Genomic DNA, 576,716 nt, shown 5'->3' with positions numbered 1-576,716 from the left:
GAAGGTCTAAGCCCTAAGACTTTTGAAATTGTGCAACTTCATCTGAAATTGCATGGTTTCAAAGTCGCATGTCAGGGCGACTTCAGGTGTGACTTGGAAGACATCTGTGAGGTTTCATGCCCAAATCTCTATCCAGGGTCGCAATTGAAATCAATAAAAGTAGTGCAGGAGCTCCTTTTTTTTAAATTGATGCGGCACAGCAAATTCAGCAGATATGAACAGTGCCATTGCCAACAATAGGGTGCGACTTGTCATGCGATTTGAACTGTCAAATTTCATGACAAGTTGCTCAGGTGTGAAAGGAGCTAAAGGGAAATTGTACATCAGGCAGGCCCGTATACTACATAGTTGATGGTAAATCTAAAGGAAATTGTACAATAAGATTGTAAAGTGTATGGTGGTCTTTGAGGGATCGAGGTTGATTTACTAAAGAAGTTGAAAATATTAATTTAAAAAATTGTGCGAATATTCACTTCAATTATCTGATTATGTGAAAAGCGATTTCCTATTCATGTTTAATACCCAATGATGTGCAGATGCTTCCCACATAACTGGATAATTGAAGTGCAGCAGAGCCTTAATAAAACATTTTATCATATATCCCAAAAATTGGATTATTCCTCATTTTGGGATAATGGGCAGAGCCATACAAAGTATTGCTTTGCATCCCATTAGTCAGATGCACATTCAGATCTGCTGGTGCATGGTGCAAACATAGTTTAGAATTATAGAGCCAATAGGGTTGATTTACAAAAACTAGAGAATGCAAAATCTGGTGCAGCTGTGCATAGTAGCCAATCAGCTTTCAACTTCAGCTTGTTCAGTTAAGCTTTGACAAAAAATCTGGAAGCGGATTGGCTACTGTGCTCTGCTGCACCAGATTTTGCACTCTCCAGTTTTAGTAAATCAGCCCCATTTATTCCAACTGTTTGGCCATCATCAGTGCAGCGTATGGAAACCATGACTTCTATAGAGTAAGGTATGAGACCCAATGGAACAATATAACCATAAAAATAGTGAGAGGGGACTACAGCAATCAAAAGTCCTGCCACCAAATCAGTGCATAGCCCAGTAAAGCCTTCTTAAAATAGAAGGTAGTCACATGTCCCATTTATTCACATATCCCAAAATGAACAGGATTATCCCTAACTTCAGAACAGTGGATAGAGCCATTGCTAGCCCCATCAGCCAGACCAACCTCCAGAACCACTGGTGCATAAAGAAAATATAGCCTTAGACATAGGTGTGTACAGCAGAGCTTAAACACGTGTGTGTGTGTAAATGAAAGTATGCATGTACACACACATACACTCTTCTAAATAAATGTAAACAAACATGTTAGGCCCCGTTCACACTGGGGCGACGCTACTTGGAGCGGCCGGCACGGACTTCATAACATTGAAGTCTATGCAGGTCGCTCCGGGTCGCCCCAAAGAAGCTCCGGACCCTTTTTCTAAGTCGGAGCGACTTGTGTCGCTCCTATTAGAACGGGTCCGCAGCTTCTCTATGGAAGGCGACCTACAGCGACCTGTCAGGCGACCAGGTCACCTGACAGGTCGCCCCAGTGTGAACGGGGACGAAAAGTGCATTAAAACATAGACAGTATTAGTAGAGCAGTGGACGGTGTCAGTAGAGCAGTGGCCAGTGTCTGTAAAGCAGTGGATGGTGTCAGTAGAGCAGTGGACAGTGTCAGTAGATCAGTGGATGGTGTCAGTAGAGCAGTGGATGGTGTCAGTAGAGCAGTGCACAGTGTTAGTATAGTAGTGGATGGTGTCAGTAGAGCAGTGGACGATGTCAGTAGAGCAGTGGACAGGGTCAGTAGAGCAGTGGACAGTGTCAGTAGAGCAGTGGATGGTGTCAGTAGAGCAGTGGAGAGGGTCAGTAGAGCAGTAGACAGTGTCAGTAGAGTAGTGGACAGTGTCAGTAGAGCAGTGGATGGTGTCAGTAGAGCAGTGGAGAGGGTCAGTAGAGCAGTGGACAGTGTCAGTAGAGCAGTGGACAGTGTCAATAGAGCAGTGGATGGTGTCAGTAGAGCAGAGGATGGTTTCAGTAGAGCAGGGGACAGGGTCAGTAGAGCAGTGGACAGTGTCAGTAGAGCAGTGGATGGTGTCAGTAGAGCAGTGGACAGTGTCAGTAGAGCGGTGGATGGTTTCAGTAGAGCAGTGGACAGTGTCAGTAGAGCAGTGGATGGTGTCAGTAGAGCAGTGGACAGTGTCAGTAGAGCAGTGGATGGTGTCAGTAGAGCAGTGGATGGTGTCAGTAGAGCAGTGGATGGTGTCAGTAGAGCAGTGGACAGTGTCAGTAGAGCAGTAGACAGTGTCAGTAGAGTAGCGGACAGTGTCAGTAGAGCAGTGGACAGTGTCAGTAGAGCAGTGGATGGTGTCAGTAGAGCAGTGGATGGTGTCAGTAGAGCAGTGGACAGTGTCAGTAGAGCAGAAGACGGTGTCAGTAGAGCAGTGATAGATGTCAGTAGAGCAGTGGACAGTGTCAGAAGAGCAGTGGATGGTGTCAGTAGAGCAGTGGACAGTGTCAGTAGAGCAGTGAATGGTGTCGGTAGAGCAGTGGATGGTGTCAGTAGAGCAGTGGACAGTGTCAGTAGAGCAGTAGACAGTGTCAGTAGAGCAGTGGATGGTGTCAGTAGGGCAATGGATGGTGTCAGTAAGGCAGTAGACGGTGTCAGTAGAGCAGTGGATGGTGTCAGTAGAGCAGTGGACAGTGTCAGTAGAGTAGTGGAAAGTGTCAGTAGAGCAGTGGACAGTGTCAGTAGAGCAGTGGATGGTGTCAGTAGAGCAATGGACGGTGTCAGTAGAGCAGTAGACAGTGTCAGTAGAGCAGTGGATGGTGTCAGTAGTGCAATGGATGGTGTCAGTAAGGCAGTAGACGGTGTCAGTAGAGCAGTGGATGGTGTCAGTAGAGCAGTGGACAGTGTCAGTAGAGTAGTGGAAAGTGTCAGTAGAGCAGTGGACAGTGTCAGTAGAGCAGTGGATGGTGTCAGTAGAGCAGTGGACGGTGTCAGTAGAGCAGAGGATGGTGTCGGGAAAGCAGTGGATGGTGTCAGTAGAGCAGTGGACAGTGTCAGTAGAGCAGTGGACGGTGTCAGTAGAGCAGTGGATCGTGTCAGTAAGGCAGTAGACGGTGTCAGTAGAGCAGTGATAGATGTCAGTAGAGCAGTGGACAGTGTCAGAAGAGCAGTGGATGGTGTCAGTAGAGCAGTGGACAGTGTCAGTAGAGCAGTGAATGGTGTCGGTAGAGCAGTGGATGGTGTCAGTAGAGCAGTGGACAGTGTCAGTAGAGCAGTAGACAGTGTCAGTAGAGCAGTGGATGGTGTCAGTAGGGCAATGGATGGTGTCAGTAAGGCAGTAGACGGTGTCAGTAGAGCAGTGGATGGTGTCAGTAGAGCAGTGGACAGTGTCAGTAGAGTAGTGGAAAGTGTCAGTAGAGCAGTGGACAGTGTCAGTAGAGCAGTGGATGGTGTCAGTAGAGCAATGGACGGTGTCAGTAGATCAGTAGACAGTGTCAGTAGAGCAGTGGATGGTGTCAGTAGTGCAATGGATGGTGTCAGTAAGGCAGTAGACGGTGTCAGTAGAGCAGTGGATGGTGTCAGTAGAGCAGTGGACAGTGTCAGTAGAGTAGTGGAAAGTGTCAGTAGAGCAGTGGACACTGTCAGTAGAGCAGTGGATGGTGTCAGTAGAGCAGTGGACGGTGTCAGTAGAGCAGAGGATGGTGTCGGGAAAGCAGTGGATGGTGTCAGTAGAGCAGTGGACAGTGTCAGTAGAGCAGTGGACGGTGTCAGTAGAGCAGTGGATCGTGTCAGTAAGGCAGTAGACGGTGTCAGTAGAGCAGTGGATGATGTCAGAAGAGCAGTAGACAGTGTCAGTAGGGCAGCCGACGGTGTCAGTAGTTTTTTTATTTTTAATATTATTTTTTACAATTTTTCTTTACAATATTATTTTTTATTCCTTTTTTCTTTCTTTTTTTTTTCTTTTTTAGGAGCCTTGTTGGGGGGCTTTGGTGAAATATCAGGGGTCTAAATAGGTCCCTGATAGAATGACAAAAGGAAACCGGCAGCAATGCCGGGTGGGCCTGGGTAGCAGGGGGAATTTGCACACCTGGAACACCCTATAAGCACACCTATATTGTAGAGGTGTTTTAGGCTATTTGCCATTATCAGCATAGGGTGTGGAAACAATGGCTTTTATGGAGTAGGTTTTGGGACCCAATGGGACAGTATAACCATATAGGTTATGGTGAGAGGGGAAGAAAAGTAATCAAAAAGCCATCACACAATCTTTTTTGCTGAAGATTCACTACTCTTTTAGTAAATTCGCCCGATTCTCCCCCACATTTTAGGTTAGAGCAGGACTGACTTCCCCGAACTTTCAGGGAAGAAGCCCCACCTTTCCTCCTCTCATGCTTCTTTTTGCTCTTGATTTCAATCTTCTCCTGTTCATCTCCTCTCCCTTTTTTTCTCTACTTCCACCTCTAAGTCTTCTGCACCCTTCTCACCCCTTGAAATCAGTGCCTCCTCCACCACCCATCCCCTCCTCAATCTACATATCCTCCATTACAATCTAGTAATATACAGTATAGTATTTTCCTTGACCCAAATGGTCTCTGTGCTTGGAGAGCAACCAAAGACCATGTTTTATTGGGACAGCTTGACCAAGTTGAGATATGATCCACATGTTGTGTTTTACATGACATCTTATCTTCTCGGAAAAGGAGTCACAATAGGGGTTGATTTACTAAAACTGGAGAGTGCAAAATCTGGTACAGCCCTGCATTACGGCCAATCAGTTTCTAACTTCAGCTTGTTCAATTAAGCTTTGATAAAAAAAAAAAAAAAACCTGAAAGCTGATTGGTTTCTATGCAGAGCTGCCCCAGATTTTGCACGCTCCAGTTTTAGTAAATCAACCCCAGTAGGTCTTTGGAAGTAAGTTATTTTTTAGATCCGCACTTGTATGTTTGAAAAATGTATGTGAGATATGATTGAGTGAATAAACCACCTGCCGACCGCCCCCCGGATCCCCACGGGCGGCTCTCCTGTACGAAATCCTGGCGGCCAGCTCCTGCTGTGATTGGACTCAGCAGGAGCCAATAACCAGGTTCGGCGGACCTGATATCTGCTGGGATCCACCGATCGTTCACAAGAGAGGCAGAATATAAACAAGGCAAATCGTCGTTTTGCTAGTAGGGAAGACAGGGATTTTGTGTTTCTGCTAGGCAGGGACTTGGATCTCTTTCTTCTCACAGCCAAAACACCCCCATACAGTTAGAAAAGCACTGCCTAGGAGCATAACCCTTTGATCGCCCCAAAGTTAACCCTTTCCCTGCCAGTGTCATTAGTACAGTGACAGTGCATTTTTTTTAGCACTGATCACTTAGCGTCCAAAGTGTCACTTAATGTCAGATTTTTTTACGCCGCAATGTCTCAGTCCCGCTTAAAATCTCTGATCGCTGCTATTACTAGTAAAAAAAAAAGAAAATTCCATAAATCTATCCCATAGTTTGTAGACGCTATAACTTTTGCACAAACCAATCAACATACGCTTATTGAGATTTTTTTTTTTTTTACCAAAAACATGTAGCAGAATACATATTGGCCTAAAGCCCTGTACACGCGCACAGATTGTTGGCCGTAAATTGTCGGCCAACGTCCGATCGGCCTATTTTCGGCTTGTTAGTATGATGCTTCCGACAACCGACTCCGACTTTTTGGCCGAAAAAAATCTGGTGTGCAGACTATAAAATTTTTGTTGGCCAACAACAGAACGGCCGATTGTTCCTCAGTCAGTACAGATTTCAGCAGACAAAAATCAGATGAGCAAGACTGGGCATGCTCAGAGAAGAAAAAACACACGGAAAGTAAACCAGAACATGACATCACTTCTGAAGTTGGTTTTTGTTGGCCAACAAAAGTCCAGTGCAAGTCTAGAGCACATTTCAACCAACAAACAACACTGGAAAAAAGATGGCCGATCGGTCGGCCAACAATCTGTGCGTGTGTACGGGGCTTAACCACTTAAGCCCCGGAGGATTTGGCTGCTAAAGGACCAGGGGTTTTTTTGCGATTTTTTACTGCGTGACTTTAACGGACAATTGCGCGGTCGTGCGACGCTGTACCTAAACGAATTTGACGTCCTTTTTTTCCCCACAAACAGAGCTTTCTTTTGGCGGTATTTGATCACCTGTGCGATTTTTTGATCACGCGCTATAAACAAAAAAAGAGCGTAAATTTTGCAAAAATAACAATATTTTTCACATTTTTTTATATGAAATTCCCAAAAAAAAAAAGTAAAAATCTAAATTTTTTAACATTTTTCGGCCAATTTGTTTTATGCTACCTATGTTTGGTAAAAAAAATCGCAAAAAGCGTATTTTGATTGGTTTGCGCAAAAGTTATCGCGTTTACTAACAAAGGGAAAGATTTTTGTAATTTTTGGTGTTTTTTTTTTTAACGCGTAATGGCGGCGATCTGCGATTTTTTTCGGTACTGCGACATTGCGGCGGACAGATCGGACCCTTGACTGACATTTTTGACACTTTTGGGGGTACCAGTGACATTACTGCAGTAATCAGTGCTATACATATGCACTGTTACTGCAAAAATGACACTGGCAGGGAAGGGGTTAACTTTATTGGACAGGGAGGGGTTAAGTGTGTCCTAGGGGCGTGATTCTAACTGTGTAGGGACATTCCTATTGGTGTAAAAGCAAAGATCAACCATTCTACATAGTAGAACGGACAGATCTTCACTTTTACACAGGGAGAACTGACAGGCAGCTTGTTTACACAAGCCGCTCTGTCTTTCTCCCTTCACAGGAGCGATCGCAGTGTGACTGGCGGACATCGAGTCCGCCGGTCACACGCACTGACTTGTCTGTGAACGAGCCGCGGCGGGCGCGCGCCTCGGCGGGCGCGCGCCCGCCCGCGATAGGCTCGCAAGTCAGTGACAGGCGAGTGACGTACCGATACGTCACTCTGCCTGGCCGGGGCTGACCGCCGCAGTATATAGTCGTGCGGCGGTCGGCAACCGGTTAAATTGATGAAGAAGTTTAATTTTTTACTGGGTGTGTTTTATAGCAGAAAATAAAAAAAATTGTTTTTTTTTTTTTTTTTTTCAAAAATTGTCAGTCGTCCTTCGTTTCTAGCACAAAAATAAAAACCACAGAGGTGATCAAATACCACCCCAAGAAAGCTCTATTTGCGGGAAAAAAGGACATAAATGTTATTTGGATACAGCATCGCACGACCACGCAATTGTCAGTTAAAGTAACGCCTGGTTACGAAGGGGGTTAAACCTTCCGGAGCTGAAGTAGTTAAAGGATACTCCTTTTCAAATAGGCCTGTATGCGTGTGACGATGACTTTCTAATGTGAGAAGTTTTTGCCTTAAATAAAGAATTATGAAAACAAAGCAGGATTGACTAATGAAAGTTTAAAAAAAATGACAAGACAAATTCTACTTTCTCTGGAAGTCATGCAATTTGAGAACCCCAACTGCTTTGTGAATTGTATGATTCTTAGCAACAAACCAGCAGCCAGCAAAAAATGTAACATTTAAAAAGAAAAAAAAAAAACATGAAATTCCCCAATTTCTGGAAGTTTGCCTGATTTGGGAATCACGTTGTTCATCCGTGTTACCAGTTTTAGAATCACACTGCAGACAACGATTGAGGAAAACTGGAGCAAAAATGTAGGTATTGCCCGGGATGGCCAATCAAATTTCACTTCTCTAGAGAGCTCCAGAAAGTGCGCGTTGCTATGAGCAATACCTCTATTCCATTCCCATGAACACGAAGAGTTTGAAGCGCCACTCCAAGCCAAGGCTGAAATTTTTCCCTGCCGGTGTGCATGAAATGGGAGCAAGCATCAGATTGGCTATTCCAAGAGTGCTAGCATGTAGGGTGCAGGATGCCATTCTACCGAGCCCGGTGCTAGTACAATGGATGGCAGTGTGTGGCCTCATCCAGCGCTGCTCCAGCCACGACACTGACGCATTTCACCCCACCCACAGGTGCTTGGTCATAAGCTTTAGTAAAGAGCAGCACACATTACTCATAGTTTATCACACATTTGATCCCTTGGTCACCCTAGTTAACCTCTTCCCAGCCAGTGTCATTAGTACAGTGACAGTGTATAGTATTCAGGGCCGCTGTTAGGGGGGGACTACCCGGGCATACAGGAGGGCCCCAAGAGCATGGGGAATCTGTGCGGTCGGGTGGAGGGGCAATTACAGAAGGAAGCCCGGTGTGGCTCTAAAAGCTAGCTTCTCCCCCTACTGCCAGCTTTCAGCTGCTGCAGGGAGAGACACGGACACAGGGCATCGTTCCTGTAATTGCTTCTCCGACACCGATCCCCCTCCCTGTCCTGCCTGCTTCTGATCCCCCCTCTCCCTGTGTGCCCCCTTTCACTGTGCCCCTCCCCCCGCAGTGCTGCAGGCTTCCCTGTCCTGTAAAAAAATAACAACTTGTAAAAAAAAAAAATAATAATAATTAAACATTGTAATAAATAATTTGCAAAAATTGTAAAATAAAATAATTGTAAACATTTTTAACATTTAAAAAAAAAAAGATTACAAAACAATTAAAAAAAGGGCTAATTCACACAGGTTCTCTGTTATGTTTGTGTTTGCTAATAATGATTTTAGTGTATTTTTAGCAAAAATATTGTCTTGATAAAGCAGCCCTGATAGTATTTATTATTATTTATTATTATTATTATTATTTATGTTATTATTACTGATCACTGTAATAATGTCACTGGTGATGTCAGGGGCAGTTAGTCAGCTCTCTCCAGCATCAGTTAGTGTCAGATTGATCGCCACATTATCACAGTTCCATTATAAGTCACTGATCACTGCCATTAGTAGTATATAACAATAACATTCTAGAATATATACACCATAGTTTGTAGGCGCTATAACTTTCAGGCAAACTAATTGATAAACACCTGCTGGGATTTTTTTTATCAAAAACATGTAGCAGAATACATTTTGGCCAAAATTTCTGAAAAAAATTATTTTTTAAATGGTATTGGATATGTTTCACAGCAGAAAACAAAATAGTTTTTTTTAAAAAATGTAAAAAATCTAATTTCTTCATCAATTTAGGCCAATATGTATTCTGCTACATATTTTTGGTAAGAAAAATCCCAATAAGTGTATATTGATTGGTTTGAGCAAAGTTATAGCTTCTACAAACTATGGGATATATTTAGGGAGTTTTTATTTATTTATTTTTTAGTAGTAATGGTGGCGATAAGTGACTTATAGTGGGACAGACACCTAACTGACACTTTTGACACTTTGTTTGGGGACCAGTGACACCAATACAGTGCTAAATATATGCACTGTCACTGTACTAATGACACTGGCACGGAAGGGGTTAACATCATTGGCGATCAAAAGGGTTAAATGTGTGCCTAGCTGGTGATTCAGGTTAGTGGGGGGAGGAGCTTTTACTTGTGGAAGGCATGAATCAGTGTTTCTGCTTTACAGGTACACAGGATCAATGCCTTCAGTACAGACTCAGTGGCAATCTGCCTTGTTTACATAGGCAGACTGCAGTTCTATCTGTGTACTGAACAATCACCGGGTGCCGGCGGACAATTGGGTCTGCGGGACCCACTGATCAGCTCCTGTTGTGTAAAATCACAGTGGGGGCGAACCACTGGCATCGCGCCCTCACGCCCGATACCCGGAAGTGCAGGATCATGTATATATACGTAATCCTGCGCAGCGCTGCCACCCTGTAGCAGTAAAATGCTTTGGGGCAGTCGGCAAGTGGTCAAAGTTGCGCAGTGCTGAATAGCAAAAAAAAAAAAAAATGGCCTGATCATGAAGGGGGTAAAACCTTCTGGAGCTGGAGTGGTTAAGTGTATGTTACCCCAACACCTCATATTCCTGATATGTGACTATGGTACCGTGCACTTGTATGAGAAAGTATCCTGTTCTCTTTGTATTGTTTCCTTTGTATGAAATCTCTGGTGTTCCTGCCAGTCAAGCTTTTCTATTAAAGACTGACCACACTAGGCATTGAAGCGCATCAATTCCAACGTGGTCAATTTTCTTGTTTGCATTCCACTTGGGAGCACAGCCTGCCTGTCCTCCAATGGTCAGACTTGTGCTCACATGCCCACCTGCACAGCTAATCACTTGGGAGATCAGTGTACTGCTGTTTCTCTGCCTCCTGCGGACATGCCCCCCTGTAGTCTCCACCCCCAGCTCTCTAAGCCTCTTATGCAGTTGAGAACAGAAGTCATGTGATTACTTATTTAAAAAGCAAAAAAAGGTATTTATAATTTTTTTTTGTATGAATACACAAATGTTTTGCCTTGCATTTCTATTTTTATCCGGATGGGTTGTTTTACAAAGTGAAGGTACAAAAAAGCGACACAAAAGGGAGCAGATAGAAGAAACCTGTCCTAAGAGAAAACAGGGGCGCTGCCATTGCTGTCTTACTTCTGAAAATACTAATTGCTTGGCTTAATGCTTTCTGTGCAGGAATAATCAAGCAGATTACAAAGTCAGAGTGAAGCCAGAGCTCCTGATCTACATACCTGTTCCAGCTGGGAACCGCAGAAGGTTTTAAAGCCGTTGGATCACCATGACAAAAAGATAATTGTCATTTCCAGCTGGAGATCTCAGCAATGACAGCCTCTCCAATCCCCTAGCAAGTTCTCTTTAAAGGCCCGTACACACGTACCGATCGTCAGCATACAAACGTCGGCGGACGAAAGATCTGCCGATTGTACGCTTGTTAGTATGGTGCCTCCGACAGCTGTCTGCGCACATTCTGCGGACAAGAGTCTTTCTTGCAAGCATTTAAATTTTTGTATGCCGACACAAGAACGGACGATTGTTCGCCAGTCAGTACAGAATTCTGCCGACAGATCGCAGATTTGCAAGACTGGGCATGCTCAGAAAAGAAAAAACACAGGGAAAGTTAAAGTGGAGTTCCACCCTATTTTTATACTTACCTCCATCTTCTCGCTCCGGGTCACCTGAAAAAGAAATGGATAATCGCATATTTTTTTTTTTTTTACTTACCTCGTAGCGAAGAAAATATACTTACCTTACTTCCTTCTTCCTCCTTCCTCGGCCGCGGCCCGTCGTCACTTCCTGGCTCTGCAATGATTCCTGGGAGCTGGACGTCATAGCTCCCAGGAATCATTGCGCCTGCACCGGCCCCGACGTCAGTTCCGGGTCGCGCGCGTCATCCCCTTCTAAACAGCTTCTGGGCATGCCCAGAAGCTGTAGAGGGATGACGCGCACGACCCGGAAGTGACGTCGGGGCCGGCGCAGAGCATCGTGGGACCAAAGAAGGCGGAAGAAGACGCCGAAGAGGACGCGCTGGCTTCAAGCTGCCCACATCTGAGATGGCAGCGCCGGACAAGACGTTTGCAAGGTAAGTATTTGTCCTAACAGGTAAGTGCAACCCGGGACAGATCAGAGGCTAGCCATTGTGGAATGCACTAGCCCTGACTGTCCCGGGGGTATTAAAAAAAAAAAAAAAAAATCCAGGGTGGAACTCCGCTTTAACCATTACATGACATCACTTCTGCAGTCGGCTGTAGTCGGCGGACAAAATTCTTGGGCAGTCTTTGCACTTTTCAACAGACACCGACATCCCGGGGAGAAAAGACGAACGTTTGTATGCCGACGATCGGTACGTGTGTACGGGGCTTAACCAAATGGAATCTATCAAACAAAATTGCTTCTGACATGCAGCAGATCTCTAGATGCAGTGCACAGTGCTGCAGCCGATGCTGTCAGTTTCTGGATTAAAGCGGACTTAAAAACAAAAGCAAACATTTATTATTTTGCAGCTTGCCAATTCTTAGATGTGATGGATGCATTCCTTTTCTTTTTAGGTTTTCTTTCTTTTATTTACATCTGGTGATCCAGACAATAAGGCTGTTGTTTTTCAAAAGAAGAAGCTCTCCAGCAGAATGTATCAGTTGCAGAGAGGAGACAAACATGTAACACTAGCACTGGTGTTTCTGCCGAATAGTGCATCCTGTCGGATAATACTTCTGACGAGATCTGCGCATGCGCAGTGCGTAACGTCACTCCAGGTGATCTTTTGATCAGCTGGCGTGATGTCAACACTGCGCATGCAAAGATTATCGGAGGCATTATCCAACGATCTGCAAAGTGCGGAGGGAGAATCTCGTTTTCAGATTCTGCCTCTTTCTGTTTACGCATGCACAAGGTTTGAGCAACGTCATAGGCAGAGTCACAGGCGGAATACTATTGTTGTTGGGCAGATCTTGCAGTGCTGATTTGGGTGTGTTGCAGTGCAGATTCCGTCGTTCGAGTCCCGCGCATGGGCAGAGAGAGTGAGGCAGAATCTGACAATCAGATTATCCCTCCGCGCTTTGCAGATTGTAGGATTATGTTTTTGACGATCTGCGCATGCGTAGTGTTGACATCACGCCAGCTATACAAAAGATCAGCTGGAGTGACGTTACACACTGTGCATGCACAGATCGTCAGTGGTATTATCCGACGGGATGCTCTATTCAACAGAACAAGGGGTACTTAAAAAATTTCAGCTTTTATTTATTTATGTAAAACCTTTATCCCAGTATGCAATATTTGCTGTAACTGATTATAAAAAAAATTAGCTTTTGTTTGCCTTCAATTTGTTAGTGTATTTAAATCTGCTAGTACATCTAACACCCCCTCCCCACAGACTAACGATGCTGTAGTCCAAAGGTGTCCCCTGTTCTTCTTCATCCAGAGTGGGGACACTCTAATACAGGAGGTGTGTTACTGGCCAGATCACCGGGTAAAAACAGAGAGGAAAAAGGCTTAAAAAAGAAAATGAATGATTGGTAAGCTGCAATATATTACATTTTTGGTTTGGGGTTTAATACTGCTTTAAAATACTATTGTTATATTATTATTATTATACTGGATTTTTATAGCGCCGACAGTTTACGCAGCGCTTTACAACGTGAGGGTAGACAGTACCGTTACAAAACACTTTAATACAGTAGCAATCAGATGTTAATTCATTCTGGGTTCAGCCATCTTGAATAATTAGGCACACTGTCAGGACACGGGCAGTGTGAAACCCTGGCTGGGTGGGAGGGTTTAAATAAAAAATTGAAAACACTGACTTTGTGCTGCTGATTATTTGGCAATGGCGTTCTCTTAAAATGTAAAAAAAGAATTCCACTTCTCTTTCTGTTCTAAAACACTGAGATCTTCCCTCACACATGAAATGATCGCTTTCAGGAATGATCAGACCTTCCGATCGTCGTTCTTTACCAACATGCACCTCCATGGATTGTCCACATCTAATGAACGGGCCACAGGGGAATAGACACGGCTCCAGATTATAAAACAATAGGAATTATCTGATGATTTCCTTCCTGGCAGATCAATATCTCAATGGCGGGCATTAGTCTGCTGCAATTGTTTCTTTTTCCCACACAAAGGGAAACTAGCATGAGAATTGATTCAATCATTTTTAATTTAGCACCTGTGTACAGAATCATTCAGGCTGATGGGGACTCTGCCACTAACGATCCAGCTACTGGCCTTGTTGAAATCCCCAGTGGCAGAGTTGCTAAGAAGCCGCCTCTTGTCCCTATGGAATTGTAGGATGTCGATCCTGTCACTGGTGTTGAGGATTCAGCAGTGGTTGGGCCAGCGACTGAGCGACCTCTGGCTGCATGTGGCTACAGGAGGAACAATTCCATACTGATCCTGCCACCGGCCATCTGTCTGCAGCTGCGGAATCATCTGTCTGACATCAGTCTTAGTAGTAGGAGATTTAATAATCATTTAAATCCAGGAATGCTCTACAGAGTCCCCCTTCCTTACATCCAAGAGTGCCCCACAGAGTCCTCCTTTCTTACATCCAGGAGTGCCCCTCAGAGTCTGTCTTCTTTACATCCAGGAGTGCCCTGCAGAGTCCCCCTTCCTTACATCCAGGAGTGCCCTACAGAGTCCCCCTTCCTTACATCCAAGAATGCCCCACAGAGTCCTCCTTTCTTACATCCAGGAGTGCCTTGCAGAGTCCCCCTTCCTTACATCCAGGAGTGCCCCTCAGAGTCCCCCTTCCTTAGATCCAGGAGTGCCCTGCAGAGTCCCCCTTCCTTACATCCAAGAATGCCCCACATAGTCCTCCTTTCTTACATCCAGGAGTGCCCTGCAGAGTCTCCCTTCTTTACATCCAGGAGTGCCCCTCAGAGTCCCCCTTCCTTACATCCAGGAGTGCCCTGCAGAGTCCCCCTTCCTTACATCCAGGAGTGCCCCTCAGAGTCCCCCTTCCTTACATCCAGGAGTGCCCCTCAGAGTCCCCCTTCCTTACATCCAGGAGTGCCCTGCAGAGTCCCCCTTCCTTACATCCAGGAGTGCCCCGCAGAGTCCCCCTTCCTTACATTCAGGAGTGCCCCTCAGAGTCCCCCTTCCTTACATTCAGGAGTGCCCCTCAGAGTCCCCCTTCCTTACATCCAGGAGTGCCCTGCAGAGTCCCCCTTCCTTACATCCAGGAGTGCCCCGCAGAGTCCCCCTTCCTTACATTCAGGAGTGCCCCACAGAGTCCCCCTTCCTTACATCCAGGAGTGCCCCGCAGAGTCTTCCTTCCTTACATCCAGGAGTGTCCCGCAAAGTGCCCCTTCCTTACATCCAGGAGTGCCCAGCTGAGTCCCACTTCTTTACATTCAGGAGTGCCTGGCAGACTGTTCTGCTTATATCCAGGATTGGCCAAGCAGAGTCCCCCCCTTATGTCCAGGAGTGCCCCACAGACTGCTCCCCCATGCACACAGGAGTGCCCAGCAAAGCCCCTCCCCCTACATCCAGGAGTATGCAGCACAGCCCCACCCCCTTACATCCAGAAGTAAATAGTAGAGTTCCCACTTACATCCAGGAGTGCCCAGCACCCCCCACACCTTACATCCAGTCATGTCCAGCAGAGTCCCCCCTTACATCCAATCATGCCTAACAGAGTCCCTCCCTTACATCCAGGAGTGCCTGGCAAAGTCTCTCGCTTACATCCAGCTGTGCCCGGCAGAGTCCCCCCTTACATATAGGGGTGGCAGGCAGAGTCCTTCCCTACATTCAGGAATGCCTGGCAGAGTGTTCCCCTTACATCCAGGAGTGCCCAGTATAGTCCCCCCCTTACATCCAGGAGTGCCCAGCAGACTCCCCCCAATGAATCCAGTCATGCCTAGAATTCAGGAGTGCCTGGCAGAGTCTCTCGCTTACATCCAGGAATGCCTGGCAGAGTGTTCCCCTTACATCCAGGAGTGCCTAGTATAGCCCCCCCCCCCCCCATTTACATCCAGGAGAGCCCAGCAGATTCCCTCCCTTACATCCAGGAGTGCCCATCAGACTCCCTCCCTTACATCCAGGAGTGCCCATCAGACTCCCCCCAATGAATCCAGTCATGCCCAGCAGAGTCGCTCCCCCCTACATCCAGGAGTGCCCAGCAGACTCCCCCTCTTATATCCAGGAGTGCCCAGCAGAATCCCCCCCCCCCCCCCTACATCCAGGAGTGCCCAGCAGACTCCCCCACCTTACATCCAGGAGTGCCCAGCAGAGGCCCCCCCCCCTTACATCCAGGAGTGCCCAGCAGTCTCCCCCTGGTCTTCAAGGGTCCCAGCTGGACGGGGGGCTGACAGTGGATGCACAGACTGGTGTATCCACTGCCAGCCTGCCAGGGTTGCTGTGGGCTAGGTAAGATTCTGTATTAGGCCTAATGCGCCCATGGGCCATAGTTTGGAGACCTCTGTACTTTGTTTTATATATTTATGTGAGCAGTGGATATAGATGTATTTGAATTCCTGCTCACCAAACCTGAAGTTTCAAATCCATGGTGTTTGATAATTAAGGAATTAGAGGCCGCTCCACTGACTTTAGTAAATAAGGTGAAGCTGTGTTCACTTCAATCAACTGGCTGTGATGGTAATAATCCTGATTTTTTTTTTTTTTTGGATTACATTCCAAACTTGATTGAGTATTCACATTTAGCACAGTTTTTATTTCCTAACATTCACTTTGGATAGTGAACATTCACACTGACATATGAACAGCCTCTCCCCTCCTTTACTAAATCAATGTGAGCCATACATAAGCACATGAAAGCCCACTATCTCCCTGCAACAGGTGTGCATGGATTAAGTGTCAGAGGGGGGCACCTGTGTAGAATCAGGTCCCCTGTGTGACAAAAGGCTGCCTTCAGCGAGATCAGGGGTCAGCGCTCTGTGCCCCTACAAACAGAGACAAAGGTGCAAGCCATTTAGATAATTGCTCTGTTGAATGCCTACATTTGTGTGCTCAGTAAATGAGTTATATTTAGCTGCACTGCTAAATTGCTTTATCCTCACAAACACAAAAAAATTAAATTTTCTTGCTTCTTCTTAAGTAAGTTGGAAAATTAGAACAGCGCAGAATTTTCCCTTCAAGAAACTTAAATTACAGGTATTTGTTTTACTTGTTTTATTGGGAATCTTCCTCTGCTTGGTTCTCCATACACATCAAGGCATTGAAACATAAGAAATACAGTGCATCCGGAAAGTATTCACAAGGCTTCACTTTTTCCACATTTTGTTATGTCACAGCCTTATTCCAAAATAGATTAAATTCATTATTTTCCTCAAAATTCTACAAACAATACCCCATAATGACAATGTGAAAGAAGTTTGTTTGAAATCTTTGCAAATTTATTAAAAATAAAAAAGGAAAAAAATCCCATGTACATAAGTATTCACAGCCTTTGCTGTTTCTTTTCCCTGCCTAGACCAATCAATTACTTTCCAGTCTATTATTCTAGATTCTGTGGCTTGGTGTATGAGATTTCATTTTGTTTTTATCCAGGGTGTATATACATTCATTGACAAGTTTGCTACACATCCGGATCCCGAGGAAGACCAAACTGTGGGCGAAACGCGTGCATCCACTGTACTTTAGGATGGGCGTTGTTAACCACTTGCCGACCGCCGCAAGTACATATACTGCGGCGGTCAGCCCCTCACAGGCAAAGTGACGTACCGGTACGTCACTAGCCTGTGAGGCTCTGGGGAGCGAGCGCGCGCCGCCAGAGGCGCGCTCCCGCTCCCGCGCCGCCGGAGGCGCGCTCCCGCTCCCGCGCGGTCACGGACCCCCCCGCGCGTGTGAGCGGCGGACCCGATGTCTGCCGCTCACTCACGATCATCCGTGACAGCGGGAGAAAGGCAGGTGGCTAGTGTAAACAAGCCGCCTGTCATTCTCCCCTGTGTAGAAACAGTGATCATACGGTTCTACTATGTAGGACCGTTGATCATTGTTCCTACAGCTCAAGCCACAGCCAATCACAGTTAGAATCACGCCCCTAGGGACACACACAGCCCCTCCCTCTCAAATAAAGTTAACCCCTTCACTACCAGTGTATTTTTACAGTAACAGTGCATATTTATAGCACTGATTACTGTAGTAATGTCACTGGTGACCCCAAAAGTGTCAAAAATGTCAGTCAAGGGTCCGATCTGTCCGCCCCAATGTCGCAGTCCCGCAAAAAAAATCGCAGATCGCCGCCATTACGCGTTAAAAAAAAAACAACAAAATGACAAAAATCTTTCCCTTTGTTAGTAAACGCGATAACTTTTGCACAAACCAATCAAAATACGCTTTTTGCGTTTTTTTTTTACCAAACATATGTAGCATAAAACAAATTGGCCGAAAATGTTAAAAAATTTTGATTTTTACATTTTTTTTGGGGAATTTCATATAAACAAATTTGAAAAATATTGTTATTTTTGCAAAATTTACGCTCTTTTTTTGTTTATAGCGCATAATCAAAAAATCGCACAGGTGATCAAATACTACCAAAAGAAAGCTCTGTTTGTGGGAAAAAAAGGACGTCAAATTCGTTTAGGTACAGCGTCGCACGACCGCGCAATTGTCCATTAAAGTCACGCAGTGCCGAATCGCAAAATACTCCCTGGTCAGGAAGGGGGTAAAATCTTCCGGGGCTTAAGTGGTTAAGTGATCCACCTTTTATATACTGTATTTCTACACGTTGATTTTACTATCTTGCTTTCAATAAAATGTATATTTTATTTTTTATTTGTTTTTCTTTTGATGTTTTGGGCACATTAAAATGCTCAGGTTCCTCGTCTGCAGGGTTCTCCCCATCAGATCTGGTTTATTTTTAGATGCACTAAATTTATAGGGGATCGTGCAGTTTTTTCTTGTCAATAGATATTTACTCTCCACCAAATTTCCACTAGTGTCTATTATTGTTCCCAGTAGAATAGTGTTCCCAAAAATGCAGTTAGCAGGGTTGGCTCTGACCACTGCCAGCAATTGCACTAGTAAGGAGGCGTACAGGATTCTGAGTATGATAGATGAGAGTGAAGGGGATACGTCACTGTCAGAATCAGGCTCAGAATATGAATCTGTAGAAAGCAGCGGCACAGTGACAACTAACTCAAATGACGATGCAGAGGTCCCTGCTACAATCAAGTGTACCCTACCTCATGTTGCTGAAGTGCTGGAAACACATAATTATGCTCAGATGCAGCAAGACGCAAGTATTAGCGCTGCACTACTTTTTGGTGATCTGGCGCGTACCAGTAGCAGAGATCCTGGTCTTTTAGACACCAGTACTGCAGTATTTCATGGTAAAGCGGCGAGCACCAGCAGTGCAGTACAAGCTGGTGTGGTGGCTAGCACTGGTAGCGTAATGCAACTGCAGCCACCAAGAATTTGAGCGCAGGCCCCTAGAGCCCATAGTAGCCTTTCAGAGGTGCCTACAAAACCTAATTGACTGCCCGTACATTCAGCAGCCGCCATTATCCCCCCACTCACTGCCCAGCCAGTGACAGCATAAACACCTCTCCAAATTCCCGTTTTTGGAAAGCAGACACCCCAAGATATTTTCTGAAAGGCATGTTGAGTCTTTGGAAGATTTTTTTTTTTTGCCACAAGTTTTTGGAAAATGAAAAAAAAATGTTATTTACAAATTTTTTTACACAAAAGTTGTCATTTTACTGACATATTTCTCACACATGTCATGGGTGTAGGTTGCATTACACCCCAAACACATGGGATTGTACACCCCATTAACACCCATCTTACCATAAGAACATACCTGAATAATAAATAAACAAACAACAAGGATTGTGGAAAAGATTAGGCTGCAGCCCCTTTATTGGGTTTAAAAATATTTTAATTATGAAATGAACTTTAACCTTTAATACCAAACAGAATCGCTGTTAACCATTAACAGACCAACATGTTTAGTCAGGGGAAGACTCAAGCAGCAATATCTTATACCAACCAAATAACAGTTTACCAACCACTGTCCACCCAAAAAGTGGGTAACATTACCCAAAAACCAGGTTACCAACCTGGCCCCACCCCACAACCGCGGCCTAAACAATTACTCTTTACAATCCAGCATTGAAAATACCATTACCAATGACTAAGAAAATGTACCAAAACCATACCTCCCAAATTTCTGAAATTATAACGAGGGACACCTTTTTACACAGTAAGTAGCAAAGGACATGTCTCCGGTTACAGGGACCTCACCGATCTAATATGCAGAAAATAATTGGATAAACAACACAAGTGCATTTTTCTTACCTCTACTTTTCCTTTATAATGGTTTTTCAAAATAACAAATGCAGTAATCTAGAGGCTGGATAGAAAGTTTAGTGCAGCATAAAACTTTTGACAGTAAAATAGTATATTTTGTATAGAGATGTACACCTCTAAAACGAGGGACAACTGAAGCTGCATGAGGGACAGAAGGATTTGGTCCCAAAGAAGGGACAATTGGGCGCTATGCCAAACACTGCTAGACCTGTGAAGAAACTCTCCAGTTCACAATAGAGAAAAAAATGAAGTCACTAATAATGAGTACACAGTAAATATCAATCAATCTACATTTTATAGTAACTTTAGCCCGGGCCTAGATCACCACTTATTTGTAGACAAGAACAGTTCCCATTTTATTTAGAAGGTCTAATATTTTGAATCCACCTAAATCATTCCCTTCCAGGTGAACAACAAATATATCCAACTAAGCTCACACATAGCCAGCTATTCCAAATACAAACCCCAAATACCCTGCAAGAGAACTGGGATTTTAACCGCTTACCAACCGCCGCACGACTATTTACTGGGGGGCTCTAGGGAGCGAGCGCGCGCCGCCGAAGGCGCGCTCCCGCGCGGTCACGGACCCCCCGTGTGTGTGCCCGGCGGACCCGATGTCCACCGGGCACTCGCAATCGTCCATTACATCGGAAGAAAGGCAGGCGGCTAATGTAAACAAAGCCGCCTGTCATTCTTCCCTGTGTAAGAATGGAAATCAGACAGTTCTACTATGTAGGACCGTTGATCTCTGTTCCTTTACTAGTAGCCACAGCCAATCACAGTTAGAAACACGCCTCTAGGACACACTTAACCCCTCCCTCTCCAATACAGTTAACTCCTTCACTGCCAGTGTCATTTTTACAGTAACAGTGCATATGTATAGCACTGATTACTGCAGTAATGTCACTGGTAACCCCAAAAGTATCAAAAATGTCAGTCAAGGGTCCGATCTGTCCGCCGCAATGTCGCAGTCCCGCAAAAAAAAAATCGCAGATCGCCGCCATTACTCGTTAAAAAAAAAACAAAAAAAAATGACAAAAAATCTTTCCCTTTGTTAGTAAACGCGATAACTTTTGTGCAAACCAATCAAAATACGCTTTTTGCGATTTTTTTTTACCAAACATATGTAGCATAAAACAAATTGGCCGAAAATGTTAAAAAATTTTGATTTTTACATTTTCTTTGGGGGGAATTTCATATAAAAAAATTTGAAAAATATTGTCATTTTTGCAAAATTGACGCTCTTTTTTTGTTTATAGCGCATGATCAAAAAATCGCACAGGTGATCAAATACCACCAAAAGAAAGCTTTGTTTGTGGGAAAAAAAGGACTCCAAATTCGTTTAGGTACAGTGTTGCATGACCGCGCAATTGTCCGTTAAAGTCACGCAGTACCGAATCGCAAAATAGGCCCTGGTCAGGAAGGGGGTAAAATCTTCCAGGGGGTTAAGTGGTTAACAGGGAGAAAAAAAAAATAAAAAAATAAAAAAAAATCCTCTGCACCAGAAAACATATGAATGTCAACTATTCATACTATTAACTTCTTTTTATTTTTTTCATTATTATAAAAGGTGGGAACGTGCGTAATAAATTCAAAAAGCAGGACAGACATAAAGAGCAGAGTGCCTATCTACCTCCTGATGCACTCTCTTTGTAGCAGCTGCAGATCCTGAACCATCAACATTTTTAGGGACAGATTTAAATTATGACTCTGATAAAGGAGAGCTATTCACATGTGACAGAAAAAGAAAGGAAAGCCTTGAGAATGGTTAAAATTGCTGAATCCGCTTTATTGGGCAATGTGAATGGTACTAAGGCATGAAATGATAACTGTCACAGATCAAGGGCAAAGAAAACCGCTCCAGTGATGCAGTAATCCCAAAAACATCCAAGAACAGGTGCAGGCAAGGATCCGCAATCCAGACAATAGGTGTGTGTAAGGAGAAAAAGCCGCACTCCGAGTTGAAGATGAAGATGAATAAAAATCTGTTTATTTGTATCAAAAAAAATGATAAAAACATCTCAAAGTACATCCATAATAGCCAGAGACACACACCGCTGTGCACCCCCCCCCCCCTGTGTCTCTGGCTATTATGGATGTACTTTGAGATGTTTTTATAATTTTTTTGATACAAATAAACAGGTTTTAATTCATCTTCATCTTCAACTCGGAGTGCGGCTTTTTCTCCTTACACACATGAAATGATAACTGCCTATCTTTGTCTTGCTAATCTGATTCTGCAAACACTTCTGTCCTGCAAGTTAACAACTTACCTCAACTAACCAGACTGAACTGAGTTGGAAAGCAGTTCTGAAGTGTTTTATATGCAGAACAACAGATTGATTCCATAGCAGTAGCAAAATTTCATGACACGTTAAATGCAATTTGTGACCCAATAGCAGCATATAAACATAGTTTTTAAAATTATTTTCAGAACTCCTTACCAAAAGCGAGAATTATATGCAAAGTCATTGTGTCTCAAACTCCTAGTAACAGTTTTGATGTAAGAGTGTGGAAACAACCACTTTGATACATGTTATATAAAAGTAAAAAGATGTCTGAAGAGTCCTCAAAGAAGAAGCAACCAGTGTCATAGATAATGCAGGTTGTTTCAGCAAGGCAATTGAATATCATATCACATATAACTGCAAGCAAAAAACTGGTGTTAAAGTGGAGTTCCACCCATTGTAATAAGTTTTGATGTATGTAATCCCCTTTAAAAATACTTTTACCAATGGAAACAAAGTACCCCCCAAGCAACAATGGATCCATCAGAGCATTAATAGACCCCTCCAGCAACAATAGATCTCCTAGCAGCCAGCTTCAATAGACCCTCCAGCAGCCAACAGTAGACCCCTCCCTCAATAATAGATCCCTCCCAGCAACAAATTAATCCCAGCAACAATAGATTCTCCGGCACACCTCAACACCCCTTTGCCATTTCATGCATTCAGTGCTAGAGGTGCCGGAAATGCGTTCCCCCGCGTTCCCGCTGAAAAAAAGCCCTGACAATGACAGCCTTGAACCCTGGCATGCTGTATACTGGACAGGAGCACTAACCATTCTAGCGCAGTACCTGCAATAACGGCTGCAAATGAAAACACAACAAAAACATTTCCCAGGTCAGAAGTGTGATGAGTGAAATATAAATGAAGGCACTGGAGACAGGAGAGTGATGAGGAAGGGGTGACTAAAGGCTGACAGAGCACTGACAGGGAAGATACGGACACAGAGGAGACAGAACAGAGTGAGGTCTGTGTACATTCCCGGCCCTCAGAGCCTTCACTCACCCCTGTGATGAGGATGATGATGAAGATGATGAGGGTCCTGCTGGAGAAGTGTTGGTCACGCTGTCAGGCAATGGTAGAAGCTTCAGACCCACTGCCTACCTCTCTCATGGTGGCAGGAACAGTGTCTCTGGGGGCATCTGAAGAAGAGTCGGGCCTCCTCATCCTGAGTATTCTTTCATGGTAGCTCCTGCCCTGTGGGCCTGTGAGCTGACACTTCCAGTCAGCATTCCTCCTCTGCTGGTCCCTGCCAAGTCCCAGCGGTCACCCGGTCCCAGTGGTGATGTGATGCTCTTATGGTCTATTACTGGTCTGCCTACAGGTGGATGAAAGGTTCCCTGGCCGACCTCAGGTAACCTATTACCATCAGTATTCAGGGCAGCCCTGGCACTTCAGGAATGAGAGGCACAATACAGGCCCCGGGCCCACAGATGTAAGTGATGATAAAGCTCTCACCACTGAAAACTGAGGGGGAAGGGAGTAAAAAAAATAAATAAAGAAATAAATAATTAAATGACTGAGCCAAGCCTTCCTCCAGGGGAATTCGTTCTTTGAAGTAATTCATGAAGTAGAATGTCATGAAATCCAGAAAAGGCTGAGGAGAATCCAGAGGTGAGTCCAGCTGACAGACCTGAGGTAAAAGCTAACTCCGCCCAGTGACAGGAGAGGAAATACAAGTGGAAGGTTACACTCATTGGCTAGATGTTTCCCGCCCTTAGATTTGTCACCAATCCAGTGCTCAGCAGCTGAGGTAAATCTCCCTTAGCAACAGCAGGCAGCTTGTCCCCTGAAACACAAAACAGAAAGAACCAGCAAAGCAGCCATAGAGAGACATGTACCTAACAATCATCATAGCCCTCTATTAGGAGTAAAATGTATTTATAAAATAAATGGGTGTTAGGGGTGACAATCCCATGGGGCCACTTCTCTGTTTTATTCTTTTGTGGCCCTGACATTCTGCTACTTCTCCTGAGTATGAGGATACCACATGTATGAGACTTTAGGTAGCCTAGCCATGCACAGAGACAGGGCTGCTGTTAGAAATCACAGGGCCCCGTACAGCCTACCTGGCAGCCCCCCCCCCCGAATTTATCAATTCAAAATGTTTTCATTAAGGCCCCTTTCACACTTATGCAACGCCATTTTACTGCGATTTTGCGACGCGACTTTGACGCAATTTTGAGCAATGGCTCAGGGCTTAAAACGCATTAAAATCGTGCCAAAGTAGTGCAGGAACTACTTTGAAGTCAGTGTGACTTCAAAACGCACTGATAAGAATGGGGCTCATTGAAAATAATGGAAAACGACTTGTCATGCGATTTTGCGGGACAAGTCGCACTAGTGTGAAAGGGGCCTAAAAATACACAAATCATTATTAGCAGACACAAACATAACAGAGAATCTGCTTGAATTAGCCCTTTTTAATGTTTTTTTTTATATTTGTATTAAAAAAGAAATTATAACTTTTTTTTAAATGTTAAAAATGTTTACAATTACTTTATTTGACTTTTTTTTTATTTTTAATTATTTATCACAATGATTTTCTCCCCCCAATTTGTTATTTTTTTCACAGGACAGGGAAGCCTGCAGCGCTGCGGGGAGGGGGGCACAGTAAAAGGGGTGCACACGGGGAGGAGGGGGATCATAAGCAGGCAGAACAGGGAGGGGGATCGGTGTTGGAGAAGCAATTACAGGAATGATGCCCTGTGTCTGTGTCTCTCCTTGCAGCAGCTGAAAGAAACTGGCTTTCAGCTGCTGCAGAGAGCTGCACAGGGCTTTCTTCTGTAATTGCCCCTATGCCCGACCGCACCGATTCCCTGTGCTGTTGGGGCCCCACTGTGTACCCGGGTCTCCTACAGGAGGACTGAAGGTCCCCCCCCTATCAGCGGCCCTGCAGGGGGGCCCAAAATCAAATGAGCACCTTCAGGCTTTCAAAGGGCGTAACTTGCACATTTGATTTTCCTGACTACCTATCACAGTTTCAGAGGACCTAAAATGTCAGAATAGTACAAACAACCCCCACATTTTGGAAACTAGACATTCCAAGTTATTTGTTAAGACTGAGGCATGGCGAGTATTTTGCAGATCTCATTTGTTGCCACAAGTTTTCAAGACCTTGTGACAAAAAGGATGTCTACTTTACAAAAAAGGGGTCATTTGGGGGTGTTTGTACTGTCCTGGCATATTAGCGCCTCAAGAAATGTGATCGGCAGTCAGAAAGTCTGCATAAATACAATATATACTGTATACCATGGTTTGTTAACACTATGGGATGATTCACTAAAACTGTAAAGTGCAAAATCTGGTGCAGCTGTGCATGGTAGCCAATCAGCTTCTAACTGCAGCTTGTTTAACCAATTAAGGACCAAGCCCATTTCTGACACATGGTGTTTACAAGTTAAAATCAGTATTCCTTGCTAGAAAATTGCTTAGAACCCCCAAACATTATATATGTTTTTTTTTAGCAAAGACTCTGGAGAATAAAATGGCGGTCATTGCAATATTTTTTGTCGCGCGGTATTTGCGCAGCGGTCTTTTAAACGCCATTTTTTTTGGAAAAATGACATTTCACTGCATTTAAACAAAAACTAAACAGTAAAGTTAGCCCATGTTTTTTGTATATTGTGAAAGATTATGTCAGGCCGAGTAAATAGATACCCAACATGTTACGGTTTAAAATTGCACACACCCGTGGAATGGCGACAAAGTACTGTGAATAAAAATATCCACAGGCGACGCTTTAAAATGTTTTAACTGTTACCAGTTTAGAGTTACAGAGTAGCACTTTTTTTTCTAATTATTGCTCTCGCTCTGGTGATCGTGGTGATACCTCACATGTGTGGTTTGAACAGCGATTTAATTTGCGGGCGCGACTTCCGTATACGTTTTCTTTCGTGCGCGAGCTTACGGCAACGGTGGGGCGGTTACATTTTTTTTTCCTATTTATTTATAATTTTTTATAATTTTAGCACAGGTTTTTTAAAAAAAATAAAAATCTGATTACTTTTATTGCTGTCACAAGCAATGTAAACATCCCTCGTGACAGCAACAGGCAGTGACAGGTACTCTTTATGGAGGGATCGGGGGTCTAAAAGACCCCAGACCCCTCCACTACACTTCCATGTATTCAAAATGCCGAAAACTGCATTTTTGAATACAGTCACTTTTTAAATTCAGAGCCTTTAGCAGCTGAGTAACCCGGACGTGACGTCATGGACGCTGCCTCCGGGTTACATCATCGGAGACCCGATCAAAGCTGAATCCGGCTTTGACTGGGACTCCAACCAGCCAGTGGATGTGCCAGCTGATTGCTCGGGACTCCTGGTGGAACGGGAGACCCGGGCAGCGCCGCGGAAGGTGGGGCGTCCCCTCCCGCTCGCTGGGGTATCGAGTGGCTCTGGAGCCGCATTGGCCATTACCGCCTGAAAGCACCCCGGTACAGCCACATATTGCAGCTGATATAGGTCTAGGTCGATTTGCGGTAAGTGGTTAAGTCAAGCTTTGACGAAAAAAAAAAAAAAAAATCTGGAAGCTAATTGGTTTCTATACAGAAATGCATCAAATTTTGCACTTTCCAGTTTTAGTAAATCAACCCCTATAACTTTCACACAAACCAATTAATACACACTTATTGGTAAGACATAGCAGAATACATTTTGGCCTAATTTTATAAAGAAATTCGATTTTTTTGGTAAGTTTTATGACAGAAAATAGAAAAAATCGATTTTTAAAATATTTTCTGACTTTTTTTGTTTATGTATAAAGAAAAAAAAAAGTGGTGGAGCAATTGGCAGTTAAAGTAGCACAGTGCTAAATAGCAAAAAAATGGCCTGGCCATGAAGGCTTTAAAATCGTCTTGAGGTCAAGTGATTAGTTTACTTTTTTAACCTATTTTTTGCCTTTTTTGTCACTGCCTCTACTAGGAGGTCAACGTTTCCTAACTTTACTGCATCTTTGAAGGAGCAGCGTTGACTCCCTAGATTCTTTCCTGATTTGGACTACAAACATTTCACCCTGTACTCATCTCCATTACATAGAGGTGAGTTGCTTTATAGCTTATAGAAGAAAGCTGAGAAAGCTGATAACATAGTTTGAGACAGGGCTGCTGTTAGAAACCACCAGAGATGTATACTAAACTAAGTAGAACTACTTCACTACTGTACTTAAGTACCGAAAGACGGTATCTGTACTTTCCTAGAGTAGAATTTTTTTCTCCTACTTCCACTTTTACTTCACTACATTTTTTCGATGATTTCTATACTTCTACTCCAATATTTTTTTTTTTGTGCTGCATAGTTACTCGTTACAATTATAAAAATTACCACTGCCAGAACAGTAGATGGCAGGTTTCATGAAGTTCAAAACATGTGTATTATCAGCGCATACGGAAATAAATGCTACTGTATGTATAAATAAAAGCTGCATTTGAAATAATAAAAAACAATATGATGTTTAAACTTTTGACTTCTTTCTTTAATAACTACATAACACAGTACTTGTACTTTTACTTTCAGTACTTGAGTAGCAACATTTTTTAAAAAACTACTTGCAATACTTAAGTACAAAAAATGTTGAATACTTTAGTACTTCTACTCAAGTCACTTTTTGATCGAGCACTTGTACTTTTACTCAAGTATGGGTTTCGAGTACTTTATACAACTCTGGAAACCACTGGGTCCCATACAGCAAACCCATGGCCCTGGTTTAAGATATCAGTTCAGTGCCCAGGAAGCGACAAGGACACAAGATTTGTGCCACGATCAACAGGCATTGCTCTGTACAATCAGAAAATGTATTTAGCCTGAAAAAAAAAATAAATAAAAGAAAATGAATGCTGCCAGCAAATCTAAAGGTATGTAGGCTGCAATAAATTATATTTTTATTCTTGGGTGTAGATATAATTTAAGTATATATTTTTTAATACATTTTTAGTACTGAAAATACCAGGTTGCAGGTACATTGTCTTTGTCTGAATCAATCAATTTCTTTTTTTTTTTTTCGTTTCTTTTTTTTTACATCTTCATGATTCAGTCGCCTTCTTGATAGATCTCTGTTCATCATGTTATCTCCATCTTTCCCATTGGAATGGAAATTTCTCTCGTCATTTGGTGATTTTCAGGCACCTTCAGCTGATCTCAGCTCAGTAATGGACAGCATATTTTCAGCCCCTTTAAATAACAAAGCACCAGCTCACCCTTGTAAAATAAACGGGGCATTTTGATCTATCCTTTCACTGTCTCAACATTTTTTGGGGGCCTTATTCATTTAATCTGGCTTGTAAAACCACTTTTGCCAATTTTGCCATATAATAACATTGCAGCTGTGGAAAACCCTGGGTTTTAGACATATATTTGAGTTTCCTATCATAGGAAGAGAAGTAATATGGCGTGTCCTTTTTCGACGTGTCTCTATTTGAAGACACCACCTCTGGAGTTCTGTCTTAGTGAAAGGCAGATTAGAGTCTCGCCGTTCTTTCATCTTCCTCTATCAAAATACCCGTTCTGTACAATGCCTTGTAAAAGATCTAAAGAATATGACATATGACAAAACGTTCCATTGTACCAGTGCACAGGCTAGTAATAGGAACTGAAATCTCAAATAATGTTTGCCTTTTGTAAAGCCTGGGGCTATTACTGCTTTTCTGTTATAGGGTTCCCCCTTTCTACATAATTATTGATTTATATAAAACCAATGTCCTATATAGCAACATAACGGGGCTTTACAATGATCTTAAAGCAGAAATAAAAGCATGCAACAGTAGAAACACGAGCTCTACCCAAAGAAATATCAAATCCAAAGCTGACCACAAACATTACAATCCCTTTTACTGTAAATATCTAATTAAACATTGCGTTCGATCTTTATCCAGTCTGTAGACCCTGACACCACATAGTCATAAATATTAAAGGGACAACATAGCAAAAAATATTGTGGTAACCTAATACCTAAGTATTTAGAAGATGAACCTTTTTTTTTTAACTTAACATTCCTTTATTTATATTTGTTACCACATTATACATGTAGACCAATCTGTCCAGCAAAAGGGGTAATTACAGGGCTTTGGGGGAAACCGTGTAACACTTTCTGCACTGTTTTTCTACTTTTCTTTTTCCTTTAAAATGTAAATATTTTTTTTTAACTGACATTTAATTTTTTTTTTTTAGCAGTTTCCGTTAAATCTGTATTTTGCAATCAACATTTAATAATATAGTTAAAGGAGTTATAAAGGCAGAAGTTTTTTTTATCTTAATGCATTCTTTGTATTAAGATAAAAAACCTTCAATGTGCAGCAGCCCCCTCAGCCCCCATAATACTTACCTGAGCCCCATCTCGATCCAGCAATGTGTGCGAATGTCTTGGCTCTCCGGGACTCTCCTTCCTGATTGGCTGAGGCACAACAGCAGTGCCTTTGATTCCTGCTGCCGTCAATCAAAGTCAGTTAGCCAATGTGGAGAGGGTGGGGTGGGGCTGAACTGAGGCTCCATGTCTGAATGGACACACAGAGCTGTGGCTCAGCTTGGTTGCTCCTATAGCAAGCTGCTTGCTGTGGGCGCAATCGATAGGAGGGAGGGGCATGGAGCGCCAGCGAGGAACCCGAGAAGAGGAGGATCTAGGTTCCTCTGTACAAAACCACTACATACAGCAAGTAAGCATAACATGCTTGTTATTTAAAAGAACAAACAAGACTTTAGTACCACTTTAAATCTTAAAAAAAAAAATATATATATACTATATATATATATATATATATATATATATATATATATATATATATATACTCACACACACACACAGCATATATTTATTAAACACACCCATTAAACATTTGCAGTGCTGGAGGAAAAAGTAAGTGAACCCATAGACAAATTACTTCAATGAAAGCTAATTGGAGTCAATAGTTTGCACACCTGGAGTTCATGTAATGAAATGAGTTTGGAGCTGTGGTTTAGAGCTCCTTTGATAAAAGAAAAGACACTACAACATTTTAAGATTGCTGTTCATAAGAAGCATCAGTTGATGCTTACCATGCTTCGCAAAAAGGAGCACTTTGAAGACATACAATCAAAAGTAGTTGACCTACATAAGGCTGGAAAGGTATACAAAGCAATGTTAAAGTGTTTATGTATCTATCAGTTGACAGACAAATTGTCTATAAATGGGGGCCTTTTAGTACTGTGGATACTCTTCCTAGAAGTGGGTGCTCAGCCAAGATGACTCCCAAGGCATTTTGCAGAATCCTCACTGAGGTAAAGAAGGACCCATGAGTAATAGGTAAAGGCTTGAAGACATTATTATTATTATTATACAGGACTTATATAGTGCCAACAGTTTACGCAGCGCTTTACAATATAAAATGGAGACAATACAGTTATAATACAATAAAATACAAGAGGATTAAGAGGGCCCTGCTCAGAAGAGCTTAAAATCTAATAGGGTGGGGCAGGTGGTACAAAAGGTTTTAACTATAAGGAATGAGCTGATGGAAAAGGTCAAAGATTAGTTGGAGGTATGATAGGCTTTACTGGAGAGATGAGATTTCAGGAATCGCCTGAACGCAGCCAGTGTAGGAGATAGCCGGACAGGTTGAGGTAGAGCCTTCCAGAGGATGGGAGATGCTCTGGAGAAATTCTGGAGAAAAGCATTTGAGGAAGAGACAAGGGAGCTTGAGAGTAGGGGGTCTTGAGAGGATCAGATAGGACAGTTTGGGTGATATTTGGAGACAAATTTGGTGATGTAGCTTGGGACAGAGTTGTGAATGGCTTTGTATGTTGTAGTTAGTATTTTGAATTTAATTCGCTGGGCGATCAGGAGCCAGTGTAGAGATTGGCGGAGAGGGGTGGCAGACACTGAGTGGGTTGGTAAGATGGATAAGCTTGGCAGCAGCATTCATAAAGACTGAAGAGGGGATAGCCTATGGAGAGGTAGGCCTATGAGAAGGGAGTTGCAATAGTCGAGGCGAGAGATAACAAGGGAGTGAATGAGTATCTTTGGGGTTTCATTTGGTAAAAAGGGGGGAATTTTAGAGATGTTACGGAGGTGAAGTCTACAAGGTTTTGACAATGATTGGATTTGGGGCTGAATAGAAAAGTCAGAGTCTTGGATTACACCTAGTACCCTGGCATGAGGGCAGGGATTGATGGTTGCATTATTGATTTTGATGGAAAAGTCATGGAGGAGGGTACGGGCCGGGGGAATATTACCAGCTCAGTTTTAGAAAGATTTAGTTTGAGGAAGTGGTGCAATATCCATACCATATGTCAGTTAGTAATGCAAAAGGAGACTGAAGGAGTGAGGTAAGGGGTAGACAGATAGATTTGGGTGTCATCGGCGTATAGATGGTATTAGAAGCCGTAGGCAGTTATTAAGTGACCAAGAAAAGAGGTGTAGATAGAGAAGAGAAGGGGTCAAGGAACAGAGCCTTGGGGGACCCCCCCTCAGAAAAGGACAATGGAGAGGAGAAGACAGAGTTGGAGGTAACACTGAAGGAGCGCTGTGATAGGTAGGAGGAGAACCAAGATGGAGCAGAATCTTAGAAGCCAAGGGAACAGAGTTTTTTGAGAAGGAGCGGGTGGTCAACAGTATCAAAAGCCGAAGAGAGTTCAAGTAATAGGAGAATTAGGTAGTGCCCATTGGTTTTAGAAGTTAGTAAATCGATAGTGAGTTTTAGTAAGGCAGATTCTGTGGAGATCAAGAAGGGTATTTTTAGGAGCTAAGATGGTTGTAGACTAAGCGTTCTAGAAGTTTAGAGGTGAATGGGAGCAGTGAGATGGGTCTTAAGTTGTTCACGTTGGTGGGGTGCAGTGAGGGCTTTTTAAGAATGGGAGTGATCTGCGCATGTTTTAGAGCGGAGGGGAAGGTACCGCTAGAGAGGGAGAGATTGAAGATGTGAGTGAGGGAGCATAGGATAGAATAAGAGGGTTACCATAGTAGTTGTGAGGGAACAGGATCCAGGGGACAATTGGTTAGGTGGGCATCTGAGAAAAGTTTTGTAACCACTTCAGTATTAGCAAATTCAAAAGAGGAGAGTGTGCTGTTAGGCAAGGTATGTTGAGTGGGGAAGATGTACGCACAGTGGAGGTGTCCTCATGTATTGCATCATTCTCGTCTTTGAAGTGATAGACAATCCATTCCAGTGATGGCAAAGACATCACTGGAACTGGCAAACATCCCAGTTCATGAGTCTACTATACGTAAGTCTTTGAACAGGCAGGGTGTGCATGGCAGAACACCATGGAGGAAGCTGCTGCTCTCCAAAACAAAAACATTGCTGTGTGCCTGAGGTTTGCCAAACCATCGGAAACTGCCACATTACTGGGAAAATATTTTGTGGACTGATGAAACAAAAGTTTATTTTTTTTTTACGAAGAATACTCAGCACTTTGTATGGTGCAAAAAGAACACAGCTTACCAACATCAAAGCCTAATCTGAACAGTGAAATAGGGTGGAGGAAACATCATGACTTGGGCTTCGTCAGTCACATGACGCAATGCGTACGGGGAAGGAGCCTACTCACCAAACGTCAGACCCAGGAAGGACTATACGCTGTCAGCCTTTACATGCCCGCACTACACCAAGTGCTACCCCTGTGAGTACCTAATTTATTTTATTTAATAAAGCGGTTTGTATGTGGAGTGTCAAGAATGAGAGGGGTGGGAGGGGGGGGGGGTAGGGGAGGGGAGGGGATTTAGAGGAAAAGGGAAGATATGGTGAAGAAGATAAGGGGATGATAGATGAATTTAGGACCTAAGTAGTAATTGAGACAAGAATATAAAGAAGGAAGATAAGGATAAAATGAATAGGAGCAAAAGGAGACTTACTAAATTGATATTGCCTTGCCCTTGGGATAATATTGGTTAAGTGATAGTAAATGTCTAGATTGAAACGTATAGAGGAGTAGAATAGTCTCCTGAGAAAAGCCTAAAGTATATGATGATTTGTTAGATAACCAACCTTGTCCTATGTAATATAATGTATATGTATTGATTTTCCTTGAAAACAAAATAAAGAGATAAATAAAAAAAAAAAAAAAATAAAGCGGTTTGTATACAGAGAGCACTAGATCGTTTCTCCCTTTCTTTATCTAAGTATACTGGGACCTGAAGGCTAAGCCATTGGAGGTGGAGCATTACAGAGAATGTGCATTACCAATGATGCCTGATTGACTCTTTATGAGTCTATATATAAGAGTATACCAGGATCTGAAGGCTAAGCTGTTGGAGGTTGGAGGATTGCAGAGGATATACCATACCTAATAACCACTGATGCTTGATTGACTCTATATGAGTCTATGTGTAAGGTGAGCTGCTTAAAGAGCACTAATCACTGGAGCACTGGAGGAAGTAGAGTGGAGTGAAGCATCGATTCACTGTTTGAAGCACAGCACAAGTTATTATTGAGATTTTTTTTCTGAATTATTAAGGACTTCATTTTTGGACAATTCTACATGAATGTGACACTATTGCACTATTATCACTGGGATTTCACACACTGTGTCATTTATTTTTATTATTTTGTTAATTGTTGTGGCACATGTTGCACAAATTGTATTAATCATCCACAGAGATATACTATTTATCAATTATTAATTATTTCCTTTGCGCAGCTGTATTTAGTTATGTTTATGCGTTTGGGATTGACTTGGGTACAATCAGCTTGCCTATTAATGTTTCAAATCTTAGCCATTCCCTGCTGACCTGGCCCAAATTCAAACCGTCTATGGCCAGCTTAAAGTAACAAACATGTTATAATATACCTCCTCTGTGTAGTGGTTTTGCACAGAGCAGCCCGGATCCTCCTCTTCTCAAGCCCCCGGCTGGAGCTATGGGGGCACCATAGCTGAGCTGCAGCTCCATATGTCCATTCAGACACGGAGCTTCGGTTCGGCCTTGCCCTGCCCCTTTCTCTCCTGATTGGCTAACTGACTTTGATTGAAAGTCACAGGAGCCGATGGCGCCGTGGCTGTGTCTCAGCCAATCATGAGGGAGAGTCCCGGACGGCCGAGGGACTCGTGGACTTCGCTGGACAGAGATGGGGCTCACGTAAGTATTAGGGGGTGCTCTGGGCAGGCTGCTTCTCACAGAAGGCTTTTTATCTAAATGCATAAAATGCATTAAGATAAAAAAACCTTCTGACTTTACAATCCCTTTAAGCCTTCATGAACACTGGACATTTTTTCTGCTGTTTCTAGGGGTGTCTGGCATTTTTTTCCCCTGCCTATAAACCCCCCTGCACATCAGTCTATGTGTCCATGCACACACAGGCATGTAGAGGAGTTTAGAGGCAGAGAAAACCCCCACTGCCAGCACGTCCAGGAACAGCAGTGTTTTGGCAAAAAAAAACTCTTGACGCCTGTAAATGCGCCTAAACATGTGTAAATGCGTCTAAATGTGCCGAAGCGCTAAGCATAAAAAACAAACAAACAAAGAGCTTTTTGCCTGCACATGTTTGGAAGTCAGCAGAGCTTCATATCATTCACTAAGCTCTTGGGAAAATTCCCTTGCAAAGTGAACAGCTTTGCTTTTAGTAAATCAACACCAGGATCTCTGTTGTAGAAGTAAAAGTTGTGGGAAAAGTCTAGGAAAATAGTGTTGTGGATTGGGCTTATGTACCTTTTAAAAGATGCACAATTGCACTTTGTGGCCTCTGAGAGCACTGTATAAATTGTATATGTAGCACCCTCCTAGGTAGGTGCTAGGAAAACACATTTGGTGGCTCTGTTCTACTTATCAGTAGAGCCAGATCTGTTAGTTTAGCCTGTCACATGTTTCCAGGTGTGATTTATTGGGTCTAAGGGAGTCTCCCCACTGTATCCAATAAGGGAGCTTGTTGGACAGTGGAGGAAACCTAACCAGTAGCACACCAGGGTTTATGGCTGTCTCAGTAGGTGGGCATTGCTGCAATGCATCCTGGGTTTTTCTGACACAACAAGTGTTTAGAAAGTCCTCCGTCACTAGTTCCTCCTACGCGTTGCGTCACAGACACGTGACTTCCTCAGTGTCAAGTCCCTGTACTTATTCACATGGGGGGGTGGGATTTTGGGGCCCTCTTTGTTAAAGGAGGCTTCTAGATTCCGATAAGCCCCCCGCTCGCAGACCCCCACAACCACCAGCCACAGTTGTGGGGATGAGGCCAACATGGGGACAAGGTGCTTTGGGTTGGGGGGGCAGACCCCCCTGCCCAAAAGCACCCACCCCCTCATGTTGAGGGAATGTGGGCAGGTATGGTTCGGGGGAGGACGGCATGCTCGCCCCCCCCTTCCTGACCTGCCAGGCTGCATGCCCAGATCAAGGGTCTGTTTTACGCATTTTGGGGGGACCCTACGCCATTTTTTTATTATTTTTTTTTGGCATGGGGTTCCCCTCCAAATCCATACAAGATCCGAAAAGCCTGGTACCCCATGCCGGCAACCCATTGATATGATCCGTGGTCAGGGGCGGATACATGGGGGAAAATATTACTGCCCGCCGACTTTTTTTTAGCGGTGCTGCGGTGCCGTACTCTCGGTGTGGCAGTCCTGGCTCCTGCTTGATACTGACTGCCAGGCCAGCAGTGGTTGGTGTGTCTAACAACCAACCATGTAATAATAAGTATGAGTCCGCCCCCTGGCGTTCAGCGGGCAGCAGAACTTTCTCTCGCAGTCTGTCCTGGGCTGCCTGCTGCCACACCTCCCAGCTTGCTTCTGCAGAATCAGTGGAGGACTCTGGGACCCTGATGTAAGAGGGAGGGCTCTGGGACCCTGATGTATGAGGGAGGGCTCTGGGGACCCTGATGTAAGAGGGAGGGTTCTGGGACCCTGATGCACGGGAGGGTGGCTCAAGGGACCTTAATCACTTCTGGACCGGAGGACTTTCCCCCTTAATGACCAGGCGATATTTTGCGATTCGGCACTGCGTTACTTTAACGAACAATTGTAGGGCCGTGCAACGCTGTACCCAAATAAAATTGATGTCCTTTTTTCCCCACAACTTTTCCCTCTTTTGGTGGTATTTGATAACTCTGAAAAAAAAAAAACAACATTTTTCACCTTTTGCTTTATAACATTCCCCCCCCCCCAAAAAAAATGTAAAAATCAAAATTTTTTAACACTTTAAGTCAATTTTTTTTCTGCAACATATTTTTGATAAACAAAATAGCAATAAGCGTATTTTGATTGGTTTGCGTAAAAGTTATTGCGTCTACTAACTATGGGAAAGATTTATGCCATTTTTATTGTTTTTTTTTACTAATAATGGCGGCGATCTGTGATTTTTAGTGGGACTGCGACATTGTGGCGGACAGATCGGACCCCTGACTGACATTTTTGACACTTTTGGGGGGACCAGTGACATTACTACAGTAATCAGTGCTAAAAATATACACTGTTACTGTAATAATGACACTGGCAGGGAAGGTGTTAACACTGTGGGTGATCAAGGAGTTAAATGTGAGCCTAGGGGAGTGATTCTTACTGTATGGGGGTTTTGTCTTGTGAAATGATCACAGAGACCTGTGATCCTATTTAGAAGGATCACAGGCGCTCTGTGATCATTTCAGAGAGAACAATGTTTGGCTGTGTTTACAACAGCTGACCGTTCTTCTCTCTCAGCGGGGAGCTATACATACACTTTAACCACTTCTGGACCGGAAGATTTTCCCCTTTAATGACCAGGCCATTTTTTGCGATACAGCACTGCGTTTTTTTAACTGACAATTGCGCGGTCGTACGACGCTGTACCCAAAAAAAATTGATGTCCTTTTTTCCCCACAAACAGAGCTTTCTTTTGGTGGTATTTGATCATCTCTGTGGTTTTTGTTTTTTGCACTATAAACAAAAAAACAGCGACAATTCTGGAAAAAAAAAAACAATATTTTTTACTTTCTGCTATATACCATTCCCAATAGAAAAAAAATAAAAAATCTAGTTTTTTAATCATTTTAGGCCAATTTGTATTCTGCTACATATTTTTGGTAAATAAAATCCCAATAAGTGTATATTGATTGGTTTGCACAAAAGTTATTGCGTCTACAAACTAGGGGAAAGATTTATGTCATTTTTTTTTTACTAGTAATGGCGGAGATCAGCAATTTTTAGTAGGACTACGAAATTGCAGCGGACAGATCGGACACCTAACTGATATTTTTGACACTTTTGGGGGGACCAGTGACATTACTGTGCTAAAAATATGCACTGTTACTGTACTAATGACACTGGCAGAGAAGGGGTTAATGCCAGGGTGGATCAAAGGGATAAATGTGCCCCTAGGGGGTGCTTTCTAACTGTGTGGGGGTTGTATTTACTGAATGAACACAGAGACCTGTGTCCCTAAATAAAAGGAACACAGGATCTCTGTGTTCATTACTGACAGAACAGCGGTCTGCCATGTTTACAACAGCAGACCACCGTTAAGTCTCCACGGGGAGCAATCGCGGGTGTCTGGCATCCATTTGCGTCCGTTGGACCCGCTGATTGGCTTTCGACGTAAAGTTTTGTCGTTTCGTGGGACAGAGCGAACCTGTCGCAGTATATGTACTGCTGGTGGTCGGCAAGTGGTTAATCTCCATATCAATTCCTGTGTCCATATGAATAAGGTGACCATATTTTTAAAATGAAATCCGGGGACACATTTTTTTAATTGGCAAATAGCACAGGACTATATAATACACAGAGCACTGGGCACAGGACTTCATAATACACAGAGCGCTGGGCACAGGACTGCATAATACACAGAGCTCTGGGTACAGGACTGCATAATACACAGAGCGCTGGGCACAGGACTGCATAATACACAGAGCTCTGGGTACAGGACTGCATAATACACAGAGCGCTGGGCACAGGACTGCATAATACACAGAGCGCTGGGCACAGGACTGCATAATACACAGAGCGCTGGGCACAGGACTGCATAATACACAGAGCGCTGGGTACAGGAGTGTATAATACACAGAGCTCTGGGCACAGGACTGCATAATACACAGAGCGCTGGGCACAGGACTGCATAATACACAGAGCGATGGGCACAGGACTGCATAATACACAGAGCGCTGGGCACAGGACTGCATAATACACAGAGCGCTGGGCACAGGACTGCATAATACACAGAGCACTGGGTACAGGAGTGTATAATACACAGAGCGCTGGGCACAGGACTGCATAATACACAGAGCGCTGGGCACAGGACTGCATAATACACAGAGCGATGGGTACAGGACTGCATAATACACAGAGCGCTGGGCACAGGACTGCATAATACACAGAGCACTGGGTACAGGACTGCATAATACACAGAGCTCTGGGCACAAGACTACATATTACACAGAGCACTGGGCACAGGACTGCATAATACACAGATCACTGGGCAGAGGACTGCATAATACACAGAGCGATGGGCACAGGACTGCATAATACACAGATCGCTGAGCACAGGACTACATAATACACACAGCGCTGGGCACAGGACTGCATAATACACACAGCGCTGGGCACAGGACTGCATAATACACACAGCGCTGGGCACAGCACTGCATAATACAGAGAGCACTGGGCACAGGTCTGAATCCAGAGACAAAACCGGGGACAGACTTGGTCCAGGGACAGTGTCCTCAGCCTGGGGACTGTCCCCAGAAACCAGGGACGTCTGGTCACCCTACTCATGAAGCCGTTGGATTTTAGGCCCAGGCTTTAAATGGAGGCTCAACTTCTTGCCAAGGGGATATGAAATCCTGCCCCCTCTTGGTGATAAGTGTTAAAAGAATGCAAAAAAATGGGGCTTAGCACCTGCATTTTAGCAGCATTGTTGGCTTAGGTGGCTTTCAAGCTATGTCAGGTTCATGTGAAAAGAGACCAAAAGCAATAAAACAAAAAAGTTTCTTTTACTGTCACTATCAGCGATATCTGATGCTGAGATGAAAAGTACCAGCTTTTTAAAATCATTCGGCTGACACTCATTGTATCCTTTCCATGGAAAAGATTGGTGTTACTTGGCACTGAAAGGACCCCTCTCGTTCATGTTGGCAAAAGTGTGTAATAACGCACACATACACATTTCATATATAGGAAAAGCAAGCTGTTTCCAATGCCAAGGCAGGGCTGACATGGCTATGTAAGATAATGAGTGTGGGGATTGTAGCTGTTCCTGCCTCTCCTGCTACAAGCAGTGTCAGCTTTGTAGACACAGGGTTTTGTTCTTGTCTTTTAGAGGTTTGTATTGATTTTTCCTCTTTCCTTGAAGAGTACATATGTTGAGATTTTAACAGAACATGCCCAGCACAAAGGGATTGCTGAGACTTGTTAGAAATTGGAAGGGTTAATCACTTAATCTACTTAGAAGAGAAGAGAGATTTATTTATTATGAGGCAGAATGCCAGAGATTTGAGACGGGTATTGTATAAGTCTGGGAAATCTTACAAATCACAATTGATACATTTCATTATGCTAAGCAATGTAATATATTCTCTCAACAATTTACAGATCTAATATTTATATAATATTGTGACGCATAACCATCTACAGAAAATATGGATCCAAACTGAATATGGGAGCGTGGTGCCTAAATGTGGACCTTATATTGCTGGCCTCTGTTGTCAGTATAATACTAGAATCTGATTGTACAACCTCTTTAAAGTGATCCTGTGACCAAGCTTTGGACAATTATGTATTTACATATTCTTAACAAGCCAGGAGTTTGTGCTAAAACAAGTCCTCACTTATCTTATCGGAGACAGGCATTGTGGGAAAACTGATCCTTAAAGTGTTACTTAACCCAGGACTCTGCATTCGCTTAATCTGGTCTCCCACAGTACACAGAACATAGAAATGCAATTATTTTACTAAAAATAAACTGCTAAATACCTTTTCTCATCAGCAGTATATATAGCAGGTCTTGCAATTTCTATCAGTGTCTGGTTAAAGCTTGTAGGAGGAGTTTTCATACTGCACTGGCTGTCCTATCAGGATGCAGGACCCCTGACCCTCTGTCTGGACAGCGCTGATTGGCCCTGTGCTGATCACATGCAATCGCCCAAGAAAAAAAAAAAAAAACTCTCTAGCAATACACACCAAACTTAGCATGTCCAGAGTGCCCAAAGGCTCTGTTCTATTAGGAGATGAATTGGGGACTGAGGAAGAAGGGGAGGATCAGAGTAGACAGAATCAAACAGCCTTTTTACACAATCCAGAGAATTAACCCCTTTAGGTTCCACAGTGAGTATAACAAGCATGCTTTACTTTATATACAGACCATACTTCCCAACTTTCTAAGATGGGAATGAGGGACACCTATTAGCAAAAGTATATAGGCATAGGATACGCCCCCATGCCACACCCCCTTAAAGCAGAACTATACAAAAAAATATTTGGTTAAACCCATAAGTGCTTTTTTATCTCTACTATTACCTTATATTGGCTTTAAAAGTTTACAAATGCAACAATTTAGAAATTGGATGAAAGGTTTAGCAGTGGGAAATACTTTTTTATAGTGCATTTTTCATACAACTATATAGATTAGATCAAAATGAGGGGAAAATGAGGAGGAAAGAGGGACAGAGGCTTTTTGTTCCAAATGAGGGACAGTCCCTCATAGACAGTTGGGAGCTATGTACAGACTGATTTTACTGTTGTGGTTTTAGTAACATTCACAGCAGACTCTAAAATCACAGCTCCTCTCCCCAGTTTCTGTTGTGATCTTTGAGGATGAACTAGTCCACAGTACCTTCTGCTACAGAGGCCACTAAGGGCTTGTTTTGAAGCCAATTTACTGCTTGATAAGAATATGTAAATTCTTTATTATCAATAGTAATTTTTTTTGAGTCTGCATGAATAAATCTCTTGCATGTCACAATATGCAGCAACAGAATTTTTTTTATTTTATTGTTTGCTATTGTTAAAAAACAGTCCTCGTGTTCCAGTCCAGTGACTTCAGCCAAGCTGAGCTGATGTCATTAGTCTGCTATAGGCAGGAGGAAACATTTCCTCAGTCTCCTCTTACCCCAATGATCAGACTGGAATATTGTACCTTTGTGGCAACTCTCAAGGTGAGAGGCTGCAACAGGGGCTGGTCTGTGTCACCAATTTGTGAACACAACCAAGAACTGCACAGATACCAGACTTTACATGATTATGTCATCTCTAAGGCAGCCCACAGATGGATTTCACTTTTATTCATTCACCAAGGGGGTTGAACAAAAAAAAGTGAGTCGATTCCCCCATCCACAAATTTGGGGTGGATGGGGGAATCCTCCCTGCTGAGCTATTATATTCTGGAAGTGGGGAGACCTCCCCGCTGTCAGAATGCACTAATCAGGGCTGTTGGCTATAGCCTGCGGCACTGATCAAGCGGGGAAGATCCAAAAGGGCAGTTGTACAGAAGTCAATCAGTAGATTGACTTCGGATTAACCTCTCTGCCTATACATGGATCGAAATTTGGCCGGTTCAGCAGGAATTTCGATCCATGTATGACTGGCTTTAGTCATCATTTGACTCCAGGACCAGACAATTAGCCTTTTAAAGTGATTCTACAGGCTGAAGGTTCTTACATTCTATCTATTTATCTATTCTATTCATATCTAGGTAAAAAACCTTCGGTGTGCAGCACCCCCCCCCCCACTCTTCAAGCCTCCTCAATCCTTACCTTAGCTCCCTATGATTCAGCAATGTTCATGATAACCTCGGCTGTCCCAGGACACTCCCTCCTCATTGGCTGTGCCCATTGGCTCCCAATGCTGTCAATCACAGCTAGTGAGCCAATAAGGTGAGAGCGGGGGGGGGGTTGAGCCGCGGCTCTATATGTTTTAGAGACGTATAATAGAGCAGCGGCTCGGGAGCGACCACATAGTGGTGCCCCCTGGACAAGCAGCTTTCTCTGGGGGCTAGCTCAAGGGGGAGAAGCCAGGCCACCCGGTGGGGGACCCAAAAAGAAGAGGATGGGAGCTGCTATGTTCAAAACCACTGCACAGAGCAGATAAATATAACATACTTCGTTAATTAAAAAAAAAAAACACAGCTTTAATACAACTTTAAGACAGCACTCCTTGCACAGTAGCAAGTCCTACCAAGTATTATTAAAAAAAAAAAGATTGAATATACTTTGATATTAATAACAGTAATAAGAAGGCTGATGGTATTTTTAAATATAATCTTTATTTTTAAATGTAAAATTTGTACAAATAATACAGATAAAGTAATCTGTTTACAGCACAATGTTTAACCTGTACAAAACAATCTAATAAAAAGTACCTGGAAATGAGTACAATTGAGATGGTGGTAACTTCCTTTACACTATCATTTGTAATGTTATAACCTTGCCGGAGAAGATTTTACCAGCTCAGATGGAAAAGAAGGGGGTATTGGAATTTGTTTGTGGGAGGACAAGGAAGGAATAAGAAGAGGAGGAAGAAAGATAAGAGGGTTAAAACAAAAACAAAAAAAAAAATGAGCCATTAAACCTAGGAAATGCAGATCGGTTGGTCAATTCTAAGGAAATATTCTTCAGCAATGGATTGAGATTCACCACAAGAAATTAATACATCTGTAAAGATGACACGTCTCGGAAAAATGGATAGACGCGTTTCCCTCCTTCAATCAGAGCATTCTCAAAAGACAGCTTTTGAGAATGCTCTGATTGGAGGAGTGAAACGCACCAAGCCGTTGCTCATACGTACAACGTCATTTCCGGTTCCGGTGGTTGGAACGTACACGGCGAGAGCGGCGTCCACCACCTGGAAGAAAGACGATTACTGCATATTTGTTTGTAAGTGTATCACCGTTTTTTGGTTTAATAAAAGCTTCATTACTTACTACTCTATAAAGATTCTCTCTTGATATGGCTACACACGTGGGGGGAGCTAAATAGGTTAACCCAGGAATCCAGGAGCCTATGCTACAGTGTTAATTTTGTCGACTAAAACCGACTAAAACGTTTTCGTTGACTAAATTAGCACAATTTTAGTCAACTAAAATACGACTAAAACTAAAACAATTCAGATGACTAAAATATGACTAAAACTAAAATGGCATTTTGGTCTTAAGATTAAAATATGACTAAAACTAAAATGGCATTTTAGTCAAAAGACTATAACTAAAACGAAATCGAAATTTGCTGCCAAAATTAACACTGGTGCATGCTCAAAGCTTAATACCATAAATAATAACATATTAGATTTTTCACTCCAGGACCAGCAGTAGTATATAATGAGTTTGGAAATTGTAGAGAAATGCTTAAATAATGCATTACAAATTACAATTGAACTACACCCATTCGATTATAGATGACTAAAATTAGTTTTAGTAGACTAAAATGTACTGGAGTTTTAGTCGACTGAATACGACTAAAACTAAAACACTTGCAGAAGACTAAAATGGGACTAAAACTAAAATGCAATTTTAGTCCTAAGACTAAGACTAAAACTAAATTGAAATTTGCTGCCAAAATTAACACTGCTACGCTACTGCCATGCTACTGCTACCAGCATAAGTGTATGTGTATGTTCACACCACCCGCTGTCTATTTACCCTATCTGAGGAGGGGAGTGATACTACAGGCTTATTTACCCCATTTGTCCGGTGAGTGGGGACTGAGTGGGGAGCACACAGCAGAGGCACCCAGCACAGAGCACTTTGTGTGGAACTGTCAGCAATTTATGTCATCAGAGCACAGAGCACTTTTTTTGATTTGTGTGGAACTGACATCAATATATATTATCAGAGCACTGAGCACTTTGCATTAATTGAAGGAGACTTTTTATTCATTTATTACGATTATTTATTGTTTACTTGCACCTTAAGAGTATAATATTTGGCACTTTAGGAGAATATTATTTATTTATTCATTGGTATTATACACAGCATTTATTGAAGTATGCACATAATAATATTACTGTGAATATTTATTTGCACTGTGATTTGTAGCACTTTAGGCACAAGTTTGCACATTATTTTATTCAGTATGTGATTTGTTGGAATTTAGGCACAAGTTTTATAGCAGCGCTAACACATACAGTATCTCACAAAAGTGAGTACACCCCTCACATTTTTGTAAATATTTTATTATATCTTTTCATGTGACAACACTGAAGAAATTACACTTTGCTACAATGTAAAGTAGTGAGTGTACAGCTTGTATAACAGTGTAAATTTGCTGTCCCCTCAAAATAACTCAACACACAGCCATTAATGTCTAAACTGCTGGCAACAAAAGTGAATACACCCCTAAGTGAAGGTGTCCAAATTGGGCCCACTTAGCCATTTTCCCTCCCCGGTGTCATGTGACTCGATAGTGTGACAAGGTGTAAATGGGGATCAGGTGTGTTAAATTTGGTGTTATCGCTCTCACTCTCTCATACTGGTCACTGGAAGTTCAACATGGCACCTCATGGCCAAGAATTCTCTGAGGATCTGAAAACAAGAATTGTTGCTCTACATAAAGATGGCCTAGGCTAAAATAAGATTCCCAAGACTCTGAAACTGAGCTGCAGCACAGTGGCCAAGACCATATAGCGGTTTAACAGGACAGGTTCCACTCAGAACAGGCCTGACCATGGTCGACCAAAGAAGTTGAGTGTACGTGCTCAGCGTCATATCCAGAGGTTGTCTTTGGTAAATAGACGTATGAGTGCTGCCAGCATTGCTGCAGAGGTTGAAGGGGTGGGGGGTTAGCCTGTCAGCGCTCAGACCATACGCCGCACACTGCATCAAATTGGTCTGCATGGCTGTCGTCCCAGAAGAAAGCCTCTTCTAAAGATGATGCACAAGTAAGCCTGCAAACAGTTTGCTGAAGACAAGCAGACTAAGGACATGGATTACTGGAACCATGTCCTGTGGCCTGATGAGACCAAGATTAACTTATTTGGTTCAGATGGTGTCACACGTGTGTGGAGGCAACCAGGTGAGGAGTACAAATACAAGTGTGTCTTGCCTACAGTTAAGCATGGTGGTGGGAGTGTCATGGTCTGGGGCTGCATGAGTGCTACACTGGGGAGCTACAGTTCATTGAGGGAATCATGAATGCCAACATGTAATGTGACATACTGAAGCAGAACATGATACCCTCCCTTCGGAGACTGGGCCGCAGGGCAGTATTCCAACATAACGACCCCAAACACACCTCCAAGACGACCACTGCCTTGCTAAAGAAGCTGAGGGTAAAGGTGATGGACTGGCCAAGCATGTCTCCAGACCTAAACCCTATTGAGCATCTGTGGGGCATCCTCAAACGGAAGGTGGAGGAGAGCAAGGTCTCTAACATTCACCAGCTCTGTGATGTCATCATGGAGGAGTGGAAGAGGATTCCAGTGGCAACCTGTGAAGCTCTGGTGAACTCCATGCCCAAGAGGATTAAGGCATTGCTGAAAAATAATGGTGGCCACACAAAATATTGATATTTTTGGTCCAATTAGGTCATTTTCACTTAGGGGTGTACTCACTTTTGTTGCCAGCGGTTCAGACATTAATGGCTGTGTGTTGAGTTATTTTGAGGGGACAGCAAATTTACACTGTGATGCAAGCTGTACACTCACTACTTTACATTGTGGCAAAGTGTCAAATCTTCAGTGTTGTCACATGGAAAGATATAATAAATGTAGCACCACCCCCGCAGGAGCTGCTGATTATATTATTGGGTCTACACCCTGCCTAACAACCCAATCAAATTGGCTCGATCCCTCCTCAGGCACAACTGACCCAGAATAGGACTGGACTATCAAATAGATACACAGGTTGGAATACAATACTTCACTATGCAACAATACCTTGTTACCTTCTTGAATAGTAGTCCTTCTGGGTGACACAATGGAACAACGCACAAGATTGTAATTAACCAAACCTAGTTTACTATATATCAAATTGAATAGGGGAGATACAATACAATACAATACAAGTCCATAAAAGGTTATTTAAAACAACTTTAAAAAAGGTAAAAGAATACCCCCACACTCCTCCTGCATTAAGGCTAGACACAGTACCAGGTAGGTGGGCCTATCTGAGTCCCTCCCCCAGAGTTCTCTTCTTTCTTGTTGATCTTCGCTAGCAAGGTTATTGAATAGAGCTCATTTGTAATCCAGATTAGGAATAAAGATCAAGAGAGAGAAAACAACGAGCTGTTAGTTGTCACCGCAGGGTGTCTGCGTAACTGAGCAATAACTTCTGCGAGAGAGATAAGCCTCTGGCGACTCCTTTACAGACCTTATTGTTTGTCTATGAGTCTCCTAAGAGAGTATGGTGATAAACCCCGGGGTTTTATCACCTCCTGCTGCGCTACCGCTATCTGTAGATAAAACTGTCTCTTCAGCAGATAAAGTCAGTTATTGGGCATGTGCCCTCTCACCAACAGAAGTTTCTCCTTCGCGCGCTTCCACTGCGGTCTCAGTCCTTTGGCTATATGCCAGCCGCGCGGGGTCCTTCTGGCGGATGACTTCCGGTCTCGGCAAACAGCAGTATGACCTCCAGGAATGTGCCTCGTGCTTGAGATGGGACGGTTCCACGTCGTCCCTCCAGGCTAAAAGGCTCTGGCCCAATATCCAGTGTCAGTCCTTCACTCTCGCTCGCTGGTTCCTCAGAGTCCAGCGCAGAAAGGCCCCCCCCTTTCGCGCGCTTCTCTCTTCCTTTAAATAACCTCCCCCATAGTGCCGTGCGGTGCAGCCGTGCACCCTGGATCTTGCAAAGCAGCCTGGGAGATGTAGTTTCTTCATCTTGTGAAAAGGAAGTCACAGCCTGGGAAATTCCATGCAGCTACCACTAGAGGGAGCCTAGTTCCTGGATCTTGCAAAGCAGCCTGGGAGATGTAGTTTCTTCATCTTGTGAAAAGGAAGTCACAGCCCAGGAAATTCCATGCAGCTACCACTAGAGGGAGCCTAGTTCCTGGATCTTGCAAAGCAGCCTGGGAGATGTAGTTTCTTCATCTTGTGAAAAGGAAGTCACAGCCCAGGAAATTCCATGCAGCTACCACTAGAGGGAACCTAGTTCCTTCCCACATATCAAACAGTGTCTTTAGGCATGTTTAACCCCGCTACACACTCCCCCCACTTGAGAAACTTTGGTCCCCAAAGAGGTCAACAGTATGTACCCTAGTGCATAGGTTGGCATTATACAACAAAAATATTAACATTTTGCTGAAATAAGTCAATCTGAATACATCCAATTTTGTATTCTAATAGCAGTGCAACAGTAAAACGATAAAGTGCAATTAATAAGCAAATAAGTGATTTCTACAGTGTTAATATAGTGCTGCTTTAAAAAGCACATGTGCCTTTGCAATTTCTTAAACACTTACATCTTAAAGTTTGTGTTGAAAAAAAAACATCAAAAGGTGAGAAAGAGAAAAAACATAGTGAGGTCAGAGCAACCAAATGTGCGCAAACATTAACTCACAAAGTAAACCAAATTGTGAACATCAAAAACTGTGCTTATTATAATGGCCAAACCCAATATCCTTATGTACAAACTTAAATGCAAACGTTTTCTACTTCAATACTTTGTTCTCATGATCTCTCACAAACCCCCCAAAACTTGGGTGGCTTGTACAGTTGTGCCTGGGGGTGAGCTAGGGTTGTCCCCCACCAAATCTACAGTGGAGGAACTAGGCTGGTCAGGAGATCTTTTGGAGGTAAAAACAGCTTCTTCCGAACATTCACCCAATTGATCATAGGTCAGTCTCTTAGGTGGGTGAATGACTCTCCTTTCCCTCTGTTCCCGTGGAGGCATGCTCTCAGAGGTGCTAGGATCAGGCACTTCTGAGGATTCTTCAATGTCCCCCTCCTCATGTTCCAACACAGAGGAACCTGATGGTTCAAGAGAGGTCAGTTCTTCTTCAGAGAAGGGTGCAACCTCCTCCTCAGGATCTTCATCCTCAGCTGCTTCTTCTGGAAGCATATGAAAGGGTATGAATTCAGGGGCTTCTGCCCGAAGGGCTCCTCTATCAGCCAAGTCAGATGAAGACAGGGAGGCAGGTATGGGTTCTGGCAACTGAGATGACCACAACCAGTCGGGTACCTCCTCTTCATCTTCCAAATCTTCAGATGGAGAACTTCCCTCTCCCTCATCTGGGAGCGTCGTCTGAGATCTGGTAACTGGTCTGGACCGGCGAGAAGTCGAAGGGGCCTCTGACAAGTCTTCCACAGGGGGCATACGAACCGCTTCAGAGAGAGGCAGCAAATGGTTCCGATGCCAAGCCTTCAATGGACCCACACTTCCTTCAGGCCGAATTTGGTACACAGGAAGGTTTGGCAGTTGCTTGCAGATAACATAAGGTTGGGACTTCCAGCGGTCTGCCAACTTGTGTTTTCCCGGGACACCCAAGTTTCTCAACAAAACCCTGTCCCCTGGTTGCAGGTCATGGATCCGAACTTTTAGGTCGAAATTTTTTTTATTCCGCAGTCCACGTTGATCAGATGTGGCCTGAGCCTTGTCATAGGCCGCTTTCAGACTCTTCCGCAGTCGGTCCACATATCCTCTATGCGATGCTGAAGAGGTATGATCAGGCGAAATGCCAAAGGCCAAATCCACTGGCAACCGAGCCTCCCTTCCAAACATCAGCCGATAAGGGGAATATCCAGTAGCATCACTGACAGTGCTGTTGTAGGCATGCACAATGGCAGCTACGTGCTTGCCCCAATGCTGTTTCTTCTCTGAGCTCAAAGTCCCCAACATATCCAAAAGAGTCCTGTTAAATCGTTCAGGCTGGGCATCCCCCTGTGGATGGTAGGGAGTGGTTCTAGTCTTTTGAATGCCTAACATATCTAACAGTCTCTTGATCAGTCTGCTTTCAAAGTCCCTTCCCTGATCAGAATGGAGGCGTTGTGGTAACCCATAATGTACAAAGAACTTCTCTACAAGAACTTTGGCTACCGTTGAGGCCTTCTGATCCCTTGTTGGGAATGCTTGAGCATATCTGGTAAAATGGTCTGTTACCACAAGGACATTCCCCTGGCCACTCAGATCAGGCTCTAAGCAAAGGAAATCAATGCACACCAGCTCCATGGGTCCCTGACTTTGTAGATGGCCCATTGGGGCCGCTTGACGTGGCAGAGTCTTCCTCTGTATACACCGGACACAAGAATGACAGTATCCTTCAACTTCGGCCCTCATACAAGGCCAGTAGAACCTGTCCCTGACAAGCTGAAAGGTTCTTTCGGGCCCCAGATGGCCATGATTATCATGAAGAGCGGCCAGAACTCCCTCTCTGTATTTAGCTGGTAAGAACAGTTGCCACTTCTCCTCCAGATCTTCAGATGGACCTCTCCGGTAGGCCACTCCTTCTCTGATCTGTAACCGGGTCCACTCTCTATGCAACAGACGGGCCCCCTGAGGGGAGTCAGTTAGAAGCAACTCAGGGCTCTGGATCTCCAGAGCTTCCAAGAGAAGTTTTCCCAAAGGGTCTTCCAACTGCTCCTTCCGCAAGTCCCTTTTGGACAGCCGGGGCAAACCCTCCCCTTCAACTTGGGTCACCTGGCAGTAGCATTTGGGTACTCCGATAGCCGAAACCCCAATCTCTTCTGCTCTTGACCCTCCTCGGGATCGAAATTCAGTTCCCTGATATAGGGCACGCACCCCTTCTGGAGCCAAATGAGTCCATTCTTCCGCAGGTTCCTGTGGAACATGCAACCTTCTGGATAGGGCATCTGCATCCCTATTTCCGATTCCTGGCCGATACTTCAGGCTAAAATTGAAGCTAGAGAGGGCAGCCAACCATCGATGTCCTGTTGCATCCAGCTTGGCCGTAGTCAACAGATAGGTGAGGGGATTATTATCTGTCTTGACAATGAATTCAGCTCCGTACAGGTAGTCTTTCAATTTGTCAACCACTGCCCACTTCAAGGCCAAGAATTCAAGTTTGTGAGTAGGATAATTCCTTTCAGCAGGCAATAGGCTTCTGCTCACATAGGCAACAGGTCGCAGATGACCCTCATGCTCCTGATAAAGTACCCCCCCCAGCCCATCTCGGCTGGCATCAACATGCAGTTCATATGGTTTTGTGGGGTCCGCATAGGCCAACACAGGGGCAGTGGTTAGGGTTTCCTTCAGCTGGACAAAGGCCCCTTCGCATTCCGGGGTCCACTGATCCTGGATGGATTCCTTAGCCTTCCGGGGGCCCATGGTGGACTTCGCCGGCTTTACCAACTCAGGGACATCATCTTCTTCATTCTTCAGGAGCTCATTTAGGGGTCGGGCAATCTGGGCGAACCCCTCCACAAACCTCCTGTAATAGGAGCAAAAGCCCAAGAATGACCGGAGTTCGGTCACATTTGTGGGTCTCGGCCAGGAAGCAACAGCATCCAGCTTGTCCGGGTCAGTGGCCACCCCTTCTTCAGACACGATATGGCCCAGGTAATGGACCGAGGACTGATAGAATTGGCACTTCTCAGGAGAAAGTTTCAGACCTTCTTCATGTAGCCTCTTCAAGACCTTTTCCAACCTCTCCTCATGTTCTTCTAAAGTTCTGCCAAACACGATAACATCATCCAAGTATACCAGTACCTCTATCAAATTCATATCTCCAACGGTCCTCTCCATCAGCCTTTGGAAGGTAGCAGGGGCCCCGGACAACCCCTGAGGCATGCGATTGAACTCAAAGAACCCCACAGGGGTGATGAAGGCTGTTTTCTCCCGATCTTCAGGGTGCATGGGGATCTGATAATACCCACTCTTTAAGTCCATCACACTGAACCACTTCGCCCCTGACAGACTCTGTAGGGCATCTTCGATTCGAGGAGTGGTATACTGGTCTGGGATGGTTCTTCTGTTCAGCGTTCGGTAGTCGATACAAAGCCTCAAAGATCCATTTTTCTTTCGGACTACCACTATCGGGGAAGCATACGGGCTCCTGGATTCTCGGATAATCCCGATCTTTTTGAGCTCTGCCAGCTGTTGACGTAGATCTTCCAAGTCACCTAAGGGGACTCGCCGGACTCTCTCCCTGAAAGGCTTGTCCTCACTCAGGCGGATCTTATGAGTGGCGCTCCTGGCACATCCCACGTCAAACTCGTCCTTAGAGAATATTTCCCTACATCGAGCAAGTTGTGCCTTGGCCCTCTTCACCCATTCCGGCGGGAGGGCAGCGTTTCCAGAGCAAAGCTCCTCTATAACCGCCTCACCCTGTTCCTTTTCTTTGAAATCAATGGGGGCAACTGGGGTAGCCGGGTTGACTTGGCCCAGGAGCACTCTGGCCGGTACCTTCACTGGTGTAATAGAGGTGTTTCTGACACTCACTAAAACCCTTCCACGGTTTTCCTGTAACACCTTCAAAGGGATCACCTCAGGGATCACTTCTATCCCTCTCTGTCTCTCCTTTTGACCTGATTCAAAGATAACGAAGGGACCCGGCTGTTGCCATGTGAGTTTAACAGAAGCCTTAAAACAGGCCACCTCTCCTGGCTGTAAGACCTTTTCTGCTCTATCCAGCTTCCAGAGTCGTCCAACTCCTTCTGCGGGGGTCTCTTGCTCCAACACTAATCGTTGGTAGGCCTGCCGTAGCATGGGATGGATCCTTGGCGCCTGAGCATCTTGTCCCTGGACCAGTTGTATCAGAAGGCGCCTTACCAGGTCAGTGTTTGTTCCTACGATGAGAGAGCTTTTGTTGGCCCCGGGTGGACGAGGACAGACCACCGCTAAGGTGTCGAAGGTTTCCGCTTCACCAGCCACTGATGGATCAAAGGTCAACTTGATTGGCAGATACCCGTCATAGGGAAAACTTTGGGTCCCAATACCCCATATCTCCAGATCTTCCAACTTCTGCAAAAGTAGATGGGTAAGATATTTATCATAGAAGTCTCTATACAAAAGAGTCACCTGGGCCCCTGTGTCAAGGAGGGCTCTTGTGTAAATTCCTTCCACCTGAACCGAGACCACTGGGGAGGGCCCGACCAAGTTAGTTGGGAATTCTCTTGATGTAGCCTTGTTATCTGATTCAGTTCTCTGTACCCTGGCCCTCTTCTCCTTTTTCTTCCTTGATCTAGGCCCCCGCCGAATCCGGTGTGCATTGACTTTCCTTCCCTCAGTAACCCGGAGTCTAGAACTGGGGGTGTTATATTTGGGTCTGACCCCCTGACTCAGTTTCCCTGATCCTGCACCACTTCTGGAGTCCCTTAAGACTGGCGGACACCCGGTTGACTCCTTCACCGGTGTCCTCTGAAGTTTCCCGCTGGCTCGCGAGGTTTCGCGGCAGCATTTCCTGAGCTGGGACATACCCTTCTAACATGCCCAACTCCCCCGCAGTTGAAACAAGTTAACAATCTTACAGGCCGTGGCTCTGGATCTGTGCTGAGACTAACAGGTACATCTGGCCTCTCCGATATACTCCCCTTGGGTAGAGTGGATACCTGACCAGTCAGGATGGACACCATTTCTATCAACTGAGACACTTGGGTCTTTAGGAGTTCAACTTGAGAGTCACCCTCTTCCACACTTATCACTCCAACCCGGGCAGTTGAGTCAAACTGCCGACTTTTCTTCTTGTTGTCCAACATAACCTCTTCCTCTCTGACCATTCGAATCAGATCGGGGTATTCTAGAATGCCGCCATCTCGACGAGTTCGTAACAGTATGGCAATGGGATCTAAAGGTTGAGCCCCTTTCAGAACCTGTCGTGCACGAGTCTCATCTATTTTCCGGTGGTCTATTCCTTTCTTTAACAGAATCTGGTGGATAATCCTATCCAGACGTTTAATGAATTCGGACAACTTCTCCCCCTCTTCTTGATAACAGTGGTCCAACTGGTAGAGAAGTTCAGCCGCGTTCTCCGTCCGACCAAACACATCTTGCAGAATGTCCAAATAATCCTGTGCAGTGCAGTTCTTCTTGCTAAGCTTTAGATTACGTACAGCCTCTAATGCAGGTCCCCTTAAACTCTCTGTGATTCTCTGCTTCTTGTGCTGTTCTGGTACCTCCCATTCCTCCAAAGCCTGAGTGGCGGTATCTAACCACTCTTCGAACCCATCTTCTGCTGAAGGCACAGGCTGTTTCCCAGAGAATGTCCGGAGCTTCCTATATCCAGTCATCAAATAGCTCGAGGAGTCCCTACTACATTTTGCCACAATCTCCCCAAGAACAGCACACAGTTCTGAGCTAAAAGTCGACAAAGGTGATGACTCAGGATGCCCTTCTTGGACACCTTTTTCTTGGCTGGATACCCCAGGGGTGGTGGATGAGGGACCCGCAATAGGAACTCCTGGATGTATCAGGAAAAGTTCTGTTTGGTCAGTAGTTTTTACACTGTTTCCGTTGAAATAATCAGGGACCCCCTTCCTCCACTCACACAGTGCATACGTGTGTGGGACAGTGGTGTCAGTTTTCATGTCAATCACCCAAAATTTCCTGTCTGTGGATAGTGCCCTCAAAACAGGGAGGAGCTTTTCTTCAGTCCAGGCTTCTCCCTTGATTTCAACCACCAGGCCATTTTCCACTATGACATTCTCTTCCTTGCACCACTCAGCAGCAGCGACAGGATCCATTTCTGCGTGGGAGGGGATTCTATGGCTGAGAGGGTTGTATTGCAGGACTGTAGAAATCCCGGACGAGCCCCCACGTGTAGCACCACCCCCGCAGGAGCTGCTGATTATATTATTGGGTCTACACCCTGCCTAACAACCCAATCAAATTGGCTCGATCCCTCCTCAGGCACAACTGACCCAGAATAGGACTGGACTATCAAATAGATACACAGGTTGGAATACAATACTTCACTATGCAACAATACCTTGTTACCTTCTTGAATAGTAGTCCTTCTGGGTGACACAATGGAACAACGCACAAGATTGTAATTAACCAAACCTAGTTTACTATATATCAAATTGAATAGGGGAGATACAATACAATACAATACAAGTCCATAAAAGGTTATTTAAAACAACTTTAAAAAAGGTAAAAGAATACCCCCACACTCCTCCTGCATTAAGGCTAGACACAGTACCAGGTAGGTGGGCCTATCTGAGTCCCTCCCCCAGAGTTCTCTTCTTTCTTGTTGATCTTCGCTAGCAAGGTTATTGAATAGAGCTCATTTGTAATCCAGATTAGGAATAAAGATCAAGAGAGAGAAAACAACGAGCTGTTAGTTGTCACCGCAGGGTGTCTGCGTAACTGAGCAATAACTTCTGCGAGAGAGATAAGCCTCTGGCGACTCCTTTACAGACCTTATTGTTTGTCTATGAGTCTCCTAAGAGAGTATGGTGATAAACCCCGGGGTTTTATCACCTCCTGCTGCGCTACCGCTATCTGTAGATAAAACTGTCTCTTCAGCAGATAAAGTCAGTTATTGGGCATGTGCCCTCTCACCAACAGAAGTTTCTCCTTCGCGCGCTTCCACTGCGGTCTCAGTCCTTTGGCTATATGCCAGCCGCGCGGGGTCCTTCTGGCGGATGACTTCCGGTCTCGGCAAACAGCAGTATGACCTCCAGGAATGTGCCTCGTGCTTGAGATGGGACGGTTCCACGTCGTCCCTCCAGGCTAAAAGGCTCTGGCCCAATATCCAGTGTCAGTCCTTCACTCTCGCTCGCTGGTTCCTCAGAGTCCAGCGCAGAAAGGCCCCCCCCTTTCGCGCGCTTCTCTCTTCCTTTAAATAACCTCCCCCATAGTGCCGTGCGGTGCAGCCGTGCACCCTGGATCTTGCAAAGCAGCCTGGGAGATGTAGTTTCTTCATCTTGTGAAAAGGAAGTCACAGCCTGGGAAATTCCATGCAGCTACCACTAGAGGGAGCCTAGTTCCTGGATCTTGCAAAGCAGCCTGGGAGATGTAGTTTCTTCATCTTGTGAAAAGGAAGTCACAGCCCAGGAAATTCCATGCAGCTACCACTAGAGGGAGCCTAGTTCCTGGATCTTGCAAAGCAGCCTGGGAGATGTAGTTTCTTCATCTTGTGAAAAGGAAGTCACAGCCCAGGAAATTCCATGCAGCTACCACTAGAGGGAACCTAGTTCCTTCCCACATATCAAACAGTGTCTTTAGGCATGTTTAACCCCGCTACATAAAATATTTACAAAAATGTGAGGGGTGTACTCATTTTTGTGAGATACTGTACATATACAGATTTTAAAAAAGTTCCCCCTTTTTTTGATCAGCAGCAGCTTATCATCATACATAGATTCAGTGTGCCCCTTATCCTGAGCGCAGGTACCTACACTTATTTTAATACAAAGTTAACGACACCCCCAGATCAGTTCGCATATTGCAGTGCTAAATGTCAGCTCGGACATGAATCGGTCGCATAGGTGTGAACAACCATGCGATCCAATTCTGCTGCAGACCTAAAAAAGGGTCCTGTGCATGTTGTGTCCGAATCCGATGCAAATTTTGCCATACAATCAATATGGCTGAATTTGCATCGCACAGACATCACATGTGATTTTCAGAGCAGTGCGCTCCAAATCACATCTAATGTCTGTCATCGCACTGACCTGAACCGGGGCTCACAGTTTAACTTTCAATTTTACCCAAAGTGTACCTTCAATGTAGCTTGTACCTAGAGTTACACTGACAGTTTTAATAAGAGATATAACCACATCTTCACCGTCACCTCATTTGCAACACATCAAAATCAATGTTCACCTTATGAGATGACTGTCAACAAGTGGTTAAAATTCTCATCAGCAAGAGATTAAAATTGCCCCTGTAGCCCTCGTCTTAAATACATTCATCCATAAGATACATTCACCTGGCATTAATAAAGGAGCCATACATCTCCGCACCATCAAGGTCTCGCAATTTAACCTCATTAGAAAATGATTTATTCAATCAATTATGTAAGCAAGTAGATGCAAATGATAACTATACATAGAACTATATTAATTATCTTCCACTTCATTGATAGATGATGCCCTGATTTCACTAGTATATAATTGATGTTTCCTGCGCCAAGTGCTTGATATTTGACGAGCTGCTCCCAGTGTAAAAAATATAACATGAAATAATATACATGAAATGTGAAAAACGTCTTTCAGCAGCTGCACGCGTCTATTGATTCATCTGGGCGTGCGTGTGTGAGGTTGCACGCATTCAGGTTTTTCGGTGATTGCAGAATGTAGACCTTGGAAAAGTGGAGGATTATCAGATATATAATTAGTATACTCATAAAGAACTTTTCTCACAGTTTACACACAGCGTATTATTTGGAAATATGCACTATGTTTCTTTCCCAGCAGCTGTGCAAACTTCACCCATGCTCATTGCCAAATGCAAAGCCTGATTTATAAAAGAATCAAATACACTAGCTTTAATAGTGTGGATCTTTGCACAAAAGAACAAAGAGGGCGCACAAGCCCAGTGCATTATCTTTTGACACAGTTTAATAAAAAAGAGGAAATAGGTGAAACCAATAAAAAGGACAAGCTCATCACAACTATCTAAATACAAAGTTGCCACAACCGCTGAGCATACTTGTATCCTGAAAAGGTACACACACAGGTCTGCAGATGCTAACGTGTTTCAAGGGGGTCCCCTCTTTATCAGATCTTTGCTACTAAATTACTTTGACTCAGAAGCGTAACTAGAACCTTCAGGGCACCGATGCAAGAAACCATGAAGGGCCCCCCAGGCCCCTGGCCAGGGCCCTTTCCTTCAAGCCTGGGGCTCTTCCCACTGATCCTGGGGCCCTTTACTCTCATTGTGGGGCCCTTTATTACGGTCCCGCAGCCGGACCCTTTCACAAGTTCTGCAGTGGGCCCCATTCCTGCCATCTTGGGGCCTCCCCACGGAGGTGGAATGCCAGGGCCCGGTTGCAAGTGTGACCTTTGCGATCCTAGAAGTTCACCCACTGGTGTCATTAGTTTTTATTTTTTGATATTTTAACTGTATTATTTTTTATCATTTTATTTTATTTTTTTATAATGTCACTGACTATGACTCTGTCCATTCAGAAAAGGAAGGAGCTGGTAAATTACATATTTACCGACCCCTTCCTGGTTCTCTATTGTGACACATCCCCTGCAGCAGCCAGCAGGAGAGGGGAGGGAGCACAGTGGGGAGGAGAGGGGGGACCAGGGAAGCACACAGGGGCCCAGAGACAGCAGAACACAGGTGAACTGGATAGGAGGAGGGGGGGGGGGGGCAGCATACAGAGAAACCAATCTCCTCCATTTTCCTCATTTTCCTCCTGCAGCTACAGAATGAAAAAGGAGGACAGTCATTTCTCTACATGCTGCCCCCGCCGCCCCTCCTATCCAGGTGTACAGGGGAGCCGCACAGGCCCCATGGAGCATGGGGCCCGGTTGCAATTGCAACCCCTGCAACCCCTGTAGTTACGCCCCTGCTTTGACTACTAATTGAGAAACCCTGTATTCTGCTAACCGTATGCCATGCTGGTAGCCAGTATATGGATTATTTATTTTATTTCGCTGTGACAGTTACAAGGGTTGAGGCAAGCCATAAAATACTGCCAGGGGTACTTACAGCAGTCATCTTTGGATCATATAACCTTTTTAATTTTATTTAAAAATGAAAAACAGTTGCTGCAACGGTAACGGTGTTAGCTGGATTTTGGGCTTTAATTTGTCTATCCTTATTCTGCAAAAATTAATCAAAAATAAATAACATAAAATAAAATTATATTATAAATCAGACACAGGCAACAGAAAAATAAAAGGGTTCAAAAGTGAAAAAACGACTTAAAGCGGAACTTCACTCTATTTTTAATCCTTATGCTACTCGCATTAGTAATATAGATAAAAAGGTATATTATATTTCCATGTTTAAAACTTTTCTTCAAGGACAGATGGATTCCAGGAAGTAAATGCTACATTAATCATCTGCCCCTAATCATGATGGCCACAGCCAGAAATGCTATGGGGGTGTTTTGCAAAGTGATTTATCAGCAAAATAAAGCATGGAGACATGGATGAGGGAGTTTGCTTTGAATAATAAAAATTAATTAAATAGTATTTTTGGTTTGTGGTGCTCAGATGCACTGTAGTTCCACTTTTATGACCGTGTAATCTATTTTTTATGAAACTGTTTCTTACTGTGTTTTTCTGCCTTCTTGTAGCATGCTCTGTGAACTCCTCTCCTTTTCCCCCTCACTTCCATGTTTAAAAGAAGTAGTGCATGTTAGTTGTGGTCATATGCACTGCTCTATACACACTACACATTCAATAGTACATAGTCCATCTTGGGAGGGAGCCAGGGCCGGTGCTTCCACTAGGCAAACTAGGCAGCCGCCTAGGGCGCATTGCAACCTAGGGGCGCAGCCATGAGTTGGCACTCTCTGTCCATCATGAATGATTCTTGTGAGCTGAGGGGAGGGGGAAGCAGTGGGGGAGGAAGAATGGACAGAGGCAGATGCCAGGTGTCTGGGGCAGTGGCTGAACTACCAGGCCCTGGCTTTCCACCACTGTTGCAGCCGTTCATTTCCCTGGGTCGGTATTAAGCAGGGAGCGGAGGAGAGCTGAACCTGACCCCAAGCTTGGCACTGGAGGGTGGCACCTTTACTGGAGCAGAATTGTCTGAGGAGGTTTGGGATTAGGGACGTGCAGAGTTCTCGGACTGCTGCTTCTCCCTTCACCAGGAGCCGGTTGGAGCTGTGGTGAGCACTGTGGTACAGAAGAGGAGCAACCTAGAAGAAGGAATCAGCAGGATCACAGTGAAGGAGGGCAGAGTGCGGGCCACTCTCTTCATACCGCCCAGTGAGTGTCCCCAGAACAGGGGATCAGGGTCCCTGGGTGTGACATGGAGGTTCCCTGGTGTGAAAGGGAATCAGGGTAACCAAGTGTGCCATGGGGGATAGGGGTCACCAGGTGTAACAGGGTTTCGGGGTCACCAGGTGTGCAATGAGGAATTGGGGTCCCTGGGTGTGCCATGGGGGACTGAGGTCCCCAGGTGTGACATGGAGGAACATCAGGGTCCCCAGGTGTGACATGGAAAAACATCAGGGTCTCTGGGTATGACATGGAGGAACATCAGGTGCCCCTGGTGTGACATGGAGGATCATCGGGGTCCCCTGGTGTGGCATAGAGGGACATTAGTGTCCCCAGGTGTGACATGAAGGAATATGGGGGTCACTGGGTATGACAGCATAACATAGAGGAGCCCTCAGATCAGGGTCACTGGGTATGACATAGAGGAGTTTTTAACCCCTTCCCTTTTTATTTTTTTGGGGGGGGGGCGCAAGTAGCTGGTCTTGCCTAGAGCGTAAAATAGTCTAGCACCGGCCCTGGAGGGAGCAACAGAGAGTGGCTACATTCCTACATACTATACACTGGGACCACGGAGAACGAATGTAGCCACCCTCTAACAGGAAGTCAGATCACAGCAGCAAAAAAAAGAATTTGGAGATTTGTAGGAGGCCGAGAGCGACAGAAGGGACTTTTTTGAGTTAAGAATATACTGTATACTTGTAAAAAAATGTTTTTTTTAAATCAGAGTTTAGTGTCACATTAATGCACACAGATCGGGCCACTCAGAATACAAAGTAAAGTTTGATAAAAGTAAAAATTGCACAGCTATAAGTTTCTGCTGCTTTCTCCAGGGAGTGAAGAGGAAGCTTTATAGAGCAATAACCACAATGTATGGGGAAATAAAAATGAATAAAGAAAAATAATTTTATTTTAAATATGAAAAGTATACATGTACAGTAAAAGGTTTGGAGATTAAGTGATACCCCTTATTGGCTGACGTAAGTTAGCCAATAAAGGGTGTTGCTTAAAGCCCACATTTTCTGCATTAAAAAAATGTGGGGTTGAATACTCTATTATATAGTACAAATACATTGAAATAGTACTAACATTTAGTAGGATAATATTACTTTAATCCCTTCCCACTCTCAATCCATATATTAAAGGCTAAGTTCACCCTTGGGGAAAAATAACAAATGCACATATTTTTGCAGAAAAAAATGTGCATTTATTATTTTTTTCCCCAAGAGCCTGTAAATTTGGAATTCCTCAAACAACCATATAGTGTGACAGGATTTTCATATCTGGACATGCTACAAAATTGTCTGTTTCCCATTGGCTTGTGCACAGTGTGTGCCAGGTGTGCCTGGGCAAACCCTAATCACCCCTTGCGGTGCCAATTCCCCCTGCTTCCTGTCTCCCCCCCTGCAGTGCTGCCAGCTCCCCTCCTCTCCTCTCAGGAGCAGGGAAGGGGCTGGCAAATATTTTATTAACCAGCCATTTCCTTTTCTGAATGAACACAGTGAGTGATCTGTACCAATCACTCCTGTCGTCATTCTTAACTTAACCACTTCAAGACAGGGCAGTTAGACCCCCTTCCTGCCCAGGCCAATTTTCACCTTTTAGCACTGTTGCGTTTTGAATGACAATTGCGCGGTCATGCAACACTGTACCTAAACCAAATTTATGTAATTTTCCCCCCACAAATAGAGCTTTCTTTTGGTGGTATTTGATCACCGCAAGGTTTTTTCTTTTTTGCTAAACAAATAAAAAAAAGACCGAAACGTTTGGAAAAAAAAAAAAAGTTTTTTTGTTTGTTATACAATTTTGTAAATAAATATGTTTTTTCCTGCACTGATGAGCACTGATGAGACTGCACTGACAGGCACTGATGAGGAGGCACTGATGGGGTGGCACTGATGGGCGGCACTGATAGGCGGCACTGATAGGCACTAATATGTGGCACTGATAGGTAGCACTGATATGCAGCATTGTTGGGCACTGATAGGCGGCACTGCTGGGCACTGATAGGCGGCATTGATGGGCTCTGATAGGTGGCACTGATGGGCACTGATAGGCGGCACTGATGGGCACTAATGGGCACTGATAGGGGGCACTGGTGGGCACTGATAGGCGGCACTGATGGGCACTAATGGGCACTGATAGGTGGCACTGGTGGGCAATAATGGGCACTGGTTGGTGGCACTGATAGATGGCAATGATGGGCACTGGTGGGCAGCACTGATGTGGAGGGCACTGGCGGGCAGCACTGATGGGGAGGGCACTGGGGGGCTCCCTGATCCCTGATTGCCATCCCTGGTGGCCATAGTGGGCATCCCTGGGGTCATGGGTGGGCATCCCTGGTGGTTCTAGTGGAAACCCCCCCCCGAGGGTCTGCACTGGTAATCAATGATCTGATTACCAGTGCAGACCCCCCCCCCCCCTGTCAGGAGATCCACAGATCAGCGCTCCTTTACTCGTGCCTGTCAGGCACGTACTGAGGAAAGCCGATCAACGGCTCTTCCTGTTTACTATGTGACCAGCTGTGATTGGACACGGCTGGTCACATGGTAAAGAGCCTACGTCAGTAGGCTCTTTACCAGGATTGGAGATGCGGGGAGTCAGACTGACACACCGCATCACCAATCGCCGCTCTGCGCGCCCCCGGGGGGCACGCAGAGCGCATTATCCTGCCGCCGTCATATGACGTCCGGTCGGGATAATGCAACCACTTTCCTGTCGTCATTTGCCTATAGGGCGGGCGGGAAGTGGTTAAGCATAGTAAACTATGTTTACTGCAGGCTGCAGAGAAAGGGACTCTGTTTAGACCCTTGATATTTCACCAAAGCCCCATAAATAATAAAAATGATTTTGTAAAAATAATTAAAAAAAAACAAAAAATTGTAAAAAATAATATAAATAAGTTAAAATAAAAAACTACTGACACCCTCCACTGCCTTACTGACACCAATCTTTGCTGTACTGACACCATCCACTGCTCTACTCATATCCACCTGTGTGTTTGTCCTCAGGGGTGTACACCCTAATGCAATAGCCTGTGCACACCAATGCTGTTTCCCCAACTTCAAGAAAATTCAAATGACTTTATTTTCATGCAAGATGGTGCCCTGCCTCTCTTACACTTGGAGGTCCGGCAGTATCTGAATGACACCATTTCAGGATGATGAATTGGAAGAAGTGAACACCAAGATCTTGTTAATTGTCTGTGGCCTGCCAGGTCCCCAGACCTTACCCCCTGCAATTTTTATCTGTAGGGGTACATAAAATAAAGGGGCATTGTCCCGCCTATGCCTGCTGCTATTCAAGATCTGTGACATTGAATTGTTAAATCTGTCAAGAAATGATCTACCATTTTGATGTTTCTCGTGCAATACATGGTGCTCATGTTGAGTACAAACAACCTCAAGGACCATAAAACTTTAAACCTCCATTCTATCCAGTGATGTAGGTAATGTGCTTCTATCCCTTAACCTCTTCCGGCCCGCCCGCCGCCTTTTTACTGCGGCAGGGCGGCCCTGCTGCGCAAACCATCGTAGACCTACGCGTGCCTGCAGCTAGGTGGTGAGCGCGCCACCGGCGGCGCGCTCTGGCCCCCACTCAGCAGTGGGAAAGCCGATGCACGGGGCAGGCGGCTCTGATTGCCGCCTGACACCCTCGATCGCTCCCCGCTGAGAGAGAAGAATGGTCAGCTGTTGTAAACACAGCCGACCGTTCTTCTCCCTGCAATGATCATAGAGCCCTGTGATCCTTCTATATAGGATCACAGGTCTCTATTATCATTTCACAAGCCACGCCCCCCCACGGTTAGAATCACTCCCTTAGGCTCACATTTAACCCATTGATCACCCACAATGTTTACCCCTTCCTTGCCAGTGTCATTATTACAGTAACAGTGCATATTTTTAGCATTGATTACTGTAGTAATGTCACTGGTACCCCCAAAAGTGTCGAAAATGTCAGTTAAGGTCTGATCTGTCCGCCGCAATGTCGCAGTCCCGCTAAAAATCGCAGATTGCTGCCATTACTAGTAAAAAATAGAATAAAAAAAAACAATTAAAATTACATAAATCTTTGCCGTAGTTAGTAGACGCGATAACTTTTGCGCAAATCAATCAAAATACGCTTATTGCGATTTTTTTTACCAAAAATATGTAGCAGAAAACAAATTGGCCTAAAATGTTAAAAAATGTTGATTTTTAAATTTTTTTTTTGGAGAATGTTATATAGAAGAAAGTGAAAAATATTGTTTTTTTTCAGAATTGTCGCTCTTTTTTTGTTTGTAGCGCAAAAAAAAAAAAAAATCGCACAGGTGATCAAATACCACCAAAAGAAAGCTCTATTTGTGGGAAAAAAAGGACATAAGTTGTATTTGCGTACAGCATTACACGACCGCGCAATTGTCCGTTAAATTAACGCAGTGCCGAATCGCAAAATATGGCCTGGTCATTAAGGGGCAAAATCTTCCGGTACAGAAGTGGTTAAAGTGTATGCACTTTTAGGTAGTGTAATCAGTAGTTCATTTTGACAAATATAGACGTTGCAAAATTTGGCCTGGGCATGTAGGCATCAATGCCCCCCTCCACTTGAGGACCGCCTAATGTACATTTATGTTACGGCTTTTGAGTGGTATACCAGAATGATGTCTTCAGCTACAGGTATTATTTCGGTATTGCTTTTTTTAGGCGGTGACTGGCTTTTTTTATAAAAGCCAGCCGAGCGGCAAATTAGCAGCTGAAATGCTTTTACAGGCAGTAGGAGGGGGTCGCCCTCCCCTCCCGCCGCCCGCCTCTCTGGGATCTCAAGTTCCGCTGGCTAACCACAGAGCCCATGGAGGATCGGAAAGGTCTCTGATGAACTCTATGTTATAAGAAGCCGGAAATTACCTTTCCCCAGAATTAAACAACACCATTTTTAAATCTTGAAATCATTTAATCACACCGATCCTTGCGTGATGATGCTTTTAGGGCAGAGGAGACATCTGGGGTCTAATTGACCCCAGACCTCTTCATAAAAAGTACCTGTCACTGCCTATTGCTGTGACAAATGATGCTTACATTCCTTGTGACAGCAATAAAAGTGATACCATTTTTTGAAAGAAACAGTGTAAAAATAAAAACGTAAAATAAAATAAATAATAAATTGTAATTTTTTTTTTAAAGCGCTCCTGTCCCTTCATGCTTGCGTGCAAAGGCAAACGCATGCATATGTAGCGGTCAGAGGAGTAGGGGACCGCAATGCAGGATTCAAGTACGGTACAGCAGACAATGAGGCTGAATCAGAAACCGGCTTTATTAACCAACAGAGTATAATGGCCGGAGAATGATGTTAACAGTAATAACAAATTACATAGGTTTACAGCAAAGTTAACTGCAACGTGATACATAAAATGGCGCTCCCGCCAACGCACACACAGAAATACAGGCTACTCTGCTATATGATCCTATCTGATTCCCGCTAAACGGGACACGTTGCTGCAACGCTCTGTCTACAGAAACCTGCTCTATGCCCTGCCACAGGTTAGCACCGGTGCACACTCACAGTTCTGTAGGTACAGCTGCTTTATCTCAGTCTCTGTGATGGTGGATGCAGTCAGGTCTCTGGTTCTGTCCCTTGCTGTCTGTAGCTGCAGTCTCTTATGCACTGGTCTGGGTTTCTTTGCAGGTTGTTTATCTTGTTCTGTCACTTGGAGGTCACTGCAGTCTGGCCCCTTGCTCTGTAACTTGCTTGAGGTGTTCTGGGATGTTCTCTCCTCTCTTTCTCTGGTTCTCAGATGCAGTCCGTAGTACCACAGTTCAGCTCTGTCTCCTCTGGCAAGATCCTGTTGCTCTGTCCCTGGATTATACAGTCTATATCCCCTCTCAAGGCCACAGCATCCAGTCCCTTTCCTCAGCTCAGCACAGCCATAGCGAGACGAACACCACACCGTCCCAGGAACTTCCTGCTCCTCCTCCTTTCCAGAAAGATCCCCTTAAAGCAACAACAACAACAACTGTGACTTATTCTCATTAACAACAACAGTGACTTCTTGTGGCTGAAAGATGCATGACAGTCTGTGGGACTTTCTCAATAGAAGTACAGTGTAATGGAGTTTAGTCATTCAAGGGGCTGACCCCCTACACATATGTCAACGGTGAGCAATAATTCTAGCACTAGACCTCCTCTGTAACTCTAAAATGGTAACCAAAAAACTGGGTATTGTATTGCAGGGCTTGACAAATCCCAAGTGCCAGGTCGCATTTGCGATTGGAAAATGTCTCCTGGCGCCTAAGCTTTTGTCAGCCCATTAACTTGTTAGCACCAGGCACGAGTAATTCCTAAAGCCGCTATCCCTCAGCCTATCGCATGCCAGCACCTTGAACGTCACACTCATTATCTCTCTGCCCACAGGCCAAAAGCACTGAATTTCTTCTCTTACTCCTGTTTATTCCAGGCCGCGCACCCTTTTTTTCTCTGGCGGACTCTGTAGGACCTCAGTTCCAGGTGAAGCTAGCAAGGCTGTTCGGTTCCGGAGCCAGACTTCCAGCCGGCAAGCAAAGACAGAATGGGGGGTGCCAGGAAGACTGCGAAGGAAGAGAGCAGAGAGCTTCTGCTGGTACAGTGACTTGTCTCATGTATAGAGTGTAGTAGAAGTGCACAGACACACGTGGGTAGCCATTCAGCCATTCAGTGCGGGGCTCATGTGTGAGGTGAGGATAGCCCAGCTCTCTGTGTATGCGGTGTGGGGAGCTCCTTTCTTCAGGCTCTGCCTTGTACTGCATGTATTCAGGTCTGAGCACTCTGCTCATCTCTCCCATCCTCTGCTAGGGCCCATTTACACCATGGAAATACAGAGGTCTGGGCAAATATTGTACAGTACAGTGCTCAGGGGCCCCAGCTGCTCTGTCATTTCCCCCCCAATAAAACTGTACTGACATATTCTGTAGTTGGGTCTAGGTGGGAATGCTGGAACTGGTATGTACAGGATCATTCACTCAAGCCCCATGATGAGTGGGGCATAAACAGAGCCCCCATGGTGAAAGCGGGGGTAAGCAGAACCTCCATGGTGAGCACGGGGATCAGCAGAGCCCCCATGGTGAGTGCAGGGATCAGCAGAACCCCCATTGTGAGCGCAAGGATCAGCAGAACCCCCCATGGTGAGTGCAGGGAGCAGCAGAACCCCCGTGGTGAGTGTAGGGACCAGCAAAACCCCCAAGGTAAGTGCGGGGATCACCGTACTAATGTCACTGTACTAATGACACTGGCTGGGAAGGGGTTTACATCTAGGGCAATCAAAGGGTTAAATGTGTTCCTAGCCAGTGTTTTCTTACTGTGGAGGAGGTGCTTATTCTAAGGGAAGGCATAGATCCCTGTCCCTGCTTTGCAGGAACACAGGATTAATGTCTTCCATACTAACGGACTGCCTGCCGTTCTGCCTGTGTACAGAACTAAGTTACTGGCAGCCCCACAATGGGACCCGCTTCTACTCTGTTCCTGCTGATAGACACTGTCAGCTGAGCTAAGCTGCCTCTCTCTGCCTGGCACCACCGCTAATGCCTGCCTAAGAGCTTTTCAAGTCTCGCTCTCCAGGCCCCCACTACTACTGGGTGAGGAGCGGAGAAAGATCACTCCGCCGGGGAAAGCAAGGAGATAGGCAAGCAGGCTGACCGGGACTTGAGCCAAAGCAGAAGAATATGTGAGAGGGAGCTGAAGTGGCATGCGCCCGAAACTGAAGAAATAGTCCCTCTGCTCGGACCAGCACATGATCCTCAGAGAGGGGCACGGATAATGGAAAAAATACACCTCCTGAGCTAGTAGGAGTGGGGGAGTGTAATTCAGAACTCTTTTTTTAATTCTGCACTGACTGTCTTTGAAATTGCCCGGGCCCCTGTTCTAATCCAATCCGGGGACAAAACTGGGGACAGACTTGGTCCGGGGACAGTATACTCAGTCCGGGAACTGTCCCCAGAAACCGAGGACATCTGGTCACACTATGTTAAAGGCCTTTAGTTATATATCCGGATATATATCGATACATATATACACTGTTCTTCTCAGACATATGTACATTCTTCCTGTTATTGCTTTGGTTGTATGTAATGCCATCACTTTATCATATATAAAGTTACGCTAATCACATGCTGGTATGTCTGCATATCTTTACTCTTAGAAATCTATGCTGGGTGTGTTAGTACTACTGGTGTCAGTTATTTTGGGTGAGTTACTTCTTATTGTCCTAGGAAAGGGATCGCCTATACATACGGTGGAGCCCTGTTCTAGGTTTAGGCACTGCCAATTATATATTCATATCTTCATAGTCCACTCTTCCTTTAGCAAAGGCTCTGGCTCATTTGGTTACCTGTAGGCTAGCGCCATAGCCTGTGTGGAGAGGGCAACTTCATATGACCCCCCCCCCCTTTAACAGGGCTACACATGTTTTATAACTTACTCTAACAGATACTGTATAATATATGGAAGGATGCATTGTGACCCTCTGAGACAATACTGCACAGGACTGCCTGGGATTCCCTGGCTCATACATGACAAGTCCCTGGAAATAATGTATAAAATGTTTCCATTGACTAGCATGGTGTCGGGTCTTTCTAGTAACACAATAGTCTTGTTTGTCCATTGTGTGCCAGGAAAGGTGCAGGTTTTGTCATTATTCTCAATTCACTGCTTCCCAAAGCCCATAAAGTGCCTTTAAACCAACAAAGCCTTACCGTCTGTATTTAGCTCGGCCACAAAAATGTTTAACTAGTCTGTAAACACGTAGGCCTCACATTTCAGAGCCCTGCACACACCAAAATAAAACAGTCTGCCGGGTCATATTAAGCAGCCTTTTAGTGATCGTTTACTATCCTCCAGACAGCAGCTATTCCTCAAATTGGTAGGTAACATGTTTCTAGACGCCAGCAATGGCGGCTCTGTGGTCACCGTGCACCTGTAAAATGTAAGACCGAGGATTAGCGGTAGGACGGTAATGTCAGTGTTGTTCAGCGTTAAAACGTATTTTTCAGTGTTTGAAGTACAGTTAATGTTTTTTGCTGCAAAAGGGTCCCCTTTCTGATTCAGGGGTTATTATGAGGAACAGGTCAGACTTTTAGGGCTCATTCAGATAGGTGGTGATGAGACCTGTCCTCCATTCTGGGACACTTTTTGCTGCCTCTGCATCAACCTTTGAGACACAGTTGTATTTCAAAATGTGACATGCAAGCACAGAACTGAACTCCCACTGTTTGCATTCAGGGACACCCACACAGATGTCCTATTGGGAGCAGCGGCCATCTTGGTGCAGCTGCTGCGTCCCAATAGACGTGAATGGGACTGCTTGAATTGGGATGCACAGAAACACCTGTGCATCCCCATGTAGGTAAATCTGGCCCTCACAGTCATACGCTATAGTATGCCCCACGAGAACGAGGCCTTAATAAAACCTACATTAGATACAGAGTACAAAAAATTAGAAATCAACCCTTTGACGCCTGGGCATTGGTGCCAAGAGGCAACATATTTGCATGAATTGCGATCAATAGTGATGTGCTGAGAGCATGCACCCTATGCTCTCCCGAAACACTGAATGCCGTCTAACCAAAAGCTTCAGATCACATGACCGCCGTGACAGTCAATCACGACGGTCACATAATCTTAAGCCACGCCCCACCTCCCGGCAGCTTAAACCTTTTAAAGAGTAGGAGTGGCGGACACCCGGGTAGGAACACGGGTCTCGCCGCCAGAGATGTCCTTTTCCCCCTTAGTAGCGAGTTAAGCTGTAGTAACTCTTGGTCTCGGTAGCATTGACAAGTAGACTTTCCCAATAGCGATAATCAAAAGCAGGTATGGTAGTGATATAGCAGGTATAGCTTTCCCCCACAGACATTAATCGAGACTGAATGCTGGGGGTGAACTTTTTATTGAACAAGAATACAGGTGTTTTATACACTTGAGAAGTATGTCAGTCACTACATGAACAATGACCCAAATATTTACCCAAAACATCACACAATGGTTAGATAACGAGGTACAGCTGACACAAGACTAATCCCATCATAAAGGATCCTCCAAGAGTTAATCAAATTAGCCACCAGATAGAAACAATAGGTGAATAAATTAGCACAATTACCAATGTGTGGAAGGCAGGCGGTTGAGCTAATAATATTAGCATCTGCCATGAGTCTAACTGTGTGGAGCAGTCCTTATTGATAATGTGCCATCCAGGCCTCCAACATGGCCACTGGGCCCAGAGTCCCAGAGTCTATGTGTCCTGGGGAGACATGGACTTGAATCCAAAGTAACATTACTCCAAGGGCCCCACATATAGTGTCTGTCTTTCATTCCCAGTGACGGTGACTACCGTCACAGTAGGTAGGTGCGACGTGAAGAGGTTAAAGTGGAGCTGAAATTTTGTCAAAACGAACCCATCCAGCACTTATCGTTCTCCAAATACAGTTGAGAATACCAGATTGCATACTGTGGCATCTGGGAGAAGTATGGGCAAAGCTTTTTTGGTCATACTTCTCCTGTGGGTTACAAGAGTGCACTTACCTGTGCTCTCCTGTGACCCAGATGTCTGACAGTTGACATCATAGAGCCGGTCCAGGCTTTGGTAGGTCCCAACTATACTGTTGAGATCCACCCAGATGCCTGATCAGCAGCTGGCTCAGACTCTCGGCTCGCTGCTAAGAGCCTGAGCCAGCCGCTCCTGCCCTTTGCACTGCCTGGCGCTCGAGCGAATAGAGAGCGGTGAATGACAACCCTCTGTTAAAGTAGAATTTTAAATGTACAGTGTTACTGAACTCGATTGTAAACAGGTAAAGAGGCAAAGTGGTGTTTTGGCAAGAACTGTACACTCCTGCAACATAACAATAACATTAGTCCAACAGGTTTATCCTCCCTGTAGGGAGTAAAAAATACAACATACCTGTGCTTTACATATGAAACATCAACATACATAGTTGCAGATACCACCATCAATTGCAATCTTCTGGAAGGAATCGATCAGAGCCTCAAAAATTTGTCCACCGATGATCTTTTATGGAAAACAAGACTTGTGTCGTGACTGATTCTGTGTTCTATTCAAGAATACTAAAATTGGCAGGGAAAGAGGACATGGTGGTATTACTCAATATTGGCAGGGGTGACAATAGGGTTTAGGTCCGGAAACATGCTTGGCCAGTCCATTAACTTTACCCTCAGCTTCTTTGGCAAGGCAGTGGTCATCTTGGAGGTGTGTTTGGGATAATTATCATGTTGGAATACTGTCCTGTGGCCCAGTCTCCGAAGGGAGGGGATCATGCTCTGCTTCAGTATGTCACAGTACATGTTGGCATTCATGGTTCCCTCAATGAACTGTAGCCCCCCAGTGTCAGCAGCACTCATGCAGCCCCAGACCATGACACTCCCACTACCATGCTTGACTGTAGGCAAAACACACTTGTCTTAGTACTCCTCACCTGGTTGCTGCCACACACGTTTGACACCATCTGAACCAAATAAGTTTATCTTGGTCTCATCAGACCACAGGACATGGTTCCAGTAATCTATGTCCTTAGTTTGCTTGTCTTCAGAAACTGTTTGCGGGCTTTCTTGTGCATCATCTTTAGAAGAGGCTTCCTTCTGGAACGACAGCCATACAGACCAATTTGATGCAGTGTGTGGCGTATGGTCTGAGCACTGACAGGCTGACCCCCCACCCCTTCAACCTCTGCAGCAGTGCTGGCAGCACTCATAAGTCTATTTCCCAAAGACAACCTCTGGATATGACGCTGATCACGTGCACTCAACAATTTTGTTTGACCATCACGAGGCCTGTTCTGAGCGGAACCTGTCCTGTTAAACCACTGTATGGTCTTAGCCGCCATGCTGCAGCTCAGTTTCAGGATCTTGGCAATCTTCGTATAGCCTAGGCCATCTTCATGTAGAGCAACAATTCTTTTTTTCAGATTCTCAGAGAGTTCTTTACCATGAGGTGCCATGTTGAACTTTCAGTGACCAGAATGAGAGAGTGAGAGCGATAACTCCAAATTTAACACACCTGCTCCCCATGCACACCTGAGACCTTTTAACACTAACGAGTCACATGAAACTGCGGAGGGAAAATGGCTAATTGGGTCCAATTTGGACATTTTCACTTGGGAGCGTACTCACTTTTGTTGCCAGCAGTTTAGACATTAATGGCGTGTGTTGAGTTATTTTGAGGGGACAGCAAATTTACACTGTTATACAAGCTGTACACTCACTACTTTACTTTGTAACAAAGTGTAATTTCTTCAGTGTTGTAACATGAAAAGATATAATAAAATATTTAAAAAAATGTGAGGGGTGTACTCACTTTTGTGAGATACTGTAACTATTGTGTGGATATTCTTCTGATATGGAGGTCTATAGCCAGGAATGTTGTGAGAAAGCCTATGGTGAGGAGTAAAACACAAGATGGCGGAAGGGTCAACCTCAGCAGGTGGGATTGTATTCTAGTAGGGCTGGAGCAGGAGTTAGGCTGTGTGCTTGAGTTTCAAAACTAACAAACCACAAGGACCCTCCTACTTGCTGCTGCCCGCATTCCCAGCCACACAAAAAGAGAGGAGGGTGTTAATGGGAGTGCCTCTACCCAAATTATCTTCCCTGTTCCTCTTACCCTGCCCTGCTGTTATTACTGGCAAAACGCTTTAACCCCGAGAGGCTGCATATATGTATGGCCCTATCTTTTCTGTACTGAGAGAGCATACCAGCGGGGATTGGAAAGCTCCCAATGCATACTTGCGATCAGGAGCTTTCCACACCCGTGACCAACGTGACAGCCAATCACTGTGGTCACATGACCCGAATGCCCGCCTCTGTCCCCAGGCATTTAGAAGCTCTTAACCACTTGCCAACCACTGCAAGACTATTTACTGTGGTAGTCTGGCTCTCCTGGGCAAACCGACGTAGGGCTACGTCGCTCGCCCAGGAGCCTCTAGGGGACGAGTATGCGCCACCGGAGGCGCGCTCCCGCCCCCGCTCGTTCCCTGACATCCTCGCGCGAGTGACCGGCGGCTCCGATGTCCGCCGGTCACTCGCCATCTCCCGCTGGAGAGGGAGAAAGGCAGGAGGCTAATGTAAACAAAGCCGCCTGTCATTCTCCCTGATCTAACTGCAGAGACTACACGATCCTGCTATGTAGGATCGTATGTCTCTGTGGTTACATCACAAGCCACGCCCCCCCACAGTTAGAATCACGCCCCTAGGGATACATTTAACCCACTGTTCACTAATAAAGTGCATATGTATAGCACTGATTACTGTAGTAATGTTACTGGTACTCCCAAAAGTGTCGAAAATGTCAGTCAAGGGTCCGATCTATCTGCCACAATGTCGCAGTCCCGCAAAAAAAATCGCAGATCGCCGCCATTACTAGTTAAAAAAAAAACAATAAAAATTACATAAATCTTTATCATAGTTAGTAAACGCAATAACTCTTGAGCAAACCAATCAAAATACGCTTATTGTGATTTTTTTTTACCAAAAATATGTAGCAGAAAACAAATTGGCCTAAAATGTTAAAAAATTTTATTTTTACATTTTTTTGGGGGGGAATTTCATATAAAAAAATGTGAAAAATATTATTTTTTCAAAATTGTCGCTCTTTTTTTGTTTATAGCGCAAAAAGTAAAAATTGCACAGGTGACTAAATACCCCCAAAAGAAAGCTCTGTTTGTGGGAAAAAAAGGACGTCAATTTAATTTGGGTACAGCATCGAACGATCGCGCAATTGTCCGTTAAATGCACGCAGTGCCGAATCGCAAAATAGACCCTGGTCTTTGAGCAGCCAAATCTTCCGGGGCTTAAGTGGTTAAAGGACTGGGAAAGCGGTGGTTGGAAGGGGTTTATCATTCAAACATATGCAAACAAATAATAAATAAATACATAAAATAATTGTTCTTTTTCCCCATCAAACTGAATACAGTTTCACCTTATTCAATAGGCTACACAATTAGCTGATAAATGCAGGCAGATACCAATCCATCATGGCATACCTTCAGGGAGGCATGTGATTTGCCCCAAATGTATTCTGCAGCAGGTCAACGACCCCAAACATACAGCCAATGTCATTAAGAACTATCTTCAGCATAAAGAAGAACAAGGAGACCTAGGAGTGATGGTTTGGCCGCCACAGAGCCTTGATCTCAACATCATCGAGTCTGTCTGGGATTACATGAAGAGACAGAAGGATCTGAGGCAGCCTACATCCAGATCTGTTGTTAGTTCTCACAAGATGTTTGGAAGAACCTACCTGCTGAGTTCCTTCAAAAACTTTGTGCAAGTGTACCTAGAGGAACTGATGCTGGTTTGAAGGCAAACGGTGGTCACAACAAATATCAAAAGCTATTTCTGAAAGCTCTCCTAAATTACAGCATTTGTTTCATACCTGCCTAAAACTTTTAAATAGTATACCAAAAGTATTGGGACTGTGTAGGCTAGTTAAGTTCCTCCACTCCAAACTCACTCATCCATGGACCTTGCTTTGTGCACTGGTGCGCAGTCATGTTGGAACAGGAAGGGGCAAATCCCCAAACTGTTCTCACAAAGTTGGGAGCATGAAATTGTCCAAAATGTCTTGGTATGCTGACCCCTTAAGATTTCCCATCACTGGAACAAAGGGGCCAAGCCCAACCCCTGAAAAACAACCCCACACCATAATCCCCCCTTCACCAAATGATTTGGACCGGTGCACAAAGCAAGGTCCATAAAGACTTGGATGACTGAGTTTTGGGTACAGGATCTTGACTGGCCTGCACAGGGTTCCGACCTTAACCCAATAGAACACCTTTGGAATGAACTAGAGCGGAGACTGCGAGCCAGGCATTCTCGTCCAACATCAGTGCCTGACCTCACAAATGCGCTTGTAGAAGAATGGTCAAACACTCCTATCCTATAGACACACTCCTAAACCTTGTGTTCATCCTTCCCAGAAGAGTAGAAGCTGTTATAGCTGTGAAGGGTGGGACAACTTAATATTGAACCCTGCGCACTAAGACTGGGATCCCATTGAATTTCATGTGCGTGTAAAGGCAGGCGTCTCAATAATTTTGGTAATATAGTGTATATATATATATATATATATATATACAGTGGGTACGGAAAGTATTCAGACCCCCTTAAATTTTTCACTCTTTGTTATATTGCAGCCATTTGCTAAAATCATTTAGGTTCATTCTTCTTCCTCATGAATGTACACATAGCACCCCATACTGACAGAAAAACACAGAATTGTTGACATTGTTGCAGATTTATTAAAAAAGAAAAACTGAAATATCACATGGTCCTAAGTATTCAGACCCTTTGCTGTGACACTCATATATTTAACTCAGGTGCTTTCTATTTCTTCTGATCATCCTTGAGATGGTTCTACACCTTCATTTGAGTCCAGCTGTGTTTGATTATACTGATTGGACTTGATTAGGAAAGCCACACACCTGTCTATATAAGACCTTCCAGATCACACTGCATGTCAGAGCAAATGAGAATCATGAGGTCAAAGGAACTGCCTGAAGAGCTTAGAGACAGAATTGTGGCAAGGCACAGATCTGGCCAAGGTTACAAAAAGATTTCTGCTGCACTTAAGGTTCCTAAGAGCACAGTGGCCTCCATAATCCTCAAATGGAAGACGTTTGGGACGACCAGAACCCTTCCTAGAGCTGGCCGTCCGGCCAAACTGAGCTATCGGGGGAGAAGAGCCTTGGTGAGAGAGGTAAAGAAGAACCCAAAGATCACTGTGGCTGAGCTCCAGAGATGCAGTCAGGAGATGGGAGAAAGTTGTAGAAAGTCAACCATCACTGCAGCCCTCCACCAGTCGGGGCTTTATGGCAGAGTGGCCCGACAGAAGCCTCTCCTCAGTGTAAGACACATTAAAGCCCGCATGGAGTTTGCTAAAAAAACACCTGAAGGACTCCAAGATGGTGAGAAATAAGATTCTCTGGACTGATGAGACCAAAATAGAACTTTTTGGCCTTAATTCTAAGCGGTATGTGTGGAGAAAACCAGGCACTGCTCATCACCTGTCCAATACAGTCCCAACAGTGAAGCATGGTGGTGGCAGCATCATGCTATGGGGGTGTTTTTTAGCTGCAGGGACAGGACGACTGGTTGCAATCGAGGAAAAGATGAATGCGGCCAAGTACAGGGATATCCTGGACAAAAACCTTCTCCAGAGTGCTCTGGACCTCAGACTGGGCCGAAGGTTTACCTTCCAACAAGACAATGACCCTAAGCACACAGCTAAAATAACGAAGGAGTGGCTTCACAACAACTCCGTGACTGTTCTTGAATGGCCCAGCCAGAGCCCTGACTTAAACCCAATTGAGCATCTTTGGAGAGACCTAAAAATGGCTGTCCACCAACGTTTACCATCCAACCTGACAGAACTGGAGAGGATCTGCAAGGAGGAATGGCAGAGGATCCCCAAATCCAGGTGTGAAAGACTTGTTGCATCTTTCCCAAAAAGACTCCTGGCTGTATTAGATCAAAAGGGGGCTTCTACTAAATACTGAGCAAAGGGTCTGAATACTTAGGACCATGTGATATTTCAGTTTTTATTTTTTAATAAATCTGCAACAATGTCAACAATTCTGTGTTTTTCTGTCAGTATGGGGTGCTATGTGTACATTCATGAGGAAGAAGAATGAGCTTAAATGATTTTAGCAAATGGCTGCAATATAACAAAGAGTGAAAAATATAAGGGGGTCTGAATACTTTCCGTAGCCACTGTATATACACAGTACACTACACATATGTGTGCCCCATAGAAGCAAGGTTTGTAAACACATAAACACCAGTGTTGCCAACCGTCCGTATATTTATGGACAGCCCGTAAAATCAGGGCACTTTTAGGCTGCCCGTAAATGCCCGTAGGAGCCAGTAAGTGCCAGTAAAAATGGCTGCTTCGGGCTCAGGTGAGAACTGCGCATGCGCAGTCCTGGAAATCATCGAGTCAATCCGATCTTGAGTCTGCGCCACCCACTGGTGATGTCATGCCGCACGGGTGCCGCCTTAAAAATTTAAAATGCCAGGCGGGCGGGAGGAGGGAGAGTCCTTTCATCCCGGTCCATGCATCATTTCGGAGGGGGGTAGAGAGGGGCAAAGCTGCTGTAATTAGCCCTCCTAATGAGCACACACACACGGCATGAGGGAGGATGCAGCTTTTACATCTCTACAAGGTCAGGAAGGATCGCCCATTGATAGAGAGCAGCTTCCTAAGTTCCACGGTGCTGACACAGTCACAGACAGACCTTTCCTTTGTCACCACAGCCCGGACAACCTTCTACGGATTTCGGTGAGAAGCATTCCAATGGCTTTACTGGGCACTGCACTGGCGCCGTGGCTAGAGAAGAGGAGGACAGGAGGACACTCATGTGAGAAGGGGGCAGAGAAGGACAGTGCTGTGGGGGCTGAAGGGGGCAGAGAAGGACAGTGCCTATGGGGGCTGAAGGGGGCAGAGAAGGACAGTGCCTGTGGAGGCTGAAGGGGGCAGAGAAGGACAGTGCTGTGGAGGCTGAAGGGTACAGAGAAGGACAGTACTATGGGGGCTGAAGGGGCACAGAAGGACAGTGCAGCCTCTCAATACCTCCTGTACCATGTCCGCGCAGCCTCTGACCATCTCCTGTAGTATGTCCATAGTCTCTGACGAACCTCCGGTATCATGTCTGCAGTCTCTGACCTCCTCCGGTATCATGTTCGCAGCCTCTGACCACCTCCTGTATCATTTCCGCAGCCTCTGACCATAACCACCCTCAGGTAAGTGACAGCGCTGCCAGGCCAGTCTAAGGGGGGGTCACTGATGTAAGGGCTGGGTGAATACAATAATGTAAGGGAGAACTGATATAAAGGTTCCCCCCTTATAGCAGGGAATCCCCCCCTTACCTTAGTGTGATTAATCTGTGGAAGGTGGTCTCCGGTCCACATCAGAGTCTGCAGGATTCTCCCCTTACAGTGCGAAGGGGGAACTCTGCGGACCCTGATGTAAAAGGGAACTCTGATGTAAAGGGGAATGCAGTGGACTCTGATATAAGACGGTTTCTGGTCACCAGAGAACACACTTAAATCAGAGTTCCCCCTTAAATCAAGATCTGCAGCATTCCTCTTTATGTCAGAGTTACACTGTAAGGGAAATCCTGCACACTCTGATATATGGGGGAACGCTGTGCTGGCTGGGTTATATTAATCTGATCTTCATGTAAATGGAGAAATATGGTTTTTGACTTTTGTTTAACCTAAATACATTGCTAACAGCACAATCTACATGTTTATAGTTTAAGTATTGATATTTGCACTGTTTAGCACTGAAAACTGCCTGTTTATGTAGATTTTTGCAACGCCAGTACAAAATTGGTGCCGTCCGTAAATTTTGGACGTTCTGCCAGTAAATTTCCCTCCGGGGGGTTGGCAACACTGATAAACACATGATTGGCCAAAGTGTTAGAAACATTACAGCCCACATAAATTAGGAATAAGTCCAGAAATGTAAAAAACATCCAGCAGGTGGCACCACTATTCTGTAAAATTCCATTTCTGGTGTTTGTATTCCTTCTTCTCTAGTGTGAGTATGCAGGACCAGTGATGTATTTTGCTTGTGGCTATATGCATAATATGACATAGATAACAGGTAATCATGTATAAAAATGAGAGAAAGCAAATGAAAAAAAAAAAAAAAAAACGTAAAGCAATTGCTGAAAATTACTAAACAAACCTAATTTTTACAAACAATAAAATATAAAACCTGATTGGTCACGATGGGGCTCCCAGATTGTAAGCTCTAAGGAGCAGGGGGACCTCTGATTCCTCCTGTATTGAATTGTATTGTAACTGTACTGTCTTCCCTTATGTTGTAAAGCGCTGCGCAAACTTTTGGGGCTATATAAATGCTGTATAATAATAATAATAATATGGGGGTATATTTATCAATGTGTTCAGGCATGATTCACACAACTTTACCTAAGATTTAGTAGAAATATGAAAATTGTGTGAAAACTTTGATAAACAGACCCCTATGAGCAAAAACTCAATTATAGTTTGTTATATTCATAAATAACAATGCAGCGCAGAAAGGACTAAAATGCTCACAGGCACCCTGTCAGTACCTGCTTACACACCTTGTCCCCGTCAGCATGGCACAGTGGATGTGGGGGTCTGCAGGGGGGACGTTTTGTAATCTGTACGCCCCTTTAAAATAAGGGGGCCCTTGATATATCTTCACCCCCCATATGAATCAGTATAGGGTATAGAGTACGGATCCCAAGTCGCAGCATTGTGAACTGAGCCTAAGCAGGGTTGTTTTTTTTTATGTCACTTTTACTGTAGTACATCCTACAGGTGAACTGCTTTACATGCAGGTTTAAGACATGCCCTAAAAATGTTATTTAAAGCGTAACTCCACTTTTGTTGAGAAAAAAACATTCCCCTCTGGGTGATCTCTGTACATTGCAAGGATTTTAACAAACTTTGTTGCAGATTCCTACCTTTTGTTATTCAGAAGAAATCGTTGTTTGTTCCTCTGTGCCTCTGTGCTGAGTGGGTCTAATGGGAGTGGTTTCATAATGATCAATCAACTGTGGCAGCTGCAGAGCTCTAATGAGGAAAGCTGCTGGGCCTGCATCCCTTTAAACATGTTCCTATTAGGAGTATCTCACCAAAAATGACATTTTTGTTGCAGGGGATCCCAGAAATCTGACTTGTATCTTAGGCAGACTTCTGGGAAAATGTGTGAGCCAATAACAGAAGCAGGAAATTATGTTTCTGGGGTGTGGTCAGTATACATTCTGTCTACAGAACACCTCCAGGTAGCCATATTGCATTGCATTTCCAGAAAATGACAATAGCTGCAGATTGAAAAGGAAAGGTAATATTTAATAACATTAAATTACAATATGATTTGTGTCGCCATATATGGCTATATAGTTTTTTTCTTTATTTGCTATTTTTTTCACCACGGAAGTGGAGTTACCCTTTAAAGTAATTAAAAGTGAATGTAAAGTCTAGTTTTCTTTTTCTATTAAAATAACAAACGTAATATTTACCACCTCTGTGCAGTGATTTTGCACAGGGCAGCTCAGATCCTTCTCTTCTTGGATCCCTGGCCCCTCCCTCCTTTGAAGTGCCCCCACAGCAAGCAGCTTGCTATGGGGGCACCCAAGCTGAGCTGCAGCTCTGTGTATCCATTCAGACACAGAGCTGCTGCTTGGCCCCACCCCCTCTCTCCTGGTTGGCTAACTGAGTTTGATTGACAGGAGCAGAAGCCAATGGCACCACTGCTGTGTCTCAGCCAATCAGAAGAGAGAGTCATCACTGGATAGAGATGGAGCTCAGGTAAGTTTTAGGAGGGCTGAGGGGGGCTGCTAAACACAGAAGGCTTTTTATCCTAATGCATAGAATGCATTAAGATAAAAAACCTTCTGATTTTACAACCCCTTTAAAGCTGTAATAAAAGGCCTGCTCCTCGCTGAGTGGCATTTTTTAAAGCTTTGTTTGCGTTGGTACAGGACTCCCGTAGTAGTGCTTGGCTTCAAATGCATTTTTTTTTTACTAAATTTTGAAAACTGACTTTGAAAAAGACCAAACAAAAAAAAAAACAAGATTTGGCTTGGGGTTTGGGCAATATGTTTGGGGTTTGCAAATTTTTAAAGTGTTTGGTGAATATCCAGTGAATTGTCCAGCGTTTGCTCATTACTAGCATTTGATACTTTGAAGATACTACAATAGATGCATAAACGCACAAAGGTATGGAGCATCAAAAACACATAAGAAGTCATGGGTTAGGTCAGCATATGAGGGTTTACTAAAATATAACTTTTGCAAAGACTTATATCCCCATAAATATGTGAAATGTGCATGCCAGTTGTAGGCACACACGCTGTAGAAATTCATGTCTTCATCAGCCTCAGTTTGCATAATATGATTCATTCTTTTCAGTACGATTTTCTATGCTTGCTCTTCTTTTTACCGTTAGCATTTCAGATCTGGCGCTTTTCCTTTCTACTATAACCTTCCTACACTGCTCACCAAACCAACCTTCCCTTTGTATAGTTTGATATCCAGATTCTATTATTTTTTTAATCTCTTTCCTCTTTCTTGTTCACTGTCCACATTTCTTCTTTTCTATATTGTTAATAATTTCATGAAATTTCTGCTTTTTACATTTTTATTCAGCTTATTAACATGAAATGTCTTTATTTTCTCTGCTTTCTCCTTAAATTCAAACACAAGTACCATAAATGTCCTGAATCACAATCCACTTCTCTTTGTGCTTTGGACAGTCGTTATGTGATTTATTCAAGCTGACATTGATCTATTTGGTTTAATGTTTTACTATTTTATGATATTTATCTTTCTTTATGTATACTTTTATTTCCAAACACTGTATGTTTATTACCTGTAGAAACACCCAAAGCAAGTTTAATTACTGTTGCACCCATCATGCAAACTTCAGGGTCCCTATTGTTGCGTTATATGCTTCCTCTTTTTTAATTTCAGCATTCTGATAATCTAGTAATACTTTACCATCGTTCGGCAAATTGTTCTACACTCTTTCCAGCTGTTCATAAAAATCGTCTTTTATTTCTTCTCCAAGTCCTTTGGGAAATGATCGCTTATTAATAAGATATTGAACATTTTACCACTTACTCATAAAGAACCTATTCTTTCGTTTATAAATGTGAATCCAATTACAGCCTATTTACTGTATTTCTTTTCTGCACAAGAAATCCTGTTGCAAATTGTATTATTTCCATGACTCTTATAGAACATTTCCATATTCTTAAGGTGTATGTAAACCCAAACAATCAACTTTTCTTAATTGCTCTCTGGTCTTTTAAATAAAAGTTTTGTTTTTATATCTGTTCAATAACGTTCCGTTCCCCACAAACGCTTACTGTTCAAACTAAGGAAGGTAGGTATGGACCATAAGGTGAGTACCTGGATAGAGAACTGGCTCCAGGGGAGAGTCCAGAGGGTGGTGATTAATGGGGAGTACTCAGATTGGGCGGGTGTGGAAAGTGGGGTCCCCCAAGGTTCTGTCCTGGGACCAATCCTGTTTAATTTATTCATAAATGATCTAGAGGAGGGGATATCTAGTACAATCTCAGTATTTGCGGATGATACTAAACTAAGCATGCCAATATCTTCTGGGCAGGATGTGGAAACCTTGCAAGCGGACCTGAACAAAATTATGGGGTGGGCAACTACATGGCAGATGAGGCTTAATGTTGAAAAATGTAAAGTAATGCACCTGGGTGCATGAAACCAGAAAGCAAGCTACTCACTGGGGGGGGGGGGGGGAACCTCTGGGTGAGTCTAGGATGGAAAAGGACCTGGGGGTACTGGTAGACAACAGGCTTGGCAGTGGCATGCAATGCCAAGCCGCTGCTAGCAAAGTCAACAGAATACTGGGATGTATAAAAAAGGGGATTCACTCCAGAAATAAAGAGATTATTCTCCCACTCTACAAGACTCTGGTCCGGCCACATCTGGAGTATGCTGTCCAATTCTGGGCACCGGTCCTCAGGAAGGATGTGCTGGAACTGGAAAGAGTCCAGAGAAGGGCAAAAAAAATAATTAGGGGAATGGAGGACATCAGCTATGAGGAAAGACTACAAGCACTGAACCTATTCTCTCTGGAGAAGAGACGATTGAGGGGGGATATGATATCAATGTACAAATACTGTACTGAAAACCCTTGCATATGGAAAAACCTATTCAGAGAAAGGAGATACAATAAGACACGTGGCCACTCACTAAAACTAGAGGAAAGGCGGTTTAACCTTAAAATACGCAGGGGGTTCTTCACTGTAAAAGCAGTAAGGATGTGGAATTCTCTTCCGCAAACAGTTGTATCAGCAGGGAGCATTGATAGTTTCAAAAAACTATTAGATGGGCACCTTAAAGACCACAACATACAGGGGTATACAATGTGTGGTTAACAGTAAACACACACACAGATCATAGGTTGAACTGGATGGACTGATGTCTTTTTTCAACCTCACTAACTATGTAACTATGTAACTAATAAGTGCAGAAAATACCTGCTGATTTTGCAGAAATCTTGTGAGCTGATTTTGTTTTTGCTATATGCTAGTGCATAAATAAAAGTTATGGAGATGAGGAAGAAGAAAAACGAGGAGGTGTCTGTGTTCTGTGTAATGCATCATAAAGTAGGCAGGGCTGACACCATGGGGGTTGTTTTACTAAAACTAGAGGGTGCAAAATCTGGTGCAGCTCTGCATAAAAATAAATCCGCTTCCAGTTTTTTTTTTGTCAAAGCTTAGTTGAACAAGCTGCAGTTAGAAGCTGATTGGCTACCATGCACAGCAGCACCAGCATTTGTACTTTCCAGTTTTAGTAAATCGACCCCCTTGTGTTTTGGAATTTGGAGCCAAAAATACACAGGGGGAGATTTATTAGCTCGGTCATTAAAGTAGAACTATAGGTAAAACTATTTTTTTTTTCATTTTGGATAGAGTAAGGGAGGGTTATAACGTTGTCAGATTTTTTTCCGCCATCCGTGTCCCATTGTGGAGACTTTCCTTCACTTCCTGTCCCATAGCCAAACAGGAAGTAAGAGGAAATCCCTGCAAAATAAGGGAATTCTTTGGGGATCCCCAGATCACCAGAACTAGAATCCCCTTTGGAAGATTTCCCCTCTATTACTTTTCTAGGGACAACTTAGAATTTGGGATTTTCTTTTACTTTCAAGGATAATGATAAAAAGGACACATAGAGAGGGTGACGCTACAGAACAGGAGCACAGACAGCAATAAAACCTGACAGGCATGATAACCTGTCTCCACTCCATCCAAAACTATAAAAAAAAAAACCTTTTTGCCCTTTAGTTATACTTTAAGCTTTGACTATAAAACCCTGAAGCTAATTGTTTGGTATGCAAAGCTGCACCAAATTCTGTGTGCAGTTTTAGTAAATCACCCACCCTTAGTGTTGTTATGTTGAAGAGGAAGCTAGAAGCATGCTATATTTCTGGCACATTATTTTTTTTCTGTTCTTGCAGCATGCTTAAACAAATAAAGCATCGGAATGTGCATGTATTGAAAAGATGTACATTTTTTTTTTTTTGCCTTGACATGCACTCTTTTTTTATTTTTATCTTTCCCAGAGTGTCAGTACTATGTAGCCATGATGTGTTTCAAGTCTCTAAACTTACATTTTTAGAACTAAACTACAGCCAATCATCAAAACTTTGTAGTATGTGCCCTTCTTATCTTGTATATCAAGGTTTAAATGCTCATTTAGTCTAGTGGAAGATAAAAGGGATACTTACCTTATTGCTCACTTCCACAGGCTTTGCCGATACTGTGCAACTGGTCCCACAAAGCCGCTCTTGTTCTCCTGCTATCCCCTCTCTGGAGTTTAACAACTACAGTGCAGGACCAGTGGTCCTGCATTCCTGGAGGAAATACCCCCAATGAGGAAGATAAGGAAGCAAAGGACATGGCTCACTGCTGAAGGAGCAAGGTAAATATACCTTTACATCGGGGGTTGGCGACCAGCCGATCGCAAGCTACCCGTCCACCGCTGGAAGGTGACGGGTAGCTTGCAAAGACATCCCTGCCTTGCTGACCCCACGCTTTCCACAGGGTGGCTCAAACGCACGGCACGCTCAGCCGATCCTAGCCTGCAGAGGCAGCCCCGCCCTTGCAAACATGTGGCTGCAGGGTGGGGAAAGCCTCTGATGTTCTGTCAAAATAGCCAACTCGTCAAAATCTCCAACCATGTCACTTACGGTGACTCTCCAGCATCAGTAATTGGAGAATTCGACGAGTTGGCTGTTTTGACAGAATACCCGCAGCTTAAAAACTACGGTACACAATATAATGAGTAGAGGTTCTTAGTCCCCCCACTAGTAACCAAAAACATGTCCGTCTCCAAGGCGGCAACACCTTTTTTCCTACCTTAGCTGTTGTTCTGTCAAAACAGCCAACTTGTCGTGTACTGTAGTGTTTACGCTGCCGGCGTCCTGTCAAGTGACGTGGCTGGAGATTTTGATGAGTTGGCTATTTTGTCAGAACACCGGAATAGCTCAAGTGATTTGGGACTCTTCTACAAACACGCCCAAGTGTGGGGTGAGTTCATCTCCATCTCCTCTCTGATCTATCCAAGGTGCTTTTGGAATGGACAAGAGTGGAGGGCTGGCAGGATATAGTACCAGAACATGTAGATACGGTCACAGCAGCTTCCCTGCACCACTCTGACCCTGGTAACAACTTCTATACCCTCCTGACCTTACAGTTCTATTCCCTCCTGGCCCCAATACCATACTCTTCTGAACCCCCAATACCATACTCTTCTGACCCCCCCCCCCCAATACCATGCTCTTCTGAGACACTCCAGCCCTCCTGATGCCCCAGTACCTTACCCTCGCAACTCCCCCCCAGTGCTGTGCTCTCCTGACCCCCAAATACCCCAATACCATACTCCTATGACCCTCCAATACCATGTCCTCCTGACACCCCAGCCCCCCTGATCCCCCACTACTGTACCCTTCTCATCCCTTTCAAATCCACCAGTACAATGCTCTCCTCGTTATACTTCAGTGTCAGTACTATGTAGCCATGATGTGTTTCATCATGGCCCTCCTGTACTCTGCCCTTCTAATTCCCCAGTACCATGCTCTCCTCTGTATACTTCTCTTCATCCTACTGACCTCTGCACACTGCCCTAAAAAATACTGACCTCTGTATTCTTCTCTTCATCCTACTGACCTCTGTATACTAGTCTACTCTACTTACTCTACTACATACCTGTACACTGCCCTACATACTACTGACCTCTGTACACTCTGCTACATACTACTGACCTCTGCACATTGCCCTACATAATACTGACCTCTGCACACTGCCTTACATACTACTGACCTCTGTACACTGCCATAGGTACTACTGACCTCTGTACACTGCCCTTACCACTACTGACCTCTCTACACTATCCTACATATCTGCTGACCCCTCTGTAAACTGCCCTACATACTACTGACCTCTGCAAACTGACCTACATACCGTGACCTCTGTACACTGCCCTTCCCACTACTGACCTCTGTATACTGCCCTGTATACTATTGACCTCTGTACACTGCCCTACATACAGAACTTCTGACCTCTGCACACTGATCTACATACCATACTACTGACCTCTGTACATTGCCCTGCATACTACTGACCTCTGTACACTGCCCTACCCACTACTGACCTCTGTACACTGCCCTACATACCTGCTCACCTCTGTACACAGCCCTACATAGTTGCTGACCTCTGTACACAGCCCTACATACCTGCTATCCTCTGTACACAGCCCTACATACCTGCTGACCTCTGCACACTGATCTACATACTACTGACCTCTATACACTGCCCAACCTACTGCTGACTTCTGTACACTGTGCTACATACTACTTACACTGGCCAGAAATCTGAGCAGATAGCAAGGCCCTGAAACTAGATGAGCAAATCAGCCTGCAGTGCCAGATGTTCTGCTTTAATAATGGACTCTGGCATCAGCCTTGTGGGTTGACCAATTACTCTCAAGAGATGAAAAAAATTGTGAATGAAAGTAAATGCTGAGTTTTTTACTGAAGCTAAATTTTAAGGTACGATAAGTTTACATTTTTACCGTGACATTCGTTTTATTGAATTTTGCTAAGTTTTCTTGGTGCCGTCTTTACTTATTATTTACTAATTATTGGGGCTTGCTTTAAATAAAAAATAAAAAGGGCATTGCACTCCGGTGATCCATGTTGTCCAGGTAGATCTCCACCTCTCAAAGGTTGCCTACCCCTGATTTACATACTTTCTATGCTTTTATGGCTGATTAAAGTTCATATTTAAAGATGAACTCCAGCTAAACACCAGTAAAAAACATTAACTTTATTTTAAATAAATACCAGAATATTTATGTATTACAGGTACTTATATAATATTGTCAATTTACGCAGTGCTTTTACATGTATATTGTACATTCACATCAGTCCCTGCCCTCAAGGAGCTTACAATCTAAGGTCCCTAACTCGCATTCATGCATACACACACTAGGGCCAATTTAGAAATAATCCAATTGGCCTACTAGCATGTCTTTGGTGTTACTGGAGAAAACCCACACTGGTACAGGGAGAACATCCAAACTCCAGGCAGGTAATAATGTGTTTGATATTTGAACCGACGACCCTAGTGTGGCCCAGGTTACTCAGATACTGGGCAGGAAGGTAAACTGTGCCAGTGCCACAGTAACAAATGCACTGAAGCATGCTTAGTTGATAGTTGTGGAGCTGTGTGTTATCTTAGCCCTTGCTCTTTAAAATGACATCCAATTCCTTGATGTGATCCATGGACTTGTGTCTTTGAAACAACAAGCCTTGATATTTAAATGACATCTATGACAAAACTTGTTGTTTAGTTTTGTACGGTGTAGGGATTATTAGGGCCTCTTTTACATTTGAGACTTTTGTAGCTTTAAGCTCCAAAACACTCAACATTCAAGCTCCATTGGTTTTTTTTAGTTGTGCCCGTTCACCCCCCTGAGTGTAGAGTCTCTTAAAGCTTGTAGCTTGCAAAAGTACATACGTTTCTTTTAAGCTACAACTTACAAGTGATGAGTTTTTGGCTCCAATAGGCTTCAATGACAGCGTGCATTATTTTTCCCTTGTAACTAGCTTTCCATTGGCTAAAAATAATGATAAAAGCCTGAGATGCCAGAAACCTTGAAAAACGACCAACAATGCTCAGGTGTAAAGTAGTGAATGCAGTCTAATACTCCTGACTGGTGTTTTTTAAGCCTCAATCACATCTGGACATAGCAGAAACACAGGCTGAAATGCATGTTTCTGCCAGAGTTTGTGAAAAAGTGCGAAAAACGCACTAAAACATGTGTTAAATACAACACATGCAAACAAAGTGCAAAAAATGCCCGTGCAAATTGCGCTTGACTCAGAGCCAAAATTTGGTACATGGGCTTCTCTAGCACATTTTTGGAGCAGAGGAGGCCTATTTATATGAATGGTACTGCCCAAAAAAAGAGCCATAAAACCATGCTTAAAACGCCACACCACGGCATTGATCAGGTGTGAATAAGGCTTTATAGCAGAATTCTGCCCCCCCCCCAGATAAAAATGCACATACTGTGGCTGCTGACTTTTAATATTAGGACACTTACCTCTCCTGGAATCCAGCGATGTCGGCACCCCAGCTGATATTTCCATCGGCTCTCTAAATGGCCAGATAGCGGGGGGAAGGAGGAGGGGGGCTGAACCTCTGAGTGATTATGCCGTGGTGCGATCTCCCAGAAGTCGGGACAGGTATCTCTCAAAAACAGGTACCCGCTCCCCTCCGAAACGTGTCAAATGTGGCACCGGAGGGGGGAAGGAGTCAGATAAGCGGAGCCTCCACTTTTGGGTGAAATTTTGCTTCTCTTCCAGTCCTGAAGGTACAACAAGAAGTGGGAGAAAGGCTGGAGAATATCCAATCATGTAATGCTCCAGTGACAATTGTTAAAATTTGAATTTCCCATCACTGTGAATCCCAGTAGGGAAATAGAAAAGCAATAAAAGTTTTGTTCTCTTTCTCTAATGAAGTATTCTTACCTATTACTTCCTCCTCTTTTTTTTTTTTTTTTCCTTTTCTCTTATTGTTGTTTCATATTGTACAATCGATATGCTGTTCTATAACAAATTGATATATTCATCATAACCTAATGATATAACATGTATGACCATACCAAAGATTGCTTATTTTTTTACACTACATTGTACATATGATGTTTTTTCTTATTATTTGAAATGTTTTACTCTATTTTTCAAATATTCTCAATTTTTGTATCATGCTATACGATCTTTGTATTACATATTATTTTAATTTCAATAAAATTGTAATAAAAAAAAAAAAGCAATGAAAACCAGACAGGGATTTCCTACTGCATTCTATCTACAACTAAAAAAAAAAAAAAAAAAAAAGTTTTGGCTTCATACACACTTTTGAAAAACAAGAGGCATTATTAAACCACAAGTAAATGTTTGTGAAACATTTTTAAGTTAGAGCAAGAAACCATTTCCCATTATTAGTAACCATAACAGCTCACAAAGCTTTAACAAAGGTTTAATGTCGTAACAGATACAGTAAATGCCATACATTATTATCTTTTTGCATGGTAATTGTATGTTGGAACCTAGCAAATTCATCTCATAACCAGCTTTAAAGCAAATCACTATTCAAGAAAAACTTTCCACTCTGCTCCATCGAATATTTTTTATCACTGCAATCGAAAATGAACATTGATTTGACCTCACTAACCATTAGAAAATTGAACAAAGGTTCCTAAAATAAAAAAGTTTGAGGCTCCATTAACACCTCGTATTGTTTTCAGGCGTTTTTTTGATAGTTTTCCAGCCGATTTTTCCAAGCGTTATTTGCAGGTGTTTAGAGGCAGGCATTGACATCTGACCAGAAACGCTTGTAATCTGCAAAAAAAAGAAGCTTATATACTTTTTTTTAGCTACGGGTGACAAAACGCTATTATGCGAACAGGGGCCATTAAAATGAATGGGATTTTGCTTGTTGGGCGTTTTGAGACTTCAGAGATGAGCGTTTTACGAGCTGATAAAAACTCTCAGGTGTGAACAGGGCCTTAATGAAATTCAATAACCATCTTAACCACTTGCCGACCGCCGCACGCCGATCTACGACGGCGGTCAGCCCCTCACAGGCAAAGTGACGTAGGGCTACGTCACTAGCTTGTGAGGGTCTAGGGAGCGAGCGCGCGCCGCCGGAGGCGCGCTCCCGCTCCCGCGTGGTCACGGACCCCCCCGCGCGTGTGACCGGCGGACCCGATGTCCGCCGGCCACTCTGCGATCGGCGGGGGAGAGGGAGAAAGTCAGGCAGCTTGTGTAAACAAGCTGCCTGTCATTCTCCCCTCTGTATGAGAGCTGATCATATGGATCTACTATGTAGATCCGTTGATCACTCTGCATACAGCTGAAGCCACAGCCAATCACAGTAAGAATCACGCCCCTAGGGACACACACAGCCCCTCCCTCTCAAATAAAGTTAACCCCTTCACTACCAGTGTATTTTTACAGTAACAGTGCATATATATAGCACTGATTACTGTAGAAATGTCACTGGTAACCCCAAAAGTGTCAAAAATGTCAGTCAAGGGTCCGATCTGTCCGCCGCAATGTCGCAGTACCGCAAAAAAAAATCGCAGATCGCCGCCATTACGCGTTAAAAAAAAAAAAACAACAAAAATGACAAAAATCTTTCCCTTAGTCAGTAAACGCAATAACTTTTGCGCAAACCAATCAAAATACGCTTTTTGCGATTTTTTTTACCAAACATAGGTAGCATAAAACAAATTGGCCGAAAATGTTAAAAAATTTTGATTTTTACATTTTTTTTTGGGGGAATTTCATATAAAAAAAAGGGAAAAATATTGCTATTTTTGCAAAATTGACGCTCTTTTTTTGTTTATAGCGCGTGATCAAAAAATCGCACAGGTGATCAAATACCGCCAAAAGAAAGCTCTGTTTGTGGGAAAAAAAGGACGCCAAATTCGTTTAGGTACAGCATCGCACGACCGCGGAATTGTCTGTTAAAGTCACGCAGTGCCGAATCGCAAAATACCCCCTGGTCGTTTAGCAGCCAAATCCTCCGGGGCTTAAGTGGTTAAGTGTAACTTATTAAGGGTAACTCTACTTTTATGGGAAAATAAATAACCATCTTAAGTGTAAATAACCATCTTAAGGGTAATTTAAGGGTAACTCTACTTTTATGGGAAAAACATTTAGCAAATAATATAGCGTATGCAATTGTGACAGTTGTGAAAAGTCATATTGTAATGGAATGTTATTAACCCCTTGGAGCCTAAGCCTTTTTCTAACATTTGTTGCTTAAAAGTTAAAATCAGCATTTTTTGCTAGAAAATTACTTAGAACCCCCAAACATTTTATATATATATAGACCCTAGAGAAAAAAATGGCGATCGTTACAATATTTTATGTCACACGGTATTTGCGCAACGGTCTTTCAAATGCAATTTTTTTGGAAAGAAATACATTTTCATGAATTAAAAAAAGAAAAAAAAAACCAGTAAAGTTAGCCCAATTTCTTTGTATAATGTGAAAGAAGATGTTACACTGAGTAAATAGATACCTAACATGTCATGCTTTAAAATTGCGCACGCTCATGGAATAGCGACAAACTTCGTTAATTAAAAATCTCTATAGGCGACGCTTTAAAATTTTTTTAACGGTTACCTGTTTAGAGTTACAGAGGAGGTCTTGTGCTAGAATTATTGCTCTTGGTCTAATGATCACGTGTGATTTAAACACCGTTTACATATGCGGGCGCGACTTGCGTATGTTTTCGCTTCTGCACGCGAGAACGGAAGGACGGGCGCTTTAAATTTTTATTTTTTATTATTATTTTTTTTTTTACACTATCCAATTAAAATGTTTTTTTTGTTTTACCCCTTTTTTGCTGTCGCAATGAATATAAACATTCCTTGTGACAGTAATAGACAGTGACAGGTGCTCTTTATGGAGGGATCTGGGGTGTAAAAGGCCCTGAACCCCTCCTCTGCACTTAAAAGCATTCAAAATGTCAAGTTTGGCTGTTTTAAATGCTGTAATTTTTTTAAAATCTGGCGCCTTTAAGGTTTCAGTTCCCGTAAGTGATGTCATGACATCGCTTCTGGGTTTTTACATCAAAGACCCAATCAGAGCCGAATGCGGCTTTGTTCGGGTCTTCGGCCAGCTGTCGGACGTGCCAGCTGGTTGTTCGGGTCTCCCGGTGTAAACATTCCTTGTGACAGTAATAGGCAGTGACAGGTGCTCTTCATGGAGGGATCTGGGGTCTAAAAGACCCCAAATCCCTCCTTTGCAATTAAAAGCATTCAAAACACCACGTTTGGCTGTTTTAAGTGCTGTAATTTTTTTTTTTAATCTGGCGCCTTTAACCTCCCTGGCGGTATCATTCTTTCGGATTTTAGGTGCTGAAAGCGGTACCATTATTCTGCATGTAATTCTTGAGAATGAGCAGCCCAAACCAACTATTTATATATGATTTCTTTTTACTGTGCGTTCTTCTTTATAACATCCCAGGTATGATAAAGTTTGAAACACAAAATCCTAAATTATAATATAATAAATAACTATAAAATAATAATATAATAATAACACTTTTTCTTTTCCAAAAAATAACACTTTTTATTCAATAAATTATAGTAAATCATGTAATCAAAAACACTGACATTTTTTTTTTGTCAAACAAGGATGCAATATATATTTTTTTTCCCAAAAAGGATGCAATATTAGTGGTCATACTGCTTCAATAAACGTCCCAGGTGTGGAAAATTTTGAAACAGGGTACAGCGCAAAGTCCAATGTCACAGTCTGGACAGTAGTACCGCGTTTCCTTTCTGATTTTCCGTCCGGTGTCGTCGTGCTTGGAACAGCAAACCACACACATCCTTGTGGGTGCAGTCTTCTTCTCCGTCGGTGGAATGTGGTCCATAAAATGACGACCGGTCAGTCGTTCGGGGTTCACAACACCAGCAGCACGGCGTCCGGATCTACTTACTGTTGGTGTTTGGTGCCTGAGAAATATGAGCTCAGCAATTTTCCACACAAAGTCCGCATGGAGCACAGGCTTGTCACTCTTCTTTTTTAGGAGAATGAAGGCATTCCACAAACACTGCTCCAGGAGGTGTCTGAATATTTTTTATAATATTTTTTCTGTTGTTCCCGCATTGCCGGATAGAAAGTCATGGCCTGGTCAGCTCTGTCCACACCTCCCATGGTGTTGTTATAATCCAGGACCAGTTACGGTTTCAGAACATCTTTTCCCCCTTTTGTATGTACCATGACAGTAGAGGTGTTGTGGATGGTACTCATCAGGCAGACATCTTTTTTGTCACGACATCTAAGTGCCAACATTTTTCCTTTCTGCCAGGCAACTAATTCTCCGGGCTTCAGCTTTTTGTTGGCATGTCACGCCGGTTAGCTCTGACGGTCCCATACGCATTTGTCTTATGTTGTAGGAGGAACTCAAACAGTTCTGGGGACGTATAGAAATTGTCTGTGGTGACACAGTACCCCTGATCCAGCAGAGGCTCAATCAGCGTCAGAACAGAAGCTGTTGCCATCCCATAGCTGCTGAACCTTTGGTTGAACTTGGTTCCTCTCCCGGTGTATAGGACCGAGTTCCAAATATATCCAGAGCTGGATTCACACAGCATAAATTATTTTATTCCAAAGGGTGCTCGCTTGGACGCAATATATTGAATCCAGCTAAGTCTCCCTTTATAGGCCATTAGACTTTCGTCTATGCAAATGTCTCTTTCTGGGACATAGGACTCCTGGAAATTTTTCAAAATTAATTGGTAAATGTCCCAGATCTTTTTGAGCTTGGGGCCGGATGAGAAGTCTCATCAAAATCGTCATTATTGGTAGAGTGCAAATACCTCATAATAAGGGAAAATTTGTACTCCGACATAACGGTGCCAAAAAAAGGAGTGGCCAATAATTTGTTTGTGGTCCAATACCACTTCTGCAGGGGTTTCCCCACCACTCCCTGCAGAATAATTAGGCCCAGGAATTTCCAGATATCCGCACTGGTAACGGGTTCCCACATCCTGCTCCTTGAAAACCGCCGATGTGCTGTGGCTTGTTGCTCCTGGTACCGATTGGTCTCCACAACAATTTTTTCGATAACCTCATCGGTCAAAAAAAGTTGCAGATACGCCAAGGGGTTATCCTCCTCAACATCGACTTTGATACCAGGCGCTCCGGTAAACGGGAACCTTGGGGGCGCTATGTGCTCCATACCGCAGTCGATCACGCACCAAGTACGCACATCGCTCGGCACAGTCACAGCATCATCACTGAACTCACTTTCAGCGTAGGATGACGAGCTTCCCCATGAATCGCTGTCACTCCACTCTGCATGCAATTCAGGATCGCTGTCACTCTCGCCCAGCAGGTCATACACCGCTTTTGATGTTGTGGCGCGCTTGTTTGAGGCCATGGTCGCTCTGCAATGTCCAGATACAGTGTATAGAAAAAATGCAGGAAGTGCAATGGAGAAAGCACTGGGGGGCAATCAAAGGTCAATTTATTTTATTTAGGGAATGTAATCCAATAGGATTACAGTGTATCAGTGTGTTTGTGTGTTATACTTTTTGAATTTGCCGCCGGTTCCACCCCCTGCGGACGTCACATCGCAGGAGACGGAAGCCGGGGCTGACAGACGATCGGGAGGAAGCTCCGCCGCCGCATACCGCCCGCATACATCGCTGGATCCCGGAGAAAAGGTAAGTAAAACCTCTACCAGGATCCAGCGATCTTCCTAGCGGTACCCCGAGTGTGACTCTGGGTTACCGCTTTTGGCTCTAAAATCTAACCCCGAGTCACGCTCGGGAAAACCGCTAGGAAGGTTAAGGCTCCAGTATCCGGAAGTGATTTGATGACATTGCTTCTGGGTCTTTACATCGGAGACCTGATCAGAGTCGAATTCGGCTTTGTGCAGGTCTTCGGCCAGCCAGTGGGATGGGAGACCCAGGTGAGCTGCATCTGTTGTCATTACAGGAAAGCAAGCTCTAAACAACGGTACCGGGGTGATGCCTCTAGCTGCAGGTATCACCCTGGTACAACCCCTTCAACCCGAGGCTGCATATTTGCGTTCCGTCGGCACAAAGGGGTTAAAAATCCTTTTCAACCTGCATCGCTGTAATTTTCTGAAAAAAAAAATGCAATATGGCTACCTGGAAGTGTTCTGTACACAGATGGTGTACAGAACGCCCCCCCAGGTATGTATGTAATTTCCTGCTTGTGTGATGGGTTTACTGATTTTCCCAAAAGTCTGCACTAAGATAGAAATTCGATTTTTGAGCATCCACTGCAACAAAAATATAATTTTTGGTGAGATACTCCCAAAGGGAAATCACGTCTAAAGGGATGCAGCTCCTGTAAGTTTCCTCCTTAGAGCCCTACAGGTGCAGCAGCTGATTCATAATTACAAAACCACTCCTATACAGATGTAGCACCCTCCTACGTAGATGCTAGGTAGATGTATATCGTTTTTGGTTTCTCTGCTTAACAGGGAGACAACCAGGTTAATCTAGGAGCTGTCTGCTTAACAGAGGGCTGTGATTCTTAGATAGGACCTGCCTAGTATGCTCTGATGCTGCTCATCCTGGCTTGATGTTTCACACTGACCCAATAGTAGTGCAGTTTATTGGACAGTGGGAGGAAACCATGCAGATGAGAGTAATAGGCCAGGGCTGTACAGATATCCCCTGCTCTCATCTGCATGGAGGGGTCCAGGTGCACGCTGGATGACTGTATTTATATCTGAGGTGCTCCTGGTATTCGGCTGGAGAACACAGTCCACGTGGGAAGGGGGGCTGCTACCTCTCCCCAGCGCAGGCTGCCATGCGGACTCAGGTGGTCGACCTGAGGGCCATAGTCAGAGATGCTGAAACCCAGGGATTCTTCTGAGGGCTAACTGAGGGAAGATGTTCATGGATCTTGTCTGGTACTACAGAAGAAGGTGGGCCTTGTGATTACAGACTTCCCACAAGGATCCTAGAGACTGTAGCTGTTGTAATCCCCCTCTGGGTGCTAGAAAGCCAGCGGGCTGGGTGTAAGCTAAAGGGGATACTGGCTAGTGTCCTGAAGATACAGAGATCACAAAGTCTGCTGCTAACATCAAGCAAAGGACTTATTTTTCCATGCAAGTGCTGTATAATTCAGCAGAAAATCTGCTGTTCAGTTCCACTAAAGTGAGGCCAAGTGGGAGTTGTCCTTACCTGTACATAGCTGAATTTGGAGTATCCCACTAATCCCTTCTCCTATCCACGTTCGCCAAATAAAACACCAAAAACAAATCCCCTAGACTGATCATTGAAGATAACGAGCGCAAGTGTGTGTGTACACCTGGCAGCGAGTGAAAATACCTTTTATCTGGCAACAGGATAATCAGAGGGAGACCCAAGTTAGATCCATACTCAGCAGTTCCTATGGGGGCAGTGCTGCACAGATTCATTAGACACATGGATACCGACAAACAACTATTTCTCCAGAATACCAAAAGGTAAGAATCTGCAACAAAGTTTGTTAAAATCCTTGCAATGTACATAGATCACCCACGGCGGATTTTTTTTTTCTCAACAAAAGTGGAGCTACTCTTTAACTGTATCCGAACACTACAAAATAAAAATCTTATTCTATTATATTTACTATTAAAAGCAAACCCATCCATCCATGACTCCATGCTTTATTTTGTTGATAAATTCAATTACATTAGCATTTCTAGCCATAGCCATCTTGAGTTAGGGCAGATGATTTGTGTAGCATTTACTTGCTGGGATCCTTCTGCCCTTAGCTCAGGCTTGCAGACAGGAATCTGTGCTTAGCTAAGAAAGCCCCTCCTCTAAATAAAAGAAAATAAAATGCCCATGAAGACTCCTGGGATGTATGACTTCATTTTGGCCTAGGCCAGAAACCAGGAAGCAAAAAAGTTTAAAGCAAGTAAATATAATATACCTTCCTATCTATTTACTAATGCTAGCAGTATAAGGATTACAAATTTACAAATTGTTAATCTTGATTAAGAGAGGTTAGTTCCACTTTAACTGATTGCTGGAGGGAGTTAATACTTGCCCAGATATACGCTCTAATTATCACACATATTGAATTGTATTGTAACTGTACAGTCTCCCTCCATTTTGTGAGCTACGCACACTGCTGGCGCTATATGCATTTGCGTGAGTATCGGTACTCTCCCAAATGCTCCCAATACTGAAACCGATAGATACTTTGCAGTGGAATTCGCATCAAAACAAAATGAATGGGCGCAAAAAGTTATTTTCCAGCCCTGTAAGCATCTCCAGTGGCCCTGATTTGCTATCATTGGTGGACCAGGACACCTACTGTATGTAAATTATTTTGCCATTATGTGGCCAGATGTGTACTGTGAGTGCTAACATTTTTTAAACTGCCCCCTAGATGGCACTTTTCCCTTTCTATACACACACACATGAGCGGTGAGGAAATCTCATGCGACTCGGACAGGAATCGCACTGCATTCCTGTTCAAATCACATGCAATTCTTTGCAACGTGATTTGCGCCACTTTTTTTGTATTGACGCAAATCGTACAACAAAGTATCGGTACTCGATAGAATGGGAAGGGCTAAAACCCGTGTCAACATTTTACAGCTCTCTGGGGCTTTTTGAGAGCTTTCCCCTCATTTGTTCTGCTGAAAGGAAACTCTCCAACAGCAACAGAGAAATAAAAATGCTTTTATTTAGTAGAAAAGGTGCAAAACTGCCTTCAAGTATTAAAAGGTTAAAGCATGCCCAAAACAAAAATGAAATCTATATTGCAGCTTACCAGTCCTCAGTGAAGTGGCTGCATTAGTTTTTCTTTTTTAGGCTAAAAAAACATTTTCAGCAAGTACAGAAAACTTGAACCTGCCACACAGTGTCCTTGTCACTTACCATGAGCTGAAAAGATAGCATAAACATTTTTATCTTTCATGTGTAAACTACTAATCCTATTAATCCACCATATAATACAGAAGAACAAAGGGGGACATATTTGAAGTCCAGCCTGTGTGACAATCATGGCGTCCCTCACAGATACAATGGAGAAATGAGTGTAGCCACAAAGGGATAGTAAGTGTGTTAAACACACAGAGAAATGATGGTCAGTCCTTGGTTGCCTTCTGAAGGGATTGGGCGGTATAGGGTGGTCGTCCAGGCACAAATATTGCAGCAGTTCTCGTGAGCAACCCGTGTGTACATGTCTATGTTAATGCAGGTACCAGCTTTATTTGCAGCATCTCTGGCTTCCTTCTTCCATACACTCTTTTGTATATATGTTCCAGCCTGGAACCACTACCGCGGAGAGGATAGTTGCTGTCGCCCGGGGAATACCATATACACCAATATACCGACATAGCCACACATTAAGAATAAGTTTGTGCTCTGAGTTTCCCCTGAGGAAGAAATCATCTCAGATTTCGAAACATGTCGGGATGTCTATAAGAACCACAATTAGTTTGATCTCTCACCACACGAGACCAACTACATGTTCTAGACCATGAGCATAACTTATCATGTCTGGTATTGTGTTTAATCTCTATCTTTGTTTTTATATAATGTATTTTTAGTGATACTGTTCACCATTTTTTATTCTTGTTGCATTTGTGAATAAACTATTGAATTTTTATTACTGTTTATTGCTTTCTCTACTATCTTCTTATCTGGTTGGCCTAGGCCCTAAATGTGGGACTTTTTTTGTTTTCTTAGTCAAACACACAGAGGAAGAGAATAATCTGCACTTTCCTGAGGCTCCATTTTAACTACTTGCTGTCCGGTCGCTTTATAAAAACGTTTGGATGGCTCATTCCTTGTACGCTCCCTGGCTAGGGATCCTCCATCTACGGCCCTCCAGGTGTTGCGGAACTACACATCCCATGAGGCATTGTAAAACTCTGACATTCACAGACATGACTAGGCATGATGGGAATTGTAGTTCCTGAACAACTGGAGGGCCATAGTTTGAAGACCCGTGCTCTAGGGCATGCGGCGACACGATCCGTGATTGCTGTGTCCACCTCTAGGTGTCACCAGCCCAGAGCTGGCCTAAGACATTGTGCTGCCTGGGTCCAAGAATGAAATGCTGCCCTGCCCCCTCTAAAAAAAAAAAAATAAATATTGCCCACCAAAAGGCCCCTGTATCCAATATTTTATATAAATATAACATTTTGAAAATATTATACTGTTATCTTCTTCCATAACTCACCACCGGACTGTTCTACCAAACACCCACTGTCTGTCCTTCTGTCTATTCCAGGGTCTGCAGCAGCCACCACCTTAGAAAATCCAGCCTGTCCTGCGTGAGATGGAGTGGGCTGATGTCCTCATACTCATCAGTTTGCACTACAGGCGTCAGTATGAGATGGGGAAATGTTGCACATAATGCGCCGCAAACTGATGACTCACAAAACTGCTGGAAGAAAAATCTTGGGCGTCAATTTGCTGCCCCTCTCAAAGTACCGCCTGGGTCCAATGGACCCAGCCGGACCCATGGAAGGGCCGGCCCTGCACCAGCCTATGTTGTTAATTGCTAGCTACATCAGCAACAGTGTTGCCAGACCTGCGTGCGCCAGCAACAGTGTTTCTTATCGCAGCCAGACAGATGTCAGTGATGCCAGACCGGTGTACACCTGCAAACATGCTCCTGATCACCGCCAGAGTAGTGTAAGCCAGATACAGTGTTTCCATTAGTTAGCCACATAAGTCACAGTGTTGCCAGACCAGTGTGAGCTAGCAAAAGTATTCCTGATCATCTCCACACCAGTCACAGTGTCACAGTGTTCCTGTCTGCCACCACACCAGTGTGAGCCGGCAACAGTGTTCCTAATTCCTGCCACACCAGTTCTAGGATTGCCAGACCAGTGCAGCCAGCATCAGTTTTCCTTATTGCAACCACACCAGTTACAGTGTCACCAGACCAGCAACAGTGTCAGCTGCAGACCCAGTCAAGCCAGCAACATTATCTTAATCACTAGCTACACCAGTGCCAGTGACATATGATAAACTCAGGCTGTGAAAGTCCAGTTAGTTGGATGCCGCTGACCAGTGAGGGTGCAGGCAGAGAAAAGATCCGTCTAGACCCAAAGCATACTGAAAAATAGAAAAAGATAGCCCGACACTCGCACACCTCACCCGGCCCAAGTGGTTAAGCATGTAAGTAAAACCAGCCTCAGCTCAATTCATCCAGACCACAACTCCAACATGTTTCACCCCCGGGGCTTAATCATGGAGATGAGGGTCTGCTGGTGGCAGGGGAATAAATACCATCATCAGCCGCCTAAATTATGATGTAGGTAAACCACTCAAAAAATGTAAAGGGACAAGTAAATGAAAAAAATGCACCCTTTAGCATAAGTCCAAGCCCCTAAAAAGCAACCATAGACAGGAACTTAACGTGTGGTATAGCAAGTACTGGGGCAAAAAGTAAAAGAACTAAAAACAATGAGTAAAGAAATAAAAATAATATTGTTGCATATGAAATGCAAAAAGGAAATGCAAAAAGAAAAAAAATTACAAACTGCTACGAGCAAACCTACGAAAGCCTAATGCCCTGATTAAAAATTGTTATTCGTTAAGTTTTCTGTTTTTTATTCGTTATTGGGGTTTATTTAAAATATGTAGTATGAAAAACTAGAAAATAGGTATTGAATGACAGGCAGTAAGCTTGAGTAGTGAGGATGGAGATTGTGATAAAAAACCTGTATGGTAAAAAAACAAAAAAAAAACAAAAACCTGTATGGTAAAAAACAAAAAAAAAAAACCTGTATGGTAAATTCCAGTCGTGAGGCTAGCTAACAACAGTGTTCTGATCGCTACCACATTTTCCAAAAACGTATGGCAAAAAATGTGATCTTCAAAAGACATTGGGGTGTTTGATTTCCAAAATGTGGTCATATTGGTGGTGTTTCCACTGTCCTGGCACTTCAGGGTCTCAATAAATGTGATAGGTAGTCAGGAAATCAGATGTGTAATTTATGCCCCTAGAATGCTTGAGGGTGCTCATTTTGGGCTCCTATATGTATCAGGACATTTTTTCTCAGAGAATAGTTGCAGGTACTCCCCCCCTTCCGAACCACCCCTTGTTTCCACCCCTACCCACCTCTGAGCACTCTCCCTTGCTTCTACCCCCTACCCACCTCCCAGCACCACTCCTTTTAGAGAATACAGAAACAAGTATTATTTTGTGATGCTAAATAATTTGTATATAATTCGTTAATGATAACAAGAAAAGCAGTACAGTAAATATTCTGCAGCCAGCAACAGTAGATACCCCCAGCAACAATAGACCCCCCCCCCCACTGCAACAAAATAACCCCCTCAGCAACAGTACACGCCTTCCTGCAACAACAGATGTCCCAGCAGAAAGCATCAATTGCCCCTCCAGCAACCAGTAATAGCCCTCTGCTTCAACAGTAGATCCATTCCAAAAACAATTGACTCCCCAATAACATAAGACCAACAAAATTGTGGCAAAAAAATGACAGCTTCGAAAAACTCACCATGCCTCTTACTAAATACCACGGACTGTCTACTTTCCAAAAAATTGGTCATTTTTGGGGTATTTGTACTGTCCTGGCATTTAGGGCCTGAAGAAATGAGACAGTCAGTACATCGGGATTGGTAAATTTCATACATATACAGCATATCATAGTTTCTAGACCGGGGGTCAGCAACCAGTAGATCGCAGACAGATGATTGGTAGGCCGCGGTCTGGGCTTGCTGACCCGCGAATCCAGAGCATCAAATGCAGTGCAATGCAGAGGGACTACTTGTAAAGTTGGAGTTGTAGTAGAGAGCAAGAGCTGCATAAGCCAATGCCTCCTCTGTAGTGTTGGCTCCTGTCCCCTGCGGAGTGATACCAACTGCACTCCATCCTTATCCCAGCTAGCGGTCTCCAGAGTGGTGCCATCAGCAGGAAAGGAAGCAATACACAGGGAATAATGTATAAGGCTGCTTTCACATTGATGTGCTGCGGTTTACCCACACTGTGGGTGCAGTGCAGAGAACCTGCAGCTTTCCTGTGGGTTTGCTGCGCTTAGCCACAGACTTCTTTTATATCCTGCTGGTTTGGTGCACTTTGTGAAAGCTTTCAGAAAGTGCGCCACACCTGCAGGATATATTAGAACTCTATGGCAAAGCCCAGCTAACCCAGGAAAGTTGTGGATGCACTGCGCAGCACATGTGGGGCAGATAACCAGCAGCGCATTGGTGTAAAAGCAGCCTTATAGGGGGCTCTGAACAGTAAGGGTTTATTTATATTTGCAGTTTGGGGAATGGTAAAACCCATAGCTAAGATGTGTTTTTATCACCCCTGTGCCAACCACACCCCTTTTAGCTGCAGTAGCCTAGGGCAGTACACATGCTGCAGCTGCAAAAGGAGTTGTACGCCTTGTCATTGTTGCTGGGTGTAGCACCTGCCAAGCAAGACTCATTCAAGTGAATGAGGCTGCTCTGCATTTCCCTGCAACCGTGTGCAGTACAGCAAACAAGGGGTTAAAACAGGCAGCATTGTGTGGATCACCCCCATAAGCAACAGGGGGCTTAATTCCTGCTGTGGTATTTGTACATCATGTATTCACCGATAAATCGTTCAATGGACAAAAATGAATCAGTTTTTTGTTAGTTTTTTCACATATACCCACGGTTTAGACAGGATACACATTAACCTTCAAATTTATCGTTCATTCGGCAGAAAATTTCCAAACTTGTCCTTTGTTTTTTTGGCTCAAAAACGTCATAACTGATTACAGATTTGTGCCCATTAACTGGCCGAAAAACGAATTAACTTTTTCAAATGGCCAAATTTCGGTCGATTTTTCGTATAGTGTATGGCCACCATAAATAATATGCGCATATATGTTTATTTTTATAACAGAAACTTAAGCCCCGTACACACAGGCCGAATGTCGGGAGACATCGGCCAGTTCAATAAAAGCGCGTGTGCAATGCCAGCCGGTCTGGCAGAAGCTGGCCGGACGTGCATGCTGAAAAACCAGCATCCGACAGCCAATGGCTGAGAGTGCTGATTGGAGTGTTCTGGCGGGGGGGTTGGGGGTTGCATCCTCCTGTCAGAACACAATAGCTTAGCGGGGGAGATTGCTGTACTAAGGTCAGGTCGTTAGTACAGTGGCTCAGACCTGAGCCGACAGTTTTTTTTCGTTCAACCCAACGGGTTGAACGAAAAAAACTCATAGTGTGTACCAAGTTTAAGAAAAATGTTTTTTTTTAAATAAAGTTGGTCTTTTTTTTTCTTTATATAGAAAAAAATAAAAAACCCAGGGGTAATTACATACCACCAAAACAAAGCTCAAATATGATAACAATTCATTTGGATACAGTGTTGCATTTACAACTAATTTCCATTCATATTATGACAGTGCTGTAAACTGAAAAATGGCCTGGACTAGAAGGGGGTTTAACGTGTCGTTCTTCAAGTGGTTAAGTTAGCCTGCAAAAGTCTTCGGTAATCACTGAGAAACTTTCTTAGAATTTGGTTTAGTCATGGATAACTTTCAAAATAAGTCATATTCCCCAGTCTAATGTTGTTATTATGTTGCCTTGCACAACATATATTTTGGATGACAACTGAGATTTCCTATACTAGTTTATTTTTGAACAATGTTCAGAAATGTGCAATTTACATATGCAAAATAGCCCGTCATTATCTTTTCAAGTCTCTAAAATGCAGAAGACATAATTATGTTCTATTACGTGTTCTAAGAACTCAGTATGATGATGACAGACGTCTCTAGTGTGGACAAAGGAGTGAAAAAAAATGAAAATTTGTTTTTATGGCGTTTGTCTATTTTTAATTTGGGCATTGTGTGATCCAGAAATTATAATTTTGTCCGTAGGTTGAATTGTAGTGATACGTTTACGAAATCCAAAGCTGTTAAACTGTAAACCCAACTCTTGGTTGGGCACCTCCCCGTTTCTTGCCACTCCTCCTGTCATTTTATTTTTCGAATTGTGTATTGTTTGCTAACCTGTTTCCTGAAGTCCTCTGTCTGGTCATATGCGCTATATTCCTCTTTTTCGTTTTTGTTTTATTTTGTATTGAAAGTTGACCAAAAATGTTACAGTTGTTGCATATTTTTTGTATGATATAGATTCTATGAAAGAAACATGATCTATGAATGGAGGGGAGGGCCTTAAATTCACCCAGCCACCCTCCATTCATAGATCAGTTTCAGTACAGCCTCTATGAATAGAGGAGGTAGGAGAAAAAGGGCAGGCATTGTCGTTCCTTCCGTGGTAGTAAACTCTGTTACACCACTTGTACCTACACGTAAGCCTATAATAAGGCTTACCTGTAGGTACTGTGAATATCTCCTAAACCTGCACAGTCTAGGAGATATTCATAGTGCATGCAGCCGGTGACATCACCGGTGCCTGCGCTCTGAACAGGGCCGGTGCTTCCACTAGGCAAACTAGGCAGCCGCCTAGGGCGCATTGCAACCTAGGGGCGCAGCCATGAGTCAGCACTCTCTGTCCATCTTCGACTGGAGCTGAGGGGTGTAAACCCTGGGCAGGAAGTGACTCTTTGCACTGAGCTGGTGGGCAGCCGTTCATTTCCCTGGGTCAGTATTAAGCAGGGAGCAGAGGAGAGCTGAACCTGACCCCAAGCTTGGCACTGGAGGGCGGCACCTTTGCTGGAGCAGAAACGACGAGGCACCGAAATGGTCTGAGGAGGTTGGGGATTAGGGACGTGCGAAGCTACCTGACTGCTGCTTCTCCCTTCACCAGGAGCCGGTTGGAGCTGTGGTGAGCACTGTGGTCCTGGAGAAGAGCATCCTAGAAGAAGGAATCAGCAGGATCACGGTGAAGGAGGGCAGAGTGTGGGCCACTCTCTTCATAACGCCCAGTGAGTGTCCCCAGAACAGGGGATCAGGGTCCCTGGGTGTGACATGGAGGTTCCCTGGTGTGAAAGGGAATCAGGGTCACCAGGTGTGCCATGGGGGTTAGGGGTCACCGGGTGTAACAGGGTTTTGGGGTCACCATGTGTGCCATGAGGAATTGGGGTCCCTGGGTGTGCTATGGGGGATTGAGGTCCCCAGGTGTGACATGGAGGAACATCAGTGTCCCCAGGTGTGACATAGAAAACCATAATGGTCTCTGGGTATAACATGGAGGAACATCAGGTGCCCCTGGTGTGACATGGAGGATCATCGGGGTCCCTTGGTGTGGCATAGAGGGACATTAGGGTCCCAAGGTGTGACATGGAGGAATATGGGGGTCACTGGGTATGACAGAATAACATAGAGAAACCATCAGATCAGGGTCACTGGGTATGTTTTTACTTTATTTTTTTGGGGGGGCGCGAGTAGCTGGTCTTGCCTAGGGCGTAAAATAGTCTAGCACCGGCCCTGGCTCTGAAGGTCCGGCTTACAGTGCTGAACCTTCAGAAGCCTGTGCCGTATGCATGGGAGTGACGTCATCGTGCCCCTGGCCACTCATGTAGTCATGAAGGAAGACCAGGGGAAGATGTCAGCCCTCTCAACTGTGACATTGTGGTCCTGGAGGGCTTTGTTTTGAGGTAAGTTTCTTATAATTTGCTAGTATGTAATGCATAGGCATCGACGTCACGCCGCAAGTACGCCCACGCCGCGGCCATCTTGCTCATTCACGCTTGGAGTCATCTGTCTATATGTGAGTGTTATCTTTATTTCCCGTCAATAAATAACCAACATACTGCACTATTGGAGTTTTTCTTCATTGGGAGGTCCATACCATTCGGGGATTATGTGTATGCCATAAGGAGACTTATGAGGCTGATCATCCTGATATGCCACCTTCAATATAAGTACATCTTTTGGTGATTTATGAGGGGTCGTTGTTTGTCCATTCTGGTGAGGATCCCGGGGGATATCTCTCTACAGGCTGAATATGACCACTCTATAATTTGAGGGTCAAATTGTTCAGGTAAGCAGTTTACTTGAGCACAGTGGTGGAGTGACCCCTGGATGTGACATCCTTTCTGAGTGTGGGATATCTCTCTCTCACTTCTCCTTTATCACCTTACCTGCAAGAGGACTTTTCTGAAATGTATTATTCACTTATTGACTGTTTAACAATATTTTTGGTATTGGCGCTGCACCTTTTTGCTTACTATATAATGCATACTAGCACATTGCGAAATTGCCTTGCAGGGATTTTTCTTTTCCAGCAGCTGCGGGTTTACTACCACTTTAATGAGTGCCTGTCACAGTTATCTCGGTTCTATTTATCAACCTACACTGGAGGATTATGATGGTGAGGGGGTAGAGGGGGTATAGGGGGTATAGGGTAATCACAAGAGGTGTAGTGGTGTAGTGGTTAGCACTTTCACCTAGCAGCAAGAGGGTCGCTGGTTTGAATCCCAACCACGACACTACCTGCCTGGAGTTTGCATGTTCTCCCTGTGCCTGCATGGGTTTCCTCCGGGTACTCCGGTTTCCTCTCACACTCCAAAAACATGCTGGTAGGTTAATTGGATACTGTATAAAAAAATTGGCCCTACTATGTATGTATGAATGTGAGTCAGGGACCTTAGATTGTAAGCTCCTTGAGGGCAGGGACTGATGTGAATGTGCAATGTATATGTAAAGCGCTTCGTAAATTCACAGCGCTATATAAGAAACTGAAATAATTAAGATATATAGCCACCTTTATGCTGCAGCATTAGTGTGATTGTAATGCTCACCCTCGCAGGGCCCCTAAATAGATGCCCAGGGTTCTTTTCCCAGTACTTGCCCTGTAGCCAAGCACACAGTCATAGTCCCTCCTTGGCTTTTTGAATAGTCTTGGGCAGTGATGGTGAACCTTGGCACCCCAGATGTTTTGGAACTACATTTCCCATGATGCTCAACTACACTGCAGAGTGCATGAGCATCTTTGGAAATGTAGTTCCAAAACATCTGGGGTGCCAAGGTTCACCATCACTGGTCTAGAAGTATGCTTTTCTGATGCTTTATTGCAGAACCTGAACTGGGATAGACTCAGGGTAACTGTGGGATATTTATGTAACTTTTAGTAGTGAACTTGAGGACACTAAACTTCCTCTAAGTAAGGTGAACAAGGGTCCTTGCTTGCAGCAAAAGCTTTTCATGAACACTTTAATAGTGAATTCCTTTTTCGGTAGAACTGACTCCTTTGCAAATAATGTAGCAGCAGCAATAATGTGAGGAAAGAGTCCATGCTCTGCAAAAAATACTCAATCACGTGCAAGGAAAAAAAATACTGATTTTTTTTTTGCACATGATTGGATGAGTTTGAATAAGTTTCTGCTCATTTACTAAGCCCTGGAGCAACTGCACTTTGCAAAGTGCACAGTCTTTTTTCCTTTAGCAAATCAACCCCAATGTCCCTTGTTATGCCTCGTACACACGCATCGATAGTTGGCCGTGAATTTTCGGCCAACGTCTGATCGGCCGATTTTCGGCTTGTTAGTATGATGCTTTCGACAACCGACTGCGACTTTTCGGCCAAACAAAATCTGGTGTGCATGCTATAAAATTTTTGTTGGCCGTCAACAGAACGGCCGATTGTTCGTCAGTCAGTACAGATTTCGGCAGACAAAAATCAGATGAGCAAGACTGGGCATGAAAGAAAAAACACACGGAAAGTAAACCAGCACATGACATCACTTCTGAATTTGGTTTTTGTTGGCCGAGAAAATTCGTGTGCAGTCTAGAGCACATTTCAACCAACACAACAACACTGGACAAAAGTCGACCGATCGGTCGGCCGATAATCGTTGCGTGTGTACGAGGCTTTAGGCAAAACTGACTCCAGCACAAGAGGGATGGCAGTAGCACAAAGTCTCAAATATCTCGTATACCAGCCTGTACTCACTAATGTCCTAAGATAATTGGTTGCCTCTTCCAATAACTTACAGACATTATTTTCTAGTGATCTCAGACTAGATGCCCAGCCGAAAAGTCTCTCAGTCAGCTTGAAGAAATGTTTAGTAGAATAGGCCCCTAGCTAGCCTAGCTGAGACTAGGATGGACTGCAGACACATGGCAGGCTGGCCTAGGGGGTAAACAGCTCCCCCAGGCTGTGATCTCCTCTTTAGGGACAAGACACTTCAGTATTATTCAGTAATCAACCACACTTGTCACAAAAATGCAACTGCTGGTTTGACTCTCCCTGCCCACTATCTTCCAGAAGATTTTCAGACAGACAGGGGGAAGCAGTCAACCCTGCAGCTTGTGAAACACAGAACAGACCAAAACAATTACACACAGCTCACTGATTAGTCCGGACAAAGAACTACATTTACCTAATCTAGCACCTGTCTAGGAGGGTGCTATGTAATGTTGAACTGTCTCACTTCGGCTCCAAGACCGAGAACTCAGCAATCACATGACGGCTGATTGCTCAGTTCTTGATCAGCTCGGAGCAACAGGTCATGGACTGGCACCGGGCCACGACCCCCTGCCCTATAGCATTAAAATTATTACTTTTATATTCATTAATTTGAAGTGGAATTCCAGTCTCCTGTGAAAAAAAAAACTGTAGCTGCTGACTTTTAAGAAACTGCCACCTACCTGTCTTACGATCCAGCAGAGTGCTCACCCCAGTCAGTTCACCCACTGTCTTCTTTCCTCCTTGCCGGCATCTTCAATATGGGCATCCGGCTGTGAAAGCTTGCGGCTTCACAGCCGGGTGCCCACTGCGCATGCATGAGCAGCGCTGTGCATTGTGAATGGTGGATGCAGTCTTCTGGGACCTGTCATGTGTCCCACAAGATTGCAGGGGGAATGGGAGAAGAACTTCTGGTCTAATTGCCCAGGCCAGGGGTCTCCAAACTTTCTAAACAGAGGGCCAGTATGCTGTCCTTTAAGGGAGCCAGACTGTGGCCATTAGGTGTAGAAAATGTCCCAACTTCAGAGAAGGTATACAATGCCCCTACTTTGGTGTCAGTGGGAGGAATTGCGCCCCATTGTTGGCGTCATTGGGCCCAATTGTTGGTGTCAGTGGGAGGAAATGTGTCCCAACATTGGTGTAATTGGGTCCAATCGTTGGTGTCATTGGGAGGAATTGTACCCCATCGTTGGAGTCATCGGGAGGAACTGTGGCCCATCTTTGGTGTTATTGGGCCAAATTGTTGGTGTCATTGGGAAGAATTGTGCTCTTTCATTGGTGTCGGTGGAGGAGTTGTGCTTCAACATTGGTCTCAGTGGAAGGAATTGTGCCCCATCATTGGTGTCATTTTGCCCAATTGTTTGTGTCATTGGGAAGAATTGTGCTCGATTGTTAGTGTAATTGGGAGGAATTTTGCCCCTTCGCTGGTCTCAGTGGGGGGGGGGGGGGGGAACTATGCTTAATTTTGCGACCCTGGTAGTTCCGCCACTGGTGTCAGTATTTTTTTATTTTTTTATAATTTTTTTACTTTTACCAGTTTGATTTATTTAGTTCTTTTTTTTACAATTTCATTTTTTTAAATTATTTTTTTAAAACTTTAAGGAGCCTCGTTGGGGGGCTTTGGTGAAATATCAGAGGTCTAAACAAACATCTGATGTTTCACCTTTGAGACCTAAGGGGCTAATCCAATGCGTAAAAAGGCAGTTTGATCCTGTCTTTTCAGCTCCTCCCCATCTTTTACTTTCTCTAATCCATGTGCTGATAGAACAGAGCCCCAGGAGGCACTCTGCACATGCTCAGTTTGGTGTGTATGGCTAGAGAGTTTTTTTTTTGGGAGGGTGCATGTGATGAGCACAGGGCCAATCAGCACTGTCCAGACAGAAAGTCAGGGATCATGCATCCTCATAGGACAGTCAGAGGAGGATGAAAACTCCTCCTACAAGCTCTAACCAGTGCTCGGCCGGACGCTGATAGAAGTCACAAGACTGTTATTTACTGCTGATGAGAAAAGGTATTTAGCAGTTTATGCTTTTTTCCATGTTCTGTGTACTGTGGGAGACCAGATATAGTGAATGAAGGGTCCTGGGTCTAGTAACACTTGAAGGACATAGCTCTCGATCTCCTTCTCTGTAGCCTCAGCTGTATAAAATGGATGGACAAAGCTTCCTGTTCATTCATAAACTGAAGTATAGTAAACAGTTTACTATGACTCAGTTTTGAATGAACAGAGTCAGTGATTATTACGGATCACTGACTCTATTCTTTAAGACAAAGAAGAGGCCGGTAAATTACATATTTACTGACCCCCTTCTCCGCTCTCCATCCTGACAGATCCCCTGCAGCAGCTGTTGGAAGAGGGGAGTGGGTAACCCGGCAGCACTGCGGGGGACAGGAGCCCAGGACAGCAGGAGGTAGATAGGAGGGGCGGAGGATGTCAGCCTGTGAGCAATACCAGATTTCACCAGCAAGTGAAATCTATAGTAGTCTTATTTGGAATTAAAATTATACTCTTTATGGGCTAAGGTTCATACTTCAGTAGACAGCTGCATTTTTCTGCATAGGAAAACGTAGCTATCCACAAGGGCACACAGAAAACAATGTTTTCTGTGTGCCCCGTTTTCACTTCCTCACAGCTGTAAGCTGCAGGGCAGAACGGTGCGGAAAAATGCATTTTTTAGACCAAAAAAAAAGCGAAAACTGTGCCTTATGTTGTGACCCCCCCCCCCAGAGATAAACAGAATATTTTTCTCTGTGGGTAGTGTGAACCCGCCCTTACTTAAGTTAGGAGAAGTGAACTTTCAGGACTTGTTCGGTTCCTTTCTCAGGCATTATTGATTTTTTTGATGCTTGAGGCTTGAACCTTGCAGGCATCAACCTTTCATCTTTATTATCTTAAGTAGGGATGATCGAACTTTTGAAAAGTTCGGTTCGACCAGAACACCCGAACTTCACGAAAGTTCGGCCCGGATTTCAGAACCCCATTGAAATCAATGGGACCCGAACTTCTGTAATCAAAAAACACCATTTTTAAGCCCTAAAACCCAATAAATGCCCCTAAAAAGTGCCTAGGGTTCTGGGTCATGCCCCATTAACTATTAATCACACAAAAAAAAGTTCTTAAAAATTGTCATTTTTGATAAAAAAGCCAATTATTGAAAAATTAAAAAAAAAAAAAAAAGAGCAAGGTGTTACAGCAGAGAAGCCATATTCCTGTGCTTAAAGTTTTCTAATACAAACGATCTTTTTTTTTCTGGTTCTGGACATGCTACAGACCTGAAACTTCACATGCACACCTTTTAGACCCCCCAGATACTAAATCCAAAGTAAAAATCAAAAAATCTCTTTTTTTTTTTTTTTTTTTTAATTTTTCAATAATTGGCTTTTTTATCAAAAATGACAATTTTTAAGAACTTTTTTTGTGTGATTTTGTGTCTGGGGGGTCTAAAAGGTGTACCTGTGAAGTTTCAGCTCTGTAGCATGTCCAGAACCAGAAAAAAAGATCATATAGGTGTTAAAGTTAAAGGAGGCTCCCGAACCACATCCCTGTTCTACTGAAAAATTATCTTTTTTTTTTTCATGGTTCTGGACATGCTACAGAGCTGAAACTTCACATGCACACCTTTTAGACCCCCCAGATACTAAATCCAAAAAAAGTCATGCCTGCCTCCAAAAATGCCCGATAAATGCAAGAAAAAGCGCCGTAGAGAAGCCGTATTCCTGTTCTAATAAAAATTATAAGAAAATGCTAATTTTTGGGGGGTTCTGGACATGCTACAGAGCTGAAACTTCACATGTACACTTTTTAGACCCCCCAGATACTAAATCCAAAGTAAAAATCAAAAAATCTCTTTTTTTTTTTTTTTTTTTTTAAATTTTTCAATAATTGGCTTTTTTACCAAAAATGACAATTTTTAAGAACTTTTTTTTGTGTGATTTTGTGTCTGGGGGGTCTAAAAGGTGTACCTGTGAAGTTTCAGCTCTGTAGCATGTCCAGAACCATAAAAAAAAAGATCGTTTGTATTAGAAAACTTTAAGCACAGGAATATGGCTTCTCTGCTGTAACACCTTGCCGGTTTAATAGCAGGCATTTTTTTGGGTTCTTTGCAGTCAGGAAAAACATCTGAACTTGTGTATAGTGGTACTGTGCACAAGTTCTGATGTTTTGCCTGCCTCCAAAACCCCCCAAAAAATGCCAGCAAAAACACACCTGGGCATTTTTTTTTTTTGACGCTAGCGTTTTTTTTGGCATTTTTTGGGGTTCTTTTGAGGCAGGCAAAACATCTGAACTTGTGTATAGTGGTACTGTGCACAAGTTCTGATGTTTTGCCTGCCTCCAAAACCCCCCAAAAAATGCCAGCAAAAACACACCTGGGCATTTTTTTTTTTGACACTAGCGTTTTTTTGGCATTTTTTGGGGTTCTTTTGAGGCAGGCAAAACATCTGAACATGTGTATAGGGGGTATATATAGGCATATATGTCTGAATATATACCCCTAGACATATATAGGTGTGATAGTAGCAGAAATATATTACTGTAAATGATTTCATTAGCGCAAGCATTTATTTCTGCTACTATCACACCTATATATGTCTAGGGGTATATATTCAGACATATATGTGTATATATACCCCCTATACACATATTCAGATGTCATGTCTGACATCAAACATGTCCTCAAAAAAGCACTGGCAGTGGCAGCCCCTGCAGCATTAAAAAATGCTTGCTGGTGAGAAGCCACATACCTGTCCCGAAGCAGAGAAATGATCATTTCTCTATAGCGGTCACCCTGCTATGGAAGGGTTTTGTCACCCTGCCATAGCAGTCACTGTCAGTTAACCCTACACTACACTACGGTCCCCTGACACTTAACACTTTCCCTACAGAAACTAAATTTTTGAAGCTAACTTAAGTGTAAAGGAGCACTCTAACTACACTAGATATCCCTTTCCTCACACTAAAAATAGCTAAATGACACTTTTAAAGTAAAATTAACAGAACTGCTTCCACTCTCTTCCATGTCCAGTATAACAATGCTGGGAATATGGCGGGGGCGATCTTATATACTGGGGGGCGTATTCACTAATGATTGGTCTAGGGACCCCCTAGTCACTCCAATCACATTCCTAGCATTCTCCTGCCCCCTCAATTGGCTTTTGCTAATGGTTCTGGTCCAATCACGGGCTTTTAAAGCCCATTTCCTGAAGCATTGCATTTTGGGCGGTTCTGGTTGCCGAATTCCGAACTTTTTGGGCAAAAAGTTCTAAATTCGGCCGAACCTCGAACACCCAATGTTCGGGCCGAACCGATGGTGGACCCGAACCGTTCGATCATCCCTAATCTTAAGTAAGCCATTAATGGGTATCACTTAAAGTAGTATTAAACCCACAGCATTTCTTTACCATAACACATTGAGCACAATAAAATAAACCTTCAACAGTAAACTATTTTATAGCACTACTCCCATGGGAGCTGCTTGAAGCGGGTTCCCCTGGGTTACCCAGAGCAACAACATGCAAATCCTTAGTACTTTAGGTTCTTGGTTCAGTCAGAAAACAGTCTAGGGATTTTGTTTTTTTGTTGTTTATTGTAGAACTTGGGATAGGAGAAGGGATGAGTGGGATACCCCAACTAGATGAACTATGCACAACTTGAGGACTTCTAGCTATGTTGATTGCGGCAAGGCCGCTTCTTCACCTTGCCACAGTAGTGAAGTATAAGACAATCAAACTATACAGTGAATCACTCTTCAGGGCCCCGCTTGGTACCCCCTTTGCCCTTACTCTTCAGGGTCACGTTTGGGACCCCCTTTTACTCTAGCTAACCGTGTGAGCTGACCGTCTATCCTCTGACTTCCCTGGAGTGGTCCCCTTTCCAAGGCGGACCCCTTGGCAAGCCCCCTGGTACTCACGGACACTGTTTGTTCCCAGAGGACTCTGCCCGCAACTCCACCGTCAGCTTTCCAGGATCCTTTAGGCTCAGCTCCACACCTGGTCCACTAGGCCGAGTGACCACCTTCCTCAGACAGCCATCACCCTCCTCCTGGGACTCTGCTTCCCGCCAAAGACACCCTGTCACATGTGTCCTTGGCTTTTATGGTCAATCCCAGGAATCACTGCAGTGGTGCCTTCCCACTGGGACTTCCACAAAAGCCTGTTTGCCACTGGCCAGGTTTCCTCCACTGTCCAACAGGCTCCCCTATTGGATACAGTGGGGACACTCCCTCAGACCAAATGACTCACACATGGACACATGTAGTAGGCATAACAAACAGATCAGGCTCCCCTGATAAGCAGAATGGAGCAACAATGCTTTTAACCTAGCACCTATCTAGGAGGGTGCTACAATTTGTTTACATTTTACTCGAGCACTTGTAGTTTACAGCTTACAATGCAGCTGGCTCATGCTCACTCAGTGCTGCTTCCCAGAACCAAAACATAAAGCAAAATCTACAATGGAATGGTTCACAAATAAACATATCCAGGTGTTAGAATGGCCAAGTCAAAGTCCAGACCTGAATCCAATCGAGAATCTGTGGAAAGAACTGAAAACTTCTGTTAACAAACGATCTCCATCCAACCTCACTGAGCTTGAGCTGTTTTGCAAGGAGGGATGGGCAAAAATTTCAGTCTCTCGATGTGCAAAACTGATAGAGACATACCCCAAGCGACTTACAGCTGTAATCGCAGCAAAAGGTGGCGCTACAAAGTATTAACTTAAGGGGGCTGAATAATTTTGCACGCCCAATTTTTCAGTTTTGTATTTGTTAACAAAGTTTGAAATATCCAATAAATTTCGTTCCACTTCATGATTGTGTCCCACTTGTTGATTCTTCACAAAAAATTACAGTTTTATATCTTTATGCTTGAAGCCTGAAATGTGGCAAAAGGTCGAAAAGTTCAAGGGGGCCGAATACTTTGGCAAAGCACTGTATTTATTCACTACTGGGGTATTTATTTTTTGCTGAACAAACAAAAAAAGAACGAAAATTTTGAAAAAACAAACAACGTTTTTATAGTTTGTTATAAAATTTTGCAAACAGGTTGTGCGCTGATGAGAGGGCACTGATAGGCACTGATAGGCTGCACTGGTGGGCACTGATAGGCGACACTGATGAACACTGATAAGGCGGCACTGATGGGCACTGATAAGGCAGCACTGATAGGTGGCACTAATGGGTGGCAGTGATGGGTGGCACCGATGGGCACTGATGGGCACTGATGGGTGGCACTGAAGGGCACTGGTAGGTAGCACTGAAGGGCACTAATAGTCAGCACTCCTGGGCACTGATGGGCACTAATAGGTGGCACTGATGGGAAATGATAGGCACTGGTAGGTGACACTTATGATGGGGCACTGATTGGCACTGGTGAGCACTGATAGGTGGAACTGGTAGGTGGTGCTGGTGGACACTGGTAGGTGGCACTGGTGGGCACTGGTAGGTGGCACTAGTGGGCACTGGTGTGTGACACTGATGGGCACTTGTGGGCACTGGTAGGTGGCACTGGTGGGCACAATTTCCCCTCTCCTCTTCAGGACCGATGTCCCTCTGACAGCAGCCGACAATCGTTTTTTTTTCTCCTCAAACTGACAGTGTGAGGATAAAAAAACAACTGATCGCCGGCTGCTGTTTTCTTCACATGATCAGCTGTCATTGGCTAAGACTTTATGCAGGACACTGCTCTGTAAATCACATGCAATTTCTGTGCAATGCGAATTCAGCCATACAGATTGTATGGCTGAATTTGCATCACATTCGGACACAACTCGCACAGGACCCTTTTTTGGGTGCGCACCAGAATCGAATCGCATGAGTGTTCACAGCCATGTGATCCGATTCATGTCCAAACTGACAGTTTGCACTACGATAAATGAACTGATCTGGGGCATATAGCATGTGAACTGCCTGCGGGTTGAATGCGATGCGGGAACCTGCAGTGGATTTGCCGGGTTCCCACATCGCATATGTGTGAAACGGGACTTACAATCACTTTAAAGATAAAAAAAGCTGCGTATTCAGTAAATGATTAAACCAGCTACAGAAAGTGCTTAAAAAACTGCAAGTAAAATCTGTAAATGCACCTCTCTGTCCCAAAAATCCCCAGGAGAGGTGTAAAGGAACCCCACTCCAACTTAGTACACAGAAAATCCTCTTTAATAGCGCGGCGGAGCATTTTCTCTTCCTGGAACTTCTGTCTGACCATAACACACAATGAACACTAATATGGATGACTTTCCATTCTCTCCGTCTGTTAACAATCCACACAAGGTAGGCAATGAACTGTAACTATTACTGAGTGTTTAGCGTCACCTCTGCGGTGACCTTACACTGGGCTGGTAAGCAAAAGGTTAGGCCTGCACTTCAATTACAACAGTATATATCCAATTTTCATAAACAGTCTTTTACTGGCAATAAAGAAATGTCAGCGCTTCACACATTTTTATAATAGCATATATCATTTCCTAATGTTTCCCCGCTCTGTTGTTACAGTAGTGCCAATAAATTACCCAATGGCCTTTAAACTACCCAGTGGCCTTTATTTCAATGGAATCTAAAGCCTATTTAATGTTATAAGTGTATAATATGTCATTTTACTTTTGTGTGTTCATGAAACCTTTTTTTTCTGCTATTTGACTAGTGTGCAATTATTTATGAACATTATATTTATTCACATGTATGCAAACCGCCCATGTTTTTGAGATGTGAACTTCCCGACAACTAATGTTAGTGATAACCAAAAGGATGGATGAACTAGGATTGGAAGCTTCAGTCTGGGTTTTCATTCATCTCTATGATGGAGGGGGCTTATTGTGTGGCTTACTGCATGTTGGAGTAGACCTGGACTGGGAATGCCGACTAGAGAATTTTCGGTCTGCTGGTTGCACACTTTACACTGAAAACGCATGATAGACCTCCAACATTTTCAGAAATGGAGGTCAGCATTGTCAGCCTACATACTTCCTAAAGTAGAAGGTTTAGTTTACAAAACCCTCATCTCCATGAGCTACATAAAAAAAAAAAAAAAAAAAAAAAATATATATATATATATATATATGTAGTGGTGTGGCCCTTTATCCAGATGAAGGTGCAAGTCCCTTTAACTGACAGCCCCAACATGGGGAGGGTGACCTCTCCCTTCTTGGTCGCCAACGGGGCGGTGATCGGTTTCTCCATGAAGGGATGTTCTCCCTTGGCCCCCTTGGATTATCTCGCTCGCGCCTCAGCGTGGCAAGTTCTGTCTGGAGCTGGGCCATTCCTTTTGTCAGCTTGTGGATAACTCAATTCCCCACAATCCTCTGGGCTCCCAGCATCCCCTGAGTTCCAGGACACGCCCAGGAAGTATAAATGCCAGCTCCGCCCAGCTTCCTGTGCTCAGAGAGATCCTGCCTGATGAGACAGCAGTGTCTGGGCAAGTGAGCTGTCCCCAGGTGCTGGGTCCTCATTCGATCAGTCTGGTGTGTGGGCCACCAGCAGTGAGCACAAGAGCACGCAGCATCCATACTTGCCAACTGTCCCTTTTTTCCTGGGACACTCCCTGCAAATAGGAGCCTGTCCCAGGTAATTTATATTGTCCCTGGAAGCGCCTGTTAATCAGGCTGCACATAAATGTTATGCAGAAGTAGTGCAGCTGAATGGGAGAATTATTCCAACTCTGCTACTTTGGCCTTAATTTTGAAATTCCCTTTTAAATTTCCTGTAATTCTCTCTATATTGAGTAGACTCTATAATCTGATAAGTAGGCAAAATTAATTATGCCGAGTGGGTGGAGCTTCGGGGAAGTGGGTGTGGTAATTGATAGCTGTGCTGCAAAGTGTCCCTGGAAATTTTTTTTAATTGTTGGCAACTATGGCAGCATCTATCCAAGCCCCAGTCACTGGAGAGGACTCTGTTACAGTCCATGTGGAGAAGTTGTCCAAGCAGTCGGTTGGTCCTATCTACGGCCCCCAGAGCCTCCTGACCGAAGTCAGCATCAGCAGTGCCAGTGTGAAGTCTGTGCCAGCAGGAAATGCCCTCACCTCACAGTTTGCTGAATGAACGATTAATCTATGGAACACGTGAGAATCTTCTGCTCTTTATCCTATCAGTAAACTGAGCTCAGAGCACTCTGCTGCCATCTAGTGGCCATTAGTAGAACTGCAATAGAATTGTTTTCATGTGTGTTATGCCTGTTTCTCCCTTCCTCATATTGCTGTTTTGTACTGCAAACCCCTGTCCACATGATCTCCTGTGTAATCTATGTTCTAATTGCACATCACCACTGGTGTGATCATTTGGCTGATACCATTACATAACATATATATATCTATATATATATATATATAGATATATATACAGTAGCTCACAAAAATGAGTACACCCCTCACATTTTGTAAATATTTTATTATATCTTTTCATGTGACAACACTGAAGAAATGACACTTTGCTACAATGTAAAGTAGCTTGTATAACAGTGTAAATTTGCTGTCCCCTTAAAATAATACACAGCCATTAATGTCTAAACCACTGGAAACAAAAGTGAGTACACCCCTAAGTGAACATGTCCAAATTGGGCCCAAAGTGTCAATATTTTGTGTGGCCACCATTATTTTCCAGCACTGCTTTAACCCTTTTGGGCATGGAGCTCACCAGAGCTTCACAGGTTGCCACTGGAGTCCTCTTCCATTCCTCCATGACAACATCACGGAGCTGGTGGATGTTAGAAACCTTGCGCTCCTCCCCCTTCTGTTTGAGCATGCCCCACAGATGCTCAATAGGGTTTAGGTCTGGACACATGCTTGGCTAGTCCATCAACTTTACCCTCAACTTCTTTAGCAAGGCAGTGGTCGTCTTGGAGGTGTGTTTGGGGTCGTTATCATGTTGGAATACTGCCCTGTGACCCAGTCTCCGAAGGGAGGGGATCATGCTCTGCTTCAGTATGTCACAGTACATGTTGGCATTCATGGTTCCCTCAATGGACTGTAGCTCCCCAGTGTCTGCAGTACTCATGCAGCCCCAGACCATGACACTCCCACCACCATGCTTGACTGTAGGCAAGACACACTTGTCTTTGTACTCCTCACCTGGTTGCCGCCACACACGCTTGACACCATCTAAACCAAATACTTTTATCTTGGTCTCATCAGACCACAGGGCATGATTCCAGTAATCCATGTCCTTGGTCTGCTTGCCACAGCAAACTGTTTTTGGGCTTTCTTGTGCATCATCTTTAGAAGAGGCTTTTGATGCAGTGTGCAGCGTATGGTCAAAGCACTGACAGGCTGACCCCCCCACCCCTTAAACCTCTGCCTCTGCAGCAATGCTGGCAGCACTCATACGTCTATTTCCCAAAGATAACTTCTGGATATGACGCTGAGCACATGCACTCAACTTCTTTGGTTGACCATGGCGAGGTCTCTTCTTCGTGGAACCTGTCCTGTTAAACCGCTGTATGGTCTTGGCCACTGTGCTGCAGCTGTGTTTAATGGGTCTTGGCAATCTTCCTGTAGCCTAGGCCATCTTTATGTAGAGCAACAATTCTTTTCTTCAGATCCTCAGAGAGTTCTTTGCCATGAGGTGCCATGTTGAACTTCCAGTGACCAGCATGAGAGAGTGAGAGAGATAACATCAAATTTAATGCACCTGCTCCCCATTCACACCTTAGACTTTGTAACACTAATGAGTCACATGACACCAGGGTGGGAAAATGGCTAATTGGGCCCAACTTGGACATTTTCACTTAGGGGTGTACTTACTTTTGTTGCCAGCAGTTTAGACATTAATGGCTGTGTGTTGAGTTATTTTGAGGGGACAACAAATTTACACTGTTATACAAGCTGTACATTCACTACTTTACATTGTAGCAAAGTGTAATTTCTTCAGTGTTGTCAAATGAAAAGATATAATAAAATATTTACAAAAATGTGAGGGGTGTACTCACTTTTGTGAGATACTGTATGTATGTATATGTATATATATATATATACATGTGTGTGTGTATACACACACACACACACACACACGCGTGCGCACACATCGATCAGCCATAACATTATGACCACTGACAGGTAAAGTGGTGGATAACACTGATTTTATTGCTACAATAGCATCTAAAAGTGGGTGGGATATATTAGGTAGCAAGTAAACATGTCCCTGAAATTGATGTGTTGAAAGCAGAAAAAATGGGCAAGTGTAAGAATTTGAGTGAATTTGACAAGGGTCAAATTGTAATGCCTGGACAACTGTGTCAGAGCATGTTGTTGGAGGTTCCCGGTCTGCAGTCATCAGGACCTACTAAAAGTGGTCCATGGAAGGAAAACTGGCAAACCACAGAAATTTGCGAAGCTGCCCTGACATGTCGTGTGCCTACCCTCAACTCTACTTTGTAGAGATGGAGGCCATCAGAAAGCTGTAAGTGTTCATTTTAACAGCTGCAATGAAAAAAATGAAATGTCATTTTGTAATGTTTCTCTATAAAGTAAAAAAAGGTAAACGCTCCCACACAGCCTGTACAGAATTTACGCCAGCCTGCATGTTAAAATGGATTGTTTTGTGTGTGAGTTGGTGTGCAAGCATTCTAAAGGCAGGAAGAAAGCCCACAACAACACATGTTGGCAGCTACTACGCTTGTATCTCTCGGACAAAAGTAGCAGCCCGCTTGTGCTGTTGTGGGCTTGTGTTTTTGTGAATGACGGCGCTTCTCTCCAGTTGCTCCTCCCCAGTAACTCACTACACAAGTCACCAGCTACCGCTGTAGAAATCTCCTCCGAACTAGCTGCCAGCTGCAGGAGTTTGTGGGCTTTTTTTTAGTACAAATGAGAGGAAGCACAGGGCAGCATCTCAAGGAGGGCTGCAGATGTTCAGGGGAGACTGCTTTTAAATAAATCTTAACCACTTTGCCGCTGCTCACTAGAGCTCTACTGCGGCAAAGTGGCTCGATAACGTCTGGCGACGTAGACCTACGTCGCCAGACATTCCCCTCTCTCGGCGCGTGCGCCGCCGGAAGCTCGCTCCCACTGTATTCAGTCACAGCGGGAGTCGGGCCAGGGGAGGAGCGGCGGTGATCACCGCTGCTCTTCCCTGATCGTCGGGGAATCGAGTGTGGAGATCCAACTGCTTGTGTAAACACAAGCGGGCGGATCTCCCAAGTGACAGGCAGGGTCAGATTGCAGGATTCAGCATAGCTGAACCTGCGATCTGTCCTTGTGTCACATAGTCCCCTCCCCCCACACATGTCAGTAAGCACCAGGCATACATTAACCCTAAAAATTAACCCCTTCCCTGCCAGTGTCATTTTTACAGTAACAGTGCATATTTATAGCACTGATTACTGTAGTAATGTCACTGGTACCCCCAAAAGTGTCAAAAAAGTCAGTCAAGGGTCCGATCTGTCCGCCGCAATGTCGCAGTCCCGCAAAAAAAATCGCAGATCGCCGCCATTACTTGTTAAAAAAAAAAAACACCAAAAATGACAGAAATCTTTCCCTTAGTTAGTAAACGCAATAACTTTTGCGCAAACAAATCAAAATACGCTTATTGCGATTTTTTTTACCAAACATATGTAGCAGAAAACAAATTGGCCTAAAATGATAAAACATTTTGATTTTTACATTTTTTTGGGGGGAATTTCATATAAAAAAAATTTGAAAAATATTGTTATTTTTTTCAAAATTGTCGCTCCTTTTTTTGTTTATAGCGCAAAAAGTAAAAATCGCACAGGGGATCAAATACCACCAAAGAAAAAGGACGTAAATTTAGTTTGGGTATGGCGTTGCATGACCGCGCAATTGTCCGTTAAAGTCACACAGTGCCGAATCGCAAAAAGTGGCCCAGACGTAAGACAGCAAAATCCTCCGGTGGTAAAGTAGTTAATTAAAGAAGAATTTTAGCTATGGATATTTTTACATAGTTGCATTGTTCCAGCTTGGACCAATTTAGCTATACCTATACCATACCTGTGGGATCACTCTAGAAGCTGGAGCCACAGCTACTACACTGATCTCCACTAGCTTCCATGCCAGCTGAGCAACTGTTCTGTTGCATTGTGAACAAAGGAAGTCAGCTGTTGGGCATGGGTGCCATTCAGAGTATGCTTTGCATTGTCTCAATGAATACACATCATTCTCTAAATTGGACAAGGTGGAGATCATGATGACATCTCCCTGTCCCACCACGCTGTCCAATCAGAGAAGTCTTTTATTGAGAAAACGTAAAGCAATCTCTGAATGCCACCCATGCTGAGCAGGCGACCTCCTGTGTTCAGAATGCAGCAGGGCAGTCGCTTGGCACAGAACCTAGTATTGTTGGCCAGCGTTCCCCCCTTTGCTTACAGAAGCACTGCAGAATGCAAGTAATTAGTGAAGTATCAATGTCTTGTTCATCCAGCCAACGAGGGAGCAACGCATTGAGACGTGGATATTTCTCAACCCTGTTGTATCACTGGGGAGGATTGCATGTGTAACTATGAATATACCACCAAAATATTTTTATGAAGGGTAGTTGATTTCCCCACCTATGTTATATAATATTTTTAACTGAAAATACAGCCTACTGGAGTTCCACTCCAGGACAAAACATGATTTTGTGATCTATAAACCACTTCCTCATGGTTTTCTTTGATGTGAGCAGATCTCAGCCCTTTCATGTTTCCCTTTTGCACATCGTTATTATGGAACACAGTGCATAAATAGCAAAGTACAAATAAAGGCAACTACGCAGTATATGGACTATGCATACAACCCGGGAGGTGCCCACATCAAAGTCACATAAAAGAAAACTTGGCTTCATTAACTCTGGTTTGTGCCAAGTATTTCCTACTGTATACAAGACAAACAGACTTTTAATTTAGTAGCGTATAGTTGTAGAGTTATGGATCCACACAAATAGATTAATCCAAGCACTCATCTGATTGGTTTCTATTGGGCACTACACTTTGCACTCTTATTGTAAAAGGCCATTAACTCAGTTATTTACTGTTCTTTAAACCATATATCCTTTCTATCAACATGAATTAAACAAATATGGATGACTTTCTTGTGATTACTAAGCAGGGCTGGGACAAGGGGTGGCCAGGAGGGACAGCTGCCTTGGGCACTGTGGTATCATGTGAGCTGGGGCACCAAAAGGAGATTGGGGGGGGAGGATTTGTGTTGGAAGGAGAAATTTGGGGGCGGCAGAGGGTAAGTATTGTTCTAGTTGGGGAAATTTTGGGGGGGGGGGGGTTGCTAAGACTTGTGATTTAGGGGATTTGTGTCGGGAGTGGGGATGGGGTCATCATGGGGGGGGGGGGGATTTGTGCTAGAAGGGGGAATTTGGGGAAATTTGTGCTTTGAGTGGGGTATTTAAAGTGTGTGTGTGTGGGGGGGGGGGGAGATGTGTACTGGGAGGGGACATTTTAGGGGTAGAGGATTTGTGCTAGGAGGAGTGGATTATTTTTGTTTTTGGGGCGGGGCATTTGGGGAATGGGGGGCAAATACTGGTGCTGAGAGGGTGGATTTCATCAGGGGGGGGCAGATTTATACTGGGAGGAGGGAGATGAACTGCAGAGATCTACAGCTGAGGTGGGAGACTCTGTCCATAGGACAACAATCAGTCGTATACTGCACAAATCTGGCCTTTATGGAAGAGTGGCAAGAAGAAAGCCATTTCTAAAAGATATCCATAAAAAGTGTCGTTTAAAGTTTGCCACAAGCCACCTGGGAGACACACCAAACATGTGGAAGAAGGTGCTCTGGTCAGATGAAACCAAAATCTAACTTTTTGGCAACAATGCAAAACGTTATGTTTGGCGTAAAAGCAACACAGCTCATCCCCCTGAACACACCATCCCCACTGTCAAACATGGTGGTGGCAGCATCATGGTTTGGGCCTGCTTTTCTTTAGCAGGGACAGGGAAGATGGTTGAAATTGATGGGAAGATGGATAGAGCCAAAAACAGGACCATTCTGGAAGAAAACCTGATGGAGTCTGCAAAAGACCTGAGACTGGGACGGAGATTTGTCTTCCAACAAGACAATGATCCAAAACATAAAGCAAAATCTACAATGGAATGGTTCACAAATAAACATATCCAGGTGTTAGAATGGCCAAGTCAAAGTCCAGACCTGAATCCAATCGAGAATCTGTGGAAAGAACTGAAAACTTCACAAACGCTCTCCATCCAACCTCACTGAGCTCGAGCTGTTTTGCAAGGAGGAATGGGCAAAAATTTAATTCTCTCGATGTGCAAAACTGATAGAGACATACCCCAAGCGACTTACAGCTGTAATCGCAGCAAAAGGTGGCACTACAAAGTATTAACTGAAGGGGGCTGAATCATTTTGCACGCCCAATTTTTCAGTTTTTTATTTGTCAAAAAAGTTTGAAATATGCAATAAATTTCATTCCACTTCATGATTGTGTCCCACTTGTTGTTGATTCTTCACAAAAAATTACAGTTTTATATCTTTATGTTTGAAGCCTGAAATGTGGCAAAAGGTCGCAAAGTTCAAGGGGGCCGAATACTTTCGCAAGGCACTGTATATATACTGTACATACAGTATCTCACAAAAGTGAGTACACCCCTCACATTTTTGTAAATATTTTAATATATCTTTTCATGTGCCAATACTGAAGAAATGACACTTTGCTGCAATGTAAAGTAGTGAGTGTACAGCTTGTATAACAGTGTAAATTTGCTGTCCGCTCAAAAAAACTCCCCTAAGTCAAAATGTCAAAACTGAGCCCAAAGTGTATAGGGGCAGGGATCTGAATCTTTATGGAAATCTGGCCTATCCCCAGGCAGGAGGCCTGACAGAGTGGCTGAAGCAGCCCACAAATATTGAGGAGCCTGGCCAGCAGGGTATCTGGGTGGAAGATGAAGTGCTGAAGTGCTGCTGTGTGTAGCCACGGAGGGAGCCCTAGAGAAGGGGGGTCTGCCTTCAGGCTGGAGGTTGGAAGAAGGAAGTTAAAAGAGTCATCCCCGTTGCCCTGCAGTCCACTGAGAAGGCTCAACCTGTTAGCCAGGAAAGAAACTAACCCAGCAAAAGGCCTGAAAGCAGTTTCATCTACAGCTGCAGGACAAGGACACCCCCAGGGCCTACACGGGAGAGGGCTGCCCCAACCAGTTCTCTCTGGGACAGTGCTTCAAGTCTGTTCTGGAATTCCTTGCTCTAGGATACTGTTAGTAGTCTCTAGCTAGGGTCTGAAGAGGTTTATTTAAGGGGGACCAAACTCTTCTTTCTAATCTGTTAAAAAAACCAAAGCCACTCCTGGGGGAGTAGAAAGTCCAGGATCCATCTTTATGTATTTTTGTACAGAAATAGGAAGTTTTGTCCTCAAAGTTTGCTTCAAGTCAAGTTGGGCACCACTAGACCTATTCAAGTTGTTTACCCCAAATAATAACAACAACACAAGCTCATGGACTGGTTAATGACTTTGGATGCAAGTTTGAAAATGCATGTTGCCTGTCTGTGCAGACTATAGGGGATCCAAAAAAGTCAGCAGCTCCTTAGGGGGTAGTGCTTCAGATCCTTGGTAGGAATTTACTCCAAAGTCAACCTGCTGCAAGACTATAGTGCTAACCAACCATCTGCCATGATAATGTGTAAATAAGTGCCCCATTGTTCTCAAATGTTCCTTTTCTTTGAAAGTGAACACTTAGTCCACATAAAAATATAGTAGCTGGGAACAGCAGCAAAGAAATAGCTGCTTTATGAACAAGATGTCATAAGAAAGTAGCAGGTGGATTAGTCTGGGGATAAATGTTTCTCAATCAGCGGTCTGCAGGTTCCTAGCAATCCTCAGACTGATTGCAGAAGTCTTGTACTCACCCATCTGGGCACAGATTAAAATGCTGCATGAAATGAAAACATACAAGCTTTTAATCATTTTACTTATTGTCATTCTGTATTTACAACATCTCTCACACAATACAAAATGAGCATTTTCCTAACCACCTCTTTTTTACAGTGTAGTTAGTAATCATACTGTCCTTGGAACATAGCGGTATTAAAGAAATGCCATAACAGCTTTTGGTTAACCTAAATTGTTTTTAAAGTTTACCTTTACCTAAGTTGTGCTTTACCTGAACTAATTACTAAGCGATGACCGCAGTCTATAGGTTAACATCCCCAGGCACTATTCCTCATGCCATGTGCACGTTTAAGGCTAACGAATGGGAACCAATCAGCATAGTTTCTGATAAGGTACCCACCATGACAGCCAATCATGGAGTTCAAAATTGTTTATAAACCTTTCCAGCCTGTAGATGGCACTGTGCCTCACCCTCTGTGCACTGCAAAGTATGAAAAGATACAGTCCTAGAAATCATTACAGTGTGTAAAATAAATAAATAAATAAATAAATAAATAAAATGAGTTAAAACACAAAACAATGTTTAATCCTTTTAATTTTTTTTGCACATTTTTTCTTTCCAGCAGGTGCTAGATGGTACCAAATAGAAGTATTCTATGGCCTCAAAACAAAGTAACATTTAAGTAGGCAAATTATTGTCAAGTTACACCTGGATCCCAGATAGGGATCGACCGATTATCGGCAAAGCCGATATATCGAGGGCCGATCTGCACTTTCCCTGTTATTTCGGAATCGGCCCCTGAGGTTACCGATATTGCTGATATTTCAGGAAAGTGTACTGGAGTGATGCCTGCAGCTAGAGGCATCACCCTGGTATCGGCGTCCATAGCCGACGGTTGGCAGTCTTGTAATGACAACCGATGTGGCTGAGAAGCCGCTTGGCTGTCATTACAAGGAGCGGGAGGGGACGTCCCCCCCCTTCCGCCACCTTCCACGGCTCGCCCGGGTCTCCCATCCCACTGCACGGCTGCCGAAGAGAAGACCGGATCAAAGTTGCATTCGGCTCTGATCGGGTCTCCTTGTAAAAACCCGGAAGTGATGTCATGGCGTCACTTCCGGGTACTTGGCGCCAAATTTAAAAAAATGACAGCATTCAAAACAACCAAACTTTTGAATTTTTTGATTGCTTTTAAGTTCAGAAGAGGGGTTTGGGGTCTTTTAGACCCCCAGATCCCTACAAAAGAAAAAAAAAAAAAAATAATTAAAAAAATTTTTTTTTAAATGTCCGTAAATATTGGCAGATATCGGCCGATACCGATATGCAATGACTAAAATATCAGTATTGGTATCGGCAATATAAAATCAATATCGGTCGATCACTAATCCCAGACACAAAAACTTTAATTTAAATATGTTCCTCAATAGCCACAAAAGGATATAAATCCACATTGTGCACCAAATGACTTTGCAAACTCAGACATTACCTTGTAAAAGTAGCAGTGATATCTTCCCTTTGTTGTACATAGTCTGCTAGGAACAAGTAGTGGACCATTTTTTTTATCTTTATGGTAAAACATTAGGGTAAAAAATGTTTTGACTTTAGAACCACTTTTCTACCACTGTATGCATGAAAATGGCTAAGTGGTGGACAGTTATTTACCCAGTGCCATTTACAAACAGCACCATTCATGAATGTCACTAGATCAGGGGTGTCCAAACTTTTTTCAAAGAGGGCCAGATCTGATGAAGTGAACATGCGTGAGGGCCGACCATTTTACCTGACATTCTTTGGACCATTCAAATTAAATACAAACTAACTATTTTATGCAAAGTTTATTGCAAACGGCACACTTTTCCTTCCATCACATGGATGACAAATCTAAACGGATGTTAAATCGCTCTGCCTTTCATATCTGAAGGCCAGATGAAAAAAAAATCCAGGAAGCTGAAATATATGTCAGGAACATTGTAAAGTACATTACATATTATTGGTAATAATGGTTGTCTGTCAACTTTTAAGTTAAAAAAAATATGAACAGGAACATAACACCAAGTATACATGTTGTGTTCAAATATATTGATAACTGATTTAGACTAACTGACGTTAACTGAGATTTTACAATGTATTCATCTCAATCTGGAGCATGCGTGCGCCCTAATCAGTCACACAAGGGTTAACCACATATAAGCGCTATATGAACTCACCGATGATGATTAATGATGGCAGCAAAAAAAGTAATGAATGATGCCAATGTATTTTTCCAAATTACCTGTGGGGCCGTATTAAAGCAGCCCGTGGGGCCACATTTGGCCCGCGGGCCGGACGTTGGACATGCCAGCACTAGATAAAGCCATTCTGTCAGCTGGAGAGAGCCAAAAAGGTTGTTTCTCCACTCTGTATAGACAAGCCTCTTACCTGGGTTCAAACTTGCTGCTCCTTTCAAGTTTAGGAATTCTTTACCAGCACTCTGTCTCCCAGGCTTTAGGGTAACAGGTCAATGGCAATCTCCTCTGCTGTCATTCTAGAATCAAGCGTAAGCGTAATACTTCATCCAGCCACAGAACAGTCCCTAACAGTTCTAATGGTACAAAGGTAGCATGGGCGGTAGCAGTCTCACTAGCAATCTCAACAGGTCACATGGCATCAACACATACACTGATCAGCCATAATATTATGACCACCCACCATAACCCGCTAAGGCATGGACTCCACTTGTCCTCTGAAGGTATGCTGGGGTGTCTGGCACCAAGCTGTCAGTAAGAGATTTTTTAAAGCGATACTTCGCCCTTCACTGCCCCCCCCCCTCCTCCTCTGTACTTGGCACTTTTTGGAGGGGGGGGGGGTGAGTGGTTGTGACAGCTACTCGCTCCCACTTCCAGGTCAGATTGACGTGGGGATTCACCAGAAGTTCTCCTCCACTCCCCCCCCAACATTTTGGGACACATTACAGGTCACAGAAGGCAATGGAACTATTCACAAAGCACAGCGTGGCTTGTGTATGAGCAGTAGGCAGCTGGGTTTGAAGTCGCAGATGGCTGCCCACAGTTAACATGCCCAGCGTTGGGGACCCAAGACCTGCAAAGAAGCAGTTCAGGTAAAGGACAGATGAGTGTCCTTTAAACAAAAGTCAGAAGCTACAGTATTTTTGGGGCTTTCGTAATTTGGACTTGTTTTTTCTGTACGTACCACAAATGCTCAATCAGATTGAGATCTGGAAGATTTGGAGGCCATGTCAACATCTCAAACTTGTTGTTGTGTTCCTTAAACCATTCTTGAATTCATTGTGCCAGGCCACCTTCTTCCACTGCTCCATGGTCCAGTTCTGATGCTCCTGAGCCTAATGTAGGCGCTACTGGCTGTGGACATTGGTAAACCTGGGCACCCTAACCAGTCCACGGCTATTTAGCCTTATACACAACAAACTGTGATAAACTATGTGGAACCAGCATTAACTTTTTTTTTTTTTTTAGCAATTTAAGCCACAGTAGATCTTCTATTGGATCAGGCTACATGGGCCAGCCTTGCATCGATGTGTCTTGGATGCTCAAGAAGACCTTGTTGCCAGTGGTATGGTTTTCCTTCCTTGGGCCAACATTGGTAGATCCTAAGAACTGCAGACTGGGAGCATCTCATGAGACCTGCAGGTTTGGAGTTGCACTGACCCAGTCGTCTAGACATTACAATTTGGCCCTTGGCAAAGTCGTTCAAATCCATACGCTTGCCCATTTTATTTGTGCTTTCAACACATCAACTTTAGGGACAACATGTTCATTTTCTTCCTAATATATACCACTCACATTCAGATGCCATTGTAATGAGATAATCAATGTTATTGACTTTACCTGTCAGTGGTCGTAATATAATGGCTGATCGGTGTATATGCAAAGGTATTTCAGACATTGTAAGGCACACTTTTAGCAAGGACCACTTGACCAGGACAGCTACTGCAGGTGGGGTTGCTGACTAGCTAGGCGGCAAACTCAGCTGGAGATTCAGGGAGGATTTAGAGAAGGTGGTGACAGCCATCCAGTGGCATCTGTACACTTGCCTTTCTCATACTATTGCCTTAACCTGACACTAAATCTCTATCCCTAACAAGCTTCTACTTTTACCTACTCCATCCATTTCAAAATGTGCTCCAAATCCCAGCAGAGTTATTTACCTATAAGGGCTGCCACATCCAAGATGGCCTTGTAAGGTCACTGGGGATTGTAGCATCCAGTTGGATAGCTTCCCTCCATGTGACACCAATGGAAGCTGCATAACATTCCACTCCATCCACATAGCGGAAAGCAGGCCTTTACTCTCTCAATCATGAATATTTTTAATCCTTATGCTGCTGGCACTAGTAAATAGCAATAAAGGTACATTATATTATATGTTTTACATTTCTCTGAGTGTTTCCTGGTTTCATGTAAATTCTACATGGATCATTTGCCCTTACCCAAGATGGCTGCAGCTAGAAATGCTAAGGGGTGTTTTTTAAAAAATGATTGAGTATTAAAAATGAATAAACCATGCCGTTCAGTGCAGAGCGATTTTGAAACATGGTCTAGCACTGATTTTCCTGTGTTTCCCACAGGTAGGGCAGCCCACTGAAATTAATAGGCTGCTCTACCCGCAACGCGCGCACACAAACACATACGCACATATGTGAACCAGTACGAAGCAAAGGACAATTTGCATCAGGGAGATATAAAAAGCTGACAGAGGTTTTAGCTGTCTCCTACTTAAATTAACAGTTGAACTCTGGGAAAAGGAAAAGTCCTTCCTTGCAGTGTAGCTGAGCCCACACTGCTTTGTTTGTGCCTAGGTATAGCAGTATTACTTACTGTGCCTCTGCACTTCCTCATCCTCAGCAGAAAAGTCTATTAAATCCCCAGTCTCTAGAATTGCTGAAAGTCCAGGGCATGGGCTGGTGGCACTTGGGCCCGGTGCAAACACTTTGGCAGGTGATTTATCATCCATATCATCCTCCGATGGAAAGTCAATTTAATCTGTGATCCGTGGTTGGGGAGTGAAGATGGCTTCCTCCTCTCCCATACTTTATCCAGCTGCTGGACAGACGCATTCCTCCATCCAAGCTCATCCTGTGCAGAAACAGGTTCACCAGGGTGAGCCAGCACTTGCTGTATCTGCCATAAGACCCCTGCATCAAAAACTGTGGCTGCAGGTGAGCAAAGCACACTATTACTGTGCCACATTGCCGACTGTTCAGCCAGGATTTCCGAACTGTCAGCTGGTACTTCTGGATATCCCCAGGCAAGGGGAGCCCAGCCCTGGTGCTGAGCAGAGTCTAACAGCAGTCTGTAGGCGATCTCCAGCTCCCATTCCTGAACGGCCAGAAACTCTATATCTTCCAGTGCCCAGAGCACTTCCGAGATGTTTAGAATCCTTTCTCTGTAATCCATAATTTTCTCTAACCACCCGCCACTCCAAATCGCTCTCAAAGTTAGTGTTCCCTGACAGCTTCCCGTACAACAGTCCCAGGCCTCCATAGCCAAAGCCTTCCGTTGGGCTGTCATCCACTATCCAAGGGCATGTTTAGGATACATGCCTCCAGAGGGATCTATAGCTCTCTTCCAACCGCTTCTCTGCCCAGACCAGCCTGCTTAACTCAGCTGTCTGCTCCTTATGCGGTGTTTCTCTCAAAAACAGCTCCCACAATCCATATTGCGACCAGTACCTTTTCTGGATGGAGGGGAGTATTTTTTTCCTGGTGGCGCTGCTCACGGGCTAGCGTTTCCTTCCAGAAATCCAAACGCACAGGATCATACCATCCTAGCAGGACCTGCTCTGACACTGGTCCCCTGTGCTGTATCTGCATCTCTCGCAACCTCCTTCAGAATTCCTCTTCCATGGCGGCTGGTATCTGTACCTCTCCTCTTCTGCTATTCGGACTTTGGATCCCGGTGGTGGTTTGGATGTCCCAGACTGCAGGAAGCATCCCACCGCTTGCCACCAATGTAACGGAACCGCAATCCACGCTGAGTTTGTGGGCTTCCTTCAGTATACCACTTCCTCCAGTCTGAACATAGATATCAAATATTATAGCCGCCTATTGCAAGCAAGAACGAGACAGCACTTGTTTCAGCTGCAAAATCTGGAAAACTCCTTTATTGAACAAGAATACAAACTTTTTATACACTTGGGAAGTATGTCAGTCACTACATGAACAATGACCCCAATATTTACCCAAAACATAATACAATGGTTTAGATAATGAGGTAGGGCTGACTCATGGCTAATCTCCCTCTAGCAACTACTTTAGCTGAAAAGGATATCATTAACATGCTGATTAACTTAGCACTTAAACCAGCCTATGTGTAGTACATGGAATCAATATAATCAACAATGTGTGGAAGACACGTGGTTGAGCTGATGATATTAGCATCAGTCTTACTGTCTTGGGGAGACATGGACTTGAATCCAAAGTAACATTATTCCAAGGGCCCCAAATTTAGTGTCTGTCATTCATTCCCAGTGACGGTGAGTACCGTCACAACTGGGATGCCATTAAAGTTCATGTGCGTGTAAAGGCAGGCATTCCAATACTTTTGACAATATAGTGTCAAAAGTATTGGAATGCCTGCCTTTAAAGTGACACTAAATTATATCTTTATTCTCCAAAAACAATATATTCACATTCACTACTTAACAAATAAGTTCACCTTTAAAAAAAAAACATAAAAATAAATGCACATTGTTTTTACAGGTAAAAAAATGTGCATTGATAATTTTTTTTATTTTAAAGAGCCTGCAAAGCATTACACCCACGATCAGCAGATTATGGGTGCAATCTCAAGCCCCTTAAAAACTCTCAGGACAGCTGTCAATAACCTGAGATCAGGAAGATCAATAAACTACAAGAGCGCTCACCAACACCCTCACAGCTGATTACAAAACTAAAAGCCATGAGACGCAAAGGATAATGATACTTGTAAGCATTCATTCATAGGAAACTGTGAATGAATGACATGGTTGAATGATGGGTGGATTCAAATTGTGACAGCGGATGCGGGGAGAGGGTACTCTGCCTGCTGTTATAGAGGGGGGGGGATGGGGGGGGGGGATTTCGAGAATCTGCAGATGCAGAAACATGTTACACCCCTGAAAACGGGTGGAAGGAGCAATGCACTTTATTTGCGGTCATGTGCACTGCTCTGTGAGCACTACAAATCCCACAGCCTCTAGTCCATCTCAGGCCTGAGCAAGAGAGGGTGGAGAACAAAAGTAGTCACCCTCTAACAGGAAGTTAGATCACAGCAGCTGCAAAAAAATAAATAAATTGGAGATTTGGAGGTGGCAGAGATCAACAGAAAGTACAGTAAAACTTTGGATTGCGAGCATTATTCGTTCCGGAAACATGCTTGTAATCCAAAGCACTCCTGAATCAATGCACATTTCCCCATAGTAAAAAATGGAAACTCAGAATTCGTTCCACAACCAAATTTTTACAAGTCCTTCAATTTATAGTCCATATAGAAGATTATAGTAATGTGATTGTGTAACCATAAAATGCCCATCCATGGCAGCTTCCACAAGGGGATTCAAAGCAAAATCCAGCAGGAGCTACAGAGTATAAAAGAGAAAAGAGGCGCCTCTAAGTGTAACAATATGGTTACATCTAATGAAGGTACAACATTTAGCTACTCACATGGTTGATGGTTAAAAGAGGCACGTCCAAGAATGCAGGCATCCGGGTTAAAGCTGTCCACATTGACCATCCTCCTCACCGCCGACTCTCACCACCATCAGTCTACAATCATTACGCAGGAAGACTATCCTGCAGTAGAGCGATCTGAAAGTGAGGCGTGAAGCGCTCATGGAGCGCAGAGTGGAAGGGATGACATCGATGGCGGTGCGGAGTTTGGTCTATGTCAGGGGTCTCCAAACTATGGCCCTTCAGTTGTTCAGGAACTGCAATTTCCATCAAGCCAAGTCATGTCCATGAATGTCAGAGTTTTACTATGCCTCATGGGACGTGTAGTTCCGCAACAGCTGGAGGGCCATAGTTTGGAGATCCCTGGTCTATATGGACAGCTTTACCCCGGATGCCTGCATACTTAGCACAAACAAGTAGTTACTGCCCTCACCTGTAACTGGTCTCTGCACCAAGGAGCATTGGAAAGGCAACCCATATGACAAGACATAACGAAATTCAAAGCTCTCCTCACTGACCAGTCTGCGACCAACTGAATTGACCTGTCCAACAGTATGCGTTAAAACAGGGGTTTAGTTGCACATATTTGCAAATACATACGTAAGTCACAGAGCCCCGACAAGGCACCCCATTTTCTGTGGTCCTAACTCTAATATCTGTGAGTCTCCAACAATGGAAGCACATGCATTTAAATGGACAGGTGTAGGGCAGATAAACCTGAAGGGAGCCCACCCCTTCTTACAGGCACAGGGGCACACTGAACACCCAGCCTATAGCATACTTAGACGTGCCTGTTTTAATCATCAACCATGTGAGTTGCTGAATGTTGTACCATCATTAAATGAAGGGCATTTTTTCAGCTGGAACTTGGTGGAACTCAGTTCCACCACCTCTGGCTCTGGCCATCTGCTTTCTGCTAACCACTACCACTTGTAAACACAGAGGTCCAGCTTCTGTGTTTATCAGTGACAGCTTGTCTCCCAATTGCTCCCACAGATCTGATCTCCTGAACAGCTCCTACAGCGTGCAGGATGGGGAAAAGGGATATGAATGGGGCCTGGGGTGCAGTGCAGATTCCAAAATCCTACCTGAATGATCTTCCTGCAAGTGAGAGAGGCAGAGCCTCCTACAGCTGGGTGCTTCAGCTTAATACACCAACACAAGTAAGACATGGAAGATGGTGGAGCTTCTAAGGAGGGAGAGAGAAGATGGGGCAGTGGAAGGGGGGATTGCATGAAGAAGTCAGAGCTGAAGAGGGGTGAAAGTGAGATGTGGATAGGGGATGCAGAGGTAAACAGCCGTGGAAGAAGGCAAAATGCACCCCTGAACGCTGCACTCTGTATGCAGAGTAACCCTGAACTCTGCACAATGTATGTAGCACACCCCCGAACTCTGCACATAGCGCACCCCCAACTCAGAACTCTTTGACTACACCATTTAATGCAGTTTGGTGGGGGTGTATGGGGGGGGGGGGGGGGTTGGAGGGTTGTGGTTGAGTTCCTGCACCTATTTTCTGAGATAAAAAGCCCTGCTTAAATGTAACCATATTGCTACACTTAGAGGCGCCTCTCTTCTCTTTTATACTCAGTTGTGACATGACGCTACTTGCATATCAAGACATTGCTCTTTTATCAAGTTAAAATTTATAAAAAAAATTTTGCTTTTCTTGGAAACGCTCTCAGACCAAGTTACTCTCAATGCAAGGTTTTAATGTATTTATAAAGCTAGGAATACATAATTTATTAGATTTTTTAAAACCAGAGTTTAGTGTCACTTTAATTAAAACAAACATTTCCTTTTTTTTAAATGATGTAAAATGATTCTTTTTAAGCAGGAAAGAAAGTACCCAAAAAAATATTTACTTAGTGACGTTCTATATTATCTTGCTTAAATTGTTTCATTTGTACATTTCAATAAAGCATCAAAGAAAAAAAGAGGAAAAAAAAAGCAGGCAGGGCGGGCTAAGGGGAGGCAGTTGCATACATACACACGCACTCACACACACACACTCATACACACACACACGCACATCTGCCTTGGGACTGCAGTGTGATGTATTCTCTGTACAGCTGATCAGAGCTCAGCCTGCTCCCTGACAGCTGCCTGTGCCTTTGGATACTGTAACACATTCCCTTCGCCTAGAGGAAGCTGGGATCTTCTTTTTAATCCTCTTTTTTTTCATACAGTATTGCTCTGTGCCAGCTACCCTGAGGACTCTGGGAAAATGAACCCGCAATGTGCCCGCTGTGGCAGGGTCGTCTATCCCACGGAAAAAGTCAACTGTCTGGACAAGGTAAATGGCTTTTTTCTTGGAACCCATTTAAAAGTCTAATTGAACTGATCACAAAGCAACATGAATAGACTAAAGTCCTGCTTCGGCTGTCCTAAACTAGTTCTGGAAGGGAGCAGGTGCACAGAGCTATAGAGCTTTAGGCTATGAGCTATAAGATCAGGCTTGTTTATTAAGGCAGTCCGGAGAGAAATGATGGTGCACTAAACGCTGGAACCAGTAGCAACCAATCAGATTTCGCCTTTTATAAGCTGAGAGAAGACAGAACGTTGAAAGCTGGGTGCTGACTGGTCACACTTTACACTGGCTGAGCATTTGTTAGGCAGAGACAATCCAGTGTGCTACTGTTTTGCTGCAAAGCCTTCGAAGCAGAAGGGGTTAATCAGGGATGATTCTAGCGCAGACAATACCTGGAGGCTTAAGGAGTGACTATAGCAAGAATGCTTTTAATTTGGAAGCTCCCCATGCAGTGGCGAGACCGTGAAAATTACAGTCACAGAGCACAACTTGCTGTTTGTTGTTAAAGGTGCATCAGTGAGCTGGGATAGAAAGAATGCACCTTGTAATGTCAAAAGCTGGGCGTACATACTTGGGCATTCGGATGTTAATCTCTTGTGCAATGTCGTGTTTCTCTGTGACAGACCTACGTCCTTTAAACGAGCGAGAGAAGGCAGCGGAGCAGTGACTTAGCCAGAGAAAGAAGTGCAATCATCGCAATCATCATAATCCGTGGAAGACAGGCGTGCTGCTGAGTGACTGGGTTTTAGCAATGTTAGCTAGTAGGACCTCATGCAGGCAATCCGCAGGCTGGGGCAATGAATGCTGTTAAAGTAATGATGACATAGCATGGTGGGGAGGCAGTGAGAATTTAGCTTCCTACACCATTCAGTTTAATTACTTGTGTATGTGTCATGGCCAAATAGTTCCCAAGGTACCAAATACCTCAAGGACCATGGTACTTTCATGATCCCATCATGACACATTTATATATTATGTGTGAAACAGTAGATTCCAGTGTCGGAATCCTGAATTTGGTATCTTTCAATGCAGGATCTTAGTTCAGGAGTCGAGGCGAGTACAGTACATACGGAAAGTATTCACAGTGCTTCACTTTTTCCACATTTTGTTATGTTACAGTCTTTGTCCAAAATGGATTAAGAGCCGGTTCACACTGAGGCGATCCGACTTCGAGGGGCGACCTGTGAAGTGTGCACCGCGACTTCGGCGCGACTTGCAGGGACTTCACCTAATGGAAGTCAATGCAAGTCGCTCCCAGGTCGCCCCAAAGTAGTACAGGACCCTTTTTCTAAGTCGGAGCGACTTGTGTCGCTCCTATTAGAACGGGTCCTGTGCTAATCAATGGCGAGCGACCGAGTGCGACTTGTCAGGCTGACAAGTCGCCTGACAAGTCGCGCTAGTCTGAATGGGGTCTAAATTCATTATTTTCCTCAAGATTCTACAAACGATACACCATAATGACAACGTGAAAGAAGTTTGTTTGAAAGCTTTGCAAATTTATTAAAAATAAAAAACAAACAAAATTCCATGTACATAAGTATTTGCAGTCTTTGCTCAATACTTTGTTGAAGCACCTTTGGCACCAATTACAGCTTCAAGTTTTTTTTAGGTACGATGCTACAAGCTTGGCACACCTATTTTTGGGCAGTTTCTCCCATTCTTTTTTGCAGGAACTCTCAATCTCCATCAGGATGGATGGGGAGCGTCGGTGCAAAGCCATTTGATGTTCAATTGGTTCAAATCTGGGCTCTGGCTGGATCACTCAGGGCCATTCACAGAGTTGTCCCCGTAGCCACTCCTTTGTTATCTTGGCTGTGTGCTTAGGGTCGTTGTAAGGTTAGAAGATGAACCTTCGCCCCTGTCTGATGTCCAGAGCGCTTTAGAGCAGGTTTTCCTCAAGGATATCACTGTACATTGCTGAATTCATCTGTCCCTCAATCCTGACTAGTTTACCAGTTCCTGCCACTGAAAAACATCCCCACAGCATGATGCTGCCACCACCATGCTTCACTGTAGGGGTATTGGCCAGGTGATGAGTGGTGCTTGGTTTCTTCCAGACATGACGCTTGCCATTCAGGCCAAAGAGTTCAACCTTTGCTTCATCAGACCAGAGAATTTTGTTTCTCATGGCTTGAGAGTCCTTCAGGTGCCTTTTAGCAAACTCCAGGTGGGCTGTCATGTGCCTTTTACTAAGGAGTGGCTTCTGTCTGGCCACTCTACAGGCCTGATTGGTGGAGTGCTGCAGAGATGGTTGTTCTTCTAGAAGGTTCTCCTCTCTTCACAGAGAAATGCTGGAGCTCTGTCACAGTGGCCATCAGGTTCTTGGTCACCTCCCTGACTAAGGCCCCTCTCCCCTGATCACTCAGTTTGGCTGGGTGGCCCGCTCTAGGAAGAGTCCTGGAGGTTCCAAACTTTTTCCATATATAGATGATGGAGGCCATTGTGCTCACTGGAACCTTCAATGCAGCATAAATTTTTCTGTACCCTTCCCCAGATCTGTGCCTTGATACAATTCTGTCTCGGAGGTCTACAGACAATTCCTTGGACTTCATGGCTTGATTTGTGCTCTGACATGCTCTGTTTACTGTGGGACCTTATATAGACAGGTTTTTGCCTTTCTAGATCATGTCCCAGCAACTGCATTTACCACAGGTGGAGTCCAATCAAGTTGTAGAAACATCTGAAGGATGATCTGTAGAAACAGGATGCACATGAGCTCAATTTTGAGCATCATGGCAAATGTTGTGAATACTTATGTACATGTGATTTTTTTGTTTTTTATTTTTACATGATTTGCAAAGATTTTAAAAAAAAAAACTTCTTTCACATTGTTATTATGGGGTTATGTTTGTAGAATTTTGAGGAAAATTATTAATTGAATCCATTTTGGAATAAGGCTGTAACATAACAAAATGTGGAAAAAAATGAAGCGCTGTGAATACTTTCCAGATGCACTGTATGCAAAGCGAGGGATTACGTTTTATATTAGGCATGGTGTAGGTTAGGTTAACAAGGAGAGTAATAATGTGAGTGAGTGTTGGGCTAGGGGTTAAAGGAAGGGTCAGTGTGAGAGTGAGTTTTAGGGTTACCACCACCTTATTAGGGTGGGTTAGTATGGATACAAGGGTTAGTGGTTACATAGGAGGGGGAAGAGTGAGTGCTAAAGGTAGATATTACAAAAAGGGTCAGGGTGAGAACTAGAGTTAAAGTTACAGGAAGGGTCAGGGTGAGAACTAGGGTTAAGGTTACAGGAAGGGTGAGTGTGAGGGTGAATACTACAGCAAGGGATAAAGTAAGAGTCAGCATGGGAGTGAAATACAAGAATTAGAGTAGCAACATAGGTTAGGTGAGTACTAAGTTTAGATTAATGGGATAGGGAAATGTGAGTACCTGGGTTAGGTTACATGGAAGGGTGAGTGTTAGAGTTAAAGTAAAGGTCAGTTTGAGGGTGAGTGCTAGGGATGGGGTTACAGGGAGGGTAGATGTAAGTGTGAGTACTATAGATAGGGTAACAGGAAGGGTAAAGGTGAGTGCTAGGGTTATGGTTTCAGGGAGAGTAGTTGTGAGGGTGAGTACAAGGGTTTGGTTAACAGAGGATGTCAGTGTGAGAGTGAGTACTAGGTTTAGGGTTACCGAGAGGAACACTGGTAGGATGAGTAGTAGGGTTAGGATTACAGGAGGGTAAGTGTGAGAGTGAATACTAAGCAATACACAATTAAAAAGGAATATTTGGATTACACATAACAAGTACAGAATGTTGGGTGAAAATACATACCGTATGAATTAACTAGAATTAACTAGAATTGTATTTAGGATATGGGATAAAATACTTAGGTCAGTAAAGTGGGCACACAATTCACCTTACATTTTTTTTATCGAACACAAATTTTTTTTTACTGGGTAAAGGTGCAGAAGCTGGAGATTGAATTAAGGATAAGCAATTAAAAGATATTATAAAGAATGGAAAGATATGTTGAAGAGTTAAAACACAGTGGTGGAACCAAGAGATTGAACGAATGGAGGTATTTGCAGCTAAAGCATTTTGTGTCATCATTGCCTCAGCCCATAAGATCGGGAAAAGAGTTAAACCAAATGGAAGAGTTATGTGATCTAGAATGGCCCGTGAGACACTGTATAGCTCGTATATACAAGATACCTAGGGGACTAGGGGAGCCAAAAATACCCCCATTCATTCTAATTTGGGAAAGGTAATTGAGAACACATCTAACAGAACAACAAGTAAATAAAATTAACTTTAAGTGCCTCGCAGGATGGTACATGACACTGGTTAGGGCACAAAAATTTCACCCAGAGAGATCTCCATTTTGTTGGAGAGGCTATAATATGAAGGGTACCATGACCCACATATGGTGGGACTGCCCAAAAATGCAACATTACTGGCAAGAAGTAAGGCAAATTTTGGATTTGATCATGGGCATAAGAATTTCTGAAGACCTGTGGTCTTGTTTATTTCATAACACAAACAAAACCAAAAAACAGTATAAGTGTACATTAATGCCATACCTCTTAAATGCAGCAAAAGGAGTAATTCCAAAAAAATGGCTAAACCTGGAAAGACCTACAATATGGGAATGGTTTAAGAGAGTGGACTATATATACAACATGGAGTACTTGAGTAGTAAGGAGGAGGAAATGTCAGAAAGATTCTTTGATACCTGGGAAGGCTGGGCGTCTTAAAAAGAAAAGTTAGTAAATATGCAGAGATTTGTAAGAAATAGGTAGATAGAGGAGGGTGGTGGGAAAGAGAAAGTGGAGATCTAGGCACAAGAGTGGGGGGATGGAGGGTTGGGAGGGGAGAAATGGGAATTCATGTATTTGAAAAGGTGGCAAATGTTTGAGTGTTATTGTTTTAATTTACCTGATTTTATAAAAATGTATATGGAAATTGAATAAAATATAAATTAAAAAAAAAAAAAAAAGCTTGGGTACAATCAGCCTGCTGGATTTGCTTCCGATTATCGCTGGTGGCTGCTATAGCCACTAGCGATAATCACTGTCTTCTCCCTGCGGGGACAGCTTCCCCCACCCTCCTCTGCCCCAAGCAGACAATTGTTTTAGAGGAGGGATTCCCTTGTCAACACTGTCTGTGTTGGTGGGGGAATTGTGTGAATTTCTTTCCTGCGGCCTCCGATTGCAGGAAAGAAATTTTAATCATCTAAGGGCTGCCTTTGGGTATTTTCCTGACATTCTCTTCTAACAGCTGTGTGTAGCTTGACCACTTCAGCTCCGGGGGGGGGTTCGCCCCTTTCCTGACCAGAGCATTTTTTGCAGTTTGGCGCTGCGCTATTTTGGCTGGTAGTTGCGCGGTTGTGCGGCGCTGTGCCCAAGAAAAGTTTGTGTCCTTTTTTCCCACGGGTGGAGCTTTCTTTTGTTGGTATTTGATCACCACTGGGATTTTTTGTGATATAGATGAGGGAGGACCGAAAATGTAAGAAAGAAATTATATTTTCTACTTTTTGTTTTAAAAAATATCCAATAAACTGAATTTTTGTCATACATTTAGGCCAAAATGTATTCAGCTTCATGTCTTTAGTAAAAAAAATCTCAATAAGCATTTATTGGTTTGCGCAAAGGTTATAGTGTCTACAAACTATGGTGTGTATATATACTGGAATTTATGCAGCTTTTACTTTCTGACTGCCTGTCTCATTTCTTGGAGTGATGGAGTGGCAGGGTAGTATAACCCCCCCCCCCCCAAATTACCCCTTTTTCGAAAATAGAAACCTCAAGGAACTTGCTGAGTGGCATGTTGAGCACATTGAATATTTCATTTTTATGTCACAAGGGGGTTTTGTGCAGTCTTGGCGTTTCAAAGCCTCCGAAACTGATGGGAAGTGGGGAAGTGAAATTAGCAACTTAACCCCCTTAAAAGGCCTGAAGGTGGTGATTGGTTTTGGGGTCCTGTATGAGGCTAGCCTGCCAAAAAGTCGCTCATATCACATGTGTTATCCCCATACTCAGGAGAAGCAGCAGAATTTATTTTGGGGTGCAATTCCACATATACCCATGGCATGTGTGAGCAATATATCATCTAGTTAAAACTTTGTGTTAAAAAAAAAATCAAATTGTAATTTTCCAGAAACCTGTGGCAAAAACATAAAAAAAGGGTTTGGTTATCAGTGGATGTCAGTGTGAGAGTGAGTACTAGGTTTAGGGTTACAGAGAGGAACACTGTTAGGGTGAGTAATAGGGTTACAGGAAGGGTCAGTGTAAGAGTGAGTCCTAGGGTTAGGGTTACAGGGAGGGTCAGTGTGAGTGATAGGGTTAGGGTTACAGAGAGGAATAGTGTTACAGTGAGTACTAGGGATAGGGTTTCAACGATAGTCAGAGTGAGTACTAGGGTTAAGGTTACAGGAGATGTCAGTGTGAGGGTGAAGAATAGGGATAGGGTTACAGGGAGGGTCACTATAAGGGTGAGTATTAGGGATAGGGTTACAGTAGTGGTGAGTGTGAGGTTAAATACTATGGATAGGTTTACAGAAAAGGTCAGTGTGGTTGTGAATACTAAGGTTATGGTTACAGGAAGGGTTAGGGTTACAGAGAGTAATACCGTTGGGGTGAGTGCTAGAGTTGTGGTTTTGAAGATGGTCAGTGAGGGTGAGCACTAGGGGATAGTGTTACAGGGAGGGTCGGTGTGAGGATGAGTACAAGGTTTAGAGGGAGATTCAGTGTGAGTGTGAATACTATAGTAAGGTTGGAGGGAGGGTCAGTGTGCGGGTAAATACAAGGGCTAGAGTTACAGGGAGGGTTGGGGTGAGTACTGGGGATAGGGTTACAGGAAGAATCAGCGTGAGGGTAAATACTAATATTCTGACTCCAATTGTTGTAATAGTGACTTATCCCTTGCTGAGACCTATTCCTGGCCTGTATAAGCAGATGCAATCACTGTGGACAATCATTATCAGATGGCTGAACTCACCAACCACATAGGTTTTATTGCAAGCAGTAGTTATAACAGACAACAAAATGTGGCAGATGATTAAAGATGGTATCTGCAGGTCAAAACATGGTAATGTGTTCCTGCATGCAAGCAGATTATATGAAGGCCTACACAGATGTGGCCATCCCTATGCACACAAAATCATAAATAAGCAGGAAGAGGAAGTACTTCAAAGGTGGGAGGGAACACAGAAAGGATAGACAAAAAGCAAGTGCAACAACTGAAATAACCACAAGATGGTACTATAATCACCAAATATATAGAAGTCAAATAACAATGGCTTATGAAAATCAACTATATAAATTCTCACAACATGTATAACTAAGCACAACTAAGGATAGGTTTACAGGAAAGGTCAGTGTGGGAGTAAATACTAGGGCTATGGTTACAGCAAGGGCCAGTGTGAGTGTAAATGCTAGGGCTATGGGTACAGGAAGGGTCAGTGTGAGGCTAAGCAGCAGCGAGGAAGACAGAACTCCTCCATCAAGACCTGTGCATCTGTAGCCATGGAGAGGCTTGTCTCTGCCCCCCCCCATCTTAACATAAGGTAGCAGAAAGGAAGACAGAACTCCTCGTACAGATCCTGCGCCTCGCTGTGCAGCTGCTGCACCCCTTCGTCTCAGCCTCCCCTGGTTTCAGCATTCAGCAGACACTGGCCCTCCTCTGGTCCTCCTCCAGACCCTTCACCTTATCAACTTTATATGTAATAGATTGCACATTTGATCAAGGCACAATTATTTGTTTTTTCCATAGTTCTGCCTGTCTCAACTGGGACCAAAAAGTTAAACAAAGTTAATGTAAAAAACTGTGCTTGGTTATATTTGTCTGATGATTAACCACTTTACCACCGGAGGATTTTGCTGTCTTACGTCTGGGCCACTTTTTGCAATTCGGCACTGTGCAACTTTAACTGACAATTGCGCGGTCATACAACGCCGTACCCAAACGAAATTTACGTCCTATTTTTCCCACAAACAGAGCTTTCTTTTGGTGGTATTTGATCACCTGTGTGATTTTTACTTTTTGTGCTATAAACAAAAAAACAGCGACAATTCTGAAAAAATAACAATATTTTTCACATTTTTTATATGAAATTCCCCCCAAAAAAATGTAAAAATCAAATTTTTTTAACATTTTAGGCCAATTTGTTTTCTGCTACATATTTTTGGTAAAAAAAATTGCAATAAGCGTATTTTGATTGGTTTGCGCAAAAGTTATTGCATTTACTAACTAAGGGAAAGATTTCTGTCGTTTTTGGTGGTTTATTTTTTAACGAGTAATGGCGGCGATCTGTGTTTTTTTTTTGCGGGACTGCGACATTGCGGCGGACAGATCGGACTCTTGACTGACATTTTTGACACTTTTGGGGTTACCAGTGACATTACTACAGTAATCAGTGCTATAAATATGCACTGTTACTGTAAAAATGACACTGGCAAGGAAGGGGTTACATTTATTGGAGAGGGAGGGGTTAATGTATGCCTGGTGCTTACTGACGTGTGTGGGGGGAGGTGACTGAGTGACACAGGGACAGATCGCATGTTCAGCTACTGCCTGTCACTTAGGAGATCCGCCCGCTTGTGTTTACACAAGCAGGCGGATCTCCACACTAGATCCCAGACGATCGGGGAAGAGCAGCAGCGATTGCCGCTGCTCCTCCCCTGACTGAATACAGCGGCAGCGAGCCTCCGGCGGCGCGCACGCGCTGCCGAGAAGGGGTAGTGTCTGCCGACGTATGTCTACGTCGTCAGACCTATAAGAGCCACTTTGCCGCAGTACAGCTCTAGCGAGCAGACGGCAAGTGGTTAATAAAAAAACCAACAGTTACCAAAACTAATTTTTCAATATACTGTAAAATAGTTGTACAATTGAATATCTGCTTGCCGTAATTTTTCCTAGATTTCTACTTTCAGAGCTAGTTATTACTTAACCACTTCAATACTGGGTACTTGTACCCCCTTCCTGCCCAGGCAAATTTTCAGCTTTCACCGCTGTTGCACTTTAAATGACAATTGCGTGGTCATGCAACCCTGTACCCAAACTACATTTTTTTAATTTTGTTCACACAAATAGAGCTTTCTTCTGGTGGTATTTAATCACCACTGGGGTTTTTATTTCTTGCCAAAAAAGACCATTGACTCTAGTTGTCACAAATTGTTCTTCATAAATTTAGGCCAAAATGTATTCTGCTACATATCTTTGGTAAAAATAGCCCAAATCAATGTATATTATTTAGTCTGTAGAAAAGAGGCATGGCAAGTTTTTGAAGATTTTTGTCATACGTTTTTGGAACTGGCGTGGCAGTGATCAGGGACACTGACAGTCCAAAAAAAACAAAAAATTAATAATTTCTTTTACATTTTTTTTTTATTTTTTTATTTCTTTATTTTTTATTACTTTTTTAAAATATTTTTTTTTTTTTCACACATTGTGATCAGGGCATTTACTGTAGTAAAATTGTACTATTCTGGGGAAGTGATTAGGATTTTTTTTCTTTTTTACACATTTTACACTTTTCATTGCAATAAGCAAGCATTTTACTTATTAAAACTGATTCATTCAGTTTGTTTTGTTGGGATTTGCTGTGATTGGCCAGAGCTAATCACATAGTACAGGTGGGTTGTGATTGGTTCAATCTGTGCCATGTGATCACATTGACCAATCACAGCTAGCAACACAATTGAGGGCACAAATGGAAACCATCCATTGTTTGCAACTATCATGTGATCTGATGTGATTGGTCAATGTGATCACATGGCTCTCAGCCATTAGCTGATTGGGAGCCGGTCAGCCGCTGGTTTTGCAGCATGCACTTCCAACAGAAGCTTCTGTCAGACCGGCTGCCATACACACAGGCCCAATATCAGCCGGGTTTTATTGAACCGGCCAACGTTGCTAGACTTTTGGCCCTTGTGTAATAGGCTTTAGGGTTATGATTAGAATAAGCTAGCAACCTCAGTGCAAGAGCTCCTGGAGCTGAAAATGAATGTATTAATAAACATATGTATGTTACAGTATATAAAAGGCATAACGGTAAAAAATTTGTTAGGAAATCAATCAGTGAAAAAAGTTTTCCAAATACAAATCCTATTTTCCCACTGAGCTCTATACGCCCTGTAAACATAAACATACATATAAGCATATAAACTGATTCTTAGCAGTTGGGTGGAGTATAGATGGACTATATATCCATCCTAGGTATTATTGCTGTCTTAAAAAATTATAACTACAGAAAAAATAAAAAAAAAATACATCTCTTAGTACATCTTTGGAATACTTGAATATTCCCCTTTCAAACATACTGCAAGTACAGTTGTTGATATGCCAGAAATAAATGATTGTTCTTGCCTTCCTCTTTTACATGACAACACAACTCTGAAATTCTGAGCACATGGTGTCAGCCCTGCCTACTTCATTTCTAAAGGATTACCGCTCCTCATCTCCATAACCTCTCCCCATCGCCATAATCTTTACTCCTCATTCTCTCCTCCCTCCTCATCTCCACAACCCCTCCTCCTTATGTCCCCCCCCCCCATTTCCCCAAGCCTTCCTCATCTTCATTACCCCTTCTGTATGCAGGCAGAAAGTACAAGCATTTTTTTTTTGCACTCATTAAATAAATATAACAACAGAATATCTTTAATGGTATATTTATAAGACAAAAAGGGAGCAAATAGTTAATTTTTAGGGTTTACATACACTTTAAAGAGCATGTAAAGCCAAAACTTTTTTTTTTTTTGGGATAAAATAGGGAATTATTAAAACCACTATCGGGTTATTTTTTTGCCATTTGTGTACCATTGCAGAAATTTGTCTTCACTTCCTATCCCAGAGTGAGGAAGTTCGGGGAATGTCCCTTCTTAGACAGCTGTTCACTGAAACAAGTGTCCCCTTTGGAGGATTTCTCCTCAACTCTTTTTCTGGGGACAACTTTAATCTGGTTTTGAAATTCTCCTAATTTTCTTTCTCAAGTGACATTGGTTACCAGTACAAATAGAATGGTGGATCTCTCCAATGAAGACAGAGACAGCATTAAAAACGTGACAAAGGGTGGAACCTTTCCCCGCTTTATTCACAGGGCCCCAGGGATGGATTTGAAGGCTTGCACAAGTATCCGCAGGACCCGTTTAAATTTAATTTGCTTTACAGGATAAATTTGAAATAAAATTTGACCTAATGATATCCAGAATAAATGTTAGTTTTATTATGGCCAGTGGTCATATTGGGATGTGCACAGTTCTAAATATACTGTACTAATAGAATTATATTATGGTCATTGTGGAGGTATTGTGTCTGCAATCTGTATGGACTTTATTGCATTATGTTACATCCAATGGCAAGGTCACGCAAGAAGTTTGTTGCTCTGTGTCTCTATTGAATGTAATATTGCGTCCAATGGTCAGGTCATGGTGAAGGTGCAATGTTTTATTTCTGTGTCTTAGATTTGTAATATGATCAGTAATTTAATCTTTCTGTAGTTACAATACTCTATGTCTGTAGGGAGAGTAACAGAATTGCAATGTGATAGTGTCTGATAGTGAGGTCAAGTGGAGGGTATAGAATTGCACTTCTGCACAGAGTATTCAAAATATATAAAATGATGAGGTCATGTGAAAGGTTTAGTGCTGTAAGTCTGTATAGAATGCAAAATAAGTGTATATTGATCTGGGGAGGATTGGGAATCTTCAGCCTGAGAGGCAAACACAACCAACAATGGTTGACAGAAAGTGTACCCTGTAGATTGTACTATGGTGCCCTATTGATTGGTGAGAATGGTGAAATGTTCCTAAAGGACATGGCATATTGCGATATACACCTGTGGGCTGTAGCAGCCCCTTGTGGTGGGTTGTTTAGCCAGTTCCCATGCTGATGCCTACAGTTCAATTATTAGTCATTGTGGGGCCAAGACCCCAGTACCATTACTCCAGGTTCACTACTTTATCAGATTCCTCAGCCGGGAGGCAAACAAGGCGTTTGTCTTGGGGAGCATTTTACAGGGGCCCCCCCACTCCGCAGGAGGGATACTAGCGAGTAGTCCGACCGCTGAGGAATGCAGGGAACAGGGGGGGACTGGGCGGTCACAGTTTAGGAACCCACCCGTAGCACTGGCTCCACTTCCACAGCTAGCTGAGGCTCTACTACCCACTGGTTGCTAAAGCCACCTAGCCTCTAGCAACCAGTGGCGTCACGGCCGTGACTCTCTGTCCTAATGCAGAGGGAGCCGAGGCAGCCCCAGTAGGATTTACCTTCCTCCCCCCCTCCGCCTCTTTTGCTCTCCACAGTCTACTCACCTCCTCTATCTTCTCTGGGCCTCCAGCATGCTCTGAGGGAAGAAGGGAACTACAGTGTACAGTGAGTCCGGGCGCATGCAGTGTCATCATGAGGGAGCCGAGCACAGTCACTGCAGAGCCAGAGGCCCATACAAAGAGGAGGGGTTTATGCTGGGACTTGTAGTCCTTCACTTTTTTTAATCCCCCCCAAAACTTAACCACTCTACAACCGCTCACAGTAATACTACTGCGGCAGAGTGGTTCGTTATCGTCCAGCGACGTAGTATTAACGTCGTTGGACACTCCCCCTTCTGGGCGGCGCTTGCGCGCCGCCGGATGCTCGCTCCCGCTGTTTTCATTCACAGCGGGAGTCGGGCCAGGGGAGGAGCAGCGTTGATCGCCGCTGCTCTTACCCGATCGTCGGGGATCGAGTCTGGAGATCCGCCCGCTGTGTGTAAACACAGCGGGCGGATCTCCATAGTGACAGGGAGTGACAGATCGGAGTGTTCAGCATAGCTGGACATCCGATCTGTCCATGACTCACACAGTCACCTCCCCCCCTACACGTCAGTAAGCACCAGGCATACATTAACCCAATAAAATTAACTCCTTCCCTGCCAGTGTCATTTTTACAGTAACAGTGCATATTTATAGCACTGATTACTGCAGTAATGTCACTGGTACCCCCAAAAGTGTCAAAAATGTCAGTCAAGGGTCCGATCTGTCCGCCGCAATGTCGCAGTCCCGCAAAAAAAATCGCAGATCGCCGCCATTACGCGTTAAAAAAAAACACCAAAAATGACAGAAATCTTTCCCTTTGTTAGTAAACGCAATAACTTTTGCGCAAACCAATCAAAATACGCTTATTGCGATTTTTTTTACCAAACATATGTAGCATAAAACAAATTGGCCAAAAATTTTTAAAAAAATTGGTTTTTACATCTTTTTTGGGGGGAATTTCATATAAAAAATGTTAAAAATATTGTTATTTTTTCAAAATAAACGCTCTTTTTTTGTTTATAGCGCAAAAAGTAAAAATCGCACAGGTGATCAAATACCACCAAAAGAAAGCTCTGTTTGTGGGAAAAAAAGGACGTAAATTTCGTTTGGGTACGGCGTCGCACGACCGCGCAATTGTCAGTTGAAGTCGCACAGCGCCGAATCGCAAAAAGTGGCCTGGACGGAAGACAGCAAAATCCTCCGGTGGTAAAGTGGTTAAGGACTACAGGTCCCAGCATGAGCCCCTCAGAGCTGACACAGTCACAAGGGAACCCGCACAGGGGTGGGGCACATTTAGATTGGGGGGTGCCTGATTTTAGTCTTGCCTTGGGCAGCACAAAAACAAAATATACCACTGCCCTGGGCTATGTCACTAAACATACGTTACATACTTACAGGAGTCCTCTCCGGTTCCAGTAATTCCAAGCTTAGTCTGCAGAGCAGGGTCCCACGAACCCCAAAGTTTACCTGGTGTGTGCACAGAGGGGAACATTTCCAACCACTGCCACGTAGGCACAGTCACTAGGTCATGACTCTAACTCTCAGAGCCAGTTGTAATGTCCACACTACCCAGGTACTGGCTGTAATGTTACCTTCTTAAAAAAAATAGACCACCAGTCCAGCACTTGTAGCAGCAGCATAAACTGTTATCTTACATCTACATGTATATTATCACTAACACAACTTTGCCTACTTGTGCTGACAATTCTCAGTGAACACATCACCAAGATACAGTTTGTTTTAAAACAATTACTGCACACATTAAATGAACAGTCATACTAGGGTGACTATGTGTCCCGGATTGGCATGCCTGTCCTGGGTCCTGGCACCTTCATTCTGATGATGAAGGTGGCTCTTCCTGTAAGTAGGGGCTCAGATGGTAAAGGGGGGCTCTTTCTGTAAGTGGGGGCTCTGGTGATAAAGGGGTCTCTTTCCATAAGTGGGGGCTCTGATGGTAATGGTGGGTCTATTTCTGTAAGTGGGAGCTCTGATGTAAAATAGGGGCTCTAATGTTACGGGGAGGCTCTGGAGGTAAAGAGGGAATCTGATGTTACAGGAGGTGGCAATGACACACTGCATCTGGGGGCAGGCAAAGGGTGGCAATTGACAGGCTGCATCTGGTGGCAGGCAACAGTGGCAAGTGACAAGCTGCATCTGGCGCCAGGCAAAGGTGGCAAGTGACATGCTGCATCTGGTGGCAAGCGATGTTGGCAAGTGACACACTGCATCTGGCAGCAGACAACAGGGGCAAGTGACACACTGCACCTAAAGGCAGGTGACAGTGGCAAGTGACATACTGCATCTGGTGGCAGGCAATGGTGTCAAGTGACACAATGCACCTGGTGGCAGGTGACAGTGGCAAGTGACACACTGCATCTGGCGGCAGGCAATGGTGGCAAGTGCCACACTGCATCTTGCGGCAGGCAAAAGGTGGCAATTGATAGGCTGCATCTGGTGGCAGGCGGCGTGGCAAGTGACATGCTGCATTTGGGGGCAGGTGACATTGGCAAGTGACATACTGCATCTGGTGGCAGGTGGCATTGGCAGGTGACACACTGCATCTGGTGGCAGGCGACGGTGGAAAGTGACACACTGCATCTAGCAGCAAACTAGGATGGCAGGTGGCACGCTGCATCTGGTGGCAGACGACTGTGGCACGTGACACGCTGCATTGACACGCTGCATCTGGTGGCAGCTGACGGTGGCAAGTGACACACTGCATCTAGCAACATACTAGGGTGGCAGGTGGCACGCTGCATCTGGTGGCAGACTACTGTTGCAAGTGACACGCTGAATCTGGTGGCAGGCAACTGTAGCAAGTGACACGCTGCATATGGTGGCAGGCAACTGTGACAAGTGACACGCTGCATCTGGTGGCAGGCAACTGTGACAAGTGACACGCTGCATCTGGTGGCAGGTGACTGTGACAATTGACACGCTGCATCTGGTGGCAGGCGACGGTGGCAAGTGACACGCTGCATCTGGTGGCAGAGGACAATGGCAAGTGGCAAGCTCAGAGTTCCCACTGATTCTGCATTATGGTGAGTTGAACTAGTTCATGTTACATTACAATGTAATAATAGAAATAATGTGATTTAATCATCCTGACACCATATCAAGCATGGTGTCAGGATAATTTAGGTGCTAACACCAATCATTCGCCTGACAAATTCCCCACCGCCAAATTCCGTCAACCCCGCCCTAAGTCATACGTATCGATAGATTTCCTTCAAACACATGGTGAAGAATGAAATACACTTTCTTAGTTTGAGTATAGCTCGTTCCAGTGTTAGGTGTAACAGGAGGGGTGCTGCAGTACTCATGAAAATGTCATGAACATATGCTGCCATGATTTCCAACCTCTGCCCTTTCTAGGGGTCCGGCTGTGAGCCAACTATCCCCCAAAGGGGAAAGCGCATGTGCACACTCTGTGCCTTACATTCTTTTTTTCATGGTGTCTCTCCTAAGTTTTTCCCTTACCTTTCCTTCAGTCACATGACATCTCAGAGCTGCAAAGAAGCTGAAGACGGAAATCTTCACAGGTCTGAACAGGCAGCAGGTATCTTCATATTGCCCACCATAAGTCACTGACTGGAAGTTCTGCTTTGACTGAAGGCTGAATGGTGAAGAATCTCCACTTTGGCCCTCCAACTCAGCTTATCTTATCAGAACTGGCCTGGAGCGCAAATGCCCCCCCTGCCTATTAGTCAGCCCACGCCTCATAATCAACAAGTGTAGTGATCATATTGGAGATTACTTAAATATACCTTTATTTTGCAAAAATGCAGAACTCCAGGCAAATATTTAAAACTGATAACTGAGTTGTTTTATCTGCCAAGGCATTTGTGATACAGCCAAGGCACCCCTACCAGACTGCACAGCCAGGTCCTTAACTTCTCTGCAGATTGTATTGTGGTTAAATTTTACTGCTTGGTCCCTTATCCACCCTAGCCTGTGAATGGACAAATTCAGAGTGAATGACTGACAGCACAGGGAAATAAATCCCTAATTGGCTGAGAATACTACCCCTCTGTCTCCCTCTAAGGGAATACATGGGGCTTCTGCAGCCTCTTCTCTAAGATGCTCTGGCAGTTGCAAGTACTCCGACATCATCAAGTATAATGCAGAGCCAATAGCCCGGCATTGTATATGTAGACATTTAGGGGTTTATTTACTAAAGCTAGAGAGGGCAAAATTAGTCAGAATTCTGCAGAGAAATAAATCAGCTTCCCGGTTTCATTGCTAAAGTTTATTTCGACAAGCTGAGGTTAGAAGCTGATTGGTTTCTCTGCAGAATTCTGACTAATTTTGCCCTCTTTAGTAAATAAACCCCTTAGGGACCGCCCACAAGCTGTTGCATCATTGAGAAGAGTTGAGTGCCACATGCCGGGGGAGAAAAGGTTATGCAGTGCTTTTTAACCTTTGCAGTGCAGAGGGAGCCCCAATGCATGGGGATTTTTTTCTGGGGTTCATTTTGTAACTATGGCCTATACGTTTTCTAGGTTTCTAAAAAAGGCTAATAAAAATGCATAATGTAAGCATTTACAGTAGAACTATGGCCACCCATTAAAAAATACTGTATGTAGTACTGTCCCCGTAGGGCTTGCTGTGTGATGACTTCTTGGGCCTCCTCTGGATACCTGCAGACAGTCACTTAGGGTACAGTTCACTCATCCATCCTTACTCCCAATGGCTCGTTACTCAATAAACAGTCCAGGGTTTTTTTTTTTTTGTTTGTTTTTTTTATATTTTTTATGGAACTTGGATGGGAGAAGGGAATAGTGGGATACTCTAACTTGAACTATAGAACTATATACAACTACAGTTGATAAGGACAACTCTCACTTGGCCTCACCAGGTTACTTGTGGAAGTAGACACACTGCTTTACCCATACTGCCACGTGTATGGAAAGGGTTAAGTCTTCTTGCTCACTCTCCAGCAACAGACTTGATGAACTCCATTATCTCTAGGACACTGTCTAGCATCCCCTTTACTGACACCCGTCCACTGACTCTTCCAGTAGAAGGGATGATCCCCCCCCCAGGCCCAGGACAGGTTCCATGACACAGATCTGTACTCACTGTAGGCAGAATCAGATCCTTTCCAGTGTCTCCCTTCTAGTCAGCTCTGCAGGAACTCTGGGTTCAGTTCCTCTCTATTCTTTAGGCCCGCTCTCCAGCTGAAAAGCCCAGAGCACATGTGCCCTTGGCATTTATACAGCATCCCAGCATGACCTGAGGCACTTTCCTCTGCCAATCACCAGGACTTTACTTAATGCCTGTGCACTCATTTGTCAGGTTTCCTCCCACTGTCCAATATGCCTTCATATTGGACCAGTGTGAAACACTACAGACAAACTGAGCTGCGCTTGAGCACCATGAGCAGACCTTACTAGCAGATCCTGCTCCTCTGGTAGGCAGAGAACAATGTAGATTTACCTGGCAATCTTTCTGGTAAGTAGAAACGATCCGTAACTACACTCTCTCTCTAGCACCTACCTAGGAGGGTGCTACATGTATGTAGTGCAACTAAGAGCCCATTCACACTGCCGTGACTTGTGAGGCGACTTGTGTGCCCTCAAGTCGCCCCAAGTCGCTTGCCATAGCAAAAGCAATGTTAATCAATGAGTGCCGTCTTAATTGGCACTACTGAAGTCGCTCCGACTTCTGAAAAGGGTCCTGTACTTCTTTGAGGCGACTTGTGATCCGACTTGTCCCATAGACTTCAATGGGAGTCGCCTCCTTATCTTATTTGAAGTGACTTGTGATCTGACATGTGATCCGACTTTCCATAAAAATGGTCCTGAACAAGAAAAAAAGATTTTTTTTCTTATAATTATTAATAGCGCAGGGTAGTGGCTTCTCTCCACCTTGCCATTTTTTTTGCTGGCATTTATCGGGCATTTTTTGGGCGTCTTTGGAGGCATGTCCAGAACCAGAAAAAAAAGATAATTTTTCTTATAATTATTAATAGAGCAGGGTAGTGGCTTCTCTCCAACTTGCCTTTTTTTTTGCTGGCTTTTATCGGACATTTTTTGGGCGTCTTTGGAGGCATGACCAGAACCAGAAAAAAAAGATAATTTTTCTTATAATTATTAATAGAGCAGGGTAGTGGCTTCTCTCCACCTTGCCTTTTTTTTTTGCTGGCATTTATCGGGCAATTTTTGGGCATCTTTGGAGGCATGACCCAGAACCATCATATTCTGATTGGCCAAATACAAAGTCGTACAAAGTCGTCTATCATACAAGTCGCGCTGAATACGCGCAAAGTCACGCTAACAAGTCGCCCCTTGTGAGGCGACTTAGAGGTCGCGGCAGTGTGAACCGGCTCTTAAGGTAACACTTTTATTTGGCTAGATTAAGTGTAGCGCTACCCCGCAGGAGCCGCTTGAATCCTTGTTTGCCTGGGTCTCCCACCGATTGATTCACAGCCAGTCACAGGGTATTTTCTCCATGCAGCCAGATGCACACACTCTTCCACACATTATCTCCAATGACCAGTCTAGGGGATTTATTTTTGTGTTTTATTTGAAGAACTTGGATAGGAGAAAGGAATTAGTAGGATACTCCGAATTAACTATTCACAAGTGAGTACAACTTTCTCAATAGAACTGAAGTGCAGATTATCAGTAGAACCATACAGCAGCTGTACGGAATGAACAAGTCCCTTTGTAGCAGAAGGAACTCAGTGAACATTGTCTTTTCAAGGCACCAGCCAGTGTCCCCTTTAGCTTGCACCCAGCAGCTGACTTCTAGCACCTAGAGGGGGATCTAGCAGCACAAGTCCCAGGGATCCCCTTTGGGGGTCTGTACTCACAATGCTACTGAAACACCAGTGGCAGCCTTCTTCAGTAGTACCAGATAGGATCTGTGGACATCCTCCCTCAGTCAGCTCTCACAAGAACCATGGGTTGCAGCTTCAATGTTTCAGATCCTCAGGTCACCCAGCTGAGGCCGCATGACAGCCTGCAGACCCCCTCCCCACCTGGATGTCTCTCTGTAGAGGAAGACCCTGAGCCCATGTGCTCTTCAAATAGGAATACAGTTATCCAGCATGCCTTGGGGCACATCCCCTTTTAACTGGCCAAGGCTGTATAGACATTCATGTTCTCATCTGCAAAGTTTCCACCCACTGTCCAGTACATTCCATAGCTACTAGACCAGTGTGAAACTTTCAAGACTGCATAAGCCGCACCAGAGCACACTGAGCAGATCCTACCAATCAGTCACAGCTCTCTGTTAAGCAGACAGCATCTAAATTTGTCTAGCTGTCTCCCTGTTAATCAGAGAAACAAAAAACTATATACACTCACTCTAGCACCTACCTAGGAGGGCACTACATAAAGATTTTTTGTACCATCTGGGTCCCATTGGGGAGATTTCCCTTCACTTCCTGTCCCATAGCCATGTAGTTCTACCCATTTGAGGGCCGCTCAAAGATTCTGCACCCCACTGGTTAACGTGACCTTGCAAGTCCCCTTACACTCTTGGTTCTGACATTTCTGTTGTAAACCAAGAAATTTAAAGGCACACGCACATGCAATTGTTTACTAACAGATTAAAGCGGAGTTCCGGGCACAGAAGTAATTTTTTAATAAACATACCCCCGGGACAGTCAGGGCTAGCACATTCCACAATGGCTAGCCTCTGATCTGTCCCGGTTCGCACTTACCTTTTAGAAGAAATACTTACTTATAAAATTTCTTCCACAGCGTTTCCATCTCTCTTGTGGGCAGCTGAAGCCGGCGCGGTCCTCTTCTGTGTCTTCTTCCGCGTCTTCTTGTCCCAGAATGCACCTGCACCGGCCCCTCTCGTCACTTCCGGTGCGGCGCCGCATTCCTAAACAGCTTCTGGGCATGCCCAGAAGCTGTTTAGCAGGGGAATGTGACGAGCGGGGCCGGTGCCGTAGCATTGATTCCTGGGAGCGATGACGTTCAGCTCCCAGGAATCATAGCGAGACAGGAAGTTACGGGGTGAGCCGGGGCTCCGAGGGAGGAAGTACTCTGAGGTGAGTATTTACGATCTTCAATTAAAAGGTAAGTAAACAAAAAAAAAATAAATAACTATCCAATTCCTTTTCAGGTGATCTCGAACTAGCAGAGGGGCACAAAAAAAAATATAGTTTTTGTGCCCGGAACTCCGCTTTAAAGACAATAAATTCAGCAAAAAAAGAGTTCTTATCCCTTGTAGGGGGGGGGGGGGATTGTGTAGTCCTTTGAAGAGAAAAGACTTACAGTATGTCTTCAGCTAGCTCTTTGAGATAGGCTAATTTTGTCCTGGCAAGTTAGTTGGGCACTAGATTCTCTCAGTGTGGATGAAAGTGTAGCAAGGATCCCTTTACAGGCTTGGTGGAGTAAATAGGGCAACGGTGTATGCATGCAGTGTCCTTATGTGGGAAAGAGATAGGCAAGTGCCAGCTCACCAATCCCAGTGACCTTCTGTTTTGAGGAGCAGAATGATGGCTCCACAGCAGGTCTCTGGGGAAAGCGCTCGACCCCACTTCGCACCGCATTATGGTCCAGCTGGATCTTGCGTGGATTTGTTGAGAGCAGCCTCCAGGCGGGCACCAAACGATCAGATATGGCTGGCTGCGGATGCACCCGCTCACGATGACTTTCTCTCTGGTGGTAGAAAGTGCTATTACCACGTAGAAGATCCTTCTGTAATATTGTTGGACTTTACTACGTTGGATATATCTTTGCACTGGTGTCATATCACCGTCGTGGAAGGACTCTCTTTCTCTTCTTTTTTATTATTATACAATTTTATTGTTTTCATTGCACAATCTTTCAATGGTTCACTGTTTATGGATATTTTTATTCAGTATTTATATAGTGCAGATTTATTTTTAATATAGTTTATTTTGATGGTGTGGCAACGATGCTGCCTTGCTCCTGAATTCAGAGCAGAGTCATTGCTGTCATGTAGGATGTCATGTAGGATGTGTCTGCTTGAACTACAGTGGGATGAGAAAATGTTGCAGGGGGCTTGGCTATCAGCAGGGCCACTGTTAGAAATCATGGGGCCTCATACAGCCTTCCTGACAGGTCTCCCCTTGATCCCACACTCGATCCCACCCCTGACCCCATACTGGGGGGGGGGGGGGTCAGGGAAAGTGGTGGCAGGAGCATGTTACATATTCCACCCTAAAAACAGGTTAAACATCATCAGCATTTTTACTCCTAATTCACAAGCCTGTATCTCGTCAATCATCACCTGGCCACACCCAGCCCCCCCTACTTCTTTCTGGACTGACAGCACTGCCTCCGTTGCTAAAACCCTCCCACTCTGAGCTGCAGTGTCTGCGAGGGGGAGTGTGTGAGACACAAATGAAGGTGGATCTGGCTCAGTCATGAAAGGCAGGGAAGAAAGTTTTTTTTTTTTTTTTACTTTATGGGGCTTGTACATCACAGAATTATTTCTACTGACATACAGAATCCTTTAGTTGCTCCTTAATCAGTTTGTGTATTGATTGATGATTGGTGTGTGTAGATGATGTTGGCTTCTGTACATCTCTCCCCAGTACAGGCCCCTGATTGGCCACACAAAGACTGCAGCCAGGCGGTTCTCAAATGCTCAGAATTCATATATTCTGTCACCCACCAGCTATTTCAGCTATTTCAGGAGGTCACATTCAGGTGATTCTACGGTAGACATAGTAGCCTTAGGACAACTAAATACCTAAAACATTTTTACTTTTGACAGTTTTTCTCAGAAGAAGAAAAAACACTTACCTAAGTATCTACATTTTTGAACAGAGCAAAAAAAAAAAAAAAAAAGACACTGTAAATAGGTTAATTTCTTCATTGTATAAGTAAAATACATTTTTATTGATAATTTACAAAGTGCAGTTATAAAATGATGCCAACTGGTATTTCATGTTAAAACATAGCAAATGCAATCACTTTCGAATTTTTGGGGGGTGAACAGGACAGCAGGGGAGCACTGGTAGGATATCAGTATTATTACTATTATACAGTGGGTACGGAAAGTATTCAGACCCCCTTACATTTTTCACTCTTTGTTATATTGCAGCCATTTGCTAAAATCATTTAAGTTCATTCTTCTTCCTCATGAATGTACACATAGCACCCCATACTGACAGAAAAACACAGAATTGTTGACATTGTTGCAGATTTATTAAAAAAGAAAAACTGAAATATCACATGGTCCTAAGTATTCAGACCCTTTGCTCAGTATTTAGTAGAAGCCCCCTTTTGATCTAATACAGTCAGGAGTCTTTTTGGGAAAGATGCAACAAGTCTTTCACACCTGGATTTGGGGATCCTCTGCCATTCCTCCTTGCAGATCCTCTCCAGTTCTGTCAGGTTGGATGGTAAACGTTGGTGGACAGCCATTTTTAGGTCTCTCCAGAGATGCTCAATTGGGTTTAAGTCAGGGCTCTGGCTGGGCCATTCAAGAACAGTGACGGAGTTGTTGTGAAGCCACTCCTTCGTTATTTTAGCTGTGTGCTTAGGGTCATTGTCTTGTTGGAAGGTAAACCTTCGGCCCAGTCTGAGGTCCAGAGTACTCTGGAGAAGGTTTTTGTCCAGGATATCCCTGTACTTGGCCGCATTCATCTTTCCCTCGATTGCAACCAGTCGTCCTGTCCCTGCAGCTGAAAAACACCCCCACAGCATGATGCTGCCACCACCATGCTTCGCTGTTGGGACTGTATTGGACAGGTGATGAGCAGTGCCTGGTTTTCTCCACACATACTGCTTAGAATTAAGGCCAAAAAGTTCTATTTTGGTCTCATCAGACCAGAGAATCTTATTTCTCACCATCTTGGAGTCCTTCAGGTGTTTTTTAGCAAACTCCATGCGGGCTTTCATGTGTCTTACACTGAGGAGAGGCTTCCGTCGGGCCACTCTGCCATAAAGCCCCGACTGGTGGAGGGCTGCAGTGATGGTTGACTTTCTACAACTTTCTCCCATCTCCTGACTGCATCTCTGGAGCTCAGCCACAGTGATATTTGGGTTCTTCTTTACCTCTCTCACCAAGGCTCTTCTCCCCCGATAGCTCAGTTTGGCCGGACGGCCAGCTCTAGGAAGGGTTCTGGTCGTCCCAAATGTCTTCCATTTGAGGATTATGGAGGCCACTGTGCTCTTAGGAACCTTAAGTGCAGCAGAAATCTTTTTGTAACCTTGGCCAGATCTGTGCCTTGCCACAATTCTGTGTCTGAGCTCTTCAGGCAGTTCCTTTGACCTCATGATTCTCATTTGCTCTGACATGCATTGTGATCTGGAAAGTTTTATATAGACAGGTGTGTGGCTTTCCTAATCAAGTCCAATCAGTATAATCAAACACAGCTGGACTCAAATGAAGGTGTAGAACCATCTCAAGGATGATTAGAAAAATTGGAAAGCACCTGAGTTAAATATATGAGTGTCACAGCAAAGGGTCTGAATACTTAGGACCATGTGATATTTCAGTTTTTCTTTTTTAATAAATCTGCAACAATGTCAACAATTCTGTGTTTTTCTGTCAGTATGGGGTGCTATGTGTACATTCATGAGGAAGAAGAATGAACCTAAATGATTTTAGCAAATGGCTGCAATATAACAAAGAGTGAAAAATTTAAGGGGGTCTGAATACTTTCCGTACCCACTGTATAAATCCGTTACTTTGCATTGAAAAGGTAGAGTATAGGTTCATATTCAAGATGAATTCCAGGCAGATATCTATAAGACAAAAATTAAAGTGGCTCTCTATTCCATAATGCATAGTTGCCAACATTTCCCAGAAAGTTTTAAGTGACACTTTTCTTGCAGAAAGCCAGTGTAGGCGGAGTGTCCATCAGTGCAGCCTATTAGTGCAACCTAATCACTGCAGTCTCATCAGTGCCCATCAGTGCAGCCTATCAGTGCCTGTAAGTGCAGTCTTATCAGTGCCCACCAGTGCAGCCTATCAGTGCCTATTGGTGAAGTCTCATTGGGTGCCCATCGGTGCAGCCTCATCAATGTCCATCAGTGCAGCCTCATCAGGGCCCATAAGTGCAGCCTCATCAGTGCCATCTCATCAGAGCAGTCTCATCGGTGCAGTCTCATCAGTGCAGTCTCATCAGAGCAGTCTCATCAGTGCAGTCTATCAGAGCAGTCTCATTACAGCAATCTCATCAGTGCAATCTATCAGAGCAGTCTCATCAGCGCAGTCTATAAGAGCAATCAGTGCAGTCTGAACAGGGCAGGCTCATCGGAGCAGCCCCCTCAGAGTAGTCCCGTCAGTGCAGTCACTGACCTAGTAAGAAGGACCTACCTGGTCCTATGCACAGCAGCTGAGCTTCACTCACCATCCGCGGACTCAGCAAGCAGCGCTGCCAGCTCCCACTCTAGTGGCTGGGCTGCTTATCCACATGATCCTGCATCCACCATGCCCCCGCCACTCGGTCATGTCCTGTTGTTCATGACAGAGGCAGATTTTTTGGAATTCTTCCCGGGCACATCAGGACTGTTGGCAACTATAATAATATGGTTCTTAAGATAATCTTTTGTTCCTAAAATAAAAAGATGTTTATACTTACCTGCGCTTTGCAATAGTATGGCACAGAGTGGCCCTTTTCCTCCTCTTCTGGGGACCCTTCTGGGGTCTTCTGGGGACCCCCGTCGGGGCTCTCTGTTCCTCCTCTTCTCAGAGTGCTCCCTCAGCAACCTGTGTGCTGTGGGGGCACTTGTGCAGTTTGTACATCTAACACTCCCCCCCCTTCCCCCCCAGACTGAAAATTCTGCTGGCCAAAGGTGCTCCCTGTTCTCCTTCATCCAGAGTGGAGGCACTCTAATACAGGTGGTGTGTTACTGGCCAGATCACCAGGTGAAAAAAAAGGAAAGAAAGCAAAAAAAAAAAAACAAATGCTGTCACCACATCTAATGATTGGTAATCTGCAATATATTACATTTTTAGTTTTGGATTTAACATTGCTTTAAGTTTACTGAAACATCTTTTATGTGTATTAAAATGTTACATAGTAAAAGGATAAAAGGAATTTCACAATCTGCATACTTATAAATGAGTAGTATTGTTTATTTAATTTTTTTTTTTTTTTTTAACTGCTGTTATTCTGCCACATTCCAGGGGCCAAACTGTCTGTTTTTACTGCTCCCTCCCCCAACCGCAAGTGTAATTTAGGCCTTATAGTCATATCTGTGGGGTAGGTCATGTTGGAGAGCACAGGATTGTATTGGGACCTCATCCATGCCAAGGTCATGTTGTTGTTGTGTGGTCAGTAAACAGCTGCCCATCTGCATCGTGCCTCCAGAAATGGTTTTCGGTATTTGGCGTGTACCCAGCAGTGACAGACTTTGAGGAGGGAGCCTGAGAGCTGCAGGAAAACCAGGTGACACTTTTCTAATTCATGGAGACAGTTGTGTTTACTCAGCAAGTGTATGCAAACTGGCAGAATTAATATGACTAGCGTGTCAGTGTCAGAATGCTCTTAGTTGATAAACAGAATAAAAAAAAATTCCTAATGTAAATGTTGGGTAATGATTGTCAGAAACAATCCATACATCACAACTTTTTGAGATGGTAAAGAAGGACAAAAATGCTCAGTGTATACAGTATCCCACAAAAGTGAGTACACCCCTCACATTTTTGTATATATTTTATTATATTTTTTCATGTGACAACACTGAAGAATCAATACTTTGCTACAATGTAAAGTAGTGAGTGTACAGCTTGTATAACAGGGTACATTTGCTGTCCCCTCAAAAGAACTAAACACACAGCCATGAATGTCTAAACCGCTGGCAACAAAAGTGAGTACACCCCTAAGTGAAAATGTCCAAATTGGGCCCAATTAGCCATTTTCCCTCCCCGGTGTCATGTGACTTGTTAGTGTTTCAAGGTCTCAGGTGTGAATGGGGAGCAGGTGTGTTAAATTTGGTGTTATCGCTCTAACTCTCTCATACTGGTCACTGGAAGTTCAACATGGCACCTCATGGCAAAGAACTCTCTGGGGATCTGAAAAAAAAATTGTTGATCTACATAAAGATGGCCTAGGCTATAAGAAGATTTCCAAGACCCTGAAACTGAGCTGCAGCACAGTAACCAATACCATACAGCGGTTTAACAGGACAGGTTCCACTCAGAACAGGCCTTGCCATGGTCGACCAAAGAAGTTGAGTGCATGTGCTCAGCGTCATATCCAGAGGTTGTCTTTGGGAATTAGACGTATGAGTGCTGCCAGCAATGCTGCAGAGATTGAAGGGGTGGGAGGTCAGCCTGTCAATTCTCAGACCTTACGCTACACACTACATCAAATTGGTCTGCATGGGTGTATAGAAGGAAGCCTCTTCTATAGATGATGGACAAGAAAGCCTGCAAACAGTTTGCTAAAGACAAGCAGACTAAGGACATGGATTACTGGAACCTGTCCTGTGGTCTGATGAGACCAAGATAAACTTATTTGGTTCAGATGGTGTCAAGCGTGTGTGGCGGCAACCAGGTGAGGAGTACAAAGACAAGTGTATCTTTCCTACAGTCAAGCATGATGGTGGGAGTGTCATGGTCTGGGGCTGCATAAGTGCTGTGGGCACTGGGAAACTAACAGTTCATTGAGGGGACCATGAATGCCAACATGTACTGTGACATACTGAAGCAGAGCATGATCCCCTCCCTTTGGAGACTGGACTGCAGGGCAGTATTCCAACATAACGACCCCAAACACACCTCCAAGACGACCACTGCCTTGCTAAAGAAGCTGAGGGTAAAGGTGATGGACTTACCAAGCATGTCTCCAGACCTAAACCCTATTGAGCATCTGTGGGGAATTCTCAAATGGAAGGTGGAGGAGTGCAAGGTCTGTAACATCCACCAGCTCAGTGATGTCGTTATGGAGGAGTGGAAGAGGACTCCAGTGGCAGCCTGTGAAGCTCTGGTGAACTCCATGCCCAAGAGGGTTAAGGCAGTGCTGGGAAAAAATGGTGGCCACACAAAATATTGACACTTTTGGCTCAATTTGGACATTTTGACTTAGGGGTGTACTCACTTTTGTTGCCAGCAGCTTAGACATTAATGGCTGTGTGTTGAGTTATTTTGAGGGGACAGAAAATCTACACTGTTATACAAGCTGTACACTCACCACTTTACATTGTAACAAAGTATAATTTCTTCAGTGTTGTCACATGAAGTCCCGGTTCACACTAGGGCGACCTGTGAGGCGACCTGGTCGCCTCACAGGTCGCCTCCCATAGGGAAGCTGCGGACCCATTCTAATAGGAGCGACACAAGTCGCTCCGACTTAGAAAAAGGGTCCGGAGCTTCTTTGGGGCGACCAGGAGGCGACCGCCATAGACTTCAATGTTATGAAGTCCGTGGCGGCCGCTCCGAGGTCGCAGCGCGCTGCTCGCACCGCGACCTCCGAGGTCGCGGTGCGAACTAGCGTCGCCCGTATGTGAACTGGGCTGAAAAGATATATTTAAATATTTACAAAAATGTGAGGGGTGTACTCACTTTTGTGAGATACTGTATGTAAAATCAAACTGAAAAATCCTCCCACCCACACTGCTCGATCAGGTCTGGGGGATATTGAAAAGCAGATTTACTTACCTAATCCTCTACACGACTAGACTGGTCTCTGTAGTTTCTTCCCTCCCATGCACCAGTGCTCCAAGGTTCTGACGTCATCAAGAATGATGCAGGGACAATAGCCCTTAATTGAAGAACTTTCGTATTTCCATCCACCCTCGTGATTTTATTTTTAAAGCCTTGCGTACCTGGTGGTGAGTTCTGCTAACTTTTGATACTAACCCACCCAGCGGATTCAGTGCTGTCCAGCTAAAAGACTCTTCTCTTCTGGCAGCACTCAGTCCTTTGCGGCCATGCTTCCCTGTGGCATCATCGCTAGGCTGCTGGCTACTCCGGGTTCAACCAGCATGCCTCCTGATGATGTATGGACAGGCCCTTTCTCTTTTCTTCAATAGAAGCCTATGCCTCCTGGAATGTTTGACATACATATCCCAGGGGGGCACAGAGGGCAGTGTGCGTGTCATTCACCTTAGGCGCGTGACGTGCATGGGGAGTCGGTGCAGACTTTATATATAAAAAAAGAGGTAAACAAAAAAAAAAAAACCTGATTTCTGGAAAGGAGGGGAGGAGGCCTGGAGAGGCGGGATCATCCTCAGTAGGCTGAAGGTCCACTTTAGACTGGGATCACACTATTGCAAATTGGATGCGGGTTGCCCCGCTTCCAATTCGCATGACAGGAGAGTGTGACCGACTCTCTATGGAGCCAGTTCACATATCTCCGGAGTGGCTCCAGTGCGAATTGCACAGGAGTCCTGTGCGTCTTCTGGTCCTTTTCAGGTCCAAATCCAGCCAAAAATTCTGAATAAAATCGGACCTGAAATGGTGAACAGGGACGCACCGAATCCCTGCTGTGAGCCGCTTTGTGCGGCAGTGTGAACCCAGCCTTAAAGTAGAACTTTGATATCCTAATATCAAATAAACACAATATGTGCTGCAGTACTTGAAATATAACTGCATCTCCAATTGCAGTTTTCTCTTAGGCTAGGTTCACATCTGTGCAGGTGCGAGAATGCGTGTAGGTTGCATACATTCCTGCACCCTCATGCAAGTGCCCACAAAATGCCGTGCTTTAAAGAAAATGAATGGGGGTGCCATTAATTCTTAGTGGCACTCCCACACACTGAAATACGCGGAGTGGTTTTAAACATGTGGAAATTCATGTTACAAAAGTATTGTGCGATGTCTATGCGGCCACCTTTTAAAAAAGGTTCAGGGACCGTTTCTTTGCACAAAGTGCATGTCCAGCAGCCCATTCTGAACTTCCATGCTCGAACAAACGCAGAACACAGAGCCGCATAGATGTACCGTGCCTTATTTCCCAAGTACATGAGCCTGACAGTGAAGCCCATCTAAAGCAGCTTCCTGCGATGGTGTGACCACAATGCCGTACTCTCTGGTAGTTGTCACTCTCATATAGGCAGTGCCTGCTTTCACTACTGTGGAATGCGAAGATGTCGAAGGGGGCGTGGCTATCAGCATTGTCACTGCTAAATAATGGGCCTGTAGTTTGTCGGCCATCACATGGCCACACCCAGTCCTGCCCACTTCTGTCTAGATTGGTAGCACTGCCTCTGTTGAGAAACCCTACCACTGTGAGCTGCAGTGTCTGGGAGTGGGAGTTTGTACGACACAAATGAAGGAGGTAAAGGAAAATCTTTGTTTATAAGGCCTGCACATCATATAGTAACTGGACTTGGTACTTTTAGACTGTTATACAGGGGCCTATAGCTGTAGATTTATTTAGAAGGTGGAGATTGAGGTAATAGGCAATATTTGTTTTTATTAAACAGTACATTTATGTTTTTTGATCTGTAAATAAGTATAGGCGAAGGAGAGATTAAAGCCTCGTACACACGCAATGATTGTTGGCCGTGAATTTTCGGCCAACGTCCGATCGGTCTATTGTCGGCTTGTTAGTATGATGCTTCCAACAACCGACTGCGACTTTTCGGCCGAACAAAATCTGGTGTGCATGCTATAAAATTTTTGTTGGCCGTCAACAGAACGGCCGATTGTTCGTCAGTCAGTACAGATTTCGGCAGACAAAAATGTGATGAGCAAGACTGGGCATGCTCAGAGAAGAAAAAACACACGGAAAGTAAACCAGCACATTACATCACTTCTGAAGTTGATTTTTGTTGGCCGATAAAATTCGTGTGCAGTCTAGAGCACATTTCAACCAACACAACAACACTGGACAAAAGATGGCCGATCGGTCGGCCAACAATTGGTGCGTGTGTACGAGGCATTACTTCCCAAAGAGAGACACCTAACTGGCTATTCTAGACATATACACTATATTACCAAAAGTATTGGAACACCTACCATTATGCGCACATGAATTTTTGTGGCATCCCAGTCTTAGTCCGTAGGGTTCAATATTGAGTTGGCCCACCCTTTGCAGCCATTATAGCTTCAAATCTTCTGAGAAGGCTGTCCATAAGGTTAAGGAGTGTGTCTATGGGAATGTTTGACCATTCTGAGACCTATGGACTAAGACTGGGATCCCATTAAAGTTTACGTGTGTGTAAAGACAAGCGTCCCAATACTTTTGATAATATAGTGTATGTGGCAGAGATACTGTCATTTGGGACTGTGAGTTTGTACTAGAAATGAACTCGGAATTTCATAGACTAACTTAATAACTTTGTCGCATCCTCCCTACTTGTACTAGTTCATTCCATCATCAGAAACTCCTCCACCTACACCATTGACTGCCTGGATGCCAGAGCATAACAAATGTTAGAGATGTTTGAAAAGAATTGGGGAGAAAGGTTACTTTTTACAGGTTATAAGATCAAATCATGCTTTGACGGTGTGGACCCCACCAATTCCGGGACAAGGTTCACTGCCACCCGAGGTAAAGATGCTAAAATGTGATCCCCCCCACCCCTTACTGAGCTGAGACAGGGGGAGCTTGCAGAGTGATGGGGGAAGAAATGGCAACTGTTGACGGCCATCCCTTGGTTACCATCTTTTGGCCGATAGAAAAAGAAATGTGGTGGAGACAGTATTATGATCTAGTTCGAGTAAAGCAATATGGAGAGGGAGACATTGCCTTTTATTCTCCTCTCCCTCTACTAAGATGCTGGTATTGTGCTGCATCATTCTCCACCAGCCAGCAGGGGGAGTGTTGAGGTCAGGCAAGCCTTCTGTGCAGGGTGTTGAGAATACTGAGAGATGTGGTTTGGGATGACAGCCATGTAGTGGGACAAGTGGACTTCTTGCACTGCAGATCCCTGTAGGCACTGTACAGTAGGAGGAGTGGAGAGATGATTTTTGTTGGACTGACTGGGAAAGTTCTTCCTCTTGGCATTGAGAGAATTAAAGAGAGAGCACCTCTGTCTGGATGTCTGTCTGCCAACGAAAGACCATACCAGCGGAGATCCAAGCCCACAGTTAACCTTTTTCTGACCTGCTTTTGACCTCCTAAGTCGCATCGAGCTGCTTTCACATTTCTATTAACTTGTATAGGGAGAAGAGCAGTTCTGCAGCGATCATTAATCCATGTACACAGGTAGGGCCATCTTACCGAATGGGAATGCTGGGCAGTTGCCCGGGGGGCCCACCTGCCCAGCAACCCAGCCTCAGCCTCAGTCCCAGCCAAGCATTAGTCCTGATTCCCGAGTGCATCCCATCGCTGAACTTAGCAGGTGGCAAGCGCCTGTTGGTCCTGCACTGCTGTCAGGCCACTTGGGCCATGGAGGGGGAGCCCACAACTGCAGGAATGCCTTCACGGGAACAGGCGCACACAGGACTGTCGAGTCTGACTTCTGTCTGTGTGTGTGTTAAAGAGGAAGTAAACCCTCCTCAGGAAGTTGTACCTATAGGTAAGCCTATGTTAAGGCTTACCTATAGGTACTGTAAATATCTCCTAAACATGTACCGTTTAGGAGATATTTACATTTGATGCAGCCAGTGACGTCACTGGCGCATGCGCTCTGAAGGAACGGCAGATCGTGCCGTTCCTTCAGAGCCCTGTGCCGTGACCGTCGGCTCCCGCGCGCGGGAGTGACGTCACCGCGGCTCCGGCCAATCAGATGGCCGGATGCCGCGATCCCGGAAGACGGGCGACTGTACATGTCGCCCGTCATAGAGGTAAGAGAGCGGCGCGGCGAGGGCTCGTTCTAAGGTAAGTATTTGATAATGAGCTAGTATGCGATGCATACTAGCTCATTATGTCTTTATCTTTCAGGATGTAAAGAAAAGAAAAAAAAAATTATCGGTTTACAACCTCTTTAACCGGACCCAGCCACCGAACTTGGAAGCTGTCATTAGCCTGGCACTGCTGTACCAATAAATATCGCCTTATCAATAATTTGCATTTTTATTCTCGTGGGTAATTGTGTAGGCAGGGCCCCAGTGCACTGCATTGCCCGGGGCCCTTTAATGCTCTTAAGATGGCACTGTACACAGCTCATTTCAGAAATAAAAATAATAGCAGTCCAAATCTCATTTTTTCAGTAAATAAAAACTGAAACCTGAATTGCTTACTTGCTTGTGCTTCTATTTTCTTCCCATCCGTGGTCATGCATTAGCCCCAGCGTGACCCTATGCATTTTCCTACAATCGTGTTCCAACACGCCTGACATATCTCTGATGTCACAGTGGGTTTCTGAGGAACGAGTCTGACAGTGGCAAAGAAGAGCGTGTTCCCACAAATACTCATGAATATTCTATCACAACCCAGAAGACTTATCAATGAGCAATCAAAAGAAGAGTACAGTGAAGTGTAATAATCACTTTTTTTCATGGCATTTCTGCTTGAGATGAACTATTAGAAGAAGTCTTCTTTTATACAATTCATTTCCAAAGCTTCCTGTAAACATTAAGCGGCAGCTGACTTTGAATGCAAAACTCAACCATCGAGTGATCTGTGTTATAAAATGTCTTTCTGCAAAAATTCTAGTTTTTATTGGGCTATCTTGCATATTATAAGGATAAGTGCAGTTTAAGGCAAAGTTTTGCCTTTTTTTCTCTTTACCCTGATAACGACCCCCATCCCCCAAAGATGAATACTTACCTAAATCTGACAGCAGCAGCCACCACTGTTTGTTTACATCCTGGTCGCACCTGAGCATTACAGCCCCATAGACTTCTCTGAGGCTGTCTCCTGCCATCTCCCTTTGTCTCAGGCTTTGGTACACACTGGTTTTGCAAATCAGTAAAGGAATTGCACATAGGGCCCCAATATAAAATACTAAGCCTCCCTTGCCTATACATCCAGTGTACTATAGCAAAGACAAGCACACTAAGTGAACAGGGGACGGTTGCAACTGAGCCCAACAATAGGAATCCTGCAAATTGGGCTTCTGGAAGGGAGGAGCTGACAGGCAGGAATGTACAAAAAGTAAAGAGGGTATTTTCTGTGCAATTCTTTACCGTTTCTTTTGAGAAACAAAGAAAGGTATGCCTACATGCATGACCAATATTTAAAGTTATCGCATGTCCTTATTTATTATTATTATTATTATTATTACTATTTCATATACTTTTTGTTATACTTACCTGCTCTGTGCAATGTTTTTACACAGAGCAGCCCTGCTCTTCCTCTTCTCATGTCCCCCCGCTGGTGCTCCTGGCTACTCCCCCACTCATTGCCCCCATAGTAAGCTGGTTGCTATGGGAGCATTTGTGCAGGCTCACTCCCTAACCAACTCTGTGTGTATAAAGACACACCCTCCTCACTGGCTGTGATTGACAGCATTGCAATGGCTCCTGCTGCTGTCTCTGAGCCTATGAGGAGGGAGAGAGCCAGGAGAGCTGCTGCTCTTGTGCAATCTGAGCTGCTGCTCTTGTGCAGCTGCCCCCCCCCCCAATCGCTGGGGCTGGGGGGAGGGGGGCAGCTGCAGAGAATAATAATGCATCTTATCTGTGCCATAAAATGGATGGTAACTATTAAAGTATAACTAAAGGCAAAACTTTTTTTATTTTTAGTTTTGGACAGAGTGGAGAGGGATTAAAACGCTTGTCAGTTTTATTGCTGTCTGTGTCACTGTTATGAAGATTCCCCCTTTCTATTTGTCCTGTTTACCATTATCATTGAAAGTGTAAGTAAAAGCAAAGCGGGAGAGATCTGGGAAAGCTGCTGCTCTCGTGCATGTCACTGGATCAATATCAGGTGCAGGTAAGCATAAGGGGGGCTGGGGGGGGGGGGGGTTAGCTGCAGAGAATGCATTAAGGTAAAAAAACTTCAGCCTTTAGAACCACCTTAATGTTTCAGTCATGATGAGACTTCTTCTTGAAAGAAAATTAGATTTATTGATATTATTCATCCAATCATGTGCAAACCAAAATTCTGTTTTTAATTTATTCTGCTCATGACTTGATATTCAATGTGAACACAACTTCAACTTATTTAATAAGCTTATTCAAACATTTTTACTTTCCAAAGTGCAATTAGATTCACTTTAATAAAAAAATCACCAAGAGATACCAAGTTTTTGGCAAAAGAGACAAAAAAAGCGTTTGGCCAGATTTTGGTGACTTTTTGTTTGCTATTTACAGGACACTTGCCCCATGCAGTGTACCATCCCACTCTATTCTCGGCATGCCGAAAATAGAGTTAGATGCCGGAGACATCATCAATGGCTATCCAATGGCTGGAGAGAAGTTCCACCTGGAACCTGGAAGAATCGGCAGTAGAGATGGTGGTGGTGGGGGCAGAGATGTATAGTAACTAAGTAGAACTACTTCACTACTAAGTACCGAAAGGCGGTATCTGTACTTTCCTGGATTAGAATTTTTTTCTCCTACTTCCACTTTTACTTCACTACATTTTTTCAATGATTTCAATACTTCTACTCCAATATTTTTTTTTTTGTGCTGCATAGTTACTAGTTACAATTATAAAAATTACCACTGCCAGAACAGTAGATGGCAGGTTTCATGAAGCTCAAAACATGTGTATTATCAGCGCATACGAAAATAAATGCTACTGTATGTATAAATAAAAGCTGCATTTGAAATAATAAAAAACAATATGATGTTCAAACTTTTGACTTCTTTCTTTAATAACTACATAACACATTACTTTTACTTTCAGTACTTGAGTAGCAATTTTTTTTCAAAACTACTGGTACTTTTACTTTCAGTACATGAGTAGCAAAATTTTTAAAAACACTACTTGCAATACTTAAGTACAAAAAATGTTGAATACTTTACTACTTCTACTCAAGTCACTTTTTGATCGAGCACTTCCACTTCTACTCAAGTCACTTTTTGATTGAGCACTTCCACTTCTACTCAAGTCACTTTTTGATCGAGCACTTCCACTTCTACTCAAGTCACTTTTTGATCGAGCACATGTACTTTTACTCAAGTATGGGTTTCGAGTACTTTATACAACTCTGGGTGGGGGACACAGCCGTAAGAGGTAAGTGTGTGCCACAGTAATGTGCCCACTTGCAGATTTTGGCAAAAGCTGACCCCCACCAACAAGTTTACTTCTGCTGTAAGTCATCCCTACTGTGTGGAGATGCCCCTGCCATCCACTACGGCATTTCAGCAGATGGGGGCCTCACTTTATTTTTTTCCTAAGGTCTTATTTTGCCTTAGAACGAGTCTTGAAGTCAGCTGTGTGTTTTAGCTGTTTGTCCTGAGTTTATCATCCTTATGAAATGACCTCCAGAGACACTGCTCTGATGCCCTTTTATGTTATTCAAGTCATCTGCTGTTTCAGGAGTCAAGAAACTAATGAGCCAATATATGGAGTGTTCTAAAAGCCCAGTCTGACCTTGCCTGTGGAGGAATAAGTGAAATACTACTACTAATACTGTACACGTGTGCAAAATACTCTTAAATGACGGAAAGAGTCTTTGCTATATGCTGTATGCTTCTGGTTTACGGATGGACAGTTAGAAATGTGTGGGGCTGCCTAGCAGGTTTCTGCATATATGAAACAGCTAAACTTTATAAATCATTAACTAAAAACAGTCACTTTCCCAGAAAAACTGAACTCTGTTTCTCTCTAAGACCAAGGTCAGTCGGACAGGTTCCTTTTGATGTTGGTGAAGGTTGACAACCAAAGCAATGTCAGCGTTGGTAAAAAGCGTTAAGACTAGAGTCTATTGATTTGTGAAATGCTGGTGATTTGCCAGCTGAAGGGTGCTCACTTGGCCTTGTACCAGGAAAAAAAGTTATACAGTATATAAAAAAAGTTGCTAATTTATTCTGTTAATTTATTTTTAGTCTCAAAATATATTATGCAAAAACTTTCTGTTCTGTCTCATATTAAATATAAATGCATGCTGATAATTACCGTCCAATAGATGTTCTCTATAACAAAAATGTTCCTTTTTTATTAAAAAAAAGTTAGCAGAAGCTGATACATTAGCATTCATTGCTGGCTCATTGATGCTGGTAGCTTCTGGTGCCGAGTGGTGACCTACTTTACCCACTTCAAAACCGGCAAATTCTGACATTTGTACATGCTGTACATGTAGAAATGACCATTTTTTGCTTAAAATTTCCTAGAACCCCCGAACATTATATACAGTATATATATATATATATATATATATATATATATATATATATATATATATATATATTTAAGTGGAATAAAATGGTGGTTGTAGCAACCCTATATTTGCGCAGACATTTTTTAAATTTTTTAGGGAAAAATACAATTTAATTAACCTCCCTGGCGGTATTCTCGAGTGTGGCTCGGGGGTTAATTTTTAGTACCAAAAGCGGTAACCACGAGCCACACTCGGGATTACCCCGCAATGTTACTCACCTTCCCTGCCTTCCCCCGCCGCCCTCACGGCAAATTCAAACATGTAAAAACACTAAATGTCATGATACAAAGCTGTGATCCTAACAGATTACACTGTATCATGCCATTTCACCACAGGATTGCACCTGGCGACTTTTCCAGTGCCCTGTCTATGCTTTTCCAGTGCTTTGTGCCTGGAAAATTTTGAATGACCATGGTGTCCAAAAAGTGTTTTTTTTTTTTTTTTTTGCGCAAAGGCACTTTTAGACGAACTGGAAAACAGCGACAGCGAAACTGAGTTATTTGAAGAACTGAGCGATAGCGATTCGTGGGAAAATTCATCATCAGGTACAGAAAGTGACGACAGCGACGATTCTGATGTCTCTTTCTGGCACATAGCTTGTGGAATTTGGGAAATATATCAAATGATTCTTCACAATTTCCAACTGAGTGATGTGCCAGAAAGAGACATCAGAATTGTTGCTGTCGTGACTTTCCATACCTGATGACAAATTTTCCCACAAATCACTATCGCTCAGTTCTTCAAGTAACGGCGTTTCACTGTCGCTGTTTTGCAGTTTGTCTAAAAGTGCTTTTTCCGCAAAAAGAACGCTTTTTGGACACCATGGTCGTTCTCAATTTTCAAGGCACAAAGAACTGGAAAAGCACAGGCAGGGCACTGGAAAAGTCACCAGGTGAAATCCTGTGGTGAAATGTCATGATACAGTGTAATTCGTTAGGATCACAGCTTTGTATCATGTCATTTGGTTTATTTACATTTTTTAAATTGCTGCCGGTTCCACCCCCCTGCATCGCAACGCTCGCAGAGACCCCGGAAGACAGGTGCCGGTGTTCTGTGAAAAAACCATACCCGTGAGAAAACCATACCCTCGTCACTTCCGGTGCACCTACGGAGGGTATGGATTTCTCACGGTACTTAAACTTGCCGCGATTACATTAAAACAGCTCCTCTGCAACATAAATCATCTCCGCTCTTCCCCTCTCACTTCCCTGCTCTCGGCTAATAAATATAAAAGCGCATCACGGAGCCGAGATCTCCGTCAATTCGAATTCATACACCCGCCGCCGCTTTTATATTTACTAGCCGACATCAGGGAGGTGACAGGGATAGCAGAGGAGATGATTGATGTTGCAGCCGAACTGTTTTTATGTAACCGCCGCAATATAACATTACACACAATACCGTGATTATTTCATTCCCTCCGAGCATGCGCACTCCTCAACTTCACAGCTGTTCAATGGTGTTTTCGGGGCTCTGAGCATGCGCACTGTTACGCTGCTCAGCTGTTTCGGACAGGAAGTGACGAGGGTATGGAAATCTAACGAGGTATGGAATTCTAACGTTACACCGGCATGGGCCGAGCACACAGCGGGAGGATTCATAGCCTCTATGGCTATCTAGGTCTTTCCTGCTCAGGAGAGAAGGAAAAAAGGCTATAAAATCCTATCCTTATGGTACCGGATACCAGTAGACCTACATTTGTCTCTTTTTTTGCTCTTGACGAGATTCTTTCATAAACGGTTGTCGTGATTTTGCCGCTACGGCTGAAAACAACAAAAGCAACATAACATATAGGATTCCAGCAATATGTCCGAGAAGTAAACAAATTTGTACATACCAATAAGAGATGAAACGTTGTAAAGAAATAAAGCAAAAGCACAGTTGTCCTTCATCCAGGAGCATCAGATTACATTACACCGCTATGCGCCATCCCTCTTTCCAGCCTTTCCATGACATACACATCATCCCGTGTTAGGGATTTGGCAGCACTGCGTGTGATATTCCTACTTTTTCCTCCACCACCACACCATTGTGGATGTTGACTCCTAGAATCCTATAGGAGGTTGTCTGGAGGATCAGCGCCAGGACATTTTTGGTTATTAACGTACAGCATGGCCTATGGAAAGAAGTGTTGTGGAATAAGGAAAGTACAGCATGACCTATGGAAAGAGGCGCTGTGGAATTAAGAATGTACGGCATGGCCTATGGAAAGAGGTGCTGTGGAATAGGGAAAGTAAAGCATGACCTATGGGAAGAGGCGTTGTGGAAAAAGGAACGTATAGCATGGCCTATGGAAAGAGGTGCTGTGAAATAGGGAAAGTAAAGCATGACCTATGGGAAGAGGCGTTGTGGAAAAAGGAACGTATAGCATGGCCTATGGAAAGAGGTGCTGTGAAATAGGGAAAGTAAAGCATGACCTATGGAAAAAGGCGTTGTGGAATAAGGAACGTACAGCATGACCTATGGAAAGAGGCGCTGTGGAATAAGGAACGTACAGCATGACCTATGGAAAGAGGCGCTGTGGAATAAGGAATGTACAGCATGGCCTATGGAAAGAGGCGCTGTGGATGAGGAACGTACAGCATGGCCTATGGAAAGAGGCGCTGTGGAATAAGGAACGTACAACATGGCCTATGGAGAGAGGTGCTGTGAAATAGGGAAAGTACAGCATGGTCTATGGAAAAAGGCGCTGTGGAAAAAGGAACGTACAGCATGGCCTATGGAGGGAGGTGCTGTGGAATAAGGAAAGTACAGCATGGCCTATGGAGGGAGGCGCTGTGGAATAAGGAACATACAGCATGGCCTATGGAGAGAGGCGCTGTGGAATAAGGAAAGTACAGCATGACCTATGGAAAGAGGTGCTGTGGAATAAGGAAAGTACAGCATGACCTATGGAAAGAGGCGCTGTGGAATAAGGAAAGTACAGCATGACCTATGGAAAGAGGTGCTGTGGAATAAGGAAAGTACAGCATGACCTATGGAAAGAGGCGCTGTGGAATAAGGAACGTACAGCATGGCCTATGGAGAGAGGCGCTGTGGAATAAGGAACGTACAGCATGGCCTATGGAGGGAGGCGCTGTGGAATAAGGAACGTACAGCATGGCCTATGGAGAGAGGCGCTGTGGAATAAGGAACGTACAGCATGGCCTATGGAGAGAGGCGCTGTGGAATAAGGAACGTACAGCATGGCCTATGGAAAGAGGCGCTGTGGAATAAGGAAAGTACAGCATGGCCTATGGAGGGAGGCGCTGTGGAATAAGGAACGTACAGCATGGCCTATGGAGAGAGGCGCTGTGGAATAAGGAACGTACAGCATGACCTATGGAAAGAGGTGCTGTGGAATAAGGAACATACAGCATGGCCTATGGAGAGAGGCGCTGTGGAATAAGGAACGTACAGCATGACCTATGGAAAGAGGTGCTGTGGAATAAGGAAAGTACAGCATGACCTATGGAAAGAGGCGCTGTGGAATAAGGAAAGTACAGCATGACCTATGGAAAGAGGTGCTGTGGAATAAGGAAAGTACAGCATGACCTATGGAAAGAGGCGCTGTGGAATAAGGAACGTACAGCATGGCCTATGGAGGGAGGCGCTGTGGAATAAGGAAAGTACAGCATGGCCTATGGAGAGAGGCGCTGTGGAATAAGGAACGTACAGCATGGCCTATGGAGGGAGGCGCTGTGGAATAAGGAACGTACAGCATGGCCTATGGAGAGAGGCGCTGTGGAATAAGGAACGTACAGCATGGCCTATGGAGAGAGGCGCTGTGGAATAAGGAACGTACAGCATGGCCTATGGAGGAGGCGCTGTGGAATAAGGAACGTACAGCATGGCCTATGGAGGAGGCGCTGTGGAATAAGGAACGTACAGCATGGCCTATGGAGAGAGGCGCTGTGGAATAAGGAACGTACAGCATGACCTATGGAAAGAGGCGCTGTGGAATAAGGAACGTACAGCATGACCTATGGAAAGAGGCGCTGTGGAATAGAGACCTTGCTTTCACCTTGCTTCGGAGACCAGTCATTCTGGTATCTTCCCGAGCTGGCTAGCTTGCCAGTGAAGCTAAAGCATCCCAGCAATAACTGTTAAATCTGAATTACAGGCAAACAGCTAAATGCACAGATGAATACATATGAAGGAACTGTTTTACCTACCATAGAATTCGTATTTCTGCCCATCCAGCCCTGTGATTTATATCTAATCTATACAGCACAGCCCTGTTTGGCAGGACAGGGGATCTGATTTTTCTCTGTTGGAGTTCAAAAACACTTACAAGTCTTGTCCTTCCCCAGCCTGGGATTGGATGGTAAAAGGAGAATCTGCAAACTGAAGCTCTCATCTCTCTCTCTCTCTCATTTAACAGGTTTTTATTTTCTGCTATCAGTATATTCTTGTTAGTGCAACTGGCAACTTGTACTGCTTCTCCTTCCCCCAGTCTGAGCTCTGGTGTACAGGGGGGCTGCAAGTGGCTGACACCGGGTCATATTATTTTATTATTTATTTATTTCAGGTTCTTATATAGCGCTGTCAATTTACGCAGCGCTTTACATATACATTGCACATTCACATCAGTCCCTGCCCTCAAGGAGCTTACAATCTAAGGTCCCTAACTCACATTCATACATACATAGTAGGGACAATTTTATACAGGATCCAATTAACCTACCAGCATGTCTTTGGATATTCATGTACTTACATGGCTGCTTATTAAAATACATTTAATTATGTAATTAAGTGTATGTAAACCCTAAGGCCCCTTTCACACAGGCGGACCGTTCAGATCTGCCTGTCCGTTTTTCAGGCGGATCTTAACGGATGGCCCATGCATCTCTATGGGGCATTGGATGTCAGTGGAGACATGTCCGCTGACATCTGATCTGATCCGATCTGTCAAATCTGGACAGATGGAAACCCTATTTTCCAGCCAATGACGCCGCTGCTGCGTCTCAGCCAATCAGGAAGGAGACTCCCGGCTGGCCAAGGCACTCTTGCACATTGCTGGATCGAGATGGGCTCAGGTAAGTTTTAGGAGGGCTGATGGGGGCTGCTGCACACTGAAGGTTTTTTTTTTTTATCTTAATGCAGAGAACGCATTAACATAAAAAACCTTCTGCCTTTAGAACAACTTTAATAGAACTATACTCCAAATTTTTTTCATTTTGGATAGCGTAAGGGAGGGTTAAAAGTAACCCCTGTCAGATTCTTTTTTGCCATCTGTGTCCTTTTGCAGAGGTTTCCCTTCACTTCCTGTCCCATAGCCAAACAGGAAGTGACAGGAAATCCATGCAAATTAGTGGAATTTCCTGGGAACCCCCAGATCACCAGAAATGGTGTCCCCATGTTAAAAGATTTAATGTCTATTACTTTTCTGGGGACAATCCAAGTTTGAAAATTTTGGATTTTCTTTCACTTTCAATGATAATGGTAAACAGGACAAATAGAGAGGGGGGAATCTCCTTACCGGGGGCACAGACAGCAATACAAACTGACAGGTGTGCTAATCCCTCTCTACTCTATCCAAAAAAAAAAAAGATTTGCCTTTAGTTATACTTTTTTTTTTTTTAACAAGAAGCATTCTTAATTATACTTTAACCACTTGCTGACCAGCCGCCACACATATACTGCGGCAATTAGGCTCTATTGCACAAAACGACTTACCTGTACATCGTTTTGTCCAATAGCCGGTGGGGGCGGCCACGCAGTGGGCCTGGTGGACGCTATGTCCGCCGACCACCCGCGATCTCCCCCCATAGAGACAGAACGGCGGTCTGCCTATGTAAACAAGCAGACCAGCGTTCTGTCACAGATGAACACAGGGATCTTGTGTTCCTGCTATTCAGGAACACAGATCTCTATGTTCATCCAGTGAGTCCAACCCCCCCACACATTTAACCCTTTGATCACCCCGGTGTTAACCCCTTCCCTGCCAGTGTCATTATTACAGTAACAGTGCATATTTTTAGCACTGATTACTGTAGTAATGTCACTGGTCTCCTTAAAAGTGTCAGTTAGGTGTCTAATCTGTCCGCCGCAATATCGCAGTTGCTGATCACCACCATTACTAGTAAAAAAAAAAAAAAAAATAATTAAATAAAAATGGCATAAATATATCCCCTAGTTTGTAGACGCGATAACTTTTGCACAAGCCAATCAATATACACTTCTTGGGATTTTTTTTTTTTTTTTTTTCACAATAAAACGTTTATTGGAAAATGTATAGAAACATAGCATAGATAAATGCAGAAACATTAATGAGTAGACAATGTTTCAGTAAACAGAGATAAAGTTGAATTTACCAGCATAGTAGGTAAAGGTGCATATTTACAGACATATGTGTTGTAAACAGTGTTAATTTTGGCAGCAAATTTCAATTTAGTTTTAGTCTTAGTCTTAGGACTAAAATGGCATTTTAGTTTTAGTCCTATTTTAGTCTTCTGCAAGTGTTTTAGTTTTAGTCGTATTTAGTCGACTAAAACTCCAGTATATTTTAGTCGACTAAAACGCCCTACATTTTAGTCGACTAAAACTCTTTTTAGTCATCTATAATCAAATGGGTGTAGTTCAATTGTAATTTTTAATGCATTATTTAAGCATTTCTCTACAATTTCCAAACTCATTATATACTACTGCTGGTCTTTGAGTGAAAAATCGAATATGTTATTATTTATGCTTTGAGCATGCACCAGTGTTAATTTTTGGCAGCAAATTTCGATTTAGTTTTAGTTATAGTCTTTTGACTAAAATGCCATTTTAGTTTTAGTCGTATTTTAGTCTTAAGACTAAAATGCCATTTTAGTTTTAGTCGTATTTTAGTCATCTGAATTGTGTTAGTCGACGAAAACGTTTTAGTCGGTTTTAGTCGACGAAATTAACACTGGTTGTAAAGATGAAGAGGGATACAAACTTTCTAATCATAAGTCAATCACATCTCAAAAATTATATATATTTTTTTACTAATACTGTATGTGGCAGAATACATATTGGCCTAAAATGATAAAAAAACTAGACTTTTTTTTTTTTTTTTTTATTGGCTGTGTTTTATAGCAGAAAGTAAAAAATATTGTTTTTTTTTTTCAGAATTGTCGCTCTTTTTTTGTTTATAGCGCAAAAAATAAATACCGCAGAGGTGATCAAATACCACCAAAAGGAAGCTGTATTTGTGGGAGAAAAAAAGACATCAATTTTTTTTTTTAGGGTACAGGGTCGGTCCCAGAATGTGAAAAATATTGTTTTTTTTTTTTCCAGAATTATCGCTTTTTTTGTTTATAGCGCAAAAAAATAAAAATCACACAGGTGATTAAATGCCACCAAAAGAAAGCTCTATTTGTGGGAAAAAAGGATATAAATTTTATTTGGGTACATCGTCACACAACCGCTCAATTGTCCGTTAAAGCAACACAGTGCCGAATCGCAAAAAATGGCCTGGTCATTAAAGCGGAGTTCCACCCTAAAATTATACTTACCTCAATCTTCATGCCTGGGGTCACCTGAAAAACAAATGGATAATCGCAATTTTTTTTTTTTTTTTACTTACCTGGTTTAGAAGAAAATATACTCACCTTACTTCCTCTTCCTCCCCTCGGCGGCCACGGCGATTCGTCACTTCCTGGCTTGCAATGATTCCTTGGAGATGAACGTCATCGCTCCCAGGAATCAATGCGCCTGCACCGGCCCCGACGTCAGTTCCGGTGCAGGCGCCGTCATACCTTGCTAAACAGCTTCTGGGCATGCCCAGAAGCTGTGCAGGGATGACGCTGCAGCACCGGAAGTGACGGCGGGGCCGGTGCAGTGCATCGTGGGACCGAAGAAGACGGAAGAGGACGCAGAAGAGGATCGCGTTGGCTTCAAGCTGCCCACACCTGAGATGGCAGCGCTGGACAATACTTTTTCAAGGTAAGTATTTCTTCTAAAAGGTAAGTGCAACCTGGGACAGATCAGAGGTTAGCCATTGTGGAATGTACTAGCCCTGACTGTCCCGGGGGTATTTTTATTAAAAAAACTTTCCCAGGGTGGAACTCCGCTTTAAGGGGTAAATCTTCCGGTCCAGAATTGGTTAAGGAGTGTGTCACTGAGCAGTGGATGAATGTGAATAAATCTGTGCGTTTGATAAATGCGGAAAATCCTCTGAGGGCCATTTTTCAGCGGATGCTAGCAAATTGATAATTTGTTGGGTTATAAGTGAAGTAGATAAAACAAAGAGGATGTTTTTGGAACATGTAATAACTTCCCACCCGTCACATTCAGTTCTTTGCCGGAGTAGATGTTACACGCATTTCAGATTTTGGGATGTCTCGACGTGTAATCGAATTGCTTTGTGCAACTTTAGAATCCTTCTATTTCATTTGCATTTCTACGCAGACCTTGAAATTTGCTTAGTCTGGGGACTCTGTTGTGCTGTTTGATGTCAGGTGTTCAGGGATAGCTGCTGCACATAATAAAATATATACTGAATGCTTCAATAACTGTTTGAATTGGTTTAAAGATGAACTGTGGCGTAACGCAAACATTTTTATGGTTTGTAGTGACAGATCTGTCCGGATCGCTAAATATAACTTACTAATCATTATTTCTTTCTGAAGGGCTGATAATATGAATATTAAATGGTCTGCTAAGTCACACGCCCAGAATAGTATATCTTGCTTGTGCTTGTCCTGCTGTAAAGTGTTGCTGTAACAGAAAAAAAAACTGCTAACATGTATAATGTGCAAGTGACCTGGACTGACCTGACGGCGAATAGGAAGAAGGCAGGTATATTGTAGATAGGCCTCTTTCACAAGGGCATACTGGTTAGCACTTCTGCCTGGTAGCACCAGGGTCATTTGTTCAAATCCCAACTACAGCACTACCAGGCTGGAGTTTGCATGTTCTCCCTGTGCCTGCGTGGCTTTCTTCCGGGTACTCCGGTTTCCTCCAACAATCCAAAGACATGCTGGTAGGTTAATTGTCTCCTGTCTAAATTGGCCCAAGTATGTGAGTGTATGAATGTGAGTTAGGGACCTTAGATTGTAAGCTCCTTGAGGGCAGGAACTGATGTGAATGTATAATATACATATATGTAAAGTGCTGAGTAAATTGACAGCGCTATACACAATATCTCACAAAAGTGAGTACACCCCTCACATTTTTGTAAATATTTTATTATATCTTTTTATGTAACAACAGTGAACAATGTAAAGTAGTGAGTGTACAGCTTGTATAACAGTGTAAATTTGCTGTCCCCTCAAAATACCTTAACACACAGCCATTAATGTCTAAACCGCTGGCAACAAAAGTGAGTACACCGCTAAGTGGAAATATCTAAACTGGGCCCAAAGTGTCAATATTTTGTGTGGCCACCATTATTTTCCAGCACTGCCTTAACCCTCTTGGGCATGGAGTTCACCAGAGCTTCACAGGTTGCCACTAGAGTCCTCTTCCACTCCTCCATGACGACATCACGGAGCTGGTGGATGTTAGAGACCTTTCTTGTGAATCATCTTTAGAAGAGGCTTCCTTCTGGGACAATAGCCATGTAGAACAATTTGATGCAGTGTGCGGAGTATGGTCTGAGCACTAACAGGCTGACCCCCCACCCCTTCAATCTCGGCAGCACTCATACGTCTATTTCCCAAATGACGCTGAGCACGTGCTCCCAACTTCTTTGATCGACCCTCGCGAGGCCTGTTCTGAGTGGAACCTATCATGTTAAACCACTGTATGGTCTTGGCCACCGTGCTGCAGCTCAGTTTCAGGGTCTTGGCAATCTTCTTATAGCCTAGGCCATCTTTATGTAGAGCAAAAATTTTTTTTTTCAGATCCTCAGAGAGTTTTTTGCCATGACGTGCCATGTTGAACTTCCAGTGACCAGGATGAGAGAGTGAGAGCGATAACTCCAAATCTAACACACCTGCTCCCCATTCAAACCTGAGACCTTCTAACACTAATTAGTCACATGACACCTGGGAGGGAAAATGGCTAATTGGGACCAATTTGGACATTTTCACTTAGCAAGATCTCTAACATCCACTAGCTCCGTGATGTCGTCATAGAGGATTGGAAGAGGACTCCAGTGGCAACTTGTTAAGCTCTGGTGAACTCTATGTCCAAGAGGGTTAAGGCAGTACTGGAAAATAATAGTGGCCACACAAAATATTGACACTTTGGGCCCCGTTTGGACATTTCCACTTAGAGGTGTACTCACTTTTATTTCCAGCAGTTTAGACATTAATGGCTGTGTGTTGGGTTATTTTGAGGGGACAGCAAATTTACACTGTTATACAAGCTGTACACTCACTACTTTACATTGTAGCAAAGTGTCATTTCTTCAGTGTTGTCACATGAAAAGATATAATAAAATATTTACAAAAATGTGAGGGGTGTACTCACTTTTGTGATACTGTAAGTACTTTAAAGGAATTGTAAAGGCAGAAGTTTTTTTTTTACTTTATGCATTCTATGCATTAGGATGAAAAGCCTTCTGTGTGTAGCAGCCCCCCTCAGCCCCCCTAATACTTACCTGAGCCCATCGCTATGCAGTGATGTCCATAGGTCCCTTGGCCGTCCGGGACTCTCTCTCCTGATTGGCTTAGATACTGCAGTAGAAAATGCAAAAGAATGCATTAGGGAGAAAACCTTAAAGGGGAAACTTTACTTTTGTGGGGGGGGGAAGAGCAAATGAAAAAAAAAAATAATACAGTATATCGTATACAATTGTGACACAAAACATATTGTGATTGAATGTTATTAAAAATGATCTTTTCATTTCAATCTGCAGCTGTTGTAATTTTCTGAAAATGCAATGCAATATGGCTACCTGGAGGTGTTCTGTACACAGAAGGTGAACAGATTGCCCCCCCCCCCCCGAAACATAATTTCCTGTGATTGGCTCACGGATTTTCCCAGAAGTCTGTACTAAGATACAAATCAGATTTCTGGCATCCCCTGCATGAAAAATTTCATTTTTGGTGAGATACTCCCAATAGGAACACGTCTAAAGGGATGCAGGCCCAGCAGCTTTCCTCATTAGTACTCTGCAGGTGCCACAGCTGATTGAAAATTATGAAACCTCTTCCATTAGACCCACTCAGCACAGAGGAACAAACAGTGATTTTTTTCAGAATAACAAAAGGTAGGAATCTGCAAAAAAGGCTATTATAATCCTTGCAATGTACATAGATCACCCGGAGGGGAATGTTTTTTTCTCAATAAAAGTGGAGTTACGCTTTAAGGCTTTAGAACCACTTTAACCTCTTGCCGACCGCCCACCGTAGTATTAATGTGGCAGGGCGGCTCGGCTGCGCAAAATCATGTAGTACTACATGATTTCGTGCACGAGGTGTGTTTAGACACAACGGAAGGCGGGCTGCGGGAGAAGCGGCGACGATTGCCTCTAGCCTCCCGCAATTGTCAGATAAACTGACAGAAGACCCGCCTGCTTATGTAAACAAAGCAGACACGTCTTCTGTCAGACAGGCGGGAGAGATCAGAACTTTCAGCTAAGCTGAAACCCTGATCTCTCTGTGCCTGTCACAGAACCCTTCCCCCACACAGTTAGTAAGCATATTTATGCAAACATTAACCCCTTTGATCACCCCCAGTGTTAACCCCTTCCCTGCCAGTGTTATTTATACAGTAACAGTGCATATTATTTAGCACTGATTACTGTATTAAAGTGGATTTCCACCCATTTTTAATAAGTTGGATTACATAGATGTATGTAATCCCCTTTAAAACGACTTTTACCGATGGAAACTTTTTTTTTTTTTTGCTAGTAAATACCTTATTTTCTGCTTTATTCATCCTCTTCTCACTTTCGGGTCCGGTCGGCGATTACGTCATTCGGCGATTCGCAGGGTTTGCTTTGATGTATCTCAGGGCATGAAATCTTGCATTATTACACAGGAGATGAGCTGTACTGCGTGCTCTGCCCCGCCTCCTCTCAGTGAGCTGTACTGTATGTATTGTATTGAGGCCGTGCTCCGCCCCGCCTCCTCTCAGTGAGCTCAGTGAGGATATAATGCTTTCAGTCCTCGCTCACTGAGAGGAGGCGGAGGCGAGGCGGAGCACGGCCTCAATACAATACATACAGTACAACTCACTGAGAGGAGGCGGGGCAGAGCACGCAGTACAGCTCATCTCCTGTGTAATAATGCGAGATTTCATGCCCTGAGATACATCCCAGCAAACCCTGCGAATCGCCGAATGACGTAATCGCCGACCAGAACCGGAAGTGAGAAGAGGATGAATAAAGCAGAAAATAAGGTATTTACTAGCAAAAAAAAAAAGTTTCCATTGGTAAAAGTCGTTTTAAAGGGGATTACATACATCTAAGGTTACTAAAATGGGTGAAACTCCACTTTAATGTCACTGGGCCCCAAAAAGTGTCAAAAATGTTAGTTAGGGGTCCGATCTGTCCACCGCAATGTCGCAGTCCCGCTAAAAAACGCTGGTCGCTGCCATTACTAATAAAAACAAAACAAAAATTCCAAAAATTTATCCCGTAGTTTGTAAACGCTATAACTTTTGCGCAAACCAATTTAAAATAAGCTTTTTGGGATTTGTATTACCAAAAATATGTAGCAGAACACAAATTGGCCTAAACTGATGAAAAAATTTGATTTTTAATTTTTTTTATTGGGAATGTTTTATAACAGACCGTGCAATTTTTCCTTAAAGTAACGCAGTGCTGAATCTCAAAAAAATGGCCTGGTCATTAAGGGGGTAAAGCCTTCCAGGGCTGAAGTGGTTAAAGGTCACTGGTCCTGGGAAACTCTAGTAGATGAGCCCATTGCTTTTCCAGTGGCATGCCTGTTATCTCGCTGAGCAATCTTCTGCATGACTGACAGTTCCTGAGAGCACGCCTGCTGCAGCGGGTGTAAATTACTGCGAGCGTCTTGTGCTAATCTTCTGCGCGCATCATTTTCACACCTCGTGATATCATAAAGACTCACACAGCCTGTAGCATATAATTGCTTTTACTCACCACTTGTCAAGAGCATTAAGCAATTAGCCCTTTGTCTCTTCAAAGTTTGATTCATGGGCATGAGCAGTTGTTGGAATTAACAAGCTTTTAACATTGTTTAAGTTATTTTTTTATGATTGAATGAGCTGATTACTATTTCATGACTCACTCTCTGTTGTTATTTTATTTTATTTTTTTTCTAGTATTGGCATAAAGGATGCTTCTCCTGTGAAGTTTGTAAAATGACTCTAAATATGAATAACTACAAGGGATACGACAAAAAGCCATACTGCAACTCGTAAGTACCCTATGAGCAGAACAAAAGGAAAAAGTGCAAATCATAAATTATATGTTGTAATTGGGGGGTATAGCTATGAGTGTTTTCACACAACTTTCACTTAGGATTCACACATTTTCCCTGTTGAATTTAAATATGTGAATCTTATGTGAAATAGACCCCTTGGTGTATGACTCTTCCTGTTTATTTAAATATAGAGTTTGACATTCGTATATTAGTAGAGTATTATACAACATTATAATATAATTTTAGTTTCTCATTTGCGTCTACGTTTTTTTTTATAGAAGTGATATAGTTGCCATACACACTTCCATAAATAAATCATCTTTATTCAATAAGGGCTCTTTCACACGGGCGATCCAATCAGATCTGCCTGTCAGTTTTTTAGGCGGATCTGATCGGATCCTCCATGCAGCTCTATGGGGCAGCGGATGTCAGCGGAGACACCTCCGCTGACACCCGCTGCCATCCGTATCTGATCCTGTCCGTGAAATCTGGACGGATGGAAACCCTATTTTTCCATCCGTTCAGGGATCGGATCGGATCGGATGAGAGCAGACAGGCGGTCTGCTGTCATCCGATCCCCCATAGAGAGCAGCGGGGGCTGTAACACCTCCCTCTCCGCTCTGCAAGCAGAGATGGAGCTGTCATCCACCGGCTCAGCAGGGATTGGCGGATCGATCCCCGCTGAGCAGCACGGATCCGCCTACAGAGGCGGACCGTGTGGTAGAGCCCTAACTCATTCGATCATTTTGATTGATGTTTGGAAGATAACGTTGTAAGTTATTATTTGCATCTCTGTTTTCATCATGCAATCTCATAATCTCTAAATATGATCAAAGTCATGAACAAAGCATCTCCATGCTGCTGATCAATGCAGCACAATTGATAATTTTCTGCCCTGGCCTAGACGAATATTTGATTTAAATTGAGTGTAAGGGCTCATTCACACAGACAGAAAAAATGCCGCTGCTAGGAGTTTCTGGCGTGTTCTTTCTATGCTCATGAATGCAGCTGCATGTTTATTTAATGGTGTTTATGTAGGTGTTAATGCATGTATTTCTGTGGGTGCATAAAAAAGGTGCTTATGAGCATAATTAAAGTGGGTGCATGCACAAACGTGTCTAAATGCACATAAATGTGTGACTATGAGCGTACATTTATTCTAGTGGCTGGAATAAATGAATATTCCAGCCAATAAAATGAGTTTACAGAAATGCAATTATAGACGCCATACCTCTGTAAATGCACATAAACATGTGCAGATATGCGTATAAATTATTTTATTATTATCATTATTATCCAGTTCTGCCAATGGCCCAGTCATTAATTGCCCCATTAATGACTGGGCCATTTTTTGCGATTCAGCACTGCGTTACTTTAACAGAAAATTGCGTTATCGCGCGACACTGTACCCAAATAAAATTGATGTCCTTTTTTTCATAGAGCTTTCTTTTGGTGGTATTTGATCATCTCTGTGATTTTTATTTTTTTGCGCTGTAAACAAAAAAAGAGCGACAATTCTGGAAATTTTCACATTCTGCTATATAACATTCCCAAAAAAAAAAAAAAAATTAAAAATCAAAAATTTCCATCCTTTTAGGCCAATTTGTATTGTGCTACAAATTTTTGGTGAAAAAAATCGCAATAAGCTTATTTTGACTGGTTTGCGCAAAGTTATCGCATCTGCAAACTAGGGGAAAGATTTATATAATTTTTATTTATTTATTTTTTTACTAGTAATGGCGGTGATCTGCTATTTTTAGTGGGACTGCGACATTGCAGCGGACAGATCTGACCCCTAACTGACATTTTTGACACTTTTGGGGGGACCAGTGACATTACTACAGTAATCAGTGCTATATATATGCACTGTTACTGTAATAATTACATTGGCAAGGAAGGGATTAACACAGTTGTGATAAAGGGTTAAATGTGAGCCTAGGGGAGTGTTTTCTTACTGTATGGGGGAATGAGCTTGTGAAATGACCACAGAGATCTGTGATCCTGTATAGAAGGATCACAGGCGCTCTTCGATCATTTCAGAGAGAAGAACGGTCAGCTGTGTTTACAACAGCAGATCGCCGTTCTCTCTCAGCGGGGAGCAATCGCGGGCACCGGTCCCATGGATCAGCATCCCCGCTGCCTAGTGGGGGGCAGAAGCACACCACCGGCGGCGCGCGCTCGCCCCCCAGCACCACACACGCAAACGAACATAGGGCTATATTGTTTCGCGCAGCCGAGCCAGCCTGCCACAGTAAATTTGCCGCGGGTGGTCGGCAAGTGATTATGCAGGATTTATATAGCGCTAATAGTTTGGACAGCGCTTTACAAAATGAGGGCAGACAGTATAGTTGCAATACAAAACATTACAGGAGGAATTACAGGGCCTTGCTCATTAGAGCTTGCAATCTAGGACAGTCAAGTGATACAAAAGGTAATAACTATGGGGGATAAGCTGATGGAGAAAATAAAAGTACAGTTGTTAGGTAGGGCAGAATAGGCTTCTCTGAATAGAATGCGTATAAATGTGTGCAAGCACCCAAGATTAGAGGCATTTTTTCTGCCAACTTCTGGCAGCATGTTTGGAGCATACCCTTGTAAATGAAGCCTTAATCAATTGGAAGGGAATTATGCATATTTGATTGTTTTGATTGAATTACATATCGAGCAGATAATAAAATTGAAGCGCATGACCATCATTAAGCGAACGGGGCTTACCGAAACAGAAAAAGAATCCTAAAGCACAAGTCCACCCAAAAGTGATCTTGAGTCTAATGGGCTGAGTCAGACACCATGTCATTCTTTTTTTATATAATAATAAATGTGAACCCAGGAGCACATAAATCTCACCAATAGAGCCCTTGAGTTATAAGGAATCTGGTGGTTTATGTTTTCAGCAGCTAACAAAAAGTAAAATATCAACTTTTGGTGGACTAACGTTTCAAAGGGAAATGGTTTCAGACTCACTGGCCATCAGTGCAGTGCAAGAAATCAGTGGCTTCTATGGAGAAACAAAAATGTTCTACCATGCAGGTTATGGTGAGGTAGGAAAAAAGGAACAAAAAAACCCTCACCTAAATCTGCGCATAGCAAAGTAGAGACTGCTGAGAATCTACGTATCTACGTATCTCATTCAATCACATATCTTACAAATAAGGGGATTCTTTTTTGTTTCTGGTTAGTATTGCGTTTCCTTGTAGAGGTAGTAGAGAAGTTAGGCATACCTCCCAACTTTTTGAGATGGGAATGAGGGACACCTATTAGAAAAAAGGGTGTAGGCATAGGGGACGCCCCCCTGCTACGCCCCCTTAAAGGAGAATTAACCAAAAAAAAAAGTTTTGGTAAACCCACAAGGGCTTTTTTTTACCACTGCAATTCCTTTATATTGGCTTTTGACATTTACAAATGCAGCAATTTAAAAATTGGATGAAAGGTTTAGCACTGGGAAACACTTCTTAACATTAAATAGTGTATTTTTTATACAACTATATAGATGAGACCGAAATGAGGGACAAATGAGGAAGAAAGAGGGACAGAAGGACACTGCTCCAAATCAGGGACAGTCCCTCGAAATCAGGGACAGTTGGGCGCTATGGTTAGGACTTATTATCTAGGATTTAGAAGGTTGCTTATCTTGGCTTTAAACATAACAGGCAGACCAAAAGGCAGTTTCAGCCCTTATAAAAGCAGAACAATACTTTGGAAGCTGTGCCCATAAAAAGGCTTGCAGAAGGCAAAGAACTAGTCAATGGTATTGTGATGGTCTACCTGCAGAAGACCTTTACCCATTACTGACTTACCATGCTTTGTTCAGCACTTTGTCTCCGTATGGCAGCGACCATATTAGTGGAGGTGGGGCTTTGCTTTGTAAATTCAGAGCTCCAGCAAGGAGAACAGTGAGCATCACCAAATCTCCCTCCAAATCTCCGGTAAGAGGCAGTAGTGCCTTAGATCTTATTCTGAAGATATATAGATACAAGGCTGTATACACAGGAGTGCCTATGCACACTCACATACTAGGAAGTACACTGCTATTTTTCAGGAGGAATTTCAGACATAATGTACATTTTTTAGGGTACTGCTTAGGCACAAGTAAAACCTTTAAATGTTCCCCTTAACCATAGCAAAACTTTTAGACTCCATTCACACTTGGCATTTCTGGAACAACAAAGCGCACAGAAAACACGCATTTTGAAAAGGCACTACAAACGTGCATCGTATTTGTTGTGCCATTGATTGTTAATGACATCCTAAGCACAGGTAGCAGACATGCGTTTTGCTGCATGTTTTGTCACATGGCAATCACACTAAGACACGCGGTGAAACAACATGCCACGTTCCACTCCAAAAAAGGCTTTGTGGCTTCTTTGGGGTGTTTGTTGCGCATAGGGTAGCCCATTCAGGTGGAAACGCTCAAAAAAAATGCAAGCGGGAACACAAGTTCCCTCTATCCTCAGGTGTGAATTCAGCCTTTAGATGCCTCTAGAAAAAAAAAAACAGAACATTTCAAAACCTCTTTGGCTTGACAACTCATCCCTTTAACTACTAACACATTACATGATGACATATGAATTACACAGGTCCTGAGGCTGGCTAAAGATAGGAAAGGTGCTTGTTGAATCGAATTTACCATGCAACCTGCAAAATGTAACTACATCAGCCATTTATGGGATGAGTTTGTAGCCCTTGCTTCTACATTCTGCAGAATGCTATTACCTCCTCCATGATAAAATGTGCTTGATATATTTAGAACTCTCATTCTGTGGTCTGATTGAAGCCTCTTCCGTTTCTTCTATCTGTGGTCATCTATTTATCATTTCACATCTATACATTACGCTAGTTTTATTTTTATCCAGTGACGTCCACTTTTTCTTGCAGATGTTTCTGCAATCCGGTTTCAGTAATCATAAAAAAGTATGCAATATACAGCTTTTCTACTGATCGCATGGTATGACTGGCTAAAATTCAAAGTGGACATAGAATAAATAAGGGTTGTAAATGATTACTGAGTAGAAGAAAAGTTTCCAGCTAGTATTTTTTTTGTACAGTAGAAAATAATGGAACACAATATTCAGCTATGAGCATTTAAGAGGGGTAGAGTGATGGGGTGGTCATCACGTCCTCCCTATTTCCCTCCTCATTGGGTGCCAAGCAAGGGTCATGTGAGAGGCCTTTCAAAGGCGATCTATGACGAAACGTCGTAAGGACACGGCGTACTGACGTCATCTGATCGCAACCAGGGAGTCCGGACGAGCGGAGACCGTCCGGCCGGCGGCCTACATATTTATGCTCCACATTTCCTCGGCTATTGTAAGTTTTATTCCTTCTTTTTTTATAATAAACATTACGGTTTTACACTATGGAAGCCTTTTTTTTTCATTTGGTGGTGATCTCCTTGGCCCTTTGGAGCTACTTGATCAGGATTCCACTGCAGGTCCCCTCGAGGTCCATCATCCTTACAGGCGATTTGATCATTCCCATTGGGTAAGAGGCAAATCTCACTGGTGAAGGCTGGCATCTCATCTTGCTTGATTCCTTTGGTTCACTGTTATTTGGCTCAATCTTATTATCATCTGGTAAGAGGCGAGCTTTACTGGTGGAGTTTTTTTCTACACAGAGGATACCTTTATTAGGATTTCCCATTCACTTTGGCGTTTTCTTCTTTCTTCTTTTGGTAAGAGGTGACACCAGACGATTCAGGATTGCATTTCACTCATTTGATTTGCACATAATTTCACTTAATTTTGGTAAGGGGTACCTATAGGTGTCCCATTAAGAGGAATTTTTCCATTTATCTTTTTTCAATTTCTTTTGACTGTTTTAAGTTCTCACTGGTGGAGATTCACATACTTATATCCAGTTCATCACTCACTCTGGTGTTTAGGATTTATTCATTTGTGTTGGGTTTTACGCTATTGCGTTTTTATTTTTTATCCAATACTTTGAATCAACGCGAGAATATTGGTTCCAGTCTGCTATCAAGGGGACGTGATTAACCTAGAGAATCTGCCTATTGTTTTACCATTTCTGGTAAGCGCATGTCCATAGGGAGCCTGTCTGAATACTGTGATCCTAATATATATGGACTTTTATGGACTTTATTTTCCATCATTCAAGTTAGCGCGACTTATTATATAGAATCTTCTTAGGGTGTGGTCACACTTGAAGTTGCTGCTGTTTTTCATTTCCATTAGCGCGGTTAATATTTTGTATAATAAACAATAACTCACCCTAGCTCCACCGCACTGTGGGAAGATAAAGAGCTAAGTGTCGGTGTTCAGGCTGAATGTCCAAAACCAAATGTTATATGAATAAAGCCGGTACACGAAAAGGCTTCTTCCAAGTAAAACTCTTTATTCCAACATGGATAGTGGTGACAACATGACAAATTCTGACGCGTTTCGGCTTTACGCCTTCCTCATGTTGTCACCGCTATCCATGTTGGAATAAAGAATTTTACTTGGAAGAAGCCTTTTCGTATTGGCTTTATTCATATAACAACTGTATACACAGGGGTTACCTTTTACTGGAACAAACGACTGAACTGGAATAAATTCTCTCATGTACTAAGTATTTAAGAGGGACATGCAGAGCCCTTGTCCTCTCCACCTGTCCAGTGTATCACCGCTACCTCACTCCCAGTAACTGTATGGGGTTCTGTCCTGCACCTAGCACAGGCTTAATGCATGCCCTTCATTGAACTCTTCCTCTTCCCTACCTGTGTACAGGTTGAGGGTCCTGACGGAGCAGAAATGCTCCCATGGACGTCCGAAGAACTTTTTTTGGGGGGGGGGGGCAAAATTTTAAGGTCACCCATGCTCCGTCTCTTTCCAACAATGTCATTATAATTATTTTGAGTATTTATTTTTAAAGACCAAACAGTAGCATTTATTTTTAAAGCATTTGTTAACCTAAAAAAAAATTGATCCTGTTCCCTTAAAGCATGTTATACAGCACAGTGCTTTGCTGTGTAATTTGGCTCCTTCTATCACCTAAAATACCTGGCTGATCCTGCCTGGTTATGTCCTCCTCTCTGTAAACTGACCACGGTATACCATGGCAGCTGAGCCCCTGACACTGTGGTCAGTTTACGTGCCTCTGTCATCCTGTGTGCCCCTGTGTCTTATAAAAATAAGCCATTCTTTACAAGTTTTCAGAGTGCCACTCTCCGCTCACGGAACCCGCCGCCTCTCTCCTCCTCTCCCACTCCCCTCCGCCTCTCCTCCCGACTGAAATCAGTGAGGAATCCTCGGCCCCGCTCGCTGCAGGCAGCTGTCAGACGGGGAGAGGAGAGAGCCGACGGGTCTCGTGAGTGGCGCTCGGCCCTCTGAAAACTGGTAAAGAACGGGTTATTTTTTTAAAACACATACACAGGCACACAGGATTAAAAAGACCAGACAGGATGGTATAAAGTGGCTTAACAATCACTTGAAAGTGGAACTTGTATGCTCCCTTTGCTATGGTAGATTGATTGCTGCAGAAGGAGTGCCGACAACAGCTCCCTCACTGCAAGAGGCTGTCTCACCCGTCACATGTACACAGTTATCACAGGCTGCTAGAGAAACCTTTGTTACCCATGGTAACCACTAGAGATCGTTGTGAATTGGGTGCGCTAAACAATAATGGAAATCATAGCATAAACACACTATAAACAATACACATGTGAACATCTAAATAAATGACTCAAATCATGCAGTCCATAAATGTGCAGGTGAAAAAACTGATAAGTGTTCCAAAGGTGACAAGAAGTGCTGGAAACTCAATAAGTCCACAAATAGTCCAATATTAAGTAATCTTCACCCTGTGACAGTGACCAAAAATTTCTTGATTGTGTTATGGGAAATCAACTCCTGAGTGATAACTCAATCATGTGATTCAGTGACTCCCACCACCTTCAGGCTTAACTCCTTACCAGACAATAACAGCTGATATGCGATTATTTTCAAATGAAGCCAGCTGACAGAGAGAAAACCTCCACCACACTCCCACTCTGTGTGTATACACTGATGGGCCTCTTACCAGAAAGGTGCAGGTTATACGTAATAATAATAACCCTGGATGAAGGTTCTCTCAGGTGGCCGGACGTCCCGGGCAAAACTCCCCAACCTTGTAAGTCCGCTCTTCTAATTAACTACACCAAGTGCCATGGGTGAGATATAAATAGGCAGACAATGGTGCATTACCCCCGACAATTTATTGAAATAAAAGGTAGTACACTTACAGACATAGGTTGCTGGGAGACATTGACAAGAGAGTCCGTGGTAGACTCCTGTGTCCGGCTGCAGTTCGGACAACAGGATGACGCAAGTGACGGCGCAACACGCCTCCTCTCTTGGAGGAAATTTTTGGTCACTGTCACAGGGTGAAGATTACTTAATATTGGACTATTTGTGGAGTTATTGAGTTTCCAGCACTTCTTGTCACCTTTGGAACACTTATCAGTTTTTTCACCTGCACATTTATGGACTGCAAGATTTGAGTCATTTATTTAGATGTTCACATGTGTATTGTTTATATTGTTTTTAGTGTGTTTACGCTATGATTTCCATTATTGTTTAGCGCACCCAATTCACAACAATTTTATCACTATTAGGTATAGTTTTGGTAGCAGCTTTACTTTATATCAGCACACCCAATTTTTTTCACAAACCACTAGAGATCGACCGATTATCTGCAACACCGATATATAGGGGGCCAATATGCACTTTCCCCAATATATCGGAATAGGCCCCTGAGGTTACCGATATTGCCAAAATTTAGGGAAAGTGCTTCTCCCCCGGTACCGGTGTCCATAGCCGAGGGTCCGCTGACTTGTTATGACAACCGATGCAGCTGAGAAGCCGCTCGGCTGCCATTAAAAGGAGCGGGAGGGGACGTTTCCCCCCTCCCGCCGCCTTGCACAGCTTACCCGGACATCCTACCTCCACTGCCGCCACCGAAGAGAAGACCCGGTGTAGCATGAAGATGTGTCTCTGTGAAAGCCGGTATCCCTGCCGCAAGTGCGCATGCGCCGGTCTCCATGTAAAAAACCGGGAAGTGATGTCATGACATCACTTCCGGGTACTCAGCGCCGAATTAAAAAAACTGACAGCATTCAAAACAGCCAAACTTGGTGTTTTGAATGCTTTTCAGTGCCGAGGAGGGGTTTGGGGTCTTTTAGACCCCCAGATCCCTCGAACAAGGAGTACCTTTAAAACAAAAAAATGTTTTAAATGTCCGAAAATGCCAATACCAATATTCGATGACCAAAATATCGGTATCGGTAACCACTTGATTGTACTTCACACTGTATTACCTTTTGCACTGTTATCTTCATACCCCAATGTGTTTAATGATCCAAACTGTAGGCTGTCTGTGCTGGTTACTTGCATTACACCCCCCAGGGCCGGCGGCCCACCGGGAAATTTCCCGGTATCCCGGTAGGCCAGTCCGACCCTGCCCTTTAGTAACTTCAGACTAGACAAGAACAAAGTTTCATAAACTTTATTTAAATAATTCAGCATGATGACATTCACAAGGTAATAGTTCAACATAAAAGTGCAGTGCTTTCCTACATCTCTAGTCCATAACTTCAGGTTTGTGGCTGCCCAAGCATACCTGCATAAGATGAGAGTCCATACTTGGTAGAGTCCATAATAGGATTCTTCCAGTAGCACTGCAAGTCCCAACAGCAGGAATTATGATCCCAGCATGGTACTGGCACATTTATCTAGCTCAAAATCCCAGGCCCCTGGAACTCGTGGGTGAGAACCCCCTTCCTTTTATAACACAGAGAACCAGTGGGTTTGGCCCAGCAAACTTAGGAACATGGAGTGCATTTATTTTAAATTGTATACAATACAATACATTGGGGGAGATTTACTAAAACTGATGTGTATAGAATCTGGTGCAGCTGTGGATAGTAACTTATAAGCTTCTAACTTCAGCTTGTTCAGTCAAAGCGGAACCTCACCCAAAAGGGGAAGTTCTGCTTTTCCTCCTGCTCCCCCCTCCTCTACTACTTTTAGACAGTTTTTTTTGGGGGGGGGGGGAGCAGTTACCTGGTTTTTACAGGTACCCGCTCCCACTTCTAGTCGGATCGCCGCAGCGGATCCATCAGAAATTCTCCTCCTCCCTCCCTGCCCGCAGCCTTCTGGGGCACGTCACAGGTCCCAGAAGGCTACTGCACTATTCACAAAGCACAGCTCGACATGCGCAATGGGCAACCGACTATAAAGCCGTAAAGGAGTCACAGCTGGCTGCCCACAGTTACAGTTGAACTATAGGCAAAACAGTTTTCTTTTCATTTTGGATAGAATAAGGGAGGGTCATAACCCCAGTCTGTTTATTTTTTTGCTATCTGTGTCCCATTGGGGAGATTTCCCTTCACTTCCTGTCCCATAGCCAAAACAGGAAGTGAGAGAACCCCCAAGTCACCAGAACTAGTGTCCTTATTGGAAGAATTTACCTCTATTACTTTTTCGGGGAAAATGTGGAATTTTATTTTACTTTTATTTTTAATGATATTGGTAAACAGGACAACTAGAGAGGGGGATTCTCCCTATAGGGCAGGCACAGACAGCAATAAAAACCTGACAAGGATTCTAATCTTTCTCCACTTTATCCAAAAATAAAAAATAAAAGTTTTCCCTTTGTTTATACTTTAACATGCTGGTGCTGGGGACTAAAGACCAGTGAATTACTGGCTCAGTTGAGAATGGTACTGGATCCTTGTACAGGTAAGTGTCCTTTTTTTATTTTTTTTTATTTTTTTTTAAGTCAGCAGTTACAGTATTTGTAGTTGCTGACTTTTATTTTTTTTGTTCCTAGGGCGAAGAACCTCCTTAAGTTTTGTCAATAAAACCTGGAAGCTGATTGGTTACTATACACAGCTGTACGAGATTATGTGTGCTCTAGTTTTAGTAAATCTCACCCGCTGTGTTTTATATTTATGGTTTATTGGCCATATAAAGTCGCATGGGAGGCAACAATAGATGAAATGGGTTCTTCCTCTGGATAAGCTGTAAAAAGAAAATCGCTGAACTCTGTACCAGTGTAAATTGGTTTATGTGAATTACGATGATTACGTTTTTAACTTTGTGTATAGTAATAAAGCTCTATGTTTTTAGGAGTGGAAGTGTAGGCTGTATACTATAGAGGCAGCATAACTAAACATGGTTGCATATAAGCATGTATGCATTCCAGGTATAGCATTTTATACATAATTACATTGGTTCAGCTAGGACTTCACCTTACTAGTGCGCATGCTCGGAGGGTATGGAATTTACACGGTAGTGTGTTGTAACATTACACCGCCTCAGCTGTTGCGGCGGTTACATTAAAACAGCTCGGCTGCAACATGAGTCATCTCCGCTCCTACCCGTCACTTCCCTGATCTCGGCTACTAAATGTAAAAGCGGCGGCGGGACTATGAAAATATAAATCACGAAGCCGAGATCTCCGTGATTTAGATTTCACACACCCGCCGCCGCTTTTACATTTAGTATCCGACATCAGGGAAGTGACGGGTAGGAGCGGAGATGACTCATGTTGCAGCCGAGCTGTTTTAATGTAACCGCCGCAACAGCTGAGCCGGTGTAACGTTACAATACACTACCGTAAAAATTCCATACCCTCCGAGCATTCACAATGCTAAGCTCCTCAGATGTTCAATGACGTATCCGGAGCTGTGAGCATGCGCACTGCTACGCTGCTCAGCTGTTCCATTACATTTCTGACAGGAAGTGACGTGGGTATGGAATTTTCACGAGGTATGCTTTTCTCACGTTACACCGGACTGGAGCGGCTTCAGAATAGATAAGTATAGCAATCTTTTCTTTACAGGGTTAGATAGATTAGGTTTGGAATAGGGGGTGGGAGTAGGTTTAGGGTTAGTTAGGTTTTGCCTTTACTTCCACTTTCAGTTTGTGTACATCCATGAAACGGTGACAAACATTGGTACTCAAAACTGCTTTAAAAGCCTTTTCAGGCCATCAGTTTAGAGTTAACTGTAAATGATGGCCTCAGAATAGACTCACATGCATGTATCTGATGGCAGGGGACTTTAACACCATTTCCTGTGTTCTTTTCTTGTTTCTTGTTTCCATGTTACTTTATTTATTTATTTTTACAATTCACTGTTTTGCTATTACATTGTGGGTCAATAGCCCCCTATGTGATTATATTTTGCTGTTATAGGTTTTCTTTAGAGAGAGCTCATGGGTCTATTAGACCCTTGATGTTTCCCATGCCTACCGCTGGAGCATAGATTGTGGTCCATTAGCTTCTTCCTTGGCCCCAGCAGCTGGGGAAAGTGACAGCTGAACCCGGAAGTGATGTAATACACATCGCTTCCATTTTACATAGTTATTCTGGTTGAAAAAAGATACAAGTCCATCTAGTTTAAGCAAAAAAAAGTTTACACAATCCTATACCCACAGTTGATCCAGAGGAAGGCAAAAAACCCCAGCAAAGCATGATCCAATTTGCTCCAGAAGGGGAAACAATGCCTTCCTGATTCCCCAAGAGGCAATCAGATATTCCCTGGATCAACGTTACCTATAAATGTTATATATATATATATATATATATATATATATATATATATATATATATATATATATATATATATATAAATATCAGTTATATTATGTAAATTTAGGAAAGAATCCAGGCCTTTTTTTAAAGCAATCTACTTAGCTGGTCAGAACCAGTTTTGAGGGAATATATTCCACATTTTTACAGCTCTTACTGTGAAGAAACTTTGTCCATATTTGGAGATTAAATCTGTTTTCCTCTGGATATAAAGAGTGTCCCCTTGTCCTTTGTGATGACATTAAAGTGGATAACTCAACACTATTCACTGGAGGGGAGATCAGTGAATGGACATTTGCTGATCTCCCTCTGTTCCACCCACTGACTCCAGCCATGCTAGTCCCAGGTCTGCAGGTTGAACAGCAGAGCCTGGGATATGGGGTCAGTTGGGCAGGGTTGGGGACATTTGGCAGGTGGTGGAAGTTATCCAGCAGTTGTAAATCACTTCCACATGGAAGAGCATTGCCTGCTCTGCAAATTTAAACTGTTTAAAATTCTTGCCACCGTTTATAAATGTCACTGGTAGACAAGTGGTTAAAGATGCTGTTGTCCTGGATGTAAATCTATTTTCAATGTTTTAATTTGATCAAACTCAAATTAGGATAAATTGAGTGGACTTCATGACTGCTATAAAGCTGAAATATTTCCCGTGTAGCATTACTAATTCTCTGAATTATTTGATTAGTTGTCTGGAATTGTTTTTGCTGGAATTTGATAAAAATAAAAAGAATGAGGTGGAGAAGGATGCTAGCTCATCCCTTTTATTACTGACACATAGGAATGCCATGTGACTGCTGAAATGCAGCCAGGGCACTGAATCTAATTAACCAGGGAACCTCTATAGCTTAGACATGTCAGTCATTTTAAGGGACGAGCTGGCAGCCCTGGCTGAGCACAGCAGAAGTATATTCGTAACCATCAAGCAGGCCGTTGAATGAAACGATATGAGGTAATTTGTACGAATGCCAGGTGGACAACACCCAGATATGTGCTGATAACCCAACAATGGCTCGTTGTGCATCTTCTGAGCATTTGCATCCTCTGAAGAGATATTGAGTTACAGCCAAATCATTAAACATTGTATAAATATGGCTTTTGTCTGGATTTCTATTGTCCTCCCCCTTCAGCTCCTCTCTGAGTTCATTATATTTGCAAATTATAATTTGCATGATCTCAAATAATCTTATTCTATGTGGCCACATCAGTTTTATCTCTCACTCACTATCAGTGACTCTTTCAATGCCATGTGTTAAGGGCATATTCTACAGTAATAAATGCGCCCTGTTCTTTTCCATCTATGTCCCATTGGGGAGATTCCCCTTCACTTCCTATCCCATAGCTTTATGGATACAAAAAAGAAATAAATTTTAAAGTAGAACTAAAGGCAAAACTTTTTTCCACTTTGGATAGAGTAAGGGAGGGTCATAACTCGTGTCGGACTATTTTTCACCATTTGTGTCCCATTGAGTAGATTTCCCTTCATTTCCTGTTCCATAGCCAAACAGGAAGTGAGAAAAAAAATCCCTGCAAATTAGGGGAATCCCTTGGAGACCCTTCGGTCACCAGACCTTTTGTTCCCGTTGGAAGACTTCCCACTCATTACTGTTCTGGGGACAACCCAAAGTTTGGGATTTTCTTTTACTTTCACTTTCAATGATAATGGTAAACAGGACTAATAGAGAAGGTGAATGTCCTTAACGAGGACACAGACAGAGATAAAACCTGACAGGGGTTATCATTTCTCTTCACTCTTTCCAAAACTAAAAGGTTTTGCCTTTAATTACACTTTAACCACTTAAGCCCCGGAAGATTTTACCCCCTTTCTGACCAGGGGGTATTTTGCAATTCGGCACTGCGTGACTTTAACGGACAATTGCGTGGTCGTGGGACGCTGTACCTAAACGAATTTGACGTCCTTTTTTTCCCCACAAATAGAGCTTTCTTTTGGTGGTATTTGATCACCTGTGCAATTTTTTGATCATGCGCTATAATCAAAAAAAGAGCGACAATTTAGCAAAAATAACAAAATTTTTCACATTTTTTTATATGAAATTCCCCCCAAAAAATGTAAAAATCAAATTTTTTTAAATTTTTGGCCAATTTGTTGTCTGCTACCTATGTTTGGTAAAAAAAATCACAATAAGTGTATTTTGATTGGTTTGCGCAAAATTTATTGCGTTTACTAACTAAGGGAAAGATTTTTGTAATTTTTGTTGTTTTTTTTTAACGAGTAATGGCGGCGATCTGCGATTTTTTTTGCGGGACTGCGACATTGCGGCAGACAGATCGGACCCTTGACTGACATTTATGACACTTTTGGGGGTACCAGTGACATTACTACAGTAATCAGTGCTATACATATGCACTGTTACTGTAAAAATGACACTGGCAGGGAAGGGGTTATCTTTATTAGAGATGCAGTGACTATGTGTGTCCCTAGGGGCGTGTTGCTAACTGTGCAGGGATGTGGCTGTGTGTGTAACAGAACAGATCAACGGTCCTACATAGCAGGATCGTTAGATCTGTGCTTTTACACAGGGAAGAATGACAGGCGGCTTTGTTTACATTAGCCGCCTGCCTTTCTCCCTTCACAGCGGACGATCGCGAGTGACCGGCGGACATCGGGTCCACCGGTCACACGCACAGAGCTGTCCGTGAACGAGCCGAGGCGGGAGCGCACCTCCGGCGGGGCGCGCGCCCGCCCGCTATTGGCTCCCAGGCTAGTGACGTACCGGTACGTCACTTTGCCTGGCCGGGGCTGACCGCCGCAAGTACATATACTGGCAAGCGGTTAAGGATGTATAAATGGTTACCAAGTTATATGAATGTGTGCCTCTTCCATTTGTCTGCTGTTTAGCTTTAGCAATTTATCTCAAGGTTTAGGTTTAGCATTAAGGTTCAGATATGAAGGGAGGGGAAAATTAGTTTTGGGGTCTACTTCGCAGTTAGGGATAGGTCAGAGGTTAAAAGAACTGCATTATACAAACCCTAATTGTAGGGATTTTTTTTTTTAAACAACCACTTGATCTCCGGAAGGTTTTACCCCCCTTCAGCACCAGACCATTTTTCGCATTCCAGCGCTGTATTATTTTAACTGACAATTGCGCAGTCGTGCGACACTGTACCCTAAAAAAAAAATGTATGTCCTTTTTTCCCACAAATAGAGCTTTCTTTTGGTGGTATTTGATCACCTCTGCGGTTTTTATTTTTTGCGCTATAAACAAAAAAATCAGACAATTAAAACAAAAATATATAATTTTTAAATTACTGCTATAAACTACATCCAATTAAAAAAATTAATTTAAAAATCAGATTTCTTCATCAATTTAGGCCAATATGTATTCTGCTACATACTTTTGGTAAAAAAAATCCCAATAAGCATATTTTGATTGGTTTGCGCAAAAGTTACAGTGTCCAAAAACTATAAAATATACTTATGGAATTTGTATTTATTTTATTTTTTTACTAGTAATGGCAGCGATCAGCGACTTATAGTGGGATTGGGAGATTGGGGCAGACAAATTGAACACTAACTGACACTTTTCACACTTTATTGGGAACCAGTGACACCAATACAGTGATCAGTACTAAAAATATGCACTGCCACTGTACTAATGACACTGGCAGGGAAGGGGTTAACATTTAGGGGGTTAAAAGAGTTAAATGTGTGGCCAACATGTGTTAAAGTGGTAGTATACTCCACTTTTTACCTTTTACCTACAGGTAAGCCTATAATAAGGCTTACCTGTAGGTATAATTAATATCTCCTAAACCTACAAGGTTTAGGAGATATTCTTCCTGCATGCAGCCGCTGAAACCAGCGGCGCATGTGCTTTGAAGGTCCGGCGGACCTTCAGAGCTCCTTGCCGGATCCTTGCCGGAAAGTAACTCCCATGTGTGTGCGTCATCGCGTCTCCAGCCACTCACAGCACTGGAGCCGCCGAACCAGGAAGAGAGGCCGAGGGAACATGACGGCTCCCTCAGCGGTGATTGGGTGACCATGTCGGGGCTTCATTTTAAGGTAAGTATTTCATAATGAGCTAGTATGTGATGCATACTAGCTCATTATGCCTTTTTCCTGCAGGGTTTGGTTTTTTTTTTTTAGGTGAGTATACAACCGCTTTAATGTGTGTGCTGTTTTTACTAAACAATGTGCTGCTTTGCAGGAAGAAAAAAACAGCACAATGCTGCTGTCAAAAGAGAGCAACCAGTCAGAAGCCGAAACTCACTGATCGGTTTGTGCTGCCTACCCCGGCGCGCGGATCATGTACTAGGTAGATGATCCTGCGCAGAAGAGCCGCCTTGCCACCGTATATGTTCAGTATACAGTCGGCAAGCGGTTAAAGCGGAACTAAACCCTGCCATCTTGGCCTCTGTTTAATCTGCAACTGCCATGGTGCTGCACATGTTATCAGTTGTGACACAAGACATTTTCTGGTTTGACAGTTGGGTTGAGAGCTCAAGCAAATGTGACAGTTAGCACCCCGGCATGCTAAGAATGTAACCTTTTTTAAACCATTAAATTTAAATTGATGGGTTTAATTCCTCTTTAATTTGAGCCCAATCAATGGAACACTGTGCTCTGCTTTGTCATTGCAGTCCTCTTTCACTTCTCTGCTCCCCTGGCCAAACCCTCCTCCTGGGAAAACCTTAGCCGAAGGCAGTAATAGTTCAGGCGAGGTACATGGGTGCTGCGTCTCAGAATTTCCATTGCTTTTGGGAAATTATTGCTATTGCTGACAAAATCTATTTACTCTGTGTTGGATTTATAAGGGGTCAAAAGGGGCAATTGCCCCTAGCCTCCTGCTAGATGGGTCCCCTCTATAAGAAATGTATCTTGGGTCTAATATATTGCCCACAATCATTTGTAAAAATGTATGGTTTATTGTATCAGTATATTGTATCGATATGCATAGAGCACTTTTGTCTTTAGGGATGTTAGCCTACGTTTACATGTGGGCCTCATATTAATCATGTGTCATGTCATGCATTTTTAAAATGTGTAATAATCATTGAGAAATTTAACCGACTCTATAATTATTGATAAGTTAGTGAGAAAAATAAACTACCAAGGAAATTTTGTGTAGATTTAGGTGTAACCAGCACCATCAGGCTAGATTCTATATTCTGTTTTATATATTTATATGGACAGTGGATGTAAATCTGCTTGGAGTTTTGCCGGCATGTATCTATGTACTGTATTTACTTTAGATATATCCCCAACTTGTAAATTCCAATGACAAGCAATAAACTGACTTTGATGTGTAAATTTGGTATTTTAATTCCTGTGTATGAAAGGTCCATTGAACCCAGAGTCCCCCGATCCCGCCCGAAGTCTAAATTAGCCCTGCAAATACTACCAAGAGGTACTGATTGCTTCATTAGAAAAGCTCCTTCTCCTTTGCGTGTGCTTATTTCCTAATAGAATTTAGCATTGTATTTACATATGATATATTGTTGATTGATGTTATTTCCAGTTCCATGGTAATCTATTATATTCAGCCCCAGTATGCAAAGTAATGTTCATTTTTGTTAGTTGCACTTTACATTGACCTAACAAAAAATAATTTATCTGTAATACAGGAAAGGAATCAGCTATGAAAATATATTTTTGGTATTACTGAGAACTACAGTACAACCTGGAAGTGAATGGATATTTGGAACAGGATCCATAATAAAACAGGCTGCCCAAAACTAACAGTTAACTGTAGAGTAAACATGGCATCTAACAAAAAATAACAAACAGAGCCCCCAGGATAGTAGGCAGTATAAGGAACAATCATTGAAGCCTAAGGACTTTCTGAAAGCTGATATTTGCATAGGCATGCCTCATGCACCCCTAAGTAATGGTTCTCTTCTTCATCACCTAGTGCTGTCACATGGAGAAAATAGATAGGAGCTAGTCTGTTCTTGTTGTACTGTCAAGAGGGGGACCTATTGGCACTTTTCCACTGCAAGTACCGACTTGGCTCCACTCGGCCCTGCTTGGCTCTGTTTGGTTTTCTACTGCATGCTACCGCATGGTACAGTGTTGGAACGGTTCGGTATGGTTTGGTACGGTTTGCTTTTCCACTAAAGTAAAGTGGGTGGGATAACAACAATTCTCTGACCAATCAGTGGCTAGTAGTGACAAACAGTCAAGGCTGCATGCAAAGGATTGTGGGATATGGTACCGGTACGGCCCTCTTGGAACCACAACTGAGGTGGTACTGTTTAAGTGAGCCGCACCGTTCGGTTCCATGTAGTGGAAAAGCGCCGCCGTACCGAACCGTTCCAACACCGTACCATGCGGTACCATGCAGTGGAAAAGCGCAAAAGCGAGCCGAACCGTTCGGTCCCGTGCAGTGGAAAAGCGCCATATGAAAGTACCATTTAGCACCTTGCGGGCAAAGGGTTGGTTGTTCAGTTTATTATGTACAGTTAGATGATCAATGTAATGGTAGCTTTTGTACCATGCTGTGGTTTTGTTAAAACATACTGTCAGAGGGTATCTGTGTACAGAATTGTGGGTAGAGGGGTGCAATTGAAGCTTCCAATCTCCTGTCAAATCTTTTGTGGTCACAATACAGCAGTTCTGTCCTGGAGTCCCACCATGGTGCTGAACTGGTATCAGTGTTGAAACATACACATTAGCACTCCACCAATATGAGCATAGTCTTGCCAAAAACATAATAATGATTAATGTACTTTACATACCAAGGTTGTAATTCATTACCAGTATGACCCAGATTCTTAGAATATCTCCAGACAAGCAGTCATTGAGTGTACAGGTGCCCAAACAATGTTACCATTCATAGATGTTTACCAAGGCCACAGAAAAATAAGCAATATGCACTTAGCAAATATGGAACTCACAGCTAATATGGAATATGGGTTTATATAATTTGTAATTCACATACTGTATTGCAGTCCTGTCTCTTGTCTTAAAATTAATATCAAATTAGCTCCTAACTAACTAGTCCAACATCCAGAGTCCAATGGTTCAATAAACTGTATAACGTACCCCATACTAGAAGACTGCTATAAACCTAATGACCTAGTCCCCATCCTGTGGCCCGAATGCTTACAATCGCTGTTTTGATGCTGAGTAATCCTCAGCTGAACTTTCTTCAGAAACTGATACATCTGGGAGTGTTGATCTCCTGGGCCTCCATAGCACTCACTGGTTCCTCCTGTCGGCTTCCACTCATTACAGGACACAAGTGTTAAGCCTCGTACACACGCAACGATTTTCCGCCGACCTGTCGTCCGTCTTTTGTCCAGAGTGGTGTCTGTTGGTTGGAATGTGCTCTAGACTGCACACAAATTTTCCCGCACGACAGAATTCTACTTCAGAAGTGATGTCATGTGTTGGATTGCTTTGTATGTGTTCTTTCATCTCTGAGCATGCCTAGTCTTGCTCATAAGATTTTTCCCCATCGAAATCTGTACTAATGAGACGAAAATCGGACGTGTTTTGACGGTCGACAAAAATTATATAGCCTGCACACCAGGATTTTTTCGGCCGAAAAGTCTGAGTCGGTTGTCGGAACCACCATACTAACAAGCCGAAAATCGGCAGATCGGTCGTCGGACGCAATTTCCCAGCTGAATTTCTACTCGTGTGTACGGGGCTTTAGTTTTGGCAGCATGGGCAGGTAAATATTTACTTTCTTCTTTTGCAGGTAGAGCTTTGTAGCCAATTTTATTTATTTGACAGGGTCGCTTTAAGATTTGGCTCATGAAAGTGATGCATGGAATTTTCACAGACAATTTTCTCAGCTGCACCTGCATGTATAAATATTCACCAATCACCACAGTAGTATCTTCCAGTCAAGCTGCATGCAAAAGTAATGAGCATCAGTATGTAAATTGGATTTTATGCTTTTACTGCTTTGATTAATGGAACCATCATTCTGTCTATGGATGAATCACAAGGTTCCGAGAGCAATTGACTTTGATGGAGTTTTGCTCATTGTGTGCTGCTGTATTATCAAAAAGGTATCTAGTAAATTTCCAATTAATGTTACAAGTTACACAATACATCCTTCTGTCAAGTCTGTTGAATTTTTTTTTTTTACCCTAAAGGCAGTCATCATTTTTAAATACCTGTACCTAAGAGCCATTGAAAAAGTTAAAGTTGATGTGAATGCTCAATATTTTTGGCATCAAAGCTTGCATCCCTTTGCTTTTATTTAGTCCGTAGTATATTATTTATTCCGTGGTATTTTATTTAGTCCATGGTTTCTTCACAATTTCCACCTCAACCAATCTGAGAACGTCTTTTATTTATTGCAAAAAAGTTCTATTAATGGTTCTTGTCACACTCGCTTGTTCCAGGCTCCAAAGATAGGTCTTCACTTCTGTGTGCATCCTGCTTGGATGAGTTGGTGGACTGCAACTTGGACACTACCTGCAATGTAAAATCCTCCACCTTTAAGAGGTCAGATGAAGACCAGGTAGAGTCTTAATTCAGCGGTTTTTAGAACTTTCACCTCCACCAAGCCAGAGGCTGGCTGAGTACTCCGTGTCCACCCTGAACCTTTCATCACTATTAACCTAGCTGCTACATGAAGTTCTTCGGAAGTCACTTTGCCCCTAGTGGGAACAACTTTCCTAATCAGTGACAATTGTGGTACCGAGTGAGTGAACCCGTGATCAATGCCGCTTGTGCCAAACCTAAGCAGACACTGGAAGATTGCAGGTATTACTGTAGTTTCAGCAATTACAGGGATTGTCAGCTTCCCAACCAGTCTGTCATATAAGTATTACATACTTACATTGTGCCAAGCTGGACCATTGTAAGTTTGAAATACAAATAATTCCAGGAGTTTAGCTTAAACACACCTTGAAGTTTAACCACTTCAATACAGGGCACTTTCACCCCCTTCCTGCCCAGGCCAATCTTCAGCTTTTAGCGCTGTTGCATTTTGAATGACAATTGCGCGGTCATGCAACACTGTACCTAAACCAAATTTATCTAATTTTCCCCCCACAAATAGAGCTTTCTTTTAGTGGTATTTGATCACCGCAAGGTTTTTTCTTTTTTGCTAAACAAATAAAAAAAAGACCGAAAAGTTTGAAAAAAAAAAAGTTTTTTTGTTTATGCTATACAATTTTTTAAATAAATACGTTTTTTTTCTGCAATGAGCACTGATGAGGCTGCACTGACAGGCACTGATGGGGTGGCACTGATATGTGGCACTGATAGGTGGCACTGGTGGGCACTGATATGTGGCACTGATAGGTAGCACTGATATGCAGCATTGGTGGGCACTGATAGGCGGCACTGCTGGGCACTGATAGGCGGCACTGGTGGGCACTAAATGGGCACTGATATGCGGGACTGGTGGGCACTGATTGGCACTGACAGACGGCACTGATGGGCACTGATAGGCGGCACTGGTGGGCAATAATGGGTACTGGTGGGCGGCACTGATAGATGGCTATGATGGGCACTGTGAGGCAACACTGATGGGGAGGGCACTGGAGGGCAGCACTGATGGGGAGGGCACTGGGGGGCTCCCTGAGCCCTGATTGCCATCCCTGGTGGCCATAGTGGGCATCCCTGGGGTCATGGGTGGGCATCCCTGGTGGTTCTAGTGGCACCCCCCCTAGGGTCTGCACTGGTAATCAATGATCTGATTACCAGTGCCGACCCCTCCCATGTCAGAAGAGCCTTTACTCGTGCCTGTCAGGCACGTACTGAGGAAAGCCGATCAACGGCTCTTCCTGTGTACTATGTGACCAGCCGTGATTGGACACGTCAGTAGGCTCTTTACCGAGATCGGAGATGCGGGGAGTCAGACTGACACGCCGCATCACCGATCGCCGCTCTGCGCGCCCCCCGGGGGCGCGCAGAGCGCGTTATCCTGCCGCCGTCATATGACGTCCGGTCAGGATAATGCAACCACATTCCCGCCGTCATTTGCCTATAGGGCGGGCGGGAGTAGTTAAGTACTAGTTCATTCTAAATGCTGATTTTCTTGTTTCTTATCTCATTTACTATGATCATTAGTAGGATGTTGCTTAAATATATTGTCACTAACAGGTGTCCCTGTTTCCCTGTGCGATATGATATGCTGACCTCAGCAGACTTGAGCTTTCATTCTAAGAAAGGGTAGTGAGTGGCACATGCTGGCACAATCTATTTCTTCTAAACTGGAATGCAATATATTAAGCATTACAGGAATGACCTAAAGTCTGGGATTTTCTACCTGCAAAGAAAGTTAATTAGAAAAGAAGGTGCAGGATTTCAAGAAGAGTTTAAAGGCCAACTCCAGGTTTGACAGGCAGACACACTTTCCCTGTTCCTTTTTGTAACCAGAACTAGTGTCTCTATTGGAAGATTTCCCCTCTATTACTTTTTTGGGGACAACCCAAAATTTAGGATTTTCATTTACTTTCACTGATAACTGTCAAGGTCTTACCTTGCCCTCCTGTTGCCCACCCACTCGCCTGCTGCTTGGGTGTCTCACAATGATGATGCTGCACACCTGACTATATCTATCCCCTAAAGGGGTAGAAGTCCTTGCCCTTGGGTTTGTGCTCCAAGGTGTATCTCTGCTAGCGGTCTTCTGTTCTCCGTGTACCTCCGTGTATGACCTGGCTTGGCTGACAACTCTCCTGGCTTTCGACCTTGCATCGGCAGACGACCCCGCATCAGCAGACTACCCTGCATCAGTAGAATACTCGATTCTGGACTCGACCCCAGCTTGGATGACTACCCGCTTCTGGACTCGACCCCGGCTTGGATGACTACCCACTTCTGGACTTGACCCCGGCTTGTTCTTGGTTTCACTTCCTCACTCTTGCTGTGCGTTTATTGTTGTTTGCTCCAATAAACTGTTTTATTTTACCTGTATCCCCATGTGCTCTGGTTTCCTGGCACCCTGACAATAACTTTGCCTGTTTTCCATGTGCCTGTGTGGGCTTCCTCTGGGTACTCCGGTTTCCTCCCAAACTCCAAAGACATGTTGGTGGGTTCAATGGCTCCTGTCTAAATTGGCCCTAGTAAGTGCATGTATGAATGTGAGTTAGGGACTTTAGATTGTAAATTCCTTGAGGGCAGGACTGATGTGTATGCACGATATATGTGTAAAGGGCTGTGTAAGTTGATAGCGCTATATAAGTACCTGTAATAAATAATGGTAAACAAGACTCTATCCAAAACAAAAAAAAAAATGTTCCCTTTAGTTATGCCTTAAAAAGTATTTTCCTTGCTTTTGTTAAAAGTATTTTTTAGTATAAGTAACTTTTTGTGTGCTGTCTTTGGTTACTTGACATCCCTGGAGCCTACTTTCTGTGGCAGCACTGGGTCGGTCCTTTATGATGCGCCACCATGCATTGATTTGGGTGCTGTTTTCTGCTGCAGTCTTCAGCTCTGGGGATGTTTACAAGATCAGCCAGTGGAGATCAGCTCTAGGGGTGTTACCAAGCACCAGCACTATCATCATATGGGGAACGTCGATAGCCCTGTCTAAGTAGGGGGGACTGAAAACCTTTGTCCCGGGGGAAAAACACAACCAAACAGCCCTTTAATGGTTAGTACAAATTTGTATTTTTGCAGCTTTCCTGTCATTTGATCATATGACATGGCATCATGGAGCCCCAAAGCAAGTCGGTGCTGGAAGACCTCCCTCTGCCAAATGCAGTGATCACAGGTTCGAATAGGGCACATTTGCTGTATAATGCCCAGCATGTGCCACAGATTTCAGGCCCTGGTCTAATTAGAATATGAAAGGTGAAGTATCATTGCTCAGGGCCACCAGCACAATATATCTTTTTAGGAATGGCTCAGAAGGCAAATATTCTTCTTCCTCCAGTCCGGTCCTTCCCTGTGTGTAAGCTACTAATTAGGTGCTTGTTCAGGGTGGCAGAATGAGCAAAGCACAGATTCATGTTAGGCTAACAGTGTGCAATCTAGTTGGTCATTATTCTCCATGCCTGGGCATGGCAGATGTCAGACCTAGGGTGCTATGGGCTGTGAACATTACCTAGCCCTGGCTTATCCATGGTAGGGCTGGGGAGAGGATATGTGTTTTGGTGTAAATGTACAACAGCCCTCTACACAGAAATTTAATAATAATAAAAAAAAAAAAAACAGACCTAACCACTTTAAGACCGAAAGGATTTGCCCCCTTCCTGACCAGGCCCTATTTTGCGATTGGGCACTGCGTTACTTTAATAGACGATTGCGCGGTCGTGTGACGCTGTACCCAAATAAAATTGATGTCCTTTTTTTCTCACAAATAAAGCTTTCTTTTGGTGATATTTGATCACCTGTGTGATTTTTATTTTTTGCGCTATAAACAAAAAAAGAGTGACAGTTTAGAAAAAAAAAACAATATTTTATACATTCTGCTATAAGACATTCTCCAAAAAAAATTTAAAAATCAAAATTTTTTAACATTTTAGGCCAATTTGTTTTCTGTTTCATATTTTTGGTAAAAAAAATCACTATAAGCGTATTTTGATTGGTTTGCGCAAAAGTTATCGCGTCCACTAACTATGAGAAAGATTTATGTCATTTTAATTGTTTTTTTTTATTTTTTTTATTAGTAATGGCGGCAATCTGCCATTTTTTGTGGGACTGCAACATTGTGGCAGACAGATCAGACCCCTGACTGACATTTTTTACACTTTTGGGGGGACCAGTGACATTACTACAGTAATCAGTGCTAAAAATATGCACTGTTACTGTAATAATGACACTGGCAGGAAAGGGGTTAACATTGTGAGTGATCAAGAGGTTAAATGTGAGCCTAGTGGAGTGATTCTAACTGTGGGGGGGGGAGGGGGGTGTGGCTTCTGAAATGACGATAGAGACATGTGACCCTTTATAGAAGGATCACATGAGCTCAATGATCATTCCAGGGAGAAGAACGGTCAGATGTGTTTACAACAGCTGACTGTTCTTCACTCTCAGCGGGGAGCGATCGCGGGTGTCAGGTGGCAATCGGAGCCACCTGCCCACTGCATCGGCATCCCCACTGACGAGCGGGGGTGGGAGCGCGCCGGCGGCGGTGCACGCTCGCCCCCTAGCCTCCTGGGGGCATGCTATGTATAGCTATGGCGATTTGCTCAGGAGCGGCTGCCTGCTTGCATATAACTGCGGCAGGCGGTCGTAAAGCGGTAAAGCTGGCAGTACAATGGATGAATTAAGGCAGAATGAATAAAAATCTAACAAATTTCTCCATCTATGCTATATAGTATGGCTGGAAGAATTTGCAGTGCCATCTATTGTATTCTGATGCCTGGCATCAGTTGCATTAGAATAACCAAACTACAGCTGTTTCTGATTCGATGCATCCATTTTTCGGCTGAGATATTTCTATCTGGTTCCTTAGGCCTGGTTCACACCTATGCTATTTTTTTTAGCATTTTAATTTTTGCAGAAACACACTACAGTCCATTTAACATGGTTTCCTATGGATCACGTTCACACCTGTGCATTTTATGGGAAGGGCCAGGGACCAGCTGGTTGTGTTTTTGGTTCCAAAGACTTCAATGAATCAAAAAAGTGTATTGAAAAATGAAAAATGCACCCGGAATATGCATTCAACGCAACCTGCATAGGTGTGAACAAGGCCTCAGATTTTTCAATGGTTGGGCAGGAGAGTGTCAACATGGCCACCCACTGAGTCATCAGGGACCAGTTGAATTCCACTCAGTGAATAGCCAGCTTTATGTTCCTTAGAAATGAGCAGATAACTCCATGAGAAAAGTGAGTGGACAGATGTTTGTCTGTTCTAAAATGAAGGTACTAATTCATCAAGACTCAATACGTGGTCATTGATGACATGGGTGAACTTTTACTTCTTCGGTCCTCTGTTTATAAAGCACCAACATATTGTGCAACTCTGTGTTTTAAACAAAGGCTTAATAAATACAAGAGTTTGACATGGGTGGAGAAGTGACAAGCCTGGTATTTAAAATATAATTTGCTTTGCATAAAATATGGAAAATAACATGGCGGGAATGTCAATGGCGAAAGCTTAGAATTTGAGCATGTGTTAGAATGCTGTTGAAAGTCCTTAAAGTGGAACTGTAACCATAAAACTACAGTTTTAAACATTTAATATAGTTAGGTCCAATAAACTCCTGGTGCCTGCCATCTCCCCAACAGTCTACAATATTAAGTATGTTGTGATCCTTAAATGGATCACAGGAGTGCAGTTCGTTGTGCACTCCTGTGACCCCTTTTCAGCTGAGAGCTGGCTGAAGTCCGCTCTCTGCTGATGTCACAGAAGTCAGTCAGGCTCCACGTCATCACCACTACGAAGTCGGGATCCGCCAGATCCCTGGACCAACACTGGCCCCTCCGCCCCCTCTGTCCCCTCCACAGCCCAGTGCTCCATTGAGAGAGGAGGGGGCAGTGCAGAGAGCCAGGGACTGACAGGCAGCAGCTCTCTGCTCACTGTGAGAACCAATCGATCGGCGGTATTCTATTGTCAGTGTAGAGGTGCCGAGAGACAGATGCAGCACCGGACCGATGTTGCATCCATCTAGGTAAATCTGAATCTAAAAAAAACGGAAACCCATACTTCACTTTTAATAGCAATGTCATATCTGAATGCAAAATAGTCTCCTCTTCAGTGATCAGAGACATGCCGTTCATTGAGCACGATTCATTTCCATGTATGTTAGGAGGGGTTGAGAAATGGTTGTGTATGTAGAATAGGTTTTAAGGTTTCACATTTGAAATGCATAACTCACAACTGTCCCTAGTGTGGAGGGACTGTTCCTGTTTCAAAACCAAATCTTCCACAAATGCCACTAAAATGCTCAGCTGACTGCAGGTTCATCGAGTTTTCAAGAAAAAAAAAAATCAGCATATCTGTGCATAGCATATACCAAAATATTTTTTTTGTTCATTATTTTTTTTATTACAATTTTAACTGGGTTACTTTGAGATAATAAATAAATAGTAAATGTAGACTTTACACCAAATAATTGTTATGATGCCTGTGACTTTGCCCATTCAGGATATTACCCTGTAGGCAGGCGCAGTGTATTTTCTCCACTGCAGGTGTTGCTGTCCACAGTGACAACATAGATGGGGAGGAAGTCAAAAGGAAACTGGTTCCTTTATGGTTTCCTCGATCACAGGGAAGAAGCTATCCGATTGAATCCTGGCATTCCAGGTGACTTTGGTGGCCATCTTGGATCAGGCAGAGTATATTTAAGACCCTGGCTCCTGGGTTTGGCACGCATTTTGCTAGTGGCTAGTGTAGGGACAGGCTACCCATCTACCAGGGACAGTGGTTAGAGAAAGGTGCAGGAAGGGAAAGTGCAGGGACATGCCATGTTTCTTGGAAGCCTCCCCAGTTGGGTACAGATCAATCAGGCTACATTCTCCTCGAGACTGATGCAGTAGGCACCTCTGAGTCACCAATCGGCTGTTGCATTGCTGTACAACTTGTGAGTTCTCCCAGTTTTATCTTCCCTCTGGGTCTGTTGTGTATTGCCAAACTTCTGTTAAAATATATTCTTGTTGCTGCACTTGGACTTCATGTGTTTTCTGCCCGCCGCATCACGCTGCAACTAGCTACAACCTTGACCCTCTTATACCAACCAATACCCTGCCCCATCGCTGATCTGCAACGGGATACCAATAAAAACTTCTTTATTGTAATGTAGTATAACTGGTTATGACTAAGCACAAGATGTGTGAAACATGTTAACCTTCCATTCATTCCTGTGACTGCATCTGGCTACATTACAATGAAGATGTTTTTATTGGTATCCCGTTGCAGTGTTTGGCTGCCTATTCCAAGTTTCCTTATTTGTCGCGGTGGCGAGTTGGGCCAGTACCTGTGGGGTTACCTGCTGTGGAATCTCCTCGGCTCACCTGGAGAGATGATTCCTCCTCTGCCTTCTCACCGCTAATCTGTAGCTCATTCAGAGCCAGGACTTCATAGACTGTGTAAGCTCAATGTTGTATGGTATTTCCCGGGGTTAATGATGTCCTCTTCCCAGAGGTGGGGGACTCGAGTCACATGACTTGACTTAAGTCAGACTTAAGTCACCAGTTTGAGGACTTGAGACTTGCTTGACTAAAATGAATAAAAGACTCGACTTGACTTTGACTTGAGACATATGACTTGAAATGACTTTACTTTTTTAAGTTATGATATTTGCATTTTCTCAAGATATGTTAAAGCAAAATGAATGTGCCTGTTATGTTTCTGACACCACAGTCACTTAAAACACCTCAGTGTGTTCTGATTTTTAGGACACTGCCTGTTTAACAATGGAAATACTTAACATGTTTTTAGTGACTGTGGTGTTGAAACATGACCGGACGAAGGATTTTGAGCTGTTTGGGCATTCAAAGTGTTTCTTTAATATGCCAGGAAAAACGAACTAAGCAGTTTTGTTAATGTTGAAAATAAAACAAAACCTTTCCTGACCACTGACTTTTAACTGATTTAAAGGTGGAAATTGGGGTAGATCAGCATTTTGACTTGATTTGTGACTTGACCAAAATAAATGACTTGACTTGCTTGACTTCTATCAGGGACTTGACTTGACTTGCTTGCTTTTTGCCACAGTAACTTGGGACATGCTTGAGACTTGAAGGGTAAGACTTGAGACTTGCTTGTGACTTGCACATGTGTGACTTACTCCCATGTCTGCCTCTTCCTCTTGTGACAGTGGTTGCCACTCAGGCCCAAGCACTGCATCCTGGGAGGAGGTTGCATTCTCCACATACGTACCCAGGAGCTTTGGGTATATAGCAATGGAGCAACGGGGAAACATGGAGAAGGTGGGTATACAGTAAGTAGGTGGATTTTCAAAAGGCTCTGTCCCTTAGCTTAAATAGGCAAAGTGACAGAACTTTAAAGAACTAATTGTTGGATCTGAAAATTAGAATGTCACTATTTAGGCCAAGGAAGCCATATGACAGCGAGGAAGTAAAAGGCAGATTGCACAGAAAAAGTTTTACAAGTAGATGGTACAGTCAATATTTATAAAATCTTTAAAAGAAAGTTCCAAGTTTCTTTTTTTCTCCGTAAAACTGCTCAGAAGTAGACCTAACCGTCAACGGTCCTGCCTAATATTATCCAAATCTCGTAGAATTACAGTGGTTTCAAGATAAGCTGGATAAATGTTTGTATTACTCTCAGTGACATATCCTAATAATAAATTCTGGATTAGACTTCCATCCTGTCGGGGAACCCAAGGACAACATGCTGACAAATTTATAAATATTCATTACAATACGGTCTTGTATCTAAACATATTTCTGAAAATCAAAGCCTTCCAAACCGCGCTAATGATTTTATCCGGCAGCCCCTGCTTCAGCGGCAAGTGTCCCAATAATGCCATGTCATCATGTTATCCGTTAATCCCAAGTGAGCAGAGAAGAGTACTTTGAAGCAAACCCAATATGGAGGACCTCCTCCTGCTTCACATTCAAATACAAAAAGTGACACAGAGCAACAGTATGTATGATAAAAATACACAAACATCTTTGATTGTGGATGGTCAACTTGTTACAAATTGAAACAGAAGAAATTGTGCATGGTGGCTTGGTCCACTCATGTATGGGCAATTTATTAGGGCAATGACAAATCGTCAGCTGTGTAGCCTGTATTCTATCTTATCATGAAAAAGATGTGTGACACGCAGCAGCAAGTTATTAAAGGAAACTCATGCCTAACTGCATAAATAGGCTTTTCCTCAAATATATATTTTTTATGTTCAAAGTATGCATGTTATGTGTAAGCGTAACACCTATAGTAGTTTAATAATAACATTACTACCACTTTGTTAGCTATGCCTTCATCTGGCTTTTTTCCACCCAGAAGGTGAGTGCCATTTGTGTTTAGAAATCATGCAGCATCAGCATCTAAGTTGAAAATGTTCATGTAGACATGTTATAGTAATGTAAATCCTGGTACCCTATACAGCTGCCTTTATTTTCTAGCTGTGTTTTTATGTATGTGTCTTTAAAGCGGAGTTTCGGCCTCAAAAACAACCTTGGATAATCCCGATTTTTATTTTTATCCTCCCTCTGTGGCCGCGGCACGCGCCGTCTCTTCCTGCTTCCATTGACTCCTGGGAGCTGAACGTCATTGCTCCCAGGAGTCAATGCGCCTGCACCGGCCCCGCTCGTCACTTCCGGTGCAGGTGCATCTTACCCTGATAAACAGCTTCTGGGCATGCCCAGAAGCTGTGCAGGGATGACACGCCTGCACCGGAAGTGACGATCGGGGCCGGTGCAGGGCATTCTGGGACCGAAGAGGACGCTCTGGCTTCAGCTGCCCACACCTGAGATGGCAGCGCTGGACAAGAAATTTTCAAGGTAAGTATTTCTTCTAAAAGGTAAGTGCAACCTGGGACAGTTCAGAGGCTATCATTGCTGAAATGCACTAGCCCTGACTGTCCCGGGGGTATTTTTATTGGAAAAAATGTTTTGAGGCCGGAACTCCGCTTTAATAATGTGTGGAGGAGCTATGTGCTGATGTCACACCACCACTTCCACTTTTGGGTCCGGCAGCCATCTTAGTAAGTGAATCCACATGGTGGATTTACACTCTGCTATACCTGTAAACTTGGGTGTATGGATTTAATGGATGGATAGAAGCTGATTTATGATAAATTACTACACTCAATACCTTTTTCTGTGGCTCCAGTGTGGTGCGTGTTCATCCTAGGCTTGATATATATATCAGTGGTGTTGGCAGCCCCCTGTGCGAGTGGAGGATTACAATGCAGGTGGATACTGTGATGCCCTGTCTGTGCTAATAACACTGTTTGCTGCCTTTCTGATGTAGCTTAAAAGCTGCTGAGTGGGCAAAGGCAGTGGTTTGGAGCAGCACGTGGTGATAAATTTGGACTGTTGGATGAACACAATACATGGACAACTGTTGGAGTTATTATTTACCACTAAGAAGAATCACATGTTTGTGGGACTTTTTGCTGTTTATTTTTGTCATATGTATATTATTTACACTTTGATTTTTTGATTATAGGATTGTTATATTCATTATTGATTCTTTAAGCACTACACTTTTGTATGCACATATATTTGTATTGCCTAACACAAATTAGAACACCTGGAAACTCTCTGATTTTGACCTGAAGATTCCAGATGTTTCTGCAAGCCTACCAGATTTCTGTGTTGGGCTCTTAGAATTCCAGCCCACTGACTGGAGGGCTCCTACTTGCCAGGAACAGAGTGCCTCAAGTAATGTTAAGACTGGATAGGAAAGAGGCAGGTTGAGCTACAGTGATTGCCCATGCATTTTATTTCTTAGGTATTGCTATCATTGTCTGGTGTTTACACTTTTGCCTGTTGGCTGTGTACTGCCACCATTGCCCATTAGTTGCCAACTTATTGCAATGATTGCCTTGTTTGCTAGTGTCTTGCAAATGTATTGTCACAGTTGGCATTGCCTGTGTATTGCTACCGTTGCCCCTTTGTTGCCAATATTTTGTAATGATTGCCAGTGTGCTGCCCACATTTGTTACTGATATAATGTCACATTTGCCATTTTGTTACCCACACTGTGCAATACCACTATGTGTGAATGAAAGTAGCACCATGAAATATCAGTTTGCCCATGTATTAGAGTAGCGTCATGGATCCTGATACCACCTCCAAATGGTTTTGTCTAGTTTGCTTGTGCTTACAAACAGTCCACTCCTGACACACCATTGCTCTGTTATGTGGCTGTATATCAGGAAAAACCCAACCTGTGGCCTAGAGGCCTCACACGACCCAAGATGGCTATGAATGCGGCCCAACACAAAATTGTAAACTCACTGATAAATGTTGATTTTGTTTTTTTCATTTTAATATTTTGTAATGCATTTACATTTAGCGAACACATGCAGCCAAAGAAAAATTTGACAGCGTCTTTTTACTGGACTTTTAGAAGTTTTATCTTCTCAAAGAAAAATACCCCACTCTTCAGTATCACGCTTTATTCATGTCATTCGTTTTTGGCAGCACCTATATTTGTGAGCAACTATTTTCAAGGGTGAAGCAAACAAAGGGAAAAATTAGAACCAAAATATATGATGAGCACCTTGAGAATTCATTGAGAATTGCTACTACATCCATCCAACCAGATGTAAAACATTGTACTGGTTTCATGTTTCATGTTGCTCTTTTTAACATTTATACACCCAGTATCTCACAAAAGTTAGTACACCCCTCACATTTTTGTAAATATTTTATTATATCTTTTCATGGGACAACACTGAAAAAATGACACTTTGCTGCAATGTAAAGTAGTGAGTGTACAGCTTGTATAACAGTGTAAATTTGCTGTCCCCTCAAAATAACTCAACACACAGCTATCAATGTCTAAACTGCTGGCAACAAAAGTGAGTACACCCCTAAGTAAAAATGTCCAAATTTGGCCCAAATGTCAATATTTTCTGTGGCCACCATTATTTTCCAGCACTGCCTTAACCCTCTTGGGCATTGAGTTCACCAGAGCTTCACAGGTTGCTACTGGAGTCCTCTTCCACTCCTCCATGACGACATGAGGGAACTGGTGGATGTTAGAGACCTTGCGCTCCTCCATCTTCTGTTTGAGTATACCCCACAGATGCTCAATAGGGTTTAGGTGCGGAGACATGTTTGGCCAGTCCATCACCTTTACCCTCAGCTTCTATAGCAAGGCAGTGGTCATCTTGGAGGTGTGTTTGAGGTCGTTATCATGTTGGAATACTGCCCTGCGGCACAGTCTCCGAAGGGAGGGGATCATGCTCTTCTTCAGTATGTCACAGTACATGTTGGCATTCATGGTTCCCTCAATGAACTGTAGCTCCCCAGTGTCAGCAGCACTCATGCAGCCCCAGACCATGGCACTCCTACCACCATGCTTGACTGTAGGTACCACACACACTTGACACCATCTGAACCAAATAAGTTTATCTTGGTCTCATCAGACCACAGGACAGGTTCCAGTAATCCATGTCCTTAGTCTGCTTGTTTTCAGCAAACTGTTTTCTGGCTTTTTTGTGCATCATCTTTAGAAGAGGATTCCTTCTGGGATGGCAGCCAAGCAGACCAATTTGATGCAGTGTGCGGAGTATGGTCTGAGCACTAACAGGCTGACCCCCCACCCCTTCAACCTCTGCAGCAATGCCGGCAGCCCTCATACGTCTATTTAGCAAAGACAACCTCTGGATATGACGCTGAGCATGTGCACTCAACTTCTTAGGTGGACCATGGTGAGGCCTGTTCTGAGAGGAACCTGTCCTGTTAAACCACTGTATTGTTTTGCCCACTGTGCTGCAGCTCAGTTTCAGGGTCTTGGCAAACGTCTTATAGCCTAGGCCATCTTTATGTAGAGCAACAATTCTTTTTTTTCAGATCATCAGGGAGTTCTTTGCCATGAGGTGCTATGCTGAACTTCCAGTGACCATTATGAGAGAGTGAGAGCGATAACACCAAATTTAACACATCTGCTCCCCATTCACACCTGAGAACTTGTAACACTAATGAGTCACATGACAACGGGCAGGGAAAATGGTTAATTGGGCCCAATTTGGAGATTTTCACTTTGGGGTGTACTCACCTTTGTTGCCAGAGGTTTTGACAGTAATGGCTCTGTGTTGAGTTATTTTGAGGGGACGGCAAATTTACAGTGTTATACAAGCTGTACACTCACTACTTTACATTGTAGCAAAGTGTAATTTTGGTCAGTTTTGTCACATGAAAAGATATAATAAAATATTTACAAAAATGTGGGGGTGTACTAACTTTTGTAAACTACTGTATATATATTCGTTACGCAGGCAAAGCGGCAGTCTGCCTATGTAAACAAGGCAGATTGTCGTTTTCTCAGAAGGGAAGGTTTTGATCCTGTGTTCCTGTAAAGCAGGAACATGGATCAATGCCTTCCCCTAGTCAAAGCACCACCCACACAGTGAGAAAGCATAGGCTAGGCACACAGTTAAAACACCTATAAGAGATCCGGCGCTTACCGATTGGTGACGGTGAGGGATAAAGTGCCTGACTTATCCTGAGCTGCTGTAAAAGATAGCTCTTTCCCTCCAACTGTGTGCTTTAGGCACACAGTTAACCCTTTGATCGCCCTTGATGATAACCCCTTCCCAGCCAGGGTCATTAGTACAGTAACAGTGCATATTTTTTTAGCACTGATCACTGTATTAGTGTTACTGGTCCCCAAAAAGTGTCAAAAGTGTCAGTTAGGTGTCCGATTTGTCCGCTGCAATATCCACAGTCTTGCTATGAGTCCGTAATCGCCACCTTTACTAGAAAAAAAAAAAATATCCCATAGTTTGTAGACTCTAAATTTTGCGCAAACCAATCAATATATGCTTATTGGGATTTTTTTTTACCAAAAATATGTAGCAAAATACATTTTTTACATTTTTTATTGGTTATGTTTTATAGCAGAAAGTAAAAAATATATATATTTTTTTTTCAAAATTGTCTGTTTTTTTGGTTTGGTGTCGCGCGACGGCGTAATCTTCTGGAGGTCAAGTGGTTAACTTGTAATCTGCCCAACTTTATCTGCTCATCTGCTTCTGTTATTGTTAGTGTATTTTATGTGTGGCCCAAGACATTCCCTCTTCTTCGAATGTGGCTCAGGAAGGTCAAAAGTTTGGACACACCTGCTGTATATTATAAGAAATATGACAACAGTTATAAGTTCCTGTGGTTTTAAAGAATCCATGCTTGCCCTTTCTCCTACAGTCTCTTTGATTTTCTGGTTTTCATCATCTTTTGTGACACCTGCCCTGACCTCAGTCCCTTTAGTGAACTTATCTAAGTACTTTCTACCCGTCTGCCCATCAGCTCACAGAACAGGCATTGCCAGGCCGAATTTATTATTCTGCACGAGAACAACTCAGCAGAAACCAGGATTTCAGGAAATCACGCCAGCCAAGCTGAAAAAGTATTTAAAGGCCTTTAAAGGAATATATGAGTGAAGTATACACATGCCTTCCTAAACATGATGATGACAGATGAGGAATTTAATTTGTAAAGTGGTAAGAAATGTCACATTCATTACACAAGCCCCAAGAGACAGTTGCCTGGTAACAAGCACACTCCAGTACGTTAGTTAGTGTTACATGTGTAAACCCATGCGCCACGTCTGTGTGATCTGCAAATAATTTTACAGCAAATAACTTATTTAATAATCCTATACGTAACTGCAATGTGACCTTTCCTCGCTGGTGGCTCGCAGAGGAGTTTTCAGTCTCGCTAATAAAGATATGTTACTTAAGGTTTCTATTACGTAGGGGTGAACCTTTCATGCTCACGGGACCTTTACAGCAGCTTATTCTTTTACAATGGGGATGGTTTTTGTTTTAAAGAAAACCCCCATCAAAAAATATTTGTAATAATGTGAATGTTCACACTTAAAGAGGAGTTCCGCCCCCACATGAAAAAATTAAAAGTCAGCAGCTATAAATGCTGTAGCTGCTGACTTTTAATATTAGGACACCTACCTGTCCAGGGTTCTCGCGATATTGGCACCCGAAGCCGATTTTCAGATCGGCTATTGGGTTCTAACGCGGCCATTCAAGCTAAGGGAAAGTGGCAGTGAAGCGCTTTCTAATTGGCCTGGCGCTAGAGGAAGGAGGAGGGGAGCCTGTTCCCCCCACCCCCCCCCCAAGGTGCCAAATGTGGCACGGGAAGGAACGGAAGCATATAGGTGGGTGGAACTCCGCTTTAAGTTGGTAAATCAGTGACAGGGATTGCTTGACTTTGGATTGCCTACTTGTATTCTCTTTCAGAAGTGTTAGCCTTAGAGTCCAGATGTAAAACCATCCTATGGGCTCATGTACACAGGGCAGTTGAAAACCTCTTCTGAATACTGGAAACTGACAGCTTGAAACCGATGGTGAAAAACGTCCATTTTACAGCTTTTACTTACTGAGTTTATGCAAATTTAGCAGCAGTTATGAGCATTTGAGGTTAGAAGAGTTTTTAAATATAACCTTGAGGAGACCCTCCCAAATGCCCACAATGCATGAAAAACAAGTAAACTTAATAAAGAGGAATAAAACTTCCTTCTCTTGCTTTTACCTATAGGTAAGTCTATAATAAGGCTTACCTAAAGGTAATGTAAATATTTCCTAAACGGGCACTGTTCAGGGGATATTTACATTGCATGCAGCCAGTGACATCACTGGCGCATGCGTTCTGAAGGAACAGCCGCCTGTGCCGTTCCTTCAGAGCCCTGTGCCACGGGGTGACGTCTTTGTGGCTTCGGCCAGTCACAGAGCCGGAGTCCATAAACCCAGAAGCAAGACGGGTGAAGATGGAGGTGGCCTGCAGCGCTAACTTCTCGGCGCGGGAGGGCTTTGTTTTCAGGTGAGTTTAGCATAATGTGCTAGTATGCGAAGATAACACTGAGGAGAGTTCAGGGGCTGCTGAAGAAAAGCCCAGTTGCTCCCAAATGTCCGTTTGGCAGCTGCATTGTACATGAGGCCTAAGTGTGAACATTCACATTATTAAACATATCTATTGATTGGTTTATCTCTTGCCACGGTTCAGATAACAGATACTCATAAAACACCGTCTGCTAGATTTGCATGAAGGAAAGTATAGGCTTTGATAACTGATAGTTTTACCATCCTCCAAAAGCCAAGCATATCATTTATGAGACCTCAGCTGACTGGTAAGCCTTCATGGTGGATCAGCAGCCTGGCATTAGGCTATTATTATTTCTGCTTTAGGAGGGTCAAACTACATTTTAATACCAGTACACACAGCTGAATATAATTTGACTGTATTTGTATAACAACTTAAAATTGGAGACTGTAGCAGTGAAGAGTTGTAGGTGGTCCTTAACTGCTCCACATGGATGAACTCTCCAGCTTGAGGCCTACAGTAAAATGAATCAACCTGGAACTGGTTTGTGAGCCAGTCCAGGTGCTCAAAACAGACCTTAAAGCAGACCAGTACGTGCAGTACTGGTACACTCCCATGTCTATACATCTGGAGCACACTGCGCATGTTCCATGGTTCAGGCTTGGGCTCCGAGGTTAGTTCCAATCCAGTAGTCCTGTATTACCACAACTTTACTATTACTGTCTATGGTGATGGTAATTATATAGGACTCTGAAGTTTTTTCTAATGCTTGAGGCCCATGTGACATGAGGGCCTAGGCCACCCGGCACATGACAGAACTTTATGGGTCCTAACCCACCGCCATGAGGGTAAACCCTAATCCAGGTAGCCACCACCAGCTCTTTGGTAGATCACATTTACACTTCACACTTTAAAAAGGTCTGCATCTCTGCACCTTTTTCACCTTTTTATGGTTGTGCATCTCATCTCTTTTATAGACACAATCCTAACTTTATCTTGCATCTATGGCCAGTAATGAGGCATTGCAGTGGCTTATTTTTGCAAACTTTATTGTGCAATACATAAGATAAACTACAGGCATATGTTTACATAAAATCAAACAAAGTCCGCATGTTGGCATAAGTCCCAAAGTTTTTGGCATAAACTTCTCAAAAGATAAATAGTTTGCAATTGACCCATTAGCACTATGCATGAGGGGTTACTGTGGTGCTCACTTACTCATGTCCTCTTTATGCTCTAGGCCTTCCAGCTCTCCTAAAAGGGGAAAAGGCTTCCTAGCTCTCTCTGCTATATGGCTGCCTGCTCTTTACTGAGCTCCGATGTGCTACTTTACCTGATGAAGGTAAAGGAAGGGACCTCTGAGCACCATATGCTCAAGAAGTAACTATACTCTAAAGAGAAAATCTTCCCACTTACTGTTCAGATTGGCACCCATGATCTGACATCCATAAGACATCTATATTTTCTTAAACAGGTAGTAATGTCTGTTTTGTGATTTATACCTACAGGTAAGCTTATAAGAAGGCTTACCTGTAGGTAAATGAATATCTCCTAAACTTGCACCGTTTAGGAGATATTAGCTCTTTTGGCAGCCGGTGATGTCACCAATGCATGCGCTGTGAAGGAATGGAAAACCCGTGCTGTTCCTTCATGGCGCTGTGCCATTTTCATGACTCCTGCATGCGCGGGAGTGACATCATCATGGCTCCTGATGCACAGTTGGATAATTTGCTCAGAAGGATTTGCATGGTTTCACCAACTACACTTAAATCACAAACAAAACCCATTGAAAGAAATGTTGTCATTTAAAATGCATCCTATTTTAAGAAACCAGTGCTACCAAAGCACAGTATAAATATAACTGATAGTTTCACACCAGCCAGTGCACAAGACCCACAATAATATCACCTTTTCTGGAAAAAAATAACACTGCCTCATATTCTACACTGTAAAAAATCAGCAAGTGTTGGGGAAAAAATGGACTGTTATATTTCATACTGAAACCTGCTACATTACTGGGAATGAGAAGACAGCCACCTGACCCTATTAACTCACTAATACCCACAAACACAGCATAGAATGTGTAAATGTAGGGAACTTGCCTTAAATCCACGTGTCCCTAGTCCAAATTCAGTGGGAAGCTGGGCTGTGGTCAGCCTGAACTCTAATCAGGGCCAGATTAACGTAGGGGCTATTGGAGCTGCAGCTCCAGGCCCCTACCTTTTATATAGGCCCCGGGTTGGCCATATTCACTGTTACCGCTCTTCTGTCACTTGTAAACACAGAAGTCTGGCTTCTATGCTCGCTTCCCCAGGCAGCACCCTCAGAACCTCCCCACACAGCGCGAAGGCCGGACAAGGAGGGACAGTTGCCGATGCATGGATGTGTTTATGGGCTTCAGAGACAGCATCCCATGTTGAATTAGGCATGCATGGCTGCACCCTTCCTCCTCTGGGTGCATGGCAAGGCACGGCCCTTAAGGCCCTTCAAAATCCTCAGCACCAAGCCCATGATGCTCTTAATCCGGCCCTGACTCTAATTGTTATTGTTTCTGTGTTTGTTGGGTTTTTCATACCTTGTTTGCTTCTGCCTGTTGCATTGGACTTCCCCTAGCAGATAGAGCAAGAAGAAGCAATATTGCTAAGTTATGAATATTTATGCCTCTCTGGCAAATCACTAGAAGGTGTGTTGCCACTGGTGCATGCTGCAGGAGGATATAAACATTTGGTGTGACCTTGGCAAGGGTCCTTGCTTTCTGGACTGTGGGACTGTGGACTGTTAAAGAAAAGAAGCCAGTGTTAAAGGTCTGTGCCTCCCAGGCTTGCTGAATAGAGAGATCCTTTTTTGAAAGCGTTTGGCCCCTTTCTCACGAGGTGGACTCTGGCTAGATCAGCAGGGGGTCTGTCTGCTGATTTCCTGCTGATCTGCTCTCCAGTCTGATCTGCGCAGATGGCGGAGGATGGATTTCCTTCTGTTGTTTTTTTAGCTGAGCGGATTGGAGGTAGGCAGTTGTAAATAGATGTAAAATAAAATACCGCACTAACAATAAAAGACTAGCAGCCAGCAAAAAACGAAAGACAATTCGCAATCATCAAAAAAAAAAAAACAAGTGAATATTGTGGCGCTGGCTAGGATAAAAACGAAATAACACTAATTGAAGTTAAATTTAAAAAAATAAGGTGCAATAAACATAATTAATGTAAAGTGCATATACTGTATGTGAAAATCATATCACCTGATTAGGGCTGGTAAGAAACATCAATATGGTGTTAAACATGATTGAAGTTCAGGAGGAAGTAGAGAGGAGACATTGCTGGAAGAGGCAGCAGAGGAGCTCACGAGGAAGATAGAACTGATCTGTGTTGCCCATTACATGAGGAGACCCCTCGATTTCCATGCTCTTGATATGAGATGTTTGGTGGATGCTGAAATACATTGAATCCATTCCAGTACCAGTGAGAACGTGACTGCAATTTATACACATATGCGCAAGTGACCTAAAGAGTGTAAGCTCTAGTGGGTCCTATTTGTCTGGTAAGCGCCCCCGTTTTATATATTTGGTAGAGGATATACACTTTGATTACAGTGAAGACACTTCATGCAAGAGGAGTTTTTTTTGCACTTTTTTGCACCTTGGTGGTTCTCCCTATAACCAGAGACTGTTTCATTTATATATCGAACTTGGTGCACTTTATATTCACAATATGCACTTTATAATATGTTTGACACCATATTGATGTTTCTTACCAGACTTAATCAGGTGATATGATTTTCACATATATGCACTTTACATTATTTATGTTTATTGCACCTTATTTTTTTTAATTTAACCTCAATTAGTGTTATTTAGTTTTAAATAGACACGTCCATTTACACCTGCCAGTCCATAGGGGTGACTGTCCGATCAGGTCTGCCTAAAAAACTAACAAATGGACTTGATCAGACCCTTCATGTGAAAGGAGCCTTAGGGGTCTGGAAGACTCCAGTAGGTGCATGATGAAGTGATTTAGTGGCAGATCACTGGTCTTTACTCCCAAAAGTGGCACTGTAGAGGGTTATGTAGCAGTGGTGGTGAACAGAAAACCTTTTAGAGGGTTTAAAAAAATAAAAGCATAGAAAATTGGGGAAAGGGACTGAGAGATTGAGAGGGGGAACAAATTTGCCCAGAGAAGAGCTTTAAACAGTGAGGATACACCCTTAATTTAGAGGCGCACACTTTTCCCTCCCAATAACCGATCAATTCAGAATTTTTCAAGTGTAATAATCTCAGTGGACAAATTTCAATTTACCAAATGCTGCTTACAAGACGGTTATGGAAAGTGGAAACCCTACCATATTACTGAAATTCCATTTTTCGCAAAAATCCTCTTTAATAATGACATGTCTGTCCAATTTGAAACACTTTCTGATAAAGCAGGCCAGATTTCTGGAACAGTGTGACTCATTGAAGCTACTGACCAACACTTTTGTCATGTTTCATATGACAAGCCTAGATGAAACTGTAAAGATTTAGGAAACTGAGTCACCCCATTGTGTTCAGTCTTTTCTCCACTGCTGACACTCCATCTTAGTATTGGATTTAATGAAAAGGTTCTTTGGAGCATATTCATGAACAAGAGAAGAACGCTATTATGTTATTATGTTTATTAAAATCATCATGACTCACCCATCAAAATATGAAAGAAGTAAGAATAAAACACTTTCTTTCCTTCAAGGAAGCGGGAGGTCCCTCTCAAACTGCAGAAACATTTAATATTTCCCTCTCGTGTTGTAGTGTTTATCATGTTGTATAGTTATAATACATCACTTCAGTTCTCATCATACAAGAACAGACAATTTAAAGTAGGCTATCTCATTTGAAATTTCGAATGCCATATAAAATGAAACCTTGTGAGGCATCGGGGTAGCACAGGCTACCAGCTCACTACTTCAATTGTCATCCAGGTATCGCTGTAGTGCTCCAGTTTAGTTTAATGAGCTAGAAACCCCCGGCTTGTGATGCAGGAGAGTTATTCCTAAACACAACTACTACAGGTTTCTTGCTGTGCCTCACATACTGGAAACCTGATGTAGAAAAAAACACCAGAACTGAAAAGTTTACCAATGTATTTCAAAGATGTCTTGGAAATAATCGGTGACATGGGAACAGGGGGGGAACAAGCTTTAGGAACTACACTGCACATGACCTGGTCAGCAGATGTGTATCACATACACAGTAAACGCTTAATTTCCTTTTTTCCCTGAAAAAGAAAGAACACATTGTCAAATCTAAAGAAATCTTTGGTGTCACCATGATCATTTCCTGTTCCAAAACTCAATTTAGTCTCTTCAATTGCCTTTAAAGGGCTGGGTATGGCCTAAAGCGGACCTTGTACTCAACGGCAAGGTCCATTTCTTACATCAGGGCACCCATTCACCCTAAAAAATCACCACCTTAATGTAGACACCTGCCTTCTGCACTCAAAATGGTGACATTACCATCCTTCCAAGGCGATCCAAGGAATGACAAGTGTCTAAAATCTCATAACCAAAAATTTTGAAAACATAGCCTATGGAGATTTTTAGGTACTGTAATTTGTCGCCATTCCAACAGTGTGCGCAATTTTAAAGCGTAACATGTTAGGTATCTATTTACTCAGCGTAACTTCATCTTTCACATTATATAAAAAATTGGGCTAACTTTACTGTTTTGTTTTTTTTTAAAGTCAGTGAAGTGTATTTTTTCCAAATACAGTGTGACATAAAATATTGCAATGACCACCATTTTATTCTCAAGAGTCTCTGATAAAAAAAATATATATATATATATATATATATATATATATATTATGTTTGGGGGATCTGAGTAATTTTTTAGCAAAAAATACTGATTTTAACTTGTAAGTAACAAGTGTCAGAAATAGGCCTGGTCTTTAAGAGGATAAATCTTTTCACTTTAATGTGAAGTCAAAGTGAAGTTGATTTTATGTTCATAGCAATTGTGTGCCCATTCACTGAGCAAGAAAATTGTAAATGGTTGCAGTATTATTCAGTTCTTTGAACTTGATAAAACTTGATAAGGGACAGTTATTGGATTTTGGTATGCCCGAGTGCAAGACTTATATAAAGTTAAATTGATGTCGGCAGTATAGAAAATTCTGCTGTTTTATATGCTTTTAATTCTGTAGCCCTTTGTTCCACTGAAAGGAACTTTCTAACCTGCGCTGTAGAATAATGGATTCAGTGAGTGAATGCTCTGGTATGATCAATGACACAACTAACAGCCAGTTTAATTCTTCCAGCTTATTGACCTTTCAGCAGCTGATAGTATTGTGTTACCAGCCGGGCTGTGCACTGGCCAATGTGTGCTTCAGCAAATTACAGCAGAAAAATCTGTGCCAAAATCCATGTCCCTCCAACAATAGACGATCAGCAGTTTATAGCAGGGACTCAGGAAATACTAGTATGAAAAAGTCCTACAGATCCAGGTGCAAATAAGCAGTATTGCATTGTACTAACAATAATGTAACCCTGGCATCAAAATGGGAAGAACGGGAAGTGGAATGCTGACCACTAGAATTTTTGTTTGGTTGTTTTGAAGCCGGATGGACATTGTTGATGGCCCGTGTTTAAAAAAAAAACACATTTTTCTTGCATGTTACATTCAGTTCTTATCAATAATGAAAGTAGCAGTCCAGGCAAAACCTAACTAACACTAAACCTGCTCTGTGCTACATTCTAAACCTAATCTATCTAACCTTGTAAAGCAAAAATCACTGTACTTACCTATTCTGCAACCGATTCAGTTCGGTTCTAGCATTAGTTGTCAGCGGCAGCTTCAGCTTGGAGGCGGGTACAGGACTGGCACCCGACAATGAAAGCCCCATAGTAAGTCAATGGGTGACATCCAGGGGGCGGCCCGTCCATTGGAGGCGCAGGGGCAACCCCCTAATCTACATGTAGGAGCACCGGACGCATGGATTCCAATGGGTTTTTTTTTTTTTTTGAAGCACGTGATTAGAGCCAGAGGCTCTAATAGGCTTCAAAAAAGGGTGGGCTCGGGGCGCAGAGCACTGCATCCCTGAGTCCACCCAGTTGTGTGGCGATAGCGAATAAATATTCGCTCTTGTCACACAGATTCTTCTCCTGGCCAATCAGGAAGCGGGTGCTGAGACCCGTTTCCTGATTGGCCAAAAGGAGAAGCCATGCCATTGGCCGAGGAGAAGGGAGGAGACGCAGGAGACTGATGGGGAAGCCGCTGCCGCCGCTGCTGCTGATTGCCGAATGCCCTCCACACGTCCAGGGTGAAAGAGGGAGTGAGCTGGCGGGGGGGGGGGGTGTATGGTGTGCGGGCTGGTGTGGTCCGGGGGGGGTATGGTGTGGTCCGTCTGCCACCCCCGGCCCATGGAGCACCAGCCGCCACTGGTGACGTCACTTCCCAGGCATTTCACAGCCGTTGTCAGTCCTCTCCCACACAGAGCTTCCGCCGCTGAAGACCGGACCAGATCAGGTGCAAAAAAAGTAAGTACAGTGATATTTGCTTTACAGGGTTAGATAGATTAGGTTTAGAAGGTAGCACAGAGCAGGTTTAGTTATAGTTAGGTGTTGCCTGGTCTTCTCCTTAAATCTCCTCCTTTATACATCTAAAGCCTGATTCCAGCCATCTTTTAAATTTACTGTTGTATAGAGTGGAAAAGTTATACATTTTTGTCATTTTTTATTTCTGTCTGTGGTCCCATTGGGGAGCTTTTCTCCCCACTTTCTGTCCCTGTGGTAACAAAACAAGAAAAGCATAAAAGGGGGAAAAGGGAGGGGGCAGTTGTAATTAGGACAGGAAGATGCAGACAGCAATTAAAACATTGTCAGACGTTTGCTAAATGCATTTTTGTCAACATTTCCTGCCTTGGCCGCCGACAACCCAGGATGTCACAAAGTGAGTACAAACTTAAATTGGTTGTACAGCTTTAGGTTTTTCACCTTAATGTGTTCTATGCATTAAGGTGACAAACCTTCTTTGCTGCAGCTCCCTCCAGACCCCCCCTTTTCCTTACCTGAGCCCGATCTGATCCAGCAATGGGCACAAGCACAGTGGCTCCAGCTGCTGTCTCTCTCCTCATTAGACAGATTGATAGCAGCAGGAGACATTGGCTGCCGCTGCTGTCAATCAGCATCAGTGACACAGGAGCCAGGGGGCGGGGCCAAGTCCCTCTGTTTGTGTCAATGGGTGCAGCAGTGGGACTTGGGAGCGCACGCACGGGTGCCATCAGGGAAAGCGGCTTTCCGTGGAGGCACCCAATAAAGAGGATCTGGAGTGCTCCTGGGGGAACCCAGAAGAAGAGATTGCACAGAGCAGGTAAGTATAGGTTTGTTTCTTTTCTTTTTCTTTTTTTAAAACTAGGGTTTACAAGTTACAACCCCTTTCAATATCATTCAGATTAATAGGCATAGGCTAGAAATAGGGTTGAGCGGACACCTAGATGTCCGTGTTCGACGGGTTCGGCCGAACTTTAAAAAAAAGTCCGGGTCCGTGTCCCGGACTTTTACCGAACTTTTCCCGGACACCGAACCCCATTGAAGTCAATGGGGACCCGAACTTTAAGGCACTAAAATGGCTCTAAAACACCAAAGGAAAGGGCTAGAGTGCTGCAAATGGCAGCAAAACGTAATTAAGAGCATGGCAAGTGCTCTGCAAACAAATGTGGATAGGGAAATAACTTAAAACAACAAAAAAAAACAGAAAAATAAAACAATGTTCTTCTTCATCTCTGAAGGACGAGGCCCATATGGAGTAGGAGGGAGGTTGAGGTGGTGGTGGATGTGGCGGTGACATAGGCGTGCGCACAGGGTGTGCTGGGTGTGCCTGGGCACACCCTAATCACCTAGGGCACATAGCATTGCCAGTGAGGAGATGGGAAAGATCTCCCTGGGACCTGCTCTGCTCTATTTCTCCTTGCCTACAGGTACATGGCCCCGATACATTACTCTCCCTGCTGGCAAACACATGCATGTGTATTTCAACTTTGGGGTGCACACCTTAATGCAATAGGCTGCGCACACCTATGGGCGGTGTAGGTGGAAGCGGCGGTGGAGGAGGACCAGGGCCGGATTAACAGCATCATGGGCTTGGTGCTGAGGATTTTGAAGGGCCTTAAGGGCCGTGCCTTGCCATGCACCCAGAGGAGGAAGGGTGCAGCCATGCATGCCTAATTCAACATGGGATGCTGTCTCTGAAGCCCATAAACACATCCATGCATCGCCAACTGTCCCTCCTTGTCCGGCCTTCACGCTGTGTGGGGAGGTTCTGAGGGTGCTGCCTGGGGAAGCGAGCATAGAAGCCAGACTTCTGTGTTTACAAGTGACAGAAGAGCGGTAACAGTGAATATGGCCAACCCGGGGCCTATATAAAAGGTAGGGGCCTGGAGCTGCAGCTCCAATAGCCCCTACATTAATCTGGCCCTGAGGAGGAGGACGAGGTAGCCAACACTGCTTCTTTTCAAAAATTTTAAATGAGGGTACACCCCAAAAGAGTGAGAAAGAGCAAAAATGGAACAATGGGTGGGTAAGGTCGGTATCCATTGCTATTCTGCATAAGGTACGGAAAAGTCCCGTGGGATCCATGCCTGGTTCATTTTAATGAACGTGAGCTTGTCCACATTGTCTCTGGACAGGCGGCTGCGCTTGTCTGTTATAACGCCCCCAGCCGTGCTAAATACCCGTTCAGATAATACACTGGCTGCAGGGCACGCCAGCACCTCCAAGGCGTAAAGGGCAAGCTCAGGCCATGTGCCCAATTTGGAGACCCAGAAGTTGAAGGGGGCAGACCCGTCATTCACTACATGTAGGCGTGTGCACACATACTGCTCCACCATGTTGGTAAAATGCTGCCTCCTGCTAAGACGTTCCATCTGAGCTGCTGGTGCTGCTGTTTGTTGTGGCGTGCTGACAAAGCTTTTCCACATTTCGGCCATGCTAACCCTGCCTTCTGAGGTGCTGGCGGTGCCCTGGTTGCGTTGGCGACCTCCTCCTCCTCCTCCTCTGCCTTGTGCTTCCACTGTGGCCCCGCTGTCAGATGGGAATGCCAGCAGCATGGCGTCTACCAGCGTGCGCTTGTACTCGCGCATCTTGCGATCGCGCTCCAGTGAGTGAATTAAGGACGGTACGTTGTCCTTGTAACGGGGATCCAGCAGCGTGGCCACCCAGTAATCAGCACAAGTTAGAATGTGGGCAACTCGGCGGTCGTTGTGGAGACACTGCAGCATGTAATCGCTCATGTGTGCCAGGCTGCCCAGAGGCAACGAAAGGCTGTCCTCTGTGGTAGGTGTATCGTCCGTGTCCTCTGTATCCCCCCAGCCACGCACCAGTGATGGCCATGAGCTGGCCTGGGTGCCACCCTGCTGTGAACATGGTTCCATCTCCTCCTCCAGCTCCTCCTCCTCCTCATCCTCCTCATCCTCCAGAACTGTGCCCCTGCTGGACAATTGCGTCCCTGGCGTTTGCGTGTGCAGGAACCCACCCTCGGAGCCCCTTGCGAATGACTGCCCTGAAAGCCTTGGAAATGTTACCTCTTCATCCTCCTCCTCCTCCTCATCCTGTGCCACATCCTCTTCCATCATCGCCCGAATTGTTTTTTCAAGGAGGCATAGAAGTGGGATAGTTAAGCTGAGAACGGCGTCATTGCCACTGGCCATGTTGGTGGAGTACTCAAAACAGCGCAACAAGGCACACAGGTCTCGCATGGAGGCCCAGTTAAATTAAATAGCGGAATAGAAAATATGATCCAAAAAAAGTGTATGTATATCACACGTACACAACCACACTGGGCCCCAATTACTATTGTTTGTACCCCTAAAAGGCTAGATGAGGAGTAGGGGGAGTATGGAACAGGCAGCACCCTCAAACCTTCAGAAGTATGAGATGAACCCCAACAACTTGGAAAGGTGGATCTCTCTCACACGTACCAACACAGACTATCCCCCAATTTAACTGATCCCCAAAGGTTTTTGATTAAATAGCGGAATAGAAAATATGATCCAAAAAAAGTGTATGTATATCACACGTACACAACCACACTAGGCCCCAATTACTATTGTTTGTACCCCTAAAAGGCTAGGAGTAGGGGGAGTATGGAACAGGCAGCACCCTCAAACCTTCAGAAGTATGAGATGAACCCCAACAACTTGGAAAGGTGGATCTCTCTCACACGTACCAACACAGACTATCCCCCAATTTAACTGATCCCCAAAGGTTTTTGATTAAATAGCGGAATAGAAAATATGATCCAAAAAAAGTGTATGTATATCACACGTACACAACCACACTAGGCCCCAATTACTATTGTTTGTACCCCTAAAAGGCTAGATGAGGAGTAGGGGGGGTATGGAACAGGCAGCACCCTCAAATCTTCAGAAGTATGAGATGAACCCCAAAAACTTGGAAAGGTGGATCTCTCTCACACGTACCAACACAGACTATCCCCCAATTTAACTGATCCCCAAAGGTTTTTGATTAAATAGCGGAATAGAAAATATGATCCAAAAAAAGTGTATGTATATCACACGTACACAACCACACTAGGCCCCAATTACTATTGTTTGTACCCCTAAAAGGCTAGATGAGGAGTAGGGGGGGTATGGAACAGGCAGCACCCTCAAACCTTCAGAAGTATGAGATGAACCCCAACAACTTGGAAAGGTGGATCTCTCTCACACGTACCAACACAGACTATCCCCCAATTTAACTGATCCCCAAAGGTTTTTGATTAAATAGCGGAATAGAAAATATGATCCAAAAAAAGTGTATGTATATCACACGTACACAACCACACTAGGCCCCAATTACTATTGTTTGTACCCCTAAAAGGCTAGATGAGGAGTAGGGGGGGTATGGAACAGGCAGCACCCTCAAATCTTCAGAAGTATGAGATGAACCCCAAAAACTTGGAAAGGTGGATCTCTCTCACACGTACCAACACAGACTATCCCCCAATTTAACTGATCCCCAAAGGTTTTTGATTAAATAGCGGAATAGAAAATATGATCCAAAAAAAGTGTATGTATATCACACGTACACAACCACACTAGGCCCCAATTACTATTGTTTGTACCCCTAAAAGGCTAGATGAGGAGTAGGGGGGGTATGGAACAGGCAGCACCCTCAAACCTTCAGAAGTATGAGATGAACCCCAACAACTTGGAAAGGTGGATCTCTCTCACACGTACCAACACAGACTATCCCCCAATTTAACTGATCCCCAAAGGTTTTTGATTAAATAGCGGAATAGAAAATATGATCCAAAAAAAGTGTATGTATATCACACGTACACAACCACACTAGGCCCCAATTACTATTGTTTGTACCCCTAAAAGGCTAGGAGTAGGGGGAGTATGGAACAGGCAGCACCCTCAAACCTTCAGAAGTATGAGATGAACCCCAACAACTTGGAAAGGTGGATCTCTCTCACACGTACCAACACAGACTATCCCCCAATTTAACTGATCCCCAAAGGTTTTTGATTAAATAGCGGAATAGAAAATATGATCCAAAAAAAGTGTATGTATATCACACGTACACAACCACACTAGGCCCCAATTACTATTGTTTGTACCCCTAAAAGGCTAGATGAGGAGTAGGGGGAGTATGGAACAGGCAGCACCCTCAAATCTTCAGAAGTATGAGATTGTGTTCACTGTACCCCACAAAGATTGAGTTCACTGCACCCCACAATGATTGTGTTCACTGCACCCCACAAAGATTGTGTTCACTGCACCTCACAAAGATTGTGTTCACTGTACCCCCCAAAGATTGTGTTCACTGCACCCCACAAAGATTCTGTTCACTGTACCCCACAAAGATTGTGTTCACTGCACCCTAAAAGGATGTTGTTCACTGCACCCCACAAAGATTGTGTTCACTGCACCCTAAAAGGATGTTGTTCACTGCACCCCAAAAAGATTGTGTTCACTGTACCCCCCCAAAGATTGTGTTCACTGCACCCCACAAAGATTGTGTTCACTGCACCCCAAAAAGATTGTGTTCACTGTACCCCCCAAAGATTGTGTTCACTGCACCCCAAAAAGATTGTGTTCACTGTACCCCCCAAAGATTGTGTTCACTGCACCCCACAAAGATTCTGTTCACTGTACCCCCCAAAGATTGTGTTCACTGCACCCCAAAAAGATTGTGTTCACTGTACCCCCCCCAAAGATTGTGTTCACTGCACCCCACAAAGATTCTGTTCACTGCACCCCACAAAGGATTTTGTTCACTGCACCCCAAAAAGATTGTGTTCACTGCACCCCAAAAAGGATTTTGATCACTGCACCCCAAAAAGGATGTTGTTCACTGCACCCCAAAAATGATTTTGTTCACTCCACCCCAAAAAGATTGTGTTCACTGCACCCCACAAAGATTGTGTTCACTGCACCCCAAAAAGATTGTGTTCACTGTACCCCCCAAAGATTGTGTTCACTGCACCCCACAAAGATTCTGTTCACTGTACCCCACAAAGATTGTGTTCACTGCACCCCAAAAAGATTGTGTTCACTGCACCCCAAAAAGGATGTTGTTCACTGCACCCCAAAAAGGATGTTGTTCACTCCACCCCAAAAAGATTGTGTTCACTGCACCCCACAAAGATTGTGTTCACTGCACCCCAAAAAGATTGTGTTCACTGCACCCCAAAAAATGATTTTGTTCACTGCACCCCAAAAAGGATTTTGTTCACTGCACCCCAAAAAGGATGTTGTTCACTCCACCCCAAAAAGATTGTGTTCACTGCACCCCAAAAAGATTGTGTTCACTGCACCCCACAAAGGATTTTGTTCACTGCACCCCAAAAAGATTTGTTCACTGCACCCCAAAAAGGATGTTGTTCACTGCACCCCAAAAAGGATTTTGTTCACTGCACCCCAAAAAGATTGTGTTCACTGCACCCCACAAAGGATTTTGTTCACTGCACCCCACAAAGATTGTGTTCACTGCACACCAAAAAGGATTGTGTTCACTGCACCCCAAAAAGATTTTGTTCACTGCACCCCAAAAAGATTGTGTTCACTGCAGCCCAAAAAGATTGTGTTCACTGCAGCCCAAAAAGATTGTGTTCACTGCAGCCCAAAAAGATTGTGTTCACTGCAGCCCAAAAAGATTGTGTTCACTGCAGCTCACACACAGAAAAATGGATGTGGATCACTGACACCTGCCTATCTCCAATCCCACACCACACAGCAATATCGATTGTAGTTTGTAGAACACAGTTTCCCTAAAATTCAGCAGACTCTGTCCCTAACAGGATTGAGAAGAGATCGTAGATCAGGATTGAGTGCAGATTCACCCCACCCCCCACACAGCAATATCGATTGTAGTTTGTAGAAGACACTGACCCTATAATTCAGCAGACTCTATCCCTAAAATGCCTACAACTCGCCCTGCCTAAACACTCCGACCTGTCCCTCAATTCTATCCGGACACAAATGGTTTTTTCCTGCCTATCTTTCCCTAATCAGCAGCCAGCACATTGATGTGTGCTCTGTCCCTTAGCTAAGCAGCAGAATGACGCTGCTGCGGCGGCTGCCTCGAACTTATAAAGACTTGGTCACATGCTTCAGACGGCCAATCACAGCTACTAAGACATTTGCAGGCATGGCTGGGATGGCTTAAGGCACACCAGTTAAACGATTGTTGATTGGCTGTTGAAAGCCCGCCATGAAAAGAGCGCCAAAGCATGCAAAACCCGGAAATAAAATGACCGAACACGGATTTTTACCCGAACATACAGTAAAGTGTCCGTGTCCGTGTTCGGGTAAAAAAAATCCAATTATTCGGTACGAACACGAATAATACAGTCCGTGTTCGCTCAACACTAGCTAGAAATAATTAAAATTCAATGTGGAAAATAATATATGATTTTACATTTTTACCTTTACACATAGGTGCCAAACAGCTGTTGTGCATTCCTCCAAGCGCTTTAGTGTGCCCAGGACAAGTGCAGTGTTTATCGCAAAGGACCAAGTGCAATGTTTCTGGACCCCTTTATCAAGCATGTGAAAAAAAACAGTCCTGCGCGGCTTCGAAACCTTGCACTTGGTCCTTTTGTTATGTGATCTTTCTGCAATAAAAGTTTCGGACGATATGATCCATGATGTGCTGGGGAATATGTGCATGGCTGTGTGTCTTATCTGTCTTATAGACACAAAGAGGTTTGGTTTAATTAGGTTCTGCCTTCTTAATTGATTCATTGGAGAGCAGATGGTTTGTACTTCTAAATGATATGATTTTTTCATTTTTTTTCCTATGCTTTGAAGAAGACCGTATGGCCCAAACTTGTTGTATGGCCCAACCGCCCAAGCTGTATTGTGACGCTTTTAAAAGTAGCCTAATAAAGTATTTGGAACTTGGAATGTACCGAGTTTCCGGCTAAATCTCTTCATGGATACTTGCTTGCTCCAATCTTCCGATCTTTGGTTTATGAGTTGTTATTGAATGTGGGTTTGTTTTTCTACCGGTGGCTGCCTGTGGTTACTTTAGTTGCAAAAAGCACTTAGCAGACTTTAAATAGTTGGTATTTCAGTCAGATGGCAGCAAATGCTCAAATCTGATGGATACACACCCAGCTTATGACATTGAATTAAAAGCAAAATGGTCTACTGTTCTCGCCCATCGTAAATAGAGTACAGACTGCAAGCAAAGGCTGTCCTTGGCTGACTTTTATTCATGCCATTCTTAAAGCAATGTTTTTTCTGAATTAAAGGCAGTCTGTGCAATATCCAACAAACACTGATCACTTTATACGATAAGCATCTAAAGCATGCAAAGAAAAACTCACTTAGAGATAATGGTTTATAAAGATTACTGGTCTGGAAATGACTTTTAACATGCATGTGGCATGACATTCCCTGTCTGTAAGATTGGACTCCATACAATAGGCTTCCCACCAAGACTTTGCTTTATATTTACCATAGCTCTGTACATTACACTGGCTGCTATGGGATCTATACATTACCCTGGTTAACAAGAAATGATCTCTGTAAATTACAAGATCTGTTAGGGACCGGTCTTTGTACACGACAATGTCCATTGAGGATAAGGCTTTTTATATTTCTATGACCACAGAAAACTGGGCTCTGTTCACTGCTCTGGTTGCTATGGGCTCTATATATTACCTTGGATAACAAGAACTGGGCACTGTAAATTGCAAGGTCAGCTAGGGATTGCTCTCTGTGTCATTGAGGAATAGGCTTTGTATTTTACTATGACCATAGATAAGAGGACTTTGTTTATTATTCTGGTTGCTATGAGCTCTGTAGATTCAACTGGCTAGTAAGAACTGGACTCCAGTAAATTACAATAGTGGCAAGGGACTAGTCTGTGCACACTACAGTGTCCATTGAGGACTGGGCTTTCTATAGTACACTGGCTAACATGTCTCTTTACATTCCATTGGCTGCAAAGGACTGGCCTCTAAATATAACATTCTCCATTGGGGACTGGGCTTTCTGTAGTATTCCGGCTAATAGAGATCAGGCTATCCACATTACATTGAATGCAATGGACTAGACTTGCAATAATATGTTATCCATTGAGGACTGGAATTTCCATACTATGCTGGCGAACAGGAACTGGGCTCTCTACGTTACTGGGAATGGGTTTTGCCTATGACATTAGCCACAAGTGACTAGATTCTATACTGGACTATCTGGAACTGGACTTTGTTCATTATACTGGCCACCAGGAACTGGGCTTTATACAGTATACTTGCCACCAGGAACTTGGTTCTGTACATTATGCTAACCACCTAGAACTGGGTTCTGTACAATATACTGGCCACAAGGAACTGGGCTCTGTATATTATACTGACCACCAGGAACTAGGTTCTGTACATTACACTGGACACCAAGGACTGGATTCTGTACATTATACTGACCAACAAGGGACTAGGTTCTGTATAGTATACTGGCCACCATGGACTGGGCCTTGTTCATTATACTGATCACCAGGAACAAGGTTCTGTACATTTTGCTGGCCATCTGGAACCTGGCTTTGTACATTATACTGGCCACCAGGAACTGGGCTTTGTACAGTATACTGGTCAGCAGGAACTTGGATCTGTATATTATGCTGGCCACCTAGAACTGGGTTCTGTACTATATACTGGCCACAAGGAATTGGGCTCTGTACATTATACTGATCACCAAGAACTAAGTTCTGTACATTACACTGGACACCAAGGATTGGGTTCTGTACATTATACTGACCACCAGAAACTGGGTTCTGTACATGATACTGGCCATTAGGGACTAGGGTCAGTAGATTATACAGGCCACCAGGAGCTGGCTTTTGTACATTAAACTGACCACCTATCTCGGACCAAGCTCTCTCAATTATAGTGGCCACCAGGTACTGGGCTCTGTACATTATAATGACCACCAGGAGCTGGGTTCTATGGGGTAAATTTACTAAAAGCAAATAGAATGTGCACTCTACGAGTGCAGTTGCACTCGTAGTTCCCGGTACTTAGTAAAAGTGGTGAAGCGCTCATGTGCAAGCAAAAATGCATTTTTTTTTTATTTTCCTTGCATGTGATGGGGTATTCTCTACAAAGTGAACTTTCACCACATCTACATGTACAAAGGAAAATGAGTGCAACTGCACTTGCAAAGTGCACATGCTAATTGCCTTTAGTAAATCAACCTCTAGATGTTAAACTGGGCTGAGTTTAATACCGCTTCTAATGCAGGGAAGCTTCAGTTGAATTTTTTATGCAACTAGCATGGTCATTTTAAAGCCTGTTGTCTTCCGATATGTGTCAGCCCCATGGTTGATGAATATGATGTGGAGAAGTAGTTGCACACAGGTTCTTTATTTAATTCTTTGTTATGACAGTTAGAGGCAAGGAACCTCATACATAGTAACAGCAAAATTCATTTATACTGTATCTTACAAACTGGAGTCAGGAGACTCTGGTTTATGAATAATTGGATTTAGCAATAACTGTAAGAGTTATTATTGGATCCAGATTTCTCTAAGTAAATGTGTGCCAAGTGCTGATAGCTTAAGCTGTCATCAGTGAAGGAGCAATGGTTAGCAAGTTCATTGTTGCATAGTGGGTTTACTAACTGCAGCAGGCATATACAGTGGGGAAAGCAAATGATACTGGTAGGTCTGTTAAGACTGCTTTGGGGGTCTATTTATATAAAATGTGCATACCTTCTCATTCAGCAAATCTGTTTGTACGTTCGTTCTGGGTGAATTGGGAATAAAATATTTTTTTGCCTATTTTCACTTTTTAACTCATGTGCACTTGACCTTTGGAAGATTTGCCCCCCCCTTCATAACCAGGCCAGTTTTTGCGATACAGCACTGCCTTATTTTACCTAACCATTGGGCGGTCGTGCAACGCTGTACCCAAATAATAGTTTTGAACCTTTAACTGTTAACCCCATTTACAACTACACTCTGGTATCTATCCTTTAGCCAACTGTACTTTATATCCACTGAACCACCCAAAGGTTAAGTCCTAGCTTGTACAACTTGGGTATTAGATCATTATGTGGAACTGTATCAAATGCCTTGCTAAAATCAAGAAATGCTATGTCTACAGCACCACCCTGGTCCAAAACATTGGTGATATAGTCAAAATATTCAAAGCTTCATAGTATTTCTGTGTGCATTTATGTACAGAACTATCTTCCTCTGGTGCAAAGTTAGCATGTAAAAAAAAAGGCCAAAAAAGGCCCAAAATACCACTAATTGTAAGTAATAAATATCGCGAAACATAAATATTTAGTGCATTCGGTAAATAACGCATGTTTGTTTAGTGAATTCACTACTTTTGAGATTATTACCGCATTGAGTTATTTGACTCACAAATGTATGCAGTATTTATGATGTGTCCCAGGAAGCTTGGTGGGGGCATGCCTAAGCTGACATCATTCTTGCCTAAATGATAATCGAGGTGAGAGCGGGTACCTGACAAAAAGGTACCTGCTCCCCATTAAAAAAAAAAAAGAAAAAATGTAAAGTGTTAGGGATGGGGGCGGGGAGGAGGAATAGTGTTGCTTTCACTTTTGAATGAAGGTCCGCTTTAAATACAAAAAGTTGTACTGTTTATTGTAACTGATGATTCCTCTTCATATTTCTTCAGGAACTGTAATCCCCACTATAAAAAAAATGCCACAAAAATAAACATGATTATGTTTTACAGCATAAAGGAACAATCTGTAATATTGTTCCCAGTAGTGGGATTAAAAATGCAAACTTTACTAAGCCCCACTTTGCACCTTGTTGTATAGCAAAGCATTGTTAATTGTTGAAATGACTCACTGAACAATGGTGAAGGTCTATAATTATCATGAGTCACAAAATGGAAATTATTACCTCTTTTTATTTAAAAAAAAGTTTAAAAAACAACACAAATAAACAAAAAAAAAAACATGCCCTACCCAAGATGATTATACAGAATCCTACGAATAAATGATACAGACTGATAATTAGCTTCTTTCAATATAGGCGCAGAAAATGTGATGCAATGGTGGTTAGTCCACACCTAGGAAAGATAAGATGCTTGTTTTGCTTTTGCGCAACTTTGTTATTTTTTTAATTACGCCTTCAAGTCTTCCCACTTACTGTCATTATAATTTCCGACACTTTTTTAGTGTGGGCAGAGAAAAGTGTAATTAATGATAAACTCATTCATTTTCTTTTCTGTAGTAGAAATGTTGGGGGCATTAAAATGTATAATAAACTTTAATTTTATTTCTTAGTATGTTTGGCATCATGTCCCACTGTAGGCAGTATTCTTAATCAAATCGATTTTTTTGCGAGTCTGTCGCAAAGTTTCTTACCTGGAGATCCTGCTAATAACAACGCTATCTGTTGCAGTTTGAAAACACTAAAGCTGGCCATACATGGTTAGATTTTTATTCTAACATTTGTGGAAAATGTATTTGTCAGAACATTCTTTCTTGTAATGTCTGAGTCATTAGTTTTGTTCCAAAGCTCCTACAATTTTGCCCAGACCTAGTATTTGAATGGAATCCCAGACATATTAAATAGGTTTCAATATCATAGTAATGAAAGTCACATTCGTGGTTATAGTTGAATTTGTTTGAAAACAATATTCCATCCTGTTTCTCGTAAAAACGGTCAAAAGTGAAGAAAATCCCAAAAAATTCCAAAAATGAATTTTTTTTTTCCAAAATTCAACTGGTGTATGGCCAGCTTAAAGCAGCGCATAGATGATTCATCTTTTTTTTTTCAAACAGCGGGTTGAACGAAAAAAAAATGCGGATTCCCTATCCACAAATTCAAGGTTGATGGGGGAATCACTCCTGCTGAGCTATTGTGTTCTGACAACATCCTCACCATGCATTTTATGCATTAGGATAAAAAAAAAAAAACTTCTGTGTACAGCAGCCCCCCCTCAGCCCCTCCAATACTTACCTGAGCTCATCTTTATCCGAGTGGCACGATTGGTTTCCGCTGCTGTCAATTAAAATCTTTCAGCCAATCAGCAGAAAGAGGGGCGGGTCCGGGTCACAGCTCTGTGTGTAAATGGACTCCTCTCGGTTTCCCCCATAGCAAGCTGATTGCTGTGGGGGCACTCAATAGGAGGGAGGGGCTAGGTTTACAGGTGAGGAATCGGAGAAGAGGAGGATCCAGGCTACTCTGTGCAAAACCAACTGCACAGAGAAGAGAAGTATAACATGTTTGTTATTAAAAAAAAAAAATATTATACTTTGGAATCACTTTAACCACTTGCCTACTGTGCACTTAAACCCCCTTCCCATCCAGGCCAATTTTCAGCTTTCAGCGCTGTCACACTTTGAATGACAATTGCGCGGTCATGCTACACTGTACCCATATGAAATTTTTATCATTTTTTTCACACAAATAGAGCTTTCTTTTGGTGGTATGTAATCACCTCTGGGTTTTTTATTTTTTACAAAAAAAAAGAATAAAGACAGAAAATTTTGAAAAAAAAAAAAAGTTTTTCTTATTTTCTGCGAGTAAATTTTGAAAATAAATTTTTCTCCTTCACTGATGTGCGCTGATGAGGCGGCACTGATGGGCACTGATAGGCTGCACTGATGGGCACTGATGAGGTGGCACTTATGGGCACTGATGAGGTGGCACTTATGGGCACTGATGAGGAGGTACTAATATTCCGCACTGATGAGCACTGATAGGCGGCACTGATAGGCGGCACTGATAGGCAGCACTGATGAGCACTGATAGGCGGCACTGCTGGGCACTGAGAGGTGGTACTGCTGGGCACTGAGAGGTGGCACTGCTGGGCACTGAGAGGTGGCACTGAGAGGTGGCACTGCTGGGCACTGCTGGGCACTGAGAGGAGGCACTGATGGGCACTGATAGGCGGCACTGATGGGCACTGGCGGATGGCACTGGACACTGACGGGTGGCACTGATGAGCGGCACTGATGGGCAGCACCATCAGTGCCCACACTCAGTGCCCATAGTGCTGCCAGTCAGTGCCTAGATGAGCAGGCACTGATGGGCACTGACTGGCAGCACTATGGGCACTGATTGTGGGCATTGATGGGGGCACTGATGGCGGGCACTGTGGGCACTGATGGGGGGGCACTGTGTGTATGTTTTTACCTTTTAGTAATCAGGGCACTGGTGATCAGTGCCCTGATTACATGTCTCTGTGTCCCCGGCGCTGTGAGGCTCCCCCTCCTTCCTCACACTGCAGGCTCTGTGTGAGGAAGGAGCGCCGGCGATGAGAGATGATCTCATATGTTTACATATGAGATCATCGCTCATTGGACGGCCCGATCACGTGGTGAATGGCCGCTGTGATTGGCCATTCACCACGATCTGGACACGGCCGACACAGATTTTTCCCGCTGCGCGCTCGCGGGAGCGCGCGGGGGGCGTGTCACTGGGAGGCCGTTTAAAAACGGCCTCCCGAAAATTCAAGTCCGCGCTGCAGCCGTATATAGGCTGTAGCGCGGATGGGGGGAGGTTAATACTTTCTGAGTCACTGACCTGGAACAAGCATTCCTTATAGGAAAATATTGTTAAAGTGGAACTTTAGTCAGAAAATTAAATCCTGCTAGATCACTTCAGGCTGGCCCATTTTGCAGGTATAACGATGTAAAACATTAGAAACAAGTGCCTATTACTGTGTAAAATCCAGTAATACACTGTCTCGCCCTGCTTTGCACATGCTCAGCTGCTCTCCATTTTTAGGCATTTTTAGGCATTACTGACAGCCTTAAAGTGGAATCAAACCCTCCTACCCTTTACATCCAAGGAAGCTGTTCTGTTTAAACAGGAAGCGCCATGGTGCTGCACATGTGATCAGTTGGGACACCAACCATTTGGTTTGACAGTTTGGTTGAGGACGCAAGCAAATGTGACAGTTGGCAATCCCAGCATTCCAGGAATGTAACTGTTTTTTGAAACCGTTAAATCAGTGGCTTTAGTTCAACTTTATGGTTTACTGCTGTTTGGGGGCTTTAGGCTTCAGCAAAATGGAAGCCTCCAATAAGAAGCAAGTTGTTATGGTAAAAAGTTTCACTTTAAATCAGAACTCCTAATCTGCATGTGTGCTCCACGTCTGTGTTTGAGAAAGTATTATAGTCAATGAATTTTGACAGCCAAGCAACTTGCATTTGTTGAAGCCGATGAACAATGGCAGCTTCCATCATCATGATCATCCTGAATTTTCTACAAAGTCTTTCCTAGTGACCATATCAAGGACAGCCAGCAACTCTGTAAATCTTCTGATATTTTTTTTAACACATCTCAGTGGGTAACAGACAAGGTGGTTAATGTGTTTCGGCGACAAGCCTTGGTCATAGCATTGCATTGCCGGCTATCCTTCTTGATATTGTATCTTATGGTGTTTGGAGAGATCACCACAGCCTGTGCACCCGTTGGACATTTCCTGTTATCTGATGGCTCCACTGCTTAGAGCAATGTGGTTTTGTTTGTTTCTTTCCTAGTGACCAATTGTTTTCTCACTACCAGCAGATATGTATAGGAACTAAGTAGAACTACTTCACTACTGTACTTAAGTACGGAAATGCGGTATCTGTACTTTCCTGGAGTAAAATTTTTTTCTCCTACTTCCACTTTTACTTCACTACATTTTTTCGATGATTTCAATACTTCTACTCAGATATTTTTTTTTTTGTGCTGCATAGTTACTCGTTACAATTATAAAAATTACCACTGCCAGAACAGTAGATGGCAGGTTTCATGAAGTTCAAAAAAATGTGTATAATGTCATGTGTAAATCAGCGCATACGAAAATAAATGCTACTGTATGTATAAATAAAATGGTCTACATATCTGCTGTTAAGGGGAAAGAGAACCTCCCCAACCAAGGAGAGTCACAAGCGTACATTGACCTTTTTTCTGGTAAGAGGCTGATTTTGCTTCTTTCACTGGAAGTTGAGAGCACAGGTTTTGCAGTTTTGTTTCACTGGAAGAGTCTATTTGGATATTATTTTTCACTTACCTTCATCCGCCGGGTAAGGGGGAAATCCACAAGGTGGTGGGAGTCTGCACCTATTATTTGGAATAGCACCTGTTTGATTCCTGCACCTTTGAAAATATATTCATCTTGTTTTGTCACATATATATATTTGAAGATTCACAATATTTTGGACTTTTTATTGACTTTGATTTCATACACTCTTCCTTTATTTCATTATTGGAATATATTGTTGTATATCACATTGGTTTATATATGATTTTGCGCACCAATAAGCTGTGGAGAAAAAAAAAACATGCAGGGAAGAGAAGGAGGGATGCTTTAAAGGGGAAAGGGAGGGACATACTTTATCTGTTATTGTTTACAAAAAGTTACAGCCAAAGGAATTGTGATTGTCCTTTAGGTTAATCATTTGAAATAATAAAAAACAATATGATGTTCAAACTTTTGACTTCTTTCTTTAATAACTACATAACACAGTACTTGTACTTTTTTACTTTCAGTACTTGAGTAGCAAATTTTTTTAAAAAACTACTGGTACTTTTACTTTCAGTACTTGAGTAGCAAAATTAAAAAAAAAAAAAAAACTACTTGCAATACTTAAGTACAAAAAATGTTGAATACTTTAGTACTTCTACTCAAGTCACTTTTTGATAGAGCACTTCCACTTCTACTCGAGCACTTGTACTTTTACTCAAGTATGGGTTTTGAGTACTTTATACAAGTGTGACTACCAGCATATCTTACTGAGGGTTCCATCTCTGCTTCAGTTTTCAGGGAGTCTCCTAGGTGCATGATTGTTTTGACCGCCTTTGTTGCTTTATCGTACAACATTTTCTTATCCATATGTCTACCTCAAACACATAAATAATGTATAGTGCTCTGGGAATCTTTGGCTAGCCATAGGTTATGCAATTTTCTTTCAGTGAACCTCAGGTTGAAGGAGAGAAATTCTGTGTTGGTAGGGGAATCCCTCCTGCTATGCTATTGTATTCTGACAGTGGGGAGTTTCCCTGTGATCAGAATACAAAGATCACTGCTGGCAGCTATATCTGCCAGCAATGATCGAAAGAACCCCCCCCCCCCCCCAACAGGCTGGTTGTACTGAAGTTGATCATTAAATCGCTCAATCAGCATGCCCATAGATGGATCGAAATTTGGCTGGCTTTTGGTATGTATACCCATGTATGGGTACACCCGTTTAATAACGTATAAATGAAAAAAAAAATACACACACTTCTATCCATTATCTATCTATCTGTCTGTCTGTCTGTCTGTCTGTCTGTCTGTCTGTCTGTCTGTCTGTCTGTCTATCTATAATTGATGGACGTGTTGGACTGACTACATATATGGCTTTTGTTCCATTCCTGCATTTTGAAGTCTGTCATAGATCAAACTTATTATAGAAGGTGGTACAGAACAGAACATAGGTTTAGTGATGACTATCAGCTATATTATTCTGCTCTCCTTCCCGTGTAAAAACGCATGCCAAGTGTTATTACACTAAACTGCATGTGATCACATAGCGCCAACCCAGAGCTTCCTATGCATGTTTTGTGACTATTAAAAATATCTGTCCCAGTGTACACAGCAGAAATTTGTCAAGTGTTACACATCCAAGCATTATTTTCTTGTTGACAGGGTTTGCTTAAGCATGAAGTGCAGAAAAGTGACTACATTAAAAATCTATGTTGACAAAATGCTTTAAACTGTCACCATAAAAGACCATCAAAGCCATTGCAGTAACAAAGCCACTATTACCAAGACATTATGGTTAAGTAAACTCTGGAGAAGTATAATCAGATCTCTGAAAACCATTTATACTGCTGCATTTGTACTTAATGCTTTTGCCAGATGCATTATACAGTGGGAGCCCAGTCTATTGCACACTGAAAATCATAATTACCAACCCAAGTGTACCTCATTCTGTAAAGAGTCATCTGCATGCATACAACTCTAGCTGTGACAGATACATAAACATCGAGCAGAAATGATGCTCCACAATAAAACCCCTATGTCTTTTTTATGACTAACACGCATTTGTTTTTCTTAATGGGTTTGGTTGGAACTGATTCTGCATGAGTGTGGGAATTAACCAGGCACGCCTGAGAATTAAGAAAATATTATAATTGCAGGTTGTTCTTGTTGGGCTAGGGCTGCAGGGATATTACTGTTTACATGGAGGCAATTTTTAGAAGGTGTTGAAAGTATTGTAACATATAAAGTTGTAGTAACAATAGATAAGTATATTCAAGTAGCAATCTGTGGAAAGGATGAGGACTGAGGCAAGGCAAGCCTTATGGTTTGCAATATGAATGACTCTCAGTCAGCAAGTAAGGCTCAGAACGCAGTCGATGTAAATATCTCATAAATTTCACTAGTCCTGAATAATTTAGAAAACACAATTAGGCCTCATTCACATGGGCATACTAGGAGGAATGGAGGAACTCAAGAGGCCTCAACCTGACCTCAGCCTTAGTAAACACCTTTGTTATGAACTTGAATGCTGATTGTGAACCAGGTAGTTTCATCCAACATCGGTACCTGACCTCACAAATTTTCTTTAGCATAACTTCCTACAGATTCACTCCAGAGCCTTGTGGAAAGTGAAGGTTGTTATAACTGCAAGTGGGGGCCATTTCCACATTATTGCCCATGGTTTTTAAATAGGATATCCAACAAGCATATATAGGTGTGATGGTCAGGTGTTCACATACTTTTGGTCACATACTGTCAGTGGCATAGCATGGGAAGGACCAAAGGGGAGGTTGCCCTGAGCGGAATATTCTTAGGGGCTCAAAATTTGGTGGATTCTGCAGGAAAAAGGTACAGTGCTACTGATGCTCATCGTTTTCTGAAACAGAACTGGAGGGCTGCTGCAATATAAGCCCCAGCTTGTCTAGACAGGGATCTGCTCCGTTGTCACATCTGGCAACGTACTCCATGGGCTATGCGCTGCCTACACCAGCTGGATAGACATGGCCTGCTGGTGAGGACTTCCCCATAGAATATCATGAGCAGCAGAATCAGTTTCTTTGAGGTGAGGGCTAGGAGTTGCAAAGCACAAGCTCTGTGTATTCTGGTGCATTCTGCCTGATCATTCTTGCGGCAATATGGGCTGCAATAAGTCCATCCTGATAATGATGTAGCCCCCCCCCCCCAGGAGCCGCAAACTTGGATCCCCCACCCCTGCATTGCCAGGCACATCACATTTTCACAAGCACACCAGAGTCAGAGAACAGTCCATGACTTTGTTTTTGTTATTTATTGAGGGTTAATATCTTGGATAGGGATAGGAGGTTATGGGATGCCCACTTGACTTCTGCAAAACTTTAACAACTTCAGGGACATCTTCCTATATACAGTCTATATACAGTACCCTTCACTTGCCTCCTGCACACACTTGCTTGCTCGCTCCAGCTGAATCACTGTAAGATAATCTAACAGACTCCCAGTCAGATTTTAGCTATAGCCCTTTACAGGCAGAAACTTGCAGCCCCTTGTTGTGTAGCAAACATGTAGTGAAACAGCTTGTTCTTTTCCTCTGTGACTGCTGCTCCTAGCACCATGTCTTCAGGCACTGCTAACCCACCTGGCTGCAGCTGTCGCTTTCACTAGCCCTCCAGGCTAGTTCTCCACACCATTCCTCCAGACTGACTCTCAAGAGATATCTCAGGGAAGGATGAAGATAAGCACCCCGCTGTCTTTGGGGAGATTGGTTACATGTAGCAGTTTCCCCCCCCTTCCCAGTCCCCAGCAGTGCTGATCTACTCTCTCTGTCCTCTTTTCTTCTTGTGCCTCCAGGAAGGGCTTCCTCCAGTGTTTTATGGCAGGATCCTTCCAGCACCCGAACCCTGGCCCTAGGCAGGACACCCCCACCCCCAGGCTAGGGGGCACCCCTAAGGACTCCTCAGCACTGCATCTCCATCTTCCACCATGTCTATTTATAGAGTTGCATCAGCCCCCTGCTGGACCACTTCCGGGTATTGGCTAAGGCTCCATAAATATTCAAGGCAGCTCCTTCTTACCTCCACCCACTAATTCCAAAGATTTTCCAACCCTCTAGACCAGAGGGAGGCACCAGAGAGCTGCCTGGAGGAGTCATCCAGCCCTGAATTTTAGTAAACCCTGAACCCAGATTTCATAGTTCAGGCGTAGCCCTAAGACAAACTATGTTTTACCTACTCTAACTTCTAGCACACACTAGAGGGTGCTACACTGACATATTCCTGTTGTCTATGGATGATAGGAACGTGGGCTGTGGGAACGGGCTGCCATGGTTGTTGGAAAAGGGGAAGAGGCTAATTCTACTTTTGTAACTGTATTCTTCCAGTTCTGCAGATCTGCAGTAAATCTGTTTTATAAATAAGTGATGCAAGTATATATAGTCAGTAAGGGATTCTCTCTGTGTTACAACAAGTGACAGCTGCTCTGCCCATTGCACTGGCAGTGACTATGCTGCTGCCCATTTGGAGTCTGTTGCGACATCCCATGTACTGCAGAATGCTTTATGTAAAATGCATCTTGGAAGGGCTGGTGGCTGTTAGCTACACATCCAGCTAATGATTATGGGAGTGCAGTTTTAGTGCCGCTTTTTTTGATTGAAAGAAAAAAAATGCTTTTGAAGGTTTTTAACAATTGTGTGGATGGGTTAACGGGTGCAATACTTGCCTTGCCCCGGGAGCTGGCAACTCACACATTGCCACTACATACTGTGTGGAGAATGAGTTCCTATAGATTTATCATTATTTTTTGTTATTGGTCATCCAAACCGTTGTGTCCTGTATGCTTTTATAGCAAACAATTTATTACTACAATGGTTCACTGTGTTTTTTTTTTTTTCCCCATTCAGCACATCACTTGTTATAAGCATGAATAGGCAAATAGAGATTACAAGGTCATACATGACCGATGGCAGTTTATAGGAAGATACAAATTATAATAGTTGCACAGTTTTTGTTCAGGCTCTGTGACGTGATTCACATAACTAACAGCTGAGAATATGAACTTTTTATTGTAAATGGGATTATGGAATGGCAAACTGTATTTATGAAAGGGGTGGATGGCATTCCTAGGATTTACCAGTCCCGCTAAACATAATGTTCAAACTGCCCTATAAGAAAAAAAAAAAAAAAAAACGAGCCGCTAATATCGCTGATAAACGTACACACAGAATTTCAGGAGCTTATTGGAAATGAACGCTTTTGAGATAAGGTTGCGATTGTGGCCTAATGCATTTCTCCTGTGCACAGTGAATGACCTGTTGGTATCCCCAGTGAAGGACAGGGCAGACAGCTTCCATCGCTCCAGTCCTTGCTGAATGTGAAAGGTGAACTGCAGGCAATTCCCCCCACAAAACAGATCATATACATATATGAGAGCTGTTTAACATGTATTTGTGCCCATGCAGTCTTGGGATTTACATAGCTCTGCCCCTCAGCGCAGATCTGTCTAGAAGGGGAATCTGCTGCAGTTTCACTTTTACTTACAGAGCTCTTCTCCACCATGGGACTGGACAGTGAAATGAGAAGCAGTATACTAATGAGCTATCTCTCTGTCACTCTTCTCTTTCACCCCTCTGTTAGCATGTTCCTTGTACTGTAGCCCACCTCTCTCAGCTTTGTTGTACATTAGACTGCAAGAGACTGATATCAGGTCACATTCAGGTTCGTACAATGCTTGCATTATAAAAATTACATTTGATGATGTATTAGTAAATTCTATAAAAACAATAGGACAGCAATAGCATAGCGTAGGTAGCTGCTGATGCCTTGATCTTAAAGTCCTGAAGACTGAAGTAACCACTAGAAGGATTGGAGTTTCAATATATTGCGTATATGAATCCAAATAAAAGGGAGAAACTCATAGTGTAGTATAATATAACATTTAGGGTTTATTAAAACATGACATAATATACATTAACACTGACCAAGCAATGTAATATCATTACAACAGGATCCAAATAGAGACCAAAAAGGAACAGAATTAAACTGATCACTCACATCAAAAGCCACCACGCTAAGAATTAGAGTGGCGGCTGGACCTCAGGCATGTATCAGTAGCTCTATGGCCATTTTACTTCACACGTGTCATTAGGATTATCATTGTGAAGCTTAGGGTATTTAAGTTGCATGTAATCCCCCTCTCCCTGGTGCTCTTGCACCATTCATACAAGACAGCCTAGATCATACCAGGGCAGGCATAGTGTTCTAGGGAGAGCTCTTTTTTTTTAGGCCACACTCTTAAAGTTTATGTCTCATGCCGGACAATATATAGGTTTATACTAGCATGGGGGCTGACACTTTTACAACCCATCAGATGTCAGGATACCAACCTGTATACCTGGTGTGCCAGGCTAGTGTCTTTAGGGAAAAGGAAACTTTTTTATTTCATTATAAAAATGTAGGTAATAAAAATTATAAAATGTAGGTGTAGCGTATCCCCCATAGGAGTCACTGGTGAATGGGATTCCCCACCTTACACAGCCAGGCACACCAAAATTCCACAGGCTCAATTGAGACAGGAAACAGTCCAACAACTTTGTTTTGTATTTTATTTAGGGGTATTGAACCTGGATGGGGAAAGGGGTATTATAGGATACCCACTTGACTGGAACAAAGTCTCTTCAAGGGCACTTTACCTATATGCACTCTCTGAATACACTCCTCTTCCTCCAGTAAATCACTTGCTTGCAGAACAACTCAGACCCAGCTGGAACACTGTTTAAGGGATCTGGCAAAGCACTCAGCCAAATTCAGCAAAAGCCATTTACAGGCAGGGACCACAGGCTTCTTTGGTGTGTAGAAAATGTCAAGTGTCCAGCTACATTACTGTGGCTAATGATCCCAGCACCACCTCTTCAGGCACTGCCAGCCCACCTGGCTCCTGCTGTCCTCACTCCTGCTCCATGTGTCTTGAGAGGATCCCTCCAGCACCTGAGCCCCAGGCCTGAGGTCACCCCCCTCCCCAGCCTGGAGGGCTACACTTAAGGGCCTCTGACAGCTTTCTCAGCACTATTCCACTCAAACTCCACTCTCCCCTGCTGGCCTGACTCTAAGTATTTAAGAGGTGCATGCCCCCTGCCAGCCCACTTGGCTGGGGTTTGGCTGGGGCTCTCTTCAACTCTCCAGGCAGCTCCTTCTCTACACCCTCCCATACTTCTCGAAACCTCTCCAAGGTTACAGCAAGTAGGGGGAGGTACCAGAAGTGCTGTCTGATGGATTATCCAGCCTCCCTGGATCACTCACCCTGACCCAGATAAACACAGACTTGACTGCCAGCCAAGCCTAACAAATTACCTCCTCTATCAAAAACCTATGTACAGCGTATTCTAGTACACTACAGGGTACTACATGGGTAAAAAAGCCATTGCCATTGCCATTAAACTATAAGTTCAAATTTTTCAGAAAAAAATAAAAGGTGAAATAACACTGTATAACCCTCCCCCAGTGCCCACTGTACTTACCCTCATGGGTAATGAGCTGTCAGTGCCCACACAGCCAGTGCAGCAGTCCAGGGATTTAAAATCCCAACTCTCCCCCCTCTTTTTTCATCAGTGCTTCCAGGATGGATCAAAATTGCTTTGAAAGAAGAGGGAGAAGAGTGGGGATTACAAATCCCTGGACCACTGCACCAGCTCTGGGGACACTAACAACTCATCACCCATGGAGGTAAGTACAGTGAGGACTGAGTGGGCTGGGGAGGGTGTTAGTTCACCTTTTCTTTTTTTCTGATCTAACCCTTAAAATACAAAAGTATGACAAAGAATTGGCATGCCAATTGAGATGGAACTCATGAAGGCACAGTAAGGGGCTTCATTGAGGCCAGAGTGCAGTGCTACTGTTCTCCCTGTCTAATAAATTAGCCAGTAACACAGGATGAGGCTCTTCAGTGATGTGGAGCCTGTGCAGGTTCAGCGACATTGAGTACAGCACTACCAGTCACTGCACCTGCCTGTATGACAGGCACAGTGGATAAGCACTGAGCCTCCGCTTTACACTTTTAGCAGGCTTAAAAATGACTGCCTCAGATGGCAGGATCTGTTCCCATCTTGGCCCTGTACATATATATATATATATAAATACATTTAAAGACTTCCATAATTTTTTCAAGTTCTCTGTCACTTCCTACATCTTCACTGCGATTAATTATATTGGCTCGCTTTGTGATTTTTAACTTTTCTATTGTTACCTGGTGCTAATGCCTAGTGCCACGCAATGTGTGCAATTCTTTCAAAGTGATGCCACCTGCTAATGACCTAGTTACCATGGCATCTCTTGTGATTATGACCCACGTATGGAGGTGTGAGAGAGCAGTGGGAGTCAAAGCTGAATCGCTTTCAAACCATCTCTCACTGTTGTAAATAGGAGTGAAGTCATTGTTTCTATACATTTCTAGTAATGCCTGGTCAACAGGTATTCTACAGATGTGCTTAAAGGATAACTAATTGCAGATTACCAGCCTTCAATGTCATGGCTGCATTCATTTTCTTTTAAGGCTAGGAAAATATTTGGCAAATTCAGAAAATACCTACTGATTTTGAAACGCAGTACCCATGTCCTTCCTGTAAGTTGGTTAGTACCCTCCTAGTTTAAAGTAGGCAGTTAGGTACATTTAGTTCGCTTCTTCGTAGGCAGAGGAGCAGGGGATTGATTGTTCCACTACTTCCCTCTGTGTTCTGGATGTTTCCAGAAGTATAGTGGAAGGGAGGGCAGAAACAGCAGCCTGAATGTTTGTATATCCCTAGCCAACCCCTGGCGAGGGTGGTCCAGTAGATTGCTGGGGAGTCAATAAATATTCTGAGGCCTGGCAGCCAAGGTGCAGAGTTCCAGGGCCCAGCACTTTGGAGGAAACCCCTGTGCTGGGGGCTCCACCCCTGAAGCAGAGAGAAGGGAGAGGAGCCTCAGGAGTCCTGTGCAGCCATAAATGTCCCAGTTATGACTAGCTGGAGTCCCTACAAGAGAGGAAGAGAGAGACTGGGTCAGCATTTGGATAAAGAGCCAGGAGATCAGGAGTGAGAAAGCTCCATTTTTCTTGGACTGAGTGACTACTTGATCCAGCTACTCATTGGAAAAATGACTGTGGGGTGATTCCCCGGTGCAGCCAGGAGTTGTGAAAAACAACCAGGAGCCCGCCATTCAGAGACAGTGCTTAGTGCAGCCAGGGACAGTGTAAGACAGCCAGAAGTTGTACTACTATTAACCAGGATAAAGTGCCTTGCAGTACAATACAATAAAGCTTGGAAATTGTACAGAGCAGCCAGAAACCTAGCAGTCCTCAAAGTTCTTTAGTTTCTACAGTTGGGGGTATCCAATGCTCCCCATTCACTTCCAAGTTTCTTGATCCCCAATAAAAACACAAAACCAAAACACCTAGACCCATTATTGAGCCAGTGGAAGAATGCTAAAAAACGCCATGTGACTGGGTTTAAAGAGACGGTGAAACACACATATATATTGCATACTGAGCTGGTTCCAGGGGCTGTCCTGACAACTGAAAGGATGTCCTTGAAAGAGGTTAGGTGAGGGACAAACCCGATATGGAGAGCAGCGTATGCTGAGGTATGCAGTGGTAACATTGTGTAAACAGTGTGAAGTATTTATTTAGATATGTTCTTTATCGTACAATATAGCAGTAGAGCCATTATGATATGCTTTGTTCTTTGGACTTAAAAAAAGTCTTTGATTGTACTTCATCGCTGCTAGCGCTTAACACACTTTAGAAGTTCAAGCAAAGCTCGAGAGCAGAGAGCGGTGCACCGTAAGACACATTTTATTTGCCTTAGATAGTGTGTTAAAGGGTTTAGTACCCCTGTCAGGTTATTGGCTGTAGGACAAAGTGGAGTCATGATCCAAATGCTGGACTTTTTTTCTTTAAGTGTCTAATCAGTGTTTACAACCCTGTCACAGTTCTGTTATAGGGTTAGGGTTTTATTCTATTTAGTTCCTTCTAAGGTTCCCCACTTCCCTTTCAGGTAGAGGTATAGTAAGGAGGAGCAGAGTAGGGGAGAATAAGAGTAGTTAACAGAATGAGAAGTGTGACCTGGGCCCTTGTGGGAGAACTAGGGCTTCAGAAAAGAATATGTGAAATTTCTGGGAAATGGCCCCCTTTGGTCGAACGCCACCTTCACCTTCCCTAGTGGCTCCTGTCAGGAAAGCTCTAGAGTACTATTGACAGAGTACCCCTTTAGTGGGCAGTGATGATGAAATTAACCATGTTGAAAACGGACTGCTTTGTTGCAAACCTATCTTCAGTAAAGAGAGTTTAACCAGGAGGTGAGCTAAGTCTTTTTATTTCTGTGGATCATTGGGTAGTCTATACTGTATCTAGGGAGTAAGCACAGAGGCAATTTAGAAATTTGTTGGCGTAAACAGAAGGAGGGTCGACCAGCTTGGCTGTGGTGATGAGTTCCTCATAGGGACAACAAGTCTTGTAGCCTGCGACCCTTGTGTAATTCGGGCCAGATGTTTGACACGACCCCTGATGGACCTGGCCAACAATCATGGAGTCTGGGGGCTCTGTGCTACTAGGTTGTGACACGTAAGCGTGAGTTTCCTGATAAAAGTTTTTGTGGGGCCTGTCTTTAGGTAGGAGTTTGACTTCTTCTTTGCAAAATGGAGTATACAGAAGGTTCCACTTATATTAACCACCTCCTTCCCAAGCCTATTCTGACACTTCGCTCCTACATGTAAAAATCTGCTTTTCTTTGCTAGAAAATTACTTAGAACCCCCAAACATTATATGTTTTTTTATTTTTTATTTTTTTTAGCAGAGACCCTATAGATTAAAATGGTGTGTGTTACGATATTTTTTGTCACTCAGTATTTGCGCAGCAGTTCTTCAAACGCAATTTTTTGGGAAAAAAAGCACATTCATGAATAAAAAAAACAGCAAAGTTAGCCCAATTCTTTTGTATAATGTGAAAGATAATGTTATGTCGAGTAAATAGATAACATGTCATGCTTTAAAATTGTGTCTGCCCGTGGAATAGTGGCAAACTACGGTGCTTAAAATTCCCCATAGGTGGCGCTTTAAACGCCTTTACAGGTTACCAGTCTAGAGTGGCACAGGAGGTCTGGTGCCAGAATTATTGCTCTCGCTCTGACGTTCACGACAATACCTCACTTGTGTGGTGCGATCACCATTTACATATGCGTGCAGGAGTGATGTATGTGTTCGCATTTGCACGTAAGCACAGTGGGACAGGGGTGCTTTAAATATTTTTTTTTATGCAAAATTTTTTTTTTTACACTTTTTAAAAAAAAAAATTTGTTTTGTACAAACTTTATTGCTATCACAAGGGATGAACAACATCCCTTGCCCTTGTGAACAACGTCCCTTGTGATAGCATGGGCCATGACAGGTCCTCCTTATGGAGAGCTTTGGGGTCTATTAGACCCCAAATCTCTCCTCTGGCCCCCCATGCAGCCGATTGGACTGAGATCAGTTTGATCAGCTGCTTCTCTGGCCGCTGGTGGCCAGGCCAACAAAGGGGAGGAACCGGAAGTGATGAATGCTTGTCGCTCCCGGTTTCCAGGGTTACAGAGGGAGGGGAACAACATCAGTTCCTCTCTTTCTGTACCAGGCAGCCATGGCACGATGGGGCGGGGAGGCCGGGAGAAGCGGCGGTTGGAGGGGGGTGGCTAGTTAGCCACTCAGATCACTTTTTCATTGTAGAGAATCGCTGCTTGAAACTAATGGTACCGGGATGATGCCTGTAGGTGCACCCACCATCTGGGTATAATCACTGAAACCGTCCGGGCACATCTGGGCACGTCCTTGGGTGGGAAGTGGTTAATGCACAAACACCCACCAAAGAAATAGAAGACAGGGAAAGGGGATACATAAACACTAGCCCCCAGATTGGGCAATACATGTTTTTGTTTCACTATTTACTGTTGCTGTGCAAATTATCCAGCCTTTATATTCTTGAGCTACAAGAATTACACGTGTGATCTTCCTACCCGGGAGGGCAGAGAGTTCTACAGGCTTGAACAAAGTAAATATGAAAAATGGTTTCCTACGAGTGTCTTTTTCTCATTGCACATCAGTAGATGTTATTACAGATGGGGCTTGTTTAGTTGCACCCATGTGTGGCTCAGTTAAAAACATGGATTGGTATAATATAGTTGCATAGTAGAGTGACATCTTTGACTGCATCTCCTGATTAGTGTGTCGTTTGTACAACCTAAAACCATCCAAACATTTAATGGACTAAATGGTGGTAAATCTTGAGAAAAATTCTATTTTTTAAGTTCATCATGCCATGTTTCTTGATGTATCTGATACTTTAGAAGTCTTGTGTATTCTATAGTGAGACAATAGGTCTTTACTGGATGTCCTTTGTGAAAGGGACAGAGTGCTTTTAATATGTTCACATTTCCTCTTGTTTTATCCCTTTAAAGCTGAATACTGGGGAAAATTCAAAACTACCCTTGCAGTTGGGTACCTTTTGTAAAGCAGTTTTACTTAAATTAGCCTTTGCTCCCCCAACAGCCAGTGCTCTCCTCTTACCTTTGATGCTCCAGGTTGGCATCCTTTTATGCTGCACTACTGCTGGTCCTCCAAGGGACAACTATGCTGGTAACATAGGTGACTTAATATTAACAAATGGCCATATTTTGTCAGTGACATTGTTCAAATATGGCCATGTTGCCACGCTAGGTCAATGGAGTCACCAACAGCCCAGCTGTTACATGCGGCTGTGGGGTGGGGAATTCTACAGCTGATTGGACCAGGGGCCTGCTATCATGTGCCAGTCTACCATGGGTTTGGGCCAAGCTGAGTTCGGCCCAAACCTTAGCTCATCACTATTGGTAAATAATCTCAAAGGAACTAAAAGTGAGGGAAAATGTAAAAGTTTGAATTGCTACCATAACAGGAATAGAGAGAAAATCTTAGGCTTCATTCACATGTCAGCGTATCGATTGCGGGCAGAATCACCGCGATTCTGCCCGCGATCTGGAAATAATTGCAAATCGCGGGACGCCTGTGCATTGCCCGTGATTTGCAATATCACCCCAAACGCTGTGCAATGTTGCCGCGATTTGCGCCTGCCGAATCGCAGTAACATCGCGCAAAAAAAAATCGCGGAACGCATGGCGCCCAAAAAGGTACAAGAACTTCTTTGGGGCGTCATGCGTCCCGCGATTTTTTTTTTGCGCGATGTTACCGCGATTTGCGCCAACATCGCACAGCGTTTGGGGTGCTATTGCAAATCACAGGCAACGCACAGGCGTCCCGCGATTTGCAATGATTTCCGGATCGCGGGCAGAATCGTGGTGATTCTGCCATCGATCGATATGCTGACATGTGAATGAAGCCTCTGTTTCAGTGACAAATGTCCCATTTGAGAGGAGATTTACCTCACTTTGGAGAGACTTTGGAGAGATTTGCTCTCACCTTTTGCTCTCACTGGACAGAAAGTAAAGGGAAAAATCTTATAGGGGTTTTAACCACTTCCTATTCTATTCAAGATGCACTTTCAATTAGCAGCACTTTAGTATCTGATGTCCTCACACGTTATTTATCACCCCCCTCACACACATACACCCACTTCCTCAACATTGCATTTATCTGGTTCAGGTAACTCCAGGTATGATTTTCTGAGGGAGGTGACCACATTAGAGTCAGGATTTCAATTTTTTATAATTTGCAACAAAATAAGCTCAGATGAGTCATCTTCTGTATTGTGTTTGTCTATAGGACTAGCTTATTATACATGATTTTCATAATTGCTTGCCAAGAGATAAGGCATTTGTAGTCTGAACGCATTAACCACTAATTTGTAATAATTCAGTTCTGCATTTTTACTCAGAAATAAAAAAAAAAAATTGGAGCACAACAGTCAGCTTATCCAGGTACCTAAAATGCCTCCTTCTGAGCCTAAATCCAAGGCAATTATTGCTATGAAGTTAAAGTGGTTGTAAACCTCAGACATGAAATATGAACAAAGCATATCCCTCTATAGTGTGGACTTGTCTCAATTAAGAGCACTAAGTGTCGCCTTTGTCTGCTGCTTTGTTCCTCTGCTATCAGCATGAATCACTGTTCTGGCAAGTTTTCCTGACACCAAGAGAAAAATTGTGACGGGGAGGGACCTCCAGCTGATTGACAGCCTCAGCTCTGTTCCTGTGTGCTGTGTGAAGTTGGGTGTCCCCCTCCCCTCCAATCAGCTGTCATAGCTCTCCTCACTGAACTCAGCAGAGTGTGACTTCAGCTCTCTGCCCCCTTTTTTTATGAACTCTCAGACAAGGTTTAGCCTCGGTTCACACTAGGTCGACCTGTGAGGCGACCTGGTCGCCTCACAGGTCGCCGCAGGTCGCCTCCCATAGGGAAGCTGCGGACCCGTTCTAATAGGAGCGACACAAGTCGCTCCGACCTAGAAAAAGGGTCCGGAGCTTCTTTGGGGCGACCAGGAGGCGACCGCCATAGACTTCAATGTTATGAAGTCCGTGGCGGCCGCTCCGAGGTCGCGGCGCGCTGCTCGCACCGCGATCTCGAAGGTCGCCCCGGGAAGTAGCGTCGCGGTAGTGTGAACCGGCGCTTATTATTCAGTATTTAGAACGAATGTAGCAAAAAAAGGTCTGTAGCAAAAACAGGTACAACTTATGTAGGAGGATTTGTTTAATCTCTGTGTATCACCTGAGGCAAGTCAGTTCACTGGGTATATGTATATAAGGGTTTACAACCACTTTATGGGCTGATCTGTCCACCTCCCACCTTTTTGACACAGTTTTGTTCTGGGAGCGGGATGGGAAGTCCCAGTTCTGCTGCTGGAACACAACACTGTATACTGTAGGTTGCTGATCCTACATACAATTTATACAGTGCTCACAGCTGGTGTGTGTTAGTGAAGGTTGGATCAGCTTGGTCCACCAAACTATTTTTTAACCGCTTGCCGACTGCCCACAGTATATTTACTGTGGCGGTCAGCCCCTCCTGGGCAAAGTGACGTAGTACTACGTAGCTCACGAGCTCGCCCAGGAGCCTGCAGGGGGCAAGCACGCGCCGCCGGAGGCGCACTCCCGCCCCCGCTCGGTCACTAACATCCCCGCGCGAGTGACCGGCGGCTCCGATGTCCGCCGGTCACTCGCGATCTCCCGCTGGAGAGGGAGAAAGGCAGGCGGCTGATGTAAACAAAGCCACCTGTCATTCTCCCTGATGTAACTGCAGAGAACATACCATCCTGCTATGTAGGATCGCATGTCTCTGTGGTTACTTCACAAGCCACGCCCCTTTACAGTTATAATCACGCCCCTAGGGACACACTTAACCCCTTGTTCACTAATAAAGTTAACCCCTTCCCTGCCAGTGTCATTTTTACAGTACCAGTGCATATGTATAGCACTGATTACTGTAGTAATGTCACTGGTACCCCCAAAAGTGTAAAAAATGTCAGTCAGGGGTCTGATCTGTCCACCGCAATGTCGCAGTCCCGCAAAAAAATTTCAGATCGCCACCATTACTAGTTAAAAAAAAAAACAATAAAAATGAAATAAATCTTTCCCGTAGTTAGTAAACGCAATAACTTTGCGCAAACCAATCAAAATACGCTTATTGCGATTTTTTTTTCTCCAAAAATATGTAGCAGAAAACAAATTGGCCTAAAATGTTAAAAAATTTTGAATTTTACATTTTTGGGGGGGGGGGGGGGGGGGAATTTCATATAAAAAAATGTGAAAAATGTTGTTATTTTTTCAAAATTTATGCCCTTTTTTTGTTTATAGCGCAAAAAATAAAAATCGCACAGGTGATCAAATACCACCAAAAGAAAGCTCTGTTTGTGGGAAAAAAAGGACGTCAATTTCATTTGGGTACAGCGTCGCACGACCGCGCAATTGTCCGTTAAATAAAGTCACGCAGTGCCGAATCGCAAAACTGGCCCTGGTCTTTGAGCAGGAAAATCCTCCGGGAGCTTAAGTGGCTAAAGCGACCAAAAGCTTGCGTTTGACTTTAAAGGCTCCTTGCTGATCTTTGTGACTTTTAGATGTCCTCTCTCCAGTCTGATTAGCAGCCAAGATACTGCTATGATCAACATCTAAACAAGCTACAAGACACAAAGACAGCCACTCTTCTGTTTTCCAAAGACAACTATGCTATGTTGGCATATTAAGACTGTTTGCCGACACATGTAAGCTTCTCTTGCTGCAGTTTTATCAGTTGTGCTTATAAAAGCAATGTTGTAGCAAGGACACATGTAGGGCACATGCCTTTTGTCTTTAACTAGTATCACCTGTTGGAGATCAGCACCCTGGTCTGTAGTAGAACCGACCTTCACGCCTTCATGTACTTTGTGTCTGGCTTCGGAGATGGAGCGTGGTTTTGGGACTGCAGTGATAATAATATATTCCATAAGAAGCAATCATGTGCAGAATAACTTAAGCAACCAATAGGAAAGTACTTGTCACTGACCTGACAGTAGAAGTGAAATCCAGTTGCGTTGGGTTCATATACTTTGGAAAGTATCATAGCTCCTTGCTCTGAATAGGCCAGTGCCTGTGTGCCATTGTTTGTCATTCCCACATTGGCTCAGTGTGACTTTTCTCTGATATTAGCTTGCAGCTATGGTACAGCACTGCATGATATGAAAATGCTGGGCAATGACACTGCGGAGCTGTCACTTCTCATCACATGTAATATCTGACCATCTGTGTTCTGTGTCACAAAATATACAAAACAGAAAACAAATAAATCCTGCTGTGCCACATTGCTTGGCATTACTCCCAGCTGCTAGGAAGCATATGGCCAAAAATGTCCTGTGTCTTATGCTTCAACCCCTCTCTGTGCAGACTGCAGGTTCTTGCAAGCATGGCGCATATCCATGTACTATTTAAAGTGATGCTCCATCTTTATTCCCATTAAAAAAAAAGTAGGCGTTTCTTGTGTGTTAACCACTTAAGCCCCGGAAGATTTTACCCCCTTCCTGACCAGGGGGTATTTTGCGATTCGCCACTGCGTGACTTTAACGGACAATTGCGCGGTCGTGCGACGCTGTATCTAAACCAATTTGGCGTCCTTTTTTTCCCACAAACAGAGCTTTCTTTTGGTGGTATTTGATCACCTGTGCGATTTTTTGATCATGCGCTATAAACAAAAAAAGAGCGTAAATTTTGCAAAAATAGCAATATTTTTCAAATTTTTTTATATGAAATTCCCCCCCCAAAAAAATGTAAAAATCAAAATTTTTTAACATTTTTGGCCAATTTGTTTTATGCTACCTATGTTTGGTAAAAAAAATCGCAAAAAGCGTATTTTGATTGGTTTGCGCAAAAGTTATTGCGTTTACTAACAAAGGGAAAGATTTTTGTCATTTTTGTTGCTTTTTTTTAACGCGTAATGGCGGTGATCTGCGATTTTTTTGCGGTACTGCGACATTACGGCGGACAGATCGGACCCTTGACTGACATTTTTGACACTTTTGGGGTTACCAGTGACATTTCTACAGTAATCAGTGCTATACATATGCACTGTTACTCTAAAAATACACTGGCAGTGAAAGGGGTTAACTTTTTTTGAAAGGGAGGGGCTATGTGTGTCCCTAGGGGCGTGCTTTCTACTGTGATTGGCTGTGGCTTCAGATGTATGAACAGTGATCAACGGTTCTACATAGTAGAACCGTATGATCATCCTTCATACACAGGGGAGAATGACAGGCAGCTTGTTTACACAAGCTGCCTGACTTCTCCATGAGAGGATTCTCATTGGGCAGTGGAGGAAACCCAATCAGAGACACACTCAGGCCTGTATCTACCCCAGAAGGCAGATTCTGCCACAGAGGATTCTGGGAGTGGGTATAAGTTCTGAGGAAACGCATGACGCGGCGGGAAGCAGAGTCCCAGGAGGGAGAGTACGGCTGTCTCTCCTCCTGTCAGAGGAAGCGGGTGTCCTGGGTGGAGGCCTGGGAATCCAAAGAGAGGAAGTTGAGCTGCAGAGGGATCCGGTGTGCCGAAAACCAGCGGAGAGAGAGAGGGGGTCCAGTTCCAGGAAAGGTCGTGAGTACTGTGGACTGCCCCTGGGGGTCTGCCTATTGTCAGAGGGGACCTCTCCGGAGAAGGTTCTGGGGATCCAGGGGTCATCTAGCGGTTAAAGGGGGTTCCTAGTCAGAGGTCCCTGAAGTGTTAAAGTGGGCGCCTGTAGTTTGTGCCCTGAAGAGTCAGTGTACAAGTTAAGAGTTGCAGCAGCACAAGTATCTGCACATAGCTACCTCAGCCAGTGCAGGATTGGAGGGAGCTGTTCAATGACTTTTGAGCCAAAGCAGTGTCAGGAGTCAAGTGTTATACAGTCCTGGATCTTCTGAATTAAAGTCGAGGTTCCAGCACAGTTTCAGTACTACAGTATCTAGAAGCGTCAGAAAGCACTGGTCGGCATTCAGCTGGCGTCAAGACAGCGCCAACAGGCATTTTTCTTCAAGTGTCCCAAAGTGTACCTAGTTGAGCCAGAGGAGTATCCCACTCATTCCTTTCTCCCATCCCCTAAATACAATAAAACCAACAAACCAAAGATGGCGGAATGGTCATTGTCTCAGTTCTCACACCTGGGTTCGCAGCTCAAATGTGCTGAAAGTGTTACAGGTAACAATGGCAGACCCATCTTAGGCCCAAGGCCTAGAAATCCTGCTACATTTATTTAAAGGAGAACTAACGCTAAACCCGCTCTGTGCCACATTCTAAACCTAATATATCTAACCCTTTGGTTACTGATGTGCAATGAGAAAAAGACACTCGGAGGAAACCATTTTTCATATTTACTGTGTTCAAGCCTGTAGAACTCACTGCCTTTCTGGGTGGGAACATAACACGTGTAATTCTTGTAGCTCAAGAATAGAAAGGCTGGATAATTTAAATTGGACCCAGGCAGGACTTTGAGAGGGGCAGCAAATTGAAGCCAAAGATTTTTTTCCAGCAGTTTTGTGTGTGATAACTGCCCCCCAGGCTGCTCCACTGCCTTGTAAAAAAGGCCGCCCTGCTGCCCTCAACACGCATACTCATAATTGCCGGGCAAGGGTGCTTGCACACAGTCTAACCCCAGCTGTTAAGCGCCCGAGCACACATGTGTGTGCTGCGGGAGCAGGGTACCCACAAGAGACAGAGTGCAATGAAAGATCCCTTCCCCACCGGCTCTGCCAGCAGCCGATGTTCAGGCGCAGCTTGCGAGCCTTGCATTTCTATTGGGTGGAACTGGAGGAGAAGGTGTGACTTGCCTGCTTCTGGTGCATGCATGAGGCTAGTCACTGAAGACTGTGGGAGCACTGGGAGAGAGCAACAGAGAGGTAATATAAGTTACCTCTCTATAACGCCCTATGCTACCCTAACTTGCCCCTATACTGCCCTAGTCTGTCTATATACTACCCAAGCTTGTCTATATACTACACTAGCCTACCCCTATACTGCCCTAGCCTGCCTCTATACTTCCCTAGCCTGCCCGTATACTGCCCTAGCCCGCCCCTATACTATCCTAGCCCTATCCCTGTGGCATATCATCCATGGGTGCAACTTGTTCACTGTACACAGGCTCTGAGGGGTGGAGGGGGGGGGTAGGGGGCCCACTGTGCTGACACACACTGCACCCATGGATGTCCTAGGGCGCCAAGCTGGGGGAGCAGTAACATGGTGGTATATGATAAAATTTTGCATATCGACAAGGTGCTGTTGCATGTACATCTCACTTCCTGATAAATTTTATTTTCATTTTGATTATCATGATATAAAATAATGGGTGTGGGGGCCCTTTGGTGGGCATGTTTTTTTTTGGTGGGGGTGGGGAGCAGCATTTCATTCTTGGACCCAGGCAGCACAATGACTTGGGCCAGCCCTGCTAACCCTGTAAAGCAAAAATCACTGTACTTACCTTTTCTGCACCCAACCCAGTCCGGTCTCCAATGGTGGAAGCTCTGTGCAGGAGAGGACTGATAACGGCTGTGAAATGAATGGGAAATGACGTCACCCATAAAGTTACTATGGGGCTTCTGTTGTCGGATGCCTCTCCTGCACCCGCCTTCACACTGAAGCCGCCGCTAACAGCTAATGCTGGGACCAAACCAAATTGGCTGCAGAATAGGTAAGTACAGTGATTTTTGCTTTACAGTGTTATATAGATTATGTTTAGAATGTGGCACAGAACAGGTTTAGTGTTAGTTAGGTTTTGCCTGGACTGCAACTTTAATGCAACTTAACAGTCATCGGATGTGGTGGCTTCATTCGTTTTCTTTTTTTCAGGCTTCTTTTCTTTATTTTGACCTGATGATCCTGCTGGTAACACACTTCCTATCCTAGGGTGACAACATTCCAAAAATATCAGATACTATTCATTTTTGAATCTGTACCTTTGCAAACTTTAGACTTGGTATAGTATTCTTGCTACATTATTGATGTTTGACCAATGTGAGATATACTGTATACGAGGTGTATCAAAAAGTTTTGAGACCAGTTTTGTAACACGCCAATAGATGGCAGCACAAGGCTGCACGCGCAGTAACCGACCTTCATTAGTCAGTGTGCCAAAAGACATTGTCCTGTGTACATTGGGAGCTGTGCAACTGGTGCTATTCTGACGACGATCCGATTCTGCTGCGGACCCAAAAAACGGTCCTGTGCGTGTTGTGTCCGAATCTGATGTAAATTCAGCCATACAATCTGTATGGCTGAATTCACATGGCACAGACATCGCATGTGATTTTCAGAGCAGTGCGCTCCGAATCACATGCAATGTCTGTCATCGCACTAATTGAAATTCACTCACCCAGTCAACATTGACTATTTTTAATTCTCATGCTGCTAGCATTAGTAATTAGATAGGAAAGAATATAAACTTTACTTGATTTAATTTTTTTTAAGTTTCTTCAGCTTTTCCCTGTCAAATGATGTCATACATCCGAGGAGTCTTCCGGAGGGGTTTTCTCAGTGTAGCCCTGCCCCCTTGACGGTGGCTGGATTTCTCACCTTTTTGGGTCCCCTGGGTTAGCAACTGCATGCAGAATCTTAACACTTTACTTTCTGGCTCAGTCGATGATCAGTCTAGGGGTTGTTGTTTTTGTTGTTTTATTTTATATGGGGATGGGAGAAGGGATACTCCAACACTTGAACTATTCACAATGCTGGGGACTTCTATCTGAGAATGCGGCAAGGCTGCAGCTTCATCCTGCCACTAGATGACTCGGAGGTAATGTTCTACAGCACTTATCCTCAGAGTACTCGCCTAGCACCCCCTTTCTATCCAGCAGCTGACACCCGTCCTCTGACTTCTCCACTCCAGAGTGGCCCCTGCCTGGTCAGGCCCTTAGACACGATCCCTGTACTCATGATACTGCTTTTTCAGGTTCTCCAGTGTCTCAGCTCCTCCTAGTCAGCTCTCCTGGACCTCTGGGTGGTTCAGCTCCACACTTCTGACTCACCAGGCCGACTGCCTGTGACCATACGATAACCACTGCAGAAGAGGAGGCAGCCACGGCCCTCCTTCTGGGACTCGGGTTACCAACCAAGGACCCCTCAGCACATGTGCTCCTGGCTTTTATACCACACCCCACAATGCACCGAGACAGCAGTCTGTGCCAATCACTGGGGCTGTATCAAAGCCTGTGTGCCCATTGGTCAGGTTTCCTCCACTGTGCAATGTGCCTCCCCATTGGATCAGTGGGGAAAATCCCCCAGACCACATGAATAACAAACTGAGCACATTGAGCAGACCTAACTCACAGATCCTGCTCCCTGTTAAGCAGAGTGCAATATAGATTTCCCTGCTGCTCCTCTGATAGGCAGACAGAGCCAAAAACTATACTCTCTCACTAGCACCTACCTAAGAGGGTGCTACATCAGCTTAGCACACCCTCCTGCCTGCATGCCTGAGCTAAGGGCAGACGGATTCCAGGAAGTAAATGCTACATGAATCATCTGCCCTTACTTAAGATGGCCATAGCCAGAAATACTAGTGAATGTTTTTCAAAGTGATTTCTCAGCAAAAAAAAAAAGCATGGAGACATGGATGAATGGAGCAGTTTACCTTGAATATTAAAAATAAATGAAATAGTATTTATGTTTTGTGGTGCTCAGATGCAGTATAGTTCCGCTTTAAAAGGTGTCATGCCTGAAAAAAAAAACTGCTGCTTTATATTTCAACTATTTGATACAAAATACAGTCTGAAAGAATCCCAAAGCTAATATAAAATAATGCTTTTTAATCCTAGCAGAACTCCTGGTAGGATAATATTACTGACAGCATTCAGGAAATTGTCAGCTGCGTGGGAGATACAAAAAGGAAAAAGACAAAAAGAGATGTGGGTCCCAAATAGGGGCAATGCATGTGAGAGCGATAGGTTATTTCACAGTCACATGGACAGCTAAAAGATTGTTGCTGCTAATTACATTGAGTTTATGATAACATATATCATTATTTTTATTGCAGACATTATCCAAAACAGTCGTTTACCACAGTGGCGGATACCCCAGAAAATCTACGACTGAAACAACAAAGTGAACTTCAGAGCCAGGTAATTCTAGCACTGATCACTTCTGTCACCAACCAGACAATGCTTAGTACAGTCCTGCCAAAGGATAGTGTTACCCTGCACATCCTATTAGTGCTGCTTTGGTTGTACTTGCCATATGTTACTCTATAGAAAGGAATTATGAGTCTTGTCTGCACTGCAAGGCAAATGGAGGTGAAGCTTTCTCCATGTGGAATATGAAGTCCCAGGCTTCCTTTAGGACTCATGTTACCCTCTTCTATACTTTTGTTTCTGTATCAACTTAAGCATTCGTTTTTTAAGGGTCCTTTCGCATGGGCTTTCCGCGGACTCTGTTTTGCTCAGTGGGGATTGATCCGCCGATCCCCGCTACTTTGTTTTGCTCAGTGGGGATTGATCCCCGCTGAGCAGGCAGGTGACAGGTCCGTCCCCGCTCTCTTTGCTGAGACAGACCTGTCAGATCCCCGCTCTCCTCTATTGGGGATCGGATGAAAATGGACCGCCTGTCCGTTTTCATCCGATCCTATCCGATCCAGTCCTCCAGACGGATGGAAAATAGGGTTTCCATCCGTCTGGATTTCATGGACAGGATCGGATCGGATAGCAGCGGGTGTCAGCGGACATGTCACCGCTGACATCTGCTGCCCCATAGGGATGAATGGAGCATCCAATCAGGTCTGCCTGAAAAACTGACAGGCGGACCTGATCGGAAAGCCCGTGTGAAAGGACCCTAGGGGAAACTTCCACATTAAAAATACAATTGTGTTTATGGACACCTGACCTTTAGGCTGGGTTCACACTGGTGCAAATTGGATGTGCGTTTTTACCGCATCCAATTTGCATGCCAGGAGCCTGTGACTGGCTATCAATGGAGCTGGGTCACACATCTCCGGGACGGCTGCGGAGCGGTTTGCAGGAAATTCGTGTGTGTCTTCCAGGTTTAGGTCCGAATTTAGCCAATAATTCAGACCGAATTCAGGCCTGAAACGGTGAACGGGAAGCACCGGACCTCCTGCTGCGAGCCGCTCTGCAATCCAGTGTGAACCCAGCCTTACACCTACCTATATGGCCAAAGGTATGTGAACATCCCTCCAACTTATTGAGCTTGTGTGTTTCAAATTAGGGGTACTGGTGTTCCTAATTTTAGACAATTGTGCGTTTTATGTGGCACCACTTTGGGGAAATCCCTTTTTTGTTCCAGCATGACGTAACTGCACCCCTGTGCACAAAACCAGGACCATAAAAACAGACACGCACATGAATTTTAATGGCATCCAAGTCCGTAGGATTCAGTATTGAGTTGGCCCACTCTTTGCAGCTATAACAGCTTCCACTCTTCTGGGAAGGCTTTTCACAAAGTTTAGGAGTGTGTCTATGGGAATGTTTGACCATTCTACCAGAAGTACATTTGTGCAAGTTTGAGGTGGAGGAACTTGACTGTCCTGACCTCAACCCGATAGAACACTTTTGGGATGAATTAGAGCGGAGACTGCAAGCCAGGCCTTCTTGTCCAACATCAGTGCCTGACCTCACAAATGCGCTTTTGGAAGAATGATCACACATTCCCATAGACACACTCCTAAACCTCGTGGACAGCCTTCCAAGAAGAGTTGAAGCTGTTAAAGCTGCAAAGGGTGGGCCAACTCCTTTAAGAACCCTATGGACCAAGAATAGGGTGCCATTAAAGTTCATGTAAAGGCAGGCATCCCAATACTTTTGGCGCTTAGGTGTAGTTTGATGGTTTGGTGTGGAGGACCTAGAGTATCCTGCACACAGTCCTGACCTCAACCCTACCAAGTATCTTTGGGGTGAATTGGAACGTCAATTGCGAGCAAGGGCATCTCATAAAACATTTGCACCTAACTTCTTAAATGTTCTTTAGGCTGAATGAGCACAATTTTCCACAGACACACATGAAAACCTTATAGAAAGAAAATTCCCAGAAGAGTAGAGGCTGTACAGCGATGGGGGGGGGGGGGGGGGGGAGGGAATTGCGCAACTGTTTGACAATGATTTTATACAACAAGCTCATATAGGTATTGTTAGTTGATTGTGCAGATAACATGCATCATGATTGCCTCCCCCTAGTATGTAGTTGGCATATCCGCATCAAACAGCATGGTTCTTCCACTCTCACATAGAGTACAGTTTATTCTTTCTGCAACCCCGTTTTGTTCTGGGTTGTATTGTACAGTAGTTTGAAATATTATGGCATGTTTTCTGAGAATCACCTGTGTGTTATCACCTGTATATTCAGTTCCATTGTCTGTGCACTGTACACTCTGCATTTTGGCAAATTTATTGCTTACTTAAAGCGGTAGTATCCCGCTTTTTGGCACTTTAACCTACAGGTAAGCCTATAATAAGGCTTACCTGCAGGTACAAATAATATCTCCTAAACTGGCACGGTTTAGGAGATATTTACAGTGCATGCAGCCGCTCGCGCGAGCGGCGCATGCGCTCTGAAGGTCTGGGGGGACCTTCAATTAACTTGCCGGGAGCTTGCCGGAAAAATCACTCCCGCGCGCATGCGCGGGAGTGACGTCATCGCGGCTCCGGCCAATCATCGCGCCGGAGCCGTCTCTTCTGGCCAATCACCGCGCCGGAGCCGCCGAACCCGGAAGAGACGGCGAGGGATCATGGCAGCGCCCGCAGCGATGTCCGGGGGTCCGTGTCAGGGCTTCTTTCTAAGGTAAGTAATACATAATGGGCTAGTATGCGATGCATACTAGCTCATTATGCCTTTGTCTTGCAGGTTTTTTTTTTTTTTTTTTTATGTTTTAGGGTTTACAACCGCTTTAAGCCAAATACTTTTCAAGTTTCTCTGGTACTTCAGTATTGTTGTGTAACAGATATAGTGTAGTAAACCTGGAGAAATCATCTATAAAAGTGAGAAAATACCTCTTCATTCCTGGAGTCTATTTTTCCATTGGATCACAAAGATCTGAATGAATTAAGTCCAGAGGTTTCTTAGCTCCGCTTTTACTCTGCTTTGGAAATGCTTTTCTTGTCATTTTTCCTTTTATACATCTGTTGCATTTCATTGTTTGATCACATGGACTAATTTTTTATTCCACTTGTATAGTCATTCTTTCTGTTGCTGTATCTTGCACCTATCTGCTGTAGCTGGCTATGACTGGGTTCTCAGCTTTCTTCTGGGTGGGTGTCTGGGCTATTCCTGGGCCCATAACCTGTTATGAAATTATATATGTAGCCCTACACAACAGGCAGTGCACAGTCCACATGGGGATCTGGGGGTTTTGGTAGATCATAAACGTAATAATAGCATGCAATGCCAAGCTGTGGTTTCCAAAGCAAGCAAAATCCATTTTTCTATTAGAAGAGGTATAAACTCCAGAGAGATATAATTTTGCCCCTGTACAAATCATTAGTAAGACCTCATCTGGAATATGCAGCTCAGTTTTGGGCACCAGTTCACAAAAAGGATATTTGGGAACTGGAGAAAGTGCAGAGAAGGGCAACCAAACTGATAAGAGGCATGGAGGAGCTCAGCTATGAGGAAAGATTGGAGGAACTGAATTTATCCTCTCTTGAGAAGAGGAGGGAGGATATGATCAACATGTATAAATACATAAGTGATCCATATAGTGAACTTGATGTTGAGTTTTTTAAGGTCATCACAGAGGACAAGGGAGCACTCTTCTCGTCTTGAAGAAAATAGATTTAATCGCAGAATACGGAAAGGTTGCTTCACAGTAAGTGAAACTGTGGAATAGACTCCCTCAAGAGCTGGTTCTATCCAGCTCAGTAGATTGCTTTTAAAAGGCCTGGATTCTTTCCTGAATGTACATAATGGATACTAACATTTGTAAGGTAAAGTTAATCCAGGTAATATCTGATTGCCTCTTAAAGGATCAGGGAGGATTTTTCCCCTGCTGGAGCAAATTGGATCATGCTTTTCTGGGGTTTTTTTTCCTTCCCCTGGATCAGCTGTGGGTAAAGGATATATAGGATTGTAATTTTTGGAAACATATGCAACTTGGGGGGGTGCTGGATTTTGATAATAGGCATGAGCTCATGCGTGTTTAAATCGGAGTTCCGGCCTCTGGGGTCAATTTGAGCTAAAAATACCCCCGGGACAGTCAGGGCTAGTACATTCCATAATGGATAGCCTCTGAACTGTCCCGGGTCGCACTTACCTGTAAGAAGAAAAACTTACCTTGAAAATTTCTTCTCATGCGCTGCCATCTCAGGTGTGGGCAGCTGAAGCCACAGCGTCCCTCTTCGTGACGTCGGAGTCCCACAATGCACTGCACCGGCCCCGCTCGTCACTTCCGGTGCAAGATCGGCATCCCTCCAAAGCTTCTGGGCATGCCCAGAAGCTGTTTAGCAGTGAATGCGGCACCTGCACCGGAAGTGACGAGCGGGCCGGTGCAGGTGCATTGATTCCTGGGAGTGATGACGTTCAGCTCCTAGGAATCATCGCAAACCGGAAGTGACGGCGCGGGCCGCGGCCGCAGAGGGAGGAAGTGAAAGGAAGGTGAGTATATTTTCTTCTATAATAAGGTAAGTGACCAAAAAAAAAAAAATCGCCAGTATCCATTTCTTTTTCAGGTTCCCCTTAGCAAGCGGATGGCCCAAAATCGATTTTATCGATTTTGAGGCCGGAACTCTGCTTTAAATCCTAGTCTCCGAACACACCTGAGCTATCCTGCCAGGGAGCTTTTATTGCGGTCTGCTAATTATAAATGGCCAAGGCATTTCTTGCCCCACAGCTGCACATACAGTATACAATACAATTGGCTTTGTGCAGTTACAACTTCTTGGTGGGATAGCTCAGGTAGACAGCCCAGGTAGACTAGGATCCGAACACACCTGAACTCATCCCTACTTGAGAACTTAGAATTCAAGAAGCAGGATAATGCAGCTTTAAAGCAGGTTAAATGCAGGTTGGAAGGAAGACAACTGCGGGTCAAATGCACCTGTCATTGAACCGTGAATGTTCTCAGAAGCAACTCAAACTGATGTCAAATGCAAATGAAATGCCTCATAAAGCAAGCAGCACTTGCCTGTTGACACAGGCCCTTATTGTGGTTCTTTAGTCGATTTATGGAAATGAAAAGAATCTTGACAAGACTGATATTACTCTAAAAATGGTCATAAGAGGGTGCTTTAAGCAGAAACATTTGCGTCCAGGACAAAAAGAGCATCAAACAAACATTTCAAGTTAAAACATAAAAGTTTGTTTAGTAATCAAAAACATTCTAAATAAAATAAATAATAATAGATAAATTAATAATAAATAAATAAAAAACACTTTTTGCAAGTTATAGAAATTCCCTCTTTATCGTGGCTGCAGGTAATTAAGGAGGGTATGATTTGGACTGTAGTTTAATGTATAGATATATCTGATTGATTGAAAACTTGTAACCGTCGCTCTAACTAAGCAGACTGAATATTCCCCTAACCTGCAGTTCTTAAAACCTATTATCCTTAAAATGCATTGGCTTTTGTTATCAGAATGTTATTGATTTAATTGACTTTTGATCGATTGTATGAAGTCTATGTTTGGACTTTAAAAACTGGATTTTCAAAAAGGCATCCTGTACCAGTGTAAAAATGTCCATATGTTAATGTTCACACCCTCTACTGTTCAAAAATGAAAATCTTGGATACATCAAGCTCCACCCCACTCATGCACGAGTTCCACCACCAATTGCACTATGTTTGGGCAGGCCATACTCACCTTTAATTAACCCCACCCAGTACCTAAAACCTGAAGATCAGGATTTGCAATAAGTATATATTTGCCGTCAGGGATAAAACATAATTAAATCTATATATAACTAAATGGAAAATATACATCATTATTTTTTTTTTTGAATGGCACAGGAATTGTGTGGTCACAAAGACTTATTGCCATGGGATACCTAAGAATGGGTCTCGTCTTTTAAATAGCACTGAGTCTAAGCTTGTGAAAATCCTTACTAGTTTCCGTGTTCGCTGTTTAGCTGACCCACGTCAGCTTTGTCCACACACAATGTAGCATAAGAGGGAGGATACTTAGTGGAAAATCATATACAACTTTCAAAGGCAAGAAAGAGGGACATCTTTCGGAGCAAATATATAGAGGTAAAAGACACACCCTGGGCACCTGGGCAGGTAGACCTTGAAGGATTCATGAAAAAAAAGACAAACGCTTTAATCTTCACTGGGTATGTGACAAGGGAAACCTGATTGGTTTTTATAGACAGCAAAGACACCTGGCAAGTCTTCTATTTCCATAATGGTATCTAATATCAAAGCCCTATGATTCTCTTCATTTTTCTTGTTTGCTCAGTTCCACCATAATAGTCGGTGGAGACCAGTAGACTGGATTCAACAGCAAGATCTCTCTGTCATAATTCTCAACTCTGTTGGTACCAGAATCTGTTGATCTAGGGAATATCAAATTGCCTCCTGGGGGGTCAGGAAGGAATTTTTTTCCCCTGCTCGAGCAAATTGGACCAAGCTTCATATGGTTTTTTTTTTTTTGTTTTGCTTTCCACTAGATTAACTGTTGATCTAGGATTGTGCATATAGAGATTTTTTTATTGATTTATTTCTTCTATTGGTTGAATTGTTTGGACTTGTGTCTTTTTAAAAGCCCCAGCCCTATTTCGGACACTTTTTGTTCACAAGTTAAAATCAGTATTTTTTCCTAGAAAACTACTTAGAACCCCCAAACATTATATATATATATTTTTTTTAGCAAAGACTCTGGAGAATAAAATGTCGGTCATTGCAATATTTTTTGTCACGCGGTATTTGCGCAGCTGTCTTTAAAACGCCATTTTTTTGGAAAGTTTTTGAAAAATCACATTTCACTGCATTTAAAAAATACTAAACACTAACGTTAGCCCATTTTTTTGTATATTGTGAAAGATGATGTCACACCGAGTAAATAGATACCCAACATGTTACAGTTTAAAATTGCACACACCTGTGGGATGGCGACAAACTACGGTCAATAGAGATCTCAATTGGCGACGCTTTACATTTTTTTAACGGTTACCGGTTTAGAGTTAGAGTGTAGCTCTTTTTTTTTAAATTATTGCTCACGCTCTGGCGATCGCGGCGATACCTCACATGTGTGGTTTGAACAGCGATTTCATTCGCGGCTCGACTTCCGTATACGTTTTTTTTCGTGCGCGAGCTAACGGTGATGGGGGCGGCTAAATTTTTTTTCCTATTTATTTTATTTATTTATTTTACTTTATTACAGGTTTTAAAAATCTGATCACTTTTATTGCTGTCACAAGCAATGTAAACATCCCTTGTGACAGCAATATGCAGTGACAGGTACTATTTATGGAGGGATTGAGGGTCTAAAAGACCCTAGACCCCTCCACTACACTTCCATGTATGCAAAACGCTGAAAACGGCATTTTTGCATACAGCCGTTTTTTAAATTTGCCGCCTTTTGCAGCAGAGTAATCCGGATTTGACGTCATGGACGCCGCCTCCGGGTTACGTCATCAGAGACCCGATCGAAGCCATTTCTGGCTTAGATCGGGACTCCATCCAGCCGGTGGGAGCCCCGAGCAAAGTCGCGGAAGGCAGCGGGAGGGGACGTCCCCTCCCGCTCACCCGGGTAATGATCGAGCGGCTCCCGAGCTGCATCGGTTAACCACGGTACCGGGATGGTGCCTCTAGCTAGAGGCATCATCCCGGTATAACACCGCAAAGTTTGCCGACGTAGATCTACGTCACTTTGCGGTAAGTGGTTAAAACCCAACTGACTATGTAACTATGTTCCTGGGAATTTTGAGTGTTTCCATCTACCTTTGTGTTTATTCCATTATCTACTGCAATATCTCTATACTACAAAATAGTTTACATTTTAAAACATCTAAATGGAAGAGTGGAGACCTCTCCTGGCCACAGCAGGTGTGCAGACCGGGGAATCCAGCACAGAGATCTCACCAATAGAATCTTCGAGAAGAAATTGTCAGCTGGTTGAACTTTCCAGCACTAAAGTAAAACTCAGTACAACTCACAATAACCAATCAGAATCCATTTTATACTGGTCTGGCTTATGTAAAGCAAATTCCAATTTATTGTTTGGCACTTGGTGATTTGCTCCTTGTACTGCTTTATATTTAAGGCTGAATGTAACTATCCAAGTGCTGAAGTCATTCAGACTCACCCACTAACTTTATAAATAGAAAAGGAAACACCTCCCTTCCCTTCTGGTGACTACATATTTTATTATGAGTTTTAGAATTTAAGATATCCTGTACATCACTGCGTAATGCTTCACGAGGACTGCACTCCACCCTGAAGTAATTTATCTTGGGCGTTGATGTTCATTTAGAAGGAAATGTGCACTTCAGCCATAGAGCTTAAAGGAAAACGCCACTTTCATTAAAACACAAATTATTTTGACATGTATTGTTATTAAAAATTCACTTTCCTGTTCAATCTGTAGCCAGATCTGATTTTCTAAAACTGCCATTTTTTTAAATTTTTTTTTACTTGCAACCATTGCACAGCAATACTTTGGTCATTGGACTTTTCAAATTTCTTTTTCTTCTGCTTGTCTAAGGCTAACAGATTAAAAAACAAAAAAACAAAAAAGAAACGGGGATGCCCTATTGACCATGCCCACTTTTTACCATGCCCACAAAATCATGACCCCATTTTTAACATGCCCTTAAACAATTTGTTACAGACTTTTGGAACAAGAGGTAGACCTTTAGTGTCCATTCACACTAGTCCGACTTGTCAGGCGACTTGGTCAGCCTGACAAGTCACGCACTGTCGCGGTCCATTGACAGGTACAGGAGCCGTTCTAGGAGCGACACAAGTCGCTCTGACTTAGAAAAAGGGTCCTGTACTACTTCGGGGCGACCTGGAGCGACTTGCGTAGACATTCATTTTATGAAGTCCGTGCAAGTCGCGCCGAAGTCAGAGCGAAGTAGTGTGAACCGAGCCTTAAGGCATAAAGACAAGATGCTTTGGGAACCCAGAGCATAAAAATGATGCACCAGTCTTAGCATAGGGTGGCAAACTTTGGGTCTAGCCAAGCTGCAGTAACAGTGCCTTACTTACAGTACCTTACTTACACAGGCGCAAGCCGTGGACCCCCACTTACCACCAGGGAATCAGAACCACCGAGAATAAACCTGTATAGATTCCTGCTGGCATATGCCAACTGGAATCCTCTTGATCTGGTAAGTGGGTTAGCTTACCAATTGACACCGAAGGTGAAGCGGAGGGTCACACCACTACTGCATATGCATATGCACCTGCACTGGCACTTACCATAGTTGCACCAAAGGACCTTTTTTTTGCACCATTTGCACTATCCAATACCAGCACCATTGCACTACGGATTTTATGAACTCTCTATGTGATTATTTTGTGGCACTTTATTGCTGGTTTATATTGCACTTTATTAATTGAGTATATAATATTGATAACAATTTTCTTGCACTATCCAATATTAGCACCATTGCACTACGGACTTTATGAACTCACTTTGTGATTATTTTGTGGCACTTTACTGCTGGTCTCTATTGCACTTTATTAATTGAGTATATTATATTGATGGAAATTTTAGTATCTATTTGTGACATATTTTAATTTTCTTATATGGCATAAGGTAGCAACACCTTAACACTTTGTTATATGCACTTTTCATGCTAAAATATATTTTTGTCACATAATTAACATATGTGGTAGGATTCCAAGCCCTCCACTATAGGGTTTAGCGCAGTTTACTATCCATATACAGTGTACAGGGGCCAGGAGTAAGTAATGCACAGAATGCAGGGGTCAGGAGTAAGTAACACACAGTGTACAGGGGCCAGGAGTAAGTAACATACAGTGTACATGGGCCAGGAGTAAGTAACATACAGTGTACAGCTGCCAGGAGTAAGTAACATACAGTGTACAGGGACCAGGAGTAAGTAATGCACATTGTACAGGGGCCAGGAGAAAGTAATGCACAGAGTGTAGGGGCCAGGAGTAAGTAACACACAGTGTACAGGGGCCAGGAGTAAGTAACACACAGTGTACAGGGGCCAGGAGTAAGTAACGCACAGTGTACAGGGGCCAACAGTAAGTAACACACAGTGTACAGGGGCCAGGAGTAAGTAACACACAGTGTACAGGGGCCAGGATTAAAGTAACACACAGTGTACAGGGGCCAGGAGTAAGCAATGCACAGAGTGTAGGGGCCAGGAGTAAGCAATGCACAGAGTGTAGGGGCCAGGAGTAAGTAAAACACAATGAGTGACTATCTATGAAGTATCAAATCATATGCAAATCATCCATGGCTCTGCATATAAGATTATCTATAACAGGTTTGCCTTTCATGAAGTTTGTGCAAGATTGGTCTCAAAACAGTTTACTGAAGAGCACAAATGCAATCATCTGGCCATCTGTCAACACTTACTGGACCACTATGCTAATGAAGGTGAAGCTTTTTTGAAAAGAATAGTAGCTGGTGATGAAACATGGATCCATCACTTTGAACCAAATGACAAGAGGTCTTCGATTTGCCACAGACCAGCATGTGCAAGCAGCAGTGCATGCATGAATGAGGGACCAACCCAAAAACATTTTCTCCGAGGGTATAGGCAAGCTTGTGGAACTAGTGCACTGGTGTGCAAGGGGACTATGTTAAAAAATATACCTATATGTTCTCTAATGCTGTTCTAATACATTATAGGAATAGAGTGCAGATAAATATTGACTCGCCCATGTACATTTTCTGAGTCAGTGACTTAGAGAGTACTGAAGCCACAGGATCAGCATGACAACCAGAGAACGGGCATTTTCAGAAGAAGAGTCAGCAATGACAGCCCCTGTATTCCTTCCATACTGAATTCCTTTTGGAACATGACTTTCTAAGGTGATACATATGTATGAATAAGATTTAGATATTAGTTGAAAGAAAACGATCATGCTTGACAATAGTGGTGACTCATATCCATGACAATGTAGTGCTGGCTGCTCACAATATATATTTAGTCGTATTATAAATTCAGCACGCATCCACAGCTCGGAATTCAGCTTCTCATCAAAGCAAAGCTTATCCCAGGATGAATTTTACCTCCTGCAAAGAATCTGCTTCATATTCAAGACGGCACAAGTAGCCGGATAACACATCATTCCGGATGCAGTCTGCTAGTCGTGGAAACAGACATATTTACTATGCTTGTGATTTATGAATTTGTTCAATAAAAACATAGCAACTGAAAGCACATTTGTTAAAAAAAACAGTATTTATTTATTCACGAGACTAAGAAAAATATCCATATACAATTACGACCTCTTCAACCCAGAAAATGGTTTTCACAAATATTTAAAGGATAAGCGAACCTTTAATGTGTACCTGCTGTTTTGGGTTGGAAATTTAGGCCTTGGTCACATGGGTGTACTACAGTGCACACCTGTGCGATGGCCGGGTTTATCCACAAGGGAATGCATGGGGTCTGATGCATCCCTGTGCAGGCAGTCCCATTTATGATAATTCAAAAGCAGCGGCTGCACGGACACAGCCGCTGTTTCCAATATGGTATTTGTTTGGCTGCACAGCCCCCAATGCACACCATCTGCATTCAGGGCCATGCACCTGAACAGATTCCAGATTGAGAGCAGCGGCTGTGTCCATCTACATGGATATCAAATTGGGGGTATCACTGTAGTCTCTGCATCCCAATTTACATCAATGGGATTGGCTGCATTGAGATGCATGGAACACCTGTGCATTCCTGTGTGGGCAAGCGTGGTCCAGGACAGGCGAACGCTGTAATACAGCAGTGTTACCAAAGCCTTAGCAGTATTGAAGCCAGACGCATCCAGGCAGCTTCCAGCTAAGGCATGACAGGTGCTTTGTAAAGGTTGGCTTCATACCACAATGCAAAGCTCAAGGTACTGCATGTTATCACATGGTAAAAGACACTGTAATGAAAAATACTAGTAAATAAAAGTAATGAGAATAGTCCCGTTTCCAATGCTCATGAGGAGAATGGTGTTAAATACACATAAAATTCAAAGGTGCTCAATGGGATAATGGTAACGTTAATTGACGACGTCTTCAGGGACGAAACGTACTTCGGGTGGAGGGAATAGTGGTGATGTCAGCATGCCCGTCGGGTCACAGGAAGATTGTTTAGTTGAAATACCTGAAGTTTTGGTATACATTTGTAAGTATACCAATAGCAATAGGTTGTATGCTATTGTTGGAAATTGTGCAGTGAGCAATATATTCTTCTTGGCCCATATGCCTTGCTGATGTATTTTGCCTCTTGTCCATCAGGCTGTATATAGTGGAAGTCCTTCTGATGGTTCATTTGACATGCTGATTTCTTGAAGGGAGATACATCTCCATTCCCACAATGGGGGGGGGGGGGGGGGTTGAGCCCACTGATGCATATTTAGATCTTTGATAGAGGTCTTTGTGTCCAGTAAGCATCCATCTTTTGCATAGCGGTGGAGCACTGTCAGTTAGACAATGTGGGCTATGTGGGACTTTAAGTGAGACACCGGCAGGTATGCCCAGCGTCTCCATCCCTGTATCGGAAAAAACAAATTGAAAAGGATTAAGAGAGGCGCATGGAAGCCAGCCAGCCCCCAGTCTGATGTACTCACCCTCCAGTCTGCCACCAACCAAGTAGACCTGTCTCGATATAAATAAAGAACAGGGGTTCAGTTGACACGCATTTGCAAAAGCATGTGTAAGCTGCAGAACCACGACACGGCACCCTGTTTTATCTGCAGTCCTAACACTTTTAAATGTGAGTGTCTCCACTCTGGGAGCACATGGCTGCTAATGGGTGGATAGGAGGCAGGTGGGAGGGAGCAGCCCAAACTTCCCCCAACCCACCTCCATCCACGTCTGGTCTAGTATCTCAATGCTCTAATAGCAATGTTCTTAAGATGGACAAACTGAAAACGACCAGCTGAGAAGCATACACCTCAAACCCCTTGGTGGATGCAGTGTAAAACACAGATTGGGACTTTATATGAGGCAATATGCCTGTATAGCAAAGTGCCTCCATCCCTAATTTCATAAAATATTTGGGACTTTACATGAGACAAGCAGGTCATGCTATGGTCTCCATCCCTGTATATGAAAAAACTGGGGTCAAATTAGACTGCATCCACCAAAAACGCACGAAAATCGCATGGTGGGACTTTAAATGAAGCACCAGCCTGTAGGCAAGGTGCCTCCATCCCTGGTTACATTGTGACAATGTGGGCTATGTGGGACTTTAAGTGAGACACCAGCAGGTATGCCCAGCGTCTCCATCCCTGTATCGGAAAAAAACAAATTGAAAAGGATTAAGAGAGGTGCATGGAAGCCAGCCAGCCCCAGTCTGATGTACTCACCCTCCAGTCTGCCACCAACCAAGTAGACCTGTCTCGATATAAAGAAAGAACAGGGGTTTAGTTGACACGCATTTGCAAACGCATGTGTAAGCTGCAGAGCCACGACACGGCACCCTGTTTTATCTGCAGCAATGGGGGGTTGAGCCCACTGATGCATATTTAGACCTTTGCTAGAGGTCTTTGTGTCCAGTAAGCATCCATCTTTTGCATAGCGGTGGAGCACTGTCAGTTGAACACTTGGAGCACCTTTGAATTTTATGTGTATTTAACACCATTCTTATCATAAGCATTGGAAACTGGACTATGCTCGTTACTTTTATTTACTAGTATTTTTCATGCAATGCACGCAGATTGTGGACTTGTGAATTGTACTGGCACTTTATTGTTCATAACCAATCACAGCTGTACATGTTTACATATGTATGTATAGATATGAATTTTCTTGCACTATTTGCACTTTAATATATGAGCACCTAATGTTTTAGGCAAAATAGCTCTGTCAACAGCGAAAAACATTTTTTTGGAATTTTTTTGGGGGTATTTGTGTGTGCAATATGGTGAGTGCAGCTATTGGACAACTTTTTTCATGGTATTACACATAGTGCAGAATATTTCCTTGTAGCAAAAGACATGCTGTACCTTTCATTTAGAATAGTAATGCACAAGAACAGGCACTGGCAATGCACCTGCACTGCAGCACACTACTGTACATATGCTGTGCATCGTGGTGCGCTGCATTACAAAAATGGTGCAGGCTCTTTAAAACCTTAGTAGTGATGTATTGGTAGCCCATTCGAATTGAATGGGCTGCCCTACCACAACACATACTAATACTTAACATATTAATGTGTGAACTTGCCCACAGTGGTGTAACATTAGCCACAGTAGGTAGATGTTATGGGGCCTGTGGAGGAAGGGGGCCCCATTAGTGAGGCTGTTAAAGCAATTTAAACATAGAAAATCGGTGTGCATGTGAAGGTAACACAAAACCAGACCAATTTAATGTTTGCAGTAGTTGCTGACCTTGTACCCTTTTTGACATTTCCAATCAAGAAGAGCTCATTTCAGATGTACAGAAGGACACCTCAGAATCCTTGTCACTTGTCACAGATCCCCTTTGCTGGTTGTGCAGTAAGAAGAACTTTTTCGGCTGTCTTAGTAGTGTAGAGTTATTGCCCTCAGAATTTCTGGTCATCCCGACCAACACCAAAATTAACCCTGTATGGCATGTCTACTACAGTCTTCTTTAGGCTGTAAAAGCCTCAGAGTGTCATTTACCTGGTAGGTAAGGTGCCATGATCACAAAGATGTTTTTCCCAGGGTGAGGCTCACCCATTACACTCTGGGTGTGCTGACCCCTGTGATTTCCCCATCTGCAGGAAACTCGACAACAGGAAACTGTATAATTTGTGGTAGTGTGGGCAGGGCTGCTTTTAAAAATCATAGAGCCCAATGGAGCCCTCCTAATGGGCCCCCAACCTCGCTTCCACCCCCCCCCTGAGTTTCAGCAGAAGAGGAGCGCTGCCTTTATTGGTCTACACCCCAAAAGTGAAAAATAAAAGTCCCCCCTCTGCTCCCAACTATGAGGCCTGGGCCCAGTACAACAAGGCCAGTTGTACTGCCTTATCAGCGGCCCTGCATGTGGGACTGCCGTCAAAAAAAAAAAAAGAAAAGTTTCAGTGTCTCATCAGCTAAAAACTGACAGTTGTTTGTAGTTCTGCAAAAAATCTCTACAGATGAAGGGGCCGTTCACACTGATTGGGACAGTTCCCACACAGTTCCTCGTGTTCCCGTTCTGACAGCCCATTCTTTGCATTCATAGTGTAAGCACTACTTTTTTCCGATCACGCTGCAAATGTGCATACTGGGGTACCATGTGGTATAGGGTCCACTTTCCACCACCTTTCTGGTGTAAACAGGCTGTAGTAAACTCTTAGGAGAAAAAAAAAAGTTTCCTCCTGCAAGGCAATATCATAATGTGCACAGCACACTAGCACAATATGAAGGACTTACCTCCACAAAGCTCTCCAGCAACGCACTCTCACTGCTGCAGAGGTTTCCATCTTCATCTGGTCTTCCTTCCGGGTTCATGGGCTGGAGTCTCGGCTACGGCGCACAGCTGCTCACTAGAATATCTTCTAAACTTTGCACATTTAGGAAATATTAATTTCACCTATAGACAGGGCTTTTTTTTTCAGAGGGAAGGTGGGGGAATGCAACATTCTTGCTGGCTGCTGAAGGGTCTATTGATGCTGGGAGATCTATTGTGGCTGGAGGGGGTCTATTGTTGCTGGGGTAGATCTATTGTTATGGGGGTATTATGTTGTTTTGTTGCAGGGTGGTCTATTGCTGTTGGGGGGAATATATTGTTGTTGGGGGGTCTATTGTTGCTGGGGTAGTTCTATTGTTATGGGGGATATTATGCTGTTTTGTTGCAGGGGGTCTATTGCTGCTGGGGGGGGGGATATATTGTTATGGGGGGGGGGGTCTAATGTTGCTGGGGTAGATCTATTGTTATGGGGGTATTATGTTGTTTTGTTGCAGGGTGGTCTATTGCTGTTGAGGGGGGTATATTGTTGTTGGGGGGTCTATTGTTGCTGGGGTAGTTCTATTGTTATGGGGGATATTATGCTGTTTTGTTGCAGGGGGTCTATTGCTGCTGGGGGGGGGGGATATATTGTTATGGGGGGGGTCTAATGTTGCTGGGGTAGATCTATTGTTATGGGGGTATTATGTTGTTTTATTGCAGGGGGGTCTATTGCTGCTGGGGGGATATATTGTTGCTGGGGTAGATCTATTGTTTTGGGAGATATGATTTTTTTTATTGCAGGGGGGTCTATTGCTGCTGGGGGATATATTGTTGTTGGGGGGTTTTATTGTTGCTGGGGTAGATCTATTGTTATGGCGGTATTATATTGTTTTCTTGCAGGGGGGTCTATTTCCGCTGGGGGGATATATTGTTGTTGGGGGTCTATTGTTGCTGGGGTAGATCTATTGTTATGGGAGATATGATGTTGTTTTCTTGCAGGGGGGTCTATTTCTGCTGGGGGATATATTGTTGTTGGGGGGTTTTATTGTTGCTGGGGTAGATCTATTGTTATGGGGGTATTATATTGTTTTCTTGCAGGGGGGTCTATTTCTGCTGGGGGGATATATTGTTGTTGGGGGGTCTATTGTTCCTGGGGTAGATGTATTGTAATGGGAGATATTATTTTGTTTTGTTGCAGGGGTGTCTATTGCTGCCTGGAGGGGGGGGGGTATATTGTTGTTGGGGGGCTCTATTAATGTGGGGGGCGGCTATTATTGCTGGTTGCAGGGATTTATTTTCTTCTAGTCATTAACAAGTTCCATACAAATTACTTAGCACCACAAAATGAATGGTCCTGTATTCTCTAAAAGAGGTAGTACTGGTAGGTGGGCAGAGGGTAGAACCAAGAGAAGGTGCTTGGAGGTGGGTAGGGGGCAGAGACATGGGGTGACTCGGAAGGGGGGGGGGTACCTGAACCTATTCTTTGAGAAAAAAACCCTGCCTATAGGTAAGCTTTATGATAAACGTACCTGTAGGTAAAAATCAAAAAGCGAAGTTTACTACCGCTTTAAGAAAAATAAGTTTGTATTAGAGTTATAGACTTATTGTGTGGAGGAGTGCTAACAATTGTGTCATAATACAAAATATTAGAATGGTTACTATTGCTACAACTCTTTTTTTTTTATTACTTTTTTATATACTTGACCCTCTCTTTCAGAACTTGCTTGCTGTGGCAGGGGCTTAGGTGGGAAGAACTAGAATTTACACTGAAATTCTAAGATACACTATATTGCCAAAAGTATTGGGACATCGGTTATTACACGCACATGATTTTTAATGGCATCCCAGCCTTAGTCCGTAGGGTTCAATATTGAGTTGGTCCACCCTCTGCAGCTCTAACAACTTCAAGTCTTCTGGGAAGGCTGTTTAGTAATGTGTCTATGGGAATGTTTGACAATTCTTCCAGAAGTGCATTTGTGGGGTCAGGCACCGATGTTGGACGAGTATGCCTGGCTTGCAGTCTCCGCTCTAATTAATCCCAAAAGTGTTCTATCGGGTTGAGGTCAGGACCCTGTGCAGGCCAGTCAAGTTCCTTCGCCCCAAACTCACTCATCCATGTCTTTATGGAACTTGCTTTTTGCACTGGTGCGCAGTCATGTTGTACCAGGAAGGGGCCATCCCCAAACTGTTCCCACAACGTTGGGAGCATGAAATTGTCCAAAATGTCTTGGTATGCTGATGCCTTAGGAGTTCCCTTCACTGAAACTAAGGGGCCAAGCCCAACCCCTGAAAAACAACCCCCACACCATAATCTCTCCTCCACCAAATAATTTGGCCCAGTACACAAAGTAAGCAGGGCCGGCTCTAACCTATAGGCAAGGTAGACCCTGGCCTAGAGTGCACATCAGTCGGAGCACTCAGTCGCTATGGAGGTGTGGGCATAGCTCCCAACCGACCGGCCATTCCAGCACTTGCCGCGGGCACAAGCGGGGCTTTTTTTTTTTAGCCAGTGCTGCACACTTCTTCCTGTCAGCACTGCCACCCACTGGCACTCTGTGGCCCAGGGGCAGACTGACCAATCAAGTTATGCCCTGGGCGAGCATGAGGAGTTAGGTGGCAGCAGGTGCGGGGAGCGGGTCAAAGAGCAGCGAGGGTGGCCTTGAGCCCTCCAGGCTGGAGGGAGAAGAGCACTGAAGACCTCCCATTACCAATAGACAGGCTGACCAGGGCCGGGGAACAAGGACAAACGAGAGGTGCAGGCAGTCAGGGTTTGCATCTGCAGCAGATCCTCTGGAAGGAGCAGCTCACTGCTGGCATGGAAGGTACTGTGCTACGTACTGAGTGTGCATGTAAAGGCAGGCGTCCCAATACTTTTGGCAATATAGTGTATGAGATGGTGAGCTAGAAAGAGCAGAGTAGTTACCTGAAAATAAAGGTTAAACGTTAAAGTAATTGTAAACGAACACATTGTAAAACAACCCATTTACTTTAAAATAGAAGTGAAAGGTGAAACATTAGTTTATAGTATGACACGTCCGGGTTTCTTAGCTTCATGGTAATGCCAAAACAGTGATTTTACTCCACGCCAGATATAGTATTCAGGGCTTTCCTGCCCACTTTTATTTAAAAGAAAGTCTTCCCAGGGCAAAAAACAAGTAAATTCTGGCATAAAGTAAAGTGTATGGGTGTTGGGAGACATTTTAAACAAAAACACTAAGATTCAGGCTGCAGCTGTCCCTAGAAAGGATTGGAAACCTTAGGATCTGTGTATACAAGGAGTGGGAAGTGCCACCATCTACATGCAATTAGTCTAAAACAATTGAAGCCAAAGATATAATAAAGATGGCACTCGCATTTGGTGAAATTGTAAAAACATGTATCCTGGTGGAAACTATGCAGAGCTCGGCAGGGTCTTGGTTGGGTCCCTACGATCAGGATGTGGGAGCCACTGGGAGAGGACATCCGTTTGTCTGGAAGGGTGCTGTGTATGACGGCAGTTCAGCCGCAAGATGGAGACAGCAGAATACTGTGGAGATCAGTTGAGGGGATGTACCGAGGAGATGGAGGTCAGATCGCCGGTGTAACGTTAGAAAACCATACCTCGTTAGAATTCTATACCCTCCTTACTTCCTGTCTGAAACAGCTGAGCAGCGTAGCAGTGCGCATGCTCAGAGCCCCGGATACGTCATTGCACAGCAGAGAAGTTCACAAGTACGCATGCTCGGAGGGAATTAAATTATCACTGCACTGTGTGTAATGTTATACTTGCGGCGGTTACATTAAAACAGTTCGGCTGCAACATGGGTCATCTCCGCTCCTATCCCTGTCACTTCCCTGATATTGGCTAATAAATATAAAAGCGGCGGCGGGTGTATGAAATGTAAATGACGGCGATCTTGGCTCTGTGATCCGCTTTTATATTTATTAGCCGAGATGAGGGAAGTGACAGGGATAGGAGCGGAGATGACTGATGTTGCAGAGGAGCTGTTTTGATGTAACTGTGGCAAGTATAACATTACACATAGTACTGTGAGAAATCCATACCCTCCGTAGGTGCACCGGAAGTGACGAGGGTATGATTTTCTCACGGGTATGGTTTTTTCACGGAACACTGGCTGTGGTGACTCCTCTGATGGAGACTCTGAGAATGGTGACTGATCAGCCACATGGCAGTGGTGGCAGAAGTCTGTAGCGATTGACTAGCTGGGTACAGTGCAGGGATGGTGGTCCTATCAGCAGGCTGGGATGGTAGAGCTGATGTCCGGGAATAAATCAGGACTGGAGCCAGAGCAGCAAGGTGGTGGTGTTCCAAGACTCGCAAGTTCGAAGAGGAGAACAGGGGTGGCGTGGAGGTGTGGCTACATATTTTGGGACAATATGGACTGCCCCTTTGTCAAATCATACAAACCAATGGTCTTGAGTCATTATGAAGGCAAAAGGGGAGGGGGCTGGGCAGTCGCTATCCACAGCACCTTCTCAGCCAAATGGATGTCCTCTCCCAGCGGCTGCCACAGCCTGATCAAAGAAACCCAGCCCTGACCCTACCGAGCTCTGCATAGTTTCCACCATGTTTTTACAATTCCACCAAATGTGAGCACCACCTTTACTTTATCCCTGGCTTCAATTGTTTTTAGACTAATTGCACGTAGATGGCGGCGCTTTCCACTCCTCCATGTATGTCTTCCCAGGGGTTTTCCCCATTAAATCAAATTTAATTAAATTAAATTATAAATCAAACAAAACATTAAGCCCCTTGGTTCTCTTGTGGCAACTTTACTGCTCCGAGTACCTCTTCAGGGTCCTCCTTACCATTCGTTTGTGGTTCTCCTGACCATGAAACATGTCCCAGTGTTTATGCACAGACGATGCACTTCAGCTCTGCTTCTTGCTTACAGCTTCCTAGCTGCTCTGTCTCTCATGGACTCTCTCTCAGGGCTCAGGCCTCGGTCTGTCCCGACCTGGACACCATGGTGCACACCAGCACCTCTCACCCTTCACACACTGACCCCCTGGTGGGGGAGGGGGGGGGGACACTGAACTCAAACATGAATGTAGCACATATCTGCATCATTACATACCTCCCAACCTTTTGAGATGGGAACAAGGGACACCTATTAGCAAAAGTATGTAGGCATAGGATACACCCCCTGCCACACCCCTTAACCACTTTACCGCTGAGTACCGTAGTACTACTGCGGCAAAGTGGCTTGTTATCGTCTGACGACGTAGACCTACGTCGCCAGACTCCTCCCCTGCAGGCGGCGCTCGCGCGCCGCCGGAGGCGCGCTCCCGCTGCTTTCATTCACAGCGGGAGTCGGGCCAGGGGAGGAGCAGCGGCGATCGCCGCTGCTCTTCCCCGATCGTCAGGGAATCCAGTTTGGAGATTCGCCAGAGCGGGCGGATCTCCTAAGTGACAGGGAGTGACAGATCGGAGTGTTCAGCATAGCTGGACATCCGATCTGTCCCTGTCTCACACAGTCACCTCCCCCCACACACGTCAGTAAGCACCAGGCATACATTAACCCCTCCCTCTCCAATAAAATTAACCCCTTCCCTGCCAGTGTCATTTTTACAGTAACAGTGCATATTTATAGCACTGATTACTGCAGTAATGTCACTGGTACCCCTAAAAGTGTTAAAAATGTCAGTCAAGGGTCCGATCTGTCCGCCGCAATGTCGCAGTCCCGCAAAAAAAAAAAAATCGCAGATCCCCGCCATTACTCGTTAAAAAAAGAAAAACACCAAAAATGACATAAATCTTTCCCTTTGTTAGTAAACGCAATAACTTTTGCGCAAACCAATCAAAATACGCTTATTGCGATTTTTCTTTTACCAAACATGGGTAGCAGAAAACAAATTGGCCAAAAATTTAAAAAAAAATTGGTTTTTACATCTTTTTTGGGGGGAATTTCATATAAAAAAAATGTTAAAAATATTGTTATTTTTTCAAAATAAACGCTCTTTTTTTGTTTATAGCGCAAAAAGTAAAAACCGCACAGGTGATCAAATACCACCAAAAGAAAGCTCTGTTTGTGGGAAAAAAATGACGTAAATTTCATTTGGGTACGGAGTCGCATGACCGCGCAATTGTCAGTTAAAGTCGCACAGCGCCGAATCGCAAAAAGTGGCCCAGACGTAAGACAGCAAAATGCTCTGGTGGTAAAGTGGTTAAAGGAGAATTTTACAAAAAAAGATTAGTTAAACCCACAAGTGTTTTTTTTTTTACCACTATTATTGCTTTTAAAATCTACAAATGCAGCAATTTAAAAATTGGATGAAAGGTTTAGCACCGGGAAACACTTTTTGAAAGATAAATAGTGCATTTTATCTACAACTATATAGATCAGACACAAATGAGGGACAAATTAGGAGGAAAAAGGGACAGAGGGACTTTGTTCCAAATCAGGGACATTCCCATGAAATCAGGGACAGTTGGGAGCTATGTCATTAGTGTGGTTGCTTCCTGCAAAATCTGGCCTAGACTGCCATATTAACCAGTGGCACTGGCTTGTCCTGCCACAACAGATAAAAACATTATAAATACCTTTTTTTCTCTTTTTTATAAGTGATCACATACCCTGTGTTCTCAGCTGCATAAGAGCTGGAGGAGTAGAAACAGCAGCACATTGATCTTCCCAGTGAATTGCTGTGCAGGGGGGGGGGGCATATTAGGACAAGTCTGATCATTGGAGGAGAGCATGCTAAATTCCCAGCATAGTTGGAGAACTGACCAAAGTGTGTTCTCCTGCTTAACGTGGTCAGTTTATAATAGGAAAGCAGAGGGATTGGAAGGAACACCAGGGATATCACACAGAGGAAGCAAAACAAAGGCAACTGGATACATTTTTTTACATGGTACAGCAGCACATATCAGGAATGTGAAATAATGGGTTTACATTCTCCTTAATTTCCTGCACTGATACCCTCCTATTTCCTGACTCTACAGCACTAGTCTCTGACTACACTAACAGCTCTTCTGCTATCTCTCCCCAGTATAGACATAATGACAGTAGGGAGATTGCCAGGAAACTCCATCAAAACTTTTCTCTGTGGTCCTATTATTTGTAGTTACATCTCTGCTTGCACATTACAAGCTTGTCGCCCAAAAAAAGTTCAGGAGCTACTTTTGGGCAACAACTTCATGCAATGCGGGTTGCCACTCATTCAGTATGATTTATCGTGCGACAATCGTGGCAGAACCACACTGCGATTTTAGGTGCGATTCAAATGAATGGCATCTCAAATGTGCATTCTGCCATTTGTCATTCACACCTCAGCACTTTAAAATGGCGGGCAGAATCGTGGCAAATCTGCCCGTGATTCAAAATGCAGAGGTGTGAATGCGGTCTAACTACAGAATTCTCCTGTAAAACCCAGGGCGTTTGACGAAACACACCAGGCATGTTCTTGACTGCCTGATTCATAGTAAGTCCTGGTTCACACTTGTGCCAAGAGTTTTAAATGTGATTAGAGGTGCGGGTAGTGCGTGTGTGTTTTGCGATTTTTAATTGATTTTACTGCTGTCTGTTTTTGGATGCTTTTATGAATTGGGTGCTATTACTGCTGCTACTCACCAAAAACTCACCAAAACTGTTATTTTCATTGTCAAGCGATTCTGTGTGACTCAAGAAATCACACTATGTGAACCAAGCCTAAGTACTTTGTCTGATGCTGAGAGCCCAAGATCAGTGGCCTGTGGGGGGCAGCACTGGAGCTAGGGTGAGGATTGCAGTGAGAGATGCTTTTATAAATTGTATATGTATTGTTACATTTTCTTTTAATAAGTTGGGGTTGTAAATTAAGAATGAACTTTTTTGAAAAATGTAACTTTTGCCATATATTGCAAAGCATCAACAATTTATTTGTACAGCTTTGTAAATTAACTAGTAGGACAACTTTAACATTTTTGGTGTGCGTTGCCATGTTGGTTGTCTGCCAGTTTGAAATGAAAAGTTCTTTATGAAAAAATATTAAAAAAAGATCTTCCATGGAATACCAAAAAAAAAAAAATGAGATAATACTGATCAGCAGCAACAATGTACAGTCTTTTCTGGTTTCAATGTGGGATTGATTAGATGTAAGCCAATCTTGTGATTCTCATTCACCAATGTTCATCAATATTCTTTTGATTATATTATGACTATACAGTGGAATAAATCAGCCAGTAATGAAGACAATAACATTTACATGTTTCTGGCCCTTTCCTGTCTTGGAATCTTGTTATAAATTATAATCTGTCAATGAATTTCTGTGAGATTACTTTTTCTACTGATGACTTCACTGCCAGTCAAATCCAGCGAGGAGGGAGTGGCGGGCAAGGCTGAGCTGAGCTCACACACAGCCTGGCACAGGAGAGAGCCGCCATGTGTGCCACCATAAAAAACAGCTTCCTATGGTGACACATGAAGAAGAGGGGAAAGGAGCAGAGAGTGTCGGTGACCCAAAAATAGGAGGGTCAGGGTTACTCTGTGCAATACCTTTGCACAGAGCAGGTAAGTATAACTTGTTTTTTATTTCATGAAAAAAACTTTTGTAACTGCTTCAAGGTTTGACAGCAGATTTCTTAACAGCGTTGACATACTGGCCAGAAAATGTGTCCATTAACCGCATGTCACTAAGCAGGCAGTCTCAGCTTGGGCTCTGGCCAGGCTACGCCCCCAACACGTTTCGCCCCAGTCCCGGAGCTTAATCATTGGGTCACTGTATTGACATACTGCATAGCTTGCATCTGAGTCTTTGACACAAACAACTTATTAATGAGCAGGAATGCCAAGTGACAAATAATGACTCTCCGGTGCCATTTTCTATATTACAATTCAGCTGTGGGGAACACACTAATGAGAGATTTTCTGTGTGTCCTAATCATGAAGGATAGAATAGCTCTAACACATATAATATTTGGGCACAAAAGTCTCACACTGCTCTGGAGGTTTGTCCAGTACGGCTCTTTTATGCAGAAGGAGGAGTGTGGCTGCTGGCAGCTTGACAACATCCAAACACTATAAATGGCCCCCATGGGTTCAATGGCTCTAGTGGTCCATCAGTCTGATTCTCCTTTGGGTTTAGAACATGTGGACCACTGCATAGCTCCCCTCGGGATACAGATGTATCACATATCCTGATTGCTCACGCAGAAGCTGCTGGCTGGTAACTTTCATAGTCCAGCAATTAGCTTCCTACATACATTTTTATTCCATTTTAAAGAGAAGTATGGGCAAAGCTTTTTTGGTCATACTTCTCTTCTGGATCACAGTAGTGCTCTAAAATGCTGTCTCCTGTGACCCAGAATTAACCCGTTGTCGGCTGACGTAACAGAGCAACTCCAGTCTCTAGAAGGATCTCGACAATAATCTTAGGATTCGCCCAGATAGAAACATAGAAACATAGAATGTGTCGGCAGATAAGAACCATTTGGCCCATCTAGTCTGTCCAATATATCTGAATCCTATGAATAGTCCCTGGCCCTATCTTATATGAAGGATAGCCTTATGCCTATCCCATGCATGCTTAAACTCCTTCACTGTATTTGCAGCTACCACTTCTGCAGGAAGGTTATTTCATGCATCCACTACTCTCTCAGTAAAGTAATACTTCCTCATATTACTTTTAAACCTTTGCCCCTCTAATTTAAAACTGTGTCCTCTTGTGGTAGTTTTTCTTCTTTTAAATATGCTCTCCTCCTTTACCGAGTTGATTCCCTTTATGTATTTAAAAGTTTCTATCATATCAGATGTCTAACCAATGGTGCTCCTGTGAGCACTGGAGGGACAGAGTGGACTGAGAACTGAGCGATAAGCGGTCATGTGATTGCTCAGTTCTCGGGCTTAGAGCCAGTGGGGGACAGCTGTAGCTGCAGTGTGGAGGTGAGTATGAGGGCTTGTTTTTTTAGAATCCCATACTTCTCCTTTTAAAGCGATTCTAAGGGCAGTGTTTTTATTTTTCAAAAATAACAAACACTTTATACTTACCTGCTCTGTGCAATCGTTTTGCACAGAGCAGCCCCAATTTTCTTCTTCTGGCATTCCCTGTCTGCAATCCTGGCCCCTCCCCCCTGCCCCCATAGCAAGCCACATGCTATGAGAGCACTTGTGCGAGCTGTTGACACATTGACACACATAGCGAGGCTCAGCCCTGTCCCAGCTCTCTCCTCACTGGCTGTGAATGACAGCAGCAGAAGCCAATGTCTCCTGCTGCCTCTCTGTCTAATGAGAATAGAATGCATTAAGTTATAAAACCTTCTGCCTTTAGAACCATTTTAAGGTTCTTATATTAACTGAAGTTCTGATGGAGGAGTTTCTTCTTTCTTCCAAAATGTTTTGGCTGTTTTTATTTCAGTGTAAACCAATAAATTAATTTGGACTCTTATCATTTGGTCTGGTGCTCCTTCCGTTGGTGCATATTTTATTCTAGTAACCGTAAAATCCTGATGGATGATTTAATCCCTCACCATTATCCAAATAAAAAAAAATGTTTTTAGTTATACTTTAACCACTTGCCAACCGCCGCAAGTACATATACTGCGGCGGTCAGGGGTACATCACTCGCCCACGAGCCTCTAGGGGACGAGCGCGCGCCGCCGGAGGCACGCTCCCGCCCTCGCTCGTTCCCTGCCTTCCCCGCACGAGTGACCGGAAGCTCCTATGTCCACCGGTCACTCGCGATCTCCCGCTGGAGAGGGAGAAAGACAGGCGGCTGATGTAAACAAAGCCGCCTGTCATTCTCCCTGGTGTAACTGCAGAGACTATACGATCCTGCTATGTAGGATCGTATGTCTCTGTGGTTACATCACAAGCCACGCCCCTTTACAGTTAGAATCACGCCCCTAGGGAGACACTTAACCCCTTGATCACCAATAAAGTTAACCCCTTCCCTGCCAGTGTCATTTTTACAGTAACAGTGCATTTATAGCAATGATTACTGTAGTAATGTCACTGGTACCCCCAAAAGTGTCAAAAATGTCAGTCAGGGGTCCGATCTGTCCGCCACAATGTCGCAGTCCCACAACAAAAATCGCAGATCGCCGCCATTACTAGTTAAAAAAAAACAATAAGAATGACATAAATCTTTTCCGTAGTTAGTAAACGCAATAACGTTTGCTCAAACCAATCAAAATCCACTTATTGTGATTTTTTTTACCAAAAATATGTAGCAGAAAAAAAATTGGCCTAAAATGTTAAAAAATTTTGATTTTTACATTCTTTTTTTTGAGAATTTCATATAAAAAAATGTGAAAAATATTGTTATTTTTTTCAAAATTGTCACCCTTTTTTTGTTTATAGCGCAAAAAGTAAAAATCGCACAGGTGATCAAATACCACCAAAAGAAAGCTCTGTTTGTGGGAGAAAAAGGACGTCAATTTCATTTGGGTACAGCGTCGCACGACCGCGCAATTGTCCATTAAATTCACGCAGTGCCGAATCACAAAATAGGCCCTGGTCTTTGAGCAGCCAAATCCTCCGGGGCTTAAGTGGTTAAAGTGATTGTAAAATGAACATTTTAAAAAAAAAGAACAAACATGTTATACTTATCTGCTCTGTGTAATGGTTTTGCACAGAGCAGCCCCGATCCTTCTCTTCTGGGGTCCCCCGCTGACACTCCTGCCCCCCCCTCGCTGTGTGTAAACTGCTTGCTATGGGGGCACTCATGTGGACCCTGTTGACACACATATTGGGGCTCAGCCTTGTCCCCCCTCCCTCCTTACTGGCAGTGATTGACAGCAGCAGGAGCCAATGGCTTTCACTGCTTTGTCTAAACCAGATAGGAGAGAGGAGAGAGATAGCAGTGATGCTGCTCTTATGCACATCACAGGATCAAGATTGGGCACCCTTTCCTCACTGGCTGAGAAAGCAGCAGGAGCCATTGGCTCACACTTCTGTCAATCACAGCCAGTGAGCCAATAGGGAGAGAGCGAGGGCAGGGCCGAGCCGTGCCTCTATGTGTCTTATGGGCACATAGAGCAGGCCTCGGGAGCGAGCACGCACCAATTCATCAAGCGGCTTGCTATGGGGGGCACTGGTCAAGGGAGAGGATCCAGGAGCGCCAGCGGGGGACCAGAGAAGAAGAGGTTGAGGGCTGCTCTATGCAAAACCACTACACAGAGCAGGTAAGTATACCATGTTTTTTTTTTTTTTTTTGAAAGCCAAACCTTCAATGCAACTTAAAGGTTAAAAAAAAAACCTTCTGCCTTTAGAACCCCTTTAAGTTCTTAGAGTGATATGTAAAAAAACTTCTGCTCTACCCTTACTGATCCCTATTCTATCAAGCACAAATAGCAGCTGTAAAAAAAACAGATATTAACAAATGTATATATAATAACGGTGCTCAATAATTTAATCAATAAATTAATACATTATTATAGGTGCATATTTTTAATACCTATAAGTAACAAACTAATTCAAGTGCAAAGTGTAAAATATTAAATAAATAAACAGTGTGATATTATATTCTGCAAGTTCTGAGAATAGTCTGGCAAATTTCGTAGCCGTTGATGAGCATTGCCTATGACTGCGTATGACTGCTTAGGCTATAACTTGACATATTTTTGTTATCCTCATTTTCTTCCTGTGAATAACCCTTGAGATAAAAGTTACACAAGAAATTCCTGAAATTCAGAATAGCAGGTGTAATGTTCATCAAAGGGTACAGTATGTGCTTTCTTCACTGGTAATGTGCAGGGCGGTTGCTCGGATCTTGTACTTATAGAGAATTATGCAACACACTGATTGATTCATTGCCTCATTTACCTGAAAATAATTGACAGGCTTAATTGAATAGTATAGCACAGCTCTGTCTTGTTTCACGTCAAGTTTATGTAATGAAAGTGTAAAAGACAAATGTAAAAACAAATGATTTTTATTTAATTATTTTGTATTAGTAAAATGTGAACACGGTGCATTAACTAAAATCAGCTAGAAGGTACAAATGCTAAAATGTTTAAACAAAGCATATGCACAAATTTGACACAAGAAAAGAAGTGCCCCCCCCCCCCCCCACAGTATATGTTTAAACCTGGACTCCAGGCAGATATAAAAATTATATTATTATATGCAGTTCTGTATTCATTAAAGGATAAGTTCACCTTTCTGAACATGTTTCATGCTACACCCCTATTTAGGGTGCATTCCCCCGTTCCCCATGGCAGCAGACGGGAGATCCCCTCCCTGCACCCTGCACAATTTAAAAACAGTGCGGCTGTGCGGGACTCTGCCCACACATCTGTATCATTCATTCACAGATTTCTGTGGGGGAATGAACTACAAGTCCCATCTGACACAGCGGCAGAGGTCTTGTTGTTCTCAATGACTTGCGATGGCGCTGGTGAGCATCCTCGTACTTCATTGATTTTTCCTGGTTATCAGTAGCTGTCTGCTCATACATCCCATAAATCACTGTACTGAGAGTCTGCAGGAGCCTGACATTGCACCCATGGATCACAGGTGCAATGCTCTGCAAAAAAAAAAGTGTATTTATTTCTTTTTTAAGTGAACTTATCCTTTAGCATACATTTTAATTGAAAGCAGGGTACGCACTTATATTTGGCTTAGTTTCAGCCTCTAACAATCCCCGGTGCAACGGAGCTCAGACTGCGAGAGAGAGAAGCAGCACAAGGAGCCAATGAATTGTCTTGCAGTAATCATGTGCTAACAAAGAACATGGTGATAGGTAGAGAGAGCAGGATGACAGAGAGATGAGCCCCGGGATGAGGGTGATGGAGTGACAAGACCAGGAGAGCAGAATATTGTACATACTATGCAAACATGCACTACTTCCTTTCCTGAAGTTATTTAAATCACAGCTTTTTGTTTGGTTTTTGTTTAATACTTGCGGACTATAGAGTTTATTTTTGTTTGTTTTTTACATATTTTTGCATATAACACTGAATACTCTTCAAAATCTGTGTACTGTATTTTTCCAAAAAGAGATCAGGCTCATGCTGTGTTTAAGTAATCCCTTACCAACAAATAAAGCTGCTTGTGGTTTGAACATATTACAACTGCACTGTAATTACTCATTTAATGTGAAAGACTTTTATTAAAGTGATTCTCAAAGGGAGTTTAGAGATAACAGAAAAGCTGAGTATATTCCTTTTCCTATTTTGTAATGGAAAACTGTAATAGAACAAGAAAATGATAAGCAATGAATAGATTCAGGTACCTTTTCTAAGAAGTCCAAACAAACTGTTTAAATAAATTGTATTCTGTGAAAATGTTTTTTTGGAAGGTATAAAACCTTGGTGTGGTTTCTATTGCTACCTGTATCCCCAGATGTAATTCCACTCACTTTCTACCTGTTGTGCCCATTCACCCTTGAGGACATTTCCTTTCAATTTCCAGCTCTTGTGCTTGTACACCCCCTCCCCCCTTGGGGATATTACCTATTACTCCCCGGCTGTTATGACTGTACCCCTCAGGGATATTTCCTTTAGTTTTCTGGCTTTGTGCCTGTATCACCTTGAGCATACATTTTTCCTCACTTCGTGGCGTTTGTGCCTATACCCCCTTGGGAATATTTCCTTCCACTCCCTTGCTGTTGTGTCTGTACCCCATTAGGGAAGTTTTTTTCACACTCTGGTTGTTGTCATTTTTCCCCCTCTGGGTAACTCTTTTTTTTGCTGTCACTTGTGCCTGTACTACCTTGGGAATATTTTCTTTCACTCCCTGGCTGCTGTGCCTTCACTCCCTGGGGGTATCTCCCTTCATTTCCTGGTACTGTCTTGCTCCTGTACCCCCTTGGGGATGTTTTTTCACTCAGTGGCTGTTGTGCTTGTACCCCCTTGGGAATATTTTCCTTTATTACCTGGCTGTTGTGCCTGCAACAATTTTCTTTCACCCTGGAGGGTATATAATTTAATTTCCTGGCACGTGTGCATGTACCTCTTTGCAGATATTTCTTTTCACTTTCTTGCTGTTTTGTCTGTACCCTCTTGGAGATGTTTTATTTCACTCTCCGACTGTTGTATTTCTTTTCACTGCATAGCTGTTGTATTGCAGAGTCACAGCGCATATACAAATATCTCCTGGCCAGCATCCAACATGGAGAATAGGGATCTGCATGTACGCTGGCATTGCCACATAGGTCAGGACCCTACGCGTTTCATCATGAACTGATGTAATCCGGGGAGTGTAATCTTATGCATTAAAAGTTTTTATACTGTTGCAAGTCCTTTTGTTTTGTGCATGAGATACTGTTACATCCACCTGGGAGAGGAGTCTGGATGATATCTCGAGCCTTGGTGTATATTAGCTGGGCAGATGGTAGTACAGTAAAAACCCAGAGTATTACACATATTCTTTTCATGACCACTCATATCTGGAGGGTCATGAGGCTCTGGTAAGCCTTCTTGGAGCCTTAATATACACAAGGTGAAATGGTGGAAGTGGTAGCTTTTCTGTGAAGCACTATACATCTCCATAGCTGGATGCACTTCATGTCTGGATCACTATTTTACTTCTTTTTAAGGCTGAACTTTTTCCAAATTGTGTTGTGTATGTTATTATTCTTGGATTTATATGGAAACTTATTAGGTGATATTTGCACTGTAGTGTATTTGCAATATACTTGGGATATAGCACTGCCTTGTTTCCGAATAATTCAGTATTACAGGGCAGACTACAGTTCTGACAAAAAAAAAACAACCCTTTCCTAAACAAAAAAGAAAAAGAAAATGCTGAAATGCACATACACATGCTAAAATGCCAAAATAAGGCAGAAACTGGCTCCCTGGCCTAATATGACTGCCAACAATGAACAGTAGGCTGTACTGGGCTGTTTAGGAAAAAGGTTAATGCCATGTCAGAAATCTTAGACTCTGTACCATAAATCAGACAGGACAAATATATTAATCACTACTTTAGTTTTTTGAAAATTGTATCCTCACATTAAAAATTCTGGGTTTGAGCTAATATAAAAATGTATTATTTCAGGTAAAATACAAGAGGGACTTTGAAGAAAGTAAAGGAAGAGGCTTCAGCATCGTCACAGACACGCCTGAATTACAGAGACTCAAAAAAACCCAGGAACAGATCAGTAATGTATGGGGCAATTTCATCTCCAAAAAAGTCCAAAGCAAAGTACTGTTTTTGCAGACTATTATTGGTGTTTGATGAGATCCACTGATTGGATGTGTATGGCTGTGTGAATGTGTGTCAGGTTCACTTGGTGTCATTTAATGTACAGCTTTATACTACCTAAAAAGATATAGGTTTGTGGTCTGTTATAAGCTCAAGAAAAAGCAAACTGGTAGGTATTGGTATAAAAACGATTTAGGCCTTATTGCTATTTGCCTTATTAAAGGTTCAGTCTGTCTAACATGTAATTTTTATTTATGAGTGGATGCTGGTGGGATGAATCACCCATTGGTCTCTGCTATATCTCAATGATTCCCATACCAGGATCTCCCCTCTAGAGTTACCAGCTATGCTACCCTCCATGGATTTGTACACCTCCTGATGTGATGCCAGGAATATAAAACAAATAAAAAGTCCAAAACTAAAGGTACCTGTAGACATTCAATGATTGTCATCTGGTAAAGTCAGTGTCAGCTGCATTATATAAGGATTTATTATCATCAATATCTCACTTGAGCAGATGCTCTGATGACTCATCTTGAGGTTGAGTTCGGTCCTTAGCTTGGTTTGTTAAACTGGATATTCCCAGTCAACCTACAGTTGGCATTTGAGCTGTCTCCTCATTTTATAGATATGCCAACTCATGCTTTACAAAATTATATGCCCATGCAAACATCTTTTTGGGAACATTCATTCAGCAACCAGATCAGTCTACTAAATAAAACAACTGGCCAAGTTCTGAGAGTAAGTTTAAAACTAATGACTGTTGCAGGTGAGTGGATCTGGGGATTCTGGCTTTGTGAACCTATAGTCAGAGTAAAGCCTCGTACACACGCACCGATTGTTGGCCGACCGATCGGCCGTCTTTTGTCCAGTGTTGTTGATTTGGTTGAAATGTGCTCTAGACTGCACACGAATTTTGTCGGCAAACAACAACCAACTGCAGAAGTGATGTCATGTGATGGTTAACTTTCCGTGTGTTTTTTCTTCTCTGAGCATGCCCAGTCTTGCTCATCTGATTTTTGTCTGCCGAAATCTGTACTGACTGAGGAAAAATCGGCCGTTCTGTTGACGGCCAACAAAAATTTTATAGCATGCACACCAGATTTTGTTCGGCCGAAAAGTCGCAGTTGGTTGTCGGAAGCATCATACTAACAAGCCGACAATCGGCCGATCGGACGTTGGCCGAAAATTTACGGCCAACAATCGGTGCGTGTGTACGGGGCATTACTGCTAGCAAATATCCGAAACTGAAATACCAGTTTTAGATTGACCAGCCCTCTAAATAGAGATCAAAAGACCTTGGTTTCTAAATGATTTGTTTCCCAGCACTGGTTATTATACATAGACATAGACATTAGACATAGACAAAGACAGCAAAACCTCTTTCAAAAAAAGCTTCATGAGTATATTTACAGTCTCAAACAATTCTAGCAGTACGTGGATGTATTTAGATCTTTAGAATTACATAATTAGTATAAAGTAGTAGAAAAGTGAATGGATGATCTCAGAGCCTGCAATTTAACAGATTCAGTACCTGACTGTTGTATGGACATGTGAGCTAATTTTTGGGACAAGGCTTGAAAGTTACTGGTTAACCAACATTACTATGCTAACCTCAAGTCAAGAGCGATGAGTACTGACCAAAAGATCTTTTATATTCATGCTTCTATGATAGGGAACAGAGTGTGACAGTCTTGGGAGGTTGAAGTAAAGCTGCTCCCAAATTAAATAGAAAGTTGACTATTGAGATTGTTTGGTCACTTTCTGCATGTCTCGTAACTGGTCTAGACCCAAAGGACATCAGCTATGTTTACCAGTTAGCCCAGAAACACTCTAGAATCCCCCTGAAACAGCCAAAATTACTGGTCAGGAAAAGAGAAGTCTGGAATGATCTGGAAACCACCGTTTATAAATAGGTAATGAATAGGCCAAACTTTTCATAACTCTCACTTATGCACAATATGGTCTATATAGATGGTTCAGAAGTATGTTTTTATAAATTTAAAATGAGCTGTGTGCATTTTATCGTTTCTTTTCTGTTATCTAAGCTGTTTCCCTTGCTTTTGAAGATAGTAAGTTATTATTTAGTGCAGATGCTGAATGCTAAAAGAGCATCCTTCTAGCTAATGGGCAAGTAAAAGTTTTTTTTTTAAATCTATTATACCATTGTAGTCCACTCCTAACAGATCTTATTTCTGTATTCTCAGCTAGAATAGACTACTTGGCATGAAGTTAAAAGAGATTATTCTTTGTTGTGCATAAACACTGACTTTCATGCGTTCCTTGTGGTATATCTGTTGTAGTAAGTTTTGGGTTGCTAGCAGCAAGTCCTCTGCACCTCCATTTCTAACATCTCTCGAAGGGCCACAATAATTGATTTGTGATAATTATATAAAAAGATTCCTTTGAATTTAAGGAAATGTCAGCTATTGTCAGAGTTCCAGAGGTCTGGATTAACTTTGCAGTTATCAAGAATTGAATCATCTGCTGGATTAAACATGGAAAATTGTGGGCCGAAGTATGTGACTGAGCGGGGCACGGTCCCAGTATAGCTTCTGCACCAACACCAGACTTGTGTCTACAGGACCACAGAAGAGGAGCCAGGAATTGGAGATGGAGAATGATAAGGTAATACTTTCCAGTTTTTTTGAAAGTAGCTTTAATTTTTAACCTAATTATTCAACTTAATTTTTTGAATTTTGAATTGTTTGCTATAAGCCATATAATGCTATTTTCCATGTTCAAATGGCAGGAAAGTTCTGTCTGGTAAGCCAAAGGGGTCCCTCCTCCATTAGGTCCCAGGTTTTATCAATATCATCTGTAATTATGAATTTTACTTTTCCATTGTAATCCTAAAACATATCTTATGTTAAAAAATATATTTATTGATAAATACTGTGAGGTATGTCTCACTTTTTATTTCCTTTTTGCCTTCAAGCTGGAAGTTTGTCTTAAATAATTATAAAATTAATCTGGGACTTTCTGTGTAAGAATGACAATACCGGTTTTCTACACATTTACACAGCAGCAGCGGTGTCGTGTTTAACTCGCACTCCTGTGGTGAACTACGGGACGACGCCCCACTGTTAAGAACACTGACGCATCTCGAAAATTGAACACCTTCTTCCCTACCATCCACCACAGCTCTGATAAGGAGTGGCTCCAGATGAGTGAACTGCCTTGGCCTCAATTGAAGCTTGTGGCCTTGATGGGTGATATAAAGGTAAGTGTTAGAGGTACCAACTGGCATGGCAGTTGACATTGCTTAGCCCCCAAGTTAGTGGAGTCAGGCCCTAGTAACAGAGGATACATTAAATCTAAAGCTGGCCATACACCTTTTCCAATCTGCTTTGGAGCTGCAAGCAACTATGGTATGAATAGGCGGAATAGATTTTTATATAGGTAGGGGTTTTTTACATTGTTCTGTATATATGAGGGAGATTGAGAGGTTTTACAAACATATTGTATAGTGCATGAGGGCACAAAAGAAGTTTTATTGGCTAATAAAAGAGATAGCCAGAATCTTGTGGTTTTTATTGTTAGGTTAGACCAGGGGTCTTCAAACTTTGGCCCTCCAGTTGTTCAGGAACTACAATTCCCATCATGCCTAGTCATATCTGTGAATGTCAGAGTTTTGCAATGCCCCATGGGATGTGTAGTTCTGCGACAGCTGGAGGGCCGCAGTTTGAAGATCCCTGGGTAATGCTTTTAAGTTGAAGAATTTTTAAAAGAAGCACAGACTCACTTTAAAGCCTAACTTTTTTTTAGTTTTGGAAAATTTGAAAAAGAATTGAAACCTCTGTAAGTTTTTTTTATTGTTGTCTGTATCCCCATGGGAAAAAATTCTCCTAATTTCCTGTTACATGGAAATCAGGATACAGACAGCAATAAAGACCTGGCCCTTTCCTAATCCAGTAAAATAGAGGTCTTAATGCGTTTGGCCTCATGCACTCTATATATGTAACCTTGGTGAATGAGACTCTGGTGGGTGGAAGACTGTTTACATTTCGGGCATCCATCACTAGGTGCATACTAATGTTAGTGCTTGGTACATCCAGCTTTGCAGCAGCTTTCAGCTGAGAGTGATACTTAGTTATGCAGGTCATGTGCACAGAAATTTTCAGTAGAACTATAGGCAAAACTTTTTCTTTAAATTTTGGATAAAGTAAGGGAGAGTTATAACCGTTGTCAGTTTTTTTTGCCATCTGTGTCTCAATGGGGAATTTTACCTGCACTTCCTGTACCATAACCCAAATAGGAAGTGAGAAGAAATCCCTGCAGGGGCAGACAGAAATAAAAACCTAACGTGTTCTGATCAATCTTCACTCTAACTGAAAGTAAGAAAAAGTTTTGCCTTTAGTTATACTTTAACCACTTACCGCAAATCCACGTAGACCTACGTCGGCTGCGATAAGTGGCTGTACCGGGGTGATGCCTGCAGCTAGAGGCATCATCACAGTACCATTTTTTTTAGAGCCGGCGGTCGGCTTTCAGGCGGTAATGACCGATGCAGCTTGGGAGCCGTTCGATCGTTACCCCAGTGAGCGGGAAAGGATGCCCCCCCTCCCGCGGCTCTGCCCGGGTCTCCCCGTCCCACCCGGAGACCCGAGTATGGCTGGTTGGAGCCCTGATCAAAGCCGGATGCGGCTTCGATCGGGTCTCCGATGAAGTAACCCAGAGGCGGCGACCATGACGTCACGTCCGGGTTACTCGGCTGCTAAAGGCGCCGAATTTAAAAAGTGACTATTCAAAAATGCAGTTTTCGGCATTTTGAATACATTCAAGTGCAGTGGAGGGGTCTAAGGTCTTTTAGACCCCCGATCCCTCCATAAAGAGTACCTGTCACTGCCTATTGCTGTCACAAGGGATGTTTACATTGCTTGTGACAGCAATAAATCAGATTTTTTTTTTTTTTTAAAAAACCTGTGCTAAAAATAAAAAATAAATAAAATAAATGGGAAAAAAACATTTTTTAACTGCCCCCATCGCTGTGAGCTCGCGCACGAAAGAAGATGTACACGGAAGTCGCGCCAGCAAATGAAATCGCTATATAAACCACACATCGCTGCAATCGCAAGAGTGAGAGTAATAATTTAAAAAAAAAGGCTACTATCTAACTCTAAACTGGTAACCGTTAAAATTTTTTAAAGCGTCACCTTTGGAGATTTTTATTGTCCGTAGTTTGTCGCCATTCGGCGGTTGTGCACAATTTTAAACCATAATATGTTGGGTATCTATTTACTGGGCGTGACATCATCTGTCACAATATAAAAAAATGGACTAACTTTACTGTTTAGTTTTTTTTAAATGCAGTGAAATGTAATTTTTCCAAAATAATGGTGTTTGAAAGACTGCTGCGCAAATACCGCGTGCCAAAAAATATTGCAATGACCGCCATATTATTCTCCAGAGTCTTTGCTAAAAAAAAAAAAAAAAAAAAAAAATATATATATATATATATATATATATATATATATATATGTGTATGTATATATATATATATATAATGTTTGGGGGTTCTAGGTAGTTTTCTAGCAAAAAATACTGATTTTAACTTGTAAACAACATGTGTCAAAAATGGGCTCGGTCCTTAAGTGGTTAAAATACTTTCAACCTGCTTTAAGGCTGGGTTCACACTGGTGCCGTTGCAGACATTGCATGTGATTCGCACCGCATTCCTGTGCACATCACATACATGTTTGTTTTGGCTAAAATAGCATCAAAATGGTGCAGGATCCTTTTTCACCCACGCCTGAATCACATTGCATGGTTGTTCACTCCCATGCAATGTGATTCTGACAATCACACTGCATTTTGCGCTCCGTTTCGGAGTGTTGTTAAGATAACATTGACACCACTGCAGATCGCATAGGTGCCGTGCAATTGCAATGTGATGCGGGAAACACTACACTAAGATAAAGATCTTTATTTTTAGCCAGGTGACGGTAATTTTCAGATCTTACTGGACAACTGTCAGTTAAAAAAAAATAAGGATCGTTATTTTGGTATGTTTGGTTTATAATTGAAACTATAGTGTTTTGCTCCCCAATAACCTAGACAGTTTATTTTCAGCTACCTCTTACATGTGGAATTTTGAATCTGATCTTCGGCTTTGTGGCAATGCCAATTTTTCTGGGACAGGTTTTTGTTATGATATGACTTTGATAGGTAGCACCATATGTCATGTCCTTTGTCTTTCATAAGGGAAACAGAGAAATTCTAGTATTGTGTTTGAAGGTCGGAGATGTCTGCCAGCTCTTGCACTTTACTGCAAAAATGTTTGAGCAGAAACCACTTTTCAAGCAGCCAAAGGCTTCCAAAGCCTGCACAAGAGAAACAAATGTGATTTATGTCAAATGATACAGTTTGTAATCCTTATTTGAGCTAATAAAATTCTTTTGTGGACATTTTATGTATCTGACTTGAAATCTGACATTTATTGCCTGGTACACTGCCGAAATCAGCACTGTCTCCTAGCTCCTCAGGGTACATAACAGTATCAAATACCAGAAGCCTGTAGTTCAGTGATGTCCAATTTACTTGATATAGGGGCCTCTGACTTCAAAGGGCCATATATAACATCCAGTATGTAATGCCTCGTACACACGCAACGATTGTTGGCCGTGAATTTTCGGCCAACGTCCGATCGCCCGATTTTCGGCTTGTTAGTATGATGCTTCCGACAACCGACTGCGACTTTTCGGCCGAATAAAATCTGGTGTGCATGCTATAAAATTTTTGTTGGCCAACAACACAACGGCCGATTTTCCGTCAGTCAGTACAGATTTCGACAGACAAAAATCTGATCAGCAAGTCTGGGCATGCTCAGTGAAGAAAAAACACACAGAAAACCAACCAACACATGACATCACTTCTGAAGTAGATTTTTGTTGGCCGAGAAAATTTGTGTGCAGTCTAGGCACATTCCAACCAACAAAACACAACTTGGACAAAAGTCGACTGATCGGTCGGCCGATAATCGTTGCGTGTGTACGAGGCTTTATGCTACAAAAAAGCTGTCAGGGAGTATAGATATGCTATAAGAAATGGTTAGAAACTATGGGTATGCTACAAGCAAATGTTTGAGAATGCAAACATGCTACAGGAGATGATGATGATCAGAGACTTGGAACATATTATAGGAGCTATTGGAGACACTCATAAACAGTCCAAAGATCGGTCATCTTTTTTGTTCAACCTGTGGGTTCCACCAGTGGGTTCCCCCATCTACACACTTAAATACTCCCCGCTGAAGTATTGTATACTGACAACGGGGAGACTTCCCTGCCATCAGTATACGCTGATCAGCACTGCCGGCTATAGCAAGGAAAATCGGTAGATCAACTTTCACCAACAACCACCTTGCCCATACATGGACTGAAACATGTCCGTTCGCTGCTGATCCATTAATGGCCGGCTTTAGACTGGAAACACATTACATGACATTACTAGAGACTGCTTCATAGGGGAATCGGAGAAATTCTAGTATTATGTTTAAAGGCCAGAGATGTCTGCCAGTTCTTGCACTTTACTGCGAAAATGTTTGAGCAGAACTTTGACTTTCAAAGCCATCCAAAGCAGCCTGCATAAGAAAAACAAATGTGACAGATTGAATACAGTCGGTCAGATAATACAGTTCGTAGCGCTCATTTGAGCTAATAAAATAGTTCCATTGGCAGTTTGTGTACAGTAAAAAACACATTCTTCTCACCCATTGCGGCAAAATCACACCATGTTTAGGGTGCCATTATGGATGAATGAACCCAAACGCATGTTGTGCGTTTTGCAGCAATTTTGTGCTCTGTTGTGCTCTGATTCTGCCATCGCTTACTGTGCATGACAGCAATGAATAACAGATCTTTGAAGTTGTTTAACTTACCTTAAAGTAGAACAAAAAAATTTCATGCAGGAAAGTATAATTATATTATAATAGTATTATAATAGAAGAGACATACTATGCTTCTTACCTTCTTTCTCTCAATCTTCTTTACACTGTACACTGAATTGCGCATGCACAGCTCATTTTATGATTGCAGCAGCTTCTGGCTGCTGGGATGAATAACCTCCCAAGTGCATGTGCTGGAGTTACATCATCCCACACCAGCCAATCAAGGCAGGCAAAGACCCGACACCCAGAACAAGCTGGGGAGAAGGTGGAGCTTGCAGACATTGCATCACTGGAGCAAAAGTGAGCATTTGTGGACTTCAATTCCACTTTAACTGCAGCCTTGGTGCCAATCCTGGGGCCCTTTGGCATTTATTATGTGGCCCTTGGGTCCATGCAGACAGTATTCTGTGTTTTGGTGCTTACTCAGGCCAGTCAAGATAAAATATTTTTTAGATTGGCTTCTAGTAGGTAAAAAGTGGCTTATGTCTTTCACACTGTCCTACTTTTTCTGTGCTGGCCTTTTCCTATGTTTTTTCCTCCAATCTTGAATGAATCTTACGGAAAGAAATATCAAATGTATGTGCAAGCTAAACTCCAGGATTTTTTTGAATGCTACCCTTGCAGTGCCCCCCAAGCATGCCCCCCCTTCATGGGTTAACTGCTTGTTAAGTCTAGGGGTAGAGTAATAAGCTTTAATACTTGCCTGCCTTGTTCTCTTCTCTCTGATGCTCCAGGTTGTGGGTGGGACCTGTCCGTCCTCACATGCATTGCAAGACTCCTGGTCCTGCATTGTACAAGATGATGTCAGTGTGCTACTGCCAGGCAAGGAGAAGAATCTTTGGGGGATCAGTCACACAACATGGTGTATGCTGGAGCGAGAAATAAGGTATTATAGTTTATTCCTCTACACCTAGACTTAAAGAGCAGAGAACCCTTGCAGTGAGGAGGGCCACACTGCAAGGTTCTTTGTTTTTTGTTTTTTTTTACAAAAATCTCACAGATTAGCTTTAAGGGGGCTGTATGGGGGCACAACTGTGGAAGCATTGATTTTCAAAGTACAGGTGATCCACGGGTTACAAACATCCGACTTACAAACAACTCCTATTTACAAACTGAGGAAGACAACACGAAGTGAGGAGAAATCTACCCCTAGGAAGGGAATTCACTCCTGTGAGAGTTCTCATAGGAAAAAGGTGTCTCCACTGAAGCTTTATCACCAATCCTTGTTTCCACAATAAGCCAAAATTTTCAAAATACAGTTGTCATAGGGACAGAAAGTGAGGTGAAATCTTCTGAACAGGGGTACAGAGGGCAAAACAAATGGCACCGGGGTGTTAACCCTTCCCTATACTATCCAAAAAACATAAAAAATATTCTCTTGGCTGGAACTAAGCTTAAAAAATGTACCTGTTCCGACTTACAAATAAATTCAACCTGCGAACAAACCTACTGACCCTTACTTGTTTGTAACCCGAGGACCACCTGTAAATTGAATTGCAATAATCTCTAGTAATCCCATGTAACGTATTTCCAGTCTATCAGTGTCTCCCAATGCATGTTCCTAGTCTCCAACAGTTCCTGTAACTTGTTTAAAGTCTATGGTCAAAACCCGTAGCATTTTTTGCAGTTTCTCATATTTACTTGTAGCATACCCATAGTCTCTGAGCATCTCCTACTGCATGTCTATAGTCCCGAACAGCTTTCTGTAGCATTACATTTACTGTTATATGAATAAAGCCGGCACACGAAAAGGCTTCTTCCAAGTAAAATTCTTTATTCCAACATGGATAGCGGTGACAACATGACAAATGCTGACGTGTTTCGGCTTTACGCCTTCCTCATAGCATGCTATGAGGAAGGCGTAAAGCCAAAAGGCGTCAGCATTTGTCATTTTGTCACCACTATCCATGTTGGAGTAAAGAATTTTACTTGGAAGAAGCCTTTTCGTGTGCCGGCTTTATTCATATAACATTTGGTTTGGACGTTCAGCCTGAGCACCGACACTTAGCTCTTTATCTTCCCACAGTGCGGTGGAGCTAGGGTGAGTTATTGTCTATTACATTTACTGTATGTTATATGTGGCCCTTTGAAGTTAGAGGCCTTATATGATGTAAATTGACCATTACTGAACTACAGGGCTCAGGTATTGGATACTGATATGTACTCCAGGCAGCTAGAAGACAGTGGTGATTTTCAGGCAGTGTACAGGGAAATAAACGTCAGATTTAAAGTCTGTTGTAAGAGTTCTCTTATTATGTAAGCCAGCCTTTCTCAACCAGGGTTTCATGGAACCCCCAGGGTTCATCTGGAGAGTGCTAGGGGATCCTTGAACAATGAGCGATCTCTGAGTCTTACGCCTCGTACACACGTGCAGATTGTCGGCTGAAAAGATTCGGCCGACGACCAATCGGCCGATTTTCGGCTTGTTAGTATGATACTTCTGACAGCCGACAGCGCACTTTCGGCCGAAAAGAATCTGTCGTGGAAGCATTCAAATTTTTGGATGCCGACACCAGAGCGGCCGATTGTTCGCCAGTCAATATAGAATTCGGCCGACAGACAGCAGATTTTCAAGACTGGGCATGCTCTGAAAAGAAAAAACACAGGGAAAGTTAACCATCACATGACATCACTTCTGCAGTCGGCTGTAGTCGGCGGACAAAATTCTTGTGCAGTCTTTTGCACTTTTCAACAGACACGACAGCCCGGGGACAAAAGACGGACGATCGTTCGGCCGACGATCTGCACGTGTGTACGGGGCATTAGATAGGTAAGCACTGACACCAATGATCTTGTGTGTTATCTGTAAGGGGGAATTCTTCCCAGTAATCATCAATGTTGAAAGTATTCTTTCTTCCCACTGATGATCTTTCCCCCAGACCACCAGGGGACTTTCAACCACTGATTACCAGTGTAAGGAGGTCCTTCTTCCACTGACCACAAATCTATAGGTGCATCTTTCTAAAACCAAAATTATAATTGGGCATTTCAATGAAAAGAAAAGGGGGGACATCTCAACTAACCATCAACATAAGTGTGCTTTTCTGCAGTGACCATCATTATGAGTGACCACTACAATTTTCATTTTCTGCATTTATTTTTGGACCATGGATGTTATTAGTTTCATTTTATTATTATTGAAAATAATTATCAGCAGGGGTTTCTTTGAGACCTACAAGTTATTTCAAGGGTTCCTCTATGTTAAAAGGCCTGGGAAAAGCTAATCTAACCACTTTTCTGAAATTTGTCGAGCCAGCTTCTTTTCTAATATGGTTGCCATCTGGTTGTGACTGTTAGTAAATCACATTTTGAAAACACTGTAGTAACAAAAAGCTAAAAAAAAATAAAATACATTTTGCTTTAATTTCTTGAATAAAAAAAAAAAGAAAGTATTCAAGTACATTGCACTAACTAAATCATTATTCACTCTAACATATCACACTTAATATTCCAGGTTTACCCCTCCGGTGAAAAAGACATCGGAAAGAGTTTAACAAGTGGAAAGCTGAGGACTAAAAGGAAATAATTGTCCCGTCCCCTCTGCGATATGGTCAAACTCAAAAGGGACACCTGGCAAGGTTTCTGAGGTAAGGAAACGGGATCTACTTGAGAAAATCAGTGGATGGTTTCCAGGGGAATGCTCCTGTTGAAAGCAGACTCTCATGAGCTAAATGGGCCTTTTGTGCCACCAGTGTTCTTTCTGCAGGCCCAGGAGCTCCTCTGAATTTTAAGATGTGGTGTCTTATTTTCTCAATCTGGCAAACAGGGGCTTTGAAAGGCCTTGGCTGTGTCATTTGCACTTTGTATGTTTCTCTTGTTTCTGTGGGGGAAAAACTAGAAATGGACGACTGTCGTAGCACGTCAAGGTACCATAATTACCATCACGTTAATAACTGGTCAGGATTGCTCAGCAACTCAGTTTAAAGGTATATTCCGGTCAAAGTTAAAAACTAAAGTGGGACTCTGAACAAAATCAAAATAGACATATGCTGCAGACTGTCACCAGCAATAAAACAGCATTTTTGTTTTTCTTTCTCTCATGTCATAATTTTACCACTGTTATCCTGCCAGCAGATTTGTTATTTTGCAACTTTCTGTAACAGGAAATCACTGTATTGTTGTCATCTGTGGACAGGGTAGTAGTAGATAAACATGTAGTTTTAGGTGGATATTAAAGTGATTGTAAACCCTTATTTTTTTTTAAAGTAACAAACTTGGTATACTTACCTCCTCTGTGCAGTGGTTTTGCACAGAGCAGCCCCAGTCTTCCTCTTGTTGGGTTCCCCGCTGCTCCTTTTGGCTACTCCTCCCCACTGAGTGCCCACCATAGCAAGCCGCTTGCTATGTGGGCTCGCTCCCAAGCTGTCTACATGTGTCCATAGACACACAAAGTGTGGCTCGGCCTTGTCCCCCCCCCCCCACACCCTCCTCATTGGATGTGAAGAAGGAGAGGAGGGAAACAATGGCTCCCACTGCTGTATCTGAGCCTTTGAGGAGAGCGCTGAGAGAGATGCTGCTTTCATGCACTTTTCTGGATTGTGATCGGCTCAGGTAAGTATAAAGAGGACTAGGGGGTACTTCACTCAGAAAGTTTTTTACCTTAAGGTAAAAAATCTTCAGCCTCTAGAACTACTTTAACCACTTAAGCCCCGGAAGATTTTACCCCCTTCCTGACCAGGGCTTATTTTGCGATTCGGCACTGCGTGACTTTAACAGACAATTGCGCGGTCGTGCGACGCTGTACCTAAACGAATTTGGCATCCTTTTTTTTTCCCACAAACAGAGCTTTCTTTTGGTGGTATTTGATCACCTGTGCGATTTTTTGATCATGCGCTATAAACAAAAAAAGAGCGTCAATTTTGCAAAAATAACAATATTTTTCACATTTTTTTATATGAAATTCCCCCAAAAAAATGTAAAAAATTAAAAATTTTTAACATTTTAAGCCAATTTTTTTTTTACCATATGTTTGGTAAAAAAAAATTGCAAAAAGCGTATTTTGATTGGCTGGCGCAAAAGTTATTGCTTTTACTAACAAAGGGAAAGATTTTTGTAATTTTTGTTGTTTTTTTTTAACACGTAATGGCGGCGATCTGCGATTTTTTTGCGGTACTGCGACATTGGGGCGGACAGATCGGACCCTTGACTGACATTTTTGACACTTTTGGGGTTACCAGTGACATTACTACAGTAATCAGTGCTATACATATGCACTGTTACTGTAAAAATGACACTGGCAGTGAAGGAGTTAACTGTATTGGAGAGGGAGGGTTTAAGTGTGTCCTAGGGGCGTGTTTCTAACTGTGATTGGCTGTGGCTTGATGTGTAAGAACAGTGATCAACGGTCCTACATAGTAGAACCATTTGATCACCATTCATACACAGGGAGAACTGACAGGCGGCTTTGTTTACACTAGCCGCCTGCCTTTCTCCCGCTGTCACGGACGATCGCGAGTGCCCAGCGGACATCGGGTCCGCCGGGCACACGCACGGGGGGTCCGTGACCGAGCGGGAGCACGCATCCGGCGGCGCGCGCTCGCTCCCAAAACCCTTACAGGCTAGCAACGTAGCCCTACGTCGCTCTGCCTGTGAGGGGCTGACTGCCGACGTAAATAGTCGTGCGGCAGTTGGCAAGTGGTTAGGTAACCAATAAAAAAAATCCTAATTCAACATTTTTTTCTTTTATAATCTTTAAGCAATAAAGCCCAACTTCGGGCAAAAAAAAATGATCCCTTGCAGTGGGTTTGTGCTGGCACTGCAAGGGTTAATCACTTATTTATATTTAGGGGAACAAGAAAACAGAATGTTTTACTATCTTACTTACCGTAATTTTCCTTTCCTGATGGACTTCATGGCAGCATACATATGGGTTAACCCCGCCTCCACTCCTCCCCTATAGGACCCCACTTCCATAAATCTTTGCTCTGAGCCAGAGGCCGGCGTTCTGTAACTAGCCTACTCATGACTCTGGGAGGGAGCTCCTGCTGCCATGTCCATCAGGAAAGAAAAATTACGGTAAGTATTTAATAGGAAATTTTCCATTTTCCTGATAGACTCAATGGCAACATTCATATGGGAAATAACTAGCTCTACACAACCGGGTGGGCAATTGCAGAACCAAAGAAAAGGGTTTAATTGACACTGTCAACCGACAGGATTTGTAAACAAAAAATTAACAGAAAATAAAGAGGCCGGCTCTACACAATAATGAGCCATAAATGTATTCATCAGGAACCACAAGTCCTCCCTACCGATTACATTGAGAACCACATGCTGCAAAGCCGCCCAGGATGTGGGCATACTCCTGGTCGAGTGAGCGGTCACCATCCCCAAAGGAGCCAAGCCCTCAGCTCTGTGAGCCTGTTGGATGGCTTAGACAATCCATGATGAGGCACGTTTCCCTTTTGTTCTTTCAGGCAAAAAGGAACGAACAGGCGTTCTGAAGCCTGAAGGAAGCTCTAGCTTGTAGATATAACTTTACAGTATCTGAGAGATTTCTTGAACCAAAAGAAGGCACTGCTGAGAGTCAAACACAGAATTCCCTGTGTACTAGACATTTGCTTTAACCAACTAAGCCACAGGGCGACCTCTCCCACATCTAAAGAACGTAAGTTAGTACTTCAAAGGTTGGCAGAAACATTTCTTGGTTCCCATGAAAGACTGATGTACCCTTGGGAATTTAGTCAAGCATAGGTAAAAGCACCGTTCGAACTGGAAGAGTGTTAAGAAAAGTTCTCCATGACCAGTGAATCAATCTCTGAGGCTTTTCATGCCGACTTGATAGCCAGCAGAAAGGCAAACATGACAGAGAGGTATTTAATGAAGACAGCCCTAGAATACTCTGCTCCAAGTGAGTTGAGAACAAGAGGGAGAATCCATTTGGAAAACCTCCACTTACTCTGAGGTCTGAACCTAGTTGCTCTTTTGAAGAATTGTTGTGCAGGAAAAGATGCCTAGACCTGGAAACACCTGTAAAGGCCGATAAAGCTGACACTTGTACTCTGAAGGAGCTAATCGATAGAGCCAGATCTAAATCCGATTGGAGGACAAAGCCCAGAATATTTAGAACTTCTAGATCAGTACATGATCTGTCAGCAGCAGACATGTTTACCAGACTTTGACCAGATTCTCCCGTAAACTCTGTGTTCACTTTCCTAGCATTCAAGAGAGAGAGAGGGATGACTCTGGGGGAGCAGCCGAGGACCTCCAATCTCAAGAGCCAGACCATCAGCTGTAACCCTGTTGGACATGCATGTAGAAATGAACCCAGTGACAGAAGGTCTGGCCTGATGAGAAGGGGCACTGGCCAATAAGGCATCACTGCCACTACCTCCACAACTTCTGTTCAGGGTTTTCATAGAAACCTGAGGATGACCAGGACTTTAAGAAATGCACAAGACCTGCTGCGTTTCCAATGATCCGCCAGGCCATCTGCGCCTGAAAAACCTCCACATGTAGAGACCATTTCTTGTTGTCCAACTGGACTCTGGAAAGAAAGTCTGTTAGAATATTCTGGACTCCGGGGAAATAAGCCTCTAAGATGTAGGCCCGATTCTTCTGAGCCCAAGACACAATTGGCTCTGCTTCCTGTAATAGAGAACAGGCTGTGAGTCCCCCCTTGTCTTTTAATGTAGGAGACCGCTGTAATGTTGACTACCAGGGGACTCACTCTCATGACTGAGGTTATGTAGATGACCTGAATTCTGCTTCCTGGCTCCCACTGCTGGAGAAACACCTTCCGGAAGGGCCGCGTTTTCCGGAGCGTTTGCTCAACGATCGGATCCGTATACACCATAGTGTCGATCATTTTAGACACTGAAAGGCACGCAGGTGGGAAGAAAACAGGGCCAGGAGTATTCTGTTCCAGAACATCAGGATCCAGAGACAAAGCAATGGTCCTCTTGATTATATTGAAGGCACACAAGAGACAGAGTGGGCTCCAGATTTCTCTTTTTCAGAATCAGCCGCCAGCTAAATTTTGAGGAGCAGCTGCCTTATGTCTTGGGACAGTAGGAGAAGAACATTCAAGTAACTATACAGGCGTATACTCCTAGCTTTGATAAAGACCTTAACAACCAATAAGATTCTTAAAACATGAAGGGTTATGTTGAAAGCCCGAATGGTAGACAAGCAAACTGGAGATGGTCTTGACCTATGGCAAACCGAAGGAACTTGCGGAAGTCTTCTATAATGGGCACATGAAAGTAAGCATCTTTCGATCTATTGGAAATGAGCCAGTCACCTGGCTGGACCCCCTATGAATCAGGGACAATGTTTCCATCTTGAACTTCTCCTTTTGATGAAAATTGGTTTAGGTGCACGAGATCTAAAATTGGCCCCCGCAAGCCGTTCCTCTTCATGACCATAAAGACGAGTAAATGCCCTAAAATCTCTTGCATCCTCGGACTGGTATAGCAGCACTTTGTGACACCAGTGACTTTACATAATACAAGAGTATATGCTTCATTTTACCTCAGAGTGAGGCAAAATCTGTGCAAACGAATCCGAGATGAAGAGGACTTCTGATGTGTGTCTTGAAAGGACCTCTTTGTCGTTCGAATAATCTGAGGCTCAAACTCAGTACCTTCTTGGATCAAGCTTTTAGCATGCTTCTGAGGGGATATCTGGCCTCTTCACCAGCTCCTGGTCTGTAAAAATGTGCAACCCTCGCACGTTCTGAACTTTGTCCTTTAGACTGTGTCATCTTCCGGTCTAGCAGGCGCTGGTCCTGAGGTAAGACGTCAATTTGGATTATCGACTGTGAAGCACTTATTGTCAATAAACTAAGACTTTTGTACCTCAATTTTGCAAGCAAATGTTTCTTTGCCTGGCTGGGGTAAGCGCTTTTCATCCCACTTTGTTGTTTGTATTATCTATCTCAGTGGGTTAGCAGCACCCCCCAGCAGCACTATTCATTTACTATCTGATCTCACCATAGGACAGTCCTCCAGTGCCTGGTTATTTCTGTGTGCTTTTATGGTGATGCAAAACCTGCCTGAAGCAGATCAAATGCAGGTCAAAAGGAAATCAACTGCAGGTCAGAAGAAGGTCAACTTCAGGTCAGAAGGAGGTCTACTGTATATTAGAAGGTATTCTACTGCAAATCACTAGGAAGTCTACTGAAGATTAGAAGGAGGTCAATTGTATGTCAGAAGGAGGTCTAATGTAGATCAGAAGAAAGTCTACTGCAGATCAGAAGAATGTCTAATGCAGATCAGAAGAATGTCTACTGCATGTCAGAAGGAGCTATAATGCAGATCAGAAGGAGGTCCACTGCATGTCAGAAGCTCTAATGCAGATCAGAAGGAGGTCTATTGCATGTCAGATGGAGGTCTAATGCAGATCAGAAGGAGGTCGACAGCATGTCAGAAGAAAGTCTGCTGCAGATTAACTGCACCTGTCTTTGATTTCTTAACGATCTAAAAAGCATCTTACAGTGATGTTAAACTGATGCCATTGAGACAATCCCAAAGCCTGTCAATAAGGTATGGCAATGGAGAGTTTAGTTTTGTGAGCAAACAATGACCAAGCGCCAAGTCTGTCATATAGGAAGTGAGTCTTTACATTATATCTATATTATATAAAGTGAATCTTCACTTTATATTAGGCTTTGTTTGAGGTTCTGCAGGTGGCAGTTTGGCAAGCCGATCTACCAGTCACCTGGCCGCAATCAACTGGTAGACCATGATCAACAGGTTGTTGACCCCCATTCTAGATGTTCCTGAACACCCTTCTCTGACAGAGATCATGTGGCCCAGACAAAGAAAGCATGGAGCTACTGACAAGTAACTATTATGTAGGGTTGTGGTGGCAGCTTGGGTTAAATTAGAAGGCAAATCAAACAAACATAATTGCTAAAACAAAGAAGAGAAAATGGGGCTGGATAGGCCATAGTTTTAGGAAACTAGCAAACAGTCTTGCACTCATGGCCTTAAAGTAAGACCTATCCCAATAAATTAAATCTTATACTAGCTTTAACATGTTAAAGCAATTTCATTTTTGCTCTTTTTAAATCTGCAGCTTTCATGTAGGCAGGGCAGCCATCAGAAATTTTGAGGCCCCTTACCCAATTTTAGGCCTGGGCCCCCCCAGGCCTGACCACCAAAATATACGTTGGACAGTCAGCAAGGGGTTAAACATGTAAAGAGGCATTTGCGTACATAATTTGTTTTTATGATACTTTATTTTTCCCCTTTGATTAGACATAATTTACAGGCTTACAGACATGTATAAAGGCATTTATATTTGTAAGTGTGTAAAGCACACGCTCTTAGATGAAGATTTTCCAATTCTTGTATACACTTTTTTTTTTAAGGTTGTATTAACCACTTAAGCCCCGGAAGATTTTACCCCCATTCCGACCAGGGGGTATTTTGCGATTCGGCACTGCGTGAATTTAACGCACAATTGCGCGGTCGTGCGACGCTGTACCTAAACGAATTTGACGTCCTTTTTTTCCCACAAACAGAGCTTTCTTTTGGTGGTATTTGATCACCTGTGCGATTTTTTGATCACGCGCTATAAACAAAAAAAGAGCGACAATTTTGCAAAAATAACAATATTTTTCACATTTTTTTATATGAAATTCCCCCAAAAAAAAATGTAAAAATCAAAATTTTTAAAAATTTTCGGCCAATTTATTTTATGCTACCTATGTTTGGTAAAAAAAATCGCAAAAAGCGTATTTTGATTGGTTTGCGCAAAAGTTATCGCGTTTACTAACGAAGGGAAAGATTTTTGTCATTTTTGTTGTTTTTTTTTTTAACGCGTAATGGCGGCGATCTGCGATTTTTTTTGCGGTACTGTGACATTGCGGCGGACAGATCGGACCCTTGACTGACATTTTTGACACTTTTGGGGTTACCAGTGACATTTCTACAGTAATCAGTGCTATATATATGCACTGTTACTGTAAAAATACACTGGTAGTGAAGGGGTTAACTTTATTTGGAAGGGAGGGGCTGTGTGTGTCCCTAGGGGCGTGGTTTCTACTGTGATTGGCTGTGGCTCTAGCTGTAAAGACACTGATCAACGGATCTACATACCAGATCCGTTTTATCAGTGTCTTTGCAGCGAAGAGAATGACAGGCAGTTTGTTTACACAAGCTGCCTGACATTCTCCCTCTCCCCCGCCGATCGCCGAGTGACCGGCGGACATCGGGTCCGCTGGTCACACGCGCGGGGGGGTCCGTGACCACGCGGGAGCGGGAGCGCGCCCCGGGGGGCGCGCGCTCGCTCCCTAGACCCTCACAAGCAAGCAACGTAGCCCTACGTTAGTTTGCCTGTGAGGGGCTGACCGCCGACGTAGATAGTCGTGCGGCGGTCGGCAAGTGGTTAATGAAGCCTTAAAATATTTGATATTTCTACGCTTTTACTTGCAGTTTTTTATGTTGGTGACAGGGTCTCTTTAACCTAGAGTGAGGAAGAGAGGAAACCCTGTGACCACCACTAGGAACGGTATCTAAAGAATTTCAGGCTCCCGCAGTGAAATAGAAGGAGATAAAGGTGAAAACTGCAAATAGATCAGAAGCATGAATGGGCACACATTGGCTGCTGTTAGGATGTCATTTTTTGTGTAAGTTTAGATAAACGTATAATGTAGAAATCCGCAGCAACATTTAATTCTGACAAATTTATTTTTAGCAACAAAATCTTGGAATATTTCCCCTATTCTGCTGTAACACCTCTAAAGGTGACAAGCTCAGATGTCGTTAAGTGAGCTATTTCCAGCTATCATGCACTGTGCCAGGTCTAAGCTAAGAACCAGCATCTCCCTTACCCTGAGTGTAATTGTGTTAACACAATATATGTTCATCTCCACAGGGGCCAATAGGCCTGTAGAAATGCATTCATGAATATACTGCTCGATGAGCACTAATGAGGCTAAAGTTGCAGTGTTATCCATTTACACACATGCTTGTGCCTTCATTTACACATAGTAATTTTTTTTTGATAGGGTAAGTCCACCCCAAACTGATGTGTGTGTGTTTGTATATATATATATATATATATATATATATATATATATATATATATATATATATATATATACACACATTATCTCACAAAATATCTTTTCATGTGACAACACTGAAGAAATGACACTTTGCTACAATGTAAAGTAGTGAGTGTACAGCTTGTATAACAGTGTAAATTTGCTGTCCCTTCAAAATAATTCAACAAACAGCCATTAATGTTTAAACCACTGGCAACAAAAGTGAGTACATCCCTAAGTTAAAATGTCCAAATTGGGCCTAAAGTGTCAATATTTTGTGTCGCTGCCATTTTTTTCCAGCACTGCCTTAACCCTCTTGGGCATGGAGTTCACCAGAGCTTCACAGGTTGCCACTGGAGTCCTCTTCCACTCCTCCATGACAACATCACCAAGCTTGTGGATGTTAGAGACCTTGCGCTCCTCCACCTTCCATTAGAGGATGCCCCACAGATGCCTAATAGGGTTTAGATCTGGAGACATGCTTGGTCAGTCCATCACCTTTACCCTCAGCTTCTTTAGAAAGGCAGTGGTTGTCCTGGAGGTGTGTTTGGGGTCATTATCATGTTGAAATACTGCCCTGCGGCCCAGTCTCCAAAGAGAGGGGATAATGCTCTGCTTCAGTATGTCACAGTACATGTTGGCATTCATGGATCCCTCAGTGAACTGTAGCTCCCCAGTGCTGGCAGCACTCATGCAGCCCCAGACCATGACACTCCCACCACCATGTTTGACTGTAGGCAAGACACACTTGTCTTTGTACTCCTCACCTGGTTGCCGCCATACACGCTAGACACATCTGAACCAAATAGGTTTATATTGGTCTTATCAGACCACAGGACATGGTTCCAGTATTCCATGTCCTTAGTCTGCTTGTCTTCAGCAAACTGTTTGTGGGCTTTCTTGGGCATCATCTTTAGAAGAGGCTTCCTTCTGGGATGTCAGCCATGCAGACCAATTTGATGCAGTGTGTGGCGTATGGTCCGAGCACTGACAGGCTGACCCCCACCCCTTCAACCTCTACAGCAATGCTGGTAGCATTTATACGTCTATTTCCCAAAGACAACTTCTGGATACGTCGCTGAGCATGTGCACTCAACTTTTTGGTTGACCATGACTAGGCCTGTTCTGAGTGGAACCTGTCCTGTTAAACCGCTGTATGGTCATAGCCACCATGCTGCAGCTCAGTTTTAGGGTCTTGCCAATTGTCCTATAGCCTAGGCCATTTTATGTAGAGGACCAATATTTTTCAGATCCTCAGAGAGTTCTTTACCATGAGATGCCATGTTGAACTTCTGGTGACCAGTATGAGAGAGTGAGAGCGATAACACCAAATTTAACACACCTGCTCCCCATTCACAGCTGAGACCTTGCAATACTAACGAGTCACATGACACCGGGAAGGGAAAATGGCCAATTGGGCCCAGTTTGGACATATTAACTTAGGGGTGTACTCACTTTTGTTCCCAGTGGTTTCGATATGAATGGCTGCGTGTTGAGTTATTTTGAGGGGACAGCAAATTTACACTGTTACACAAGCTGTACCCCCACTACTTTACATTGTAGCAAAGTGTAATTTCTTCAGTGTTGTCACATGAAAAGATATAATAAAATATTAATAAAAATGTGGTGTACTCACTTTTGTGAGATACTGTATATACAGTATAGGTATGTATATATATATATATATATATATATATATATATATATATATATAATATATATACGCAGACACTATTATGAATAAATGTAAACAAACATTTCAAAATTAATTAAAGCATGTACAGTGTCAGTAGTGCAGTAAATGGTGTCAGAAAGGGGCAGAGGTTGGCATCAGTAGGTCAGTGGATGGTTTCAGTAGAGCAGTGGATGGTGTCAGAAGGGCTGAGGTTGGTGTTTGTAGGACAATGGATGGTGTCAGTCATTATAGCAGTGGACGGTGTCAGAAGAGCAGTGGACGGTGTCAGTAGGGCAGTGAATGGTGTCAGTAGTTTTTTTTTTGTATTATTTTTGAACATTTTTTTATAATTTTTTTTACAAAATTATTTTTTATTATTACTATTTTTTTTTTTACAATTGTTTTAAGATCCCTGTTGGGGGACTTTGATAAAATTACAGGGGTCTAAACAGACCCCTGAAGTCTCACTTTTGAGACAGAGAAAGGGACTGAGGACAGATATTCCCCAGTCCCTTTCTCTGCAGCTGCACTGGACAGTGAATGGATGGGAAGTGCTCTGTGCTAAACTGCTTCCTATTCATTCACAAACTGAAGCATAGTAAACACAGTTTACTATGCTTCTGTTATGAATAGACATCAGAGCCCAGGCAGCAGGTGGAATCTGTGCCTCACGGGGTGATTAGGCTAAGCACAACTGGCACACCCCGTGCAAACCCCATGCACATGCCTATGCGACAGGGAGATTTTGCTGTTAAAGATTTCAGTACTGCAGTAAGGGGCCTGGCCCACTAGGTTCCACTGATCACTAACATATCACTTTTGGTTGGACTGACCCTTTAAATTGATTTCTACAGATGTAAGCATTATTGCCTGTAAAATAGGCAGGTATAGGAGATAAGGCAGGCAACGGATGGGCAGATATCTTTATTGGGCAACATGCTGGGAGATGTCTTCCTGCCCTTGAATGGACCACTCATCACTATGGCCCACTATGTTATCATATGTGTGCTACTTTGACCTTTGCATCTTCGGCAGCTGGAAGTATTTGTTATCATTCCCCAGGAAAGTCACAGTTAGCAAGATTATAATTCATGCTTCGATTGGAAGCACTGATTGCAGTAATCAATCCACCTATGAGTATTCTAAGTATTTAGCACTGTGGTTTGCAGTGTCATGGAAAGGGGGCCTTACATGGGGATGGAACCACCAGTATACAATGCATTATAATCTTCAAGTCAGGTTGCAAAGCATGGAACCAGCTTTTTCTCATTTTTCCATTTCATTAGGAGAAGAGCATTGCCCAAGCCCTCGTATCAGCTCTCTTCCTCACATACGGGGTCCATAACACCTTTAGACCATAAGGCAAGGCAGGAGCACACACATCCCTATGGACACTTACGAGGCTTTACTATTTTAAGGTTTTAGATGGGTCTCTGGGCCAGGTGTTGCAGTGAAGCTGAAGACCGATTACAGTATCCCAGCTGCCCAGAAGAGATGCATCTTGACCCTGTGAACCATCTCTCCCTCAGTGCCCACCACTGCTGACCATCACCACTCTTGCCCTGAGCTGACTTCTTGTTATAACTTAATTCTATGTGCATATGAGTGCCTTCGGGTGTGTGTTATTGCAACCCAAAGATATGAATCCAGGCTTTGTAGGGGGTCCAGAGTAAGGGCTCATTTACATGGGGCAATGGGACGCACTGCAACCACCCTGCAATTGCCTACAATGCGCATAGCTGCAGTACGGTGGTGAGGCATTTTGGGGATTTAAGCATGTGGTGAGGGAGCGACATATCCCTTCCTCTTTGCCTGTCAAACATCCTTTAAAAAGCTCCTACTTTGACCTGTTGGAAACCCCTGATAAACGCAGTCATACCTCTTTATAAGTCCACTTACCTTTCTCCTGCTTGCCCCCCGTAAGTTTAATAAAGTATGGGATTTGTGGCTCAATTCCCCTGCCACTAATGATTAGTGACCAATTGTTGACTTCTGGGATTGGTCCTACTCACCGACTCCCTAAGCCAAGGGGCGGGATTATTCACCTTTGTGTCTTGATTTTTGCATTTGGGGTGCATGTCGGGACTGCCTTGTATTCTTTCTTAAATTGCATTCTTATTGCGGATAACTTGGAGACAAATGTTTTGATTTTCACTGTTTGCGCAAATTAAGTAGACACTGGTTTAATATTTATGAGGTTGTATTTTTGCTATTGTATTTTATGGACCCGGGGAATGCCCCAGAGGCTCTGTTTTGTATTCTATTCCCAGGAAAACCAAAAAAAAATATTAAAAAAAAAAAAAAAAACACCCTCCAGTGTAGCTGTACATGTGACCAAGCCCTATGGGAATCACAGACACAAACTCCTGGGGAAAATCTCTCCACTGGGAAGAAAAATAAGGAGCTGAGAATATAGGCAAAAATACATATATATACCAAAAACTGAAACAAAGGTTTGGGCAAGAATTTACTGGCACAGCCAAGTTTTTACTGGCATTTCCAAAAGTTACAGAATTACAGTTTTAAAGAGGTTGTAAACTCTGTTATTTTTTTTTTTTTTTTACAAGCTGAAAGAGAAACACATAATGAGCTAGTGTGCATCGCATACTAGCTCATTATGAAATACTTACCTTAGAACGAGCCCCTGCCATGCCGCCCGCTCACCTCTATGACGGGCGACATGTCCAGTCGCCCGTCTTCCGGGATCGCGGCATCTGGCCATCTGACTGGCCGGAGGCGCGGTGACGTCACTCCCACGCACGCGCGTGAGAGCCGACAGTCACGGCACGGGTCTCTGAAGAAACGGCACCAGCGGCCGTTCCTTCAGAGCGCATGCGCCAGTGACGTCACTGGTTGCATGTAAGGTAAATATCTCCTAAACGGTGCATGTTTAGGAGATATTTACAGTACCTATAGGTAAGCCTTATCATAGGCTTACCTATAGGTAAAAGTGTCAGAGGAGGGTTTACTTCCTCTTTAAGTGCAAATTTCTGTATTTTGGCTACAAACAAGTGCGTTATGCAATTAGTAATGTGATTTAAGATAGATTTTAAGGCAAAAAACATACTTATTTTATTTTTGGTATACTAAGTAAGTAGCTCAGGGACAGAAATTAGAAAGGGCGGCACACACACATGAAATTAACCCTCACAGTGACACTGACAGCAGTGTGCAGTAGCACAGATGATGATGACATCTCACCGACACACTACATCCCCTCCTGAGTCACAGTGACAGTCCCTCTCCATGCCAAGGGGTCCCTTCAGTCCACTCCAGTCCAAACAGCACTGACAACCCCGCTCCTGGCTTGCCTTGCTCCTGTCCCACAGAACCACATGCGAGGCTCCGGCCACTCTGTTTGGCCTTGCACCATGACATCACACGACACACTCAGGCATCCCCTCCGCCAGACCAGCATTGCCTGAACACACTGTAGCAGGCACTGGGATGGTCTTGGCCGGCTCTGGACCACAACTGCACATGCGCAGGTCCAAGCCGAGCATCCCAGCCATATTTTTTACTGGGAATCTTTTCCTGTCACTGACATTTACTGGTAGGAGAAAAGTGCCTGTTTTTTACTGGCTGCCTGTAGAAATACTGATGGTTGGCAACACTGGGTTTTGGGGGAGTTGCCTCTTAGCTCAATATTAATTATGCTGATGAAATACAGTGTATTGAATTTAATTGGAATGGTTCATATTTAATATCTCTCATATTCATAGCCTGACCCATTTAGCACCAGTACTATATTCCCATCCTATAAATCCAGTGAATTTGTCATGCAGCCCGGAACATTACCTCACTCTTGGCAGCATTTGTCTCTCTGCTCTTGTTATACGCTCTACCTGCTGGCTTGGAATGACCTCCACGTTCGCCGCTCTAAATTGGTTACAGTCGTTGTTTAGATTAAGGCTGCTGCAGGCAATCAGAAACCCAGCAGGCCTCACAATAGGAAAAAGAGCTCACTCCGCCCAGGGACCAACATAACGGCTTACGATAACTCTCTGTGTGCGCTTGTAAAGAGGCTATTAATTCAGGGGTTTATTCTACTCCAAAGTGTCAGTTTTATATAAAGCAGTGCCTGAAGTTGGAATGGTCGCCTTGCACGTTTTTGCTGCAGGCTGCAATGGCTCGTCACCAATCTGTAATATATCAGAGCGCAAGAGAATCTGTGGTTGTCTATGGCAATCGATGGTGTTGTACTAGGGTAATGAAACCTGTTGCTATGAGCCATTTCAGTCAGAGCTGATTGCTCAGGATACATGTTGGGGATGCCCAAGTGAGGTACCCTTTTGGGAGGAATCTCACACACACAGTATATACTGCACTGATTCTGTATTGACCTTGAACTGGCTTATTAGTATCATGGATAGGCAAGCCCTTGGCACTTGATACAACAGTTCAGCAAATAACAAGTCTCAACATTTGGCAAGATGTGTTACTGAAAGATGGCTTCAATTACTGGGGTAATGTCCCTTGACGGAGTACTTGAAGAGCGGTTTCAGCAACCTGCAATGTCGCCACAATCCCATTCCTATCACCAAAGTGAATGATGTGTTGGGGGAGCCTTCCCTAAGGTATCCCTGCTCGCCTGGAACCTCTCCCTACACTAAGTGCTGTCCCTCAAATTATGTGGTTTCCCCTATTTAAAAGGTTCTTTCACCCAAAATGGCAGATAAATCTCTAGAGATTTCTGTGTCCAGTCAGAAAACCTCTCTTTTCGAGGCACCAGCCGTAGTCTCTAAGGGTCCAATTCCCTTACGAGATCCCTCTTCTCATGCAGTGATGGTACAAGACCACCCAGAGGTGGGATGACTACTTGCACCTGCCTACATGCATTTTTTTTAGTTGACTGCTGTTGTTTGCCCCCCAGGATAGGCTGGCATGGGAGGTATCAACAGAGCAAAAACCTTTTGCTCTCTATAGTAGCAAACATCTATGTTCATTTAAACTCATGATACCATATTATAGGGTGAGTGCTCATAGTAGATATTATCAGTGACATTACAAAAAATAGGCAGGAGGCAGGCCAATAACACAATGGGATTAATTTACTAAAACTTGAGAGTGCAACATCTGGTGCAGCTCTGCATAGAAGCCAATCAGTTTCAAGGTTTTTTTTTTTGTCGAGGTAATTGAAGAAGCTCAAGTTAGAAGCTGATTAGTTTCTATGCAAAACTGCACCAGATTTTGCACTTTCCCATTTCCAGTAAATTAACCCCAATGTCTGTAGGTACTGATGGCTACGAGAAGAGCTGTCACCTGCCATTCCAACACGCAGTATGTGTGACTTCATCCAGACTCCGAGAACTGGTGTGAATATGGCAGATGGCTTAATTTTACTAACTGGTTGGGGGAGTAAGGAGACAGTGGTTGATATATTTGAGATTGATTGTGATTGCAGTGGTAAGCAAGCACTGCATCTTTGAGTAAAATAATTATTGCTTTGCGATTTTATTCAAATTCATCAGTTTGGTCAATTTGAACAATCGATTTAATGACCATTTTGATATGTGTGTGGCGACCATAAGAGCTTATCGGGTGCATTTTATGCAAGCAGTGAGCCTGTGCGCAGGATCATAAGTTGGGCCCTCCTGGGCAAGAAATAAAAAGTGCATGGGCTGTAGCAAAAAGCTCAGAGATCAGGAGGAAGTGACGCAGAGTTCAGAGATCAGTAGGAAGTGACGCAGAGTTCAGAGATCGGTAGGAAGTGTAGGAAGTGATGCATTGTTCAGAGATCAGTAGGAAGTGAGGCAGAATTGAGAGATTGGTAGGAAGTGATGCAGAGTTCAGAAATCAGTGATCAGTAAAAGTGACGCAGGGCACAGAGATTAGTAGGAAGTGGCACAAAGCTTGGAGATCAGTAGGAAGTGACACAAAGCTTGGAGATCAGTAGGCAGTAATACAGAGCTCAGAGATCAGCATGAAGTGACTGAAAGACCATTATGAAGTGACTGAGAGATCAGTATGAAGTGATGCAGAGATCAGTGGGAAGTGACGCAGAGCTCAGAGATGAGTTGGAAGTGACACAGAGTTCAGAGATCGGTAGGAAGTCATGCAGAGTTCAAAGTTTAGTAGGAAGTGGAGCAAAGTTGAGAGATTGGTAGGAAGTGATGCAGAGTTCAGAGATCAGTGATCAGTAGGAAGTGAAACGGGCTGATTTACTAAAACCGAAGAGAGAAAAATGTGGTGCAGCTCTGCATAGAAACTAGTTAGCTTCCAGGTTTTATTTTCAAAGCTTAATTGAACAAGCTGAAGTTAGAAGCTGATTGATTACCATGAACATCTGCACCAGATTTTGCACTCTCCAGTTTTAGTAAATCAACCCCACAGAGTTCAGAGATCAGAGAAATGTTGTAGAGTTTCGAGATCAGTGATCAGTAGGAAGTGATGCAAAGATCAGGGCTCAGTAGAAAGTGATGCAGAGATCAGTAGGAAGTGACTAAGAGTGACGCAGAGCTTGGAGATCAGTAGGCAGTAATGCAGACCTCAGAGATCAGTATGAGGTAACTCAGAGGTTAGTAGGAAGTGACGCAGAGTTCAGGTTCTAGTAGACAGTGACGCAGAGTTCAGAGATCAGTAGGAAGTGATGCAGAGTTCAGAGATCAGTAGGAAGTGATGCAGAGTTCAGAGATCAGTAGGAAGTGATGCAGAGTTCAGAGATCAGTAGGAAGTGACACAAAGTTCAGAGATAAGTAGGACGTGAGGCAGAGTTGAGAGATCAGTAGAAAGTGATGCAGAGATCAGTAGGGAGTGACGCAGAGTTTAGAGATTAGGGATCAATAGGAAGTGACGCAAAATCAGAGATCGGTGGAAAGTAATGCAGAGTTTAGAGATTAGTAGGAAGTGATGCAGAGCTTGGAGACCAGTAGGCAATAATGCAGAGCCCAGAGATCAGCATGAAGTGACTGAGAGAACTGAGAGAACAGTATGAAGTGACACAGAGGTCAGTAACAAGTGATCCGTAGGAGGTGACACAGAGTTCAAAGACCAGTAGTAAGTGACAAAGCGGTTAGGGACTAGTAGCAGAGTTCAGAGATCAATGATCAGTAGGAAGTGACACAAAGATCAGAGATCAGTTGGAAGTGATGCAGAGCTAAGAGATGAGTAGGAAGTGACACAGAGATCAGTAGGAAGTGACACAGAGCTCAGAGATCAGTAGGAAGTGCCGCAGAGGTCAGCGATCAGTAGGAAGTGCCGCAGAGGTCAGAGATCAGTAGGAAGTGACGCAGAGGTCAGAGATCAGTAGCAAGTGACGCAGAGGTCAGAGATCAGTAGGAAGTGACACAGAGTTCAGAGAGAAGTAGGAAGTGAGGCATAGTTGAGAGATCAGTAGGAAGTATTGAAGCGATCAGGAGGAAGTGATGCATAGTTCTGAGATCAGTAGGAAGTGAAGCACAGTTCAGAGATCAGTGATCAGTAGGAAGTGACACAGGTGGGAGATTTACTAAAACTGGAGTGTGCAAAATCTGGTGCAGCTCTGCATAGAAACCACTAAGCTTCCATTTTTTTTTTTTTGTCAAAGCTTAATTGAACAAGCTGAAGTTAAAAGCTGATTGGCTACCATGTACAACTGCACCAAATTTTGCACTTTCCAGTTTTAGTATATTAACCCCACAGAGTTCAGTGATCAGTAAATGACGCAGAGTTTAGAAATCAGTGATCAGTAGGAAGTGACGCAAAGATCAGAGATCAGTAGGAAGTGACGCAGAGCTTGGAGATCAGTAGGCCATAATGCAGAACTCAAAGATCAGTATTGAGTGACTCAGAGATCAGTAGAAAGTGACGCAGAGCTCAGGGATCAGCTGGAAGTGATGCATAGCTCAGAGATCAGTAGGAAGTGACGCAGAGCTCAGAGATTAGCAGGAAGTGATGCAGAGGTCAGAGATCGGTTGGAAGTGACAAAGAGTTCAGAGATCAGTAGGAAGTGATGCAGAGCTAAGAGATCAGTATGAAGTGATGCAGAGCTCAGAGATCAGTAGGAAGTGATGCAGAGCTCAGAGATCAGCAGGAAGTGATGCAGAGTTCAGAAATCAGTAGGAAGTGATGCAGAGCTCAGAGATCAGTAGGAAGTGACGCAGAGTTCAGAAATCAGTAGGGAGTGACGCAGAGTTCAGAAATCAGTAGGAAGTGACGCAGAGCTCAGAGATCAGTAGGAAGTGACGGAGAGCTCATAAATTAGTAGGAAGTGATGCAGAGCTCAGAGATCAGTAGGAAGTGACAGAGAGCTTATAAATCAGTAGGAAGTGATGCAGAGCTCAGAGATCAGTAGGAAGTGATGCAGAGCTCAGAGATCAGTAGAAAGTGACCCAGAGCTCAGAGATCAGTAGGAAGTGACGGAGAGCTCAGAAATCAGTAGGAAGTGATGCAGAGCTCAGAGATCAGTAGGAAGTGACCCAGAGCTCAGAGATCAGTAGGAAGTGATGCAGAGCTCAGAGATCAGTAGGAAGTGACCCAGAGCTCAGAGGTCAGTAGGAAGTGATGCAGAGCTCAGAGATCAGTAGGAAGTGACCCAGAGCTCAGAGATCAGTAGGAAGTGACCCAGAGCTCAGAAATCAGTAGGAAGTGACCCAGAGCTCAGAGATCAGTAGGAAGTGATGCAGAGCTCAGAGATCAGTAGGAAGTGACCCAGAGCTCAGAAATCAGTAGGAAGTGATGCAGAGCTCAGAGATCAGTAGGAAGTGATGCAGAGATCAGTAGGAAGTGACACAGAGCTTTGAGATTAGTAACAAGTGAGGTAGGTGCTCCTGGTAAAGACCAATATGTAACCTAACTACACCTTGTACATAAAAAAAGCCTACGGTAATTAAAGCATAACAAAGCCCCCAACACTCTATGCAAAATATCTCAATGGTCACAGCAACTTCATTTTTTTATATTCCATGTATTATGAGTAGAATGTTGGGGGTTGTTGAGCTCTAATTAGAATTATTTGTATAGGGGTTACATAGCAGTTAACCCCCTGCCTGCTGGAGGTGGAGCCCAGGGGAGCCAAACCCCACAGCTGCCAGCCCCATCTTTACTATGTAACCAGTTGATGCTGCCGAAGCTCCAGCTTGTTAATTGACAGCTATCATCAGGAGAGGAAGGAATTTTTCATCCGATCCTCTCCCCTTGCGGCTCCCCCGGTTCCCGATCACCTCCACATCACAAGCCCTAAGCCTCTACATTAATCTTTGCTGCAGCTGTAGCGTTTGGTGGGAGGTAATGCTGCTGAATGTGAAATGCGGCTTATTTTTGCCGTGGCATATGTACAGCTCTGAGCGGCTGAATGTGACTGGTTGGGTGGTGGTAAAACCGCTCGCTCCCCCCCTTCCCAGCCGCACGTGTTTACAAGCCCTTTCGGTGCTTTGTTTTTGTTTATAAGTCTTGTTCGTTCTATGCGTTATTAGATTTTTTCTTTTTAAAAAATTCTACAACTATAAAAAGTGGATGGAAAAAGCAGTGCCTTTAAATCGGTTCTCTGGAAATGTTCTGGCTAGGCGGAAAATTTATTTACCATATTAAATATTAACTTGCTTTGAAGTGCTGCTGGCCACTCGGAGGATGAGTTATGCACTGCTCAAGTGCTCTGTTTTTCTGCAGTGCATGCTTCATTTGAATGGCCTCTGTCCTTCCTTCCATGCCAAGTTTACCTCGGAGAGAGCCGCTGCGTTCCTTGATATCATTCATGCCTGCTGCTGTGCCCGCTCAGCCATTTTCTGGGCAATTTACAACTTTTAATCTTTTTTATTTAATTTTTTTATTTTTACTGAAGCTCGTACTGGATTAGTGACACTCAACACAAACAAGAACCTAGTGGACGTAACAGGAGATATATCTTTTATGTTTAGGGCAAGCATATTATTTGTAAGCGTACCTATTATCTCTTACAGAGATCACAGTGCTCTCCCCTGACAATGCCTTTATCTCATTTTCTCTCTAGAAAAACAGAGCCATCTTTGTTCGGGCATTTATACCTGAACTGAGATGCTGGCTCAAGAGTGGATCAGTCTTGTAAATCACTTGTGTTTGTGTAGTTTGGGGCTTTGTTCACAAATGTCTGACACAGACCTGCCCCTGCTTCATCCTATCGCCTTGTAACTTGCTGTTAAGTTACAAAGTTAAATAGTGAAGACTGGGAGAGAGGAGACTGAGAAAATGCTTCTTCCTGCCTCCAGCAGACTGATGACATCATCTTAGTCTAGGCAAAATCACGTGACTGGGGCTTCTTAAAAAAAAAGTTGGGCTTTTTATGAAAAATGATGACAGGAAATTAATAAAGGAGAAGTATAGCCAAAGCTATTTTGGTATCCAGATGCCTGGGCCAGCAGCTGGCTCAGCCTCCCAGCGTGCCACTGGGAGACTGAGCCAACTGCTTCTGCCTCCTCCACAGCCCAGAGTTCCAGTGAGCACTGGAGGGGCAGAGTACAGAACGGTGACTGACAGTCACTGGCATTCTGCTCACTGAAGGCCTTTGATCACAGTTCTCAGTCTTAGGAGTGGCAGTGGACAGATGCACTATCAAATCCATGCTGCATTCACCTAGGGGAATAGGAATATAGATGTTTATTTATTTTTTTTAAACCAATACTTCTCTTTTATAGCAAACTTGTAAAGTTATTGAGAGGTCTTCTTTAATGATCTTAGTCAATCGTCATTTTAAACACTTTTTGAGAGATATGCGTGGGTGCCATTACAGCAATATCAAACCCAAAAGCAAACATTCATTATATTGCAGTTTAACAATATTCAGATATGATGGCTGCATTCATTTCCTCTTTTAGGCCCCTTTCACACAGGCGGACTGTTCAGATCCGCCTGTCAGTTTTTTTTGGTATACAAAAAGAATCCCCAATGATGTGGGACTGTGAATGCCACTAGACACTGTATGTTGTGGTTAAAATGTTAAATTTTTATTTAAATCAAAACATGAACAAAGAATACATACAAAATTGAAAGACATCAACATTACATACAAAACAGGGCATATAAAAATCGCATGCAATTGACAGACCATGTACTAGACCACATTGAAGACGCTCAGGTGCACACGGTGATCTTAGAACCGGAAAAAAGGACCCTACGTGTTTCGGGCGTTAAAACAGCCCTTCCTCAGGGGTCAACCAGAGTTCCAGAAAAGCACCTACTATGCCCTTGGCGTCTATACAAGGGATTGGACTGGTCTGTCGATTAAAAACGGTAGGTCATACCATATGGAGGAATGCCATATGTCAGTTTTTTTGGCGGATCTGAACGGTCCCCCCATGCATCCTTATGGGGCATCGGATGTCAGCGGAGACATGTCCTCTGACATCCGATCCGATCCGTCAAATCTGGACGGATGGAAACCATATTTTCCATCCATCCAGCGGATCAGATCGGATGAGAACGGACCGACGGTCCATTCCCATCCGATTCCCCCATAGAGATGTAAGGGGACACACAGCACAGTTGTCATCCTCCTGCTCAGTGGGGGATCGGTGGATCGATCCCCCGCTGAGAAAAACAGAGTCCGTCCGACGGCCGGGCTGTGTGATATAGGCCTTAGGCTTTCCATCTGCTATTTTCATCTGGTGATCCAGCCAGCAAGTCTGTTGTGTTTTAAAAGCTCAAGCTCTCCAGCAGAATGTATCGGTTTACATGAATGAGACCAACCACTTATCACTGGCAGGGGTGAATAAAATGATGCGCTTTTATTTATTCATGTAACTTTAGAACAACATTCATCATGTCATCAAATATACTGTTTTTGTTCAAATTTCTACTAGTTTTTTTTTTTTATGTAAAAAAGAGACATGAAAAATTTTCACTACAGTCAAAAATGATTATCCATTCATCCCCCACTGTTCAAATGTTTAGAAAATATAGTGTTTAACCACTTCCCGCCCGCCCACTGTCAAATGACGGTTGAACGGTGCGGCTATTGTTCTGGGACAATGTCATATGATGGAGCACCAGAACAGACTCTCTCGCGCGCCCGCGGGGGCACGCAGTGCGTCGATCGTGGCCGCGCCGTGTTGCTAGGACACGGCGCTACCCCGATCTTGGTAAAGAGCCAATGACTTGGCTCTTTACCCATGTGATTGGCTGTGTCCAATCACAGCCGGTCACATGTAAATGAGGAAGTGCCATTTATCGGCTCTCCTCGCCTCACACTGTCAGAGTGTGTGGCGAGGAGAGCCAATCAGCGGCTCCTCCTCAAAGGGGAAGCTAGAAAAGGTAATCAGGGCACTGATTATCAGTGCCCTGATTACAGAAAAGCTCAAAACAGTGCCCACCATCAGTGCCCACAATCACTGCCCATAGTGTTGCCAGCCAGTGCCTGCTCATCTGTGCTGCCCATTAGTGACCATCAGTGCCGCCCGTCAGTGCTAATCAGTGCCCATCAGTGCCGCCTATCAGTGCTCATCAGTGCCCATCAGTACGGCATATTAGTGCCCATCAGTGCCACCTCATCAGTGCACATCAGTGAAGCAGAAAAATTATTTATTTTCAAAATTTACTCACAGAAAATAAGAAAAACTTTTTTTCCCCCAAAATGTTCTGTTTTTTTCTTTTTTTTTTTTTTTGTAAGAAATGAAAAACCCAGCGGTGATTAAATACCACCAAAAGAAAGCTCTATTTGTGTGAAAAAAATTATAACAATTTCATATGGGTACAGTGTAGCATGACCACGCAATTGTCATTCAAAATGTGACAGCGCTGCAAGCTGAAATTGGCCTGGGCAGGAAGGGGGTGAAAGTGCCCAGTATTGAAGTAGTTAAGCAGACATCTACCCACCTTTACTTATGCTGAAGTGAGTGTATGTAGATAGGAAGTGGCTAAAAGAGTCTGGAGGAGATCAGTAGCGCTGGAATACAAAAAAGGATAAAAAAATTAAATAAAAAAGTTTTTATGAAAAAAAGCATGGTAATTGTCTATTATACAACGTGCTTTTATCAAATTAAATATCATTCATTCTGTTTTTACATATACTTTAATAAGAAATAATATTATAAAAGGGTGAATGATATGCAGGCACACTGATTATTATTATTTATTTATTTTTTTGAGAGGGGGAATTAAAAAGAAGGTAACATGGAGCATTTTATAGTACGGATCTATGTAGGAGACCTTTGTGCTATAAACGACCATCTAAATATAAATTATCAGTAGAAAATAACTGGCAACATTCTACCAGGCTGACACTTACCCTGTCCTGCTCACTATCATGGAGCTGCTGTGATAAGACTGTCCAGCACCATATAGGGGCCGGGCGCTTGATAAGCCCAACTAACCAGACATCAGTCATTACTAAGCCCATTGTTACAGCCTGCCGCACAGCACTGCGCCTCCATCCTGCCTGCCTCTGTATCATACAGATACCTATATTCATGACCTAATCTTTAGAGATGAAAATCCCAATCATTATCGACTCGGCCGCAGATGACAGCGATGGCGAGGAAAGGGTAATTGTCTGACTTTTCCTGGATCTTATTCTCGTCATTAACTGTAAAAATAATCTGCGTTTTTCTCTTTTTCAGTTCTTCCCCAAGCCCGTCCTGGAAAACAGAAGCGTTGAATTTGCTAAGAAATGCAGCGAATTCATCAGTGACGTAAGTAGAAGGCATTGGCTTCTTATATTAACGCAAAACCTTGACTATAGTCCCCAAGTGTTCTGACCCAAATCCCTCCATCTCTACAGCTGTCCATTATTTATATTTTTATATATATTTATATAATTTTATATATATATATATATATATATATATATATATATATATATATATATATATATACAGTGCCTTACGAAAGTATTCGCCCCCCTTGAACTTTTCTACCTTTTGCCACATTTCAGGCTTCAAACATAAAGATATAAAACTGTAATTTTTGGGAAGAATCAACAAGTGGGACACAATCATGAAGTGGAACAAAATTTATTGGATATTTCAAACTTTTTTAACAAATAAAAAACTGAAAAATTGGGCGTGCAAAATTATTCAGCCCCCTTAAGTTAATACTTTTTAGCGCCACCTTTTGCTGCGATTACAGCTGTAAGTCGCTTGGGGTATGTCTCTATCAGTTTTGCACATTGAGAGACTGAAAATTTTGCCCATTCCTCCTTGCAAAACAGCTCGAGCTCAGTGAGGTTGGATGGAGAGCGTTTGTGAACAACAGTTTTCAGTTCTTTCCACAGATTCTCGATTGGATTCAGGTCTGGACTTTGACTTGGCCATTCTAACACCTGGATATGTTTATTTGTGAACCATTCCATTGTAGATTTTGCTTCATGTTTTGGATCATTGTCTTATTGGAAGACAAATCTCTGTCCCAGTCTCAGGTCTTTTACAGACTCCATCAGGTTTTCTTCCAGAATGGTCCTGTTTTTGGCTCCATCCATCTTCTCATCAATTTTAACCATCTTCCCTGTCCCCTGCTGAAGAAAAGCAGCCCCAAACCATGATGCTGCCACCACCATGTTTGACAGTGGGGATGGTGTGTTCAGGGAGATGGGCTGTGTTGCTTTTACGCCAAACATAACGTTTTGCATTGTTGCCAAAAAGTTAGATTTGGTTTCATCTGACCAGAGCACCTTCTTCCACATGTTTGGTGTGTCTCCCAGGTGGCTTGTGGCAAACTTTAAACGACACTTTTTATGGATATCTTTAAGAAATGGTTTTCTTCTTGCCACTCTTCCATAAAGGCCAGATTTGTGCAGTATACGACTGATTGTTGTCCTATGGACAGAGTCTCCCACCTCAGCTGTAGATCTCTGCAGTTCATCCAGAGTGATCATGGGCCTCTTGGCTGCATTTCTGATCAGTCTTCTCCTTGTATGAGCTGAAAGTTTAGAGGGACGGCCAGGTCTTCGTAGATTTGCAGTGATCTGATACTCCTTCCATTTCAATATTATCGCTTGCACTGGGATGTTTAAAGCTTGGGAAATCTTTTTGTATCCAAATCCGGCTTTAAACTTCTCCACAACAGTATCTCGGACCTGCCTGGTGTGTTCCTTGTTCTTTATGATGCTCTTTGCGCTTTAAACGGACCTCTGAGACTATCACAGTGCAGGTGCATTTATACAGAGACTTGATTACACACAGGTGGATTCTATTTATCATCATTAGTCATTTAGGTCAACATTGGATCATTCAGAGATCCTCACTGAACTTCTGGAGAGAGTTTGCTGCACTGAAAGTAAAGGGGCTGAATAATTTTGCACTCCCAATTTTTCCGTTTTTTATTTGTTAAAAAAGTTTGAAATATCGAATAAATTTCGTTCCACTTCATGATTGTGTCCCACTTGTTGTTGATTCTTCACAAAAAATTACAGTTTTATATCTTTATGTTTGAAGCCTGAAATGTGGCAAAAGGTTGCAAAGTTCAAGGGGGCCGAATACTTTCGCAAGGCACTGTATATATATATATATATACATACATACATATATATATAAAAAATATGGAAGAGAAAGCTAGTCTTTGTATTTTTTTCTTTTTTATAAACAGTATATACTGTGTGTGTGTGTGTATATATATATATATATATATATCCTGAGAAAGATGAGCTTGTGCCTCGTCGAAACGTTGATTAAAACCGTCATTATGCGTTTACCTTTCAAGAGTCAAGACCTGTAAGTGCCGCTCTCTTTTTTTGTATGTGTATATATATATATATATATATATATATATATATATATATATATATATATATATATATATATATGTATGCAGAGGGGCACACAAAAAATGTATACACACTTCAACATGAAAAATGTATGCAAAAAAAATGTATTACTTGATAATCAAATGGTAGCTATAAGTCATGGTTGAATTATGCAATTACATTGGGAGCTCAAAATAGTCACCATTAGCATCCAGACACTTTTGATTTCGGCAGACTACTGAATGAACAACATTGACTAGGAATTGTTCTGCATGATGTTTCACTTTCTTCCGTAGTGCAGTCAGTGTAGGTGTTTTTTTACGGTACACCACATCCTTAGTGTTCCCCATGGATAGAAATCTGGGGATGTTAAATCCGGGGAACGTGGAGGGAATTCAACAGCACCTCTACGTCCTATCCAACGTCCTGTCATTGAGAGAGGCTCTCACATCTCGGTGGTAGTGGGGTGGTGCACCATCTTGCTGTTGCAATTGGTCGTCTGCATAAACCTCTGGCCGGTAACATGAAGACATCAACAATGGTGTGACTACTGACATCTTATAAGGGGAAACCATAATACTACACATTGCTGCCATAATTCTATTTGGGTTTAAAAAAAGGGCCTACTGTGGAAAACTGTTGAAGAGTGTATACATTTTTTCGGCCCCTCTGTATAAAAAGCAACCTGGGCTTCCATAACCCTTAGCGGTGCCACAGGCTGATCACCTCCATCCCACGCTGCATTGATGAAAAAGGAGCCCCAACCAAGTATTGAGTGCATACTATACTGTACATGGACATACTTTTCAGTAAGCCAACATTTCTGTATTAAAAATTCTTTTTTTTTTATTGGCCTTGTAATATATCTATTGTAATATTCAAATTTTCTGAGATACTGAATTTTGGGTTTTCAGTAGCTTTAAGCCATAATCATCAAGATAAAAGAAAGAAATGCTTGAAATATATCACTCTGTGCGTAACACATCTATATAAAATATATGAGTTTCACTTTTTGAATTGAATTACTGAAATAAATTAACTTTTTGATGATATTCAAATTGTATGAGCTGCACCCGTGTGTGTGTGTGCATATATATATATATATATATATATATATATATATATATATATGAAACTGCTTTCTGCTTTTGTGGTAACACGGAGATGTTTTATGAACTTCACTTATTATTATTATTATTATACAGGATTTATATAGCGCCATCAGTTTGCGCAGCGCTTTACAATGTGAGGGATAATTATATATGTAAATAAGAGACCCCATCTCTACTCATCACCCTCTTTCCATCTTGGCATGGTGGCTGTGCTTTACTTTTCTTCATTGCCTGTACAGGCGGTCCCCGGGTTACAAACATCCGACTTACAAACGACTCCTACTTACAAATGGAGGGAGACAACAGGAAGTGAGGAGAAATCTCCCCCTAGGAAGGGAAATTCACTCCTGTAAGAGTTCTTATGGGAAAAAGGTGTCTCCACTGACGCTTTATCACCATTCCTTGTTTCTACAACAATCCAAAATTTTAGAATCCAATTGTCATAGGGAAAGAAAGTGAGGTGAAATCTTCTGAACAGGGGCACAGACAGCAAAAAAATGTTACAGGGGTGTTAATCCTTTCCTGTGCTATCCAAAAAACTTATAATATTATTTTGGCTGGAGCTAAAGATAAAAAATGTACCTGTTCCGACTTACAAACAAATTCAACTTAAGAACAAACCTACAGTCCCTATCTTGTTCGTAACCCGGTGTAACGTTAAAAAACCCTACCCCGTGAAAATTCCCTACCCTCGTCACTTCCTGTGCACGTACGTCATTGAACAGCTGAGCAGCTTCCCACTGCGCATGCTCACAGCTGCGGAGGGTAGGGAATTTTTATGGGGTAGTATTTTTTAACGTTACACCGCATCAGCTGTTGCCACGCGTCCCACTGCGCATGGGCAGCCACTACATTAAATCATCTCCGCTCCAACCCTGAGATTTCCCTGCGGGCGCCTGTCATTCATCAGCAGGTGCAGTGTCCCACATGATCTCGGCTCCGTAATTTATATTTTCATAGACCAGCCGCCGCTTTTACATTTTGGAGCCGAGATCAGGGAAGTCTGACGGGTTGGAGCGGAGATGATTTAATGTTGGAGCAGAGATGATTTAATGTTGGAGCGGAGATGATTTACTGTGCGCGCGGCAACAGCTGATGCGGTGTAACGTTAAAAAAAAACACTACCCCATGAAAATTCCCTACCCTCCGGAGCTGTGAGCATGCGCAGTGAGAAGCGGCCCAGCTGTTGAATGACGTACATGCACAGGAAGTGACGAGGGTGGGGAATTTTCACTGGTAGGGTTTTTTCACGGAACACCGGGGACCGCCTGTACAAGTCTACCAGTGAGATCTGACAGACTGAAAGCAGTGCACTCTTTTTGTGGCCAAGGAGCAGTTGTTAACCAGTGAGGGTGTAACATGTAACATGATGAACATCCACCACCTTACCCCCCCCCCATCCGAACCTTCCCTGTAACAGAGGGCAGGAGACTTTCTTCCCACACCTGCTGTCACAATTTAAAAAATAGCTTATCATTCTATGAACAAATGGACTACAACTACCGTCAGCCATTGTGGATGACGGCTTGTAGTTCTCAATGAACTGCAAGGGTGCTGGTAAGCACTCATGTAGTTCATTGAGCTTACTGGACTTCAGTAACAGCTTGCTCATATTGGAGGTACAGGCAGACAGTGTACTGACAGTCTGCAAGAGCCTGACATTGCATCTGCTGATTGCTTCTCCCCCTCACCTTACTAACCTTTGTAAAAAAAAAAAAAGATGTAGATACTTACCAATGTTTAGGCTGCTCCGGTCCGGTTATGTGATCCAGCTCCCCTGTGTCAGCCAGCGCCGCTGCAGTGGAGAGGAGAGAGCATGTACAATGGATGGGCCTTTAAAGCCTATGGGTGACATCATCGCTTCAGGATTTACTAGCCATTGTCAGAGGGCTCTCTCCTCTCCCCTGCAGCTGCCAGGACACAGGGAAGATCACATGACCAGAGTGGTAAACATATACATCTATCTTACACAGGTTAGTAAGTATACGTGTTAAGAGGGGGAGACAGAACAGTTTTAGGATTACTTAGGGTTAAGCTAGAACTCCACTTTAACTCCTCCTGGGGTTCCACTATCCTGACATATGACGTCCAGCAGGATAAGCCGGTCATGCATGCCCCAGGGGAGCAGGTAGTCCCCTCCCGCTCCTTGTAATGACAGCCGAGCAGCTTCTCAGGCGCATCGGTTATCATTACAAGACAGGCGACCATCGGCTATGGACGCCGGTACTGGGGTGATACCTCTAGCTGCAGGCATCACTCCGGTACAAGCACTTTCCCAAAATATCGGCAATATCGGTAACCTCAGGGGCCGATTCCGATATATCGGGGAAAATGCAGATTGGCCCTTGATATATCGGCTTTGCCTATAATCGGTCGACCCCTAGTTATAACCCCTTTTAGTTTTTTTGATGCCAAAAATGACATCTTTCCCTTCGTAACTCCCCGCATTTGTGTTCTCTAAATCAGCCTTTATCAACCAGGGTGCCCAGGCACCCTGATGTGCCTTGAGGCTTCTCCAGGGTTGCCTTGGGAAAATGCCTAGCAATTGATCAAAAATGACACATATATAAGCCAGCTGGTGGATGAAGCCTGCCTTTTAGTTACACAAAGCCACAACCAATGATGTCATCAGTTGATAAGGAGGATGTCAGTCGCCTCCACAGCATCCTTGTTTTACCCCTCTCTGCCCCTCTCCCTCAGCACTGGGTCACATTAGCTTACTGATGGAGAGAAATTGAGGGAGAAGAGAAACATTGGAATACTAGTCAGTACCAGTGTGAAAAAGTATATTTGCTTTGGAAGAAAAAAAATCACCTCTAACATTGGGTGTCCTACATGTGTGGATGTTGCTGCATTATGTAAAACTATTAGAATCGTTTTTTTTACATTTTTAGAATGGGGTTCTCTGAGACTATCTATAATTTTAAAGGGTGCCTTGACTGATAAAAGGTTGATAAACACTGCTCTAAATCTAAGTGGGGATGAATAGATCCATAGACAGGAAGCACATCCAATTGGATAGGAAAGTCCCTTGTAAAGTCATAATGTTATCACATATAACAGGAAAACAGAAAATCCCTAGGATGACTTCCAGGCAGCGTGTAGATGTCCTACATCAGGGCAGATTTGCTGAGCTGGATGCAGAGCGGCCCCATGCTGCACAATAAGAAGAGGATGGGATTGGTTCTAATAAATAGACCATCAGCTTCCATCTTTCCTTGTGGACTCCCCCCTCTAGTGGTCAGTAGTTGTGTTGCGTTCGGTTAAACCTTTCGCTGAATATAAACATTTTTCATGCTCAGACCAAATTTAACAACATTAGTTAGCTTGACAACGCTGGCTAATTTGCCTTCCTAAGAATTTGTTACATTGTTGTTCACGGGCATTTAAAGCTTTTGTAAAAAAAAAAATTAAATAAATACCTTGCTAAGATTTATTAGCTTACAAATGAGGAAAAGAGGAAACAATGGGGTCAGTTTGCTAAAGGCTAAAAGACTGTGCACTTTGCAAGCGCAGTTGCTCTAGAGCTTAGTAAATGAGGTGAATGTCTGCTGACTTCCATCATCCAATTATGTGCAATAGAAATGCTGTTTTTTAAATTTTCCTTGCATGTGATTGGGTATTCTTGACAAAGTGAAGCTTCACCTCATTTACTAAGCTCTGGGGCAACTTCACTTACAAAGTGCACATTCTCTTTGCCTTTAGTAAATCAATGTTATACAGACTGTCACTTTTTTACCCTGCTGACACCACAGCACTCCAGATATTGTTACAACAGTCTATCTGATTGCCCCACTGAGCGGAAGTGACTGTTATGGATTTATTCAAGATTACCTGTCTTAGCCCTTGTTAAAGTCATTCTTGTGTTTATTAAAAGTCAGCAGCTGCAAAAAGTGTATCTGCTGACTTTTAATAAACACACACTCACCTGTCCCATGATTCAGCAATGTGGCCACCCGAACCCTTGGTTCTCTCCCTCGCCTCTCCCCAGCCCCGGCATCACAAGTGTGGGCACCAGGCTGTGACAGCTTGCGGCTTCACAGCCAGGTGCGCACTGCACATGCGCAAGTCGTGCTGCGCCTCCTAAATGGCCAGGCAATCTTCTAGAACCTGTGACGTGTCCCAGAAGATTGCAGTGAGGGAGGGGGAGAGGAGAACTTAAAATCGAGTCGCCTAGGCGGCTCGAGCGGAAGTGGGAGCTGGTACCTGTCAAACCTAGGTACCCGCTCCCCCCCCCCCCCCCCCAAAAAAAATGACATGCCAAATGTGGCATGTAAGGGGGTGAAGAGTCCTTAAAGTGGAACTTCCACTTTTGGATGGAACTTAGCTTTAAACCCATTGAACTGTACTGCATGATGGGTCGTCAACCGCAATAGACCCCCCCCCCTTTTGGTTACTATCTACTTTGTTATGGTGATTAGTGGTCTGTAAGATACCTTATACAGTAGGGAGTCACACTTAAGCTAAAGTCCCCAAGGGCTCTACACACCTTGGTTGTTACCTTATACCCTTATTGGTTTTGTACCATGTGCGTAATTTCAAAGCGATAATTATTGCATGACAATCCTGTGTGTAGTGACATTTGACGTCCAGACGGTTAGTAGATATGTGTTTTTTTTAATGTTTTTCTGTCCTTAATGCACTTTAATTGTCGGTGCTTTGCTGACCCTGACTCTATATTGCTGGGGTGAGATTTTTTTAGTGCTAGAATATTTTTTGATACTAAAGCAATTAATAAAGTTTACATTTTTGCTATTCAACCCTATTGTGACTCTGTTGTCACTTAAGTAACCCCGTTGGTTCCCCAGGTAGCCTCCTTAACAGGGTTTTGTAGTATGCTATGTGTTTGGCTATGGTGACAACATCCTAACAAGTGAGTGGTCTATGGGAGCTTAATATTTTTGAAAATATACAAGGGCCCGGTGTTTGTTATTTTTAGGCTTTAGTAAATCAACTCCGTTTTTTTACATTTTTTTCTAACTTTTTTTCAAATTAAGGGGCATTTCACCACTGGCAACAACTCGAAAGTGGCAGGAACGCTAACAAACCGCTTACCTGTTTTAAAGGAATTTCATGCAGTTATCCCCTGTTATCTCAACAAATCCCTCACTCAGATTTAGGCCAGTGAGGAAGCAATTCCAAAACGAGTGCAAGCTTCTCCCCGGATGATTCCACTGCTGCTGATGTGTTGCCAACAGCTGAATCACCCATGTGACAACACGTTATTGTTTTCTTAACCACCTCAATACAAGTCACTTATACCCCCTTCCTGCCCAGACCAATTTTCAGCTTTCAGTGCTCTCACAATTTGAATGACAATTACTCAGTCATGCTACATTGTACCCAAACAAAGGTTTTATCATTTTTTTCACACAAATAGAGCTTTCTTTTGGGGGGTATTTAACCACTGCTGTTTTTTATGTTTTTATTTTTTGTGATATAGGGAAAAATAGAGCGGAAGTATTGAAAAAACTAAAAAACTTTTCTTTTTTGTTTGTTATAAAATTTTGCCAATAAGTAATTTTGTAGTATTCGGCTGCACACCTGGCTGTGCGGTGGAAGGGGCGATTATAGCTGATGCTGAGCTGGCAGGTAACCATAAGCGGTTTGCCGGGACATCGGGAAGGTAGATTTCGGCCTGGATTCTTCAGGTTTGGTTTGTTATTCCAGTGCTGGTACTGGGCTCCTCTTCCTGGGGCCTAGCTCCATTTGTGTTGATGCCGTTGGGGTGTTTGGCGCTGCTGGTGGTAGGCAGGTCTTCTGATTATGTTGTTTTCCTCATTCTTTTAGGAGCGACTGTTTCCTCCTCTGATTCATTCTCCGATCCACTACTCTCTACTGGCTCGATTTCCGAACCAGAATTGGATGATGAGAGCTCCCCGCTGCTCTCATTATCTGACATGTTAAGGATTGCATATGCCTCCTCAAATGTAAACAATCTTTTGAACTTGATGGGAGTACTGATGGCCTGTTGGACAGGTCATTGATGGGGTACTGATGGCAGGCCTGTGTGACAGGTCACTGATGGTGGTACTAATGCAGGGCCTGTGTGACAGGTCACTGATGGAGGTACTGGTGGCGGGCCTGTGTGACAGGTCACTGATGGCGAGCCTATGGGACAGGCCACTGATGGCGGTACTGTGTGACAGGTCACTGATAGCGGTACTGAAGGCCTGTGTGACAGGTCACTGATGGTGGGCCTGTGTGACAGGTCACAGATGGCAGTACAGAAGGCGGTACTGAAGGCCTGTGTGACAGGTCACTGATGGCGGTACTGATGGCGGTACTGATGGTATGCCTTTGTGACAGGTCACTAATAGCGGGCCTGTGTGACAGATCGAGATGGACTGTGTGACAGATGGCCTGTGTGACAGATTCAGACAGATCCAGATGTGGTGTGTGACAGATCCAGACAGATCCAGATGTGGTCACTGATGGCAGGCCTGTGTGACAGAGCTAGATGGGCTGTTTGAAAGATGTGGTGTGTGACAGATTCTGACAGATCCAGATGTGGTGTGTGACAGATCCAGATGAGCTGTTTGACAGATCCCTGGTGACAGGTTCTCTTTATTTGAGGGCGTGTGGTGCACAATAAGGTGTAATGAGACAGTAAAAAAAGCAGTCACTCACAGATCCTAGGAAGCCGGGATCACTGGCAATGGCTTTTCTGTTTACATTTGTGACCTGCTGTGTTTGGACACAGCCGATCACGTGGCAAGCAACTAATTTCATTGGCTGTTTATCCTAATCGGTGATGGGCTGTGTCCGAGGGACACGCGTCATCCCCGATCGCCGCGATGTGCGCCCTTTGAGGGTGCGCATTAGCTGAGAATCCTGCTGGACGTCTTATGACGCCCAGTCAGGATAGTTTAACCACTTTGCGGCCGTCATTCTGTTATATGGCGGGCGGGAAGTGGTTAAATAAACACGGAAAGAAAAACTCCAGCAGCAGACACTGTCAGTGACAGCCATTTGCAAACAAAACCATGTGATCACCTTGTCGTAGTTAATATGGTGATCACATAATCGGCAACTTCGCTGACTGATTTCTGATTGCTAGTTTGTCAGTACAGGCACAAACTAAGCATTGTGCACAAGCACACGCTGCTGATTCCCAAATGGAATATAGGTTGCAGTAACCGGATTTTCAAAATTAAGTAAAGGGACACCCTACTGTCCACATTTACTTTTATTGGGGGTAGTACAGGGGCAAAGCAGGGGTTATTAACAGCATGTAAAGTGCACCAAACAAATGTTGGGTGTGACCAAACAGTGGGAGGGGTTTAAAAGTGTATGGTTCAATAACACCTGAGCCTACTATGGTCTTGGTCAAGAGTGCAGGCCCAGGTGTGCTCTGCAGGTCACCATGTCAAGCAAGGGAAAGCGGCAAATTATCCATATCCTTACCTCCCACAACGAAGTCTGTACAAGCGGATAAGGAAAGGACTGGGAAGACCATGTAACACAGCGGGGTGCAGATGCACCCATCCCCTCCCTCCTCTTCCTTCAGGCCAATTACAGAAATGTTACTAAGGGGGATTACCCTGCAACAGCTCAGGCTGCAGATGCCATTATTATAGTTGAAAAGAAATCAGGGACACCTCCTAACTGGGAACAAAATCTGGGATATTTTTTTCACTAGGGATAGGCCTGTAAAATTGCCGATTGTCCCCAGAAACTGGGGCCATCTGGTCGCCCTAATATAGATGATAGCTCTGTACATTGTGCAAAGGAACGCAGTGGCGGCTGGTGCTCAAAATATTTGGGGGGGGACGCAAACAGAAAAATTTATTAGGCATTGCTTTGCGGCAAAAAACGCTGTAAAAAATTGCGTGACTTTGAGGTCACAAAAGTGTGAAAGGGGCCTTCAGTAATCAAGGTATAGTGTGCCCCCTTTCAATGCAGACAGACCAGCGTGCCCTCTTTCAATGCAGAGTGACCAGCGGTGCCCCCTTTCAATGCAGACAGACCAGCTTGCCCCTACTCAAAGCAGACAGACCAGCTTGCCCCTATTCAATGCAGAATGACCAGCGTGCCCCCATTCAAAGCAGAATGACCAGCGTGCCCCCTTTCAAAGCAGAGTGACCAGTGTGCCCCCTTTCAATGCAGACAGACCAGCTTGCCCCTATTCAATGCAGACAGACCAGCATGCCCCCATTCAATGCAGAATGACCAGCGTGCCCCCTTTCAATGCAGACAGACCAGCTTGCCCCTATTCAATGCAGACAGACCTGCGTGCCCTCATTCAATGCAGAATGACCAGCGTGCCCCCATTTAATGCAGAATGACCAGCGCACCCCCATTCAATGCAGAATGACCAGCGTGCCCCTTTTTAATGCAGAGTGACCAGCGTGCCCCTATTCAATGCAGACAGACCAGCGTGCCCCCATTCAATGCAGAATAACCAGCGTGCCCCCTTTCAATACAGACAGACCAGCTTGCCCCCTTTCAATGCAGAACGACCAGTGTGCCCCCTTTCAATGGAGAGTGACCAGCTTGCCCCCTTTCAATGCAGAGAGACCAGTGTGCCCCCATTCAATGCAGAGAGATCAGTGTGCCCCCTTCAATGCAGAGAGATCAGTGTGTCCCTTTCAATGCAGAGAGATCAGTGTGCCCCCCTTTAATGCAGAGAGAGATCAGTGTGCCACTTTTAATGCAGAGAGAGATCAGTGTGCCCCCTTCATTTCAGAGAGAGACCAGTGTGCCCCCTTCAATGCAGAGTGACCAGAGTGACCAGCATGCCCCCCCTCCCCCCGAGACCAGTGCACATACCTGCAGTGGCGGCGGCCCCTCCTTAGTCCCCTGGCGTCTCCTCGAGTCCTCCCGCCTCCTCCTCGGCCAATGCCATGGGGTTTGCCTTTCGGCCAATCAGGAAGCGGGTCTAGGACCCGCTTCCTGATTGGCTAGGAGGAGGGTCCGTGTGACAATAGCGAATTTTCATTCACTATTGTCACACAATGGGTGGGCTCGGGGCGCACTGCTATGCGCCCCGGGTCCACCCTTTGCTGAAGCCTATTAGAGCCTCTGGCTCTAATCAGGTGATAGAAAAAAAAAAACCCATTGAGCTCCATGCGTCCGGCGCCCCGCATGCAGATTGGGGGTCCGGACGCATTGATAGGGGGGGGCGGCGCCCCTGCACCCCCAACGCACCGGCCACCACTGAAGGAACGTTAATCTACAGATTAAAGAAGTGACGAGGCTAAGGAAACCTATACTGACAGCTGAGCTTGCTATTTACTAGTTGCCTGATTCATAGCTATCTAACAGGGAATATAAAGTTCATACTCCAAATGGCACTATGACTGTGCAAGAAAACCTGCCATGGGAGAAATGAAATGCTATAATTGCTAAGCTTTTTTTCTGAAAGGACTTACTACTAGTCTGTCATGCTGATCCTCAGTGCTGTAGACCTTATATTGTATGTAGATAAAGAGTTCTGACTTTGCTTGCTGCGGACCTCATTCAGGCCAGTTACTGGAAACATAATGAATCAATAGGCATAGAACAATTGTTATTCAGATCTCTATGTACTGTCTAAGATGTGAGATTTGGTTTGGCCTTGAAAATGTTACATATGACATTGACAGTGTACATTGAAATGGTGCTTTCTATAGAAATACGCTGGGACAAAAAGAAAGCCAGCGGGTCAAAATTCCCACTCAAACCTAAACAATATGCTATATGGCAAAGAGTATGTTGACACCCCACTAAAGGATTATGTTCAGGAGTTTCCAGTGAAGGGCACTGTTAATGTTTAACCATACAAAGACATCTTAGATGTAGCACCCCCCTGACCCCCACATGCATATTAGGGGCCCCCAGAGACAGTTTGAACTAGCATTTGAGTATTAACGGTGAATAGTAGAGAATGTTTGGAACCAATCACTTTGATCAAAAGGAGAGAGGGTTTAGGCCTTCAAATATCCTGAGCACAGATCTGCACAGACTGTAATCTCCACTTCCAGCTTTTTAGAATATGTGCCTTTAAGCCTACTCTGGCATTTCTGTAATTTAGCAGTACCTTGGCTGAAGAGAAGAGGGCTCTATCCATTCTCCAAGCAAGTTACCAGTCCTCTGAGAGGCTCAAGCTGCTGACCCCTATCTAGGACGCCTACTCTGGCAAAGATCCTTTTCCCTGGTACTCCAGCTTGAGCATAGCTTTCGCCAATCCAGGCAGGACAGCTTCAGAATATGACCCAGGCTTGACCTTCAAACACATGTAGCCCCCCCCCCCCCCCCATGGAAGCAGGCCTAACTGATACCGCTCCAACCCAGTCCTAAGCCTGGATGTAAACATTATATTTCTAAGTGTCCATTCATACTGGTACGACTTGTCAGGCGACTTGGTCAGCCTGACAAGTCGTGCACCGTCGCTTCCACTGTGTAGTACAGGAGCCGTTCTGATAGGAGCGACACAAGTCGCTCTGACTTAGAAAAAGGGTCCTGTACTGGGCGACCTGGAGGCGACTTGCATTGACTTCCATTATGTGAAGTCCGTGCAAGTCGTGCCGAAGTCACGCTGCACGCGACTTCACAGGTCGCCCCCTAAGTCGGAGCGACCTAATGTGAACGGGGACTCAAGGTTAACCCAAATATTTATATCTTTCCCCAGCATGCAGCACTAATAACAAAACTCCTAGTGGTTAGCCAGAGAATTACACAAAATCTTCAGGGTCCAAACCCATTGCCTCTTCAATCTATATTATCAGAGACACTGCCTGATAGCAGGCAGGAACAAGCAATATGACTGGAAGTAAAGAAAGCAGCACTATTTCTAAATTAAGCCCTAGCAGGTTACAGCGAGGCGATACCAAGTTTAATATACTCTCCTGATTAAGGTAGAGTGGCTACATTGACAATTGTGCACTTCCACTATTGTGGTAACTGTTTAGGAAAGGCTCTTTCCTGTTCCAGCATAACTGTTCCCCAGTGTAGAAAACTTTCCTCATAAAAATGTAGGTTGACAAGTGGTGGGAAGGAACTCAAGTGTCTTTTACAGAGCCCTGACCTCAGTCCTACTTAATAACTTTGGGATGAATTTAAACACAAACTGTGATCAAGGTCAAGTTGTCCAACATCCGTTACTGACCTCACAAATGCTCTTCAGACTGACTGGGGATAAATCCCTACAGACACTCCAAAATGTTGTGGAAAGCTTTAAAGAAAGTATGGAGGCCCTTATTGCCACAGAATGAGGGCCAACTCCATATAAATGCCCATGATTTTGGAATGGGATGTCCAACATGCTCATAAAAGTATGATGGTCATATGTTCATAAACATTTGGCCATATATTGTATCATTTTTTGGTTGAGTTGGTCTTTAAAAAAGTCTTTACCACAGTTGTGCCATATTTCAGGCACTCTACTAAAAATTACTGTGTCTTATGGATTCACTGGTTAAAGCATCCTAATGCCACTCCTGGTCTCAAGCCCAATTAGCCTGCTTTGATTTACCACCAAAGAGTATTCCCTTTACTTTACCTTTCATATATCCTCTGTTAGTGTCACAAATAACATGTTGTAGAACTATGTACATGGCAGTCTAATATATGGTGGTCTGCGGATGTTTAGCTGTCGCAGGGTCTACCCCCCCAACTGGACACAGTGTGTACCCATTTGGGGTGTTCAGGGGGGTTGGGGATGGCCCGATTAGAGAACAGCCATTAGCGACCCCATCTTATAAGTATTAATGCTATTCGTATATTTGGATTGCTTAATGCTGTAAAGGCTTATCTTCATGGGCATGAAGTTAGATTGCATAACTGCACCTATGTACTACTGGCCATAATATCAATGTTTTATGAGTTTGCTTTCCTCTGTTATTATTATGATTTCCTTTCCCTGTTTGTTACTATTTGAAATAATCTTAATAAAAACTATTTAACAAGAAAAATGACTGTGTCTTTTATTTTACAGATAAGTTATAAAGAGCAATATAAAAAATCCAAGGGCAAGAGTGAGTTTGTCCCTGACACAGCAAAACTGAAAGCTGTAACAGACTTCATCTCAGAGGTAAGATAAAGCTCTCGTTATTTGTATGAATGCTTGCCCTTCAGGTTAACCTCCTGCATTCAGCATTGGGTAAAAGCTCTGGTATTTGTGTCAGTAATTAAAGTGTATGTGAAGCCAAAAAATTTTTTGGTTGTCTTTTGGATGGAAAAGAAAATAGTTAGACCAGTTTTGATTGCTGTCTGTGTCCCTACTTCGTATATTTACTCTGTTTTGATGACCATAGTAGACCAGGACAATAAAGGGTAAAGGGATTTGATATCCTTATTTGCTTGTTCACATGCTCTAATCCTTTATGCTGCCTTCCACGTGAGTTTGTTTACATTTTCACAGGGAGCTGTCAGTTTTCTAGTAGCCACCAAGTCACTTTTACATGCTGCCCCCCATGTATCTCAGGCTAACGTGGGTGGGTCACACTAGAATCACCTAATTACTTTTACATGCTGCCCCCATCCCTGATTTCCATGTATCTCAGGCTTACCTGAGTGGGTCACACTAAAATGTTAGAGTCCAAAGTAAGGTTTTATTCCAAAAATAATTTGGGTACAAGAGCCAGCATGTTTTTTTTGGGGGGGGGGGGGCAACACACTGCCCCCTTCATCAGGGCCTATGGAATTGTGTGATCTGTTTGTATTGTCAGTGGTTTATACTGTAAATATGGTATGTTGCCAAAAAAAGGAATTTGGTAAATGTCAGCAGCTGGTTTGTAACTTTTTGAAGTAACTATTCTTACTTTGGACTTCAACATTCCAATGTGGCATTTGGATTTCAGATTTAATTGTTGTCTGTTCATCCCAGGGTCTTCATGGTAGTTCCTCGATGCAGGGACACTGTCTGCATACTATTGATACAATAATTTTCTGGCACTTTAGCTTCACATACCAATATCCTAAGGTTCCAGTGCCATTGATTTAATACTCTAAGCCTGCTGGATCGGTATCAGGATAAGGAGCATTATGGGATCGTACATAAGATGTGCATTAACAAAAATTATCACAAATAAATAAGACACAGACACTGTAAATTTGTTTCAAAGTGGCCAAAAGGCCATGATGATTTATAAAGTGGCTAGCCAAATAAATTATCAACCATAAAAATGTATTAAATAATTAAACAACATAAGCAATGACCTAGCTAGCCAGCTCAGGCCAATAAAAAATACCAAATAAAAAGAACCATAAAAAGACCCTAATTTATCCATCAAGCATAAGGCTAGACGATGATTACCCCTCCCGCGTGACATAACCAAGCAACCGGGAAGGGAAGGAGGGAAGCTTTCTGGCGATGCAGAAGTCCTTCCTTTTCTTCTGCTCCTCCAGAATGATATAACAGTCAGTAGCTCAATTTATGTAAATGACAGTTAAGCAGGTGGAGATTTGAGGATGCTAGCTCATTAGTTAAAAGCTGAGCCATCATAACCAATGAAAAGTTGCTAGACAGAACTGCAAAAAAGCACAACCAGTTAAAGGGGCCCCATGTAACATTCCATGTGGTCCCTCTCTGTTTAATGCAGTCATCATGACAGGAGATAAACGAACATCCAATCACTGATCCATCTCCTCTGGGTGGTATGAACCCAGAAGTGATCAGCTCAGATCGCTTCCTTGTTCATAGCTGTCAATTTCTAGTCTCCCCACAATCTGTGCTCCATCAATTTCAAAAGACTACATGGCTATTATAAAAGGTCTAATATCACTGCAAGCTTAGTCTCTTTAGTTCCCCAGAGTTCAACCTTAAATTTATTGGTTCTTTCAGAAGTAAGTTGACAGGTCCATTTAAGTGATTGCATGGAGGCACGTATATGCGCCCAATAAATCAGTTAATTGTGGCTTGGTGATACAGGGGAATGACAAACAAAATCCTCACAGCTGCACATATGTGTACTTGTATTCTTTTCTGCTAATTTTCCACCTTATAAAATATCGATTTCAATATGTTCTCGAGTATAATATCCTTATTCGTGCCCCAAATAAAGAAGACATTTGTAACTCCTTGCATGCGTGATTCTTTCCATAAAGGCAATGTACTTTTTGTTTGTCACTAAGATGCCTTGTGTTACTAAGGGGTTTATATTTCATTATACGATCAAATCAATAAAAAGCAGAATTTGCAGAGCAGATGCAGCTGTGCCTTAAGAAAGAGTTATATATTGGTTCTAATAAAAAAGTTGATGCTGTTGACATATATTTTAGGGTCAGCTGTTCACTGAAGCAACTTAGAAAATGTAGTATAGGCCACACACACACCGGACAATAGTAACCATATGAGCGGTATATAATTCTGATTTATGCCGAACAACTGCAGGTAGTTTCAGTAATGGCATCGATGTGTTTAGGATTTTAACAACATCTCTTGCAGAGTAGAGTAATTGATTTTTAAGGCCTGATGATGGTAGGCGGGAATCATTATATTACTTAGTAAACTCTGATTGATGACAGCAATGTGAAACTTAGAGAGAACATGTTTTTTTGTTATTTTCTCATAAATGATGGTAATAGGAAACCTTTCATCTGTTATTCTGTTTTCTTCTGTTTTGACATGTTAATCCTTATTGCTGTTATGTATAGGAAGATTTAAAAAAAATAAGCAATTTTGATACTTTGGGGTTGATTTACTAAAGGCAAGTAAGCTGTTCACTTTGCGAGAGAATTTTCCCTTAGCTTAGTAATTGTGGAGAAAATTTACATGATTGGATAATGGAAGTTAGCAGAGCTTCGCCTCATTTACTAAGCTAAGGGGAAATTCCCTTGCAAGGAGAACAGACTATTTGCCTTCAGTAACTCTATTGACTGTCATTTCTGTGCTGTCCCAGACAATCACAGGCCACAGGTGCAAGCTTGATTCTTTTTAGCTCCCTGGGTCTGGGTGGATTTTGCCATGGGTGCCACAGGACCTTCTGGCATTGCATGAAAGAGGGTTAGTTGGTTGTGTTTGGTCTTTAGTCTAAGGTTTCCCAGTCTTATAGGTTTCCTAAAAGGAAATACAAAACCTATGAAGCTGTAAAAAATGCTGCTGTGGGGTTGGTTTACTAAAACTGTAGAGTGCAAAATCTGGTGCAGCTGTGCATGGTGGTCAATCAGCTTATAAATTCAGCTAGTTCAATTAAGCTTTGACAATAAGTCCCGGTTCACATTTGTGCGATGCGGGAACGCTGCGAATATGCAGCGTGATCCCGCATCACATCCGCACCTCTGGCAGTTCACACTGCCATATGCGATACGCAGGGGGTGTCAATTAAAAGTTAACGACACCCCCAGTTGCGATCGCATATCGCAGTGCGATCTGCAAGTTCGCACAGAATCGGATTGCACTAGTGTGAACCACTATGCGATCTGATTCTGCTGTGGCTAAAAAAAAGCCTCATGTGCAAGCTTATTGCAGATGCGGTGCGAATTCAGCCATACAAAGTGTATGGCTGAAATTTGCACGGCACATGAGATTGCATGTAATTTAGGAGCAGTGCGCTCCGAATTATATGCGATCTCCGCAAACGCACAAATGTGAACCGGCCCTAAAACCTGGAATCTGATTGCTTTCTTTGCAGAGCTGCACCAGATTTTGCACTCTTTAGTGTTAGTAAATCAACCACTTTGTGCTATTTTTTGAATACAGAGACAAGATGAAGCAACTGTACAGAGATGTGCCTTTATCATGCAGTCATGGTGTCCAAGAAAACATGATTAAGTGGCAAAAATATTACCTAGATAGACCTAGTGCTTTGCAGATTTCCGCCTTAACGGTGAGACAAGAGTTTTGTGTATTGTGGCATTTATATCCAATATACCAGAAAAACAAGTCGTGAATGAACAAGGCTTTGATTTCATTTTCTTGATGTTGGATAGTCACACTCTCATTTAATGTACCATGTCAGATTCATCTGCCTTGCCATTATACAACAAATTAAGGGTTTGATGATTACATGTTGCTTGTGATCACTTGACAGGAGTTCATTAGAGCTGCTTGTGCTCAATAAGGAGAGATAGGTGGAAAATGAATTTGTATTATTTGAAGCACCTCACACTATAAGTTTTGGATAGAGCAAAGAAGGCCTAAAAACCCCGGTCGGGTTTTTTTTTTTTGCTATCTGTGTACCACTTTATTTTCTGTCCCATTGACATGTCAGGAACAGTGGGAATATCTCCAAAGTGAAGGGAATTTTCCTTAAATAGTTGTCACCTTACAAATTGTCCCCATTGGAAGATTTATGCCATATTCGTGTTCCGGTGACAACTAAAAATGTAGGATTTTCTCCCTCTTTAAGTCCCAATGGTCACCTGGACAAATAGAAGAGGATTCCTAGTGAGGATGCAGACTAAATCGAATCTAAAGTCTAAAACCTGAAACGGTTAATAAAGCTTTCCTGCTCATTTACCACGAAAAAGAAAAAGTTGGCAGGTACTTGCTGGCTTTTCACAAATTTAATGTTGCACACAGTAGTTTTTTTTAGAAACTTACAGCACAACGGAATGATTCCATGAACAAATTTATGAGAATATGGACATGGATAGATCAGTAGAGACTTTCTGATATTATAGGGTTGATTTACTTAAGGCAAATAGACTGTGCACTTTGCAAAGTGCAGTTGCACCCTGCAAATGCAGTTGCTCCAGGGTTAAGTAAATGAGCAGAAGCTTTGCTGACTTCCATCATCCAATCACGTGCAAGCAAAAATGCTGTTTTTTTCTAGTTTTCCTTGCACATGATTGGGTATTCTTTGCAAAGCAAAGCTTTACCTCATTTACTAAGCTCTGAAGCAACTGCACTTGCAGACAGCAGCTGCACTTTGTAAAGAGCACAGTCTATTTTCCCTTAGTAAATTAACCCCTATGAACCTACTTCAACCCTGTGCTCCCCAAATATGACAGGGGGAATAGGGTGGAATATTGTCCTATGCCTATGCCTCCATTGTCCATTCCCAGTCAGGAATCTCCTTCCTACCTGGGCTTCATCTCTTTTTTCATTGTCCCTATCATCCCTCCCTCCTCCCTTTGTGTCCCTTCCTATCCCCAATCCTTTTACTTCTTCACCCCTTTTTTATTTCCCTTTCGTCTCCTTTCTTCTCTGCCAAAATACATTTGTTTTTCCCCCCAGCACTGCTTCACGCACCTTGAGTGTAAAATTAGGTCATTCTTCCTATACAGTACACCATAGGTGGCCCATTTGGACCTACACTGCTTCACAGAACATTCCTTGTTCCTTTCGCTCTATTAAATGAAATGTGACCTTATGCCATGTATTGAGTTGTAACAGTGCTTTCAGATGGTAATGTTCTTTCTACTATTGCCACCTACTTAAGTTTAATCTACTTGTATGTGTTCTTTTTGAAAACTTCACAAAACTAAAAAAATCTATTGAACAAAAAAGTTTTGGCTTTTTAACCAAAGGAGTGGGTAACAGTTTATATGAGGTTGAAAAAAAGACACAGGAGCACCCAGTTCAGGTCCGTTCCAGTTCATATGTGCGTGTGATTTTTTTTTCATGTTCCATATTTTTGTTGAAAGGAGACAAAAGTGTTTCAGCATAACAAGGCAATAACACATACTAGGGTGTATTAAAACACATTACAAAAGAACTAGAGAACAACAGTTGACCGTTTGAAAAAGTAAGACTACGAAAAAACCATGCAAACCATGTTTAAAAGAGGTTGGGGGATAGCTTAATATCACATCAGTACGCTGCCGTTACCTGACATATGCATACAGAATAGACAGACGGCAGGAGGAAGGAGTAAATGCAAAATAGCATTATTGTGATAACATATATTTCAGGACAGAGGTTAAGGGAGGCAAAGGCAAAATTCCTTTTATACAACAGACAAAGTGGTCTACTGTAGTCAACATGAAAGTCACTGTGCAAAAGTTAGGGGATATAAGCTATAAAGTTATTAGAAATATGCAGTGGTAGGTGGAAGAAAGTCCAAAGTGTCTGTAGTTGGGTGATCAATAAAAAAGTAGTAGTCAGTATGTAAAGGAGGAGGAAAAAGAGGAGAGAAAGTAAGATGGCAGAGGGGGGTAAGAGGGGTCCAGAGGGAAGGGGAGACGAAAAGAGGGTTGGGGGGGGTGTTGGTGGGGGAACCCCAGAAATCAGTCGGAGAGAAGAAGAATGGGAAGTGTGTAGGTCAGAAGGCTAATCAGATAGTGGCAGGGATTCATCAAAATTGGCAGGAAGGGGGCGTGTCCAAGATGGCGACCTGAGCAGACGTGCCTGCTGAGAGCTCCGAGAGCGATTTATCCTGCTTGTAATCCGTGATTGCCTTTCTCACTTACCTTGGCCGATTTCAGTCCTCTGCATGCCCAGCCAGTCATCTGCCCGACCACAGCGGGCGAAGAAGCTCCATTTTCCGCAGACGGTGCAATCCCCTGGGGCGCCCGCTCCCACGCAGACTAGGCCGCAGCCGCCTCGCCCTTCCTGCAATATGGCCTCTCAGATGGAGCAACAACCTGCTGCCGAGGTCCCGCTGCCTGGCATCCCGGAGGTCATGGCGGCAATAGTGGCCTGCCAGACGGCACTCACCACGAAAATCGAGGCGGTGCAGATGGATGTCTGTCTGATGCGGCAGGACTTCAACAAGATCCGGTCCCGACTCACGGAGGTGGAACAGCGCGTTGGCCCTGTGGAGGACACGCTGGCTGAACACACGGCCTCCCTGCGGGTCTTGCATTCCAAGGTGAGGGCATTGGAGTTCCGTGCCGAGGACGCAGAGAATCGCAACCGGCGCAATAACCTCCGGATAGTGGGACTCCCGGAGGGAGCGGAAGGTAGGGACCCGACGCTGTTCATGGAGGAGCTGCTCCGGTCGGTGCTGCCTGCGGCCCGCTACTCCCAGCACTACACCGTGGGTCCCACCGGGTCCCTCCTCGCCCGGGCCCGGAAGGCTCTCCGCCTCGCAGTATGATCCTTCGACTCTTGAACTTCAGAGACCGGGATGAGACCCTGCGGGCGGCTCGGGCGGCGGGGTCGCTGTCCTACCAGAACGCCAAGCTCATGATATTCCCGGACTACACCATGGAGACACAGAAACAGCGTCGCTCTTTTGATGCAGTCAAGGCTGCGCTCCGGTCCCGGGGCATCAAGTACAATATGTTGTTCCCGGCTAAACTCCGGGTGATCGATGGGGAATCCACCCGTTTTTTCACAGATCCTAGAGATGCATCGGACTGGCTGGAGCAACTTACCCCCGTGGCTGAGTGGGTATTCCCTGTGCTGTTCGTTGCCCGGCGATGTTTCACCCACCCTTATGTTGCCGCTGGCTTGTGTATTTCCTCCCTCCCTGACTCTCCTGTGCCCTGGCTGCCATGCTGGCGGTAACTTACATCACCCTTGTTGGATTGCGGCCTTACGCCTGGTCGCCCCCGGATGGATGTATGCACCCTTTGTCAGCTGTCTGGCTGGCTTGAGCTCCTTTGAATTGCATGCTCGGCTCCGGTGTGTATCGCTCTCGGCTGCACCACGCAGCTGCACTTGACTGGTACCGGTTGTGCCTTATATCGTTGCCTTACCCGAGTGCCCGTTGGTCCTTGGTTTCACGTCACCTTTCTGACTTGACTGTTGTGGGGGGTTAGGGGATCCATGCCTGCCCTTGTTTTGGGGTCTGGTGGGGTGGGGGGTGGGGGGAACCGTGGGTTGTTTTGTTCTGACTCGCACACTGTGATTTCTAATGTTCGCTTTGGGTTACTCTGCGAGCTCAGGGGTTTATTTGTACAAGGTTTTGGTTTTCTGGTTGCTCTTTATAATCTAACTGGTGTGGCTACGGTCCTATGTGCGACCCTTGAGGGGGTCTGGACGGTGGACGGGTGGCCTGGCCCCCCCCGGCTTCCGGTGGAGTGGTGATGTGTGCCTATCCTGCATTGATGGTCCCCTTGGTTGGTTATGGTGAAGGTTGATGTGCTTTCCTGGAATGTGCGGGGTATGAATTCTGCGGTTAAACGCTCCTTGGTCTTTACCTTTCTGCGCAGATATGCTCCGCGCATTTGTGTTCTACAGGAAACCCACCTGCTGGGATCTCGTACTTGGGGTCTTAGGCAGGCCTGGGTGGGCTCCCATTATCACTCCACGTATTCATGCTACGCCAGGGGGGTTAGTATCCTCGTGCATCGCTCACTGCCTTTTCAGCTGCTGGAGGTTCGGAATGACCCGGCCAGGAGATATGTGCTGTTACATGCTACCATACATTCCGTGCCCTTTCTGCTGGTGGGTCTTTACTTGCCTCCTCCGGTTGACCATGCCTTCCTCTACACTCTTATGCAATTGATTGTCTCGTTTGATGTGGTCAATGTACTATTGTTGGGTGATTTTAATATGTCTCCCACTCCGGATCTGGATCGTCTCCACCCTCCCTCGGTCTGGTCTGACGCCTTGGCCCGTTGGATGTCCACCTTTTCTCTGGTGGATGTCTGGTGGAGCTTACACCCGTCGGATCGGGCGTTTACGTGTCACTCTGCCTCTCATCTGACTTTCTCCCGTATAGACTTAGCGTCGGCCTCTATGGAGGTGGTTAAAATGGTCACCGCTGCCTCTATTTTGCCCCGGGGCATCTCTGACCATGCTCCCTTATTGCCTTCTCTCCGATTGTCTGATGGGAGGCCGAGTGGCGGGTGGCGGCTATCTAGATATTGGATAATGGAGCCCTCTATTCTTGACGCTATGCCGACTGAATTGTCCATTTTTTGGTCACGCAATATCGAGCACCCTGACCCACTGGTCCTATGGGATGCCTTTAAGGCCTGGCTGAGAGGAGTGTATATTACCCGTATTGCGGCAGCCCGCAGGAATTCTGTGCAGTCTCTGGAGCAGTTGGAGGCGTCACTCCGCTCGGCGGAAGAGTCTTATGTAGCGTCCCCTGATGCGGCCCATTATGCATCCTTCCAGCGTGCGTTGCGGGAGCTCTCGGTGTGCAGGGCTGCTGCCACGGAGAAGTCCCTTCTCTCGACGGCTCAATGTATTTTTGAACATGGGGACAAAAATGGCCGTCTGTTGGCCTGGCTGTCGAGGGAACAGACTCCTGTCACGCATATTGGTCGGATCCGGTCCTCCTCTGGCGACATGGTGTCTGATGTCACAGACATCAATGATTGTTTCTGTGAATTTTATCAAGCTCTGTACACCTCTAGGGTGAACTATGATGAGGAAGACCTGGAGAGTTACCTGGCTGGTGTCTCCCTCCCGGAATTGGATGAGGAGACTAGGGTACGCTTGGATAGGCCAATTACCTTGGAGGAGGTCCAGACGGCCTTGTCGAGGATGCAGCCTGGCAAGGCTCCAGGCCCAGATGGTATCCCAGTGGAATTTTATTCTACATTCCAGGAGCCCCTGGCGCCTCGCCTGGTGGACCTTTTGGCTAAATTTACAGACCTGGGTGCCTTGCCGGACTCCTTCTCTGAGGCCCTCATAGTGCTCATCCTCAAACCTGGTAAGGACCCGGAGGACTGCTCCTCGTACCGCCCTATATCCCTGCTGAACGCCGATGCCAAGCTTCTAGCCAAGGTCTTGGCCATTAGTTTGACTTCGGTCATTGAGGACCTTGTGCATGTGGATCAGACTGCAGGCTGCCCTGGCCATTTTTGAATCATTCGGCAGGTTTTCGGGGAAACGTATAAATTGGTCCAAATCGGTGTTGTTTCCCCTCGATTCGGATGCGAGGGCCCGGGCGGCCCCTTCTCCCTTGGTGTGGGTAGACGAATTAAAAATACCTGGGGATCCGGATTACCAAAAACAGCGGTGACTACCTCTCCCGCAACGTTAACCCTATATTGGACCGTCTTCGCGAGCGCTGCGCGGGCTGGGGATCCCTGCCCTTGAACCTGCTGGGCCGTATTAATATCATTAAGATGATTTTTTTGCCAAAATTCCTGTATGTATTCCGCCAATCCCCGGTGTGGATCCCAGTCAGCTTTTTTCGTGACTTAGATACTTGTGTCGGCTCCTTTTTATGGGCTGGATCGCATCCCAGGTTGGCGCGGTCTACATTGCAGCTACCAGTGTCGTCGGGTGGCTTGGCCCTTCCCCATTTTAAGTTTTACTTTTGGGCGGCTGTCCTGGTCACCGTCCATTGGTGGTTTGAGGGCTCTCTGTCGAATGCGGCGACGTGCCTGGAGGCTGCTTGCCTGGGCTCCCTAGTGGGTCTCGGCAATCTGCCCTACCGGGCTGTGAGAGCGTATCCGTCTCTCCCTCTACCAACTAGGACTACCCTCAGGGTTTGAACAGTGGCTCAAGCGCGGTTTCTCCAACCTAATACTTGGTCCCCCTACCAGCCTTTGTGGGGCAATCCGTCCTTCCCTCATCTGCGGACGCTTCCAGATCCGCAGGTTTGGGCTGATCGCGGAATTGGCAGGCTGAAAGATATTATGCCAGTTGGTGAGCTGCGCACGCTTCCGGACTTGCGTGGCTCCTTTGACCTCCCCCGTTGGATAGGGTTCCGCTACCTTCAACTGCGCCATGCGATTCGCGCCCAGTTCCCGACCACTCCAGTTCTCCAGACTGACCGCCTGGAGGATGTCCTAGCGCAGGCCGAGCTCCCCAAACCGTTATCTGCCCTGTATGCCACCCTACTTGTTGAGGCCTCTCCGGCCCTGGAGCGCCTGTGGCAGCGTTGGTCTGCGGATATACCTAACTTGGATAGGGAGGACTGGGACGACTGCCTAGGTCAGGGATCGAGCTCGGTTATCGCTGCCAGGGACAAGCTTATATGCACCAAATTTCTACATAGAGTTTACTTCACTCCTTCGAGACTGCACAGAATGTACCCTGCGCGTTCGGCTGACTGTCCTAAATGTCTGCTGGCTGAGGGCTCCTACCTGCACATGTTCTGGGACTGCCCGCATGTGACGGAGTTCTGGGGTGAGGTGTTTCACGTTCTGAACACCCGTCTCAACCTCAATGTCACGTGTACCCCGGAGCTGGCGCTTCTGGGCATCCCAGATCAGGTCAAGCGCTCTAAATACTCGAGGTTAATGATATCTTTGGTACTGTATTATGCCAGGAAGGAGATAATTCTGCGGTGGGGTTCCCCCTCCCCTCCCACGCTGCCGGCGTGGAAGGCCCTGGTTAACGGGGCCCTCCCCATGTATAAACTTACCTACATTAATAGAAATTGCCCCCGCAAATATGAAAAGATTTGGCAGCCATGGGTAGACAATGTGACTTGATCTCCCCTTCACTGGTTGTATTATTGCATAATGATCTGTTGGATTTCCCAAGGATCTTTTTGGTTTCTTCACACCTTGTTGTTGTATCACTGTATTTTGCTCCCACTGTGCCTTTTTATGCATTATTTCACTATACTGCTGTTTTGGGATTGATTCTCCCCGTCTGTTTTCATGGTGGCCACTGGCTACACATTTACTGTATGCTGTTTTTCTCTGTTTTACTTCAATAAAGAGCAACCTTGTTTGTAAAAAAAAAAATTGGCAGGAAGATAATGTTTTACCCACGGACTCCATAGCATCTCAAACTTATGTATCTTATGTACAGGAAAACAACACAGGAGGAGGAGGGGGCGGGTTCAGTTCGTTCCGCTATTCACACATAGCTGGGGAGAGATGCCGGCTGCCATACAAAGTGTTGCTCGCAGGGTGAGGTAACCAAGACACCCCGTACAAGCCGTGGGCATTCTGGGACTCTGATTTGCTGGGACTCCGGGTCAATGGATCAAACTTCCGAACGGTCACGGCAAATCAGGGATGTTAAGGTATGGAAAAATTAGGTGGCCGCGAGACCTTAGACGACCGCCTAATTTGTCTAATTAGAGAGCTGCCTCTGGCTGCAGAGGTAACCTGCAAGAGTAATTTGAGTTGTCTAGAGGTCAGATTAGTAGGTTTCATGTTAAGGAGGGCCACTACGGGAGTGTGTGATTTTTTTATCCTTAACAATTCTCATAGCTCTGTATTTTCTGCTTCCTAAGGAAGACATCTAAATGTTTCTTTTAAGTTGTCAACACCGGCAGCTAGTACTGCTTCCTGGGGGGGAGGTCCACTTTTTTACTGCTCTAACAGTAAAGAACCCCTTCTGCAATCTCAGGTTAAAACTCCTTTCTTTTAACCTCAAATCATGGCCGCATGTCCTTTTGAAGGACAGTAAAAAAATTATTACAGTTACTGAAATCGCTTTTGATATATTCGTTCAAAGTAATCACATCCTCCCTAATGCACGTCTTCTCCAGAGTGAATAACTGTAATCTAGTATTTCATTGATCCTTTGTATGGTGCACTACAGCCTGAAGGAAAAAAACTGTACCCCCGAGTAGGTAGGCTGTGTGCCCTTTATACATTTTAGCACTTCATTTTCAGTTGTGTGTCAAAGTTCTATAAAATAAATTGTTAAGTGTCCAGATGTAAAAAGTAGAAGGTGTCCCTCAGCCTTTGTCATTTAAAGCCCAATTAAAGTCTCACACTTTTTTTTTCTATTTATAGTCCTGTACTGCTATTTGGTATGATTTTCAAATTATTTTTTATTTGGAAACGCCTTCAAATATCTTTCTTTTTAATGCAAATTCACTTCCTTCCCTCCCATTCTAGTGGTCTGTGCTGGCATAGATAAGTAACAGACACCCCCCTTCCCAATCAGAAGCCATACTTCTCTTGTGGGTCATGGGAGTGCATTTAGGCCCCTTTACACAGACCTTATCCATTTTTCAGTTCAAATCAGTTTGAACTTCAGTTCAGTTCAGTGTTCATCAATCTACATCTGTTTTTGCATCTGTTTTTTCTTAGTTGTTGCAGAGACCAATCAGAGGTGACAAAGTGTAAACAAAATATGTTTCTTGCATAAAAACGGACATAAACAGAATGGATGTACACGAATGGCATCAGTTTACATCCGTTTAGTTTCAACAGATCTGGACAGTGGCTGTTCCATTTACGTCTGCCTACAGATTGAAATAAATTATGGTTCAGTCTGAAAAACTGACAGAAGGATCCAGACTGAACATTTGTGTGAAAGGGGCCTAACTTGTGCTTTCCTGTGACCCAGAATTAGCCTGCTGTCAAATGACGTCACAGAGCGGCTCCAGGCTCAAATGGAGTCTGTGTTTACACTTATGCTAATGTTCATTGAACTTCAATGTCAGAGACAGGCTCTTCCTATTGTTTTTGTAATGAGGTGGTATTATGTCCAGATGGCTAGATAATTAGTTCAGGTTAATTCTATTTCTGTTTACAATTTCATCTGCATATGATAATGTAATCAGGCAACCACTGACCTGATGGGGTCATTTGATCAGGAGGGGGATGTGCTCATGTGTGCATAAATTGAGTGTGAAACTTTTCAATAAAGGAGAAGATTCCAATACAAGCTAAGTTGTCAGCTAGCTTTGTATGGGGGCAGCTGGAAAATCTGATATCTATGTTCACGACTGGGAGGAAGCCGTATACTGATGGAAGTCCAAAAGTACAGTGTGGGTTGCGGTTCCGTTACAGTAGTGTTCAGTGGGTTGTCTAATTTTTTATGATATATATACATGTGGTACCTACCTTAATGCTTGTTTAAAGTGATATTAAAGGCAAAAAATAAAATAAAATTAACAAACATGTCATACTCACCTCACCTGCTCTGTGCAGTGGTTTTGCACAGAGCAGCCCCAAGCCTCCTTTTCTCGGGCCCCCCACTGGTGCTCCTGGCCCCTCTCTTCTGTCAAGTGCCTCCAAAGCAAGCAGCTTGCACTCTTGATCCACTGCTTTGTATGTTCATTCAGACACAGAGCTGGAGTTCGGTCCCACACCCTCTCTACTCATTGGCTCACTGACAGCAGCAGGAGCCTATGGCTCCAGCCAATGATGAGACAGAGTTCCCGGAGAGCCGATTCACTAGTGCACATCGCTGAATCGAGATGGAGCTCAGGTAAGTATTAGGGGGGGCTGTTGCACACAAAAGGTTTTTACCTTGATGCATAGAATGCATCAAGATAAAAAACCCTTCAGCCTTTAGAGCTACTTTTGTTACTTTTAGTTTAAATCTTCATAGCATCTGTATTATTTACCAATTTTTTTTGTTCCTTCAAGGCGAAATACAAAGAAGCTGGAAAGAAAGGATTGTCCAACCCCCTGTACATGCAGATGCCAGCAACATTGGACAGCGTCTTCGCAAAACAAATATCCCAGTTCCAGAGCGAGGTACCGTCAACTAAATATTTTACTCCGCATCTTTTTGTCAACAAGATCCTGAGTATAAACCGTAAATTCTTACACCCATGTGCAACTGGCCGAAAATGTACTTATACAATGAATGGGCATTGAAAGTGGCTATGAAAAGGAAATCAGGCTTTTCACTTTGCAAGGGAAGTTGCACTTTGCAAGGGAATTTTACCCACAGCTTAGTGAATGTGGCAAAATTACACTCAGTAAAGAATACCCAATCATGTGCAAGGAAAATAAAAACTGCATTTTTGCTTGCACATGATTGGATGATGGCAGTCAACAGAGCTTCATCTCTTTTACTAAGCTCTGGAGCAAATTGCCAACATTACTTGCACAGTGAAAAATCTGTTTGCCTTTAGTGAATCTAACTCATAGTCTCTTTATAGCAAGGTTAACAGTCTTCTAGAAGTGGATACATAAAGTGTAACAGAAGGGCTAAAATATTTTTTTGATGTATTGCCCATTTATTTGAAATCCTAGGAATTTATTCACATGATCTCTGCTGAAAGCGGAACTATTTTTAATCCTTATGCTGCTAGTATTATTAAATAGATATACTATAAAGGTATATTATATTTACTTGTTCTAAGCTTTTTTTATATTCCTTCAGTTGCTTCCTAGTTTTTGGCCTAGGCCAAAATGATGTCATACATCCCAGGGATCTTCATGGGCATTTTTTTCCTTTTTTTTTCTCCTTCATGTGAAGGAGAGGCTTTCTTAGCTAAGCACACCCTCCTGCCTGAGCAAAGGGCAGTTGGATTCCAGGATGTAACCACTACATGAATCATCTACCCTTACTCAAGATGGCCAGGGCTAGAGATGTTAAGGGGGGGGGGGGGGTTCAAAGTGGTTTCTTAGCAAAATAAAGCATGGAGACATGGATGGGTGGGTTTGCTTTGATCTGTGTTCCTCATATTCAAAAGAGATCACATGATAGAATGCCTATGCTTTGGTCAAATTACGTGTGTTGGTGTGAGTCTTGAACAACATGTTCTCTAGGAAAGGCATTTCAGTCTATATACTATTGTAGAACATTTCCCTTGGGAGCTGCTGATTACGGATTCCCCTGGGTTACCCATAGCAACAACATCACAGTTTAGCATTTTCAAAGTGCTTTGGCTCAGTCAGGAGACAGTCTAGGGTTTTTTTTTTTTGTGGTTTTATTGAGAACTTGGATAGGAGAAGGGAATGAGTGGGTTACTCCAACTTGAATAAACTATGCACAATTTGCTGGGACGACCAAATATAGCTGAGTGCGGCAAGGCCGCTGCTTCACCTTTTCATTTGCAGTGAAGAAGACACTAATGAACTGTATTAGATAAGCTGTACTGTACTGTAGAACATTCTTCAGGGCCCTTCCTGGCACCCCCTTTGTCCCTATTCTTCGGGGTTCTCTACATGGCACCTCCTTTACTGTAACACTCTCTGTGTGAGCTAGCTCCTTGATCCCCTGACTTCACTGGAGTGGTCCCCCTTCCTGGACAGAGCCTTTGGCAAATCCCATGATACTCACGGACACTGTTTTTCCCGAGAGACTCTGCCAGCAGCTCCACTGGATCTTCTGCAGCTCAGCTCACACCTGGTTCACTAGGCTGACTGCCTAAGACCACCTTCCTCACACACAGCAGGAGGAGAGACAGCCGTCTGCCTCCTCCTGGGACTCTGCTTCCCGCAAAAGATGCCCTGTCACATGTCCCCCCAGGATGCATTGCAAGAATGCCCTCCCACTGGGACTCCCACAAAAGCCAATGTGTCACTAGCTGGGTTTCCTCCACTGTCCAACAAGCTCCCTCATTGGATGCAGTGGGGACACTCCCTCAGATCAAACCTGGAAACATGCAACAGGCAACCTAATAGATCAGGCTCCCCTGATAAGCAGAAGGAGCAATAGATGCTTTTTCCTAGCACCTACCTAGGAGGGTGTTACATCATTATCCATTTGTTCATTCCAGCAAGACTGTTACTATAGCTTAAAAATAATTTTGGGTATAGGTTCGCTTTAAAAAAAAAAAAAAAATATATGGTCTGTATTGCTTACGGAATGTTGACTTTTATTTTACTTGTTGGCTAACAACTCAAGTGGCAAAAACAAACACTGGCAGACACCTTGCGGAGTCAGTTGGCGGACTGTGGCACGGCTCTCAGCCACAGAAGAATCTTTGTTACGGAAAGCTGCATGCTGTACTTCTGCCAGGTTTCTCAGGCAACACCCGAAAAAAAAAGGCTATACACGATTAATAAATACTGGCCTTATGTCATAAGCTAAATCCCCCTAGTGACCATTCAAAACTGCATTAAAAAAATAATATTTTTAAGAGTGTATAAATTAAACTTTAAGTGTTTCTTGGATTTTTATAATTTGGGGGAGGAAAGATCATTAATTAGGCCTGAAAAGATTTTGTAGCTGTGTCTAGGATTTACGTCTGCTGTCAGGTTAAAGCATGATTTTTTTTTGTTCTGTTAAATCAAGGTTTTAGAAATAATAAGTGTATAGAAAAGAATCTCTTCTTTAATCCTTTCATGACTGGATGTCTTGGAAGTCTAGATGTCACATTTTGGAGCATCAGGATCATTTTCAAATGCGGCACCCTTCCAGGTCTGTCGTATTCCTGTGTCCATTGCTATGGTTCTATGCATTGGCCCATTTATCACTACTGTGTCCTGTAGTGATAAAGGGGACAGAGGATAGAACCACAGTGAGTAGTGATGGTCACAGGCATCCAACACTCCTGGATGTTTGTCCAGTGTAATGTTTTGGTTGGTGGCTTTGTTCTGTAGAGGACTTCCTTAGGTGAACTAAAATGTATTTGTTGGTTTATAGCAGCCTTTTTCAACCAGGGTGCCCAGACACCCTGGGGTGCCTGAGGCCTCTTCAGGGGTACCTTGGCAAAAAGCCTAAAAATGTATCAAAAATTGTTTACAAGCTAGCAGGTGGATGAAGTCTGCCTTTAACCTCCCTGGCGGTATTCCCGAGTGTGGCTCGGGGTGGGATTTCACTGCCATAAGCGGTAACCCCGAGCCACACTCGGGGTACCGCCAGGGAGCATTGCTGGATCCTTGTAGAGGGTTACTTACCTTGTCGCTGGGATCCAGTGAAGTGTCCCTTCAGCATACGGCGGCCAGATCTTTTGCCCGATGCTTGTGAGCCCCGGCTTCTATCTCCTGCGACATGACGCTGGCAGGGGGGTGGAACCGGCGGCAAATTTGAAAAGTAAAAAACACAAACTCACTGATTTCATTACAAAATAAAATAAATTGATATTAGTTTGCCCCCCAGTGCCCTCTCCTGCAGTTTTACTGTACTTTATATATATATATATATATATATATATATATAATATATGTATACATATATATATAAAGCATATGTATACGTACTATATATATATATATATATATATATAGATATTTACATATAGTTATTTATTATATTTTTTGATTTTGTGTTTCAAATTTTATCATACCCAAGATGTCATAAAGAAGAACGCACAGTAAAAAAAATCATATGTAAATAGTTGGTTTGGGCTGCTCATTCTTAAGAATTACATGCAAAATAATTGTACCGCTTTCAGCACCTAAAATCGGAAAGAATCCTACCGCCAGGGAGGTTAAGTTACACAAAACCACAGATTTTCATTGTGCACCGTTACGACTTTTTAGACACTTGTATTCCTTACAACCAATGATGTCATCGGTTGATAAGGAGGATGTCTGTCTCCTCCACAGCATCCTTGTTTGACCCTCCTCTGTCTTTCTCCCTCAGCACTGGGGTCACATTAGCTGACTGATGGAGAGAAATTGAGGGAGAAGAGAAACATTGGAATACTAGTCAGTACCAGTGTGCAAAAGTGTATTTGCTTTGGAAGATAAAATCACCTCTAACGTTGGGTGTCCTACATGTGGATGTTGCTGCATTATGTAAAACTATTAGAATAGTTTATTACATTTTAGAATGGGGTGCCCATAATTTTAATGGATGCCTTGAGATTATCTATAATTTTAAAGGGTGCCTTGACTGAAAAAATGTTGAGAAACTCTGGTTTATAGAAGTACTTGAAAGAACCTTTTGATACTTGGTCGTCAGTGTAGTATAGTAGTGTGAATGTAAATCCTAACAACAAACAACATTTTGTTATATCTCTTCAATAAATGCAAAAATGCCCGTTGAATTGAACCTAGATCCCCTAGTACTCTAGGTGGTAGCATGTCTGTTGGGAATACCCATCCTTTACCTGCCCCAGCTCTACACGCTTCACCACCAATGTTTCTTCTTTATCTCATGTTGGTTCAACAAAACCATCCATCGGCATTCACTTCCCCACCCAATCCTTCCCAATGACTCAAGCATCTTCCCCCACATTGCCGATACCCTGCCATTTATTATAAGCTGATTTATATCTCCCGCTTCTCACTCCACGTTTTACCCATACACTCATACCATCTGCTTATGACAAGTTCAACATATGGTTTTTTTCTTTTACTAAAGCTAGAGAGGGCAAAATTAGTCACAATTCTGCTCAGAAACCAAAGAGTTTCCAGGTTTTATTGCTAAAGATTAATTAAACAAACTGAGGTTAGAAGCTGATTGGTTTCTCTGCCTAATTGTGACTAAGGCCCCTTTCATCCACTTCGTCCATCGGACAGAGTCCGTTTTTCTCAGCGGGGGATCGATCAGCCGATCCCCCGCTGAGCAGGAGGATGACAGCTGTGTCTCCACTTTGTGTGCGGAGACACAGCTGTCAGTTCCCCATGCATCTCTATGGGGGAAATCGGATGGGAATCATTCTCATCCGATCCCATCCGATCCGCTGGATGGATGGAAAATAGGGTTTCCATCTGTCCAGATTTGACGGATCGGATCGGATGTCAGCGGACGTGTCTCCGCTGACATCCGATGCCACATAGGGATGCATGGGGGGACCGTTCAGATCCGCCAAAAAAAACGGACAGGCGGATCTGAACAGTCCGCCTCTGTGAAAGAGCCCTTATTTTGCCCTCTCTAGCTTTAGTAAATAAACCCCATGGCATCCATTATGCACCTTTTATTTCTGTGAACTATTCTCCAAACATTACAAAATGTAAAATCTTCTATGTCATGGAAATGTCTATAATCTCTTTTGAAATGAAAATTGTTGTAGATTCCCTTTGTAAAACCAATAAACAAAGTGAACAATTAAAAAAATGCTTATAGATCCTGCCAAAAATCCAGTTATCAAATACCTTCCTGTGGACGTTGACTCTTCTGCACTCTTATCAGTAATTATTGTTCCTAGTTCTCACTGTGAAATACAGAACACTTCCTAACACACGATGGTCCTAACCCACTTAGGGGGACTACCCCATTTCTCTATAGACACTTTACAGTATGTATGAGCGTAGTCACAATAGGGCAGGACTGGAACAGATTAAGGCAGGTGCAGGCTACTTTCTCCACTGCAGGTGGCACTCACTTGCAGGTGCATTGCAGGGGAGACGAAGTGAAGAGGAACATGGTTCCTCTATGGTTTCCAGTAGTGATCGACCGATATTGGTTTTTCTTTTCCGATACCAATACCGATATTTTGGCCATTGCATATCGGTATCGGCCGATATTTTCATACATTTAAAAAAATTATTATTATTTTTTTTTAAATGACAGGTACTCTTGTGGAGGGATCTGGGGGGTCTAAAAGACCCCAAACCCCTCCTCTGCACTTAAAAGCATTGAAAACGCCAAGTTTGGCTGTTTTGAATGCCGTCATTTCTTTTTAATCTGGCGCCAGTCATGACATCACTTCATTGCTTATATCTTTAATTTGTACATATGTGAGTGGCATATTCAATAACATTTGTAAATGGAATTATGCTATGTCACATAATTTTACCCTTACATGAGCAATATTTGGAATATCGGCAATATCGGCCAGTTTCGGGGCCGATACAGATATATCGGCAAAAGTCAAGATCGGCCCTTGATATATCGGCCTTGCCGATAATCGGTCGATCCCTAGTTTCCAGGGTCACTGGGGAAGCTATCCGATTGGATGCTGCCACCCCATGTGACTCTAACATTGGCCACTGGCTCCCAGGCTTGGCGTGCATTTCACGTGTGGATAGTGTAGGAAAAGGTCACTCGTCTTACAGGGACAGTGATTAGTGGCAGGGAGAGGTTCCTGACAAGTAGGGCAAAGAAAGGGACACGCCGTCCTACCTAGAGACCTCCCCATTTGGGTCCAGTGAGGCTGCATTCTGCCCCTCAAGACAGATGCTGTTGGCACATCTGAGACCTGCTCTGCTACACATTGCTTTTACTTGGGAGTGAGTTACTGGATTCTGCATTAACACAAGTTCTGTTCTCTGCAACTGGAGTCTGTGTAATTACTGCCGACGCACAACGCTGCACCTCTTCACACAGGGAATGTGTTACTAGTAGGATCTCCAAATGACAATAAAAATTAAAAAAAGCCTGAAACAAGAAAACGAATGTAGCCACCAAATTTAAGGCTTGGTAGGCTCCAATATGTTACATTTCTGTTCTTGGGTTTAGCTATACATTAATACATGCAACAGGACAGTGTGGCAGTTTTGAATACCCCCCCCCCCCATCGGTGCGCCCTATATGATCTGGAGGTTTTCAAAGACACAAAGCTGTGTTACTAGTTTTCCAAACCTGACAGGTTCACTTTAACCACTTTCCCACCGCTCACATTGCTGCTACTGCAGCAATGTGGCTCGTTATCGTCCAGCGATGTAGACCTACGTTGCTGGACTCCTCCCACTGTATTCAGTCACAGCGGGAGTCGGGCCAGGGGAGGAGCGGTGGCGATCGCCGCTGCTCTTCCCCGATCGTAGGGGAATCGAGTGAGGAGATCCGTCCACTTGTGTAAACAGAGCAGGCGGATCTCCTAAGTGACAGGCAGGGACAGATCGGAGTGTTCAGCATAGCTGAACATCCGATCTGTCCTTGTGTCACACAGTCACCTCCCCACACACAGGTTAGTAAGCACCAGGCATACATTAACCCCTCCCTCTCCAATGAAATGAACCCCTTCCCTGCCAGTGTCATTTTTACAGTAACAGTGTATATATATAGCACTGATTACTGCAGTAATGTCACTGGTACCCCCAAAAGTGTAAAAAATGTCAGTCAAGGGTCCGATCTGTCCGCCGCAATGTCGCAGTCCCGCAAAAAAAATCGCAGATCGCCGCCATTACGCGTTAAAAAAAAAAAACACCAAAAATGACAGAAATCTTTCCCTTAGTTAGTAAACGCAATAACTTTTGCGCAAACCAATCAAAATACGCTTATCGTGATTTTTTTTACCAAACATAGGTAGCAGAAAACAAATTGGCCAAAAATTTTAAAAAAATTAGATTTTTACATTTTTTTGGGGGGGAATTTCATATAAAAAAATGTTAAAAATATTGTCATTTTTTCAAAATAAACGCTCTTTTTTTGTTTATAGCGCATGATCAAAAAATCGCACAGGTGATCAAATACCACCAAAAGAAAGCTCTGTTTGTGGGAAAAAAAGGGCATAAATTTTGTTTGGGTACGGCGTCGCACGACCGCGCAATTGTCAGTTAAATTCGCACAGCGCCGAATCGCAAAAAGTGGCCTGGATGTAAGACAGCAAAATCCTCCGGTGGTAAAGTGGTTAATTGGTGAGTAAACCAAAAGTTACTTTAGGAAAGAGAGGTTTTGCTAACTTTCATTTCAAGATTGCCTATGCCAGTGGAGAAATAGACACTTTTTTTTTATTAAACTTGCTAACACAAATCTTACTCTGAACTGGCTGCCTTAGAATTGTCCTAATTTAAAGTTTCAAAGGGTTTGGGCTCAAGAACTTTGAACAAGGACATGCCTCAGTATCCAAAAGAAGTTCCCAGAAGCCTCAGGGAGGTTGGGTCTCCTGTCCTGCCAAATATAAAAAAGAAAGACTAAAAGTCAGCTCCTTGTGATGTATTACAGCAAATGCTTTGTCTTCCGTCCCCTCCAATATGACACACAGAGTTTTCTTTTTTTAAATGCTACATTAATTTACAAGGCTTCAGACAAATGTGGCAGGCGCATTTCACGGGAAAGCCATCTGCAGAAGAAAAATGAACCACAGACAACTATGTCGATAGAAGAGCTTTCTCTTTGTCGTTGTAAAAATGAAGGATACTTTTGGCAATGCGAATATTTTCTCTGTCATAAATAAGGGGTGTGTGTATAAAGCTCTGGCATACAATTAGTCATGAAATGGACACTATATTTCTTATTTCACACTTACATGACATCACTGAAATAAAGTTCAGCTGGAATTGGCTTAAATGATGGCTTTGGCGGTGAAAGTAATTTTCTCATAACTTCATCCAATTGTACTTTTTTTCACTGGCTGTAATATTGTATCCCTAAATATGCAGAGTTTATAGGTTTATATAGAGAGAAGTGATAATCAGAAGATTCACAGACAGGCTATGCTGAATAAAAGGTGCAGGGTGATAATTACTCATAACTTCAGAAGAATTTTGCTTGTTGCTTATGTAATGTAGCTTTGTCTACATAAGGAGCCACTGGAATTTTTGGGTTCTCCTACCTACCATGATGAACTGCCCTATACCTGGACTCAATAGCCGCCAACACAACATTACCAACTGAATGGGGTTTATAAAACAGGAACAAGCCCTGTGACGAAGTTCATTTAAGCAAAGGCAACAAATAATACAGCATTAGCACAATATTAAATATTAGCACAAGCAATTTCCAGGCAGGATAAATTAAAACAAAGTAAACAAGGGGCTCTGATGTAGAATGGCTTATCTATTGCTATATGGCCCTGCCTAAACCACTGGCAAGTAAAGGATTAGCTACAGGGCATTGGACCCCATTAACACTTGGTGGAGTGCTCAATCTACGAGAGCACTTGTAATCCACAGAGAAGAGTAAAAATGATGGTATCCCCTTTGGCAGAACTTCTCTAACAGCAGCAAAGTGTTAGCAAACAGCAGACAACTAAGCACACAGTGGTGGTTAATAGGCTTTTCACCACATTGATGCTCTGTGAGGTCTTCCTGGGCACGGTATGCTAATTAATGGCCACTCCTATGGTCAAAATGAAGGTGAATGGCAATAGGTCACAATACTTTGTCCAGGATGATGATGGATGACGATATGTAGTCTGCACTCTTTCTACCACATATTTGGTACGCCACTGGGGAAAGGGTCAGGTGAAGTCTGTAATGCCCTGGGCCTCCCTCCTCAAGCCTTCACTTTTCCTCTTCACCAGTGGTCCACATGGATCTGTGGAGAGCACACAATACCTGGGTCTCCCTGGTGCCTAGCAAGTCCTTTCCCAGCTGGCTAGCTGCACTCTTCCTGCCCAGTGTCTCTTTCTCCCCACAGGGTCCCCAACACACACAGCCACTCCCCTGGCTCCCAGTAAGCCCCCTTTTTCTCTCTGTCTGCTCACTCTAATCTGTGAGTCAGATGGGCTCCAGTCCAAGGCTGTGGTTCAGTCTTTCAGTATCCTCAATGGGCTCCCGTCTCCCTGCGTGCTGTCATCCTCTGTCATGAGCATGGTGGAGATGCTCTGCTGTGCTGCCTAAAGGGCCAGAACTACAGTAGAAATACAGTAGCAACACTGTTTTAATAAAACCCAGACCAGCCAAAACTTTTGTTTTAGTTTTCAATAGAATGGTTTAATGTTTGACCATCAGTCGTGTTTTTAATGCTACCTTTGTTCTTCTTGTTGACATCTCCTCTCATTTTCTGTCTCAGTGACAGGATGGTTCAGGTGTCATCGGGACAGGAAGTTAGGGTGGATCTCTAGAACAGGGACACAGGCAGCAGTAAAAACCAGGCAAATGTTCTAGCCCTCTAGTACTCAAATCACAAAGAAAATAGGGATATTTGTGATACACACCCAACTCAATGATACATATAAAAGTATCTACATTTTTATTTTTGCACATAAAGAAGAAAGGAAGACACACATAGATTTCCCTTGTTTAAAGCCATAAGGAAAAGAGACATTTATAATCTCATATCTGCGAATTAAACATCATAGATTTTCATACATATAGTAATGTTAATCAATAACAACTAAAATTAAAAGCATTTGCATTTTTATACATTTTTGTATGCATTTTCAATGCATTTTTGGTGCATTTTTTTGATTCCTGCACCTGTGAAACATGTGACTCAAAAAAACGCACCAAAAATGTAATGTGGGTACATTTTTGGTGCTTTTTCTATTCATTTCAATGAAGAGGTACGTTTTTGGAGCGCTTTTTAAATATGCACAAAAATACAACATGCAGGACTTTTAGACGTGCATTGGTGTGATGAGTTCCATAGGATTTAAAGGGATACATTTTTAATGCGTTTTGGTTCTGCTTTTATAACACCAAAAGTACATAAACAACTGATCAAAGTGAAAGGGTCCTAACACATTACTTAGCACGCACACACCTAACATAAAATAATATCTCTATTCCTTGCCCTGAGAAGGCTCCAACTGGACTTCTGACTTCTGCAATTAAAAGACAATTAAATCTAGCTGCAATCACTCCATGATTGTCTGCGATTAATCACTCACATTTCTAGCATTGTAGCTGAAGATTGTGTAAAGCAGCTCTTGTAGTTTGGGCTTAAGATGACTTATCTTTTTTTTTTTTGCAGGTTCTATACAAGCAGAAACACGATGCAGAGAAGGGGAAATCGAATTATGCGCAAATGCTCGAGCCTCCTGACTTGAAGCATGCAAAAGAAGTAAACAAACACCAGAGCAATGTGAGTAACTATGATTTGTATTTCACAAATCTGAAATTTCAGAACAACCAATATACAAAATGAATCAGAATATATAACATGAATTTCAGAAACAAATCATTCTAACATAACGATAATGACGAAACAAAATAAATCTAAACAAATTTTCTCTATTGTTTATCGACAAACGCAGCTCCATCTAGTCAGAGACTATAGGGTATGCTCTTCCCATCAGGAATAGGCACTAGGCAGGAAAAAAGCTTAACCACATCTATTTGGGCTGTCCCTGCAGGCATAACCCCACACACCCTGCTATAATCAAACAGTTTGTTTCTGCCTAGTTTAAGGAACATCAATTTCAAGAAATCCGCGCTGACACCTGTCTTAAGACTGGTTTATCTGGGCGTGACTCTGGATTCAGCCTTGGCCAAGGTGTTTCTTCTTGCAGGAGGCAATTCGGTTGTTGTTGGGGAACAATCTGTCCTCTCTTCGAGTTTGCATGCGGGCCTTGGGTCTGATGGCATCAACCTTCGAGGCGGTTCCGTTTGCTCAGTTCCATACCAGACCTTTGCAAAGGAAGAATCTTGTCAAATGGAACAAGGATCCAAAGTCTTTGGACTCTTTGATTCAGTTAAGCCACAACACAAGGTTTGCTCTGTTGTGGTGGATTCAGTCTCCAGCACTATGCCAAGTCCTTCCTTCTGTTGTTTTGGACAGTGGTGACCATGGACGCCAGCCTATCGGGGCTGGGGCAGGGTGCTGGGGAAGCTCTGTGCCCAGGGTACCTGGACGATGGAAGATTCAAAACTACCGATTAATGTTTTGGAGCTCAGAGCAATAAAGCTTTGTCTGAGCCATTGGACGACTTGTCTGCAAGAATTTCCAGTTCGGATTCAATCAGACAATGCCATGGCTGTGGCTTACATCAATTATCAGGGGGGCACAAAGAATGTCTTGGCAGCCAAAGAGGTGGCCGAGATTCAGGCCTGGATGGAAGAATTTATTCCAGCCCTCTCTGCTGTACACATTCCAGGTGTGGAGAATTGGCAAGCGGATTACCTGAGTCATCAGGTGTTGGATCAAGGGAAGTGGTCCCTGCACCCGGAGTTGTTTCATTCCTTAGATGTCACAAATCGGTATAAAGTTCACATAGAATGTCCACAGGGTGGCAGACCATCCAAAATGGTGCAATACACAACACAGTGATCCTCCACCAAGCACATCTATATGCTCACCAGATTTCTCAGGGAGCCAAGCTTTAAGCCAAACCCCTGTGGATAAAGGTAAATGCCACCTTACAGGTATCGAGACATCCTTCTCTTCCAAGCAGATGCGCTTATTAAATTGCTCATCACATGGAGCCAGAAAGATTTCCATAGGGTAGTATGATTTTTTCGAGTAAATGGTAAAAAACATGTACATGTTTATCAATAAAAAACCAAGAGCTAGACTCACATCAAAAAGTCTGCCGCTCCTCAGCACGGATGCGGCGAACGAACGCCAGTGTGTAGGCCCAGTCCTGGTGGAGGATCACTGTGTTGTGTATCGCACCGTTTCGGATGGTCTGTCACCCTGTGGACTTTTTATGTGAACTTTATACCGATATGTGACATCTAAGGGCCTTCTTGTCTTCCCCTTCATCTTCCTATATAGTGATATATGAATTGGACTTTTTCACTGAAGAACTATATAAGATTGGATTATTTATCAGCACTGCACTGATTCCTTTTTCTGTTGTTTAGAAGGCATATAATCACCTTTTTAGTGCCAGCAGCTTATGAACACATAGCGCTCCCTCTCCATTGTTTTACCTTGAGACAACAGCTCTTCCCTGGGAGGAAGTATCCAAGAAGCATCAGCGACCAACCTTACTAGGTCTGCGTACTAAGACCGGCACAGAAGCCTTGGCAGGAGTTTCAAGGGAGGAAAGACATAAATTAGCGGATACTGACCCCCAATGAAGACATTGTGTTGCCTTCACTCTGCCCTAAGCCCAAACATTCTAAGGAATTTGCATTGCACTCTTTGGATTTGGTACGGGCAATCAGGGTCTACCTGGAGGCCACTGAGTCTTTCAGAAAATCAGGCGCTCTCTTTATCCTTACCGAAGGATCTCGTAAGGGATTGACTGCGTCTGCGGCGACCATATCCAGATGGTTCAGGGAGACAGTAGTTCAGGCTTATTCAATGAAGGGTCAGGTTCCTCCTTTCCCGGTGAAGGCGCATTCTACGAGAGCGCTGAGTGCCTCTTGGGCTTTTCGCCATCAGGCGTCGGTGCTGCAAGTCTGCAAGGCGGCAACTAGGTCGTCTGTGCATACGTTTACAAAATTCTACAAAGTAGATGTGTTGGCATCTTCGGATGCTTCCTTTGGCTGCAAGGTTTTGCAGGCTGCTGTTTAAAGAGAACTGTTTTTTTGTTTCTCTTTGAGGGTGCATTGTGTTTTCAGGGTGAGCTCCAGTTGTTCCTGGTTGGCAAAGTTTAGTCTTTGGGGAGTTACGTTTCCGTTTGCATTGTCTTCCCACCCCTCATGAATATACTGCTTTGAGACATCCCTATAGTCTCTGACTAGATGTAGCTGCGTCTGTCAGTGAATGATAGAGAAAACTGGATTTTTGTGAGAACTTACCGTAAAATCCTTTTCTCTGAAGTTCATCGACAGACCCACCTCTCTACTTCTGGGTGAATGTTTTTTTTTTTTTATATTCTAAACACTGCTTGCAACTAAACTGTTTGATGATAGCAGGGTGTGTGGGGTTATGCCTGCAGGGACAGCCCCCATAGGTGTGCTTAAGCTTTTTTCCTGCCTACTGCCTATTCCTGATAGGAGGAGCATAACCCTATAGTCTCTGACTAGATGTAGCTGCGTCTGTCGATGAACTTCAGGGAAAATAATTTTACAGTAAGTTCTTACAAAAATCCAGTTTTTCAGTTGTGCACATCTATATACCTGTTCGTGTCTATTGGTACGTAGTTGCTGTACATACACAGCTGCTGGTCCCAATTTGACAGATGTGTGGGAGCGCGTCCCTGAATGCACACTGTCTGTGTTCGGGGGGCCTGTACCCACACAACTGTCAAATTGGGACCAGTGGCTGTGTTCATTCAACCAATATGACATGAATGGGACTGCATGTGGATGCACGGAGCACTTGTGCAACCTGTGTGAGCAAAGACAGGCCTTTTATTCAGATATATGGATAGGCACGTCTGTGTGTTTGATCCTTAAGGCTGGATTCACACATGTCTGGCTGTGGTTTGCAGTCCATGGTCCAGTGCAGTTTTGTTCACCAGTTCAGGTGCACATCAGGTGCAATATTTTACTTGAATTTGCACCTAATCTGGACCCAAAATCGCATAGGACCCTTTTCAGAAATCGATCACCGCCTCCACGGATATGTGTGAACTGGCTCTATTGAAAGCAGGTTCGATCCACATGTTATGCGAATCAGGTTAAAAACGCATCCAATTCACATATATACTATATTGTCAAACGTATTGGGATACCTGTATTTACATGCACTTGAACAGCTTCAAATCTTCTGGTAAGGCTGTCAACAAGGTTTAGGAGCGTGTCTATGGCAGGGGTGTCCAAACTACTGTTGCCCTCCATCTGTTGCGGAACTACACATCCTATGAGGCATTGTAAATCTCTGACATTCACAGACATAACTAGGCATGATGGGAATTGTAGTTCCTGAACAGCTGGAGGGCCATAGTTTGGACACCCCTGGTATGGGAATGTTTGACCATTCTTCCAGAACTGCATTTGTGAGGCCAGGCACTGATGTTGGAAAAGGCCAGGAAGGCCCAGCTCGCAGTCTCCACTCTAATTCATCCTAAAGGTGTTCTATCGGGTTGAGTTCAGGATCCTGTGCAGGCCGGTCAAGTTCCACCACACCAAACTCGCTCATCCATGTCTTTCTGGACTTTGCTTTGTGCACTGGTCCAAATCATTTGGTGGAGGGGGTATTATGTTTTGGGGTTGTTTTGTCAGGGGTTAAGCTTGGCCCCTTAGTTCCAGTGAAGGGAAATCTTAAGGCATCAGCATACCAAAACATTTTGGACAATTTCATGCTCCCAACTTTGTAGGAACAGTTTGAAGATGGCCCATAAAGACATGAATGAGCGAGTAGTTGAAGCTGTTATAGCTGCAAAGGGTGGACCAACCTAATATTGAACCCCACGGACTAATACAGTCTAAGACTGGGATGCCATTTAAGTTCATGTGCGTGTAAAGGCAGGTGTCCCAATACTTTTGATAATATAAAGTATGTGAGATCAGTTTGAGACTCTTCTGAGTTCCTTCACAGGTGCATCTGACCACCTCCTAAGCTGCAATAAGCTGTTTCTGCATTCTCCATGACTTGCATGGGGAAAAAATCAACACCGACATTAACAAAGGGACTTTTTGCCCATGACAAATTATTTTTTGAGTGTGATAAGTGTATAACTGTTGCAAGAGAAATTATTAGTGTGCGCACTATTTCTGACACTAATCCTTTAATGCAAATAACAAGCGGCCTGTTTTTATAAAGAACATACTGGGCGCAGGGGGATTTCTAAACATGGCCCTGTTGGGGTGTTGCCACCGTAGTGTAATTTATTCTGCTTACTGTACTGAGCCATGGGAAAATGTAAAGGTGTTTTATCAGGCAGAGCATCATGCGCACATCCGTTCTTTAGTCAGATGTAGTGAGGTGATAACACCTGCTGTGAAAAAGATCAGCGTGAATTGACAGAGACGCAATCAGCTATTTTTACCGCTCATCTCTGACGGGCACAGAAGGAGCGCGTTTGTCCTCGATATTTATACGTCTAATTAAAGCCTACAATTCAGGGGGGGAATTTACAGAATAAACAGGAATATATTTAACTGTGAATTAAAAAAACAGCTGCATTCGTGCTTGTACCCAGTAAATGTGTCCTCATGCATTGTGTATCATTTATAGTTTTGTGAGAATTATAGACAATAGGCATACCAAATTTATATGAATATTATTCAGTGATAAAGTTCTCCAAGTTCAGAGATGGCTTGTCAGGGAATGAGGAACACACAATACCTATATAGACAGAAAAAAAATATATATGCTGTACACATGTGATGTGAGCTACATTTGCTAAGTGCCGGTTCACACTTCCACGTGTGCGGCGATCGCATGTAATATCGGAGCGCACTGCTCCTTCATTACATGCGATCGGATGTGCAGTGCGAATTCAGCCATACACTTTGTATGGCTAAATTCGCACTGCACCCGCACAAAAGTCGCACATGAGGCATTTTTTCAGCCGCATCAGGATCGGATCGCACAGTGGTTCACACTTGTGCGATCCGATCCTGTGCGAACTGTCAGATCGCACTGCGATATGCAATCAAACTGTGGGTGTCGTTAACATTTCATTGACACCCCCAGCGTATCGCATATGGCAGTGTGAACTGCCAGATGTGCGTTTGCGATGCGGGAACAGGCTGCGAATTTGCAGCCTTCCCGCATCGCACAAGTGTGACCCGGCACAAAAAAGGTGGTTCTACATTAACATAGGAATAAATACATAACAACATAATTAAGTCTTATGTGAGAACTGAGATTCTTATAAATATAACCCAACTGGACATCAAGCCTATTTTACCTTAATAATCACTCAAAGCTCCTTGGCCAGTTTCATCTTCATTCCTGTTGAATTTAAAGTTATAAAGTTATGAAGTTTAAAATTTAAAGGCAAAACTTTTTGTTTTTAGTTTTGGATAGAGTGGAGAGGGATTAGAAGACCTTTCAGGTTTTATTGTTGTCTGTGTCCCCATTAGGGAGATTCACCCTCTCTATTAGTCCTGTTTACCATTATCATTAAAGTGAAAGTAAAATAAATTTCAGAATTTTGGGTAACTCCCAGAAAAGTAATAGAGGGGAAATCTTCCAATGGGGACACTAGTTCTGGTGACCTGGGGGGCCCCAAGAGATTCTCTTAATTTGCACAAATTTCTTCTGACTTCCTGTTTTGGCTATGGGACAGGAAATGAAGGTAAATCTCCCCAAAGGAAAACATATGACAAAAATAAACTTTACATGGTTTATAAACCTCCCTTACTCTGTCCAAAATGAAAACATTTTTTGTCTTTCGTTCCACTTTAAGTCCCCAGGTCTCTGCCTCCCCTGTCTTCCTTCCTCCCATTGATTCTAGCTCTTCTTATGGGATATCTAAATTCTGTGGCTAAAAACATTTGACAGCATACATGAAAACAACCTGCATGAACACAAAGGGATTGATTTACTAAAACTGAAGCGTGTAAAATCTAGTGCAGCTGTGCATAGAAAGTAATCAGCTTCCAATTGAACAAGCTGAAGTTAGAAGCTGATTGGCTAATATGCACAGCTGCATCAGAATTTGCACTTTTCAGTTTTAGTAAATCAATCCCTAAGACCCCTTTCACACAGGCTTTCCAATCAGGTCTGCCTGTCAGTTTTTAAGGCGGACCTGATCAGATTCTCCATGCACCACTATAGGGCAGCGGATGTCAGCGGTGACATGTCTGCTGACACCTGCTGCTATCTGATTCGATCCTGTCCATGAAATCCTTCTGGAGGATCGGATTGGATGGGATCGGATGAAAATGGACAGGCAGTCCGTTCTCATCCGATCTCCCATAGAGGAGAGTGGGGCTCTGACAATTCGTCTCTGCACAGTGAGTGGAGATGGACCTGTCATTCGCCTGCTCAGCAAGGATTGGCGAAACGATCTCTGCTGAGCAAAGGGGAGTCCGCCGGGCAGAAAGCCCGTGTGAAAGGACCCAAAGTATTTTCAAAAATATTGGTTGCGTAAATTAAGCTTATGAAGGTATTAAAAATATAGGATCAACAATTGCTGACTTAAAGAGGCAGGATCTAGGACAGTCATTCTAATCCTGCGCAGGTTCAGATATAAACGCTGTGAATGCTTTTGCCACTAAATTTGTTTGCTGTTGGCACAGAAGTTTCTTGGGCTGGGTAGGTGTATTATTTGTTTGTGTTAAGGTTAAGGAGGGTAAGGCTCTTTTCACACTGGCGGAGTCTGATAGTGGATTCGCCTGCTCAGTGAGGGATGTCTCCGCTCGGCAGGTGACTGGTCTGTGTCCGCTACACTGATGCAGAGAGGACATGGACACAGCCCGCTTTCCTCTATAGGCAGTTTGATATAAATGGACCAACTGTTATCTGATCCAATCTGCCAGACGGATGGGGAACGGATGGATCCCCCATCCATCTGTTTCTAGTAGATAGGAATGGAACAGATGTCAGCAGTTGTCAACTGGACATTTCTGTTTACATCAGCCGCTCTATAGAAGGCAATGGGTGGTCCGATTGAACCACCCATTGCCCTCCTTGCTCTTGGTCTGCCTGCGTGAAAGGGCCTTAATGTTAAAGTGTATGTAAATCCCAAATATAAACTTCCCTTTTATGCTCCTGTATAGGCCTTTCGCACATGGGTCCCCAAGCCTGAATATTTATGGGGTCTCAGCCAATCCCTAGGAAGATGGCTGAGAAGGAGATGAATAGTCTGAGGAATGGAGCAGTAAGGCTCTTGTCCTGAGGGAGAAGACCCTAGTCTGGAAGGGCTATGGACCTTCTGGGCAAGTCAGCTGAATCCTGCAGAGAATTCACTAAGTTTCCTCACTATGCTAGAGCTGGAGAGCCTATTGCATAGAGTTCATCGGGGTCCCAGCAATGCCAGAGCTACGAGGCTTATTTTCTTAGGAGGCAGTTTAGAGCCAAGAAAAAGGGGGTGCACTAAGGATCCGACCTGAAGGTTGAAGACTCTTTCTTTTTGTTTCAAACTTTTTTATTGAAGATAGAAAACATAACATAGGATAAAAAATAACTTTTCTTCCATTTTTTTGACAGATAACGATAATAGATCAGTCCAACAGAGACCAAAGTAAATGAGCATTAACAGAAATACAATGATCAAGGAAGGCACATCAGATTGTCAAAAATCAGGCAGCAGGCAACAACTATAATAAATGACAATGCAGTGGATGACTAGTGTAATGAGACCTGTATTCGTGAGATATGTAAGGACTCAGTTTGAGATGTACAACATGAATGAATACAATATAGATCCTATATAGAGCGCATAGATGGTGGTTCGGCAATAGTTGGGTCTAAGGAAACATTGTAGCAGGTCTGTCAGCTGCATTTGGGGCGATAGTCAATGGATAGAAGGTACATATTCCACAGTCGGAGGTTAGAACCTGCATTGTCAAGATCTACAGCCATCTCTGTATAGCAGTGCTCCCCAACATTTTTATCGCCGCGGATCGGTCAACGTTTGATAATTTTTCTGTGGCCTGCTGAGGGGGGGGGGGGGCGACGTCAATGCACAGTGCCCACAGCGTGCCCCCAATCAATGCACAGTGCCCACAGCGTGCCCCCAATCAATGCACAGTGTCCACAGGATGCCCCCAATCAATGCACAGTGCCCACAGCGTGCCCCCAATCAATGCACAGTGCCCACAGCGTGCCCCCAATCAATGCACAGTGCCCACAGCGTGCCCCCAATAAATGCACAGTGCCCACAGGATGCCCCCAATCAATGCACAGTGGCCACAGCATGCCCCCAATCAATGCACAGTGCCCACAGGATGCCCCCAATCAATGCACAGTGGCCACAGCATGCCCCCAATCAATGCACAGTGCCCATAGGATGCCCCCAATCATTGCAGAGATGCCAGCGTGCCCCCATTCAATGCAGAGAGACCATCGTTCCCCACTTTCAATGCAGAGATGCCAGCGTCCCCCCCGCGAGACCAGTCCACTTACCTCACGGCAGCTTCTATTCAGTCCCCAGGTGTCCTCAGTCCTCCCGCCTCCTCCTCGGCCAATGGCATGAGTTTTGCCTTTTTCGGCCAATCAGGAAGCGGGAGGACCCGCTCCCTGATTGGCCAGGAGGAGGATCCGTGTGACAATAGCGATTTTTCATTCTCTGCTCTGCTCCCCGGCCGCCACAGTAAAATAGTTTAACGTTCCTCGGGTGGCCCGCTACCGTTTGATCCACGGACCGGTACCGGTCCACGGCCCGGGGGTTGGGGAACACTGCTGTATAGAGTATATGAGGTTTTAATAGCAATCTAATAGAGTGTGTACTTGTAATTTTGCTAATCTTGAGGGAGGTCTGTATACGGGGGGAGGGGCAAGAGGAGGGAAAAAAAGAGAGGAAAGAGGAGGAGGGGGAAGAGGGGGAAGGTAAGGAGAGCACCCCTTGTCTCCCACCCTCCAGGAGCTCAAGCAGTCATCTGAGCTTCATGGCGTTAAGGGCATCGGTCAGGAGGTCACCTAAATGCTCATGTGTATGGTATGGTTGAGTATTAGCAGTATTATAATATATGGCAGTTTTCTGGTCCCATCCGGAAGATCCCTAGGCAGTTTCTCAGGGGATAGGAACATCTCATGAGGTCAGACCAGGGTATCTCTAAGAGATCAAGTGTAAGTAGTCTGTAGTTGATTTGAAGTGCATCCAGCAAGTCCATATGAAAACAAAACCCTGTGGGTTATTTCTCGAGATTTGTATCAGATCTTACATCTCCGCTATTCTGTCCAGAGTGGTGAGACATTCTTTTATGGTGAGGGAGTCTACGGAATTCCAATGTCTATGTATACATAGCTTGGCCGCATTTACTATATGCATAGCTAATGATTTGTAATAGGTCTTATGTGGCAAGGTTGTGTGATGGAGCAGAAATAGGGCCTGTCTGAGTTCGAGAGCCAGCATGGTTACTTGTAAAATAATCTGTTGGACAGCCATTCAGAAAGGTCTGATTTGTGGGCAAGACCACCAAGTATGCAATATAGTACCAGGATATGTGTGGCATCTCCAACATTTGTCTGGGAGGGTGGGGTAGAATTTGTGTAGTATCGACGGGGTGCGGTACCATCTAGATTGGAGCTTGTATCCATTTTCTTGGGTAGTGACGTTAGTAGAGCCTTTGTGTATTGTGGTGAAGATCCTTGACCAGTCAGCTTGCGTTAGGGAGAGTCCTAACTCTTTTTACCAAAGGGTGCTGGATTTGGTGCAGGTCCGCTGTGACTTTTCAGAGAGTAACAAGTAAAGGGTGGATATGAGCACCTTAAGCGGAGTGGTGTGGGTGCACAAGAGCTCAAATGGGGTAAGTGGCCTAGAGCAGGGTCCAAGCTTGTTCAGCTATTTAAGGTAATGAGGTACAACCTATGAGGAATGGATGGTTTCCCCATGGAAGAATTCAAGTCTACGGCAGGGATTATATATCTCCTTTTAAAAAGCGTTGTGCTGTCATTGTCTTGTGTGACCAATGGTTAGTGAGATAATGAGAACTCATTCCTGGGGAAAAGTCAGGGTTCACTCTAATGGGCGTCAGGGGGCCAGGGGTAGAGGAAATGTTATGAGACTTGCAGGCAGCGCAAAAGTGATCGATAGTGGGACCTATTAAAGGGTGAGATCGTAACTCTTTCGAAACATGTCTGCTCAGCAACCTGGATTTTCAGCTAACGCCGTGGGCGAGAAGGATGCTTCAAGGGAGGTCCAGTCTTTCTGAGAGGAGTGGACGTTCCAGTCAACTATTCTGGCTAAGTGGTAGGCTTTATGGTATTTGTTCAGGTCGGGGAGTCCTATGCCTCCACTGTCTTTGGGGAGGATCAATTGTGGGTAATTTATCCTAGGCCTTTTCCCATTCCAAACAAAGTTGGTACACAGTTTCCGGTAGGATTTAAAGAAGGCAGAGGGTATATGTATAGGGATAGCTAGAATAACTTACAGGAGTCGAGGGAGGACATTCATTTTGATGATAGCCGTGCAGCCAAACCAGGAGAAGTTAGTCTTGTTCCATGAATTTAGATCTGAGGGATAAGAATTAAGTTCATACATAATTGTAAAGATGTGCAGGGATTTGTATTCCAAGGTATTTAATAACCGATGGATTCCATTGGAATGGAAAATTAGCACTGCATTGATCCAATGTTAGTTTAGGGAGAGATATATTAAGGGCAAATGATTTAGAAAAGTTTATTTTCATGTTAGAGAGGAGATGGTAATGGTCGAATTCTTTTAATAGCACTGGGAGGGTAGTAATGGGGTTTGTGAGAAACAACAGGACATCATCTGCAAACGCCGCTAATTTATATTAATTGTTTGCAAATTTCACTCCATTGATGTCTGGGTTTTTCCTAATATTAATAAGAAAGGGCTCTAGGGTCATAACAAAGAGCACGGGGGAGAGGGGGCACCTCTGCCTCGTGCCGTTCATGATGGGGAAGGCATTCGACAGGGCACCGTTTACTTGGACCTTAGCTCTTGGGTTTGCGTAAAGTAAACTGCCTGCATGTAGCCCATCATGCAGGGTCCCAGCCCCATGGCTGTTAAAGTTGCTTCCATAAAGTCCCAGGCTACCCTGTCAAATGCTGAAGACTCTTTCTATTCTGCCTACCCCCTGAAGATAGTAGGCAGAATAGAAAGAGTCCTACAAATGTCTGTGCTCTGAATTCTGGAGTATCCCAAAGCTTTTGTTGCATCCTATCCAAGGTAACCAGCAATGAAGCCTGAAAAGACATCCACTGCCTAGTTATTGTGGGAGAGACTATGAGTTGTGTGGCTGTCTGTCTGGGGACCCAGAAGGAAATGGAACCTGGGACAAACCAGCGGGACCAGTCAAAGGGTCTGTGCTGCATATATAATATTTATACATACTGTATGAACACAGAAATAATAGTGCGCTTCTTGTTACAAGGCAAAAAAATTCTAGTATACTACACGACACCCTTTTAAAAAAAAAAAAAACTATCAAGCTCCCAGACAGCATCACAGTAGTGTCTTCTGTCCCCTTCACATCACCCTCCCACTGTAGTGTCCTCTGCCCCCCATAGCAGTGTTCTCTGCCCCCTCCCCCATAGTAGTGTTCTGTACCTGTGACGCTGTGTCCCCTGCCCCCTTCACATCACCCTCCCACTGTAGTGTCCTCTGCCCCCCATAGTAGTGTTCTGTACCCCCGATGCTGTGTTCCCTGCCCCCTTCACATCACTCCCCCACTGTAGTCTCATCTGCCCCCCCTCCCTCCCTTCCTCCCACATTAGTGTCCTGTACCCCCTGCCTCCTTCACATCACCCTCACTGTAGTGTCCTCTGCCCCCCTTCCCCCATCGTAGTGTTCTGTACTCCCCCGACACAGTGTTTCCTTCCCCCCTTTACATTATCCCCCCACTGTAGTGCCCTCTGCCTCCCTCCCCCCACATTATTGTCCTGTACCCCCAATCTTGTGTCCTCTGCCCCCTTCACATCACCCCCCCTCCACTGTAGTGTCCTTTGCGCCCAAAGCAGTATTCCCCCTCCCCAGTAGTGTCCTGTGCCCCCCCAAAACAGTGTCGTCTGGCCCCCTTCACATCAAGCCCCCCCTGTAGTGTTCAGCATGTGTTCATCAGAGCGGAGATTCGGAGACAGCATAGTGGTGGGTGAAAGGCAGTTGCAGGAGCTGCCGAAATTCAAAAAAACAAGCTGGGACTGCCTAGCAACCAATCACTGAGCAACTTCTTCCCCACCCTCCATAAAGATTTCACATCCTGCTATCTGCTCTGCATTTGAGAGGAAAGTGGCGGAGGTTGGGGGAGGCAAAGCCATGGTCACAATCCTGTCGGCCCCCTGTAGTTAACCTGTCGATCATGATCAACAGCTTGCTGACCCCCGCCATAATGGAATGGTAGAGAGTATGATGCAGCCAGGATAGGATTAATTTCTGTGCTGGTCAAGATGACCAGAAGCTATGAAGGCAATAAATCTTCAATTCTAAGACCACTCAACAAATGTATCTTTCTATACAGTTTACATAGAAGTTTCAGCTCTTCTATACTGGAACAATCAGAGAGGGTACAGAGTCAGCTGTAACCTCTGCAGTCCCTAATGATTCAATACTGGACTTGTGTTACCTCCATGCTCACAGATTTTCTGCATTGTAAATGTCTCAACAGTCCCCCAAGGGGGCCCTCCCCCACCCCTAGGCCCCATAGCAGCCGTGTGCTGTTGTTAAGCCATGGACAACATAAAAAACATTAAATGGTGCACAGAAAGCCCCAGTGTTCCCACTTGGCCATTTGAAATTTCCCATAAAGATCACATTGAATAAGTTAGCTATAGTTTCAATTAGCATTTTAATGGGGAGTACAGCACAGGCTGTTCAGCACGTAATAAGTAATTTTAGTGGATAATAGGAACTTTTCTAGTAAGTTCATTCAGCTCTGAACAGCATGTCTAATCTTTCCTGGTCATTAGCGAGACTCACTTAATTAGTTTAGAAAAGATTTATGTTTGTTTTATTCATTATAGTATATTATGAGCTGAGACACTTTAACACAGTTAGGCCTTGTTCACCCAGGCGTTAAAGGGATACTCTGAGTGCAATTCTAAGAGCTGCCAAGCCCCCCCTCCTATTTTACAGTTAAAGAGGTGTACTAAAACAAACAGCTTTGTGCACAAGAGAGCTTAGAGATGTGTTACCTTCGCTTTACACTTTGTCACAATGTCTGTAGTGCTATGGGTCTTGATCTCATAATTTGATGATATGATCCTAAAGAGATCTCCCTCCAAATGCCTGGAACTGTTCATCTCAAAGTGATATTAAAGGCAAATTAAAGATGTTATGCTTACCTAATCTAGGCAATGATATCATGCAGAGCAGCCCTTACCTCTTTGGCAGTCCCCCACCGGCTGTCCACTTCTTCTTACTCTGAGTTCCCCCTTAGCAAGCTGTAATAACGAGAATGCAAAGAAAATGGACTTTGGTGGCACAAAACAACCTCACAGGAGGCTAAATTTGTTTAAAAATTGTATTTTATTAGAATTTTACTAAAATATAACAATTCCAATAAAAGAAAAATACATTTCAAAACTTTTTTCATATATATATATCCAACCCTTCTGTGTACCCTCAACTTCAATGTTGTATAGCCCACCCATAGAATACAACAATACTAGGACCTAACCAACAAAGATTACTGCATGTGGGTGTAGGTGGGCAACCAATAATAGGGTGTCCTCTCCGATGGTTGGGATGCAATTTACCTCAACTTGTTTCGCGCTGAGCGTGCTTCTTCAGGAGCTTGTTACCGTGTAGGGAAATAATTCTATATAGAAAAAAAGGAGGGGAAGGGAAATGTAATCAGTATACATATGTATCACATATTTAAATTTAAACTAGCATGTTCAACCATAAAACTTAATTCTACTTACAAAACAATTATCTGTAAGTCAACAAAACAACTAGAGGGAGTAACATGCAGTGAAGAGGGCTCAGAACATTCCAAAGGGGATGGTGGCACACCTATGAGCAATAATGATGGTAGACATATGATAGTGAGATTAAGATTGTATATACGAAGGCTGCGGCAAGGATGTTGCAAATTATTAACACAGAACCAAATGATGTTTATTATATGCATTGTAAAAACTATATGAATTATCAATTTGTTATATTGATTATTTCTATTTTACATAGATAATATTATGAAATCTTAATTATAATTATATTATTTAAATTTAAACTATAATAATATGGAAACATCAAAAGAGCCATGATATATCTCAGCACTCTAATTGTTCAGTGGGTAGCGCTTACCTAGGGTAGCATTCAACACATCATGGATCTATCTTGTAGTTTATTTTGATTAGTAGTAATGTCCTTACAAGGGGTATGGATCGATCAATAGACCACTCCAATCTTAAAGTATTGTAGCTGATATTTGATCTTCTCCCTCTGAGTGCCCCCTCAGCAAGCTGGGTGCCAAAGGCTCCCATGTGGGCACGCTCCCGAGCTGGGCTCTGCGCGTCCATAGACACACACAGTGTCAGAAAGCCATGCCCCCTCTCCATCCTTACAGACGTTTGACTGACAGCAGAAAGAGACAATAACTCCTGCTGCTCAGAGTGTCTCCTTTGAGACCTGAAAGAGGGGAGAGCAGGGATGCAACCGGGACAACGCTGGATTAGTGACAGTACTCAAGTGAGTGCTCAGGGTGGGGGGGGAGGGGGGAGGGGGACAGGTAGTTAAAGTGGTTCTAAAGCCCTAAGGTTTTTCACCTTAAAGCATCTTATGCATTAAGGTGAAACACCTTCTGTGCTGCAGCTCCCCTCCAGCCCCCCCCCCTTTTCTAACCTGAGCCCAATCCGATCCATCAATGTGAATGAGCGCAGCCGCTCCCGTCGCTGTCTCCCTCCTCATTGGGCAGATTGATAGCCTTGGCTCCCACTGCTGTCAATCAAATGCTGTGACACGGGAGCAGAGCAGCCGCCCTGCCACAGTATATGTGCAGTGGGTGGTTGTAAAGTGGTTAAACTCCAATTGTGTCCTGTATGGGTTATTTGGGTATTAATGAGTGGTGGAGTGGTGGTCACAAAGTATCAGAGACAAATCATCTTTTATACCCTAGTCATAGAAATTCCAAATTAACAATAAAAAAATGAAGAAATACATTTAGCAATAAACCACCCTAAATTTATGTCTGGCTGAAATCAGATGCTGCAGGATTATTGACCGTCATTGTCAACTTTCCACTGAAAGAAGTTATGTGAGCCAGGCAAAGATGCTGGAAAGAATTACACTAAAAAGCATGTAAAATGATTTAATCTTTACGAGTTAAATGGTAGAGCTGCGCTTACCCTTGCAAATACAATGAATTCCCTTAATAAATATCAAGTGCAATGTGTGTCCAATAGATCACTTATGCTAAAAGTGCCTAACAATGGTGCCCAAATAAAGTTCATTATACAGTGCTCCAATGTAGGGTGCTTCTCAACAGTGCTCAAATAAAGTCCATCATAAAATACTCCAAATCTTCAAATGATAAATTTGCATGAATTCATCAAGTGACTGTCCCTTTAAGACAATGCTGCACCAGTGCTCTGTGCAATCAAAAAATATCACCATGACAATCCACCATCCGTGCCCCCCTACCAAGGTATGCACTCAACCTCATGGAGTTGACCTCCAAGGGTCAGTTGTCCCAAGGCACCTCCTGATGACGTCTTAGTTATGACAAAACACGTAGAGACAGGAACTTCCAGCACCATGTCACTTCCGTGAATTGAAACATACGCCGGTCCGGGAGTATACCAGAGCGGAGGTGCTGTGTATTACTATGGGCAGAGTTTCCTTAGTGCCGGGTATGGCACTATTCTTGTGAGTGCATTTGTTTTTATGGGCTTATTTGTTATACAAAAGTAAAGGTGATATGATGTTCCCCATGGTTTTCTTTTACTTATATGGGCAAGTGGACCGTAGCTCCCTGGAATGTGACGCTACGTTGAGGGGTATACTGCATTGAAGCCTGTGTAAACCCACCTCAGCACATGCTTAGGGGGTCAACTTCTGCGGAGTGCATACCCTAGTGGGGGGCATGGATGATAGATTGTCACGGTGATATTTTTTGATAGCACAGAACACTGGTGCAGTATTTTCTTAAAGGGACAGTCACTGAATGGGAGCACGGGAAGGTACCTGTGTACAAGATTTCTGTCAGGATCAACAGAAATCTTTTCAGCCCGTAGAGAGGAATAAAGGCATGGAAAAAATGAATTTGTTGCCTAAACAATAGGTATTAGAATTGATCATTGTTATTGTGAAATGGCTTAGAGTCCACCGAAAAGTGAATTTTTTTTGATATGTGGACCTGGTGGGTTGCTTCAACCCTTGACTTGATGTATGTCTTGGATTTTGTATATTAAATTTGGGCTATATTTTTGATTTTAGATATCCTATAAAAAAGATGTGCAGGATACACATAAATACACAGAAGTGGTGAACAGACCAGACTTTCAGAAGGCTACAGAGAATTCAAAGATCATCAGCAATGTAATTACTGTCCATGTTTTACATCTTACTTTGCATATTGGATAGAGTATATAATCTCTAAAAGGGGATTTACTAGAAAAGTGGAATAACCTATACAATGGTTCTCTATAGGAATGATTATATTGTCTATGGTCTGACTTTTGTTTGCCAAGCACTGTATAACTAGAGCTCCCAATATTATTTACAGAAAGGGGTGTGGGTTACTTTATGAGGTTGGGGTTCCAATTAGAAGATTTCCATTTTCCATAAGATTAAAAATTAATTTAAATGGTTTTGCATATTTACATGCATACAGAACTAAACCTGTAGAGGGTGATTATGAGGCATTTCTTGGATCTGAGTTTACCTCTCATGGGCCCCACTGGGTGTCTATGGACATGGCAGCTAGACACTTTCCATGGAGAAATCAATTGGACGGGTTATTGTTTACCTTGTAATAAGCCAATGCAGGAGGTTTTCTTTTCTCTGCCTACACATGTATGCTTGCCCAAACCAAGAATCCATATTTGTGGCATCTCCAGTAGTGATAGGTCCCAAAGATTCCCAAAGGTTGCGCAACCCAAAGGTTTGGAAATGCAATATGAAAATGTCATCAGTGAAGAGCTGTATTCTTTGGATTATAGGGCAATAAATAGCCAAAAGAGTCTATGGATTTTGGGAAAACATGCACACAAAGCAGCTGAGAGAGCTGCTGAGTGATATCCATGGGCTAATTGTCTATATGGGGCAAGTGACTTCCATGAGACAGCCACATAGGCATTTTGTGCAATGGCCAGGTATTGTAGGTTGAACTAAGCATATTCAGCACTGAAGGAGACCCTGTCAGTCTTGACAGGTCCTTTAAAAAGTGGTCAGTCGGTATTTGCACTGACACTCTTTGCCATTCCATGTTTGAAGTTTACCATAACATTGAGTGTGTCTGCTTTTAATTGTAGGCTGATTATAAGAAAGGCAGAAGGGATCTGACTAAGAAGTCATTCCATGTTTGAATTTTACCATAAGATTGAGTGTGTCTGCTTTTATTTGTAGGCTGATTATAAGAAAGGCAGAAGGGATCTGACCAAGAAGTCTATGGTTTTAGGAAGACCTGATTTTGAACATGCAAAGGAAGTGTCAAAGATCATCAGCCAGGTAAGGTAATATCTTAATGTTCTGTAATGTCTCCTCTACTGTCAAGATATTAAGCCACATTTAACAAAGTACACAATATACAGGTCCCCTCTTGTAGTTGGGACATTTGCTTTCAGTTAAGGAGCTTTGTGACCTCACAAGCAGGAAGTAACCTTATCTCCCAGAGCCGAGTCGCTGCATATACCCCAGTGACCATTAAGGGAACCAATCACCCTAATTGCATTTAGCCATTTGCCCTAGTGCACTGGAGGAAGTGCACCTACAAATGTGAGTTTTATTCTTAGCAGTCTTTTTAAATAAATCATTGATTTTATGCAGTTCAAGCACTGTCAGTTTCTTAACCACTTAAGCCCCGGAGGATTTGGCTGCTTAAAGACCAGGGGGTATTTTGCGATTCGGCACTGCGTGACTTTAACTGACTATTGCGCGGTGGTGCAACGCTGTACCTAAACAAATTTGGCGTCCTTTTTTTCCCACAAACAGAGCTTTCTTTTGGTGGTATTTGATCACCTGTGCGACTTTTACTTTTTGCGCTATAAACAAAAAAAGAGCGTCAATTTTGCAAAAATATCAATATTTTTCACATTTTTTTATATGAAATTCCCCCCCCAAAAAATGTAAAAATCAAAATTTTTTAACATTTTCGGCCAATTTGTTTTATGCTACATATGTTTGGTAAAAAAAATTGCAAAAAGCATATTTTGATTGGTTTGCGCAAAAGTTATCGCGTTTACTAACAAAGGGAAAGATTTTTGTCATTTTTGTTGTTTTTTTTTTAACACGTAATGGCGGCGATCTGCGATTTTTTTTGCAGTACTGCGGCGGACAGATCGGAGCCTTGACTGACATTTTTGACACTTTTGGGGTTACCAGTGACATTTCTACAGTAATCAGTGCTATACATATGCACTGTTACTGTAAAATTACACTGGCAGTGAAGGGGTTAACTTTATTTGAGAGGGAGGGGCTGTGTGTGTCCCTAGGGGCGTGATTCTAACTGTGATTGGCTGTGGCTTGAGCTGTAGAAACAGTGATCAACGGTCCTACATAGTAGAACCGTGTGATCACAGTTTCTACACAGGGGAGAATGACAGGCAGCTTGTTTACACAAGCTGCCTGCCTTTCTCCCTCTCCCCCGACGATCGGGGGGGGGGGTCCGTGACCACGCAGGAGCGCACCGCCGGCGGTGCGCGCTCGCCCCCCCCCAGAGCCTCACAGGCTAGTGACGTACCCCTATGTCACTCTGCCTGTGAGGGGCTGACCGCCGCAGTATATCTACTTGCGGCGGTCGGCAAGTGGTTAATTCTTTGAGCACCACCCATATAAGGATTACTACGCATTGAAGCAAGTGTCCCTGAGCTAGGAACTAAAAGGCCGTCCATTGGAGTTATGCCCCTGAGAGGAAGGTTTATATGGACCCGTTCTAGGTCTATGTATGAGGTGAGCGCATATTTTGAATGGTGAAGGAGCACAAGTTAGTGACTTATGGAGAACACCAGATCCACAGAAAAGTGTTGATTTTAAGAACTTTATTCACAATTTCTTTTCCCTGTATTTTAAGCACTTACCACAGAAATTGTTGCCACTAGGAAGTGCTACACATTTAATGTGTCTGTCATTCAGACCCGGTTCACATTTGTGCGAGTGCCGGGTTCGCATGTAATGTCGGAGCGCACTGCTCCGACATTATATGCGATCAGCTGTGCGGTGCGAGTTTAGCCATACAGTTTGTATGGCTAAATTCGCATCGCACCCGGTGCAAACACGCACAGGAGGCATTTTTGCAGCCGCATCAGGATCGGATCGCACAGCGGTTCACACTTGTGCGATCCCATCCTGTGCGAACTGCACGATCGCACTGCGATATGCGATCAAACTGGGGGTGTCGTTAAGATTACATTGACACCCCCAGCGTATCGCATATGGCAGTGTGAACTGCCGGGGGTGCGTGTGCGATGCGGGAACAGGCTGCGAATTCGCAGCCTTCCCGCATCGCATAAATGTGAACCGAGCCTCACTCTATGTTATCCATTTATTTAAATTTTGTATGTTTTTTCACCGTGCTAATCTTTATATAGCAGTATTTAAGTCATTTTTGGAATAGGGGGGGTATTGTATAGCGAATTTTTATTTGGAGTATTTGTGTACAGCACTGTCCACACATATTAGTAGAGGAGGAGTGCTTCACTTTATTTATCGTTTACAGTTGAGCATATGTGGGAACACATATAGGTGTATAGCAGCAAGCCTTACGTAAGATTTAGTGCAATCCTTTGGAGGTTATTGCACATTGCTAGCACATATATATAAAGTAGCCAGTTTGTCAAACATTACATTTTCATTTCTAGCATTAAGTTCCTGCCTCTGTGGATATATGTAAACTGTGCCTTCTTGGTCAAAGTTGGTTTCCAGTGTCTAAGGAGCAAGACTGTAGACCTCACAGGCAAATCTTTCATATACTTGTAGCACTGTCCCCTTAGGGCTTGCTGTGTGATGACTTCTTGGGTCTCCTTTGATTACCTGCAGACAGTCACTTAGCGACAGTTCACTCATTCATCCTTACTCCCAATGGCTCCTTAATCAATAAACAGTCTAGGGGTGTTGGTTTTTGGTATTTATTGTGGAACTTGGATGGGAGAAAGAAATAGTGGGATACTCCAACTTGAACTATTTACAGTTGATAAGAACAACTCTCACTTGGCCTTACCCAGTTAACTTGTGGAAGCAGTCACACTGCTTTAACCATACTGCCACGTGTATGGAAAGGGTTAAGTCTTCTTGCTCTCTCTCCACCAACAGTCTTGGTGAACTACATTATCTTCAGGACACTCTCTAGCATCCCCTTCACTGACACCCATCCAACTGACTCTACTAGCTGAAGGGATGGCCCTGTACTCATTGTATGCAGAATCAGATCCTTTCCAGTGTCTCCCTTCCAGTTAGCTCTGCAGGACCTCTGGGATCAGTTCCTCTCTAACTCTCAGTCCCTCAGGTCGACCACCTGAGGCCACATGGCAACCTCTAAAGAGGAGGAGGCAGCCGTCACTCCCTCTGGAATTCCGCACTCCAGCTGAAAGACCCAGAGCACATGTGCCCTTGGCATTTATACAGTATCCCAGAATGCAATGAGGCACTTTCCTCTGTCAATCACCAGGACTGTGCTAAATGCCTGTGCACTCGTTTGTCAGGCTTCATCCCACTGTCCAATATGCCTCCCTATTGGACCTGTGTGAAACACTTCAAACAAACTGAGCTGCACCTGAACACCATGAGCAGACTTTACTAGCAGATCCTGCTCTCTGGTAGGCAGAGAACAATATAGATTTACCTGGCAATCTTTCTGGTAAGCAGAAAAGATTCAAAACTATACTCTCTCTCTAGCACCTACATAGGAGGGTGCTACATACTGAAGGCTTATGTAGGTTTTGGTACCTGTCCCAACATTACAGTCCAGCTGTGAGGCACATATATAACCATGAATTGATACTGTAGCTCCACAACGCCCAATCACCGTGCTAGAGAAGTTCTCTCCTCCACAGGTGACAATTCTTTTACTGTCTTACCCCAGTTCCATTTCACAGAAGTGCCTGCCCAACAGTAACATATATTAAGTGTGTCATAATCATACACGTGTGGACATGCAAATTGGGTCAGTTTAGGCAGAAGCTAGAATTTTGACCAGCTGTTAAATTGTAGTAGAACGAGGAAAAGCTTGCCAAGATGGAGGTGTTTCAGACCTAGGCAAATGTATACACATTATTGCGGCATTTCTAGTTCACTCTACTGCAACATTTGAGCTGTACTCGTGGAGTAACTGACACGTAAGAAGCCTCCTAGGTCATTTAATACGCATTTGTATGTTAGATGGGAGGATGTGCAGAGGGAGTGTAGGATATGATATCATGTGTTTCAAAATCACCAGCCTATTACATGGCCTACTCCAAAATGTAATGTTCCACTGGAGGCATTCATGCCCCCTGTTCCTTCAACTCTGAGTGCGGGTTCCCAGTGGTCTCTGGCTGCTCCATAAATTTCACTTAGTCAAGAAGCAAAGGCCTTAGTTGAGTTTATCGAAGTATCCAATGCACAGACTTTTACACTTGGGGAGAATTGGCCCTCTCTATTTTTCCTGTTTATCATTATCACTGAAAGTAAAAGAAAATCCCAAAATTTGAGTTGTCCCCAGAAAAGTATTAGAGGGGAAATCTTCCAATGGGGGCTCTGGTTCTGGTGACCTGAGAGTCTCCAGGAGATTCCCTAATTTACATGCACAATATATTTTGTGAGTCTACTCGATTATCTTTTAAAGGTGCTTTTGTAGATGTTTTGTATATATTGCATTTTTTTAAATTTTATCCAGGAGAGAAACATGTTAATATTTTGTATCTTTGTATGTGAATATTTATTTTTCTTATATGCTGTTCAGTGCTGGAGCTTTTACTTCACAAATTTACAGTTTATTCTTACCTATCCTTTGTTTGTTGTAAAGAGTGATTAAAGTCTGTGTGAACCCTCAACTTGTAAAACAACTCATTCAATTCAAAACATAAATGAAAGAGAAAACATTTGTGTGTACATATAAAAATAGAATAAATACCTTGTTCCTCTTTTTATATAAGTGATTACAAGCCCTCTGTTCTCAGCTGCATTGGAATCTTGGAGAGCTGGGGGAGGAGAAACAGCAGTATACTGATCTTCCCAGTGAACGGCTGTGCGGGGGGGGGGGGGTCTGTCAGGATAAGTCTGATCATTGAAGGAGAGCAGGCTGAGCTCTCCACATGGCCAGAACACTAACCACGCTGTGCTCTCATGCCTTGTGTGGTCAGTTGTTATTAGGAAAGCAGAGGGACTGGTAGGATCACCAGGTATTTCACACAAAGGAAGCAATACAAAGAGAATGGGATACTTTTTCATACGAGTACATGGTACAGAAGGCAGATATCAGGAATATGTTATCAGGAATACAAAATGTTGGGTTTGTATATTCTTTAATAGCACAAATGAGTGAATGAACAATTGCAGTGACTCCATCCCTTTTCTCCTCTTTGTGTGGCTTCTTAACTTTCATTCAGAGACGGCATGCCCGAATGTAAGCACCCTCTACCTGCTCTCTTTAGAAAATTCATAATCCTGTGTCATGTATTAAAGCTGTAGTAAACTCTAAAAATAATAAAATTTACCCCCCTGCAGTGTTGTGCCATAGTGCTATAATGCACCGCACACTTACCTGTTATCCCTCCAGTGCTGCGCTGTGACGGCTGCAGACGCTTCCATCTTCACCTGGTCTTCCTTCCAAGTTCGCACACCCCATCCTGTTTGAATGTCTGCGATGACATCACTCCTGCTCATACGCACAGAAGTCACAATCACAGCACTCAGTGTGCCCTGAATGCAGAGCGCACCGTGCATGCGCAGTGACGTAATCATCTGGAGCTAATGTGAATATCTTCTAAAATAAAGTTTAAAATACATTTAAAAATAAAAAAAGCTAGGCCCCAAAACATTACAGTTTTCTTTAAATCAACAATTTGCATTGCAATGTATTTGTTCAATACGAATTATTATCACTCTCACTCTCTTTTTTTAGGTTAAATACAAAGAAAAATTTGATAAAGAAATGAAGAGTAAAAAGTCTTGTTATAACCCATTAGACAGCGCTTCTTTCAAGCAGGCCCAGGCTGCTACAGCACTGGCCAGTGACGTAAGTATTTTCAACCACCGCTAACCTTCACTTCCATGTTCTTACATTAAAGTCCCCCTTTAAAGTGCAACTATGGGCAATATAAACATTGATGTATATGATGCAGTCTGTCACTAGAGTTAATGCAGCTGCTTTTGTTATTCTGAGTCTCCCTTAACCACTTAAGCCCCGGAAGATTTTACCCCCTTCCTGACCAGGGGGTTTTTTGCGATTTTTTACTGTGTGACTTTAACGGACAATTGCGCGGTCGTGCAACGCTGTACCTAAACGAATTTCACGTCCTTTTTTTCCCACAAAAAGAGCTTTCTTTTGGTGGTATTTGATCACCTGTGCGATTTTTTGATCATGCGCTATAAACAAAAAAAGAGCCTAAATTTTGCAAAAATAACAATATTTTTCACTTTTTTTATATGAAATTCCCCCCAAAAAAATGTAAAAATCAAAATTTTTTAACATTTTCGGCCAATTTGTTTTATGCTACATATGTTTGGTAAAAAAAATCACAAAAAGCGTATTTTGATTGGTTTGCGCAAAAGTTATCGCGTTTACTAACATAGGGAAAGATTTTTGTCATTTTTGGTGTTTTTTTTTTTAACGAGTAATGACGGCGATCTGCGATTTTTTTTGCGGGGTACTGCGACATTGCGGCGGACAGATCGAACCCTTGACTGACATTTTTGACACGTTTGGGGGTACCAGTGACATTACTGCAGTAATCAGTGCTATATATATGCACTGTTATTGCAAAAATGACACTGGTAGGGAAGGGGTTAACTATATTGGAGAGGGAGGGGTTAAGTGTGTCCTAGGGGCGTGTTTCTAACTGTAGTGGGACATGTCTCCTAGTGTAAAAACAGAGATCAACGGTTCTACATAGAAGAAGCGTCTGATCTGCATTTTTACACAGGGGAGAATGACAGGCGGCTTGTTTACATAAGCCGCCCGCCTTTCTCCCACTCTACCGACGATTGTAAGTAATCGTAACGTACACCGCAAGTGATCGTTGTTCTTAAAGTCTTAGGATTTCAAGATAACAAAAACATGCTTTTACCAACGGCAGAACAACTGCCCGTGTGAAAGAGGCCTAAGTTCTACAGTAAAATTTCAAAGCAGTGTTGTCACCCTGTGGACAGGGTAATCTTAGATGAGCCTTTATCAACCTTTTTTCACCAGGGCAACCCTGGAAATAATTATAAGGGAATTCCTGGTGACAATTATTTTATCTGCAGCTAAAAGTACATAAGAGTGATTGCTAAGTTGTAAAGAAAACAATAAAAAATTGGACATAAGCAGAATATTTGGCTTCCACTACAGATAAATTGGTAACACCCTCCTGCTCTATACAACAAAATTATTTTCTGGAAAATAATGTAATGAAAGAAATAATAAACACTGACAATGAAAAATGTAATGTTCCCCTACACTAGTCATGCAGAAATGTCTTGGAGGTCAGTAGAAAAACACAACCATTGGCGGTCAGCGGAGAAGTGCCTTCCTTACATTGGGGACAGTGGCGGAGCTAGACTTTTAAAACAGGGGTGGCAAGGTATTATTTTGGGGGGTCAATATACAAAGTGTTCAATTACACTAAAAATAAGTTATTTTCCACAAAATGTTTATAGATTAACCACTTTACCACCGGAGGATTTTGCTGTCTTACGTCCAGGCCCCTTTTTGCGATTCGGCGCTGTGCGACTTTAACTGACAATTGCGCGGTCATGCAACGCCGTACCCAAACAAAATTTGCGTCCTTTTTTCCCACAAACAGAGCTTTCTTTTGGGGGTATTTGATCACCTGTGCGATTTCTACTTTTTGCGATATAAACAAAAAAAGAGCGACAATTTTGAAAAAATAACAATATTTTCAAATTTTTTTTATATGAAATTCCCCCCCCCCCACCAAAATGTAAAAATCTAATTTTTTATCATTATAGGCCAATTTGTTTTCTGCTACATATTTTTGGTAAAAAAAAAAATCGCAATAAGCGTATTTTGATTGGTTTGCGCAAAAGTAATTGCGTTTACTAACTAAGGGAAAGATTTCTGTCATTTTTGGTGTTTTTTTTTTTACCGAGTAATGGCGGCGATCTGCGATTTTTTTTGCGGGACTGCGACATTGCGGCGGACAGATCGGACCCTTGACTGACATTTTTGACACTTTTGGGGGTACCAGTGACATTACTACAGTAATCAGTGCTATAAATATGCACTGTTACTGTAAAAATGACACTGGCAGGAAAGGGGTTAATTTTATTGGAGAGGGAGGGGTTATTGTATGCCTGGTGCTTACTGACATGTGTGGGGGGGAGGTGACTGTGTGACACAGGGACAGATCGGATGTTCAGCTATGCTGAACCCTGCAATCTGACCCTGCCTGTCACTTAGGAGATCCGCCCGCTTTGTTTACACAAGCGGGCGGATCTCCAGACTCAAAAGTCATCATTTTACTCCCAGAGACTCCACCCAGCTAATAGTTCACTCATGAGTGTTTTTTTTTTTTTTTTTTTGGGATAACGTTAATCCTGCACATGCACATGAGCTAGTTTTCCTGCCACTCAGGGCTCGTGCTGGCGCTGTAAACTGAACTGCGCATGCGCAGCTCAGCTTACATACCAGGGAATGCTAAGAGCAGACAGGTAGGTGCATCTTATTGCAGAGGAGACATTACAAGTCTCTTCTGCATTAAAGCGCAAAATCAAACACACAATAACCAAATACAGTAGGATAGATACAAATTATGAATTTAGATAAATGTTAGTATTTATAGTGATTGGGTAGTTTGGTCTGCATGTACATGTGCAGCAACATAAATAAATACATAAATAAAGGCACGTGAAATAAAAAAAGAATTCTGGTACAATCAATTTTATTGTAGTGAGCATGACAACATGACAACCGTTCACTCACGCAGGGGTATAGCATATTGAATGGAAAGGCATGGGCTGAATGAGCAGGTAACTTTTATAAATACTAAATGTCCACTGAGTGACCTAGGGAAACAAACCGAAGGTCCACATAGGTCGCCTAGGCCCAAGGGCAAACAAGGAGAGCCCATGTTGCAGGTGCACTAGTTTGCATCAGAGGGTAATATGTGTGCAGTTCCACAGGATGCCCCTGATGGTGGTTGCGGTAAATATGTGGTAGAAAAAGTAAAAAATAGATTTTAGACCTAGCGGTGTTAGCTGTGAGTCAGCAAAAAAAGGGCCCTAGGCCTGGGGACTCAGGGTCTTCCTAAAAAAAGGGGGAGACGGAGGGCTGCCATAAGCTCAGTGTCAGCAACAGAGTGACAGGAAAAGAAGAAATAAATAGAAAAAAAAAAAAAAAGAAGGAAGGGGGAGGGAGGAGGAGAAGTCCTGCAGAATTGGAGCGTTACAAGTCGGTTATTAGGAGAGACCCAGACTGTTTGGATGCAAAGTGGAGACAGTGTAAGCCCACCAGGGCTACCATACTTTAAGGAATTTAGAGTGGGAATCATGTAAGATGCTAGACATTTTTTCATTAATCATAAGGTTGGTCAAAGTGCTCTTCACCATGGCATACAAAACAAAGGGATTCTTCCAAGCTCTGATTATCAGCCGTTTAGCAACTATGAACAGATAAGACACCTGCTTTTGTTGGTACGAGAACTATCCCTGGAGCGGGCAGTGCAGCCTTGAGGATGGGTATATGGGACAAGGAATGGAGGACCCCAAACACCTTGGACCAGAACTCCATGAGATGGGGACAGGACCATCAAATGTGTACAACATCCCCTCGTTGGCCACAACCCCCTGTAGCACCTGTCACTATAGGATGGGTTCAAACTCGCTATCTTGGCCCGGACCCAGTACCAACGTAGAACAACCTTATATGCAGCTTCAAGGGTAGCAGTGTTGAAAGAGTACTTAGCAATAAGGACCAAGCTTTGTTCCAGTCCTCTGGATCAATAGAGGTCATAAAAAAAGAATTCTTACAAGAGTTCAATATTTTTCTCCTTAGTAGGTCTTTAATGCATCCACTATTCAGTACATGTTGGGTTTCCTGCCTATACAGCAAAAATGAAGAGTGACTTGTTATCTCTTTTCTCTTTGCTTTATTAGTTAACATGGTTATAATATACTATAATATCAAACAAAATATTCTGTTCTTCTAGGCGGCCTGGTCGCTCTGCCATCTCTAGTCTCTGCAGTCTGCCAGTTCAATTATTTGCCCACAATAAATTATCATATAACTTCACTGAAAACGTTTGTATCTGGTGATAATTTGTCCATCTATGGTGAGGTTTTGAGAGACATGGAAATCCAGGCATGTTAACAAGACCAAAAAATAAAAAGAGATTGAAGTGCCTGCATATAATGTGTCATAATGGTAAAAGCGGGTCAATTTGTGTCTGCTGGAGATCATTACGTAACATTATAGAAGCCGGTTTCTAAAGAAAATGCCTTAATTTGATTTTTCAGCCAATTGGCCTCCCTAGGTGAGTGTGAAAGAAATAACAGTGTATGCCAACATAATAAAAACATTCATGTGTTTACAAGGTAAGGTTGTGTTAGTTTTTCAATGCTTGTTAAATAGAAATGATAGGGTGCATTTAGTGCTCAACCTTGAGAAGCGGCTGGATAGAAAATGACTCATCAGCTGTTGTCAAAATTTTCGAATCAAAGTCAAATCTAGGTACTTACACACACAAAATACTTTCACTGAGGTTTTAATGAATACATAGATGCATTCATTTTGGTCTTTATGCCAGTACTTCAGCTTTATAGATTAGTTAAAGCGGTAGTATCCCGCTTTTTTTCACTTTTAACTACAGGTAAGCCTATAATAAGGCTTACCTGTAGGTACAATTAATATCTCCTAAACCGGCACGGTTTAGGAGATATTTGCACTGCATGCAGCCGTTCACGCGAGCGGCGCATGCGCTCTGAAGGTCCGGCGGACCTTCAGCTTCCCTTGCCGGGAGCTTGCCAGAAAATGACTCCCGCGCGCATGCACGGGAGTGACGTCATCGTGGCTCCAGCCAATCACAGCGCCGGAGCCCCCGAACCCGGAAGAGACGTTGTGGGATCATGTCAGCGCCCGCAGCGGTGTCCGGGGGTCCGTGTTGGGGCTTCGTTCTAAGGTAAGTAATTCATAATGAGCTAGTATGCTAGTCCTTATTGCAGGTAAAATAGAGTAATATTTTGAATGTGTACGTAGCAGTTTGCTGGGAATTTATGCTTTAAAGAGACTAAAATGAGGGGCTGTTACCTGGGCCTGGGTTAAATTGTCTGTTTATGTGTTCTGTATTTTTCAGGTGAAATATAAGGACAAGCCGAGTTTATATGACCCTTCAGTAGACATCCCAAACCTGCTTTATTTGGAACACACCCTGAAGACCAGCAAGATGCAGAGCAATGTAAATGCATGGGAGGAAAACTGTGTGTTCTTCTTTGGGTTTTAAAAGCGCTTTCTGCTTTAAAATTGTGTGCTTACATAACATTAAAGGGCCTTTTTACACCAAACTGGTCTGCTGTGGTGCGTTAAATGTGCATCGCATTAGGGCAGGCCATTCATTTTAATGGGATGCCTAATGTAACAGACCAAAAATTGGGCATGAAGCATTTCGGCAGTGCAATACATTACTTGATAAAAACAGAAAGAGAGGAAGACAATTCAGATGTCCTGCTTGTGTATAAACCATGGCATCCTCCATAGAAGCAGTGGAGGAATGAGTATAGCCACCCTAGGACAGAAAACATGGTATTTGCAGGATAATAAAGTGAAAATGAAGGGGACCTGAAAAAAAGAACACTAATGCAGTCACCACATCTAAGAACTGGTAAGCTGCAACCTATTACATTTTTGTAAAAAAATGTAAGTGGTTCATAAATAGGAACTCTGGCCAACCTCCCCATTTTTTCTTGCCCCGCTTACCTGATGGTGGTATCTAAACATTTAGGATACACCCCCATCCAGTGGATCCAGTGTTGACCCGTTGAGATCATGTCATTCCACAGCTCCTTCCCGCGCTGCCTTGTTCTCTCTGACATCATCGCGAGGCCTGCTGGCTCTTCCAGGTACAGCAGGTAGGCTTCTCGATGAGACGGCGATATGCCCGCCCCCTCCTCCTGGTCTTCAATGAAAGGCTGTGCCTCCTGGTATATGACATACATATCCTGGCAGGCACAGCAAGCAGTGTGAACGCGATTCGCCTAAGGGGAGTGACGTGCATGGGGAGGCAGGGCAGACTTTCAATTAAAAAAAAAAAAGACATAAACAAAAGACAAAAAAATGCCGTATTCCTGCAGAGGAAGAGAGGAGGGGTGGATCTTCCTCGGATGGATGAAGACCCATTTTAAATCTGAACTTTTTTCTTGTTGTTACCCTTATGCATTCCTTACATTTAGGGGAGAAAACATATTTAGCTCCTTTTTCTTCTCCCCCCTCCCTCCCCCACCACCCCTAAACACTTACCTGGCTTCTTGGAGCGATCAAGTTCTGTGCTCAGCTGCAGGTCTCCTCTCTCCCCTTCCTCCTCTCACAGGCTTCAATGTTAGCACCGGTAGCCATTGGCATGGCTGGGGGGCGTGGATGTGCCATGCTATGTGTGTCTATGGACGCACACAGTCCGGCTCAGGAGTATGCCTAATCGACTGCCCCCACAACAGCTGGCTTGCTATGGGGGCTCTTGCAGGGAGAAGATGCAGACAGTGTCGGCAGAGGCCTGTTAAAGAAGAGGTATCAATTCTTTTTAGTTTAATACTGAAAAAAATAACCTTTACTATCACTTTAAGCTATCCTTTAATATTTATCTTTATGATGCATCAAATAAAACTTCTTTTTAATATAGATTCCATTTTAGGCCTGGGCATTTTTACAGCTGCTCCTAGGGGGCGTCTGGCGTTTTTTGTTCCTCTGCCTCTAAACTCCCCTGCATATTAGCCTATGTGTCTGTGCACACATAGACTTTTAACAGCGTTTAGTGGCAGAAAAAAAAACACTGCCATTGCAACCGGGAGCAGCAGAGTTTTGGCAGAAAAAATGTGTGATGCTTGTAAACGTGTCTAAATGAGTACAATGTTATTTTGGCCAATGAAATGAATTAACGCCCAAGCACTCAATGCCTGTAAATGCGCCTTAACGCTTTTAAAATGCGTTAGGTACTTTTAGAAGCATCAGGTGTTTTTCCTGCAAAGACACTGCTGCTAGGAGGAAAGACTTCTAGGAGAGTTTGCAATACCATGTGCGTGAGGCTTTAGACCCAGTGACATTTAACTACTGGTTTTAAAACAAAAATTACATCTTTAGGGCTGGTAAATGTACTTTTTTCTGAAAAAAGGGAACCCCACTATTGTCCATTGTTGAATCATTGATCATTGGTAAAGAGCAAATGAACTCAAAAAGTGAAGACTTGCTGTTGTATAGGGAACTTCTAGAAGTGTTAATTGTGCCTATCCTATAAAATTTACCTTTAGTCTGGACTTCCTCTTGAAAAAAAGCAGTGCAATGCCTGGTATATGAGTGTGCTTAGGCATGCCTGTTTTGTAACCTCATAACTATATATTTGAAGTGTTATATCCAAGGCACTACTGCCCATAGCTGCTAGTATCAGGAGATTTGGAGTGGGATTTGGCGATGTCATTACTGTGCCACTCATTGTTCTCCTGGCTGGAGGCTCTGACATGAGGAAGCAAAGCCCTGCCTAAACCAAGATGGCCACCTTAACACAGATAAACAGTGCAGAACAAGGCTTGGTAAGTCAGTAAGTTGAAAAGACCACATGCGAGGAGATCATAGGAAATGTTGGTAACTGGTCCTTTTCCTCTGCTTGCTTTATTTGAGTTCAGTTCTAATAAAGGCTCTCAGAGGATTGACAATTAGCAGAGTGCACCACCCAGCATAACTGATTAAATGATGTCAGAGTCAAAAGTTCCTTGACTTGGCAAGAATCATGAGTTCAGTGCTTCTTTCCCATTTCTTCAGCATTGTAAGTGGGTTTCGCCTTTTGAAATAACATTTCCTTATAACATGCAGATAGCAGAATTAAAAATCAAAATCTATCTTTAACTGTGTTTTAAACATTTTCATTTAATGCTTGTTATTTCTTACAGACCACCTACAAGAAACAGTTTGAAGAAAACAAGGGGAACTACCATTTTGGTTTAGGTACAGCAGAGCAAATTCATCATAAAGAAAATGCTGTGCTCCAGAGCCAGGTAAAAGCAATAATGATGATGATCATAATAATAACAATTAGCACAGTTACAAGTTTTCCTAAAACTAAACTGGTTCTTCATTTTCCTCCCCCGGTCTCTAACCAATTTTCAGTCTTTTTTTTTTTTTTTTTCCGGGGAGCGGTTTCCCTTTTTTTTGTCAGAGATCCATACCTCAATCCTAGCCCAGGTAAGGATGACTAGATCAGATTGGCCCTCCCTCCCCCTGCCCGCAGCCTCCTGAGACTCATAACAGAAGGCTGCAGGACCACAGTGCCCCACAGTCTCACACATGTGCAATGGGGAGCAAGCTGTAATACATCAGGAACAGTCACAGGCGGCTCCCACATCCAAGATGGTGCCACTGGAAGCTCTAATCCAAAGTGTGGTGAGGAATCGGCTCTAGGGAAGACAGCGCTGTACACCATGGGCTGGTAAGTGCCTGTTTCTTAAGGCCTCCTTCACATGGGTGTACACACATGTGAGGGCTGTGATTTGCCTGCAGGGGATGCAGAGGTGTTCTGTACATCTGCATGCAGGCAGTCTCAGTCTTTGTCAATTGGGATGCAATGACTGCACGGACAAGTCATGTCAATTGAGAAGCAATAACTACACAAACACAACTGCTCCTTCCCAATTGACATAAATGTGCCTGATGCTTGGAACACCTGTGCATCCCATGCAGGCAAAACATGGCCCTTATAGGAGTTCACACTTAAGTATGCCCATTAGAATATGGCTAAAAGTCAGTAAAAAGACAAAATTTGGGTGCCGCTCAGGTAGAATTGTAAAGTCCAACTGGACTGCTGTGAGTGCAGTCAGGGACAGGGAGCTCGTCCTAGGTCCAAGCTGCAGCAATGTCAAAGGAAATGTTCCATAAGCCACACATCATGAAGAAGACCCATGTCGATCATGAGTAAGCTCAAAGGGGCGGAGCGAAATGTGTTGGGGGCGTGGCCTGGCTGGAGTCTGGGCTGAGGCTGCCATTCATCTCACTTCATGCACATAGGTCTGCTTCATAATGTGCGGCTTATGGATCTTTTACTTTGACAATAAAAGTCGTCAGCTAATTGTAGCTACTGACTTTTCATTTTTAAAATGATATCAAAGACTTGTTTTTTTTTTTCTAAATAACAAATATGTTATGCTTATCGGCTCTGTGCAGTGGTTTTGCACAGAACAGTCTGGATCCTCCTCTTCTGGGGTCCCACGCTGGCGCTCCTGGATCCTCTGTCATGCTGGGTGCCCCACAGCAAGTAGCTTGCACTGGGGGCACCCAAGCAGGCGCACTCCTGACCCAGGGCTCTGTGTGTCCATTTACACATGAAGCCACAGCTTGGCCTTGCCCCTCCCTCTCCTGATTGGCTCACTTGCTGTGATTGACAGCAGCCGGAGCCAAAGGCCAATCAGGAGTGCAAATCCCCAGAGAGGTAAGGCTCTCGTGGGTATCGCTGGATTGAGAGGTCTCAAGAGAGTACTAGGGGGGCTGTGGGGGGAGCAGCACACAGGTTTTTTACCTTCATGCATAGAATGCATGAAGGTAAAAAACCTTGTGCCTTTACAACCACTTTAAGAACACAAGCTCCTTTTTAAGTGATTCATTGATTTCCCAAACTCTAAGGCCTCATTCACACCGTTTATGCACTTTGGGAGGCTTAGGTGTTCCATGCAGACACGTGCAGGCAGCCTGTAACAATCAATGACGCCCTGTACAGATCTTCTTGTACTTCTGTGTGCCCGTGTGAATGAAGCCTAAAATTACCCTATCTCAACATTAAATGGATTGATAGGTCTGAACCACGAAAAATCATAACCTGCTATGATGCAAAAATAGCTTCCTTACTTATGTTGTGTTACGTTACGTAATCTGTGCTACAAAATCAGCATGATGTAGTTCAGGGGGTAGGCCAGAAATTGAACTTTACACTACCAATAGCCCATAGAAGGGAAAGTACTATACATGAAACCAATAGCTAGTTATATTTAGAGATTTCAGCATTAAGGTTTCATTTACACTATCTCTGTTGAGCTGCGTTGAGGTGGGTTGCAGTACGTTGCGTAAAAATGCAGACATGCTGCGTTTTTATGCAGCGTAGCCCACCACCCCACATGTCACCTCAATGTAGTGTCAATTGGTGACACTTCAATAAAGTAAAAAAAAAAAGTAAATGTTGATTTGTAACAACACAAAGCACCGCCCCTCACTGTGCCGACACAACGGCAGTGTTGGGGGTAACTAGTTACAAAGTAACTGATTACAGTAACTACATTACTTTTTTTGGTAACTAAGTAAAGTAACTAGTTACAATGCTAATATTGGTAACTACACTACTTTACTAGGCTATAGGAGGTAACTACACTACTTAACTAGGCTATAGGAACGCGCTTTCCTGCGTACCCAAGCCGTGCGATACAATCCTTATTTCGAAGAATAGAGAGGGATGAAGTTTATGACTTTTTGTTGCACTTTATGTTTTATTCTGTTTTTTCAGGTTTTGTTCTCATGTTTCCCAAAGCCTGTGTTTATAAAATAAACTCTATGCAGAAAGAGTGTTATGTATCTTCTTCTACACGGTCAATGAAGAAAGAGGAAAGTAAAGTAATAAGTAGTGAAGTTACTTTTCAAATGCAGTAACTAGTAAAGTAATCTCATTACAATTTACAGAAGTAACTAGTAACTAGTTACATTTTTTGAGTAACTACCCCAACACTGCACAACGGACACCCACCCTCACTGTTATAACTTTCAAATGGTGTGAAAAAAAGCTCTTAAGCAACATTTTTCATTTTCAGGATACCAGACCTCTGAAAGGCTCACAGAAATTACTTTTTGATTACAAGCAGCACATATGCCTTTGTCATTTCTTCCAGCAGTGTTATATGTTTTTGTTATTTATAGGTAAAATATAAGGAGGAGTATGAAAACTCAAAGGGTAAATCCATGCTGGAGTTTGTTGACACCCCATCGTATTACGTCTCCAAGGAGGCTCAGAAAATGCAAAGTGAGGTTGGTATCTAGTGCTAACCTTGTTTTACAGTATATGGGATACCAGGTTGAAAAATGGTGCAATATACACCACCACCCTCACTGTTATAACTTTCAAATGGTGTGAAAAAGCTCCTAAACACAATTCTTTTTATTTTCAGGATACCAGACCTCTAAAGGCTCACATAAATTACTTTTTGATTACAAGCAGCACATATGCGATTGTCATTTCTTCCAGCAGTGTTATATGTTTTTGTTATTTATAGGTAAAATATAAGGAGAAGTATGAAAAATCAAAGGGTAAATCCATGCTGGAGTTTGTTGACACCCCATCGTATTACGTCTCCAAGGAGGCTCAGAAAATGCAAAGTGAGGTTGGTATCTAGCGCTAACCTTGTTTTACAGTATATGGGATACCAGTTTGAAAAATGGTGCAATATACAGTAACCTATAATAGGAATCTGTGATAGTGACAGGATCTTTGTAGGAAAATAAAAATATTTTAGTTGTAAATAAAATTCTACTTTGAACACACTTTACAGTTTTGGATGGAGTAGGAATATTTGTTACACCCCACTGGCAACTACAGACTATGTAGTATAGGTGGCTGGCATCCACGGGTGAGCCCACTACAGGTTTACTGTTGTCCTTTCGTAGATTCTACACAGTAAGAATCTGAAGGCTAAGAAATGCTCAATGACATTCAAATTATCTTCATAATATACTGATTATTGTATATGTACATACAAGTAAATGTGTAATACATATTACAAAGGTTACTTTACCAGATTATATTAGGTGTGTCTAAAAAGTTCAGTGAATGGTCTGGTCTGATATCTCAACGGCAAGATTGGCCAGGTGCGTGCACATGCACATAGCTGTTCAGAGACACACCGAGAAGCGCCACCTAGCGTGGAGTACACATGACAACTTCAGGGTAAACCTGCTGCGGGAAGTCGAACGTAGTCAGAGTGAGAGGTAGGTTCACAGTGCAATGGAGCAAGGAGTTAGCCATCAAGTTCTGCTTCAAATTGGGGAATATGGCGATGGAGACGCATGGAATGTTGGTGAAAATGTTTTCTGATACCATTCACCAAACTTTTTAGACACACCTCGTACATTATATCATCATATTTATTCTAAATTTAAAGCTGAACTCCAGGTTTGATCTTAATTGCATGGTTACTTTGGTCCATCTTGGCACAATATAAGTATTCATATCTCATGCCAGATGGGCTGCTGGGGAGGCTGGCAATAGCTGCCATCTTACGGGTCCTTTGCAAAGCATCTTCCCATCTGCGCACTGACCACGGGGTCACCCACTAAGCACTGCCTCCATTCACAGAGCTCCTTATACTTTTTCAATGGATACAAGGTGTTTTATGATTGAATGAAGTAGAGATTGTGACATCACTGCCTCCCCATCTTCTCTAATCAAAGAATGCCATGTATGCATAAAAAAAAAAACCCAGGGCGTTTTGTAAATGGTGGCAATGTCCAGCAAGCGACCCAAGAGATCGACCCTCTTTGGTCTTTGTGCAGAGGGGAAGCTACTTTGCACAAGTCCCAGAAGATAGCGGCTATCACTGTAGTACGCCATCTTCTACAGTGGTTGCTTCCCTAGCTGCCCATCATTTATGAGGTATACATACTCTCATTGGTTCAGGCTGGACCAAAGTAACTATGCAATAAGGATCATACCCAGAGTTCAGCTGTAAACCTTTAATGGAACACAGTTGTCTACTTCTTCCCCACTTTAAAGCCCCGTACACACGCACCGATTGTTGGCTGTAAATTTTCGGCCAACGTCCGATCGGCCGATTGTCGGCTTGTTGGTATGATGCTTCCGACAACCGACTGCGACTTTTCGGCCGAACAAAATCTGGTGTGCATGCTATAAAATTTTTGTTGGCCGTCAGCAGAACGGCCGATTGTTCGTCAGTCAGTACAGATTTTGGCAGACAAAAATGTGATGATCAAGACTGGGCATGCTCAGAGAAGAAAAAACACATGAAAAGTAGACCAGAACATGACATCACTTCTGCAGTTGGTTGTTGTTGGCCGACAAAATTCGTGTGCAGTCTAGAGCACATTTCAACCAACACAACAACACTGGACAAAAGACGGCCGATCGGTCGACCAACAATCAGTGCGTGTGTACGAGGCTTTAGTTACACCTTTTTGCTTCACTAGAGCAAAACTCACTTCAGGACTGCTGTAAAATTAAACTCATAAGACAGCTCTGTTATTTACTTAGTTAAATTGGGTATCGGCAAAAAGTTGAAACATGTAGAAATAATATACTGATTATTTTAATATTAGCTACACCAAAATGTGAGCCATCACTGCTTTTTGCTGTTATTATCTCTGGTCAAAACTTTTATTTATTTTTTGGGTTTTTAGATCAGGTAAAGTGTTAGAATATCTGTTTGGTCTTTACTATGTGCCCACTGGAGAGATTTGCCCCTTCAATTTGTCCTGTTGACCACTGTCACTGGGACTGGGAAACCTAAAGGTTTTGCAGTTGTCACCAAAACAGGAAATGAGGGAGGAATTTTAATGGGGCACCTTTTATAATGACAACTGTCGAAGGGAGTGTTTGCCCTCACTTTGGAGTGATTTTCTGTTGTATCTCCCTAATGGGCACAGATAGCCAAATGAATAAAAATGAATAAAAGCTTGAAAAGGGTTCCAATCATACCTACCCTATCCAAAACAAAGAAAGGTTTTTAACTATAGAAATACACACTTTGAATGTTACATGCTACTCTCATAAATATATAAAGTATAGAATACAAATGTGCCGGTTTTGTATATCAATGATATATTTATTGATTCAGCTGCTTACCAAAAAATCTGATGATTACTATTTAGACTTAGAGTATATTCTGTTATAGCTGTACATTGGTGGCCTTGAGGAACATTGAAACTTCTTCTAGTCTAAATAAAAATAATCTGCTTTGAATTTTACATGGAAAGTTACATTTTACTGAAAGATATTAAGCAATTTACCTGCATTTTATTTTATAAACAGAAATTATATCGGAAAGACTTTGAGGAAGCCATAAAAGGGAAAGCGTCCGTGGACCTCGACCTCACACCCAGCTTCCTGCATGCAAAACATGCTACTAGCCTGCTCAGTGAGGTATGACTCATAAAACATTATAGTATTATCTTCTCATATATGTGCATAATGACTGTTTGATAAGCTTTTCATTTTTGTTAACTTTTTTCATCTCTAGAAAGAATACAGGAAAGATCTAGAAGAAGGCGTCAAAGGAAAGGGACTGACTGTTCTGGAAGACACCCCTGATTCGATAAGAGTAAAAAATGCAGCACAAATACTAAATGAGGTAAACTGATAAAGTAAATATAAAAATAGAAGAACTTAGTGGTATACATAGTGGCCCTGCATTATAGAGATCAGGGGTTCAGTAACCATGAGGACAATTTCTGCAGGGTGGTTGTATGTTCTCAGTGTTTGTCTGGCTTTCTTCTTGGTATTCCAATTTCTCCCCGTAATGTAAAGTGTATCTAAACAGTACAAAACTTAATATATTGCAGCTTAGATGTGGTGGATACATTAGTTTTTTCCATTTCTTTTAAAATTGCTTTCATCTAATGATCCTGCCAATAACACACTTCCTGTTCAAGGGTGAAATCACTCATTCGTCATCTTAGTACATGAACTTTACAAGGACTTCAGAAACACCCTCCATCCTCCTCATCCCTATAAAATGGGGGGGGGGTGTTCTGTAGTCTGTAGGTAAACTGGGCAGACCAAAATAGGAACAAGAGAAGTTTATTGTTAATGTTTACATGTACTTTAAATGCATAATATAGTAATTGCAGGTGTGACTTTTGGCATTATACAACATTCCCCATGCTCCAGTTAGTGTAGCTTTACAATCCCAGAAAGCATATGACGCAAAAAGAACACTAGAATCAATTTTTGAAAAATTAGAGCAATTCAGGAGATGAAAATCAGGCAGTGATGGGGATTAGTTTGTAGGCAGCCAGCTGTATGCTATAGAGACCAGGTAGACTGTTGCACTCATTCAGTTTACATGAAAAATTACCATGTTGGACTAGAGTGCCTCATCAAGATCTAGAGTTATTGTATCCATAAAATATCTTCATGTGATCTTTCTCTGGGGAACACATACTTCTGGAGTATTAGTCCAATTTACAGAAGGATAGGTGCTATGAAGGAAAATTCCCCTTCTATGGGCTATAACACCCTGCCAAGCAGCACCTGTCTGTTTTTAGCCTAATATACACGGTGCACTTCCTGTACTACTGTGTTTCTCTTTTTTTTTTATTCCTGCTGGATGCTTACTGGGTATGGCAGTCTTTTTCTATTTTATAGTTTTCTCCATACTAGAAAGAGAAGATCTAAACTTCCTCTTCTGAGCTAAACTACTGATCTGTAACACGCCATTGTAGGCTTCCACCAAGTGACAACCCTGGCCACCTGGTTTGGAGTACTCCAGCTATCTTCTTCATGAGGGCTCTGTTGCCTGAGCTTACCTTCATCTATCTCACCCTTTAGAAGTTGACTCACCTATTTGACATTGACAGGGCTGTTTGACTTCTTTTTGAAATTCGGATGCTTTTTTTCTGATTCCACGTAAAGGTTGTGTTGCCTCAGTAGCCAAAAAAAGTTGTTGAATTTTCTGTGTCTAATTCAGGCAGTATTCCAACACGATAATGACCTCAAACACACCTCCAAGACGACCACTGCCTTGCTAAAGAAGCTGAGGGTAAAGGTGATGGACTGGCCAAGCATGTCTCCAGACCTAAACCCTATTGAGCATCTGTGGGGCATCCTCAAACTGAAGGTGGAGGAGCGCAAGGTCTCTAATATCCACCAACTCCGTGATGTCATCATGGAGGAATGGAAGAGGACTCCAGTGGCAACCTGGGAAGCTCTGGGGAACTCCATGCCCAAGAGGGTTAAGGCAGTGCTGGAAAATAATGGTGGCCACACAAAATATCGACACTTTGGGCCCAATTTGGACATTTTAACTTAGGGGTTTACTCACTTTTGTTACCAGCAGTTTAGACATTAATGACTGTGTGTTGAGCAATGTTGCCAACCTTTCAGATTGAAATTTACTGACACGACACCCAAAAATTACTGGCACAGCCAAGTTTTTACTGGCATTTCCAAAAGTTCCATAAACAGTAAAGTGCAGTGCAAGATAAAAAGATAAAAAGATAGTCCATAGACAGCAAGATCCAAATCCAATTCGGGTTGTGCAGGAAATAAGGAAACAACTCAATCCCCTTCACCAGTGAATACACCGCGCTCACCTGAAAATGGAATAAATAGCGCTTTCCCCAAGGGGTTAATAACCGGGAACACTCCTCAGTAACCACTGCTCAGGCAAGGGATTCTATCAGCTGCTCAGATCCGGACTCATCAATGTGCATACCATATATAAAAGAGAGAGATACTCTAAGTGCTCTCTGTAACACACTTTATTTTTTTTAAACATAAAAGAAGGTATTGCACTTACATATAGCTTGAGATAAAAGCATATTAGAGCATAGTGTTCTCTTCATGTCACCGTGCCTCTAGACCGGAGAGACACAGTGCCGATGCATACAGCACAGCTTCAAGATGCAGCTGATTCAAAGGATGGCGGCGGGTAACGAGCGGCTCCACTTCCCGTTCCTTTCCTTCCTGGGAAGTGGAGACACACACACACATGAAATTGACTCTCACAGTAAAACTGACAGAAGTGTGCAGCAGTACAGATGATGATGACATCTCACTGACATGACTCCTGAGTCACATTACAGTCTCTGCCAGGTGATCCCTTTAGTCCACTCCAGTCCAAACAGCACTGACAGCCCCACTCCCGGCTTACCCTGCTCCTGCCCCGCAGACCCACACACAAGGCTCTGGCCACTCCACTCGACTCTCTTGCGCCATGACATCACAAGATACGCTCAGGCACCCCCTCTGCCAGACCTGCCCCTGCTGGCAACTCCCAAACACAATGTAGCAGGCACTCGGAAGGTCTCGACCAGCCGGAACATCACAGCCATATTTTTTACTGGCAACCTTTTCCTGTTACTGGCATTTACTGGCAGGAGAAAAGTGCCCGCTTTTTACTGGCTGCCAGTAAAAATACTGATGGTTGGCAACACTGGTGTTGACTTATTTTGAGGGGACAGCACATTTACACTGTTATACAAGCTGTACACTCACTACTTTACATTGTAGCAAAGTGTCATTTCTTCAGTGTTGTCACATAAAAAGATATAATAAAATGTTTACAAAAATGTGAGGGGTCTACTCACTTTTGTGAGATACTGTGTATATATATATATATATATATATATATATATATATACAGTGGTGATCGAAAGTTTGGGCACCCCAGGTAAAAAATTGTATTAATGTGCATAAAGAAGCCAAGGAAAGATGGAAAAATCTCCAAAAGGCATCAAATTACAGATTAGACCTTCTTATATGTCAACAAAAGTTAGATTTTATTTCCATCATTTACACTTTCAAAATTACAGAAAACAAAAAAAATGGTGTCTGCAAAAGTTTGGGCACCCTGCAGAGTTAATATCTTGTACTGCCCCCTTTGGCAAGTATCACAGCTTGTAAACGCTTTTTGTAGCCAGCCAAGAGTCTTTCAATTCTTGTTTGAGGTATTTTTGCCCATTCTTCCTTACAAAAGTCTTCCAGTTCTTTGAGATTTCTGGGCTGTCTGTCATGCACTGCTCTTTTAAGGTCTATCCATAGATTTTCAATTATGTTGAGGTCAGGAGATTGTGAAGGCCATGGCAAAACCTTCAGTTTACTCCTCTTGATGTAATCCCCCGTGGATTTCGAGGCGTGTTTAGGATCATCATCCATTTGTAGAAGCAATCCTCTCTAACTTCAGCTTTTTCACAGATGGCATCAAGTTACCATCCAAAATTTGCTGAAATTTTATTAAATCCATTTTTCCTTCTACTCGTTGGATGTTCCCTGTGCCACTGGCTGCAATACAACCCCAAAGCATGATTGATCCACCACCATGCTTAACAGTTGGACAGAGGTTCTTTTCATTAAATTCTGTGCCCCTTCTTCTCCAAACGTACCTTTGCTCATTCCGGCCAAAAAATTTGATTTTAACCTCATCGGTCCACAGAACTCGTTTCCAAAATGCATCAGGCTTGTCTATATGTTCATTTGCAAAGTTCAAACGCTAATTTACGTGGTGAGGTCGTAGAAGAGGTTTTCTTCTGATGACTCTTCCATGAAGACCATATTTGTACAAGTATCTCTTTATAGTGGAATAGTGTACCACAACTCCAGTGTCTGCCAGATCTTTCTGGAGGAATTGTGCAGTCAAACGTGGGTTTTGAATTGTTTTTCTCACAATCCTGCGAGCTGTTCTGTTTGATATTTTTCTTGGTCTTCCAGATCTTGCTTTAACTTCCACTGTTCTTGATGACTGCCATTTATTAATTACATTCTGAACAGAGGATATTGACATCGGAAAACGCTTTGCTATCTTCTTATAGCCTTCTCCAGCTTTGTGAGCGTCAACTATTTTCAGTTTCAGTTTTCTAGACAACTGCTTAGAAGATCCCATGGTGCTGATTGTTGGGGCAAGGTCAGATGAGTCTGGGCATTTAAAACCTTTGAGATTGACATCACCTGGTCTTCCTAGATGATGATTGAGAACAATCCATGACACTGGCAGGTCTCAGTCTTGCAAAGGGGGCAGTGCATGCTATAAATTCTGCAGGGTGCCCAAACTTTTGCAGATGTCATTTTTTTCATTTTCTGTAATTTTGAAAGTGTCAGTGATAGAAATAAAATCTAACTTTTGTTGACGTATTATAAGAATGCCTAATCTGTAATTTGATGCCTTTTAGAGATTTTTCTATCTTTCCTTGGCGTCTTTATGCACATTAATACAAATTTTTACCTGGGGTGCCCAAACTTTCGATCACCACTGTATACAGTATATATCTTTTCTGTAGTGTAGTTGATTAAGTTATGCATGTCTCATGTTGAAATAGATTTTCTTCTTTCATGAATTGCTCATCGTTTTCTACTGTTTGCCTCTCATGGGTTTTAGCCAATGGGGTAGGAGTTCTCCAATCTACCACTAATGATGTTATGCTATGCTGTGTTTCCCAATGAACTCAATGAAGTAAAAAAAATAAAATAAATAAAAATCATCACAATACCAACTTGTGTTTTCTTCATTTAAGAAAGAGTACCGTAAGGATCTGGAAAATGACATTAAAGGAAAAGGCATGGAGTTGAGTGCAGACATCCCTGATATGATGCGAGCTAAGCGGGCAACTGAAATTCTTAGTCAAGTAAGAAACAAAACATATCAATTTACTCTTTTTTTGGGAACTCTAAACTAAGCAAAAATGGGATTTATTGAAGCTTACCAGTCTTTAGATGTTGTGGCTGCATTCCTTTTTTTCCAGGCTTTTCCCCTTTATTTTCACCGAGTGATCCTGTCAGTAATACATTTCCTGACATAGGGTGACAGCACTCACTCACTGTACTGTAATGTATTTGTGGAGGGGCACTGATGTCTCCCAAGGACAGGAAATACATAGGATTACAGAACATTTCCCCCTCTTTACAGAGGAGAACTGGACATTGTTGATAACAGTACTTGGGGTTTCAGTGATACAGAGTCTACATTATGAGTTAAAGCGGAGTTCCACCCATTTTTAATACGTTGGATTACATAGATGTATGTAATCCCCTTTAAAACGACTTTTACCAATGGAAACCTTTTTTTTTTTTTTTGCTAGTAAATACCTTATTTTCTTGTTTATTCCTCCTCACTTCCGGGTCCGATCGGCGATGACGTCATTCGCCGATTCGCAGTGTGTGCTGGGATGTATTCCATGCCAGAAATCTCGCAGTATTACCCAGGAGCTGAGCTGTACTGTGTGTATTGAGGCCGTTACCTGCCCCGCCTCCGCCCCGTCTCCTCTCAGTGAGCGAGGACTGAAAGCATTATATCCTCACTGAGCTCACTGAGAGGAGGCGGGGCAGAGGCGGGGCAGAGAATGGCCTGAATACAATTGGTAAAAGTTTCCATTGGTAAAAGTCGTTTTCAAGGGGATTACATACATCTAAAGTTAAGAAAATGGGTGAAACTCCACTTTAACTGGATTTCAGGCAGGGTCAACAGACATTTTTTTTGCACTTATTGATCAAATACTACAAATTGCTTTTAATAGTATAGTCAGCAAACCAAAAGGGGCAAAGTTTGTCTCTTTATCACTTGTTAGCCTTTTTTTTTTTTAGCCTAAAATGGATGATCACACAGGCTGCACATAAGGGAATATGCTAGATTTTAAAATGTTCAATATTCTAAATTTCATCTTTTTTTTTAGGACTGTAGCAAAAATACAGGCACAAAATTGCATATAACAGTTTCTCAGGCACAGCTAAGAAGCAACTACAACATATTTTTATGCACTGTAGGGATATGACAGATTAAAACTGACATCATTACACAACTTGAAATATCATTGGTATAGTTTTGTTCTAATTAAGTCACATGAGAAACCTCTATTTCGTCTAGAAGTAGCTTGCACTATCACCACTCGATACCAAAAAGGGTAGACATGTAGGTAATGAGACAAGCAGCCATTGGCACTAGATAGGGGTGACCCCATTGGGGAATTTTGTGCTTACATCCCTAAAGTATCCATTTATTTGTATTCTCTTTGGTGGAAGCAGTTCTTTATTTCTTTATCTAAGAGCTAAAATTGTTTTCTTTTGTTTTTTGTTTTTAAAGAAAAGAATATACATCTGTATGAGCCTACATAAAAGCTGTCCATGTATTTTATTGCATATCTAAAGAAATAATAGTTCTTGTTGCTCATAGCAGCAACTTTCAGTCCCGGTTCACACTGGTGCAATGTGGGAAACACTGCGAATCAGATCCGGTTCCCGCATTGCACGAGAATTGCACAGTGGTTCACACTGAAATCTGCGAATTGTTGGGGGTGTCAATGTAAAGTTAATAGCACACCCAGATTGGTTCGCAGATCACAGTACAAACTATGAAATGATGCAGGAATCAGATCGCATAAGTGCGAACACCTATGCGATCCGATACCAGTGCGAACCAAAAAAGGGTCCTGTACCATTTTGGTGCGAATGCGATGCAATTTCAGCCATACATTTTGTATGGCTGGAATTGCATCGCAGAGACATCGCATGTGATTTGCACAGCAATGCGGTGCAAATCACATGCGATGTCTGGTATCGCACTGGTGTGAACCGGCAATCAAATGATAATATTGTACTAGAATCACAGTAGGTAAAATCTGATCAGCGACTATATGCACTTTTTTTTTCCTTTAGACACTTTTAGAAGATATAGTATTTCAGCAAAGCAACAAATATTCGGTAGAAAAAAGGTGTAGTGTGCTAGAGGTGACATGATTTGTGACACCAACTGGGACAATATGCTCCAGTAATGTAAACTCCCTTTTTTCATAGGAGGTTTTGAATCATCCAAATACAAAACATCAGTGGCTCATTGTCCTCGTATGAACTGTGTACTAGTTCACATTTTTGTGCCTCTTCTTGGACCCAAAATAGATTAGTGTTGTAGGAGGTTAGATAGATCATTGTAATAATTGTTCTAATTATTTCCTCTTCATACTACTCAGATAAAGGCCATGTGTAATTACTGTAATCATACTAATGGGTACAAATGAGGCTTTTCCTAAGAGGAAATTACTCTGTCCTCGGCTTGGATCTATCGCTGAGAGCAACAATGTGTTCCATCTGATGCTGGAAATATGTTCTCTACCATTACATTGGACTTTATTACATGTAATGCACCAATGTTCCTCGCACTGAAAACACAAGCTTTTTACAATATACATTCAATCTAATTTTACCATAAACACTTAAGGATGTCAAAAATTTCAAAGCAGACAAAAATGTCTTTAATAGTGCAAGCTGAACTTTCTGGTTCAAAGCTGCGTGTGCTTCCCGGTCAACGTGCTAGTGGCGACCTTTTATTTTTCCCTATGAAAGCAGAACTGTAACCTAACTGTGTTACAGAAATATATACATATATGGACAGTATGGTCAATAAATAAAGACTTTTCATCTACTAACTTTCCAATCTGTTTGGATATGCAGCATTCTACTATGCCATGGATCCTCAAACTACGGCCCTCCAGCTGTTGTGGAACTACACATCCCATGAGGCATTGTAAAACTCTGATATTCACAGACATGACTAGGCATGATGGGAATTGTAGTTCCGGAACAACTGTAGGGCCATAGTTTGAAGACCCCTGGACTATGCACTGGGGGTTGATTTACTAAAACTGGAGAGTGCAAATTCTGGTGCAGCTGTGCATAGAAATCAATCAGCTTCCTTTTTATTTTGTCTAAAAATAAACAGCTGGCGCATAACGGGGAAGAAAAGTATCACCAGGGACTTCACCAGTGTCGCTAAAAACACAACAAACAGAGTTAATAGTTGTCAAATAAAGGGACAATTTATAGGTCCATATATAAAAAGGTCCATAAAGGGTCCATAAAAAAGGTCCATAAAAAAAATCCCAAGATGCACTCCTGAGGCAGCTCTAGTGACAAGTAGAAGATGCTTGGAGTCAACTGAAAAGGAAACACAGGCGCCACTCTAAGTGCGGTAACTTGAGATTTATTGTATAAGACCAAAGAAAGGGGTACTCACAAAGGTAATATAATGTAAAGCTCATAAACAACACTCCGGTAAGGATCAGGATGGCTGGAGCGGTAGCGGTAGACAGGCTGTAAGCGGTAGCTGGCCGCACTTCCTAGTCCTGGGGACACTCAGATGCCAATCCGTCATGACTTCCGGAAGCGTGATTACGTCATGGCGCCTGCAACGCGTTCTCGGAGCCTGAGGAAGGAGCGCATGCTCCGAGAACGCATCGCTGGCGCCATGACGTAATCACGCTTCCGGAAGTGACGACGGATTGGCATCTGAGTGTCCCCGGGACTAAGAATTGTGGCCAGCTACCGTTTACAGCCTGTCTTCCACTACCGCTCCAGCCATCCTGATCCTTACCGGAGTGTTGTTTATGAGCTTTACATTATATTACCTTTGTGAGTACCCTTTTCTTTGATCTTATACAATAAATCTCAAGTTACTGCACTTAGAGTGGCGCCTGTGTTTCCTTTCCTTTTTATTTTGTCAAAGCCTAACTGAGTAAGCTGAAGTTAGAAGCTGATTCTTTACCATACACAGCTGCACCAGATTTTGCACTCTCCAGTTTTAGTAAATCAACCCCAAATGTCTCTGTGCTGCCATCTTGATCTCATCAGGCAATTCATTCCTGGATTACATGACAGCCCACACATGACATCCCTGTGCCTAGTGTACTGCCATCATGGCAACCTTTACCTACAAGCTAGAAAGTGGCATTTTATATGCCATGGTAGTGGTAACACGTGTCAGTGCTTCCTGTGCATAGCTCAAGCCGCATACTCCTCCTACTTACAGACTGTGAGTCGCAGAGTAACATATGATTAAAGGTGAATTCCAGCCTTTCCTATACCGCTTGCCAACCGCCTCATAGCAGATTTACTGCTACAGGGCAGCCGCGCTGTGCAGAATCACGTATATATACATGATTGTGCATTTCGGGGTTTTGGTTGCAAATGTGCACCGCGCAGGCTTGCTCCCGCTGGGATTTTACACAGCGGGACATGTAGACCCGATGTCTGCTGGCACCCGCTGAACGTTCGGTACACTGACAGTATGCCAGTCTGCCTATGTAAACAAGGCAGATTGTCATTCTGTCAGTACAGAAGACACGGATCCTGTGTTCTTGCAAAGCAGAAACACTGATCCATTTCTTCCACTAGTAAACCCCCCCCCCCCCACAGTAGTAAAGCACTGGTCAGGCACACAATTAACTCTTAACTCTCGCCCCTGATGTTAACCTCTTCCCTGCTTGTGTCATTAGTACAGTGACAGTGCATATTTTAAGCATTGATCACTGTAATAATGTCACTAGTCCCCAAAAAAGTGTCAAAGGTGTCAGTTAGGTGTCCGATTTGTCTGCTGCAAAAACTAAAATATCCTATAGTTTGTAGGCGCTATAACTTTTGCGAAAACCAATCAATATACGCTTATTGGGATTTTATTTTACCAAAAATATGTAGCAGAATATTACATTTTTTTTTTCTATTTTCCCGGTCAGGCAGGCAGCGTGATTGACAATGGATTTACATCGGGGGACACTATTTTTTGTTTTTTATTTTTCTTGTGGTTATTACTTTCTATAACCCTATCGTACCCCTACCCATTTGCTGAATGGGTTTCATTAACAGGGGGCGGGATCGGGGGGGCCACCCTTGTTAAAGGGCTTCCAGATTGCGATAAGCCCCCCATCCACAGACCCCAGCAAGCTGCTTTGGAGTAGGGGGGGAGCCCCCCTGACCCAAAGCACCCACTCCCAATGTTGAGGGCATGTGACCTGGTATGGTTTGGGGGGTGCACTCGCCGCCTCCCCTTTCCTGACCTGCCAGGCTGCATGCTCGGATAAGGGTGTGGTATGGATTTTGCGGGGGGACCCCACGCCATTTTTTAAATTTTTTTATTTTCAATAGCCGGATGCCGGCTATTGTAACCGCAAGTTATTTTATAGCGGAGTTCCGGCCACATATACATTTTTTAGCTAAAAATACCCCCCTAATCCTAAGCTAGCCCCAATTACACTAACACTAACCCCACATTACAGTAGTGTACAGTAAATGAATATAGATAAAATGTTACCTTTAAAATGTATTGAAAAGCGCGGCCATCTCCGGTGTGGGCATCTGAAGCCGCTGTGTCCCCCGCTGTGTCCTTCTTCCTGGTTTCAGCTACCCAGAATGCCGATCGCAATCTTGCGCATTCGCTGTAGATTGTGATCGGCAATCAGAGTAGCGGCCGGCCATTCCCATTGCATCCTGGGATTGATGACGCTCATCTCCCGGGACGCAATGCAAAGGAGGAAGTGACATTGGGGGCCGCGGCCGCATAAGGAGGAAGAGGAAGGAAGGTATGTTAATTTTTATTGAAACAAGGTAAGTGAAAAAAAAAATATTAACTATCCAATTCTTTTTTAGGTTTTTTTTTACTCTACCTGATGCTGCAAAGTTTTTTTTTTTTAGGGTGGAATTCCGCTTTAAATGGAATTTGACTTGTTTTTTCTTTAGAAATTTAATTTTTGCTGTAGCATGTTTTATGCATGCTACAAATGCACCACTTTATAGGCTTTATAGGGGACCCCCAGGCACTATATTTAAAGGAATTTTTAATTTTTATTGTTGCATTTTAAGCATAATTAAAATTACTGCTCCTGAAAAAACAATGTTTTTTTTAAAAAAAATGTTATTGATACATGTCCCCCAGGGCAGTATCTGGACCCCCATACCCCTTTTATGGCCAATTACTTGCCTGTAAGCCTTCAAAATGGGCACTTTTGACTTTTGTTCGGCTCCTATAGACTTCAATAGGGTTCACAGTTCGGGTTAGAACATTTCCCCTGTTCGGGACATCTGCTAGGGGTTTTGCTGGGGTTTTATTCCCATCCCTGCTCTCCATTATAATTTTGTACTATTCAGAGTCAGTGGCAGAGGAGTATTCCCTGCAGGAGAGTGAGGAATAAGGTAAGTATATTACCTTATTCATCATCGCCTAGACCAGTGGTCTCAAACTGCAACCTAGGGGCCAGATTCAGCCCTTTCCTTGTCTTTATCCTGCCCTTAGGGAACTTTTCCTCCCACTGATACAAGACACTGTTCCTCCCACTGACATCTACAATGGGACATGATTCCTGCTACTGACATCAGCAATGGGGCACTATTTCTTCCATTGATGCCAACAATGGGGTACTATTCCTCAAACTGACACCAATGATGGGGCAGTATTCCTCCCACTAATACCAAAGATGAATTGTTTACTCCCACTGATGACAGGTTTATTTCTACTCCCAATGGCCACAGTCTGCCCCCCCCCCCCTAAAGTCTGAAGGATAGTAAACTGGCCCTGTGTTTAAAAAGTTTGGAGACCCCTTCTCTAGACAAACTGAGCAGTTAACCCAGCGTGGAAAGAAGCAAACTGCGAGGGTAACGTTGTCTCAAGCCTGGAATTCAGCTTTAAAGTAATGCATGGGAAAATATTTAAAGTATGCTATTAAATCCATGTTAACAGCTTTCAACTGTTAACTGTTTATAAATGACATTAGATAGACATTGGGAGTCTGTAAAATAAAGTCAGTTATGTTTTTGTATTGGAAGTCTTACTAGTTATAGAATGCATTGTGAGAAAGACAAAGATGAAGATTCAAGTAATTTTCCTGTAGATGCCTTCCAAAGAACAAGGTTATGTCTAAGCTGGATGTAGAGGATTTCTCCAAATGTAAAGATGCTTCTTCTTTTCCCTTTTCATTAGAAAGAATACAAAAAAGACTTAGAAACAGAGATAAGAGGGAAGGGAATGCAAGTAGATGCTGACTTTCCGGAGATACAGCATGCAAAGAAAGTCACGGAATTTATGAGCCAGGTTGGTACTGGATGTCTGCATTGGAAATCAGAGTTTATCTATTGTGCTATTCTCAATTAGTACCAAAAAGCCTAATTTGACACTTAAAGATCAATTAACGAAAGCATGATCCATGCAGTGTTTTAAATATTGTGTAATAATTTTATATTTTCAGTCAATGAAAATGATTAACTAAGGTTTTATCACACAAATCAGATGACTTTGCTTCATGCGCTGGTTTGTATTATATACTGTGCTAGTTTGTATCAAAAAGGCACTTCACAAAAAGTTAGGCCCTGAGCGTTTTTCAGCTCGTAGAACACTCATCTTTGAAGTCTCACAACGCCCAACAAGCAAAATCCTCTTCATTTCAATGGCCCCTGTTCACATATGATCGTTTTATCGTCTGAAGCAAAACGCCTGAAGCTCAAAAAAGTACATGAGCTTCTTTTTTGGCAGATTACAAGCGTTTTTGTTACATGTCAATGAATGCCTCCAAACACCTGCCAAAAACGCCTAAAAAAACCCCGAAAAACAGCTGAAAAAAGCCCAAAAAAGGCCTTAAAATGATGCACTCAGGTGTGAATGGAGCCTTAAGGTCTGGAACAGTAGTAGTTTAGAGACTCTTTAATGACTGACTCAGTAACTATAGATTGGTGTAAGGCTGATCTGGTGCCTATATTTACAAAGGGATCAAAGTCTTTAGTAAATATAGACCAGTTAATTTCTATAGTCAGGAAGATACTGGAGAGTTTGATAAAAGACCACATAGAAGAGATTTTGCTAGAAAACAATATTTTACTTTCAATCACTTTTTATTGATAACAACAATAAGATACATTAACTGTTCCAAGTATACAGCAGAAATGAAGAACATTGTAACAACAGAATTCAATCTTGTTTATGCTCTCAAAAGAAATAGCACACACCTGTTATTGGGAAGGGGGTCAGGGTAGTCATTTTCTTAGTAGGTAGCTGCAATATAGCCATGGGAGGGGAATTGAAAAACAAGAAGTCTCTGACCTGCTACTTAAATGTAGTACCAAGGTGTCAGCATTAAGAATAGGGCCCATGCACCAGTACATGGTTGCGATACTTATGGGGGTCCCCATTCCCCATGTCCCTTGGAGGGCAAAGAGACATGGGGCAGGAAGGGGAGAAGGGAGGAGAGATCAAAAAAAAAAAAAAAAAGGGGGGGGGGGCGGAGGAAGTGGGGCAGGGAGATGGGAGGTGGGGGGGGAGAGAGAAAGAGCTGTAAATTAACCACCTTAGCGGTAATCCCGAGCGTGACTCGGGGTTGATTTTTCATATCAGGAGCGGTAACCCCGAGTCACGCTCGGGGTGGATTGCAGAGAGCGCAGCGGAGCTTCTCTTACCTTATCCTGGCGATCCAGCGATGATCTCTCATTGCTGCGACCGCCAGCCGAGAGTCCCGCCGCTCCTCCGTTGGTACGATCACTTCCTAGTTCCGTTCCCTGCAGCAGCAATGCTGCATGGGAGCGGAACTAGGGAGGGAAATTCAAAAAAAAAAAAACGTTGCACAAAACACAAAACACACTTTATATTATATATATATATATATATATATATATAAGCATATATATATATATATATATATATATATATATATATATATATATATATATGCATATATATATATATATATATATATATGCATATATATATATATATATATATATATATATATATATGCATATATGCATGCATATATATATATATATATATATATATATATATATATATATATGCATATATATATATATATATATATATGCATATATATATATATACACACCGGTATGTATATATATATATATATATGCGTATATATATATATATATATATATATATATATATATATATATACATATATATATATATACATATATATATATGCATATATATATATATAATATGCACACACATATATATATATATATATATATATATATATATATATATATATATATATATAAATTATATCATTGATTCAATTATAATTCATGCGTTATATATATATATATATGTGTGTGTGTATATATATATATATATATATATATGTGTATATATATATATATATACACACACACACACACATATATCTATATATAATATATAATGCATGAATTATAATCTAATCAATAATATAATTTTATTATATATATTATATATTAAATAATAAAATAATATTATTGATTCGATTATAATTCATGCGTTTGTGTTTCAAATTTATCACATCTGGGATGTCTACTAGAGTCTTGTTTTGGTCAGGTTTAAGTCAGTAATTACTAAGAATTATAGGCCTATAATAAATAACGCCAAATTTCCATGAAAAGAATTGTACCGCTTTTGGTATGTAATTCCAGACATAATCATACCGCCAGGGAGGTTAAGAGGGGTAACAATTAGTAGGGGAGGAAGAAGAGTACAGTAACCGGTAACTAGAATTCGTAGTATAATTGGTGGCAGTCAGATAGGTACATGTTGAAAATTGGCCCAAGGTTCCCAGATCTGCTCAAATCTCACTACTTTATTTTGTAGTATGCTAGCCATTTTCTCCTGTAACATCATCCAGGAGATCTTGTGTTTGGTTGCAATAAAGGAGATTGAGGGTTGTTTCCAGGCCCTGGCAAGCGGAATTTTGGCTCAGAGAAGAATGTAGAAAAGCAATGACTGATTGCTCCTGATTGTTTTATCAATTATTATTTATTAGGGCGATTTGAGGATGAAAACAATATTTTAAGCAATATTCAGCATGGATTCACAAAACACAGAAGTTGTCAAACAAATCTGATTTCTTTTTGTGAGGAAGTAATCAAAAACGTAGACAAAAGATATAATGTATTTGAACTTTTCAAAAGTGTTTGACACAGTTCTCTTCACACAGCTAATGTGTAAGTTAAAGTCTAAAGGTTTAAAAAATTAAATTTGTGGATGGATAGAAAACTGGCTAAAAGACCGTATTCAGAGAGTGGGGATTAAAGGATAAGATCTCTTAACCACTTGCTGACTGCCAGCAGTACATATACTACGGCAGGTCGGCTCTGTCCTGCGAAACAACGTAACTGTACGTCACTTTGTGGGACCGCGAATGATAATGAATCTTTCCCCTAGTTTGTAGACGCAATAACTTTTGCGCAAACCAATCAATATACACTTATTGGGATTTTTTTTGCCAAAAATTTGTAGCAGAATACAAATTGGCCTAAAATGATAAATACATTTGATTTTTATTTATTTATTTATTTTTTTGGGGAATCTTACAGTATATAGCACAAAGTAAAAAATATTGTTTTTTTTTTCAGAATTGTTCGTCTTTTTTTGTTTATAGCGCAAAAAATAAAAATCGCAAAGGTGATCAAATAGCACCAAAAGAAAGGTCTGTTTCACACATATGGAAAGGCTTCTTCTGAGTAAGAGCTGTGAAAGGGTGGAATAGACTCCCTCGGAAACTAGTTCTGGCCAGCTCAGTGGATTGTTCTAAAAAGCTGGATACATTCCTAAATTCACAAATTATAACTGGATATTAACATTTATGGGTAATAACACCAGAGAGTGTGAATACGTGATTGCCTTCTGGGGGGATCAGGAAGGAATTTATTTTTGCCCCTGCTGGAGTAAATTGGACCATGCTTTATATAGGGTTTTATTTGTCTTCCTCTGGATCAACTGTGGGAGTAGGATTCTGCTTTCTATTTATTTATTCATTCTGTTTACAGATATTTTCTATAACATTTTAAAAGCAAAAATATCATACAGCTGCCAAATTTGTTAATTTTTCTAGATGAAATTTTTAAATATTTGCTGCTGCATGGGCAAAGGTTTACTTTAGGGAGACTTAAGATTCTAGGAGTGAAGTTGGTATAATACATTCTTATGCTTTTTTTTCCTTACAAAAATGTTTCTGTTTTTTATTTTATCTACAGAAAAAATACAAGGATGAAGCAGAGAAGATGATGTCTATGTATTCTTTAGGGGCTGATACTCCTGAGATGGAAAGAGTAAAGAATGCACAGAAATCAATAAGTGCTGTAAGTATAACCACCACACCTCCCAACTTTTTAGGATATTTGCACAAATTTTCTAGACAAAAGACACTCCCTCCATAACATGGGACATAAATAATTATTATGTGAAAAATTATTGGTTTAGTACAAAGGTGCTTTTGTAACACTACTTTTCCTTTAGAGCCCTTTCACACGGGCGCTCCGTATGTCCGCAAATCATCCTATTTTTTTGCAGATGATTTACGGACATAATGTAAGTCAATGGCATTTCGGATGTCAGCGGATGACTATCCGGTGACATCCGATTTTCTTCCTTTCAGTTCTGTTCCGTTTTTTGGAACGGAACAGAACCCTATTTTTCCTCCGTTCAAAAAACGGAAAGGAAGCAAAATCGGATGTCAGCGGTGTCATCCGCTGACATCGCAATGCCCATAGACATACATTATGTCCGTATATCATCCGCAAACGGATGGGATGATATGCGGACATACGGAGCGGATGACACAAGTGTCATCCGCTCCGTGAAAAAAAAAAAAAAAGGACCGGAGCGGAGAATAAAAACTGATCGCCCGTGTGAAAGAGCCCTTATATTCACTTTCCAAATGATTAAATGCAATAATCTATAGGTTGGATGAAGAGATTTGTGTAACACCTGTGGAAGTGAAAGAGTATATATACATAGAGTTCTTTACAAAGAGGGTAGCAAGCAAAAAAAGGATGTACCATATAAGCAATGGCAGAACACATGAAAAGTATTGTCACAGTGATATCTTTTAGTGGCTATTGGAGCTTTAATGTTCCTTCTACATGTGCAGTGATAAAGTGGAAGATAAGGCTAACTACATTATATTGTCAAAAGTATTGGGATGCCTGCCTTTACACCCACATGGACTTTAAAGGCATTCGAGTCTTACTCCATAGGGTTCAATATTGAGTTGGCCTACCCTAGGGGCCTTGCTTTGTGCACTGGTGCGCAATAATGTTGGAACGGGATGGGGCCACCACCAAACTGTTCCCACAAAGTTGGGAGCATGAAATAATCCAAAGTGTCTTGGTATGCTGACACCTTAAGCGTTCCCTTCACTGGAAATAAGGAGCAAAGCCCAACCCCTGAAAACAGCCCCACCCCATAATCCCCCTCCACCAAATATTTGAACCAATCCACAAAGCAATGTTCACAAAGATATGGATGAGCGAGTTTTAGGTGGAGGAACTTTACTAGCCTGCACAGAGTCCTGACCTCAACCTGATAAAACACCTTTGGGATGAATTTGACTAGAGATTGCAAGCCAGGCCTCCTCGTCCAACATCAGTACCTGACTTCACAAATGTGTTTCTGGAAGAATGGTCAAACATTCTCATTGTCACGCTACTAAACCTTGAGGACAGCCTTCCCAGAAGAGTTGAAGCTGTTATAGCTGCAAAGGGTGGGCCAACTCAATATTGAACCCTACAGACTAAGACTGGGATGCCAATAAAGTTCATGTGCATTTAGAGGCAGGCGTCCCAATACTTTTGACAATATATTGTATATCTATTCTTAAAAGTGTCCCTCCCCTATCCCCCTACCTATCCTACATACCATATATAAAAAAGATCTGTGTTCTTATCTTTTTTAATCCAGTCCAGTCCGGTCATGTGATGAAGACGCTCTTTGTTTCAGTGCACTGCTGCTGCAAGGGGGAGGAGGGAGCACTGACAATGGATGGGCCATGGAAGCCTATGGGTGATAGGGGAGCCAGAGCTGCTGAATTACATGACCAGACTAGACCGGACTGGATCAGAGTAAAATAAAAAAAAGAGAAGTACACAGATCTTTTTTATACAGAGTATACAGGGGCAGTAGGAGGAAATGGAGGGAGAATTTTTGAAAAATAGTTATAGTTATCCTTTACTAACATTTTAAAGGAACTTTAAAACTGTAAATGATTTTTAATAGTTTTAGTTAGCTACTAAAAAGGAACCATGTGACAATTATTTTTGCTCTCTATACTCATATACAAAGAGGGACAACAGTGAAGGAAAAAAGGACAGAGAAATTTGGTTCCAAAAGAGGAGACCACTAATGCTGAAGAGTATGTGAATTGGTGTACAGGAGTGGTGGAGTTAGACGCATATCAAACACTATGGGATTGATTTACTAAAACTGGAGAGTGGAAAATCTGGTGCAGCTCTGCATGGTAGCCAATCAGCTTTTAACTTCAGCTTGTTCAGTTAAGCTTTGAGACTAAAACCTGGAAGCTGATTGGTTTCTATTAGGAGCCTTCAGAAGAAGAGAGGCTTGCTTTGGAAGTGCTTTAGTAAAGAAAAAAGAACACAGATTTGTCAGATTCAATTTCAAAGCCATACGCTGGATAGCCACCTGTAGGGGAAACCAGGGCCGCTTTGACTCCATTTGGGCACCCTGGAAACGATATGCTGCTGGGTCACAGTCTCCTCTAGTTTAGATATTGCGCTTCTAGCGTTAGCCGACCCATCATTTTTGCAACTTGTCCAAGCGAACCAACAAGCCTGAACATCAGAACCTTCCTATCCTAGACACAGACGTGACGGGAATATCACTTGTTAGAGCTGCTTGTTTTTTTTTTTTTTTTGGTCTATTATTTGCTTGCCCCTTTAAGGGGAGAGACCCCCTTTTTTAATTTTTGTATCTGTGGTGTGTTTTGGTTTTGACGAATTAACATCAGTTCCTCGGCTGTGACTTAGTTGGCACATTTATTGGCCAGTCACGGTGAGGGGGAACCTCAAGCCCTGCTGCCATACCCACAGCTTGGGCAGCAGTGTTACATAGTTCAATAGTCAGGTTGAAAAAAAGACACAAGTCCATCTGGTTCAACCAAAAACAAACAACAAAAAAAAACAATATTGAAAATCCAACCATACAATCCCATATACACAATCCTATACCCTCAGTTGATCCAGAGGAAGGCGAAAAAAACCCCCCCAGCAAAGCATTAACCAATTTGCTACAGCAGGGGAAAAAAATTCCTTCCTGATCCCCCGAGAGGCAATTGGATATTCCCTGGATCAACTTTACCTAAAAAAAATGTTAGTACCTATTTATATTATGTACACCTAGGAAAGAATCCAGGCCTTTTTTAAAGCAATCTAGTGAGCTAGCCAGAATCACCTCTGGAGGGAGTCTATTCCACATTTTCACACCTCTTACGGTGAAGAAACCTTTCCGTATTTGGAGATTAAATCTGTTTTCCTCTAGACGTAAAGAGTGCCCCTTTGTCCTCTGTGTTGACCTTAAAGTGAACAACTCAACACCAAGTTCACTATATGGACCCCTTATGTATTTACACATGTTGATCATATCCTACCTTAATCACCTCTTCTCAAGAGAGAATACATTCAGTTCCTCTAATCTTTTCTCATAGCTGAGCTCCTCCATGCCTCTTATCAGTTTGGTAGTTTGGTTGCCCTTCTCTGCACTTTCTCCAGTTCCCCCATCTCCTTTTTAACAACTGGTGCCCAAAACTGAACTGCATATTCCAGATGAGGTCTTACTAATGATCTGTACAGGGGCAAAATGATATCTCTCTCTCTGGAGTCCATGCCTCTGTTAATACAAGAAAGGACTTTGGGGGGGGGGGGGGGGGGTTATACTGATCTTGCATAAGATGGTATCACTCATTTGAGTGTACCTAGGAGTTGTTTTCATGAAGCTCTGGAACCTGAGAATGCCAATAAAAATGCCAATAAGAATGGTTATGTATGTCTCTCTAGAGTTGTTTTTCTCCATTTGTACACTTGAAGTTACTGAAATGAGGGCAATTGTTGTTCACATATTATTTATACTGATTCTTATGTGCCTTTTTTCTTTTGTTTTTGGAAAAACTAAAATAAAGATGATATTAAAAAAAAAATCAAAATCAAAAGCCATACACTGCTTTCCAGTGCCTTTCTAACAGCTTTACAAATTTTTGTCAGAAGCAAAAATAAAAGTCTGACTACAGAAGCTCTTATGTGGAACGTCATGCACCATAACTGCCTATGTACTTAGCACATTTAGAATTCATGGTGTGCACAGCCAGGCCTGGATCTTTGGAAATGCCTCAGAGCCCCTGGTCTAAGCTTACAGTGTTTCCGTCAGTTTTTTTTGTTACATTATCATAAAACATTGGATACTCATGTAGGTTGCAAGCATACAGCAAATCCATGTTCTTTTTAAGTACACATACAGTTACTTGTTGGGAACTCTATTGGCAAAAATACATTGGTGTCCATTGGGGTATGAATTGTTTGGGGTCTCTTATAGGTAGGCATCATTTTTACACTTCTTTTAAATTGCACCTTGACTCTATTTTAAAGTTTTCCCTTACAATGGCTTAAAATAGAACGATAATGTGACCTGGCATGAAGAAGAAATAAGCCCTATTTCTGCTTCTCCCATCCTAATATCAGTCACTAAGGGGTTGATTTACTAAAACTGGAGAGTGCAAAATGTGGTGCAGCTGTGCATGGTAGCCAATCAGCTTCCAGGTTTTTTGTCAAAGCTTAATTGAACAAGCTGACGTTAGAAGCTGAGTGGCTGCCATGCACAGCTGCACCAGATTTTGCACTCCCCAGTTTTAGTTAAAACTGCCCCTATATCTCCAGCTACTTAATTTCTTTTTTGTCATTTATAAAATATTCCTGTCTATTCTGCCTTCCAAAAATATGCAACCATAGATCAGTATGATGTCTGCAAAGCTATAACAAGTTTGCAGATCAGTATGATGTCTGCAAAGCTATAACAAGTTTGCACATGCAATAAACTACACTATTTTAACTGGTACATTGTGGGTGTTTTCCAGGTACTCTACAGAAAAGGATTGGGAGCTGGCACCGCTATGAGAGAGACGCCAGAGATGGAAAGAGTGAAGATCACCCAGAAAAATATCAGTGCAGTAAGTTGGTTCAAATTTAATGATTATATTTTTTAATGATCTGTTATTTTATTAGAGGGATAGGCATTGGTTTATGCACAGGGTTTACCTGGGCACAACCTAATCCCTCTGTGTAGCGCAGATTCCCCCTGTTTAAACCTCTCAAATTTCACCAAAGCCCCCCTAACGGGCTGCTTAAAATATTGCAAAAAATAATTAAATTGTAAAAAATAATAAAAAATAATCTCTGCCCTACTGACACCTCCACTGCTCTACTGACACCATCAGTATATATACACATGCACACACACATATGTGTCTGAGCTTTGAGGTGCACTCCCTAATAGGGTAGGCTGTGCACACCTGTGGAGATAGAGTAATACCACTGCTTTGTCAGGTACTCTCTGTCATATGAATTACATTTACTCATTTATGCCTTCATGGATTGTTGCAGGTGAAGTATAAAGACGAAATTGGACCTGCTACAGCCATACCCGACCTGCCAGAAATCCAGAGAGTAAAAGAGATCCAAAAGAACATTAGCAATGTAAGTGGAATTGACCTGTCTAATTCAGGAAGTTTTGTATTGAAGGCTTCCTAGTGCTATGTTGACCCATGTACTTTTCTGCTGATCGACAGGTCCAATATAAAGAGCCTCTGAGAAAAGCTACACCAATCAGCATGACGCCAGAAATGGAACTTGCTAAGAAGAACCAGGAGCATTTCAGCACGGCAAGAGCGTGTGCCATAGATTGATATTGCAATTAGTCTTTACTCTTGTAACACAGTTCACTTAGCTACAGGGCTTTTGCTGTGTGTCACCTACAATTTCTTAAAGCAAACCTGTACTTATGTAGGAAAAATCAATGGGTTTGCTTCAATACTCCCCCTCCCCACATCCCCAGCAACCCATGAGCTGTTTCTTTGAATTTTAGCTTTAGAAATGTGATTACACAGAGGACCTTAAGTTATCTTTTACAGTGGCCAAGAAGTCTAAAATACCACGGCAATCTATTATGCTGTTACCGATTGGCTTCTTATGCTTTTTCCGACTTTTCCAGTCTGAGTTCTACTGTATAGGGAGTCGGGACTACAGTAGACTGATACTAGGTCAGATTCATATACTTAAAATAGTTCCTAGTTTTAAAAAAATACAGGTGATATTTTGTTAATTACCACATACCTGCATTAAACAGTTTTTTTTTTTTATCTGCCTGGAGTTCGGGTTTAATAAGTGGCATGCAATCGACAGTCTCACTGAAAAGCTAAAAATTATAATTGAATTCAATTTTTTTTTTCAGGTTCACTATAAAGAGAAAATTGGAAAGGTCACAGCAGTCAGTCTTACTCCGGAGATGGAAAGAGTTAAAAAGAACCAAGAAAATATTAGCTCGGCAAGTTGCTGTTGATGTACATTAGAGGATGACCAGCGGTAGACAATAGATCATAGTAGTGTAGCTGTGCACATCCATTAAGTGGACTATGGAGGTCAAAAGTGTTTGTTACGTAAAATGAAGGCCCAATTGAAGTTAAAGCGGAGTTCCACCCGAAATTTATACTTACCTCCATCTTCTCGCTCCCGGTCACCTGAAAAACAAATGGATAATCGCAATTTTTTTTTTTTTTCACTTACCTTTTAAAGAAAATATACTCACCTTACTTCCTTCTTCCTCCCCTCGGCGGCCACGGCGATTCGTCACTTCCTGGCTTTTGCAATGATTCCTGGGAGCTGAACGTCATCGCTCCCAGGAATCATTGCGCCTGCATCGGCCCCGACGTCAGTTCCGGGGCGCGCGCGTCATTCCCTTCTAAACAGCTTCTGGGCATGCCCAGAAGCTGTGGAGGGATGATGCGCGCGACCCGGAAGTGACGTCGGGGCCGGTGCAGTGCATCGTGGGACCGAAGAAGGAGGAAGAGGACCGAAGAGGACGCGGAAGAGGATCGCGCTGGCTTCAAGCTGCCCACACCTGAGATGGCAGCGCTGGAGAAGACAATTTCAAGGTAAGTATTTCTCCTGAAAGGTAAGTGCAACCCGGGACAGATCAGAGGCTAGCCATTGTGGAATGTGCTAGCCCTGACTGTCCCGGGGGTATTTTTATTAAAAAATGTATAACTAGGGTGGAACTCCGCTTTAAGATAAATAACTTCCAGGTGAATCAAATCAAAAGGTGTTAAAACTCTTAATGTTTGCTTCTTTAGAAAACAGCAACAGCCTGAGTAGAAAAGCCTGTCCCCTGCCTGCTTTCTGCAGAGTGGGACCTCTGTCCTTATGTGAAAGTGGTGATCTCTCTGCAAAGGTCCAACATTATTCCTGCTTGCAGGGATCTCTCTGCAGAGGTCAAACGCGCCCCCTGCATAGACAGGGCTAGAGCTCTCCAATCCGTAGGGAGTATGAGCTTAGCAGATTTCAGAGCTATAGGTCTGACATAGTAAGGGGTGCATCAGACCTCAGCAGAGTGACCACTGCTTCTAGACAGTAAGCAAGGGTCCCACTCTGTAGCTGCTAGGATGGGCAGACTTTTCTATTCAGGCTGTTGCTGCTTTAGAATGAAAGTGAACTATAAGACATTGAACACCTTTTTTTTGATGTATTTAGCTGATTTAATGAAAGGTTCAATTCTTCTGTAATCATGTTGTTAGCTAAAATCTGGCTGGGGATGTAATGTAATTAGTGGACTTTGTTCTTAGCACCGAGATCCTGATTTAATGGATCTCAGTGCTGGATAGAGGGCTTTTGGTGTCAATTTTGGCATAAAAAAGCCTGAAAAAGTTGGTGCCCAATAGGATAATTAAAGCAATGCAAAGATTTAGGGAACACCAGAGCAATGCCCTGTTTGAAAAATAGCAGCACTGAAAACCAACATACTGGGAGTTATCACTATCATTCTAAGGTCCATGTCACGTGATGTGATGTATCTCAAAAGATAAGCTTCTACTTATCTCAATAAAATCCCTCCCTCGTTGGCCTACCCCAGGGGTCTCCATACTTTTTAAACAAAAGGCCAGTTTACTGTCTTACAGACTTTAGAGGGGCCAGTAAGACCATGCTAGTAAGGGAGCAGCAACTGATATCTCTCTGGTCAAGCTTGCAAAGGATCCACTCCATAGCAACAAGTATGTAATTTGTTAGAAACCATGTTACTGATGAGATTTTAATTTAGCTACAAGAACGTTTGTGTGACATGAGCCTATGTCACACTTCATTGAGGGAGGAAGTGGCCATGGGCGTCTGCAGAACTTTTTTCAGGGGGGGGGGGCATCATTTTAAGGTCACCCATGCTCCGCCCCTTTTCAACAATGTCATGAAGGGGAGGGGCTTAGTCATTATACTTATTTTGAGTATATTCCCTTAAAGCATGTTATACAGCACAGTGCTTTGCTGTGTAATTTGGCCCCTTCTATTACCTAAAATACCTGGCTGTTCCTGCCTGGCTATGTCCTCCCCTCTGTAAACTGACCACAGTATACCATGGCTGCTGAGCCCTGACACTGTGGTCAGTTTACGTGCCTCCATCATCCGCAGCCCTCCTGTCCTCCTCTGTCCTCTCTCCCCCCCCTCCCTCCCTGCCTGTCTGCTCCTTTGTCAGTGCCCACCCCCCTTCCTCTCCTGCTGCTGTAGTTTCATTTAAAGTTTCATATACTGTCTAAAGTCTGTTTAATAATCCTGTGTGCCCCTGTGTCTGTTTTTTTATAAAAAAATAAGCCATTCTTTACAGGTATAGAGTGCCACTCGCTGCTCACGTGACCCGCCACCTCTCTCCTCCTCTCCTCCTCTCCTCTTCCCCTCCTCCTCCCCTCCCAACTGACATCAGTGAGGAATCCTTGGCCCCGCCCACTGCAGGCAGCTGTCAGCCGGAGAGAGGAGAGAGCCGACGGGTCACGTGAGCGGCGCTCAGCCCTCTGAAAACTGGTAAAGAACAGCTTATTTTTTTAAATCACAGACACACAGGCACACATGATTATTAAACAGAACAGACAGGATGGTATAAAGTGGCTTAACAACCACTTAAAAGGGGAAGTTGAGATTCCAAGGGGGGCATTTGCCCCCCCCCCCCCCTTGCCCCTACCTGCGGATGCCCATGGAAGTAGCACCATGTGAACTTTTATATTAGGGGTATACATGGAGCAGTCCCATGTGCGTATTACAGTGCTTTATGGACATAGTCTAGTGGATGCTTCTAGAGTCAAGTCAGTTGTGATATGCTATGTGCAGACTTGCGAATCTAATATGTGTTTTCTTACAGGTGAAGTACAGCAGTGATTTGCAGCAACAGAAAGGTAGACCTAGTCTCATTCTAGATACACCAGAATTGAGACATGTGAAAGAAACACAAAACAAAATATCAATGGTAGGAAGCAGCATATTTCTGCAGTTAGCAGGGCATGTTTATCACCGTCACTTTATACTCTTAATCCACATTAACTATCCTCACTGGGACAAGTTCACAGCTTTGCGATGTCGAAACTAGTAAGCTGCACAGGAATGCTGAATATGACAACTGAAACCTAATAAAATGTGTTCACTAACTTATTTCTGTGAATTTTTAATTAACACCAAAAGACTGAACCTGACACAGAGTGAGAGTGGTGCATGGTGTGTGACACAAGTCTGAACAAGTGTCTGTCTATTCTGTGATATTGGCTTTATTTTATTAGAGAATTCCACTTTACCAATCAGAGCATGATTTTCCCTAGTGTGACTGTGCTAAACTGTTAAAGCCAACTAGTTACTATGGATTATGGCCTTATTAACTAATTAGGTTCATTACTAAACACAAATTGATAAAAAAAGGCAGACTATTTGTACATTAAAGGGTCAGTCCACCCAAAAGCTGTATTTCGGTTACAGATAGAAGGCTGAGTCAGCCCTTGGCTTCCTAAATGTTTTGGGACACTCCAATAGGGAATTCTACTTTTCATAATTCTTGACACTGTTCCTGCCCAGCTGGGAGTTGTGGGTGTTCTGCCCACCTTTATTTGTAACAGCTCCTCCTGTTACATTTCCATAATATAAAATAACTACAAAAAACCATCAGGGAGAGAGGGAAATACACTACCTGGCCAAAAAAAAAAAAGTCGCCACCTGGAATTAACTAAGCAACTAACTAAACTAAGCATGCAGTAACTGTCCTATTGGATCGTTACTGCATGTGCCTAAAGAATGAGGTCAGCTGACTATCAGAATATACTGAATGACCAGGTTATTCCATCAATGGATTTTTTCTTCCCTGATGGCACGGGCATATTCCAAGATGACAATGCCAGGATTCATTGAGCTCAAATTGTGAAAGAGTGGTTCAGGGAGCATGAGACATCATTTTCACACATGGATTGGCCACCACAGAGTCCAGAACATAACCTCATTGAGAATCTTTTCAATGTGCTGGAGAAGGCTTTGCTCAGTGGTCCGACTTTCCCATCATCAATACAAGATCTTGGTAAAAAATGAATGCAACACTGGACATAAATAAATCTTGTGACATTGCAGAAGCTTATTGAAAAAATGCCACAGTGAATGCGTGCCGTAATCAAAGCCAAGGAAATATTAGAATGTGTGACCTTTTTTTTTGGTGGCGACTTTTTGGTTCCATCCTCCAACCCTACTCCAGCGTTGAGCCCTGCAAGGATGTTCTGGGGCCCAATTGCTTGTCCCAGTGTTTATTTGGAAACATTCACTCTCCTTGTTATATATTTATTCTGCATGACTTAGAATTCTTTAGGAATAATGAGCCTCACCTTGCCGCAATAGGAGGACTCCATGGTTTTGTGGGCAGACCTGGGAGTCATCACTTCTAGAGCCTCTAGAAGCCAGTGGCTGGTTCAGCCCACCTGTACTCAAGGCTTGGGTGGACTGACTAGTGAACTAACTGAAGTTCTACAATATATACAATATTCCATTTTTGTTAAGCATGTTGGGAGTCATTTCAGCCTGTAGTTAAATGTATCTTTTTTTTTTTTAATATGTTTTTAGATAAAATACCATGAAGATTTTGAGAAGACAAAAGGCAGAGGTTTCACCCCAGTTGCAGATGATCCAGTGTTGGAGCGAGTAAGAAAAAACACACAGATTGTCAGTGATGCTGCCTATAAGGGAGTTCACCCTCATGTAGTGGAGATGGACAGGAGACCGGGGGTAATTGTTGGTGAGTTTTATTAAATTAATTTCTTCTTTCACGTTGTTTATTGTTTATCTGTCTTCAAGGTAGCAACCAATAATAATGAAAATATTTCAGGGAGCTTTTGATATAAGAAAGAAAAAAAGGTGGTCATGATAGGTGAATTTTGCACAGGCAAGACATTGTGTTGACGGGCTTTTGTTCGTGTTAGGACTTCTGCTCTACCTCTAAAAGTCAATGATAACGCAAAAGAAACTCAAAGAAGGTGAATGAAGGAGGTCAAATGCAAATTGCAAATCAGAAGGAGATAAACTGCAGATCAAATGAACTGTGTGTAGCACTACCACCGTAGGAGCCACTGATTTTAACTGGTTCTTCCCCAAACAGTGCAGAGGCTATCAATCATACAGGCAACACTCCATTCACTCTGGCTCCATTAAACAGTCTAGGAGAAGTATTTTAAATATATATTGCTTGTAGAACTTTTGAGGGGTTGGGGTGGTATGAGATGCTCCAAAAATGATGACTTGGAACAGGAGGCCATACTTCACTAGGTGAAACTTCATTGAATAACCTTTAAAGGGGTTGTAAAGTCAGAAGGTTTTTAATCTTAATTCATTCTATGCATTAAGATAAAAAGCCTTCTGTGTGCAGCAGCTCCTCTCAGCCCCCGTAATACTGACCTGAGCCCCCTCTCTATCCAACAATGTCCACAAGTGCCTCAACCATCCAGATTGGCTGAGACACAGCAGCGGTTCCATTGGCTCCCACTGCTGTCATTTAAACTCAGTAAACCAATCAGAAGAGAGAGGGGGTGGGGCCAAACGGCAGCTCCGTGTGTAAATGGATACATGGAGCTGCAGCTCAGCTTGGGTGCCCCCATAGCAAGCTTCTTGCTGTGGGGGCACTCAACAGGATGGAGGAGCCAGGAGAGCCGAAGGGAGACCCCAAAAGAGGAGGATCTGGGCTGCCCTGTGCAAAACCAACTACACATAGGAGGTAAGTATAACATGTTTGTTATTTAAATAGAAAAAAAAACAAAACTTTACAATCACTTTAAGCCAGAAACAAAGTGGTAGGCCAGAACAGAGGTCCTGTAGGAGAGTTACCGCTGGCACCCCAAAAGTAGAACAGCACACAGTCACTAGGATCCTGTGCTCAGTTCAGCACTCACAATGTCCCTAGGCAGCTAAACACCTTCCAGCCTCCACTAGGCACTTATTCTCCAGACCAGATCCTTAGGTGAAACTGCTCAGTTAACTCCAAAGGTAATTAGAAATAGGCTCCCCAGCACTGCTATTGGACCTGGATGAACACCAGCAGACTCCAGCATAACTGCCTCAAAGGGACAGCAGCCCCTGAGGCCAGGAACTACTCCAGCAGGACAAGATCAGGGCTGCTCCAGACCCCAAGCTATTTATATCCCTCCCCCAACTCCCTGGGCACACCTCCCAGGGATTGGCGGCAGCACAATAAATATTCAAGCTGTCCATTTGACTCTCCCAACCCTCTATGTTCTGGAAGCCTCCAGAATGCATCCTGTAAGATCTAGAACAGCCCAGAGAAATCAATAGCTGCTCCAATGATTACAGAGGAGTTAAAAATAAATAAATATACCTATCATACTAGCAACCTACCTAGGAGGTTGCTACATGAGAATGATTTCAGAAACAACTAAGATTGAAAAGCTGGAAACAATTTGCATTTGCAAATTCCATTAACATAGGCCCTAAGAATTAGTCAATTACCTCTCCATGAACCAGCAGCTGTACACGTGACAAATAAAAGGCAACATATTTTAGTCTGTTGCTCCTGAGAGGCTTAAGTAAATCCCCCCCCCCCCCCAAAAAAAAAAAAAAAAAGGATTGCTATATACTGTAGGTCTCCAATTTCCCCTCTCTTAATATCTTGGTGACAACAGTTCAAGACAGGAAGTAAGCATAATTCTCCAACAGCAACACAGACAGAAATAAAAATGCTTTTTTTATTTAGTAGTGGAATGCTAGAACTTTTTTCAGCTTTTTATTGCTGTCTGTGTCCCAGTTTCAGTTTTCTCTCCCTTTAGCCAAATTGAGCAGCGAGGAAATGAAAGAAATTTTAGCATGTGCATCTAGGTGGTGATGGGAGTTACTGTAAGTGAACTTGTTGCTTCTCTATAGAACGATGTGGTGGCTTGTTAGATTTTTTTTGCCATTGCAGGCACAACAGACACAGGAATACCAATATAACTTTAGGACAAAAACTGAAACTAGCAGATCTAACACTACCAGAGCCCTGAAAACATTAGATATGTTTTTTTGTCATACTCCGGTAAAAGGATCAATGCTATCCGACTAGCTGGAGTTTTAAAAACTTTCTTTTCATGCACAGAGCTTCATCATCTACCTTCCCAAAATCCACACCACTCTATAGGACCATCCATGAGGTGGGTGGCCATAGACCTATACACCACCGACAAGGTTCAAGGCTGGCCATAGATGATACGATTTTCTTTCCTTCCACCAAGGGTGGAACTGCTTGATCCCCCCATCAACATTGTCAGTGTTGATGGGGGAATCCCTCCTGTGGAGCTGTTGTGTTCTCCTGGTGGGGGGGGGGGGGGGCAGTGGGGTGCCGTCTGTGCCAGGAGAACACACAGTGATTATTGCTAATGGCTTTAGCTGATAATGAAAAATCGGACATGCTGCTTGTACCAAAGTTGATTGATCGAATAACTTGGGTATAATCAGCCTGCCCGTACATGGTTCAAATCTTGGCCGGTCCCTGCTGAACTGGCCGATATTCAAACTGTCTATGTCTGGCTTAAAGGAGTTGTAAAGTTAGAAGGTTTTTTTTATCTTAATGCATCCTATGCATTAAGATAAAAAGTCTTCTGTGTGTAGCAGCTTCCCCCCCCCCCCCCCAACAATTACCTGAGCCCCATCTCTCTCCAGCGATGTCCATGAGTCCCTCGGTCACCCTGGACTCTCCCTCCTGATTGGCTGAGACACAGCCGCAGTGCCATTTGCTCCCACGGCCGCTAATCAAAATCAGTTAGCCAACCAGGAGAGAGAGGGTGCGGGCCAAATGGCAGCTCCATGTCTGAATGGACACAGGAAGCAGCAGCTCGGCTCAGGTGCCCCCATAGCAATCTGCTTGTTGTGGGTGCACTCGACAGGAGGGAGGGGCCAGGAGCAGCAACGAGGGACCTGAGAAGAGAGGATCTGGGCTGCCCTGTGCAAAACCACTGCACAGAGCAGGTAAGTGTAACATGTTTGTAATTTTTTATTTTTATTTTTTTAATTGAGACTTTACAATCACTTTAAGGCTGCCTCACACAAACACTTTTTCATGTAAAGCATTGTTTCCATGCACTGAACTAATAATAGCCAACAAATTTAAAACAGCGGTATGCTATATGGAATAATTAACTCTTTAATGTTAAGCTGCATTTGTACACCCCAGTGCCGAATGTAGGGTAAGCCAAGGGAGAAAAAAGGAATGATGTCCATTAAATAGAATTGAGGCGTAGTCCTTTAATGTTTGGTTTATGTAATGGAATGAGACATGTGAATATCCTCTCTTCTAAGAAGTCCTAGAGTGCTGTGGACATTTATTTTTGGAAATTCTAAAACTGGTTACTGTTCTATCCTTCTACTATACCTTGCTTGATTATCAAAGTCTGTGATTACATGTACTTGAATCCTAGTTGCAGCGCCATCCCTTTGTTTCTTTCTCTGACACATCACAAAAGTTGCAGAGTTTGTCTTCTTCCATGAACTTCTATACATTTCATATGTACCTGTCTACTGGTATTTTCATTTTTTGTCTTTCACTTTCTCTCTTTCTTCTTTCTTTTATTATCCTTCATTGTATATTTCATTTTCTCATCAAAAGACCTTAAAGTTTGGCGCACTGACCCAGGCTCCATCTTCGACATTGACCCACTGGAGGACAATATTCAGTCTCGGAGCCTTCTTAAGTTAACGGGTACAGCAAATCATTGTTGTTATTTTTATTCCAGGGCAAAACAGGCAAACACATTATTTTAGGTGTCTATGGCCATCATATGGTGCATTAAAAGAATAGCCCATTGCAGTGTATAACTTTTTTAGTGGATCGTTTTTCCTCGGGGGGGGGGGGGGGGTTGGTTCTGTTATTCAGCTACAACGTAGATGCTTGAGCATATTCAATTTACTATAGGTACATAAAATACTACAAACTGTAGGTTCAATTTTTTTTTTACATATATTAAGGGGAAATAATAGCTACATTGAAAAAGTCACATCTCTTAGCAGCCTATTTGATCTTTAGATTATTTATTATTAATATTAGTATTAATATTATATAGTCATATGCTATAAATGCAGTTTTATGGCATGCTTTGCAGAGCTTGTTAGATCTGACCACTCTTTAATACCTTTGAGTGGCACAGACTCATATTCAACCAATGGCCACACTCAGGGCTCCTTTCAAATACTATTAGATAGTTAGAAGCATCTACTTATATGCAGATTAAATGTTTTGGATTTAGCTATAAAGTGGACCTAAGGGAGGTCTGGGCTAGGGAACAGTCCAGTAATAATAAGATATGCTGGACTGGTGGCCTTGAGTGGAGATTCTTCATCTTTCCCTCAAGGCTTAAGGTTCCTGTGAGAGGGCCTATGCTCAAATGTTCTCTTAAATCCTTGCCAGGATGGATAAAGAGTACCAGATCTGAAATACTTACCTTTCATGGAGAAAATGCTGCAGGCTTCCTCCTGGGCTGGTCGTGTGACTGAAAGCTTAGGCATTTGTGCATAAGATCTCTAATAAAGGAGAGGACTTGTTTCCCTCAGCAGAGTTCACATGGCCATATGGAGCATTTTGTCAAGAAAGTAAAGGATTTTTGTATCAAACCCAACAAACGTGTTTACAGTTTTAAACTGGAACTCCAGCCAACAATTATCTTTTGGATAGAGTAGATTAGATGTTAGAACCTCTGCCACATTTTTATTGTTGTCTGTGACCCTGTTGGGACGATATACCCTTACACCCTGTCCCAGAGAAAAAATAAAAAGCAGATGTCATTGGATTGGGTATTGTAGGATTCCAATTTGCTCGAGTTCTTGTGAAAGCTGTAACATATTAGGTTTCTATTCACATTCTGGCCTGGTGACCCTCTAAAGTTAAAGTGTGCTTTCATGTGGCATCCCTTGCAGCCCCTCCAAAATGCTGTCTGTGGTGGATTGCTCTTCAGAAGCAATTGAATGGCAGTAAGAAGTCAACATGTTGGCTCCTCATCACCTGATTTAACCCCAATAATGCCACAATACCACGTGGCAATCGAGTGCATCGCATGCAGATATGGGGCAGTTGTGATCCGGCCCCATAGACTAGCATAGGTCGCATGTGGCGACATGCTGTTTTATTTTTTCTGCACCGATGAAACACAGCATCGTTGCCGTGGCGTGTGTACAGCCTTGAGGGGCTGCATGTCAGTGCACAGGTTGGTAGTCTGTGGAGAGACGGGGGGCCCTAAATCTGGTTACCATTTGAAAACACCTTAAATATAGTTTCCAATTAAATACAGATATGCATTAAATGTCCATTCTTGTGTGTTGTGTCACGCAGTACTGTGCGTTGCGCTTAAACGGCCGGTTCATTTTGAATGGGCTGCAAAGGGATCAGAAGAGCCAAACATGTACATGCAGCTTCTTTTCTAATGCAGCATACCACAATGCACGCTAGCAAGTTACTGTGCAGCGTGATGTGCTGCAACACATTTGAATCACACCTGCATTGCCTTAGTGCTCTGGAGTGCCATTCAAAATGAACTGGCACTTTTTTCTTTGTATTGCTACTTTATTTTGTTCCTATTATTGCATTCTTCTCAGTGTTTTTTAGTTGCAGTCACAATGGAATTTGTTCATTTCTAGAGAGAGCGAGCCTCGGCACCAGGCACTCCTGTCACTCTGCTGGCCCGGCTGCAGTGAGTCAGGGTGATGACAGGTCAGAGATGTCTGAGATGAATCCTAGTTTCTCTTACTGCAGTGAGGGAACAAGGGCATCTGATGAAAGAGGAGGTAACAGATACTGACCATTTCAAGTTTAAAGCAGCTGTCCTTTACTAGGTTAAATCTGTAATTTGTCTGTTCAGGGGACAGATTTCCTTGATAACCCACTCCTTTTTCCACTGATACTTCAGCTGGTTACTGATAAATCTTCCAAAACTCACCTTGTGAGTTGCCCTGTCAGCCCCTTCCGCCTGACATCTTTCTATTGAAAAATCAAAGTAGCTGAGCAGAAAATTATTGGCCAAACAGTGGCCATGTGACCATATTTGGTCAGTGATGTCATGCTGTCCCCACACCTTTGTTTCCATGGCAAGGGGTTCCTGGTCAGTCAATGAGTGGGGCCATTACTAGTTACGATAATGTCACTAGTTGCTAAGGATGCAGCAGGTTCCTGCACCTGCTGCTTCCTTAGCAACCGTTGACAGGAAGGAAGCTGTCATATATAGTAGTAGTAGAAATACTTTTACTATATTTGAAGTTCAGCTGCTGCCAAACAAGCATACAAACTGTGTTTGGACTGCACCTTGACCCCATTTGTATTCCTCAGTAGATGTTCCCTTTAACTGTATTTGATTGGAAATATTTAACACGCATTTCTATATACAACAATATAGAGATGTAAGGTTCTAGTTCATCTTGTAAGTAACAGTTGTTAAATTCTTAGGGGTTATGTACCAAGGACAGCTGCATTAAATAGGAATGGCACCTGAATGCTGTGGAGAGCTTCACCTGTAACAACCACTAACATTGTGTTACGACTCGCTCTAGTCATGGTTAACACAAATAACACAGCTACTAAAAGATAGAGAATAAAAGTGTTAATTGTGATATAATAACAATTTGAAAAGCTGTGGTTCTGTAGATTGTTATAACACATTATACAGTAGGTCCTAATGAGAAATCATGGGAGGTGATCGTTACTGTTTATGGGTTTTGTTAGATATTGAACTGGTTTGTGTTAAAGCCCAACACTCGTTCATGCTTCAAATTCACCTTTTTCACCTCCACTTCAACACATCATGTATTTAAGGTTTTTTTTTAAATTTGAATACCTATTAAACACCTGCACTCAATGAACAAAAAATATTAAGCCTTGCACTCACACAATGTTCTCAGTCTTCTACATCGTTACCCTGTAAGAACAGAATGCTCCATGGTGGTGGTCCATTATGCCCTGCACTCACACTATGCCCTCAGTCTTCTACATCATTACCCTGCGAGAGCAGAATACTCCATGGTGGTGGGCCATTATGCAATGCATTCACATTGTGTCCTCAGTCTTCTACATCGTTACCCTGCAAGAATAGAATGCTCCATGGTGGTGGGCCATTATGCAATGCATTCACATTGTGTCCTCAGTCTTCTACATCGTTACCCTGCAAGAATAGAATGCTCCATGGTGGTGGGCCATTATGCCATGCATTCACATTGTGTCCTCAGTCTTCTACATCGTTACTCTGCAAGGGTAGGATGCTCCATGGTGGTGGGCCATTATGCAATGCATTCACATTGTGTCCTCAGTCTTCTACATCGTTACTCTGTGAGAGCAGAATGCTCTATGGTGGTGGTCCATTATACCCTGCACTCACACTGTGGACTGCAGACACTGTCCTCAGTCTTCTTAGTAGAAACAAAAAGGAATCAGTGCAAGGACAATCCCAGAGAATAGAGGAGTACTGCAGCCAGAGCTGCCTTTTCTTGTTTTAAGTACTCTAGGGCCTTGGTCCTCAACCCTGGCCCTCAGGGCCCACTAACAGGCCAGGTTTGCAAGATAACTGAAATACATCCCAGGTGATATAATTTGCTGCTCAGCGATTGCAGTACTCTAGTCTGCATCTCCCCAAGGTAATACTTAAAATCTGGCCTGTTAGCGGGCCCTGAGGACCGGAGTTGAGGACCACTGCTCTAGGGGGCGTTGTTTGTGTCGGGTACTATTTTTATTGATCTAGTATATGGATTTAAATTAAAAACGTGTTTCCACCTTGGCCGTATCACACAGACAATTTCATAGGAGCGATTTGTAGCAGCTTCATGATCAGTCCCATTAGAATTTTTGTTTGCTAGGAAACAAAATGAAATGTAGTCAATGAGAGGTCTGTGTCATTGAAATTCCAAGCAATTTGAAGCTGAGCAATTTACTTTTTTGCAGCATTCAGAGCTTAGCGACAGAATTGCCAGCTTCAACAACTCTTCATATTATTCAGTGCAGCTGCTGATCATCATGGCACCCTGCCATTTGTAGATGCACATAAAAACCTTATAACTAGTTAAAGCAGCAACTCTATATCCAGCTACAAAACAACAAAGAAAATAAGACAAAGGAACTGCTATAAATCTCTGTTAGTTTAACATGGACCTTTAAAATTATATAATTGGCAGCATACATATATAGAAGGCTCCTAGGAGTGTCAGGAGGTAGTTTCACCCACACTCCTTAAAAACCATAGTGCTCTGTTTTGCAAATACACACATTTGGACCCAAAAATACAGCCAGGTTAATTATACCCCATTAACGTATTAAAAATGCAGCTGGAATATTTACCTTTGACCCAGTTCAGGCTTCCTCCAGAGTCTGCTACTGAATTGATGGTTGGGGTAGGATCTAAGTGCGGGCAAAGTCACTATTAGAGATATGTGGAGTGATCTAGGTTAAACTGATTTTACTGCAAAACTACTGATGTTGCTAAAGTGGACACTTTTTAATTTGTTTATTCTTGTTTATTGTTTTATTTTTAATGTATTTATTTTTAATTATACATTATATATATATATATATATATATATATATATATATATATATATATATATACAGGGAGTGCAGAATTATTAGGCAAATTAGTATTTTTGAGGATTCATTTTATTATTGAACAACCATGTTCTCAATGAACCCAAAAAACTCATTCATATCAAAGCTGACTATTTTTGGAAGTAGTTTTTAGTTTGTTTTTAGTTTTAGCTATTTTAGGGGGATATCTGTGTGTGCAGGTGACTATTACTGTGCATAATTATTAGGCAACTTAACAAAAATCAAAGATACAGTATACCCATTTCAATTATTTATTTTTACCAGTGAAACCAATATAACATCTCAACATTCACAAATATACATTTCTGACATTCAAAAACAAAACAAAAACAAATCAGTGACCAATATAGCCACCTTTCTTTGCAAGGACACTCAAAAGCCTGCCATCCATGGATTCTGTCAGTGTTTTGATCTGTTCACCATCAACATTGCGTGCAGCAGCAACCACAGCCTCACAGACACTGTTCAGAGAGGTGTACTGTTTTCCCTCCTTGTAAATCTCACATTTGATGATGGACCACAGGTTCTCAATGGGGTTCAGATCAGGTGAACAAGGAGGCCATGTCATTAGCTTTTCTTCTTTTATACCCTTTCTTGCCAGCCACGCTGTGGAGTACTTGGACGCGTGTGATGGAGCATTGTCCTGCATGAAAATCATGTTTTTCTTGAAGGATGCAGACTTCTTCCTGTACCACTGCTTGAAGAAGGTGTCTTCCAGAAACTGGCAGTAGGACTGGGAGTTGAGCTTGACTCCATCCTCAACCCGAAAAGGCCCCACAAGCTCATCTTTGATGATACCAGCCCAAAACAGTACTCCACCTCCACCTTGCTGGCGTCTGAGTCGGACTGGAGCTCTCTGCCCTTTACCAATCCAGCCACGGGCCCATCCATCTGGCCCATCAAGACTCACTCTCATTTCATCAGTCCATAAAACCTTTGAAAAATCAGTCTTGAGATATTTCTTGGCCCAGTCTTGACGTTTCAGCTTGTGTGTCTTGTTCAGTGGTGGTCGTCTTTCAGCCTTTCTTACCTTGGCCATGTCTCTGAGTATTGCACACCTTGTGCTTTTGGGCACTCCAGTGATGTTGCAGCTATGAAATATGGCCAAACTGGTGGCAAGTGGCATCTTGGCAGCTGCACGCTTGACTTTTCTCAGTTCATGGGCTGTTATTTTGTGCCTTGGTTTTTCCACACGCTTCTTGCGACCCTGTTGACTATTTTGAATGAAATGCTTGATTGTTCGATGATCACGCTTCAGAAACTTTGCAATTTTAAGAGTGCTGCATCCCTCTGCAAGATATCTCACTATTTTTGACTTTTCTGAGCCTGTCAAGTCCTTCTTTTGACCCATTTTGCCCAAGGAAAGGAAGTTGCCTAATAATTATGCACACCTGATATAGGGTGTTGATGTCCTTAGACCACACCCCTTCTCATTACAGAGATGCACATCACCTAATATGCTTAATTGGTAGTAGGCTTTCGAGCCTATACAGCTTGGAGTAAGACAACATGCATAAAGAGGATGATGTGGTCAAAATACTCATTTGCCTAATAATTCTGCACTCCCTGTATATATATATATATATATATATATGTAAACAATTGCACCCCTTTATACATTGCTATTATCTTTTTGTGGAAATTAATTTAGTAAGAATTTTTTGACCCTAGAACATAGTATAACTTTTTTTTTTTTTTTGGAGATACACTACTATTAAAGACGTAGTAAACACATGTGATTTTTACCTATAAAGCTTACCTGTAGGTTAAATGACTATCTCCTAAACGTGCACTGTTTGGGAGATATTTGCTTGCTTGGCAGGCAGTGATGTTACCGGCGCATATGCTCTGAAGGAATGGCATATTGCAGTTCCTTCAGAGCTCTGTGTCGCGGCCATAACTCCCTCACCCATGCGCGGGATTGACGTATTTGCGGCCAAGCCTTCACACCCGGAAGGAAGACAGAGGGAAGATGGAAGCCTCTGTATCGGTGACAGCACTTCGCTGGAGGGCTTCGTTTCAAGGTAAGTCTTGCGATCCATACTAACACATTATGCCTTTACCTTGCAGGGAGAAAGTTCTTCCTTTTTTTTTTTTTTTTTTGTTTCAAAGTTAACTACTACTAGTTAATATTGGTTCTTATATTGATCAAGCATATGATTATGGCAGAAAAGTATACTGTACCCGTTTCTGACGAGGCAGACATTTATTAGGGGAATATTTATAAAAAAAAAAGGTAAAGCACAAAGATTGGGATTGTTTGAAATAAATACAAAATTAAAGTATAACTAAAGGCGAAACTTTTTTTTTAAGTTTTGGATGGAGTGGAGAGGGATTAGAATGCCTGTCATTTTTTATTGTCGGTGCCCCCATTAGGGAGATTCCCCCTCTCTGTTTGTCCTGTTTACCTTTATCAGTGAAAGTGAAAGGAAATCCCAAATTCTGGGTTGTCCCAAGAAAAGTAATAGAGAGATAATATTCCAGTGGGGACACTAGTTCTGGTGACTTGGGGGGCCCCAAGGAATGCTCCTAATTTTTAGGGATTTCCTCTTACTTCCTGTGTGGCAATGAGACAGGAAATTAAGGAAAATCTCCACAATTGTAAAAAAAATTATCTGACAGGGGTTATAACCCTCCCTTGCTCTATCCAAATGGAAAAAAAAGGTTTTGCCTAAAGTTCTACTTTAAACGTGTAGTACCAAATGTGTGCCATTTTGATATTTTACATTCTGCATTCATCTCTCCTTTTATTTACTTCCACTCTCCATCTCTTTTTGTCTTACTTCTCTGTTAAAGTGTATCTAAACCCAACAATAAAACATATACTGTATATCTACAGTATATTATAATTTACCAGCCAGTGGTAGCTGTATTAAATTTTTCCTTTAAATTCTCCTAGTTGTTCTATTGGCGACAACCTTCCTGTCCTAAATTTTCAACACTCACTAAGTCCTCTGTATCTGGATAATAGAAACAAGATAACATTATTTAACCCTGCCTTTCTCCTATTATCCATAACATAGAGGGGAGAGGTTCTGTAGTGGTCAGACATAGCTGAGAACAATGAAACTGATAACAGCGCAGCACAGGAATGTATTAGCTCCCAAGATTTCTGGCATGATCAACAGGCATTTCCTTGAACTTAAAGCGGTATTAAACCGCAAAAAAAAAACCGAAGAAAATCTTCTCCCAGCAAGTTAATGTCATAATATACTGAGAGGCATTGCATACTAGCACATTATGAAAGACTTAACTGAAAACGAACCCCTGTCACCGCCAACAGGGCTTCCATCTTCACCTATTCTTCCGGGTTCATGGGCTGCGGCTATCTGATTGGCCGAGCCACGATGTCGTCATTCCTGCACACATGCACAGGCCGCGGCACGGCTCTCTCAATGGATGGCGTGCATGAGCCGGTGACATCACTGGCGCTGCTTAGGTAATAAACTTTACATGTTTAGGAGATATTTACTGTATCTACAGATAAGCATTATTATTATTACCTGTAGGTACAAATAGAAAAAACACCTTTACAACAAAACACTTCCAATTATATATTTAACTGCTTCCAGCCCAGCATATATTCAAATGACGGCTGAGCAGGAGCTTTCTGGTTCTGAGAGGACGTCATATGATCTCCTCCCAGTCATGCGCCTCACTGCTGCACAATCTGTCACCTGTTATGTCCACCAGACACAGTGGATGACAGATCATTGTAGCGGGCTAGCCCGGATACCCTGTGATCGATCACATGCAAGTTGTATACAATAAATGGCTTTCATTCATAGCCATTCATTGTGTACTATTGTGTTATTCTCTGTGATTGGTCACATGGTGCCGACAGTGCCAATCTCAGTGCATCTGTACCATGTAATAGCTATAACCAACCACAGCTTTCACAATAGTACACAATAAATGAATTGTAATAATAAATCATAGTGTAAAAAAGAAAGTCCTGATCGTTTCCCCAGAGTTGTACAGTGTCACTACACTACTGCTCTTGTCACAGTATGTAAAAAAAAAAAATGGTAAAAAAAGAAAAAAGTTAAAAAAAATGTATTATTTTTTTTACAAACCCAATTCCAAAAAAGTTGGGACACTGTACAAATTGTGAGTAAAAAAGGAATGGACTAATTTACAAATCTCATAAACTTATATTTTATTAACAATATAATATAGATAACATATCAAATGTTGAAAGTGAGACATTTTGAAATTTCATGCTAAATATTGGCTCATTTTGGATTTCATGAGAGCTACACATTCCAAAAAAGTTGGGACAGGTAGCAATAAGAGGCCGGAAAAGTTAAATGTACATATAAGGAACAGCTGGAGGACCAATTTGCAACTTATTCGGTCAATTGGCAACATGATTGGGTATAAAAAGTCCTTCAGAAGTCAAGATGGGCAGAGGATCACCAATTCCCCCAATGCTGCGGCGAAAAACAGTGGAGCAATATCAGAAAGGGGTTTCTCAGAGAAAAATTGCAAAGAGTTTGAGGTTATCATCATCTACAGTGCAAAATATCATCCAAAGATTCAGAGAATCTGGAACAATCTCTGTGCGTAAGGGTCAAGGCCAAAAAACCATACTGGATGCCCGTGATCTTCGGACCCTTAGATGGCACTGCATCACATACAGGAATGCTACTGTAATGGAAATCACAACATGGGCTCAGGAATACTTCCAGAAAACATTGTCGGTGAATACAATCCACCGTGTCATTCGCCGTTGCCGGCTAAAACTCTATAGGCCAAAAAAGAAGCCAAATCTAAACATGATCCAGAAGCGCAGGCATTTTCTCTGGGCCAAGGCTCATTTAACATTGACTGTGGCAAAGTTGAAAGCTGTTCTGTGGTCAGACAAATCAAAATTTGAATTTCTTTTTGGAAAACTGGGACCCCATGTCATCTGGACTAAAGAGGACAAGGACAACCCAAGTTGTTCTTAGTGCTCAGTTCAGAAGCCTGCATCTCTGATGGTATGGGGTTGCATGAGTGCGTGTGGCATGGGAAGCTTACACATCTGGAAAGGCACAATCAATGCTGAAAGGTAAATCCAAGTTCTAGAACAACATATGCTCCCATCCAGATGTTGTCTCTTGCAGGGAAGACCTTGCATTTTCCAACATGACAATGCCAGACCACATACTGCATCAATTACAACATCATGGCTGCGTAGAAGAAGGATCCGGGTACTGAAATGACCAGACTGCAGTCCAGATCTTTCACCCATAGAAAAATTTGGCGCATCATAAAGAGGAAGATGCAACAAAGAAGACCTAAGACAGCTGAGCAATTAAAAACCTTTATTAGACAAGAATGGGACAACATTCCTATTCCTAAACTTGGGCAACTTGTCTCCTCAGTCCCCAGACGTTTGCAGACTATTATAAAATGAAGAGGGGATGCCACACAGTGGTAAACATGGCCTTGTCCCAACATTTTTGAGATGTGTTGATGCCATAAAATTTAAAATCAATTTATTTTTCCCTTAAAATTATACATTTTTTCAGTTTAAACATTTGATATGTCATCTATTTTGTATTCTGAATAAAATATTGAAATTTGAAACTTCAACATGATTGCATTCTGTTTTTATTCACAATTTGTACAGTGTCCCAACTTTTTTGGAATTGGGTTTGTACATTCTGTCAGTGTCTCTGATCACTGCCACATCAGTCAAAAGATGACACTCTACTGCTCTGGTGACCTTATGTAAAAATAAATATGAAAAAAAAAAAATCATCTAATTTCTTAATTTTCCAAACAAAAGGGACAAAACAAAATTACAGCTTCAAAAAACTCACTATGCCTCTCACAAAATACCTCAGATCTACTTTCAAAAAAGGCGTTTTAGGGCCTCAAGAAATAAGAGCCGCCAGTCCATCAGAATTGATCAACCTTCATACCGTATATACCATAGATTGTGGACTGTATACCTGTCTTGCAAACAAAATAATATACACAGATTTGGGTTATCTTTTCCAAAGGAATGTAGCAGAATACATTTTGGCCTAAATTTAGGAAGAAAGATTATTTAATCGCAAAATCGTATGATTGAAACTAAGAAAAACTTTATTTTTCAAAAAAAAATTTTTTTTTTCATGTATTTAGCAAAAACTAAAAAAAACCCAGTGATGATTGCCATCAAAAGAAAGCTCAATTTGTCCCAAAAAATGATAAAAACTGTATTTGGGTACAGTGTTGCATTGCTCATTGTCGTTCAAAGTGTGACAGCACTTGAAAATTGGCCTGGGCAGGAAGGGGGTGAAAGTGTCTGGTATCGAAGTGGTTAACAGACCAAAAGGGAGCAAATAAGGGAAGTTCATTGTTTGGGTTTAAATATACTTTTAAACTGGCTAAAGACATCAGAGCATGGTATCATCTAATCATCTGAAGATATCTGAGGTGTAGCTGCTGCAGGCATGAAAATAAAAACTTATGGAAAGGAGAAGGTGCAAACAGACATCTATAGTTCTGACTTCTCTTACAGGAAAAATACCTTTACAATCACTATTTTATTCAAGAATGTGCCTTTAGACATCATTGGTCCTTTGTATATCAAGAAGTTCACTGTCATGGATTTCAGTTCTGTACATATTTTTGAATATTAAAAAACTGTTTGTGTTGGTTGGTGCTTACTAATTGTGAACTGATTAGGTTTGTTTTTTTAACATTTTAACTATCCTTTAAAATTATATGATTTGGTTTGACTTCATTCTTCTTGCATTTTTTTAAAATATCCTCTCTCATTATGAATTTGTTTATTTGCCATTGCTTTGCTCTGTAAAGAAATCGAAAATGTGTATTCGGTAACCTAACCAAAAATTATATAGATGATTCCTAGCTTTGTACATCTTCCTGTTTTTAGTGTGTTTTTTATTACTATTTTTGTCGTAGATTTGTTCTGTTCCCTGAATACAGACAGTTTTGCTCTTTAAAACTTACACACACCATCGTGCATAAAAAAACACACAGAAAATGAATGCACTGCCTTTACTACCATTAACTGCGTTCAAGTGCCTTGTAGCACATTGTTGCAGGATTTATTCACTATTTTCTCTGTGATCACACAGAAAAGGCATCTCTAGTGGCAAGAGGTAAGGTCCATTGAGACTGGTCAGGAGAACAATTCATACATATGGGACACTTCCCCAGATCCAATTGGACAGCTGGGCTTTTGGGTGCAAGCTTGTGAGAATGATGAGATACTCATTTAATGAAGCATAGAAGTACAGAGAGAAAGAGATTGTGTGGAGCAAGGATTACATTATGCTTAATGCACAAATGTTTAACACAAGGATAAGAATCTTTATTTTAGCATTGTGTGTGAAATGTTCAATTCTCAGTGGATGCAGCTGAAAATACCTGTTCCTCTTTTAAAAGCGATATCCTTCTACTGGTGTGATAAGCTGGCTATATGCGGCTAGAATTTGACCCCATTCCTGCTCGGTCATGCACCACCAGCTTGACAGACATTTATTGAAAATTTAAATGAGCTGGTTGGAAAATTGTCGGCCGAAAAATGACTGCATCGTGTTCAGATATTCAGACAGCCATGGGTGCAGTGGCTGGCTAAATACAATAGCCAGCAGGGAAGATTCCTTTATCCACACTGTTTAGCATAGATAGAGAAATCTGTGTGTGTATGGCTAGCTTTGTGAATTGAGCCTGTTGTGTGTGGCAGCTGGACAGGCTCTAAAGTTAAGATGGTTCAGTCCTCTAGATTGAACCGTTTTTTCCCCTTTTGTAATATTTTTATTTATTTAGTAATTTAGTCCAAATTAAAAAAAAACTGGAAGCTGATTGGCTACCATGCACAGCTGCATCCGATTTTGCACTCTCCAGTTTTAGTGTGCTGAGTTGTTTTATTTACATTTTTTACATACGTTTATTGGTGCAGACTACAGGGCTGTCTTCTTCATCTATGCTTTACCACCTACACAGAATGGAACAGAGCAAGAATTCAGGACAGGAATTCAGAACTTTTCATATTTCATCTGGATATATCGATGACTTCTGACATAGCAGAGCTTGGATTACAATGAAAGCCCTGGAGTTGCACCATGAAAATCAAGTCAGCAATGGCAGTTTATACAAAGCAAACATAGGTTCAGTTTATGTAAGGCTGAATATGTTTCCACCTTCTATGAGAGTTCATGTACCTTGGAATACTGCTTACAATAGATGCAAAAAGGAAATAGAAGACTGATAGAAAGGTTTAGACAGTGGCTACAGTTTTGTGGATCCTGTTGCAGTCTGCGTTAAGGAAGTGTAAGCTGAGATTGCAGACAATGCTTGCTCTTTATTATTTGGTCTATGTCCATATGCTCCATAGTCCTGAGCTATGGCTATTGACTAAAAGAAAAAAGTCATAGGTGAAGGCAACCAAAATGAGTTTTCTGTTCAGGACTGTTGGTTAATTGTTTAAAAAGGTGTGTATTGTGGAAGTTCAAGAGATACCAGTTGAGATGGTATGAGCATTTCACACACCCGATCCCTGAGGGACTGCCCCGGAAGCTGTGCCCATGCATCCCAGTGCTAAGGGGAATGCTCTATTATCATCCATGTACAGCTGGTGACTCAACCTTGGCAAAGGGAAGTCTGAAAAAACGTTCAATGCCTACGTTCTCTACAATCCCTAAAGGATTAAGTTAAAAATGATTGGGATGTTTATATGCTCTTTGCCATTTATTTTCCTTTGTGTTTTGTCTGCAGCCCCAGTGCTTCCTGGTGCATACCACACCTCTCCAACTCAAGGCTATGGGTACATGCAGCCAACAAGTATGTCCTCTATGAGGTCAATGCACTCTCCACATGCACATTCTCCTCCACAGAGTATGGTGAGTATTGTTTCTTTTTTTTTTTCTAGAAAACTCTCTTCTGTCTCCTGGCGCCCCTAGCACTATGAACCGAGCGATCGAACACCGCTGATTACTCGGTTTCTTAGGGCTCTCTGCTCTGTCCCCACCCCCACGCTCACTGGAGCGCTTGGCTGTGAAGGTGGTGGGAACGGCCAGCTCAGGCTATCAGCGGCTCGCTAAAAGACTGAGCCGTGTGCCGGTCCAGGCATATGGGTGGATCCCGATTTCATTGTGGCAATCTTGCCCGAGCCTAGACCGGCTCTGTGATGTCAGCCGACAGTGGGCTTCAGCCCGCTGTCTGCTGAAAATGGGTCACTGGAGTGCAGAATGAACTGCACTTCTGTGATCCACAGGAGAAGTACAGCCAAAGATCACTTCTCCTTTAACACATTTTCCCAATTATTTACTTGAAATGGAACAAATTTATTTAAAAGTGAATGTACAATATACTGTATATGTAAAGTGTTGCCTAAATTGTCAGCGCTATATAAATACCTGTAATATATAATAGATAATTAAAATAAAATAATCCTCAGCATAAATAGAAAATCATAAAGTATACACCAAAGCATAACATCATGTAGTGTTTTTATCACCACCTAGTGGCCATCAAGAATATATTACAGATTTGATGATTGTTACTGACTGTGATCCCTCTTCCTAGCAAATGCTGCAACAGTTTGTTAAAAAAAATTGTAACCTACATAGTCAGGTTTAAGAATGATCTATGTCCATTAGGTTCAACCACAAGACAAAACTAGTAATAATAAATAAATCCTCAGAACCTGCAGTTGTTCCAGAAGAAGACAAAAATCCCTTATAAAGCACTGACCAATTATTTAATAGGGTAAAAAAAACATATTTTCTGATGCCCTAACGCAATTGGACACTCCCTGAATGAATAGGCTACAATGTTTTTTCTTAAAATTAAACGCCTTTTGTGCATTTAGAAAAACATCCATATGTTTTTGAAAAAAATCTAGAGATGTAGGATGTATGTAGTAGTTTTCTCCTCCACTCCTAAGTTGAGTCCTTTCACCCTGTCTCTAAATCTGGATGCAGCTCCAAGTAAGAAAATAGCGACCCATAGGCAGGGACTGCTTGTGCAAATAAACTATATGACATCATCGGTGTGCGAGGTCTTCTTCCTTCAATCTAAAGAGATGGCCAGAACTAACTTCCATCTATTCCACATTTTCACATCTCTCAGACTCCCTTCATATGGGCATTGCTGCTGTGGCAAATGTGCTGCATGTGTTTAGAATGCCTCAGCCACCTGTATAATCCTGGTAATGGCTGGCAGATGCCCCCATACACATTGTCACAGTCATGGGGCTTTAAGCTGGTGCATGGCAAAAAAAGTAGGGCATGTAACATTTGCCAGGGGATGCTACCTGTAAAGGGGCCCCATAGAAGTGAATATGGCAAAGGCGCTGCAACTGTGTCTACTGGGTGCGGTTGTGGTGTGGTGAAGAATGACTTCAGTGTTAAATCCTTTTTCAAACAGGCTTGCAGGAAGGCAGTATATTGCCTCCTGATCACCTGCTAGCCACTGCTGACAAAGCAATCCACTGTGGATCTCAAGTCAACAGTTTTGCCCATGTGACAGGGGCCTTGCTGTATAGAAGCACACACTTTACAAACAGCGAAAAATTTCCCAGCACACTTAACAGCTATCAAGCAAAAAACAAAAAACAATTTAGCCCTGTCTTACAGTTCATGTTAAAGACAGATGGTTTAGTTGCACATATTTGCAAATATATGTGATAGCCACAGTTAAAAAAAGAGTGACACCAAAATTCACTGTTGCAGCTTTGAGGCTTTCTTCCCACTGACCATCACAATAATGTATCATGAGTTATAGATATAGTAATTTTTAGCAGGGCTTTCCTGAGACTGGAAAGTTATTTCACGGGTTCCTCTGTTCTGAAAAAGTTGCTTTAGAGTGATGTCTGCTGACTTTCTGTTGTGTCTACAGGACAGGAAGGGATGGAACAACTTCACCAATAAAATAAAAAGTTGGCAATGGTCTTATCCATACACTAGTCTGTCCAAAATAAATAACGTTTTGGCTTTAGATCTACTTTAAAAGTTTATTTGAATATCTCATTAGGCATCTCTGGGATACATCATTCAACAATCAAGAAAAAGGACCTACACTAGGGACTTTGTGAATTAAATGGTAGCCCCTACCCAAAGGTTAACCTTTTTTTTATGAAACACTGTTCTAGTCTGTATATGGCCTGAAGTAAAAAGAAGAGCTATTTTTAGGTCCCTGATGCTAATCATTTCTCTAGATAATAAATGTATATATACCCTGCGCTGTGGATTATTTTGTGAATGGTTGCAATTAGCTGCCTTGCCCCTGTGAGTATCACCAGAATATGTTTCTGATAGAACTAAATGCTATCAAATAAATGGTATGTGTGTGATTGAATTCATCAAGCAGTATAACTCTCAATTACAATGCAATCAACAATTGTGCAAAATAATACAAAGTGCTATGTGCAAAAATGAATAAATAAAAATAAAACTGTATATATATATATATATATATATATATATATATATATATATATATATATAAATCAATGAATTTCAATAAAGTGCTCCACAAAATATAGTGTCCATATGCTTCTTAATGTGCAATGTTTTCTCAAGTGCCAGAGAGAATACATTTTTAAAGTGTCCATATGTTTAATAATCATTCAGGTGCCAAGAAGTGCAATGGTATATTATTTGTTAAGGAAGAAGGGTGCGCTGATATGTGAATAGCTGCTACTGAAGTGATATGAAAGTAATATGTGAAAATAAATAGTGCGCTTATTCAATTTGTGAGAAAAAGATCACTTAAAAGTGATGTGATAAATTAACCTATATCAGATTAAATTTTTATTAACCACATGAAAATTTGCCAAGTCGGAGGAGGTTTTTTTTTTTCCTTCACCAAAGGAATTATTGAATTTTCAATTCATTTCACCATTTGTATGAACATTTATTTTTCACCATATGTTGCTTTTGGATATTATTCTTTTTAGTTTGAAGCCTTGGCAAATTTTCATGTGGTTAATAAAAATTTAATCTGATATAGGTTAATTTATCACATCACTTTTAAGTGATCTTTTTCTCACAAATTGAATAAGCGCACTATTTATTTTCACAATGGTATATTATTCCAAGTGCCTATTCTGTACTTTACTTCTACACACCGCACTCACCGGTCATCCATGACTTCTTAAATGAATAAGCTGGACTTAGTACGCTTGTTTTCATTCCTCCAGGCTCTCTCTATCTCCTCTTTAGCAATAAGCAGATGCCAATCCTTCTTCTCCCAGGTACAGGGATTCCCATGCAGTGATATATGAAACAGACCAAGACCAATTACCCATTTAAAAACAGTCACATAGATAATGCAATTGACAACGGCAAGCTAAAGTGGTAGAACAATATGTCTGGGTCACTCCTACATTCCACGGACCGGAAAGCGAGCAACCAGATGTGATGTAAGTGTTGTAAGGAAGCCAACGCATTATGCCAGCTTGACGTCATCAGGAGTGCACTTTAGCTGGCCATTATCAAGCGCATTATCTATGTAACTGTTTTTAAACAGTTTATCTATTTTTAATAAAGTGGCAGTGCCTGACCTCACAAATGCACTTCTGGAAGAATGATCAGAATGTGGACAGCCTTCCCAGAAGAGTGGATTGGAGCCTTCCCAGAAGAGTGGACAGCTTTCCCGGAAGCTGTTATAGCTGTAAAGTGTGGGCCAACTCAATATTGAACCCTATGGACTTAGACTGGGATACCAATAAAGTCCACGTACGTGTAAACGCAGGTGTCCCAAAACTTTTGGTAATAAAGGGTTAAACTCTATCTATCTATCTATCTATCTATCTATCTATCTATCTATCTATCTATCTATCTATCTATCTATCTATCTATCTATCTATCTATCTATCTATCTATCTATCTATCTATCTATCTATCTATCTATCTATCGATCGATCGATCGATAGATGCAATGTTTTCGTAAGTTGAAGTTTTTCAGTCACCTTCTTTGTTGGTGCTGGAAACAATATTACTAGCAAAGATGACAATAAAGATTGTAGAAAAAATAAAACATGTCCCTTTATTTTCTGAAGCCAGAAATATAACAGTAATATTTAGTAATAAACAAGTAAAAAACAAAGGGTTCAGGGCTACAATGTTTGGGGGTTCTGAGTAATTTTCTAGCAAAACAAATGATGATTTTAACATGTAGGAGAGAAGTGTCAGAATTGGCCTAGGTGGCAAGTGATTAATTACCATAAGTAAGTAATATACAAATATTTTTTATATATTGTTTTTAAGGTTTTTTACTATATTTCTAAATAAACTGTGCACTTTGCAAAGTGCAGTTCCACTCGGCAAGAGCAGTTGCTCCAGAGCTTAGTAAATGAGCAGCTCTGCTGACTTCCATCATTCAATCACGTGCAAGCAAGAATGCTGTTTTTTTTATTTTCCTTGCACGTGATTGGCAAAGTGGATATTATCTAATTTACTATTATTTGGAGCAACTGCACTTGTAGAGTGCAACTTCACTTTGCAAAGTGCACAGTCTATTTGCCTTTACTAAATCAATCCCTTTATATTTTGTGGAGCACTTTATTGAAATTAATTGATCTATTATAAGTTATTTATCTTTATTTAATTATTTATGACATAGCACTGTGAATTATTTTGCATAATTGTTGATTGCTTTTTAATTGAAAGTTATACTGCTTGATGAATAGCAACACACCCATACCAGTTATTTTCTAGATAAACTTTAAAAATACATTTTATAATTTTCTAAGGAAAACATTGGTGGAATAACCTTTTTTATGTTTTCTTTTTATGTTTGCCTGGAGCTCCTCTTTAAACATCTTACTCAGGAAGTCTGCAGCTTGTTAGTTTAATATACTGTTGCGGTTAATGAGGTTTCCTGTTAAAAAAAAAAATCTTTTATTGCCTCTCGTTTAGAGAACATACAGAGCCATGTATGACTACAGCGCTCAAGATGAAGACGAAGTTTCCTTTAGGGACGGTGACTATATTGTTAACGTGCAGCCCATTGATGAAGGATGGATGTATGGAACTGTGCAGAGAACAGGGAAGACAGGAATGCTTCCAGCCAATTACATCGAGCCAGTTAACTGAGAGTCGTGCCTTGACGCACGTTCCTACACCGAGCAGCGATTTTATTTGTGAGGATCATGAATTGTTTATTGACGATCATTGTTTTAAAACCCTCAAAATTATCTTTAAGCTTACATGCTTATTTTTTAAGCACTAGCATAAAATTCTAGGACAAATGTTCAAATGGTGGCATAAAAATCTTACAAAAGAAAAAAAAAAGCACTTAGATAAAAGCTGTGCTGCTTATAAACCCGTGAGAAGCGGACCTAAAAAAAAAAAAGACAAATACCTGTAGCTTTAGCGGAGTGTTCTACTGAATTATTTAATGGGATTTTAGAGGATTTTTATTTCTTCCAAACACAAATACTTTCCTACTTTAACTCAGAGGGCTGTTATGTGCTGACAATCTTGATTATAGCATCATATAGACTGGAGAGCATTGATAATCTTATCCTGCGGCTTTTGCTATATTCTGATCTACGTTCAAGGTGTGCATCATTTAACACTGCACTGCTATTACCAGGAATCTAACCTCTCAATTATTTTACTTCTAATTAAATCCTAAAAAAAAAAAAAAAAATTAGTTTGATAATATTTTTAAATGTGATTTGAATAATGTTTTTTAAGTGTTTAACTTCCTTTTAATGGATGTCACATGACTGAATGAGGAAAAAATATGGAGGGAGATAGAGGGAAGCATATGTTATTGTCAACTGTATTTTTGGTCTCCTGCCTCACTCCTCTGCCCGGCAACATTTTTCCAACAATATAAAAGTTACTCCCTTAGATCGGTTAATGATGTGTGAGGGTTCACAGACCACTGATTAGAAATATCGATAGCGTCAACATTTCCACATTCCTCGGAAGCAAAAGCAATACTTCTTGATCTGGTAGGCTGAAGTTTCTTGCCCAGTACTATAGGGGAAGAACATAAACAAAAGGGGTCAGTAATAGTACCAAAACCCTATATCCAACAAAAATTGCAATCCTTATTTTATAACAACCAATACTGTCAAAGGGTCCAAAAGGAAAGTAAGAAACACCTTTAAAAAAATTATTTTTGCTTTCTGGCTAATTATGAGAACCAAAACTGTGGAATCATCCAAAAATAATACAAATTATCTGTCTGGCTGCCTCATATCACATTGGTTCTTTAAGAATCTCTTGTGCCTAATAAGAACTGAGATTTCTGGGAGAGTAAGGATACACTTTGCTGTCATCCTGGAGAACTCTCATAGATTTGTTACCAAATCCTACCAAAATTCCTCCAAAATAGAAAGATTTCTTAGTGTATGGACTTTCTCATTAAAGCGGAACTTCATCCTAAAGGGGAAGTTCCACTTTGAGTCCTCCTCCCCCCCCCCATTCTATTTTTTTGCCACCTTTTTGGAGGAGACAGGTACCTGGTTTTGCTGGATACCAGCTCCCATTTCTGATTGGATCTCTTAGGCAATCCATTGGTAGTTCTGCTCCCCGCCTGCAACCTTCTGGGACACGTCCCAAAGGATTGCAGGACCATTAACAAGCAGCGAAGCTTGCGCATGCGCAGTGGACAGCTGACTGTCAAGGTGCGAGGGGTCACAGCAAGCTGCCCACAGTAAACTTCCCGGGGAGCCGAAGAACGGCAAAGTTTAATTTTTTTTTTTTTAAAAGGCAAAGAACCCCTTTACCATTGACACAAGTTTATGGATTCTTGTGAGACAATCTATATTTTCTATCTCCATTAATTTTTCATATACATTAGGTTTGACATTGAGGGAACTAACAAGACCAGAAAGAAGTGCCAACAAAATGTCCCATATAAGTTAATAAATTAAACTCTCCCTCTCTCCCTCTATATATATATATATATATATATATATACATATATATATATATACTGTATAAATAATATATTACAAAAAGTTGTACTAGCCCACCCAAAAGTGTTATTTAATTTCCAGGTAGTGTTTAAAAGGATTGTCTACCCCCTTGGTTCACTGACTACTCAGTGAAGTCTCCATGCCATAATTCCCAGGTCTGCTCATCTAGTAGCTTTGGTGTTTCCATCCATCTCATGGAGATACTGTCCATTTTTCTTCATAAGGTGTTTTTAAAACTCAGCAGGGAGTGTAGGATCCTCTTGTAATATCCACATTAGTATTTTTGACTATATTGATAATACTATAAACAAGAGGTGGACAGATACTTTAATGAGTTTGAGATTGAGTTCGCAGAGGAAAAAAAAAATGTTTGCATATTTTTTAGATTTTTTTTCCCCCACTTTCTATCGGAGTTACTTTATGTCAATTAATACATCTCAGAGGTTTGATTCTCTTTACAGAATTAGGGACATGTGTTATGCTTAAAAAATAATATAATACAATAGACTTAGATTTACCTTCACAGGGATGTATGAAGGGGTTCAGGCTATGGCTTCAAGATACTTCCCACAATTTGGATAAGACCAGAGCTTGTCTGGTATTGGTTTTGGATTCCTAGACTCCCAACCGCTGCCAAGTGCTGTATATAGCAGAGGAAAAAACGCTGTACCCAGAACTTGCCAGATGCAAGGGTGAGGCTTAAAAGGAATCTAAAGTGCATTTTATTTTTACATGATACACCCCTCCTACTCTCTTAGATGAGGTACAACCTCAGTCATTTCCCCCCCAAGCCACCAAAGCCTGCAGGTAATGCTGGGCTTTCTTATGAGAAAGCCCAGCTTGTATTAAAAACTGAATCCTCCCTTTAAAAAAGAGAATTAGGCTGGCCATACACTCTATATTGCATAGATGGACAGATCTCCTGCTGTGGCTATTTTATTTTGACGTCTGGCTCCTCCAGCTGTCAAAATACCTGGAGACTTTTCAGCTGGCAATTTTCTGTCCGGCCGTTTTGATTTTTTTATTAAGGGATGTCAGGCAGAAGGCGATTGATGACGGCAACCACTGAGCGATTTTTATCCGACTTCTCAGGAACTGGGCAAAATTCGAAAATTGTATGGCCAGCTTTAGATACATGAGAATTTTTTTAACCAAGAAAAAAAATCAGATGATTGACCAAAAACAATTATAACAAAGGAGACTGACAGAACAGGAGTTGTAACTTAATTTAATCCATGCTTATTCCAGATCATAAATGATGATGGTCTGCAATGGTAGCCCCAGTATTTCTTTCACTATGGGTTTTCACTAAAGATATATGGTGGGACTTGTGCCAATGGCACTACAGGGAAGTTCTGCTGTCATTGTTTGTGATTCCACAAAGCCCCTGTGAAGGTAATTACTAGGTACAAATATACTTTGAAGTGAGATTAGAGATGGTTAGAACCGATTCAGTCTCCTTTAAACTTGTTAACAATTATGTATTTTGAGGGTCTACATTGAGGGTCTACATTACTGGACATAAATTGAATGAACTATTTAGACAGGCCCTCAGACTACATACCTATTGGTTAAATGCCACTGATTTTGTACGGAGACTTTACAATCAGATTGTAAGGTGAGTGGCTTCATTACCCCTTAAAATCTGTGCTTTGCCAATGCATCAAGTTCTCCCTAAAGTTACCCCTGCAGCAATTTGTACTCACCTTTCCTTCTCTCCCCCCACCACACCATTCATGAAAGGAAAGACGTCCTGTGTAAGGTTCAAGTAGATCCTAGCCCAAGCTTTGAAAGGGCTCAGGAATCTCTCATTGTCTTTATGTGATATAGCTGGGGCACGAGTGACCAGTCACCAAGCAGAATTGCTTTTACATGGGGGCAAACTGAGCGGCCAGTCACCAAGCACCATCGCTGTCACATGATGGCATACTGCCCTAAACCATTAAGTGCAATCGGAGTGGTGGGGAAGCAAAGGGAAAATGGGCATCTAATGCTGTAAAGTGAACCTGTTGCTGGCATGAGATAGTACAAACACTTATTCCATTCCTCTTTCTAAATAATTATTCTCAAAAACACAGGAAAATAAAGCACAAGGCATATGTATCATACCCACCAAAGTCCAATAGCCACTTTCTATTGCAGTGCTGCTTTAAGTTTACTTAAGCTTTAAGACATGAATGATACTACTGGCTGGCTGTGTAATTGCTTAGCAGCTAACAAAGATAATAAACACTGGAATACTTCCTTGAATGTCCCAATTGGATGAGGTAGAGTATATGTATCGGAATATTCTATCATGCTATTAGTATTGCTGATATATGGACATCGGAGGGCTGTATGCTGAAGATGTCATGTATATGATACACCATAGACTATGTAGCAGTTAGTGACACTACTAGACTCTTAGCGAGAAAACATTATTATACAGACTATATCTGGGTGGTGGTGTTAAATGATGTATTATTTTTAATAAAACTAAAGACACTTTATATGCAGTTCAAAAACAGCAGCAAGAAATAAACTGTGGTATCTATATCTTTTGCTAACGTGTATAATTAAAAACTGGTAAACCAATTGCAATTAAATTTGTTTTCATTATCATTATTTACATATACATTTTTTACTGGGGGGAAATTGTCATTTAAATACCATTTTAAACATGTTAGATCCTTTAAAGAGACCATGTCACATGACTAAGAACTCTGAAGTAAGCATGCACCTGTAAAGAAGATTTACAAGAATTACCTCCCCTGCAACCAAACGCTGCTCTGATCCTGAGAAAACATCCCCTGAAGTCTGCAAGAAAATAAAGTCAAGCTCCATGGTCACCAGCTGTGCTCACTGGTTCCTTCTGCTGACCTCCAACACTGTCTTCTACGGTGAACTCTGTATTGCAGTCTATGAATTGTTTAAAGTTGCACTATCCAGATGTGGCCCATGTAATCACTTCTTTGGTAGCATGAGATGCACAGGAGGTATTAAATGGACTGCCTTGATTAACAACTGGTCTGTGAGAGTTCACAGACTACTAACTGTTAGAACAGTAAAAGTTATCCATTTTTGCTACTTAGCAGCTGTCTCAGGAAGAAGAAGCAATAATCAATGATGTGCAAAACTTAAAGCAGATCTTCAACCTTCATGGCATGTTGGGCTTCCTTGCCTCCTCCCCCTCCCTCTTTCACAAATGTAATATACAGTAAACCCTTGGATTGCGAGCATAATTTTTTCCGGAAACATGCTTGTAATCCAAAGAACATCAAAGCAAATTTCCCCATCATAAATAATGGAAACTCAGATGATTCATTCCACAACCATTTATTCATAAGTCCTTCAGTTTATAGTCCATTAAAAAAGATTATAGCAGTGTGATAGGTTATGCAACCATAAAATGTCCATCCACAAATAGCCGCTTCCACAAAGAGGATTAGAAGCAAAATCCAGCAGGAGCTACAGAGTATAAAAGAGAAGCGAGGCGCCTCCAAGTGTAGCAACATGGTTACATTTATTGACGGTACAACGTTTAGCAACTCACATGGTTGATTAACCAGTTACCGACCGCTTACGGTATATTTACTGCGGCAGGCTTGTTCGTACGTGAAAAACGACGTAGGTTTACGTCGCTCGTCTGGGAGGAGCTAGTGGGCAAGCGCTCCCGCCCCCGATCGTCAGGGTAGAAGCCGATGCATGTGTCAGGCAGCTTCGATTGCCACCTGACACCCGCGATCGCTCCCCACAGAGAGAGAAGGATGGTCGGCTGTTGTGAACACAGCCGACAGTCCTTCTCCCTGAAATGATCACAGAGCTCATGTGATCCTTCTATATAGGATCACATGTCTCTGTGGTCATCTCAGAAGCCATGCCCCCCCAACAATTAGAATCACTCCCCTAGGGTCACATTTAACCCCTTGATCACCTATACTGTTAACCCCTCCCCTGCCAGTGTCATTATTATAGTAACAGTGCATATTTTTAGCACTGATAACTGTGGTAATGTCACTGGTACCCCCAAAAGTGTCAAAAATGTCAGTTAGGGGTCTGATCTGTCTATCGCAATGTCGCAGTCCCGCTAAAAATCGCAGATCGCCGCCATTACTTGTAAAAAAAAATAAAATTTTTTCCCGTAGTTAGTAGACGCGATAAATACGCTAATTGCAATTTTTTTTTACCAAAAATATGTAGCAGAAAACAAATTGGCCTAAAATGTTAAAAATTTCGATTCTTACATTTTTATTTTTGGGAATGTTATATAGCAGAAAGTGAAATATATATATATTTTTTTTTTCAAAATTTACACTCTTTTTTTATTTATAGCGCAAAAAATAAAAATTGCACAGGTGTTCAAATAACACCAAAAGAAAGCTCTAAAAAGGACACAAATTTAGTTTGGGTACAGCATCGCACGACCGCGCAATTGTCCATTAAAATAACGCAGTGCTGAATCGCAAAATAGGGCCTAGTCATTAAGGGGGCAAATCCTTCTGGTCTTAAGGTGGTTAAAACAGGCACATCTAAGTATGCAGGCATCCAGGGTAAAGCTGTCCACATAAACCATCCTCCTCACCATCGGCTATTACTGCTGTCAGTGTGCAATCATTACTGGGAAGACTACCCTGCAGCAGAGCGATCTGAAAGCGAGGCTTGAAGCGCTCATGAAGCACAGCGTGGAAGGGATGACGCCTATAGTCTATGTGGACAGCTTTATTACAGATGCCTGCATACTTAGATGTGCCTGTTTTATTCATCAACCACGTGAGTTGCTAAATGTTGAACCTTCATTAAATGTAACCATATTGTTACACTTAGAGGCGCCTCTCTTCTCTTTTATACTCAGTTGGGCAGGGCAGGGCTTGGATACTGACAGCCCTGTGGTACATATGAGCACGCTCTGGGCATCTATGCACACGTTTTTTGTCATGCACACTCTGAAACTGTGGCAAGGGAAGTCATAAAACGTACCTGTCTTTGCACATGTGCGGTAAATCATCTGTGTGTGTTTGTGCAAATGTGCCAGTGAGTTCTGCCAGGACCCAATGGCCAGGCAGTGCTTGTGGGTACATCTGTGCATGTACCAAAATGGTAGCATGAGGGGGTGGGACCATCTGAGAGACTAACTTTGCTTACGGAGAAGTTCCGCTTTAAGCTACAAGCCCAATATGCAAAGAAATACTTACAGAAATGGTTCAATTAAGGCAAGTGATAGGATAAGTATTTGAATCCCACTGGAAATACTGTCTGCTATCAGGAGATTTAAGATGGAAATTGATACATCTATGAATAATGTATGACATTCATTTAAAGGCTAAGTTCACCTTTGAGAAAAAAATAATAAATGCACTTACCTTTGCAGGAAAAAAAGTGCATGTATTATTTTCTTCTATAGCATCATGCAAAGCATTGCACCCATTATCAGTGGATTTTGGGTCTAATGCCAGGCTTACTGAAGACTCCCCCTCTAGCTTTGTACCAGTACCAAGATACAGGCTTTCAGTTGGAGATCTGGAAGTGTTAGTGGACTAACAGTGTGTGAGCACTGCACTTGTGTTCCATTGTGAACTGCAAATGTATCTGCTGTGGTGGAAAATGGGACTTGTAGTTTAATCAAAGCACTATTCCCAATGCACACATTACTGTAGACATGGCTGTGTATGTAAGTGGGTGCTACAGTGACCACCGGCTGGAACCATGAATAGTCAGAGAGTAATGTCACCAGCACACCAAGATCTCCAAAATGAATCCAAAGATATATTCAGAAATAACATCAGACACACATGCCTTGATGAAGGGGTCCTGCATGGTTCCGAAAAGATGCAATTTGCTGTAATGATGTGATCACTGAATAAAGCTTTGAACCCATTATGGAGATCTTGGTGTGCTGGTGACATCTCTCTCTATTTTTAGTTTATTCATTCACAGATCTCTATGAATGAATGATGCAGCTGTGCAGGAAGCCCGCACACAGATCTGCTGATTTCAAATCTGACAATCAAAACTGCGACTGGCTAGTGAAGGTTTTACAGCTCACTAATGAAGTCTTCTAGGTCCTCTTTTCTCCAGCAAACTCCAATAATTCAGTTTAAGGTGAAAAACTGTGAAATTAACTGTGAAATGCAGTAAGGCCTGATTGACTAATTTCCTCTGCCAGTCTGATTTCTAATATTAATGGAATCATGGAAGGCTAATTCAAAGACAGATGCTGGTACTACTTCCGAAACATACAGTTTTTTAAATGGGTAAACGAGGGTCTTTTATACCAGCCTACACTTACAATTCTAAGTAAGCCTGTATTCTGCATTCAGGGCAACGCAGCAGTGCAAAAGTGAATTCAAGGAGACACAACACTTTTTTAAGTATTTATAATTGGCAGGGGTTCCCAGAAATATCACTTGGTGCAAAAATAAGATTTATCTCTGCTCCAAGTATGAGAAGCATAGGACTCACATCCCTTCTTCTTATGATTCAGTGCTGGGTGTCTGAGCAGCCAGTCACCAGACACCTGTGCTGTCACATAGAGGTAGGTAGAAAGTCCTGACCAGAGTGGCCTTGATGATATAGGGCAGAAACAAGTGAAAGAAAATACAAGCAGTGTGCAAGGCTTGCATCCAAAGCTGATCCCTAGGCGCCCAGCTAAATTCACAGTTGAAATACATATGTTGTGTAGCGGTATCAGCCAAGGACCAAACACACGGATATGTTTACTTGACCTTTACTGAATGTATTGTATGCAGGAGAGAAAGGTACAAAGAGGTATAACCAATATTAAAAAGCAGGTATCCAGAGTAACAGGAATACCAGCGACAATTCTTACATTTGCCCACTAGGAGGTGATACAGTCTATCAATAATGGCAGCAGGAAAGAGTGACTGGCAAATAATGTGGAACATGAATTGGTAAGCATAGCTCCCAACTGTCCCTGATTTTGAGGGATTGTCTCTGATTTGGAACAAAGTCCCTCTGTCCCTCTTTCCTTCTCATGTGTCCCTCATTGGTCTGATCTATATAGTTGTATATAAAATGCACTACTTATCTATCAAAAAGTGTTTCTGAGTGTTAAACCTTTATTTCCAATATCTAAATCCTGCATCTGTAAATTTTAAAATCCAGTATTAAAGGAAGTAGTGGAAAAAATAAAAAACTAAACAAAACCGTTTGCACTCGTGGGTTTAACCGATTTTTATTTGTATAATTCTCCTTTAAAGGGAAGTGACAGTGGGTGTGTCTTATGCCTACATACAGTACTTATGCTAATATATGTCCCTCATTCCGATCTCAAAAAGTTGGTATGTATGGATAAGGCACATATTTGCAATTCCCTAGAAACAAATACTGTCTCTCATTTTTAGAGGACTGGCTGCAGAGGATAGCCCAGGTAGTTGAGAACAGGGTCCCCGCAGCAGGCTACTCACAGGTATGGTTGAAGAAGTCTGATAAAGCAGTCTAGGTGGCTCTGAAAAAAAGGTTAACCCTTGAAATGCATCAGCCCATTGGACCTCTAATTTCTGTCTTTTGAGTTGTTTTACCATGGATGGAATTATGCTGGAATTTATGATGTGCTTTTAACAAGAGCCAATTCTGTGAGTGTAATACGTACCACTTTTTTATTTAATAAATTATTTGTCTTACGATAATGCACTAGGTTGGTGCGCCCTGTGTTTCTTCTGTATGGTTTCAGTGTTTCAGATTTTCCAGGTCTTTGAGGGCAGCAAGACCATTATTATCAATAGAGAACCAAGATGGAGACATAGCTTACTTATCTGGAGTGGGCATAGCAAGTGCAATCTACTCCTGGGAAAGACCCAGCATGCTCTGTGAATAAATACCCTCTCCCAGCATCCTTCAGGCCTGACCCACCTGGGAATGGCTGGAGGCATTGTTATTCCTGCTGTGTATTGCATAGTATCCACCTATACATCGAGAACCTCCCTAAGTTGCCTCAATACAGGGGAGCCCTGAGGCAGAACCAAATAGCAGCTGAGCATCATACCCCTACCTATTCACCAAAAAAGTGTACAAAAAAAATAAACATATAAGACAGTTTTTGACAAGTCCTTTATTCAAAAAAAAAAAAAAAATAGTGTCCCCTGATGTAAATTTATCGTCAATCACGCCACCTGCCGACCCAAAAGAAAGAAAAAAGAAAAAACTCTGCTCTCAGTGAACGCTTCCCGTGGACTGCTTATTCGCGGTTTGACAGTTCCAATATAGGGAATGGGCGGGTTCACGCTGGTGACGTCACTGGGTGGTCCCGCCCTTCATGATATCATGGACTGGTGCATGCTAGGTCAGTGACGTCATGAGGGATGGGGGCTGCCAGGTTTCTGGTGTGGCCCTGCCCATTCTCTATATAAGAACTGTCAAACGGTGAATAGGCAGCCAGCGACTAGAGTTCACTAAGAGCGGAGCTTTTTTTTTTATTTTTTCGGGTCGGCGGTGTGATTGATGATGGATTTACATTGGGGGGCACTATTTTTTATTTAAAAAAAAAGGACTTGTCAAATGTCTTGTGTGTTTATTTTTTTGTACACGTTTTTTGGGGTAGGGTTACGATGTACCTGATATCTATTCACATAGAGGGGGTGGAATCTGGGGACCCCCTTGTTAAAGGGGGCTTCCAGATTCTAATAAGCTCCCCACCCGCAGACCCCCACAACCACAGCCCAGGGTTATCTGGAAGAGGCCCTTGTCCCCATCAACATGGGGACAAGGTGCTTTGAGAGGCACCCCAATGCACCCTCCTCATGTTGAGAGTAAGTGGCCTGGTAAAGTTCAAAAGGGGTACACTCGCTCGTCCCCCCCTTTCCTGGCCTGTCAGGCTGCATGCTCGGATAAGGGTCTGGAATATATTTTGGCGAGACCCCATGCCGTTTTTTTTAATTTTGGTGTGGAGTTCCCCTTAAAATCTATACCAGACCCAAAGGGCCGCTTTTTTTCTTAACTCTGTCATAGAGTTAGTCTTAAAAGCCATACAAGACCCAAAGGGTTCCCCAAACTGTTTTTACCCCAATTTTTTTTCATTTAAATTTTCATTTTACAATTATTTTTTTAAATTCAGCTCTCAGCAGGGAAGCCTTAACAACCTATTGACTGTGTGCTCGGCGGGCGAACATCCCACTAAGTGCCGAGAAAGTTCAGGTGTTAGGCGAGTATCTGAATGGGCGATGCTTAGGCCAAACTTATGCTCCGCCCAAACCGTTCATCCATCCCTAGTGGTGCCTGAACATTGTAACCCCCCACAGTTACTCTTGCTGGGTGCAGGAATGGGCCCTACTGTATCAAATTAGAAAACAAAATTGAAATTACATGAACCTGTGAGACAGGTGCAGAAAAATTGGGCCTTGGGTATTGGTGGTGCCCTAAACCAAAACATTGTTGGAAGCTAGCATAATCAAGATTCAGCAATAGGATAGGCAGCATATCCCTAGCAAATTCGATCAGTTACATCAGCATCAGGGGCTTGATAGCTGCTGTTGATGCAGGACTAATTCATTTTGATAAATGTCAGCCGGTCAACAGAGTCTGGGACAGATGCATTCTTTTATCCATCACAAAACCTCCAGCAACACTTAATGTCCGTTCGGAAAGCATGCTAGAAACATGATAGGCCAGTAGCTCGATTGCATATTGAGCAAGTTCTAGCCCCTGGTCTATCCTTAAGACCCAGTAACCCAATCAATGCTCAATTGGAAAGGTCTCCAAGTCTGCTCTTGTCTTTAGATAATCTTGCACTATATGACCAGATGCTGCAGATGGTTGCTTAAACCTAACAGCCATGGGCGCTGAGGACTAAAGAATTGTTTAACCGCTTCCGGACCGCAGATTTACTGTGGCAGGGCGGCCCTCCTGCGCGAACTGACGTAGGTCTACGTCGGTCGGGCGCCTGCAGCTATGAAGCCTCAGAAACATGTTAACATCCCAGTGTCTGGAAAGGTGTTACACAGATTTTTTTTCAAGTTGTCCTCAAGATGTTTTATCCTCTGCTCCCTCTGTGAAGGCAGGATGAGCTCTGCAACTTTACTCTTGTAACTTGGCTCAAGAAGGTTTGCCAACCAATAATGATCCCTCTACTTGATACCACAAATCCTGGGGTCCTTTTGCAGGCTTTGCGGAATCAGGGAGCCCATGCAACATAAGTTTGAGGAGGCATGAGATTCTGAGTCCTCTGGGTCACTAAGGATGTCATTTTCAGGAGCAACCTCTTTGCAGCCATGTACTACTCCTGAGGTTTCTGGAGAATGAAAACCATCCCTTGAAGACTGCTGTATGTTATTTTGCGTATGTGTGTTTTGCTGCCCTGCAGGAACGGTATCTGCATAACATTCCATACAGCTTTTCAATTTATGCCAAATATTTTGCAACCAATTATATACATTATCAATATTACCACATTTTTCATTTCTTTTATACAGCAGCTGATCTCTATAGGACATTAGGTAATATTTACCAGCCCCGGATCCTTGATACCTATGTACTATTATTGGTCCATCAGCAAAACCTCTAGCCTGTTCTGGCTTTTTTTTTGTTCAGCTCCTTACCAACAAGCTTTAGCATCCATCATCTTTTTTGTTTTTGAGAACTATGATTGGACTACTGAACTAATCCCTATTTGGCATGTACGTACTGTGCTGTGTTATCTAGTATCAGCAGTACAATATACATATGTATCACTTTGATATACTTACTCATTGTATGCACTAATATCTACATTAATGTCTAGATTTGTTGCCAAACTTTGTCATCACCTCTGAAGAAGGACAATACATATACAAGACTGAAACATGTCAGGTGTCACTCTTTTTGTTAGACAACTTATCCCATTGGATACACCTAGTCCATTGGTTTCAGGCAATTTTACAATGTACATGTTGGTGTATGTATACAATTACACATGTCCACAAATACGATATGACATGCGTGTACTACTATTTTTATATGTATATATCTACTCAATAAAAGTTATCCTTTTTCACACTGGTATATGTCAATCAGTCCTTGAGGGGCCCATGAGGCAAACTATGTTTCTTTCTAATTTTTTGCAGTATACAATATGGACATGACAAATCCCTTTTAAGCCTAGACATCTGGGTCTATCTTTTTATCATGGTATCTGCATAAAGGGGGCCCTGTGAGTAAAGGAAGTCCTCCTCTTCCTCCCGCTGTTCTGCCTCAAGTGCCCTGTCCATGATTCCACGAAGTGTGTGCTCCAGCAGGAAGACTAGAGGGATAGTGTCACTGATGCATGCATCGTTGCGACTCCCCATCCTTGTGGCCTTCTCAAATGGTGACAGGACAGTGCATGCATCCTTTATCAGAAGCCACTGGCATGGGGAAAAGAAGCCAAGCTCCCCTGAGCCTGCCCTTGTGCCATGCTCACACAGGTACTCGTTGATGGCCCTCTGCTGCGTGTGCAGCCGCTGCAGCATTGCCAATGTTGATTTCTACTTGGTGGACATGTCACAAATGAGGCAGTTGGTGGGCAGGCTGAATTACTGTTGAATGTCAGCCAGCCGAGCACTGGCATTGTGTGACCGCCGGAAATGACCACAGACTTTTTTGGCCTGCCTCAGAAGATCTTGTAAGCCTGTGTACCTGTTCAAGAAACTCTGTATCCCCAAATTCAGGGACATGTGCCAAGCATGGAACATGTGTCACGTGATCCTGTCGGACGGTGGAGAGAAGCTTGATGCCATTGTCGCATACAACCATTCCTGGCTCAAGCTGCAGTGGCGTCAAGCACCTCTGAGCCTGCCCCTGCAGAGCTCACAGAATCTCTGCCCCGGTGTGGCTCCTGTCCCCTAGAAAGGTAAACTGAAGCACTGCATGGCATCTTTTAGGCTGACTGCTTGCATAGCCCGTTGAAGGCTTAGGGAGCATTGCTGGTTCACAGGAAAATTCAGCAGAAGAGGCCATAGAGGAAGAAGAAGAGAAGGGGGTGGAGTAGACAGATGTAGCAGAATCACCACCAGCTTTTTGGAGGTGTGGTGGCGGAACAAGCTCCAGCACTTAACCCTGTCCTGCATCCTTTCCAGCTGCCAGTAGAGTTACCCAGTGCGCTTTGAAGGAAATATAACATCCCTGACCATGCCTGCTGGACCATGAGTCAGTAGTAATGTGAACCTTCCTGCTGACCGCTCTGTCCAACGTGGCCAAAACATTGCCTTTCCCATTGATGGTACAGAGCTGGAACTGCCTTATGTGAAAAGAAATGTATTTTTGGAACCTGCCCCTGTGGTATAGCACATTCTACAAATTCACGAAAGGGGGCAGAGTCTACCAGATGAAAAGGCAGCAGTTGTAATACTAGCAATTTGGCCAAGCTAGCATTTAGACGCTGAGCATGTGGATGGTTGGGGCAGTATTTTTTTTTATGGTTCAGCAACTGGGATAGCGAAATTTGCTTGGTGGTGAAATCAACAGGTCATTCCTTTTAGTGCAGGTTTTTGAGAAGACTTGAGGTATAGTAGAGGTAAAGATCCCAGATGAGGAGCAAGGAGAAGTCTGCATTTTTTTATGATGTGGATCTTTCAGGTGCTGTTGCCAACGGACTGCATGGCAGGTCGTCATACGTCTTTTCAAGCATGTGGTGCTCAAGAGGCTGGTGTTCTGGCCACGCTTAATCCGCTTCAGACATAGATTGCAAACAGCAATGCTGTGGTCTGCTGCAAATGTGTTGAAAAAGCCCACACCAATGAACTTTTGGAAGTCAGCGGGGAGTTAGCAGTGCCCTGCACCTGTGGGTGATGCAATAGGGTGGCTGCCTTTAAGCTGGCCCCTGGAGGATGCCCTGCCTAGGAGTTATTCCTCCTCCTCACTTCCCTCCTCTATTCTCTCAGGCACCCAAGTACAGTCAGTAAACTCATCGCCCCTTCTCATCACTGGAGCAAACTTGGCAGTATGCTGCAGGTGAGGGAACATGACTGCTAGTTTCTTGTCCGTCATTGTCACCCCCCCCCCCCCCTCTAGGCTCACGTTATTCCCTTCCTCAATCTGGCATTCAAATTGCTGCTCATTTTCCAGCATCATGTAACTGACACTATGATCAAATAATTCAGGTAACTCCTCTGTGCATTATGGTGGGGCTACAGAAGGAGTAACTGTGGGCAAGGAGTCTGTGGAATAAGTCACTTTGGAAGGCAAACTAGTATGAGCCTGGGTAACAGAGGATGAGGAGGATGAGGACAGCTTAGTTATCCACTTCATCAACTCTTCTGCATGTTGTGGCCCAATAACACAGCCAGCACATGAAAAAAGGGACAAGCGTGCCCCGCCTGCGAAGGATGCACCATGTCCGCAAACACCGCTTTTCACTGTAAACACAGAGGCTGCTTGCCCTCTTTTAGTGGCCTGTGAGCATTTGCCTCTCCTTGTTGGCCTTTCGAACATGTTGAGGAATTTTTGGGGGGGTTTTAGATTTTTTTAGTGTAGAATGTGGGATGGAAATATGGTGCTTGCGTGCAATACTGTACCTTTGTGTTTGGTGGACTTTTTTTTATTTTTTGGGGGGGATTTTTATAACTTTTTATTATAGAGTGTGGGAAGGGAATATGGTGCTTGGGTGCAATACTTTTGTGCTTGGTGCATTATAAACTGTTTTATTATAGTTTTTATTATAATAAAGAAAAACTTAATAAACCAAAAAAAAAAAGAAAACCCCTGCTAATGCAGAAGGAATAGCACCTGCGACACAGAAGGGGGGACAGCAATTATACCCTGAATAATATTAGTGCAGCTGCGCTATAAAAAAAAGAAAACCCCTGCTGATGCAGAAGGAATTGCACCCGTGACGCAGAAAGGGGGACAGCAATTATGCCCTAAATATTATTAGTGCTGCTGTGCCACGGAAAAAAAAACACACACTGCTTACGCAGAAGGAATAGCACCAGCGATGCAGAAGGGGATGACAGCAATTATGCCCAAAATATTATTAGTGCTGCTGTGCCACAAAAAAACACACTGCTTACTCAGAAGGAATAGCACCTGTGACGCAGAAGAGGGGACAGCAATTATTCCCTAAATATTATTAGTACTGCTGTGCCACAACAACAAAAACACACTGCTTACGCAGAAGGAATAGCACCTGTGACGCAGAAGACGGGACAGCAATTATGCCCTAAATATTATTAGTGCTGCTGTGCCACAAATAAACCCTGCTGACGCAGAAGGATTAGCACCTGTGACACAGAAGGGGGGACAGCAATTATGCTCTAAATATTATGCACCACAAAAAAAAAATTAAAAATAAATCACTGCTGATGCAGAAGGAAAAGCACAGAAGGGGGAATACTAATATTGCTGCAGCAGAACCTGAGGCTGCAAAAAAAAAAAAAAAAAAAAAATAAAAGGAAAAAAAATATATCAATGAAAAAAAAATGGGATCAGTGGGGTGACACCAACACTTCAGTGGCACCACTACACTGTGTTGCACAAGAATCAGCACAGCACTACACTGACAGCACTACACTGACTGAACTACACCAACTGCACTACACTGACTGCATGACTGCACTATACTGTGTTACACAAGAATCATCACAGCACTACACTGACTGCACTACACTGTGTTACACAGGAATCAGCTTAGCACTACACTACTCTGACTTCACTACACTGTGTTACACAAGAATCAGCCCTACACTACCCTGCACTTAAACATCAAAGCACAATCCAATAACTACCTGCCTAAGCTCCACTCCTATCACACTACACAGGGCTGCTGTGTAAGCAGCCTTATATAGTGTGGGGCGTGGACCTAGCCCCTGAGCCATGATTGGCTAAAGGCACACTGGTTTTGACCAATCATGGCTCTGACAGGACATTGTGCTGTGATTGGCCAAAGCATACAGGTCAGGTACATGCTTTAGCCAATCACAAGCTCTTAATGCACTGCAATCGCGCAGTGCATCATGTAGTGCTCGTCGGCGGGTGAACTTCCCGCTGAGTGCCCTGGGTGTTCATGTGTTCAGCGAACACACAAACACCTGATTTTTGAGTGGAACGTACATTCGACTCAAACATAAAGCCAATCCTAGTGGGGTGTAAAAAACAACCACATACCTAACTAATCCTAAACTAGCTAACATATGTTAAAGCAATATTCAGCAGTATAGTTATGTTAGTTATGTACAGGGGAGTGCCTCAGCCGAGGCATAGTAGTTCCTTGCAGTCCTGCAGGAAGAAGACACATACTATTTACAGGCTAACAGTGGAAGCATCCTCTCCTAAGCGGTGACCATCCCACCAAAGATACAACAATAACATTATATTAAAGATGTTGTTGTATACAAATCTGGAACTGCCCTCTAAGGCAAACTCTAGACATGTCGTCTCTCAGAGCCCTGAAAGAAAACAAAGTTAGGCATCCTAACTAGACTAACTGTCGAAGCATTTTTAAAAAAGATTTGAACTTCAGCAGATAAATCAGCAATGCAAAAGTCCTTTTAAAAATCTGGGTTATGGCTCTGCTAGCCAAAGTCCACAAACTCAATGAAAGATGCGGAGTCCACTCAACTGGTGCCTGTAGTGACACCACCTTCGCAGCATAAGGAGTAACACATCCACTTCAACTTAGAATAGTAGTTACTTGCTTGCAGGAGTCCCTGTGGATGAGCCATTACCTGCCTCCAAAGTAACAGTTCAAAACAACATCTCCTGGCAATTAACAAGGGTCGCCCCTGAACTGGGCAATAGTTCAGTCCTTGTATGTAGAACTTGAAGAACAACTTTACAAAGGTTTCTTTTCCATTGGGTATATTTCTTCTTGTGGCAAGCCATTGTCCGAACCTACAGCAACAACTCCCTCTAACTCACTTCAGCATAACATGTTTCAGGCATGAGCCAAAGTACCCTTCTTCTCTGAAAGATAAAGGAAGGGGTTTAGGACCAGGGAGTTGCCCTTTTAGCAATCTCCAAACAAACACTCCACTCTGATGCGCTTGAAGGTGGGCCTCACGCAAAGAGGCCCCCCAGGGTTTAGATGCTAGTTATACAAGATAGCGCTTGCACTGCTCCCCGCCCAAGACTGGGGATGTCCGGATAAGCTAGGAACAAGCAAGAAAAAACAGAGGGCGCACCGGCCTAGCGCATCACCTTAAAACCACTTGCAGACCGCCACACGACTATATACTGCGACAGTCAGCCCCCTACAGGCAAAGTGACGTATGGGTACGTCGCTCGCCCACGAGCCTGTAGGGGCCAAGCGCTCGCCGCCAGCGGTGTGCTCCTGCCCTCGCTTGTTCCCTGCCTAGCCCGTGCGTGTGACTGGCGGCCCCAATGTCCGCCGGCCACTCGCGATCTCCCTCATGAGAGGGAGAAAGACAGACAGCTGATGTAAACACAGCCGTCTGTCATTCTCCCTTAGATCATCACAGAGGCTATACGATCCTGCTATGTAGGATCGTATGTCTCTGTGATGATCTAACAAGCCACGCCCCTTGACAGTTAGAATGCCCCTAGGGACACACTTAACCCCTTGATCACCAATAAAGTTAACCCCTTCCCTGCCAGTGTCATTTTTACAGTAACAGTGCATATTTATAGCACTGATTACTGTAGTAATGTCACTGGTACACCCAAAAGTGTAAAAAATGTCAGTCTGGGGTCCGATCTGTCCGCCACAATGTCGCAGTCCCGCAAAAAAAAATCGCAGATCGCCGCCATTACTAGTTAAAACAAAAAACAATAAAAATGACATAAATCTTTCCCGTAGTTAGTAAACGCAATAACTTTTGCGCCAACCATTCAAAATACACTTATTGCGATTTTTTTTTACCAAAAATATGTAGCAGAAAACAAATTGGCCTAAAATGTTAAAACATTTTGATTTTTACATTTTTGTTTTGAGAATTTTAGATAAAAATATGTGAAAAATATTGTTATTTTTTCAAAACTGTCGCTCTTTTTTTGTTTATAGCGTAAAAAATAGAAATTGCAGAAGTGATCAAATACCACCAAAAGAAAGCTCTGTTTGTGGGAAAAAAAGGACATCAATTTCATTTGGGTACAGCGTCGCACGACCACACAATTGTCCGTTAAAGTCACGCAGTGCCAAATCGCAAAATAGGGCCTGGTCTTTGAGCAGACAAATCCTCCGGGGCTAAAGTGGTTAAAATAAAACGGTTTAATAAAAGTAAGTGCAAATTCATACCCACAAACAAAGATAACATAAAAGCATATCAACAATGTTGTTGCAGCATCTGCGTTGTCGCTAGTCGGCAGGGTCTTGCCTAAGATTGGGTCCTGTCTCAGGATTTTCCAGTTTCTATGTAGAACATGTTGAATCAACAGGTATGGAGCGGTAGCTTTTTGTCGATGGGCGAATAATTTGTATATATATAAATATGTATGTTTATATATAAATATACATACAGTGTATATATATATATATATATATATATATATATATATATATATATATATATATATATACACACAATTATTATTACGCATGAGGCGCCTGCAGTTTTTACTGGCAGCAGATTGCGTCCCAGCCAGCCCTTTGCTTTCTGCCTTTATTGTTTAACAGATTCCCTAGCTGCTTCGGTGGGATACCGCATGGGGTGTCTGCATTCGTTTTTTTATCAGTTTTCATTATTTTTCACTTGCACTTGCATGATCCCTGTCTCTTCTCTGTTCTTTTCACTTTTTCACTTTGCCAGATCCCTCCCCTAATCAGGAAACATTAGGATGGATACTACCCATGGATGCACCTGGGTGCTATTTAACATTAAAGAGTCCGTGTACATCAAAGGGAAGCTTATAACTACCACTATACCATGTATTTGCATCAACATATCTATACATATTATGAAATATGCAAATATCCACATGGCTTCCAAATATGGTTATAAGTAACGGTAATGTCATGTGGGATTTTGTAACTAACAAACATTGTGATTTTTGGTATTTGCATACACCTAATTTTTGTTTATACAGAGTGTTTGTTTTGGACATCACCAGGTAGGAGTGTGGCGTAAAAATGCACACACCTACTTGGGAAGGGTTATCCCCCGGTTTCTACCTCCCTGTAATCATCTTGGTGGTATTAATGTAGAGGTTGTGTCTCAATGCAGCAAGCTTTGAAGAAAAGGCAGGTCCTCGAGACGCGTTAGCCAGTCACTGCAAGGACTTCATTACTGTGATACGACAAACCAGATGCTGCAAAAACATTGTTGATATGCTTTTATGTTATTTTCGTTTGTGAGTATGAATTTGTAATTACTTTTATTAAGGCTGTTTTATTTTGAGGTAATGTGCTAGGCCGATGCACCCTCTGTTTTTTCTTTCTTGTTCCTTTTTAGGTTGCAGTTCAGTAATATTTAAACTTGAAAACAGACTGGAGAAGCTTTAGCAAAATGTCTTTTCTCCGGTACTTTCGTAGAACAGTAGTGGCTTTTGAGCCAAAGATCTTCGCAAAGTGTCTTTTAAGCACAAGGGGTTTACCCCCCTTTCAGGTTGTAGTCCTCGGTGGTTGAAAGGAGAAGTCCTCATAGTAGAAGTCTTTTCTCCAGAGTATAGAAACAGACCACAGGTACCCCTTCTTCGATTTGCAAGGATAGAAGGGATATGTCATTTGGGAATAAAGGAGATTGCCCCTGGTAAATACTGTAACAAAGAACACTTGAACTCCTCTTTTCAGAAGCTCCAGGCACAGCAGCCTCTAACATTCAACAGAACATCTCAACAGCAAAGACTCAGCTGGAGCAGACAGCAACGACTTGAACAGTTCAGCAGTAAAAGTCAGGGTGTGAAATCTGAACCATCTTCCAGTCAGGTGCTATAGATGTTACTGGACCACACCTGACTCTGCCAGCCAGCTCGGCTGATCATGACTTGGTTTATGTAGATAGATCTCCCCAGACTTCTATTTTGTAAGGGTTTGGGAATATACATAAAGTTTCAGGGGGCTTCCTCGCACCACAAGACCCTCTTGACCTCAATTTCTTCTATTATCTCCCTTGGCGCATAGGGAAAATTATACCCATATTCCATTGCTACCTTCCGCTGTACAATTTTTTGAAACCAGGAGAACCTTGGTAGCTTCCTCATGTCTCCTCTCACAAGTGGAACAAATAGGGTTTTTGCCTTGGTAATTGGCTGACTAAATGCCTCATTTTGAGCTTGGGCCCGAGCACAGTCGCGAGGACCCGAAAAGGACCAGAAAAGGCATTCAAAACTCGGTAATCCCTGATCAACGACACCCAGCCCCTCCTCACCTGGGGAACTTACTGATTCTGGTCTCTAGATCTGTGGGTCTCTATGGTTCCTTTTATAGCCAGCTGGTGGATCACAGCGACTGCTGCCGATGGATGCTGTGGCTGCCCAGTTCTGCCTAGCTGGGTATTCTGCACAGAAGAGATGTGTCAGGAAAGGGTTCACCTGCTGGTGACACTGTGGCTCCCAGATCTATAGGCTGAAGTTCTGGTGTCCACCAGCGGGTGTCCCTTATCAGCCAGAAACTCATAGGAATAAGGCATCACCTAACACTTGTTGCAGTAAGTGTATTTCCCTATGCTCTTTCTCTGTGCTCCTGACCTGTGTTCCTGCTTTCTGTTCCTGGACCCGAACCCCGACCCTGCAGCCTGATCTCTTCCTGCCTGCACTCCTCGTCTCTTGTTACCCTCTCCTTGTCCTGTCTTGCTCCCAGCTCCCTTTGCTTGATCTCCCGTGTATGACCCTGGCTCTGCTACGACTATGCTTCGCATTCCCTGCTTTCTGTATATACTTGGTTTGGGCAGTTGTTCATTGTGTGTCACTATTTGTTTGGTTTTCTTGTTTGATTTACACAGTTTTGGTATATTGGAGGTGCATTTGCATTTATGTTATTCAGTTATTTTTAAATAAATTATATTTTTTTACACTTTACCTGTGCCTAATATTTTCTGTGGCAGTCCACACATTTCTGGTCACACCTGTTCCTAACACCCTGATCTGGCAGATGGTTATTTGAGTGTAGACCACTGGTCCCAGGCCCGCAATGCCCTCAGCTCATGTCTATCTACCAAGGAAGCTGTAGCAGCTGTAGACATAGGCATGTCTGTAGTAAATCCTGTCTCTCAAGTCACAAGAAGGATTCTGGGCTGGCCGTTGCTTGGTTCTAGCCTTTGCAGCATCCCTCCCACAATGGCCACAACGACCCCTGGCACGCAACTTCCCAGTAACATTCTGGCATCTGCCACCAACCAGACTGATGAGTTCTGTGTCCTCCCTGCTGCACAGCGCCAGGCTCCCGTGGGGTGCATACTCCAGTACCAGTTAATGTTTGGTTCTGCAGTTCAGTCAGCCTCTCTGCATATCCACCACATGTTACAGCAACTCCGGTGCCTGGACTCACTCCTACAACTGCCATCTTGCTGCTTCTCACAAATGGCTCTCCCTCAGCTACACCCAAAAGTGGCATCACAGCTGCGCCTCACTCACCGGTTTGGCCGACTCCAGGAGGCGACCCCGCCCACTCTCCCAGATTGGCTGACTTACTTGCGATCCTCATTTCTATTGGGAAGCCCTGTCCTGTGTGCCTCTTCCTGTTCGCTCCTCCATCCATTATTTCAGTGTGAGCAAACTATGCTGATTCACCTTTTTCTGCCTTTTGTCAGTCAATGCTGTACCCAGATAGTAACATTCACTGGCAACACTCTTCCCAGTCTCCCAACAGGCTGCAATGGCTACACTCCAACGCCCAGAGTTAACTCCTTCAGTGCCGCCCTTCACCTCAGTATTATCAGTCTCTGCTGTAACACCTTTTCTGCCATTATCAGGCCATGCTGAAATGCAAATGGAAACTTTCATACCCACAGTGAACACACAATATCCAAACTCAGCCTTTTCACATGAGAACAACCACTACTAGTGACTATGTAACAGACATCTTCCTTCATAGCACATATTTTGGTGAAACCCCGGGCGCTAATGTTCCCAAACCCTGACTTACCTCTCTCCTTGCCACATTCTGGAAATGCTTCTGCACGTGCAGCAAACTTCATTGTAGCACAGATATTGGCAGTGACTCTGCTTGTCCCTAGGCAGACCTTGCTGCCACTCTTACTCCCATGATGCACATTAACTTGGAAAAGCCTTTGCCCTGGCAGTGTCCATTACTGTAAATAAGACATTCTCCATGGGGGCACAGCTGTTTTCCAGCACATCGAGTGCCTTTCCGCAATTGGACATCCTGATTGCCTCCCTGCAATCCACATAGTACCAACAACACTGACAGTGTTTTCCATTACTAATAGCAAATGCTGCAATTTCCAAGGGGAATATTCTAGACCCATGCCCCCACATGTAGTGCTGCCCCTGTCGGAGCCACTGATATTTTGCCCAGGTCTTCCCCCTTTTTTGCCCTGTAGCAAGGCACAAAGTAGATTTACAAAGCAAGGTGCAGACACACTTCAGGAGGGTGTTAAATACACACACACACACACACACACACACACACACACACACACACACAGTATATATATATATATTTTTTTTTTTTTGTTTAACCTACCAAATGGTTTGCAATTCCAGTCTTGGGATTTACACAGCACTGCCACGTAGCACAGTTAGTCTGGTGACTTGGCTTTTCTATATTGCAGTTAAGCAACACAATACAAAATGAGGTTGAAGGATTGTAAGAGGTGCATGAAAGTCAGCCAGCCCCCAGTCTGATGTACTCACCCTCCAGTCTGTCACCAACCAAATAAAACCCGTCTCTTGGTACAAAGAACAGGGGTTTAGTTGACACACATTTGCAAACGCATGTGAAAGCTGCAGAGCCACTTCACGGCACCCTGTTATATCTGCAGTCCTACACTCTTAATTTAGTGTCCTCACACTGGAGGCACATGGCCGCTAATGGGTGGATGGGGAAACAGGTGAGAGGGAGACAGCCCAACCTCCCCCAACCCATCCTCATCCACGACTGGCTGTTGTCTTAAAGACTCAAATAATTAGGTTTATAACCATGGTGCAAACTGGGAAAGACCAGCTGAAAAGCATTACACCTCCATCCCCTTGGTGGATGCAGCATAAAGATAGGAAGGGATTTTATATATATGGGGCATGGCCTGTAAAGCTCACTGCCTTTGAAATCCCTAATTTCCTTTTGGGACTTTATATGAGACAAGCAGGTCATGCTATTGGTCTCCATCCCTGTATACGGAAAACACTAAAGTCAAATCAAAAACTGCATCCACCAAAAACGCACGAAAATCGCACAGTGGGACTTTATACGAGGCACCAAGCTGTAAGCAAGGCGTCTCCATCCCTGGTTGTTTAAACATATTGGACTAGGTGGGATTTTATATGAGACCCAAGCTGGTGTTGCCCGGCGTCTCCATCCCTATAACAAAATACAAAATGAGGTTGAAGGATTGTAAGAGGTGCATGAAAGTCAGCCAGCCCCCAGTCTGATGTACTCACCCTCCAGTCTGTCACCAACCAAATAAAACCCGTCTCTTGGTACAAAGAACAGGGGTTTAGTTGACACACATTTGCAAACGCATGTGAAAGCTGCAGAGCCACTTCACGGCACCCTGTATTATCTGCAGTCCTACACTCTTAATTTAGTGTCCTCACACTGGAGGCACATGGCTGCTAATGGGTGGATGGGGAAACAGGTGAGAGGGAGACAGCCCAACCTCCCCCAACCCATCCTCATCCACGACTGGCTGTTGTCTCAAAGACTCAAATAATTAGGTTTATAACCATGGTGCAAACTGGGAAAGACCAGCTGAAAAGCATTACACCTCCATCCTCTTGGTGGATGCAGCATAAAGATAGGAAGTTAAGCAACACAACTAGGTCACCTTCCTGCCCTCAGGCTGTGATTGGACAGTAATGAATACACTAAAGTAAAGTAAAGTATGAGTAAAAGTGCTCAGCAGACTGCTCTCTACTCCTGTCTGCATATTTCTTATCAGTATAATTGCATGGGGCACATGATTGGCTCCCAGAGTTAACCCTCCCTCTCCTAGTCTGAGTTATTTTGTACAGAGTATCAGGAGGAGCTGATATTAACTAAAATGTAAGCATTATTCGAGTATTATTGAATTATTAACTGCATTAATTGGTGTTTTTTCTTTAAACTACCATGGAGTCCAGTTTTAGGTTTATCGAACACTTTCCCCTGGCCATGGCCAAAGTACAGATAAGTGGAAGTAAACCCTCCTATCATTTTCAGCCAAGGAAGCTGCCATATTGGCCTCTGTTTATTCTTCAACTACCATGATGCTGCACATGTGATCAGTTATGACATCAGCCATTGGATAATTTGACAGTTTGGTTGAGAGCACAACCAATGTGACAGTTACATTCCCAGGAATTGATGGAAATGTAACTGTTTTTTGAAATTGTAAATAATTAGTTTTTTTTCCGCTTTTATATTGCTGGAGTACACAAGACATATAAGAATATTTTTGGAACTACCTAGCCCAGAAATTTCAATTTTGGATGGACCCTTTAAATGCTTTATAATTTTTTGTATTTTTTATATGATGTTAAATGTATTCACAGTTATTCATGAAATCAGAGCATGGAAGTGTCTGCAGCTTCTACATTCTACCACCCATTGTATGCTTTTTCTGCCCGTTCCCTTTAGGGGTCAGTGAGTTCTTTTATAATGTACTTTTGTTCCATTCATTGCTGCCTGACCAGTGTCCTAACATGCCCTGCACAGGGAAAACCTACTTTATGATTTGTTTGCATGGTTTATACAGAACATTTGTGCCATGAGCTCCACTGGATTCAGAGCAAAATTCCATTGACTGCTACAAAGCGAGATTGTTGAGGCAGCCATGGACTGAATCACCAGGCTTTTAGAATTTCACCTCCTATGACATTAGGACATTAAATAGAAGTAAACTATATTTGATTTGTTTTAAAGCTCAACTCCATCTCCACTGCAGGGGCTAACTGTTCGCTTAGATTTAGGGGACATGGAAAAGGAGATTTACTTACCTGATCCTTCTCTCCTCAGCTCTGCCAGCCCAGTCCCTACAGTGTGTTGTCCCCTGTGCTCCACTGGTCCTAGGTCCGGGTGTCAAGACATATACAGGATCCACAGCCTTGCACTGGATGTGATTACACCAAGGAACAGTCCTCTGCCGGAGTAGGGGTCGACCGAGTATAGGTGGGGCCGATAGTCACTTTTTTTGAAGAAGTCACAAACGTACTGATATTACTGATATTGGTCTCCCCCTGCCGTGGCAGCCATCTTTTTGAGGCCCACTATATCATCGGCCCAGGTAGAAGAAGCCAGGACTGCAGGCCCAGTGCGCAAGGAGGCGCACGCTACACGCACACAACATTATTATATATGTTGCGCCGCGGGCCTCTGTGCACTGGGCCTGCAAATGTTCTGACAGTCTGACTGAGTCTGACTGAGTCCTGGCTTCTTCTACCCAGATAGGGCAAATGCTGCCACCTCCCTCGCCTCAGACAATTAATGCGACAAAACACCTGGACCAGAGAGGAGACGCCAGCCAGTAGCCACCCACCTACAGCAGGGTGCCGGCCAGCCAGTCACCCACAGCAGGGTGCCAGCCAGCCACCCACAGTAGGGTGCCAGCCACCCACCCACAGTAGGGTGCCAGACAGCCGCCCCACCCACAGCAGGATGCCAGCCAGCCACCCACCCACAGCAGGGTGCCAGTCAGCCACCTACCCACAGCAGGGTGCCAGCCAACTTTAAATGTACAAAATATGAGCACCTGATATCAGCTATCTGCCTGCAAGGCGGCTGAAAAATCGGTATTGGCCCTGAAAAAACTCGGACAACCCCCCTACGCCAGAGCATGGGAAGCTCTGCTTGTTGAGGGACAGGGCCATTGTGAATAGTAGCGGCAGGAATCAGAGATTTCTGTTGTGGTTCTCAGTGGGTAGGTGCGGCCCCCAGTTGGATGCATCGGCTGCAAAGAAACAGCTGCTGCTCCCAATTTAACACTCATGCACAGCCCGAAAACACACACTGTGTGAATTTGGGGCTGTGCACCTGCACCCACACGGATGTCAAATTGAATACAGAGGCTGTGTCGGTGCAGCTGGCGCTGCTACATCCCAATAGACATGCTGCCTGCAGAAAAACTGTGCACCCAATGCAGGTAAGCACAGCCCTCGCAAGGGTTTACACTGCAGTATGCCCATGTTAATGAGATCTTACACTACCCACTCCATGGGTTGACAATGCTGCTGTCCAAGCTGCAGCACCCACGTCACTGCACCCTAGTATACTGCAGTCCTAACCCTTTAAGGAGGGATGGGCTGCCTTCAGGCATACCTGCCCTTATTCTTTCAATTATTATATATGTACTCCAACTCAGGAGACTCTCAAAATTATAGAGTTAGGACTGCACTACACTGGGTAGCGTAACGTGGCCGCTGCAGCCTATGCATATGTTTGCAAACGTGTTAACTAAACCCCTTGTTTTTAACGTGAACTGTTAGACATTACAATTCAATATGTTTCAGGCTGGCTGGTAAGCTGGGAATTTTTATTTGTTGTTTTTTGACATGCGTCGCCCTTCCGTGTGCTCCTCGCTGCAAAGACCACCTATAGCCTATTTTTACCTATTATTTGGCATATTGTATATCAGCTCCAATCTTTTTGAAATACACATACTACAGCAAAGGTTTACTTAGGAGCATTTAATGTTTGGCTTGATACTAGAAGAATCTACAAATCTGGATATGAAACATCCTTATGAAAATATGGACCAGCAAACAGATAAAAATATACAAGCCAAATTAAAAAAATGCTTTACAATGTAAATTTACAACAACAAAAACTGCATTCTCTTAAAATTGACTGCTGTTTTCCTTTAAAATAAGGGTATCAATTTATATAAAGACATAAATCTATTATGGACGAGTGTTAAATGTCATAACTATAAAATAAAGATGCCTACTGCCCCCTAGTGCATCATCTACCTACCAACTCTATCTACTGTACCTAAGTTTTAAACAAGTTGTTTTTTGTTCATTTGCATCTGCTTAAAAGTCATTTTATATGTTTTTGTAACTAGGGAGAGTTAGTGTTGGTTGCTTCATCAGAAGGTGCTGATTTCATTAGTAGTTCCAGAAAACCTGCAACTAAAGTTACCAAATCATTAAAAGACCAATAAAATTGTTCAGCACCATAAAAAAACCTGTTTCTGATTGGCTAATACATATACGGCTCCTCACTTAATAGCTGTCTTGTGTTTTTCCAGCTAGTCATTTGTGCATTTTCCCAACAGACTATAATTGTTGTTAGGGTTTCACAAGCCCTCATTTCATCATTCCCCATTTTTACAGCTTTAGACCACTGCATGATCTTATCCAATATACACGTAAACCAACAAGACAAATTTTGAGAGAGGGTACATTTTTTTTAGGCTTGGTTTAAAAATTAACCCCAGCAGTGTGTAGTGGCATTGGGAGAAGTTATCTCCATAGGTGTAGTAGCAGTGATCTCTATTAGCCTCAAGGAACATGTCCTTGGCTTCTCATCTTCTTCTGCAGCATGCCTCCGGTTTTCAACCAAACCTGGAGCATTGAAGGGATGATAAATGCTGGTTTCAAAAAAATATATTCAAATATGTATTTCTAACTCAATAAAAGTACCCGCTATTGCTCTCAGCCTCCTCCAAATCTCAGAATTCCTCTTTTTGTAAGCTGACTTACTTTTAGAGGATGGCTATGTTCGTTCTCCATGATTCCACTGTATGTAGGAATGTAGTCACTCTTTCTTGCTCCTGAGATATAGTATGGGTGGTGGGATTTGTAGTGTAGAAAGAACAGTGTACATGATTGTAACTAACGTGCACTTCTCTAGCCTATTTTCTCGTCCCAAACAAATGGAAGTGAGAAGGGAAAAGGAGAGGTTTTAGAGCTCATGAAGGATGTTACAAAGAGGCTGAAAAAACACAGTAAGAAACAATTTAACCACTTTACCACTAGAGCATTTTGCTGTCTTACGTCCAGGCCACTTTTTGCGATTCGGCACTGTGCGAATTTAACTGACAATTGCGCGGTCATGCGACGCCGTACCCAAACAAAATTTACGTCCTTTTTTTCCCACAAACAGAGCTTTCTTTTGGTGGTATTTGATCACCTGTGCGATTTTTACTTTTTGCGCTATAAACAAAAAAATGCGTTTATTTTGAAAAAATAACAATATTTTTAAAAAATTTTTATATGAAATTCCTCCCAAAAAATATGTAAAAATCAAATTTTTGGCCAATTTTTTTTCTGCTACCTATGTTTGGTAAAAAAAATCACAATAAGCATATTTTGATTGGTTTGCGCAAAAGTTATTGCGTTTACTAACTAAGGGAAAGATTTCTGTCATTTTTGGTGTTTTTTTTTTTTTAACGAGTAATGCCAGCGATCTGCGATTTTTTTTGCTATGCTGAACACTCCGATCTGTCACTCCCTGTCACTTAGGAGATCCGCCTGCTCTGTTTACACAGGCGGGCGGATCTCCAAACTGGATTCCCTGACGATCGGGGCAGAGCAGCGGCGATCGCCGCCGCTCCTCCCCTGGCCCGACTCCCGCTGTGAATGAAAACAGCGGGAGCGCCGCCTACAGGGGGAGGAGTCCAGCGACGTAGGTCTACGTCGCTGGACGATAACGAGCCACTGTGCCGCAGTAGCAGCACAGTGGCCGGTGGGAAAGTGGTTAATAAAAATAGATTACAGGGCCATTAAAGTGGAGCTCCACCTAAAAGGGGAAGCTCCGCTTGTTTGCCTCCTCCCCCCCCTTCCACTGCCACATTTGGCACCTTTCAGGGGGGAGCGCAGGTACCTGGTATTGACAGGAAACCACTCCCACTTCCGGCTGACTTTGCCACGGCGAACTAAGAAGAAGGTTCAGCCCCCCTCCTCCTTCCCCCACTTCCACTTTGCGCATGTGCAGTAGGGGACCGGCTGTGAAGCCGCAAGGTTTCACTGCTGGTTTTCCCCTAGATGAAATGGCGGCGGTGAAGACACCGCTGGATGCGTAGGCAGATAAGTGTCCTAATATTAAAAGTCAGCTTTTACATTTTTTCTGAAGGAGTTTGAAGCTCCACTTTAAGTTGTAGATGCTGTAACAGTGTGAGGCCCTGCCACAGTGTGAGAGTAGGAAAGGGATGTAAGGATGACACAGGATTCTCAAACTTGCAGTTGGAGAAGCTCCAGCATGTTTATTGTGAGAAAACTGTGCTGTAAGTTTTCTTCGAGTTATAAAATCCCGGATAAGGGCCTGGAGTTTAAAAGTTCCAAAGAATCTTAGGTGGGGTGGAAACTTCAATCCTGTGTTCAGGCTTTTCTAGATGTCTGCAGCCTGTTTCAGTACACAGGTGTGTAGGACCGTTTTAAGCCAGACCTCATGAGAGCTTAGGGCAGTTGTAGTTGCTGCCATTTTGAGACAGAGTCCTGTCAGCAAAGCTGGGAGTTTCTGCCAGGGACTGCATCCCTTGGGAGGAGGATTTCTTGCCAAAGAACTAGGAAATTTGGGACAGCTATGTGGTTCTGGAAGGCCGAGAAAGTTGAGGTGGCTAGCGTATCCAGGGGGATTGAGGGAATCCATAAGGCTTTAGAGGGAGCAAGCATGAGGGGCTGAAAAACCCTATCAGGAGGTCAGAAGTGGGCCTGTATAGCAAGGTGCTGCAACCAAGGCTGAGAAAGCCTGAACAGTCCATGGTCTGAGAGACCTAAGAGAGCAATGGTGCTGCTGACAAGCGAACCAGATGGCTCGGTATTTTCAGTTGATCATTTAACTGTGAGAAACCCAAACCCCATTTTGCTTTCATGGGCTGTCATGCCTTTAAAACAGTTTGGACTGGCATGGACTTCACTAAAAACGCATTTACCATTGAGCTGAACAACCCCTATATCACAATGTGTATGGATTATTTTTGTAGAATAAGGATATCGTTTAGTGTCACTTTAATTCCAAAAGATATGAATCACACTGTTTAGCGTGAAGCGTGTGTAGCACCCTTGTCTTAAACAGGGGCTGGTAAATTTAGCTATGCTAGGTGGTAACTAACCTGACCGATTTATTGCCTTTGTGATTATTTGGGTTTTCTCCTAAACCTGGTTTAACTGTTCCTCCCTTCTGTCAATAGGTGGCACTGTTGCCTTTGGCATTAATATGATGAGCTGCAGTGGGACTGAGTTATGAATATGCATATCTCTTTAAGCCAATCATTGGAGTCTCGGGCTACTGAGCATGCTAGGGGAGAGTATATATTTGGAAGAAGTCAGGTGATTAAGGTCATCCCACCCAGACCTTGGTCTGGTGTGGATTTGCGAGGAACAGCTGCTTTGGGTGAGGCCTGGAGTCTAAGGCCTGGCCATGTGTTCAAGGCTTTGCCAGAGAGAGCCTGTTTGCTGCCCGGGTGCATGGGAGAGGTTCTGACAGAGAGCAAGAGCCTTTTGTTACCTGGGGGCATGAGGAAAAGGATGTAGTTCTGAGATGAAGTACCAGAGGTTACTCTTCATGAGCCAGGGGCAGTGGCGAGGCTGGGAAAGCTTCAATAGGGACTCACCCAAGAAAACCCTGCACGGTGTTGTGAGTTTTTGGTTGCTATAGGAGACAGCTGTTGTTATGTAGGTACAGGACATTAGGTGCAGGCCTAAGGCCCTTGTTCTGTGTTGCTGTCCACCTGGCTGTTTTGTTTATGGAGTCTGCTGATCTGTTTGCCTACTGTCCTAGGGTGTTCTGTGCCCTAACCCTCTCTCCCACATTTTTCTGTTGTGAGCAATAAAAGTGACTGGAGACCATATTTTCTGCAACTGACTACACGGACCATGCCTAAGAACCAGCACCCTGAGGTGAAATGTCAGCCCTCCCTGATGCCAGAGGTCAGGGGGGCGCTATATGTGTAACACGTCTGTCAACTTTTCTATTTGAACCGCTTTTTATGCAATTAAAAGATTTATTCAGTATGTACTGGTTGTGCTGTCATTCCTATCTCATGGAATTATTGATGATCACAAATTACCTGGACTTGCACCCAGCATTTGGTGGACCCAACAGGAGGGGAATGAACTAGTATCCCTATCAAACCTATCCCATGTCCTCAGATTCTGACCGTCATTTCCTCTAGTATGACTGTGGTCCCTGACAGGCTTCTCTGGCATTACATACGGTATACTGGGATATTATGTGTGGCCTCATGGTGATGTCAGGGGCCACAGTTGAGCCCCTTACCCCCATACCTCATATGTTGACAACCAGTGACTTTAAGACACAAAACCTTGGACACTAGGAATGCGAACCCTGCCTGGAATAGGTTACAATCTATAGAGAAAGGGATCCATAAAATAGATAGGGAATTATGGCACCAGTAATTGTGTTGTAGACAATAGAAATGTGGGAATGATGGAAGATCTCCTCCATTGGTGATTTGGTGAAGTGCCGTTATTAGCCCAATGTGAATGGGTAAAAAGTGGTCCAAGGCAAGCAAGTCTTTAAAGTGAACCTACACAGAGACACGGGACATCCCCACTGGCCACTAGTTCTGGATTCCACTGTTTCATCACATGCAAGAGAATGTCCTGTCCTCATGGTCTTTGCAGAACCAGAAGACCAAACCATGGATAGTACTGTCTGACCCACTGCTCAGGCATCAAGTGAGACCAATCATTGAGTCACTCACTAATACCATCCAGCAAACAATTAAGTTGTGATAAAATTAGGACATTCTCTCAATTCATTTTAATCTGAATTTTGTGCATTGTATTGAAGCCTCAATGCAAAGACCATCACACATGATCACTGGGGGTGTACTGCCTGAATCTTGTCCTGGGGTCCTTCCTTTATTGCCAATCAAAGTAACACTTCCAAATCAGGTTTGTATTTGATTAGAGCTGATGTTCTAACAGTAAAAAGCCCAGAAGGGTGTGTTTTGGGAATAACTCTACTGCATAACAACTAGGGGTTCCCAGATCAGCCAACACAATGGACTATACAAGTTCATGGGCGAAAATTTTTTTTTCTATTTTTGTGTTCGATCCATGCATTGAAGTCTTGAGAACTCTTAAAGGGAAATACTCCTGTGGTGGCATTATTTTTCTCTGATCATTCATAACTGGCTTGACCTTCAATTATATAGTTTGGGGAGTTCTGACTTCACTAGCTGCATGATTGATCTAGGCTTGTGCTGGACTGTAAGATAAACTGTACCTGCAATGAAGCTGGGGAAGCAGAGTTATTTCATCACATAAGAGTTATATAATACTGCGGACAATGGGTCAAGAGGGGCTTGATGACTTGAGACATGGGAAAGTCCATGTGATGAAATGCATCAGCGCAGCAACTGCATAGTGACATCATCACGCACAGGAAAGTAGACACTGTGTTGTGCACTATCCTGTATGAGCTTATACTCTTACCCTTAGTGCTGAGGAAAACTTACAAAATGTACATTTTATGATACTTTTAACTAAAACATTTTAATAAATGCAGTTAGCACTATGATGTTTCCCCCATATAATAATGATTCATGTACACTGCTGGAATTGGAAAAACAGAGATATGAAGAGGACAGATGCCCCTATGTTATAAGAAAAGACTCATAAGCATGATACGTCCTACGTATTAATTTAAAGCCTATGCTTACTAAAACATTTTTTTTACAAAATTTTTACTTTAGATTTGGTTTCTATTGCAGAGTGCAGTTCAGGTACCAGACCTAGTTCTGTAGCTAACATCCAGCTGTATAAGTTTACCTCTAATTGACATTATACTTTATGTCCATTACGTTATGTTATAAGCAAGTAAGTATTTGGCCTTTTACTCAGTAAAGGAGGGGATGACCAGAGAGGGACACTTTGATACAGCTGGACAGCTTGAACATGTTTTGCAATACATGCAAACCAAGATATGATGTTTTAAAGCACATGTGTCAAACACAAGGCCGTTGGCCAAATCAAGCCCGCCAGGCCATTTCATGTGGCCCTCACACCCAGGGCTTTTTTTTACCTGGAACAGGGGGGAACTCCATTCCGCCACCTCCAGCTCTTGCCCTCCACTCCCCACTCATCACTGTTACTTGTAAACACAGAAGATTTCTGTATTTACAAAGACAGCTTTCATCTCAGCGGCTTGCAGTTCTCACAGATGTCTGCCTGCCGTGCATGCACTGCACAGCAGAAACAGATGCCGACAAATAATCTCCCTGCAAGTGAGAGAACTGCAGAGAGGCTCCACCGAGCCACCTACACTGCCTGGAAGTACTAGCTGGGCTGGGTATGTGAGATGCAAGGAAGCTTTTGGAGGGGGGGGGGGGGAAGATGAGGGCTGTGGGGGGAGATGTGTGCAGAGGTGGGGATGAGGGAGAGTGGTGAAGAAGTCAGAGCTGGGTAGGGGTGTAAGTGAGATGTGGACAACCTGTGAAAGAAAGCTAAACCCTGCACTCTGTGCATAGCACACCCCTAAACCTTGCACTCTATATGTAGTGCACTCTTCAAACCTGTACTCTGTACACAGCATAACCCTAAACTCTGCACTCTGTTCGTAGTGTACTCCTGAACTCTGCATTCTCTATGCTGCATATTCCTGAACTCTGCACTCTGTATGTAATGCAATCCTGTTCTCTGCACTATGTATGTAATGTACTCCTGAATTCTGCACTTTGTACATGACGCATCCCTGAATTCCGCCCTCTGTACGTAACGCACTCCTGAACTCTGCACTCTGTGCGCTGCATACTCCTAAACCCTGCACTCTGTACAACGCATACTCCTGAACTCTGCTTGTTGTTTGCTCCTGAACTCTTCACTCTGTACATAATTCACTCCTGAACTCTGCATTCTGTACACTGCATATTCCTGAACTCTGCATTCTGTACACTGCATATTCCTGAACTCTGCTTGCTGCATACTCCTGAACTCTGCAATCTGTACACTGTGTACTTGTGAACTCTGCTTGTTGTGTACTCCTGAACTTTGCACTCTGAACTCTGTATACATAGTCTTACAGAAACAACTAGCCCTTAGAGGGCAACCGTAATGCTGATGTGTCCTGTAATGAAATTTAGTTTGACATGCCTGTTTTATAGGTACTCTATGGTCACGGCATACGTTTTCATTTTATAATAAGCATTGTAATACCAATAAAAACACAGTGGCTATATTTGACAATCCAATATAAGCTTACTTGGACAAATCACCTTTCATGTTGTGACATCCAACTTCCTGGATCCTCTACATGATTTGCTGCTTCTCCTTTGCTGTTTACTTTCAATTTCTAAGGACTATATATCCCATGGTATCTTACTGCCTGCAAGCATTCCTGCACTGACTCCGCCTCCTGAAAGTCCTCTTCTCAGCACCTCTGTAAACCATAAGGCAGGCTCTGTGAAATGTGTGACACAGCAGTGCCTATTCACATGGTATAGTGAATATGGGTCACAGAATTCCAGGAAGTAAATATGTGGGGATCTTTACGAAGTAAGTTTATACATTTCAAGATTATTCAGATTAATTGGAGTCGGCTAGAAATAATTGAAATACAATCTGGAAATGAATATATGATTTTAATATTTGACCATAGATATGCTTTAAAGCAAAGATTTGCCCGAAATTTGTAAGAATGCATAGAATTGTGCTAAGGGTTTAATGAGAACGTTGAATCTACTTTCTAATAGACTATATACATTATGCATATATGAGGTAGGTGTTAGCTCCCCAAGGTTACCCTTTCATGTTGAACAATCTTTACACTGTTCCTTTATATTTTCCTGCCATCTCTTGTTCTATGCTTCTGAGTTCAGATTAGGTCGGCTTGAAAAAAGTTTGCATTTTTTCTTCCATATAAGTCATTGTTGATGTATGAAAAAAGCAATTACAATGCATCTCAAATACATTTGTACAACCCAGGCATGTGGGGCTTTGCACCTACACCCACACAGATTTCAAACAGGGAGCAGCGTCTATGTCCATACAGCTGCTGAATCCCAATAGACATCAATAGGACTGCCTGCATGGGGATGCCTGTGCAGGTAAAAAAACACGGCCCTAGCACAGGTGTGCGCTGTAGTACTCCCATATGAACAAGGCCCCTTTCACACTTGTGCGACCTAAAAGGCACGCAATTTTGCTGCGATTTTTCTGCAATTATTTTGCTGCAATTTTGACTGGACTTGAAGCAATGCCTATGTCTATGGACCTCAAAACGCATCAGTCGGACCAGTAGTGCAAGGACTACTTTGAAGTCGTTACGACTTAAAGTCGCACAGATATGAACGGAAATCATGGAGTACGATTGTCATTCGACTTTGCAGTCCCAAGTGTGAAAGGGGCCTAAAAGAACTACAGTACCTCAATCTGCCACAGGTATCAGAAAGCTACCAAAACAGGTGGTAGGGATATTTGAATCAGAAGCACTCCATTTTAAAGGGCCATAGCACCAGAAAAGTGTTGATAGGGATTTACTGAATTCCTCTGATGAGTGAGTTGCAGATCTCCTGCCGCTGCAGATATCGGACACATCCTTGTGTAAAGATTTCCTATGCAAGCTGGAAACACTGTACTTGGAAATTGCATGCACCTGTGATGACTTGCTAATATTATTATTTTTTTTCAGATTGTAAGAGCCGGTTCACACAGGTGCGACCCGGCTTACAGGGGCGACCTGTGAAGTCGCGGTGCGCAGCTTGCACCGCGACCTCGGAGCGGCCGACACGGACTTCATATCATTGAAGTCAATGCAGGACGCTCCCGGTCGCCCCAAAGAAGCTCCGGACCCTTTTTCTAAGTCGGAAGCGACTTGTGTCGCTCCTTTTAGAACGGGTCCTGTGCTACTCTATGGCAGGCGACCCACGGCGACTTGTCAGGTGACCAGGTCGCCTGACAAGTCACCCCAGTGTGAACGGGGTCTAAATAAATGAGCTGTCTAAACGTTTTCAAACACCCAACACACCATAGACAATCTTAATGTAGCACCCTCCTAGCATGGGCGTTCGCAGAACTTTTTTCGGGGGGGGGGGGGCAACATTTTAAGGTCACCTATTCTCTGCCCCTTTTCAAAAATGTCATTATACTTATTTTTATTTATTTTTAAAGAGCAAACAGCAGCATTTATTTTTAAAGCATTTGTTAACCTAAGAAAAAAAAAAAAAAAACACAGATCCTGTTCCCTTAAAGCATGTTATACAACACAGTGCTTTTCTGTGTAATTTGGCCCTTTTTATCACCTAAAATACTTGGCTGATCCTGCCTGGCTATGTCCTTCCCTCTGTAATCTGGCCATGGTATACCATGGCAGCAGAGCCCTGACACTGTGGTCAGTTTACGTGCCTCCATCATCCTGTGTGCCCCTGTTTCTGTGTTTTATAAAAATAAGCCATTCTTTACAAGTTTTCAGAGCGCCACTCGCAGCTCACGTGACCCGCCGCCTCTCTCCCCTCTCCCCCTCCTGACTGACATCGGTGAGGAATCCTCAGCCCTGCCCGCTGCAGGCAGCTGTCAGACGGGGAGAGGAGAGAGCCGATGGGTCACGTGAGCGCCGCTCGGCCCTCTGAAAACTGGTAAAGAACAGCTTATTGTTTTTAAACACAGACACACAGAATTATTAAACAGACCAGACAGGATGGTATAAAGTGACTTAACAACCACTTGAAAGAAGAAGTTGATATTCCAGGGGGGGCACTTGCCCCCCCTTGCCCATACTTGCGGACGCCCATGCCTCCTAGGTAGGTGCTAGGAAAATGCATTTGGTGGCTCTTTTCTGCTTCTCAGGAGAGCCTGATCTGTTAGTTTGGTCTGTCACATGTTTCCAGGTGTGATATATTGGGTCTAAGGAGTCTCCCCACTGTGTCCAATAAGGGAGCTTGTTGGACAGTGGAGGAAACCTGACCAGTAGCACACCAGGGTTTATGGCTGTCCCAGTGGGCGGGCATTACCGCAGTGCATCCTGGGATGGGTAATAAATCTGGAGGGAGCATGTGACAGGGTGTCTTTTGGCGGGAGCAAAGTCCCAGGAGGAGGTGAACGGCTGTCTCTCCTCCTGCAGGTGTGAGGAAGGGGGTTCGGGCGGTCGGCCTAGTGAATCAGGTCACAGGTGTGGAGCTGAGCTGCAGAGGATCCAGAGTGCTGACAAGTGCAGCTGCTGGAAGAATCATCTTGGAAAAAACAGTATCGTGAGTACCAGGAGATCTGCCTAAGGGTCTGCCTAGGAGAGGGGATCACTCCAGAGAAGTCAGGGGATCAAGGAGCTAGCTCACACAAGGAGTGTATCAGTAAAGGGGGTGCTGTGTAGTTGACCCTGAAGATTACTAACAAAGGGGGTGCCAGGAAGGGCACTGGAGTTGTTCTGCAGTACAGTCCAGTTTACATCAGAAAGATCATTCAAATATACTTCACAGCTAAGGCAAAGTGATACAGCGGCCTAGCCATGACTAGCGTTACTCAGCGCTACTCAGCATTTTCAAGTCCTCCCAGCCTATTGTGCATAGTGTATAAAGTTGGAGTATCCCACTCATTCCCTTCTCCTATCTAAGTTCCAAATAAAAACACAAAAACCAAAGCTACCGGACTGTTTCCTGACTGAGCGAAAACACTTGGGAGAAATGTCAAACTGTCATGTTGTTGCTAATGGTAACCCAGGGGAACTGGTAACCAGCAGCTCCCAAGGGAGTAGTGCTACATTAACTAGGGTGGACAATCGTGGAACACAGGGAGGTTGATTTACTAAAGGATAATATACTATGCACTAGAAATGCACTGCAAGTGCAGTTGCTCTAGATCTGAGGGAAAGCTTTAAAATGAGGGGAATCTGTGCTGATTTCTATCATCCAATAATGTGCAAGCGAAAATGCAGTTTTTTTATTTTCCTTGCATGTCCGCTCAGATCCACTGCGACTGCACTTCCAAGTGTACTTGTAGTGCACAATGGATTTGCCTTTAGTAAATCAACCCCATAGCACACAGTGAGGATAGGTGCCTTTTCTCTTCTCCCACTCTCTTTCTTTCTCCTTTCCCTATACCTAGACAGTCAGCATTCCTCCTCTCTGCAGATAACAGTTACAATCTCTACACTTGGGACACAGACAGTCCTCCAGGTAGAAAAAAGCAAGAATGCCCTTGTCTCTGCAGGGCCAGTTTATTGTAGCTTTACTAAATAAGGGAACCTGCATTAGTCCCACAAAGGAGGATTTTTTCTGTGTTCAATATAGTCTTTATGGACCATGCTATATCTACTGTGTATTTATTATATTATGAGATAAAACAAACTCAGACTTCTTTTAACCAGACACAAATTTTGTTTACCCTGAACTAACACCAGATGGCAGGCAAGCTCCAGTTTTCACTAAATCTGTTTTAATATATACTGTATATATCCTTGTGTAACTAACATGACTGTCTGCATACTGTCCACACTCACTCATCTGTTCAAATTATTCATTCAGAGCATGAGAACTCCTCTTTCTGAAAGTACCCAGATTGGGTAACTGGTAAAACAAGTAGTCCTGTATAAAGGATAAAGCCCTGGTGAAAACACAGCATCTATCTATCTATCTATCTATCTATCTATCTATCTATCTATCTATCTATCTATCTATCTATCTATCTATCTATCTATCTATCTATCATCTATCTGTCTATCTATCTATCTATCTATCTATCTATCTATCTATCTATCTATCTATCTATCTATCTATCTATCTATCTATCTATCTATCTATCTATCTATCTATCTATCTATCTATCTATCTATCTATCTATCTGTAAAGTATCAGTTTAGTGTGAATATAGTGATAGTGCAGTGTGTAGTGCAATTGTTCATTTTTACCAGTTTCAATTACCGTGTCAGTTTATTGTGTCAGGGCAGGTTTACTACATTATATTGTAGTGCATCAGGGTACTTTTACTGCCATATATTGCAATGTGTTAGTGCACATTTACTGCAGTATAGTTAAGTGCGTTAGTGCACGTTTACTGCAGTAAAATGCAATGCATTAGTGCACGGTTACTGCAGTAAAATGCAATGCGTTAGTGCACGGTTACTGCAGTATATTGAAGTGCGTCAGTGCAGTTTTACTGCAGTATATTCTAGTGGGCCAGTGGAGTATGTCTGTGTAGTGAGTACTGAAGTTAAAGTGCACCAAACACCACTTTCCATTGATTAAAGTGCATCCACGTACACATTTCTCCATCTCTATTACATTTTGTTAATAAGCCTCCCCATCATGTCTGGGAGGCCAACAAGAGAGGCAGATATTTCCATGACAGTGTGAGGGGGCCAGCAGCGTCTGTGTCCACAGACAAAGGTGGACGTGGTCTGTTCTCAGGCATCATTTCCTCTGTTTAGTGATGCTGCCCGTGCTATCCAGTCACATCATGCAGAGGAGGTGGTGGACTGGCTTAGTAAACCATCCTCTTAGCCTCCTCTTTCTCGATGACCTAAATAGAGGCTAGTGCTCAGTCCAACACAGCTGCCAGAGCAGCTTATTCTGCCTCTTTGTCCACAGCTACTCCTGCCATTGCCGCAGCATCAGGCATGGAGGAGTCAGCTGAGTTATTTGAACACAGCATTAGCCACTTGCTCCTTGATGATGCACAGGCATTACTTGATTCATTAATAGTACCTCTATAGGCTTCCAGTGTGAAAGCACCACCAACACCCAGAGCCCAATTTTTCCACACCTGTTACTCCTATCCAAAGTCTGCGAAAGAGACACCAGAATTTATCCAAAAAATCTCTAATCTTGTTCCAAGTGCGCTAATTTGTGGCCTTATCATACAGAATGGCTTCCCAAGTTGTTGTTTATAAAATAAAGAAAGCTTGCAGGGAAAATGTCATTTTTTTGCCTTTAAATGTAATTTTTGCTGCAGCAGGTTCTTTATATGGTACAGATGCACCACTTTACAAGCAGACTAAGGGGACACCCCAGGCACTATATTTAAAGGAATTTTTCATTTTTATTGTTTCATTTTAGGCATCAGTAAATCATTGCTATTTGATGTTTTTTACAAACTTTTTTTTATTGATTTATGTCCCCCAGGGCAGTACCCGGACCCCCCACTGCCATTGTATGCCCAATTACTTGCATATAAGCCTTCAAAATGGGCACTTTTGATTTTTTCAGTTTGGGTTAATAGGTATTCGTTATTCGATTCCGAACTTTCAGGATGTTTGAAAGTTCTGGTGCGAAGTAAAATCAATGTAGTAGACACCACTAGTACAATAATCTGCACTAAATTTCAATAGCGCTACACCCAAAGGAGTCACTGGAAATTGCCCAGGTTCTTTTCCTAGTAGATTGCCCTGCAGCCTTTGCCTCAATAACAAGTTTAGGAGTGTTATTTTTAGGATAGGGTTGAGGGAATAGAGTGAGATACACCAAAAAGAACTATGTACAGGATAAGGACAGTAAACTTCCTTCTGTAGAGCTGAAGCAGAAGTCCTTGTAAAAGCAAACTGTGGACTTGGCTTTGTAGTTGAAGCAGTTAAAACATCTTTAGAGCAAAAAGAGCAGAGTCCTTTCACATAAAACTAGATAGACTAAGCTCTTTAGGACACCAGCCGATGTCCCCTTTACACAAACACACAGCTGACTCTCTAGCACCAGAGGGGGGGGGGGGGGGTCAGCAGCCCATAAGTCCCTGGCTGTGTTCTCCTGAAAGAAAAGACAAGGCTGTGTCTCAGAGTATTTATACAGACTCCCAGCAGCCTTCAGTATTGGCCAGGGCTGTAAACATTTAATGTTGCTATTTGCATTACTCTACACCTATGTTCCAAAGGATTTTACTGTTCTCTGGAAAGCAGAGGAAGCAATGAAACTAGCAGCAGCATAAACACCGAGCAGACCTAACTAATCACATTCAGCTTTACTAATTACACTGAGCGCAGCTACATTTACCTAACACAGCAATTGCAGCCACACTGGTTACAGTGAGACAAGCTAAATTTACCTAAACACAGCAATTACAGCCACAATGGTTACAGTGCGACAAGCTAAATTTACCTAGCAACAAAAATGCAGCTCTACTAAACATAGCAAGCAAGAACTAAATCTAACTAATCCTAGCAACTTTCTAGGAGGGTACACAAGTGACCTCTCTTTGAATGATTGTGGCATCATCGCTCCACCTCTCCACCTCTCCACCTCATCCAAACAGAGAACGATTTACATTCATTGAGAGAATGCAAAGCGATCTTTGAACGGAGAAAATGCAGAGCAAGTGACCTCTTGTGTTCACATTGTAGCAAGGCAGCCGCTCAGAAGCAAGAGATCATTGGAGTAGCGGTTTGTACTTCAGTGATTTCGAGCTTCCAGGGGGATCAGCAAGGTATGATATAAACATTGTTATGTAGTAAGCTGGACCAATGTAACTACAGGTAGCTCTAAAATATCCACACCTGGAATTCAGCTTTAAATAAAGAGGAAAACATGACCATTGTTCCTAAATGGTTCAGCATCCCCCTCTTTTGGTGCCCTGCTTGCCACACTCTAGATTACCCACAACCTGGGAGCACTCAGAAAATGGAATGTCTCAACCTCAAGTCCAACTTCAGAGGTATGGCAACCCTCCAAACTTCCCTCTGACCAAAGGGGCAGTTTTCCAGCCAGTAGAAAAGCATGTCATCCTAAAATGGCAGGAAAGGGGCATGCCAAGGGTCAGAGCAAAAATTTGACCCATTCAGGCCTCCCATAAGCAGGGTTCCACAGCTTATGCTATTCACAACATGGGTAGATGAATTAAAGGTCTACTTCCTCTATTCAAATGTAGCAGGGAGCAGACTACAGCTATCCGACTTTGCAGGCTTGCCTTCTGCCATCCCAGACTGTCTCTGTGTCCCCCTAGTGCTGAGCTCAGATTACTTGCATCACACTTCTGAGCATAGAGGAGAGCATTGTGGGAACTTCCGAGCAAACATCGCTGAACTGCAGAACTGTCCATGAACTACACCTCCCAAGCCATCTGCTCCAGGGGAGAATTATGGGAGAGACTATAAAGTGATCTGCAGGGCAGGCCCATGCTCTCTTGCTTCCTAAGTCCCATCGAGTGAGCACCCTCTCGCCGGCTTGTGAAAGGACTGCGGCATACTACGTGGTGCACAGCCTTCTGCAGCTCCAGCCTCAGCGGGCCAGATGTCCAACGCTACACATAGGGCGCCCTCAGCAGCATCGCTGAAATTATTGTAGTCAGATGACTCGCTGATTCAGCAGACTAATCGCCATCTCAGCCCGGCTCAAATAAGAAGAAGCCACTTGGAACGTTTGTCAGGAAGCTACCAAAGTTCCCAGGATTGGTGAGAGGGCTCCTGCTCAACATCCAGCCACCAGCCACTATCATATCATTTTGAACACTGTATACAGACACCCTATACCAGAATTGCTGAAATTCTTGCTATTAGTCAGAATTAATAATTTGCCTTGACTCTTCATCACTGTGCCACACTTAGGAATCCTCACTCTTTGAGCTCCAACTGCCGTTGAAGATCATTGCAAGATCTTGCATTCTGAAAATTGCTGCCCTATTGCTTTTGAAGGGGAACTGTCGCTAATACTCAGCTCTCATTAGAATCAAGGGTATTATAGGCCTGCCTGGGGTTCCCCATAAGTAGTAGTGATATCTACAGCATTCAATACCTCTTTTCTTTGAATCTGTTAATTCAGAGTCTGTTATTGTGTACATTGATATCATTTGACTGTTGTTTCTGAAAGTTATATAATTGTTTTGAGAACTATTTCAACCTAGTCCTGACAGTTTATCCAGGACTCGGCTCGGCTGACCAATACCTTTTGAGTTTCTTCTCTTGATCAAGTAAATTTGAGAGAGTTAAAGTCATTTACATTGTGTCAGTGTGTTTTTTAACCACTTGCCGACCGAGTACGGTAGTACTACTGCGGCAAAGTGGTTCGTTATCGTCTGACGACGTAGTATTAACGTCGTCAGACACTCCCCCCTCTGGGCGGCGCTTGCGCACCGCCGGAGGCTCGCTCCCGCTGTTTTCATTCACAGCGGGAGTCGGGCCAGGGGAGGAGCAGCGGCGATCGCCGCTGCTCTGCCCCGATCGCCGGGGATCTAGTGTGGAGATCCGCCCGCCTGTGTAAACACAAGCGGGCGGATCTCCATAGTGACAGGGAGTGACAGATCGGACTGTTCAGCATAGCTGGACATCCGATCTGTCCATGACTCACACAGTCACCTCCCCCCCTACACGTCAGTAAGCACCAGGCATACATTACCCCCTCCCTCTCCAATAAAATTAACCCCTTCCCTGCCAGTGTCATTTTTACAGTAACAGTGCATATATATAGCACTGATTACTGCAGTAATGTCACTGGTATCCCCAAAAGTGTCAAAAATGTCAGTCAAGGGTCCGATCTGTCCGCCGCAATGTCGCAGTCCCACAAAAAAAATCGCAGATCGCCGCCATTACGCGTTAAAAAAAAAAACACCAAAAATGACAGAAATCTTTCCCTTTGTTAGTAAACGCAATAACTTTTGCGCAAACCAATCAAAATACGCTTATTGCGATTTTTTTTACCAAACATAGGTAGCAGAAAACAAATTGGCCAAAAATTTTTTAAAAAATTGGTTTTTACATCTTTTTTGGGGGGAATTTCATATAAAAAAATGTTAAAAATATTGTTATTTTTTCAAAATAAACGCTCTTTTTTTGTTTATAGCGCAAAAAGTAAAAATCGCACAGGTGATCAAATACCACCAAAAGAAAGCTCTGTTTGTGGGAAAAAAAGGACGTAAATTTTGTTTGGGTACGGCGTCGCACGACCGCGCAATTGTCAGTTAAAGTCGCACAGCGCCGAATCGCAAAAAGTGGCCTGGACGGAAGACAGCAAAATCCTCCGGTGGTAAAGTGGTTAAAGGTGTATACAACATGTCTGAACCTAGAGTGTCAAGAGTGTTGGCAAGTTCACAGGGTCAAGGCTGCACAGAGGAACATGCAATTTCATGCAACCCCCAAGGGGGCAGTGCTACACAAAGAATCCCTTTCATTTATGAATGGAGGAGATGGGTGGAAAGGCTGAGCATAGCACCAGCACTCTTGATGAGCACCTGTGATGGGTCCAGCCAATTGTAATAATAGCACAGCGCTGGAAGAATATGGCTGTGGGGGTATTGGGGGGAATGGCAGAGGACTTTGGACTTCAACTAAGAGGCCAGCCAGCAGCACAAGGGACAGTCCTCAATGAACATAAGTACCATCCCTTTTACTGATTTTTTTTTTCTGAGTAATTAAACGTAGGCTTTAAAGTAGAAATATAGGCAAAACTTTTTCCATTTTGGATAGAGAATGGGAGAGTTTTAACCCCTGTCTGTTTTTTTTTTTTTGCCAACTGTATCGCAATAGAAAGAGTTCACCTCACTTCCTGTCCCATAGCCAAAGCAGGAAGTGAAAGGAAATCCCTCCAAAGTGAGGGCATCCCTGGTTGTTACCAGGCTCACCAGAACCAATGTCCCCATTAGAAGAGTTCCCCTTTTTTCCTGTTCTGGGGAAATTGGGATTGGGATTTTCTTTTACTTTCATTTTGGATGAAAATGGTAAACATGACAATTAGAGAGGGTACATTTCCCTCAATGGGGCACAGATAGCATAAACACCTGACAAGGGTTCTGACCCCTCTCGATTCTATCCAAAAAAATGCCTTTGGTTCTAGCTGAAAGCTGAGTTCCAACCTTTTAAAAAAAAACAAAAAAACAAGATGGTCGCCTCTTGCATAATACATTCCGGAATATTTATTAATCATTTTTTGTTAGATAGTAGTTGAAATTGCTCACTGTCGCATCCTAAGTAAACAAGCTCCCATCTTCAGTGTGGGTATTTGAAGCCCACTCGTAGCTCCATCCGGGATACCCGATCTCGCACATGCGCATTGCGTACACAGCGCGGCAGACTTGTATTGCGGAGGCTGCCTATTGACTTCTAGGATTGATGACACACACAGTATATCCCAGGCAGTGCCGGGACAAGGCCATCCAGGGCCCAGGGCAAAGATGCCAAACTGTGCCCCTCCCTTCCCTTAGGGTTAGGGTCAAGGTGCCCCCCATCCCTCCAAACAACCATTGCGCCCAGGGCAGCCGTCCCTCCTGCCCACCCCTTGTACCGGCCCTGATCCCAGGAGCCAAGGGCGGCCGGATATGATGTAACATACAGATGAAGTTTACCTGTGTATTGGCCAAAACAGGTAATAAGACTTAAAAAAAAAAAAAAACATGCCGATGGTACATGGCAATGTGATCAGCAACATTGGGGGTGGGAAGAATATAAAAAATTGGGTGGAACTCCGCTTTAAACATATGTCTAGGGGGCTGTGTAGTAAAGGAATCATTCATCCAACATGCTTCATCCCTCAGATTAAAAACCTGCAATGTGTGGTTAGCAGTTCTAAAGAGGGAACAATTTGCTTCCCCCCATCCATTAATAAAATATCTTGGTGATGAGTTTAGAATGCTGGAATGGAGTTCTCTCTGATTATGTAATATAACCGTCTGCTGACATTTCCATTGATGTGCATGCTCAGTGCCTCTCTATGAGATCTATTAGCGGAGATAGGTTCAGGCTGAGAGCGATCCTGGTGGGTTTGCATCTACACCACAATAAACAGCTGAGACCATCTTATAATAACATCTGTGCATTGAGGACGGTACACATATGCAGATTTCAGGAAGAATTCATCTGGACAGCTGACATAAATCCACCACCGTATTCGTCTGATCATACATTTATTATGAGCCTCTTCCACATTCCCCAATTTATTTTTATTAAATCAGATCTAAGCTGTCTTTGAAATACAACTCTGATAGGTTTCTATGTGGACATATTTGTGAACAAACATATCTGATTTTATTTTACATCATATGTAGCCTGGTAATAATCCATCTATACAGGCATATGCAAAATAATGGTGTAAGGAGCTGCCGCTATACAGACCATAGTCAGGCCATAAAAGCTGAGTTCTAGGCAAAAAAAAAAAATAATAAAACATTTTTCAATAGTCACAAAGGCTATAAATCCACTTTGTGTGCACCAAACGGCATTGCAAACCCAGATATTACATTGTAAAGGCAGTAGTGCCAGTGCAGAAAGCAGAGCTGAAGGAGGGACCCAGCAGCCTTTACTCACTACAGGAGGGAATGGAGACAAGACCATATAGTTCATATTCCTATCGCACACCTTCCTGGTTTGTAGGCTCGTGTGTGTTGGGTGCTGAAGCGATCACCAGTTGGCAACTGGATTAGTTACAAGTAAATACATATTCGCTAGCACACCAAGGCTCTTGCAAAAGCAGTCCAAAACTTTATTGAAGTTACGATCACATCAAAAAATAGTGCAATGTTTCGGAGCCGCACAGGACCCCTTTGTCAGGCATGTGACGAAGTGGTCCTGTGCGGCTCCGAAACGTTGCACTATTTTTTGATGTGATCGTTGTTGCAGAGTGCGATCACTGGGTGCAGCGGAGTCCATTCAGATCAGACATTGTGGAGTAAACAGGAACTGGCTTCTTTATTAGAACATAACACAGGAATCAAACATGTCACCTCATCATTTGTAAGAAGAACAAAAAAAACAGGAAAAGATAACCAACAAGTTCAGTACATTGTACAGGAAATACACATCATAGAAATGCATAGCATATCACTGAGCATTAGCGACATCTACTGTCCTATTTATGAACTGCAGTTAATCTGTAATAAGCTAAAAGCTGTTGTATCTCCAACACCCCTTCTCAACAGCTAAGGCTTAGTCTATTAAACCCATCTTCTTTGTAAGCCTTGAGTGTCTTTGCATGGATTTTATCTCTTCATCAGCGGCCTTTATCCATTTATTTGCTTCTTGTTCTGAAAGTTGAGATATGTCTTCCCAGGTTGCAGGTTCGTTGATACTGGCAGTACTTGCTTTGTATGAGAGACGTACAGGTGGTTTACCTTTGTTTTCTCTTGTTGAACGTCTCGTTTTTGTATATATCATAGGTAAAAAGGCGCTGGTAATCTTAATATATCACATGTTATAAAAATTAATATGTGATTTAAAGTGTAATATATGTGATTAAAAATTGCTACAAATATATATATGATCTACTATTGGTGCAATTAGCAAAGAAAAGTGCATACCAGTGCAATTTCAATTCAGAAGTGTTTGTGCTTCTCAAAGTAAATTAATCCACAAAGGTGTGGATCAGTGAACCAATAAATAGATATATAAAGAATTCCATACAAAAATCACATAAGAATATATAAAAATATAAATATATAAATGTGCTCCAAGTAGTGTTTAAAAGTCCAGGCAATAGCATGCAATCAAAATTGTGCTTGGTGGATTCTTATTAATCCATTCACAGTGCTCCAGGTGCTGGGATGTGACAACCGTCAATTAAGAAGTGCTTGTGCTTCTCAAAGTAAATTAATCCACAAAGGTGTGGATCAGTGAACCAATAAATAAATATATAAAGAATTCCATACAAAAATCACATAAGGATATATAAAAAAATCACATAAGAATATATAAAAAAGTATAAATATATAAATGTGCTCCAAGTAGTGTTTAAAAGTCCAAGCAATAGCATGCAATCAAAATTGTGCTTAGTGAATTCTTATTAATCCATTCACAGTGCTCCAGGTGCTGGGATGTGACAACCGTGGCCTCTTACCAGCTAGCAGCAGGTCACAAGGACCCCCAACGCCTGTGATCCCTTTATTGGGTGGATCAAACCTCTCCTCGATTGCTTGGATCTCTGGCTCCTATATTACTCGAGTTGGACCATGTAGTCCCCCATACACATAAAGATATAGAAGAACAAATAGCCTCCAATAGTGAAATACTGTTTTATTCTCCAAAAAACATACACTATAAGGTGACAATTAGCCTCTTACTATTTGTTGTGCCCTCCTGGCACTGGGCAATTCGGCAGTACAAAATCGTTTTTTTGGGTCTTAGGAAGATATTCTCCGGGGATCTGCAGCACCCTGTATCTCCTTTCCCCCTTCTTTGTATTGCGGCGGTGGATGTGTATCCCAGCCTCTGTTCCGAATGCCTCTGTGTGTTACTTCCGGGTTAGCATTGACCACAATGCATTTCGCTTAACGAGCGTCCTCAGGCAGTCTATTAAACCCATCTTCTTTGTAAGCCTTGAGTGTCTTTGCATGGATTTTATCTCTTCATCAGCGGCCTTTATCCATTTATTTGCTTCTTGTTCTGAAAGTTGAGATATGTCTTCCCAGGTTGCAGGTTCGTTGATACTGGCAGTACTTGCTTTGTGGAATATATGGATGAATAACCGCACTGATGGAAATATAGCACACAGCAGCGACTTCAAGTGTGACCACACCCTTATAAGAATCCGTATATTAAGTCGCGCTAATTGAAGAAATGGAAAATCAAGTCCATAATGTCCATAATTGGGATCACAATGTTCAAAAAAGACTCCCTATGGATGTCCGCTTACCAGAGCTGATAAGACAAAAGGCAGGTTCTCTAGAATAATCACGTCCCCTTGATAGCAGACCGGAACCAATATTCTCCCGTTATTCGGCAGTATTGAACGGAAAAATAAAAACCGCAATAGCGTAAAACCCAACACAAATGGAACTATTACACCACGGTGAGTAATATCTGATTGTGAATGTGTTCAATAATAACAGATATTGGAAATGTAGTGAAATAGAAATCTGTAGATAAAGACACCTATAGGTACCTCTTACCAAAAATAGGTGATTGTAGGTGCAAATCAAATAACTAAAGTGGAATCCTCAGCCAGCAGGTGTCAATTCTTACCATAATAAGAAATTAGAAACGCCAAGTGAGTGCAGAATCCTATATAGGTATCCTAATGTGTGTGAAACCTCCACCAATGATGGCTCGCCTCTTACCAGAAGATGATAGGATCAAGCCAAATAGCTGAAAACCAAAAACACCAGACAAAGTGACATGCCAGCCTTCACCGGAGAGATTGGCCTCTTACCCAAAGGGAGTATACAGATCGCCTGTAGCAATATTGGACCTCTAGGGAACTGTGGCGGAATCTTGTCCAGTAACTCCAGCCAGGCCAAGGGGATAACCATCAAATAAAAAGAAATGCTTCCATAGTGTAAAACCGCTACTTTATTTAAAACAGAAATGGAATAAAACTTACAATGTCGATGGGAATGAGGAGCATGAATTGTGAACCGCCGGCCGGACGGTCTCCGCTCGTCCGCACTCCCAGGTCGCAATCAGATGACGTCAGTACGCCGTGTCCTTACGACGTTTCGTCACAGATGACGTTTTCAAAGGTGCGGACGGCGTACTGACGCCATCTATTTAACCAGAAGGGAAGGGGCAGGGCCACCGGATGTCGATGAGGACCGCTCCGCCATATTGCATGAGGGAACCAACCATCAAAAGGTACCTGATCGAGATCGGGGCAAATGTATCAACCCAAACTGTGTATGGCAGACAGGATAAACAAAAGGTCCCGCTGATTACACAAAGTCAACCCTTTAAATAAAAATTAAATAATAACATTGGTTGTAGCAATACCACAAGGCCACATCTGATGATAGACAGTGCTGCTACAGCACCATCTAGTGACAATACAATATATTACATGGCATATATCACCAAATGATGCAAATGGTACACTAAACTTCAACAAATTTACCATAAAAACTAAATTAAAACATAAATTAAAAGTGACATAGATCTCCATTTCTCATAGTACTCCACTTCTCGAGTACTTGCTTTGTATGAGAGACATACAGGTGGTTTACCTTTGTTTTCTCTTGTTGAACGTCTCGTTTTTGTGTCTGAGCCTTCTTGTATCTGCTCTTCAGTACTGGTAGAGTCTGCACTAACTTCAACTGTTTGTTCAGAAGTTACAGAGATGGGCTGGTCAATGTCAGTTTTCTCTTCTATTCTTGCTTCTACTGTTGTCATTACATTGTCTCTGAAATCTTCAACAAAAGTTATGCTGTTGCTAATGGTAACCTTGTCTGTTTTGGGATTAAGGATTCTGTAACCTTTGACATTGTCACTGTATCCAACGAAGATACCTTCAAATGCTCTGTTTTGGAGTTTGGTGCGTTTTTCTTCAGGTATGTAGATAAATGCTTTGCATCCAAATACTCTTAGGTGTTTTACATTTGGCTTCTCATTGTGCCAAAGTTAATATGGAGTTTTCTCTATTGTTCTGGAAAGAAGTCTGTTCTGCAAATATGTAGCTGTCATAGCTGCTTCACCCCAGTATTTTTGTGGTAGTCCAGAGTCTGTCAGCATACATCTGATCATTTCAGTCAGAGTTCTGTTCTTTCTTTCAGCTACTCCATTTTGTTCTGGTGTATATGGGACTGTCTTTTGATGTTCTATTCCATTCTGTTTTAAGTACTCTTGTATCTTATATCCTGTGAATTCACCTCCATTATCGCTCCGAAGTATGAGAGGCTTCCTCTGAAACTTGTTACTGGTCTTTATTATATAGTCTTGTAATTTGTCAAAAACTTCACTTTTGTGTTGCATTAGGTAGGTGACTGTGTATCTTGAATAGTCGTCTATGAAAGTCACTATGTACCTGTTGCCTCCAGGTGTAGGTGGGTTTAGGGGACCACACACGTCACTGTGAACTAAGTCAAGTGGTTTTGAAGCTCTCTTCTGACTGACTTTAGGAAGTGTTGCTTTTGTAGCTTTAGATTTAATGCAACATTCACACTTAACAGTAACTGGACAAGGGGATATTGTTAGATCCTTTGTCAGATTCCTCCTCTGTAGTTCCTGTATGCATTCTGGGTGTCTGTGACCTAGACGTCTGTGCCATATATGTATACAGTCATTGTGCTTGTGTGTACATAGTCTCACCTTTTCCTTCACTGTGTCTAGGTGATATAGATGATCATCCAGCTTGGCACTTGCTATTGTCTGGTTGCCTTTTAGGATTGAACACTTGTCACCTTGGAATTTTACAGTGAGTCCTCTGGCTGTCAGACGCTTCACAGATAAGAGTCCTTCTTCTAGATTAGGAACATAAAGTACATCTTTCACTGGTATGGCTAGATTGTGTCCCGCATCATCAGGGCATACAAGGGTTCCATGCCCATATCCTTCTGCATGTATTTTGCTTCCATCTGCAAGATAAATAGTTTCTTTGTTGTTTAGATCAAGTTCTGTGAAAAAACTTCTATCACTCGTTATGTGACTGGTTGCCCCCGAATCGATGCACCAGCCTTGACATTTATTGTTGCCTGTCACTTTAAATGTGGCATTCCAGTTTCCTTCCCATGTATCATTGATTATGGCTTTGACCTTTTGTTTAGCATAAGAGGGACGCTGTCTTATTTGCTCTGCTTTCCATATCGTACAGTCTTTCTTTATGTGTCCCTGTTTGTGACATCTGAAACACACTCTGGTCTCTTTCCTGTGTAACCTTGCGTCTGTAGCTTTAAGAGCGGTTCTGGTGTCGGTTTCTGTGGAGTCATGCACTAATTCCTTTCTTCTCTGATACTCATCTATGAGCCTGGTTTTTACAAATGTTAGTGTCAGATCTGTCTCAGGCCGTGTCTCCAGTGCATTGATCAGTGCAGTATATGTATCGGGCAAACTGCATAACAACATGGCTGCTGCGTGGCTGTCTGTTATATCCTCCCCGATTGATCTGAGTTGCGCAATCACTTCCAGCATTGCGTTTATATGCGCCTGAATGTTCTGTCCTCTGCTAAGTCTCATTCTGTAAAGTTTCCGCAGTAGAAACAGCTTGCTGTTTAAACTGGATCTTTCATGCAGTCTTCTCAGTACATCCCACATGCCTTTAGCTGTGTCCTCATGGCGTATATGTATGAGCTGATCATCCTCCACTAGTAAGCTTATGGTGGCCCGTGCCTGTCTGTTTTTCTTGTCCCAGTCCTGATTATTGTCCTGTGGCCTCTCTGTGGTGGTAACCTCTGACAAGTCATCTCCACTTTAAACTTCCATAGCTGATAATTGTCATTGTTCAGCTTGGCCACTGAGAGTTTAAGTTCTGAGTTTCCGGCCATTTTTCCCTCCTTTATATATAAACAGTCTTACTTGTCTATAGGAGATGTCACTGGAAAGCTTCCTTATGTCGATCTCCGCATCAGTCACACTGTCTCCCGTTGAAGGCTTTGTTCTGCCTGGGCTGCACCTGGTCATAAGACTTTATCCGGATCCTGGGCCCATAACCTGTTGCAGAGTGCGATCACTGGGTGCAGCGGAGTCCATTCAGATCAGACATTGTGGAGTAAACAGGAACTGGCTTCTTTATTAGGACATAACACAGATATCAAAGATGTCACTTCATTGTAATAAGAAGAACAAAAAAACAGGAAAAGATAACCAACAAGTTCAGTACATTGTACAGGAAATACACATCATAGAAATGCATAGCATATCACTGAGCATTAGCGACATCTACTGTCCTATTTATGAACTGCAGTTAATCTGTAATAAGCTAAAAGCTGTTGTATCTCCAACAATCGTAACTTCAATAAAGTTTTGGACTGCTTTTGCAAGAGCCTTGGTGTGCTGGCGAATATGTATTTACTGGAGACAAGACCAGTCACCCTGCACAAGGAGGGAGAGCAGCATATATTGGTCTTTATTACAGGAAGCTCCCACTCAGAGGCAAAATTTGCTTGTGAATTACTGCATAGATCTGGAGGACAAACCACACCGAGATCCAAGGAAGAATACACATGATGAATGTATTAAGACAATATTTGCTTATCTTGGAATTGAGCTTGAGCCCACGATCACATTGGTTCCATTTGACATGCCATTTGACATGTCAAATGGCATGTCAAATCGGAGCAAATTGCCAGAAATTGCATTGTCCGAATCGGGCCTTGCACCCACACACAGATTTCAAACTGGGAGCAGCAACTGTGTCCATGCAGCCGGTGTATCTCAATAGACATCAATGGGCCTGCCTGTATGGGGATGCATGGAACACCTGTGCATCCCTGTGCAGGTAAAAATGGTCCTCGCACAGGTGTGTGCTTTAGTACGCCAATATGAACGAGGCCTAAGCCCGCGTTTACATTGGTCCGATTTGACATGCGACTTGACATGCGATTGCGACCATCTGAATCACTGCGACGCCGAATTTGCGGCGCCGCACCGATCCCCAAACATAGTTTCTGTACTACTTTTGGAGACTTCGGGGGGGGGGGGGGGGCAATTTCAATAGACATATGTGTAGGAACCCGCAACAGATGTCTGTGAAATCGCCCCCAAAGTCGGACTTAAATGCTGACTTGACTGGGAATTCATGAGCAGCCACTGGCGAGGTGAAAAAAACCCAAGCTCCCCAGAACCTGTCCTGCCGCAGAGTTCTTACAGGTAGTCGTTAACTGCACGTTTCTACTGGAGCAGCCTATCAAGCATATGCAACGTTGAGTTCCATTGCGTCGGGCAGTCACAAATAAGACGCCTGACAGGCAGGTTGTGTCGCTGCTGAATGTTGTCAGCAAGGCGAGTGATGGTTGTGTAAGATCTTCTGAAATGGCCCGAGATTTTCCTAGCCTGCAGCCAGAGGTCCTGGACCCCAGGGTATTTGGCAATAAATCGCTGCAAGACCAAGTTCAGGACGTGTGCCATGCATGGCACATGTGTAATTTTGCCCTGTTTCAGCGCACTTAGCAGATTGGCACCGTTGTCGCACACCACTTTACCAACTGTCAAAGTGTGCGGTGTCAGCCACTGATCTGCCTGTGAATGCAAAGCTAAAAGGAGTGCAGGACCAGTGTGGCTCTTGGCTTCCAGGCACAACAGACACAGCACAGCATAGCAACGTCTCACCTGGCATGTGGAATAGGTTCTGGGGATCTTGGGCAGCGCAGCGGAAGAGATGGTAGCAGCGGAAAAGGAGGAGTCAGCTGAGGAGGAGAGGGAGGATGGAGTAGGAGGAGGAGAAGAAGAGGCAGGCCTGCATGCAATCCGTGGCCATAAAACCAAATCTACACAGGTGCCACGGTTTACATGCTTGACGGCCTTCAGAAGGTTCACCCAGTGGGAAGTAAAAGTTATATACCTTCCCTGCCCGTGTTTTCTAGACCATGTTTCTGTGGTCAGATGTATCTTGGCACCGACACTGTGTGCCAGAGATACATTCACTTGCCGCTGAACATGGCCATACAGCTCTGGAATGCCCTTCTGCAAGAAATATTTCCTTTCTGGGACCTTCCATTGGTGTTCCAATGGCCACAAATTTCCAAAAGGCCTCCGAGTCCACCAGTTGATATGGCAGTAGTTAGCGGGCTATCAGTTCCGACAAGCGAGCAGTCAAACGTTGGGCAAGAGGGTTATCCGGCATCCTCATTTTTTTATGCTCCAACATTTGGGCCACGGAAGCCTGCCATTTTCCAGAACAACGTGAGGATGGCATGATGGAAGGTGGAGTGGAGGACAATTGTGAGGAAAGAGGAGAAGGAGAAGAGGCTGGACGGTGAGAGCCTGGAGTGTGGCTTTGTGGGTTCTGACGGCATTGCTCCCACTGGGCTCGGTGATGGGAGTTCAGGTGGCTTCTTAAGGCGGACATCCCTAGGTGAGTGTTGGGCTTACCGCGATGATGCGTTGACTGCAAATGCTGCAGATGGCAACACTGTTGTCAGCAGCGGACACATTAAAAAAAGCCCACACTGCGGAGCCATGTGCCGGCATACTGAGAGAGCCAGATGTGACTGTACATGGTTGATGGCTCGCTCCTGATACATTTGCAGTCTGCTTTGTCCCTCCTGTGCAATGCAAGTTCCGCCTGCTTCTCCTCCCTATCTGCTGGTCCGTCTCTCCCTTTGAACTCCCCTCCTCTTCCTCTCTTGTGGCCACCCATGTGATGTCCATAGACACATCATCATCCACGTCACCTTCCCCACCACTAACATTCGAGATCTCGGAGTAGGCAGCAACAGCGGGGACCAACCTCCTGGGGCTGATCTGGGTACTGTTGTCAGACTGCTGAGTGGCGGCTGTTGCTACCTCCTCTTCCTGATCCAATGCCAAGAATGGCTGCGCATCGCAAATGTCTTGTGATGGATCGGAAAATAATTCCAGTGACTCAAGCGGAGGGTATATGGTGGTAGTGGAGGTGTTGGTGTTGGTGTCTTTGGGGGTGCACTCAGCAGAGAGGGAAAAGGGTGCAGACAGAGAGGATGAGGAGGGTGCAGAAGAGGAAGGCTGAGTGAGCCACTCGACCAAGTCTGGTGCATCCTTTGAAGTAATCGAATGCACCTTCTGAAACTTCACACTTTGGCTCCAGCCTACTGTCCTGCCCTACCCCTACCACCCCTGCGTAAGGGCCTGCCTCTTCCTCTGCCTGTCATTTTTTAATTACCCTGTGACAAAAGTCTCTAGAGAAGCGCAGTATATGTGGAACAAGGTATATAACACCCCGCTTCAATCTGTGGTATTGGGGGGGGGGCACTTTTTTTGGTTTATTACACCAGTTCTACAAAAAATTGGCCAGTAACTGTTGTCACTGTGTGTAGCACAGTTAACGCAGCAAAAGATGCCAAATTTTTGCAGGACTAAAATACACTGTTATAAAAGAATACTGTTAAATAAAACCCCACTTCAATATGTGGTATTGGGGGGCCACTGGTCTATCACACCAGTTGTACAAAAAATTGGCCAGTAAGTTTGGCACTGTGTATAGCAGAGTTAACGCAGCAAAAGAGGCAATATTGTTGCAGGACACAAATACACTTAAAAAAGTATACTCAGATAACACCCCACTTCAATATGTGGTATTTGGGGGCCACTGGTCTATCACACTAGTTGTACAAAAAATTGGCCAGTGAGTTTGGCACTGTGTGTAGCAGAGTTAACGCAGCAAAAGAGGCAATATTGTTGCATGACACAAATACACTTATAAAAGTATACTCAGATAATACCCCACTTCAATATGTGGTATTGGGGGGCTACTGGTCTATCACACCAGTTGTACAAAAAATTTGCCAGTAAGTTTGGCACTGTGTGTGGCAGAGTTAACGCAGCAAAAGAGGCAATATTGTTGCAGGACATAAGTACACTTATAAAAGTATACTCAGATAACACCCCGCTTCAATATGTGGTATTGGGGGGCCACTGGTCTATCACACCAGTTGTACAAAAAATTGGCCAGTGAGTTTGGCACTGTGTGTAGCAGAGTTAATGCAGCAAAAGAGGCAATATTGTTGCAAGACACAAATACACTTATAAAAGTATACTCAGATAACACCCCACTTCAATATGTGGTATTAGGGGGCCACTGGTCTATCACACCAGTTGTACAAAAAATTGGCCAGTGAGTTTGGCACTGTGTGGAGCAGAGTTAACGCAGCAAAAAAGGCCAAACTTTTGCAGGACTAAAATACACTGTTATAAAAGTATACTGTTAAATAACACCCCACTTCAATATGTGGTATTGGGGGGCCACTGGTCTATCACACCAGTTCTACAAAAAATTGGCCAGTAAGTTTGGCACTGTGTGTAGCAGAGTTAATGCAGCAAAAGAGGCAATATTGTTGCAGGACACAAATACACTTATAAAAGTTTACTCAGATAACACCCCACTTCAATATGTGGTATTGGGGGGCCACTGGTCTATCACACCAGTTATAATACTTTTTTAAAAGTGCTTTTGTCACTGTTTGTAGTATTGCTGCCGAAACGCTCAACACACGCTGTAAGTTTGGCACTGTGTGTAGCAGAGTTAACGCAGCAAAAGACAATATTGTTGCAGGACACAAATACACTTATAAAAGTTTACTCAGATAACACCCCACTTCAATATGTGGTATTGAGGGGCCAATGGTCTATCACACCAGTTATAATACTTTTTAAAAGTGCTTTTGTCACTGTTTGTAGTATTGCTGCAGAAACGCTCTACACACCAGTCACAATGCTGCACAGTGCACAATACAAATCCACTATAATATGCTTTCTATATTAGAAAGTATATTATAAGTGTATTACACCCCTATATAGTGCACTGCACACCAAAGAATAGTACACCTATACCAAATACCAGTCCTTAAAAGGACTTTTGTGGACCTTAACAGAGCAATTTGTGTCACTGACGATCTGTCCCTGGTGCACACAGCAAACCTCTCCCTACACTGACAAAAAGCAGAATGTAAAATGGCCGCCAGGTCAGGTCTATTTATAAGGTATGTCAATGTGCTAAAAAATGTTTCAATTGGCTGTCCCGTTCCACCTGATGGCTGTGTCATGGGTCAAAGTTCTCCCCAATGTAAACTAATATGGCCGCCGTGAACAACGCCATATGTCCGCAAAATCGGCAGGCTGCGATTTTGCTTATACGTCAGACCTCTATGTCATCATGGCACACAACACCCTCCAACTTTCAAATGATGGTCTGTCAAACCAAAGAGCTTTGATTGATATATGTTTTGAGAAGTATGAAGAGATTAAAAATGTTGTGCTTGCAAGTCTTTTGAATCCTCGATACAAGAACCATGCTTTCTCTTCTGATGATTTATTGGCTAAGGCAAAACAATGGCTGACAGAAGATATTCAACAGGAGGTACAGGAGGTTCCTCCCGAAAAGACAAGTCCAGAACACTATTTTTATGAAGAGCAGCATGCTGAAAAAACAGACAAATGTCCAAAAATATACGTCAACAAACAGAAGAGAATCTTCTTCATCGTGGTCAAATTGATCAATCAGGACATTTTCAGGGTTTTATTGGGGCCTCATGCGGGGGATTCAATTTCTTCTGAATCTGCAACAATGAGCCTGGATGATGAGCTTCATCCCTATTTGAAAGAAGCCGTAATTGACAGAAGAAGTTATCCTCTTCAGTGGTGGAGAGAAAATGAGGCACGCTACAAAAGACTTGCTTCCCATGCTAGAAGATACCTCTCTCTTTCTGCTCCTCTGTCCTCCACTCCTCTTGAGCATGTTTATGAAGTGACAGCATTGTATGAACAAAACAGAAGACCTTTAACAGGTGACCATGGACATGCTGAAATGTTCTGCTTTCTGCAGTATAATATTGTTCTACTCAACTGGGATTATTGAAAAGAGTAGTGTCCACTCCAGTTACTCCACTCCAATCCATTGCCTAGCTGTTGCCTACCATTTTTTTCTAGCAGTTTTGCACTGACTACTGTAGTTGCAGTGAGTGCCCTACTGCTAAGAGTCCAATCCAATCCAATGTCTAGCTGTTGCCTAGCTTTTTTTTTCCTAGCATTTTTGCACTGACTGCTGTAGTTGCAGTGAGTGCCCTACTGCTAAGAGTCCAATCCACTGTCTAGCTGTTAGCTCGCTTTTTTTCTAGCAGTTTTGCACTGACTACTGTAGTTGCAGTGAGTGCCCTACTGCAGAGGTAGTCCACTGACTCCAATCCAATTCGCTGTTTAGCTGTTGCCTAACTTTTTTTCTAGCAGTTTTGCACTGACTGCACTGCATTAGTTGCAGTTTTTATAAGACTATAAAATCTCGCGCTTGTGGTAGTTTAAAAATCAAAATGAATAAAGTGCTCAAATTTATGTGGAATCACATATGAAAATTAAATAAATAATGCTTATGCATGTGCAAGCTGCTTGCTGCAAGAAAAAAGTGCTAGTGCTCTTTTTAAAATGTGTGTGTTGGTGGTTGCAGCGCTGCTTAAAATATACTGTGCAAATTCGCTTATAAATACATATGAGACAATGATGTCTTCAAAATTCATAAAAATTCATAAAAATCATAAATGGTGAACAATTCATCAATCAAAAATAAAAATGTATGTCCATAATCAAGTCCATCAAAGAAATGAAAGGTGCTTCAGTGCTTAATCCGTGCTTCATGAGGGGTGACCCCCCCCCCCCCCCCCGTGATTATCTACTTACCACAATGTGGCTTTAAGCAGGCATGAAATGCTGATCGCACTCTGTGCATGGATTCTCTGATGCTGCTGGTAAGTTGCTGCGGGTAAGATCCTTGTTAATAGTTGTTAGTCCTGAGTTTCCTCATGAAAGAAAGAACTTTTTTCATAGATGACGCTGTGACTGACAGCGAAAGGCGTCTAGCGATTGGCCGAGCAGATTGCCACGTCACTTCCGGCCGGTGGAGCGCACACTGCGGGAGCAGCGAACCACCGTGCCGAGTTTTACATGCGTGTGATTACATTATGTTTGTGAGTATACCCCTGTTTACCCTAAATAAACGATTGTTTAAATGATCTTCACCATGATTAGTTCTTTCTTTCATGAGGAAACTCAGGACTAACAACTATTAACAAGGATCTTACCCACAGCAACTTACCAGCAGCATCAGAGAATCCATGCACAGAGTGCGATCAGCATTTCATGCCTGCTTAAAGCCACATTGTGGTAAGTAGATAATCACGGGGGGTCACCCCTCATGAAGCACGGATTAAGCACTGAAGCACCTTTCATTTCTTTGATGGACTTGATTATGGACATTATACATTATTATTTTTGATTGATGAATTGTTCACCATTTATGATTTTTATGAATTTTTATGAATTTTGAAGACATCATTGTCTCATATATATTTATAAGCGAATTTTCACAGTATATTTTAAGCAGCGCTGCAACCACCAACACACACAGTCAGTGGCAGTGCCTTACTGCAGAGGTAGTCCTCCACTGACTCCAGTCCAATCCGCTGTGACATGTGTAGCTGTTGCCTTGCTTTTTTTCTAGCAGTATTGCACTGACTGCAGTAGTTGCAGTGAGTGCCTTACTGCAGAGGTAGTCCTCCACTGACTCCAGTCCAATCCACTGTGACGTGTGTAGCTGTTGCCTTGCTCTTTTTCTAGCAGTTTTGCACTGACTGCACTGCATTAGTTGCAGTCAGTGGCAGTGCCTTACTGCAGAGGTAGTCCTCCACTGACTCCAGTCCATCCTATCCACTGTGTATTTTGTGTAGTTGTTGTTAAATAAAACAATGCTGCGTCAGAGTATAATGTGAACTTAAATGTGATAATATCAAGTAATAAATACAAAAGAAATGTAATAGACTATAAAGTCCCAGTGATCACAAATATATACACCTCCATGAACGTGATCCTAAACGCAAAGTCCCAGTGGCCACAGGTGTCTCCAAATATGTCTTTGCTAATGTATTCCTAAATCCGCCACCACAAAGTATATATAAAGCCTCTCACCTCTCCGTCTGACCCCAGAATCACCAAGGGTCAAACATGGCAGTCCCCTCAGGGGTTAACAGGTGGATGACCAAATCACTTTAAGGGAAAAACAGGGAAGAAGTCCTACTAGGGGATTTCCCCAAAGTTTTTTGTCATAGTTAATGCACTATTGGCTCTTTCCTATCTTTGGGGGAGTTGCATATTTAATAGGCACCACCGGCTGTACAAGTGAGCCCCTATTCGCTTGTGGGAGGAAGCGCACTATACATTCTTTGAGCTGGAGCCGATTCTGTGAACCATCCCACCTAGGAAGCCATACACCAAACCTTGGGTCCCAAGTCTGCCCTCCTAGATCATCTGGTAAGAATCCCATTTACCATCGAGTGACACCAGACACCGTATATATTAAGAGTGAGATTTCTGGTCACGTCACCTATTATCCTAAGCGATTCCGGTAAGGGGCCACTTCATCCCCTAAACACTTTGGATCACATGGTATTGGTTTATAGTCTCAGGATCGCAAGATCAGAAGATGTCACTATAAAATATCATCTCACCAAAATCAGAGACTTTATTGTGTGCATTGTCACAATATTCACATATAAGATTTTTTGTTTTAGTAACTCATTTGCACTGTTTATCTCACAGTTGTTCATTTGCTGGTGTTATACTAGTATTATATTTCTATTGTCACTTTGGACCACTATTGTGACTCTGTTGCACTGTATATATAGTTTTATATATCTATATACATTTATTTGTTTAATATCCTATTTATTTTCAGGTAATAGGTTTTTGTTGAGCGCACTATTTTTTTATTTCATAAATTTTTTTTATATCTATACACAAATGTTTTGCCTTTCATTTCAATTTTAAACTAAATGGGTTGTTTTACAACGTAAGGGTTTACAATCACTTTAACCTCCTCGGTATGGGAAGATTATGATGGCGAGGTGGGGAGCGGGGTATCAGAGGAGTAAGAGTTCTGCTAAACAAGGACACAGCAGCACATGGGACACCTCTTTCTAAAGAAATGTCCCTTGCACTGATTTTTAACCACTTTACTGCTGAATACTGGAATAGTACTGCGGCAAAGTGGCACGATCCCGTCTGACGACGTAGACCTACGTCGCCAGACTCCTCCCCTGTAGGCGGCGCTCGCGCGCCGCCGGAGGCGCGCTCCCGCTGTTTTCATTCACAGCGGGAGTCGGGCCAGAGGAGGAGCAGCGGCGATCGCCGCTGCTCTGCCCCGATCGTCGGGGATCTAGTGTGGAAAACCCGCTGCCTGTGTAAACACAAGCGGGCAGATCTCCTCAGTGACAGGGAGTGACAGATCGGAGTGTTCAGCATAGCTGGACATCCGATCTGTCCCTGTCTCACACAGTCACCTCCCCCCCCCACACGTCAGTAAGCACCAGGCATACATTAACCCCTCCCTCTCCAATAAAATTAACCCCTTCCCTGCCAGTGTCATTTTTACAGTAACAGTGCATATTTATAGCACTGATTACTGCAGTAATGTCACTGGTACCCCCAAAAGTGTCAAAAATGTCAGTCAAGGGTCCGATCTGTCCGCCGCAATGTCGCAGTCCCGCAAAAAAAATCACAGATTGCCATTACTCGTTAAAAAAAAAAACACCAAAAATGACATAAATCTTTCCCTTTGTTAGTAAACGCAATAACTTTTGCGCAAACCAATCAAAATACGCTTATTGCGATTTTTTTTACCAAACATGGGTAGCAGAAAACACATTGGCCAAAAATTTTAAAAAAAATTGTTTTTTACATCTTTTTTGGGGGGAATTTCATATAAAAAAATGTTAAAAATATTGTTATTTTTTCAAAATAAACGCTCTTTTTTTGTTTATAGCGCAAAAAGTAAAAATTGCACAGGTGATCAAATACCACTAAAAGAAAGCTCTGTTTGTGGGAAAAAAAGGACGTCAATTTCGTTTGGGTACGGCGTCACACGACCGCGCAATTGTCAGTTAAAGTCACACAGCGCCGAATCGCAAAAAGTGGCCCAGACGTAAGACTGTAAAATGCTTTAGTGGTAAAGTCGTTAAACTAAACCTAGGCCTTTGCCTAGGTTCACTCATGTGTTGTGCAGGAAATACAGCGATCTTTGTGCGTTTCCCACACCTCATTGCAATCACACTGTATTTATGATCCACCGCTAATGTCAATACAAAGTTAACATCCCAAATGTATTGCAAACACCAGATCATATGATACAAAACCACCATGCGATGCAAATGCGATGTGTCGCCAAAAACATTGCCTGCACTTTTTTTGTGTGATGTGGTGCGATTTGAACCCATTCAATAGGAATAAGTTTGAATTGCACCGCACTGAATCACATGCGAATTGCACAGGAATGTGGTGCGATTCCTGTGTGATTTACATGCGAGTTACAGTGTGAACCGAGCTTTAATATTTTGAATAACACCTTTCCAATATCTTACCATCATAAGACATCTCTATATAAAATGTATGAAATCTGCAGGCTTGTAATATTTTAGTTAGTGACAATCTGCACAATAAATATACGGAGTGAGTATCAGTGTTGCTCTTACTTGCAAAATGGTGTCTCCCTGTAAATAAAGTGTATATTTCTGGTGCTAGACTGCTGCTGAGATAAGGTGGTGTGGTCCTTTAAAATAAACAATATGTGTATCAGCGCTGCTCTAGGTGTGAGGCAAAAAAATGATAAGATGATGAATATAAATATAAAGTGCCAAGTACAAAATTTAACAATGTATAATTATTAATAACTGTGAGCAATTAATCAACAATTCAAGAATTCATAATAATAAATAAACAAACAAAATAGTCCTTGTGATGATCATAAATTAATAAATAGTCCTTGTGAAAATAAAACAGTGCTGCAAATCAAGTTGTAGCGTGGGTCACTCAGTGCTTCCCTCCTGTGTCCTCACTCACCAAACAGATGGGAAAACAGTGCATGTGTTGCAATTCAGCGTTGAGGGTCTTTCCTTTTCGTTTTCTTATGGTGTGCTGATCTTTTAAATAGAAGGTCCTCAAAATGATAACTCCCCCAGTTCGAATATATGTAATTAAAGAGAGATCTCTATAGCGTAAAATTGTATTTTTATTCAATAGTAAAAACAAATAATCCACTTACATAGAATACAGTGCAATGTGCTTGTTCATTCTGTGTGGAGAGCACCGCCTTCGGCGTGCGTTTCAGCCACCGTAAGTGACGTCTGGTGCGTGGGAACCACCGGCTGCTGTAGAGGATGTTTCAAGATGGAGAGCAGAAGAAGGGGCCAGTAAATATTTCATTTACCGGCCCCTTCCTTTTCTAAATGTGAGTACCAATCACTCCTGTATTCATTCCTAACTGAAACATAAAAAGCTATGTTTACTATGCTTCAGTTTGTGCATGAACAGGAAGCTGCTCAGCACAGAGCACTTCCCATCCGTTTACTGTCCGGTTCAGCTGAGGCTGCAGAGACTGGGGAAGCTCTGTCCTCGGTTGCTTTCTTAAGAAAATGAGATATCAGGGGTTTGTTTAGAGCCTTGATACTTCACCAAACCCCCTAACACGGCTCCTAAAAACATTGTAAAAAAATCATAAAAAATAATATTGTAAAAAATAATTTAAAAAATACAGTTGAAAAAAAAAATAAAAAAAATAATAAGGATAAAAATACTAATGACACCGTCCACTGCCTTACTGACATCTATCACTGCTCTACTGACACCTATCACTGCTCTACTGACACCTATCACTGCCCTACTGACATCTATCACTGCTCTACTGACACCTATCACTGCTCTACTGACACCTATCACTGCTCTACTGACATCTATCACTACTCTACTGACACCTATCACTGCTCTACTGACACCTATCACTGCCCTACTGACACCTATCACTGCTCTACTGACACCTATCACTGCCCTACTGACATCTATCACTGCCCTACTGACACCTATCATTGCTCTACTGACATCTATCACTGCTCTACTGACACCTATCACTGCTCTACTGACATCTATCACTGCTCTACTGACACCTATCACTGCTCTACTGACATCTATCACTGCTCTACTGACACCTATCACTGCTCTTCTACTGACACCTATCACTGCTCTACTGACATCTATCACTGCTCTACTGACACCTATCACTGCTCTACTGACACCTATCACTGCCCTACTGACACCTATCACTGCTCTACTGACACCTATCACTGCTCTACTGACACCTATCACTGCTCTACTGACATCTATCACTGCTCTACTGACACCTATCACTGCTCTACTGACACCTATCACTGCTCTACTGACATCTATCACTGCTCTACTGACACCTATCATTGCCCTACTGACACCTATCACTGCTCTACTGACACCTATCACTGCCCTACTGACATCTATCACTGCTCTACTGACACCTATCACTGCTCTACTGACACCTATCACTGCTCTACTGACATCTATCACTACTCTACTGACACCTATCACTGCTCTACTGACACCTATCACTGCCCTACTGACACCTATCACTGCTCTACTGACACCTATCACTGCTTTACTGACACCTATCACTGCCCTACTGACACCTATCACTGCTCTACTGACACCTATCACTGCTCTACTGACACCTATCACTGCTCTACTGACATCTATCACTGCTCTACTGACACCTATCACTGCTCTACTGACACCTATCACTGCTCTACTGACATCTATCACTGCTCTACTGACACCTATCATTGCCCTACTGACACCTATCACTGCTCTACTGACACCTATCACTGCTCTACTGACACCTATCACTGCTCTGCTGACACCTATCACTGCTCTACTGACACCTATCACTGCTCTACTGACACCTATCACTGCCCTACTGACACCTATCACTGCTCTACTGACACCTATCACTGCTCTACTGACACCTATCACTGCTCTACTGACACCTATCACTGCTCTACTGACACCTATCACTGCTCTACTGACATCTATCACTGCTCTACTGACACCTATCACTGCTCTACTGACACCTATCACTGCTCTACTGACACCTATCATTGCCCTACTGACACCTATCACTGCTCTACTGACACCTATCACTGCTCTACTGACACCTATCACTGCTCTACTGACATTTATCACTGCTCTACTGACACCTATCACTGCTCTACTGACACCTATCACTGCTCTACTGACATCTATCACTGCTCTACTGACACCTATCACTGCTCTACTGACACCTATCACTGCCCTACTGACACCTATCACTGCTCTACTAACATCTATCACTGCTCTACTGACACCTATCACTGCTCTACTGACATCTATCACTGCTCTACTGACACCTATCACTGCTCTACTGACACCTATCACTGCTCTACTGACATCTATCACTGCTCTACTGACACCTATCATTGCCCTACTGACACCTATCACTGCTCCACTGACACCTATCACTGCTCTGCTGACACCTATCACTGCTCTACTGACACCTATCACTGCTCTACTGACACCTATCACTGCTCTACTGACACCTATCACTGCTCTACTGACATCTATCACTGCTCTACTGACACCTATCACTGCTCTACTGACACCTATCACTGCTCTACTGACACCTATCATTGCCCTACTGACACCTATCACTGCTCTACTGACACCTATCACTGCTCTACTGACACCTATCACTGCTCTACTGACATTTATCACTGCTCTACTGACACCTATCACTGCTCTACTGACACCTATCACTGCTCTACTGACATCTATCACTGCTCTACTGACACCTATCACTGCTCTACTGACACCTATCACTGCCCTACTGACACCTATCACTGCTCTACTAACATCTATCACTGCTCTACTGACACCTATCACTGCTCTACTGACATCTATCACTGCTCTACTGACACCTATCACTGCTCTACTGACACCTATCACTGCTCTACTGACATCTATCACTGCTCTACTGACACCTATCATTGCCCTACTGACACCTATCACTGCTCCACTGACACCTATCACTGCTCTGCTGACACCTATCACTGCTCTACTGACACCTATCACTGCTCTACTGACACCTATCACTGCTCTACTGACACCTATCACTGCTCTACTGACACCTATCACTGCTCTACTGACATCTATCACTGCTCTACTGACATCTATCACTGCTCTACTGACATCTATCACTGCTCTACTGACACCTATCACTGCTCTACTGACACCTATCACTGCTCTACTGACACCTATCACTGCTCTACTGACATCTATCACTACTCTACTGATATACACGCATGTGTGTTTGTACTCCGGGGTGCACACCCTAATGCTATAGGCTGCGCACACCAATGAGCCAAGCCATTGTCTGCAGGGCCATATATAGACATCATTCTACACACTCAGCCTTTGTACAACTGTACTCCACCTTCAACAATAAACATATTTGCTTCGTATAAAGAGTTATTCATCTTGATTTCATGTTGCATCTGGGTGCTAGGAATGCACCATTAGCCAGAGCATCGATTACTCACCTTTCAGACTGGATGGGGGTTGTGCTTCTTTTTATGCACTCAAAATGAGTGTACAAAATCCCATTTACAGCATAGTATTTGCTTTATATGCAGAGCTCCTTTTCAACTGTACAGAGCACCAAACACGAGAAAGTAATGATGCCTTCATGTTTCCTGAACTGCAAAGAGTCATCTAACTCTCAACATCCACGGCACCTCTTTCCAGCTACAGTTCTTTTATGGAATTTAGCAACATATTTAGCCGCAGAGACATGAGTGAAACAAAACAAAACAAAATATATCATAATTTTTATCTATTTTTACATTCATTATTTAGACTTTTAAAAATAAACATGATATTTTACACAATAAAAGAGGTGGAAATAATAAGCTGTATGCATTTATATAACAAAACTGAAAACATAGCTATTGACTGTAAGGGCTCATTCACACCTGCAGTTGGGGCCATGCGAGTGAGTCCCATTTTTACTGCCCCCCCAACTGCCCCCCTTACCTGAAAAGGCAGCAATCGGGGTGTACATAAATAATACCCCCATTAAAATGAAGGGGGCCACCCTGCAACCTCGCCACAACTGTGTGCAATGCGCATGGGATGTGGCATATAGAAAAGTAGCAGTCTTTGCTGCTAGTATGAAAGAGCTCTAAGTGGTAATTGAATGGTTCTGCTAAACTAAGTGGTTGATTTACTAAAGGCAACTAGACTGTGTACTTTGCAAAATGCAGTTTTACTCTGCAAGTGCAAGCACTCCAGAGCTTAGTAAATGAGGTAAAGCTTCACTTTGCAAAGAATACCCAATCACATGCAAGGAAAATTAAAAAAAAAAAAACTGCATTTTTGTTTGCACATGATTGGATGATGGAAGTTGGCAAAGCTTCTGCTCATTTATCAAGTTCTGGAGCACCTGCTTCTGCAGAGTGCAACTGGACTTTTCAAAGTGCAAAGTCTATATGCCTTTAGTAAATCTACCCCTAAGAACACTTTTACCGTGTTCTTAGGACTTTTTGTGGTTGGGGAGGGGCATATGGTGAGAAAAAGGCTTCACAGAGGGCGAAAGATATTAGGGCTAGGAGAGATTATGTTAAAAGCTTTGGGGGTTAAAAAGGGGGGGGGGGGCTCCATTTTTCCATTTTCATCAATGCTACAGACCCAGGCCCCATCAATCTCCAAGATAATAATGAAAAATACTCTTCTGTGTTAAAGTGTGGTGCTCAAAGTCAGCTGACTCCCTCTGTTTCTTTTCAGATCCAAACTCTTGAATGGCCACCACACTTTGCTGCCCTCTTAGGACTGGGGGTAGTCCCAATGCATTGCTTACTGTAAAAACACAAAAAAGGGCGAACCAGCCTAGCACATTACCTTCCCACACCATTAATTGATCAAATAAAAGAAAATCAATATGTAAACAAGCTCATCAATATAATCCAAAACAGGTACAACAGAACTGCTGCACCAAATTCTTATCAAAGGAAGAAGTCACTCAGGTCTATAAAGGCTAACAAATTTCAAAGGGCGTTCCCTCTTCTTCAGAGCCAAAAGCCAAACTTCTCCAATTCACCACTGATATATTGTAAATCCTGGTGATGCCCCTCCATCCCCACCACCCAATGTGCTAACCCCTAGGTCTGCTCATAGGGGGGGACCGCCGGTCCTCCTGTAGGGGGCCGGGCACACAGGGGGGCCCGGACAGCAGGAGGATCACTGGAGCAGAAAACGAAGGGTGACAGAACAATGCCCTCTGTGTCTCTCCCTCCAGCAGCTGAAAGCCAGTTTCTCCCCCTCTCCCTCTCGCCAGCTTTAAGCTGCTGGTGAGAGACACACATGGCCAGATTTAGGGGGTTCTGGGGTGGTTTGTGCTGGGAGGGAGGATTGGAATTGGGCAGTGGCGGCTGGTGCTCCATGGGCCAGGGGGGGCGGTAGACGGACTGCACCATGCACCCCCGACCCCCACCAGGCCACACACCAGGACCACACCAGGACCCCGGACCCCCCCCCCCAGGACCCTGGAACCCCCCACGGCTCACTCACCCTCAGCCTCGGTGACGGCAGCTTCAGCTTCGGCTTCTCCCCCCTCAGTAGAAGCGTCTACTCCCCCATGCCCAATGGCATGGCTTCTACTTTCGGCCAATCAGGAAACAGGTCTCAGGACCCGCTTCCTGATTGGCCAGGAGGCGGATCCGTGTGACAATAGCGAATATTCATTCGCTATTGTCACATTTTTTTAGCCTGTGAGAGCCTCTGGCTCTAGTCACATGGTTAAAAAATAAAAGCCCCATTGAACTCCATGCGTTCGGCGCCCCGCATGTAGATTAGGGGCCGGATGGATGGGGGGGGGCGGCGCCCCTGTGCCCCCAATACACCAGCCGCCACTGGAATTGGGAGTTGGTGGAGTATGTGCATTATTGTTTGGGGAGAATTTGGGCTTGAAGATGGAATTTCTGTTTTTTTATGTATGATGGAATGTTTGTCAACTAATAATAATTTTCATGTATTTTTAGTGAAAATATTGTCTTGATATTTTTACGCGGCGGGGCCATGATGTAGGCTGTACCGGGCCCCGTGATTTCTAACAGCGGCCCTGCTAGCCCCACAAGTGCCATTTTAAATACAGCCTTAATTTCTTGCATGTTCGTGGTTTACATCTGCGGTTTGTAGTGCAGATACACACTGACATCTAAGATGTGTTTCCCAGAGAGACAGTTTCAGGCTACATATGAGTTCAAATGATGCAAGGTATGGGTCACTGCAGAGAATTTCATCTCTGTAATGACTGGTATGCACTATAGCATTTGACACAAAGTGAAAGCTCTGGGATGTTTCATGTTCCATTCAATTTCACAGCCAGTTAAGGTGAATCATCTTTACAGTGGCCAACTGTGATAGCAGTAACTAGAAACAGTGCTGGCATACCAAGAAATGTATTCTGATCACTAATGTGTGCTAACATGAAAGAAATGGAAAAAGTGGTCAAATGGAAAATCAAGATATTGTCCTAAGAAAACTGTAACCAATACAACCTTTACCACACTTTTCTGTAATTTGAAGTACTTGACCCCATCCTGTATGTGTCTGCTTTCCGCCCTCCAATACATCACATAGAGTGACAAGACAAGATACTGCATTGTAAAAACTGTATTTTTTTTGTTCATTTCTGCTTGGCTACACAGTTGGTCCTGAAAGGACACAAGGAGATCATTTGCCTGGTGCCTCTACCTCCTGTGAAAAACTAACAGCATTATAAAAAATATAGATTCACCCTATTCCTGTAATAGGCACCTTGAAATAGCACAGATTTCTATATTTAAAGCGGAGTTCCACCCAAAAATGAAACCTCCACTTTAAATACTGCATGTCGATTTTTTTGGGGGGGGGGGGGGGCAGGTACCTAGATTTGACAGGTACCCGCTCCCACTACGGCTCGAGCCGCCTAGTCGCCTCGAGTGGCAGTTCTCCTCTCCCACTCTCTCCCTGCAATCTTCTGGGACACGCCACAGGTCTCAGAAGATTGCCCGGCCATTCACAATGCGCAGCGCGACTTGCGCATGTGCGCATGCGCAGTGTGCACCTGGCTGTGAAGCCTCAAGCTGTCACAGCCGAGTGCCCACACTAGAGATGCCAGCGCCTCTGAGAGGAGAGGGAGAGGATCGAGGCTTTGGGCGACCGCATCACTGGATCGTGGGGACAGGTGAGTGTGTGTTTATTAAAAGTCAGCAGCTACACTTTTTGTAGCTGCTGACTTTTGATAAACACAAAAATGAGTGGAACCCCACTTTAAAGTGGTTGTAAAGTCAAATAAAGATTACTGCCAGCCCCTCTGTTCTACTAAGCTATACTACCCCTGTGTACATATTTGTATAAAATTGTGCCTGCAAATACCTTATTCAGTTTGTTTCTGGCCGGTCACGTGACCTCCGGTCACTCTCCCCCCCTGATTTAAGGGATACAGCGAGAGGGGCAGAGATCCCCCTTTGACGTTAGCTGGGAGGTCACGTGACTGCTGTGCTGTCCGCTCAGCCCCTCCTGCTGTATCCCTTAGATTGGGGGAGAGAGCAACCGGAGGTTATGGGACCGGACAGAAACAAACTGAAATAAAGTATTTACAGGCACAATATGTTTGTATAAAACATAACATGTTTTATACAAACATATACACCGGGTAGTATAGCTTAGTAGAACAGAAGGTCTGGCAGTAATCTTTTATAACTTTACTGCCAGCTACTAATAGCAGCAGGAGGAAAAGGGAGGGGCGGGGAGGAGATTGGCTCTCACACACAGGAGCTGACAGGCAGGGAGGGAGGGTGAGAGTGGAGAGCAGCAGGATGACAGAGGTACGTAAGCTGACCACGATATCATGGATCAGCAGCCATGATTACCATGGTCAGCACACTAAGAGGGACACTGGAACAGGCAGGATCAACCAGGTTTTTTACATCATAGAGAGGGACTGATTGGACAACACAAGCACTGTGCTGTTTAATCTGCTATTAGGGAACTGAATCTCTTCTTTTTTTTTCTTTTTTTTTTTTTTTAGGGTTACAACCTTGTCTGGGTATGCATTTCAGGACCACAGGCTTATGAACTACTGCTAGAGCTATCAGGCTGGCTCACGCCAAGACACTAGGTGTTATTCTAAAGTGTGACCTGTCATGTCAGCCCCAAATCCAAGTAAAAGCTTGTAGACTTCACCACTGTAACATTTATTATTATCTCCCCTTTTTGTTGGAGATACAACAGCTTTTAGCTTATTACAGATAAACTGTAGTTCACAAATAGGACAGTAGATGTCGCTAATGCTAAGTGATATGCTATACATTTTCTATGATGTGCATTTCCTGAACACTGCCTGTACTTGTTGGTTATCTTTTCCTGTCTGTGTTCTTCTTACAAATGATGAAGTGACATCTTTGATATCTGTGTTATGTTCCAATAAAGAAGCCAGTTCCTGTTTACTCCACAATGTCTGATCTGAATGGACTCCGCTGCACCCAGTGATCGCACTCTGCAACAGGTTATGGGCCCAGGATCTGGATAAAGATCGACATAAGGAAGTTTTCCAGTGAAATCTCCAATAGACAAGTAAGACTGTTTATATATAAAGGAGGGAAAAAATGTCCGGAAACTCAGAACTTAAACTCTCAGTGGCCAAGCTGAACAATGACAATTATCAGCTATGGAAGTTTAAAGTGGAAATGCTATTATCTAGAGACGACTTGTGGGAGGTTACCACTACAGAGAGGCCACAGGACAGTAATCAGGACTGGGACAAGAAAAACAGACAGGCACGGGCCACCATAAGCTTACTAGTGGCGGATGATCAGCTCATACATATACGCCATGAGGACACAGCGAAAGGCATGTGGGACATACTAAGAAGACTGCATGAAAGATCCAGTTTAAACAGCAAGCTGTTTCTACTGCGGAAACTTTACAGAATGAGACTTAGCAGAGAACAGGACATGCAGGAGCACATAAACGCAATGTTGGAAGTGATTGCGCAACTCAGATCAATCGGGAAGGATATAACAGACAGCCACGTGTCAACCATGTTGTTATGCAGTTTGCCTGATACATATACTGCACTGATCAATGCACTGGAGACACGACCTGAGACAGATCTGATGCTAGCATTTGTAAAAACCAGGCTCATAGATGAGTATCAGAGAAGAAAAGAATTAGTGCATGACTCCACAGAAACCAACACCAGAACCGCTCTTAAAGCTACAGACGCAAGGTTACACAGGAAAGAGACCAGGGTGTGTTTCAGATGTCACAAACAGGGACACATAAAGAAAGACTGTACTATATGGAAAGCAGAGCAAAGAAGACAGCGTCCATCTTATGCTAAACAAAAGGTCAAAGCCACAATCAATGATCCATGGGAAGGAAACTCTAATGCCACATTTAAAGCGACAGGCAACAATAAATGTCAAGGCTGGTGCATCGATTCGGGGGCAACCAGTAACATGACGAGTGATAGAAGTTTTTTTCACAGAACTTGATCTGAACAACAAAGAAACTATTTATCTTGCGGATGGAAGCAAAATACATGCAGAAGGATATGGGCATGGAACCCTTGTATGCCCTGATGATGCGGGACACAATCTAGCCATACCAGTGAAAGATGTACTTTATGTTCCTAATCTAGAAGGAGGACTCTTATCTGTGAAGCGTCTGACAGCCAGAGGACTCACTGTAACATTCCAAGGTGAAAAGTGTTCAATCCTAAACGGCAACCAGACAGTAGCAAGTGCCAAGCTGGATGATCATCTATATCACCTCGACACAGTGAAGGAAAAGGTGAGACTATGTACACACAAGCACAATGACTGTATACATATATGGCACAGACGTCTAGGTCACAGACACCCAGAATGCATACAGGAACTACAGAGGAGGAATCTGACAAGGGATCTAACAATATCCCCTTGTCCAGTTACTGTTAAGTGTGAATGTTGCATTAAATCCAAAGCTACAAGAGCAACACTTCCCAAAGTCAGTCAGAAGAGAGCTTCAAGACCACTTGACTTAGTTCACAGTGACGTGTGTGGTCCCCTAAACCCACCTACACCTGGAGGCAAAAGGTACATAGTGACTTTCATAGACAACTATTCAAGATACACAGTCACCTACCTAATGCAACACAAGAGTGAAGTTTTTGACAAATTACAAGACTATATAATAAAGACCAGTAACAAGTTTCAGAGAAAGCCTCTTATACTTCGGAGTGACAATGGAGGTGAATTCACAGGATATAAGTTACAAGAGTACTTAAAACAGAATGGAATAGAACATCAAAAGACAGTCCCATATACACCAGAACAAAATGGAGTAGCTGAAAGAAAGAACAGAACTCTGACTGAAATGATCAGATGTATGCTGACAGACTCTGGACTACCACAAAAATACTGGGGTGAAGCAGCTATGACAGCTACATATTTGCAGAACAGACTTCTTTCCAGAACAATAGAGAAAACACCATATTAACTTTGGCACAATGAGAAGCCAAATGTAAAACACCTAAGAGTTTTTGGATGCAAAGCATTCATCTACATACCTGAAGAAAAACGCACCAAACTCCAAAACAGAGCATTTGAAGGTATCTTTGTTGGATACAGTGACAATGTCAAAGGTTACAGAATCCTAAAACCCAAAACAGACAAGGTTACCATTAGCAACAGCATAACTTTTGTTGAAGATTTCAGAGACAATGTAATGACAACAGTAGAAGCAAAAATAGAAGGGAAAACTGACATTGACCAGCCCATCTCTGTAACTTCTGAACAAACAGTTGAAGTGAGAGCAGACTCTACCAGTACTGAAGAGCAGACACAAGAAGGCTCAGACACAAAACTGAGACGTTCAACAAGAGAAAACAAAGGTAAACCACCTGTACGTCTCTCATACAAAGCAAGTACTGCCAACATCAATGAACCTGCAACCTGGGAAGAAATATCTCAGCTTTCAGAACAAGAAGCAAGTAAATGGATAAAGGCTGCTGATGAAGAGATAAAATCCATGCATGACACTAAAACATGGACACTTACAGAACTACCACCCGCAAGGAAAGCCATAGGCTGTAAATGGACTTTTAAAGTGAAACACAATGCAGATGGCACAATTGAGCGATACAAAGCAAGACTAGTAGCCAAGGGCTATTCTCAAAAATACAGAGAGGACTATGACGAGACATTTGCACCAGTTGTCAAGCACACTACAATAAGGACTTTACTGACAATAGCCGTCACAAGGAAAATGCAAGTGAAACATTTTGATGTTAAAACCGCATTTCTACATGGCGAGCTAACAGAAGAGATTTACATGGAACAGCCGCCAGGGTTCAAAGATGAACAAAGGCCAGACCTAGTATGCAAACTTCGCAGGAGTATATATGGTCTAAAGCAAGCAGCCAGAGTGTGGAATATAAAAATAAATGAAGTGCTTACACATCAAAACTTTCTGAGGAGTAAAGCTTATACACAAAGAAATTGGCAGACAGATGGGTCTATATGCTTATTTATGTGGATGATATCCTGATTTGCTTTGAGCAAGAAGGGGATGAAGCAGAAATACTAGAAAAACTAAATCAGAACTTCAACACCAAAGATCTTGGCAACATAAAGAATTACCTCGGCATTCAGATCGAGAGAGAGGAAGATGGCAGCTTTCTTCTGAACCAAAGACACAAAATACAAGAAATAATTGAAACATTTGGAATGGAAGACGCCAAACCAGTAAAGTCTCCTATGGAAACCAACTACCTAAAATAGATGAATCGCCAAGGTAACCCATTACCTACTAATACTCAATACAGGAAGGCAATAGGGAAATTGCTGTATCTTACCACTGCTACAAGGCCGGACATTGCAGCAACTGTTGGAATCCTATGCAGAAAGGTTTCAATGCTAAGTCAAAAGGACTGGAATGCTGTAAAGCGAATCATTCACTATCTAAAAGGGACTTTGCACTACAAGTTAAAGTTACCAGCAAGTGATGAAAGCACCTTAACAGGATATGTGGATGCTGACTGGGCAGGAGACACCAGCGACAGGAAATCTACCAGTGGCTACTTATTTTTTCTGTCAGGAGGGGCCATCAGTTGGACTAGTAAAAAGCAACTCTCTGTTTCACTGTCGTCTACTGAAGCAGAATACGTTGCTGCAGCGCAAGCAAGCCAAGAAGTTATATGGCTGAGACAGCTATTAACAGACATGGGTCACCCACAGTTGGGACCAACAGAAATCTATGAGGACAATCAAGGATGCCTTGCACTTGCGCGCATGGAAGGAGTTAATTCAAGAACCAAGCACATGGATGTGAAGTTCCACTTTCTTAGGGATCTTCAAGAGCAAGGTCTTCTTGAGTTACATTATTGCCCAACCGAGGATATGACAGCAGATATCCTTACAAAGCCTCTGACCGCTGAAAGACACTCAAGGCTTACAAAGAAGATGGGTTTAATAGACTAAGCCTTAGCTGTTGAGAAGGGGTGTTGGAGATACAACAGATTTTAGCTTATTACAGATAAACTGTAGTTCACAAATAGGACAGTAGATGTCGCTAATGCTAAGTGATATGCTATGCATTTTCTATGATGTGCATTTCCTGAACACTGCACTGTACTTGTTGGTTATCTTTTCCTGTCTGTGTTCTTCTTACAAATGATGAAGTGACATCTTTGATATCTGTGTTATGTTCCAATAAAGAAGCCAGTTCCTGTTTACTCCACAATGTCTGATCTGAATGGACTCCGCTGCACCCAGTGATCGCACTTTGCAACACTTTTAACTAATGAAACCACCAAGCTACTCATCCACTCCCTTGTTATCGCTCATCTTGAATATTGTAACCCTCTTTCTTGGGCCTACCTCTACGCAAGCTGTCGCACCTTTAGTCTATCATGAATGCTACTGCCAGATTCATCTACCTTACCAGCCACTCATTGTTTGCCACCCCTCTCTGCCAGTCCCTCCACTGGCTTCCCATTTTCCAGTGAATTTATTTCATAATACTAACAACAACAAAAAAAGCCATTAACAACTCTGCCCCAAGATACATCACCAATATTGTCTCAAAATATTACCCAAACCATCCTCTCTGTTTGCGTAATCTTACCGTGATTCGTCGGGCGACAATCACAGCTAAATCTCTCCACGTTTGGGGTGCCATTGCAAGTTACGGAAATCACACGAGCGTCTCGCGACTTACAATGGTTTGGGATAGTGGGCAGAATCGCAGCAATTCTAATGTAAGAGGAGTGCTGGATGGCTGAGCTGCTGTCCTTCTCCTCCAGCCGTGTTTCTTTTGCCTCTTCCTGGCCACTGGCCAGTAAGATCGTTTCTCCTTTTGGCCAATCAGGAAAGCGGTCACAACCCTCTTCCTGATTGTCTGGGAGGAGAGTTAGTGTGACACTAGTGAATATTTATTCACTATTGTCACACAACTGGGTGGGCCAAGGGCACAGTGCCATTCCCATTGGAATCCATGCGTCCGACGCCCTGCATGTAGATTAGGGGGCCGGACGCATGGATCGGGGGGGCGGCGCCAATGGACGGGCCGCCCCTGCTCTTAACCTTCTTGTATTTTAATGTATTATACTTGTACTGTCTCTCTTTTTATTGTAAAGTGCTGTGCTAACTGTTGGCGCTATACATATCCCGCATGGCGCTATATACTGTATATCCTGTATATATATATTTTTTTTTTTTAAATCTCTTTTTATTAAATTTTTTATAACCAACAAGTCATACAAACATAAAAAGAAGAATGATCACAGTATCAAAATCTATGCTCTATGGTAAAAAGAAGAAGAAGAAAAAAAGGGGGGGGGGGGAAGAAAAAAGAAAAAAGGAAGAATATAATTTCTCAACATCTTAACATATTAACATAGGCTGGTCCGCTTGATTAATTCTTGTTTGTTTTTTTACTATTGCTATAAGAGATGGGTATTCCCATGTATATCCTAAAGTGTTGGTCCATCAACACTACATACATCCATAAAAGTCCTTAATATAAACAAAGAATAAGTCAGCAAATCAATTTAAGAAAGAATGTGGTTGTATTATTCAGGCCTACGGATCACTTATCTTTAATTTTCCCAAGGTTCGTTCTATTACTGCCTTTAAGTACCAGTCCGTGTATCTGAAAGGTTTCATAAAGTGTTGAATGTCCACATCCGCGAGTTCTTGCTCTATAAAGGATTGCCATTTGTCAAAGAACATTTTTGTAGAGATATAGTGTTGTAGGACTGTATCCATACGTTCCTTATACAATAGTGACCGAAGCTCCCTTTTAAGAGCAGATAAAGTAGGGGGACTAGGCTGGATCCATGATTTTCCTGTATATTAATAATAACAATAGCTGGCATTAGCCAGTCAGAAGCTACAGCAGGCACACTATGGTCTAGTTAAGCTGTGATTGTTTTGCTGCAAAGGAGCCAAAGAGGAAAATATGAAAATTGATGGACCACAATGGTGCTATGAAGTGTAGAAGACCTACACCAAACAGAACATTTGCCCATGGGACTTTAAATTAGACAGAACACATTCATGAAAAAAATATCAATTTATTAAACAATTTAATAAACATTTAGTACATCTTTGTGTAATTTAGTAAAATATCAAGCCAGCTGATTACATAACAGTATAGAATGTGCATCAATCTAATAAACTTTAACCTATACATGTTTCACACAGCCAAGTTCTTAAAAACATGACAAAGTGCATCCTATAACTCCACGTGTTTTTCGTGAATGTTACTACACTTCTTCAGGAGTGGATGCCACCATTATAAGTTCTAGGAATTAAAAACAAATTCATAAACTGTATTAAGGCACTTCCTAAAGATATAGGAGAAAAATGCATGCTAGTGTCTTAAAAAAACAAAACTTACAAACCAGCTTGAATCTTGTTCTAAAATAACACCTCTAAATGGTGACCACTGCAAGGTGTCTGACCTGGGAGTTGTGCAAATGAGTCGTAGCCATCAATACAACCAAGAGGATACCTAGATAGAATTAGGAGATATAAAATACCAAGAAACGATCAACGAACCTATGAAAAAGGATATACAAAGAAGCAAGGTTATGGGATTACAAGGTACCCCCAAGTGCTATGTACAAATTAAAAAGGAAAAGGAATACCTGAATAAATTGTATTGGTGAGATTAAAATACACTGCTCAAAAAATTAAAAGAACACTTTTTAATCAGAGTTTAGCATCAAGTCAATTAAATGTCTGGGATATTGATCTTGTCAGTTAAGTAGCAGAGGTTTTTTTTTAAATCAGTTTCAGCTGCTTTGGCGTTAATTAAATTAACAATAGGGGCACTAGATGGGCAACAATGAGACAACCTCCAAAACAGGAAGGATTTTACAGGTGGAGGCCACTGAAATTTCTTTCCCTACTTATCATTTCTGACTGTTTTTTACTAGTTTTGCATTTGGCAAGGGTCACTACTGGTAGCATGAGGCCATACCTGGACACTATAGAGGTTGCCCAGGCATTTTAACTCCTCTAGGATGACACATCAATACGTACCATTGCCAGAAGCTTTGCTGTGTCTCCTAGCACAGTCTTAAGAGCATGGAGGAGATTCCAGGAGACAGGGAGTTACTCTAGGAGAGCTGGGCAGGGTTGTAGAAGGTCCTTAACCTATCAGCAGGTCCAGTATCTGCTCCTTTGTGCAAGGAGGAACAGGGTGAGCACTGCCAGAGCCCTACAAAAAGACCTCCAGCAGGCCACTGGTGTAAATGTCTCTTACCAAACAATCAGAAACAGACTTCATGAGGGTGGCTTGAGGGCCTGACGTCCACTAGAGGGCCCTGTGCTCGCTTCCAGGGATGGTGGAGCCTGATTGGCATTGAACACCAGAATTGTCAGGTCCACCACTTGCGCCCTGTGGTTTTCACAAATGAGAGCAGGTTCATCCTGAGCACATGTGACAGACATGAAAGGGTCTGGAGAAGCCATGGAGAACATTATGTTGCCTGTAACAATGTGTAGCATGACCAGTTTGGTGAAGGGTCAGTGATAGTTTGGGGAGCCATATCCATGGAGGGACACACAGACCTCTACAGATAGACTAGCCTTTTACAACCAGGATGCCCAGACACCCTAAGGTGCCTTGAGGTTTCTTCAGGGGTGCCTTGGCAAAATTCCGAAAAATTACCAAAAAATTACCAAAAAATTGTATACTAGCCGGTGTGTGGATGAGATCTGTCTTTTTGTTACACTTTGTCACAGGTTTTCATTGTGCACCATTAGGCTCTGTTCACACCTACGCATTTTTCAGCTCATAAAACGCTCATCTCTGAAGTCTCAAAACGCCCAGCAAGCAAAATACCATTAATTTCAATGGCCCCTGTTCACATATGAGCTTTTGTCACTTGGAGCAAAACGCCTAAAACTCAAAAAAGTACATGAGCTTCTTTTTTGGCAGATTATAAGCATTTTTGTTAGATTTGCAATGCCTGCCTCCAAACACCTACAAAAAAACCAGAAAAAACGCCTGGAAAAAAAATGCCTAAAAAACGCCAAAAAAAAAAAAAAAAAAAAGCCTAAAAACTATACGCTCTGGTGTGAATGAAGCCTTACAACCTTCTAGCTGCCTGTGTCCTAACGCTCAATGGTATCATTACTTGATGAGGAGGATGTCAGTCGCCTGCATAGCATCCTAGCATTTAACCCTCCCCTGCACCGTTCCATAAGCGCTGGGATCACATTAGCTGAGCGATGGTGAAAAACTGAAGGAAAAGAGGAACATTGGAATACTAGTCAGTACCAGTTTGCAAAAGTGTATTTGTTTTAGTTTTTACATTTTAGAATGGGGTGCCTTGAGATTGTCCACATTTTTTAAAGGGTGCCTTGACTAAAAAGGTTGAGAAACACTGGGCTAGACAATGGCACCCTGACTGCCATTAAGTATCGGGATGAAATCCTTGGACCCGTTGTCAGACCCTACGCTGGTACATTGGGTCCTGGGTACCTCCTGGTGCACGATATTGCCCAGCCTCATGTGGCGAGAGTATGCAGCCAGTTGCTGGAGGATGAGGGAATGGATAACATTGAATGGCCCCAAAACTCGCCTAACCTAAATCCAATAGAACACCTCTGGGGCATTATGTTTTGATCCATCTGATGCCGGCAGGTTGCACCTCAGTCTGTTCAGGATCTCAGTGATGCCCTGGTCCAGATCTGGGAGGAAATACCCCATGATGCATTGGTGCGCAGTCATGTTGGAACAGGAAGGTGCCAACCCCAAACTGTTCCCACAAAGTTGGGAGCATGAAATTGTCCAAAATGTCTTGGTATGCTGACGCCTTAAGAGTTCCCTTCACTGTAACTAAGGTGCCAAGCCCAACCCCTGAAAAACAGCCCCACACCATAATCCCCCCTCCACCAAATGATTTTGACCAGTGCACAATGCAATTTCCACAAAGACATGGATGAGCGAGTTTGGGGTGGAGGAACTTGACTGGCCTGCACAAAGTTCTGACCTCAACCTGATAGAACACCTTAGGAATGAATTAGAGTACAGACTGCAAGCCAGGCCTTCTCTTCTACATCAGTGCCCAACCTCACAAATGCACTTCTAGAAGAATGGTCAAACATTCTCATAGACACACTCCTAAACCTTGTGGACAGCCTTACCAGAAGAGTTGAAGCTGCTATAATTACATAGAGTGGGCCAGCTCAATATTGAACCCTACGGACTAAGACTGGGATGCCATTAAAGTTTATGTGCATGTAAAAGCAGGCGACCCAATACTTTTGGTAACATAGTGTATATATAATATGGTCCTATGACTCGAGTGATGGTGCAACTGCCCCTCTCACGTGCCATGGGGGCAATTCCATATCATAAGAAAAGAGAATACAAAAAATGAGAAGAAAAGAATGAGAGGCGAGGAGAAAGAACATAGTGAGCAACCAACCAATCCAGAAGGACTCAAGGTTTTTATTGTTCACAGTGGCTCTTTAAGAAAATTTGGGACATTTGTCATGGTGGGCCTCTGCTGCTGCTTTCCTTCTCCTCAGTTCTATATCAATGCTGATTTTGTGGCTTCCTGCTCAGGTTTATGTTGTCTTTTATGCTCAAACTGATATAATATTTTATTGTTGTTGTTTTGCAGTCCATAAGGATACCCATTGTCCTTAGGGGGCAGCAAAACCACTGGCGCTGACAAGATTAAATATACTGTTTGCCTCTAAGCTTACCACCCGAGCGCAGGAAAGTGCTTTTGGGCTGTAAGAATAATCCTAATACTGCCGTTTATAACTACATCCCGCTCGGCCAACAGCAGAATGGCGGCCGGGAAGGGGATCAATTTTTCTCACTGGGCGTCATATGACGTCCAGCAGGATAAGCTGCTCGTGTGCACCCCTGAGGGCACGCAACGCAGCAATCGGTAAGGGCGGTGTGTCAAACCACATCTCTGATCTCCGTAAAGAACCTGTGACGTAGACTCTTTATCATGTAATCAGCTGTGTCCAATCACAGCAGGGTTACATTGTAACCAGGAAGTGCCTGTTTATTGGCATTTCCTCTATTTGTGCTGATAAGGCGTGGGTAGAGGATAGCTGATCAGTGGTTCTCCTGACATCGATTATCATTGCAAACCCATCAAGGATGCCCACAAGTGCCCACCAGGGATGCCAACCTGTGCCCACCAGGGATTTCAGTGTCCATCAGGGATGCCAATCAGTGCCCATCAGGGATGCCAATCAGTGCTCATTAGGGATGCCAATCAGTGCTCATCAGTAATGCATGTCAGTGCCTCCTCATCAGTGCTCCCTATCAGTGCCATTTATCAGTGGCCATCATTGCCCCTCATTGCCCATCAGTGCCGAATATCAGTGCAGCCTATCAGTGCCCATCAGTGCAGCCTATCATTGCCGCCTATCAGTATCCATCAGTGTCCATCAGTGCTGCCTATCAGTGCCCATCAGTGCTGCATATCAGTGCTGCCTATCAGTGCTGCATATTATCACTCATCATTAATGCCCATCAGTGCCACCTTATCAATTCCGCCTCATCAGTGCCCTCCAGTGCAGCCTCATCAGTGCCCATTCGTGAAGGAGAAAACTTACTTATTTACCATATGTTATAACAGAAACGAAGAAAAACTTTTTTTTTTTTTAAATAAAAAAACCAGTGGTGATCAAACACCACCAAAAGAAAGCTCTATTTGTGGGGAAAAAAAATTAAAGTTTCATATGGGTACAGTGTTGCATAACCGCGCAATTGTCATTCAAATTACGACAGCACTGAAAGCTGAACATTAGCCTGGGCAGGAAGGGGGTGAAAGTGCCCAGTATTCAGGTGGTTAAAATTATTGATCGACCAATATCGTTTTTTTACCGCCGATACCGATTACCGATATTTTGGTCATCGGATATCGTTGTTGGCCGATATTTTTGGACATTTTATTTATTTTTTAATGTCTACAGGTACTCTTGTGGAGGGATCTGGGGGTCTAAAAGACCCCAAACCCCTCCTCTGCACTTAAAAGCATTTAAAACGCCAAGTTTGGCTGATTTGAATGCTGTAAGTCTTTTGAATTCGGCGCCGCCAGTACCTGGAAGAGATGTCATGTCATGAAATCACTTCCGGGTACTCGACATCGCCGAGTTCAAAGAAATGGAGACCTGGTCAGACGGCGGCGGTGAAGGTAGGATTCCCGGGTCTCTTGATGGGACCGGAGATACGGGCGAGCTGTGGAGGAAGGCGGCGGGAGGGGGGGGCATCCCCTACCGCTCCTTGGAATGACAGCCTAGGGGCTTCTCAGCCACATTGGTTTTCATTACAAGACAGCCGACCATTGGTTATGGACACCAGTACCGGGGTGATGCCTCTAGCAGCAGGTAACACTCCGGTACAGCACTTTCCCGAAATATCGGCAATATCGGTAAATCAAAAAGCCGATTTTGATATATTGGGGAAAGTGCATATCGGCCTCCGATATAACGGTGTTGCCGATAATCGGTCGATCACTAGTTAAAATTAGGTTTTTGGTGTGTGCGAGAAGCAGCCAGAAAAGTATTCCGCCATCCCCAGTGGGTGCCCTCCAGGGTTACGGACAGAAAAGAGCACAGTAAACAGATGCACTACATAAATTCCTAGACGAAAATATGTAGCTGCTCAGCAGGTGGGCCAGGCTCCCTGTATACATCTCAGATTTTAATTTTCAATTTTGACTAAAGTGTACATTTCAAGAGAAGAAAAAAAAAAAAACCCGAAAACATTTCTCTGTAATGTATAGAAATAAGTTCACAGCAGATGCCATAATTCAGATCCTGCAGCAACCTCTAAACGTGCGGCGTTATGAAAGACGAGAAAAAACATCAAGTAAAAGCGCTCCATGGAGAAATGAGCTTTCTGACCAATTAAAGATAAGATTATCATTTGGTGGAATTCATCAGGATTTCCTTGCTGCCAAATGAGATGTTTACAACTCAACAGGGATTAAAAGATTCAACCAGGATTGAAAACAACTTCTCAACTCCTTACTTCAAACAAGTCATAATAACTGGGACATCAGTTTACCAACTTCCGCGCTTACATTTTAGCTGAAATACTTTTGCTTGCTAAATTATTCACTAGTGTTTACACTGCATGAGCTGCGTGACTTTGTTTACTGCGCCTTCAAACAGAAACCTTAAGGTCCTTTTTAAAACGCTTCAGTCTGCTTGGTGTACAATTACTTAGGAAACAAAGTGTTTGGTGTTTAGGTTTATAGGTACAGGGCAATGCCCAAAGTGCAGCAACTGGTCTGAAACCATCTTTTCGTATTTCTACTTTTCTACATCTAAGATGAAATATGAATAGTTGCTACAGTTCACTGTGTGCCATTGCTTTTAAATCTTTTTCTTTGGTCACAGTTTTGCCTTGTCTTCAATGGTCCCGCAGACCATAGTTACATAGTTTGGTTAAAAAAAGATACAAGTTCATCTAGTTCAACCAATAGAACAAAAAATACATTATTATTATTATACAGGATTTATATAGCACAAATAGTTTGCACAGTGTTACAAAATGAGAGCAGACAGTACAGTTACAATACACTTCAATAGAGTAGGAATCAGAGGGCCTTGCTCGTGTAGCACCCTCCTAGATAGGTGCTAGTGAGAGAGTATAGTTTTCGGCTCTGTCTGCCTATCAGAGGAGCAGCAGGGAAATATATATTGCTTTCTGTCTAGCACAGAACAGGATCTGTGAGTTAGGTCTGCTCAGTGTGTGATTCATTGAGTCTAGATAGTGTTTCTACACTGGTCCAATAGGGAGGCATGTTGGACAGTTGGAGGAAACCTGACCAATGAATACACAGGCCTTGATACAGTCCCAGTGATTGGTAGAGACTGGCTGTCTGGGTGCATTATGGGATACTGTATAAAAGCCAGGAGCACATATGCTGCAGGGTCTTTGGCTGGTGAGCAGAGTCCCGGAGGGAGGATGGTGGCTGCCTCCTCCTCTGTAGCAGTGGCAGGCAGTCACAGGCAGTCAGCCTGGGGACCAGGAGGAAAGGAACTGAACCCAGAGGTCCAGGAGAACTGATTGGAGGGGCTGAGACACTGGAGATCCTAGAAAAACACTATCATGAGGACTCAAGGGCATACAATGCGATTAGAGGAGAAGCGTTTTAACCTCAGGCAAAGCAGGGGGTTCTTTACTGTTAGGGCTACAGGATTGTGGAATTCTCTACCACAAGAGGTGGTTTCTGCGGGAAGTATGGCTGCTTTCAAAAGACTCTTAGACTTACATCTCAATGATCAGAACCTTCAGGGGTATGAGAGATGATTATGGCCACACACACCTACACAGGTTGAACTGGATGGACTATTGTCTTTATTCAACCTCAACTACTAACTACTATGTAACTATGAGTACAGGGAATCGTGCCTAGGGGCCTTGCCTGAGGGTTGCCACCCCGGTGTAGGATAGTCAGAGGACGGGTGTCAGTCTGTGGAGTGAAAGGGGATACTAGGCAGGTATCCTGAAGATAATCTATCCAACTAAGTCATCTGTACAGAGACTTGACCCAAATTCATCTAGTGGCAAGGTGAATCTGCAGCCTGGCTGCATCTCCAGATAGAAGTCCTCATCCATTGTGAATAGTTAAATTTGGAGTATCCCACTCTTCTCTTCTTCCATCCCTATTTAAAATAAAACACCAAAAACAACTACACACTGGTCATTGACTGAGCCAAAGAAGTAAAGCGTTAATTTGTGGATGCCATTGTTGCTAACGGTAACCCAGGGGGACCCGAGAGTGTATTATCCAGCAGTCCTCAAAGGGGCAGTGCTACACTCATTCGAGCTTACAATCTAGGAGGGACGGTCAAGTGATACAAAAGGTAATAGCTGTAGGGGATGAGCTGATGGAGAAAGTAAAAAAGCCTGCTTATTAGTTAGAAGGATAGGCTTCTCTAAGGAGATGGGCGTTATGGTTTGATAACGCCCATTAAGGCGGGCGAAACGCGTCGACGCACTTCCGGGCAGCGGAGCATAATCACTACGTCATTTCCTGTAACCACCGTGGAACGCATGCCGGAGGCGTACACGGAAGCGGAGGAACACGGAGTGTATTTGCTTTATCCATGCCGATTATTTAACTACGTTTGTGAGTAATTTTTTATGCTTAATATTCAATAAACACCTTACGGACTTCACTATGGTCGCCTCCTTCCTTTTCATTTGAGATACATACAGGGGAGAGAAAGGCAAGGCATTACAAAGGAAGCCCATATTAAGAGGTCCCAATCCAACCATCCGGCTAAGGAAAGCTATGATTGCTTAAGGCTCTCTGATATCCTAATTATGGTGAGTGCATCCCCATAGGGGGACCCTTCTTGAAGAGCACCTGGGCACATATATGGATACTAGACATTAAGCCCGTTAAATTAACGGGCGCTAGAACATATGTGGTCAAACATTTGTAAAAACAGACTTGTTCCAGTTAAGCGAGAGCCTCTGTCAGCTCTGCGTCCCTGTTGCCCTAGCAACGTCGAGGACATGCGCAGAGCTGACTGAGCGGCTCTCGCTTATTTCGTTCTTTTTTTCTAACAATGCGAGAGCCGCATGACGTAGCCAGCTCTGCTCATAGCGTCCCTGTTGCCCTAGCAACATCGGGGACACGTGCAGAGCTGACCGAGCGGCTCTCGCGTGACATCGCTTGCCCGCCGCCACTTGTAACACCCGCTGCCGCTTAGCAGTAAGTCCGCACGAGCGCACATCCGCCGCGTGCCCGCGCACACCCCCCGCTTCAACAGTTTCGCCCGGTGTTCTATCAGATTTCCCTACCCCATCAGATTTCCCGATCCCTAGCAATTGGGGGGGGATGTCAATGCAGAGTGCCCACAGCGATGCCCCCAATCGCATAGTGCCCACAGTGATGCCCCCAATCGCAGAGGGCCCACAGCGATGCCCCCAATCGCAGAGTGCCCACAGCGATGCCCCCAATCACAGAGTGCCCACAGCGATGCCCCCAATCGCAGAGTGCCCACAGCGATGCCCCCAATTGCAGTGCCCACAGCGATGCCCCCAATCGCAGAGTGCCCACAGCTGTGACCCCAATCACAGAGTGCCCACAGCGATGACCCCAACTGCAGAGTGCCCACAGCGATGCCCCCAATCACAGAGTGCCCACAGCGATGCCCCCAATTGCAGAGTGCCCACAGCGATGCCCCCAATAGCAGAGTGCCCACAGCGATGCCCCCGATAGCAGAGTGCCCACAGAGATGCCCCCAATCGCAGTGCCCACAGCGATGCCCCCAATAGCAGAGTGCCCACAGTGATGCCCCCAATCGCAGTGCCCACAGCGATGCCCCCAATAGCAGTGCCCACAGCGATGCCCCCAATTGCAGAGTGCCCACAGCGATGCCCCCAATCACAGTGCCCACAGCGATGCCCCCAATCGCAGTGCCCACAGTGATGTCCCCAATCGCAGAGTGCCCACAGCGATGACCCCAATCGCAGAGTGCCCACAGCGATGAACCCCAACTGCAGAGTGCCCACAGCGATGCCCCCAATTGCAGAGTGCCCATAGCGATGCCCCCAATAGCAGAGTGCCCACAGCGATGCCCCCAATCGCAGTGCCCACAGTGATGCCCCCAATCGCAGAGTGCCCACAGCGATGCCCCCAATCGCAGTGCCCACAGCGATGCCCCCAATCGCAGTGCCCACAGCAATGCCCCCAATTGCAGAGTGCCCACAGCGATGAACCCCAACTGCAGAGTGCCCACAGCGATGCCCCCAATCGCAGAGTGCCCACAGCAATGCCCCCAATTGCAGAGTGCCCACAGCGATGCCCCCACTTGCAGAGTGCCCACAGCGATGCCCCCAATAGCAGAGTGCCCACAGCGATGCCCCCAATAGCAGAGTGCCCACAGCGATGCCCCCAATCGCAGTGCCCACAGCGATGCCCCCAATAGCAGAGTGCCCACAGCGATGCCCCCAATTGCAGAGTGCCCACAGCGATGCCCCCAATCAATGCAGAGATGCCAGCGTTCCCCGCGTCCCCCCCCTGCACTTACCTTCTCTTCCGTTCAGTCCCCGGCTTCCCGCGTCTCTTCAGCCCTGCCGGCGACTCCTCCGGGTGTCCATCATCCTGGGCGCCGCGCCCCGTGCAGGCCCGATCCCCGGCCTCTCCTAAGGGCGTGGGCTGGCCGCAGTCTCCACACTCCGGGGGGAGGCAGTCTCCACAGATCGGAACGCCACCCCCAGCCAGGGCCTGTGTACTGCACTGGCGGATGTTGAAAGGTGGGCGGGGATCCCCACCCAGCGCCGCCCAGTGTCCTCTGTGTCCCAATCACAACGGCTGTCCGTGGTGCACATGCGCAGTAGCGCAATCCACGGACACAGGGACGGACGCAGGGACACAGGGCTTTTATTAATATAGATGAGCCCCTTTCCAGCACTTTAGTTTCTTTTGGAAGAAACCTTTCTTTGGACTGTATTTATTTTGCACTTTGCATATGGTTGCACAAAGGACATTTGATATATCATATTTTTGCACTTGAAATTATTGATTCTTGTATTGTTGATCACCAATGCACTTTATATTTATTTAAGTATTTAATATTTTGATCACAAATCATGTAGTTATAATATATAGATTTTTTTTGCACCTTATTTACACTTCATATACCTGTTAGCGCCGCCTTATTTAATCTTTTAATCTTTCTGGTATTTTACCTAGTGAGCAGCAGCTTCAGGTTTTATTCCTAATTTTTATCACTATTTTTATCCTTCACTTATTTATTCATCACAGCGCGGGTATTAATTTATTGGTTTTACACATATTGTACTTGTTTGTAGCCCAAATACGGAAATTTGCACTAAAACTGTAATTTTGTAACTTTTGGAAATGCCAGTAAAAACTTGGCTGTGCCAGTAAATCTTGGGTGTCGTATCAGTAAATTTCAACCTGATAGGTTGGCAACACTGCACATATGCACCCGGTTTTCCATATGATGTAAAAGAAAGTGGTATTCATCAGACCAGGCCACCTTCTTCCATTGCTCCGTGGTCCGGTTCTGATGCCCAAGTGCCCATTTTAGGTACTTTTGGCAGTGGACAGGACCATTCTATGCATTAAGATAAAAAAACCTTCTGTGTACAGCTCCCCCCTCAGCCCCCCTAATACTTACCTCAGCCCCATCTCTATTCAGCGATGTTACAGGTGTGTCAGCTGCCCGTGTCCCCCCTCCTCATTGACCGAGACATCAGTGTGGCACGATTGGCTCCCGCTGCTGTCAATCAAAGTCAGTCAGCCAATCAGGAGAGTGTGGGGGCGGGGCCAGGTCACAGCTCTGTGTCTAATTGGACACAGAGAGCTGTGACTAGGCTTGGGTGCCCCCATAGCAAGCTGCTTGCTGTGGGGGCACTCAGCAAGAGGGAGGGGCCAGGAGCACTGAAGATGGACCCGAGAAGAGGTTGGCTGCTCTGTGCAAAACCAACTACACAGAGCAGGTAAGTATAACATGTTTGTTATTAAAAAAAAAATAAATGAGACTTTACAATCACTTTAATATATCCCACTGACTTTTAGATGCCATTTTGACCAGTAATTATTGTTAATCGCTTACCCTGCCAGGTCATAAAGTTATGACTGACTAACCAGTGTATAATATATCTTAATTCCAGGTAGACAAATAAATACTGAACTGAATAAAAAAAATTGATTGGGTATTGTCTGAAAGTAGACTGATATTCAGAGCTTCTGATTATGTAGCGTTGATGGTAAACCTTGGAGACTTTCATTCTGTTCTGGGGAAACAAGCTATTACAGGTGATGAAGTACCTGGTTCTGATAATGGTTATAAAACATCCATTCAATGATAATTTGATAAATCTTTGACTGGATTTAAAAGTGGCATTTTATATGTACCAGGAGATTAGGTTTTATGATTTACATAACTAATGAGAATAAAATATCAATTCATAGTAAGATACCTGGATCAATTTGCACATTCAAGAAGGTAACTTCAGGTAAAAACAAGAGGGAGAGGCGCCTATAAGTGTAGACATAAAAACCGATGTATTGTACAGTATATAATTGGAAGCTCACAAGTTAGGACATAAAACAGGCACTTCATAATAGTAAGGCTGTCCCAAGGGTCATCAGTGGACGTAAAGTCTGTTCGCTGGCAGCTCCCTGCAGGGTTCACCTCGCTGGTCACCCTTATGAGGAAGCCAGCCGTACGGTGAAAGTACACTCAGATCGAGCCTTGAGGCAGTGTAGATGGCAAGATGCTTGAAGAAGGAGTGTGGCTGCCGTAATACTCGCAGCGCGCATGCTCAGAAACGTGTCGCATTCCAGTGACGTCTTTTGTCCTACGCCGCTGAGCCACCTGCGTCCCAAGCATCAATCTGAGTGTACATCCACCGTATGGCTGGCTTCTTCATGAGGGTGAACAGTGAGGTGAACCCTGCATGACGCTGCCATCAAATGGACTTTACGTCCACTGATGACCCTTGGGACAGCCCAAAATTTATGAAGTGCCTGTTTTTATCTCCTAACATGTTGCCAGTTATATACTATACAATAAATCGGTTTTAAAGTTTACACTTAGAGGCGCCTCTCCCTCTTGTTTTTACCTGCAGCCTTGCTGGAATCTGGCTTCTGTTCCTATATTGATGGCAGCACTAAGGTTTTGGACTATATAGTGCACTCCACCAAGTATATGGACTTCTTTATGGACAGTTACCATGAGATTTGTAGCAATTGCGCCTTACTTTTTGCTTTAAGAAGTTACCTTCAGTAGAAGGCCACGTGACTACTAATGGAAAGCCAAATAATTATCAGTTTACTGTATATATTTTCTATAAATTGTTTCCTCTCTATGATCATATTACAATGACAATCCTAGAACAGTGACACTATAACAGATCAGTGACACATTCTACGCAGTAAACGGCTTTTATCTGCGTGGGTCAGCCACCGATGCAATGTTAACGTCTAAGTGCTAATTAATGCACATATTCATTTGGCAACTGCAGAAATCTTTTACACGAACTCTGGAGAGGAATGTAGAAAGATGTAATGGCTTAGTTTTGTGACCTTTCACATCGTCTAATAGTGTAATAACACGTCCATCATGTATATCAGTTCCCAGCTGCCTCATGTGATTTCACATTATTAAACGCAGGTAGAACACTGTGGACAAATTAATTCCATTTCATTTATAGCAGTGTGTCACATTTGAAGCACTGAGCATGCAAGTGTACTGGAAACACTCTAATAACCTGCATTATTAAAGGGAAACGTTAGTGTATGTCAGGAAGTACATATATTAGGGTTACTGTCATTTCAATCTGAAAGTAATTTTCAAGGTGACATTTTTTATTTGGTTGCTATTCCGTATTTTGATCATCGTATTGTAAAGATTTCTAAATGTCTCCCTAGTGGTTAGCTGTATATCAAGGAATATTTTAAAGAACTCTCCTTGTAGTGCATCTAAACCCAAGAACAACATTTAAAGCTGAACTGCAGCTTTTATTACACTTTACATACTCTATATTGTCAAAAGTATTGGGTCGCCTGCCTTTTCACGCACATGAACATTAATGGCCACACCAGTCTTAGTCTGTAGGGTTCAGTATTGACTTGGCTCACCCTTTGCAGCTATAACAGCTTCAAGTCTTCTGGGAAGGTTGTCCACAAGGTTTAGGAGTGTGTCAATGGGAATGTTTGACTACCGTATATAGTCGAGTATAAGCCGAGTTTTTCAGCATGTTTTTTCATGCTGAAAATGCCCCCCTCGGCTTATGCTCGAGTCACTGGCTTCACTGAGTTTTTAAAAATGGCGCCGCTCGGCGCCGACGTGTCGCTGCGCATGTGCCGCATGCCCGGGAATAGCCAAATGTGTTCGGGCTTTCCCGAGCATCGGCGGCGCATTTGCGGTGACATAGTATTGGCGCCGGGCGGCGCAATTTTTGAGACTCCTCCGCAGCCCTCCATTTCCTCATGCAGTGCTGTGGGCATGGTACAGGACATTCTCCTGTACCATGCCCGCAGGACTGCATCTCCTGTGCCATGCCTGTACATACTGTGCCATGCCTGTACTTACTGTGCCATGCCTATACCTACTGTGCCATGCCTGTACATACTGTGCCATGCCTGTACATACTGTGCCATGCCTGTACATACTGTGCCATGTCTGTATTTACTGTGCCATGCCTATACCATCACCCGTGCTATGCCTATACCATCACCTGTGCCATGCCTATACCATCTCCTGTGGCATGACCTGTGCCATGCTTGTACCATGACCTGTGACATGCCTGTACCATGACCTGTGCCATGCCTGTACCATGACCTGTGACATGCCTGTACCATAACCTGTGACATGCCTATACCATCACCTGTGCCATGCCTGTACCATCACCTGTGCCCTGACCTGTGCCATGCCCTTACCATGACCTGTGCAATGCCTATACTCTGACCTGCGCCATCTCCTGTACCATGCCCGCAGCCCCTGTTTTGTGTCTCGTGGCGGCCCAGTTGGGTGCATTTCCCACCCTAGGCTTATACTCGAGTCAATAAGTTTTCCCACTTTTTTGCTCTTAGTCCCACCCCACACTATAAAGCTATTCTTTTAATAGTGGCCATTTGCATTGTGATATTGGCGTGGAGAGAGATAGAACAGGGCTCTGTTCAGTGCTGCTAGCGAGTTAGTGTGCTTTGGTGATTCTATTGTCAGCGTAGAAACTCAGTTTAGTGTGAATCTAGTGATAGTTCAGTGTGAATGTAGTGTGACCATTAAATTTAAGTTTAGTGTCAGTTTTTGTGAGTGTAATGTGACCATTCATTTTTACTTTAGCGTCAGTTTATTTTGTCAGGGCAGGCTTACTGCAGTACATTTCAGTGCGTTAGTGCACGTTTAACGCATTATATTTTAGTGCGTTGCTGCACGTTTAGCACAGTACAATTCAGTGCATTACTGCACATTTAACGCAATATATTTTAGTGCGTTACTGCAAGTTTAAGGCAGTATATTTCAGTGCCTTATTGCATGTTTAACGCAATATATTTCAATGCGTTACTACATGTTTAGTGTAGTATATTTCAGTGCGTTACTGCACGTTTAACACAGTTTTTTTCAGTGCGTTACTGAATGTTTAATGCAGTATATTCAGTGGGGTATTGCACATTTAATGCACTATATTTTAGTGCGTCAGTGTAGTTTTACTGCAGTATTTTGTATTTTGTCAGTGGGGCGTGTCTGTGTAGTGAGTACTCAGGTTAAAGTGCACAAAATACCACTTTCCATTGATTAATGCATTAATGATTAGTTCATCCACGTACACATTTCCACATCTTTATTACATTTTGTTAATAAGCCCCCCCATCATGTCTGGGAGGCCAACAAGGAGAGGAAGACATTCCCATAGCACTGTGAGGGGGGCCAGCAGTGTATGTGTCCACAGGCAAAGGTGGACATGGTCAGTCCTCAGGCAGGGCATAATCTCCTATGTTTAATGATGTTGCCCGTGCTATCCAGCCACAGCATGCACAGGGGGTGGTGGACTGGCTTACTAAACTATCCTAATCCTCCTCATCCTCCGTCACTCAAGCAGAGACTATTATACACTCCACTTCAGCTGCCAGAGTGGCTTATTCTGCCCCCTTGTCCATAGCTATTCCTGCCATAGCCCCAGCAGTCAACTGAATTATTTGAACACAGCCACTTTTTCCTTGACAATCCACAGCCATTACTCGATTCATCAAAAGTACCTCTATAGCAGGGGTATGGAATTAAAATTCACGGAGGTCCAGTCACTAAAATTTTCCTCCAGTAGAGGTCCAAAATGCATGTTTGATTCCTAATAGCACCTTGAAGCATCGGGCAATCGCTGCACATTTTTGTGACCGCTAAACCACCTTGGTGCAGTGCAATTTAAAAAAAAGAGGGTCAGGGACTGCTTTTTCTGCGTTTCTGCATCTAAAAGCTTACATGCAGAACACAGGTAGCAGTGATATAAACATAGCCTCAGATCCCTCACATCACAACAATGTTCTCAGCCCCCCCTGCACATCACAATCACCCTCTACATCACATCCCCCTTCAAAGCACTCCCCCCATTAATCTCACCTCCCCATCACATTCCCTGTTCTATTCCCCCTTTTTATTGGCCCCCCTCCCTTCACATTACTGTCCTTAGCCCTCTTCACGTCACCCCCTCTCACATTGCTGTTGTCACACCCCCTCCCCCTTCACATTCCTGTCCCCAACCCCCTTTACATTGATACCTCATTCCCCCTTAATATCACCCCCCCCTTCAGATTCCTGTTCTCAGCCCCCTTTATATCACCCCCTCCTTCTTCACATTCCTGCCCCCTCTTTTCAAATTCCTGTCCTCAGTCCCCCTTCACATTCCTTTCCTCACCCTTTACATTCCTGTCCTCAACCACCCTATACATTCCTGTCTTCACCCCCCTTTTACATTTCTTTGCTCAGCTCCCCCTCCCTTTAAAATCCCCCTCCTCCAGATTCCTGAATCCGGGCCACGGTCCACCATTTAGTGATGTCTGCTCAATAGGGTTACAGTAGGCATCACCGACATCCAAAGCCCAATTTTTCCACACCTGTTACTTCTACCTAAAGTCTGTGGAAGAAACATCTTAAATCTTGTTCTGAGTGCACTAAATTATGGCCTCATCATACAGTCTAGCTCCCCAAACTTTTGTTTACAAAATAAAGAAAGCTTGCAGGAAAAATGTAATTTTTTTGATTTTATAATCAAAATATAATAATCAGGGAAACCTGCATTCAATTCGCATAAGTGTGAACCCAGCCTAAAGGAATTTCTCATTTTTATTGGTATTTCTTATTTTTTTGGTTTCCAAAGCATCAGTAAATCCCTGCTCATTTAAAAATGATGTTTTTTACAAACTTTTTTTCATTGATGCATGTCCCGCAGGGCAATACCCAGACCCCCATAACCATTGTATGTCTAATAACTTGCATATAAGCCTTCAAAATTAGCACTTTTGATTTTTCCAGTTTGGGGCCCATAGACTTCAATGGGGTTCTTTATTCGGTTTGAAAGTTGTACCCGCGAACAAGGGGTCATTCAACACCGAGGCCATGACAAACCTAGGGAAACAATATATATTGCTTTTTAACCCTTTGACCCAGACGTAACACATACGGACCCACTACTTTTTTTCGTGGGGCCACATATATCCATATTTCTCTTTGTGCATACATCCCACTTCCTGCACCAAGAGCCCTGGGCCCCATACTAATGACCGGGGTCACCTGTCGCTGTGGTAGCCTCAACAAGATTGCGCCAAGCAAATTAAAGAACACCAAGGCCACCAATCACCTGCCCTGGATGATCCCGCTGAAAGGCATGTACGCATGCCGGAAAAAATTATGCAAAATGTGCACCTTTGTGAGACATGGCCAAAAAGACTTCACACATAATGACAAAACCTACGTCTTAGATAATTTTTACAACTGCTCTACTGAGTATGTTGTCTATTGCCTGATATGCCCGTGTCAGTTTCTTTATGTGGGTCGTACCATCAGACCAGTCAGACAACGGTTTGGGAAACACCGCCGTCTCATTGAAGGTGGGTGTGACCTTCACAGTGTCCCGCGACACTTTTCAGAAGTTCATGGAAAATCGACTGAGGGATTAAAAATTTGGGTCATTGAATCCATCCCGAAAGATCTGCCAGAAGGAGAACGTTTTTCCAAATTATGTATGCGAGAAACCTTTTGGATATACACGCTAGATGTTCTCGCCCCTCGAGGATTAAACGAGGAATTAGACGTACATACCATTCTATAATTTAGGTTCTCTTCCTCCCTCTCCTCCTTCTTTCCAATTAATACAATTTTTTTAATTAATAATTTTCCATAATCTTATATATTTTTTACATACATTTTCCATCCTAATATATGTATTCGCTAATAACCACATATAGGCTTGGTCCCCTTGTGTGATATGTCGCTTTTATTCGTTTTCACTCTTTTTATCCATATATTTTTTATTTCCAGTGTTCTCATACACCCATAAAATCAGACGGTTTTTACATATATATTACATTCATAGGGTTTTAATAGATAATTTATATAAGAATTTTTGTATTGTGCTGCATGATGTATGTTCTATCATGTTACAATATTTTATCATGTTACATTATGTTTTTTTGGACTATTGGTCCTAAGTATATTAATATTATAATTTCCCCCCTCCTCCCCTTTTACATACCTGCTGTCCATAGGTATAGATTGTATTTTATTCCAAAGATATCTACAATTTTATTAATTTCAATGATCTTCAATACTTTAATTGTGATCTCTAGGAGTCACGATCAGTTCAGGCTCACTTTTCCACTTTGACCAATATGTACTATTTATTATTTATAATCCATTATTGCATATGTATGAGTCTTATGAGAATTTGTCGTTTTAGCCCCATACACGTGAATCTGTGGCCAGCCGACCGAGTACAATCCACTTTTGATATGTTTTTAATTCTGTTTAATTATGTATATTTGTTTTTATAGTTGCTGAGTTTTTAAATGAACTGGTTGCTTTAAGCTCTGGTTCCAAATACAACCCTTTTATCTTTGAGCCATTTTTCCCCTTTCCCAGCTGTGGTGAATCACTAATCAATCCAGCAATACATAAACTTTGTAGAGTCCACGGCACTCTAGCACCTGAAGAAAGAGCGCGCCGGGTATACTGACCCCGCGCATGCTCAGAAACGCGTCGTGCATGCCGTACTTTGCTGTCGGATCATACCACCCCTGGTGACGGGAGAGCGTCCAGCTACCAACGTAACATCGCAGCCGCCGGTCATTCACATCTGACCGCTTATCGTGTACTGAGGCGGGAGGCAGCCGGCTTTCTTTCCTCCCAACAACACTGACTCAGCCACGGATGGTGCTTTGGAGTGGATGGCACACCCCCCTCCCCCCAGAGGATGTCTTAAGATCTACTGGAGTTACACAGCCTGACCTTCATTTATGTCTAGTGAGTTACTACACATATTGCCTAAAGCCCCGTACACACGTACCGATGGTCGGCTTACAAATGTTCCTCTTTTCTCCCCGGGATGTCGGTGTCTGCTGAAAAGTGCAAAGACAGCACAAGGACAGCACAAGAATTTTGTCCGCCGACTGCAGAAGTGATGTCATGTAATGGTTAACTTTCCCTGTGTTTTCTATTTTCTGAGCATGCCCAGTCTTGCAAATCTGCGGTCTGTCGGCCGAATTGTGTACTGACAGGCGAACAATCGTCCGTTCTGGTGTCGGCATACAAAAATTTTCATGTTTGCAAGAAAGACTTTTGTCCGCGGATTGTGCGCAGACATCTGTCGGAGGCACCATACTAACACGCGTACAATCGGCAGATCCTTCGTCCACCGACGTTTGTATGCCGACGATCGGTACGTGTGTACGGGCCTTTATACATCAATAAACTGTCTGCACTTAGAGCGCTTCTCCTCTTTGTTTCTTTTTAGTCACTGTGAAGCTGGCCACTGTGTTTTTCTATCTCTGTGAATGAAGATGAAAGATACAATGTATCTTTCTCTCTCCTCGCAGAGAGAAAAAAAGTGTGTGTAAAAAAATAAATAAAAAATAAAATAAAAAAAACATACCTAGATCAAGTTTAGATCTAAGTCAGCGCCAGGGTTAGTATTCGGGTCGAGTAAAGGTCAACTGTTAGTGCCAGTATATTTTGGGCAGGATTTTTCTTTTTTAAATTAGTATTAGTGTCAGTTAGTATCAGTGTGTTTGAGGTAGGACAAAAAAAAAGCAAAATTCACAGTATTGTTTCTGGGCTGTACTATGGGAACAAACAACAATATACACATATGTGGCATCGCTGCGATCTTCAGTAACAGGAAAATTTATTTTGGGATGTTCTTTGGTGGTAGGTTATGGTAGTAACAAGAAATATACAACTAAAAAAAGTATTTTTGTTTAATATTTTGGGACAGTTTTCCTTTGATAATAGAAAAAAAAAAAATCAGGAGATATCTATAACAATTTACTACCAAATGAAAGCCAATTTGTCCTGGAAAAAACAAGGTGTAAACCACCTGGATGCACAAAGTAGTTGTGGTGATATGTACGGTTTTACTAACACATGTCAGAGTTGCAAAATTGTGCTTAGGCATTAAGATTTATTTTACCCTTAAGCGTGAAGAGGTCAAAATCTAGCTGGTTGGTTGGCCAGTCTGTTGAGAAGTCTGACCAGGGCTGGTTGCATTAACAGAAAATTACAACAGCTGCAGATTGAAATTGAAAGGTATTTTTTAATAACATTCAATTACAGTATGACTTGTGTCGCAATTGTATATGCTATATTGTTTTTTTTTTATTTGCTATTTTTTTCCACACAAAAGTGGAGTTCCCTTTACATTAAAGTTCCAACCAGCTCCAACAGATTGATATGTACATTTATTTGTCAGGAGCATGCAAGATTCCTCCTCCTGCTCCCCTGATCTCCCTGCTGAACTGAAGGGGCCCAGAGAACTTTTTCAGAGAAAAGAGAATTTCTGAGAGCCATGGCCTGTGGGATTACTGTGCCTGGACCCAAAGTTATTTAAAGAGCCCCTCTCTGCCATCAGGCCCTTTGCTGAACTGGGGAGCCCAGGTCTGGTACAGATGGGTCCGATCTACCCCCTATTGGTAAATGGCTCTTGGGATGAGTTATACAAATATCAAAATGCTTTATTGGGCGGGTGTCAAACTGGAGTGATGAGAGGTTGTAGACAAACTGCATTTGTCGGCAGACCACTGTAGGTAAGCCTTAGCCAACATATGATGCTGAGCCTTTATGATTTTAAAAACCAAAATCCAATGAGTGAAATGGAGGAACCAGGATGTCCTTCAACTAGGAAACAAGGTGGGCTCTACCTGATGTGCTGCAGCCTTATTACATGCTCAAAGTGTGCGGTGAAATCAGAGTAAGTACATTCAGTATAAAAGAGGAGCCTGTACCACTTGGAGAAGACTAAAGTTTGGTACACATGGGCCGAATATCGGCTGATTCAACAGAAACTGGCTGACATTCGGGCTGTGTGTACACCAGCCTATCTTACAGAAGCTGGTAGTTCCATTGGGAAAACTAGCATTCGATCAGCATCCAATCAGTTGGTCCTGGTGGGGGGGGGGGGAGGGGGGGAGAGAATACCCCTGTCAGAACACAAGAGCAGAGGCGCCTCTTTAATTAGGCAAAATAGGCGGTTGCCTAAGGCCTCGCGCTCATTGGGGCCTCGCAGCCGCCTGATTTGCCTGAAGGAAGAAGGGGAGACACCAGCATCTGGAAGAATGGCGCTGCCTGCGGATGTGCAGGACCAAACTTCTCACGCCGGGACTCTGCACTAACATCAACTTGACTGCCCCCCTATTGCGGGCTGCAAGAAGGGAGAATCGGGGTGAGTCACTGCCCCTCGGTTTTGCCTAAGGCCTCACAAAGCCTAGAGCCGCCTCTGCACAAGAGGAGGGGAGATCTCTGTACTAACATTGGATAGTTAGTAGTGCGATCTCCTCCCAAGCTCCTCAGTTTTTTTTTCATTGGGCCTGAGTTCCCACTTTGTGCATTGCAGACACTGCATATGATTTGCACAGGAATCACACTGCATTCCTGTGCACATCACATGCAATGTCTGTGCAGTACGATTTGAGCCATATACTTTGTATGGCTTAAATCACATCGCATCGCATTTGCTCCAAAATGATGCAGGCCCTTCTTTTACTGCACCTAAAACGCATCGCATAGGTGTTTACACCCATGCGATGCAATTCTGGCAATCACTCTGCCTTTTGAAAGCTGTTTCGGGCTGTCGTTAAGCTAACATTGACATCTGCAACAGATTGCACGGACACTGTACGATTGCAATGTGGTATGGGAAACGCACAAGATTCACTTTGTTTCCGCATCGCATCAGTGTGAATCGAGGCTCAGTCCGCTGGGTTCGAATGAAAAAAATACCCATAGTGTGTAGCAGGCATAAAGGAAAGCTGGGAGGTCAGCTTTAATTGCAGTTGGTGGATGTATAGACACAGCTGTCAGTGTGCAGTGTGAAAGTCCATAAAACATTGTCTAAAAAAACAAACAGAAATAGGACCGCAATGTAGCAATGTCTGCTTTAAAAAAACAAATCAGATCCATAAAATCATGTACTTGTTTGCTACTTATCAGCATTTCCATATATTTTCTGTTTTTTTTCTTCCTTGCAGAGCAGCAAGTCACCCTGGGTTGCAAGCAGTCAGGCGTGTATCAAAAACTATAAATAGTATTTTGCAATAAACAAGCAAAATCTATTTCCTCCTCCTTGCTGGATTTTAGAGCAGCGGAATAAAAGTGAGCTCAGCAAATCCTGAAAAGACTGGAGCAATGCCAGAAAGTCTTCTCAGTGACAAGTGCAACTGTGCACTATTAACAAATACAATTAACTGTCAGCCAAAAAACTGTTTAATAAACTAAACTGATAGGAAGAGTAAAAGTCGCAATGGATTAGAAGGGTTACAAAAAAACATACAATTATCCAGGAAGCATAAAGTTATGTAGTGGTCAAAGAATGACTTTAAAGCTGGATACACACTATACAATTGTCTGTAGATTTTTTTTCCATTAGATTTACCAAAACCATATAATATGAGGTCAGACCTAAACACTTTCAATCTGTATGCAATCAGGCAGGCCCTTACACTACATAGTTGAAGGTAAATCTAAAGGAAATCGAACAACAAAAATTGTATAGTGTGTATCCAGCTTTAGGCTGAAGGCACACAAGCAATTTGGTCTGTCAGCGTCAGATCCCTGTGTTTTCAGGTGCAGGAAAGGTACTGTACATGTATAGCATCCAGCCCTTCTGTCAGTAGCCTGCTAAATCTATGACAGACCGAAATGCGCTGCAGCCAGTCATGCCTGGGTGCTAGACTGAGCAGTACTTCTATTTAGGACTGTATGCATGCAATTAGGGACATACAGTATGTCAAAAACGCAGAAGTCTTGCAATCAGGGCGTATGTCCCTAAATACATAGGGCTCTGTGTGTGAATACCACTAGGTAAAACTTCTGGCTGCCCTGTATTTTAGCTGTCATAGATTTTGACAGGCTACTGGCAGCAAAGCTGGTTGCCGAATCTATGCCTTCCAGGTGCCTGAAAATGCTACAATTTAAAGCGGAGTTCCGGGCACAAAAACAATTTTTTTTTTTTGTGCCCCTCCGCTAGGTAGAGCTCACCTGAAAAGGAATTGGATAGTTATTTTTATTTTTTTTTGTTTACTCACCTTTTTATTGAAGATCGTAAATACTCACCTCTGACTGCTTCCTCCCTCGGAGCCGCGGCTCACCCCGTCACTTCCTGCCTCGCGATGATTCCTGGGAGCTAAACGTCATAGCTCCCAGGAATCAATGCGATGGCACCGGCCCCGCTCGTCATTTCCCGGGCGACGCCGCATTCCCCTGCTAAACAGCTTCTGGGCATGCCCAGAAGCTGTTTAGGAATGCGGCGCCGCACCGGAAGTGACGAGAGTGGCCGGTGCAGTGCATTCTGGGACACGAAGACGCGGAAGAAGACAGAGAAGAGGACCGCGCCGGCTTCAGCTGCCCACAACAGAGATGGAAACGCTGTGGAAGAAATTTTCTAAGTAAGTATTTCTTCTAAAAGGTAAGTGCAAACCGGGACAGATCAGAGGCTAGCCATTGTGGAATGTGCTAGCCCTGACTGTCCCGGGGGTATGTTCAGCAAAAAATCATTTCTGTGCCCGGAACTCCGCTTTAAAGCTGGTGAGCCAAACCACCAATGTTCATGAGGCTTTAGGTCTTTTGCAATGCTCAAAGTGCATTTGTCATGAGAGGTAGCTTTCATCTGAAACTGCTAGTTGCCTCAGGGTTAGCGTTAGGTTTCAAGATTCAGAGTCTATGGCTCAATCACTCCCAATAAAATCATTCCGATTCTCTTGGGCTAATGGCTTCAGTAAGAACCTGGGGATTTGGCTCTCAAACCAATTCCACTGTTTGTATTCCCCTTATTTATGAACCACTTCTGCAATAGAGGAACCTCTGTATTTAGGACAGAACATCCAATATTAGTTTAATAAAAATGAATATTCTCCCAAGTATCCTGTTCTTTCTGCAGGTGCTCCCAATAATTTTGGTCAAATCATTTTTATCGTTAGCTGCTTCATTTTGATGTTTGCCTGGTCTAACAATGATCCCCAGCTGAGCTGACATTCTCCATTCTAAAGCCCCATACACACGATCAGATTATCGAACGATCTGTCGTCCGTTTTTTGTGGCATGCTAGTCTGATGTGGAAAGTGAAGAGGTTATTTTCATATGAATTTTCCCGTACGACAGAATTCTACTTCAGAAGTGATGTCATGTGTTGGATTGCCTTGTTCTTTTGTCTCTGAGCATGCCTAGTCTTGCTCATAAGATTTTTTTCCGTCAAAATCTGTACTAATGAGATAAAAATCGGACGTTGTATTACGGACATCAAAAATTTTATAGCCTGCACATCAGGATTTTGTCAGCCGAAAAGTCGGAGTTGGCTGTCGAAAGCACCATACTAACAATCCGAAAATCGGCAGATCGGTCGTCGAATTTTCCCTTCAGATTTTCTTATCGTGTGTACGGGCCTTTAAGCTGGATACACACTAACCAACTTTTGTGGTTAGATTTCCTTCAGATTTACCTTTTCTATGTAGTGCAAGGGCCTACCAGATTGCATACAAATTGAAAGTGTTTAGGTCTGACCTCATATTATATGGCTTTGGTAAGTCTAAAGGAAAAAGTCTTCAGAAAATCTTATAGTGTGTATGGCCCATTAGGCTGCAATTCTTCAATCTTAAAGTGGTTGTAAACCCCATTCATGAGATTTGAGCTAAGCACATACATCTGTTGTGTTTACTTGTCTCTTTTCAAAGTTCTAATGCTGGCCATACACTAGCCGAAAGATCGTTCGAAAATCTGTCATTTGGTCCGATCGTTAGTTTTTCATCCAGTTAATAAGCACAAATAGAAAATCGTTTTTAACTTTTCAGAGCCGAAAAATCGAAGGAACAGTTTTGAAAATCTGCCGACCGAACGATAAACAAATGATAAATTGAAAGGACAAACTGAACGAAAAATTGATTCATTTATGTCCATTGAACGATTTATTGTTCGAAATTCGGTCATTACATGATGGCACGATCGTCTGCTCTCACGGCCGATTTCTCGTTTTTCGAAAATGAGTTTTCCCGATATTTCGGCTAGTGTATGGTCAGCATTAGTGTGATATTTTTTTTTCTTTGGTGCTTCGTTCTGCTGTTATCAGAATGAGGCACCTCTGACAAGTTCTCAGCCACATGAGATTACATGAGCTCAAGGTAAGGGAGCTTAAAGGGAGATAGGCAGGGAGCTTGTCTCTTCATAATACAGCTCTGCATGTTCCTTTGTTCCTCTGCCTATGTGGGGGGGGGGGGGGTGTATCCCTCTCCTCTCTCCTCCAATCAGCTCTCACACAGTTTAAGTCCAGTCTCCCCCCTACCGCTTTGTACTGCTGAAAGATGAAGACATATTTTTAACACAAATAAAGATGTAGTAGCGCCAAAACACTGAATGACAAATATAAATATGTAAACAATGTGGAGTGTCCACAGAAAGTCCCAATAGTCCAAAAGATGGAGAGATAGTGGAGACCAATTCCCAACTTCCAACTGTGTAGATGTAGAAAGCCAACACCCAGACGTGGAGTAACATCAACTGCTTACCAGATATTAATGGATATAAAGCGATGAAAACAGACTCAAGTAGGCCATCAATCAAAGGATAGATCACACCATATGGTCTCATCAGCTCCAATATATTAAGCAGTCATAATAACAGGGCGGTGAAATAGGCTTAGATCAAACCACCAGGAAAAGGCGTATGGTCACAACAACTCCAGTTTACCTCGATAGAAGAAGGCAGGACAATAGTGCAGACTGTACGAACACTCATTTATTTCTTATGCCAAAAACATACTCACACAGAGGTGGATACATAAAAGCATCATAAAGGTTAAAAACCGCGGTGTATGGTGGCGTGCTGCTCGTTTTCCAGGTCGCCTGACGCGTGTCGTCAAAGTAATGACATCATCAGAGGCGGACCTGACTCCAAACGGCAGCACGCTTAAGACAGACTCAGCCGGAAATGACTTAGGCGGAAACCAGCCGCCGATGCGTTCCACTCGATCTTCAAGCGGAACCGGAAGTGACGCAGGCGGAACAATCCATCCATGCGTTCCATCGGGTTCCAAGCTATAACCGGATACAATGCGGAGGGGCCGTAATAGGCCAAAAAGGGCAGGAAGAAATTAATGATTGGCCACCTCTCTGTCAGCAAAAAAACCCTAAATGAGTAGAATCGCTGAACCTCCGGTAATTGTAATCTGTAATGAAAAATCAGCCAGGATCGAGTGAAATACAAAAATCATTTTAAAAACATAACAATTGTGCAATATTGTTTTAGGCTACAAATTTAACCATTCAAGGCCAGAAGATAGCCAATACATAATTAGACATTACTAAAAGGACAAGACAAATGGTATTGATGCCAACATAGACGGATATATAGTATATGCATCATACACCTATGTCATCCTAATAATAAAACTCTAAAAACAAGACATTCATAAACATACATATTCCATATTATAGCAGCATGAAAAGAATGTATATAAAAAAATAGATAAAAAATAAAAATAAAAATGACATATAATACATCACTAGAAATCATCGAAAACATTTTCAACTAATTAGCTGTTGCTGATGTAACAATTCACGTCCCACTCAACATTCAACCCCCATGGGGCATATGTCCTCATATTGAAAATCCAACGAGTTTCCAAACGGGAAATCTCCCGATGGACATGGCTTCCCCTCCAATGGTGGATGAACTTATCAATCCCCCATACTTTGGTACCCATAGGGTTTTTATCATGGCAGTTAGCATAATGTCTTGAAACACTATGGTTAGGAAAACCCTTCCTAATATTTTTAATGTGCTCCCTCACCCTCACCGTTAATGTCCTCTTGGTGCGGCCAATGTACTGTAGGCCGCACGGACATTGCAGGAGATAAACCACGTTAGTGGAGGAGCAACCAATGAAGGGCTTAATAGGATGTATCTTAGAGGTAGCCGTAGATGTAACTTCGCAGAATTTTCTGCCAATAAGGGAATTGACCTTACAAACCGAGCACCTTCTATACGTATAATAACCGGTTAGGGTAGGGAAAAAAGGTAACTGTTCCGGTTTGTCCAGAACATTCGGAGCAATCTGGAGACGCAAAGGCTCTACACCCCTAAACACTACTGGTGGAACTTCAGGGAGTTGAGGGCCCAGCACTTTGTCATTTTGAAGAACCTTCCAATGCTTTTTGAAAATACGTTTAACGTCTCTATACTGCTTCGAATAAGTGGTAATAAAGGAAAAACCGAAACGATTGGAATCGACTTGTTGTTTGGGCTGCTTCTGTAATAAGGTGGACCTATCAATTTTCTCCACTTCATGCAGCACCATATTCAAATTGGCCTCGTCATACCCCTTGTCCAGGAACTTATCCCTCAACATCAGAGCCTGACTGTGATAAATATCTGTACTGGTACAGTTGCGACGAAGGCATAAAAACTGACTTCTGGGTACAGAGCGCAACCAGGAGGGGTGATGACAGCTCCCCTTTTTTAACACGATCTGCACTTTTCAAAGGGAGTGGTAATGGGAAGACTGCAGATATACAAGTAAAACTTATGTGGGAGGATTTTTTTAATCTCTGTGTATAATAAAATTCATGGCTATTCACTTCATTGGGTATATGTGAGGATTTACTGGGAAGAAAGCAACACGTGGTATGGAGAAGGCTGCACACCTTGATGCATTTTTTTGTAAAGGAATTTTTTATTGCATTTTATGATAATATTTTGCACTCTCATTGGCACATTGTCACTTTTATTATTTACAGGCACTTCAGTTTGCTTACCTTGCACAGTGATTTTGCACATATTAGCACTGTACCTTTGATGTATGCTGATATGCTGATTTTGTCAACTTTTTAGTGAGAAGTTTTTTCGGTATAGCAGCTTTTTATTTCTTATTTTTATTTTAGTAGTTGCGCTGATTTATTTTATTTGCACTGCGCACCCCAATGATACGAAGAAAAGGAAAGGGCCCCAGGGGTTTTCAGGCAGCAAATAGAAATTAGACTATAAATGTATACAATTATTCATCTTTATTCAAAAAATTTTAAAATATTCACGAAAATCAAAGGCGTAAAATATAAGCTTTGGTTACAGACATAAATTGGTCATATTGAATATCACAAACTGATAAAAAACAATGGATAGTGATCAAAGAATCATCACACCCAATATAATGGACCCCAAGGCGTTTCAACCTATGTGGTAAAGTCTTCCTCAGGGGGTATGTGATGTCCTATATGTGATGGTTAGCCAAAGAACACTTCCATAAATAAAGAGTCCTCCCAAAGGGGAGATCCTCCCATGGTCCCAAAGGGGTGGATTAGACACACTAGCTTACAAGGAGTCCCGATTTTAGCTCACCATGAAGGAGCGAGACACCTTTCTATAACAAGATATAAGTGATGGTATCCAGTGATACTCAAGATTTAGTTCTATGTATAATACGGGAGTTGTATCTTTACGTCTCCCGTGTTATACATAGAACTACTCTCAGCTGTACTCTTTATTCTTGTTGTTTTATATATGTTTTTTTCTCTTTTTCTTTCTTGGTACATGATCTGTATCTGTGCCACTTACCACAGTAAAGTAACACTAAGATAAAGATTATAAAAGAAATCGCCAGATTTCTTATTTACATATTTGTTCTGAGTAAGCACAAGTAACAGCATGAGAGACAAGGCATCTAGAAGGAAAGGAGGGATTTAGTTCTAAAAGACCAACAGTCCCTCAAAATAAGAGACAGTTGGGAACTTTTCCAAGTTTTTTTTAAAGGATACTGATCCTGGCATAACTAGGAAATGAGTGTGAGCCAAGTGTATCTGTCCTACTTTCTGTATTAGTCTGTGTACACACTGGTTGCCTTTTATTCCTATATCCTTTACATGTCTGTTTACCAAGTGTCTTCACCCTATTCTGTCCTGTGCATAATCTTTACTTTACCCATTTATAGGGTGTCTCTTCCTTGAGCTTGTATATATGGACTCAAAGGAGGTGCCTGGTAATCATTTCTGATACCCGACAAGTACCTTGCAACCACTAGTCTAGAAAACATGGTTTCTTACAAAGTATACTCTTCTTCCATTGACCTTAACTATACTTAACTTTATATTTTCTGACACAGTGGGTATCCCCATTGCCTCTTACAAGTGGTGTTATACCTGCGCAGATCTTGGTAACTGGTTAGCACTCTTGGTAACTGGTTAGCACTCTTTCTTTGTAGAGCCAATCATTTCCACCAATAATTCTAAATGGAGTTTAAATGTCTGTGTGTTTTTCCCCAAACCCAGAAATATAATGGTAGTTTTTTATTGTTTTGATTTGTTTGCTTCTGCAAGCTCATCTGGGGAACAACAGACGGGTAGATTTAATTTTGATGAATTTATATAGTGTTTTTCTCTCCATGGACGCAAAGCATTTTATCTGCTATGGGCAGGGCAGCCATCTTGGGCATGCTCAGTTTGCTTCCTGGGGACCCAAATCACTTTATCTGATTTTGGGGCAGCCATCTTGGGTGCATTCAGCAGAATATCATACTATGACCAGTTTTAGACAGAAGCCAATACCTATCAGCATGTCTTCGGAGTGTGATAAGAAAACTAAGTAACCAGAGGAAATCCACACAAGCACTGGATAAACATGCAAACTCCATTCAAATGGCATCCGGGCCAGGACTGAAACCAAGGACCCAAGTGCTGCAAAAGCTGAAGTGTGAACTACTATGTCACCGTGCTGCCCTTTGGCCTCTAAGGAAGTGAATTAGGCACTGTTAAGTGAGATAAAGTTAAAAATGTATGACAACTTCTCAGTGTATGTACCCAATGTGAAAGCTGAACAGAGAGAAAAACATATATAAAAGTATAAAAGTTTTGGTATTGATACATAACACCCTGTGGAAATATACATTAAGAATATTCTGGAAAGGACACAGGTTTCTCTAGACTCCGGCAATTGATAGAAAGTAGCTGTGTGTGACTTACAGTATAATAAAGCCCAGAAAGAGATAAAGAGGCATAGTAGGAATCCAATAAATGATTGAAAGTGAGAACACAAAGACTCCACTGTTAATACAAAGTGTTGTGTCTCTCATTACTGCCCCACGCTGTGTGAAGAAGGGAACAGCAGGCAGCCATCGGGAAAAGCGGGCCCCTGTCTCTAAGAGTTGGATGTTGTCATCTTCTTTTCTCTTTCAGCTTGAAGCTTTCTATATTACAGAGGTAACAAGGACAACTCTCGTTAGGATTCAAAAACAAAATTGAAAGTTAACTTACAAAACATTATTTTATGCTCATTTGAATTTTTGTTTTCTTTGTCATCAACAGAAATACCTGAACTGAAGGTATCCTCCAATCTCATGTGAACAGTCATGCCAAATGTTATTTAATACTTGCTTATGTGACTTTTATTTTTAAGCATATCCCCCAATGTGTTTTTGTAACTTTGCATTCTACAAGTTTAAAGTGGCCTGTATGAATCCGCTTTATTTGTTTATCCCTGCAGTCTATTGTGTTTTTCATAAGAGCTTTGTGGATTGTTAAATTATCAATAATTCATTAAATGCAATTACCCAGATGTTACAAAAGCACAACACCACTTTCCATATCATTTAAAATCATTTTCATTCTCCCTTTAACTATAAAACCACATGAAGAAAAGATAAAGAGGAACGCTTTATGATCATGGATATTGCGTGATAAATATTTATAATACCAGTAGATAACAGGAAGGGACTGAAAATAATGAAAGCTAAGCTTTTCTGAAGCACTCCTTAGGTTAATTGATGGCGTTTGGCGAACAGGCGTGTGTGCCTCATACTCACACTCTCTCGTTAGCTGCGCCTGACTTGCGGGTTTATTTCATTTGTGACAGACTCTTTTGCATAAATGAAATTTAATAAATTCTAAGTGCTGCTAGATGCTTATCGTCAGAGAGTTTAAAAACTGACAATCATATCTGTATTGGAGAAATTAAAGGAGAATGGCTGTGTATAGCGTTTTATTTTCAAACAATGTAAAAGTGCTAAAATGATGACTGTGTGATGTGTTTGTAATTAGGCAAACTAAGCTTTAAAGATATGAAGAATTACACATCAGCGATCAGATCCCCCATTTTTTATTGTTCTCTGCAGACTTCCCAGTCTCCCCCACCCACACCTTTCATAAATGCAGGTCCATGTGGAGCACACACTGACAGACCCAAAATGTTGTTGTAAAGTAATATTTATCCACAGATGAAACCAGAATCTTTAGGACACAAATCTCTCAAGCCATCTCTCAGGTGCCAATCCAACCTTTTAACAATCTACCTGCATGGGCCCTGAAGAAGGGAGTCCTTTGAACCTCTGAATTGTGTTGGCTGTACTTTTACCTGACAAGCTAAAAAATATTAAAAAAAGGGATTTTGTTTCCATGTTTTGTTACATAGTTACATAGTAATTAAGGTTGAATAAAGACAACAGTCCATCCAGTTCAACCTGTGTAGGTGTGTGTGTCAGTGACGATATTAATTTCCCGGAATATTGTGTTCTTTGAGATGCACGTCCAATAGTCTTTAAAAGTATTGATACTCCCAATTGTGGAAGAGATTGTTGGCCTTGTGTACTCTTACATTCTCCTAGACAAAATAATTTATTTCCTATGCTGGGATCGCCAATGAGGTATTTGTAAATCACTATCATGTCCTCTCTCAGGCGTCTTTTCTCCAGGGAGAATAAGTTAAGCGCGTCTAAATGCTCCTCGTAATTAAGGTCTTCCAATCCCCTAATTAGTTTAGTTGCCCTTCTTTGGACTCTCTCCAGTTCCAGCACATCCCTTCTGAGGATTGGTGACCAGAACTGGACAGAATACTCCAGATGTGGCTGGACCAGAGTTTTATAAAGTGGCAGTGTTACGCTCAGCGCTCCGGGCCCCCTGCTGGCCTCGAAGCGCTCACAGCGCACCGGGACTCTTAGATCTAAAGGACCAGTGCACAGGTGATTGGTACCTGGCCCAGACTGGTTATTAAGGGTTAAGGTTTGTGAAAGGCAGTGCTGACTTAATTAGGCTTCACCTGTGCACTGCTCATTAATACCTTCTCCTCACACAGCTTCCTGCCGGATCTTTGTGCCTTGTGCCTCTGTGAAAGCGTTCCCTTCTGTGTTTGTTTGCTTTGCCTGTTGCCGAATCCTTGCTACCGACATCTCGCCTTTGAACCTCTGCCGCCTGCCCTGACCTCTGCTACGTCCGACTACGCTCTTGCCTACTCCCTGTGTACCACGCCATATCAGCTGCCAGAGAGATCGAGTTGTTACTAGGGGACACGACCTGGTAGTTACCGCCGCAGCAAATCCATCCCGCCTTGCGGCGGGCTCTGGTGAAGACCAGTAACTGCTTAGAACCGGTCCTCTAGTACAACCCGCGCCATCGTCTCTCTGGTCCAGAGGATCCACTACCAGTCCTGCCGGTTCGTGACAGTAAGATCCGGCCATGGATCCCGCTGATGTTCCGTTGCCAAGCCTAGCGGACCTCACCACCGTTGTGGCCCAGCAAGGTCAACAGTTGGCTCAGCTGACCGCTATGTTTCAGCAGTTCCTGCCAACTCAGCAACAGCCAGCTCCTCCGTCAGCATCTGCTGCACCTCCCACACAAGCAGTTGCCACCAGGTCCAGAATTCGCTTGTCTCTGCCGGACAAGTACGAAGGAGATCCTAAATTATGCCGAGGGTTCCTGTCTCAGTGCTCTCTTCACCTCGAGCTACTGTCTGACCAGTTTCCGTCTGAGCGAGCCAAGGTAGCCTTCATCCTCAGTCTGCTTTCCGGGAGGACCCTGGCCTGGGCTACACCATTTTGGGACCGCGCTGATCCAGTCACAGCATCTGTCCAGAATTTTTGTCAGGAGTTTCGTAACGTATTCGAGGAACCTGCCCGAGTTACCTCCGCAGAGACTGCCTTGCTAAACTTGTCCCAAGGAACTTCTACCGTGGGTGATTATGCCATCCAGTTCCGTACCCTTGCCTCCGAGCTGAACTGGAACAATGAAGCTCTTTGTGCCACTTTTAAGAAGGGACTCAATAGTGACATTAAGGATGTCCTTGCTGCACGTGACCTACGTTTTTCCTCGTCAGCGGTTACAGATTCTCAAGTGGGGCCACGCTTCCCTTTTTGCCGGTCATCCTGGAATTAAAAAATCTCTTCAATTAATTTCCCAAAGATATTGGTGGCCCACTCTGGAGAGAGACGTCACAGAATTCGTCCAATCCTGTGTGATCTGCGCTCGTGACAAAACTCCTCGTCAGAAACCTGCGGGTCTTCTTCTGCCTCTTCCTGTTCCTGAGACCCCTTGGTCGCACATCGCCATGGACTTTATCACTGATCTTCCCTCCTCCCATGGTAAGACGGTCATCTGGGTCGTGGTGGACCGATTTTCAAAGATGGCTCACTTTGTGTCCCTGCCTGGTCTCCCGTCCGCGCCTCAGTTGGCCAAACAGTTTTTTCTACACATCTTCCGCCTCCACGGCCTTCCCAGACACATCGTCTCGGACCGTGATGTGCAGTTTGTTTCCAGATTTTGGAGGGCTCTCTGTGGTCAGCTCGGAGTCAAGTTGGACTTTTCTTCCTCGTATCACCCTCAGTCCAATGGCCAAGTGGAACGGGTGAACCAGATTCTGGGAGATTATCTACGCCATTTTGTGTCCTCCCGTCAAGATGATTGGTCGGATTTACTCCCTTGGGCAGAGTTTTCTTACAATTTCAAGCAATCTTCTGCCTCCAATAAATGCCCATTTTTTGTGGTCTATGGTCGTCATCCTCTGCCACCTCTGCCTCGGACCTCTGCTCCCTCTTCTGTACCAGCTGTAGAGGACCTCCTTCAGGACTTCTCTTCTATTTGGCGAGAGACCCACTCAGCCCTCCTCAAGGCCTCGGCCCGTATGAAGTTCCAGGCCGATAAAAGTCGCAGAGCTCCTCCGGAATTCAGTCCCGGTGACAAAGTGTGGCTCTCCTCGAAATTCATCAGATTTAAGGTCCCAAGTTACAAGTTGGGCCCTCGTTACTTGGGTCCCTTTAAAATCAAGAGCCGCATTAACCAGGTGTCCTACCAGCTCCATCTTCCACCCTCTCTCCGAATCCATAACTCTTTCCATGTCTCCCTTCTCAAACCTGCTATCTTTAACCGCTTCTCTCCTAAACTTCTTTCTCCCACCCCTGTCGCTGGTACCTCTGATATTTTTTCGGTCAAAGAAGTCCTAGCGACCAAAGTCATCCGAGGAAAAGATTTTTTTTGGTCGATTGGGAGGGCTGCGGCCCTGAGGAGAGATCTTGGGAGCCGGAGGAGAACATCCTGGACCGCAGCCTTATCCGCAAGTTCTTGGGTTCCAAAAAGAGGGGGAGACCAAAGGGGGGGGTACTGTTACGCTCAGCGCTCCGGGCCCCCTGCTGGCCTCGAAGCGCTCACAGCGCACCGGGACTCTTAGATCTAAAGGACCAGTGCACAGGTGATTGGTACCTGGCCCAGACTGGTTATTAAGGGTTAAGGTTTGTGAAAGGCAGTGCTGACTTAATTAGGCTTCACCTGTGCACTGCTCATTAATACCTTCTCCTCACACAGCTTCCTGCTGGATCTTTGTGCCTTGTGCCTCTGTGAAAGCGTTCCCTTCTGTGTTTGTTTGCTTTGCCTGTTGCCGAATCCTTGCTACCGACATCTCGCCTTTGAACCTCTGCCGCCTGCCCTGACCTCTGCTACGTCCGACTACGCTCTTGCCTACTCCCTGTGTACCACGTCATATCAGCTGCCAGAGAGATCGAGTTGTTACTAGGGGACACGACCTGGAAGTTACCGCCGCAGCAAATCCATCCCGCCTTGCGGCGGGCTCTGGTGAAGACCAGTAACTGCTTAGAACCGGTCCTCTAGTACAACCCGCGCCATCGTCTCTCTGGTCCAGAGGATCCACTACCAGTCCTGCCGGTTCGTGACAGGCAGGATTATAGTTTTATCTCTGGAATAAATCCCCTTCTTTATGTATGCTAATATTCTGCCGGCTTTGGCAGCTGCAGCTTCACATTGCATGCTATTACTTAGTCTATTTTCCACTAGGACCCCAAGATCTTTCTCCATCCTTGTAATTTGTTATCTAAGATGATCCTCACTCATCACCCCCAAGTGCTGCATTACCGAAGGACCAGTGGCGGCCCATCCATTGGGGGCGCAGGGGCACCGCCCTCCCCATCCATGCGTCCGGCCCCCTAATCTACATGCAGGATTTTTTCTTGAAGCACGTGATTAGAGCCAGAGGCTCTAATAGGCTTCAAAAAAGGGTGGGCTCACACTCCGGGACTCGGCTCACCAGCCAGAGACCCCGCAGCACACATGCTCCTGGCTTTTTTATATGTAGCAGGTTTTCCAGGCATTGTGCCTGATATGGGTCTGCCATTGTCACCTGTTACCTTTCCAGCCCATGTGAGCTGTGACCCTGGGTGTGAGAACTGAAGCATTGACAACTCCGGCATCTTTGTTTGTGGTTTTATTGTATTTTAAAGGGATGGGAGAAGGGAATGAGTGGGATACTCCTTTAGGCTTCAACTAGATAAACTTGGGACTTTGTTCCGAAAAAATGCCCGTTGGCGCTTCCTTGACGCCAGCCGGCGCCAGCCAACGCTCCCTAACTCACTAACAGTCTGTATCTCAATAGAAGTGCTGAATCCTCGACTTGAAGTCCAGAAGATCCAGGACTATGAACTGTAGAACCACCAACACTGCTATACTGCAAAGAAGTCACTGAATACTTCCCTCCGCCTTGCACTGGCTTGAGGTAGTATAATGTAGAACTCTGTAAAGCTGTAACTTCCAATTGGCATACTCTGTACAATTCAGGGCCCAACTGCAGGCGCCCCCTTTAACCTTGACTCTTTGGGGCTCACTGACTATGTACCCCCCCTCTGCAACTTTAGGGTCCTCAACCTAGGTACCCCCCTTTTCAGCTAGCTGACACTGGGTCCCAGAACCTCTTCCGGAGCTGTCCCCTCTGACTTCAGACAGACCCCCAGGGGCAATCCTCAGTACTCACGACCTGTGTAGGCTTTCCTGGGACTGGGCCCCTCTCGCTCTCCGCAGGTTCTCAGCACACCAGATCCCCTCAGCTCAACTCAGCACTCTCTGGATTCTCAGGCGACACCCTCAGACAGGAGGAGAGACAGCCGTACTTTCCTTTCTGGGACTTTGCTCCCGCCAAAGACACCGTGTCATGCACTTCCCCCAAACTTATATCCACTCCCAGAATCATTTGCAGCATAATCTGCCTTTTGGGCTAGTTACAAGCTTGGATGTGTCTCCTGATTGGGCTTCCTCCACCGCCCTATGGGGAGCCTTCTCACAGGATCCAGTGGGGATGCTTACCTCTCAGCAAGCACACCTGGAAACCATGACACCCTAACTAAACAAATCACAGCCCTGCTGTTAGGCAGACAAGGCCCAATATACATTTTCTTAGCACCTACCTGTAGGGTGCTACATATAGTATCCCATAGAGACAGACAGTTTTGTAGAGTACAGGTTATACCCCACTTTTAAAATGTATAGATATGTTGTAGTCTTGGGTCCCCTCTCAGTGCTCCCCAAGTTTTGTGTTTCTGTCATTTATAGTTCGTGAGCAGTGCCATGCTAAGCTGATCAAGATTTCCCATACACGCCAATGTTAAAGAGCAGTGCCATACCAAGTTGACCAACAGTTCCCATAGATGCCAACGAGCACTGAAAGCTGAAAATTGGTTTGGGCAGGAAAGGGTGTAAAAGTTCCCTGTACTTAAGTGGTTAGGGGAACCCTATGACAGAGTTTAAAAAAAACAGCATGGGGTCCTCCCCCCAAAATCTATACCAGGCCTTTAGGGTCTGGTACAGATTTTAAGGGGAACTCCACGCCAAAAAAAAAAAAAAAGTGTGAGGTCCTCCCCCAAAATTCCTACCAATTCTACCAGACCCTTCTCCGAGAATGCACCCTGGCAGACCATATTTTCGCCATCTGTGTCCCATTGGGGAGATTTGCCTTCACTTCCTGTCCCATAGCCAAACAGGAAGTGGGATGAACTTCCTGCAAATTAAGAGAATTTCTTGGGGACCTACAGGTCACTAGAACTAGTGTCCCCAAAATATGGAACTTTATTTTACTTTCACTTTCAACAATAATGGTAAAACAGGACAAAAAGAGAGGATGAATCTCCTTAATGGATACACAGACAGCAATAAAAACTGACAGGTGTTCTAAACCCTCTCCATTCCACCCAAAACTACAAAAAAAGTTTTGCCTTTAGTTATACTTTCAATTTGATTTTTCATGTTTATGATGGAAAGAAATATG

The 576,716-nt window shown here is 43.2% G+C and overlaps 2 protein-coding genes across 3 annotated transcripts; both read left to right on the top strand.

Annotated features, from left to right (window-relative positions):
• Positions 1-133,331: 133,331 nt before the first annotated feature.
• On the top strand, positions 133,332-461,995 carry LOC309555747 (LIM zinc-binding domain-containing Nebulette). 2 transcript variants are annotated; one of them, XM_082257833.1, is made up of 9 exons: positions 133,332-133,633; positions 183,070-183,164; positions 265,877-265,961; positions 297,234-297,341; positions 437,791-437,962; positions 441,812-441,904; positions 443,833-443,979; positions 455,498-455,622; positions 460,645-461,995. In XM_082257833.1, the coding sequence occupies exons 1-9, from the start codon at positions 133,565-133,567 to the stop codon at positions 460,819-460,821; spliced, it is 1,071 nt and encodes a 356-aa protein (XP_082113959.1). In that variant the 5' UTR covers positions 133,332-133,564; the 3' UTR covers positions 460,822-461,995. The 2 variants fall into 2 exon arrangements, with proteins under 2 accessions (XP_082113959.1, XP_082113958.1); XM_082257832.1 differs by lacking the exons at positions 441,812-441,904; positions 443,833-443,979.
• Positions 332,312-432,722, top strand: LOC309555575 (nebulette-like; the record flags this gene model as incomplete). Its single annotated transcript, XM_082257635.1, has 19 exons — positions 332,312-332,368; positions 332,444-332,515; positions 347,593-347,688; positions 361,680-361,790; positions 372,460-372,570; positions 389,282-389,383; positions 390,413-390,514; positions 396,102-396,215; positions 401,491-401,592; positions 404,288-404,392; positions 407,642-407,749; positions 410,410-410,520; positions 410,618-410,728; positions 415,608-415,718; positions 422,828-422,938; positions 426,865-426,969; positions 431,748-431,840; positions 432,274-432,366; positions 432,459-432,722. 19 exons carry the CDS (start codon positions 332,312-332,314, stop codon positions 432,573-432,575), a joined length of 1,932 nt encoding a protein of 643 aa, XP_082113761.1. The 3' UTR covers positions 432,576-432,722.
• Positions 461,996-576,716: the final 114,721 nt, after the last annotated feature.

The sequence above is a fragment of the Pelophylax lessonae genome (assembly GCF_965119305.1).
Source record: "Pelophylax lessonae genome assembly, chromosome: 5".
Lineage (NCBI taxonomy): Eukaryota > Metazoa > Chordata > Amphibia > Anura > Ranidae > Pelophylax > Pelophylax lessonae.
Note: the sequence above shows the minus strand (reverse complement) of the source record. Positions and strands in the feature narration are given on the sequence as shown.

Coding starts and splice junctions, on each gene's coding strand:
- LOC309555747 (XM_082257833.1), top strand. CDS start 133,565: ATGAACCCGCAATGTGCCCGCTGTGGCAGGGTCGTCTATCCCACGGAA. Junction 183,165..265,876: donor AAAAAGCCATACTGCAACTC/GTAAGTACCCTA, acceptor TTTTTATTGCAG/ACATTATCCAAAACAGTCGT. Junction 443,980..455,497: donor GGCATCTGATGAAAGAGGAG/GTAACAGATACT, acceptor TTTTGTCTGCAG/CCCCAGTGCTTCCTGGTGCA.